The sequence below is a fragment of the Hermetia illucens genome, chromosome 2 (assembly GCF_905115235.1).
Source record: "Hermetia illucens chromosome 2, iHerIll2.2.curated.20191125, whole genome shotgun sequence".
Lineage (NCBI taxonomy): Eukaryota > Metazoa > Arthropoda > Insecta > Diptera > Stratiomyidae > Hermetia > Hermetia illucens.
The window spans coordinates 66,975,439-67,443,812 of record NC_051850.1 but is presented as its reverse complement, the minus strand read 5'-3'; the positions used below and the strand labels follow the sequence as shown (position 1 = coordinate 67,443,812).

General features: G+C 40.5%; 2 protein-coding genes and 2 long non-coding RNA genes across 9 annotated transcripts; 2 read left to right on the top strand and 2 right to left on the bottom strand.

Annotated features, from left to right (window-relative positions):
* Nucleotides 1–107,307: 107,307 nt before the first annotated feature.
* Nucleotides 107,308–109,254, top strand: LOC119647448 (serine/arginine repetitive matrix protein 1). Its single transcript, XM_038048377.1, has one exon. It carries the CDS (start codon nt 107,537–107,539, stop codon nt 109,007–109,009), a length of 1,473 nt encoding a protein of 490 aa, XP_037904305.1. The 5' UTR covers nt 107,308–107,536; the 3' UTR covers nt 109,010–109,254.
* A 98,018-nt stretch (nt 109,255–207,272) lies between these two features.
* On the top strand, nt 207,273–465,352 carry LOC119647447 (four and a half LIM domains protein 2). Of its 5 annotated transcripts, none has more exons than XM_038048373.1 (8): nt 207,273–207,799; nt 304,484–304,857; nt 304,918–305,162; nt 389,309–389,509; nt 395,739–395,913; nt 459,278–459,447; nt 459,515–459,701; nt 464,294–465,352. In XM_038048373.1, exons 1-8 carry the CDS (start codon nt 207,543–207,545, stop codon nt 464,449–464,451), a joined length of 1,767 nt encoding a protein of 588 aa, XP_037904301.1. In that variant the 5' UTR covers nt 207,273–207,542; the 3' UTR covers nt 464,452–465,352. The 5 variants fall into 5 exon arrangements, with proteins under 5 accessions (XP_037904301.1, XP_037904302.1, XP_037904300.1 ...); XM_038048374.1 differs by lacking the exon at nt 207,273–207,799 and adding an exon at nt 295,853–296,138; XM_038048372.1 differs by lacking the exons at nt 207,273–207,799; nt 304,484–304,857; nt 304,918–305,162 and adding exons at nt 343,370–344,655; nt 350,111–350,149.
* LOC119647450 lies at nt 231,739–232,533 on the bottom strand. 2 transcript variants are annotated; one of them, XR_005248875.1, is made up of 3 exons: nt 232,427–232,533; nt 232,063–232,353; nt 231,739–231,999 (listed from the first exon to the last, which is right to left on the bottom strand). It is a non-coding gene; the product is annotated as an uncharacterized LOC119647450 (long non-coding RNA). The 2 variants fall into 2 exon arrangements; XR_005248874.1 differs by having other exon boundaries at nt 231,739–232,353.
* LOC119647449 lies at nt 261,433–261,992 on the bottom strand. Its single transcript, XR_005248873.1, has 2 exons — nt 261,752–261,992; nt 261,433–261,692 (listed from the first exon to the last, which is right to left on the bottom strand). It is a non-coding gene; the product is annotated as an uncharacterized LOC119647449 (long non-coding RNA).
* Nucleotides 465,353–468,374: the final 3,022 nt, after the last annotated feature.

The window sequence follows — 468,374 nt, the reverse complement described above, 5'->3', positions numbered from 1 at the left end:
AACTAATCGATTTTAAATGCCATCGGACAACTGCGTATCAGCAGCAGTCCAATGGGATGTTTGAAAGTTGTCCTTGGACGACCCTTCCTGGTCGAAGGCCCCGGTACTTCTTCTACTTGGCCTCTGGACAGCCAAACGAGAAGAATTTGGTGTAAGTCCCGCGGAACTGGTATACGAGGAGAACTTTAGACTCCCCAGTGACCGTGTTGTCATCATCAGGTCAAGATTCAACAATACCGGTCTGTTGCGTCTGTTCAAGGACGAATTGCCAAAGTTAAAGCCGCCATCACCCACCAACTATGCCCAGCGTCCTCGAAGCCAATACACATGTCCTAATTAGGATGGATGCCCCTCGAACCGCTGCAGGCATCTTATGAGGGCCCCTTTGAACTCCTTGAGCGAGCCGGCATCATTATAGCCATCATTATATCGAGGGTACGGTCAAACTGGTCTCGTTGGCTCAAATAAAACCTTTCGTCCAGCAAGAAAACGCAGCCAGGGGGAGAGGCGCGCGACGCGTCCTTTTTTACTTGCAACGGCCGAATTGAGAGAGTTTCGCTGAAACTCCTTTGGTTTCGGCTGGGGGTGGAGTGCTGTAGTGGAACAAGCAATTTACGTGTTCGACGAACGCGTGAATCTTGGTAGCTATCATCATCAACGGCGCAACAACCGGTATCCGGTCTAGGCCTGCCTTAATAAGGAACTCCAGACATCCCGGTTTTGCGCCGAGGTCCACCAATTCGATATCCCTAAAAGCTCTCTGGCGTCCTGAACTACGCAATCGCTCCATCTTAGGCAGGATCTGCCTCGTCTTCTTTTTCTACCATAGATATTGCCCTTACAGACTTTCCGGGTGGGATCATCCTCATCCATACGGATTAAGTGACCCGCCCACCGTAACCTATTGAGCCGGATTTTATCCACAACCGGACATTCATGGTATCGCTCATAGATTTCATCGTTATGTAGGCTACGGAATCGTCCATCCTCATGTAGGCGGCCAAAAATTCTTCGGAGGATTCTTCTCTCGAACGCGGCCAAGAGTTCGCAATTCTTCTTGTTAAGAATCCAAGTCTCCGAGGAATACATGAGGACTAGCAAGATCATTGTCTTGTACAGTAAGAGCTTTGACCCTACGGTGAGACGTTTCGAGCGGAACAGTTTTTGTAAGCTGAAATAGGCTCTGTTGGCTGACAACAACCGTGCGCGGAATTCATCATCGTAGCTGTTATCGGTTGTTATTTTCGACCCTAGATAGGAGAAATTATCAACGGTCTCAAAGTTGTAGTCTCCTATCTTCATTCTTCCCGTTTGACCAGTGCGGTTTGATGTTGTTGGTTCGTTGGTTTTTGAAGCTGACGTTGCCACCATATACTTTGCCTTGCCTTCATTGATGTGCAGCCCAAGATCTCGCACCAATCGCCGCCTGCTCGATCTGGATGAAGGCAGTTTGTACGTCTCAGGTGGTTCTTCCCATGATGTCGATATCGTCAGCATAGGCCAGTAGTTGGGAGAACTTAAAGAGGATCGTACCTCTTGCATTTACATCAGCATCACGGATCACTTTCTCGAGGGCCAGATTTAAAAAAAAACGCATGATAGGACGTAGACCTTTGTTAATGTCGAATGATCTTGAGAGTGATCCTGCTGCTTTTATCTGGCCTCGCACATTGGTCATGGTCAGCCTAATCAGTCTTATGAATCTCGTCGGGATACCGAATTCTCTCATGGCCGTGTACAGTTTTACCCTGGCTATGCTATCATAGGCGACTTTAAAGTCGATGAACAGATGATGCAACTGATGGCCATATTCCAACAGTTTTTCCATCGCTTGCCGCAGAAAGAAAATCTGATCTGTTGCTGATTTGCCTCGAATGAAGCCTCTTTGGTATGGGCCATGTTGTTCTGGGTGTATTTGGCTATCCGGCCTAGCAAGATAGCGGAGAATATTTTATAATTGGAATTCAGCAACGTGATACCTCTATAATTGCTGCACGGTGTGATATCTTCCTTTTTATGTATGAGACAGATAATGCCTCTTTGCCAATCGTCAGGCATTGATTCGCTATCCCACACCTTGACCATAAGTTAATGAACCACTTGGTGTAACTGGTCGCCTCCATATTCAACCAATTCATCTGTACTTCCATCGGCTCCTGGCTACGTAAGATTTTTAATTGCACGGACTGTTTCTTCCATGCTTTGTGGTGGCAGCATTTGTCCGTCGTCTTTAATTGTCGGGACCTCCTACTCGCCGATTTTCAGGTTGTTCGGTAGCTCATCAAAGTACCCAACCCATCGCTCCAATATGCCCATTCTGTCGGAAATCAGATTTCCCTCTTTGTCTCGGCAGGATGAGCATCGAGGTGAATCATCCTGCTGACTTATTGGTAAAACTTCTGCGCCTGGTGCGGTTGCTCCCTGTACTTGTCGAGTTCACAGACCTGCTGGTTCTCCCAGGTTTCCTTTTTCCGTCTGTGTAGTCGCTTTTCCGCTCGACGGAGTTCGTGATAAGTCTCTGCGCGTGCCCGCGTCCTTTCAGAATGCAACATTACTCGGTATGCGGCATTCTTCCGTTCCGTTGCTAGCTTACATTCATCGTCAACCCAGCCATTCCGACTCTTTTTGCGGCTGGGGCCAAGTATGTTTCTGGCATCTTGGTAAGTGAATTCTCGTTAGTGCAAACCACGTGACCATACCATCGAAGACGCCTCTCTAGCAGTTTTTCACGATCGGTGCAATCCTATATCGATCACGGATATCCTCATTTCGGATGTAATGAAAACGTGTCACGCGACTAGTCCAACGCAACATCTTCGCCTCCATTACCACAAAACGCCGTTCATTGTCTTTTATAGTCTTCCAATACTCATAACTATAGGGAGCGACAGGAGGAACGACATTGCAAATTTACCGCAATGCTACTATTTATTTCATTCAAACGGCTGCCTCGTTGGCTTCGCACTGGGGTCTTTTCAACACATTTTCTTCGATGCATGAATGAAGAAGGTTACCTCATCTTAGGGCCAATATATTACAAAATTATAATTATTAAACAAGTCGGAATACCGGAAGCTCGCGCTTCGGGTATAAAGGTTTTGTGTTCATCTTATGTAAGAAATTTCAATGCACATTTTCCTATCCGTATATAGCTACAAATCCAACATATTCCTTCATATTTTTCCAAACTCGAGACATACGTACATATTACAGCCATAGATATTACGGTCACCCTAAACAAACAAACTGCCTATTTTCGAATACTGTACACATATATGCACGTATACAAATTGATCGTACCCATATTTCCGATTTCCTTCTTACATCTTTCTGAATTAGTAGCAAAGTTCATTATCACGCATATATTATATACTTACATACACACATGTCTGGTTGACAAATAACTAAAAAACTAAAACAAAATAATTCTCTGCGACCCAATCCATAAGAACTCATTTCGTTGTGGTATTGACGAATTGATATCTGATGATGACGTCATGCGGGTTGTAGAGTGCCTGAAATTCACAAAAAATTGTAAAGTTTCACCCTCTTTAACTTCGTCAATAATAGTTGGATTTTCTTCAAACTTAACCAAATTGTGCATTATGTTCTTCATTACACGCATGCCATTTTGTACTTCTGGGATGAACATAAGGGGGGCTGCTGGAAATATACTATTATTAACTTTATTTGTGCAGATATCGGAACGGGATATATTTTGAGGCCTAGATTTCGTAGAGATGCATGACTGTGATTTTCTTCAGATTTTTCGGTTGGATAGGTTCTGAAAACGAAACCTGTTACACTTTTTGGGGGTCATATTTTGAGCCCTTACTCCCTTATGTTACAATATCAAATATTGAACCAGTTTCGAAAAGTACTAATTGAGACCTTGCATTTGATACCCCACATGGCTACATTCTGTGAAAAAAAAATTTGCACAATTTGTCAATCGGTCTAGCCGTTTCCAAATAAATCGGGTGTGACAGACAGACACCGTCTCGATTTTAATAAGGTTTTGTTTCACACAAAACTTTAAACAAGTCGGGAAACCGGAAGCTAGACGCTTCAGGTATGAAAGGTTTTGTGTATTTCTTTTGTAAAGAGATTTGAGTGTGCATTTGTCCCATTAGCATATAGCACGTAAAATATGCATATATTATGTGAAAATAGCCATTTTCAAGTGATGTTGACATTCATAGTCTTGAATTTGCAGAGAAGCGACAGTTTTGACCTAGAATAACTTTGTTAGTAATAGAGGAATTTTCACCAAATTTGGCAGAATCATGCTCCGTATAGCCTACATTACTGCCAGATTTTGTGATTCTAGGTTGAACTTAAGGGGGGTTTTCCTGTCAATTACTAAAAATTATAGTAATGTACTATTATTAACTTTATTTGAGCAGGTATCGGTATGGAGGGTATTTCGGAGCCTAGGCACCATATAGTGGCAGCCCTCTGATTTTTTTCAGATTTTTTGATTTGGTAGTTCCTGAGAATGGGTTCGTTAAAAAAATGACCACTTTCAACCTCCCGCACTCCCCACCTTTTCAACAAAGGTCAAAACTAAGATCGGCTTCGAAAAGTACTAACCGAGACCTTTAATTTGATACCCCACATGACTACATTTGATGAAAAAAAATTTACACTCCCCTTTTGCATGGGTTCGGATTCGCTTCGAGTTTGGATTTTATCTAACCGATTCAATAATCTCTCTCCGCAACAGATGTCTATTTCATTCTCTGAATATCGTGACCTACTGGAAGAATTCCACAAGCATCGATGTAGGTGATCTTGGATATTTTATGATCTCTCAAAAAAAGATTGGTTCAGGATTTCCGAATTCGCTTCGGTATCATCTCGTTCGGCGGAAGGAAGTAGTCGATCATTTGACATTAACTCATTAGAATTCCATAGCATTGGCAATTCCTTCTTCTGGACATTGATGGTTTTGTAATATCCTGATCTTCATATTCATCAATTGCATCAAACATTTTTTTCCTTAAAACCAGCGCCGAACATCAAAGACGACGGTCCTAGTTTTAGGTAGTAAGGGCCGAGTGACCCTCAATTCATCACAAGTAACCTTACCCATAGAAAACCAGATAATTTTCGTTTTGATGATGGTACCCCAAAGTTGTCCCAAATAGACTTTAACGCGGCTTTGCTTACTCGGCCTGCCCGGAACAGACCACATCACACTCCCATAAGAGCTGAATGCAAACACGAGAACAATCCCGTGTTTGATGAGAATTATTTACATAATACGACACTCTCCAGAAAAAAAAATACCTAACACAACATATGGAAAAATCCACCATTCCGCTTACACAGAAATCATGTTCTAATTTTCAAATCTAAATTGACTTTCTTCCGGCGGAGCTAACTGTTCGTCCATCTGCTTTTCCTAGGCGGAAAATCACTTTTTATCTCGGGCCTCTTCTTCTTTTTTTCTTCTCCCCAATGCGGGGAAGAAAATTGCATCGATGTAACACCAGACCACAGTCTGCCTTACAAACAGTCGCATGCGAGGGAATTGCCTATCCTTTGCTGTAAAAATAAGTGCGTAGCGAGTCGACTTCGCGGTGATATTGTGCTACCACGTCAGCCACGCCCCTGCCTTCGAAGCAAGTTTAAAGGACTTCTTCGCATTCCCGAGCCTGGGTAGCAAAGAGGCAAGCAATAACGTATCTACGGAACACAATTCGCCATCTTTTTAGTTTTTGTGATAGCTCTCCCCGCTCGGTCGTCTCCGGTCAATCAGGATGGTCGTTTGACCATCGCAAACCCCAATTGATCATTACAGCCTTCAACCTCTTCCGTTCATTATTCCGCTACCACGATTTCTCAGTCAGCCAGATCTTATGACACTTCGTCGGGGCGCCGCCGGTGACCTGTGTAGCACCCGAGAAAGCCTAATGCTCCTCGATATTCTCAGTGTATCTGCCGTCCAGTCGGCAAGATAGCTGTCCCCATTGTCGAGCAACAGCTGGATCACATAAGCAGACTATGTTGAACTTGGGAGGTTGAGGCTGCCCTGCCGAGAAGTGGCAGACGCAACACACAAGTGAACATAAGCATTCATCAGATAGTGATCCCTTTCTAGGCCGATTTCAGTCTCTCTCTCGTTATGCACATCCAGCAGACAACTCGTAAATCTACTGCTGATCGCAAAATGAACAATCTAATTGCTCTTACGATGTCGGTCAGTTGGAAGTCAACGGACCTTGTAGCAGATTCTGCACCCGAACAATATGCCACCAACGGCGAGGCGGTGAAAGTTTCAGAAATCAACAAACCCCCCACCATTATCGTCACCAAGACCATGTTTCCTCATCACATGTCCGAGCAAGGTGTTATCAGAGCCTACCTTAGCATTCAGATCATCCCTCACGACCAAAAGAGCGGGCCTTTCGGTAGCCATCAGAAACAACCCAACACTAGATTCGCGTTTGTTATCATTCGACTTTCCACAGAGAAAAGCACATTGCCATTAGTGTGGCAATGGGACGATTTACGAGAGGGGAGCGGTGGAACACAGACGGCTTTCAACATCAATTCAGGGGTGAATTCTTTCAAATTAAAATTTAACATTTTTCTTTTTTTACAGCAGTGAAAAAAAAAGATTTTTGTTTTAATGAAGATTAAAAGAGTTAAAACTGAATTAGATTTAAGCGTGTAGTGGCAAACAAAAAGAAAGTGGCAAGTGACTTATAGCAGAGAAAGTGAAATAATTGCCAGCATACAGCGCAGCCTAGACGAAATAACCAAATAGCTGGTTGCGGCCAAAGAGGAAATACAAGAACAGAGAAGACAAAATGAGGGTCTAACACCCCTCATCAAAAGCTTCCAGGAGTCGCTAGATCTAGAATGGATCGATCAAAGAAAAGAAAGAAAACGGAAAACGCATGAGGATCAAGAGCCCTCAGGGGTCAGACAACTATGCAAGCATCTCCACATTGGAAGAAGAGATGTCCACGGACGCCTCAGACAACCCTACTGAAGAGGAGGAAGATTTGGACTTCCCACCCCTGTCACCACCCAAACTGGCCTCGGCGCTGTGGCCTTTAATAAAAAAAAGTGGGAAATGAAACCATCAAAGAAAACAGGAAATGTCATAAGCAATGTAGAAAGGTACCGTACCTGTAATTCTCCGGCAACCGAGAAAATGGCCTCCGATGGAAAGAGAAAAATCAATTTCACGCAGACAAGGAGAATCCATCTCGGCGTGAGAATTACACCCCAACAGCCAAGTGATCATCGGAAGTTCACAAAGTTTTTCAGAGAGCAATCATCATCGAAAGGAGCATCGAGCACCACCACCTGGAATCACCACACATCGCAGGAATGGAAGCTACCACCATCGAGGCAAGGAAATCTTCAGATATAAAAGATACATCAGCGTACCGACCACCAAACCTAAACAGTCTCCCGGCGGGCCTGTAACTGCTGCTCAGTGAGGATAAACCTACTTCTCTCGCTGGAGATCTCAACGCGCGTCAATGCGAATGGGGAGCGGCACGAAACAATATAGCTGGAAGGGAACTGCTTGCCTTCCTAAACGGAGTAACACTTCATGCACCAGAGGAACCAACACACTAAGGTCGCAGCACAATCGGCACCATAATCAACATGGCACCAGCATAGAACATTAACCACCACATCACAATCAACGTGCTGGACGACGTCTGATCGGATCACAAACCAGTGCTATTCTCAATATATTTAGCTTATATATTGAAAATCCGTCGAAAATTGTTAAAAACATTAACTGGGACACATATCGCCACATCCTGACACAATACGTCACAACCAGAAACATTGGACCAGATAGAAGTAGACACATAACATCAGCTAAAAACGAAAGCACCACGGAGACAAAAGCAAACGAACAATACTATCGGCTTCCACGAGAATAAAAGATAAAATAAGAGAGAGGAACTGCATTAGGACAAAAGGAAGAAACACAGGGGATCCCAACCTGAAAAGAGAAGTGAACCGGCTCACCAACATCATAATAGACGATATCGACAACTTCTGGAACCAGCAGTGGGAATACTTCCTCCAAATTCTGGAACAAGGAAACAACAACTCCCGGCAACTCACCAAACAATTTAGAAGGGTTCGAAAAGACAGATGCCCACAATACATGGACTCAATTGCCTGGAACACTATAGGAAGGGGAAGGACGAAACTTTCGCGCACTCACTTGAACTCCAGTTCAGAGAGAACATCTCATCGGCCGAAGAATCAGAAACAGAGATACAAGACCACTCTTCCCAAACCGAAGACATGGAACTGCAAACAGACTAACAGGAATTCTAAAACATCATTCACGAACTAACTAACAGGAAACCCCCAGGCTGGGACATGGTTACAAACGAATGCATTAAGAACACACCGATCACCCCAAACTCACCCCAAACCATGGAAAAAGTCGGTTATCATTCTACTGCCAAAACCAGGAAAAAAAACCAACTTTCCCATAGAACTGGAGGCCCATCAGTCTATTACTGACTATCAGGAAAATAGCAGAAAGAATAATACACAGCAGACTGCAGGATAAACTCACCGCTCTCAACACCATCCCAAAGGAACAATACGGATTTCTACCAGAGCACTCATGCGAGTTGCAAAATCCACAACGGACTAAGTCGGCGAAAATCGACGGGACTAATTATGTTCGACATCTCGAAAGTATTCGATAAAGTTTGGCATGCAGGTCTCGTATCCGAACTACACAAATATTTTCTTGCTGGTCGGAGGTTTGAGGTAAAGGTCGAGAATCACTTATCCAACGAATGAAGGATAGAAGCAGGAGTACCACAGGGGTTACCCCTTTCACCACTGTTACACACAAAATATACAGCGGACATACCAAGGAAATTCAAGCGCCTCACAGGATCTCCTTGTACGTGGATGACACGTGTCTATTCCACACCCCGAGGCAAACCCACTTCATTACCGACCATCTGCAGAAGGCGACCTACACGATGATTAAATACTTCAAGAAATGGAAGATAAAAATCAACCCAGGGAAGACATGGGCAATATTTATCACCAGCAAAAGAGAGCAGAAATCAACAATGAATAAATCGAATGGAAAACAACCACTAAATACCTAGGACTGACATTTCACAACAGGATGAATGGGGAACCGCACATCGACCTAAAACGCAAAGCCTGCTTAGGCAGAATACAACTCTTTATATCTCATAATAACAAGTAAAAAACTAAACCTAAAAAATAGTTTTTCTTTAGGGATTGATGAGTCCTAAGTCAGCATCCACTTGATGTCGGACCGGACCAAATGGAGAGCAACTTACTCCCACTCTCTATCGCAGGCTTTGTTGACGTTTCGGTAGCAGTGAAGTTTCGAAATTTGCAGGTTCCTAGCCTACAGATTTCTACCGCTTTTAGTTGCCTTTTACAACAAACAGGAAAGACTTTGAGAGCCCTAGCTCGCAGGGCATCAGTGTATTACCATAATGCCGAAGGGCAGTACTTTGAAAGAGATGAAGTAAACTTTGAAGAATAATGCACAATTGTTTTATTTAGGAAGTCTTACTACTACTATGTGTTTATTTAGAGGAGAGCAGTAAATATTTATTCAATTTCCTTCAGTGATAAGAACTGCTTTTCCACGAGAGAAATAAAAAGAAGCTGGGGCTTAACACATTCTTGATTGGAACGGTTCGCATATGTGTGATAGAAATCAGTAATGAAGGCTTTTTCTGGTGCGCGGGGTAGCACAGAGAAAAACCTAAAGAAACGATTTCGACGAAACAGATAAATTTTACAACTCACATTTTTGTCAAGTTTTTTGTATGTAACGTTTTAGAAAAGTAGTTCAGTTGCGTTCTAGAAGTGCTATTAAGAGGACCAAACCTATAAGTCACGCACCTAAGATTATACATCTCTTCTTTTTCGTTAGCCTTTGTCCCGTTGACAAACGGGGTCAATCTTGGCAAGTGAATTCCCGTTAGCACGAATTGCGTGACCATACCATCGAAGACGCCGCTCTCGCAACTTTTCCAAGATCGGTGCAACCCCATAACAATCGCGGTTATCCTCATTTCGGATATGAACAAAACGTGTGACATCACTAGTCCAACGTAACATCTTCGTCTCCATTACCGCAAGACGCCGTTCATTGTCTTTTATAATCGACCAACACTCAGAACCATAGAGAGCGACAGGACAGACAACATTGCGGTAAATTTTCGATTTGAGACGTTCGTTGATACGTCAATCACAAAGAACACCAGTTGTGGAATGCCACTTCATCCAGGTTGCGTTAATGCGTAAAGCAATTTCATAACGCAGTCCTCCATTGGTTGATAGCGTTGACCCAAGGTACTTAAATCGCTCAGTTCTGGACAGGTTGCTGCCTGCTGACAGTGATTGTGCCTTTTTCATGGGAATCGGTCGTCAGAAATTCAGTTTTGTTTAGATTCAACCTGAGACCGTGTTGCATGAAGCAATCATTCCATTTTTGGACAAGTTGCTCGAGGTCAATTTTGCTATCAGATGCTAGGAAAACATCATCTGCATAAAGCAGTTTATAGGGCGCTGGACGTTGGATATCCCGTGTGACGGTGTCCATAACAAGAACAAAGAGGAGTGGTGAGAGGGCGCTTCCTTGATGAACACCAACAAAGATACGAAGCGGTTTTGATACAACCGCCATACATCGAACTTTACTTTGCGAATCGTGGTAGAGCAATTGAACCCAGCGCACGAGTTCTTCTGGCACTAAGTGTTGTCGTAAAGCATACCAGATGGTTGCGTATGGCACACGGTCAAACGCTTTCTCTAGATCGAGAAATGCAATGTAAAGAGGGCGATGCTTCTCACGGAGTTTACCCATGAGTAACCCAGCGTGTATTGTGTCAGTAGTTCCGCAGTTTTCGACAAATTCGGCTTGATTCACGGTTATTTCAATGAATTCGCGAATACGGTTGTCAAGAATGCTATCAAAAATCTTCGTGGTATGGGAAAGTAACCGGAACGGACGGTAATTTGAACATTCTGCTGGACTATCTTTCTTTTTCCATATTGGAACAGTGATACTTTCTTGCCAGTCAGATGGTGTTCTTCCTTCCTGAATAACCCGATTAAAGAGTTCACTGAGCCACAGTGTTGAGTCTCAGCTCTTCGCTTTCCAGAGCTCAGATGCGATGTCGTCAGGTCCTGTGGCTTTCTCCGATTTCATTCGTTTTATTCTCTCCTCGACTTCAGTTGCGCTGACAGGTGGAACTGCTCCAAATGTCGGCAATCAGTGTGGAAGTGGAGGATGAGCAAAATCCTAAGATTATACATATATGTATAATTTTGGAAAATTGGGAGCACTATTTCAATAAGGAACACCGCAAAAATCGAATACGTTATGTTGAAAAGATTGCTAAGCTGCCAAAATTTAGGGGTGTGCAACTAAACACTTGTTAGCATTATATGAAGGGAACAAGTCGTTCCCGAAAAATCAGTATTTGCAAGATCAATAAATTAACAGTAGCGAATAGGAATATTTCAAATAATTTTATAGCTAGGAATATCGCGTAATTACACTCAGATAAAGAAATATTTTTATGTCAAGGATTCAACAATAATGTAAAATGTTAAGTCGAAAGCTTCTAAGATGATATCCTGCTTTATACGTTTAACCCTAGGATAACCCGTTAAATCGTCAGTTCCAGTCATTCCTTCATTTCGCTTCTTACTGTGAATACTATCTTTGCTTATCAATCCAACAAAGCGTTGCCCCGTGGCTGTCCCACTAGAATGTCCGTGACTGTGTTCTGCTCTGCAAGAATTTCCCGCGCGAATTCCAATTGCCGTTCCATTCCATTGGCGACCTTCCGCATCCGGTGCGCCCACTTCCGCGTCACCTTGCCCAAGTCATCATGCGGAGATGACGTCACGCATTTACGGTTGGGGCTGGAAAGTCGGCTAGTCCTCGGCCGGAGTCGCGAGTGTCGGCTCGCATACACGCTGCCCCCGAAACCTGAAATGCCGGCAGCCAGCTGTCAGCATGGCTGCAACTGGAAAGCGACGGCTCCACTGGGCGAGCTTTGACGGGTTCGCGCCGAGCTTCCTTTTGTTTTGTTTGCCATCCACTGTGGAGTTGTTGGCGTGCTTTCGTCTCCTCGTGGTTCGCGCCCCTCGCCGACCGCCCCCCGCTGCGTGTGTGGGGCTGCATTCTGACATTTGCCGCTGCTAAGCCCCCGAGGCCCGCTCCCCGGCCCCCGCCGCTAATCTATCGCACTCGCTTCCAGTTCCAGTCACAACTAGCCACACAGCCGGAGCGTGAGCTGGAGCGGTTCCAGCGCCAAGCTCGGATTCAGTTACTCGGTGACAATTCGACCGGCATGTTCAGCGTGGACGTGGTTCTGCTTCGTGTCTGACTCCATCGCCTGCGATTTCCCTCGCGTCTGCTTTCTTTCGACTTCGGCTCCGTGGCCTTGTTTCCGTTCAGCTCGATTAAGTCCAGCCCGCAAGCCGTGACGTAAGCGCCGTTCGCATTATTAGAGTAGTTAACTGTGCCTTGACCTCCCCACGGCTCGACCGCCGCTCCTGCTAGTCCTCGCGACCTCCCTGCACTCGCGCCTCCGTGGTACTCGCAGCTCCGACCAACCGAGGACCGGTTTGCCTTCGCCTTGCACCTTTCGGACACGCGGACGAGTCGCGGCTCAACTCCACTCGGCACTTGCGCAGGTAACGACCGCGAAGGCTTTTCCGCGCCCCTTCACGCTCGTCGACCACTGCACACTCGCAAAACAAACGCAGGCCGTGCCGGCGACTTATCGCGCCCCGCGCTCACGTTCGCGCTAACGCTCGTCTTATCACCTGTGGCCATCGCGGCGCGGTGCAGCGTCCAGTAATTTGTGATCGCATGTGCTAAAATTAGAAAAGGCTCTTGTGGCTGCATGACGTGCTTGTGTGAGTGGTGAACGGCAGCAGAGCAAGCGAACGCAAGAAGTGGACCGCGCGGCAGCGGCGAAAGCGCACTTGTGGATTACCCAGATAACTGCACCGCAACGGTCATGTCCCCCATCAAGGACGACATCGGCACCGCCTCGCGGTCGTACGACTTCTCGGAAATGGTGAGTGCAAGTCCAGTCCTTTGCGTTTGTTTACAGCTGGGTGGACTCTCCCAAGACTCTTGGCAACACAGGTTTCAGCTAATGCCAATTGGAAAATGATAGGAACCGGCGAAGGGTCTTCTTTGCCTTGTGCTGGATAATGATGTTTCGTGCATTCAGGTGAGACGATCACAGAATTGCGTCCACGTGATATCTCCGGTGGTTGATGGCACACTTAGTGTCTGCTGACGGTCACCCATGATTTGCCAGTTTCAATGAAATGACGAATCAGCGCGGTACAGTCCGTTAATGGGTTCGTGATTAAGACTTTTCCGAGTAACTCAAATTCCCTATTTCTTGGGAAAATGCTTACGTTGTACGCTGGACTGTGCATTCAACTCATAGCGCGGCCAACGGCTTTTCAACAAGGGTTGAGGATCGAGGACAGTACATTACGGAAGCATAATAAATGATATTGCGGACGAAGGAATTATACAGAATGACTGGGCTGAGTATGCTTGAAGCAGTAAACGGAGCGCGGAACGAAGCCAAACAATTCAGATGCCATCGAAACGTACATACTGTTACTGAGCCCTGTGAGTTCTGACTTAAAAATACTTTCAAATCTCCCCTGCTTGTCGTAAAAGGCAACTTAAAGGGGTAGAAATCCGTGGACTAGCAACCTGCAACCTACAAAATCGGATAGGAACTGATCTCATGACTACGACCTTTGCCTATCGAAAACCGAGTATGATTGGTTCTCATAATGCGCTCGCCAACAGTAGCGAGGATCCCAAGAATGCTCGCTTTCTCCAACTCCAGAATTCCAACGATATAAACTTGACATTCTGGACTAGGACTTTGAAGAGTATTCCTTGCCAAAATGTGCTTTCGTACTCTGAAGAGCTGAGTGGTACCAGGTGCGAACCCAGTGTCGGATTCTTACTGTCGGCGCCTTTTCTTGACTCGGTCCACCACCACAATGATAGGATGCTAAGAACCAACGGAGATTTCTGATATAGTGGAGAAAGACGCCTTTTATTCGTGATGGGTGATCTGAATGCCGAGGTGGGTTCTGTCAACACCGTGCTGACAGATCCACGATTAGAGATGTAATGAGGAAATAAGGGCTTGCTGACGGTAACGATAATTGTGAGAGGTTTTTGAATTTCAGCAGCTTCCACCGCCTTGTACCGTTTGATACATTCGAGTACAGAGCTTACCATAAGCTGAGTTGGGTTTCAATTGGCGACACCGTATAAGCAATCAGATTAACCACTTTACGATCAGCAGTAGATTTAAGAATTGTCTTCCGGATGTGCATAACAAGAGAGGCGTCGACATTGGTATCGAAGGAAACCATCATCCGATGGTTGCTTACCTCCGATTGATCCAGAGGACGATCGACAATGGGGGACCAGATACCTTAAACACCACCATCCACGTTCAGTTCGGCCTGTCAGTTACGCCTGAATAGTTCACAGTTGACCGGCACCCGAAACGTGGATGGGATGCGGCTGGCCTGTCAATTTAGGCTGTTCAGATGGCCGATGGTCGAAGGAAAAATGATTCGACCAGCCGGCCAGACATGCTTATTTAGGCGTCATTGCTGGTAAACATTTTTTATAAATGCTTACATACGAAAATACCCCAAATTTTCGTTTCAAAGCCTGCCACGTTCAGAGTTGCACCAGTTATGCAGTTTGGTTTGTCGGTACGTGGATAGTGCTTTCAGTTCAATTGACGGCCGGGTTCTGCAATGTACCCGGCCAGTGTAACTGACAGGCCGAACTGGACATGGACGACGGCCGTAAGTAACCCGCTATTGAATATGCTACTTTCTCGGGTGCTGCGCAGGTCGTCGGCGTTCCGAAGAGGTCTCATAAGATCTGACTGACTGCGGAATAGTGGAAGCGGATAGATGAAAGAAGGAATTGAGGACATTATCTATCGCTGTGTTGGGCAGTGAGACGCGCTTGGGTTCCGAGTTCAATTGACTGCGCACCGTGGCAAAAGAGAATTTGTCATTGCACTGGTCAGGGAAGCAAAAGCGACCGCTGATCGCAAAAGTGTATGCCGCATTACTAAAGAACTTGAACAGTATCACATACGGTGAAATTCCGTCATTTGTGGATGAAATCGCTAGCTACTATCACATTCGGACACAGGCTGTTCCTCCAATCAGAAGAGAAATCGTCTGGGCCTTCGATGCACTGAAATGGAGTAAAGCCGCTGGGCTCAAACGTCTCCCCTTACAATTATTCATCGCTGCACATGCAGTTTCTGCAGATCTGTTACTTCCACTCGTACGAAAATACTGGGAAACAGAAACCTATCCCAGATTGACCATCCACCTTGCAAATGGATAAGAAATTTTCAGAGATGAAGAACTGACACAAAAAATTTTCCGATCATTGTGAAAACTGGTTAATCGTTACTGCCTCCCACGCCTTCGACGTCAATTCGTCTACTAATACGTACAAGTATTGCTAAGCTGGATGCCATTGCAAGGGGGGGGGGGGTGGGCAAGTCAGATATCCACGAAGATCAAGACACGATAACCACCGGTATCCCTTTCTATATATGGGACAGATAATGCCTCGTTGCCAGTCGTCAAGCATTGATTCCCTGTCACACATCTTTTTTTCAGGAAATCATTAAATGCTAAGACAGCCTGATTTCGTGGCAAATTTTGGAGAACTACGCTTCAATCCACCAAGGAATGAAACTTAGTTAAAGCTTTGGAATCTGCTTTGTGGCAGTTGAATTTGAAAATGTCCTTTTTCCGTTCTTCGGTGGATCGATTAATATGGAAGTCAATCTAGAGAGGCAATGTCTGGATTACTCAGCGTTTAGAGCACTAGCCTATCGTAGCGGAAGGTTGCGATACAAATCTCACTGGTGGCACAGTGATTTGTATCGTGACCGGATGTCGAATACCAGTTGATTCAGCTGGGAATGAGTACCTGAGTCAAGTAGGAGCTGAAAACGAAGGAGGCTCTTACCACTTTGAATTAACAACTTCACTGTTTAGCCAAGTTTCAATAAGGCAGATGATTGCAGATACTAATATGCTAAAATCTAGCTACTTAGTTCTGAGCGCTCAGTAGTATTAGTATTATTAGTAGTATTATTGTAATGCAAACGGAATTAAGGGCGTCTCCTTGGAAATTTTAAATGACGCTATAATCCGGGCCGAAATGTTGTCAGTTTAGGAGGGAAAATATCCCAGGCTATGCTCCACATACCTTAAAACTTTCTCAGTTGATGTATTAAACGCAAATTCGACAGGCGCAATTTTTGGGTGGTATTGTAATGTATTTAGAGAAGCTGAGGGATGAATTGACGTTAATACTTCTTGACAGAGGGCAATACATTATTTCCGATTAATGCTGCCAGTGATAATCCACGTGCACCCTACGGGTCTGGTATCAGAGGTGTAAAGTGCTTGGTCACACGTTTCGAATGTCAGGATGAATAGTTCACAGGACTGAGTTCACAACTTAGTGGCCTTACCCAAAATATCGGAGTTGGGACGGGGGATTTGCGCATCGAATTAAAAAGCACCATCTTGGGCATCGGAAACAACATAAGGAGGGAGTATGGGATTGGAATTGATAGAAATTTGGAGCTTCTGAGTGGTAGAGAAGAGTGAGAAGGTGGTAGAGCTTGGTCATCTTCGCCCCCGCAGCCCATTGATCTAGATTTTATCCACAAACAAGTGATCAAGATTTTGCTTATAGATTTCCTCGTTGCAGATATCGGGAAGTAGTCTATCCCCCTGTAAGGGGTCAAACATTCCAGGGATACCCTCCCAAAGTAGGTTAAGAGCCTGCAAGAGTCCAAGTTTCTAAATAATACACAAGGACTGTCAAGATCATTATCTATTGTAATAGGAGGTTTGATTTTTCTTTGTTGCCTGCCAACGATTGTGGGTTTTGTCATCACTGTGGTTTTTAACTCTAAGTAGTGTTTTTGAACAATTTTGATAGTATTCTTCCCTATCTTTGTTATTTTGTTTTTGATGTTTACATTTGTAGGGTATACTCCGTCTTCCCTTGTTGATGTGCAGCCCAAAATCACACGTCGCATGCTCGTTTTGGATGAATTCAATTTATTGTTCTTTCAATTATGCTGAAGTTGTCATCATTAGCCAGTAGTTAGGTGGATAGGAAAAAGGACTGAGATTCATTTTAGTGTCGCGAATCACCATTGCTATGTTCAAATTAAGGAGGGTATGTGATAGAGCACCCCTTTGTATTGACTTTTAGAAATGCTGACAGGTTCTGGGAGCAATCCTTCTGCTTTTATTTGACCTCTCACATGGGTTAAGCCTGCTAAGTAAGTGTTACTTGTTTTTTCCGAGCATCGAATTCTCTCACAGTTGTGGAAAATTTTACCCTACCTATGCTGCCATACAAGAACATAAAATCGATAAAAAGATGGTGATCTTTGCGGGCATAACATATTTCACTTCTGACCTGTCGCGGGTAGTCTGGTAATTGGGCAATTCAGCAAAATACTCAACCTATTGCTTCAATATGCCCTTCTTTGCCTCGGCAGGAGCATCAATGCGTATGTGGCTGTTTCCTGTTGACTTGTTCGTATAACCTACTGTTGAGGTTGTTTCCTGTATTTCTCGAGTTCGCTTTATTGTGACACGGAGATGCTGCGTCGCCTTTTAAGCAGAAGGATGCTCCGTTCTACTCCTTGCTTGAAAAATCAATTAAATCGGTCATTGAAGTTTTCCTTTTCTCATGCGACTGGAACCAAATGTGTTTAGGGTCGCACCAATGATTGTATTCTCTAGTTGGTTTTGCTGATACTTCATCTCCAGGGTACAGGCGCGGTTATTGAGGCGCCCATTCACCTCTTGTAGATATTAGGGAGTTCTTCACTGAGGATAGCTTCAGTTTTTACTCTCAACAGTTTGTTAAAGAAGGTTTAAGTTGGAGTCGTTATTCAACCTTGAAGTACTATGCGAACGAGATGGTGATATGAGTCTATATTGGGCCCCTTCATGTTTTGAAATTCATCGAAATTTGGAAAGATCGCCAATCAATTAACACGTGCTCAAATTGGATCTCTTTTCACGTAACGCAAGTAACTTCTAATGACCATTTCTTGTTGCTATTGATACAGTTACGCAGAGAATAGGTGTCATTTCGCCTGAACACGGGATAACCCTTCATTGTGTCGCGGAAACCACCAAATATAATTTTTGAGAGTTGCTCATGGATTATTGCTATTTACAAGCATATCTAATAATATCTATCGGTTTTATTTAGTATTTTGCCCGTTTTATTAGCAATTGAGAGTTGTGTTGCTCCAAAGAAAGGACGCTAATAGTATTCAGTTTATCAGCCAGTTTTTTTGTTTTGTAAGAATTATCCTTTAAATTGCTGGCTACGGAGTAGATCAAACATACACTATTTTTAGGATTTCATATGAGACAAAAACTTATTAAAATCGACCTATTGTCTGTCCATCTGTCTGTCGCACGCAATTTTCTCAAAAGCGGTTATGCCGAGGTGAAAGATCTTGATTAGTACTTTCCTGGTAAGTTGCTGGTATTGAAGTCGTAATCTGGAAAATTTACTGTGTGGAAACTATGTATAATTGTTTATTTCGCTACCTGAGACAGCTTTTGGGTTACATTTTTAATGACCTGCCGGCAGACATAGTAAATATTTGTAAAACAAAACCTTATTAAATTTCAATGGCTTTACTTCCCCGCACTCATATATACCTTATATATGTATGTATATTTTAATTCTCTCGACAACGTTAGAATACAGCGAATAGTATCATACAGACGATCCTACTGGGACACCATCATGATGTTTTTTTCAGATTTTTCAGTTGGTAGTTTCTGAGAATGGGCTCTTGATTTGTATTTGCACTTTCTTATCCGCGACTCCCTCCCACTTCCTGACCCCTTTCATTTGATAACTCACATGATTACATTCGTTGGAAAATTTGTACGTTTCCTCTATGTGTGTATGTCCCTCCCCTCTTAAACTAACGTAACGTTGTTCATCGTAGTCTCATTTGAAAATTTCTACCCAGTTTCCTGTCAATAGGTATAACCGATACCCAGCAAAGTGCACGTGCCCGAAAGCAGAGAGTTTTGTCTTACATAAAATTTTAAAGAAACGGCAAGGGGAGGAATTGCACCTTCATCTAAATGGCTGACTAAAGGTTAGAAATCTTAACAAATTTTTCAGAATATCACGTATACACTTATCGAAAATATTCGATTTATCCAAACTATAGGCAGTTACCACCATTCCAAAACATGATGTTTATTTAGATCACCGATAAGTAAGTAAAAATAGTGAGTCAATCGATATTTTATGGGTTTTCCCTGTCCCTTTATCATAAAATCGATGCGCCTAGGCATAGATTCGATGAGTGTCATCAAATGCTATGTGTTCACGCGGTCCCACGCCCGCCATATCTTTCAAGTCAAACTAGTTGCAGTTAACCCATATATTACGAACGATAATTTCCCAAAGTTCCTTGATGGGATTTAAATTTTGCGACCATGTTAGCCATTCCAACAAAAGTATTATGATTTGCAAATCATAACTTTATGCTCGAGAGAGACAGCGTAAGAGGACCTAATCTAACAGTTGCCAGCGCGACGGTCCAGATGGGTGGGATCTTGGCCTCGCGGCCCGGGTTCGAATTGATTATCTGATGGGGATCCATATATAGTACAATGGACTTACTAAAGGTCTGAGTGCTGGAGCTACGGTTCCTTGAAATAAGAACAAAATAAATATAACGGGGCAACGGTTTCTAAAATTACATAAATCGTAAGGCCTAGAACCTAGCAAGGTTGCATGCCATATAATGCGCATCATAATATGCTACGCTTCTACATACGTCCTCTTATCCTGTTTTCTGTGCTATGCCAGGTTTCATTATGCGCATCACAAATACATCCTAAGGAAAGTTTGTTGCCTTAAATAACTTAAATCCACCGAATTTGTACGTTTTTTTTTGCAAATGTCCTAATTGAACCACCGCTAAAGTTACCTTCCGGAAATATTATGCCAGGAAGGAATATCATGTCAAGGCTAGGCTCTTTGGTCCGTCACGTGAATTTGATAACTTAAAGTCCCAAATGTATCAACAGCTAATGAAGATTAAAAGATTAGACTAGTCACGGGGACTAAATATTTATTTTTGAGATTTCTAGTTGATGTCAGACCTCTCAATACGGGCCTATGCTATCCTATGAAGTTATTGCCTCATGACAAATTTCACATTTCTTCTCTTCGATGGTGCTAGAGCCCAAATCGGGCCTTGGTCTCCCGGATATATTGCCTGCAATTATCTCGATTCAAAGACCGTGTTCTCAAGTTAGAAAATCTTACACTGATGTGCAAGCTACGTCCGTTGAGTCCTCCCAACGTGTCCTTGGCTTCCTTTTTGTACGGCTCCCATCGGCTCTGCTTTTCAGCATTCGTTTCGGAATCCCATTCTCGTGCATTCATTCGTTATAGTCAGCTCATTGCAATTTCCGGATTTTGACTAGTGCCGATGCTGGTGGGTCATCAACAAATTCATACAATTCGTGACTGTTTCGCCGGGTATCTGCTTCCTTTACGACTTCAAAAATCTTTCGGAGGACTCTTCTCTCGAAGATCTGCTTTTCCGACATTGGCGTCAAGGTCCACGTCTCGCATCGAATTAGTCGAATTAGTAACTTGTAGATGGGAAGTTTATTACGTCTGTGTACTTTTCTCGATCTCATGACATGGAAGACCGCATAAAGTGCTTTATGAGCAGTAGTAATTCGTCTTTGGATTTCGTGTTTTTCGTTTCCGTCCTTCGAGAGTAGAGTTCCTCGGTAGACGAATTGGTCCGTTCGAGATTATGCTCGCCCATTGAAATGTTCTGCATACTAGCAGCCACCTTTCAAATTTGGGCAATGTATTTCGTTTTGGATTCATTGACTCTGCGCTCCACTTCACTCGCTGCTGTCTCGAACACTTTTTTCATACGATGCATCCATTGGGCAAGAATATCCATATCGTCTGCGCGACAAGTTGTGCGGATTTTACCAGTAACGTACCTCTGGTATCAACTAAGGTACCTTTCTGACGACGTATTCGAGCACCAAGTTAAAGAGGGTGGGGGCGAGATCATCATCTTGTCCGGACACTATAGGAGAACTTTGTGTCAGTTCATTTTGAATGTTTACCTGGCCCTCGTTAATCATTTTGGCTTTCACTAGCCGTACAGAGCAGTCTGATTTACACTATCGTATGCCTGACCGAAGTCAACGAACATTTGATGCACGTCGATGTCATGTTCACAGCTATTTTCGAGCACCTGCTTAACTGCAAATGTCTGGCCCGTGATGGCCCGGATCTGAAGCCACCTTGGTATTCCCCGATGATGTTGTCTGTATACTGTCTCAGTTGTCGTTCGAATATTCTCGTCAGCACCACACTCCAGTCGTCTGGTATTTGTTCCCTTGTCCTGATTCTGCTGATTAGTTTGTAGATTCGACTGGTGAGCTCTATGCTACCCTTCCTTTAAGAACTCGGCTAGAATGCCATAGATTCCGGGTGCTTTATGTGATTTTAATTTAACCAAAGTTGGCTCTACTTCGTACATTTTGAAAATACTGAACGCATCTTGCTTTTATCATATTTGAGTCGCGTCGCTGATGATATTGGCATTATAACCTCTACAAAGGGTCGTTCGCGGTTTAAGTCCTAGCCTCATCTGTTGCTAACTGGCTCGGGTTCGTCTTTCGATTATTAGTCGATAAGCTTCGTTTTTCTTGGTAATCGCTTCCAGGCAGGCATCTTTGTACTATTCGTTACGATTCCTCCATTCTACATGCCAATGTGTTTTAGCTGCACTCTGGATACCATCCCTATTTTTTCAGTATATTTCGTCACTGCTTTCCCCAGGGCCAGTATGAGGTAGCGTGTCGAAAGGACCTCGATTGTGACCATGAACACTTTGACCGTGTCGTCTTTCAACTGTCCACATTGATTTTGGGAATCCAACTCCTGTGGCTGTGGTTGCTTTTGGTTATTCGGCAGCGATATTTCTAGATTTTTGACGAGGACGTGTTCGATGTGATTGTATGTCTATCCGTCTGATGATACCCACATCATTTTATCATGGAGGAAGCAAGTGGAGCACACGACAATTTTTTTGCTGCTGGCGAATTCGATGAGTCTTTGGCCATTATGCCTCTATGGATTAATTCGTTGCACCCGGAGCAGTCTGTCAAATGCTATCCAGTCGAGTGTATTGTAGTGACATCATCTTTGTCCTCCATTGGTGCATGACAGTTGATATACCACACATTGAGAAGCTTTATCTTGAAGCGGATTAAGTAGATTTACACTATACCATTTGTGATTTAATTGAGATAAATGTGCCCTTCCCAGGAAAATCACGATTTTTATCAACCCTGAATCTAACTTATGGGGTTGTTTAGACATGGTAACAAACAGTCAACATTGTAACACCTCGCAGAAGCTATCCAAGTGGTAGATCTTCATTGGAAATAATTATGGTTTCTCTCTAAAAACTCGTAACACATGTCCCTGAAACTTTTGTTAAAAGCGTAATCTAAGAGGAATTATTTTATTATCCTAATCTTCATTTGTAATTTACTTTTTAATGCGAAGTTTCCTAACCGTTTGAACTTTTCAATAGATATTCATATTTTAGATGCGAGCGCGGTGGCAAACAGGCTTAAAGGAATACTTCCTAGCTTCTAGTTTGCTCTTTATTTCAGAGATGATAGTGTGAATTTGGTGATTATTCTCTCTAAGGTCAATTTGTTTCTTAAGCGCATTTTTGAGAGGATTAACGACCCTGCACTATAGCACTTGCCTCTGATTGTTTCGGCATTTAGGGGTTACTGCGATTTTCGGAATCCTTCAAACCATGGAATAATGTCCCGAGTTGTAGAACCTGTCACGTCAACCATAGTAATTTCCACAGATTTTCGCAAAATTTTATTTGCTTGAAGTCGCTGAAACTTTTTGTTGATCTACCTAAGTAAGTAGTAGTAGTTAAGTATTATATTTCTGGTTAAATAAACATTATGAAAAGGCATTCACTCATTTAGTTTGAAATTTAGTAACAGTGTAAAATATGACAAGGATAATAACCTTGAAAATTTCGGTTGAAAGTCTACCATTTACAAACATGTGTACACTAACCTGTTTCTATGGAATTTTGCTTTAAATCCTAGAACAGCACATGGTGACTTTATCACCTTAAAGTGAATAGTCTTACATACAAGAAAATAGTTGATTGCATTTCTTTCTACCTTCTTATCCAAAAATCGCTCCCCCAGGGGTTTTCACACAAGAAAACCAAAAGTGTTCACACTTGAAAGGTATTTATTTTCAAGGAATGGGGCTTACGGGGCCTGGGGTCCCTCATATCCCATGCACATACATATGTACTTCCTGCCAGATTAAAAGTAAAGCTAACTTCCAAAATACCAATCGATTTTTTTTCTTTGATGTTCCACATGTTAACATACGATGAAAAATTATATTTACTTTTCCTGTTTGTCTGAATGGTGGTGAATGTGTCGTGCAGTCCTCTTTTCAAAATGCATTCACAGTAAATCACGCTTTCTAGCTAAAGGTTTCTAATAGATGAATGGAGTGACAGGCAAATATTCCAATTTTTTTATCAATTAATGCATACTGCATTTCTAAAAAAATCGTAAAAGCGCAAGCAACATGCATGGATTTAAATCCATGCATGACAATTTAGTGCTATTGATCGAGCTTTATAGAAATAATAAGATTAGATTGATTACGTCAATATATTTTGTAATTCCTTGGAATAATTAAAATCTTCACCCGGACCAAACCTGCGACCGGGAAGACGACCCAGCTACCGAACGGAACAAAGGCTAAAGAACTTCTTCCGCTGGATTAATTAAAATCACAAATGTCAAACAATTTGTCCCTTAGGTTGACAACTAAGATATTCCACAAACAATGGAAGTCCCAAATACATATCCGAAAAGTATTGCGACTATGTCTGGGCGGTGGATGTCGTCCGTGCACTATTTACATGCAATTGCATTTATAATGCAGTCACGGCTCGACAGCGAACGCCCCGACTCTTACCACTTGCACTTATTCAAATCAGCATTTCTCCCTCCTCGAAGTAGAACCATAAACGTTGTCAACAGACGACAATAACTTGACTTATTCCATCAATTACGCAGAGTTAGTTGATTAAACCACTCAAGACATATTGAAATGAGGCTCCCATTTGTCAGTTCTTTGGCTCCTCTATTTGTCCGTTTATTAGGCGTAATAAAACGATGGAGTGTAGTTCGGCTGGCAAGGAGAAAGCGGTCGTGCAGTGAACAGAACGTCTCCCTGTCAAGAGGACCTCTTGAATATGCATGGGAAAAGGCGTGTTGTTCCTACGTGATGACCTAATAAGAGATCACGTGCTCGTCGACGTAATGTGTGCGAGTCAGGAGATTTCGTCTTCATTAAACTAAGATAAACATTGAGGCTCGTACTCGTGGTCGGCGTTTCGTTGGCCTCGGTGATTTTAATCGCTGATAATGGGTTTGGGGATTTTACGATGCTCACTAGTGAGTTGTACGAGACGCAATGAATGCAATGCAGGCCGCCTACTCCCTGCTTTCCAACAGAGAGATTCATCTTGGGCTAACATGGGAAGTATCTTTCATCAGCTCAGTAAATTTAATCAGAAGTTTAGGTGGCCAACAAGAAATCGAGCAATTCACTGAAACGTATGGTTGAGTATTGGTTATTTCAGATTGTTTCTAAGCTATTGGTTTCTTAACTTCGCTATCAGTCAGTATACAATCTTTAAAAAATAAGGATGATCGAATATAGGTTTTTTTTTGTTTTCTTCTTATTTTTGATAAATATTTCATTTTTTTGATAATGCGATAATCAGTTTGACATATCTAATATGTAGTCGAAAAACATTTGTTGTTGATAATTAGCCGTCATTTGGCAATTTTCGCCTAAGTTTTCGGTGCACGCTGGTGTGGATCGCCGCTGTATTCTTTTTCGCCGAGTGAACTGATTTGCAGCATTTAACATTTTTCTAATTGTTCGGAGTTTCATAATGGCTTGCATCTGGTCACTGAAATGGATCGTGCATTCTATTAATCCTATTTTTAAGGTTTTGTGTGAAACAAATTATTAGAATCGGGTCGATGTCTGTCTGTCTGTCGCACCTGATTAGTATAGAAGCATATTTTAGAAATTTTGCCGGAAATCTCTTTTAAGTTCATGCTAGAAGTACAAAATTTGGTAGTGGTATAAAGGATAACATAGAACATAAAGTTATAGAATGTGAAACTTTTACATTTTGCGTGAATTTCGTGCATACTAAAACGTGTACGACGTCATCATAACATATCAATTCAAACACAAAGTGAGTTCACGTGAATGGGAGGTCGCAGAGAAACCGGTATCCGGTCTAGGCCTGCCTTAATAAGGAACTCCAGATATCCCGGTTTTGCGCCGAGGTCATGGTATCGCTAATAGATTTCGTCGTTATGTAGGCTATGGAATCGTCCATCCTCATGTAGGGGGCCAAAAATTCTTCGGAGGATTCTTCTCTCGAACGCGGCCAAGAGTTCGTAATTCTTCTTGCTAAGAACCCAAGTCTCCGAGGAATACATGAGGACTGGCAAGATCATTGTCTTGTACAGTAAGAGCTTTGGCCCTATGGTGAGACGATTCGAGCGGAACAGTTTTTGTAAGCTGAAATAGGCTCTGTTGGCTGACAACAACCGTGCGCGGATTTCATCATCGTAGTGTTATCGGTTGTGATTTTCGACCCTAGATAGGAGAAATTGTCAACGGTCTCAAAGTTGTATTTTCCTATCCTTATTCTTCCTGTTTGACCAGTGCGGTTTGATGTTGTTGGTTGGTTGGTTTCCGGTGCTGACGTTGCCACCATATATTTTGTCTTGCCTTCATTGATGTGCAGCCCAAGATCTCGCGCCGCCTGCTCGATCTGGATGAAGGCAGTTTGTACGTCTCGGGTGGTTCTTCCCATGATGTCGATATGATCAGCATAGGCCAGAAGTTGGGTGGACTTAAAGAGGATCGTACCTCTTGGATTTACCTCAGCATCACGGATCACTTTCTCGAGGGCCAGGTTAAAGAGGACGCATGATAGGGCATCCCCTTGTCGTAGACCTTTGTTGATGTCGAATGGTCTTGAAAGCGATCCTGCTGCTTTCATCTGGCCTCGCACATTGGTGAGGGTCAGCCTAGTCAGTCTTATTAATTTCGTCGGGATGCCGAATTCTCTCATGACCGTATACAGTTTTACCCTGGCTATGCTATCATAGGCGGCTTTAAAGTCGATGAACAGATGGTGCAATTGATGTCCATATTCCAACAGTTTTTCTATCGCTTGCCGCAGAGAGAAAATCTGATCTGTTGCTGATTTGCCTGGAGTGAAGCCTCTTTGGTATGGGCCAATGATGTTCTGGGCGTATGGGGCTATCCGGCCTAGCAAGATAGCGGAGAATATCTTATAGATGGTACTCAGCAACGTGATAGCTCTATAATTGCTGCACTGTGTGATATCTCCCTTTTTATGTATGAGACAGATAATGCCTCGTTGCCAATCGTCAGGCATTGATTCGCTGTCCCATACCTTGAGCACAAGTTGATGAACCACTTGGTGTAACTGGTCGCCTCCATATTTAACCAATTCGGCTGTAATTCCATCGGCTCCTGGCGACTTATGATTTTTTAGCCGATGAATTGCACGGACTGTTTCTCCTAAACTTGGTGGTGGCAGTATTTGTCCGTCGTCTTGAGTTGGCGGGATCTCCAACTCGCCGATGTTCTGGTTGTTCAATAGCTCATCAAAGTACTCAACCCATCGCTCCAATATGCCCATTCTGTCGGAAATCAGATTTCCCTCTTTGTCTCTTTAGGATGAGCATCGAGGTGTATAAGGCTTCATCCTGCTGCCTTGCTGGTAAAACTTCCGCGTCTGGTGCGGTTGCTCCCTGTACTTTTTTAGTTCACAGACTTGTTGGTTCTCCCAGGCTTCCTTTTTCTGTCTGTGAAGTCGCTTCTCTGCTCGACGGAGTTCGTGATAAGTCTCTGCGGGTGCCCGCGTTCTTTGAGAATGCATGCATGTTTTTAACGATATTGGATGTTTTTTCTTGGTCGGCCTGTTGCGGGAGCTGTCACCAAGAGAGATCAGGTAGGATTTAGCATAGTGGAATAATTCAATTATATTTTATTTACCTCTTTCCTTAATTTCAGCATTTTATTTTGTGGAGTTTTGCTTGTACTGCATGTTAAATACCGCAACAGGTGTCTGATATATGGTAAATGGGGCAAAAGGGTGCTAATTGCTTAATTTCATTAGGAGGATAAAAAGTGATATAAAATTTGGAAACTGATCGAACAATGAACTTGATCTTGTTCGGGAATTGCAGCATCACCCTTGACATGCATTTGAGAAACCATTGTGAGAAGAAGCGAAGGAAACACTTTCTATTTCCCACCAAGATTTTTGTTTAATCCATTTAGTCCTATGCGTTCATCTAGCGACTAATGGTAAACCGTAAAAGCCAACAAAAACTAGTAAAGCGACGGAGTGAAGCAATTAAATTGACAATTAAAATAAAAATTCGAAACCTTTTGCTTTTGCTTTACTAAAAGTTTTATTCTTTGCATAGGTATTTCGGCGACTTCTTTTTATCTTCCCCAGCGCTTGCTTTCGAATAAGGGAAAAATTCTAAAATCGTCCTATTTATGTTTCTAACCGCAGGCAGTAGGTGGATAAGTCAATGCTTATTAATCTCTTCCCCTGATTACTCGTTTTGCCGGGTATTGTCTCGGGTATGCCTCTTGATCAATTCGAATAGCCAGGAATACTTGTTGCCTTGGTCCCTGCTAAAAAATGCGTTTTACTGGATTCTGTAAATCTCCATACTTTCGGTGACGTCTAGATTTCTTATATCCCCTATATATTTCACTCATTTTACGTCCTCCTTGGAAATAGTGTGGTTCACCAAGACGATGTACCGATGTGGTTCACCAAAACCATGTTTCCTCAGTTTTTATTTCAACGAAAAGGGGGTTTGGTTAAATTTCAAAGCTATTTTCCTTTTGAGCTTTTGTGGTAGCGCTCAATACGCTTGCTATTGAAAAGTGCTCTTCTGTTTGTTGAGCAAACTGTAACAAAGTGTGTTATAGGACCTTGTTCTCTGCCGTATAGGGTCCGCCAATCACCCCGTCGATTACCACGTGGACGTGAGAGTAGAATTTGATAGAAAGGCATGATGTAGTGGAGTGTATTTACTAGGTTCCATCGTTCACCGCCGTTCCATGTAGCATACCACGCTCGGGCACTCTTGAACCGTCTATTATTGTTAGTCTTCTTTAATTTATCGGCGATCAAACGTGTGCGTTCATGTAAATTTACCATAAACCAAAATAATGTGCAGGGTGGCCTAGAAAGGAAAGGAAAGGAAAAAACAAAAAACTATTATATATAAAGTAATTTAATTTTTTACGATAAAGTTAATTAAATGTAGTTTTATGTTTTGAAAATCAAATTAATAAGATGACCTTCTTGAGGGTTGTGACACTCTTCCAATCGGGCACGAAAATTCTGGAAAACTTTCGTAAAAGTTTCTTTTGGATGAAATTACATTTTTTGGTGAATATTCACCTTCAATCGCCACAACGCTATCAAATTATTGGAGTATACCTTGGCATTAAGGTTTTAATGGGCAGGAAGGGCCGTGAAATAAGTTTCAGAAAAAATAAATCCTTTATCACGTCATTTAATCTGCGGAAATTAAGTGCTCCTGTTATCGCAGTACAAATTTTCTAATTTTGGGACCAGAAAATCGGTCTTAACAGACATGTATCGTTATTAATTGACGAATACCGTTCGACGGCGATTATCATAAAAAGAAACAGCCCGATACCGGCAGTCTTATTTATTCACAAAGTCAAATGTTATTGAAGTCAGTAAAGGCGTCGAACATTTCACAAAATTTAACCTCGATTCAAAATATGCTAGCTTTAATTAGTACACTTCACTTCACTCCTTAGTACAGTGTTAGGTAGAAACACAGTCAGACCGTGCTTCAGTATCATTATGATCACACGCAATGCAATGCAACTGATAAGTTCCCGACAGTGAAGCAAACACAAGACGAATATAGACACCCATGGCGACTAGGATTCGAACCCAGAGCAACCAAATTGAGAGGCTGACGTGTTATCCCCTCAATAACATTCAACATTCTTGGATCCGCGCGAACTCTAGAACTTGCTGGTTCCCTTGCTGCGTATATTTTTTTGCAATCTTCAGGCTTTATTTTTTGTATCCATCCTGTTCTTTCGAATCTCCCACCTCACTGCTTAAGGAGGGAGATAACTGTAACCGGTTCAAAAACTCATAGTAAATGTGGACACAGAATACACTGAATACGCTCTTCTTCCAGCAGCTCATAGTTACTTAAATTTAAATCGATATGCTCCGCGTTGATACCGGCTTTGCACCCTTTCCTTAATACGTTTTGAAATTAGTGCAGTTTCAATAATAAACTTCTTACTAAGCCGCCCTGTCCTTGAAATTCTAGTTGTTCTGTTCAGTAGGTGTTTGGGACCTTTTTAGTCTATGTGTTTCTTCTACATCAATCTTTTCCCTAGATAGTTTCCTAGGAACTTTGCTCGTTAGATAATGGCACTGAAGTACCACTAAGTCTGAAGTGCAATACGATTATTTAATGGGTGACATGGCCAGATTTCGTTTCGCGTGCAGTTATTCCACCGGGCCAACCATTATTCTTGCAGCAGTTTTTGACTATGGCTAATATGACGTTTCGGAAGAATCGCCAAGTTGCTTATGGCGTATAGGATGCTCCACACACGGGATTGTTGACTTTCTAGGCAATCTTGAGAGCTCAGGTGAAAACAAGGTTGAGCTATTAGTTGATCCCGCCTAATGTTTCAGATCAGATTATCAATAAATTGGATGTCCATTCACGGCACAGTGATACTGAGTTATATAGCGTTCATACCAGTGGATGCGAAGTCTATCTAACACCTTTGCCGCAATTATGGAATAGGCCCCATAGCAGAAAACACAACTCCACGCACGAAACTCCTCTGAAGGGGCCAAAAGCACATCCTTCAGAAATTCTCATGGAGCATGGCTGTAGAGACCAGCCGACAAAGCCTACATTTCTTGTCGATTTTGGCTTTAAGACAGTCTCTGCAGTGGGTGTGTAGACCTTCGAAAATAAAATCAGCGCGAGGTAGGCATTAGAACCTTCCAATGAACTTTTTTAATTATATTTTTTTTATATTCAATTTGATTAACTTACATTCTTCCTGAATACTTCACAGTTTAGATTCTTGTTCATGTGGTTACATCCGGTTCTCAAGTACGCGTGATCAATTTTTCAAAATTTATAAATAAAGCCGGATATTCTATAGCATCGGAATGAATTAATGATGAAACCTATTCCTCTATCTGTGGTTTCCCTTCAGAGTACAAATAAGTGAATCAACTGATCCAATTCTGGTTTCATCAAACCAAAATTGTAAGTTGGTGAAACATTTTAAGGTGAGGAAGTATGCGTATATCGGTAGTTGTGATAATACTTATTGGGTTAGATCTTCGAAATTTTCTACTTAAATTTGAGACTAGACTCGTGTTCATATCCCTGGTCATCTTTCATAAGTTTAGCATTGCAACTACAACGATACTAGTTAGATATATGCAGACATTTCCAATATTTTATGACATTCTAAGAGAAGGCGTGAGAAGTCTTGCTTTTGATTCATTTGTGGAAACACAAAACCTTATTAAAATCGGTTTACTGTCTGTCTGTCTGTCCGTCACACGCATTTTTCTCGGAGACGGTTACAGCGATTGACACCAAATTTGATAGAAAGATACGAACTGAGAACGCTCACGCATATAGTGAGCTACATCCTTTTACGTCGAATTTAAGGGGGGGGGGGGGTCCCCAAACATGCGAAGGGGGGGTGTACATTTTTTTTTTATCAAATATAGTCATGTGGAGTATCAAATTAAAGGTCTCGGTTAGTACTTTTCGAAGCCGGTCTTAGTTTCGACATTTGTTGGAAAGGTGGGGAGTGCGAGGGGTTCAAAGTGATCATTTTTTTAACGAACCCATTCTCAGAAACTACTCAACCGAAAAATCTGAAAAAAATCAGGGGAGTTCTACTATATGGTGCCTAGGCTCCGAAATACCCTCCATACCGATACCTGTTCAAATAAAGTTAATAATAGTACATTACTATAATTTTTAGTAATTGGCAGGAAAACCCCCCTTAAGTTCACCTTAGAATCACAAAATTGTAATACAATAATGTAGGCTACATTATAGAGCATAATCCTACCAAATTTTGTGAAAATCGAACTATTACTAACAAAGCTATAATAGGTCGAAGCTGTCGCTTCAGTGCAAATTCAAGACTTTGAATGTCAATATCACTTGAAAGTGGCTATTTTCACATAATATATGCATATATTACGTGCTACATACTAATGGGACAAATGCACACTCAAATCTCTATATAAGAGAAATACACAAAACCTTTCATACCTGAAGCATCTAGCTTCCGGTTTCCCGACTTGTTCATATATAAAGTTAATGAATAATGTTGACTTTTTTGCACCAAAGTAACTAAATTTAGTACCTTTTGAAGTTCATTAGCAAGCACTTTTTCTCTTTTTTTAGCAGTTCTTTTCTCTTTTTTCAGTACTTCTTTTAATTATGCAGATACTTTTCAACAGAAAAGGAAGTTAGTATTTAGCAATATCACCTGAATGACAAAGTGCCCGAAAAGTTGAACTAGTAAAATTTCGCTGCCTATCGTCACTTCGTGAAAAGGTCAAAATTTCCATAAAATCGCACAACAATGTATAAAATAATCCACAAAGTTTGACATAAACTAGGCCGACTAGACTAGGCCTTTGTGAAGGAGTTTTAGGTTTTCAGTTATGTGGTTTGGCAAAAGTAAAATTATGACTTTGTAAGTAAGCCAATACGAAGCTTAAAACTTACGATATACATGGAACCCTCAATCATAGTGGCAGGAATCAGTTAACTTGGGGGTTCAAAGCGACCAGAGTGAATAGATTGGTGTGTATTTATTCATCAGAACTTGAAGAAGACGTATACTCTAACGGGCTGTGTTTTAATTTGTTACAAAACGGCGCCTTAGGCATAGAATAACTATTTGTCTTTCAGTAGAGTAACAGCTGGAAGTGCACTTCCTTCACAGCATGAGAATTGTTATTATATAATGTCCCATGCCGACCGTATATGCCCCTCCAAACGGTAATCCTTAACCTGGTTGAATATCTGTAGTATTTGCCTAGATGTCATACACGGCAAATCTCCAAAAATGATCTCAAGAAAATAGTCTAGTAAGTTAAGAACGAGAATTTTCCCGATGTGATTTAATCCCTTTCCAATTCGATGCATTGTTATTCAATAATTGTATTTACGTGCATAACATTGAAATTGAAGCTCGAATTCGGTTGGTTTTGAATTGAATTTGGTTGGTTATCATGTTGTTGTGCGCTCCCCAAATTCCTCTCTCCCAAAACAATATATCAACCATATTGATAGCCATATACTTGGATATGACACAAAATACAACAGGAGAGGTGAAAATCTTCTCGTTCTGGTTGAGCCTAGATACGATCATATGAAAGTATCATTTATCATAGTACCTTTGTACCACATTTTTAGTACCATAATTTTCTCGCTGCCGACAGCATTGTTAATGATACATTTTGTTGCAATGCAGTAAGTGGAGCAAGTGCCCCACTTAAACTATTTCTTAGGTTCACCTTGTTGGTAACTCAGTTCAGTCTTCCTTTTCTTGGATGAACAATATTTTTGTTGGTTACGTATCCTCGTTCTTCGCTAAATCCAGAATCTTTGTCCAAAGGTATACGCGAACAAATCACATCTGCAAGAAGCTTTATTCAAATTTCAAATCAAAAATAGTTCCGTCAACTTGAAAAAATATTTTTTTGCCCTGGTCATATTAACCTTGGCGTTATTTTGTTTACTTGCTGATAATCAACTTTTAACTGGAATTGCGTGAAAATATGATAATATAACTGAAGGCCTAGAAGCGAATCGGGCAAAGTGATGTTCTCATTGAATCGATTTAAAGAAGCAAACGTAACGCTTATCAATTATCAAGACATTGATGGAGCCATTTTGTGATAAGTCAATTTGCTGTCAATGAACTTTAAGCAATGTTTCTTTGGTTTTGCATTTCAAAATGGGATTGCTGAAATTGCCTGTTTGGCGTTCCTCCCGGAGGGGTTGGTAGCGTCTCTAATGGGACACCAAAAGATTGTGGAGCGTTCCAAATCATTATATTAACATTCAAGAATTGATCAATGAAATTCCACAATTCTTCCTTTACTAAAATTTAGGTCTTTTACAATTCTTACCGTTCGAACCCAAACCAATTACGATACGTCTCTATGCAGCTAGATGTCTGTAGCGAGAAAGATGGTCTAGCGGATGAGTGTGTTGTAGTCAAAGCTATCATCAGATTAGTTTCCTTTACGATTAGTTACGAGGGGTCTCGCATGAAGTACGGAAAGCAATGTGTAGACGAGGCATTCGGCCATACTATGCTGACGGGGTTGCATCTTCGTTTAAGAAGGTAGTGTCAAAAGGGGAAACCAAAACAACAGTAATTGTGAATTCTTATTAACAGGAAAAGCAAGCGAAGGAGGAGCTGTAGCAGAAAGGACTGGAAGACAAAGACCGACAGATTCATAAGCACTTTTGAGTCGTGGTTAATAGAAACAGTGATTTCTACTTCCTTTCATGAAAACAGTGGGATAGAATGGAATGGCAAGCGCAATATACAGTTGTCATTGTTATATTTCCATTCTGATATATCAACCTCGATAAAAGGGAGCATCTATGCTAGTGCTATTAATGTAATTTCCATCCGTAAGTGCTGAGGCGGAATCTGGACGCTAAATACTCTTCTAAGTTGTCCAACTACTAAAGGGACTAGAGGGCTTTCCATTTACTTCGGCCAATCAAAAATTATAGGTTTCTTCAGAGTGAAATGTACGATGGACCGAAAGAGTACGTCATCATGGCATGAATTCATAAAATTTCTGTACTAAAGCCACTTGGACGAAACATGGTATCAGACGGAATGTTCATCCTTGGTGGCTGTAGTTTTGAAGCGTACCTAGAACGTAGAAATTTTCACAAGTGAAACTGCATGTTCCACAAAGTATACCATTATGAATGGTAAAGTGAGTGAGGTGGTAATATGTTTCATTTTCTTTCTGATTGCTTTGTGGAGATACATTGCCAAGGCAAGCTTTATTAATTTCAGCTATTATTATTCATGGGTTGCTTGGTTAACCAAGATTTGCGTGACCACTCGGCAATTTCTTCTGCTGCCTGTTCACTTACCGTCAAAAGAGACTTTTGATTACTACGTCGATATATTTTGTTGACAGCTTTGACGAAATCAAACATTTTCCTTCGGTTTTGAATACCTGCTTCTCCCTTCTGCTGGGAAGCAAATCTTGTGGACGACTAGTTTCCATCCACTCCATGATAATTCGAGTAGAATTATTCATCGGTTAATATGGTTACAGATATAGTAGGTCAAAGTTTCGCATGAAGTTACTGGACCCTGAGACATAGAAAATTAGTATCACATTGAAGTCTGACATAGTAAATGTGTATACTGACATATGTTTACCTAAGGAATGTGCAAGACTCTCCATACCTGAAGTCCCTTTAGTTCTGGACTTGCTACTGTTTGTTTTGCCGTCATCGAGCATCGTTTAAAAAGACAGGGATGAAAATCGTGAGAATCCTCAGGTTTGACATGTAGTGGGCTCCGTGAGTTGAAACATTTGTCAACTAATAATTTCTGCGGGCAAAAAATAGACATCATAGGATTATAATAATCGACCGATTGGATTGAAAATATGTAAAATTAACAGTTATCGGCCAGTAATTATAATCAGTTAGTGTTGATTCGGTTAATACCATAGATCGCTCAATGATTGGTTCAAGTTTAGTACATTTAGAATTAAAAATGTGTTTCATTTGGGAATCTCTTTATCTTTTTTAAGGTTTTGTGTAAAACAAAACCTTATTTAAATCGGTTTACTGTCTGTCGGTCTGTCTTGATCCTACCAAGTTTGGTGGAAATCGCACTATTACTAACAAAGTTATAATAGGCCAAAGTTGTCACTTTTTGGAAATTCAAGATTTTGAATGTCAATATCACCTGAAAGTGGATATTTTCACATAATACATGCGTATATTACGTGCTAAGTACTAATGGGACAAATTCACCCTCAAAACTCTTTATAAAAGAAATACACAGAACCTGAAGCGTCCGTTGAATTTGCAAGTGTAGGATTTAAGTAGATTCAATTGACTGTTTAGATTACTACCAAAAATGCACATATTCGAGTTTTCGCATTCAACATTTCAATGTCAGATTGCGACCCACGAAGAAGAAGGAAGAAGGATCAGCATTTGGTGTTTGTTCAGTGGCTGCTGATATGAAGTAAAAAGAATGTCAATTGTCTTTAGTTGGATGGTTCTCATCATTGTCTTTGATTCCCATTATTGTCTTTGACTGAAATATCAACCGATTCAGGGTGAACAATCTAAACAAATTATGAGAGTCAAAATCCTCTTAGAAGCCAAACAAGAACAATACTTTCATTTCTATACTAATTTGATTGGGGACTCAAAATCGAATCACCAACTGCAAAGGTAATAAAATATAGTAAGTCTGATAAAGTAATCCCCGTATGAGCCGTGCATTCCTCATATCTCTCACAATTGCAAAACTCTATCAAGATTTGCTTACCCGCCGCGAAAACATCAACACACCCAAACTTATAATGGATATGAAATACTTGAGTAACCTTGACAAATCATTGCCCACATGAATCATAATTTAGCTCCCATATTAAAGGCGGTGGCGCATTATTTCGCATTTCGTTTCCATCGATTGAAGTTGGCCGGTTGCGGGGACCATCAGCGAAACTGCAGCGCGGAGTAATCCGAGGTACACAAACATCTGAGCTGAGTCAACGTTATCTTATCATGGCTCTTTCCACTTTGATGTTTTGGAAGTATCACCCTTCCAGAACTTCAGGGAGTGTACGTCACCGTGCTGGACACAACTGCTTCCAAGTTCGGAGAAAAAGTATGCGTACAATCCAGAGTATGGCTCTCGCTCAACTCCTATCGTCCGTAAGGTATGACTTCGGTAATGGGTTGTATGTCCCATTGGCAAGTAGTTGAAAGTTCCCCTCGGTGGTAAAGTAGTTGACGTAGACGATTAAATTAATGAACAATAAGAGTCTGGTATGTTTACAAGTTAATCTAATGAGCAACAAGCACCGGTAGCGGCGAGTGCTAACATGGAAGAATTAGGCCTCGGGGACTTACTCAGCCACGTTTCCAGCCATTTATACACACTAAGCACTAGTCTGAACAAATATTCAAAGTACACGCTGCAATATGGTATTGAGTACGGTTACCCGTAGGAAACATGATCATTTCCACCACAAAAATATTTCAAAATGTAATGAGAAAGATAAAAATGATGACTCAAAAATTTCATGGGACGTGTCGCTTTTCAATTTATTTCTGCACGAAGTATGCAACCTAAGCAGAAATAGGAGACGTCATTGGAATGCAGCTCATTTTCAAAAATGTGAAGACTTTGTTGAGGTGTTGTTTGCTGAACTGCTTCTTTTATGGTTTTTTTTAAGATTAAGAATCGTCCTTAATTAGCGTGAAGAACATGGCGTTCAGCGTACTATGCTAGTCCTATAAAATACACAGTATTATTTATACAATAGTGGCGGTTGATGACTAGTCCCATGAAATGGTTAACAAAAAAGTCGGAATTGAGAACTAGAATTCAGGAACTAAACGGGCATATGAAAAGTTTTTGTGCAGCGATTATGTAATGTATCTCTTTATACAAAGTTTATGCCTATAAACGATATGCAAACTTAAAAAGTCATTGCGTGACTTATTCTTCAGATCTTGTTTTCATATTGTGCGGAACAAGAAAATCGCCGACATAGACCTCGAAAGGGGTCACCATGGAGAGCCGCGACCCCATAAATTCAGCACCGACAACTTGTATGCTTCAGTTGTCGCTCAATAGTTGGAAGGCTATCTGGCTGATCGAACTGCAGATACACTTAATAACCCGCCTGAGAATATCGATGAACATTGAGCTGTCATCAAAAATGCACTTTTCTCGGATACTACGCAAGTCGTCGGTCACGTCCCGAATAGGCGATTGATATTGCGTCGGCTAGGGAAGCAGAAGATGCCGCAGAACACCGCGTGCTCCTTGCCGTCGCAAAGATAATCCTGGAAATCATCAAAGAACATCTCGAAAGCATGATCGACAGAAAGCACCCTGGTTTCCATTCCTGATCCTCCAGTATTGATCATTGCGGAACAATATGTGGAATTCAGATCTTTGTTTCACCTTCATCGATGTCGAGAAAGTTTTTGACCGTAGGACGTGGAGAAATTGACATCTTTTCTCAAACACTTTAACTGTGCTCATAACATCTGCTTGCTCTCTCACCGGGCGACGGACCTTGACCAAATTGCTCTGGATTCGGAAAGAAAAGCAAATATAGTTTGGCTGAAGATAAGCACCAATAAAAGCAAGGTTCTCAGTCCGACGGGTCATCGCACTCTCTCTATCTACATTAATGGGCAGAGCATTCAAGGCGTCGATCAATTTGTTTATCTAGGAAGCGCGATTTTTGCCGAACTGGATCTTGCCCAATACATTAACAGCGCTAGATCCGTTTTTGCTGCCATGTCTAAAATCTTGAAAAGCAATTGGTGGCAGTGGGATTAGTATCGTGATTTGACGTCGGATACCAGTCGACTCAGCTATGAATGAGTACCTGCGCACTGCTGAGCACATTGCCTCCTACAGTGTACTGTAGTGTACCGTTACGGTCTTGAATGAAGTGCCCTAACACAGTTCAAGGCCCTGATCCAATAAGGATTGTTGCGCCAACGATTATTATTGCGTGAGAGTAGCACATGGGAAATAAACCCTACTGTCTCTCTCATTGCTGGCCACGCCATTTAGAGGGAGCCACTGTCTCAAAATGGCCGACGGGCCGGAATTGTGGAGGGAGGGGTGCTGAAACACATTTCAAGTAACCGCGAACGATAGCGCATAGATAAGTGTGGTTGATATTCTACACCCCACCAAGGAGCAAATGGTAACTATGTAATAAAGTATCGTTGGCTCGTCAATGTTAGAGCACTTCATTCAAGACTGTAACGGTACACTACAGGATTACAGTACACCCTGTAAGAAGCAATGAGTTCAGCATAGCGCTCGCCTGTGATTATTACCCTGATTAGACGCAGCTGCGTTAACAGTGTGACTAGTTGACATTGAACAAATTAGCAAGCATAAAAGCGTGTCTTTTGGAGACGACGAAACGAGGGATTGGATTCCAAATGACAGTTGGAGTCCATAATAATGCGAAAGACGTAAATAGAAGCTTCGAAATGATGTCAAACTATTTGTGTCTACTGAAACAGTCCAACAGTAAGGTATAACCAGTGACACCAAGATTTCCTGAATAACTATAAATCTTATACTATTGAGGATTGGAAGAAAGCTTTGTGGTCGAACGAGACAAAAATTCATAGATTCCGTTCTGACAGCGAGCAGTGGGCATGGAGACAGAAAGAAGAACAACTGAGCGCCCAATATATTACATATACTGTAAAATTTGGCTGCGGGCTTCTGCTCCCATGCGAATATATTAAGTGAACTGAAATTGGCTAGTGTAGGAGGGTTATGCGCAGAACGACGGCATTGAAATACTTTTGCATTTTAGATGAATGTTTGTAGAGCAGCTTAAATTCGTGGCCTGTTTTTTTCCAGCAAAATAACTACCCTTAGCATATTTGTAGGGACTGGTTTGTAGGTAAAATGGATCTCCTGGCTGGTCTCCTCCCCCACATCTAAATTCGATAGAGCAGGCAGTTGAAGCAGTTGAGACGAGAACTAACCAAAGTCGAAAAAATCCCTACAAACGTTGATGGTGGGTGGATAATTTCTAAACAAAAATGGGCTGATTTATCTATTATAGAATACCTAATAAATATTGCATTATGGACAAAAAAGTGTTATACAAAGTAATGGTGTCAAGCCTCAAAAAAATTATCGAGTACATGAAGTTCCTTTCTTATTTTAGTTTTTGTTTTGAAGATGGAATACCGTACCTGCTTTTATATTTTAGTTTATTAGTTTTATAATAAAACAGTTTTGAAGAATGTTCTTGCACTTTGATCAATTGTTTGGGGCACTATATATATGTACAATAAACCTCCTTTGATGGTATAGTATGCCTATCAGCCTATAACCAAAACATTTCACTTACAATACTCCCTTCGTAGAATCTACATGTACTATCCTCTGTTATCCTCAACTTTCCTAGTTAGTAGTTTACCCTAAAGTTGTTTTTTGGTTATGTTCAAATAATATTGGAAAGGGTTTGGTTCATATATTTCTATAAGCCTCCAAGGTTATAGAACCATACCACCATTTGCGCTAAGTAGTATATTTCCCCCACTCGTTCCTCTTCTTTCTTGAAGTTTAGGTTGGTATTTCCATTCATATCCTGGCTAGTTCATTGTTTATCATCTATGCGGTCACTAAATGTCTTTATATTTGCTGTTCACACCTTTGTGGAGCATGGTGTACCCCCTCCCCTCACTCACTTTATTTTCGATGGGACTGTGATTCAGTTCTGCTACCATCACAGTCAATGCAGTGCAAGTGATAAGCTTACAGCAGGGGGAAGCACAGAAACATCCGAGACGACGAAGATCCGAGCCAGTTCAACGAGATCGATGGGCTGACGCCTTCCTTGATTTGCAACAAATTTTTCGTCTGCACTGAATAAATTTAGTATATGTACTTTATGTAAATATAATAAAATGCATTCCCGGATCTAGACCACTTTCCATTAGACTGTTATTCAAAAACTGCCTTTTCCGAAAATTATCTTCGATAAATCCAACAAAGTCAGGTACACCTAAATTAATTCACTTCGTCCAATTTAAATGAATCTTTCATGAAGTCGTCCTCAAACTATGTAAAGAATCTTCGATCGTCTTTCTGAAAAGTAAAACACGCTCCACGAATCCAATTAGCCATTGCATAGCCCCCCGAAACGACTAAGTGGAGATAACACTTTTCAATGGTATGTAAGGAATTGAACACTTTGTCAAATACTGAATTTGACACCTGTAATATGGATAAACAGAAAGGTAACTTGCAGGAGGAATGATACCCAGGTACACTTACTAGTTCGGATTGTACAAAGTGGTGTCCCGGAAATATTCTGTGCTATTTAGGCACCGCTATATTGGAGCAGGAGGGTCGTAGTAACTTTACATATGAATACCATTAATCTTCATTCTTACAAAATGAAGCTGGAGCACAACAATTTCTGGTGTAGCCTTTATGACCAAGTACCTAATGTTTCAAGAAGTCGATATATGAGTTTTTTAGTAAAATGATGTTAAGAGACAGAATTAGTAAGAAGTGTGCAAGCTATACTACACTGTTGAATTGCACTTGAGTGAATTCGTTCCATTCCAAACTGAGGTATAGGTCCGCCATTGTGATTGGCAGAAACCAACTCAGAATGGGTTGATGGCCGCAACGCGATGAACCACAAACATGGTGCTCTCGAAAACATTCTGTTTGGGTTTTAAACTTGACCTGGGACTACTGGATAAAGATTCCATTAGTTTGTTAAAACTTTGCCCTTGTCTTCATTCATAGAGCAGTAGCTCTAACTATTTATTAAATTCTATATATGCTTTTAGGAAACAAGAGTTCCCTACTGCAAATACTATTTTCTCTTGCACATTAGTGACTCCGGTTCGTTCCCTTTTACCCTGAATTTCCTGCAAAACTTTTCTTGTGCAGTTAATCTCAACCCTATCAGGAAAAACAGAAACTCTTTGTGTGGTTGCTTTTGCGATTTTGACAGTAGCTGTGGGATTCAGTGTTTGTAGGGTTTGAGAGTAGCATTGCCAGTATCAACTCGACGTGAAAAGGGCAGAATTTCCAACTCATCCTGGCACCCATCGTAGTTTTTAACTGCTTCGGAAAGACTTTGGAAGAAGCAAAAATTCGGAGATCTTCCAATGCGACATATTTAACTTGAAAACTGGCATTGAGTGTATGTTGTTGTTTCCTTAAGGCTAAGTCTGCAGCTTTTTTATTATCTCTGCATTAATTTATTAATGCTTCTAGTTCGTTCAGAGTCACCCTGTTTTATGTGAGATAGAGTTGCTTTGATGTTTGTCTATCATTTTGAATTTGATTTTTCCAAAGATTAACATTCTCAAAAGACAATGACACATTACATTACCAGCTCGTGAGACTTTTACTCGCTCTCTGCCTCGCTTGCTCTTTTTTTTGTAAGGTTTTATGTAAAGGGGAGGCGTGCGGGGCTCCGAAATTGATCAGTTACTTCAAGAATCAGAAATTACCCAAACCAAATATCTGAAAAATATATGGTGATCCATGGACATGATATCTTGGTCTCAAAATGCTCTCCATATCGATACCTGTTTGAATAAAGTTAACAATATATTACTAAATTCATTATTAGCACATTTTTTTATAAATTGACTGGAAACTTTCTCCTAACTTTATCCTAAAATCAAACAAGTTTTGCAGTAACGAAGGCGATACTATAGAGCATAATACTACCAGCTTTGGTGGAAATCGCACTATTACTAACCGCGCTATAATAATAGGTCAAAGTTGTCACTTTCGTACAAATTAATTCTAAGACTTTGAACGCCGGCAGAAATGCTTATAAGTGTAACTGAACCCGTCATCAATGTGTGTTATCTGCTCAGTCAAAATATCTATCAATATCATTCCAGAATATCGTGTTTCTTATCATCCACGCTACTTCTGGAGGTATACTACGCTCTGAGGGCGGTCTTTCTAAAACCTCAAAAGATCAGCAAGGAATTTATCACTTTGGCTCCAAGCATCCTAAGAATTGACCATGCGCGGGGGCGCATTCAGCATCATTTTTGCTAGGCTCGTATTGACATTGGACGGTTTAACGCAAGCATATTGCAAGTGTCACTTGAATTTTGGCCTAGCGTCCTATCATCATGGTATGATATTCGAAGTGATGGTCTGGTTTTCTACACTAATGCGAGCGGACGTGTTTTTCCGAGGCTTTGTGATTAGTACCTTCATCGTTTAATCTACCGAAGATATCAGTCCAATCTTCTTCAAAAACACGCCTTTATTACAGTTATTGTTTCGTTATTGTGTTCGGATAACTGAGTGGCTAGAGCTCAAGACTGGCGTACGAAAGATCGTGGTTCAAATTTCAAATCTGGTGGTAGTGGAATTTGTATCGTAATTTGACGTCGGAAATCAATCGACTCAGGTGTGAATGAGTACCTAAGTCAAATCAATGTAATAATCTCGGGCGAGCGCAATGCTGACCACATTGCCTCCTCTAGGGTCCTGTAATCCTTACGGTATTGAATAAAGTGCTCTAACACCTATTCGAGCCCTACTCCAATTCGATTGTTGCACCAATGGTTGTTATTGTTTGGGGCACTCACTATGCAACATCCGCAAGTGGTGGTGGCTTCACCACTAATTGGGACCATCTTGAGGACATCATTATGCGTGATATTCCACAATAGTAGAACCGTCGGACAGCTATCGATAAAGATTCCCAAAAAACGTTATCCACCTTTGATTGCAAAGGACCTTCTAATAAGAATCCTTTTGGCCGACTGTTCTTTGCGATATTCGCTGACACTGCTCTTTCCGTACAATTTGTTTTCAGCTAAATCAGTAAACCAGTTGGATCGTATTAATGGTTAATTTGGCTCTGTGAACACCAAATTGTCAATTAATTGCGTAACGATTTGCTGGCGTCATTGGTAAATGCGTGTGTAAATCAATTGTCGGTCTGATAAGCTCTCAACAATGGGAAGGAATTTGTTATGGACCATTTTCCCCGTAGTATCCAACAGGCATAAAAATCAAGAGGTTCGCTAGCTTCAGACAGCAGGGCTAACCTTTTGCCGTTTTTTTCTGATAGATAAAAGATCCTTCGAGGTACACCGCACACGTGCTTGGCCCAAAGGACATGTTAAACGTTTCATTGGTTATGCCCTCTTGATCTGTTTTTTCCCAATTCTGCTGCTCAAACATTTCTATTTTTATTACTGCAGTTTGCTTGCAGATTATTCTGAAGTCTTTTTAATTTTTGGGCGTGATTGTTGTCCATAACGTCGCTCTACTTTTCGAATCGGCAGCCCTCACATTGTTGCCAAGGTTTTTATAGAGTTCGTTTATTTCAGCAATTCACCTTCGATTATTATGTTAGGTGGTCTGCGAGAATAAATTCTGAGCGAACCCTTAGTAGTTCCAGTTGATTACACTCAACCTCATTACCCCCTTTCGCATAGTATGGACTTGGAGTCTTCACTACACTGTTGCGCACTCGCTCTGCTGCTTCTGCTAGTAGCCATGTGATATCCATCTATATGCTACCATACGCCTCTTGTAGATACTGCAGTTTTAACTTCTCCGTTAAAATAGTACCAGTTTCTACCTCGAATGTAACGTTGTACACATCGTTTAATGAAAATTTCACGGTTTGTAGCAGGTACCGCAGAATTGTCCTTAAATAAAATTGATTATAGAAACATTCAGCCTTCCACTCACTGGAGCTTTTCAACCCCAAAATTTATGGAGTATAACTGAAAAAGGTAGGAATTGGTCTTTTTCTATACTTGTTTTTTATGTTAACTCTAAGATGGTGGAGAGTGGTCCATTCTTTTGATACTCAAAGTTCAAGCTATTAAATTTCTGTTTGATAAATAAATTTATGTCGATTAGTAGTGTCTGAAGTGCAGGGAATGCTACACTTTTTAAAACATCTCCACAGAACACTGAAAGCAATAATCAGAAACAAATAAATCTGGAGTAAGGATCTCAGATCTTTACATAAAACAAGGGTTATTTGTCGCTGTTATACCAACTTCTAACAAAGAAGTTTTGCATGTGAGCTGGTCAGAAATTGTATTCCATATTGTGTTTGCAAAGTTGTCGCCGTCTAACATAATGCTGTATTTCAAAAGACTTTAAACCTGAAATAAATTTTTACGCTAAAAGCTCTTCTAACCCGAGAGAACGCTGTGGTTGAGATAGTTGAGAGCCTCTTCATCTATTAGGTTGTTGCTCTGTTGTCTGCTTGGTACTAAAATTTGAAACGACTGTAAAGCTTACAAAAATGTATTTAATTAATCAAAATAGGTGCCAGTCGATTCAAAACACTTCTCCCAGTGAGATACAAAAGCCTGTATGCTAGTATGCCAGTTTCGTAGAAGTCCAATTTTCAGGGGTTCATAAACTCGTCGAAGGCAATTTTGATGACCTCTTCATTCCGCAATTGTTATTCCGCCAAAAAAATGATCCAAATGCTTCAAAAAGTGGTAGTCGGTTGGCGAAAGGTCCGGTGAAAATGGTGGATGAGGCAGAGTTTCATACTGCAACTTTTGAATCGTTGTTCTGGATTCATGAGGTCGTACATTGACGTGAAGGAGTATCACATCATCTCTGTTGACTAACCTCGGCCGTTGAATACACAATTTTTGGTGCATTTCCTCGAGTTTGGCACAGTATTTCTGCATTTATCGTTTCTCCAGGTGCAAAGAAAGAATAGTGGATAACTCTAGCTGTAGGCCACCAAATAGTCACCATTAATTTCTTCGGATGGATGGTTTCGGCATATGCTTCGGTGGCTCATCAGCATCTAGCCATTGTGCTGATCGGCGACGATTGTCGTATCCACTTTTCATCATATGACACTATTCTGTGCAAAAAGGGGTTGCTTCTGTTGCGGGAGAGTAAAGAACTGCAAATTTCCATTCGAAGCGCCATGTTTTCCTTCGTAAGGGCATGCGAAATCCATTTGTCGAGCTTTTTCATCTTTCCAAGTTGTTGCAAATGCCGGGAAACTGTCGAATAGTGTACGCCCAGTTTCTCTGCAATGTCTCTCGCAGACTGACGTATGTCGGATTCGACTACTAGCAAACGCAGGTCGTCGTTATCAATCGATAGTCCTGGATGTTCACTTTGAAGGTTTACGTCCCCTTACTGGAATTTTTCGAACCACCGCCGTGTGGTTCGTTCGCTTACCGTATCAGCTCCAAACGCGCTGTTAATGTTCCTGGTCGCTTCTGCTACTTTATGTCCGAGTTTAAACTCATACAGAAAAAGTATACGTTCTTGGCTCTTTTCCATCCTTTTTTCCTTTTTATTCACTGTTATCACAACGATGGTCAAAACTGAAATGACTCCTTGATTAAATGTAGGAGTATCTATACTTCATTATCCGACACCAACAGCGCCAACTGGTGGTGGTTTGTTGCAGCAAAATTGCAACAAATTTCACTTGGTTGCCAAATGGGCCACTTCATATGCAACAACCTAATAGTTGCCCTAGGGCATTAAATCTCGGTTTGTCATGCTTATATATGGCGCACTTTGCGTTTTGCCCCCTGCTGTAGCCTTATCACTTGCATAACATTAACTGTGATGATAATGAAACTGAAAAATAGTCTCATGGTGATGATATCATATTTAAAAGAATAACAATTAGAAAAATATAATAATAATAAATATATTCCCTTGGAGTGTTCACATATAGTAGAATAGCTATCGGGGGCCGTTCCGAGAAAGCTAATTAGAGAGCGCCCTTTTGATGCCACAAAATCCTAAGGCCATGACAGCTGTATTAAGTGTAAGGGAGCAGAGTCCAGTTGGCTCGGAATTTTAGGGCAAGATAGTAGCTCTTCCACTCTACAACTAGAGATTTCTCTGAGATCCTGAAAGAATGGTTTACTTAGTGTCCGCAGCCTGGCTCTAGCTTGAGTTAGGAAATCGCAAAAAAAGTGCTTGAGGGTTGGAGATTGTAAGACACGGCTATGTGGTGTGTATCGGAGAAAACAGCCACATCAACTCCACAGATCTTCTTTGATCCATCGGTGAAAAATATTGTGTCATCATCTTGCAACACGTCGCCGATCATTCATTCTATCCTGGTTGGAAAGTCCAGAACAGAATTTCTCATGAACCTCAGTTTGCGGGTGGCGTAGTCGGTTGAAAATGCCTAGAGTTCCCGAGGTACTCTATCTAGGGTATTACTATGGCGATAGGGCTTCGTTGTCCAACATCCGGTCTCATGTAGTTTGACAACGCTGCACGCTACGGGGTATTTAATGTAGGGGTCCAGGGGGAAGAGGTGCAGGACTACAGAGTTCCAGTAGCACCTGCACCCGCGGTTCTTAGAATCCTATCAAGCTTGGTTGTATTGCACTTCTTACTTAGCACCTGCCACCACTCTATAACACCGGGGTGAACTGCGGCTGTACACATCCAGAGGACCACTTTCGGACGTCTGCATAAACAACTTGAATGGTCAAGTTAATTTGCGCATTAGTGCGCAACAATACTATGCAGAAACTGAAAAGTGTGCCATTCATCTACTAAGATGCTGATAATTTCACCAGCTGTATTAAATTTCTGAGAATATCGTTTGATAACTGTTTTCTAAGATAAGATACGAATTTAAATATATTTCTAATAGGAATATGGTCAAAGACACCTCTATGTATTCATGAAGTTGAATGAATGAAATGATACGAAAATGTTTAACGTTTACGTCCATTCCAATGTCTTTTGCGGGATCTATTTTCCTTCGTAAGAATAAATAGCAATAACTACGCTGCTAATGTACGGGGTTAGGTGCACATAAATGTCCGTCGAGTACCCCTAAGCCCCAGGTGCTATATCTTGCGGGATCTGAAGAGGAGCCAAATAGCCCCATCGCGATTCCATATTTCCATAAATAATTTACATGCGATTCTGTTCCGGAGCCTGCCGAGCAGAATTATGCATATCTTTTTTTCTGGAAAGCCGCAATTTAACCACGATTCTTCCGCAGACGATGTAATTAGTTTCAGGTAATTATTTCGCTGTACTTTTATCTGTACCGTGTATTTCCCGATGGGAGTTGCTTCTCGGCACGCAGTAGAGTCTTTTTTCAATCTATTTGTCGGCGTTCAGACAACGAGCCCTCATCTTGGAGCAGCTCAAGTTCAGAGCCAGTTTCGGAATTATTTCGCCCGGCGATGAGGTCATAGCCACAAATAGTAAGCGCACGGAGCGCAGTGGTGCCACCCGTAATAGATCTCGGCGATGGTGATCGGAACCAATAGCTCGGTTTTCACGCTGGGGATTGGATATTTGGATGTCGTGGCATTATCGCCATGCCTGCGTGTACTAAGTTGCATATCTTGGAATTTCGAATGAACCGCATTCCGCTGATGACATCACTGTTATCGAGCGCGATATGTCTCGCTCGTACTTACCTAGTGAATCTGCTACTGATAGGAATAGTTGGTAAAGCCGGCACGCAACTGGAGCATTTGTACGGGTGTGGCTCCCATGCCAAGGTAATTAGTGTGACACCCGCGACCGGCACGCCGGTTAGCTTACAAACATGTAACACGCCGGTTAGTGGAGCTTTGACTATTCCAGTGGCGATGAGAAGGTTGCAAGGTGATGGACACGTACGAAAGATTGAAGCGGTTGTTCCCGACATATTGTTCCCAGTACGAGATTGTTACACAATTAATTTTTCCATTTCTTGGCAACAATGGTAGTGAGCGGTAGCCACCAATCGACAGCTCCTGATACGTTTTATCACTGGCGAATACCCTCGGTGACTTGCATAAGCGAGAAAGTGAAAGTTGGACATCTTAACAATATAAATAAAATATATTATTATCAAGGCAGCTCGAAATGTACGATAAATTGCAAAATATGCAAGCAGATAACGAATGAAAACAAGTCACTGGTCGCGATAAGGTTGATGTTGGCTCAGATGGAGGTAACAAAAAGGGGTACATTGGTATTACGTTACTCCGAAAAATCTTGTGAAAAAGAATCACATAGAGCTGTTATTGGATTTAGGTTGACAGTATGTGTACGCGGATTGCATCTTGTCATAACTAGATATGCGTATATTTTCGATGGAGCGATGGTCAAAAGACCATCCCAGTGTGCCTAAGTCGACTAAAATGGCAGAGCATTCCAAAAATTCAAAGAAAGGGTCGAGAATTTGATTGGGATCCTTTGGGACATTTCATTCCCTTTCAGGTCATTAACAAAGTTTGTCATATGACCTTTAGTCAATGCATGCAATCGCACTACAACCTAAATGAATTATTGGGAATATCGCGGAATCCTAGCAGAAAGCACACACGAAGCCAAAAATAATAATAGAATGAAATCACAATTGTATAAATTCAAATAGGATACAAATAATGTGAGTTGGGGCTTAAGAACACACTCAAAGCTGATCTGGGAGTCGGTCTACAACAAACGTAACTGCAAGATTTCGGCCCAGGTTAAGAGCATTGCAACTGTACAAATCTGGTACGTAGCTTTGAGAGACTTCCAATATAGTGGGAAGGATGCTTTCTAAGAGCAATTAAACACAGTTCAGGGCATCCCTCCTAAAGGTAACATTCTGACCGTGATAGGTGATGTGAATGCCAAGGTAGAATCTGACAACACCTTGCTCCGGCATGCCCGACCATAACGGTAATGTTTTAAAATTTGTAGATTTCTGCAACTTCCACTGCCTCGTCCTTCGTGGCACATTGTTCGAGCAACGACCCTGCCATAAAGTCAGCTGGGTTTCAACTGATCGACGCCGTATGAATAATTGGATCGACCGTTTCCCGATTTAGCAGAAAATTTAGGAATTGTCTTCTGGATGTGCAAAACAGGAAAGACGCTGACATTGGGTTCGAAAGGGATCACCATCTGATGGTCGCTTACGTTCGCTTGCGTTTTGCGTCCGCCACTTCTTGCAGGGTTGGGGGGTCGACCGCTTGTATGACCCAGCTGTCGCTCGACAGTGGGAGAGTTATCTTACTGATCGAACGGCAAAAACCCTCCTGGGGATATCGATGAGCTTTGGGCCCACTAGTCGATGAGTGGAAGAAGGGGATGACCATCAAGATCCCGAAGACGGGGACCTATTTTGAATGTGTCAATTGGAGGGGTATTTCCGTGCTCCCTGCCGTCGCAAAGATAATAGCTAAAATAATCCTGGAACGCATCAAAAAACATCTTGAAAGCTTGACAAAGAGTGGTTTCCGTTCTGGATCTTCTTGCATTGACCGTATCAACACTCTACGGATCATTTTGCAACAGTGCGCGGGGTTTAGATTTTCACTGCTCCTGCTGTTCATCGATTTCGAGAAAGGTTACGATAGCGTGAACAGGGAGTGTATCTGGAGTGCTCAACGTAGGTGGGGCATTCCGGAGCTATTATTAGAGCGGCATATTCAGTGGACCATGACATCTTTCCCCAAACACCTCGTCTACGCTGATAACATCTGTTTGCTCTTTCACCGGGTCATGAACCTTTCCACATTACTCTAGATTTGAAGGGAGAGGCAAGTAAAGTTGGACCGATCATCACACCCTCTGTATCTGCCTTAATGAGCAAAGTATCAAACTCGTCAATTATTTTGTATATCTCTCCGTTTTCGCTGCCTTGTCTAAAATCTGGAAATGCAATTAGCTCAACACTAAGCCCAAGTTGAGATTGTTTTGTTTTAGTATTATTTCTGTTTTGCTATATGGGAGTAGCACATAGAAAGTGAACTCCACTGTTACTCAAAAGGTCCAAGCTTTCGTCAATACCTGCTTGCGTCATCGGAGTACACTGACCCGACACTATTTCAAACGAGGAAGTTGATCAACGCACAGGCTTGCCACTCGTATGCGATGTGGCCGGAAGAAGGAAGTGGTAGTGGATAGGTCACACATTAAGGAAGGGTTTGTGGGCTATACCATGACGTGGAATCCACTCTCCCAGGATGGCCGACGACTGGATCACCCCAAACGCACTTGGGGCAAAACATTAGAAGAGGAGTGGGAGCGTCTCCGGAACTCGTGTGGGGAGCTGAAGGGTATGTCAGTTAGATACCTCACCAAGGGGTGAATGGCATCCATACATATAGTATTTCATCTTTTTACGGAATCGAATGATGCTTATAATGTGTCATCAGGAAAACAAAGCAAGCAAACTGATTCTTATACGGTTCTATGACCTCTGCATACAATTCCTTTCTTGGGACCAAAGAAAATCCAAATGATTCCATGAATGATAGATTTGAAAATAGGGAGTATTTAATTCCAATGCCCTTGTATCGAAGAATGATTTAACCACTTTACATAGTAGCTATTTGGATATGGAAGAAGCACTTCATTGCTGCCTATTGAAATAGGTATTAACGGTGCTTCCGTATCACGTCTTGTACTTAATATCTTTTCCACTGTCGTTTAGTTGGCTTTGGAAAACGTTGTCACTGCTCGTCAATGCGTCCTTTTTGTTTTTCCACATGGGCCGGTCCTTTTGAGAAATGGGTAAGGGTTTTTGACGCATGGACGGTGTGAGGACGTAAGCAAGTTAGTCCGAACAAAACAAATACGCACGTTAAATGTTGGTATCCTAACTGGAAAGACCGAGGAACTCGCAAGAGCACTTCGGAAAAGGCGCATTGATATCTGCGCTCTGCAAGAAACCCGATGGTCTGGTGCCAAAAGCCGCGACATTGAACGCGAACGCGGTAAAAGTAGCTATAAACTTCTCTATTTTGATAGCCCACACACTCAATATGGTGTTGGCATTGCCACCTTAGAGGGTTTCCGTGATGCCATTAAAGAAGCCGAACGATTTGATGATCGGCTGATGAAGCTCACTATTATATCAGCTGATCGCACTATTCACATCTTCACCACATACGCACCACAGACAGGGCGACTTAATGCCGAGAAAGATGCATTCTGGCAACTTCTCAATGAAAAGGCTTGTGACGTGCTTGCTGACGACCATATCATCATTGTCGGCGACCTTAATAGTCATGTCCGGATAGCTGAGTGATTAGAGCGCAAGGCTGTCGTACGGAAGGTCGCGGTTCAAATCTCACTGGTGGCAGTGGAATTTGTATCGTGATTTGCCGTCGGATACCAGTCGACTCAGCTGTGAATGAGTACCTGAGTCAAATCAGGGTAATAATCTCGGGCAAGCGCAATGCTGACCACATTGCTTCCTAGTGTACCGTTACGGTCTTGAATGAAGTGCTCTAACACACTTCAAGGCCCTGATCCAACATGGATTGTTGCGCCAACGATTATTATCATTATTAATGGTCATGTGCGTGAAAAGGTGGTAACAGACGCCATAGGGGAAAGTCGCAAGTCGACTATATTCTTATAAGACGCCAACATTTTACTACTGTCACTGATTGTGAAGTCGTTCCCTATGAGACCATCGCACCTCAACATCGGCCGTTGATTGCCGTCCTGCGAATTAAGCCACCAATAAAACAGCGTGAGGAACGCACTGTCCCGCCGTGCACTAAATGGTGGCGATTTGGTGAGAAGAAAAAAGAAGTGATCTCACTTACGCGATTACCAACCAGTACAAATGTGGAAGAATCGTTGAACCAAATGAAAGGCACCATCGACAAAGCGGCCTCCGCAACCCCGTGAAAAGAAACCCTTCTACCACAAGTTCTTCGACTATAAAACACTGGCCAATTGCAAATTTATAAAAAAGCTAACCGGGAAGCAAAGAAAGCAGTCGCTGTCACCCCAGCGGACTACTACAAAAATCTTTACGATAAACTAGATACTCGGGATGGATCGAAGAGCTAGGATCCAACACTCTGGCTCAGTGAATTCTTTAAACGGGTTATTCAGGAAGGAAGAACACCATCTGACTGGCAAGAAAGTACCACTTTTCCAATATGGAAAAAGAAAGGCAGTCCAGCAGAATGTCAAAAATTGCGCAACTACTGACACAATACACGCTGCACGGTTACTCATGGACAAACATCGTGAGAAGCATCGTCCTCTTCAGATTGCATTTCTGTAACTAGAGAAAGCGTTTGACCATGTGCCACACGAACTCATCCGGTATGCTTTACGACAACACTTAGTGCCAGAAGAACTCGTGCGTTGGGTTAAATTGCTCTACCACGATCCGAAAAGTAAAGTTCGAAGTATGGCGGGTGTATCAAAACCACTTCGTAACTCTGTTGGTGCTTATCAAGGAATCGCCCTCTCACCCCTCCTCTTTGTTCTTGTTAAGGATACCGTCACACGGGACATCCAACGTCCAGCGCCCTATACACTGCTTTATGCAGATGATGTTTTCCTAGCATCTGCTAGCAAAAATGATCTCGAGCAACTTGTCCATAAATGGAATGATCGCCTCATACAACATAGTCTCAGATTGAAACTAAACAAAACTGAATTTTTAACAACCGATCACTGTCAGCGGCAATTATCTGCCTAGAACTGAGCGATTGAAATACCTGGGGTCAACGCTATCAGCCAATGGAGAACTACGTTATCAAATTGCTTCACGCATTAATGCAACTTGGATGAAGTGGCGTTCCACAATTGGTGTTCCTTGTGATCGATATATCAACGAATCTCAAATCTGAAATTTACCGCAATGTCGTCCGTCCTGTCGCCCTCTATGATTCTGAGTGTTGGTCGACTATAAAAGACAATGAACGGCGGCTTGCGGTAATGGAGACGATGTAGTAGCGTGACATGTTTTGATCACATCCGAAATGGGTATATACGCGATCGATATGGGGTTGCACCGATCGTCTTCGATGGTATGGTCACGTAATTCGCGGTCACAAGAATACACTTGAACTGAACATCGAAGTGGATGGTAAGTGGCCAAAAGGCCGGCGAAAAATCGTTGGCAGTATACGTTGAATGGGGATTTAAAAGCCTCGAGATTGCATCCAGATCAGGCATTTGATAGAGCCAAATAACGAAACCAATCACGACGATCCGTTTGTGTACGGGACAAATGCTGAAGAAAAAAAAGAAGAAACATCCCGGCTCATTGTTCATTAAACTTTGTTTCTGCTCTTTACTGCTTATGGGCTGGTAACCTTTGAGTGGAAAATGGTCAAAGGAGGAGTGGCTTGAAATTATATTAAGGAAATAAATTAGCCCAATGTGCTATTCGTGTTAATCGGCGCTGTTTTTTGTCACTAAGCTCTATAGTGCACAGCGTATAAATCATACAAAATTGTTCGCCCCTCTGACCTTAAGGGGGTTTCCTATGTTGTGATGGTTTTCAGAAATCAATTTTTATATTTACGAAGTTATTGTAAATAGAAGAGCAGGCATGGCATGGCGTGACACATAAAAAACATAAACTTTAAACGCATTTTTCTTGAAACCATATTTAAAACGGTGGTGTAAATTTGTTTTTCATAAAATACAGTCATGTGGAATCCGTTATGGAAATAATCACTTTCAACTCCCCGTCTCAGAGACTACTCAACAGATAAATCTGAAAAAATCAAGAGGCTGCTACTATATGGTACCTACGCTCCGAAATACCCTACATATCGATATATCTATTCAAATAAAGTTAATAATAGTATATTACTATAATTTTTAGTAATTGGCTGAGAAATCTCCCTCAATCCTAGTACGACGAAATTGTGCGTCAATGTAGGCTATAATATAGAACGAGACCTACTAAGTTTGGAGGAAATCGCACTATTATTAATAAAGTTATAATAGGTCAAAATTGTCGCTTTGGTGCAAATTCAAGACTTTGAATGTCAATACCACTTGAAAGTGGATATATTCACATAATATATGCATATATTACGTGCTACGTACTAATGGGACAAATGCGCACTCAAATGTCTTTATAAAAGAAATACACAAAACCTTTCATACCTGAAGCTCATTATTACGATTTATTGGCATTGTCCGGATTTCAACTTTGCATACGAAAGTAAAGTTTCTTTTGTTTTTCGCCTTCAGCAAGGGTTTTATTTCATGCTTTTTCGTTGATTCTTTTTGCATTGTATCAAACAGACTGTACGTAACGTTCTTGTAAAAAAAAACAAAACAACCACCTTCCTTTGCCTCCTTTTTGAGCCCTTATGTATTTCGTACGATGGTGTCACTTTTGCTAAAAGGAATAAGAAAACGTTTTAGCCACCCGCCTGTTTTTAGAGAGGTCCACTTGGAACGTAAAAAACAAATACAAACAATTATTAATTGAAAATTGTGTATCATAATTCAAAACTTCAAAAATAACGTATGGAAAAGATTACAGTTCCTTTTATTGTCAAAGAAAAAATTCTGAAAAAACGGAAAATCCCCTTAAAGTTCCACGTAGTGCCTTCTTTGCCTTTCAGACTTTCACAATAGGCCACTCACTACTGTAGCCCTCATGATGTAGTCACAAAGTGAGTGAAAAATGGATTAATATATAGATACGATACTAGTGGAAAATTAATTCTAAGTTGAAAGTAGCAGTAGATAGGTCCTATATTAGATACAGTTGAATTGGAACTTGCTTCCTATTAAGGCCCACGATCAACAATTTCGCATCCAACATTATCAGCCTTAATAATATCTACAGACAGTCCCACCCAACCTAGAATTATTATTATTTTGTAGTATCGTTCAATTTACTGAGAGTAAGATTGTTTTGTGTACATTACTCATCGAACTCAAAGATTTTATAGGAAGCTCTATTTAATTTTCCCTCCAAGAAGGTCAACTTAGTTGATCTCTATAGCTCAGAGAGTTGTTGTTCTGTTAACCTTTCCACGCCTAATCATGATACTGTTCTTTATTTATTTTCTCGAGGTATTAATTTATAATGTATGATATGATATATTGTAAATATGGTTTGCCGGTGCTGGGAAATTTTTAAAGATCAAGTAGATACTGTAGATGGATCTTTAGTATTTCTGAAAGCTTAAAAGTCCCATTTGTTAACGGTGGCCGCTTTATCTCCGTTCCTTGAACCTGAACTGAACTGATATAAGCAAATATCAAAAGTGATGAAAATGTGATATTTATGCTGTAAGTTTCATTCGAAACGATGAATTCGTTACCTAACCAAAAGGTGACAGAGTTTTGCCTCGCATAATATTTTTGAATTTCCATAATGTCTCCAAAGACGCTATCATCAACGATCTATGTAAAATTCACGCCATAACTCCAGGTTGGGTCTTCTACCTCATAACAATTGAACCGATCAGGTGTATCAAGTTCCGTGCGAGTGATTTTTGAGCGTCCAATCCATATTGAGTTGTCTCCCCAAATGGTTACTTAAGTCGCGCGGCGAAGCTGGTTTCGCTGAATAAAGAACTCGATGCCAAGAAAATTACGGCATTAGGTCATGTTTTCAAAATAACTAATCGAAGGCAAGTCACTCGACCTTACGACATTTTGCACGTTGGCTGAATGCAAAGAAGTCGGTGGCACTCCGCTTTAGCGGAAATGAGCTGGAGCCTAGGCTATAGTGCCTGCCCAATGGTATGCAGAAGACTTTTACTTTCTGCATCATTGTTGCGCGCAAGTGGCACGCTTTAGAATAATCCAGTAGTGGACTGTTTTCTAGATTTGTTTCTTGGAGATTACACTTCTCTGAGCAATTCAGTGGCGTTTCCTGTCTATATTTTGGCTCTTTCTTTTCGTAGCAGCCAGTCCAGGGAAGATTTATTGTTTGTTTGATGATGTATTGGTCAAAGAATGTTGTTTGCTGGTATGCTTGTGAAGAAGTTATCAAATAGACTAATCTTGTGGTGAGAATTCATGAAATTTGAAACTCATAATTCATTTGTATAATAGATGTTCCTCCAAGATAGAGAAACATTTACTGGACGTAGATGACTAATCTGGTTGGTTTTTATTGGGCAGATTATTTGACGGAAACAAACTATCCATCACTAGTTTGATAGGGCGCCAGTAGAAATGTTTTTTACCAAGAAAATCAGAACATACACCCAAAATAATAATTATAAGTTAGACAATTATAGCACAAAATATTTCGAGATTAGTGGGATTTTAGTGTAAGTGATGATTGCTTTAGACTGAAGCTTAGACGCGCCAGTAACACCTTCCCATTAACAAAAGGTGTGAGTAACCAGTAGTTTCTTTTTATTTCATCCATCAGATATTGATTTTAGATTTTACAACAATCTCTACGTATTAGGCATCCAAATCTCATGGGTGAGGTTCTCATATTCCACACAAAACTCTGAAGTCCTCAGGGGAATTACTTACTTCATTGTGGAATGTTGGACTATGTATGTTTGGCATAGAGTCGAAGCTACACTTCAAGGCATGCTTAAGGCGACAAATCAAAGATGCTGTCATAGGATCCATATAGCGCGACATCTATCGCTTCATGTTCTTTAGCCTTTGTCCTGTTCACAAGCGAGGTTGGCTCGTCTCGATGTTAGGCCTGATTTGAATGGAGTCGATTGTCGCTCTAATCATCATCTAGCATATCATGCCATCGTTGTTTGTGTCGGCCTTTTGATCGTTTCCGATCGACTTCGATGCTCAGACCAATCGTAGCAAGTGAGTTCTCGTCATCGCGAATTGCAGGACCATACCATTGGAGATGCCTCTTTCGCAATTTTTCCACGATGAGTGCAACCTATATCGATCGTGGATGTCCTTGTTTCGGATGTGTTCATGGCATGTTACGCCATTTGTCTCTTTGTCGTTTTTGCCTCCAACATTGCGAGGCACCATTCATTGTCCATTGACCAACATGATTGTTAGTGTTGATGTATCGATAAGAAAGTTAATTAAATTAAATAAACTGATCTCAGCTTAGGTTCTCATCACAGTCTAATTGAATTTCCATTTTCACTAATCTAGAAAATTCCCAGCAATGACCTCGGATTATGTAAATAATTTACTAATTTTAAGAATTGAAATATTGTGAGGTTTGGAAGCTTGATTGAAATTAAATAATGATTATTTATTACAAAAACCAAAATCCACATAATGACCTGATCATTTTTGTAATGATATTGAATGCATTCTCTTGGTCGGCCTGTCGTTGGACCTGTCACCAAGAGAGTTCAGGCATTATTTAAGAGTGTGAAATAACTGCTACTGCATCTGATCTATATCTTCTTCCTTTATCAGCAATGAGATTTCGTATAATTCTAATCAATTCTAACATGTTTGAGTAGCTTTGAGCTGATGAAGGGGTTAAGTTACTCCCGAAATATATATCTACACTGCAAAATAAAAATTGTATGATAGTTTCGAGTAAGCTACTGGCCTATCAATTTTAGGCTTGACTACAAAGAGAAGACAATATCTAACCTCTTAGAAAAAATACAAATTGTTGGCTCAATTTCACTTCTCTTAGGTCCTACAAACATTGAGCCTTATGTTATTCTCATAGAAATGTAGTCGCATACTGTGCTTATAGGCATGGGATTTGATGACCTCACTAACCATCCAGGGAGCGTCTACTATGTTGCTTAACACTTTGTTTTGGTAGCCGCAAAATTGTGTGCCGTACATCAACATATGGCTTTAGAATCTGTTTATAAATTTAGTAACTTGTAGGTGTTTGTCATTTAACTTTTCTTTCTTTTTCAGAATGTGTCTCTGACTATAACATGGCGTGTCATATCCCAATATCTAATGTCATTCGCCTGTGGCACGTCTTGGATATTGATGATGTAATATAAGTCCATGGGGTTCCATTTAGTGGGGTTGTCCACCCATATCCATTCTCAAATGTGATCAACAACTTTTTGTAACTTCTTCAGTATTTTTATCCGTCTTAAGGGTGGCCTGTCATCCGTAAATATCGCTATGGGTACGCAAAAGAAAGTGTTAGACTCAAAACGCTGCCCTGCGGTACATCAGCTACCATTTTTTCAATTCAGAGTATGTTAATTCGTATTTTACTCTACCTCGAAGAATTCTTCTGGAAGGTCCCAATGTAATTTGTACAACTTATCCTGGTGGCGCACTTTACTGAACGCCTGAACGATATCGAGAAAAAGTGCTGAATATATTTTTTTTCTATATTGCAATCAGATGCGTGGTTCTGTGCGCTTGTTTAAGTGTGGAATGATTTTCACGAGAACCATGCACAAGGATATGATTAGCTCCCTCAAGAAATGCCTTTTAAAAAATTTTAGCTGTAGTTGGGACTAGTGATATACCATTTCAATTTGAATTGGCTCCTTCCCTGGATAAGGGGAACGTATGTTGACTTTGCATGACGTTGCATTGATTATTTATAGCAACTTGATTAGCCCCTTTTTTGGTAATTCTTCCGTTCGTAGCCAAGGGCTCTATTAGGCAACGTATTTGTTTCAAGAAGCTCACTTAGTGTGTTTGTTACAAAAAAGGTAGTTTTTCGAGTTTTTTTGAAAAGCTAATGGATCAAGAGTTTTGAAATTTCGAGGGGAGATTTTTGGATAAATAATGATACATGGTGAAATTTTGGAAAGAAAATATCCAGCCCACGAAAACTATCCGCGACTTCTGGAGCTACCAAAAAAATCGAGTTTTTGAAAATTTTACACTAGTTGTGTCCCTTGATTTCTATCCTCAATTTATTCGTTTTACACACCTAGGTTAGGTTAGGCTTGTAAATGGTTGTAGATCCAGAAATTGGATACTCTCGAAGAAATCTTCCTTATCTTTTGCAGAGTGGTCCTCGTTTCCCATTTTCTTATTTAATAAATATTTGTTGTCTAGGCCCCTTTAGAACTTTCCCAGCCTTGCATGGCGAGTAGCCTGTGTCCTTTGTACTATCACATTTGCAAAATATCTGCAAAAAGGACTGGCTCTCATACTTGCATATTATCACTCGCGATCGGGTAATAGCGACCGTTCTCCTTACTTCTCGGTCAGCATTCTTGTGAATTTGTCAATTGGACAGAGTTTTATCGACGAGAAAGTTATGGTAGAAGTGTTTCTTCTCATGGACTTTCCTTTGTTCATCGTCATTTCAGAGCCAAGTATCCCCGCTGATGAATCGCTTACTAGCATGACATGATTTATTCTGTTTTCCCTCCAAATCGCGATTATCGCCAGTGCGTTCTCCACGTTGATTTAGCGGTGGTTTCATTTGCAAGGCGATGCTGAGGTGGAGTGGTCTCATAGGGAAATAATGTCATCTTGACATAGGCAGTTGCTTTACGTTTCACTGTTCTCGCATTAAAATGCGGGAAAAGGGAATGACCGTTTAATAGACTATAGGTCATGAGTGTGCGTAAAATCAACAATACGCTTTTCACCCTCATTAATGATAACAATCGTTGGCGCAATAATGCAATTGAATCTGGGCCTTAATGCGTATTAGAGCACTTCTTTGAAGATCATAACGGTGCCCTACAGAATGAATTTTTTTTTGTATTGGGTCGTTTTATGTGTAGTTCACAAAGAAGTATATCGTGCGATCAGCTGAGATAATATTGAACTTCATCAGCCGGCCATCAAATCGCTCGAATTCTTTGACGGCGTCAATGGAAAGATTTTCCTTTTAGAGTAAGTCAGATATGGCGAACAAACATCGATTTTAATCTTATTAATTTCGATTTTAATCTTATTAATTAATCTTATTGTTTTATACAGAACTATAAAAAGTGTCAGAATAGTTGAGTGGTTAGAGCATAAGGCTGCCGTACGGAAGGTCGCAGTTCAATTCTCACTGATGACAGTGGAATTTGTATTGTGACTTGACGTCGGATACCAGTCGACTCAGCTGTGAATGAGTACCTGAGTCAAATCAGGGTAATAATCTTGGGCGAGCGCAATGCTGACCACATCGCCTGTATTGTAAACCTCTAATATACCGTTACCGCCTTGACTGAAGTGCTCTAACACCCTTCAAGGCCTTGATCCAACTGGAGTGTTGCGCCAACGATTATTATTCTTAAAAGATTGCAGATGCCGTATTCCCCAAAAGGAAGAGAGTAGATTGCTTGTGTAAATTTCTCCGTACCCACAATTGTTCGGGTCTTCATTATTGCTCCTTAGGTACTAAAATACTGTTTCTTCGAACCCTTTTCCAAATATTTCTAGCGAAAAAACAGAATGAAGTAATTTGTCATAATTGACTCACCGCCTTATTTTCACTAATGACGGAAATCATTTCTATAATGCAATTTAATAAAGCTCTCAAAGATCGTTTTTCAAAAACACCTGTATTTTTTAAATTATCAGCATTTGAAATTTCAACCAAATTCTAAATTCTAAAGACCGCGCCATTGTGTGTGACCTCATAACTCGCGTTAAGAAACTTCAGTAGACCGCCAACTGGAAGTTGATTACCAAAATATCAAATTGTTAACTTAATTTCACGCGTTAATTGTCAAAAAGGACGACGAAATATTGTTTCTTGTCTTCCTGCACATATAATTCCGCCAAACCCCGCTGGAAGCTTTTTTAGCTGTCTCGAAAGGAAAAGTTCGTAAGAAGTGCATTGCCCGACGGAGTCCAGTTTCTTTGGAGTTAGGGTTAAATTTTGGGGATCATTTCAATGTAAGTTAATATTTTCTGTGCCTTCATTAGAATTTTGTGTCACTATTATTCTAATTCAAATGAAGTCACAAGGAAAAAAATATACCACAAAATATTCAACCGGCCCAAGATTCGAATCCCGCTCAATGCAAGTATATTTCTGGTCTGTGAATCTTTCAGATACGTACGTTTTATCGCCGCCCAGGTAAATATGGCAGAATTTGCTACATAGCATGTTACCATTACTACCGTAACGTAATATTGACGGATTTTTCTTTCACGCAATAATTACTCATTTTTCTGTTAAAAAATGATTGATCACTTGAAAAATAAAAACCAACAAACACTAAACCGTACCCCTTCACGTAGATAAGATTGCTCGCTCCGTGACATCGCATGAAGTGTCAGCCAATTACCGCATTTTCTTCTGTCTATGAGAATTCAATTTTATTTTATATTATTATACTTAAGGAATGAGCGGTCCGAATTTGGCATGCGTCAAAAAATAAATAAGAATAGAAATTTGTATTACTAAACTAAACTATCTGAAATAATTGAGTACATCCACATATTCTAATTAAAACTTTTTATCAAAACGATATATTTTTGCTTCTTGAAATGCTACTAAAATGATCCGCCACCACGTGTGGATTCGTGTATTATTTCCATTTCGGACTCACTATTTTTGGTGGTAAACCACAATGAATTCTTAGCAAAAGAAAATGATGCAATGACCACTTTAAGAGGATCTCTTTTTCGATATTGAATTATTCCATTAACACTCAGTAAGTTGAACTTCGAAAGAGCAGGTTCTTGCCATGAAATGATGTTTGTGCTATTTTTAGAAATAGCAAGTTGCATATTTTCTCGTTTATTGCAAATATTTGTTGATAAGTTTTCCTGTTAAATGAACTTGCTTCTCACTATATTAGACAGTAACCTGCCTCATTGACTTTTCGGAAGTTATTTAGTTTTTTAATAATACCCAATAGGTTGACGATGTTGCGTGTGAATGTGTTGTCTTTGAATAATTATTAACTATTTATGGCACCACAAGTTGCTGATACATATGTTAGATATGCGAGACTGGCTTAATGTTTTATTAAGCAAGTACAATTTACCTCGCTCCACAGAATAATAATATATTTTTTTCTTGGATGGACGAATGTCTCTTTCCAACTGAAAATATACAATAGCATTTTCAAATATTTTTTTTATTCTTCAGTGTCGATACAGATCCAAAATTTTCTCACGTCCGCTGTTTTCTCAAGGGACTGAAATAAAGACATTAATAAAATTATAATAAATCCGAAAAATGTTTACTATCTTCCAGCAAAAAAATGGGAGATCGGCCAAAAACTGTTTCTGAGGGCGATGAAAGAAAAATTTTGCATGATGCCAAGCTTAAAAGTTAAAACTCTAATTCAGAGCTCCATCAATTCATTTTCTGAACATTACGTTAATGCTGGCGTACGGGGTATAGCCAAAGTTAAAAAACCCATGTTATCAACAAGGCATATGGAGTAGCGTCTGGTTTTCTAAAGAAGATATTCGCAGTGGACTGACGAGGATTGGGGTAAGGTGTCATCCGGTCCATCTGGTCGGTATTTAGTATGTAAGGTTTCTGCGGAGCCTTAATGTTCCGTGTGACAAGTTTATAGCCAAGTCCCCACGAGTCCTCATTTACCTCGTTGACTAGGTTCTTTCAGCCGCAAACTTTGCTGTTATTTATTGAACTGCGAACTCTATTTCTTGTCGATCTATACTCTGCCTTTATGACGCATGCCTCCTTGTGGACACGCAAAGACTGTGTCAAAGCCTGCAGCTTATGACACTTCTTCCGTCGGTCGGCAACTTATGCCCTCCGGGAGCTGTCATTATCAGGATCATCACTGAATTTACGATAGTGTCAGCTGCAACGCGACCACCCCCGAAGCGCCCTCCAGCACGACTTTAACTGTTCTAAGAACTTCGACGAACTTCCCGATGTTCAGTTTCGCAACGCTCCACACCCAGGGAGAACGCTTGGTTAGTACCCCCCGGCAAGTACTGTCAACCACTTCGAAGACGATGTCAGAGATTCCGATGCAAAAGTTATGTCAAGGATGCTTCCGTCGCAGCCTGGGCAACGGAAAATAGGTTTTTGCCGCTCCATTCAAGGGCCCCAGAATTAAACTCTCCGCCCACCAAGATTCACACTTCTGTGGTCGAAACGGTCTCCTCTAGAGCATCAAGCCTGGGCCGAAAGTCCGGTAGCGTCTCATTCGGCGTCAGGCAAATACTAAAACACGTTATCCCTAAATGCAGAATCCAGGCAAAGCCATTCGTTCGAACAAAGTCGAAACACCATAAAAACGAGTCCCTGTTCCGGTATTGCTCCCTACTACTACTACACTAGCAACTCGTGAGCGGTACATGTTAATTTGTAGGATGCAAATCATGTTAGTTGCTGTTAAGGTGTTTCCTCGCATATGCTCGGGGAATTCTACCTATGCAGGCATTGGTTATCTCTGGACGTTCACGCTCTATGACCTCCATCACTTCGACCTTTCCTGTGAGACAGTTAAGACTTCAGATTTCTAGAGAGTGTATAGGCTTTTGACTAGAAACGAGAGGGTCCTCTCCAGTAGCATCTTGACCGCTTCGCAGAACGAACTCTTGCTAGTCGTGTTCGGACCTAGTTCAACGAGGTTCGCCTGCAGAGGAGGATGGAGGAACGGAAAGTGTGGCTATTTCTGTTTTTCCCGCATGTTCAGCAACTGTATATATTCGCTTGCAGAAGGAAATGCGACCCAGCAGTTCCTAAATCAGCAACCAGAGCAGAAACCTAAAAAATTGGCGAAGTTGACCGTGAAGATTCGCCCGCAAAGAATGAAGCTCCATCAAAATGCTCGGTCGACACGTTCTTGCACGCCTCTGTGCTAGCCAGGCTCGGGAATGTGCGGGGTTCCTTTGAGCGCTTTGATCCCTCACGCTTCATTACTACAAAATGAATGTGTCTATTCCGATCCGTGGGTCCGCACTAGATTCCAAAATAAGCATTCCAAGGGAATTCGCGACGGCCTAACGAATAACGACCAGAACGCGAACTAAAATTTAAAAATTAAAAAAAAAAGGGGACATAAGTCTCCGGACCCGAGTGCAGCGATCAAGGAGGGGAAGATCTACGACGGATCACAGTCCCGATTATTGCCTCTTCCGCCCGATCTTGAATGAGGCGCGGCCCCTGAGGCTCTCACCCTTCCTTGACATCCTCAGGGCAGTTTGTCTTTTGAGGATGTCCCTGTCAGGCTCTGCGGGATCAAGGAGGAAGAGAGAGGGAGGAAGTCCTCAAATTACACAAAACTTAGTTTGAATACATAATGTAATTATTCCAAAAAAAAAATCCAATATATAAAAAAAAAAATAATAAATCAGGGAGAAAAAAAAATTAAATCAAACTAACAACCATCACAAAAAAGAAGAAATTTGAAGAAAAAAAAAATTCTAGACTACCTTTTGCAAGTAAACACTCCGAGCTCGGCGTGGTAGCTGCTTCTGTGTTGGAAAGAAAATTAAGCACATTAGGAATTTCGATACAAAATTACAATGGTTTATATATTTCTCTTTTTCTTTCTATAATAAAAAAGGAAAACCTCTTTGGGTTCGGTGCCTTCACTGCTGTACGTGAGGATTTTCCCGATCGGGCTGCGAATCGGGCTAGATGGATGGTTTGTCGCGGGGAAGCCTCCCTGAAAATCTCACATCAATTGCAACCGCTTCCTCGCCCTTCTTCCGCTGCTTTCCGCTGCAACGATTTATTTCCACAACTTCCCACCGTCCATACCAATTCAAACCACAACATGGCTAGTTTCCGAGGCAGTCCTGGAGGTTTGCTTTGTCTTTAACGGAGACGACAAAGGATTCGCACCGTTCAAATTGCAGCCACCTCTTCACCTTTTTTCTGCTGTTTTATGTTATAACAATTTATTTCACGAATGTTATATTTTTCTACCGTCACTATTAATTTAAACCACCGCCCGGCTAGTTTTCGAGGTAGTCCTGGAAGTTTTCTTGTTTCGAACCGAAAAGACCAAGGGTTCGCGCCGTTCACGTCAACCGTTCAATTCACCTTTTTCCTCCTCTCAACCCAGCACTACTTCATTTGCCGCTACATTGTCTTGAACTCTGTCTAGTCAATGTTGCGGCAACATGCGCATGCGCCGGCGGATGCGGCAAATCATTCGCCTCTGTCAAGATTAATTCGCCCGAATGCATTCAATAATGTGCAATCTGCGGCGAACATTAGGGTAATTGCACATATTAAATGCATTATTTAAGCAAATTAATTAAGAAAGGGCCGAATGAGATTCCGTTCCCGTCGCGAAGCCGCGATCACTACACATGGCATATTGGAGTTTCCCTAAAGTACAAGGACTCTACCACTTTTTGGTTTCCTGGTTACTCCCTGGAGATGGGATGGTGCTTCAGTTTCATCATCATTAAAACAGCGAGTCAAGCATGATGATATTCATGGCTATCTAAGTGTAATCTCGCGGTGTTTGTAGTAATGCTGAAGGGAACGAGTGGTTCCCAAAATATCGGTGTTTGCAAGGTTAATAAATAATACTAGCGAAAAACAAAAACAAGTTTTTTGGAAAACAAACGGCTATTTAATTAGAAACTTGCAGATCTCATTCTTATTCAAGAATCGAATGGAACCGATCGATTCCTTTTTTTAGGTTTTTCCATTTCATCATTCATCCCGTTCGATTCTGAAAAAGGGAATAATTTGATTGTCCTTACATCCTTATTTCTGGCTCCCGAATGGGCCTGGCTGCCTATTTTTGGGAGAAACTCGGTCCCCTGGAGGATAAGATCCACAATACGGTGGAGGGAGTTCTAATTAACATGTACTTGGGAGTCGAAGAACAAAATCCCGATTCCTTCGGTAAATCGACAACTCATAGAGAAGAGTTTGGGAAGGCAGCTCAGTGTAGTGGAGAGTGTTATTTAAATTTTTAGCCAAGAATTATGACTAAAGTACCTGTGGACGCAATAATGAGCCTTATCACAGCAGCATGCCTAAAAGGACGTTGCTAACCAAATCTCGCTAGCTTTGTCGACAACTCGGGCATATGAGTGGTGTAAAAACTTTAAAGTGGCCGTACACTGGTAGATGATTTGCCTCTTTCCGTCTATCTACGTCAAAGCCTGACGAATACCTCAAAATAGTGAAAAAAAATGGTTCTCAAAAATCGTCATACCAGCCTAAGAGAGGTCGCTAGTTAACTTGGCATTGCATAAGAAGCCGCTTAGTACATTGTGGTGGAAAGTTTTGCGTATGAGACGTGTTCTGAATTTCGTGCAAAAACATCATCGAAGACAGTTACTGAGAACATGATTTCTGAAGCAAGTCAACAATCTTCCAAGTGGTTGAAGCGCCACGAGAGCCAAAGCCGAAAACCTCAAATGCAGCAAAAAAGCTTTGGTGGCCTACCTGCGGTGCCTGGACGAGTGATTGAAACGCTGGCATACGTGTGGTCCTTCCACACAAAGCTGAAAATAAGATTTTTTCCATTTGGAAATTAACCAGGAGCCTGCTTTCATTATACATAACAACTCTTTATTATTCCATAACACAGTTGAGTTGTCAAATTTCGACGCAAAATTGTTTTTCAGTGAGAGGCTGACAACACGACCGTTGCTAGATTTAGAGTCAGCTTAGAGAAAAACTTAAAGAAGTTAGAAGTTAGGTGCTACATGACTTCCTAGATTCCTAAATATTGATATTTTTATCTTCTGTCGCGAGTTTCTCTAATACGAACTAGGCATTGCCTAATGACATAAGAAATCTTGTCTTATATCATCAGCTAAAACACTTTTTCTTCGATGGCGTTACGGCCCAAATCTAGCCCTTGACCTTCCGGATGCATCCCCTCCATTTATCTCGATCCAAACATCGCGCCCCCCTTCCGACACTTGCGTCACGGCCCACGTCTTACACCAAGCAGCACGAATTAATATCTTGTGAATGCCTAGCCTACATAACGACGAAATCTATTAGTTCGGGTCAAGAGGTTGCAGTGGGCGGGTCACTTAATACGTATGGATGAGGATGATCCAGCCCGGAAAGTCTATAAGGGCAATATCTATGGTAGAAAAAGAAGACGAGGCACGCCCGGCCTGAGATGGAGCGATGGCATACGTCAGGACGCCAGACAGCTCTTAGGGATATCGAATTGGTGGACCTCGGCGCAAAATCGGGATGTCTGGAGTTCCTTATTAAAGCAGGCCTAGACCGGATATCGATTGTTGCGCCGTTGATGATGATGATGACGATGATGAATGCATAGTTTATTGCGTCTATGCACTATTATACTTACTATGGGGAGGGCCGCATAAAATGCTTGATGAGCAGTAGTAATGCACCTTTGGATTTCATGTTTTTCGTTTAAGGTTTTCGGGAATAGGGCTCCTAGTTCGTGATACTTGTCTTCTCTGGTTCAGGTTCCTCTTTTGATTTGTAGTTGGTAAGCTTCGTTTTTCTTATTGATCGCTTCCAGGCAGGCATTATTGAACTATTCGTTACGGTACCTCCGTTCTGCATGCCTAAGTGTGTTTTTGACTGGACTCTGGTTACTTTAATCCCTAATTTTTCGTCACTACTTTCCTCAGGCCCAGCAGCCCAAGACCCAAAACAGTGGCCCATGGACAGGTTGATATTTTATTTATTTTGATGGCAAAACACCCAGTGGTCACCGCGAGAAAGTGGAGGTAGGATTAGATAGCAGAGCTGTCTATGTTAAAATACACGACACCCTTCCCAGGATTTGTGCTAGCTGTGTATCAGATCACGGTGCCGCCCTCTGGTCCTTAGAATCTGTGATCATTCGATCACCACTAAAACAGTTTATTTCTTATTAATACACTTAATGCAGAAACTATAAATTTGAATAATATTGTAATCATAATTTTTTTTCTACAATTTCAGGTGAGTGCATACTGATTTCCCAAAGGTGTTACAAGTATGGAACTGCTCTAGTTTTCGTAAGTTCTAATGCATAACAATTATAATAAGTTATGTTAATGTTCGCGTTCATTTAACGGAAGTGAAATGGCTATGGTGTTAGAATTGGAACTATTCTCCTAGGATTCTTCCTAAGATCTCACTTGTTTGACAAAAACATCAAAAGCATTTCTTCTAATGCATGATTAAGATAAAATTGTTACTTTCAGAAAATTGGTCGACTATTACTTAAGTATAATCTTGAATCACGGATAATAATTGAACAATTATAATAAATTCTATAATTTTCTATAAAAATACAGTAAAGTTCAGTCATAACTTGAAGCTGAATGAATGGTTAATATTAAAACGGTTTTACTAGAAAGTTCTGAATAGGTTCATCTTATGCAGCAGACTTATACTTTTGGTTTTCAATATGTTTGCAATATCTTTTCATTGTTTTATTTTGTGAATTTCTGCAACAAAAAGTTCTCAAATCATCAATAACAGATTAACCAAATCTTTATATTTGGAATCATTTTCTACAACTTAGTGTCCAGGGCTTAAAAATGGAAAGGAGAATTTAGAAGATCTGGAAGTCCGTCTACTGCTTCCGGAAAATATCTGATTCTTCCACTGTTCAACATATTGTTCCAATTTGGTCAACCTTATTTCCCGGGATACTATTACTCTTCAACACTAATTGGGAGTACGGCTTTATTTTTCAAGAAAATATTCCCAGTGAATTGTCGATTTAATGCCGAGAAAAACTGCTTTTTAAGCACTTGCTCGTACACACAACTGCACTTACTTGTATTAACTCCCAAAAAGTACCGGATAGAATAGAAATAGATATAATAACAGCTTCAAGCAACATTAACCATCCACGGACCGGCCGGCCGGTCAACCAACCATCAGAACAAGATTGAAACCAGTTTCTTGTTTCTTTACTAGATTCCTGTTAACTTTCTATTTGATGGAACATGCACGCTAATTTCAGTGGAACCACTCACATATGCATCGATGGATGCCGATCTATAATTTGAACCAGCATCGCTGGAAGTGGAGTAGAGTTGCTCCAGAATACATGGATAGACTGTTTCAGGTGTATTGGAGTTATAGAGGTAGCGCCAATGCTATATTATCTCCTCGGGTAATGATTTACTGGCGCCAATGGAAGCAAATCGGCGAAGTCCTGAATCATCGGATTCTTTGCATAAAATTCTTAATTATAATGTGATTGGCCTGCAAATATCGATAGTGGTACTCTGGCCTGTTTCGAGTGATAGTAACTGGTCCGCATTAATGAAGAAGATTATTATGTCTCATCTTATGTCTTTCCATTGAAAGACGTTTCCATTTAAATTCAATGGGAAGATCTCAAACGGGAGGTTAATAGGTTATAAACAGTTTTTCTTTTCTGTTTGGTTTACTGGCTCAATATTTGCAAACATAAAAAATTAGGTGTGTCCATATCATTGCCTGCAGGTGTTTGGAGAAAAACATTTTGATAAAAATAGCAGCTGAGTAATGGAAATAGGAAGATCTAATCTGACTAAGCAAAAAGTGGCAGGTGAAAATCATCATACTAACTTCACTATTGTTCCTTCTAGGCTACGTTTTCTGTTGCTGCGAATCTTTCGAAAATAAGATCTGCTTCTTAAGAAAAAAGTAGATTTCTCCAGTTTATAGTGGTGCAGAATTACCTTATTAAATTTGTTAAAATTGAAAACTGCTAAGAGTTAAATTACCAATAGTAAAATAAATATCTTAATTCTAAATTGAGTACAAGGCATGTGCACATCACGTTTTTATTTTTTATTTTTATTCATTCTCATTCTCTGCTCAAATTTGATTTTGTTTTCAGAGTGATTAAGAGTGATGAACTCGTAGCTCTCACAGTGCAGTCAAGCTGAATTACGCGCGAATTCTGTATGTGATGTTTCTATCAAATAACGTTTTCTCCGTATAAATAATACACGTGTATACAGTCCTTTCACAATGGTGTGTATACTTTATTGAAAAGCTTGAAGATACAGCTATTACCAAACAAAAATGTAATGTTCTCAATGATTCCAAGACAAAACTTATGATAACTTAGTAATCATAATGAGAAAGCGAATATTCTACTAAAAGTGTTTCACTTCCAATATCAAATTTTGAGTTCAAATTTTCTCTACTGAGTTTTCACTAGTCAGTAAAATAGCAGAACTTATGACAAGTGGAAAAAGTTATTAGTTTATTTTTAACTTCATAATATTTTCCTTTGAATCATTTTGTTTATAATTGACGCGAGGCATAGAGTTTACCAAATTTTGACATTTCCCGTCCTTTCCACGGTCTTTGTATATTTCACCACGATTCCAAAATGTCCACTAGCCTACACTTTGAAACATTGGTAAGATAGTTTCATAAATTTTCAAGCGGGTTTAGGTCGGGCTCCCTGGGAGGGCCAATTCAGAATATCAATTTTCTTATTCTGGAACCCTTGCATAGTGACTCTCGCTGAATGTTTAGGCTCACTATCTTGTTGGAAATATTATACTGATTGGCATGTTTCCTTCAGCACATAGGAGCATGATATCATGTAATATGTTAATGTAATTTTCTATTGTTATAGTACCACCAATTAGAAAAATTAAACCAGTACCACACTAAGCAAAATAACCTGTGGAACAAAACGTTATTAAAATCGGTTACTGCTTGTCTGTCCATCTTTTTTTCCGGGAATAGAAATCTTCACTTCTTCTTTTTCTTCAGCCTTGTCTCGTTCACACGCGGGGTCACGTTGTCATGATCGGTTGCGCCATTTTGTTCTATCAAAAGCCTGATCAAGACAACATTGTTTTGGCCGGCCTTTCGATGGCTTACCATCGATTTCGATGGTCAGACCAATCTTGCCAAGTGAATTCTCGTTAGCGCGAATTGCATCACCATTCCACCGAAGAATCCTCTCTCGCAATTTTTCTACGATCGGTGCTCCTCTGATATCCTTATTTCGGATGTGATCAAATCGTTTCACGCCACTAGTCCAACCCAACTTCTTCGTCTCCATTACCACAAGATGCCGTTTATTGTCTTTTATAGTCGGCCAACACCAGTTCAAACCATAGAGACAAGGATGACATTGCGGTAAATTTTAGATTTCAGACGTTCGATCCCAAAGAACACCAGTTGTGGAAGGCCACTTCATCGTGGTTGCGTTAATGTTTGAAGCAATTTCATAATCCAGTTCTCTATCGGCTGATAGCAAGGATTCAAGATATTTAAATCGTTCAGTTCGAATGATGATGGGCACTGCTACTTACATTGATAGTATCTGTATCATGGGGATCGGAAGTCAAAACTTCTGCTCTATTTGGTGATCACATCAAAAGATACTAAAACGTGCCAACAAGAATTGGTATGGTTTGGACTAGTTTGCTTACGTCTTGAAACCTTCGTTTTTCTGTGGGGCCGGAACTTGTCCTAGCGCGTTGAGTTGATTCATTATTATATGGTATTGAAATTTATGTTAGCAACATTGAATGCATCGTATTGCCCAGTTTACCGTGGAAGTTATCTTAAGAAAGACCAGTTAGGATTTAGATAAGGGAATAGCCCCACATTCACATGCTTTTCCTCTTTCCCTGATCTCCGCAATTTTACTTTTATTTTACTAAGGCTAGTACTAGAAAAAATTACTTTAAACGTTCTTCCTTTACTCGGTCAGTATGTAATGTAAATAACACGACGGACTAAAACATGAGGCAAGGGAAGGAGATGAAATTGTATTCGCTTATTGAACAAAATTGTGTGAACCAATCAAGTTCAACGAAATTCCACTGCAACTGAACAAAAAAATTGAAAAAACATGTCCGAAAGTTCAAATACAAACTTTGAAGTGCAAGCATTCTTGATGATAACGACACAGTATAATCTAGTTCTACTCGACCAACTTCCGGGTTACTCTTTAGATCCTTTCTCATTCAGACACGCGAAGGTAGTGTGGGAGAGGGGAGTAAACTTCTTGATATCAGCATGTTGATTAAGTCCTCTTATCAACTTGGTATCGCATTAGCTTGTCTTAGTCCACTATATGTCTGTCAAATATATTTTAATGTATCCTTCTATTCGACATATATTATCAGTTCATTGGGACTTATCCAGTTGTATTGTTATGTAGTTCCTTGAACGACTTCGAATACATCCCATATAGGACCAAAGATTCTCCTTGACACTTTTTGTTCAAACTTGTCCAACCGTTCCACTTGATTGAGTAGTACAGTTTCGGTATCCTCTCGGCACTGTAGCAGTTAATGAAGGGCAATACTGCATTCAGTGGCGTACCGCCTAATTTAGTTGATTAATGAATGACAGTTATTAGTTCAAAATCGCTAGTCGAACTTCAAGACGAAAGAAGGCAAATTTGACAAACCTGATACCATCTCGATTCAGAGATGTCTGGCGGATACCAGTATACTTTTCTGCTTACAATAATGCAGAATTGCATATCCTTTGCCAACTTGCATGAGGTTCGCTTTCTGTAGTAGCGCAGTAAAACAATAACAGAACATTATAACTACAGACCCCAATATGTAACGCTGATATGCGCTAGCTGTTCCTCAGAATAGTATTTTTCGTCTCACCAGTGTTAGTCAAGGGAATCTACACTACGTCCCGAAGAAATATTGTGCCCCTTCAATGACTATAGCGTACCTATTAAGACTATATGATACCAATCAATCCTATAAGGGAAAATTTTTTTAGGTTTACACCTCCACCGCCTAATTACTTCAGCGATTGTATTGGTAATTAATAGTCTCCCGGGTGTCTGACAGTGTCACTACCACTAATTTAGCCTATAGGGACGTGTAAGTGTAGCCACTTTAATCCTAAGACACTTCTTGGTTAGGTTTAAACGATCCTGTGAGAACTTTAATTCGGTTTATGTCCCCCAAAAGTGTTTTAGATGGTTCCACCTCTTCTAGACTCACCCATTATCCTCATATCAATTCGACAAAAGTGTTCTGATCCAAATAGCGAAATTTGCATTCCCTTCGTTAGTATTATACATATGCTCCTTCTAACCCAATATGGGTTAGCAACGAAACTTTATTAAGCAGGCTGAGATTATTAAATTTATTGAGGCAGTCTTGTTACAATTTGCAGTTTACCTGGTTGGATCTGAGTGCTGTCGTTTTGAATCGCGATGTTCTGTTTCTAATAGGAGGTAGAGGTACATAAATGTATCTCAAAGATGCTGGCGTTTTTAGCCAATGAACCAAAATATTGCTCCCTCGGCTCATGGACTGCTGTACTTGCTTCTTCTGTATGACAGTTATATATCATTTGTTATTTTAAGTTTTATGCACTGGTCATTTCCCCTGCCCCTTTCCCCATAAAGTCCTTTGGGTGTTTTTATACATCACTTTCACCCATGTCACATGTTTTACTTTCTCTTGTATTTCTATTTCTATGCTGTCTACTTTGTATGGAATACATATACTGCCGAACCGGAGTTTTGTTCTTTAGTTCATCGATTCTGGATTTGCGAGAAGGGTTGATATCCTACAACGCACTTCCAATCTATGTCGTTGTTAGCACCTGAAAAGGAGTGTACATTGAGAAAGCCCGATGCCTAACTTTTGGATACGGCAACGGGTCAATTTGTTTCAAGTCATGTCCATTGTCATAGCCCATACCCTTTTGTGCATATTTGCATATAGGAAACGTGTCGATAGGGCTCGAGTTTACTATAGGGAAAATTTAATTATTATTAATATTATCGTTCCTGACATCAAAAGACTGCACTTTCTGGTAGCCCTTCGATCATTATCCTTTTTTCCGCTTGTGACGTTTAGATCGCCCCCTCATATAAGGCCAGCTGGTCGAATATAGTTTCTAATGAACTATTTCTAACAAGTTTTGTTAGTGGCTTGTGAAGAGTTCAATAGCCCAGGCCCCAAGATGATAGTCCAATTCTAGTTGCACCATCGTCGTTGATGATTCCGTTCCGAGGCTCATTTCTCTGTTTTCTAGCAACGTAAATAACCAGCAAAGATTAGGGCGCCTGCCACTTGCTCGTATTGAACCTGGTATTACTTAAGCTTTTATGACCTCACGCTCCCCCACAAAGAGTTTCGTTTGTCCCGAGAAGTTCAAACTTCTGATCTCGGCTGTGTGAATCTTCGTAACTTTGTTTTCCATAACAAACTTAACAATGTCAGGTCGTCTGTGATTGCTGCTGGATGTAGTTTTCCCATGGAACCTTGGATTTCTAGCGTCCATTATGTTCGTTTCAAAAATATCAACTATGGATCACTTGCAAAGGATATTTTCTCATTTGTTCCGCAGCTCCGAGCACTCAGGCTATTGTACTATCCTCGTAAATCGCCTATTCAATGGCTTCCCGCCTACGGTGTTCGCAGGCTTTACCGAATCTGAGAACATTCTCCGGAGGCAGAGAGTGGGCAGATTCTTCATTGAAGAAAACCTTACCAAAGTGTCTTCATCTGAGATCTGAAGATGCCGGGCAGCTGCATAAAAAGTGCAGGGCTGTCTCCTTCTCCTCCTCACATTGGCTGCACATAGCCGAAACCACTACCCCAATCTTTTCCATATGGTAGCTTAAGGAACAGTGTGCCGTTAAAAGCCCTACTGGGGTTTTCATATCCCACTTCTTAAGGGACAACAAAATGCCGCTCTTGTGGCCCTAGGTTCTTTCACAAGGATTTTCGCTTGCCGGCAAGAGTCCAAATTTCTCCACTCGGTTGCGTAGATGGTCGGATTCCAAGAGCTGGTTCTGGCCCCACTATTGTGGATTAGACCCTCGGCGGGCCAGTCTATCAGCCTCCTCATTACTGGCGATGTTAGAGTGCCCCGGCCCCCACATCAGGAATGTTTCCTTCAGTCGGCCCAGTTTCAGCAGCACCTGATGACAACTCCACACCAACTGGTTTGATATGTCGTTGCCATTTAGTGCTGATAATGCCACCCGACTGTCGGAACAGATTCGAATTGTGCGACCCCTCCTCTTTTGTCGCAGACATTCTTCTGTTGCCAATGAAATGACATATATCTCCGCCTGGAATACGGTCGTCATTTTTCCGAGGGGTCGGGCCAGTTCTATAATCGGATCCTCCCGGAACGCCCCTGCGCCCAATCCAACCTGCATGACTGACCCGTCGGTGAAGATTATTAAGTCTATAATCTGAAAAGACTCATGGCCATTTGTCGACCATTCTTCTCTTTCCGTGATTACAACAGTGTATGTTTTTTCAAAGACGAATCTGGAAACCATATGATGGGTCGGCATCAGGGCTACCGAATGTTTTTCAAGGAATTTCCAGATAGACGCATTACCGTGTGATTGGCCGCCTTTCCACGCCCCAATGGTATCGAGCCTATATGCGTCATTGGCTGCTTTCCGTTTCACCTCCAAGTGAATGGGGGGTTAATTTAAGATAGCTTCACGTGCCGCAGTCGGCGTAGTACTCATTGCTCCCGTAATACTTAGGCAACAATATCTCTGAATCTTAGCAGCTTCCTGCTGTTAGTAAAGTTCAGTCTTGGCCCCCAGACGATGCATGCATACATCAAAATGGGTTTTATTATGGGTGTATACATCTAGTATATCCGTTTTGATGAAAGTCCCCAAGTCTTACCTATCGCATTCCTACAGCACCAGAGCAATCTGCAGGATTTCTGATATTGTTCCTGAATATGATGCTTCCACGCTGACTTGGAGCCGAAATGTACTCGTAAGTACTTGACTGTTTGTGCCAGCTGGATTTCCGCCCCTGCTAAACTAGCGTATGGCTGCCCCACCTGCCGTTCCTAGTGAACATAACTAGTCCAGTCTTCCTAGCGTTCACCGTGAGTCCATTGCGTAGGCACCAGCTGTGGATTTCATGCAGAGTTGCATTCAAGCGGTCACATACTGTGTCCGCAAACTTTCCGGTAATTATTACGGCTAGGTCGTCCGCAAATGCTTGCGCGAAGATTATTTTGTCCTCCAGGAGCCACAGCAGGGTATCCATTACCAAGAGCCATATCAGTGGAGAGAGAACCCTTTCCTGTGGGCAGCCCCTAAGACATTCTGCTTCGATAGACTTCTGGCCGACCGATATGTGGATTTTCCTCCACTCTAGCATGTAAAGGATGCAACCGCTGCTAATCGGCTCTATTCCATGCTGTCTTGCCGCATCACAAATTGCCGCGAATGAGGCATAAGTGAAGGCACAGGTCCATAAATGCGCCTAAGGGGTATTCTTTTTCGGACATCGCCTTTTGAATTTTTGTCGTAAGTTCATGGAGTGCTGTCTCCGTGGATTTGCTTTTCTGATATGGTAAAGTGGCCACTGTGTGTATGTGTGTGTGTATCCCTTATAAACCGATCTACTTGCCTTTCTAGTCCTTTTAACAGAAAGGACGTTAGACTGATCGGTCGGAAGCTTTTTGCGTCTGTGTAGGTGGGTTTTCCTGGTTTGGGAGTGAATAACACCTTCACATCACGCCATTTAGTTGGAATATAATCGTGTGCTAGGTCTGCGCGATATATATTCCGAATGTGTAGACCCAGGGCATCCATTCCCTCTATTACTAGCGTAGGAATGATGCCATCCGGACCTGCAGACTTGTATCTATGGAACGCGTTAAATGCCCATTTTACTCGCTCCAGTGATACTACTTTGCATGCGAGATTCTAGTCTCTCGGTTAAGGGCTGTATGCATCTGTTGGTCCCGAGATTAGATTTAGGATGCTACCTAAAAAGTGCACTTCAAGCAAATGGTTTGCCGTTTCTTCATCGCTTTCTGTGTACTTCCCTTTCTGTAAACGTAAATAATCCAGTTTCTGGCTACGTTCTTTGATCAGAATCCGCTTCAGCTTTGAGATTGCCTCAAGAGAGTTAGTCTCTTCGCAAAAGCGTCTCAATGATGATCGTTTAGCTAATCTTATGCGCTTCTTTAGAGCCTTCTGTGCCTCTTTATAGCGATTCCAGCTAGTGCCTGATTCACCCTTCAGAGAACGATTGAGAAGCATCCTTGTCGTTCTCCTTTGTTTTGCCAAATCCGAATTCCACCATGGTGCCTTACCCTTCTTTGGCATCTTGAGTGGACAGCTTTATTCGAAGGCACAAGGGCGCAAGTAACTAAAACCTCATCCAATTTTGTGATTTGGATAGCAAAATAGTATGCATTCATTAATCGATTGAAAGAAGAAAGTTTGGACCATCTTTTTTTCCTGTTTAAATTCTCTCTCAGGCTTGTTCAACGAGTACATACGAAATTACTTAAATCGGCACAACATGCGTAGTCGCCTTTAGGATTAAACCCACACGTTCGTGTGATAGGTGCTCTACATTGTACCCTAAACCCGATCGCCCACACTCAGGTGAATGAAACTCGATGGAAACACTTATTGTCGCCATAGGCTAAGGTCAAGTATGATCGCTTTATTTATGACTTGTTTTATTATTTCGAGGAATGACAGCAAATCATTGAAGGCTGCCCGCCGGCTTTGACGCTTTTTAAAATTAGCGTCTAATTTGCTGGAGCAGCGGCTGCTGAGGTCATCAACTCATTACTTTGTCTTATGGCGGGACCCCGACTTGTAAAATCCATCCAGCCTCCCACGAAAATTGGATCCATTTGGTTCCGACAGATGTTCACGCTTGCATTGTTTTTGGACCATCCTCAAGTGAAAAGCGTTGGATCCCCAGAAGATCGCACCAGACGTACTGGAATCGAACCATTTGTGCATGCTTTAGTGGGAGTTTGATGTGTGAATCATGAGCACGCAGATGAAAGCACGTATTGCACGGATTTTTTACTCGAGCCACTTCCTACGTGAACATTAGCTCAGCTTTCAGATGAGACCATGCAGAGTGAATTATCCTCAATTGGTTTGTTGATGTTTCAGAGAATATTGAATCCATGTCATAAAGTGGTTGCATATTATGGAGCTGTTAAATCGTTAAAAATAATAATCATGAAATTAGTTTTGAAAACAAGCCGGCGTGCTGTGAAATGATGGGATATGGGAGGAAGCAAGTCAGCGCCGATTATCGAAATCATAAAATTAATAAAATTTGCATAATTTTGACAACGAGGGATTTGTATTCGTAATAATTAATAGACGAACCAAGTGTACGTGGATGAAGAGGAATCGCTTCTGGTTTCACAGGTCTGCAAGGAATTTTTTTCGGAAAACTGTTTTAATAATTTTAACTGATTTATATGATTTTTCATGCGTTGAATCCAAAAATGTCATGTTTTTACCAAATTCCCAATGGTACGAGTATTACTCGAAAGTGGCGGATATAAAAGTATTTATTATTTCAAAGATGTGAACTTACTCAAAATCGTTGTTCCTTCACTGTGAGGTTCCTCTTTGTACATCTTATGTACATGCATCTGCATCTGGAATCTCCCTCTGTAGCACACAACAGTAGGCTTTAGTTTCCTTGATATCTTCTTTCCATATTCTTAATGGAGATATTCTCCTTGTTCTTCACTCACGGCTCCTAAATCCTCAGGAAAATAGTTCAGGTTAGATGGGATAAAATGTACCTCCAGATTCATGAGACAAACCAAATCTTGAAAACTTTAGCATTCTTCTGACTATGCTTTTGTGATCAGGGTGTTAATTATTACCAAAAAATTTCTCCACAACATTCTTAAATATGAACCATTCTTGTTTTGGACATCTGTGATGTTGTTGGCAAACTCTTCATCGCTTAGAAGTCTTCCGATATCTGACCCAACAAATATATTAAATAAACTTTTTAAGTATTTGAAACATTTTCCTTTTTTTGGGAGAGCTTAGCTTAATATGAAGGGGTGGGAAGAATTTTTTCTGGTGGTAATAAGTTTTTTCGCAGAACATTGTTTTGTCCAATAGACATAAACAAGTCGGAAAACCGGAAGCTGGGCGCTTCAGATATGAAAGGTTTTGTGTATTTCTTACATAAAGACATTTGAGTGTGCATTTGCCCTATTATGTAATATATACATATATTATGTGAGAGTATCCACTTTCGGGTGATATCAATGTCAAGATAGTCTTGAATTTGCAAGAAAACGGCAAATTTGACTTATTATAACTTGGTTACTAATAGTGCGATTTCCACCAAGCTTGGTAGGATCATGCTCTATATTATAGCCCACATTAACACATAAACCACCAAATTTGGTGTCAATCACTAGGCTCGTCTCTGAGAAAAATGCGTGTGGCGGACTGACAAACAGACAGACAGACAGTAAACCGATTTTAATAAGGTTTTGTTTTACACAGATCCAGATCTCTCACCAAATGATTCAACTCTTCTTCGGAAAACAATTTTGGCATGGTGTCATTTTCAAAGTATCTCTTTTAGCGTAACAGGGGCTTTCGCACCGGCGTTTTTGCATCATGATGAAGGGGAAGAATACCTGAGGAGAGATTTGGTACAGAATGTGGTAGGCAGTTTACATGTAGTAAGCATGTTATGTGTACATGAAAACTCACGTTTTCACCAGATGCTGCACTCAGCTCTTTGCAACTCTATCATAATAGCAAGTTAGAAAATTTGTTGACCAGTATTTTTCCTTTCTTATTTACCTATGGTTAGGGTGCATTTAGAAAATGCGTTTCATATGCTGAAAATACTACAATATCCGTCGAGACTTTACGCCTTAGACATGGGAAAATGGGCCAGATCTGAAATCGCATTATGTAACGTCCTAGACATTTTCTGATATCATTTTCGTTTTGGTAGCCCACCGAGCCTATTTCAACTTAGAAAAACTGTTCCGTTCGAAAGGTTTACTATAGGGTCAAAGCTCTTACTTTACAAGGCTATGATCTTGCCAGTCCTCGTATATTCCTCGGAGTCTTGGCTTCTTAGGAAGAAAAATTGCGAACTCTTGGCCGCGTTCGAGAGAAGAATCTCCCGAGGGGGGCGAGTCACTTAATCCGTATGGATGAGGATGATCCAGCCCAAAAAGTCTATAAGGGCAATATCTATGGTAGAAAAAGAAGATGATGCAGACCCTGCCTGAGATGGAACGATGGCGTAGGTCAGGGCACCAGACAGGTTTTAGGGATATCGAATTGGTGGACTTCGGCGTAAAACCGGGATGTCTGGAGTTCCTTATTAAGGCAAGTCTAGGCCGGATACCGTTTATTACGCTGTTGATGATTTTCGTTTTCGGCACATCAAATTGCGTAAGAATTAATTGAAATTATTTAAACAGCTTTTTGGTTGAAGACCTGCATTTCTAGCCTTTGGTTTTATGAAAAACTTTGTTAAATTTTCGTTTTTAATTCATAGTCGAATCAATTTCAAATGGAATAATTAATTAGCTGTAAGTTGTTGACTATCGATGGCTATGAGAGAAGTATAGAGAGAATTTTCTTCTTAGACTCTATAGTCTTCTAGATGCTTGGTTTGTAATCCTTTCTGATATGATCCAATCGACTTTGGTCATATACGAGTACTAGAGCTTGAATTCATTTGGTTGGTGGAATGGAAAACATCAGTCCATTTAGCTGTCAAACAATGCAATTTCTACCCTCTTGTTGCTTTGTACTTTTCTTGATAGGGTGGTAAATTGCATTCACATACAGAGTGTAAAACTCCTACTCTGAAATAGGCTGTTCTCTATAGAACACCGACCTGGAACTATTTGGCAATTACTCTGCCTCATGATCAGTTACATCGTCGAGCTTCTTTAATTAATTTTCAGTACAAAACCGTCTCAATCATGTTTTGAACCGATAATATCATATTCCCTTATACCTCGTTTTCGCACATTGTCCATACTCTTTAGGTTTTTAATAGACAAATTATTCAGAATGGTTTGAGACGCCTTGGAGCTCCAGCTTCGAAAATAATTGATGTATCGTTCAATTCACTGTTGGATCGAACGTTAAAATATTTCTACAGTTCCAAAACACTCCATTTCAGAAAGGTATAGATTGCTTAGCATTCATGTCTCTACTCTTCCCTCAGTTTTTTCCACAGCTTCTTTTACGGTATTTTTCATTGAGCTTTCTATTACTGAAACTATAACGTTATATTTTTTTTTTTAATTTTTCGACGGTTCCACTTTTCCAACAACTACTCTCTAATGTAGAGGTAGATGTTTGGGAATGGCCTTGCTTATAGCCGAGGACATCTTTAAACCTAAAGAAAAGTGCGAATTTGCACTAGCCCGGCTCGAGAAAGTTGGGGGAACTTTTCAGTTCCTCTCGCGTCATCTATAAAAACTTCACATGCCCTTAATCTGGTGCGTTAGGACCATATCCGATTCTGAAAAGCCTAAATAAAAAAGGAAAAGTTGCAAGATGTGCCGAAATAAGGCGATGTGATCACCGGAACGAGAAAATTCGAGGACTCGGAGCCGCTTTGCCCTCAGTAAAAGTCAATCTATCCTGGATATATCTTAGCACCTATGTTTATAACAATTCGTACTAAATCTTTTTTAAGGTTTTGTGTAAACACAAAACCTTATTCAAACCGGTTTACTGTCTGTCTGTCTGTCACACGCATTTTTCTCGGAGACGGTTATAGCGATTGGCACCAAATTTGGTAGAAAGGTGAAAACTGTGAACTACCACGATGAAATATTTCAGCTTACAAAACTGTTCCGCTCGAAACGTCTCACCATAGGGTCTCTTACTGTACAAGACAATGATCTTGCCAGCTCTAATGTATTCCTCGGAGACTTGAGTTCTTAGCGAGATATAAGGCGTTCTAGGAATCTTGGATGAGGATACATTACAGAACTGCCTCCGGGATCCGTTGCTTTTGCCAGATCTTGTTGAGTATGTCAAGTCAGTAGCCCTTTAATATCCACAATGGTATCCTAAAATGAACAGATTTCCCACACCTTAAGAGGTTACATGCAGTCGTAGTGTGTGATAAGACCACATTTTCTAGATTTTTTGACAATTTGGAATTTTATCATTTTAATCCCTTTTGCGGAAAACAGAGTGTTTAAAGTTTTGGGTGACCACCTTATATTTGAACCCGCACGGATTCCTGTTAATATCGGTGACTGGCTCCTACCCAAAGGGTGCTTCTCGGACTATTTATGACGTGTCGAAATTGCTTCTTTTCAGTTTTGTACTATGCGGACTTAGGGATGTTTAAAAAAAAAACTATAGAAAGCATGTATTTATTTAAACTAATTCGAAGCTGTGTTATACATACGGCCAGAAAGATGTTTGGGATGAGAAGAAAGCTCAATTAATTGAGTGGTCATATGCGTCACATCTCCCAAAGGCCATGCCAAGCTAGGGTTACTTTGTTTTGTCCTCGCGCTTTGTAATCGGCTGAAAACTCAGGCAGTGTCTGCTATTGTCTACCAGTATACAGGCAATCATAACGGCGTGTCATTTTAGGCTCTGAAACATCATACTAGTGATTCAGTTACGGCTCCCCGTTTTGGGTCCCGGTCCTCCCTCATTTATCCCCTTTAAGGAGGTTTCAGAACATGCGCCTTATTGAATTTTCACAACGTTTCACTTGGTAGATATTCGCCGGACATCATTATATTGGAGAGTTCTGTTTCATGGAAATGTAGTGACAACTGGTAGTATTTCAGTGTTCTCCATCGTTGCACTGTTGGCTCTAAAGCCTGGTTGAGTCATACACCACTAACTAGGATTCTCTTTTCCGTATTTCGAATTTAATCCTTTAATGCACGGAACAAGCTACTTCATTGTGGAATAGACGAGAATCGCACCTGAGTGCAATCGTTTTCATTTTCAGATGTGTAAAACTGAAAACAGCTGCCTTTGCACGGAGGTTACCTTAAATTGCTCTGCGAAGCAATTTAGAAGCAGGCCGTGTTTTTCTTGTTGTTGATCCTCGACTCAGGTTCGACAAGTATATCGGGCCGGTCGGTCGCCGCACTGATTTAACATCTACCTCTCTGGTTATTGCATTGTAGATCTTTTCCTCCATTTATTTTTCGAACGGAAGTAATAACTTACCCAACTTTCTATGACCAGCTTCTAGACTTTTGTATTCTAATGGATTACTAAAGGAGACTACTCGGTTAGCGAAAAGTAGCATTGATAAAGAGCGAGCTAACCCATACTTACCCAGCCAAAACTGGGGTTATCCTCGAATTAGTAAAGTTGATTACTACTAAATGTATCAGTTTTTACATATTGCATTAATTGATTAACCACCAAGATGGCATTCCTACCCTTCAAGCCGAAAAACTGTCCCACGTGAAAATAACGTCGAAAAACTCGAATCGTCCAGCGATGAAAATGGTTTTATTCGGATCAGTGGGTACTAATTATGTTTCCTTTCATTTCATTTCTTTCCTCCAATGAAGTTCACGTGATTTTTAAAATCCTTGGGAATTCTCCATGCTTTGGCGTCCAATTATTCGGAAGCACTAGAAAGGAGTCAATTAATTTGATTCGATGCAGAAGACTCCTCAAATGCTAATTAGAATGCTCGCGTGCTTGGAGGGTGCCTTTTCATTCTATTCCATTGGAAGTTTCGTGTAGTGATTACTTAAGCACACAAAGACGAAAAAGGCAACAATTAAAAGTGAATTTGACTCGAATTGGAAATGTATTTAGTATTTTTCGAACGATAAAGTGCACTTTGACGTCGGAGAAAGGAGGGCAATCTAATGAGTTGCAACCTCGAGAGCCTGCTTTAAACGAACCTAACTAACTAAATTGGCAGATTCGTATACAGATGTGCCTAAAGCTCTCATACCTGCGGATGTTCCTGAATTTTCCAGCTGTATAGTTTCCGAGAACGACACCTGATGCACTTCAGATCCTATTGGGCTGAGGGAATAAATCAAGTACTTGCTCGTGGTTAATTATGAAATCGTTTCTACACGGACTTTCCTGTGAAGACAGTGGCAGTTTTTGTTTCTCAAAACATAAAATCTGACTTTCTCAATTTCATACAACGTTAACCTAGTGGCCTTCAAAAGGCCTTGTGTTTATCTATGTTTCTTCAGTTATAAATTCGGGGTTTTTCTTATCTTTACAGATAAAAGTAAAATCAAATTATCTATTACTTGATATTTGGATTTAAGAATTCTTGCTTAATTCGACCCTCCCATTTTTCTGGTTATGAAAACTAGTTGAAATTCAAAGGAAGCCTCCTATCAAGTGTTTGATTTCGATTTTAAATTAAAATATTAAAAGCAGTCCGAAGCTAGATTATCAGAGATTGTTCAAGTCAATATTTTGGAAGATAAATAGAAATGAAGAATAAAAATTTGACGCTTCTATTTTTTCGTAATTATTTGTAATAATGTATGAAATATCATGATAACCTGGAATGCCTACAATTAACCCTCAAAATGAGGCATAGCAAGTCGATTACATTTACGCGGTATTGCTTTTGATTGACAGAAATATACTTCAGCTCCTTCCCAAGAAACATAGACTACATTTTTACTGTTCTACGCCGCGTGCTTTTAGGCAACCTCTCGTCGGACAATTATATATCAACCCAGAGAGGACGTTGGCGAAGAATATCCTTAACGTGATGTTGATGCTGAGGTATTTGCAGTTCCAGATTTTCATTTCCGAGCTACATGAGAACCGGAAGAGAGGTTTATAATGGGGATTCAGCAGTTAATTCAATTACAAAATTACAAACGACGCGCGTTTTCGAAGGCCCCCCTGCCTTTAGTATTGACTACCGAAGGTGGCTTTGCTTAGGCAGCATAGCTACTACGTTCCTGTTTCAGTGGTCATACGCGGCATGGGGAATTACCTCTGCTGATATGCGATATGTTCGAAGCATCTCTGCGCCGTGGTTAAGTTGAGACCGGTTGTGCCGGTGGATTTTAATTTAGCTCTCAAAATTGCCTTTATAGGTTGACATCCTTGTGCATACTAAAGAAACGAACTTTGAGGAAGTAAGACGCATGTTTAGTTTGACACTTGCGTTTCAGAAGTTATGTAAACCCTCGAATGCCGTGCGTCGTAGGAACGGTGGTAGGCAGTGCCCAACTGTTCTCATTGAAACTTCACAGGAGGTGGAGAGGCTGTCGATTTTAAAAACTTGAAGAACAAAGCTCGCGGTGTTTGGAATGTGCTGAAGCCTTTTGTCTGCAACTAGGGCTAAGGTAATGAAAACTGGATCGAGTGTTGAGGAAGTGGATGTGGTGTCGATAGTATTGTGACGGCGCTGCAGCGTGGAGTCGCTTAGCGGAAATTCTTGCGACCTCGACACCAAAGTAGCGCAACACACCACGAATCGAAGCTAACCCGCCTAAGTGGCTCGCCTACCTGTCGGTAGCAGGTTGACAGTCACAAAACCGGCGGAGTAACGGGGCAGAAAAACAGCCTGCCGCCAATCAGTGTAGAATAAAAACGAATTTTACAATTTTTGATATTAACAAATTCGATGAGGGATGTTAGAACATATTTTTCATAAATAAAAAAACAATTTGATTGAATTGCTAAACTGCTAAGGGATGTTTGTAAAAAGAAAGCAATGAGGAACAAAAATGCGTGGTCTACAAGTGTAAGGAATCTATGACGTCTATTAAAGCTAAACTATAAAGTGAATCAGGTACCACATTATCTTCGTACCTTTACAAGGGCTAGCTTTGTGTTAAATTGTAAAATAATCCACAGCTGAGACACATACCCAGGACGGTGCGTATGGTATAGGCGTTATTATCTATACATCCCGTACGAGTAGATGAAAGCGGTATAGATGACGATGACGCGACGGTTGTCCCCTTCTCCCTATGAAACACAAAAAGTCGCCAGAATCTGATAGTATCCCTGTAAACGTATACAAACTGGTGTTCCACCATCGGACCTATTGCCCTGCGCATTCAAGGTTTTCCTGAAAGAGGGCAATTTTTTTTCGTACTGCAAAGTGGCGGGGCTTGCGCCGATTAATAAAAGAAAAGGAGGCCCTGAGCTACTTATGACTCGGCGGGAAAAGTCCTCGGAAAGCTGATCAGGAGTAGGCTCGCTGAAGCGATACCTGGTACCAGAGACTTAATTTTAAGGCTGTTCGTTTTTAGAAAAGGGAAATCTTGCTGTTATACAAGTTGTGGATGCAGTTCTTCAAGCTGAGGCACACAGCTGATGGTCTCGACGGGAGGTGTTCCTCGTAACGCTCGAAGTCAGAAATGCCTTTAATCGCGTAAGCCGGGCTGATATATTAGGCATACTAGGCAATTCATTCCACATGCCGGGATTATCTGCGAAACCGCTCCATCCTCCATGAGAGGGCCAGAGGAAGATGGAGATTACGTTGGTGGTAGCACATGTTTCCGCCCTATGGCCGCACCTCTGGAACGTTTATTACGATAGCCTACTAAGATTCGACATGCCAGTAGAGTCGCGCATAGTTCTTTAATGCAGATTCACATGTTCCCAGACGCAATGTTAAAGATGGACAAAGCAGATTTTCTATATTAATGCAACGGATAAGGGCATGGATGACGGCTCACGGTTTCAGCCTTGCCCTTGAAAATACTGAAGTAGTCATTCTCGCTAAAACGACAATCCTGACCCTGCACCTACACCGATCGGCGAGCTGATAATCAAGTCAAAACCAACGGTTAAGTACTTCGGTTAAGGCTTGGCACACTTAGAGTCTCGGCGTATAACGAATGCTGGGAAGCGTACATCTTGCAGCCTACGTCTTCCCGCTCCGTTTTATAGCGTGGGGATATGGAAAGATACTTTGGACAAGGAAGTGTACCGTAAGTGCTTTGTGGAACTACTGAGGGGAACTTTGCAGGTGGTCGTGATGGTGACCGCAGGAGTGATTCCCGTTAACATTTTTCCTAAGCAGTGTAAAGCTATGTAGAAGCAAAAGGAAGAAGAGTCAAGGGAGGTGGTTGCAACTCTGACCATTTCCTTACTTTAGCTCCTAAGCGGTCATGGAGGTTTTTAGTCTTACCTGCACAAGATTGGGAAGTCACAATTCTCTGATTATGAATTCTACAATGCGGTTTAGAACAACGCCCATCATACCTTTTTTCTTGTGGAAAGTGACATGAGATTCGTCAGTAACGTTATACAAACACAGGGGAACTTTCTCCAGACAACATTTTGATAGAGATGCTGAGAAGCGCTGATAGATGGAGTCGTGTTTTGCATTATGTTCGGGTTTTTCTTATTGCCAAGAACATAGAGTTTGGCCGATGGAAAGGCCGGATGCCAGGAAGTTCCTTGAACGAACAGTTCCCTTCTCCGTATAACCTCCCGTTGATGAAGGGAATTCTCTAACTTTAAGTCTCACTAAAGCGGACAAGCCCAAAGTAATGTGTCACCTGCCATAAGAAAACGATTGTGACGTCATCCAGGTAGACCCTGGCAAAAGGGATTTCTCGACGAAGCGGGTGTATGTTCTGTTGATTCAACACTGTAACGGCTCAATATTGTACATGTATTGCCTGTAGTCACCGGTGATGCACCGAATGACGTTTGGCTTTAGGATGAGGGCCAACTTCAGCATCTCCAAGAACGGTCGAAAATCGGGGGGCCATAGGTGTAGAACTAATAATGGACTGAAAAGTCATGCAGTCCCCCTCCGAGTCCTCTTTCTGCGTAAGGTCGGTGAATTCGTGTTAATTGTCTTGGAAGCTATGAAGTTTTTTGTATGTGTCTAGCATCGATCAGCCGGTGACCGCCGAAATTGATGAGCAAACTGTAACGGAAGAGGAAACGCCTATAGTATCAACGGAACTTCTCGATCCCTGCAGTGGAACACGCTTGAGATATTATTGACGCTGGTTTTCCGCTTATTCCCGAATCAGGGAAATGGATGGATTATTTGGACCTACAAAACTTTCATATCCTAGGCCAGATATTCAATCGTGCGAGACTATACTGCAGTGATGGTACCCGTCGTTGACATGTTGGCAACTACGGTTAACTTACAATCTAGAAATCGACTGTTATACTGTAGTTATATATTATGGTGAGATTTTTTCGAATTTTTGGCTGGTTTCGAAGGACGAGACCTGTTTCACTTCATAATGGCCCGATTTGAAGCGTTCACTCTGTTATGTATCCATCGATACTAAAAGCTAAACTAGTTTTGGGAAGTATATGACAATCGGTTTTGCTGGTTTCGTGTAAGTTGACATTGTGCTGACTTTATTAAGGTTTTAGTTTACCCAACATCTTAATTATTGTATTAGGTTCAAACTACTAAATAAGCCCAGGAGTTTGGATGGAGTATTTAAAAAAATGCACACAGAAAGTGGTATCTGCAATAAAACCTTGGAACATTGAAATCCGAAAACAGCATTTCCACTCTGGAAAGTGTCATTTCATATTTGAGAAAAATGAATTGTGAAATTTACTTGCTTACTCCTTCAATCGAGAAAGAAGATTAATCAAAACTCCTTTGTCTATAATCGGTTCACCTAGTTTCTGGTCCCTAAGCAGGATTAAATGTCATATGGTAGACTTATGTACTTTATCGTTATATATCGATTATCAGCAGTTTCTCTTGGATTTAACGTTGAGTCTGGCTACATTTCTTTGAACCTGAATCCATATTCGATAAAGGGTTGAACACGTCCAGCATGAACCCAAGGTAACCGCTTATGCACCTTTCCAGCAAGGCCTGCCCAGATGGTGTACACCAGAGTGGCTTTTCGTTACTTTTTATATCACATTAAATGTCGCTCATATGTTTTTGAATATTAATTACCGGCCGGGCATTGTTCATAATGCGCTCCGCTGTACAGTACTTATGGCGGTGTACCTACTATATCAGTAAATAATTGCGGCAGAGTGAGCTACCTCCTATTAAGGACAGCTCAATTATTAACGGATGCGTTCATTGCTTTCCAGGTGCTTTATTCTGTAGATAATTCAATTAATCCGCCATATCGCACACTTGCTCGGGACGTGGTCAGCAGGTGAATTTATTGATGGAGTTAAAATGGGCTCAGGTGTTCACTGTGCATATCACCGAGTTTTCTGCTCGCGAGGTCCAAATGCAGTTCTTTTCGCTGGTGAAAACTACATTTTCATGTGCACTGTTGACCTTGAAAGATGGGCACGTCCGTTGACTCATTAATGTAGGCTTAATTTATTACAATTGAAATATGAATTTAGATGAAATATTTTACATCTTCTGAATGTAATATTGATGATCATGATGATGAATGGTGATTTGAACTGGCCGAATTAAAATTCATTTGACTGTTCACCAATCTCGCTGGTATAAAATAGTGCTCCTAGAATATGGGACTTGTGTCAGTTCTATCTAAATTGTCCTACCTAGCATGATATTTTTTGATAAACTTGCATGAATAATACAGCTTTCAATAATTATTCGGATTATTATTCAATTATCGGAAAAAGGTACACCCGATATGCATTTCCTAGGCCATCTTCTAAACGTGCTGAACGTTGTATCTGTGCATCGCATAGCCATTGTCACTGAAATTAGTGTGATTTTTTTGATTTGAACAATTTAGAGGGAATCACGGGCATTTCATCACACCATCGCAGGCAAATACGATATTTGGTTCAATTCGGGAAGCTGATCCACTATGATTCTGGAATAGTTCTTTGTTAGGTTGAATACATTTAGTGCCATCCTCACACCTGATGCCCTGGAAGGTATCTGTCAAGTTCCCATCTGCTGGTTTGGGCAATAGGTTCTTCCAAAACTTGTCTAATCTACCCTAGTAATCATGTGGGTCGTCAATTTTGTTTTCAAATGAAATTGCGTTATCATGCTGTCTTTCTATATCAGTATATCGGGATATCGCCTTGAAAGAATGTCGGTCTTCGTGCGGTTTAGGGATCTTCTTGACTTATTGATATGTTACTCCTGGACATCTAACATATGTTACTGCCACACCTCTCCCAGTGACTTTCGATTGAATCCATACATACGTATTTGAATCTCGTGTCTAGGATGGGGGGTGTCGGATGGCTCGCATGGAAGCAGGCAGATAGTATTAAAAAGTCTGATATTTGAATGCTCTATGCCGTGTGACAAAGAATTCGCTATGTCATTGCGAATTCCAGAAACAAATTTGTAAAATATAGTTAAACTGCCAAGATTGCCGAAAATGTGCTTGCGACCTTCTGTTGAAAAGCAAACAGCTGGGGCTGCAGTCCGTGAAAATCGTAAATTTTTTATCGTTCTCTGGATTACGTTGAAAAATTCCAATGACAGCCATCTACCTCTTTAAAACTTTTGGAAGATCACTTTTAACGCATTCGTAGTTAGGCTAAGGGGTTGTCCATGAGCCAGAAGTGTGCCGTCAACGAGAGAACCTTTGCATTCTGGATTTCAGTCGATCCTTTGCTTTGCTGACTTTCTTCGAGTAGAAGTATTGTGTCAAAGGTACTTAAATCGCATCCTTTAAAAACCATCTGTAGAAATTTATTGCTAGTATGTAAGAGCCAGGTTTTTTTAAACTCGAACGTCATCACTGTAAATTCATATAACCCAAACACCGTAATGACCGCCGTCTCCGGGATGTTTTCCTCTGCCACGGGGATCTGATGGAAGGTCTGAACAAGGTCCGTTTGGAAAATACTTTCCTTGCCTGTAATCCCGCGACGATATCGTGGATGTGTCTCAGCTGGCAGTGGTCAAGATGAGTGACATTTTTGAGGCGTCAATAGTATTTTTTGGGGCACCCAAGGATTGGAAGATGGGCAGCAGTAGGCCTTTCCAGTAAAAACTCAAATTCTCGACGAGCTATGCTTAATTTAACAACTGGAGAGAGACTGCGGAGCTGACGGTAGACGGGGAACGTGCTATTAGTGTGTAGTGCTTAACGTTCTGTTTGCACATGGCTGGAGCTGGGACCTTTGTGAATTGACATGGAACCGTACGAGCTCGTACCTCTTTCACTTGGCCCCTTGAATCCAATTCGGTTGCTTTATGTAATAGCCGAACATCCTGCAGATCTACTAAAATACCATGATGATGATTGAAAGCGGCACATAATATCAGTCGTGGGACCTTGCAGTGACTCCCACTCAAACGCATATTTCAGCCCCGGGCTAATCTTAAGCCGCTTGTTCCCAAAAGTTTGCATGATTTATTAGAATTGGTCGATAGCCAGAAAAAAATCCTAAGTGGCTGGAGACGACCATGAGGAGAGAACTCTCTCAAAAACTTAAAAAGTTGGCGAAATTCGCCGTGGTGATGTGCCCGCAAATATTAAAGCTCCACTGAATTTTTCGATCGACACATGCTTGCTTCACGTGTCCTTCTACATGGATCCGTACCGCAACGAGAAAAACAAACAATCATCACTATCGAAAACTGGAAATGAAAAGAAAAAAAAAATAACGCCTTGACAGCGCGTGTGGAATTGTAAACTCTAGATTCGAGTGCCGCGGTTAAGACGGAGATCCACGCTGGATCGCATCTTCAATCGGGTCCAATGCGCCAATATAACGACCTGAGGATGCTAAGGCAAGGAGTGAACCCAAAACATGAACATGAACATTTGCAGCAGAAGAAGTTTTTGGGATAGCTCTCTCTTCTTGGTCGTCTTTGGTTACGCCAGTAGATTTTTGGCCACTCGGGATGGTCTTCGGCTTTGCTCACTTTTGGTGAAAAGTCGGAGTATTGATACATCCACCTCAGTGGCGACTGGAAAGGTTAATTTGGTAAAATCGTCGAAAAAGTATAGGCGATTTTTCATACGGTCGGTGACGTTCGTCTGTGCTACCAGCGACCCAGCTTGTTTCCCGCTCGATGAAAAAACATGAATGGATGCACTCATCGTTTCGTTGTTATGCCAAAATGGCGGCGGAGCTAACATCATCATTAACGGTGCAACAACCGGTATCCGGTCTAGGCCTGCCTTAATAAGGAACTCCAGACATCCCGGTTTTATTCGTTGTCGTTGCCGGGTTCGTCGTTGTAAGATCCATCCTGTGCGAGGCTCCTTTCGTGGCTTCGTAACATCGGTTTTCCGTATAGGGTTGTGAGCCCTACCCAACCCCCAAACTGGAGGACCAGTTGGTACAATTTGTCCTGTTTTTAGGCGCGGGAGACTCGTCTTAATCCTTCTCCGTCTGCAGTTTTTCATAAAGAAAGAACTCCCAGCGATCACCACGTGGAGATGGAGATAGGGTTTGGTAGTAAAACTGTTGGTGTTGGTTCATCAGGCCTTTCCCAGGTTTTATGTTCCATGGTGTGTACCAATCCACGTTTCGCCCTGGGACCTATACTACCCTCTGACCGCGGAACTAACACTTGTCCTTTTTCTCTGCGAAGTTGATAACTAGTCTGATATGACACAGGTTTCCAACATTTGACTATGAGTCGAAGAATTGCCTGCGTATTTGGTGGGACGATTGGAGCCACAATGCTTTAAAAAAGTGTCTAATACTATATTCCCCACTGTGGCTTGCATTCGGCGTTGGAGGTGAAACGGTTTTTGATCTATCAAGCCGAGACCGTGGTGTAATTCCCCAATGGACTCCTACTTGGCGTCCACGGAATTTTGACGTTCAGTTATAATCGTGTTAGGAATAATTGTTCATGCAGCAGAGATGAATTGACTTACGTTTCCCGTGTTAACTGATCTCACGAGAAAGCAAAAGGGCCAATCAAGTTTCGAGAATAAACAAGGAACAAAAATTTCACTTCTCCGAGAGGTACAAGGAGGTACAATTCACTGTCTTTACAGATCAAAAGCTGAGACAAAACGCAACTTCGTGCCATTAATTCCGCTGGTGGCTTTTTGTTGGATTGTCATTGCTCACTCAAAAACTCTTGGGAAGCGATAGCATATACACATTATCGGCGATAGTATCCGACTGAAAGTTCTCGATCAGTACTTTCACAAACAGTTTTGATGTAAATTGTAAAATAGTGAGGGAAAAAAATGTGCGAAGTTAAACTGAGATAGAACAGATTTTCGGAAACTACCAAACCGAAAAATCTGAAAAAAATTCAGCGCCATGCACTTACATAAAATCTACAAACTTTGAATAAAGTCTGATTATTATTAACAAAGTTATAGTTTATACTTCTCGAAGCCAGTCTTAGTTTTGACATTTGTTGGAAAGTGAGGGGTGCGGGGAGTTGAAAGTGATCATTTCTTTCACAGACCCACTCTCATCAATCAAGAGGTTGCTACTATATGGTGCCTAGGCTCCATACCGATATCTGTTCAAATAAAGTTGGTAATTGTACAATATGTTACTATAATTTTTAGTAATTGACTGGAAAACTCCACTTAAGTTTATCTTAGAGCCACGAAGCAATGTAGTCTATAATGTAGAGCATAATCTCACCAAGTTTTAAGGAAACCTCTCTATAACTAACAAAGTTATAATAGGTCAAAGAAAGGAATACATAAAACCTTTCATACCTGAAGCGTCCAGCATCCGGTTTCCCAACTTGTTTAGTTTTTTTTAGGTACATAGTTGTATATCAGTATCAATTACTGGAGGCAGACATATGTAAGTACATGTATATTCTAATGAAGTTTGCGGGTAGTGCTATTGTATACTATATGTGTGTACGTCAGTACCGGCGATATTTAATTTATCATACGTACATATTATATGTGTAAGCTATTGAGCACGGAGTCAAGTGAAAATATGTGGAGATGCGTTTGATCAATTTAGATGGGTGAATACATATATATACGTATGCATCAGTATACGGCAATAGACAATGTTTATGTCTTTAATATATACGTATAGATTTTTATCTTGGGGTTTGGCAATATATAAAGGAATATTTTACATTGTTTGCTGTGGAGGAATGGAAAAACGTGCTTAGAGAGTTCCTTACATTAGATGAACACACAACCTTTACCGAATCATCGAACTTCCGGTATTCCGACTTGTTAATTCATCTAGTTTTGGATGTGATTTATTTGTACGCAACAACGGCCCTGGTAGATGAAAAGCCGCGACCCATCGAAAGTTATATTTGCTTGGCCCTTATACTATTAACTTCAGCTCGTTATTATTATTTATTCTTTTAAATTACAGCTTTTCCCTTTCTACTCGGCCTTGTTCCCCACCCACAAAATCGAAGTGTCTTCAGGGTCGCTCCTTTCCTTATGGCGATTTCAATGTGTCGGTATATTTTCTTAATTAGCTGATTAATTCATACGCTTTTCCGTTATCAGGCGAGGTTTGAATAGCTCTGACTTTATCCCCTTGAATACTACGATCTGTTTCATCTGGCAAGAACCCTTGGGTTTCGCAGAACGGCGGAAATGATGGGTGCTTCGAGAAAACGCTCACGACAGGCTTCATTCTTCCGGGTTGTATCTTGACCGGAATGGTCTAATTCTCGATTCTGCTGGTGATTCGGTTATGTATCATATACATAGGCTGGCCACGGACAAAAGGATAGAATACTCCCCGAACTTGACTGTGGAGGCTCCGGAATTCAACTGGCGATACTCCAGAGCGAGAGCAATTGATATTAAGCGGGATGAAAAAGCGAAATCCTGGCACTGGTGGCTGCGGGATGTCGGTTAGCGGCGGCCGTGCCCAGTTTTGCCATTTCTTTCTTGGACGGGATTTGTAAATATGTGCATATTAAATGGGTGCTGCTTTTGCCTTCGGTTGTAACTTATATTTTATTATTCTTTGTCTGTTTGTTAATATTACAACTATTATTATTACTTTTTCTTCCTATGAATGTTATTGTAAAAAAAGACAAAAATATAAACACGAAAAGTACATTATGATAGTTTTAAGCCCAATAATTTAAATTAGAAGTATAATTTCAAGCGATTAAATATTTATTATTATTTCTTTATATTTTTTTATTTGCCACTAAGGACAAGAGAATTTTGTCGGGTTTTTTGACCATTTCCCGACAACTTATTGTAAAATTAGATTTTTATTACTTACTGTTTCTCTTCTCTGTCTATAAATCGTTATCCAAAAATGTTGAGAGCCCACAGTGGCTATTATATGTAAGTTATTTTTGTTTAAAGATTGTTTTTTTGTTCATTGTTGCCTATTTCTTAAAAATAAAAAAAATGATTTTAAAAAAAGAAACAAAAAAACTGCGTAGAAGTGCAGGTTCGTCCACGAGGCTGTAGGTCTGCATAACGTTGACGATATATATGTATCAAGAACGAAAATTGTAACCTCGCAATGCTCAAAGACTTACTTGCTTAGGTTGATAACCAGCGAGTATATATGTGTTTGTATCGTATTGTCTGTCACACGCATTTTTCTCCAAAACGGCTAAACCGATCCGAAGGAAATTTCGTGGACAGATGGGAACTATGGAACCCACGCATACAGCAAGTGGGATAAATTTAGGTGGAGCTTAAAGGGAGGCTCCCCATACGTGCAAAGGGGGATTCAAAAATAGTAGATATAGTCGTGTAGAGAGAGTGGAAGACGGACGACATTGCAGTAAATTTTAGATTTGAGACGAGCGCTGATACGTCGATCACAAAGAATTCCAGTTCTGGAATGCCACTTCATCCAGGTTGCGTTAATGCGTGAAGCAATTTCATTACGCAGTTCTCCATTGGTTGATAGCATTGACCCGAGATATTTTAATTGCTCAGTTCTGGGCAGGTTACTGCCATTGGCAGAACTGAGCGATTAAAATATCAGTCAATGGAGAACTGCGTTATGCTCCTCACATAGGGAAACACAAAATCTTTTATACCTGAAGCTTCCGGTTTCCCAACTTGTTTATTGTTAGAATTATTTTATATGATAATTGATCGGATTGCCATGCGTGAATTTGAAGATTTTAACTCCGCTCTTCAAAAGAATGATGCCTACAGGGCGAGGAGGGGCGGTGACCAGCAAAAAAAAACAATAAAATTATCTAAGAGGATAATAGGGGGTTGACTTCAGGCTCAGATTTTCTCTCTAATTTGAAGTAGTAAGATTCTCTGACTTTTTAATCAGCGGAAATATTTATAGTAATGTCAAAGACACATTAGTAAGCGGCACTTCGCTGTAATCAAGACGAAGACTTTGTGCAGGAGTAACACGCTACCATCATATTTGAATCGAAGATGTTATGCCCATGTAACTCTCCCTAGGAGGACCTCACTACCTAAATTGGTCTGAGTATCGAAGTCAATGGGAGACGACTGAAACAACTATATTGATACGGCAGGTTGTAATTTAAGCCTTTCAACCCCAGTCGGACCAAACCTATGACCGAGCCAATAGCGCATTCGATTCAGAAAAAGAAGTAAATGAAAACACAAAGAAAAAACTTAATAAAGATTTTTGAACTTTTGGAACTTTGTTTTTAATATTTTTGCGAAAACCGCTTCCTTAAATTACCTGTTATTTCACTGGGGGTTGTCAAAAATTCAGATTTATTCAAACTTAATCTGAGACTGTATTGCATGAAGCGATCATTTCATTTTTGGACAAGGTGCTCGAGCAGCGTACTGGACGTACATTACAAGAACAAGACGTGCTTTGCAAGAACAAGGAGGAGTAGCGAGAGGGCGTTTCCTTGATAAACACCGACAAACACACGAAACGGTTTGAATACACCCACCACTCTTCGCAATTTACTCTTCGGATCGTGGTAGAGTAATTTAACTCAGCGAACGAGTTCTTCTCGCACTAGGTACTGTCGTAGAGACTTCTCCAGCTCTGCTGCTTCTCACGGTGTTTCCGTTTCGGCGCAGCGTTTATTGCGTCAACAGTTTCGCAGTTCTTAACAAAGCCGACTCGATTCACGGTTAACCTATTTGAACGATGTTACGAATATGATTGTCAAGAACGTAGAACACCAAATACCGAAGGATACGGTAATTTGAACATTCTGCTGAACTGCCTTTTTTCCCCTATTGGATTTGTGGTGCTTTCTTGTCAATTAGATGGTGTTCTACCTCTACCTTCCTGAATAACCCAATTGAAAAATTTACTGAGCCACAGCGTTGGGTCCCAGTTCTTAACTTTCCAGAGCTCAGATGCGATATCGTCTGGTACTGTGCTTTCTCCCATTTCATTCGTTTTACTAATTTTAGGGGGGCTGACAGGTGGAATTGTTCCAAATGTCGGCAATGCTTACCGAAGTAGAGGCTGAACAAATCCTTCCGTTGAAATCTGGTCAGAATTTTACAGCCAACTATCCTTCGTGACTCATCAGTGGGTAAGCAAAGTTCTTGCCATTAACGCAACAGAAGTGTTCGATATACTGTGCAAGTTAGTTTCGGGATTTGTTAAGTCAATGCAGATCTCTCCAATCAATGCAGTCAATGCAGGTCCCGAGTGTCCAATTTATCGTAAACATATCTGTAAAGGAGCGCTCGGGTATCGATCGCTTTCTTCGTTCCCCGGATTTCTTGTAAATTTGCCAATGGGTTAGTATTTTATTGTTGAGAAACTTTTAGTAGAGGTGTTTTTTTGTTCACGGACCTTCATTTTAACATTTGCATTCCAAAGGCAAGTATCTCGGTTGATGAACCTGGTTTGGTGACTTCAGGGTTGCATAAGCCGCTTTGTGGATCGTATCTTTCACTTGGTTCCACGATCCATCCACATTCGTAATGATTGGGAATCTGTGCCCCACTTTTAATATAATTTACCCAATATAATTATTAAATACCGCGTTGATACTCTTGAACTAAACGTAATAGCATTTCTGACATTTAATGCATTGTGTTCATCAAGAGTTCTGCTAAATTTAAAAACGAAGTTCTCTTCTTCGGCTCTCCTCTCATTTCTCATTTTCAATTCCCCGTTTTGTACAATAATTTATTATATTATATTCAAAATCCATCTATTGCATGTTCTTGGAAAAGTAAAACTTATCATACTGAAGACTATTGTTCAGTATTTCTTTTTAATCGATTCTACGTCATTTCACGGTTCTTTCTCATCTATTTAGTTGAAAAGTTATTCATATATAGAAATAGGGGAAGTGGGAAATATTCATGTCTGCAAGTAGGAATATATAACAGCTCGTGCATCTGATAATCTCAATGTCTTCATTGGCGTGGGCTGGACATTTGTAGGTCACAGCATTCATTGCAACAGAATGAAAATCCTGTTCTTTCACCGTAACCCTTGCTTCGATACATTCCAATCACCAGCAGTTCAGTGAACGATGCAGGTGTCACATTAGAATGCTCTTTCTTCATTGTAAGAATTCAAATGTGTCATCACAATAAATTCTTTATGCTTGAAAAGTTTGAGCTCATTTGAATGAGCACCCACTTCCAAACACTTAACCGAGATCCGTGTTGGAGCCATTCACCGTGGTTCTCGCTTGACAAAACAGCGATTCATTATGCAGCTTATCAAGCTTCAATTCAATTTGTTTTGTGGGAATTAACCAGCTCTGCCTACGCCAATCCCATTTCGTGGCACGCGAACTCGCCTTCGAAACCCTATTTCAATTAGGCACCAATTATTCCGATGCGAGTGTTATCCATTTCCAACCAAATTGCTTGTAACAAAGACGACTCGTGAAGCCATTAAAACTGCACTAATTGCTCCTGCAGCTCCTGGCCAAAGCTGTTCAGGTGAACCTTGTTGAGCTCGGAGCGAAGTGATTTGAAAAGGATCTGCAAGGGTTATGAATTGCATCAGCTCTTTCAATCCGGCCTAGTATTCAATATGGAAAACTTAAAACTGTTTTGAGAAGGTACAGGTGTTTTTGTTTACACCAGAAAATAACGAGTCAGGCCTATCAGGAGCCAGCCAGCACAGGAAGTTTATTAATTCCGCGTCAGATGCACTAACGAGCTAGCAAATATGATAACTTTGGGGTAGGCATCCAGAAGGAGATCAGCAGGCATTTGCGAGGAAGGAACTTATCAGTGAATTTGGTTTCCAAATGTGTGCTCGGGAAAGCTGAAATTGGAAAACTTTTTGAAAGAAAATGTTATCCCGAGGCTTACAAAGTTAGTTTTGAATAAATTTTTATATGTATACATATACATATATGAACTGGTACGAAGTTAAACATTTGCGCGATATATACGTTGCCATATTATACGATGAATAATTTACATATATACCCTTGCTTTATTAGATGAGCGTTGGCAGAGAGTTGAGTGTTCAAGTCTTCCAGAGCATCACACAAAATGGGAAATTGTTTGTAATAATCTCTCCTTATCTTTGGAAATGATGTTTCTCCTCCCAATTGATTAAACTTAATATGAATTTAATTCTTGCTACCATCGATTTGTTCCTGGTGTTCTTGGAAGTTGAGACGAATTTTGACGGTTTAGGAGTGGCCGATATGGTCATTTGCATCGTGTAAATGCCGCAATACTTGCGGCTACGAGAAAAATAATAGCAGTCAGTGTTAGGCGATCATTCAAACGGTTGAAAGCATGACTTCGTGTTAAAATTTGATTGCTTCTTTCTTTTCAAATAACGGAAAAATATTCTTATAATATTATTAAAAGCAAAATAAAAAATTATAATTACAAAAAAAGTCAAACGATTATCAACAGTAAGAAAAAAGATTTGTGACAGTTGGTTTAGCCGGATGTGACAGACAGACACGCAGAGACATTCAATCGATTTTAATAAGGTTTTTTGTTTACATTAAACCTTAACAAGCGCTCAGAAAATAGCAATCGAAATATTTCTCGAGAAAAACTTCAGTTATTATATTCGGATAAGATAAAATAAACAAGTCGAGAAACCGGAAGCTGGACGCTTCAGATACGGAAGATTTTGTTTATTTCTTTTATAAAAACATTTGAGCGTGCATTTGTCCCATTAGTACGTAGCACGTAATATATGCATATGTTATGTGAGAATATCCACTTTCAAGTGATATTGATATTCAAAGTCTTGAATTTGCAAAGAAGCGTCAACTTTGACGTATTATAACTTCTCCATGTTATACCCGTATATCGTCGCAATTTTGTGATTCTAGAAGGAACTTAAGGAGGGTTTTGCAGCCAATTACTAAAAATTATAGTAATATACTATTATTAACTTTATTTGAACAGATATCGATATGGGGGGGGTATTTCGTGGGGGTAGTCGCCTCTTGATTTTTCTCAGATTTTTCGGTAGTTTCTGAGAATGGCTCCGTTAAAAAAATGATCACTTTCGACCCCCCGCACTCCCCACCTTTCCAACCAATATCAAAACTAATACTGGTACTAACCGAGACCTTTTATTTGAAACCACCAAACCGCATAAAAGGCTTTATGAGCAGTAGTTATCCGCTTTTGGATTTCGTATTTTTCGTTTCCGTCTTTCGGGAGTAGAGCCCCTAGGTAGACGAATTGGCCCACCTATTCGAAATTGTGCCCACCAATTGCGAACTTCTGCATATCAGCAGCCGCCTTTCGAGTTTGTGTCATGTATTTCGATGTGAATTCATTGACCCCGAGCCCCACTTTACTCACTGCTGACTTGAGCTGCTCGAACAGTTCCTTCGCATGAAGCATCGATCGAGCGGGAATAACGACGTCGTTTTCATACGCCACCAGTTGCGCGGACTGTACTAGTAACGTTCCTGTGTTGTCAACTAAAGCCACTTTTCTGACGACGTATTCGAGCATTCATTTAAAGATAGTGAGGCCGAGACCATCGTGTTGCTTAAGTCCTCATACTAAACCAAAGCTTTGTGGCAGCTCATTTTGGATTTTTACCTGTCCCTTGTTGTTAATCCTTGTGGTCTTCACTAGCAGAACTAGCTTCGATGGGATTCTACAGAGAGCTCTATTCAGAGCATTACGATTTACACTATCGTACGCCTGACAGAAATCAACGAACAGTGTGCACATTAATGTCATATTCCCAGCACTTTGCACGCACCTACTTAGCTCCGAATATTTGGTCCGTTGTCGATCGTCGGGATTTGAAACCACCTCAATATTCCCCGATGACGTCTGTATACTCTATCAATAGTCGTTCGACTATATCCGTCAGCACCTTGTCGTGCATGTACAGCAATGAGACCGCCCTGTAGTTTTCGCAACACAGACGATCACCCTTTTTGTACACTGGGCACACAGTCGTTAAGTATTTGTTCGGCTAGTCAGATTCTGCAGATTAGTTGGTAGAATCTACTGGTGATCCTTGGAGCTTTATATGATTTTAATTTAAACAAAGCTACCATTACTTCGTACAAAGTCGGGGGTTCGGGCACTTGTTCTCCGTTTGGATCATCCGTAATGACAGAGGGGTGGGAATGTGTCATCATTGGTTTCAAGAGGTCTTGAAAATACTGAATCTATCTTGCTTTTATATGAGTCACATCGCTGATTATATTGCCATTTTGATCTCTACAGGAAATGGTTCTCGGTTTGAAACCTGTTTTCATCTGTTTCACTGTGCTGAATGCTACACGTACGTCATTCTATTTGAAGCTCCGGTCAAGTGTTAAAATGTTGTTATTGAACTTTCGTTGTTCTCGTCTGCAAATCTTAACGTATCGCCTCAATTCGTGATACTTGTCTTCTCCGGTTCGGTTTCGTCTTCCGATTAGTCCGTACGCTTCGGTTTTCTTGGTAATCGCTTCCAAGCAGGCATCATTGAACCATTCGTTACTGTTCCTCCATTCTACACCCCCACTCTGAATATTGTCCCTAATTTTTCGCCACATTTCGTCCCTACTTTCCCCAGGGCCAGCATAAGATAGTGCGTCGAAATGTGCATTGATTGTGTGGACATGTAAGTCACTTTAACCGTGTCGCCTTTCAATGTTGCCACATTGATTTTAGGATCCTGTTGCTGCTTTTGGTTATTCTACATCGGTATTTGCCTTTAACCAGGAAATGGTGTAAGTCACAGTTAGTAACTCGTAGCGTCCTCACGTCCAATATGTTTGACGAAGCTCTTCTTCCGACGAGGACGCTGTCGATTTAATTGAATGTCTGCTCGCCTGGTGATGCCCACGTCATTTTCTGTATGTTCTTATGGGAGAAGCAAGCGTAGCTTACGAATATTTTTTGCTGCTGACGAAGTCGTTTGTTTCATTATGGATGGTCTGCCATCCTTTTATGCCAATTTTAGCGTTGAAGTCCCCCGATAATACTTTCATGTCATTGGACTTCTGTCCAGTCGGGTGTATAATTTGTCTTTAGTGACATCATGTTTATTCTCCGTTGGTGCACGTCAGTTGATATACCAAACATTAAGAAACTTCGCTTCAGTTCAGCAGGTTCTTTCATTAATCGGGTTGAAATCAGTTACCAGCTGCCTAATTGTGTTGTTTATGACAAAGCGACACCAAATTCTCTGCTTTTGTGTGGCCGGTGGTAGGTCAACGGGAGAATCCGTCGAGAACTCCCTGCAACATCGAAAACGTATGCAGAATGGTCTATTTCTGCATGGTTTGAACCAGGCTGGCTGAGAGTCCCAGGACATCGCGGGAAGCCGTGAGGAATTTAGGTACATTACCTGTAGCTGATAATATTATGCGAACTACAACCATCCGCTCAAGACGCCAAATTTTTTTTATTTCCCTTCTTCTCCATTTTGTCCGTTCAATGTTGCTATTATGGAGGATAGCAACATCAATATTATACGCGGAGCGACCCGTCTTGTCAACTAACAGTACGTCAGGGTTGTTATGCGAAATATGGCGTTCACTTAGAATTTGCTGGTCCCAATACATCCTGTAAGCAAAACTATTAAGTATTGCTTGCGGCTTATATCGGCAAACCGGGCATGTTCCCGTGATCAGCCCATCCTTGTATGCAAGGTTTTGATGAATCACCTTACGTACAACAATATGCCTATTCGTGCATTTCACCGGCGCCATAAGAGTGCAGCCCGAAATGAGATGGTCCAACGCCTCTAACGGGGAACCACGCATTCTACACTGGTTGTTCTCCACCCGCTCTTTCATGATGAGCTTTTTATAAGCTCGGGTGGCGACCACGCCGTCCTGAATGCACAATCCCTCTTTGCTGTAAAAATAAGCGCGCAGCGAGTCGACTTGGTGATGATGTTGTGCAGCCACATCAACCACGCCCCTACCTCCGATGTCATGAGGCAGGTTTATCCGCTCCACGGCAGAGTTTGGATGGTGTATTCAGAATTTGGACATAGTAGTCCGTATCCGCCGCCGGACGTTTCCCAGATCGGTCTTGATCTACGGCAATATTCCGAATGCATAAGCTCGTGAAAGGATAGCGTATACTTTTAACGCGCCTATCTTATTCTTCCCCGGGAGATGCGACTTCAGTACCAGCTTTACATGTACCTTGAAAGCATCCTTCAGATCATCATTTCGAGTATGGTTTTCCTGCAGAATTCCTAGGTATTTGTAGAAGTCTGTCTTGGTCATAGCTTCGATGTGGAGGTCACCGATACTATGTCCGGCATGCGGCACGTAATTACTTTTCCGGATGGCTTGGATTCAACACTTGTTTGATCCAAATTCCATCCGAATATCACGGCTGAACATGTCAGCCATTCGAAACTTCTAAGGTCATCAGTTCTAAGATCATCAGTACCAGCATATAGCTTGATGTCATCTAAGTACATCAAGGGTGTCAGCACGCACTTAGCACAAAGGCCATATTTTATTGCAAAACCATGCCATCTAGCGTCATTCAGTAGCCATGAAAAGGGGTTCAGTGCCATGCAAAACCAAATGGGACTCAAAGAATCGCCCTGGAGAAAGCCTCTCCATATATGGATAGGCTCTGAGGTATTAGACAATCCACGTTCATATTATGGAATATTTCAAAAAAGGGGATGGAGCGAAAAAGTGCAAAAACCACCAGATTGTAGTTGTAGTACATTATTCAACGAGGTCATCATATCATCATCAACGGCGCAACAACCGATATTCGGTCTAGGCCTGCCTTAATAAGGAACTCCAGACATCCCGGTTTTGCGCCGAGGTCCACCAATTCGATATCCCTAAAAGCTGTCTGGCGTCCTGACCCACGCCATCGCTCCATCTTAGACAGGGTCTGCCTCGTCTTCTTTTCCTACCATAGATATTGCCCTTATAGACTTTTCGTGTGGGATCATCTTCATCCATACGGATTAAGTGACCCGCCCACCGTAACCTATTGAGCCGGATTTTATCCACAACCGGACGGTCATGGTACCGCTCATAGATTTCGTCATTGTGTAGGTTACGGAAACGTCCATCCTCATGTAGGGGGCCAAAAATTCTTCGGAGGATTCTTCTCTCGAACGCGGCCAAGAGTTCGCCATTTTTCATGCTAAGAACCCAAGTTTCCGAGGAATACATGAGGACTGGCAAGATCATAGTCTTGTACAGTAAGAGCTTTGACCCTATGGTGAGACGTTTCGAGCGGAACAGTCTTTGTAAGCTGAAATAGGCTCTGTTGGCTGACAACAACCGTGCGCGGATTTCATCATCGTAGTTGTTATCGGTTGTGATTTTCGACCCTAGATAGGAGAAATTATCAACGGTCTCAAAGTTGTATTCTCCTATCTTTATTCTTGTTCGTGTTTGTGTTTGACCAGTGCGGTTTGATGTTGTTGGGTGATTCGTCTTCGGTGCTGACGTTGCCACCATATGTTTTGTCTTGCCTTCATTGATTTGCAGCCCAAGATCTCGCGCCGCCTGCTAGATCTGGATGAAGGCAGTTTGTACGTCTCATATAACATAGGTCATCATATAACATAGGAAAATGCAAAAATGAATTCTAATAAGCAGTCAACATCGATTTAAGTAATATCTTTCCCAATCTAATTGAATTTTTAAGATATAATTAAGCAGCTGATTCTGTAATGAATAATGTAAGTACTCTACAATTCACCCTTGTATCACAGAATGCAATGCACTGAACACAGGAGCAGTGGTGGTCGGCCAAAGATAATGAACGTCACTTCACGGTAATGGAAACGTAGCTTTTGTGTTGGATCGGTGGCGTAATATGCTCTGATCACATCTGAAATAAAGAGATCCACCATCGATATAGGGTTGCATCCATTGTGAAAAATGGCGAAAGGTGTCTTCGATGATATGGTCAGTTAATCCGTGCTAACTCGAACTCATTTGATTGGCCTGAACCTAAATTCCACCCGAAAAAAAGACGAGAAAAGTTCCGAAGTAGATGAGATAACTGCGCTACTAAACGGGACAAAACCTAAAGAAGGAAAGGACTTAGACTTACTTTCTCTAGAAGAAGTTAGTAGATGCTTCTAACTGCAGCGCATTGTTTACTGACGATAAACTCAAGAAATCGTGGAGTTTTACCATTAAGTATCTGATCAATTATAATCTGGTGATGTGCGGAGTGTTACTGATTCACCTTTGGAGCCAGTGGACACAGAACGCAGTCAGATGTTTTGAAGCAGTGTGCATTACAACGAACCCCCTATTACAAAGAACACAGAACTCAGGATGCCTGATTGCGTCTGCGTCAGCTCTTAGCTGGTTTGATGTTGCTGGTAGGGAGGCTCGACGAGAAAGAAATCCTATCATCTGCGGCATGGAGTAATTACTAGTCTCAGATATCGCAACATTAGATGTTATGCAGGGAAAGTTCCCGGATGGATCCTTGCGGTATTCCCAATGTTAGTATCGCAAGGGTGAGGGTTTCAGCTGAATCGTAAAAGTTCCTGCTTTTCTAGTATCAATTCATATACGTTTGCTGCTCCTGATGAAATCGAAGATTTGGCAGATCTTGCTGTCTGTTAGGTGTAAGCAGGACCGAGTTGATTTCCGGGTCCTGCGAGAGAATTTGCTAAGAGCAAAGTAAGTTTGCGTATGATCGTGATGCATCTAACCAGACTTTTCAATTCAAAATGTTGCCGCATTCCACCTCGGCTTCAAGTTGTTACCAAGAATGGGGTTCTTGAAATTAAACTGGAGATTGCCCAAAGAATTTTAGATCATTGTCTGGTTGCCCAGTGCATAGTTTACACGGAAGCTTTTACAATCCAATATTTGGGGCTTTGAATTTCGCCAGTGTTGTGGCCGGATTTTCGATAATAATTTCCTATAATCCATGGTCTTCCCTGACTAACACGTACTGTTTTTGTTTCAGATAAATTTTATATTTTCTTACAATTAATGTTGTTTCTCGCTGCACCTGCAGTGACTGCAAATCTACTACTTCTACTCGTACGGAAATCTCGGGAATCCGAAACCTTCCTCAAAGAGTGGAATGATCGTAAGGATTCCCGTTCTGAATGTGCCAATTGGAGGGGTATCTGCGTACTCCCTGCTCATTTTGGAACAATGCGCGGAGTTTAAATCTTTGCTTCACCTGCTTTGCTCTTCATCGAGTTCGAGAATGCATTCGATGTTCTGAACAGGGAGTAAATCTGGCGTGTTCCACGGAGAAACTAATAGCTCAGAGGCACCGAATGGCATGCGCTGCACCGAGGTCAAATCTTAGCAGATTTTGAGGTCCAAAGCGGAGTCCGCCAGGGTTCTGTCACCGATATTACTATCGATGGCGTTCTTCATGCTGCCTTGTCCGGAGGGTGTCGAGGAATTCAATGGACGATGACATCTTCCTCAAATACCTCAGCTCTGTTGATGACCTCTGATTACTCTCCCATCGAGTCATGGACCCTGGCCAAATGGATTTGGAAAGAGAGGCAAGTAGAATTGAACTGGAGATAACCGCCAGGAAAACCAAGGTTTCCAGTTTGACAAGTCATCGTACTCTCCCTATTTGCATTAATGGGCAAATCATCGAAGGTGTCGATCAATTTGTATATCTAGGAAGTGTGGTTTCTGCTGACGTTGGCACGGAAATGGATATTGCCTCGCTGCTTTGCCTCAAATGTGGTCATGCAATTATAACAACACCAAGATCAAATTGAGACTGTTCTGTGCTAGTTTTCTTTCTGTGTTTATGCACGCATTGTATCCTCGGTTCACGCTGGTCTGATACTATTACAAGCGTTGCACTTCGTCTGGTTTATTCGCCAATTTAAAATGTGTAGATAAGCTCTATTCTCGTAATTGACAAGGATTCGCTTCAAAATAATCACATCAGATCCATTACAAATCCTGGGGCAAAATTAAATTTAAAAAATTAACGAAAATTTTTACAATAACACATAGCGAGCCATACCCAAATTTTCCTAGTCAAGATGCGCTACTCCATGTGATGCGTACATATCTGATTTGCAAGTTGTCCCCACTATGGATATTCTTCTCATTATGTGAAATTGATTTAGATTCATATACGTTCTGCCGATGATGGGATTTATCTAGAAAACATTCTAAAATGGGTAAGAAGGGAAGTATATCAGGAAAACGTGCCGATAGCATTTATCTGATGTGAATTATCAAATTCATTACGTGTATTGGTTCCTCACAATTCATATTTCTATTGTGGCTCCCTCCATTTCGTCCAACACTGTATGGTTATCGCGTATGGAAATACGAAGCTGACAACCTTCCAAAAAAGGCTAGCGTCACTATTTGCTTACCTGAGGTGAAGTCTTTCTCGGCGATGACGGGGCATTGTGTTGTATCTATCTGTTCGGCGGGTTGTTTTTGCTGGCTGCATCCCACGCATTGCTCATAAATTCCCAGTGAGCGCTCGCACAAATATAACAAAAATTGCAACTGATTTCATACTTGGGGGTTTTCTGGCAAGCATTGAGCTTGAAACTGAATGCAACTCCTCGTCTGATCACAAGATCACAAGAGCAGAGCAAAAACATCGGGTAAATTTATTTGCGTCAATTCCCAACTTGCAGTATCAATTCAAATGATAATGAGCGGCTCTTAAAAAGGCAATCCCGTCGCCAGGTGATTAATTAAATGGTTGGTCGCCGCCACCTCCTCACTTGCAGGTATCAAGTCATTCGACGAATATCAAGCATTTAGTTTGTGATTTTTGCGACAGTTTTCTAGACCTAAGCGTAAGACGGGGTTTTCGCGGATTATTCGCTCTATTGCAAAGCTGTCGAGTTTCCGAACGATGGACAATTGAAGTTGTTGGCAGATGCCCCTCAGTTCCTTATTAGCTTCCACAAAGGTGTGATCAAGACGGCTTCAAGGTCTCGCAAAGATCACCGTAGGCGAGAGCAGAGCGTGGAGATGTCGTTTTTGAAGAGTTTTCGTAATTCTGTTTCACGGAAAAGCAGCAATAGTAAAAATAACACCAGTGTTGTAACGATCGGCGGGTCAAGCGGAAGTTTTAGACGTAAACCGGGAAACAGTTACAGTGGCAAAGAAAATCGACAAGAAGATCCGTCTCCGGATGGCATTCACCGCAGTAATACATTTACGATCAATAATGAAGATTCAATTTTAGTGAAAGTGAAAAGCGAACCTAAATCGACGAACATGTTCGGAAAATTGGGATCCTTGGGTCGAAAGAAAAAGACAGCGCAACAACCGAAACCGGAGAAATCTTCGAACTCGTATAAAAGTTGGCCATACCCGAATGAACCGGCCTCGGTAGGCAACGACCCGTTCGGTGTTTTATATACGAACAACAATTCTAATCCGCCTACTAAAGCAGAGACCTTGAAAAAGTCGGCTATTGATCATGGAACCTACCGTAAAAGCAAGTTGCCGACGACAGTTAAAGAACAGCTCGAAGAAATTCGTGACGTTCCTGAACAACCCGATGAAGATAAATTTAAGACGGTAACTATCAATAGCTTTCGGAAGTCTTTTCGGCAGAAGTTCCTTTCTGCTAATAAGCAAGCGCCATACAATCCATCTTGGTTCATCGAAGTCGATCCACTCAAAACGAATACTAAGGAGCTCGAAAACGACAAACCACGCAGTCCTGAAAAATTGATTTTTGAGAATGAAAACTATCGTCCAAATGCACGCTCCCCCATTCGCGAATTGCAACAACCCACGCCGAAACCGAGATCATCAGTGAAACGCAATGAAACCTTCCGTGTCGAAAGAGAAAGCGAGGAACCGTCCATTCGAATTGAAATTAAAAACTCGATATCACCGCACGAACCTAGCCGAATTGTACCAGTGGGTGTGGCGAAACCGATACCGACTAGTATTCCTCAGTCGCAGGCTTCCAATAATATAATTCAAAAGACATGGACTGAACCTGGAAGAAACTCAAATCGAAATCTATATCAAACAACGATTCAGATTTCTGATAATTCCCACTATCCTGTTCCCAAGCCCCGGCGGTTAGACACCTCAGTGAACAGTAACTTCAAACGAAGCTACACACCGGGCGGTTATACGAAAATCCAGATCAACGATGAACCTCAGAAGGAAAACTTCATTTCAAGCAGCTCTCCCCTGACGAGCTATGGTATGCTGAAGAATATGAACAATTTAGGCAACCTGTCACCAACTCGAGCGAACGAACGCAGCAGAACGCCAACGCATCGTCAACGTGAGACCTCACCAGAAATGGATGGAAGAAAGTGGAACCGGTCACCATCCCCTATTTCGTCGTCGGGAAAACGTAAAATGGGAGCTGGATATACAACCGGCACTGAGAACTCGGCACGTAGAGAAGCACTTAATATAAGTCGAATAACTTCTAACGCAAGACGACCTTTGGCCAAGGCACCATGGCGATAACTCTGATAACACTAACCGCACGCAGTTGGATGTTATGGAAACGCTTGTTCGCTTTTGGTTTAAATTCAACGCCTCACATAAATCTCGTCTCATCGATAAATAAACTGACAATGCTGGTTGAGAAGACTGCGACCTTCGGCTGCTGCTTACAATTGAATCCTTAAGCTTTCCTAATTGTTACATTTGTTTAACCGAAGCGTGTTTTTGCTTGTGATTTTAAATATTAAAATTTTTAATGCAATAAATGTTGACCGTCTTCCTTTTTAAATTAAACCCTTCTAAAATATAGCAGTGATTGGAAGTCGACGTTATTAGTTCTTAGAATTGCTCCTTAAGCATTTCAAAAATAATGGACACATATTACACTTACTTGTGAGGTCCCTTGATATTTCCTCAGAGCTATTGTTAGGAAAATTTCTTATGTAAGAATATTTGGGTGCATAACTATTCTATTCGTAAGAGCTTGTAGTTTATATGGGATTAGTATGCCATACTACTCACTTTAAGTGGTATTGACATTCTTTAAATTCTTGAGTTACGCTGAATTTACACCACAGAGACAATTTCGACCTAGTGTTCGTTAATAATGGACAATTTTCCACCAAACTTTCCAGTATTATATGATATACATGCGCGCGTCTAGATTGAACTTAAAGGGAACTTCCAGCCAATTTCCAGAATATAGCCGTATGCTATCTGAGCAGGTATCATGGCCCTAGCAAGGATAGTATCCCATATCAGAGGCCCACGATGCACTCGTAAGCACTAAACTACTGTATGCAGTGCTAGTCTGGACACCTGCACTCCATACTGCATGCAATACCCGAAAGCAAGATGTAATCTATAGCAGGACCTTCCAAAGGGTATATTGGGATTTTAGGATCGTTTCGGACAGTGCGGTGTACGCTACTGCTGGAATGATATTATAAAAGGGGGAATCAACAAGCACGTGGCAACAACGATGGAAACGATCGGGAAAAAGTTGAAAAAACAGATTCAACCTCAACAACAAGGGCTGGACGCAACGAACTTATATAATAAATTGTTTCTGATAAAATTCCTTACGTCGCATAGAGGCATGGAAGATACCCCTGATTTCCTCATATATTTGTTCAAACTAGAGAGTTCGTCGAAGTATCTTATGTATCTATATAGTATCCCGGGAGGCTCGGAGCACGTTAGTTAAGGAAAGTTGCACTGCATCCTAGAGGAACTATTGTGTTCAAGCACGGAAATATTGTTGTGGAAATGTTTGCGTGTCGGAAAAATTGGAACAGGGCTAACCAGATGGTAGGGCACGAGCCGAAAATGTGCGGCTGCGAGAGCATTGTGGCTTCGATGATGATGAGTGTAAACATTAAACCTTATTAAAATCGGTTTACTGTCTGTCTGTCTGTCCGTCACACGCATTTTTTTCGGAGACGGTTGTAGCGATTGACACCAAATTTGGAAAAAAGGTCGGAACTGTGAACGCTCACGCATATAGTGAGTTATATCCTTCTACGTCGAATTTAACGGGGGTCCCCATACATGCAAAAGGGGGGTGTAAACTTTTTTTCATCAAATATAGTGATGTGGGGTTTCAAATTAACGTCTTAGTTTTGACATTTGTTGGAAAGGTGGGGAGTACGGAGGATTGAAAGTGATCATTTTTTTCAGGGACCCATTCCCAGAAACTATTTAACCCAAAAATCTGAAAAAAGTCAAGAGGCTGCCACTGTATGATGCCTAGGCCCCAAAATACCCTCCATACCGATACCTGTTCAAATAAAGTTAATAATAGTACATTACTGTAATTTTTAGTAATTGGAAGGAAAACCCCCTTAAGTTCCTCCTAGAATTTTGCAGAAAATGTAGGCTGCAGCATAGAGCATGATTCTACCAAATTTGGTGAAAATCGAACGATTTCTAACAAAGTTATAATAGGTCAAAGCTGTCGCTTCTGTGCAAATTCACGACTTTGAATGTCAATATCACTTGAAAGTGGATATTCTCACATAATATATGCATATATTATGTGCTGCATACTAGTGGGACAAATGCACATTCAAATCTCTTTATAAAAGAAATACACAAAACCTTTCATTCCTGAAGTGTCTAGCTTCCGGTTTCCCGACTTGTTCATGATCCTGCGACCACTTTCCCCAATTCTACAACCAAGCGGCATGTAATTTGCGCTGTCCACTGAGTCATTGGTATTTTTAGTGGTCCTTAGTTTTGTTGGAATTTCATATTCAGAAAATATTTTGCACAATAGCGATCGATCGATACTGTCATATGTTTGTCTGACGTTAATGAAAATTTGGTGCACATCAACCTTGAATTCATAGCACTTCTAGACAGCTTTACTGAGAATTATCCCTGGAACTCGCTAACAATATTTTTTTGAAAAGAATTCGAGCTTTCTATCCATTATTTTCGACACCTTTTTATAAAAGGTACACAACAACGATATTCCTGCACAGTTTTCGCAAATGAGTTTGTCGCCCGTTAACTTCATCGGGTTTAGATGGCGAGACGGGTGCTGGTGCGGCATCCGCTCCTTTTATATACGAAATTTTTTTTTGGAGTACGGTAAATGAATGCATTTCCATAGAGTGTTGAACTGCCGCAGCGGCACGCCGCCAGACTACCAACTTAACACCTCCCCGAGAGGAGGAAAGGAGTTATTGGTTAAAGGAACGCCTTGTCATCCTGTCCCTCCATCGATCGATCGAGCTCACTCTTCTTCGCAATAAAAAGAACTAGAATGTAATGTGCAACACGACTATATCTGCCAGCACTCCTCAGCATCTCTCTGGAAAGGATGTCTAGACAGAACTCCACTGAGTCTCCATGAAGTTGCTGACGAAATCTATCCCAACATCTACAACAGAAAAAGGTGTCCATTGCAAAATACACAATCACGAGATTCTGCCTTCCCAACTTTGTGCAGGTAAGACTGGCAACCACTATGCCCACTTAGAAGTTGAATAAGGAGGTAGTAGCTCAGCTATGGATCTAAATTGCTGATGATCCGCGCAGTCAATCTGCCTGTTGCCTCCCTTGAGCAGTAGCGACTCTGCTGGCATGTCGAGTCTTAGTAGACTATCGCAGGAAGCTTTTCAGAAGTCTGGCGCTGGATGGATGAATGTCTAAGTAGGTCTGGCCGTTAGTGGAACCCCAGTTTATGTTATATACTTCCATATCGTGCCATGTAGTTTATCGGAGTCTCTGTTTATCTGTATTCTGTCTTTATTACGCATGCCTCCTTATGGTACTTTTTCCAACCATTTCGCCATCCACCAGCACATAAGAGGGTTATCACGGCATGGAAGTTTCACAGGCTGTCGTTATCAAGTTCATCACTGAATTTATGACAATGTTAGCTGGAACGCTACCACCGTCTGAGTGCCTTCCAGCGCGACTCTGCGTATTCGAAGAACATCGACGAATATGCCGATGCTTACCCTCGTGATGTTCCGTGCAATCAGTGATGCTTTCTGCGCAGACTGGGTGCTGGAACGTTGCCGCAGATCTAGTGTTTAAAACTACGAACCGGATTTTCGCAGCCATTTCCAGGATCCGTTTCCCTCTGGAGTGTGAAAATTGAGTTACGCCTCATTCAAAAGCCTTCTGCTAGGATTCCTATTCCATCTAAAATCCGAAAAATTTCATACATTTATATATAACAAACGTAACCTTACATCAATGTCAATCTGTGCAACTTCCAACAAACAATAATCATCTTCTTCTTTTTCTTTAGCCTTGGTCCCGCTCACAATCGGGGTCACAGTTGATCGTTTGATCGGTTGCGCCATTTTGCTATGTCATTTGTCCAAGTTAGATGCAGTCGCGAGGTCTTCAAATCACCATCCAGCGTATTTTTATCGACTTCCATATTCAGGCCAATCCTGGCAAATGAATTACATAACCATATCATATAGCACCCCCTTCGCTATTTTTCCGCGATCGGTGCAACCCCATATCGATCGCCGATATTCTCATTTCAGATCTGAGCAAGACGTGTTAGGTTACTGGTCCAACGCCACATCTTCGTCGTCATCACTGCGAGACGCGGTCTATTGTCTTTTATAATCGACCAACCCTCAGAACCATAGAAGGCGGCAGACACGACGACTCTGCGGTAAACTTTAGATATAAGACGTTCGTTGATACGTCGACTATAAAGAACACCAGATGTTGAACGCTACCTATTCCAAGTTGCGCTAATGCGAGCAGCAATTTCATAACGCAGCCCACCATTGGCTGATAGAATTGAACCGAGATATTTAAGCTCAGTACTGGGCAGGTCGCTGCCACTGATAGTGATGCTTGTTTCATTGGGGATCGGTCGACAAAAATTCAATTTAATCTGACCGTGTTGCATGTGGCGATTATTCCATTTTTAGACAAGTTGCTTTAGATCATCTTTGCTATTAGACAGTAGGAAAACCTCATCTCCATAAAGTAATATGACAGTGTCAGTGACAGTGTTCATAACAAGAACAAAAAGGAGTGATGGAAGGGCGCTTCCTGATGAACACCGACGTAGACACGAAGCGGTTTTGATAGACCCGTCACCCAGCGAATTCTTCTCGCACTAGATGTTGTCGTAGAGCATACCAGATGAAGTTGCGTGGCTCATGGTCAAACGCCTTTGCTAGATCCAGAAATGCAATGTACAGAGGGGGATGTTTCTCAGGGTATTTTTCCATGAGTAACCGCTCAACGTATATTGCGTCAGTAATTCCGCAGTTCTTAACGAACCCGATTTGATTCACGGTTATGTCAACGATGTCGTAACTACAATAGTCAAGAATGCCGTCGCAGCTCGGTAGGAAAGTGGAAACTATGAACCACAACACATGCGATGAATTACATTGATGCACGTTGAAATTAAAGGTGGCCCTCATATGTTAAAAGAGGGATGAACATTTTTTTTAATGTGGGGTAACAAATGAAAGGTATCAATATTAGTTTTGATATTATTTACAAAGAGGAAGAGTGTGGGACTTCGAAATGGGGCCTTTACTTCAAGGATCCGTTCTCTGAAACTGTCTAATCGAAAAATCTGGAAAAAATATGGTGGTCCGTTCACATTGTATCTGGGCTTCAGAGTACTCATCGTCACGATATCTGCTCCACTAAAGTTAATAATAATAATCGTTATCGTGACAATCCATGTTGGATCAGGGCCTTGAATTGTTTTAGAGCACTTCATTTAAGACAGTAACTGTACACTACGGGATTACAGTACCCTGTAGGAGGCAATGTGGTCAGCATTGCGCTCGCCCGAGATTATTACCCTGATTTGACTCAGATACTCATTCACAGCTGAGTCGACCGGTATCCGACGTCAAATCACGATACAAATTCCACTGTCACCAGTGAGATTTGAACCGCAACCTTCCGTATGACAGCCTTGTGCACTAATCACTCGATTATTATTATATAATTGTGGCGATTACCGAGGTGGTTTCGAGGCTTCGCTCGATACGATTGTAACAACACTAGGTCTTGTCAGCTCTTCGTACTGCGGATAGCACTGCTACAATCAGAGCGACAGAGGTACTTTGAAGCTTCGAAAACTAGCTGTGATCCCAATGTACTCAACAGATGGAGCATGCGATATTATTGTGTCATTTTTCTTTGGAATGGTAGAGGGACCAACTGATTTTATTTAGCCCAAGTCAAGAAACAGGCTTGACGATCCTTGGTCATACATCGCTATGAGCCACGTACACGGCAAAGTAATTTGCAAACACTCAAGGTTGAAAATAAATGTTTTGATGCGAAGAATTTATTAATTTATTTATTATTTGGAAAGTACAAAGGAATAGCAATCTCCCCATTGGAAAAAACCCAACAACCGAACGTTTCTTCAATGCAATGCAGTTATTTTCTCTTGGAGTCATTCTGAAACTATTTTTCTTGAATGTTGTTGCACTTTCATACATCATTTTTTTCAATTTAAGCATTCTATACACATGTCTCCTAGAAATCCTTGAACCACCTTCTAATTCGCATAGTCAGCGTTTGGCTTGACTCGTATAGAGTTTGCGATTCATGAAGACTACTGAAGCGTAACACTGAAGGCCTTCATTGCCTCATTTTCTGAACTCGATTCCAAGGATCTGCTGACCGTAAAATGAGTAAATGTTTAACAAGACGTAAATTTTATGTGGCAACCATCTCGCTGTACCTCAGCTGACATTCAGATTATTCCCGGTTTAGTTTCCTGCAGCATAGCGTATTGAATAAGTGCATAAGTGACCCGTACTCTACCGTAGAAACACCCCATCCTACCCTGTCGGAGTGCTTAATGGGGCAGCAAATATCCTACGAACACAACGGAAACGACCACGAGGAGCTGAAGCTTGTGGTGGTGGTTCGATTGGTGGCATTAAGAGTCGAGAAGAAGCAGTTCAGCTCCAGGTCAAAATATGCTTCTGATTGTGGAGAAATATGATTTCTACTCATTTTAACCCTCTTCGCTTCGGACTGGAATATGAATTATATATGAGTGGGAAGCAAGTATACATTGAGAACGTTCACGTTAGCTTGGCAAATATTTCTTTCAAGAAAAGAAGCATGATCTCGTGGTGGTGAAAATTTTGTCGCAACATTTTAAGCGCTGGTACTTTTTAGTTGTGGGTCTGCTAGTATGTGGTGCACTTGTTTGATACGTATGTACTCCTTAAGAAAACATTGTTTTTGGACCGCGAAACGAGTTAAGTTTATTGCGGATTGCGTTTGGTTTGTTATCCAGAAAGTAGCAAAAACATCTGGGGAAAGTTCTTTCTAAAAAAGATTGGGATATTGAAATGTTTAGTAAGTCAGAGAAGCGTAGTCCAAAAGTATGATTCAAGAAATATTTTAATTTTATATAAGATGCCTATTAAAAGTTGCGATTAGGCGTGTTATCCCGACTTCTTACTATCGATAGGTAACCCGAAGCAGCAAGTAAAAACCTATTTGTATTGCATTCTTAAACGATTCGTAAAGTGAGGGCTGCGAAACTGAAATCCGGTTCCAGTTCGCTATTTCCAAAATAGCAGGAAAACTAGTGGGAATACTGGAAACTGGGCGCTTCAGGTATAAAAGTTTTGTGTTCATCTTATGTGGAGAACCTTCTATTCATGTTTTTCTTATCGAAGATAGCTCTAAATTGAAAGTATTCCTTCGCTTTCAGATGTATGTAGATTTTACAGACATAAATATTATACTCATCCTAAACAAACATTGTCTATTACCGCATACTGATGTATACATATCGCACTCTTGCGACAAAAGCTGCATAACTCAAAAAAGTTAGTTTTTCACAAATGGCAAAAAACTGTTTGCTGTTAAAGAAGTGAATTTTCTCTTCGTCCAACGTGCCTTTCGATATATTTGAAACTGCTCATAATGTAAATATTAAGGTTTTTACAGTGACGACTGTTTTTATGTTTTTTTTTTGTGAGGATAATTCACAAATATTATTTTGAACTAATCGAAGTATTGTAAGTGTCATCTAGCGGCAACTATTTGTATTCCAGGGGAGACACCTACTAATGGCGAAGCGAATTGCTTCTCAAATTGGTGAGACCAGTCATTAGTAGATAGTGGGTTCAGAACGATTGGAATACAATGACTGCGCCCCGTTTGGATTTTTGAATGCTCCGGAACCTCGCAAAGCGGACCGTTTGACGTTTGCGTCGAACCGCGAGCATTATTCGTAACCGTTAATTTTCGCTCGCGACGATCCATGTCCGTTGGTTGGTCATTAGTTCAAACACGTTGAGCCGAAATGTCAAACCAGAAATTAATTCTTTTCGATACCCAAAAGGAAGAGATTGTTGAGATAGTCGTAACATTAAATTACATGACATACAAAGTAGATACAAATGTGTTTCCTAAATTTTCAAAGTTCCATTTTGCCAGTTGAATGCTGGAAAAGCTCTCAAACGCGCTTCGTTTGGAAATGTACAGAACACGCTCGCTACCAAAAGTAACGACTATGGTCGCGCTCGTCCTTGCACCCCGCGAGGCTCGCAGCTAATGAATTCACGTGGAATATAAAACTGTGATCTTCTAGAACTTTGTTAGTAATAGTTAGATTGCCTAACTTAAGGGGAGTTTTCAGGTAAATTTCGAAAATATAGTTATATGCTATTATTTGTACGTCTGTCGTAATGGGATGAGGCCTAGATTTTGCAGAGGTGCATTGTTGTAATTTTTTCAGATTATTCGATTGGATAGGTTCCGACAATAAGATCAGTTCCTCTTTTTGGGGCACACATTTTGTGTTCTCATTTCGCTGTGAGTTAATCATTATAAGAAAGAAGATATATCGAATCGAAGGGATATCGAATTGGTGGACCTCGGCGCAAATCGGGATGTCTGGAGTTCCTTATTAAGGCAGGCCTAGACCGACTACCGGTTGTTGCGCCGTTGATGATGATGATGAAGAAAGAAGATAATTATAGAAAAGTACTGATTGAGCCTGTTCATTTGATACCCTTTATGACCATATTCTGTGAAAAAAATTATGCCACTCGTTGCACGTGTAGCGGCACACAGACCATATATTCTCACCAAATTTCGTAATAATTGCTCTGGCCGTTTCTGTTTATTGCAATTTGTTCCAGTTCTTTTGGAAGCCATTCCCTTCTTTCACTCTCTAGGAAAGATCTTCGATTGTCAGATCTTCGGTATAATTAATAGTTTAGCAGAAATTGCAAGAGTTTCAAGGGAAAGTTTACTCCGTTTGAGTGCATTGATGACCGAGATAATTTTACTTCTATTTGGAGGAGCAATTCGTTTCCGCATGTTACGGTGACTAACGGTTTGATCTAAAAGCGGTGAAAGTTTACCGAATGTCAAACGATAAAAAAACATGGTGAAGTCCTTCTTTCATCTTTTATTTTTGACGCCGTCACAAAACGTGAAATCAGGCGAATGTTAGGACCACGGAACCACAAGGATGCATCTAAGGCGAAAAACATCGTAACAAAGATGACCGTGCATCATTCAATGGTATCCTAACAGTGTACGTTTGGGTTCACAAAACTGAGCCGGGTACGCCCCGTCAAACTCCAGTGGACAAAAATCATAATTTGTCACCTGTCGTTACACGACTAAAGAAAATGTGGGTATTGGTAACACTATCGAGAAGAACAGTTCAATTTTGACTGGCTACTCATCATTCTTATCGTTAAATGACAAATACGAAATCGAGAGGTTGAAACGTAACGATCGTAGCCATCGTAAAGTTCGTTACTCTAGCTTTTCTTTAGAGTTTATAGGTTTCGAGTTAACATTATCATGTTGGAGAGCAGCTTTGCCGTGTTTTTACTCATAATGTGAAGTTTTTTGGTTTAAAGCGTGGATTGCGATCAGCTCGTGATGTACAGCATGAATTGGGATTATCGATGCATTGTTGTTGAATAAGCTGGGATACCTTGTCTTTCATTCTAAAGGCCTGCATGTGCCTTGACATTGTTGATTGATTAACATTCAATCATTATGTGAATCCTTGCAACATCATCATTGGTAACAGCCGCTCTCGCAGTGTCCCAATTCTCCTTGAAACGCCTTCGTGTTGAAAGGTTTGTGGAAACTTCCAGTTCTCTTCCTCCCACTTCTAAGACTTGTTCTTCCCGGTGGTGTACTTCAAAGAGAGTCTGTACAGACACAACTCTGGAGTTCGTGAAAGTACCATCCGGTTTTCTAAGAGAGTCCAACCTGGCCGACCCATCCTTCCAGTTCTTCACAGTATGCTCGAAAAGAGTCTCATTTCGAACGATTTACGAGCCTCTTACATTCATGCTGTGAGTTCCGGAAGTTTAACCAGTCTTCTTCCTTATTTCTTTTCAAGCACGATTTAGATGCTGTTTGGTGGATTTCCCGAATCTTTGCTGTTCTCGGTTCCACCATGGAGCCGTTTTACCGCGTTGGCTTCGGGAAATAGGACAAGCCTCTTCAAAGGACTCTAAAAGCGTGCAATTCAGAGTTCACAATTGATCATCTATCGCCAAAGGGGTCCTTAGACGCCTAGGAAGCTCGATTTTTTCGCCAAGAAGATCATTGAACTTTATCCAAATCGTTTTTCTAGGATTCCGCCTTTGTATTACAGACTGTTTGCCTGCAATAGTCAAACTAAATTCTAAGTAACGGTGATCTGAGAGTGAGACTCCATCTAGCACTCGCCAGTCTCTAATCAACTCCAACAACTTTGAAGTGCGGATTGTTAGGTCAATTATTTCATTTCTTCTAATTAAGAGTTCAAGGCCTAATTCTAATTCTGCATACACTACGAGATCCCTTAGCACTTGCGTTGGTGGAGGACACAAATAAACATAGCGTAAGTAAGCAGAGGCAACTATAACGTTTCTCCTCTTATCATTAACCTGGTATTGTAAGTTGACCGCAATAAGGTCCTGGGAGCAGAATTGTTTCAGCATGGTTGCGTCTACAAATTTTGAACTCATGCCCCGGTCTCGAGGATCTCTCATCGAAGAAGATCCTAATACCCTTGACTGATCCAATACCACTAATTTAATATATAGGAAAAGTCTTTAGCTTGCTACAAATTAATTTGACTAACTCTAATGTCTGTAGACATAAGTGTAGTCTAAAAAGAAAAGCGCCGCTAACTTAAAAGTCTGCTGCGTTCCGTGTGGATCTCATCGGGGTTATCAGTCCTCATCTTCCGCTGAAAGTTTCACTAGAGACGGAGGAGAATGTTCTGACAGGCAACCCTGTAGTCTCTTCTTCTTTGCGGCTGAAGATTCCCTCTGCTGAGCCCTCTACGAAACAGCGTCACCGATAGGTCGGCCGTAGTCAGGTTTCTAGTTCCTCTCATTAAGGGAGTTGCTGTACTATCATTTCTGGCTGTGGACGTCGTAGACACCGGGTGCAGGTTTTTAGATTTCTCCGTGGGGAAAGATAAATGCGACCTCGGACGACCTGATTTCTCAAAGTCGGGGGTAGATTCGAAGTCTCGGACTTCTTACCACTTATAGAGTTACAACTGTTTTCATCTTCACGTGTTTGTGGACACCTTTAATGTATTTGAAATAAAAAAAACGTGTTTTTTGTTATTCGCTAGTGTTTATATTTTTATTTTTGCAAATACCGATATTTCGGAAACCACTTGTTCCCTTCATCAGTGCTAACAAGGACAAGCTTTTTATTCTTTCAAATAATTTATCGCTGGAGACACCGCATAATTACACTCAGACCCTTAATGTAGTAGTAAAATACCACAAGCTCTCCCATAACGAAAAGGTGGTGTGTGAGGGGGAGTTCCTTTAGTTTCGCGGATATTATCACCTAGGTAGATTTCACTAACTGTGCCTAATGGGAATTATTCACAGCAGAGTTTATCTCCGTTATTATATAATGAACATTTAGTATTTGTAGGCCTCGTCACATATTCTTTCATAACTCCATATCATAACAATCAACTTCTTTAGAAGAGTTGTCAGGAATGCATCAGCCCTCTGACGGCGTAGGATTACTTCAATCAATCGTGAATGAACTTCGCCATTGTTGGAAGTTTATGGGGAGTGGAGTTCCGCAACTCTTTGAACTATTGAACTCATCCCGTTTTGACCCCATCGGGATTACTAATAATGTTTTTCTCTTTATCTCTACAGAGTTCATTATGTGTCTTCGCGCTATAGTGTATACGATACATACGCCATCCTTTCTGATATAATCGTCAATATTGTTCTTACTATAATATATGCTCACTGCCATCCCTATCTTTTCTCCGTTTTTCATATGCGTCCACAATTTTTTCACTGATGTTAATCTCCGTCGCTTGCACGTCCTACTTTTCTTGTTCATGTTCGAGGCCGCTTCTCCTGTTTTGAAACAAAGGAGGACGGGTAGTTAGTCGCTTGTAAATCGCTCATCCAAGAGTGCCGGAATCCATCCTATTTTCTTAGCAAATCTTCCACTATGGTTGCCCAATCTCTCAACGAAGCTAATAATGAACGAAGGATTAAATAGATTGAAGAGCGAGGTGCGATGCTTCCGTAAATCTGCATTTAAGTTATACAGTATTTCTCTTCACCTCCAAAAGAACTGCAGGGTGTAGAATTTTGCGGCCCTGGGCAACAGCAAGGTGGATATCAATTCACTTAGTGAAGTGAACTCTAAACTTGTATGGGAGTGCCTTAATAAATTGAAGACGCTTAGCTCGTAAAATAAGGTCTGGATAGGTTAAAAAGCAACAAGCCAATGATCGCAGAGGGATTTGTATTGTGACTGGAATTCGGATACCAGTCGACTTAGCTGGAAGGCTAACAGGGTAACAATCACCGTTGAGCGTAATGCTAACTACATTATCTCCTATAAGGCATCATAGTGCTGCAGTGGATCGTTACGGTCTTGAATGAAGTGACAAAACACACTTCAAGTCTCAGATATACTTGAATTGTCGGGCTATTCACTATTATTATTATATAGTGGTGATACTGGCTGATCCACAGAAGACTAAATTACCACTTAGCGAAGCTAGGGTTATCTGCGAATGAGGATCGATGAATTCGACGTCTTTATGATGACAAAATTCTATGAGTGGTACCGTTACTATGCAGGGAAAAACCCTTCCGGGAAGTCGATATGAGCAATAATTATGGAAAGAGATAGGGTAATTTCGAATGCCGGGCCGTGAAGAATTTGTTGGGAGTAATGAACTGTCGGTTAGTTGGCTTCTTTTGGATGTATCGAACAATTCCCCAAAATTGTTATAAGAATCGTTGGTCGATTTGGAGTGTTGAAGAAACTATACTTTCCGATTGTTTATGTCCCAAAATTAATATGACATCAGACCCTACCATCTTTATGACTAACACAATATCTCTTCTTTAATTGTATCTCATAAAAAAAAAATTCAGAATCGCAACTCCTTTGGATTAAGTGACATCTCAAATCCACTAGCTTTTTTGGAACTCCAGGCAGTAGTCCAGAGTGCTGTCTTTCTATCAATCGAGAGTACGAAAAGACATTTTATTTTTGGAAATCAAATCCTTAGAATACTTTGTACGGTAAAATTTTACTAATAACTTCATCGGTTGGATTCACAGTTATAATTAATTGTAATTGATAAATCATGTCTAGTGCACGAGGGTGATCAGAAGGATCTTCACTCTTTAATAAATCGAAATCGAATAATACAGACAGACACGGTACACATCGGAATTGCATATTAACTCAAGTACTTTAAAAACAACACAAAGCTCATCCATAAGGCTTGAAGTGATACAGTCGCTAATCCCAGGATGGCACTCCTTCACCTTCAAGTTTCTTTCAGGAAGTTTTTATTCTGTACTTCCCTTCTATATCAAAAACTTTTCCAAGTGTTATTGTGAGAAGCATTTTGCATTCACAACCTTTACAAGGGTTAAGAAGTATGTCAGAAAGTGTTGAATTTGCATTTCCTCCTTGCAGGCTTAAGGCTTAAAAAGGAAAACGTTGGAACGAAAGGCAAGAAGTGCCCACATCCTTCGCGTCGGAAGAGATTATCTTTGGAACTTTGTAATCTGATTTTAAGCAAACTGAACATCATAAACGTTAACAAGGAAGCCACTTAACATCCGCCTTTTCCTTTTAAAATGTACCGTAACAACTGGAAGCAAGGGCAGGATGAGGCAACTGCACGTATAATGAAATATAGAACATAATGTTTACTCAATTCGTAGTGTATAAAGGATTTCGATTTCTATTCTGCTGTACCTTGGCACGGGGCCAAGTGTAAATATAGCCCGACTATGGGCTTGTCACGACCGTATGGAAGCGTTGGTTTCACAAAGGCGAAAGATGTTGGAGAGGAAATAAATGGGTCCCACGACTCCTGAACTGGGCCAAGAATGCAGCAAGTCTCATTTTTCAAAATGTGATGATTTCACAACGCCAGGGAATGCACTAGGAATTTTTGGCAACGGATTTGGTTTGCACAGGAAACTATTTCAACGCTCTTTAATCTGCTGAGTTGGGATTGTGGAAATATCGGGCGGAGTAACTGGTTTAAATACAAATAAGTTCTTTGGATCCCCACGGGGAATCGACATAAAATCGATTATTCTCATTCTGATTGCAAATAGTTTTTAAAAAGATTTTTCATTATTGCTTAATGGTAGTTTCCCGGTATGCGTTCATCCTTATGAAAAGCTTAATGGGAATTTGTATAATATTTGCGCTGCATTGGGAGCACCACTGCACAATTGGAGATACATATTAGTTTTAAATAATGAAGCGGACATTTGTCGTATTGAATTCTTTTATTTTCAAAGATCCAAAGATTTCCTAAGGCAATCCGGTTGTACAGTTTTCACACTGGAGCGGAAGGGGAACAGTCTGTCTATTTGCCTTTTTTTAAGGAGGTGGAAATCCCCGCTAGTGTGTGGGATTTTATCTACTAAAGCCAGCTCTGACTCCCCCTAACCCACGGAACCACCTGAAGGTGATACGGAGTCAGTTCGCTCTAGCTTGGTCACTTTTCTTTTCTACGCGGCGTACGTTACTGCGCTTTTCTCAACTCCTCTTCCTTTCGTAGTTTGTTCTGAGTAGATAAGATTTTCTGGCACCAGCAACTCTCCCAAAATCTCCTCTAGGTTCTCCATTTCTAGGTAGAAGAACACATGCTCGCTTCGTCCGGGAGGGAAGATTAAGTATATCGTTATACATGACGGTCCCCAATAGTAGGTCCAATACGGAGACAACGTACTCCTGGAGTCCATCATCGGTGTCATACCAAAGCCTCCTTTCTGTTAAATAACTATCGAAAATTCTTGTCACTCCTCTTTGGTCTTGTTATGGACACTGTCACACGAGAAATCCAACGTCTAGCGCCCTATACATGGCGTTATGCAAATGATGTCCTAGCGTCTCAGCAAAACTGATCTTGTTCAAAAAACGGACACTATCACTGTCAATGGCAGTAACCTACTCAGAACTGAGCGATTTAAATACCTCAGATCAATGCAATCTCCCAGTGGTCAACTGTGTTATGAAAATACTCCACGCATAAGCGCAACCTATATGATGTGGCGTCCCACAACTGGTGTTCTTTGTGATCGCGGTATAAACGAACGTCTCAAACACAAAATTTACTGCCATGTCGTCCGCCCTGTAGCTCTCTATGGTTCTGAATGTTGGCCGACATAAAAGACAGTGAACGTTCCCTCGTGGTACTGGAGGCGAAGATATTTTTTGGACTGCTGACGTCATCATCATCATCAACGGCGCAACAACCGGTATCCGGTCTAGGCCTGCCTTAATAAGGAACTCCAGACATCCCGGTTTTGCGCCGAGGTCCACCAATTCGATATCCCTAAAAGCTGTCTGGCGTCCTGACCTACGCCATCGCTCCATCTTAGGCAGGGTCTGCCTCGTCTTCTTTTTCTACCATAGATATTGCCCTTATAGACTTTCCGGGTGGGATCATCTTCATCCATACGGATTAAGTGACCCACCCACCGTAACCTATTGAGCCGGATTTTATCGACAACCGGACGGTCATGGTATCGCTCATAGATTTCGTCATTGTGTAGGCTACGGAATCGTCAATCCTCATGTAGGGGGCCAAACATTCTTCGGAGGATTCTTCTCTCGAACGCGGCCAAGAGTTCGCAATTTTTCTTGCTAAGAACCCAAGTTTCCGAGGAATACATGCGGACTGGCAAGATCATAGTCTTGTACAGTAAGAGCTTTGACCCTATGGTGACACGTTTCGAGCGGAACAGTGCGCGGATTTCATCATCGTAGTTGTTATCGGTTATGATTTTCGACCCTAGATAGGATAAATTGTCAACGGTCTCAAAGTTGTATTCTCCTATCCTTATTCTTCTTCGTATTTGTGTTTGACCAGTGCGGTTTGATGTTGTTGGTTGATTCGTCTTCGGTGCTGACGTTGCCACCATATATTTTGTCTTGCCTTCATTGATGTGCAGCCCAAGATTTCGCGCCGCCTGCTCGATCTGGATGAAGGCAGTTTGTACGTCTCGGGTGGTTCTTCCCATGATGTCGATATCGTCAGCATAGGCCAGTAGTTGGGTGGACTTGAAGAGGATCGTACCTCTTGCATTCACCTCAGCATCACGGATCACTTTCTCGAGGGCCAGGTTAAAGAGGACGCATGATAGCGCATCCCCTTGTCGTAGACCGTTGTTGATGTCGATTGGTCTTGAGAGTGATCCTGCTGCTTTTATCTGGCCTCGCACATTGGTGAGGGTCAGCCTAGTCAGTCTTATTAATTTCGTCGGGATACCGAATTCTCTCATGGCCGTATACTGGACGTAACACGCCTTAATAACATCTTGCACCGATCGTGTAGGAATTACGAGAGAGGCGAATTCGATGATCTTTCGAAGGTCGATCGAGGTTTCGATCAATAGCGAAGGCAACTGTTATCTGAATATGGGCCGATGAGTATTCACAGCTCTTGCACTAAATCGAGTAGCATACTATTCAGAAATGACGATAGTACTGCTTGACGGTAGCCTGTTTTGCCTTCATCGTCATGTATCCACCAACTTGTGCACATAATAGTATCTGTGTTACCATAACGTAGCTTCTTTTAAGTAAAGTATCTTCGACATCGTACCTTCTGGTAGAATCAAAAAATTGTTAGAATGGTTAAAGACCGCGTTAAAGACCCCTGTAATGTCCGTGAACATTCTTATCATGTGCTTGCCTTTCAGGAGAGTCTATTCAATCTTGCAAGCCAGGAACGGAGAGAAGCATCATAGAACTTTCTACGCCGATAAGCATGTTGACTTTCATGTAATGAATGTGAGGTTAATGCCCTCTCGCGAAGGTATGCTTAACTAGACTCCTCAGACATTTCAGCGGAAATAATGTTAACCTGCTTAACCTTAATCTTCGATGAGGAAGCATAGCCCAGTGCTATACATTTCAGAAAAATATTTCTTAGATGTCGCTTTCTTTAAGTATTGTTTGAAGATGCCTTTCAAACCAGCTGCTTTGAAATGCTCAAAGCATGGTATAGAAGCTCTTACTTTTCCGCTAGCCACCTGTTCCAGTTTCTCCTGTAATATTTTTGCGTTGAATATTTTGTCGAAATCGTTAATCTTGAACTGATTCGGCTCTGGAATTTGTTAAAGGGTCATCTGGTTTTTAAGAAGGCAATCTTGGCCGGCTCAGTATGTTCTCAAGGAACCTTATTTCGAAATTGTGAAGCCTTTCATAATTACGTTCTGAGTTTTTGTAATTTAACCTAATATTTAAATTTCCATTCGCTTTGCTTTTACAAACACGATTTGAAAATCATCTGGTTGATTTCCTGCTACCGCATTTATCTCGGGTAATAGAGCATGCTCCTTAAAAGCATTTTATTAGTCTGTATCTAATTAGCTCTAACAATTCTATAGTACAAATTGTTAGGTTAATTACTTCATTCTTCCTTGTGATGATGAATGTTTTATTTATATATTTTTTTATTTATTCATTTATTTAAAAAAAACTCCAGTTATCTATTGCCCTCAGAAAGAGGAGAAAGCAAGGACCTTCACCTTTGCTACTGAAAATAGAAAAATTTGAAGGAAGGGAAACTGTTGTGCGTTATAATTTCGACAAAATCTTGGAATCGGGGAATGCAAATGGATTTCAAGCTTCGCGTAGGGCACTTTTCATTTCTAACGGGGGAATTGAAGGGAGTTAAGGAAGGAACGGATGTGCAACTATCAAAAGAGAGGGATCGGTTGAAAGACAATATGCAAGCCAAAAAGCAAGTGATGTGGGAACGTTAAGAGAGGTGACTTTGTACAGAAGTTTGTCGGGACGCAGTCGACTAACTAAAGTTATGAAATCAAATAGCTCATCTCCTCTATGGTTGCATTTACTACTTCATCTATCTACTTACTATAACAAATATTTTCAGCATTTGTATCACAGCAAGAGTTCATAACTACTTGATACTATATACTTTATCAGATCCTCTAACACTTGCGTGGGAGGAGGACACAGAGAACGAGAAGTTACCCTTAACCTGGTATTGTAAGATGACCGTAGTTAAGTCCTGGGCAAAGATATGATAAAACAACACACCCTCTTGGTGTTGTGGTTTTCCATGGTAGGAGATCTTAACTGGATCAGTAAGATCGAATCCCACAGATTTCAGTAAGCCGAAGCCACAATGTAATGTAGTTCTTCATGTGCTGAAAATAGCTAAAAACTGCATTTATTTTGGGTCTCATGGTCACCAGGTTTTCCATAGAATCTTCGACATTTCCGTGTAGCCCTACCCTCATTCACAACATTCTTTTGTTTTCAACTAGAAGCTTTCACCGGTTCACTTTTTACAGTCAGCGCAGATATGATCCTTCCTTTCCTCCAGTTCTCCTTTCTTCCGCTGGAAAATGGAGACATTTATCAAATTGGAATACCGGAAGCTGGGCGCTTCAGGGATAAAGGTTTTGTGTTCATATTATGTGAGAAATTTTCTATGAACGATGTTCCATTCGTAAATTGCTAAGAATACAAATATGCCTTCATATTTTGCCAAACTCCAAAAACAAATATGTACATATATAAGAGAGACATAAATATTGTGTTCGACTTAAATAAACAAAGATTCAGAGTGAAATTATGCGGTGTTTCCAACGATTAATTAATTGAAATAATAAAACAACTTGTTTGCACTGATGAAGGGAACAAGTGGTTCCCGAAATATCGGTATTTGCAAGAATAAATACCCACACCAACGAAAAAGAAACAACAAGTTTTATTATTTCAAACAAAGATTGCCTAATACCGCATGCCAATGCATACATATGTATGTACGGAGTTGAATTGATCTAACGCATCTTCACGCATTTCCACTTTTTTCGTGCACAAAAGCATACATATATAGTATGTACGTAAATTAAATAACTCTGGTGCAAACGTTCACACATATCTATCATATTAGTTTCTACCCGCAAGCTTTGTTAGCAAGTTTTATTATACATACACATGTCTGCCTCGAGTTATTGGCACTAAAATGTCGTCATGGAACCGGGCGTTCATATAAATTCATATAAATTTCTATATCATGATATCGTATACTTGTTAGAGGGCAATAAGGTTACCTGAAATACAAAATTTCACTTTCTATAACTTTTTCAATAATAGTTGGATTCCGTCAGACTCCAGAATTATATCCTATAAGATGTATAACATTTGGGAAAAGTACTAATTAAGCCCTTTTATTTGATACCCCAGATGATCGTATTCTGTGAAAAAAAAAATATTTAGCCCCCTTTCGAATGTATAGGGAGCCCTCTTAAAACTCAACACAAAAGAGATTTGCAGACCACGATTCAGTCATTTTCGGATAAATCGGGTGTGACAAACTCAAACTGTCGATTTTAATAAGGTTTTATTTCACACAAACCTTAAAAAGAAATAATTAAAAAAAAAGAATAGAATAGGTAGGATTTAGTAGTGAAAACTCCTATATAATCGTTCTACCAATGTATGTTTTTCGTGTGCAGATTTATTCTGGGAAAGCCTACCGAAGATGCTGCAAATTTCTTACTCTTTCGAGTCATGTTGCTTTTCACTATCTAAAAATGGCGCTTCTCACTTGTTTGATATGGTGTCATATTCGATTTCCAGGTTCCAGGAAAAGGTAAAAAACCATGGTCTGTATCTGCATATAACCTAAGTCTTCTTCAGTCCAGTTGAAACACCAAATTAAAACCTCCTACATTTGAAGATCCTTCCTTTCTGAGGATGAACTCTACTCTTTATATTTCGGAGTCAGATATCCAATATCCGACGGCTCAGTGGTCACGTGTTGGAACTAGGGTTCTCGTGTCAGAACCATCTTAAATAGCCTTATCAGTATACTCCAGCTTGAGTGAAGACTTTGGATTCGGTCCAAGAACCAGCTTTGTCTCTCTGACATTCAGAGTCAACTACAGCCACCGGTATGAATATCATCATTGTTACTAGCTAGTCCCCAGTATCCGCTAAATATTTGTCCGCATATAGCCACATATGGTGAATCAGCAATGCCCGCCACTTCATCCTCCTTTTATGGAAGATTTATTCAACCATTTATGCAATTATTGAACTATTTGTTCCCTTTTTCAGTGCGAGATCAGTTATTTCAAAACATGTTGTTTGTGTAAATTCAACTCAACCCCCTTAAAATCGACTTTATCGCAGCACATGCTTAACCTAATCTATTTTACATTTTTCGAAAATTCCTCGGAACCCTGCTTAACGACTTCTTTTTAACGTGCATGAAACACTATCTGCGTGGCGAATTTGAACAAGGATTTTTTGTTTGTGAATATTCTCAAATTCAAAGCTCTCCAAAATAGTCCAATTTATCACATTTTCCTCTAGTTACGGAAGCGACCATAAAGCAAACAAAGATCACAGGACACCAAGACATTTTACAATACAGTCTTGTAGATATAATCTGCCAAAGTCTTTCAGTTTAAGAATCTCAGCTGCGGAGGATTGTATGCTTATGTTTTTCGCCACAAGGACACTCAAGGAAGGCACTGAATCATCCCCAAAGTGTTCCCTAGTAAACCGGAGGACAGCGAGTTTGTGGAGTAATTATCAAGAGCGCATCGAGAGTGTCCTCGGCGCTCTTATCGCTGCTCCTCCCGTTGCTACTTTTAATTGGGAACATGAGATGCTTAGCGCAGATAAGTCTTCGCTACCACTTCAATGACAGCGTAAAATTTTAAGTGCTTCCTGTAATCATTATCTAAATTTTTATGAAGGGGTGAAGAAAATTTAATGGTGTTTTTTTTTCGGCTGCAGGGTAGAATGAGTGCTGGTGATGGCTGACAAATCATCAGTATAAAATTACTATACAGTACTTGAGGAATGGAGGTTATAAATTGCTCAGAACAGAGAAGATTTGAGTTTCAGCTGTGTTAAATCTGGCGGCAACTTATCTCATGGCTCATTTTCATCTAGAATGCAACGTAATCAATTGCGAACAAACTGAGCCATGACACGACTATTCGACATCATCCAGTTAATGGAGAAGCTAAATTTCCAGCCAATCTGATAAGGCTCACTGTAGCTTATTTGTAAATTGGCTGGGTCAAATTGTTCCCATGGCTTGCCAGAATGATTCAGCGCAATGTTTAGTAGCTCCGCCGAAGATTTGCCTTAAGCTATAAACTTCAATGGAGAACGCGTCCCATAAGAGGATTAGGATACTGCTTTTCGTCACTATTTGCTTATACATGGTGTTGAAAGTAATTAAGTGTAATGAAGATAATAATATATTTGGGGCCATGCACTAATTAGAAATATTTGGAAAAAGTTGGGAATTATACCAGATAAAAATCAAATTATACGAATTGATAATTACGAAGGCAAATTGATTGACGATTTATTAATGCAATATTTCCTGATATACAGGAAGGTCGCGTTTCGAATCTGATTAATGGCAAGGGAATTTGTAAAGTCGTGTCACTTGTAAATTACTACCTGTGTTAAATCAGGGGGGTTTAAATCAGGCTACCACCCAATTCGAATCTGAATTTCTCTTTCTTTTCAAGTCTTTTCAAGACTACTGCGCTTTTGATTTGCAGCGGAGTCTCAATAGCACGGCTACACGAGCATGATGCTCTCGAAAGTGTAGACTCTAGAATTTAATTTACACAAGTCCACTTACTTATTTGCAGTTGTTGCATATATGTATGTAGGTGTCGCATATCGTTCGACCCTTATTGGTCCTTGAAACTCTTCAAACATTCTGAAATTCTCGAAAATATTACACCCCACAAAAACTGTTCTAACATGGCATGTTTTCAGAAATTATGGGTTGTATCTACCGCCGATCATTCTAAGACTTTAGGGACTTAATTTTGGTCAACGATACTCCCCGAGTAAGAAAAATGTGTATAAAGGGATGATTTGGATCGAGTCATTTCCCCCGCTCACACCTTTGGTCTGGATAGAGTGAAGCGGTTTTTAAGTTAGTCTTTAGTATGTCAAATTGTTGCGCTTTCAAGTGGTCTTTCAGTCGTTTTCTATCGACTTGGATCTTCAGACCAATTTTAAGCAAGTTATATTACTTGACCATACTATAATTTCAGCTAGGTGATGGAGAATACGTCACGGTAACCTTGCGGTTGCGATTGTTGGTGACCAGCGGACCAGTTCGGAACCATAGAGGACGACAGGAGAAACAAAGGTGTTAAAGATACTGAATTCCACATATTCGTTGATATATCGATTGGCAAGGACACCCGTTGTGAAGGCCGTTTCATCCACATTACCGTAATATGTGAAGCAATTTCACTACACAATTCATCATTCATTGAGAGCACCACTCTTAGGTATCTAAATCGTTTTGATTTAAATGGACTCAGCCACCAAACATACTGTTTTTTAGATTTAGTAGTAGACTATGCTGAATGAGGCGATAATTCCACATTTGGTGTGGTTCAAGAGGTTTGTTGTGAGACGTTGGAAAAACATCATCAACAAAATAATATATTGGCTACAATACCTTAGATACCCAGCGTCCATGATGGTGGCTCCCCGGGGATTCCACGGCATGGCGTAGACCATCCTTCGTTTTAGATACTGTCAGGCGTACTCCGATGATACGACACAGACAGGTATTGACGAAAACTTGAAACTTTTGAATAACAGTCGAGCTCACTTTCCATGTGTTACTCTCATATAGAACAGTCTCAACTTGATCTTGGTGTCGAGATAACTGCATTTCACGCTGCTAATGCGTCGGGCCACATCCAAGTCCAAGTGCCACCGTTGTCAGAAACCACGCTTCCTAGATATACAAATTGATAGACGTTTTCGATGCTCTGCCCATTAATGCAGATAGAGACAGTGAACCTTGATTTTGTTGGTGTTTATCTTCAGTGCAATTCTACTTGCCTCTCTTTCCAAATCCAGAGCCATTTGGCCAAGGTTCATGACCTGGCGAGAGAGAAAACCAATGTCATTAGCGTAGATGAGATGTTTGAGGAAAGTTGTCATTGTCCATTGAACTCCTCCACATGCTCCGAACATGGCAGTGTGGCGCGGCAGGATTCGCGGCATTCGAAATTTATTTCGAATGTTGCGAATACCAGTGGACAGATGATGTCACCGGCGCTCTCCACTCAGTTTAGACAAGAGCAGAGTGCCAAGAAGGAGACGGCAAATGTCATTATTAAACAAGTCGGGAAACCGGAAGCTCGACGCTTCAGGTACGAAAGGTTTTGTGTATTTCTTAGTACGTAGCACGTAATATATGCATATGTCCACTTTCGGGTGATATTGGCATTGATAGTCTTCAATTTTCAAAGAAGCAACAACTTCGACGTATTATAAATTTGTTAGTAATAGTACGATTTCCATCAAACTTGGTATGATCTCGCTCCACATTATAGCCTACATTACTGCAGAATTTCGTGCCGCTAGGATGAATTTAAGGGGGGTTTCCAGCCAATTACAAAAAATTATAGTAATATACTATTATTAACTTTATTTGAACAGATATCGGTATGAAAGGTATTTCGGAGCCAAGGCACCATATAGTGGCAGTCTCCTGATTTTTTTCAGATTTTTCGGTTTGGTAGTTTCTAAGAATGGCCCCCTTAAAGAAATGATCACTTTCAACCCCCCGCACTCTCCACGTTTCCAAGAAATGTCAAAACTAAGACCGGTTTCGAAAAGTACTAATCGAGACCTTTAATTTGATACCCCATATGACTATATTTGATGAAAAAAAAATTTACACCCCCCTTTTGCATGTATGGGGACCCCCCCTTAAATTCAACGTAAAAGGATGTGACTCACTGTATGTGTGAGCGTTCACAGTTCCCACCTTTTTACCAAATTTGGTGTCAATCGCTATAACCGTCTCTGAGAAAAATGCGTGTGACGGACAGACAGACAGACAGACAGACAGACAGACAGACAGACGGACAGACAGACAGACAGACAGACAGACGGTAAACCGATTTTAATAAGGTTTTGTGTTTACACAAAACCTTAAAAAAGAGAATAATTACAAAAAACTTCTGTCTACGAATTGAAAAAATCAAAAATTTGACTGACGGTTTCGTCCAGGGCAGAGGCAACTCATCAGACGCTGCCTCACCTCTGCCCTGGAAACAGCGTGACCGAAAGTGCCAACAGGTGGAAAGACGCTCCCTTTTATCATTGCAAAAACACGAAAAGGTTGCGAGTTATATTGGACTTAAAACACCAGTCGTTGTAGTCTAAGCTAGACTAAAACTAGGTTGTTGTTTAGGATCTGCGGGATCCTAAGTCCCCATCTACTTGATGGTGGACCGGACTAAATGAGGAGCAACTTACTCCCTCGTTTTTTAGTCCATGGATCCCTAGTATTGGAGCGTAGCACCCCAAGCCTTAAGAATTGAAAAAATCAAAAATTTGACTGACGGTTTCGTCCAGGGCTGTCTACGACTGCGACTACGAATTGTAATTGATTACTTAAAGTGTATAACAAACTAATTATATTGAATTAAATTAATTGATCTGATATTCTAGTCAATAATAAGTACCACTATTATACATTATAATGATTTCTATCGGGATTTTATCATGTCTTGTTTTATCAGAGGGAGATTTTGATGGTGTGTTCTTTCCTAAGTGAAACCTATAAATGATGAACAGATGTAATTGATAAAGAGTAACTAAGCCCTCAAAGTAGCATGAAGAACGTCATCGATAACAAGAAGAAATAATATCGCTGACAGGATGCAACCCTGGCGGACTCGGCTTGATGTAGAATGTGACATTTGGCGCTCTGATAGTATCTATTAGTTTCTCTGGAATGCGTCTCCTGCGTAGAGCACACCAGATCTTGGCGATAATTTTCTTTTTCCACTCTCTGGGAAAGGTCTCGTATTCCTGAGATTTCTGTAGGAGTGGAAGCATCAGATCAGCAGCAACTGCAGGTATAGCGACGGTGACATTCCGTAGGACTGTCGCTTTCCTTCAACGTTAGAAAGGCTTGGATGCCTTGCTAATCAGATTATATTCTCTCTTCCTCAATTCTGTTAAGAAGTTGGTAGAAGGCGTTATTCTTTTTGGCAAAGATGGTAAAGAAATAGATGGTATACCATATTCAACTGAAACGAAAGTGATTCATCAGGCGATAAATGAATTATTCAGCTTCCGCAACGGCAGTTCGGAATCTATCAAGAGGGTCAATCCTGACACAATATTAAGTGTGTAGGTCATATCTTGTTATTGGATTCCAGTTTTTTCCAGTGAGATAGTATCGATGCTTTGAAGAGGTATAGCAAATTCATTCATTTTCATAGTAAGATTTAAAAATTTGGCCCCGGTTACATTATTGAATTTCTTGAACTCCAAACCAAGGTTTTCTTTTTAGGATTATCTGTGTGTGGCTTACATTTTCTGCTAAAGTTGCCCGTCTTGCTGGTGGGCGCAGCGATGTTGCTGATGCGGAATTTCGTAGTTACCATTAGTTGATTTTTACCCCCTTTCTGCAATCTTGATATATTCAATTATTTTATTTTATTAAGAATGTTAGCTCCAAACCTTCCTCATTTAATTTTGGTTGGGTTGGTATGCTTTAGAAATGGCATGGTATAGTTCACCCATTCATTTAACGTCAATTATTCAACTCTACCTAAATTTGTTAAACCACCTTAGATGTTTCTTGGCTTTCAGAGTACCATGACAATTCGTTGTCAATTTTTGACGGGAAAAACCTGACGTAAATAAAAATATTTAGCACCAATCAACCCCATCGTAAGTCACTCGACTGTTTTGAATGTGTATAATGTCATATTCAAGCCTCAAAAGTTGGTTTGAAAAAAAAAACGCGTTTATGAAAATATTTTTTTGAAAAAAATAGAAACTTATCTACACTGATTCTGCGATGCCTGCACCATGTAGTACCCTCCTCACATGCTTTTTCTATGTATAATACACATATAAAAAAAAAAAACAAAGGAAAAGCGCATGTTTTGAAGAGAAAGGTACGATACAAGAATTAAGATTTTTGCTGGTTACTCATTTTTAAAACCGAATTCGAATTTTATATTATTAAAAACATGTTATCAGAGGCATTCACTACCAAAATTAATTATAATAAATGACATGACAGGACATGACTTTATTTCTCATTCCAGGGTGTCGTCATCCGAGAAGTTGAAAATGGTACCCGTTGTGAACAATGCAAAAACACCTGCGCTGGTTATGAAGCACATGATTGGAGGTAAGTACATCTTCCAAAATAGATATTGACGGTGGAGCTATGAAAAAAGGGAAAGTTTACATATGAGAAGCAGTTTTAGAAGATCGCCTATCTTTTGAATTCAAGTTCGTAACAGCTAGCAGCTGGTTCTCGTTATAAACTTCCAGGTTTAACACAGACGCTTATATATGTAGCTATCTATTGTCCATATACTATATATGGCTATTTTTGATAGCAACTTAGTATTTAGCTTTAAAGGCCCTCATACCTACTAGTGACGCCGTGGTGGCAGCGAATTTCCCTAAATGCTACCAAAGAATGTATTATAGTTCATAATTTGTAATCTTGAAAAGTTAACCCGTTGTATTCTCCAAATGATACTCTAGATAGATAGTGATGTGTTAAGCAAGACTTTAACCTCCTACATGGAAATATAAAATTTTGATAAGTCGCGACTATCAGCTCAGCCATGTGTGGGTGTGTGATCAGCACCCTCCCGAAATAACCGCCTTTGGTCCTGCCCCGGAGGATGACAGTTTAAGTGTAACTGCGCAAGTTAGATTAGAATTTAAGCCCTCATGTTTTAAGCTTCTCAGCTTTTCTCTCTTTCCGCCTTTAACAGCTCATTCTGAATTACGGGCTCGTGTTCACCTTAACCGATCAAATTTATTTTTTCTTCAAACTTTATACGCTCTGTATTGTGTCTGCTACCGCAACCAGGAAAATTAAAAAAATTATCCTGGTCAAAATCGTGCAGATACTATCTGCAACAACGGCTGTGTCCTGTAAACAATTTGGTAATATGGTATTTGAGCGCTTCCTAATGCGCACAAAGACCATTCGCGAATTGACTGAGAGATCATGTGACTAAGTCTTGCCATATTCCTGCGTTTTCCACATGTATTCATACGTCTTGTCTCGTACAGTTGCGTCCTTGGTAGTTTTACATGAGTACCTGTCGTGTATACTTGATCTCACGGATTGAATTTATGACCGCAATCAGAGTTCCGCTGTGGCAAGCAACAACGGTACTAGTCTATACTGAGTTCATGGCTAGGCATTCATCTGATGGATGCAAGACCTACCTAAATCTCTACGGATCGAAGGAATACAACCCCCGAATTGAAACGTAACTCCACGTTTGAGATCCGAAAATCTATTTTTCTGCTTGGACGTAACCACAAACATCCATGAAAGTTGTAGTAGGGGATCACCCGTAATAACCAGGCTGAAAGTACATGAACAAGGGATTCTCCTAAGACATATAAATTTAGAGGGCTATCCTGGTTTCCAAGGTACCCCTGGTAAGATTTCGTGGCTGAACTTCAGATGAGCCTCCGAGCAGGTTCGAGTCTGATCGTCAATATAAGCCTCGGATCATTCGCCTACTGAATCACGGCCAACAAGCCAAAGTGAGTACAGCGTTTCCTGCTGCTACCTCGTGGAGGTTCTTCTCGGCCACTTAGTTTTGGTTCGTCCGACAGGGTTTCTGCCCCGTCTTCCGCGCTGTCACTTTATAACACCTCTTGTCTGGTACAGTAAATCCATTTCCCATGCAAATATACTGACTGGAATTCATTCCCCATTTCATTCATTTTCCCATGCAAGTATACTGACTGGAATCATGTCCGCTGTCGCCAGGTAGTATTGGCGATAGCGGACATGATGTGGTTGACATGATGCAGACCATCAAAAACATTAGGCGGGAAGCCGAATTCAGTAGAAGAAGAAGAAGCGTATAGTAGAATATAGTAGAATAGATCGCGTCACTTCAAGAATGAGTTATCTTCGATTGTGTTCCGGTCTGCTGATATTTGGCAACAACAAGAATCTAGAAGCACGTTTTTCGGCTACTGCACTTTTAATTCAGATTAACCAACACGAAATGTTGTGTTTATTCATAAATAATAATAATCGTAGGCGCAACAATCCATATTGGATCAGAGCCTTGGAGTGTGTCATCTTAAACCGTAATGGCATCCAGTTGTGATAACAAATCTCGCTGCCACCAGTGAGATTTGAACCCCGACCTTCCGCTACGATTAGAGTGCTGGGATCTCTAACCACTTGAGCCATCCGGACACAAAATGTAATATATATTGGACAGGGAATATTGCTTCTTTTCAGGACCTTCCGAACGTGTAAGTCCGGCCTAGTCTTCGCGGCCAGTTTAAAAGTTCGTTGGGAATGTCATCTTTATGATTTATTGGCGTCGATACCACCGACGTTTTCCCACAGTTCTTGTTTGGTTGGTGGGGATATTGCGCAATTTTTGAATTAAATCACCATTTGTATACAGGCAGCTTTATATAGCTGTTTAAAACAGTTTCTTTTGTATTTCCCGATAGCCGTCTCGCCATGTTTTAAGGTTTTGTGTATAATAAAACCTTCGGTTTACTATTTGTCTGTATTTTTTTTTTGTCGATGGAAGGTGGGAAGTTTCAAAAGTTTTTGCTAGCTCCTGCCAGTCGATTATGTGGAACTTTCACCCGCTAAAGCTACCTTCTTCTCCTTGCACTCTCCCCGCGGGACTCCCATACGGTATTATGTCGCGGGGCTGGATCAGGATTTATCCTGCACTCCTCTTCACGTTCGTGCTCCACTGTCATTCATTCTTCCGGTTTAAGCTTCTTATGGACGGTTGCTGATACCTTTTCGGCTTCAGTCCGCATCGTCTTCGCCTTGTACTTCCTGCTTGTCGCTTCCAATACAGCCCTCTGAGCTGCGGATCTCGGGCAATGAAATAAAATGATTTCTGCGTCCTCCGCAATATTAGGGCACTTAGGGTAATATGGCGAATTGTTATGCCCAGATCAATAGCTATATGCATGATAACCTCTGTGTCAGCTCAAAAGCTGTGTTAGTCGAAACTTACTTCGCCGCGTGGTCGCTCCATCCATTTCCGGATATCCCATATCATTCTGTAGCTACAGCGGCCTTTTTCTGGTTTTTCTCACCTCTCCTGCCATTCATCAATAGTTTCGTGTGAGCTACGCCGACGGGCAAGAGTTTCTCCGGTGAGATATGGTTGATCGTAAAGACATTCTCATTATCTCGCCAGGATATTAATCGGGATCGTTTCTGCTATCACGCAGGCTGCTTCATCGGAAATTATTCTGTTAGCGCTACATGTTTAGGATGCACTCATATGACACGGAGCTCCAATTTTTCTCTAATTTCTTGTATTTTCCAGTGTTGGCAGCACACTGGGGCTGCATATAATTAGGTAGAACTGACCGCACTCGAAATAAGGAGTCGACGGCTCGGCCTTGGGCCACCTATATTTGGAAGCATTATGGCAATCAGTGTTCCGATATTATATGCCTTCGTTGTTGCATACTCCTCATGACATTTGAAATTCAGCCTTGGTCGATCATTACGTCTAAGTACTTGAGCCTAAACTTGGAATCTATTGTTTGAGTTCCAACTTTGATTTTCATGGATGTGCACTTTCTCCGCTTTGTAATAAGTACTAGTTCCGCCTCATGTTCGGCAAGCAATAGACCAGCATTCTCCAACCAGGACTTAATCTCATAGACTGCTTCATTCGTCCGCGAAACCAATGGAGGCCACATCGGTGGGAGAATCCACAAGAGTGGGTCTAGGATGGTTCCTTGTGGGACACCACGTATGGTTCGATGTGTTTTCATTTCGTTATCTGATTCGCAGTACAAAATCCTAGCAATTAAGAAGTCAGCACCGGTACGCAGCAGGCACTTTGGCCCGCCTGAGTTAATTAGGGACTCAAGTATTTTACTCCACCTCCCGGAATTGAATGCATTTTTCACATCCGATATTATCACTGCACAGCATTTATCCAAGTGTCAAGTGTGGCCTTAACTGTATTAGCTATCAGATTTCCCCTTTCGGAAACCGAATTGATTCTCAAAGAGACCGCTTTTCTTTTCGAAAATAATCTGTCATAGATTATACGTTCGAATAGTTTTCCAGTGTAATTTAGAAGACATATCAGCCTGTAGGATGAAGCTTCACCCAAAGGTTTGTTTCGCTTGGAGATAAGTATTAATGTCTGCTTCTTCCATTATTCAAGAAATGCTCCTTCTTTAAGATATGTTGTAAATGTCTCGGCAAACATATTTGGCACAACTTTGACATTGACAGCATCCACAACACTGGCAGCAGCACATGTCCGGTGTTTAGGAAGACAAATTATGTTTTTACAGCTAAACCTGAACCATTGCCAATTGGCTCAAGATCTGCTCTCCCAGACGGTATTGGAAAATGAGATTGACGTCGCCATTGTCTGCGAGCAGTACAAGGATCTAGATAGTGGAATTTGGGTTGCGAGTGAGATCGGAAACGCGGTTATATGGACATGTGGAAATTGAACCATACAAGGAACATGAAGAGAATGGCTGCACGGCAGCCAAAAACTGGCGCAATATCCATCTATGCATCTATTGCTATGCGGCACCAAGCTTTATGAAGGAAGAGTTTCAATCTATAGTGGAGAGACTAGCAATGGATACAAATGACCATAGCCATATAATGGCTGGCGATTTCTGTTTGACTGTCGGTTATACGAATTTTTTTTAAGAATGGTTATACCAATTGACACCAAATTTGGTGGAAAAGTGGGAACTGTGAACGCACACGAATACAGTGAGTGACATCATTCGATTGGTGCTAGTCAGCTGGTCCCAGTTCTGGCATTTAACGCTCGAGGAGGAGGGCGAGGGCTGAAAAGTAGTCCTTCCTTTCAGGGACCCATTCTTACAACCTACCCTATAAGATGCCCAGACTCCGAAATACACCCATACCGATATCTTATCAAATAAAGTTAATGAAAGTTTATTACTCTAATTTTTAGTAATTCACTGCAAACTCCTCTTAAGTTCATCCTACAATCGTGAGAATTTGCAACAATATAGGCTCTAATATAAAGCATGGTCCTATCAAAACGCATTATTATTAACAAAGTTATAATAGGTCAAAGCTGTCGCTTTAACGGAAATTCTAAGGCTTTGAATCTCAATAGCACGCGAAAATAAATATTCTGACATAATACGAGTATTTGTATATACATTACGTGCTAAATGGTAACGGGATAAACTGTGCACTCAAATGTTTTTATATAAAGAATACACAAAACCTTTCATACTTGAAGCGTCCAGCTTCTGGTTTCCCGGCTTGTTATATGCTTCCCCCCATCGAAGATACCGGGCTTCCTTCTGACCCTATGTCAAAGTCCCCTTGTTCGAAATTATGCTGTTCACAATATTCCGATTTCATTGTTCCGACAGCAGTGGGTCACATACTTGCCAGTATAATGGTATCCCATCCTTTCGTTACTCGCGGAACAATCTAGGCGAGGATTTCTAGTACTTTATATTCAGTAATATATGGGTACCGAGCATTGCAGAAAACATGCTTTGATTGGAATACATTGGCTGATATTCGTTCTTTCGCTGCCCTAATCAAGGGAACATATGCGTTAAAATACCTTACTATGATTTGCCAGGTCTTCTTGTACCCAAGACCAGAATGCTAGGAGATATCGCGGGTAGCTGCTGTATATGTAAATTCCTTTCTTCTTTCGCCCGTTTTGAATTACGCTTTCTGGTGTTCCATAATCTACTCAACCTATTTGACTTCAGGTTGAAATGTTATCACCATGGTTGCGATACAATCTGACAATTATGGCCGATTATTTCTACTAATTTTATCAGTGATCTGGCTTCCTGCCGGCCAGCCTTTGTGTCTTCAATTTGATTTAACAATTTATCTGCAGTTGTTGGATTTCTGACACTCTAACAAAAGGTTCCCTTTATCAAACCGTTTGAAGCGACTTATATTTTCCACCAAATTGGCGGAGAATGCATCTCCTTTGACCTTTATAGGAGTGTTCACTTCACTTGGGAATGACGATCACTTGTGGTCGTATCCTCCTATTATCTCTCCTTTTCTTAGGTATACATCTTGGATGCCATCAAGGTACTGTGCCCATTGGATACCGTTGGGCGGGAGCCCGCTATACCTCCAATAAATAGTTGCATCTTAGCTGTGGCTGGGAAACGTTTTTAGCAGAACCCTGTAAATTAGTCATTGTAGTCAAAGACTTGCTTGCATATTTTGCACATTTGGCTCTACATCCTTGTTATATCCGTTTAAGCTTTTCCAGATTTAAACCTAACATTAGTCTAATTCTTCTTCCCTGAATTGATTCCTCTTCTTCTTCTTCAGCCTTTGTCCCGTTCACAAGTGCGGTCGGCTCGTCGTGATCAGTTTCGCCATTTGGCTCTATGGAGTGCCTGATCTGGGTTCAATCTTGAGGCTTTTAAATCCACATCCAGCGTATCAAGCCACCGTTGTTTAGGCCTGCTTTTTGGTTGTTTACCATCGACTTCGATGTTCATACCAATCTTGGCAAGTGAATTTTCATTAGCATGAATTGCGTGACCATACCATCGAAGACGCCTCTCTCGCAACTTTTCCACGATCGGTGCATAATGATCACGGATATCCTCATTTCGGATGTGATCAAAACGTGTCACACCACTAGTCCAACGTAACATCTTCGTCTCCATTACCGCAAGGCGCTGTTCATTGTCTTTTATAGTTGGCCAGCAGCCAACACTCAGAACTATAGAGAGCGACAGGACGGACAACATTGCAGTAAATTTTCGATTTGAGACGTTCGTTGATACGTCGATCACAAAGAACACCAGTTGTGGAATCCCATTTCATCCAGGCTGCGTTAATGCGTGAAGGAATTTCATAACGCAGTTCTCCATTGGCTGATAGCGTTAACCCGAGGTATTTAAATCGCTCAGTTCTGGGCAGATCACTGCCGCTGACAGTGATTGTGCCTCTTTCATGGGGATCGGTCGTCAAAAATTTAGTTTTGTTTATATTCAATCTGAGACCGTCCATTTTTGGACAAGTTGCTCGCGATCATTTTTGCTATCAGATGCTAGGAAAACATCATATGCATAAAGCAGTGTGTAGGGCGCTGGACGTTGAATATTCCGTGTGACGGTGTCCATAACAAGACCAAAGAGGAGCGGTGAGAGGGCGCTTCCTTGATGAACATCAACAGGGACACGAAGCGGTTTTGATACACCCACCATACTTCGAACTTTACTTTTCGGATCGTGGTAGAACAATTGAACAGAGCGCACGAGTTCTTCTGGCACTAAGTGTTGTCGTAAAGCATACCAAATGAGTTCGTGTGGTCAAACGCTTTCCCTAGATCCAGAAATGCAATGCAAAGAGGGCGATGTTTTTAACACGGTATTTCTCCATGGTAACCGCGCAGCGTGTATTGCGTCAGTAATTTCGCAGTTTTTGACAAACCCGGCTTGATTCGCGGTTATTTCAACGATTTCGCGAATACGGTTGTCAAGAATCTTATTCCCTGATCTCAGCATTTTATTTTTGTTTTATTGAGGATAGTACAGAGTATGTTACCTGAAACCGTCCTCCTTTACCTGGGCTTGGGACCAGCATACTATGTTAATAGCATGGCGGAGTTTTTCTCCCTGAATTGATTGAATTTTTAGGGATATCGAATTGGTGGACCTCGACGCAAAACAGGGATGTCTGGAGTTCCTTATTAAGGCAGGCCTAGACCGGATATCGGTTGTTGGGCCGTTGATGATGATGGTCAATTGATTGAATAATTATAATAAGAACTGACGGGATCCATACATACAACAGGGCGTATCCGCATTTTTCTCTATTGTCCTTGTAAGTGGGAGCTATTCAGCATATTGTTAAAATATATATGTATCTCCCGTTTACTCCTTCCTGGGGTGTAAGGCCGAATAGTTTGCCTTGTTATATTTGCAAGTGACCACGCGCTAATTACGTTACGAGGATGAAGATATTTCCGAATTTAAATTATTAAAAGGAAACAAGTATTATTGCCATTCCTGTTTTTCAAATATTTGAATTAATTCCCGAAATTTTAAGATATCTGTGATAAGATGTAATGTTCATACCTTGGAAACGTAACATAAATGTAAGGAGCGAATAATGAGCGAATACTATTCCTTGTGCTGTATTAAAATTAAAAATTAAAAAATTAACACACATGTTAATTCCATTCTATGTTACCCACGCAAATTGCAAAACGTAATCAAATATGTCGTCAAAGTGACGTATCCTCAGAAATTTCTCTATTTTAATAGCGTGACAATTGTATCAAAGGTACACCCCCTCCACATCGTCGCAATATTAATTTTGCGAAAATTAACAAATTTGTTGGATACTTTAATATACACATTCAAAGGTTATCCCCCTTTTCGCAATTATGATTGTTTACATTGGCTTTATAGCAGAGTGGGTAGGACTTCTGCACTTATGTACAGGGATCAACATTAGGAACATATTGTCGCCCACAGGATGCAGTGGATAATTTGGAAAACTGCCCGAACTGTGAGAGGTGACATTGCGACCTTTCCAGCAACGCTATCCGAGGGGTGCTTACTGACCAACAATAAATTTCATTTCTACTGGGTAAACACATTCATTTTGCAAATGCAATTTCAGAAAATTGCTTGTTGTTGTCACTGTGGTGGAAATTGGAACGGATTTTATGTGGTCAGGATGCAAAGAAATCTGTAGTCTTAATTAGGAAATTGAATCCAGGATTTCACTGATTATGAATGGAAACGTTTTTAGTGAATAAATGTTTCTCTGAATGCATAAAATGTATCCATGGATTCCTTTTTAGCACGATTCTTTTTCGCCTTAAGAATGCCTTGAGTGTAGCGTGTCACTCCGTCCCAGGTGTCCTCGCTCTTCAGCATGGCCTCAGTTATGGTGTCCGGGGGCGCTTGACATCAGTGCTTCTGCCCTGCCTATTTGTAAACCCCTGTCTTCTGACCGCAGACCCAGAATTCATGTAAAGCAGCGTGTTGGAACTGCTCTTCGCCTTATCGATGCGAATGATTCACCCGATCTTTATTTTGTTTGAAGTTGGCTTGCTGTCTTCTCAGGGACAGTGATGATAGCCAAAGTTGACCCTCTAGAGTTTACAGATGTAGCTCCCACCTTGAGGTTGCTTATATCTGGGTAATCTCTTTTTCTCACTTCCTTCACCTCCCCTATTTGTGTTATATGTGAGACAATCTAGAACCCTTATTTCGAGGATACACATGGGTGTGGAAATCATTGGTTTCGTGCCTGGAATACTCTTGACTGTCTCGCAAAACGTATATTTCTAGTTAGTCTTCGACTCAAGTTAAACAAGTTTGCTGTTGTTTAAGATTTCTCGAAAAACTTGCGTGAAAGATCTCTCTTTGTCCGGCTTGATGAAAAGAACCTCTAACCGCAGTTTCACCCTTTCTAAGGTTTTGTGTAGAACAAAATTTTATTAAAATCAGATTACTGTCTGTCTGTCTGTCACATCTTTTATCTCAGAAACGGTTACTCCTATTGATACGAAATTTGGTAGAAAGCCACCTCTGAATCCCACTACATGCATTGAGTAAGATAGTTCCACGTTAAGTTTAAGGGGGTGGGGATCGCCATATATGCAAATGGAGGTTGTAAAATTTTTCACCGGGTATAGTCACGTGGGGTATCAAATGAAAGGTCTCGGTTAGTAGTTTCTGAAACCGATATTATTTTGACATTGCTTACAAATGCAAACAATGCGGAGTTTTGAAAAGGATCAGTTACTTGAAAGACCCGTTCTCGGGAACCACCTAACCCAAATATCTTAAAAGAAATATGGTGGTCCATGCACATGGTGTCAAAGCTTCAAAATATTCTTCCTACCGATATCTGTTTAAATAATGTTAATAATAGTGTATTACCATACTTATTATAAGTATATTTTCCAGAAATTAACTGGGAACCCACCTTAACTTTATCGTAAAATCATCAAAAATGCCTAGGCTATACTACAGCATTTGATACTACCAAGCTTGCTGGAAATCGCACTATCACTAACAGAGTTATAATTGGTGGAAATTGTCACTTTTGTATAACTTTCTTGCATTCTAACACTTTGAATGTCAGTGTCATCTAAAGTGAATGGTCTGATAAACTAAATCCATAAGCATCACGAGCTAGGTACAAATGGGACGCCCATTGAAATATGCTTATATAAGAAATATACAAAACAGTTCATACCTAAATTGTTTAGCTTCTGTTTTTTTTGACTTGTTAATGTTTCGTGCAAAAAATTCTTATTAAAATCGGTTTGCTGTCTGCCTGTCTGTCACGCACATTTCTCTTGGAAACGGTTATAGCGATCGAAACCAAGTTTGATGGAAAGGTGGACGCTCACGCATATAGTGGGTTACATCATTCTACGTCGAATTTAAGGGGGGAGGGTTATAATAGGTCATTGTTTTGGCTTCTGTGCAAATTCATGACTTTGAATGACAATATCAGACGAAAAAGGATATTCTTACATAATATATGCATATATTGCATGCTAGGAAATAATGGGACAAATGTCCACTCAAAGGTTTTTATAGAAGAAATATCACGCGGAATTCTTCATGCTGTGAGCTTGCTCTTATCTTATCAAGTGTTTGTTCTCTCTGTGGCGGACTGAGGGAGCTAGGGACTGCGTTAGCAATGGTCGTCTAATTCACGCCAACGAGAATTCCATTGCCAAGATCGGTCTGGACATCGAAATCGATGGGAAGCGATCAAAAGGACGGCCGAAACAACGGTGTCTTGATATGATGGATGGTGATTTGAAAGCCTCACGACTACATTAGGATCAATTCTTTGACAACCGCGCAACCAACCAAGACGAGTCGACCCTGCTTCGCGACGGGAAAAAGCCTGAATAAATAGTAGTAGTAGTGCCTTCAAGAATTGCCCCTTAAAGTGTCCTATTATTGTAAGGGTATCTATATGTATGTATAGAAACTGGTTTCTATTTAAGGCGGAGCGCGATGCTAGCTTTTCTGCTGACATAATATACACTTTGAATATTTTTGGATGTTAGAAAGCTCAGCAGTTACTTTGTGACATTCTTAAAGAGGCTTTTATTTGATTTTATTAAAAATTAATGACAAATTGCATTAAAAATGTTCTGAAATATGCCTCAAATCGGTGCTTTCTAAGGACGGTCATCGCTGCGGGGCAAAGTTATTGTAGAAGTAGCATCCTGAACTGCAGCTTCCGCTTTATGAAGGATCAAGCACAATAATGGACCAAATGGGAATCGAAAATCGACGAGCAAGCAAAGCCGAATTCTTAAGAAAAAACCTTTGACCGGCTATTTGCAACTGTTGGCAGAGAGTTTTAATAAAAAAAAGATTTAAGTGTGAAACTGGTACGACAATTTTCTCGAAATCTAGTCAATCGATTTTTACAACCGAAAGAGGTTTAGATTCCGTGCAAAGAAAACTATACAACCAACCTCCAAAACTTGAAAGTTTAAACTGTCCCAGTTTTTGAAGCAGTAATTCCCCTTAAGGGGAAGGTTACGTAAATTCATGCAAAAAAGGCACAGGCTATGTAAAATCAACGGTGTAAAATGTTCATGAAAAAATGTTAAGAACTGAGGTAACGGCAGGAATTATTCGGATTCGTCTTGGAAAAGAGTATTGCGGTGCCACTCATAAGTCGGCGCTGGATGATCAGATATCAAAAAATCAAAGTTCCTTCATTAGATGATCGCTTTCCCCAGATATTCCTGGAGGGTTTTTTGAAATGAATGAAAAAATATTAATAAATTTGGAAAAAAATGTGTCCAGCATTACCTCGTAAATCATGTGCAGAAATAATGGTCAAAATTTCAAATGGATCATCATCATCAACGGCGCAACAACCGGTATCCTAGGTCTAGGCCTACCTTAATAAGGAGCTGCAGACACCCCGGGTTTGCGCGAAAGTGCACCAATTCGATATCCCTAAAAGCTGTTGGCGTCCTGACCCATCGTCATCGCTCCATCTCGGGCAACGTCTGCCTTGTCTTCTTTTTCTTCCATGTATATTGCCTTTGTGGACTTTCCGGGCTGCACCATCCTCATCATAGATTTCGTCGTTATGTAGGCGACAGAATCGTCCATCCTCATGTAGGGGGCCAAAAATTCCCCGGCGCATTCTTCTTTGAAATGCGTTTGCAGTTTTTTTGCTAAGAACCCAAGTCTTCGAGGAATATATAAGGACTGGCAAGATCATTGTCTTGTACAGTAAGAGCTTTGACGTTTCAAGCGGAATAGTTTTTATAAGCTGAAATAGGCTCTGTTGGCTGACAACAACCGTACGCGGATTTCATCGTCATAGTTGTTATCGGGTGTAACTTTCGACAGGAGGAATTTTCAGTGATCTCAAAGTTGTAGTCTCCTATCTTCATTGTTTTCGTTTGACCAGTGTGATGTTGTTCGTTCTTTTGATTTTGGTTTTGGTGCTGACGTTGCCACCATGTACCCAAGATCTCGCGCCGCCTGCTCGATCTGGATGAAGGCAGTTTGTACGTCTTGGGTGGTTCTTCCCATGATGTCGATATCGTCAGCGTAGGCCAGTAGTTGGGTGGACTTGAAGAGGATGGTGCCTCTCGCATTTACATCGGCATCGCGAATCACTTTCTTCAGGGCCAGGTTAAATAGGACTTATGATAGGGCATCCCTTGTCTTAGACCGTTGTTGATGTTGAATGGTCTTCAGAGTGATCCTGCTGCTTTTACCTGGCCTCACACATCGGTCAGGGACAGTCTAGTCAGTCTTATCAATTTCGTTGAGATATCGAATTCTCTCATGGCCGTGTACAGTTTTAGCCTGGCTATGCGGTCATAGGCAACTGATGGCCATATTCCAACAGTTCCATCGCTTGCCGCAGAGAGAAAATCTGATCTGTTGCTGATTTGCCTGGAGTGAAGCCCTTTTGGTATGGACCAATGATATTCTGGGCATATGGGGCTACCCGGCCTAGCATGATAGAGGAGAATATCTTATAGATGTACTTTGGCAACGTGATATCTCTGTAATTGCTGCACTGCGTGATATCTTCCTTTTTACGTATGAGACAGATAATGCCTCTTTGCCAGTCGCCAGGCATTGGTTCGCTGTCAAACACCTTGAGTAAAAGTTGACGAACTACCTGATGTAACTGGTCGCCTCCACATTTAACTAATTCGGCTGTAACTCGATTTATGATTTTTAAGCCGATGAATTGCACGGACTGTTCCTCCTATACTTGGTGGTGGCAATATTTGTCCGCCGTCTTCAGTTGGCGGAACCTCCACTCGTCGATGTTCTGGTTGTTCGGTAGTTCATCAAAGTACCCAACCCATCGCTCTAACATGCCCATTCTGTCAGAGTTCAGATTTCCCTCTTTGTCTCGGCAGGATGTGTATTGAGGTGTATAAGGCTGTATTCTGCTGACTTGTTGATGAAACTTGCGCGCCTGGTACAGTTGCTCTCTGTACTTTTCTATTTCACATACTTGTTGGTTCTCCCAGGCTTCTTTTTTCCGTCTGTGAAGTCGCTTCTCCGCTCGGCCTGCCTGCGTTATTTGAGAATGCAACATTAGTCGGTATGCAGCATTCTTCCATTCCGTAGCGAGGTTACATTCATTGTCAAACCAGCCGTTGCGCTGGGGCCAAGTATATTTGTGGCCGTATCAACGATAACGTTCTTCAGGTGGTTGTGAAGATCATTTGTTGATCCTTCATCTCCATGCCCTCTGTTAACTGCGGTTATTACGGTATCCATTTCATCCGTATAGGTGCTCTGGAGGGCTGTGTTGTGAATGGCTTCAATTTTCACTCTCACCTGATTGTCAGAGGGGATTGTAGGTGGTGTCGAAATTCGAGCTCCGAGCACTATGCCAACGGGGGAGTGGTCCGAGTCTATATTGACGTCCCTATATGTTCTGACATTCATCAAGGCTGAGAGGTGGCGGCGTTCAATGAGCAAGTGATCAATTTGGTTGAAAGTCGTCCCGTCTGGAGAGGCCTACATATGTTTGATCGCTTTCCGTGCAAACCATTTCGTGCGATATTGCTAACTGCATGATCCGCAGTCCGTCATCATTGGTAAGCTATGGGAACCGACGTATCGCCTGAATACGGCCTCCTTCCCTGCTTGACTCCAAGTATGATTTTGATATCATACTTGTAACAGGCTTCGAGGGTCGGCTCAACTGCCTGGTAGAAGATATCCTTCTCCGACTCTGCAGTTTCCTTGGTAGGGGCGTGAACGTTTATGAGGCTTATATTTCTAAACTTGCCTCGCAAACGCAGAGTACAAAGCCTTTCGCTTATATTTTCAAAGCCGATAACAACAGGTTTCATTTTTTGGCTGACTAAGAAACCTACTTCGACCACATGGTTTACTGGATGGCCGCTTTAATATATGGTGTAGCGGTTCTTCTCCAGGAAACCGGTCCCTGTCCAATGTATCTCTTGCAACGCTGTTACATCAGTCTTATATTGGGACAGGGTATCGGTTAGCTGCTCAACAGCATTCGGTCTGTACAGGGAGCGCACGTTCCATGAGAAAATGCGCAAATCGTTAATCCGTTGTCGTTGCCGGGTTCGCCGTTTTGAAATCTATCCTGTCCGACGCCCCTTCCGTGGCTTCGAAACATCGTTTTTGCGTGTAGGGTTGTCAGCCCTAGCCAACGCCCAACCTGGAGGATCAGTTGGTACAAATCGTCCAGTTTTTAGGCGCGGGAGACTCCCCTTCATTCTTCTCCGTCTGCAGTTTTTTTCGAAGAGGGAACTCCCAGCGATCACGTGGAGGTGGAGATAGGGTTTGGTAGTAGAGCTTTTGATGTTGGTTCAGCAGGCGTTTCGCAGGTTTTTTGCTCCATCGTGGGTACTAATCCACGTTTCGCCCTGGCACCTATACTACCCTTTGACCACTGCAGCATTTTTGGAGTTATGAGGGGCAGCAACTTTGAAAACGTGAGTTGTGGGATGAAATCTTTGAAGTTTTGAACACTCAAAAAAATTGAAATAAAACGTGCATAAACGACTTTTATCGGCTTAGCTCACACTAAATCGTCGATGCTAGGTCCACAAAGGACTGTCATCCATGGTATCTACAGCACCTTTTTTCCTCTCTATAACGAACTTTGTCTTCTTTAGCCTGTTTCCCAGCTCCCGACTCCGCTCGGCTTATCGCACTAATTAACGCTTGGTTCACTACTGATTCTCATGCTTGCAAAAAGGTTAGTAAAGTAAAGAAACTTCATTGAGAAGACAGGCTGCCACATACGCTACAATCTCAATGATGACAGAGGTTCCACTCAAGTGCTTTAGGGAGATTTTCCAAATAAGTCGGTCCAAACTCTCATTGTTGTTCTGCGTAAAACCTCGGACACATCATGCCAGGAGCGCATCTTTCCTCAGATCTTCATAAATAGGCTTAATAGCATCCAAAACATCCTTTGAAAAATTACATTAGTCATGTAAAAGGCGTGGTTGCTTAAACCGCTGTATCTTCCCTAGTTTTGCTACGATTCTCACAATATTCTTGAATCGTTTCCCATTCAGAAAATCAAATAAAAAACTGCAACTGGTTAAGGCAAAAATGAGGTTTTAGAAACGACTGTCTACAGTAAAATTATTCTACGGTTCAAACTGCCCAATAGAGGAAAAAAGGAATCTAAATATGTTGAAAAGTAAAGCACCTCAACAGATACTGAATACAAGAGTGTATTCGCTCTTAAAATAGTAGAATGTATATAAACATAATTTCCGCGGTTTATCTAAACTATAGATTGAATGAGTATTCCAATGCCAACAGTAAAACCGTCCCAGGTTTCATGAAAGAAAACGACTTGCATCGCACAGTCACAATGTATTCGCTAGGCAATGAAAATACTTCCCTTGTCCACTAAATATTGTACCGTACTGTTGTGTTTTCACGAAAAGCTCGAAAGCTTGAATCCGTCGTAAATACTTGAACCATTCCCCAACAGATGGCCGCCAAATTGTAACAAATAGATTTGAAACGGAGATGACGTCACCCGCTCACCCCAACACGAACTTGCAGTGGAACTTATGTCGGCATAACCCACTCTCTAAAGACTTTCCATGGCTTCCCTAATTGTCGGTGAATTAAGTGAGAGATAATTTTGATGGCATGGAATTGCCCCCCTCGGACACCACCTTGTCGTGGTGGGGGAGCCTGTAGTAGTTTACTACTACACTAAGGGTGTCCAAAAATATGAATATGGAAACGATGGATTTAAACTCTCCAAGTGGTAAGAAGTCACAGACTTCGAATCCACCCGCGACCATGAGCAATCATGTCGCGGCCGAGGCGCGGATTTTGGAGGCCTCACCACATTCATATTCGCCTACAGATCAATCTGTAGAAGGCATGCTTTCCGACTCAGTGGAAAGTTTGCACTTGGTGCCTACGGCGAAGTTAGCCAGAAAGGAAAGTACGGAAACTTTCAAATTGGGAGAAACTGGAAATCCGACTACGGCTGAATTCTGCCTGTCAGAACCTTCTCCTTCATCCTTACCAGGAAGAGCGGAAGAACGGGAAGCTGGTGACGTGGACGCTACTGGTTTAACGCCGGTGTGTGGAAATGGATCCAATCGGTCCGGACACCGTGAACCTGGAAAGGCCCGAAGCCGACGGCAGAAGAGAGCACTGCGAAGGAAGATGAAGCACCTTGGGAATGAGGACATGGACGTGGCTGTACCACTAGGCGCGGTAACGTCCAGAGAAATCGGACACAAGGAAGCGGAATCTCCGGCGGAAGGTGGGGATAAACTGGAAACCCCGGTAAGATCCACACTGGACGCACCAGACTCTTCTGTCAGCGACAATAGACTAAGTTTATGTCGAAAAACATAAAGATTGGTCAAATCAACCTGCAGCATGCCAAAGCTCCCTCCTACCTGTTGGCAGCGAGAATGACAAAGCTGCAGGATTTCCTCTATATCTTTCTGGTGCAAGAACCGTGGGTTCGATTTAACAGAATCTGTGGCATTGGATCAGTAAAGGGGGCTAGGATCTTCTACGACGAAAGATCCATAAGACCGAGAGCTTGCGTCCTGATGTCAAGACGGTTAGAGGCAACTATGCTGAGACAATATTGTTCCCAGGACTTAGCTACGGTCATCCTACAATACCAAATAAATGGCGAGAGAAAAAACATCATAGTTGCCTCCGCTTATTTACCCTATGATTCTTTGTATCCTCCACCGACGCAAGAACTTAGGGATCTGGTGGCGTATGCAGAATCAAGTAGTCTCGAACTCTTAATAGGTTGCGATGCGAATGCTCAACATATTTGTTGGGGCAGTAGCAAATGCAATCCAAGAGGAGAGAAGCTATTTGATTTCATCACTTCAGCTGGTCTTATGATTGCAAACGTAGGGTGCGCCCCTACGTTCGTGGGACCGAGAAGAAGCGAAGTAATTGACCTAACAATCTGTACCCCAAAATTGTTAGAGTTGATTACACACTGGCGAGTGCTAGACGAGGTCTCACTGTCAGATCACCGATATCTAGAATTCAATCTGGCTATTGCGGGCGAACAGTCTGCAGTACAAAGGCGGAACCCTAGGAAAACGGATTGGGCAAAGTTCAATGAACTTCTTGGCAATAAAGTACAGTTCCCCAGGCGACTATGGACTCCTTTGGTGCTGGAAGATGAATTGAAAGCTCTGAACGGCACACTTTTACAGTGCTATGAAGAGGCTTGTCCTATTTCCCGAGGCCAAAGCGGTAAAACGGTTCCTTGGTGGAACCGAGAACTGCAAAAACTCAGGAAATCAACCAGGCGACTTCTAAATCGTGCTTGCAAAAGTAACAAGAACGAAGACTGGTTAAATTTCAGGAACTCACAACGTGAATATAAGAGGCTCGTGAGGTGCTCGAAACGAGACTCCTTTAGAGCGTACTGTGAGGAACTGGAAGGCGAAAGGGAGACTTCAAGGCTGTGCAGAGTCCTCAAAAGGGATGAGTCGGCCAAGTTGGATTCTCTTAGAAAACCCGACGGTACTTTCACGAGCTCCAGACTGGACTCAGTACAGACCCTCCTGGAAGTACACCACCCGGGAGAACGGGTGAGAGAAGTGGTAGGGGGAGAGTTGACGGTTCTTGCAACCCCTTCAACACGCAAGTGTTGCAAGGGGAACTGGAACACTGCGAAAGCGGTTGTTACCCATGAAAAGGTGAGAGCTGCTATACTGTCCTTTGAACATTTCAAAGCACCTGGCATGGATGGCATCTATCCGGCAATGCTAAAGGAGGGTATGGAGCATTTAGAGCGACCTCTAAGAAATATTTTTCGAGGATGTCTTGCTCTGGGCTACGTGCCTTCTTCTTGGCAACAGGTTAAGGTAGTTTTCATACCGAAACCTGGGAAAGATGACTATTCTAATCCAAAGAACTTCAGACAGATCAGCCTGACTTCATTCTTGCTGAAAGGTTTGGAGAGACTGGTGGAGCGTCATATTCGTGGAAACGCACTTAGGTCACACCCACTTAGTGAAAACCAACATGCTTACCAACGTGGAAAGTCCTGTGAGTCTGCTCTTCATTCTTTGGTCACAAAGATAGAGGATGCAACTTTGAATGGTGAGTACGCGATGGGGGTGTTCGTGGACATTGAAGGGGCTTTTGACTGTGCGCCTTTTCAAAAACTTTGTGATGCCGCCAGAGCGCATGGTGTTGATGATGCTTTAATTAAGTGGATCCATGCTATGCTAACGCAAAGGTTGTTGTGCGCTGAGGTAGGGGTCGATCGCTACCTGACTACGGAAGCGACGAAGGGCTGCCCCCAAGGAGGTGTGCTTTCGCCACTTCTGTGGAGTATGCTGATCGACTCACTGCTTTGCGAACTGCAAAATTTGCCAATACACGCTCAAGCTTATGCTGATGACGTGGCTGTACTTGCTGTTGATCGGGATCTTGGAACGGTGTGTAGGAACATACAGCGTGCCGTTGATTTGATAGACAGCTGGTGCCTTAGACATGGTTTGTCAGTTAATCCAAATAAAACCACAATGGTTTTATTCACACGAAGGAGAAAACTGGATGGACTTTGTCTCCCTGAGATGAGGGGTACTACCCTTCAACTCTCCGAAGAAGTGAAATATCTGGGGGTCACTCTAGATAAAAAACTTCTTTGGAACAAACATGTAGAGGTAAAGATGAAACGAGCTCTCACAGCTTATGGGCTGTGCAGACGGACCTTTGCCTCGACATGGGGACTCAGGCCTCATGTGGTAATGTGGATATACGTTGCCATCATTAGGCCGATGTTCGTATATGCATCCGTAGTGTGGTGGGTTAAGGTGAGACAAAAAGGTTTTCACCGTAAACTAGACGCACTGCAAAGAACTGTTTGTCTGGGTATCACTGGTGCCATGAGCACGACATCCGGCGCAGCTCTGAATGCATTACTCAATTTGCAGCCCCTGGATATATTTATTCAAAGCGCTGCAATGAGAGCAGCTCATAGGCTAATTCGATTAGATCTATGGGAAAACAACGGATATGGGGGGCACAGAGCATTGGAAGAGCTACTGAGAGGACTGAATCCAGTTCTTACAATGCCTTCCGATTCTCGTGTCCCCATACATCTGTTTGGTAGAAGATATGAAGTTACCCTGAAGCGTAGAGAGGACTGGGAAAACCCAGAGGAATGCGTGGCGGGATATACGGAAGTCTTCTACACCGATGGCTCAAAAACAGAAGAGGGTTCTGGAGCCGGAGTCTACCTCTCGAATAAAAACGAGAAGTGGGCTTTTCCTTTGGGACAATATGCAACGGTTTTCCAAGCCGAAGTTTATGCGATCCTAAGGGTGGCAAACTGGGTGATTGACGAGCGGTTGAAGGGCAGGCGCATCGCAATCTGCAGTGACAGTCAAGCTGCACTGAGGGCATTGAGCAGTCCTTTGATCACCTCGAAAATCGTTCAGGAATGCAGAAACCGTTTGAACTCTATGTCTAGATTCAATACGGTGGAACTACTCTGGGTACCTGGTCACTGTGGCATAGAGGGAAATGAAATCTCGGACGCTTTAGCGAAAGAGGGGTCAATCTCCCCTATGCCGGGACCGGAGCCAGCAATTGGGGTATCAGTAGCGTTGGCTAAATCTGTTTTCAAAAACTGGGAACAAGTTTCCCATAACGACAGGTGGCAGAGCTTAAATGCTGCTCGACACACCAAACTTTTCCTGCCAGAACCCAACATACGTACCGCAAAGTTTATCCTGTCGAAAAGCAGGAGGACTTGCAGGTGTATTGTGGGCATTCTGACAGGCCATAATTCACTAGCTGGGCATATGTTCAGAATAGGAATTACCGAAGATGATACGTGTCCCTCCTGTAATGAGGAAGCGGAATCCACGGAGCATTTCCTATGTGAATGCCCCGCCTATGGACGCATCAGGCATCAGATCTTTGGTGCCGATGTCCTCCAATTGCGACGGGTTGCATCACATCCACTAACGGAAATCCTGCGATACGTTAACGAATCCGGAATATTCCGTTAGACGGGGGAGGCGAGTACAATGGGCCAACGCGGCCTGAGTGCTCAGAAGCTGTAGCTTCTCCCCCACCATACACACACACACACACACGCCCCGAAATAGAATTCACGCAACAACAGCTTATCGTTCATAGTGGGGCCTCGTGAACGGCTGCTTCTCATGATAGCTCACCGGCGTGTCGCTATCAAATTAATTTGACCACTTCACGCTATGGACAATTTCACCTATGACGTCATTATGAACGCACTATCTGCGGAAGTAGTTTGCCTGCGTTTCTATTTGATTGAGCATTTTACGGTGGGGTTGGATCTGATGAGTCACATTTAATGTGAATCTCGGTAGATGGGAAATGTGGGGGTTTTGAAAGGATCGTCAGGTGAAAGTAGTTTATTCTGGGGAATATATGCCATCTCCGCCCCCAACAACAAAATTCAAATCGAAGGCGTGAATATTTCGAACGGTTTCCAATATTTATTGTTGATTCGTACTTTGGACCGGACGAATTAGTTAATGTAAACAAACACAATTAGATTCCAAAAACAACGGATCTTTTTCCGAGAACACAAAAGAATTTTTGGTGGAATAAAACACACTTTTCCCACTTTGTCGTCATTGAAGCCGCTTTGACTGCTGCCTGAACAGTCGCCAAGCATTGTGTTGGTTTAAGGAAATAACGATGAATATGGTTGCGACTCCAGGTCCAGAGGAAATCATTATTGGACAGGAGGAAAGGGGACGAGTTTATGATGAATTCGTAGAATCAGAGTATTTGGAAAATTCGTGGAACTGTAAATTTTCATCATGCGAGTAAGTTTCCAGAGAGCGGGTATCAAAAAAGGACGTGAGAGAGGATGTCGCCCTAATTTACTCGCAGAATCGAATTAATTGCATGCAAACAAGACCAATGAATAAATCTTATGAAGAATTTGGCCAAACCTTTGTTCCATTGGACCTAGTACGTGATGTATATGCATATATTATGTCTAATTATTCACGTTAGCGTGATGCTGACATGGGGGGTCATGGGGTGAAGGAATTTCCAAGCCTTGGCACCATATAGCGCAGCTTCGTGATTTTCTCAGAGTTTTTGATAGGGAAGGTTCTGAGAATAGGTCTGTGAAAGAAATGACCATTTTCCCGCACCCGCCCTTCTACTTGTCAGAACTGAAGCCAAAATTGAAGGGTATTAGTCGAAACCTTTCACTTGATACCCCACATGCATTTGGTGAAAAGTTTTAAATCCTCCTCCTCGCGCTAAGAGATCTCCAGATCTAAAAGAACTATTAGCCAAAACAGTGAGGTTTGTACTTGTTGGTTGTCCTTAGTGTTTCAACGAAACGAGGAGATTGTTGTATTGGTTAGGGACAAGCCTATTGTATTTATTTGCAGATATTGATATTTCGGGGGTCAGATGCCCCTTAGATTGTGAGCACCGAGGGAGGGAGCAATTGGCCACCCAAATATAAATATTTGCAATCAAATGCAATGAGGTTGTCCCTGATTGATTGCCTTTCATGCCGAGCACACCATAAACTCCCTTCCTAATTGATGTTTGGGCTTCTCGCTTTTAGAAATTTTATGATAAAGCGTGACTCAAATATGGGTTTTTTTTTCATATCTTCAATCGGGTTTCTTTTTGTACGTATCATTTCACTTATTTTTATAATATGTTTCAATATAAATGGCTGATGAAATCAATTTAATTGCGAGAAACACGAGTTACTCATGACAAAACCAATTTAGCGTTTTCTAGCGCATTTTTTGGCATCAACTTTTATTCTAGGATGCAGATTCAAGTACTAGAGGCATCCAATAGCCTATTGCAAAGGATTAATAAACACCGATAATCCATAACACATTATTAGCCACCATATAAACTTCAGACTAAATCGCGAAATTTACTTTTAAATTACCTGCATAACGACGTCAAAACTTTACTCACAAAGCGACTTTCTCGACCGTTTAAACAAAATTTCTTCAGATAAATGCAGCATTTTAGCCAATAAACAAGTCGGAAAACCTGGAAGCTGGACGCTTAAGGTATGAAAGGTTTTGTGTATTTCTTATATAAAGACATGTGAGTGTGCATTTGCCCCATTAGTACAAAAACAGTGATAGCCTCTTGATTTTTTTCAGATTTTTCGGTTAGGGTAGTTTCTGAGAATGGGTCCGTTAAAGAAATGATTACCTTCGCCCCCCCGTACTCCCCACCTTTCAAATAAATGTCGAAACAAAGACCGGCTTCGGAAAGTACTAATCGAGACCTTTCATTTGCTACTCCCCTCCCCTTAAATTCGACGTAAAAGGATGTGACTTACTGTATATGTGAAGGTTCATAGGTCCCACCTTTCTACCAAGAAAAAGAGCGTGTGACGGACAGACAGACAGTAAACCGATTTTAATAAGGTTTTGTTTTACATTCGAGTGTCAATTATTCTCGTTAATTATGACGTCAGTATCTTATTTGCATGGCTTTAGAAGCAGTAAATTTGGGCGAAATTGCTGAGTTTGAACTGCTGAATGAAATTTGGCATGTGTATGCGAAATATGGTCCTCTATGCTGGTGCGAAATTTGGTAGTCCTCGGATGAATTTAAGGGGGGGTTTTCAGTAAATTTCTAAAGGTTGGTAATATATTTTTAATAATAAATAATATTATTTGAGCAGATATCGGAATGGGACATATTTTGTGGCCTAGATTAATCTAAGCGCACTTTCCTGATTTTTTTCAGATTTTCAGAATTTTGTAGTTCCCATATTTCAGACAGACAGTGAATCGATTTTAGTAAGGTTTTGTTTTACACAAAATCTTAAAAAGAAGTGGCCAAAAATATTACAAGGTGATATTACCCCTTAATAAAAAGAACCCTTTCATAATCAATAAAAAGTACTACATTCCAGACTCAGATAAATTAAAATTACTTTTCAGAATCACGCGTTTCCAATAGTTCCCTCACTTTTTCTATAGGTCTACAGTTCTAAGAACCCTTCTCAAAGGTTTTCATTGACTTTCCACAATGCATTGCCCCGAAATTCCATCATCAGCTTTCAACCATACTTTTTCGAACTCCCGATTGACTCCACACTACACTTGAATTTTCAGAGCAATGAACAGCTAAGGCTTATGTAATCGGCAAGTGTAGCGTACATTTCCAGTTTCACCACATCATCTATGTAAATATTTCTATTTTGCCTGATTAAACTTTTCGATAATCAATGTAAGAAAAAAGGGGTAATGGCCGTTTTTGTGTTGAAGTGTATGCAATTATTAAATTAGGATTAAGTTTGTGGCCGATTTTAAGATAGAGTAGGAATTTAAACCAACGTTAAAATGATTGTTTAGATTAGCTACTTAAAGGAAATACGTAAATTAAATAACGAAATTGGAAACGGGATGCTGGAAATGATGAAAATGCTATGCAGTACGACAAGGTGGGACGCTGCGTCCAATCAAAATCCCTTTACCCAAACGATTCAAGAAAATAAGGAAACCAAGATGATGCATATGTTTTGGAACCAGCGAATATTATATATGAATTGCATTAAAAGAAACAGACACATAGTCCGTTAATGCAGTGAAAGCAAAAGGGGGACGTGTCGTTGGGAAATGGCGCATGACACCAATTTTAAAGGTTTTCTCGTCAGTAACGGAACTTTTCTCAATATACGTCAAGGTTTTACGAATTGAAGTTCATTTTAGTCATGCTGTCACCATGTGAAATTATGTTTAAGAATCGAGTGGGCATCCATTTAATAATAGTTCGGAACAATTTTTTGGTCGCATCCACTTAACGACGGACCGTTTGTGTTTCCCTATGTGAGGAATGATGAGTTCATGACAGTTCAATGTGTCCATAGTTAAAGATTCAATTGCTCCCTACTTTTTAAAAAGCCATGTACACAAATAATTCTAGGGTGAACTTAAGGGGGTTTTCCTGCCAATTACTAAAAACTATTGTAATGTACTATTATTAACTTTATTTGAATAGATATGAAGGCTATTTCGGAGCCTAGGCACTATGCTTTTTTTTATTTTTTTTACATTTTTCGGTTTGGTAGTTTCTGAGGATGGGTCCGTTAAAGAAATGATCATTTTCAATCCCCCGCACTCCTTACCACTCCATTAAATGTCTTAACTATAACCGTCTCCGAGAAAAATGCGTGTGGCAGTAAATCGATTTTAATAAGGTTTTGTTTTACACAAAACCTTAAAAAGGGCTAGAGAGAATTAGATTCTTCATGAATGGAATTTTAATATTTCACTCGAATGTCAATTATTCGCATTAATTATGACGTCAGCACCGTATTTGCATGGCTTAGGATGCAGTTAATCCGGACGAAATTGGTAAGTTTGAACTGCTATAACTTTGACACTGATAGCCGGATTTTTTTCGGATTTTTGGGTTGGCTAGTTTCCGAAAATGAATCCTGTCTCACTTAAAGTGCGTACATTTTGACTCCATACTCGTGCACTTTGCAATTCCCGTCAATATCTATGTCAGATTCGTAATTTAGGTACTAATCATTTTTCATTCATTTCATTTGATACCTTACACGACTATATCCGGTGGAATTTTTTTTTAAATCCTTCCTTTGCATGTATGGGGAGCCTCCTTCAAATTCCACCTAAATATATGGCACTCACTGTATGCGTGAGATTTCATAGTTCTCATCTATCCACCAAATTTCGTTCGGATCGGTTCAGCCGTTTTAGAGAAAAGTGCGTTTGACAGACAGACAATGAATCGATTTTAATACACCCAAACTTAAAAACGATTTCTTCCAATGAACTTGGAAGTTTGAAAGTTTTAAAATACCAAATTTGGTCACCTCGCCGGAAACAAACTGACGCTGATTGCTTCTCACTTTCCACAGAAACAAGGTATTTAGTTTTTGAAAATATTAATATTTTTATATGAACACGTGGCTGATTCCTAACTTTTTTTACTGGTTCAACCAAACAAATATGCATTTTTCATTCGTTTCCTATCATTAAAAACTTAATTCAAGATTAATTGTAATACTCTGGTTTGGCGTTGACATCGATGATGGGAGCAAACTCTGCGTTGCAAATTCCTGGATTCAATGTTGGCGTGACTATGTGAAATCTTCCGAAGTGAATCAATCTTTTCGATGCCGTCGCCTTTGAAGAATTGTTTATTTGTGAACTGATATTGTTTGCAATTGGGCTCGCCGAACAAATTATGTGTTGAGTAAATCTTTTAACAAAAACTTTTTCGAATTCCACCTATTTCGAATAATAGTTTGATAAATGAATTGACAGGACTTGGAAGAAAGGAGAATGACCTGAAAAATATTCAATGTTTATAGGGAAATAGGAGATTATAAATAACACTTTGTGTGGAATGGTTAAGTTTTATTGTTAGCTTTTTTCACTTCTCCATCTTTATGCCGCTTGATAAACAGTAAAACAACTAGAAATTGATTGTCATTTGAGAAACTAAATCATCTGCACTTGTCGAATTCACCCCATAGGATTTTCCCCTAGACTGATTTAATTTGGGTTGCAAACTCGTTATCGGTGTTTACTCAACTTGTTCCTAAAACTAAACAAGGTAGATAACATAATACTAGTCACATTATCGAGTTAGGGTTCCTGCTATCTTTGATATTGCTATCAGCTTACATGTCGCAAACTGTAATCAGATTTATCATTACTGTAAGCCATACACAAAGTGCAATTCATTATGCTGTCTCTAAATTACCGTGTCTTTGATCCACATTATTCCTGCTTCGATCTTCCCACAATACTCAGATTTATATTGTAAAAACTGTTTGATGATCATAGCCTATGGTTATGTAACTGGCATCATCAAACCAAGCGAGGATAGAATAGTATGATGTGGAATTCCTCTGCGGCTCGTAGGACCTATGGGCGTTTTACACCTATCAGCATCCCGTTAATATTCCCGCATTACACTTTTCTGTAGAAATATTAAGGACTTCCTAGCATACGATTTAGCGTAAGAAGAAAAAACACCATCGGTAGATTTTGAGTTTAGTTTTTAAGCCGATTCGAAATGGAATAAAGCCATTTTATAACTATTTTTTTTATTAATGAATCTTTCAATTACAGAAAATGAAAATCACATTAAGTGATGAAATCTTAAAACTAGAGTTCTTAACATGCCTCTTCGCGCAGATCGTTATGTTTTCATCGAATATTGATATTAATGGATCCTGGTTTTAAATTTTTGAAGCATCCTTCAGTGGACTTTCGCAACAGATCCTTTGCTAAACTGGTGGAATGTATTTGCTGGTATAAGTTGCAATCTCGCACAAGACTGTGGGTATCTGAAGACCACTGTGGAGCTGGTTATTTTTCACAATCTAAGCCGCCCTTGTAATTGTACGCGTCTGGATTGCGCGGGTTGCAATAGCTCTATATTTGATATTCCCGCAGAACCCCATAACCGGATCCCATATCTCTAGATAGCATGTATGACTGCCTTGTACAAACGGATTTTGTACTCCAATTAAAGCATAGAACGCTTGTTTAAAAGTAGTGTAGATTCCTTGCTTTAATGATCATCTGTTGCTTCTTGACTTCAATATGCCTTTTCCACGTAAGCTGCTCATCCAAGTGCAATTCCAGGTATTTGGGGCCACTAGATTGAGGACCTTGGGTTCGATTTAAGTTATTGAGGGGTAGGTTTTCCGATTAAGCGTGAATGTTATACTCTACTTTGATTTTTCAGATCGTCAGCCATTGCTTGATCCGATTTGCCCCTGTAGAACGCAAGATGCTAATCGAGATTCGACATGGGTGGCCAGAAACGAAGTATCATCCACAAAGGTAGATGTTACTATATTACTGCTAATTGGGATGTCTGATGTGTAGATAAGGTACAGAATTGTTCCTAGTATGCGTCTTTCCGGTACACCAGCGTTGATGTGGTTACGCGTGGTCAAATTTTGTACCGAATCTAAACTTCCGCCCAATTAGATGGGATTCAAGAATCTTGTAAACGTCAGCGGGAAGCAATTTCATAGTTTTGTACACCAGACTTTCGTGCCATACTCTATCAAATGTCTGTGTTACGGCCACCGCAGAACAATAATTCTTCTCCTCTAATGCTCGGCTAGTTTCCGCTACAATTCTATGAATTTGATTTGTCCTACTATGCTTTTTGCGGAAGCCAAATTGATGTTGGGGAATACCTTTTTCGCCGGTAAGGAAGGGTGGGAGTTTTGCTGGAAAAAGGCTCTTGAAAAGCTTTGACACTACGGATAGCAAATTAATTGGCCGATATGAGTTCCGTTTGTCGCTTCAGCTTTTTGGTTGCTCCATAAAAAGTAGTTCTTGCTGTGATGGGAACTGAGATTGCTTGTGAAGTGGATGAAAGTTACGCGTTTTATAGTTTCTTGGTGGTTTTGGCGAGCTTCTGTTTCAGTCTCGGGGATCGATGTCCTTATCAGCTGTTATATTTCTATCGACGATATTTTTATGAAACCACCACTGTTCAGTGGTGGAGAAGAGTGTCGATCTGCTGCGACGATGCATTGTCGAGTTTTCAGTGGAACTCTGACTTGGAAATGAGCGCTGATGTATTTCTTGTACTTCAACCAGTTTGTTATCTTATTTGTTAGTTGGGCCTGTTTTAATTTATTGCTGGCTGGTGATAATGATTATAACAGGGGAGCAATCCGAGATAAATCAAAGTTGGCTGTGGCGCAAATCTGGTCTCGACGAATTTTTTTTGAAACTCCAAAATCGATAAGATCAGGGGTTTTGCACAGGTCAGTGGGCCAATGCGAATGTTCTGAAGTGCTTATAGTGTCGAACAGTTTTCTGCCTTTCGGGGAGATTATTCTTGATTCCAGTGGGTGTGCCGGGTATTATAGTCACCGGCCGCTAAAAATATCTTTCCAAGAGTACTGAAGAAATCAGTAAACTCTCGTGGCGTGACTTTAAACCATGGAGGGCAATATACGGCTGAGGAGGTAATTTCGTGGGTAGACTCGATTAGACGCATAGATGTAGCGTAAAAGTATTCCTTGCAGTAACTGTTCAAAGCGAAGCGCCTAAGCCGCGATTTGATTAGAATATCAGTTTCACGGTGAGCCTTGTTGTCGTAGACTGTGTATCCTTGTACCTGAAAGTGGTTCTTTCGTGTAAGATACGTTTGAGAGATCGGCAAAATGTCTAAAGAATTGTCGATTAAAAATCTGTACAGCTCAAATCTGTGTTGACTGATCCCATTTGCTTTTCAATGAAAGATCTCTATCATTTGTTAGCGATTAGGACTTGTAGAATTTGTAATTGGTTACACATCATCTCTTGGAACATGGTCTGCATTGATGCCATGAGTTGCGTCACAGTTTGCGTCAATGTCACGGAAAGTCCCTTTAAACTTTGCGAAGCGGGGTTCACTGGTGCTTGATCTAGGAAAGTGGATTTAAGAACAGTTGCGTAGCTAACGAGTAAGATGTTCTGAAAGATGATTTGGTTATTTCATGTCTATTAATGGGTTGCTGAACACCCTCTATAGTTAGCAGTATGTAGTCCACCGCAGTTACCGCAAGATTTGGCCCTTGAGTTCTCCTTGCTTTTCGTACTCGCAGCTGTATTGTGTCGGTAGTTTGCAATATGTTTTTATATGGCCAAATTCCTGGCAGTTCTGGCTTACACGGGCCCCTTCATGAAGTTCTTCACTGAGAATTTAGCGATGGAGGAGATATTTCAAGTAGCAGAGTTTATGCGTCTTACTTTTTTAGCTTTTTCTGATCTGGTACCACACAGTATAGGGACTATGGAATTTTATCCCGGTTAATTATAATATATACCGAATTAACCTTGAATCTTCCAAGTTCCAATGCTTTTTGGATGTCACTCGCTTCTATCCCTGATTCAATGCCTTTCCGTACAACTACAAAACCCTTATCACTTTTTAGCCGATAGGTATAAAATTGTTTTCCTACATTTTTGAATTCAGGCACGGTCTTTCTAAGAATTTTTTCGCCATAAATTTGAATTTTAGTTTCATGTTATGTATGTTACCCTTGCGACTACATGAAACGCATCTCTACCCGTCAAATTCTTCAAATTATTACAGAGATTTTAGGTGTTTCTTTATCGAAGATATATCGGTGGCGGCTTGTACAGGGTGCGGCAGCATAACTTCCTTTTTTAAAATGCGCACCACTCAGTTAGTTGATATCATAGCGGAGCGCTAGTGGTCTCGTTCAAGAGGGGATACTGTAAAGTTTTGTCCCGACACGGTTCAGTCGCCGGTTCAGTGCCTTTGCCGTTGAGATTTACTTTTCAAGCGGATGTTCGGTTATTGCAGCACAGCGTGCATTTCGGAATCGCAAATCAATTGTTACATGGGTCACTACATTCAGACAAACTGCAAGTGCGGCAAAAGGAAGAACTGGAGTCCCTCGGCCCGTTAGATCACCTGAGAACATTGAAGCAGTGAGAGCGTCAATGTTGCTAACAAGAGTCATGACAAACGCCAGAAATCGGTTTACGCAATGTATGGAGAATGGGGGACGTTACCTAACAAATTTGATCTTCAAAACAATGTAAATAAAAACTTTAGACATGTACCTACATTATAAAAAATAAATAAATATTTTCCGATGCATACAATAGTTTTTATTGAGTTTTGAAAAAAGGAAGTTATGCTGCCGCACGCTGTACTTTGGTTTTAGGTTTAGTTTCCTTCCTGATTCCATAATCGCTGCCAAACAAAGCAAACCTATTTCCATTAGTGGTGCCTTCATTTGCTTTGCCTATTTTAGGTATTTTTAAAATCGGTTTACCGTCTGTCTGTCTATCTGTCTGTCTGTCTGTCTGTCCGTCACACGGATTTTTCTCGGAGACGGTTATAGCGATTGACACCAAATTTGGTAGAAAGGTGGGAACTGTGAACGCTCACACATATAGTGAGTTCCATCCTTTTACGTTGAATTTAAGGGGGGGTCCCTATACATGCAAAAGGGGGGTGTAAAATTTTTTTTCAACAAATATAGTCATGTGTATCAAATTAAAGGTCTCGATTAGTACTTTTCGAAGCCGGTCTTAGTTTTGAAACGTGGGGAGTGCGGGGGGTTGAAAGTGATCATTTATTTAAGGGGGCCATTCTCAGAAACTAAAAAACCGGAAAATCTGAAAAAAATCAGGAGGCTGCCACTATATGGTGCCTTGGCTCCGAAATACCTTTCATACCGATATCTGTTCAAAGAAAGTTAATAATAGTATATTACTACAATTTTTTGTAATTGGCTGGAAACCCCCCTTAAATTCATCCTAGCGGCACGAAATTCTGCAGTGATGTAGGCTATAATATAGAGCATGATCATACCAAGTTTGATGGTAATCCCACTATTACTAACAAATTTATAATACGCCGAAGTTGTTCCTTCTTTGAAAATTGAAGACTATCAATGTCAATATCACCCGAAAGTGGACATATGCATATATTACGTGCTACGTACTAAGAAATACACAAAACCTTTCGTACCTGAAGCGTCCAGCTTCCGGTTTCCCGACTTGTTTTGTCATTTGCTGATTGGGGGCTCCGTTTTCTTTTGGTCACTAAAATGTACCTATCAATCTCACTTTGTGTGTGCCGCTTTGCGGGTTGTTCCTCACTTGGGCTTGGAGAACTTGGACTTCTCAGACTGAGACGTCGCTCAATGAACTCATCTTGGGCAAACTGGATGTAAAGCTGTTCAAGGCTACTGAATAGTCGTAGTTGAATTGGCTTCATATGCAAACTCTTATCACCCGTTCGTCCAAGAAAAAGAGAAAGACCTTCATTGGCCGGAAAATTTCTTATATTGAGTGAAACAGAGGGGAATGGGGACTCAAAATATGTGTCCCAAAAAGTGAAACACCTTTTCAGAACTTATCCAACCGAAAAATCTGAAAAAATCACAGTGGAGCATCTAAATAAAATCTAGGCCTCAAAATGCACATTTTTCTAATTTCGCGCAACCGAAATTCAATTAAATAAATTTAATTACATTAAGTTTATAAGTTTCCATTATTGTTTCACGGACCAAATTACAAATCCTGCTGATCTATCCACACACACCAACAAACTCTATTCCTCGTCCCAAACTCGACTTCCATCCATGTCTCTCTCAAAGGGGTTTCCACCCTAACTGGGATCCGACTGGATCTCGGTATACGCATGCAAGATATTTCGCTTTATACAGAAACAAGCGCTAGAATTGCGTTACGCATTATACCACATGATTTGGAATAATGGATAAATAACAAGAAGGAAAGTAAACGAACATTTTTTTTTAAAAATATTCAAAATTTTTCTACCCTTGAAATATTCAAAGTTTCTTAGGGTTTTCTATAAAGTTGAAAAGGTGATAGGAAGACGTAGGTAGGTAAAATTGAGTAAATTGACAATAAAAATGGTTACTTTTGAAATAATATTTTAGAATGAGCAAATGGATGGTAAATAGGGAAACGGGCATGTAGAAGGGAGTTCTGTTCGTCACTGAACAAAGAGAGCTAAAGGATGCGAACGTTGAGATATCGCGGATACTACAAGGTAGCCGTTGTAGCCCGAATCAATTGTTAATGAAAAAAGAAGCAGAATAGTGGTATTTCGTTTTTTTTATAAAATAGGAATGAAAACTCATAATTCTGTTACGGGTTATACTTATTTAGACATATGTACAATAATCCCTCAAAATTTAAATCAAATCGGTCGAATAAATTTATCAGAATCATGTCAACCAGTTCAGTCCAGAGAAACACATTTAGAAATTCGTAATATGCGGGCACTCCCAAACTAAGCATCACACACATGTTTACTGAATTCCCAGACGTCCTCGTATATAATAATATATTGTACGTTATTTCAATGAGTGTTTTTAAAAAATCCATTTTTTAAGAAAATGCAAACGGCCCCCTTAGGGTCAGCTTGGGAGTTTTTTTTACTCTCGCTTATTTCTATTTGTGCCGAACTTATGTTGAGATTGTCTTAGGCTATATTTCACACAACGGAAGGATCTATGCATTTTGGATAATTATCCTGCGAAATGTGAGTCATCACCCAAAGCAAGCCAAGAAGGCAAGACGATTATCTTTTCTTCATAATACAAATATTTAGTCATTTCCTTTATATCTCGTAGCAATCGAAGATGCATTAACTATGGTTTAGAAATATTAATGGTGTGGAAACGACTTGTAAGTTTTCCATGAAATTTATGAACAGGAACTTCTGAAAGTACTACAGTGACGCCTCGGTTGTTTCTGGATTGCTGCCAGTGAAATAAGTTCGAAAGTGGCTGCACTTATAGTGGCCCACTCACCGTTGTAAGCTATTTGCGTTTATTAGCAATATTTACGAGGCATCCACGCTTTGTTTTGAGTCGAATGCTTTCATGATTAGAAGAACGCCCATCAAAACTGAAGCCAACAGTTTCGTGTTGACGATTCGATGATTGATGGTTGTGGACAATATTTTGGCAATTCATTGTCAGGCGAATTGGAAAAGATGGACGTCATGTAACGCAGCGGACGTAAACAACATATGTTCTGTAATGGGTTTCTGGTGGCTTTCAAGTTCACATCTTGCATGAATTCGCTACGCTAATTAAGTATGTCCAATACCGAGCTATTTTCTATAGTAGAAGAGTTCAAAACGTTCAAAAAGATGTTTCGCATTCAAGAAACTTTGCAAAATATTCAAGTATCTTACCGAAATAAGGAAAAAATAATTTGTGGTTAATACTAGAAAATAAGGAAAACCTAACATAAAACAATGATTCGTATTTGGAGTCAATGTTTATTCGTAAAATAGAAAGCAACAGATTACATCAGAATCTTTCCATTTTCCCCTGTAATACTGACTCTGTGTGGAATGAACGTCTAACGAAAGTCTTTGAATGCAGGTTTAGAATGCGAAGAAAGTTGTTTATTGGGTGCATAACCAACGCTTATTTATGAGAGCTTGCTATTTCTAGAGCACTAATTACCACTCGCCTTCGCCATTCTTGCCTCAAACCACATTTTTCGAGAAACGTTCGCCGGCGGATTTCATGAGGAGAAAACCTCCATATATGTCGCCGAAAAGCCACCAGAGACAGATTACAATTTATTGACTTCATTAAGATGCCAAGTTGCATCATATCGCTATTCTCAATAGATAAAATCCCCGCCTGGATGTGAATTTAATGAACACCTACATTTACGGATACATTTGTCACCTAAAAAGATGCTTTCAAAATCAAATGAATGCTATAACAAGTCGTTTCCACGTGTTTGCACCTTTGCATTTCTGCATAGAGCATTGTCTCTTCCACACACATAATAAGAGAAACTGAACATCGGCATGGAAGCAATCGCAAATTATTTCCATCTTTCCATTCACCTGTTGCATTTTCCTAGTTTTTTTAGATACGCAGTCGGAGAGTAAACATCACTTGAAGCTCGGAGCTTGTTTTTCTCAGGGACCCACGTGCAAATACCTACTAACTGTCAGCTATAGCACGGCCAATGCTTTCTTGAAGCGAGAAATGTATGAAGTGCCGCACACTCAGCGAAAATATTTGCCGATGGGCTTTTACGAGCACCTGAAGAAAATCCACAGGAGGAAAACGACCGGTGGAAAAGCGGCGAGAACTTTGGATGACGGACGGTTTGGCTCAGTACCATTCGAGCCGCAAAGCCGATAATCCATTACGCTGGACGTGAACAGGTGTAAAAAGTAAGCGTTTGTTCTATAGCGAATTCGCGCCTTCTTGGCGCAAAGGCTAGGTGGGCCGCGCTTTTCGCGAGATTCGATTAGTGTGTCTTTTTGTGCAGTTTATCTAAAGAATGTTCGACTTTTCTGAAGGAAGTCAACCAGGCGTGACATTGTGCTCAAATCTGTGACTAAATTCTCATGAATTTGCGAAATTAATGGCAGATCTTGTTTGTGGTTTCCTTATTTTTAGCGTCACTCTGTTGCTTCATGTGTATTTTGGTGCCAATGTCATAAGTATCAAAGATATATTCATTGGATATAAAGCTACTAAAGATCGAACCTGCGAAGTTATCGTTATTGGTTCACAGAAAGTAAGTCTTCCTACTGAAGTCATTATCGAAGAATTTTCAGAGTATTCCGAGAAGCGTGGGGAAACATATATGACATGCAGGTGCTGTTGTGTAAACAATCAGCCGCAGACATTGCTTAGTCACCCTAAAATAAACATGAAGTCGTAGCAACATCGCATTCATTAATTTCTAACTCATTTTAATATCTGGAGAGTATCCGAGAATTCAAGGTGAAGCATTTTATATAAGAATTTGCAACATTTTTGTTGATGGACGGGTTTCATCGCGGGAAAGTATGCATGTAGATCCGTTAGAAAAGAAAGTTTACACGATCTTAATAAGAATTCGTAGCAGATAAAAGCTGAACGCAGCCTTCTGGTATTATATTCGTCAGCGTTATATTTAATATACAAATAGAAATAGTATGTACTGTGAATGCAACAGTTTGTTAAGCAAAACCATATTACAGCCGAGTTGGTGCCGAAAACCCCGACGTGGGATTTCAACCCAATAAGTACATCCCTCCTCAATTTGCCCAATGGAACTGTCTATAAACATAACGTTGGTTGACCGGTTATGATCAGACGGGTCCGCTCAGGCAACATTTTCGTATGCCGTCTATCCTTCTGAGTCCCTCCTAAATACAGGTTGTTTTTGCCCATCGCTCTTTGAAATTGAGTCGGTAATCTAATATCATGTCAAGGTATGTGCTGCTTTGTCACTCTGTCATATGCTCCTTCACTTCAAATTTTTCTCCATTTTCCTGATGCTTTCTCCATCAACTGACTTCAATGGGATGTCAGTAAAATCTCGATAAGCCTGATCGATGTCTTTGTGATGTGTTTGAATCCCGATGCCTTCGGTGTCTGTACAACCAAGTAAGTACCAACATTTACTTAGACATCTCGTTTACAAAATAGTCTTTGGTAATTCGTTGTATAAATGCGACTACATTCAGCTAGCAAGGCAAGAGAAAATAATGCATCAACCAACCTAAATTAGCTGTAATCTATGGCCCCTCGAACTTCTAGACGGACCTTACGGGGAGGGGACATTATCGCAGAAACCTAGTAGGAAATGGTCTTTCTCCTTGTTGTTGCCAACCCCGAAACTCCGGTCATCGCTCCCCTCGAGCTAATATAAATTGCGTGTAAATTTCACACAATCAAAATGCGATATTACCTCACTTATTTTTGGGTCTTCGAGCGTTCCCCGCCAGTAAACTTTTATTCTGATTAATTAGGCTGTAGTCTGTTGTTTTATTTCTCCTAAATTTTATAAATGTTCTTTTTAGGACACTTCGTGTTTTAAACCTCCATCTCCCCTCCGTTCCGCAAATTGCATTTAATTGCACCATGGCATAGGTATATACACTGCATTACGATGATACTGACTATTAGAGGAAAGGGTCATTGATTGATTCTGGTTGAAACTGTATATAATTACATAATTATTAAATAGGATTTAGAGCTGGGTGCCATTTTAAGGTTGATAAGTTTTGTTAAGCAATTTTGAAATTGGATTAATGTTATCATTTAAAAATAAAAATGACTTGAAATTTTATGGTCGTTGGATCGGGATGAGATGCTAACCTCTCTATCAACTCGACTCAAGGCAATGAAGAAACAGAAAATACTACAATTTTTTTATTGAGGTAGATTTCGTGATTGAATGTCCTCTTCTTACATGTGTACATGAGGTAGCTTCGGAACAGTAACATCATGAATGCCCATTGTATTTAATACCGCCGTATCACAGGATAACCCAGATTCGTTGACGTGATGCTAACTGCTGCAACTAGAGTACATCCACACTAAAAATTTGATATATGATACGTCCATACGCAGGGCACTCAGATAGGGAATATTCCGTAGATTCCGCATTATAGGATGGATACCTATCATCTTGTAAAATTCCTTTTCTTAAAATAGGTCCAGCTAGTGAATTACTAGTCAGATTCCCTACAATACTTCTGCATTTTTCTGCTTTTCGACAGGATAAACTTTACCGTATATTTGCTTGGTTTAGATAGGTTTCTAATAGCAGCATTAGCCAATGCGATTTTAACTCTAGTTGCTGGCTTCTGCTCCAGAAGGCTTTTCTATTTTTGAACCATCGGTCTAGAAAAACTAGACTAAAGTATATTCCGTAACATATTCTTTCGATTCATCCCAGTTTTTTCTATGTTTGAAAATAAATTCATATCTTTTACCAAACGGATGTATCTTAATTCGAGAATCCAGAAGTCATTACAAGAGCTGGATTCAATTCTCCCAATATCTTTTCTAATGTCCTGTATTCCGCTACGTCCGTTGTTTCGAATTAGTCTATGTTCTCGTTGCAGTGCTATATATATCCGAGGTCTACAAATTGGGTCAGTTAGAACTGCGCCGGAGTTCTCTGCTGCGAGGCTAGCTTACGGTGAAAACTCTTCTGTCTCACCTTAACCCGTCACATTACCGATGCATAACCGAACATCGACCTAATGATAGCCAAATGTGTCCTCATTAATTCATGAGGCGTAAGTCGCCATGTCGACGCAAAGGTCCGTCTGCACAGCCCATAATCTGGGAGAGTTTGTTTCCTCCTCATCTTTACATATTTGCTCTAAAGAAGAATCTTATTTATAATGACTCCCAGATATTTCACTTCTTCGGAGATTTGAAGGATTGTGCTCGTAATTTTTAGAGGGCAAAGATCATTCAGTTTCCTCCTTCTTATAAATAATGCCTTCGTGATTTACTTTGGATTTCCTGAAAGCCCGTAATTTCACAGCGCTTTGTATATTCTTATAGAGCATTCTGAGGCCCCGCCTAGCAGCCAGCACATGCACTTCACCATATAGCACTTGTTTAGAATATCATCGACATTATGCTCTCGATGGATGCCTTCTTTTTCTTCTTCAGCGTTTGTCCCGTTCACAAGCGGAGTAGGCTCAATGATCTGGATGGATGTAATGTAAGGAATAACATAAAGCCTGACACCGATTTGATAATAGGCAACACAGTACATCTTTTATTTCAAGTAATAATAATAATCTTTGACGCGACAATCCAGCTGGGTCTGGGCCTTTAAGCCATTCGGACTAGTAATAAAGCAGGGTATTTGAGGGTAATCAAAGAACAACCACTACAACTCAGAAGCGCGCATAGGCACCTGCTTAAATGCAACTGTGCTAGCTAGTTCGGTCTTTTAAACTTACATATTTGTGGGCTGCGTTTAAAAACCCACAAACTACCGAAACCCTGGAATAAATTAATTTTTTCGGATTATGAACTTAAAAGCACAATTTATTAGGTTGTTCAATAAGTTTTGCGGTTCGATAAGAGAGGGCATTGCTGCTAGCCTAATTAAGGTTTTGTGTGAAACAAAACCTTATTAGAATCGAGACGGTGTCTGTCTGTCTGTCTGTCATACCTGATTTATTCGGAAACGGCTAGACCGATTGTCACAAATTGGAGTATGTGATTTGGTGTTTCCTTTACATGCAGTAAGTTGCGCCATCTTATGTTAAGTTTAAAGGGGAGCTCCCCATACATGTGAATGGAGGGTGCAAATTTTTTTCCACAGTGGTGCATCCCTACGAACTCTAGGCCTCAAAATATATCCGGTTCCGATATCTGCACAAATAAAGTTAATATTAGTATATTTCCACATTTTAGAACCCGGCCCCCCCTTATGTTCATTCCAGAAGTACAGTTTGGTCAAGTTTGAAGAAAATCCAACTATTATTAACAAAGTTATAGGGGGTGGAACTTCACATTTTTTTGTGAATTTCGTCCACTCTACAACCTGCATGACGTCATCATCACATATCAATTCGTCAATACCACAGCGCAATGAGTTCTTATGAATTGGGTCGCAGAGAATTATTTTGTTTTAGTTTTTTAGTTATTTGTCAACCAGACATGTGTGTATGTAGGTATATAATATATGCGTGCTAATGAACTTTGCGGGTAGTGCCTAATTCAAATAGATATAAGAAGTAAATCGGAAATATGGGTACGATCAATTTATATACGTGCATATATGTGTACAGTATTCGGAAATAGGCAGTCTGTTTGTTTAGGGTGAGCGTAATATCTATGGCTGTAATATGTACGTATGTCTCGAGTTTGGAAAAATATGAAGGAATATGTTGGATTTGTAACTATATACGGATAGAACAATGTGCGTTGAAATTTCTTACATAAGATGAACACAAAACCTTTATACCCGAAGCGCGAGCTTCCGGTATTCCGACTTGTTCTTTTTTTGTTATGTTGCTTCACTCTTTATATGAACGTATGAGAAGTTGCATTCCAATCTGTGAATTCATTCTGTGTTTACAAGCCATTTAGTATTATATATATTATATTATATTACAACGGAAAAAAATAAGTATCGTGCAATGATTGAATTTTTATTTTTGGAAAGTTTAAAAGCCAAGGAAATTTATGAACAGGTCTTGAAAATATATAAATGCTCTTTGCCTTCGGTTAGTACAGTAGAAAGTTGGGTTGCTGAATTTAAACGTGGTCGTACAAGCCTTGAAAACAGTCCACGTCAAGGACGTCAAAAAACAACAACAACAACACCAGAAATCGCAAAAGAAATCCAGGATATCGTATTGGAAAATCGTCGACTGATTGAAAGAAATTTAGTAGAAGCTCTAGGCATCTCATTAGGCAGTGTAAACAATATTTTGACTGAAGTATTGGGTTTAAGAAAGCTGTGGGCACAATGGGCGCTGCATTCGCTAGCGATGGAACAAAAACACATTCGAATGCGATTTTCGCAGAAACATTTAGAGCGTTTTGAAAAGGATAAAGTGGATTATCTGGGTCGATTCATCACTATCGATTAGACGGTCTATCACCATGATCCTGAATCCAAAGACGAGGCTAACGAGTGGAGCGAACCTGGTTTTTCGGCTCCGAAACGAGTTCGTGTCCGGAAATCCGTCAACAAGGTTTTAGCATCAGTTTTTTGGAATGCGAAGGGATTTTTGTTTATGGATTACTAGGAAACTGGTAAAACAATAAATTCTGAATATTATTGTAACCTTTTAGACCAGCTGAAGGAAAAAATTCGGGAAAAAGACTAGGTTTGCCGAAGAAAAGAATTCCTTTTCATCAGGAGAATGCACCGTATCACAAGAGCATTTGGACAATGGCTAAAATCCATGAATTCAAGTCCGAATTGTTGGAGCATCCACCGTATTCACCATATTTGGTCCCTAGCGACTTCCATCTGTTTTAGACCTAAAAAATTCCTGCGTGGAAAGCGTTTTTCATCAAATGATGAGGTCATATCAGCTGTGGAAGCGTATTTTTCAGCCCTTTCAGATTCTCACTTCAGGGATGGAATTCATAAATTGGAATGTTTTTGGAACAAGTGTATTGATGTTCACGGAGATTATACTCAATAATAATAAAGTGTATTTCAAACCGTAAAATTGTGTTTTTCTTATCGAACCGCATAACTTATTGAACAACCTGGTATATCCAAACTTACTGCCAAAATCACAAAAATATTGTTCAAAAATAAAAAGATGTACATATACTCATATATGGTTGTCATAAGCCAATTTATGTGACGTAGTGGGTCAAACAAAGTTACACGGTATCATTGTCGGTTCCTGTCTATCCGCTTAAGCCTTCGTTACGACCTTTCTCAATGCTTCACCTATCCATTGCCACTTCTGTCTTCTGAAAAATATGTCCACAAATATCTATTCCGTACGAAGACGAAGATCTAGAATTATTATTGTATGAGGAAAAAGTACCCTGATGGCATGCGTTGACGAAAATTTGCAGGTTGTGTATAACAACGGTGCTCTCATATAACGAAACATTTTTAATTTGATGTTGGTGTTGAGATACCTGCATTTCCAAATACAGATTTTGGACAAAACAACGGAGGCGGATTTAACACCGTTAATGCGTCGAGCAACATCAAGTTAAATGCGGCATCGGAAGAAAAACCACTACCGATATATGCGAACCTCATATATTGGTTGTTGGTGTTTATCTTCTTGCCTCCTTTTTTAAACACGCCGCTATCTGGTGAAGGTCTTTGATTCGATGAGAGTATAAGCAAATGTCTCAGGAGAGTCGAACTGTTTGTGGAAAAATAATATTACTCGATAAACTCGACCATGTCACCGCTAACGTGACAACAACTCGAAAACCAGAAGTTCCGCGCTTGAGGAATGAAAGCTTTTGTATTTTTCCTATATGAGAATATTTAAGTGGCAATAGTCCCATTTGTACCTAGCTCGCAGTGTATATGGATGTATTATGTCAGACTATTTACTTTAAGGTGATCTAACATTCAAAGTTTTAGGTTACAGTAGATTGTCAAAAAGTCAGAACTTTAGTAGTAGTGCGATTTCCACCAAAGCTGGTAGTATCATGCTCTATATTATAGCCTATATTCCTGCATGATTCTAGGATGACCTAAAGGGCGTACTAACTGCGCTTTATATTTCAAAGTCTTTTCAAATTTTACTTCCATGTCGCCCGTGAAATTTTGCGCCGCCTTATGTCGCTCAGGTGACAGCTATACCATATACCATCCAGAATATGTGGAACTTCAACTGATGTTATATAATTTAGAATCGTGAAATGTTGCTTCCGCCTCTCCAGCTGCTCATCATCGTTGGCGGGAAGCCTACCATCAAGGTGACGAACTCCATTCGCAACACTAATCTCCTTTTTTTGGAAAGCAGTAGTGAGAGCCTATAATGTATATCCTGCCCAATGAAAACAAGTTCGTTCTTCAAATTTATCAGAAAACTTGAGTAAAGCAAGGAAGAAAATAGGGAAAATAGGGAATATCCCTAAATATACAAATCCTGCAATATCCACTCAATCGACTATTTTTTCCATTTCAACATTCAGATCCTACTTTTGGAACGTTTGCTTCTGTGTATCCCACTATATATTTCAAAACATTCCGCTGGCTACTGTTTGTTTTCTATATGGCGTTTCACTAAGTAGATTTCTGTGTCAGGGGTTCAATGCAACACATTTGGAGAAGCAAAAAAGATTATCCGTAACGTCCTTACTTTATGTTTAATTAAAGATATAATATTTTCTTCAATATCACCGATTCTGTCTTATGACTTCTAACTGTTGAAATTCCAATTTAAATAAAGATGGGATGATTTAGATGTTCAAAATATTCTAACCAGTAGGAATTCCCATAATTTCTACACTTTCTTTGACCTTTCTATTAATCGGCCACTGCGCCTAAAATATGCTACGTTTCGACTCACATACATTATCTGAAGTCGTTCTGAATCTGCCATGGCATGAATGAATCCAATGGTGGGTGAAATTTTACAGATTCCAAGCATTGACAAACATACATACATAAATATGTTGGCACAGATCCATTTTATACTTTGACTTTGACGATGCAGAAGTAATGCATGTTACAGATTGCGACAGCTCAGACTTGCAAGATATTTTATTTTCATCTTTAAGATTCATCATCTATTCATTAATGCGGAGTGAAGAAGTTTGAACATTTTGCAAATTATTGAGAGCATTTTCAAACAAGTTTTATTTGTATAAATAATCGACCGTTTATGTTAGATTTGTTGAAATATTAGAACATTTCAGTTGGCAAATGTCGGTAGACAGGAGCATGTTCCCATGGCACTTGCGATCATAATTTTGAATTCTGGGCAGATGTACCAATGTGAATCGAATGATTTTCTGAAACTCGTAAGTCTACAGATATAAATGAGTTTCTAAGTGCTGGGAGTTTTCGTATCCATTAACCGTGGGAGAGTGAATCCCGAGACATCAAATTTATCTGAGATTTTTTCCAGCAAGCACGACGAAATATGATTTATTAAAATATATTGAATACGTCGAAATCACCCCAGAAATCTGTCTGCCAGAACACCTGTCAACGGCTCTCCAGGTTTTCCAGTTTAGTGCGCACAACACCCAAACGATTTATCCTCATAATGGACCCACCTTGCGTCACACAACCTCCTAAAAATAGAACTAAGTTCAAATTCAGAATAAAATTTATTTTGTTGAATTGGACAAGGTCGTTCCCATTTGTTTTTGAGGAAACAACATGTGGCGCGGTGTAAGAGCAGAACTCATTGCACCGTCTTGACCGTGAAAATTACGGATTATTTTTACCGATGAGGAGGACCATTGGATTATTTCTTAATCTGTAGCAGGGTGGGTTTTCTCATTTCCAAATCATCTTACAGTTTATTTAATGTCCGTAGCAACACCACGAGCTAGTCATGTTGCTCCTGATAAATTTGATGGAATTTATTTAGAAAGCTTTTTTCCGTTGGATAAATTGTTGATTTTACGTATTACCAGAATAATGTGGCTGTTTTTTTATCGAATAGGTATTTGCCCTTTGAAGTGGGATAATGGAGAGATTTAAAACTTGAATGATTAAATGGAATATTAATCAAGTCGATAATTTATGTTATTACTTCATTATTTATAACTGTTAGCCCACGTAATGTTTTCCTCTATCTTTGCTTTACTAAACTACTTAGTTGCCTTTTGTGCTCAACACGCAATCTGAAATAAGAATTGGTCGGGGTTTTAGAATTTTTAAAATTTTATTGTATACGGATAGGAAACAGTTGATAAGGTATTTAAATCTTGTTAACTAGAAAAATCTAAGGGCGCTGCCACTCAGAGTAATTTTGCCTGCTGCGGTTCCCGCAATGGATTTCTTAGAAGTGCCACACACAGTAAGTTTGAAAACATTGTTATGTTGTAGTTTCCTTTCAAATGAGTGCTGGAAAATAAACATCTCTCAGCCTTTATTTGTTGCCTCTCTGGCAAGCACAAGAAAGAGGATGCGTATACATCTCCTTATCCTTCGCTTCGTTTGGCTTTGGCCTAATTTTAAGGCTTTAAGGAGGTCATCCCGTGTGTCGGATTCGTGGAATCGAATTTTTTTTTTGGCGTCAATTGTATCTAGATCGGAAATTATAGTGTTAAACACGTAATAAATCACATGCCAGATTTATGTCGATCTCCGTAATAAAGCGCGTACTTATCGGTCCGGATGACGTTCGAATGACTTCATTAAAAGGACAAGATTTGAAGCAAAGGCCGTACATGTGTTTCTTCGAGAATCCTAAGGTTTGTGGACTAGGTATGGCAGATTAATAATCAGTTAAGATTTTATGACTAAAAATCGCATTCTACTTTTTAAATGCGTTTTTCTCGAAACTGCATATTGAAAATCTGCTGCCACCATAGCCCAAAATCTATCCAACCAAATTCAGTAGTTTTTTTTTTATTCATTAAAGAAGCCTTAAAAAACACCAAAATTCACGAAAAAAAAGTTTAACACGGCGCCAAAAATTGAGCTTTTAATATTTTTTAATAATCCTAGTTTACGGACTGTAGTATAGTATTACGCATGCGTAAAATATTAATGAATATGTGGTGAAAAATTCGTATTTGTATCTTCACAAAAAATTTCTAAAAAAAAACGAAAATAACAGCCTTCACACGGGATGACCCCCTTAAGCTTTGGCGATTTTAAGTTGGATATAATTCGCAGCCACTTCGTGTTTGCGATGATATGTACGGTTGAAACACTTTATTATTCCTTGATCGAGTGGCTATATCAAACTGGTTGTATTTGGAGGCAAGAAACTATTCCAAAATTGTGAACTGCACTATTTATTTTATAGCAGTTTGCATTGTCTACTATAAGTAAAATCACTTTCTATTTTTGTTTTCAGTTAAATAAAATTTAATTCTAAATAGTCCGATTCATCCAAGCTGTCTTTGATTTATAATATACATACATGCCTCTACATGAGTGAGATTGCTTGGAATTTTCGATCATAAAAATATTCCTTTCAGACCCATCGGATAAAAATGTGTATTTTTATCCCGGGAACATTGTCGTCCCAGTACGCTAGTATTCCTCGAGTAGGTACTTTATAGAATAAGGGTGATTCATCCGTGTTATAGATGCATATTCTTTCTTCTTCTGCAACCGATTATTATCAGTTTGGTGGTCAGCCTTAACTGCTTTACATTTCCCTCAACTATTCTTCGTTTTTAACGTAGTAGCCATGAACCCATTTTGCAATCCTCAGAATGGATTTGGCCCATATAGCGATGTCGTTGCTGCTCTCTCCTCGCCAGTTTTTCTATTGCCTGTTTCCTTCTAACCCCATGTGGAACCCAGATTATACAGACCTTACTGAGTGAGCTGACGGTGTTCAGTGTGTTAAGACATCCCCATACTCCTTTGGAATTTACCTGGTAGGACCCAAGTATTTTAATAGCCGCTTGGCTATCGGTTAGAATAGCAATGTTCTGCCCACTGTAGTTCTTTTCGAGGCTGAAGCAAGTACACCTATCTATCTATATGTTGATGTGCTTACTCATTGGTTCAAAGTGAGTTTTCCTTGGACCAATGACCCCTTCGGCCGTAAGCGTTCTGATATGGATGTAGGGGAACGTTACTTCTAAAATAGTTGTCTATGAACTTCTCCGCCGTTTTAAGTATGAACGATATCAGATAGATTGGTCTGAAAGATTTCGGGTGAGAAGGATCCTTTTTACCCGCTTTCCGAATAGAGACCATTCTTGTTCGTTTCCATGCCCTTGGTATATATCCCGATGCTAGGTTACGCCTTACAACTCCTAGAAGAGAATCTAAGATGATTTGTAGGCCTCTCTGGAATATTCCTGGAAAAACACCATATATTCCGGGTAATTTTAGTAGTTTAAAGTTCCCGGACAGCCAGACAGCTGATCTCATATGCGTCAATGATGGATCTGTTTAGACTTTCCATCACTGCTTTCAGCTCTATTTTGCTCCTGATGTTACTGCTCTGTCTGATGTATAGGAGTCCCAGTTTGTTCTCCTGAGATTCCTTATTATTCTATCACACTTACTTTCGAACTGCCCTTAATGTCGAATCTGATTATTGTGTGATCCGATATAGAAAGTTCATCCGACACCTTACAATTCCTGACCTAGCCGTTCATCAGAATTTTCCTGAGAGTTATAACTATACCTCCTGCCTGATCACAAATGTTGACGTGTTTCCTACATTATGTATTTCTGACTTATTACAGAGAACGTGTTCACCTCTCAAATTAATATCGCTGCCTCCCCAAATCCTATAGTGACCATTAGCATCGGAGCTGAGAAGAACTGGAGCGCCTTTCTCTTGCAGAACGCTTCGGTTGCCTCTCGAGCCCTTTTCTCGGCTTTAATTGAGACTTGGACAGCCACATGGTCTTCGATTAAAAACTCTTAAAGAGAGTGCCAAGAGAAATCCAAAATTACTTAGACGCTTCCTCCTTGCACCTTGACTGCGAATCTGCTCTTAGTATACCGAAGGTTTTCGAGCCTGTATTATCCAAATATTATCCTTAGAATTTACCCTTGTAATTAGTGCGGATTCAGTTTTTGCATGGTGGAGGTTTACCTGGACCATTTTAGTGCTGACCATCGACTCCGTTAGTGTGTTATCTTCTTTCTCTGACATAGCACTTCCTTGCGTTTCAGTGGCCGCCTTGAGCAGTAGAAGCTCTAAGTGAAGGTCGTCCAGCTTCTTCTCTTCACTGGGTTGTGCCCTTTCAACCTGTATGGCCCCTTCGACTTCTTCGAGGACCTCGGTAGGTTTTCCACTCGATGTGTCCTTTGAAATTTCGTTCTTTGATTTCTCCTTATGTACGTGCACAGGTATGCTACCAACTCTGTCGCTGATGAGGCAGTTACGACGTTTAATTGCCTTAAGGGTTCGGTCGTCTACCCTGAACATGAAAAGTTTACCTTTGCCCTCCCCGTTGCTTCTAAAAACTCTCCATAACCATAACGTGGAAGCTTTCCTGTCTCAACCGCTACGGCTTTGGGAAAGTAAACCATCATTGTATGTGCTCTGGTATATCATCCTCAGCAGATGTCGACAGTTCCATTCCTTTAAATCCTGGCAGTTCTAAGCTATTCTGCCATGTCCTCAGTTGTGCAGTCTACCAGTATGAGACCTAGTCGAAAGCATATGCCGATGAAAATTCCATCCTCCACACATTTCCATGACCATGAGGTCCTCAATTACTTGCTGCTCGTCACGAGGAAATATTAGCTCCGGAAATACTTTCGGCAGTATGGCCAGTCTAATGTTATTTACCGCATTAGCATTGCTAAAGGTGGGTCTCCTGGCTTCTGCCTTTACACCTGAACGCTCCGGGATTTGCCCTCTCTTGGGCTTGGGTTTGAGTTTTTTTGGAGCATTCCCCTCTTGTGAGTTGATTTTCGCTGCTTTCTGTTTTCTTAACTTTGATGCTGTCAGTTCACTGCTTGACCTCATTTTCCTTTATGTATATAAAATTATTTTACACCTTTTGTAAGTCGAATGGCCATGTTACCTTCTTTTTATTGTTAATGTTACGTCGGGTTTTCACGATATCCTAAAGGTTGCTCAGAACGTGTTGTATTTCTACCAGAATCCAAAATGATGGTTATTTTTGAGATCACAATACTTTCCATGTTCCTTGAAGAAGTTTACTAAGTTTGATTTTTCATTTGATTTTTGATTTCTTGTATCATTCTTTCTATCTGTCTGTCTGTCCGTCGATGCGGCTGTCTGTGACACCTATTATCTCAGAAGCGGTTACCTCTATATATATGCATCACAATAAGATAAGCTCATACGAACGGGGGCGCATGAGAATATCTTACTCCTTTTTTATTTTTTAAATTTTTTTTAGTTGTTTTTGTAGGTATATCGGTATCAATTACTCGAGACAAACATACACTGTGTGCCCATAAGATATAAAGGTTCGTTAAAGTTTGTGTTTCCTAAAAGTCGAAGGTATCTATTATAATTGTAAGCGTTACAGATATTAATTTCATCGCGAAAATAGGATAGCTGAGACATGGATGTGTGACAAATCGTCAGAAAAAGCCGTTTCAAAAGAAATAAAGATAAGGGGAAATATAATCTTAAATTCATTTTATTGATTAATAATGGGTACAAGCTCCATTTGTTCTTATAGAATTCGGGTAAAGAGTCATATAATTCTTTGATAATATGAATAGGGATTGATTCCAAGTGTGCTCATTTACTCTGTCAAGATTGATCATCTGATGAAGGATATATTTCCCTTGAGCTCCTGAGAAGGCAATGAATAACATATAGTGAAGTTTCTTTGGAAGCAGAAGATTCTTCTTTTGAGGAAAATTAGCGATAGAATACAATTTCAATTGAGAAGTGTTCCGTAGTATCAAAAATGATATCTTTAGAGTTCGTTTCCCTGTGGATAATGAGGAACTGAAATCTTAAAGTTGGTGCTCATTGGAACGCTCAATCCTTTGTCGCCGATGCTGAATTGCGTTATGAAATTGTTTCATGTCTCAGTTCCACTTGGATGAAGTGGCGTTCGCTCTGTCGCTCTCTATGGTTCTAAGTGCTGGCCGACTCTAAAAGAAAATGAACGGAGCCTCACGGTAATAGAGACAAAAATGTCGCGTTGTACGGTCATATTATTCGCGCTGATGGAAACTCGCTTGCCAAGATTGGTCTAAACATCGAGATCGATAGGAAATGACCAAAAAACCGACCGAAACAAAGATGATTTGACACGCTAAATGGTGGTTTGGTCGAGCAAAATGACATAACGGTTCAAGTCAAGTCGACCCAGCTTATGAACGGAACAAAAGCTGGAGAAGAACAGAATCGGCAGATTTGCTTTCTTGGAGATACAATTTCAGTACTAAACTTTCCGTTTTGTTTCTTTTTTTCCGTCGGATGACGAAGTTTAACGGGTCTTCGCCAGGACATATGCCATCTTTCTTCGCCTGTTTCCTCTACAAATTTCATGATGCTGCCGGTATACGCTGTTGCCCCTAGTTTAGATGATCGCATGAATAGATTATTGCTACTTAAAGGTTCCATTCTAGGCATTTCACCATTCCTCCTGTCAGGTTTTTGTGCTGGAAACTTCTTATTTTCACTCAGAAGATCGGGACTTTCACTGTTAATGGATTTGGACGGTTTGGTCGGCCCTCCCATGCATATTTTGGGATATTATCGACGACCTGAATTTCTTCTTCGCCACTAGTTTTGAGCTGCGCAAATAACCATTAATTTTTTAAATTAGCAAGGATCATATATAAAACGAGTTAATATAAAAAAGACGTGCAAGCCTAAGAATTTGTAGTGCCGTGTTTACGTCAAATGGTTGAATGGCGGCCCAAATATAGTGAAAAATTAAACAACTTCAAAAAATGATTATTTACCCTATGAACAAGTCGGGTTTGTTCCCAAGAGCTGCAGCTTGAGTTAACGCTTCCTGAAGGGACGAGTTAATCTACCTGGCTGAATAGTGGGAGGACAATAGTAATCAACGAGGCAATTCGTCTGAATCACTTACCCGCTGCGAATGAAAAATCAGCAGATGTCTGCACAAGATAAATAATGTAACTTACTTTCGACACGATTTTTAAGGGGGGATCGCAACGAATGAAACCGTTCTGTACGGGAGGTTGCACGAGTTGTAGGTTTAGTTTAACTACATCCTCCAAGGTATTCCGTAGTGTTTGGTTATCGGGCCGCAGCTGCAGGTACCCATATATATTTCTTTTTTTCTGCTACTGTAAGTATGAAACATTAATATCTATCAAATGTCATTACTATCCCTTTCAGATAATCTGAGTTCCTCAAGGACTTTAGCATCCCCAAATAATAAAAATCTTTAATTAGCTATTTCCGAGTTCCATTCCATTCTCGAATGCTCCATTGCTTCATCTTTTCCATACCGTAAAGCCAAAAATGAAACATATATACTCGGGAACACATTCGAATTGTTTACCATACTGCTGGGATGTTATGCTTATCGTGGGAAGTACACGATTGTATTTTCCTTCTTTTGGGAAGTAAAACAAGAGTGAAAACTTTCCATTGATTGTACAAAATTTTCAGCCAAGTATTATTTAAAATAGTTTATCATCTTCAAGTGATCAATCTCCAAGCAAGCTTGTTAATTGAGGAACATGTTCGTTACGCCCTATACACTTTCTGCTGGATCAATGGAGAATCTTCTGGGTATTTTTCGAATACACAGTTGACTGGGGGAATATCAAAGCGGTAAAAAGCACAATCATTCTTTGATGGTTCAAAAACGTCACATTTTCGCCATAATTCGATATTAGCCCTGTCTGCGAATAACTGACAAATATTGAAATACAGGCCATTCTCGGCTTAGTTATTTGGGAAAGTATAGTTATGATTGTCTGTCTCTAGATACTATAATTCTTTATTGATGGAATAATATCTAAAGGTTTCGCTTAGAAAAGGTGCCTAGGGTGGTTATTTGCTATTGAAGTTTTTAAAATAATTTCTTAGTGATTGGTAAGAATACTGAACTTTCGTATGATAATTGGCTTAGTTTGTTTTCGAAGCAATGCCTATACCGCAGCTCAGGTATTTAGACCTTCATCCCATGATAAATTGCATCTCGGGCGGTCATGAATTCCTGTTGCCTCTAAAAGTGAAATCTACCAATTTCAGGTTCCTGTATAAGTGGCAGCGCAAATAACATTTATGCTACTCCGTTTAATATTGCTGAATTAAGTCATTAAGTAAAACGCACTTCTATGTCTTAAAACGAGTCTATCAAATGATACATTGTATTTTGCCTGAAGTGCTTACTTGCTTCAATACCTTGGAAAACGAGTGAAATAGTTCATTATTAAGGTGAAATGCGGTGTTTCTAGCGATTAAACTTTTAGACTAAAATTAGAAGTAATTAAACTGGCTTAGCTTTTCCGTTAGTGTTATTTATTATATTCGCATATATCGATATTTCGGGAACCACTTATTTTCTTTTATCAGTGTGGGTAAGTCTTTCAAAGTATTGTCAAAAATTTCCGATCCCTACGGGGAAAATGTAAGTACGACTAATTCAACTGACGGTTAAGATATGTGTGCATCCCTGCGAATTTATCATGGGATCGACTATACTATTATGTACGTGACGAAATCTGACCTCTGGAACTTCGATTCGTTGGGAATGCAGTTACGCACTCCTACTTCTCTGGCTTGACAAACAGCACTGGGTCCAACGACATATCCTTTGAAATACCCGTCTAGACTTAAGTAGCAGGAACTCCCTGGATTAAGAGTTCTTGGCAACTTTCGATCTGCTCGCTGGTTCGCTGCTATTACTTTATGACTTCAGTCGGCATATTGATGCTTGGTATACGAGATAAACTGTCTGTGACGACCTTCTTTTCACCCGAAACTTGTTAAATCTCCATGGGAAATTGAAGTCCAATTCTGTTTAAATATGTATTGTGGTTGATGGTCAATCTTGACTATCAGATTTTCACTCACCAAATTTAAATTTAAACTTTTGATGAAGCTGTGTATCGCCTGGGGCTCGCGATCATATATACTGGTTAAGAGATGGAGGAAGGTCTACTGGAAACAATTCACACATTCGCCGTGCATTGCCTCGGCTTTTCTCTTATCGGCCCGCTTCTTGTCTAGCTGCCTTTCACTCAGAAAATTGAATGATTGAGTTAAGTGAAAGGATTGCTCCCGACTCCAACAACCACCAGGCGAGTCCATCTGCTCCAGTGCAGATTTTAGGTGATGCACTCAGAATTTGCACAACAGTTGTCGAGCGTTGCGAGTTTTTAGAAATCGGTTAGTACTGTCTTGCCTCGACCCTTATGATGGAACGTTATTGCTTTTATATTCTATTCTGAGGGGGGAGCGAGGAGCAAACTACTCGATTCCCCTGTTTAACGGATTCGTTTATATATCGCAGGATTTCAGTCAGTGGAAATGATGCTACCCGCTGCAGTTGGATTACATCAGCACCAAAAATGATATCTGATGTGTCCATAGGCGGGTCATTCACATAGAAAATGTTTTGTGGTTCCCGTTTCCTCGTTACAGGATGGACACGTACCATTTTGAAGAATCTCTATTCTGAAGCTAGTGAAATGTGGCTAGTCGGGATATCCACAATACTCCTTCAAGTACGTTTGCTTGGTTCTGACAGGAAAAATTTGGTGTGATTAGCAGCATTATGGCCCTGCCACCTGCCATGGGAAGCTCGATCCCAGTTTTTGAGAGCATCATGAGACCATGTTACTGACACTCCAATTCCGTGCACCTGCACCACAATGCCCAGGAGTAGCTCACTGTATTGCATCTAGAAATACATTTCCATCGACTTCTACATTCCTGAACGATTTTTGAAGTGACCAAAGGACTAGGATTCAACACCTTCAATGCAGCTTGACTAAGGATTCAGTTCTCCCAATAACTCGTCCAATGCTCTCTGCCCCAAGTTTCTTCGTAGGCCTCCCCGAGGTCTAAGTCTCCATAGCAAGGCAAAAGTAAGTTGCATTCCCCATCTCTGAAGGTAAAGACCATTTAGTTTCCCCCTTTTTGTAAATAATACCATTGCGGTTTCATTTAGATTTACTGGAAGTCCATGCCTGTGGCACCAACTGTGTCATCAAATCTGCGGTGCGTTGTGTGTTTCTAAACACCGTACCAAGATCCCGACCAAAAACCAGCACAGCCACGTCATCCCCATAAGCTTGAACGTGTGTTGGCAGATTTTGCAGTTCCCGTAGTAGGACGTGATCAAGGTACTTCATAGAAATAGCGATAGCACATCTCCTTGGCGGCAGCCTTTCGTCACTCCTCTTCTTATGTTGCGACCAACACCCACTTCAGGACATAGCAATCTCTGCGTTAGCATAGCATAGATCCACTTAATTAAAGTTTCATCAACACTATTCTCTCTGGCGGCATCACAGAGAGGACAGGCGTCAAACGTCCCTTCAATATCGACGTACACCCCATCGAGTACTCGCCTTTCAAAGTTGTATTCTCTATCTTTGAAACCAAAGAGTAAAGAGCATAATTATACGATTTGGATCTGGTGATCGTGTTGGTTTTCATTTATTGGATGCGATCTTAGCGTTTTCTCGCGAATGCGGCACTGAACCAGTCTCTAGACATTTCTACGAAAATGATGTTAAACTGATTTGTTCTTTGGATTTGAATAGTCATCTTTCTCAGCTATGCAGACTACCTTAACTTTCTGCAGAAAGAGCAAGAATTCCTCGAAAAATATTTCTTAGAAGTTGCTCTAAATGAGCTATACCTTCCTTTGGCGCCGGAACGATGCCATCCATGCCAAGTGTTCAAAGGATAGTATAGCAGCTTTCGTCTCCTTTTTGGTAATAAAGACTCTCTCAGTGTCCCAATTCCTCTTGCAACATTTTACTGTTGAAAGGTTTGCACAAATTACCAATTCTCTCCCTCCTACTTCTGTCACCTGTTCTTCCGGGTAGTGCACTTCCAGGAGAGTGTGTGCAGACTCACCTGTGAAGTTCTTTAAAGTTCCATCTGGTTTTCTAATCCAACTTGGGCGAGTGATGTCTTTTAAGGATTCTACACAACCTTGAAGTCTCCCTTTCCCTTTCTAATTCATCACAGTACGCTGTAAAGCAAAATCAATCGCTTTACGAGCCTCTTATATACACGCTGTGAGTTCCGGAAATTTAACCAGTCTTCATTTTTATTGCTTTTGCAAGTTTGCAAGTATAATTTCGAAGTCGTCTGGTTGATTTTTGAGTCTTTGCAGTCCTCGGTTCCAACGTGGAACCGCTTTCCCGCTTTAGCCTCAGAAAATAGGACAGGCCTCTTAAAAGCGCTCTAAAAGTGTGCAATTAAGAGTTTCCGGTTTTTCGTTGTTGCCTGCAGTTTGCCACCAAAAAAATCATTCAACTTTGCCTGATCCCTTTTCTTAGGATTCCGTCTTTGTATCACAGTCTGTTTGCCTGCAATAGTCACACTAAATTCTAAGTAATGGTGATTTGAGATGAGACTTCATCTAGCACCCGCCAGTCTCTAATCAAATCTAACAACTTTGTAGTGCAGATTGTTAGGTGAATTACTTCATTTCCTCTTGTCCCCCCGAACATAGGGAGATCAGACGGCTTCTCTCGTCTCGGATTGCATTTGCCACTGCTCCAACAAATATGCTGAGCGTTCGCTCACAATTTATTAAGAGTTTAAGATCACTTGATTCTGCATTCACTACCAGATCGCCTAAAGAAGAAAGAATCGTGGGTAAAAAAACAGATGGAACTATGACCTTTCTTCTCTTGCCATTACCTGGTATTGTAAGTTAACCGCAAGTAGGTCCTGGGAACAGAATTGTCTCAGCATGGTTGTTTCAATTTTGACATCAAGACGCAGGCTCTCGGCCTCGAAGATCTGTCATTGAAAAAAATTCTAGTCTCCTTGACTGATCCAATACCACCGATTTTTTTAAAACGAATCCATAAGGACAGCCCTGCAACTTTGCCAGCATGGATGCCAGGAAATAGGAAGAGGTTTTGGCATGTTACAAGTTAATTTTAAATAATGTGAAAACCGCCGCTAACTGAAGAGTCTACTGTGTCCAGTGTAGATTTGACCGGGGTTAGCAGCTTGTCCTCACCTTCCGCCGAAACTTCCGGTTTTTTCGTGCAGTTACTCTGGCTGCCCGCGCGTAGACATTGGGTGCAGACTTTCCACTAAAGTGGAGAGCATGTCACAGATTTCTCTGTGAGAGAACATGAATCTGTTGATGGCTCCAGAATCGGTGCCTCAGCCGGAACCTGATTTCTCAAAATTGTAAGTGAATTCGAAGTCTGTGACCACTTGGAGATTTACAACCCATTGCTTCCATCTTCATCTATTTTGGACACCCTTAGTATAGTAGTACACTACTATGAGCCCTTCCACCACGATAAGGAGGTGTCCGAGGGAGAGCAGACAGTTCTTATTTCGGGAAATGGTTTTTATGGGCGAAGTCAGCGGTATACTGTGGGGATTTTGATGGAAGTAAGATGCTTTTCCAAGGAATGAAAAACTTGTAGAAGAAAGGCGCATCATCTATGAATGCCAGTATGTTCTGTTGGTACTACATTAATTCGCAGTTCTATCAATTGAAACTCCTGATATGACAAAGCTTTTCGAAACTCAGGATCTTGCGAAACTTGTAGATTTTCAAGATTGTTAAGCACCGCACAGTTTTGATCAGTCTTTTTGAGCTGAAAACTGTATTGTAGTTTTTTCCATGTATTTGCAAGGCGTAAGATAGAACGTGATGAATTGATAATTTTTATCTATTAAAAAAATTGTCGAAGGTAGTTGCCATACACTCATCTTTCATAATCTTGAAACAAGTCGGAATACCGGAAGCTCCCGCTTCATATTATATAAGAAATTTCAACGCACATTTTTCTATCCGTATATAGCTACAAATCCAACATATTCCTTCATATTTTTCCAAACAACGAGACATACGTACATATTACATCCATAGATATTACGCTCACGCTAAACAAACAAACTGCCTATTTCCGAATGCTGTACACATATATGCACGTATATAAATTGATCATATCCATATTTCCGATTTACTTCTTATATCTATCTGAATTAGGCACTACCCGCAAAGTTCATTAGCACGCATATATTATATACCTACATACATACATGTCCGGTTGGAGTAATTGGTGTCCATATATATAATAAATGACTAAAAAACTAAATCAAAATAAGTCTTTGCGACCCCATTCATAAGAACTCACTTCGTTGTGGTATTGACGAAATGATATGGGATGATGACGTCATGCAGATTGTAGGGTGCTATTATTAACTTTATTTGTGCAGATATCGGAACCGGATATATTTTGAGGCCTAGACTTCGTAGAGATGCACCACTGTGATTTTTTTCAGATTTTTCGATTGGATAGGTTCTGAGAACGAGACCTGTTACACTTTTTCGGGGTCATATTTTGAGCCCTCACTTCCCTATGTTTCACCCAATATCAAATATTGAATCAGTTTCGAAAAGTAGTAATTGAGACCTTTCATTTGATATCCTACATGGCCACATTCTGTAAAAAAAAAATTTGCACTCCCCATTCACATGGAGCCCCCCTTAAACTTAACACAAAATGGCGCCACTTGCTGCATGTAAAGGGAACACCAGATTACATACTCTCACCAATTTTCATGACAATCGGTCTAGTCGTTTCCGAATAAATAGGGTGTGACAGACAGACAGACAGACGGACAGGCAGACGCCGTTTCGATTCAAATAAGGTTTTATTTCACACAAAACCTTAAAAAAATGAGGCTACGAATTATTTGGTATGAAAGAATATCTCAATTTTGATCAGGTTGGGGGACTCTTGCAATCGAAGTATCCGATATATGTATCTGATCACCCGAAAGTCCAGTGCCAGTCACTGCTTATCTCAAAAGTGAATTTTACATTTGAGACCTTAGTAAAAGCTTCTTAAAACTGAAAAAATCGCGTTGTTCAAGAAGTTCACAGTTTTTTTTTCTCGCATTAGATACGATTTCACTGGCTTACAATGATTACTTTAATGTAAAATGTAGATAAATCTGTTGCACATCCTACATGAATCGAAATCAAATAGTATAAAGTAATGACATTATTGAATCAATTTCTCGATTGTATTTAGTTCGTGTTTGAAATACTAATTGTTCGACGATTAACACTCAGTCAATAAATCAAAACTTTGAGTATTGAACGCAATAAGCGAAGTTCAAGTGCAATCTGAATGATGGCACTGTTGATGCTAAGGAAATGCAATTCTAATTTAGTAAATATGATTCAACTTTGTGAAGCTTTCTAAACGTTTCCGCCCATTCTGCTTTAAGGTAGAATTCGTTCACGATTAAATCAGCTTCTAAATTTTCAGATACTGTGATGTGTGTTGATTTAGATGCCATGTGCATAAAGCCAATGTGGAATTTAGATATCTATACACGCTTCTTATAAAACCATTAGCGCATTCTTATTGGTATCCATTATTCTTAGAACAGAATAAATTTCAAAAAAGTTGATTTCGTAACGGAATTACTGGTATGGTTGGGTTTACCTGCCGAACGCCTATAACAGATATTTTAAGCTCATGATTATAAGGAGAGTTCGTTTTGAAGTAAAAATATCCGTTACTGTGATGACATCACAATAAATATATATTGACACAGTTTATCATTTTTTCTAAGTTCCTATGTTCGTATTCGGGTCAATTTCATTATCATGCTTCAATTATGCGTTCATTGAGTAGTCTCGAACCTATCGGAAAAATATTTTTCATCTGTAGAAAAAATTTCTTCGAGATCAGTTGAATCCCAAAATATATTCAGGAGCGAACATTCAAACCTTGGTACGTCCATAATTCTTGAACCGTGTCGAGCCCCATAAAGATACACATTTTTCCGTCCAAGAGCAACACAATCTGCACAGTCACCCTCGAAATGTTCATTTTTCTTATCGCTGACACCTACCTGTCGGCTGTCTCACAACAAATGATAATGGCCTATAAATTACCGCAACTACTCATCTTTTGGATAGATGCCAATGTGTACCATGGGCAACCGAAAGATATGGCAAAATGTTTAGGAAGATATATTGGCGGGTGACGGATGTCATGCATACATACATAAATATGCTATAAATATGTACATAAATTTATATCTGCTTTGGGACTTATAATCTCCAATAGTTAGTGTATGTATATTATTTTTAGTCGTTTTATGATTTTTAAAATATTTACGTTTTCCTCTTAATTTGCACGGGAAAATGGAAAGTAATATTTTTGAAAGTTTTCCACATTTATTAATTTTATAAATAAACAAATCGTATGAAAAATAGCAACATTGCTCATTGGTTAATGTGTCTATCACTTTCTAGTAGATGAACTTAGATCTAGACAGCCTCATATTTACACTCTTTTTACACTGCCCTCGGCCTTACATTTTTGAGGAGGTTCCACTAGAGAGTAGAGCTTACAATAGAATCGTTAGTCTTCTCAGTGTGTTATCCGGTTGATACTAGATACCACTTGTGCAATTGAATCAACTCGTCTACAGTATCTGTCATATTATATGACAGATTGCATTCAACTATCTAAAATGTGTACATTCTAAGGTGAACTGTCAAAATGTGCCAGAGAAAAATTTAGGAGGCAAAATTGAAGCTCGAAAATTCATATTTCTTTTTTCGTTTTTATAAAATGAATAACAATATTTCGATAATCGGGACAAACGTTTGAAATCAATGTTTTCCGCATAAGTGTTCTTGTGTTATACTTTTTGTTAAACGAACTACATTGTGGTTGAAAGTAGTCAAAATGTCACATGCATAATCATATGAACACTGTTGAATGTCACTAAGTGCTTCATTTTCACTTACCTTTCTTCGGGTATTTAAACAATGGGTTTTCTTCTTCCAGTTTTTGGGGAAGTTTCATAGTTTCCAAAATTTATAAACGGTTGCATTTAGCAGATATGCATAAACTACAGGCGCTGTTTAGGTACAAATGTAGAGAGAGAGTATTAAACCGCGTTATTCTGCTTGGGAACATTTATGACTTTTCTATCAAAAATGAAATGGAAATTGGTAAATTCTAAGTACTAATTGCCTCCTTAATTTGAGGACTGATCCTCCTCCACTTGTCCCCCATAGGAATACACGAAAAACGGCTCCTTCCTATTCGATGATCAGTCCTGAGAAGAATAAGAAGAATGGACTTAAGGCTGCTTTCCGGTTCCGTTTCTATATATATTTCCCGATTCCATTTCGTTGCCAACCCTAAACTCACTGTTTATTAAGGCACGTGATTTTTTATGTATTTTGAATGTGTTAGCGGCTTTCGGATCTACACGACAACTTTTTGCTATTTTTCAGGTTTCTGGATACCTTTTCCCTCGAAGTTAGCGGCCGCTAACCCGGACGTGCGTAGATTAAGTATTTTAAGGGTGTACACGACCACCAGTCCATGGTTCGTTTTTAGAACTTCCGTGGCTAAGATAACCTCCTCAGACCAGCAAAATTAATGTCTTTTCCGCATCAAAGTTAAGGTTAGAGATATCAGCATTGTAATCAGCGAAGCGCAGTTGGACAGAAATTGCTGATAACGCCTACATATTCCAAGGAACCGTGATAACTGTATGACAGATTTAAGTCAAGAAAATGTGGCCATGGAGAGGAACATGTTCCGGTGGATCACTGACTTAATACACTATGATTACGTCTATAATTAGGAGGGGCTTTCAAATCAACATCGCTGTTTCAATCGGCCTTTTAGTCGTTTCTCATTCGCTTTGATGTTGAGGACAAGCTTAGCTAGTCAGTCTTTGTTGGCTACAATTATACTATATGGCTGTACCATTAAAGATACTTTGCTCCGAAACCCACGAAAGGAATACCATACACGAGCGGATCGAGTTGGTACTTGGATGTATAATATCTGGGTGTGGAACGTAGCTTATCATGTTCAGTTACTTGCTTTCCTCCAACACCTAACCCACTTTGAAAATTTGAGGCGCTTTTGCAACTATTGTTGCTGCCAGGAATCAGTGAAGAGGTCACACCTTCGTCATCAGATTAAATTTTTAAATCATCATCTGATAGATACTCAACATCGTCATCAGATGAAGAGTATTTAGATTTCCCCGTCTGTATATGTCTGAGCATAATTATCTTTCCAGAATACTTTCGCTTTTAACCGCGACCTACTTGCTAAATTTTCGTTAGCGTTCGCTGCTTATAAGTATTTGTTTGTACGTGTTTATATAATAGGGGAATTTTGGTTTGTTTATTTTTGCAGGGCTTTCTAAAAGCTTAATTTTATATATTCTAGAATAACCGTATGTTAATACTAAAGAACAAAATATACAAAACAAATGCAGGAAACCGGAAGCTTATTTCTTATATAAAAATATTTGAGTAGACATTTGTCCCATTTGTATCTAGCATGCGATGTATTTAGCGTGATATTAACATTCGAACCCTTCAAATTTGCACTGAGCGACCACATTAACGTGCTATAACTTTATTGTACGGTTTTTAACAAACTGGGTAGGATTATACTTTATATCGTAGCCTATATTACTGAGAATTCCACGATTCTAGCATGAACTTAAGAGTGGTTTTACAGCCAATTACTGCAAATTATAGTAATATACTACAACTAACTAACAACTAATTTTGAACAGATATCGGCATGGAAGGTATTTCGGAGCCTAGGCACCGTATAGTTCCAGCTTCTTGATTTTTCGGTTGAAGAAACGAGCACTTTATGGTGCCCGCTCTCCCCCCTTGAAGAGCTGCAGAACTGCATTGAAAAATACTAATTCGGGTCTTTCATTTGATACTCCACATGACAACATTTAGTAGAAAAAAACTTCTACAGCCCTCTTTTGCATGTATGTTAAGTTCCACACAGAACGGTTTCTGAGAAAAATGCGTTTGACAAACAGACAGTTAAACAGTTTTACCGATTTAATAAGATATTGTTTTAAACAAAAGCTTAATAAAAATTTAAAGAATTACTTTACCGGTATTTTGTTTTTATTCAAAAAAGTACTTTTAGCCTCTTCCTACACATCATCAACGGCGCAACAACCGGGATCCGGTCTAGGCCTGCCTTAATAAGGAACTGCAGACATCCTGGTTTTGCGCCGAGGACCACCAATTCGATATCCCTAAAAGCTATCTGGCGTCCTGATCTACGTCATCGCTCCATCTCAGGTAGGGTCTGCTTCGTCCTCTTTTTCTACCATAGATGTTGCCCTTATAGACTTTCCGGGCTGGATCATCCTCATCAATCCGCCTTGAGTGACCACACCCACCGAAACCTATTGAGCCGGATTTTATCCACAACATAACGGTCATGGTATCGCGCATAGATTTCGTCGTTATGTAGGCTACGGAATCGTCCATCCTTCGGAGGATTCTTCTCTCGAACGCGGCGAAGAGTTCAAAATTCTTCTTGCTAAGAACCCAAGTCTCCGAGGAATACATGAGGACTGGCAAGATCATTGTCTTGTACAGTAAGAGCTTTGACCCTATGGGGAGACGTTTCGAGCGGAACAGTTTTTGTATGCTGAAGTAGGCTCTGTTGGCTGCCAACAACCGTGTGCGCATTTCATCGTCGTAGCTGTTATCATTTGTGATTTTCGGCCCTAGATAGAAGAAATTATCAATGGTCTCAAAGTTGTAGTCTCCTATCTTTATTCTTTCCGCTTGACGAGTGCGGTTTGATGTTGTTGGTTGGTTGGTTTTTGGTGCTGACGTATTTTGTTTTGATTTCATTGATGTGCAGCCAAAGATCTCGCGCCGCCTGCTCGATCTGGATGAATGCAGTTTGTACGTCTCGGGTCGTTCTTCTCATGATGTCAATATCGTCAGCATAGGCCAGTAGTTGGGTGGACTTAAAGAGGATCGTATCTCTTGCATTTACCTCAGCATCACGGATCGAGGGCCAGATTAAAGAGGACGCATGATAGGGTATTCCCTTGTCCTAGATCGTTATTGATGTGGAATGATCTTGAGAGGGATTCTGTTACTTTTATCTGTTTGCACATTGGTCAGGGTCATCCTAGTCAGTCTTATCAATTTCGTCGGGATACCGAATTCTCTCATTGCCGTGTGCAGTTTTACCCTGGCTATGCTATCATAGGCGGCTTTAAAATCGATGAAAAGATGGTGCAACTGATGTCCATATTCCAACAGTTTTTCCATCGCTTGCCACAGAGAGAAAATCTGATTTGTTGTTGATTTGCCTGGAGTAAAGCCTCTTTGGTATGGACCAATGATGTTCTGGGCGTATGGGGCTATCCGGCCTAGCAAGATAGCGGAGAATATCTTATAGATGGTACTCAGCAACGTGATACGTCTATGATTGCTGCACTGTGTGATATCTCCCATTTTATGTATGAGACAGGTAATGCCTCTTTGCCAGTCGTCAGGCATACCTTGAGCACAAGTTGATGAACCACTTGGTGTAACTGGTTGCCTCCATATTTAACCAATTCGGCTGTAATTCCACCGGCTCCTGGCGACTTATGATTTTTAAGCCGATGAATTGCACGGACTCTCTCCTGTTCTAGGTGGTGGCAGTATTTTGTCCGTCGTCTTCAGTTGGTGGGACCTCCAACTTGCCGATATTCTGGTTGTTCAGTAACTCATCAAAATACTCAACCCATCGCTCCAATATGCCCATTCTGTCGGAAATCAGACTTCCCTCTTTGTCTCGGCAGGATGAGCATTGAGGTGTATAAGGCTTCATCCTGCTGACTTGTTGGTAAAATTTGCGCGCCTAGAGCGGTTGCTCCCTGTACTTTTCGAGTTCACAGACTTGTTGGTTCCCCCAGGCTTCCTTTTTCCGTCTGTGAAGTCGCTTCTCCCCTCGGCGGAGTTCGTGATAAGTCTCTGCACGTGCCCGCGTTCTTTGAGAATGCAACATTACTCGGTATGCGGCGTTCTTCCGTTTCGTAGCTAGCTTACATTCATCGTCAAACCGACCGTTCCGACTCCTTGTGCGACTGGGGCCAAGTATGTTTGTGGCCGTATCCATTATAACGTTCTTCAAGTGGTTGTGAAGATCATTTGTTGATGCTTTTCCAGAACCTCTGTTGACTGCGATTATTGCGGCATCCATTTCCTTCTTATAAGTGTTGCGGAGGGCTGTGTTGTGAGTGCCTTCAGTATTCACTCTTACCTAATTGTCAGAGGGGATTGTAGGTGGTGTTGTAATTCGAGCTCGGAGCACCATGCCAACGAGATAGTGGTTCTAGTCTATATTGGCCCTTCTATATGTTCTGACATTCATCAAGGCTGGGAGGTGGTGGCGTTCAATCAGCACGTGGTCAATTTGGTTGAAAGTGGTCCCGTCTGGAGAGGCCCACGTATGTTTGTTGACCGCTTTCCGCGCAAACCAGGTACTTCCAACAACCATTTCGGGCTCCGTCCCTACTTGACTGTTGAAATCTCCAAGTATGATTTTGATATCATACTTGGAACAGGCTTCCAGGGTCCGCTCAACTGCCTCGTAGAAGGTATCCTTCTTCGACTCTGCAGTCTCCTCTGTAGGGACGTGAACGTTAATGCAACGCTGTTACATCAGCCTTATATTGGGACAGGGTATTGGCTAGCTGCTCAACAGCATTCGGACTGTACAGGGAGCGCACGTTCCATGAGAAAATGCGCAAATCGTTAATCCGTTGTCGTTGCCGGGTTCGTCGTTGTAAAATCCATTCTGTCCGAGGCTCCTTTCGTGGCTTCGTAACTTCGGTTTTCCGTGTAGAGTTATCAGCCCTACCCAACCCCCAACCCGAAGCCAGATTGAACGAAAAACAATCATAAGGGAATAATTTGGAAACAAGACACAATGGGTACCGACAGAGCTGACAATATTTTTTTAGGAATTGGAGTTGGAATTGAGAATTGGAATTCTCAAAAAATATTTTCAGCTCTGGCCAAGTTCTGGCCAATAAGGCGGATTTGCGCTCAATATAATTCGTAGTCATATTGTGTTCTGCGAATTATATAAAGGAGCACTTACCATCTGCGAGCCGCTTCGGTCACGCTGCTCCCAGGGCAGAGGTGAGGCAGCGTCTGACGCTTTGCCTCGGCTCTGGTAAGAAACCGTAAAGCCATCGTCGCCTAATATTTTGAACGATAAATCTATTCATAGAGTGTGTCCGTGGACAACACTCCAGAGAAAAGTATATTTACGCCACGTATGCGTGATCAGTAGTGAACGTGTTAAGACTGCGTTCAAAAAATGGTATCTGAAAACAATCGAATTGAATGGTAATTTGCTGCCGTCAGGTCCTATTGCTTTTCCCAATTAAACCCATTTGATAGCCTTTTCAACTGATGGGGTACTGACAAGTGAGATTGCCCTTGCCGCTTTCTTTGTTTCCTGGTTCGCATTCAAAATATGTATTGAAAGCATAATGTTGGCAAAATCGATAATTGACTCGCCACCCTTATTGTGTGTGGCACAGCCTTTACCCCCATGGCAATGGTTGTCGCCTGCCTTTTGACCGACATAACCATTGAGGTAACTTACAGTGACAATATAGTCATCGGCAGACGCGTTTGTGTCGAGTAGTTGCCAGTAGGCGTTTTTCTCGGCATCTGGTTGACCTTTCTGTGGTGCGTATTCGATAAAAAAATAAATCGTGCCGTCAGCTGAGATAATAGCAAGTTTCATCAGCCGATCAATATATCTTAAGTGTTTTAATGGCTTCACGGAAAAATTCAGAGATGGCAATGCCGACACCTTATTGAATACGTGGGCTACCAGCTTTAGCACCGCACTATCGAGGTTCGTACCGATCGTATATATTAGTGCGCCTCTCTCGGAGTTCCTCCGTTCTATCAATGAGGGTAAAAATATTTATCGAATTTATATGGCTCGGAATAATTTGGCCCTCGATGAGTGGTAAATGATAAACATCCTTCACGCTGAAGTTGTTTAATTTTCGTTCAATTTTCGTTGAACTTGTTTGATTGACTGAAAAGCGCCCCTGACAGCACCGAATTTTACTCGCTGGTGTATCGTCAACTGATTCTTGTTAATGTTTTCGAAATTTTCAGCTGAACATATCGAACGTGCAACTAGGTCCTGTGCGAGTTCAAGTTTACGCACAAAATCAACATGGTTGATGATGGATTTCGGTGACAATTAGGGATGATTCCCTGCCTATATCGGGATTGGATGAGAAAACTGTTTTTTTTTGTAGTGTGGACTTATGCATTAGTTCCTATAAACATCAAAACAGCGCACCACAGTGGACACCCTTCTATAAGCATAAAAAACCCCAAACGAAGTTATAAAATTTACAATCGGATAGTGTCCAATCCGATACACAAAAGTGGCCTAGTTCCAAAGGTCACACGTTTCAGAAACGTTTTTTGCAAGAAACGCAAAAATGTTATTCCCAAGAACATGTGACTGCTCATTCAAAGCTTATTTTCAAGGCCAATTTCAGCCCGAAGGAAAGCTTTACGGAAAAAAGTCTTCATACCATTCGATGCAGCTTGAAATGGACTACCCAGTACCAAGCTTAACTCATTTTCGACCTTAGGAACTAGACTCCTTAAATGGCTCTTGAAGTCCACACAGAACTAGTTTTCCCCCAAATGTTGAACGCTAGGTGAACATTTGGCGGATTGTGTATGATGGAAACATTAGAACTTTCAGGCTACGATTGTTATTTGGCAGTTCTCTTAATCCAACTGTGCGCTTGAAGCGTCTCAATAACGTCTGAAAATTTCAAAGTTCACGTGCACCAAACTTTAAAACAAACAAAAGTTACTCCACCATAAAATTACATAACCGAATACCTGTTGGTGGACGGTGTTTGTGATGCAACGTGGATCAGATTCCGTGGAATGGCCTGTAACCATGATCGCCTTCAAAGCGCGCTCATCGTTCATCGCCCGTTCATCCCATTCATCAAAGCGATCACGATCGTTGCTGTGTTCATCACTCACTATCACTTTTTGCCGGCCCCACCGTCAAGTTGGGGAGTTGGGGGCTTACCACTGAACTACTGCCAGTTACTGCTGCAGAAAAGTTGACGCGCAAATGTGAAACTTTGGAACGCTCACGTCGACGTCTGTTGCCCCATCAACAATTCTAATCGCCGAATGTACTTGTACTTCGTCGTCTATTATTTTCTCCATACTTGGAATGTTTTCAATGTTTATCAGTTTTGGGATGGAAACGTCCGCGGTATGAACTTTGACGTGCACTCAGTAGTTTCCGGGCTTTTGGGGCGATCGTGGAGTTTTTCGAGGTCTTTTTCGGAGTTATTCGGTGTAAAATTTAAGGTATCGGTATTTGTTTATGGTTGGTTACGAGTTCCAAAGTAGTTCTGGTGGTAAACGTACCAACCATTGTGTGCCATGGTGGTGTAGCTTTGTGTAGTGCTGTAATCGAGGTTACTTATTCCAGTTCGGCGGATTCGATGTAGTCTTTTTTGTTGGATATAGTGACTGAAAGTGAAGTTTATGTAATCTAAATGGTATAACATTCATTGCATTGTTCGGAGAATTATCTTTTTCAAATTCATTGAAATACTTGCCTATTCGTTTACGATAATGAGAACCTCGAAAACTTTAAAAATAAAACCTCTCCCCCTTTTCCATCTGGTTGTACTGTATCTGGAAGGTATTTTCTTCCAGTTTCAGCAGAGAGATACAAGTTCTCAACAAGTACCGATCTCAATGTTTATTTGGACTTCTCACGGGGAAAGCATTGACGGCCCACATTTTATTTATTGGGATTATTGCTATATCATAATGCCTAACGGGCCAATTTCTGAATTAGCTCAAATTATGTAAAAGGCAAGAGAATAATGCTCTACATATTTTGCGATTGTTGTCTTGAACATAACAACTAAACTCAAAAAGAAAAGTATCTTTATCATATCTGTGAGCGATTCGCTTGTATCTCACCGAAAATTGGACTTATTTTGTAAAATGCAGACATCAATTTCCCCTTCAGTAATGGATTCAATTTCCTTGATTTACCCTGATTTTCTATTACAATTTCAGGTTGTCCGCATTTCTTAACTTTCAACACTCCTCTTATTAACATGAATTATGTATAGCTTAGACCACTAACCGGCTCTTCTCCAAGTAAACGTTTAAAGGATATGTCCTCATTAGAAACCCAACTAGGGCTGTAATGTCCTTTTTTTGACAGACAATCAGAATTCTACGTCAAGTTACGATTACAAAGATTTTCTCTATATCGGTAAAAAATTATGGAGTCATCACACCTTTCGCTCACAATCCGTCAGCTCCTTTAATACCAACGAAGTTCGAGGTGTTCTGAAACTCAAACAAAGACCGCTTGGTTCAGTCGATTAACCTTAGGTGATATCTGGTGCTAGTGCTATACCAACTGGCTTGAGAATCAGAGAATACCATCCCACAAAATTATTTGGTATTAATTATTTTTTAATATAAAAACTGAACGTCAACCAAGTTTGACTAATAAATTTTCAAACGATAACCACACCAGTCAAAGGCATCCGAAAAATATTTTTATTTTCCGGAAGTGCTTTTCAGTGGTAAGAATTTGAAGAAAGATGGTTTGGTTCTCACAGCCTCATAAATTGTTTAAATGATGCATGCATGATGCTAACGCCTTTTGAATAATCTAGAAACCGATTGGAGTCTACTTCTAGAGTCAATACGGTGGGACTGCTTCGAGTACCATTGGGTCACTGGGAAGGAAATGAAATCTCAACTGACTTAGGAAAAGAGGGTTCAATTTCCCCCTTGCTACCAGAACAAGCAACTGGAGTGGAGCATTAGCTAATGTTGCTAACAGAGAAGTGGGAACAAGCTTTCCATAATGGCAGGTGGCAGAGCCTTAATGCTGCTTGTCCGGTTAGAACCAAACAAATACAATACAAAGTATATCCTGTTGAAAAGCAGGAAAACCTGCAGAATTATTGGGTGTATGAAGATATTTGTCCAGCTGGTGAATATATTAATATGTTCAAAAGAATGATTCTCCAAGATGATACGTGTCCACCCTGCTATGAGTAAACGGAATCCACGAAACATATGTCGTTACCTCTCCTGTGGACGCATCAGACCTGAGATTTTTAGGGCTGATGTGCTCCAACTGCAGAGGGTAGCATCACACTCACTAGCGGAAATTGTGCGATACATAAACGAATCCCTGGATATTCCGTTAGATAGGAGAATCGAGTACCCCACGTTATAAACACATACCTCTTAAAAGTAGATTCGAATGGGAATTCTTGGGTAATCAGGCCTTTGAATTGCGAAATTTCGGACTGTAAGCACAGTGTTGACGTTGCTTCTATGGACTAGGCCTATTCAGATTAAAACAGACGACCTATGGTTCAAGGAACTTCGGATAACCTGCCATTTCTGTTATCTATGTCCATCTTAACAATAATTTAGGTGCGATTTGTTTCCCAGCTCCATTTGCCTTGACTACTCAACATATTATCAATACAAGCGGTCCTGAATACGTGATTTCTTGCCCTAAAGAAACATTTGCACTGGTCCCCACATCTTACAAAAGATACAAATGTGGGAAGTATCATTGGCACCCGTGTTGTAGTGAATAGAAGAGGCCGTGATTTCTCGATTTGGTATAGGGAAGGGCAGAAATACCCATGACCACTGAATTAGATAACAATCTTATCGTGCCTCTGACTGAACAACGGTCGCACATCTCTAATAAGCTTTGTGGTTTATCCACCATTTGGCTCTCACGTTCATGCGCCGAGAATGCAAGCGCACTAAATGATAGCTCCTTTGCCTTCCTTACTTTTTCTGAAACATATCGATTCAGTCCAGACCATCCCATAAGCCAGACATCCAAAGCAAATATACACTGTTGCTACCTTCAGTAGGTCCTTTATTCTCCGTTGTCCCTCTTGGATCTTTTAGGGTAAGGCACAGCCTCTTAAGTAGGCCTTCAGTATCCGCAACAGGTAGCCACGAAAGTTGAAACCACTTTTTAATGCCTTAAACATGCCACCTCCTCTCCCCTCGCAGAATTTAAGACGTCCTTGGATTTAACGCTAACACTCGTCAGCGATGACAGCTGTGTGTTTCAGTTCTTCTGACCGCTTGGCCCACTTCCTTAATAGCACCATCTGTAGATTGATTAGTTTTGACGACATGTCTAGGTACTACTCATGATATTGGACAATCTAGGATTGATGAGTTTTTTGATTAGGTTCCCCACTTCAATACGTATTGAGAGGACGATACACTGTCGGGAAGTCAGTGTTCGTTTGTGTTTACCAGCGCGGCAATTACAACCTTCCACCGGGAGGGAAAAACCATGAATATGCTAAGTAACAAATCAGACTTAAACCTAAACATAAATTTCAATACTTCGCTCGGATACCGTCGGGTCCCGCCGCATTTCTCCTTCAAACACAAGACCGCTTCTTCCAATAATTAGGCAGTCTTCAATACGTCCCTCCAGGTCGTTAATTTGAAGTTTCTAAGTTACGAACTTATACCTGAATCTCCACTGACTTGTTTATAGCACTGATCAGCTTCTGCCAGCTGGGTGTTTTTTGCCTGCTGATAACAAGGCGATGCTCTTTTTCGGTTTTGTGGTCTTGACATCTAAGGGTTACCTCGTCTTGACCTTTTATGGAATCCGCCAAAGCTTTTAAGCGACGAGACGTCGCTAGTGACAAGACTCATCGTCAATTCTACTAATGATTCAACGTTGTATGTAAGTTCGGATTTTCTGCCTCATCTACCCTTCCTTGAGAGTTGCTGAAATTTTTTTTACACTAGTTTTATTGATTGATATGCCCCTAATGTTGCGGGGCATCGTTCATATATTAGTGATTACTGGCCATGTAATCTTCCACTATTCTACTGGTTGTACTAAGCCAGCAAAGATGCCACCGGGTCAATACGTCGGGATGTCAGTGTGCTACCTATAGTTAGGACATTACCACGACGGCTCTGGTGTTAAAATCGTCTCCTTTCCGTATCTTTTTCCTATGGTTTATTTGGAACTCAGATGGCAACATTGTCAGATATACACGAATACAGAAGGAGCAACAATTCAGGTTTCTTTTTTATAATATCTGATCGATAAGTCCATGTTTACAGGATGTGAATTATCTACTCGAAGACCTAGCCGCATTTCGAACCAGCGAAGTGAGCAATAATATCGATATATCGAGGATTTTGCAGAGAATATAGCATCCTTCAGACGAGCAAGCTCTGGCGTTATGTCCATACTCGCTCTACTTCTAACACCAAGTGCCAACTCCCAGCGGTGCACCGCTAATTCCTTGTCTGCGAGGCAGCGCAAATGACTAACTTCTTCTTGTTAGTTCTTAACCCAAGTTCGACAAGTATACTACCCGTTGGCGCCCATAGGATAGATTTAACATCTATCGCAACTACCATATATTTGGCTTGGCGTTTTTATGAATTTCTTGAAGATTTTCCGTAAAACACCTATCATTGTTCGGCTATTTGACCGTGGTTTGTCCCCTGAAAGCGCCACGTTTGGCACTGCTTCGTGTTGCGCTAATGAGATGCTTTCTCCCCAGCTCCTTCTAGTCATTCTACCAGCATGATCCAAAGAGGCTACTGATGTTGACTTATATATTTTTGATTGCTTCGAAAACTAGATATGAGCATTATATCGAACGATGCACGGTACGTTTAGACTCCCAGCTGATCTAAGCTTCAAATCCTCAAACAAACTAGTTTTTGTTAGCTGAGCACTTTTTGATCGGCTTCTCTTATTTCGCAGTCGATTTCCAGGCGAAGCCTACCTTCTTTGGGAAGTCAACTTGCTCCGCCAACTGGTTGACGGTTTTATCGATTTTCCTTTGAAGGCAAGGATTTATCATGCGGCCCCGATCTCATCCTATTTTTTGATGGCCCTTTTTTGAAGCTCGGTCTCAATGGTGTTCTTCCTTTTTGAGCATTTTTGTTATTACTTTCGTGACGCTATTCTCTTTCCCGCGGGAACAGTAAGCTTCGTCAGCTTTGTAAAATAGTGCCTAGTAAGTAGTCGCGTTTCTTGCAAAAGAGTTTATGCTAGTACCTCCCGCTTTAGCTGCGAGACGCGGCGAGCGCGAAATGTTGCTACTTCTGAAAATTCCGGTTATTGTCGGGTGTGTTGTAATTGGGACTCTTTTTCATCATCAGCGGCGCAACAACCGGTTCTGCGGCGAGGTCTACCAATTCAATATCCTTAAAAGCTGTCTGGAGTCTTGCCATAAGCCATCGCTCCATCTCAGGCAGAGTCTGCTTCGTTTTCTTTTTCTACCATAGATATTGGAGTCGGACTAGATCATCCTCATCCATAAGGGTTAGCTGACCTGTCCACCGCAACCTGTTGAGCCAGGTTTTATCCACCGCCAGGCGCCGTGGTATCGCTCATCGATTTCGTCGTTATGTAGGTTACGGAATCGTCCATCCTCATGTAGGGGTCAAAAATTCTTCGGAGGATTCTTCTCTCGAACGCGACCAAGAATTCGAAATTTTTTTTGCTAAGAACCCAAGTCTCCGAGGATACATAAGGACTGGCAAGATCATTGTCTTGTACAGTAAGAGCTTTGAAATTATGGTGAGACGATTCGAGCAAAACAGTTTTTGTAAGCTGAAATAGGCTCTGTTGGCTGCCAACAGCCATGCGCGGATATCATCGTCATAACTGTTATTGGTTCTGATTTTCGACCCTAGATAGGAGAAATTTTTAGTGGTCTCGAAGTTGTAGTCTCCTATCTTTATTGTTTTCGTTTGACCAGTGCGATTCGATGTTGTTGGTTCTTTGTTCTTTGGTGCTGACATTATCGCCAAATATTTCGTCTTGCCTTCATTAATGTGCAGCCCAAGATATCGCGCCACCTTCTCGATCTGGATAAAGGTAGACTGTACATCTCGCATCCCTTTGCCTTAGACCGTGTTTTTTGGTGGTCAATTGCAAGCGCAGTCGTTTTGAATGATCCTCGCGGGGTCATGCATAGGTTGATACAAACCTTTATAAGCGTTCGTGTTTAGTGCCCGGATTAGATGCAGTTGGTAGAGTTTGAGTCACCTTCTTTCAGAAACTGGGTAGATGGGTTTTGAGGTTAAAAACCGTTCCTGCGACACGTTACTCTGGTATAATAAAGCAACTTAAATGCAACATGTTTCTAATTGTTTACCAAATCGTAAATCTGTGTCTTGGCTGACGTTTTCGTTATCGCTTACATTAGTTAACGACTAAGTGAGCTGGTGGTTATGACGAACTGGATCAACTAGTAGACTCAAGTTAGTTCAAAGGTAAACAAGTTTGCTGCCAACCAACGACCTTGCCTTTCCGAGTTCCTTTGGACCCATGATCTGTGAAATTGTATCTTCAAATTTATGTACTGACTAAAATATGTACGTTTCGAGGGTTGAACAGGAGAGGGGACCTTTTAGGGCAGCATAACATAGTTTGATATGTAATATGTTACTTCCTTGGGAAATAATTTCATGCAAAAATTCACGTTCGAATGCTATGTAAGATTATCTCAATCCTGGACTTGTGTTGACGAAAAAAGAAATAACCTGACGATCCTTTCCACCCAGGTATTCTGAAATTTGGCTTTTCAAGATGCCTCCGAGTCGATATTGGTTTATGTCTTTTTCATCAATAAGCAAACTCATTGCAGATCAATAGATTCGTAAGACAGTATTGCTTTTCACAGAATCGTTCACGTAGCTATAGAGAGGCCAGGGATGCACATAAAGATGGGCGGATTTATGTTAACTCTCCTGTTATTCTCAAGTAAAACATCTACGTCCTCAATATACAGGTGTTAGAAGTTATATTAAAAAAATAAAGGTTCTTCTTTATCGTAAACGAAAATCGTGCAGTCGATTTTCTATGAAAGAAAAATAATCGAATTAATATCTCAACCTAGTGATTTGCAACTATTTTAAAACCGGCAGTTCATACACTTCACTTTGCTCACTATACCAGGTTCGTGTGGAGATTCATTTTGTAACGTAATCCAAGGCCATTACGCGCATAGTCATTCATATTATCAGCATATCGCGGGGTCTGGTACACCTCAGTGCAAGTGCAAAGTTACATGAAACGCCTCGAGAGGCTCGCATGCCAGTCCCATAAATCCAAGCGATTATTTGCTGTTTAAATTGGATTATAAGCCATAAAATTCGACGACATCGTCCATAATCCGATGAAGTGTATAATTGCAATATAAGTCACGTTTCTGTCGTTCCGATTGTGAGGCTTTCCAGGTACCACTCGGCATTCTGGCTAGTTATCATCCAGCAATATCCGCGGACAGGTCAGAAGAATTTCAGCTGCCATCTCGCAAGCGATGAGTGTTCTGTATCTTGTGTCAAGTGCAATCGTTAGAGGTCTGTTTTTCAACCCCCGGCAGATAACAGCTGCTGTCGACCAGCTGCCGTGTTAGTCAGAAGTGTTTGCTGTTCGCGTGATACATAGCTGATCAAATAGTGTTTTGAAAGTGAATTTTTAGTAAAAGGTTTCCCTGTGTTCAGTGTAGTCTAATCAAAATGCGTCTCATCGACGACTTCGACGAAAAGTTGTGGAATGCCCACAAAACGCACCTCCTTCGACGCGCCAACACTGACCCAGGCATCAGTGCAGACGTCCCTGACGCAGGAATCCAAGTGCACCCCGTCATGATCCGGAAGACTCCAAAATTTCCAACCAGGGAGCGTCACATGGCAATCCGCCGGAAGAAATCATCGCAATCGTCGAGCTCTTCGCTGTCGCCGCAATCCAGTATCGATTGCCAATGCACTGACGTGTAAGATTTTTTCATTTATTGCTAGAATAGTTCGTGTGCCCACTTGGTGGTACTTGGGGGATCTGCAAAGTCGAGTGTTAATTGCATTTGCTCCTTAGGCACGTGTTAGTGTTCGACATTCGTTGCTAGTCGATGGGAAGTCAGAACATTCCTGTGTTCATGATTCAAACTGGCAACGCATGACTCGCCTATGGTGGTGCTCAGGTATTTGCTTTTTTTAGTTGATTCATTAAGGTATGTATATTACTAGTAGCCTTTGATATACATATATATGAATTTTATGTACTGCTGCCTGAAAGGACCCGTCAAATATGCAAAGCCGAGCGCATTGTTGTTTCCCTTGCGGAGTTACAAATGCATTGTTGTGTACATTCCCAGCATACTTAATTTTTAGCTAAACTACCATGGAGTTGTGGGTAGCAATGAGCAATGAATTAGCAAACGAAATAACACAAGGGGATCCACAATAATTACGTTTATTTTCATTGGAATCTTTTTTGCTTTTAACATCGCACTTTGTTAGTATAATTGCCGCTTGGTTAATGTCCTCTCAGCGACAATTTTGTCTCGTTGAGTTACATCTTATTATGTTTATATCTAGCCTTAATTTATTGCATTTTCTTTACTTAAAAAACTGATAATTTGCCTAATCTTGGAAAATAATAACAATCACTGTTTTTAGCCAATGTAACGTAAAGTTCTATTTCAAGTCGTACTTAGGGTAGAGGGGTTTGTATCGCAGACTAGATGTCGGAACTTATTATCAAAGACATTAAAGTATCATACATTCCTTCCGACGACATTGTAGATCTTACATTGTAATTAACGAGAAGTTCGATGTCCACGAATACACTCAAGTCGTATTCTTTGTGAGTATCGCGTTTTGGATTTTTGCCGTGGGATGCGTTTCTGGTAGGAATGTTGCTTGCAGTAAGGTGGTGACTACTGGTCATTTTCGTTAGACCAGTCGTGGCAGCTTCACTGCATTTACCAAAACAATGATGTCTTGAAACAATAAGCAGTGATTTGCGAAGTGTTTGTCCGCACCCAGGTCAAGTTTATGTGGCGAATACCATGCAGAAGAGATGCAGCGCATCTTTTCGCTGTATCGTTATGGTTGGAGTGATATCGTCTGGGCCCGCGACTTATATCTATGCAATGAGCTAAATGCTCATTTATTTCGAACACGTTGCATTATTTTGCATGTAAGAGTTTCGCCTATGGGTTGAAATGGTCTATGGCTGTCGACATTTTCTTCCTCTCTAGTCTTTATCCAGCTCAGAAGTGGGGTCGGCTCATCTTGATTGCGCCATTATGCTCGGTCGGAAGTCTGATCTCGATAGAGTCGAGAAATCACCAGCTAATATATCAAACAATGATTGTTTCGGCCGGGTATTTGGTCGTTTTCCATCGACTTTGATAGCCAAACCAATCTTCGCAATTCAGTTCTCATCACCGTGAACAGGATGTTCAACCCCACATCGAGCGCAGATATGTTTATTTTGGATGTGATCACGACAAATTCCGCCACTGGTCTAATACAAAATCTTTGTCTCCATTACTGTGGGGCGGTATTCATTGCCTTTTATAGTCGGCGAGCACTCGGACTATAGAGAGTGACAGGGCCAACTTGTTGTGGAATACCACTTCAACCAAGTTGCGTGGATGCGATCAAATGTCTTCTCTAGATCCAGAAAGGCAATGCAGAGAGCATGATCTTTCTTTGTTTGTTGCTCATAAAAAAATATCGCGTTAAAACTTCCCCAGTTCTTGGCGCGGCTGACGATGTCGCGAATACGGTTGTCGTTAAAATATCTTCATGGTATGTAATAAAAACCGAATCGGATGATGAATCGAGTATTCTGTTGGACTGTTTTTTTTCATATTGGAGCGGTTGTGTCTTCCCATTCAGATGGTGTTCTACCCTCCTTAATAACAGCATTGAAGAAGTCATTGAGCCACAGTGTTGGCTCACAGCTTTTCGCTTCATATTGGTGGATGCAAGACATACCAAAATCCCAATCGAACTAAAGACTACCGCAATCGAGTTGAAACACAACTCTACGTTTGAGGTCTGCTTGGACAAACCCACAACCCCCATGAAACTCTCACTAGGAAGTCAACCGCTATAACCGAGCTGAAAGTACATAAACAAGAAATTTTCCTTAAGTATGTAAATTCAGGATGCCATCCCGATTCCCATGGCACCAGTATACTCCTGGTAGATTTCGTGGCCAAAGCCACTACAGATGACTACTCGGGTCTGATCGTGCTACGGAGCATTCGCCTACTGAATCACGGCCAGCAAGTCAAAAGTGAGCACAACCTTTTCCGGTACCACCACGTGGAGGTTCTTTCCGGCGACTTGGTTTTTGTTTGGCCGACAGGTTTGCTGCCTGTCTTTTTCGCGAAAACCTCAGAGCACCTACATGGGGAGTATCTCCAAATGTCGTCGATGCTTATTGAAGTAGAGGTTGAGCAAATTGCTCCATTGAAATATACTCAAAGTATTCCCGTGTGACCGGACATCTGAGTGATTAGAGCACCAGGCTGTCGTACGGAAGGTCATGGTTCAAATCTCACTGGGGGCAGTGAGTTTTGTATCATGATTTGACGTCGGATACCAGTCGACTCAGCTGTGAATGAATATCTGCGTTAAATCAGGGTAATAATCTCGGGCAAGAGCAATGCTGACCACATTGCCTCCTATATTGTACTGTAATGCTGTAGTGTACCGTTACGGTCTTGAATGAAGTACTCTAACACACTTCAAGGCCCTGATCCAATTGGAGTGTTGCGCCAACGGTTATTATTATTTCCGTCATCTGTCTGTCGCGGCTCGACGATCGGTAAACTAAGTAGCAAGTGTCACTAACACAACAGAATTGCTCGATATCCTGTGTGTGTTGGTGATGGTTCTTGACGATACAGATCTCTCTCGTTTTTTCAGATGATCCTAAAGATGTTTGCAATATGCTGCTTGCGCAATCGCGATTGGTTTCTTTGCTTGCCGTTTCCCATTCTTTGAAATTGAGACTTTGAAAGAGACTTATGATTGAAGGGTTTTTTTCATAGACTTTCATTTCGACATCGTCTTGCCATCGCTGGAGAGCCAAATATCTCAGTTGATAAACCCCTTAACAGGTTTGGTGACCCCAAGCATAGACGGCTTTCTGGATCGTGTTTTTATCACGATTCCGTTTTTCTTCAATATTCGTAATGGTCGGCCATCGCCATCTTGTGTGGATATAGTCGATTTGCATTTTACTATTTCCACTAATAAAATCGAGGAAAATCGATCAATATTGTCGCCACCCTCATTGCATATTGTAAACCGTTTCCCACAATGGCACTTGTTGGCGTTTGTCTTTTAGTCCCATGACTATTAAGATCACCCAAAATGACGATAGAGCCGTCGTCAGATACCTTACAGGTTCTTTAAGCTTCTTTCTGGTCATCGAGTAGACCTGCCTGTGGTGTTAATGCCTGGGAGGGATGAATCATGCGATCATCCTAAATACGAAGGTGAGGTGAAAAGTATCGGGTCTGATTAAGAAAACATGTTTGTTGTGGATTTTTTCACTTTGCTTTTTAACGTGATCTCCATGAAAACATACATTTTTCGCAAGGGGCTTATATGCTGTGATGTCCTTTTTATAGTGTGAATTATGAAGTTCCTCAAAATATGGATTTCCAGCATGGATAACTTACTCGTTGTCCCAATTTTCTTGAGGTGAGGAAACACTGGGGACTAAATCTAATGAATATGCTAGATGAGAGAATGATTCGGACTTCAGCTCATTGATTTTAGCGGGTGTCTTGTCATGAGCAAAACCAGAGTTTTCTTTTTGCCAACACTTCATTCTTCAATCGCGGCAATAACCTTGTTGAACTTCTGACTGAGTGTTAAAAAACGCGGAACTCATCCAAGAGAAAGCTTCTTCATGCCAAAATCTTCATGTAAAATGTTTCTCATTCCGGTTGTCTCAGCTTTCTAACTTATTTCCAATCTGCAGTTTTCTTTCATAATTTTATGGTTTTTTCTTCTATAATTTTGACAGTTATGACTTTAAGGGGGTCATCCCGTGTAAAGGGGTTTTTTGGCTTTTTTTAGAAATTTTTTGTGAAGAACTGGATGAAGATACAAATACGAATTTATCACCACAGATTTACTAATATCTTGAGCGTACATAGTAATGTTTTCAGCCCAATCGCATAATTCATTATTGCAATACAGAGCAATTTATACACTCATCTCCAAGAAAAGGTGTATTTCTGCTGCCACGCTAGGGGGCGCTGCCTGACCTGACCTTAACTGACCATTAATCTGCTATACCTAGTCCATAAACCTTAGGTTTCTTGAAGAAACATATGTACAGCCTTGGCTTCAATTCTTGTCCTTTTAGCGAAGTCATTCGAGCGTCATTCGGACCGATAAATACGAGTTTTATTACGGCGATCGACATGAACCTAGCATGTGACTTATCACATGTTTAACATTATAATTTCCGAACCCAAAACCCCCCCCCCCCCTCCCCCCCCCTTTGCCCATATATACTACACTATATCTAGATACAATTGATACCAAAAACAAAAAATCGATTCCACGGATCCGATACACGGGATGACCCCCTTAATGGGGCGTCCTGAACTTAACTTGCATCATCAGGGCTCGTGTATGACTGCCGAATTTCATTGAGAATAGCCTTTCAGTGTTGAATTCATGTTTTTTTTACTTCTACTGGTGTTTTGCCTTTCAGATAGAAGTATTTGATGATAGCCCGTTTCTAACACACACACACACGTGCTAATAGGGCAAACGACCCGAAAGTTGATAAACAATTTAGTCAGGGATAGACTTATAGAATACCAGCAAGAACCTCCTAGCGCCATTTCTTAATCAGGCCGGAAAATTTGCAACCCACTATATTGGATGCATGGACTGTAAAATAGGGTTCTTTGAGTTCCTTCATCTTTCCGTGAAGGACACCAATATTTAGCATGCAGGCACATTAGATGCGTCAGATATCCTTGTTGATTGAGCCGAGACCCGCCCTTCCGCGTTGTTTGAACTGGAGGTCCTAGCATTTCTGCGAGAGCTTTTAATTAAGGCCGTGATAATTTCTGCAACCACATTAACTGCGTTTTCTTGGACCACCGGTCGCGATCTTATCCTCTTTTAAATTTTTCAGAAACGCATTGTGCTGATTCTAGTCTACAGTTGGGTCGGTCTTCAAAGCCCGGTTGAGGAGTGTCCTTATGCGACATTATTTGATATCCGTGATTCTCCGACAACAAGAGCCGCTATCGTGATATCGGTGTCTTCTTGCATGCTCGCATAGACGGCTGAGGATCTGCAGTTCTGTTCTTATTAGATATTCTATAATAAACGAAATACAGCTTTCAGAGCACCGATAGCTAGGACTTGTTTAGCAATGACTACTTAGTAGTCCTTTTGAGTGTTAGTCGCACACCTTATCTTACTTCATTGAGAGACTTTTGCTCTCATTGGCAAATTCAGCCGTTGCATTTTCCGATGTAGAGCTACCCACTTGAAGCGAAGCTCGAAGCCTTGTGATGATGCAGTCCTTATAGGTAAAAGAAGTTTCCTGCTAAACTGTACGCATCGTTCGTTTTACTCATTCATTGCGTGGTAAATCAAAAATATGCTTTGCTTTTATAGACTCAATTAAGAAGTACGAGGCAATCATATCTTTATGTTGGTTACCTTTAAGGGATTCTTCTAAAAAAGTGAATTTATAATTTATCCTCAACAAAACCTTTGGCATACCTATCATAGAAATCGTGAGTTTTGACACATTTCAAATGGACTTGGAGCAAATTACTTTCTTAAAAAATGTTGCATGTGAAGTGGGTACAAGTTTGCTACCATGTGATCAAATAACTATATCTTGCTAACCATAACTCATATTGGAATTGGTATTTGAAACGTTTAGCAGTCTCTACCGGCTTGCCCAGAGCCACCTCTTTCATACCACAATGGCAAATGCCAACATTTTGCATGCATGTGCTATTTATTTTCTGCCGATCATGTGTTCCATTCATCATAATTGTGCACTGTCCATTACAAAACGGATTGGCTTTTGCGGTCCACTTTCATCTTTTATGTTGCTGCAAGCGATTTGTTTCTTTACCTTTATGAAGTGGAGCAGTAACCGCTTAATGAATCGCTGACCGTGCGTTCATGGCCTTTGGAGACCATTGACTGATTGATACCTTGGAGTCGAACGTTTGGAAATTTTATGTTTTGTTGGCATTTTCGATTACTTAAAAGTTACGCAAGGGTGTCGTTTAGATGCTTGAAGAGGGTTATTTTTCTTATGCATGTATCTCAACGGAGTTTATATTGACATGCCTTCAGGATACAACACTGAAAGCGTCAAACATTCAAGGATGTTTTTAATTCAAATGGACCAGGTGTTTTTCGAGCACATGTTGACGTTTAATTGACTTGATAATGAAAGGGTTCCTAAAATTCATTCATTCAGGTATAGAAAATATATTTTAACTCTTATAACTCCAGCTTTTATTTATTTGTAGGGTTTTATGGAAAAATGAAATGCTGGTACACAGGAGCACAGAAGCTTTGGACATTGTATGAGGGGCGCTTCCACTACCTAACGAAGAGAGCGTGGAATATTTTTTTGGATATGGCCATGATTGCTAAAGGAGGCCTAGGCTATGGTCATATTCATTTCAGTTGAGTTCAGAATATGTCGCTTGTCAAGAATATAAGACAGAGAAACACACACGTTCGTCTCTCTATTTCCTCTTCCTTAAAACAATAATGCTGATATTGCAGAATTTATCGGCAATTCTTTCCATCTGCAGCCAGTTCAAGTTCAACTTCCTGTTTTTTTGAATATTCGGAGGTTCAATGTTTGGAAATTTCCTGCTTTTTATTGTCATTAAAAGTGTTTAATATTTCAAGGTTAAAGTAATTATCGCATCAGTTATGGTCACTTCCGTTTTGGGGGCAGTTACTAGAATATAGTAGGCGAACCAAGGTGTGTTAGAAGTGACAGTAGAAGTTATGTCTTTATTTGCACTCAGACAATTTTTTAAAGGGGTATGAACTTTTTGCAAACTTGCTGATTTCGGATAATTTAATGGGAATACTAGAGCTCAGAAACCCTATACTCTATAGTTTATCCTCATTGATTGTACTTTCAACAAATGGGGTGTTTGTTATGGATTTTTTTAATTTCCCCAATTCCATTCTTAAGCCGGCAAATATTTGTATCAGCACTTCACTGTCTATCTGTCTGTCTGTCTGTCTGCCACATCCGATTTTTTTGGAAACAGCTAAATCTATTGTCAGGAAATTTGGTGAGAAACTGTGGTCTGTGGATCCCTTTACAGCGAGTGGTATCATTTTGCACTGGGTTTAAGGGGGGGGGGGGGCTCTTCATAAATCAAAAGAGTCTATTTTTTTTCACAGAAGGTTTCGAATTCGTCGAGGGCTCAAAATGTGTGCCCTGAAAAATGTAACAGGTCTCGTTCTCAGAACCTATCCAACTGGAAAATCTAAAAAAAATGATAATGGTGTAGCTATGTGAAATCTAGGCTTTCATATACATCCCATTCCGATAACTGCTAAAAGTTAATCCTAATATAATAATTACCATACTTTAAAAAATTTTCCAAAACCCGCCTTAAGTTCATCTCGGAGGCACAAATTTGGTATAACTATAGTGCACGATTTTGTAGAATTTGAAAAAAAAAACCGGGAATTTCTCGCACCATAAGACATGTATAAGTATAAAGGTAACTCAGATATACGTCGGAGTTTGAAAATATATATACCATGGACTATTTGCAACTTCCGGTGTTCGGACTTGTTTTCTTTCTTTTCTTTTCTTTTCTTTTCTTTTTTTCTCCAAGTAAGATTGCAGATTAGTCTACATTGACGTTTTGTTTGTCTTCATTTACTTTCTAGAATGTTCATTTTCTCAATCTTGGCTACCTGTAAGACTTAGAATGCGAAGTTAACCTTGCTTTGTTCTTTGTTATTTGGAATGAAATCTCCTCTCTCATTGTCGCAATTTGAAGGTCCCTGTGGATATTTTCGTTTTTCATATGCTGCGGTGATCAGCCACAGTATCCTAGACTGGGCTCTCTGTAGCAACTCGATGTTAGAGGTGCACTCTGGACCCCACAGCTAAATTCCGTAAGTCCATATTGGCATTATGACGGTTTTGTAGATCAGGCATTTGTAGTCGAGTCCCGGGGTAGAGTTTTTATTTAGAAGCCAATACATATTTTTGACGTGAATAACGTCTTTAAAATTACTTCTATAGGGACGCAATCCAAAAAAAAAAATGATAACAAATTCGTGTTGTAGCTATATATCTATCATCCCCACCCAAAATTCAATTATACCACTGGATAGCTAATGAACCAAAGAATTCATTAAAGTTTCTATATAAAAACATATTATACATTACAGTCCTACAAGGATCTTACCTGTAAGGCGCTGTCTCTGTCACCCACACGTCATCCACGCGCCAAAAGATCTTTGTACGATTGTAAATAATATTTTTTTATATAGAAACTTTACCCTTTACGAGACGTTATTCACGTACAACAAACGGCCGTGTCCATAACACAGCCACACCCCCTTTTTTGTTCGCAGCTTCATTTGCCTTGCCTGAATATTTTTTCCACGTTAGTCATCTATCCAGGTGCAAACCGAGGTACTTTGCATCATTCTGTTGAGGGATTGATACAACATTGTTTTGGGCCCTGGCGCAGTTCTGCCGGTTCAGGGTGAAAGTGACATGCCAGCACTTTCCGTTTCGCTCACACGGATTTTCCATTCTATAAACCACTTTTCAATTCGCCTTAGGTGGATTTGTTTTTTGATGCAACCTGAGGGTTGGTATAAATACCTAAATAGCAGTATCATCTGCAAATGCTTCAAAAGTTATCAGGTTATGATCAGTTGAGGGATGGAGGCTTGGATGTTGTACTCGTGAGAAATAAAGCTTTTGTATTACACCCTAAATGAGTAATTTTCGAACACCCTTGAAAGGCTGGCTAGCAGACTTATAGGGCTGTGTAATGTAACCTGCGTTTGGTCCTTCCCACGTTTAGGGATCATTGTAACTTCTAAAACCTTCCAAGCCTTGGGGAAATAGACGAGATGTAGAATTGAATATGAGAGTCATTGCGATATCTGGAAATTTCTTCAACCGTTTTCCTATGATTCGCTAATATCCTAGATTTTTCTTTAGGTGCACTTGCTCTCTAAAGACTTGAGCAATTTGTTTGGCTCTAAATGAGAAACTTCCCTTCGGCGTAATCATTTCAGCAGGGCTTCTTGTATTTCACCACTGGTTTACAAGGGAATGTTGATTTGCAGATGAGTGCTTATTCAACCAGTTCGTTGATTTGATTGTTTATTTCCTACTTGCATCGCTTCTTATAGGATTTTGGCTCGCAAATATTATAATGACAGGCGGATAGTCTGAAAACGGATGATAGTACGACTCGCTCGTTATCAACTCTCGCCTCACACTTTTAGTAACGCAAAAGTCAATTCGTCGAACTACTGTCCAATAAGTGGGCTGTCCAGATGAGACGATGTCAACTCTAGGGTCTCGGGCTAGCACGTTCTATAATTATCTTTCCTTGGGAGTGATCTATCTGGATGCCCAATCAGTGTGCTTAGCATTCAAATCTTCAGCGGAAAGACATCTGTTTCCCAGTGTGTTAAAAAAATTCTTCGAATCTCTGAGAAGTCAGTTTTAATTTTGGAGGGCAATAGATCGCGGTAATAGTTATCTCGCTGGCACACTCCAGTAAGCGGATTAAAATTGCTTGAAAGCAGTATTTGAAGTAATCTGCTGAATATAATGCTTAATGCGGGATCTAAAAAGAATTCTGGTACCGCCATGTGCTTTTCCTTCCGGATGCTTAGTATCGTAGAAGCAATATCCATCAATTTGGAAATTGTTTTTTTGCGTGAGATGCGTTTTTGATATGAGCATTTCTTTTTCAAACAGGAAGTGTCGTATTTCCAGTTCATGCTGGTTGATGACGTTTGCTGGCGGGAGTGGTAATAGTTTCGGCGTTTTGAATTCTTTTTTTCGGTTGTGATTTTTACTTGATTTCAGCATAGGCTGGCAATCTCTGTACTTAGCCGTGTGTGGTCCACCACAATTGCTACAGTCTTTAGTATTAGTTTCTTGTTTATTTTTCTTACAATTAACTGTTGCATGCAGATCTCCACAAATGACGCAAACACTGAGTGGATTGCAGTATGTTTTTGTGTGACTAAATTCTTGACAATTCCGGCACTGCACCGGGCCAGGTCGACAATTCTTCAATAAAGCAGATAACGCAGGTTATATATTAGGTGCGTTTCGCCCTTCCTAAATTTCATTCCATTGATGAGTCGGACTACGTGGTAAGTGCTTTTGCCAAATAATCTTGTGAAATTATGCACAAGATCACTGGAGTTTTTTGCCTTCTCTTCTTCGCGCACTATTTTAATTCCCAGCGGATTTTTGAAAACGGTTTACAAACTAAAGTTGATGTATGAAGAGAAACAGTAAGAAAACAAAATCTAATTTTACAATAAGTTGTCAGAAAATGGTCAAAAGCCCGACAAAATTCTTAGTGGCAAATAAAGACATAAAAGTAACGTAATAAGAGTTTAACCTTTGGAAAAGATACTTTTAACTAAAATTATTGTTTTTCAAACTGTGATAGTTAAAACGATGTACTTAATTTAATCTATAATTTATTCTTATAGTAAGTTAATTCAATAGTTGTAATATTAACAAAAAGACAAAGAATAATAACATATTGTGTATACTGCGACTGGAGGCGAAAATAGCACTCGTTCAATATGTACACATTTACAAAAGTCTCACCAAGCCTTTATGGCAGAACTACGTACGTGAATTATCTTTGGCCATTTGTTGATTTGCATTTGTCGAACAAATGGCTGTGTGCTGGGAAGCGCAGTACATCAAATAAGTAGTATCCACACTAAATGGACCGGACTAGCGAATGTATGGAAAAGTTTATCCGTACACATCACAGGCACTAATCCACATGTAAATATCGCCAGATGTTGTGGGCTCCGCTCCGCTCCATTGAGTGTGAGTATTGCCTATTAGATATACTGTGCTGGAAAGCTCTCTGCTGAGACGGAGGGATTTATGTGTGTTATTCGAGACGACGTGATCGCGGGTGAAGAACGACCAGTGTAAAATGTGTGGTTTGGCGATAGAGACGTCTCATTTCTGGCTGCACTGTTATAGCATTGGTGCAATGCACGAACAAGCATAATGCTGTATGTAAGGTGATTCACCAAAACCTTGCATGCAAGAATGGGTTGGTCACTGGAACATGCCGGTTTTACCGATATGAGTTCTAACCGATCGCCATACACCACACAACAAGCCTAACGGGCTGTTAGTTGTCAAGACGGGTTGCTCCACGTATATTATTGATGTTGCTATCCCTCATAATAGCAACACTGAAAAAATCAGAGAAATTTGGCGTCTCAAGAAAGTGGTTGTAGATTCCGTAATATCAGTTACAGGTATTGCATCTAAATCCCTCACGGCTTCTCTTTATGTCTTAGGATTTTCATACTGTCTGGTTCAAACCATGCAGAAGGACACCATTCTGCATACGTGCTCGGACGGATTCTCTTATTAGCCTACTATCCGCCACTACCACCAGAACCCCTTTACCTTTTAAGAAGGTAGGATCATCCAAACCAAAATGCTTGGCATTTAGTGTTTGTATTAAGTAAAATCCGGCATCCGCCGGGATTGTGACAACTCGGAAATAATGAAATCTTTGCTAACGTGTTTAATCACCGCGTTGAATTGCAAACCGGCAGAATCATCATTCGGGCTGACTAGAGGTTATCATAAGGGTAGAACTATGCCAAAAACAGAAAAAGTTGGAGGATGTTGAACATACAGGTCGCTTTTTCTTTGGTGAGAGTTCGGTATGCTCAGAATCGAATTCACTCAAAATAAGCAATGGGACTAAGCGCGCACTGAGTCTCTAATTAGACGGATTTCGGTAGGTTAAAACGCGTATTCCAGCGTGCTGAAATGAATTTGAGTCTTTCGTTGACAGAAGCTTACATGCCTCTGTGCTAGCTAGACTCAGGAATGTGAGTAGAGTCCTTTAGTTCTGCATATCAGATGGTTAAGTACATGATATAATTGGAAATTGCACCAGGATGAATCTGATCTGTCAAATCTTATAGACAAGTAAATAACATTTCAAAGAATGCAATTCTTAGAGGCTTGAATTTAATTGAAACTGAAACGACGAAATTTAGGTTCCCTTTGAGTTCAACTTTCAAGTACGACCAGATAGGTTAACTCTATTTCATGTATGAAAAAAAAGAACAAGATAAGAAAGCGTATGACGGCGGAAGCAACAAGTACCTATAAAATTACCATTGCAATCGATGGTGGGTGCTATATGGTACAATTCCCCGACTACCTCCAGAGAGGCTTTTATCCGGTATTTGGATCATATAAGCCATCAACAATGAAAATTATTACGACAGCCACGACAGTAAAATTTTCCGGAACGTTCATATCAGGCCCTTCTCAGCGTACCACAATATTATTCTTAAAATTTCTTTAATTTTCGTTCAGCATGGCAAGTTCCTCCCATGATTTATAAGTTATCTGCGGAAACAAATCTTGAACGATCTTACACTGATTAAGGATTATTGAAGTAATTTTCTCAGTGGGGTTTCCAACTTCCCGCTCATTATTAAAGTTCATTGTTTATCCTTGTGGGGCTGGGTTTTTTAGAAAGCCTGGAATTGAAATTTCTCAATGTATCCTCACATTTTCCCAGTTGATCGGACTGGCACAACTCACTACAGAGCATGTTAGCTATGATCCCAGAGATGATAAGTAGACCCTGCTTATTCAGAAATTGATCTGATCTTTCTCTAATCGTATGTCTTATACCTATGTGGTTTTGTGAATCTGATATGTCATAGGCCTGACTAATATGACCTCTAAAACATAGATTCATTAGGGGGACCTCAAAGCAGAGTTTGGAGGAGGTTTTTTGATAGACGCTTGCGAGGGCTTTACCTTTTGGTGACGATACTCGTTTGTAGTCCTTATTCCATTCCATTTGGGGAGATGTTAATTGGCCTGCCACGGACCGTGCCAACTTGTCAGCCTCGTTGACTTGGTCGCTGTAATGTTCCCTCATCTCATCGTTCACTAAAGTCGTTAGGTGGTTTGCAGGTCTTTTGTTTAAAAGAGTTTTGAAGTTGTTTACTGAATTTGTAATAATTACAATCTTTTTGATATTTTCCCCAAGGATAATTATCTGTAAATAGGGCGGGGGGGGGGGCTAATTTCATTTTCATTTTTCATTTTACTTTACAAATATTTGAGGAAATTATATCAGTGTGACTAACAAATAACAATTTTCACCCGTTTTTCTGTTTCTAATAAATTATCCAAGTCCCATATTGTGGTGAAAGGAAGTAAATTTTCCGAAACATGATTTACTTTACATCCTTCAAATGATGTGCTTTGTCTCTTAGCCAACGAACTCGGTTCATTTATAAATTCGGTCGCAGGCCTCTTGACGGACTGTTAATTAAAGTAACGTAACTTGACCTGTCTGCCAGTCATATTACGACTACAAATAAATCATAGTGCTTTTATATGTTCAGCGAAATTAGCTCATTATCCGATTAACTACTGTTGGCTTTGATAGGAGTGTTTTTCCGACAGCTATTATTCTTAACTGTCAGCGTTTTAAAGTCAAAATATACCGGCTGATAGTGCTGATGCGAAATAATCCTATTTGTATTACCGACTTTTTCGAGAGTCATATGTTACTTGAAACACGCAATATAATTGATTATATTTACTTTTCAGTATGTTAAATCCGAGACATTTCAGGACATTTGACGGAAACGCAGTTCTATTTTTGTAAAATATTTCTAATAAAAATGAGCCCGGAGTTTACTGCGTGAGGAGAATATTCCGAATTCGGAACTCCCACGTAAGCAGTGAATGTCATCGTTCTATGCTGAGTTTAAGGGGGTACTCATCATTATGTAAAGGGGGCTGTGTATTTTTTTTGTAGTTTTTCCTGAATGCCCCTCTTGCAATCTGCAATTCTAGAATATGCTGACGCTTTGGAAGTGGCAATTGTGCCTCGGAACGCAGGAACTGTAAACCTGCGAATTCATGACTTGAAAATCGTCTTTTTGTTAGCACATTTTAAATAGGAAGAAACGTTTCGGAAAAATGCTTGGCGCGTATTTTCCGTCATTGCTGCCATCTCTTCTTGGATATTTTGCTTTTATTGATCCTGAGAGAAGAATTGTGGCTGCTTACTTTTGATTTAAGGTAAACTCACAAGAAAAACTCCATTAGAGTCAAAATAAGTTTTCCCTGAAAAGGTTCACAAACAATCGCTGTAGAGACGTTAACTGTGTAAAATGTAACTCAATGCTGCCAGAACTATTGCAACCAGAAAGAGTGGGATTCGCTTTAACTGACTGATGTACGCTTTCCACATTTCCTCCCTCGAGGTTGTTGGTTGTTCCGTGCGAGGTTTGCCCATTGTTCAAGCACGCGTGGCCTTGGAATACTTCGTATCATTTTACAAAATTTCACGTGTCCTTGTACCGATGCGTGTCTTCGTACCGGAATTTGAAAATAAAATAAACACGGGACATTCCGCGAACCGATCACCCAAAGATCAACACGCAAATTTGGAAATGAACTAAAAACAAGTCAAACTATTCATTCAGACTATTCACTTTAGTAGTCTTAAAATGATCTAAATTTTCACAATTTAGATAACTTTGACCTATGATAAGTTTGTTAGTAATGGCGCATTTTCCACCAAACTTTGCAGTATCATCTCCTACATGATTGATGATTCTATGATAAACTGATTGATGATTCTATGATAAACTTAAGAGGGGTTCCAAGTCAATTAAAAAAAAATATAATAAAAAATGATAGTATACTATTATTACCTCTATTGGGCAGCGTATAATGTATATAGTGTGAAGTCTCGTAATTTTTTCAGATTTTTGAGTTGGGCAGTTTCTGAAATAGGCTCGTGAAAGACTCCCCCGCCTTGCATCAAACGTCAGAACTGATGCCAGCATTGTAAAGTATTTCGTTAAGACCTTTCATTTCACATCACCACATTCAGTGAAAAAAAATTTACAGCCTCCTTTTGCATATATGGAGACCACCTTAAATTCCAAGTGGAACTATGTTACTCGTCGCATGCAAGGATGTTTACAGTTCCCACCTTTCTACCAAATTTCGTATCAATAGGTATAACCATTTCTGAGATAATAGGTGTGACAGACAGACCAATAGACACCCAGTAGGCTGATTTTAATAAGGTTTTGTTTTACACAAAACCTTAAAAAACGGCTAGACCCGGCACCTGTAGTTGTGAAAATCCGAACTCAAATGCCGCGATCGGGAGAGAAGATCCACGACATATTGCATCCTTAATAGATGCTTCTGCTGCTTGAGACGTACCATGATGTGCTTAGGGTTCCTTTCCTGCCTTGATAACCTCAGGCCATTAAATGGTGGATGCCACTAAATTAGTGTAAGTTTCACGGGTTTGGAGAGGTAGAGAGGAAGAAGGAAATCTCAAATAAAAAAAAACTAGTTTCTGTTCATTTCTGTATAATTCATGTATTGATTATACAAGAAATAATAAAATAAAATAGAAAAGAAACAAATAGAAATAATAATCTAAAAATCGTAATTGTCATGAAAGACATGAAAAATAAGGAAATGAACTAAACGAAATAAAAAAAAGAAAAAAGAAAATAAAATTAAAAAATTTAATGGAAATAATATAGAAAATAAAGAAAAACGTAGAAAAAATAATAAATATTGAACGCCTCTCACTCAGAGCTCTAGGGTTGGTTCACAAAGATCATAAATGCATACTTCAGTAACTGTAGAATGATACTACCAACAAAATGATTTATAAAATTATTTTTGGTGCTTTATGATGCTCGACATTTGGAGCAATTTCACTTGTCAGCGCAACAGAAATCTATAAAATGAATAAAAACGAATGAATTTGGGGAATGTACTAAGACCTGACGATGTCGCATCTGAACTCCGGAAAACGAAAAGCTTGGATCCAATACTGTGGCTTAGCAAGTTCAATCGGGTTGTTTAGGAAGGTGGAACTCCATTTGATTCGCGAGAAACCACCACCGTTCTAATATGGAAAAAGAAAGGTAACACATTCTTACCAACCGTATTCGCAAAATCGTAAAAATGATCTCAGTAACTTGTCCAAAAATGAAATAATCGCCTCATGTAATACGGTCTCAGATTGAATCTGAATAAAACCAAATTTTTGACGATTGATCCCCATGAATCAGGCAATATCACTGTCAGTAGCAGTGACCTGCCCAGAACTGAGCGGTTTAAATATCTCGGATCAATATTATCAGCCATTGAAGAAATGCGTTATGAAATTGCTTCACACATTAACGCAGCCTTGATTTCCACATCTGGTGTTGTTTGTAATCGACGTATAAACGAATATCTCAAATCTAAAATTTACCGCAATGTTGTCTGACAAGTCGCTTTCTATGGTTCTGGGTGCTGAACGACTATAAATGGCAATGGACGGGGTCTCGTGGTAATGGAAATGAAGACGTTGCGTTGGGCAAATGGCGTAACATGCTTCGATTACATCCGAAATGAGGATATCCGCGATCGATATAAGGTTGCACCGATCGTAGAAAAATTGCGAGGGAGGCATCTTCGGTGATATGGTCACGTAATTCGCGCTAACGAGAATTCAGTAGCCAAGATTGGTCTGAACATCGAAGTCGATGGGAGGCGACGAAAAGGCCGGCCAAAACAACACTGGTTGGTGATTTGAAATCCTCACGACCGTATCCAAATCAGGTCTTTATTAGAACAAAATGGCGCAACCGATCACGATGGGTTGACCCCGCTTGTGAACGGGACAAAAGCAAAAGAAAGAGAAGACTTTACTTTAGTATAATATTTTTCCTTTTTAAAATTCCGAACTCTAAAAGAAAAACGATGTGACTTCCACAACGGTCCCGAATCAATCCCCCGAGTCCAGCTGATCACCGGTCCACCTTTCTCATCCGTTGCAAGCCCCTAGTTGGCCCCGACCTTGAATTTAAATTCAACGTCGCTGGAACAAATGCAAAAACTGTTTTTCCGAGCTTGTATGCCTGGAGCATTTGCACCATCTCGCCGTAGCCAGAAAGAAACGTTGCTTATAATAATATACAGCATGAACCAGCCTCTATGCAAGCATAAGGTCAACGTTCATTTTGCAATATGAGGAAATTACTGTGTTCAAATTTGAAATAATTAAATAGAAATGGATTGTAGATGTTCGGGGAAAGGTACAAGATGGTAGGTTTTTGTAAATAAACTGATGCAAATGGAAATTAAATTGGCCATTTTAAAAGTTGATTTTTAAGGTTTTGTGTGAAACAAAACCTTATTAGAATCGATTCGATGTCTGTCTGTCCGTCTGTCTGTCTGTCTGTCTGTCTGTCTGTCTGTCTGTCTGTCTGTCTTTTTTTTTTTTTTTTATGGATGGAGGTGGAAATCTTAGAAAGACACTGCCGCGCCAGGTTGCAGCAGCGTGTGGGATTCTCACCCACTAAAACCACCCCCACTTTCTCCTTTTTCCTTCCCCGCGGGACCGCCGCAAAGCATTACTTCGCGGGGTGGACTGTGCTTTACGCGACCACGCCTTCCGTTCTTCGCGTCCTCCTTGCGCGCTCCGCTCTTGCCAGTTCTTCTTGTATTCGTTTGATGGCGGTGTTCACCGCACACCAGTTTTCCTCCGATTTCAACATTTCCCCGACGATGTTCTGCGGGAACATAACATGCTCCGGGTCCTCAGGTGTGCAACCACATTCAGGACACAAGGGAGAATCATCCAGCCTGAATTGGTGCAGGTACTTCCTGTAACCGCCATGTCCCGACAGGAATTGCGTCAGATGGTAGTTAATCTCACCGTGTCGTCGCTGGATCCACTCTTCAATACGGGGAATCAAAGTGTGGGTCCAGCGACCCCTCTGCGAGTCATCCCACCGTTTCTGCCACTTTTCCAGCGACTCTCGCCTTGCCGCATTTCGGCGTTCTGCATCCTTTTCAAGAGGATTCATTTTCCTTGTCTCGTACAGGCAGCGTGTCTCACTTGCCAGAATGTCTATCGGGATCATTCCCGCAATAAGACACGCTGCCTCGCCTGATATTGTTCTGAAGGCGCTGCACACCCTTAGCACCACTAAGCGGTAAGTCATATTGACTCTCCTACGATTACTCTCACACGCTAATGCTTCCTCCCAAACTGGTGCCGCGTATAATAGTGTGGAGCGAACCACTCCGGCCACAAGTAATCTGCGACTATACCTTGGACCTCCAATGTTAGGCATCATCCGCGCTAATAATACGCTGGTATTTGCCGCTTTCTCACAGGCATAGTCCAGATGTCCCCTGAAATTGATCTTAGCGTCAATCATCACCCCCAGGTATTTGATAACCGGCTTCGAAGTGATGACGTGACTACCAACGCGAATATTAATCGTATTCCTCTTCCTACGATTGGTAATCAAGACCGCCTCCGTCTTTTGTTCCGCAAGGTCAAGCTGAACCATCTCCAGCCACGCTTTTATGGCGCTAATGGTTTCGTTAGCGTACATTTCGACGTCTTCAGGTTCTTTCGCGACGACAACCACAGCTAGATCATCTGCGAAACCGATTATCGTGGCCTCCTTTGGCACGGGAAGGACAAGGACCCCATTGTACATGACGTTCCACAGGAGAGGACCCAACACTGAGCCCTGTGGTACTCCTGCGGTGACGGTGTACTGCTTGGATCCCTCATCCGTGTCGTACCAAAGTGTCCTCTCCGAAAGGTAACTGTTGAGGAGCTTAGTCAAGTAACTAGGGACACCCGTGTTAGCCAGTGAACTTTTTATCCACTCCCAGCTTGCGGAATTGAACGCATTTTTGATGTCCAATGTCACTACGGCACAGCATTTTTTAGACGACATCGCGTCTCGAGCCAGCTTCAAAACAACGTCTACGGCGTCGATCGTTGAGTGGGCTTGACGAAATCCAAATTGTCGCTCCGATAGTCCATCCTTGTATTCGATGATAGGGAGCAGTCTGTTGTAGATGACCCTTTCGAGCATCTTTCCTGCCGTGTCGATAAGGCAAATCGGTCGGTATGATGAAGGGTGTCCTGGATGTTTATTCGGCTTCGGGAGCAACACTAGTTTTTGCCTCTTCCACCGATCGGGGAAAATTCCTTCTATCATGCATGTCTCAAACACGCTGATAAACCAGTCGGGTCTGGTCTTAACAGCGAGTTTAAGGGCTCTATTGGGAACAGCATCCAGACCGGGTGCTTTGTTATCACCAATTCTCCGGCAAATTTGCATAAGTTCCTCCTCAGTTACCGCAGGTATGGTGTAGACGTCGAGTGCTCGCTTGTGTTGTTTGCGCTCCCCTTTATCCGGGGGGAAGAGCGCCGTCACGATATCGAGCAGAAGATGCGGACAGGTCAATTGTGCTGTTCGCCCTCTCATCTTCTTCATAACTATCCTGTACGCTGTTCCCCAGGGGCTTTGGTCTGCCTCTGTGCAAAGCTCCTTGAAGCATTCTCGCTTGCTGGTCCGTATAGCCTGCTTAAGCCTACCTCGAAGGTTCACATATGCTAGCCGTTTCTCGTCGTAGTCTGGTCTTGCTCTAGATCGTTGGCAGATCCTTCTAGCACGAAAACATGCATTCCGTAGCACCGCGATCTCTTCATTCCACCAATAGTTTGAGCGCCTTTTTGCGAGAACTCGTCGCCTCGGCATATCAGCGTCGCATGCTCTTGTTATGCGTCCCATCATTTGCTCTACCTTTTCCGTGGTCGCACCACCGGGACATTGGGCTCCCAATAGCATCTCTATGAATGCATCCTCCTCAAGCCCTTTCACGGACCAGCCCCGGTTTCCAGCCTCACGGGAACACGCATCGACGCATGGCCCATATTCGATCTGGAGGAAAATCGCCTGGTGGTCGCTGTGAGTATAATGCTCACTGACAAACCATGTCATTCTCCTCGCCAATGTGGTACTCACATATGTCAGATCGACTATTGAGCCCGACCCTGTCCCACGAAAAGTGGAAGCGTTTCCCGTGTTGGCAAGCACCAAATCTAGCTCCGCGAAAGCCTCGAGCAGGATACGGCCCCTGGTGTTCGTAGTGCGACTGCCCCAATCCACGGCCCACGCGTTGAAATCACCAGCTATGATCTTGGGGTTTCGACTTCTTGCATCCGAGACTAGCATACCTAGCATTCCTTCGAATTCTGTTATCGTCGCGCTTGGTGGAGCATAGCAACTATAAATATAGATACCAGCTATTTTTGCCCTGACGAATCCAACTTCTGGAAACTCCATCACTTCTTGAATGGCCTGATTTCCACACGTCCATATTGCCGCCTTGCCAGTTTCATCTGCAGCCCAGGCACCGCTCTTTTTGTTGCGATAGGGCTCGCTGATTATGGCAGCTTCGATTCCCTTCTCATAGATGGTCTGCGAGAGAAGGTCTTGCGCTGCCTCGCAGTGGTTGAGGTTGATTTGTATCAACCTCATTTTTTTACTGCATTCAAGGCTCGCCTAAACACTGGGCATCTGCTGCTGCCTGCAACGTGCCGACAGTCGACGCCCTTTTTTTCCTTGCAGAGCATGCATTCAGGCTCAGCCTTGCATTCCCTGAACATATGGCCTTCTCCCCCACATTTTCTGCAACATTTTGACCTGTCACAGTCACCGGTGCATTTCGCCGCTATGTGGCCGAATTCCAGGCATCTAAAGCAGCGCTTAAGGGATATCTGCTCCCTGAGTCGGCAAACGACCCAACCTATTTTTACTTTCCCAGCCGCCAGCAGTTTGAACGCTGCTTCAGTTGGTAAGCTTATAGTTGCCGTTTGCGTGCCTCCGTATGCCTTCCTCAGTCCCCTGATTGCGGAATCTTGCAAGCCAAGTGGTCCGAACTGCTTTTCTAGGGCGTCACGGATATCCTCCTTGGTCGTGATTTCGTCAATGTCCTTGCATTCGATGACAAGCTCCTGCTTTCTGGCCCGTACTTGAGCTTCTTCTCCTAAGGACTTCTCCACCTTGCCGAGACTTCTTCAGCTCAATCATCAAGTCTCCTTTCTGGGAGCGTCTGATTCGGCTGACGTTTTCTCCAAGGTCCATCAGCTCAGGATCGGATTTGACCTTCCTAAGGATATCGGCGTAAGTCATATCCCCTTTTTTGGAGATGATGATTAATTCGGGCCGTAATCTTCTTTTCTGCGTCGTGTTTTTCCTTCCACCAACCTTGGTCCATGCTTCCTTGGTCCCTTTTTGAGGCTTTGCCTCCCTTGGGTCAATTGGAGCCGGCGCCGCAGTTTCCACGATGTTGGTAACTTTGTTTCCCTTGCCTTTTGCCGGTGAGAGGCCTTTTTGCCTTTTCGCGTCCTGTGAGCATCCGAAAGAATCGTTCGCGCACTCTCTACTCCTTTTTTCAAGTTTACCGCCCTTTGGATGTTGAGGGGGTGTCACTTGTGTTGCCTGGGTGACGCTTGATTTCTTCGAGGCGTTTTTTTCTTCCTTGGCACCATTGTATAGTACCCGAATGGTACGCACCATGTTTTTGATGGCCTGGTGCACGTTGTGTTTGTCCTTAATAAATTCAGACAACTCTATTATTTTACCTCCGAGTAGGGCAAACGATGATTCTTCCGGACTCTGACATAGCTCCTCCGCTTGGTTTTCACGTTGGGCGCTTACGTACTTATTAGCCTTCCGAATGCTTCCCAGATTTCCTTCCTTCATCAAGGTTGATTTCGGAGGAGATCGCGCTATCGTCGAGCTTCTCTTAAATGGATCAACCACTAAGTCCTGCGACATATTTCGACAAGTAATCCACCACCGAGGTCTGTCTGTCTGTCTGTCTGTCTGTCTGTCTGTCTGCCTGTCCGTCTGTCTGTCTGTCTGTCTGTCTGTCTGTCACAGCCGATTTATTCGGAAACGGCTGAACCGATTATCACGAAAATTGGTAGGAGTATGTGATCTGCCGTTCCCTTTACATGCAGCAACCGACGCCATTTTGTGTTAAGTTTAAGGGGGGTTCCCCATATATGTGAAAGGAGGGTGCAAAATTTTTTTTTATAAAATGTGGCCATGTGGGGTATCAAATGAAAGGTCTCAATTAGTACTTTTCGAGACTGGTTCAATATTTGATATTGGGTGAAACATAGGGGAGTGAGGGCTCAAAATATGACCCCCAAAAAGTGTAACAGGTCTCGTTCTCAGAACCTATCCAACCGAAAAATCTGAAAAAAATTTCAGTAGTGCATCTCTACGAAATCTAGGCCTCAAAATATATCCGGTTCCGATATCTGCACAAATAAAGTTAATAATAGTATATTTCCACATTTTAGAAATTTACCCGGCACCCCCCTTATGTTCATTCCAGAAGTACAAAATTTGGCATACGTATAACGAAGAACATAATGCACAATTTGGTCAAGTTTGAAGAAAATTCAATTATTATTAACAAAGTTATAGGGGGTAAAACTTTACAATTTTTTGTGAATTTCGTGCACTCTACAACCTGCATGACGTCTTCATCACATATCAATTTGTCAATACCACAACGAAGTAGGTTTGGATGAATTGGGTGGAAAAGAATTATTTTGTTTTAGTTCTTTAATCATTTGGATATGAATATCAATTATTCCAACGAGACATGTGTGTATGTAGGTATATAGTATATGCGTGCTAATGAACCTTGCGGGTAGAGCCTAATTCAGATAGATATAAGAAGTAAATCGGAAATATGGGTACGATCAATTTATATACGTGCATAGATGTGTACAGTATTCGAAAATAGGCAGTTTATTTGTTTAGGGTGAGCGTAACATCTACGGCTGTAATATGTACCTATGTCTCGTAATTTTGTAGCTGTATACGGGTAGAAAAATATGCGTTGAAATTTTTTAGATAAGATGAACACAAAACCTTTATACCCGAAGCACGAGCTTCCGGTATTCCGACTTGTTTAATATAAGTTAATGTCGGCATGGAAATTACGAAATTTGAAGGAGTGTGGTGGAGAAGCGCAGTGGTGCTTAAATGTGAGAACAAGGAGAAATGCTGCATATTAGCACCGAGCAAGGCGATTGCAATATTGCACATGTCGCAAAGTCACGATCACTACAAGAGCGGAATTTATTAAAATTAACTTTTAACCAATTAAATCTTACAACAAGAATAAAAATTGATCCCAAATTGGAACTCGGACAGCTGTCAATGCTGTTATTTTTTATCAGAAAATGTAGGGGAAGCTGAAAATAAGCAGTAGGTTTCACATTGGCTCTCCTCTGCTTTTTTTCACGCTGAGAGTACTCACATAAAGTATCATGTTTTTCCCAAAAACATTTTTGAAGCTTAAAAGTGAGAGGACAATCTGGACAAATCCCTATGGTAACTTACTCAACGTATTATTTTAAAGACGATTTGTCAGTACGGAAGCTCGCGAATATTGTAAAACGAAGTTATTCTGGAATTTCCGCAGTATCATGTCTAATTACCTGCTAGTTAAAGGTGCTCTCCAAAAAATTTACCCACTCATGTTATCATGTAGGAAAAAGATACTCCAGAAATATCTATTATAATATTAAAATTCTAATTTAACCACAATTACAATAGTATAGTATGTAGTATAGATTTAGACTAGTATAAATATACCTAATAAGCCTACTGATGAGCAGACTTGTTAGCACTGATGAAGGGAACATGTGGTTCCCGAAATATCGGAATTCGCAAGAATAAATAACTACCACCAACGAAAAAGAAACAAGTTTTTTATTATATCAGATATTATGTCTTTTTTGTGAATGGGCCATGCTAATTCCCACACTCACAATAAAGTGATAGTCTAAAGCCATTTTGGGTTCAATTAGAATCTATGTTCACTAAAAGTCGGCACACATCCATGTCTGCTCCTCTTTATTGTTACAAATGAGTTGGGCAAACAATTCAATTCTGCTCGTTGGCGAAGCATCCGCCGACACCGTTTGCAGAACGGCAGCATTCAGCTACTGAAAACCTATTAAAAGTGTCTATTTATATTATTATCATCACAGTGTTGCAATTAATTGAACGCCTTTACACAGAAGTGAGAAAAAATTAAACATTAGCTTTATTAAGGCCACTTCCAAACGTGTGTACTTCGGACAAATATCCGCCCCTCGAAACTGAATTCCTCTCATGATAGCTCATTATATGTAAATCAAAATCGATGTTATTTCTTATTTCTGCAATGACGTACACTAAGCATTCTTGGATCCGGTTGGGGTTCAAACACTCTGCGCTGCACGGCAGTTGAAAATAATAACAAACGAAGTGGCAATGAAAATGTTTGACTTGGGGCTAAGATTTGAATGAAGAAACGACCATGTGCCTGAAATTTGATAGAATAGTGATGAATTAGTTGAAACAAGGTTTTCCAAATGTTGAACTCAAACACGTCCTACTTTTCTAGTTTGTTTTTTCTTATTAGTTTCTAGGAACCTGTATATTCAATGTACTCATGCGCTAGAACAAAGTATCTCAAGCAAGAATGTAGTGCAGTTAAATCTACGCAGATTTGGAAGAAATGGATGAGCTTCCTTAGCTAAATTTATATATTTTGCTTTCGCTGATAACCACGTGACTCATGCTTTTATCTCGTGCCACCATTGCTCCAACCTCGAGTGATAGCCCCTGACGCTAGTTCCCTCACATTCTACTTCTTTTTGGTTTGGTTGTGTTTATCTCTTCAACGAAGCAAGCAGCTGCCGCAGCCATGCATGACGACATTGAAACTGCCAATGCTAAATTTGCATCATATTTCTATCCAATTAGAAAGCTCACATGGATTACAATTCATTCAGTTGAAGGAGAAATATCATAGGCACTAATCCAACACAATTTGAGTCATGGAGAGCTGCATACGTACCCTCTGCTTGAAGCCATTCATGTGACAAGTAATTAACTCCATTTAGATGGGTCCCAGTAGGTTGCAAGGTGCGACCTGCTCTGCTTAGGTACGCAGTAGACACTCAGATGCAATTAGTATAATAATCACAGCTTATATCCATAATGTCTAAAGTTCAACCAAATTAATGATCCCCTCCCACAGCAGGGGCTTAAAATGGCCCGCAGTCCATCTAATGCGGGTTTATAGATGCAGACTCGATCTAAATGAAAGATAATGACGCTAATTGAGCTAATAATCGTTCCAATAATCGCGCCGGCGATTAGTTGCATTCCCAATGCATCTCGTTTTCATTAGAAACAGCTTGTTGGACTTCACTTGCTAGATTTGCATTCCGCACTCTGTTTAGATATTCTCATACGCTGTATTCGCATATGTATATTTGCGTGCTCACGGTAATGTGGAGTGTGATGGCCAATCGATTTTCATGTGTTTTGATATTGAGGCGAGGACAGACCCATGATAGAAGGATTGGAACTTTCTAGTGCGAGTTAGCCACATCAGTAGTAAATTACGTATATTTCTGATGAAGCTCTGATTCCCTTTCCGGGACTTTTATTATTTAGTCTAATTTTTGTGATCACAAATTTCATGTCTAGCGAAAATTTACATAAAAGCGATCAGACTCACTCCTGACTGTAACCATGCCAAGCATCAAGTGTGAATTTGATTAAAGGTAGATGGCACTGGTGTGCAACTCTGCCCTTGTCATAACCTCAAGAAAAATTAATTATCCTGCGTCAGATGTTATTATATGTAGAATTATTCTAAGGGATTAAATCGGTCTACACCCTGGGATGTGAGTAGTCGCTACACCCCGAAAAAATACACGCCTACTTAGGAGAAACTTTGGTCAACTCTCTTATTATACCACAGTTGGATGCTGACGCATGGAGTTTAAGTAGGGTACAATGTCCTTCAAAAATGAGCACCGCGAAAGTCGGCAATGCATGTTCCTTGTTGTGGCTGATCGAAGAATGCCATCAGTTGAGTTTGTTGAGCTTAAAGGGAGTTCATACATTTGGAAGCAATAAATTATTACCAAGGAACTTCCCATGAAAAGGATATCCGCATGGTGGACCCCGAGAATATTAATGTCTTGTTCCCGGCTCAGTCGATGCGATGATTGGGAAGCGACCATCATCACCGATAGCGAAGAAATTCAGGTTTCAGGAAGATTATAGCGTGTATTTTGTAAGATGCCTCTGTAATCATCATGGTTGATTATCTAGAAAAGGGGGTAATTTTACACTTACTACTGCGTATAGTGAATAAGCAGATTTTGAGAGGCCAACTATGTACGTACGAGTATGTACAGAATGAGAAGTACGAGTTTAAATAGTTTAATTAAATGTCCTTAAGTTCTCCTGGATCACTAACATGACGATGTACTATTTTTCGGATTGGTTTTTTTTTATTCGTGTCCAAATGTCTTAGTGGTTAGAGCACTAAGCTATAGCAACGGAAGATCGCGGTTCAAATCTCATCATCATCATCAACGGCGCAACAACCGGTATCCGGTCTAGGCCGCCGAGGTCCACCAATTCGATATCCCTAAAAGCTGTCTGGCGTCCTGGCCTACCCTATGGTGAGACGTTTCTAGCGGAACAGTTTTTGAAAGCTGAAACAGGCTCTGTTGGCTGACAACAACCGTAAGCGGATTTCATCATCGTTCAAATCTCGCTGGTGGCAAAGGGATTTGTTTCGTGGCTAGATATCGGATGTGTTTATATTCTCTGGCTCTCATTGTTGCTTTGCTAGTGGATTGGGGAAGTTAGGCTGGGTAATTTGATCCATACCACGTAATTAGCAAAAATCACATATCCGATATTCGATGCATCTAAACTTGCCTTGAAAGATCTTTAGAATCCAGGTTAAAGCTGAAGTCTCGTTAAACAGCTGCGACTAAATGTGAAAAGACAGAAAATAAGTGGTTCGAGCGGACACGTTCAGGCGAGAATCGATGACGAAGGAGGGAATATCAACGATGAATTAGATCCTTATCTTACTTTCTTTGTCGTTCCCTCTTAGTTGAAGTTTAAGGAAACACTGAAAGTATTCCTTGATTGTCGTGAAAGTCGACCAAAAGGGGTAACAGTTTACAAGCTATGAATTTGTACGTTTCGAAACTTCATCATCGTAACATGAACAATGCTAGGGCCAGCAAAATGGTTTTATGATCGGTTTCCATGATATACGCACGCTCCTTGACAAGGGTAACCAGGGCCCTAGAATGTTTACTTCAACTTCTGACATTCTACATAGACCTAAGCGAAGTGAGATGGTGGGACTTTGGAGAGCACTACTAACTCTATTAGGGTATTGTGCTTTTGACTCTGGAAAGTTTAGCAACGGCAGGCTTGAATTTGGTGTTACACTGTTTCCGGCGGCTAGCGCAGAAAGGGATCTTGACTACGACATTCCAGTCCAAGTTAAGGAGCAAGGACGCTTTTTAGAGAGCAACTACACGCAATTTATGAAAGTTCTAACAAAAGTGATGGGTGGTCTGAATTTTGGGGTCTAACAACATTTTGCGTCTCCGCGATCCACCAATAAACCACTCGAGAATTTTTATGAAAGCGTTGTTGTCTCTGGCACGGATCAAATTGTCAGTCATGTCCCAAAAGAGCGTCGCAAGACCTGGCTGACTATGGAGACGTGGTGGGGGATTGATGAATGCAAGGAGCTAAGACCACTGTTGACGGCTGCGAGTAGGAGTGAACGTAACGCACTGCAGCTCTGTTAGTGCAAAAAATTACGAAGCTGCCGAAAATATACCAATTGCACCACCATATATGAATCACAATGGAGCTTGTAGAAGTAGCTTTTCGATGGTCCTATGAGAGACGTTAACGGTAAGTTTCTCATCCACAATGATGAGTAGCCGAAGATGTGGAAGGAGCACGTCACCATGCTTTTGAATTGTTTAACATCAGGTGAAGTTCCAAATTTGCTGGATGATAATGGAAAGAAACCATTACATGTGTGGACTGCCGCTCCAAATAGAATCAGATTTTCTTCGCTATTAACGCACTCAAATCGAGTAAAGCCGTAATGGATTTTCTTACGGCAGTTTTCCGTACAGTCAATGAGTTCATGCTATTCCTCAATCGTAGGGAAATATCGTGAAGATACTGAAAAAGGACACCCTCGTCTTGAGTGTAACAGCTTGAGGAATATTTTCGTGCTATCTTTAACTGGAAAGATACTAGCTTAAACCATCGTTGAACGTATCGTCGCTTGAAGGCTTGTTCAACAGAGAGCGAGTCAGGTTCCGGTCTGGATCCTCCTATACCGATCCACGTAATGATCTGTATAGAGGTATGATTTCAGAGGAATTTGAAGTCCAAAGTGCATTCCGAAAATAATCTTTTTCCTCGCTATTGATGGAATTTATTTATGTTACCTTGATTGGAGGATGTGGAGGAGTGCAATGGACTATGTCGTCTTTCCTCAAACACGGTCTCTTGCTGAATGAAGCACCTGGTTAAGATGATCCTGGATCTGGAAAAAGAAGACAATCAGAGTTGGACATCTTCTGCTATATGGGATTAGCACATGTTATCACCAATTTTGCTCAGAAGCTCCAAGCTGAGACAATAGCCATTGAAGAACTTCGTCGGTGTATGGGCACACAACTGACACGTTGATCAGAAAGTGAAAGTGGCAATGGACAGGTTACACATTGAGTAAGAGCGACAACCGTATTTAGGGAAGCTTCCTGGGAAATAATGGGGTGAGTTAAAACATATTGCCAGGGACCGACGGCGCATAGGAGCGAGGATATGTGGGACATCTCATGGTCTGTCTTATGTGAGATATTCCTACTTTCTATAGTCTTTCTGGGAGTTAGAAAGAAGAGGGTGAAATGAGCTTTACATTGAATAAGATTTGCATTATATAGTTTATGTTTTTCAAAAAAAAAAAACTAAACTAAATAATTCTGGTCAACACTGCGAAACAATCTGATCAAAACCAAAATTTGGCTCTCTAATAGGAATATAATCCTAATTCTGCGTGAAGCAGAATACAGATGAACTTGTATTGTGTCATCACCGCTGTGCGCATATTTTTACGGCAAAGAGCACGCATGCCCTTTGCATGGGATTGTTCACAAGGAAAAATGTGACTTGCTACTAGATCACTTGAAATCCTCTAAGTAGGAATTCCTTTGTCAAATGGAAAGATTTATGTGCACTATATGATTTTGAAAGAGCTATTCATGTGATGCAATTCATCTCAGTCTTGCATTCGAGCATGGACTGATCATAAAAACCTGCCTGGTTTACTATTATGGACGGCTAGTAGTACTTGGGACTGGACAATTTTAACTGATTACCATATACCACACAATAAGCTTGACATTCTTATACTTTTCTATCTTATTTTGAAGTAACTGGGTTGGATCAAGCCGAATTGCTTGGCATTTCGAGGTCCACGGGGTCAACTGTTCAGTAGTTTTGCAATTTTCCATGAGATAAAATTTTCTTAGCCATTGTGTTGGGGTGACACTTCAATCTGGCTAAAAGAGAGGAACCCTTAATTTCCTCCACTATTGCCCTGGCCTAAAAAGGGAGGTATCGCACAGTGCAGCAATTATAGAGGTATCACGTTGCTGAGTATCATCTATAAGATATTCTCCGCTATCTTGCTAGGCCGGGTAGCCCCATACGCCCAGAACATCATTGGCCCATACCAAAGAGGCTTCACTCCAGGCAAATCAGCAACAGATTAGATTTTCTCTCTGCGGCAAGCGATGGAAAAACTATTGGAATATGGACAACAGTTGCACCATCTGTTCATCGACTTTAAAGCCGCCTATGATAGCATAGCGAGGGTAAAACTGTACACGGCCATGAGAAAATTCGGTATCTCGACGAAATTGATAAGACTGACTAGGCTGACCCTGACCAATGTGCGAGGCCAGATAAAAGCAACAGGATCACTCTCAAGACCACTCGACATCAACAACGGTCTACGACAAGGGGATGCCCTATCATGCATCCTCTTTAACCTGGCCCTCGCGAAAGTGATCCGTGATGCTGAGGTAAATGCAAGAGGTACGATTCTCTTCAAGTCCACCCAACTACTGGCCTATGCTGACGATGTCGACATCATGGGAAGAACCACCCGAGACGTACAAACTGCCTTCATCCAGATCGAGCAGGCGGCAATGAGGGCGAGATCTTGGGCTGCACATCAATGAAGGCAAGACAAAGTATATGTTGGCAACGTCAGCACCGTAAACCAAACCAACAAACAACATCAAACCGCAGTGGTCAAACGGGAAGAATAAAGATAGGAGAATATAACTTTGAGAACGTTGACGATTTCTCCTATCTAGGGTCGAAAATCACAACCGATAACAGCTACGATGATGAAATCCGCGCACCGTTGTTGCCAGCCAATAGAGCCTATTTCAGCTTACAAAAACTGTTCCGCTCGAAACGTCTCACCATAGGGTCAAAATCCTCATGTATTCCTCGGAAACTTGGGTTCTTAGCAAGAAAAATTGCGAACTCTTGGCCGCGTTCGAGAGAAGAATCCTCCGAAGAATTTTTGGCCCCCTACAGGAGGATGGACGATTCCGTAGCCTACACAATGACGTAATCTATGAGCGATACCATGATCGTCCGGTTGTGGATAAAATCCGACTCAATAGGTTATGGTGGGCGGGCCACTTAATCCGTATGAATGAGGATGATCTAGTCCGGAAAGTCTATTAGGGCAATATCTATGGTAGAAAAAGAAGACGAGGCAAACCCTGCCTAAGATGGAGCGATGGCGTAGGTCAGGACGCCAGACAGCTTTTAGAGATATCGAATTGGTGGACCTCGGCACAAAACCGGGATGTCTGGAGTTCCTTATTAACGCAGGCCTAGACCGGATACCGGTTGTTGTGCCGTTGATGATGGTGATGATTGTCCTGGTCTCTAAGGGTTTATGGAGATTAAGGTCGCGGAAATACCAGGTACCACCGGATATACATTTCAAAATTTTAGACTGAGCTCGCTGAAGCAGATTAATATTAGATAGAGTGGCAGAGCCCTATAATTCCCAACAGTTCATACAGGCTTAAGCACGAATTTGTAGATCAGGTCATAAAAAGTGGGTTTTTTTTTTGTGATGCATCCACAGAAAATTTTTGAACTTAACTTTAAGTTGTTGATTTTTCGCCTCTATTGCTGTTTCCAGGTGAGTATTCTATTGAGCTGTATTCCCAGATATTTAACATGTTCCGGTTGGGGTATAGTTATGTTATTAATCTTCAGTTCAGGACAATTTCCTTTTCGCAAAGTGAAAGCTACTTGTACACACTTCGATTCGTTAACTTTCATTCTCCATATTTAACGCTAGTTTTCTGCTTCTCTTAAATGCGATCCCAGTTGCAATGAAGCTAGTTTCAGGTCTGCATGTGAACTTAAGATTACCGTGTATCGTCAACAAAGGGAGCTGTGGTGATGAACTCGTTAATAAGAAAATCAGCCGTGTATATAAGGTACAGTACAGGGCATATATTCGGTCCTGTACTGGAGGAACTTCAACTCAGATCTTATGTTGTTCACTGAAAAAATTTGTGTATTTTACCTGAAATCGGCGTTTCGTTAAATGCGGCGTTTTCTACATCTTTCAAGAAAGATTGCAAGTGGCTTAGTGTTGTGCTAATTGGATAACTAGGGAGCGTTTTAATCTTTGCACTAAGCTAGCAATGCCTGGTTAATCATTTCAAGAATGACATCTTTATTAATGACATTAAGACGTTATGAAACGATAGTACTCGGAATTGCATTTATCAACTGAAGAATCTGCCCTACCAAATTGAAACAATGCCGGAACCATATGATAAACAAAATGTCAGAAGGAAAAGGAAATAAAATTGTCTCATTATTTACATTATTTATTTACATGTTAATTGCTAGAAACGCTGCAGAAATACATACCTAGTCCCTTTTTAAGACTTTATGTGAAGCAGAATCTTCGCTGTGTGCGGTATATCCCCCCGTTTGTCTGTTACACGTTCCACCTATTGATACGAATTTTGGTAGAAATGTTGGAGCTGCAAATTCCGACACATGCAAAAACAAAATAATTTTACGCTGAGGTGAGGGGAGGTTCTTATGTGAAGAAAGGATCTACGATTTTCTTTCGTTAAATGAAGTCATGTGGCTTATCAAACGAAATGGCTTTATTACTACTTTTTTAAGGAGTTCTTAGTTTTGACATCAATCATAAAGGCGGGAAGTGTTGGTGATTTTAAAAAATGCAAATCTATACTAAGGTCTCTCTCAGAAACTACGCAATCGAAAAGGATGGAAAAAATCATAAGGCGACCCCTATGTAGTTTCAAAATATCCTTCATACCGATATCTGTTCGAATGAAGTTAATACCTGTACATTGCTATATTGACTGGAAGACCCCCCTTAGTCCCATCTGAGAATCATAAAATTCTGCAAATATAGCCTGTTACATAATATAAGCAGTGCGAAAAGCGCTTCCTACCTGAAGTGCCAAGCTTTCGGTTTTCGACTTATTTTATATTTTTTATCTTCTTGACCGCCAGCCACAACCTGCAGAACTTGTGATAAATTTCTGAGGCAGTATACCAAAACCGACCCGTAACTGCGGCCGTACATATCATTAAAGAGCGAACAGAATAATTAGTGTTTCATTGTTGTTTTGGCGGTTCTCAGTTGAGCGGAATCATGTGTTCCCCTTCTGGTTTTCAAAGCAAAAATCTAAAACTCTGACACGCAACTCCGCCCTATTGAGAACTGACGACGTTGCAGCCATGTGTAATAACTACGATTAAGTCCAGTCTAGCTAATAATTCATATATGGCTGCAAGCCATGGTGCATGCATTGGGGGCACATATGCAAATTGAGCTCCATGACCATGATCGTGGCAACGAGGAGCAGGCAACACACGGAACACAAATAAATTGGAGGTCTGGAGCAATTCGCAACTATTCTCAGCTCGGTGCGCTAATTTATGCAGATCAATTTAATGCAAAGTGATTTATTTAACCAGTGGGCCGGCACCAGTGCGTAATTCTCACTTAGATCTTTAGTGCAAAGCTCAACGTTTATGGTTAGAAGGCGCTTTGATGAGAATAGATGTATCTCTTATTGATTTTATGGATGCCGAGATGTTTTACTTTCAAACATATTGAACATGCAATAAAAATTTACTGTGTTTAACAATTCCAGGAAGTTATGGCTCGGTTTATGTGGTTGATTTGTAAATATTTGTTTAGTGTTAAATCATATTTGAAAATAAGTTTGCTGTTCTGCAGTCTACTTTGTATCTTCAACTTCCAATCTCCTAGTCAATAATCGTTTGGATTTGTTTAACCTATCTCTGACTGCTAATACAATCGTTCATGGCTAGAAAAGCCTCTTAAGTCGCGCCTTCTGCTGATTTGGATAATCCAGATGTCGAAAAGCTTCTTCTGTCAGTTTCTATCTGCAGAAAATGTTATAACTTTTGAAGATGCGTAATGAACGCGAACGCGAGGCCCATTCACGATGAAGGAGTGTGAAAAGTTGAAAGTGCCTGGCCCTTTTCCCTGTAGCCAGGTTTCGGCTCTTATCTTAAATATCCCAGACATATATCTAGTTTGTCTTCCAAGTAATGATTACGTGGGTTGGTTTATTCCGACTAGTTTTATCGATTGACTCTATTTGTTGGTGTTGACTCTATTTGGTTCTAATGTTGAATATGGGTCACTCACACGATTTTTTCTACTCGCATTTCAACATGCTGCGATTCTACAGATCTAAGTGTAGTGTTTCGCTCCTTCAGATATGCCATATATTTTTGAGATTTTTTTCAGATTTTGGGTCTTGTTATAGGATGTGTTTTCCTGTAAAACTTATTTTCTTTATTGCTAGTTCTCACTTCATTCATATTCAAAAACGCTCCAAACGCATTTATTCGAAGTAGCGTTATTTGTGGCTTATTAGTTTTGATGATTTATTTGTTTATTTATCTATCATAAAGTATCTAATTTGATTTGATTACTAAATATTCATAGCATTATTAGTGTTTCCTGATAACTACTTAGGGGAGTATGTGCTTCGGTTTTAATATCATCTCAGTTAACACTATGCAGATGACCAGCGCACATTCCCGAGACAAACACAAGACGAATAAAGACATCCATGCTGAATGGGTTTCAAACCAAGGGCGAGATTGAGAATTAATTGTAAATAGCTTTGCGCGGTACTGGGTTACAAGTAACACTTGTGTTAGTGATTGCGTTCACAACGAGAAGTATGACCTTGTACGCTAAATTTCTGGGGATTCCCTCTATATTCGCAGACATCCGTTCAAAATTCTCTCCGAATGTTACCTATCGTTGAACCGCCTGATGCGATACCGCTGTTTCATTAACACACGGCGACTTACGTCGATTCAGTATGCAGTCTATAAGACGCCGAGACCACTTCCGAACTCAACTCTGTCACCTCTCTCATGTGTGAGGCAAACGAAAGATGGCTCTCCTGGCTGAGTAACAGCTTCCTTCAAAGTGATGTATCCACACGACTTCAATGCTATCGTCCAATCTTCCTGGTGGCAATAAGGAGTCTTCGCCAACTCTTCAACTTCATTCAACTGCCTCGCCAAAGTTAAATGCTTTTCACAACTTTATACTATTTTACCAAAATATAATGGGTCTAGCATTCCATCATCACGTGATCCACAATTCTGAAACCTGGTTGGATGACAGGATTTTAGATTCCGAGTTCCTCGAAAGTTACTCTGTTTTTTTTTTTTTTGTGACAGACACTGCACTTCCCTTGGCAAGACAACCAGTGAACCCTAATAACTGTTAAGTGCCCTCTTCATGTCGAAATCATCTTTTCTTCCTCCTCCTCCACCTACGATTCGGTCACCGTACGAGTCATCATTTCCTTTTATCATATACTGTGTATATCTTAAATTCCTCAGCCTCTCGAGGATTTCTTCGACAGATTATCCGAAGTCCTAATGGTTTTGTTCCCCACACTTCCTTTCATCCTCTGTGGCGACGTTAATCTTCCTATGCTCTCGTGGCTCTCCTTGATAACCCCACCTACCCTTTTATGTTCTCCTGTGCCGCCCTCCAATTTAACCTTTCTAGAAACCACTTGCATCGGATTTCTGATCTTGTCCTCTCTAACCTTCCTATGCGTTGCTTTCCCAATCGTATGTTGCCCATGACGACCATCATCCTGCTCTCGAGATTGATGCTCAGATATCCCAACGTCATACCCCTGTCGCGCGTAAGCCTACTAAGTTTAAATTTCGTAAGGCGAACTTCGAAGCTCTGAATTTAGTCCTGGCGACAATCAACTGGATTCCCCTTCTCTCTCCATTAACGTGTGACAAAGCGTTCAACATCTTCTATACCACTTTATATGATCTTCTTCCCTGTTACGTTCCCTTTTCTCCCAAGTCTCTGCGCTGCCTGCCCCGCTTCGCCTAGCATTCCCCTCCTTACCCCTTTCCTTGTCAAGTACCTCATTGGCAAACCTGATACCAAGGTCGGCCCTGGCTACGACGGTCTTCTAAACTTGTTTTGGTTAAAACTAGTCAGTCCCCTTTCCTTCCAATATCCCTTATTTTGAACAAAACCCGCGAAAAGAATCCTTTTCTTGGCCTGTGGGAAGAGGCTCTCATCATCCCCATTCATAAAAGTGGTGATCGTAGTTTTGTCGAGAATTACCATTCCATTTCACCCCACTCCCCTTGTTTCAAAATCTTGGAAAGATATGTCAGTGACTGGTTGTCCGCTCCCTTTGGTCACTACATAGAGAAAGAGCAACACGGCTTCGTACGTTCACTGCCTCCAACCTACTCGGTTTTACTAACTTTGTCGCTAAATCTGTAAGTTCACCACCGTAAGTGTCTTTGCTAAAGCCTTCGACACAGTAAGTCACAAGATACTTCTGTCCAAATCCTCTGTTTGTTACATATATCTTCCGTAACAAAACTGGCTTCAGTGCCACGAAGACCTGATGAGATGCTAAATGAAACCTCGTGATCGTTAAACTGAACTGTGTACTTTATTTCCGAAAACAAATATTTTTATTACACCTATAAACATACAATTCTAAATTAACCTAACTTATATACTACCTTAACAGCCTAGCTTAATCTAAGGTATAATCTATGGCTTAAACTAACTTATCACTAAAGAATATATGGAAATATACATAATAAGTACTCTGGAGGAAAAGTCGAAAAAAACCTCCATTAGTTGAATTTTTGTATAAAAGCGGGCGGGCAGGGAAGGAACTAGGATGTGGGTTGGGATGGGGGGCATGCGGGAGGGGTTTGGGAAAGGAAGTTAGGAGTGGCGCTAAGGATGGGTAGGTTTTGCAAACTGGGATGAGGAGTAGATACCGTTGTAGAAGATTACTCTACCGCCGGGGTCGAAAAGAAGGTTACGGGCCTAGAGAGATAGGAGGATTTGTGGGAACAGATGAGTTCGTAGAAGATTCTCTTCGACGATCTCGATCTGCATGGCCTGGGAGATAAGTGGATTTGGGTGGGATATGGCTTTTTCAAGGAATTTGAGGGCATGACGGGCTAGGACGGCGTCGATGCGGGGCGTTTGAGAGGAACTGTGTACTTTATTTAATATCACATGTGCTTATATACAATTCTACCCGATTCTAGGTGAGCCCGGAACTTATAAATATAACCTAAACAAATCAATACAGAAATATTTCTGACCTGGCACAATTATGTACAATTGAATCCGCACATTTCTAAACAACATACAAGTTAAATATGCAATATGCGACCGTAATATTACAAATTGGTTATGCAAACATTTAATTAAAGCATCATTTAATCGTACGAACAAATAATATGCAAATTAAGTGTACCGACAAAAATACATTACACATTAACCATTACGTAATCGTACACTCTCGTCTCTAAACGTTCCCATAACACTTGTTCTACGGCTTGTCTTTTACCTTTCCAATCGATCCTGCCGCGTCTCTTTTGACGGCTACACAGCCCGTTCCCTCCCTCTGGCGGGAGTAATCTATTCTGGGCCCTTTGTTATTTCTATTTTTTATTAACGACCTCCCCCCTCCTTTCCTGTCCCTGTTTTGTCTATTCCAACGACCATAAGCTGTTTTCCGCTATATCGTCGCCTATTGACTGCATTTCCCTTCAATCTAACCTAGACAGTTTGGTTCGTTGGTGCTTTGCTAATGGTTTCTCCCTAAATGTCAGAAAGTGTCACCCTATGCGCAATTCGCTTAAATCTTTACTCACTTTTAATGTCAAAACTCCACTCAAGACCTCGGAGTCACTCTCTACAATAAACCCCCCTTCGACATCCATTGCTTCGAAGTCACCAATCGATCAGCCAAATTTTCAGGCTTTATACTTCGCTGTTTCTTTGATTTTGACTACATCCAGCCCGCAAGTACTGGTCTGTGATTTAACCACTTCCCGTAACTGTGATTATCTCTTGTTGCGCTTAAAAAGATGATCTTCTTCAACATCCTGCCAAATTCTGACAACACTTATTAAAAGAAAATTGCAGCCGTATACGGAGAAAATCATAGGTGAATCCCAAGAAGAATCAAATGTTCTCAGTTGAAAAAGTACAAGAATTGGAAAATTTCAAATCAACATGCACCAGGTTTTCGTTGACATTAGGCGGACATACGGAAGGTCGGGGTTCAAATCTCACTGGTTGCAGTGGGATTTGGATCGTGATTTGACGTCGGATATCAATCGACTCACCTGTGAATGAGTACCTGAGTCAATTCAGAGTAATAATATTGGGCGACCGCAATGCTGACCATATTGCCTCCTACAGTGTACTGTAGTGTACCGTTACGGTCTTGAATGAAGTGCTCTAACACACTTCAAGGCCCAATATGGATTATTATTATTATTAAGCAGACATACGATAGCGTATATCGGAATTTCCTAAAGAAAATTATGCTTGACTTTTGAATATCACCAAAATTGTTGGCTTCAATTTAGTACGAAGGAAGAGTTTCATCGGTGAAACCACGAAACAGGTAGAAGAACTCAATTGACATGGGCAGCAAAAGAAAGTTGCATCGAGACAGTCTGAAGTAATGTATTCGAGGGGACAATCTTCTCCCCTTTCTTATCCAGTTTCGACTTAGGTATCGGGGACAATATTGATGTCATTTTTCCTTGTGGTGAACGACTTTTATGTAATCAATAATGCCAATATTCCGCGATAGACTTACAACAATTCATACATTCTGATCAACATTGAATTACTCGCTTTTTCCGTGATTTGCGAAGATTAGTGTAAATGCATGCTTGCTCCATTTTCTGCACTGACCTAGTATTATCTCATCGGAAAATCATTCTTTTTTTCGCCAATAAATCAGGCAACTTGCTAACACCAGGTAGTTCACAGATCTATAGATATCGTTCTCTCCTGAATTCGCTAATTGAACATCCCATAATGCCTTCTAAAATCCCTCTGCGATCACCGTTCTCGTGTTCTCTGGATACAGTCATGACTGTTGGTGGTGTTGAAATTTAATACATGATAAACTTAGAGCTCATCAGCATTTCCATACTCGAGTCGAAGTGAGTTGTCTTGGTGCCACTAAATAGCGCATTTATATACGGCCGCAACAGTTTTATTAGTGGTTGGCGAAATGAACATTAGTTGAACACATTTGTCCAGCCCAAATTCTTCGATTTGCATATAAGTGTCTCTTCGCTGCAATGCTAACTTCTTATTGCCCTACCCTACCCTGTTTATCGGATCAAGGAAAGCCCACACTTCTGTTAAATACAGCTTTATTCTGCAATCACTTATGATTTACCGTCACTTTGACACCTAGTATAGTCTTACATTCACATTCAGCCTATCGTCATTAACCATTTATGCGTCTGCAGGAGTGGGAACACTTAACTCTGAAATAGGTTTTCCAGCTCTTCCTGTGTTATTATTATTCGAGTACACGGTGTTCTACTTGAACAAGCACTGTTCTAATGCTTATAATCGAGTCAATATCGATAAATCGAATAACTCGTCCTTCATGGACAGGAGCTTCTGTTCTCAGGTACTGAAAGTCCTGGGGTTTAACATGGGTACTTGCCGTGTATGCATAGCCTGACGGTCCTCTTCTGACGCGAATTGATTTGGCGATCACGATCAGAGCCCTGCCGTGACTAGTACAGTAGTATTGCTCACAAGTTCACAGAGAACTCTACCAGCGGTATTGACGTAATCGCCACCACTATGAAACTCTATCAAAGGGGGCCGCAAATAACGGGCCAAAATCAAATCCAAGCTTTTTCTTGAAGCATATGCCCGCAAAAGTCCATTCCGATTCCCGTGGAACCAGGTCACATACGATGAGGCTTTCTGTCAAGAGCCAAGTTCAGATGAATCTTGTCAACTCGAGTTGCCCTCCCCGAGTGCACGAGGACGGCAGTCGCCAAATACTTGACCGTTTCCAGGTACTGTACACAACCGTTGCCTTCTGCACACGATACTGCACTTGAACTTGATATTGTTTCTGGTATGATGGTGTTTTAGCTGAATAAATGGCATCTCCGTCCACGTCTAGTTGTAATCTTTGTTTGACAGCTTGATATTGCGTTTTCCAAAGTTCCTATTTTCAACACAAAAATCGAAAAGGTTGCATTGTAAATTCGTTAGCGTGACTTCTTGCTGATATTTCTTACTAGGTTGAGCCGCTAGTGTCAACAAACACTCTGCTTTTTTTTTCTCAATTCTCTTTGATTTTTGAAGAAGCTGTTGATTTTACTCCTTCATCGATTTTGACATGGTTTTCTTTAATAAGCTGGACTGTGCTAGCACATCTCGGCACTGTCAATGTCCGGAGTTGATAGTGCATACCCCTAGCGCAGGGAAGAGAAGAAGTTCGTCATTCTGCTGATCGCTGGGTGACCGAACTTCCCAGGCAAAGATAAAATCGCACCAGCCACGATGCCGCTGTTGAATAGTGTGCTCTCGCCCACGAATATTGATGGTTGTCAATCTCAGTAATAGCTGTAAAGTTCATATGATTAATTAATATTGCTAATTTTCACAACTAGAAAATAAATCTTTATATGTTCTACGAAGTGGGTGAGTGGAGGAAGATTTAAGAATATCTTTGCATAAATGAATTAGAAAATAAATATACGACACCCCGTGTAATCAATTTGCACCAAGCGGGGAAGGAAACGCAGCCAACGATATTGAAAGGCCATTACATTTTTATTCATTCCGGTCAATGTAGCATTCGCTGATTGATCGGTAATAATTAATATGAGCACCTGAATGACTCTAGAACGAACCTGAATGATGATTTGTGCCGATAATTTAGCTCGCAAAGTTTGAAAATGATCAGGCTTGTGATATCTAGATGCGAAAAGGTATCATTCAATTACTGCGAACTTGTCATTTTCATAGTTACTGAAGCGTTTATAGAAAATTCATATGAGACAGGATTCACGGTCCAGTGTTAATTGGGAACCAGTTTTCAATGCTGCTTCCTCTTCTCTATGTTTTGTAGAGGACAATAACCTTCGGTGTACAACCCCTTTTGTAGGTTTGTTTCAAAAATTCTACTAAATCTTCTTTCGAATGCATCTATGTATCTAGCTCCTTTATAAATCACGATTTTAGAAATGTGGGACAATGTTCTATTGCAGGAGAAGTAAATGTACACCTCAAGACTATACACAACGGTGGTTGCACTGTTTCGACCCTACGAGAACATCCCAGTAGGCTATGATATGTATGTGTGAAGAATACTAAGTGTTCGGGGATATTTCTGTCCTACAACTAACATTGGATCCAATTTGAAATACTATGGTCTCTGTATTCCGCTACAGTACGCAGAATTCGTCATATTGAAAAACACATTTATAACTATGCAGTATTTTCCGATTCAGTAAAAAGATAGAAGAAATGGGTGCGGGCCTAAAATTAAATAATCTGATCAGCATTGTTATTAATTTTTTACGTTTTTCGTCCAATAATTGAGTTTTAGTCTCAGCTAAATTCTCCTCTAGACCGGATGTATCCCCCGTAATAGACCGCAACAACCATTAAAATCTTTTCAATTAAAATTAATCTAATGACTCCAAAATTGTTTTCAATATTCCACGCTAATTCACATCCGTCTAGTCTAGTTATCACGATTTGTCATAATTTAGGTGGTATCTTATCACGTTCTGACAAAGATATGAGCACGAAGGAAGGTCTCATTCATTTGCATTGCGTAGCAATAAAGAAACAGATAAATGCCATAAAAGCATTCTCCATTGATGACATGCTTTACGGAAAATGCCGCCGACACGACCAGGGTTGAGTCAGCGCACGAGGAAGGCAATTTTCCACGCGGGACCCACAACTGTTGATATCTTGAAGTCGTGGTATATGGAGCTGAAGCGTGGCCGATTCACCGTCGCGGTGGATTACGTTAATTGGAAGTGTAAGATAGCGTGAGCTTTCATCTCGGCGGTTGCCTTCGTGACCCATTGCAACAGTTTGGCTTAAGGAGACCCGAACTCAGTAAAATATGGTAAGAGTTTTGCCATTCTAAAGAATACGCAAAATGTTAATTCCATTCAAGTTGGTGTTAAGAGGAATATACGTTGGGTGGTTTGAGAAATTGTGTTAAGCAGTTAATGTTTTCTTCACTTCACGAAGAATTAACTAACGAGCTGTGAATGGAAATTGGAAATTTTCGCTGTAAAAAATTGTTTGCTGATGTAATGTCGAACGTGATTCGCAATTGCGTGCGTTACTCGCTCTGCCACAATGCTCCACTAAACCAGACGCACGGTTCCCCATCTCAGCTGACGCTGCTCAAAATGGACGGGTCGGGTACCTCCTCCTGGCTGCGCTTTCTTCCCGGAAGACCGTGCCCCCTTCGAAGGGGTCCTTGTAAGGTGGCTGCAGCGGCCTCCAAGGGGCGTCCTGATTAGGATTCGAGATCCCCGGGGGTTCACGTGTTTGGTGGGTGGTGGCGGCATCAGCTTCAGCATTGCGTCGCTGAGCAGACGCATCAAACCGGTAGTGTTGAGTCCTGACCTAATGTCGAATACTGGGTCGCTGGGGAATCTCAGGTTCTCTCCATATATCAGGTCCGCGGGACTTACAGTAAATTCTTCACAAACGGAGGCCAAGTAGAACGAGCGGAAGGACCTGCGACCAAGTAGGGTGCGGCCTGCCGGATTGTGTGGAAACGCTTGGTGGATCGAGGGAACACGCTTCTTCCCTCACATGGTTTGTAGTCTTGCACTTCTGGCATGCGATGCCCTGTCTGGCCCAAGAATTAATGTCCTTGTTCATGGACGGTCATGCGGCGATTAATTGATTCCGTGCTCGACTGCCTGGGTGCCCTAGATCGTAAAAACCGTGATGTTCAGTCAAAAGTAGAAAACTCTCTAAATGTATATTTGCAGTTGGTCATCAGGCTCTGGAGAACTGCGTTGTCCTTCTATGCCTCGGCGATTGCCGAAAAGTCAACGTAGGGGGTAGCTTGACCTGTGCAATAAGTGACAAAGCGTCAGCAACTACGTTATCTTTTCCAGACACGTATTGGAAGTGAACTGCGTGATAAAGTTCAAGTACCAAAGTTGACGAGCCGACACTTTGTTGGGCTTCTGTTTCAAAGCATGGTCCGTAAACATTGCGAATGGCCTGCCTTCAAGGGAATACCGGAAATATTTGATTGCCATGTACGGGGCCAACAACTCTCGATAATGGGTGCTGTAGTTCCGTTGAGCGGGATTCAGCTGTTTGGAAAAGAAGCTAACGGCTGCCAGATTTGGTTCCCTCTTTGGTGAAGAGCAGCACCTACGGCAATATCTGAGGCACCGACAAATACGGCTAGGGGTGCATCTTGCTGAAGGAATGCTAGAAGTGTAGCATCCGCCAAATGTTGCTTGGTGATTTGAAATGTCTGGACAGCCTTTGGGAGCCACACAATCCGCGGGAGGTTTTGGTCTTCCGCCTAGTAGGCATTAAGGATTGACTGATGGTGAGCGGCCTAGGGCAAGAAACAACGGTAGAAGTTCAACATGCCCAAAAACATTCTCAAATCCTTAACAGTTTTCGGGGATTAACTTGCGGTGTTGTACCAAACAATGATTTTGATTTTTTCTCCGAATGCACTTAAGTTGAATTCAGTTAATTTAATTTTATAAGCAAAAAAGTTGGGTACGTAGGTTATCACACATTCTATTTTATGCAATCTCTTAGTTTGCCCCCTTGGTCTCTAGGAAATATGCATGTTAGTTTCCTGTACTATGTTAACAATAATAGAATTTGTAATAAATCTTCTAAAGTATTGCATTAATATAAGTTGATCGGATATCAATTAACACAAAATAGATTTTGTAGTCCTCTTATTATTTGAACTTGTTTCTTAGTCACTAAGAGAGACAATTTTCGATCTACAGCGGTGTTGCTGTGATGTAATGATGTGTGATGTGTGTTGATTTCGAACCAATTTTTTTCTGCATTGTTGGTAGTAAGCGGTAATGTTTGATATTTGATAAAATGATAACCTGATCACCTGTAAGTACTTGGGATTACACAAATTTGGTGGTCAGGATAGAGGCAACTCTTCGGACGCTGTCTCACCTCTCGCCTTCGGAGTAGCGTAAATGGCTCTTATGGAGATGTCTTGAATATTTTGCTTGTGTAAACCTCATATTTTAGCGCTTCATAGGAATGCAGTTGCTTTTGTTGAGTCAAACGAATTACGAAGTTACAGCAGCATTCTATTTTATTATTACATTTAAGGGCGCAAAGATCAAGAGTATATATTTGTTATTTATTTATCGCTCTTTTCTCTCTTTTGTTTAACGAGCATTTGCATTTTTATCCGAAATATCGATATATGCAGATTAAAATTGTGTATCTTATTCTTCTAAAATCAGTTAATTGAGGAGTTCAAAAACCTCCACACCATTTTAGTGTTTGTATATAGATATTTGTGGAAGACTTATTTCCATTCTACAGTTAATTATCATCTTTTTTATCGCTTTCCATTAGCAGTAGAATGTAGGAATAGAAGGCGTTAAATTTGTGTTTTTAAGACTGACGACCTGTGTGTTCGTGGTTTCTTCCTTGTTGACATTTTTCTTGGTCTACATAACTGTAGAATTTCAAATCATACTCTTCCTAAATAAAAATAAAACTAGGTAGCTGTGCCTGTTGTTAGACCACTAAACGATTGGTTGAGAATAGCCACATTCACCTTTTCATTAAATCTTAAGAGAAATTTAAAGAATTGTTGATATGAAGGTGCAGCCAAACTGGGTTGTTCAAGATTGAATATAAAAAAGGCAAGACGTTTCCTTTTTCGATCTGGCAGTTATTTGTTTTTACAAATTAGTATTTGGAGAACAAGTTATTCCGTTCTCCTGCAGACTGAGTAATTTATACAACGAAATAGTTGATTATTGAAATCTATACATTATTAACGAAAATATAAAATAAAAAGAACTTTTTAATCGAATAGAAGTCGTTTTATATTTTTTTTATTCTATCTTAGAATATTAATAAACAGTAATAATCAACTTTGGTTACCTATTTATCGCTTGTGACATTATGATGGTTGTACAGATCACGTAGACGGGACCCATAATTGGGTTCGGTCGTTATTCCGGACTTTCCGGGGTTTCTCAAATATTCTGGCAGCTTAAACTGGGGCGGGCTGTTGTATGGAAGGTCGCGATTTAAATTTTACTGATGACAGCTGAATCTGTATCATGACTGGACGTCGGATACCAGTCAAGTCAGCGGTCAATGATTACCTGAGTCAAATCAAAGTAATAATCATGGCCGAAAGCAATGCTGACCACATTGCCTCCTACTGTAATTCTGTAGCGTATTGTTACGGTCAAGGCCCAGATCCAATTTGATTGTCGCGTCAACGATTATTATTATTTTCAAGTCGTCACAATCTCGGCAGATGCCGGGTTTTACCTAATACTAGCACTAAGTGCCAACCATTTAGGCTCGGACGGTCCTACCTACTTAAAAGATAAAGGGACGCTGGTGGTGGTGTCCGGTGGTAGGTTAGTGGCAGAATTCGTCGAGAAATCCTCGCAACGTCGAGCACGTATGCAGAATGGTGTACTCCTGCATGGTTTGAACCAGACTGTGTGAGAGTCCCAAGACATCAAGGGATTTAGGTACAATACTTGTAGCTGACAATATTATGGGAACTACAGCCACCCTCACGAGACGCCAAATTTCTTTGATTTCCCGAACCAGTGGCTCATAGTTCACCTTCTTCTCCACGTGTTTCCGTTTCATGATGCTATTATGGGGGATAGCAACATCAACAATATACACAGAGCGACCCGCCTTGTCAATTAACAGCACATCAAGCGTGTTGTGCGGTATGTGGCGATCAGTTAGAACTATAATAATATAACTTAACTTATAATTTAAACTTAAACTATTTCGTGAGTGCACCTTGCAATACTGTGGATGATAATACACATATTGTATGATTTAATATCTGATATAGTGAGTGGTACCACAAGCTTTTCTATTTATCGAGGTAAAATTCCTCAGTCATGAATTGGAACTCTCCCTCTTTAATTTTATGATATATCACCCTCACCTGTGGAATTTTTACATATAGCCTATCCAATATGTAGTAATCAGTATGTTTTTAGCTAAAAATATGTAATGGGGTTAGTTTCTGACATTTTTGCCTGATATAAAGTGTATTTACTATACAAGGGGATTTCATAAGAATGAAGCAATAAGACGCAGGTTGTTAGTGTTTTTGCTGTTTGTGTTGTACGAGGAATAAGTTGTTTCCGCGAATTGTTATGTATTTCCTTAAATATAAAACACTAGCGAATAAGAAAATACGTATTATTGCTCTGATTTTATTCATTTATTTTATTCAAACCTCGCACATTTAATTGATTCATCAACGTCTTCTGTCGGCTGGTAGTGCAAACCAACTCAAAAAAGGAACATTTTTAGCGTGACGAAGTTGTGGGTATGAAGAATTATCTTGTATTTTTGTAGCTTTACATACTTATTTTAATTATTCAGTCCTTTTATAATCAATCAAGTGATAACTCCGCTGATAGATATCGCCTGCATCAGTGGGCCATCCGAATTATCAGTTTCTTTTCCTGTAACCCGGTAACAGAATATACAACGATCAGTACTATCGAAGTTTAGCTTACTTTCTTCTTTTTCTTTAGCTTTTATCCCGCTGACAACCGTTATCTTTCTTCAAAGGCCTGATCTGGATGCAATCGCGAGGCTTTTAAATCCTGATCCGGCGTATCAAGCTACCGTTGTTTCGACCGACCTTTTAGTACCATCGATTTCTATCTCCAGATCAATCTGGATGAGTGAAGTCCCGTTAGCGCGAATTATATGACCATATCATCGAAGACGTCTCTCTCGCAATTTTTCCACGATCGGTACAACTCCATATCGATCGCGAATATGCTCATTTCGGATGTATTTATGGCGCGTTTCGCCACTAGTCCAACGCAACATCTTCGTTTCCATTACCACAAGACGCCGTTCATTGTCTTTTATGATGTCGATATCGTCCGCAATAGTTGGATGAACTTTAAGAGGATGGTGCCTGTTACATTTACAGCAGCGCCACGGATCACTTTTCCATGACCAGGTTGAAGAGGACGCATGACAGGGCATCCCCTTGTCTTAAACTGTTGTTGATGTTGAATGGTCTCGAGAGTGATCCTGCTGCTTTTATCTGGTCTTGCACATTGGAGAACGTAGTTAGTCTTATTTATTTGGTAAAATAGCAAATTTTGCCAAGGTCATGTATAGTTTCATCCTAGCCATGCTATTATAGGCGGCCTTAAAGTCGGTGAAAATATGGTAAAACTGGTGGCCTTATTCCGACTCCTGCCGCAGAGAGACAATCTAATATGTTGCTGAGTGAAGTCTCTTGAATGAACTCTCTTTCGTATGGCCGAGTTTTGTACAAATGGTAACGTTGTGCTGTGAAGGTCATTTGTCGATGTTTCATCTGCAGGAATTCTGTTAGTTGCGGTTATTGCGGCATCCATTTGCCCGTTGTAGGTGTTACAGAGGGCTTCGTTATGAATGGCTTCAGTATTCAGTATTCGAGGTGGAATTAATTCTGGTGTGAAGCACTATGCCAACGAAATAGTGATCCGAGTCTATATTGGCGCCCATATATTGTATTTTCTCTACTTGTCAACCTGCTACCTGTTAAAAAGCAGTTGAAAATTTTAAACCCGCCGATTTAAACATCTCCAACCATCTGGTGTACACTAACTTAAAAATAAGATCTATGACTCCAGAAAACCAGAAGATTACCATCGATGAACCTTTCGAAAAAGTATAATCCTTGGAAGGGAGAATAAAAGCAAGCAAAAAGTATTTATCAAGAATAATTTAAAATAAAAATTGAATGCCAAAAGAGGAGCGGATAAAAATTATAGTGTCATTGATCTGAAAGCAGCCCAAGGAAATAAACATTTTTTAAACTAGATCGTAATAGGCCTTGCAGAAGGGAGTTCAGAGTATAAATTCTCATCATCGCTATCTTGAAAAATCATTTTTTCCGCTCAATTTTCCCGTTAATAATTCTCCCTATTATTCGTTCATTCTAACGCACTTTTCGGCTGTTGGTTGTTCTCATTCCCAACGAACGTTTAAACTGGAATTTTATTTCAAAAGATGGATATCTTTATTTGAAAAAACCTTTGTGATGGATGTCGATAAAATCCATCTCAAAATTTACACATTTCCATAAAAGGTGCCAAATTTCTCTGTAGTAGTTACTAGAAAAGAAAACTACAATATTTTAGCGATCAGAATTTTCAGGATCAATTGAAATTCATATCTTGTTTCAATTTCGTCTGTTTCTGGACCGCATCCTTGGTAGTTAAAAAGTAACAATGATTGCGTCTCCCCATATGGCAGGTGGTTTCACCATATTAGGGTGGATCCAATTTCCTTTACAATGTCCCTGTGATAGAATAAACAAAAGATGAGTGTTCATTCAAAAGCTGTGCTTCTTTTTAGTAAAGGAACCACTTTATTCTGGACAGAAACTAACTTTTTACAAAAATCGCTCACGGTTTTGTCATCAGGCAGAGGCAAATCTTCAGACGTTGTCCTACTTTTGCCTGTTGTTAGTTATTCGCATCGCTGAAACTGTTGTAGTGTGTTGAAGTTGAAAGATTTTTCCAACGCACCGTAAAACATCCTATGAAGATCCATGTTTTTCGATGCCTTTAGGATCGAGGCTTTCGTCTGTTGGCTTACTACATCAAACTGGACGTAGATTTGAGGGTATAATTATGTAAGGACATAATGGCCGCAACATCAGAGCTGAGGTAGCACTCAATGGAATGAGGAAAATGGGTTCAGTAGAATGGATTGGCATCTCAGCCACTAGCTTCCCCAACATGGTTTAAAGTTTGATTTCCTTGCGGCTTGAAAAATTTTAGGAGCAACAACTTAGCTGGTTGTTGGTGGGGGAAAGGGTAGGCTTTCTGTTCATATTGGAGGTATGGGAAATTTGGTCGAAATGCCAACTTATTAACAACTTATGAAGTGGAACGACAGATATGATGTACCCCACTGTTATAAGAAACTAAGAAGTATTTAAAAACGGTCAATTTTTCATCAGTCTGCCATAAGTCAATCCATTAAAAATTGGCTGATGGGAAAGAAATTTACTGACGGGTTTAGTATAAATAGGATGACAAAAAATAGATTATGTTGCATGCAATTAATCGCGCAAATCATTCGGGAGTCACCGATTTTATTTAAAAATTTAAATATTATTGCTTAGTTCACCCGTCATTGGCATAAATTATCAGTTTGTCATAATTTTGTCATTCTAACTGAGGCCAAACTGATGAAAAACTGGCCGCAACACACAACGTAATTTCTATAAACTGTGCATTTACTTTGAGTAATTTCAAAGCAGGCTCTAAATCAAATGAAAATATTGCCGACGCAATTAAGACTTTAATCGGGGGATTCTCTGATAATTACGATATTTACTGCGTGCGGCTGGACTATAACCTGAACGCATGAGGATTTTATCTATGCTTTCGCTGTTCACAACGAAGAGTTAGAGAATGCAAAACTCCACATTTCCAGCACATGCAAAAGAACTTTTGAGATATCACGCTTATCTAAGTGGCCTAAGCCCTGGCTAGAACTGGAGTCAACGCTCGAAAGTGAAGAGTGCCTTCCCGCAACACGCAAAATACGGGAACCATTGCCTTCGCCCACCCCCTTAATTCCACTTTCGCTTAGGATGGATCCAATCAATCCTTTGTTTACGCGACTGGCGAGCTTTCTGCTCCCGGAAAGCCCCAAGTGGGCCCCGGTCGAGGGTCTACCGCTAACTCAGTTGAATGCGATTTGCGCGACAGTTGGGTTTGGCTCCGTTGAATGCGGCCGAGCGAGCCCAGTGGTGAGTTGCACGCGCCGTGGTGGATAGTGCGAATGTTCCCTCGAAAGCTCTGCCTAGTGTCCGCCGTGTTGATTACATGTTGCTCGTTTTATTAACTTTTTTGATAGCAGATACATTTTGCAGGTTGAGTTGAAGGAGCGACGTGCAAAGAATATTATTGAGTGTTTGGTGTTTTTTGTGGCTCCGGGCCTAGTGTGGAACGAACTTGGATAGTGTTATTGCCGGCCGCAAAATGCTGCCTTGTTGTCAATTTACCGTCGTGACTAGCAGTTAGTTTACCTGAGCCAAATATCCAAATAGAAAGGAAAATGATTTTGTAAACTATAACAAGGTTGAATGTTCGATTTGGAAATAAGGAGTCAAGGAAAGTTGGACCAAATTGCGCTGAGGAACTACAGAGGACCTATTTTAGACAAATTAGGCTTATGAGGAGCATGCACTAACAAACATCCCAGTGTAGCTTACGTCCGTATTCTAGGGGTGAATTCTGGGTTGTGCTGTCTATCAGCCTTGAATTAATATGATACAAGTCAAACGAGTTATGTTAAAAAATGTAATTTCCACTGCGAGGAAAATTCTATGCAAAGTTGGACCGATTTTAGGTCTCGTCCTGGTTGTTCGTCTGTCACATTGTAAATGACCTAAATTGTTGTTATTGTCATTAAATGTTATAAGGAAATGGAAAGATTTTCCGTAAGTTGAATGTGTTTCTAGTGGGTGTACAAAAGGAGGGAAGTGGGTGAAAACGAGAGAAGTTCGGACCATCTATCAAGAAGATTATCTACACTTTTGAATCAGTTTTAAAATTGCAACAAAAAAAATGGATTGAACTTTTGTAAACAGTATCTCCAACAATAGGCTAGAGAGATTCTAGGTTGAAAGGATAACCCATTGTGTCGAGGAAAGTCTGAATCCAATCGAATCAGTGCACGTTTCGTCATCAGCCTCATTTAAGGTTTTGTGTGAAACAAAACCTTATTAAAATCGGTTTACTGTCTGTTTGTCTGTCTGTCTGTCCGTCGCACGCATTTTTCTCAGAGACGGTTATAGCGATTGACACCAAATTTGGTAGAAAAGTTTGAACTGTGAACACTCACGCATACAGTGAGTTACATCCTTTTACGTCGAATTTAAGGGAGGGGAGCCTTCATGCAAAAGGGGGGTGTACTTTTTTTCATCGAATATAGTGATGTGAGAACTCAAATTAAAGGTCTCCGTTAGTACTTTTCGAGCCGGTCTTAGTTTTGACATTTGTGGGGAAGGTGGGGAGTGCGGGGGTTGTGCTTCTCAGAAACTACCCAACCTAAAAATCTGAAAAAAATCAGGAGGCTGCCACTGGTGCCTGGGCTCCGAAATACCTTTCATACCGATATCGTTTCAAATAAAGTTAATAATAGTATATCACTATAATTTTTAGTAATTGGCCGCAAAATTCCCCTTAGATTCATCCTAGCATCACCAGTGATGTAGGCTATAACATAGAGCATGATCTTATCAAGTTTGATGGTAATCGCACTATTACTAACAAAGTTATAATACATCAAAATTGTGGCTTCTTTGCAAATTCAAAACTATGAATATCAATATCACCCGAAAGTGGTTATTCTCACAAAATATATGCATATATTATGCACGTGCTACGTACTAAGAAATACACAAAACCTTTCGTACCTGAAGCGTCCAGCTTCCGGTTTCCCGACTTGTACAAACTTAGTTTATTATTTTATATTCTGTTTCGCGGGCCAGTCGGAGGCGCAATTATGATATGAGAGTTCCTGTGATTTAAAGGCATTCAGTTTTAATTTCTTGGGGGATCGACTCAAAGTACGTGGTTCTTGCCTTGATGAGAGGAGCCAGAAATTGCAAAAACACAGGTCATGGTTCCAAGTGAACTATCAAAGCAATTTACTATCTTCTGTGTAGGATCACTTTTTTGAGCTGTATTTATTAGTTTTCTTCTAAATTTTAAGGAAAAATATGAAGCAGAACATTCAGAGTACCTGTTCACTGGATAGTTGGACAGCTCCCTAAATCTAATTCCCGGTAAAAAATTCGCGAAACTGCTTAACCATTTTCAGTAGGATTTTTCTGGTTAATAACAAAGTGATGTATTCACGGGGTCAAATTGTTTTGTAGTCATGCAGTCGATTAAGACGAATTCCTTCTTCGTTAGCTGATGGCATTTTTACCAAGATGAAGCAATTCAGTTTGATGTAACATAAGGATTTCAGTGGCGTTTTCCAAGGCGCCGAAAGACAGATGTGTGGAAATTGCCAGGTCGGCCATATAGAGTAGATATGTCGTTGGTCCGATAACACTGACCTGAGGCAAAGCTGTTTTGATTGTGTATTTTGTGATTTGTAGGCGCTAGGTTTTACGAAAAAAACTGTCTATTCGTGAGATATATACCACATTAATCTTCTATGAAAAAACAGATAATTTTTTTGACTTTATAGATACAAAGTCCTTCATGCCGTACCATGTGACAGGCCTGCGTGATAACCAGCAAAGGGGGAGAATAATAATTTTCGTTTTCAAGCGTTTTGTTGTTTTTATTGAAGTAGCTTGCTCGATTGACTCATGTTTTCTTCAAATTGATAGGAAATGGGCCAATTTTGTTCAAATAAAGCAGAAGCATAGATAACAAAAATGATGAGTCTACATGATTTTCCATTGACTGAGCCATTGCCTTGTTTAATAATAATTTGGATTTGTGACACTTGACAAAAGTGATCATGGACCCAAATATTGCTGAATATTCGTCAGTTCTTGCAGTATTTTAGCGGTGACTTGATTACATTTCTGGTTGTTTCTTTTAGGTCAGTGATCGTGATAATGCCACTCCCATCTTCAGCATTTGAAATTATTAAGTCATTCTGAAGAGGTAGTCTGGGGTTGGGGGGTTTGGGGTTAGGCGACTGATTTTAACAGGATGTTCTATCGGAATTTGTTTTTTTTTTGGGAATTGTCAGGTGAGGTTGATAGCAGAAGTTGAATGAAAGCCCTATTTGTATATTTGATTTATTTATTTAAATCCAATATCGAGACGACGGATTTTAATGTAACAAAAACTACTTCGCCATGTCTTCCGCCCAATTCCAAACGTTTCTAGACAAATGTGTGATTTAAATTAATCGAATTCAATCATTTGTCATCACTTCAAAAATTCATAATATACAATACCCAACTGGTTCCACCAGACACAGATCATGATCTTCTTATCGAAATGATTTGGGATTGCTTTTGAAGGATTATCCTTGCCACATTAAATTATCAGTTTTGAATTTTCGAAACCTTGTCCCATATGTTTGTACCGAAGAAATGTGTGCACCGTAGGTTTCTACCAGCAAACGGTTTTTTTTGATGGAATAAGAAAATTAATGTATACTGCAAATGTTCTTTTTCTGGCACAAAACTAGAACGAAGAAACAAAGCCGCAAATTTCTGTCGAATTCAAATTGTGTTAATTCGCTGCTTACTGTCAGACGAACAAAATGGCGTATGTGTCAAATTAATAGGCTCCGTACTTTTCGCCGACGTCATCTCTTAAAAAAACCGGTAAAACTTGCGTATACACCTGGTCTGGGTTTCCATGGTCTAATATTAATATTGTTGTGTGTGATTTTTGGCGGTCTTGAATTGTGGGCTTTCGAGGCTCTTATGCTTGGAGGAGCATAGAAATGACTTGTTAGTTTCATTGACATTTTTTTCGAAATTCAGTTTTACCTAGTATTGGTGAAGACACTTAGTTGTGAATACCATATTACGGGTAAACATACATACATGTACTATTCTGAGTTCTTTTCAGTTTTATGCTGAATGCTGAAAACACTCTCCACATTTAAAATTTCAGCCTTATGAAGACTTCGATATTACTCCATTGACTGATGATATGTAATAATAGTTCATAATAAAATGGTTTTTGATTTATGCTTAAGATATTCCATGAGAAGATCGGCGCTATAATTCGCTTCTGCATTATGCTCTAATGTCAGCCAGTCTATTGTTTGCAACAAAAGTATCCCATTGTTCAGAAAGCAGGCAGAATATCATTGTGTACATAATTACTAACGCATCGTTATCATTCTCATTTATTGTTCACTTTCTTTCGTAAATATGAACAGAGGGATTGCAACAAAAATGTAAATATTTAAAGTTATTTTGAGCATGTTATAAGGGTAAATTCAAGAAAATGGAGGAGTTATATTTATAACAATTCTTCCCAGTCCTGGTGTTGGAAACTTTAGTACCTTAGATTGGTTATGCATATTGAGTTGAAATCATATGTGGCTACAGATGAAAGGAACGGCTAAGGATGAAAATTCAAACTCCATTGTTTTCGGCCCTTGACATAACTGAAAATATTACCTCAAACACACCAGCGGAAGCACAAGGCAAGCAAAATGAGCTGCTCGGCACCACTACCTCTTTCATAATTCATTGGGACACCTACGCTTGCTCCGTAATTTAATTTGTATCAATCGGACTCCCTCACTTAATGTCTTCTTTACAAGACAAGTGGATTTGATCAATTTCACCCGAGCACGCATTACACATTCTTGCCAACCGTCTACCGGAAAGACGAGTCCCCCTGACTAGACAACCGGCTATCTTGTAAATAAACCTATTGAGAAAATTGCTCTGATTTAAAATATAAAGTTTTGATGGTGACTCTTCCAGTACTTCTTTGGAAGCCTGGATTGTAGACGCTATGGAAGTGAGTAGTCGCGCGAAAATTTATCGTTCGTTGATAACACTCTGATAAACGGCTATTCACTTCCTCTAGCAATGATCATCCCATTTGTATAAATATTGCTTGTGTTCTGGTTTCAGCTCTGATGTCTTGTGAGTTGTTTTGCGATTTCATTATCAACAAGAGAATGCCCATAAAAGGATAAGTTGAGCTAAGGCTGAGATAACATATTTTCTTGAAAACGCGATATTGGGGAATGGTGAACACCTTAAAACTCAGGTTCGCCTGGTAATTCTTTTTCGCGATGTGTCTCGAATGTTCGATTAATTCTGTGTCATTTAGTGTTATTCGCATTATGAAATAGTCGCTAAATTTTGCCAGGACCGAAGTATTTAAGTGCGTTTGCTTGGGGCATTTCAATATAATTCGGACTTGCTGATTAGTGTTTATTACGTTAAATGATAAGAATTATCTTCGTGGACTTGCCTTTGTTTGGCATTACTCTCTAATCTGTTGGCTTATGGGATTGATTAAATACCTTAAAGTTTGCCAGGTATGATTTTAAGCTGCCTGTATGTTCACTGCAAAGTAGATAAGACGTAAAGGGTAGTTAAATCGTACTTGGTCTTCTATGGTGTTACAGTCCGACATCGATCCTCGGTCTCCAGAAGTTTTCATTTCCACTCTTCGCGGTCGTGCGAGCGAGTCCTCCAACTAATAATAATAATCGTTGGCGCAATAATCCATATTGGATCAGGGCCTTGAAGTGTGTTAGAGTGCTTCATTCAAGACCGTAACGGTACACTACAGTACACAGTAGGAGGCAATGTGGTCAGCATTACGCTCGCCCGAGATTATTACCCTGATTTAACTCAAGTACTGATTCACAGCTGAGTCGACTGGTATCCGACGTCAAATCACGATACAAATCCTACTGCCACCAGCGAGATTCGAACCGTGACCTTCGGTACGGCAGCCTTCTGGTCTAACCATTCAGCTATCTAGACGCACCTCCAACTAAGTATCGTATAAATTGTGTTGTTCACTGAATCTTCTCGTCTGTTTCGAAGTTTTTTAACCGCTTCGGAAATTCTTCTGTCCGTCATAGGATCTACATGGCTTGCTGTGGTTCGTTCTATAATAGATACAACACACTACTGCATCTCTTTGCCTTTTCGCCGTCAGTCCTCATTGCCAAAACTTCTCCTGAGAATTCAACGTTCGAAAGCATTGTCTCCTGGACCACATCTCGCTGTCATAACACTGGACCGGCCGAATTCAATTTTTAAGGTTTTATGTAAAACAAACACGATTCACACCAAATTTGGTGGAAAGGTGGGAACTATGAACGTTCACGCATACTGTGAGTTACATATATGAAAAAGCGGGGTGTAAATTTTTTTTTTTCATCAAATATAGTCGTGTGGGGTATCAAATGGCAGGTCTCGATTAGTACTTTTCGAAGCAGATCTCGGTTTTGTCATTTGTTAGAAAGATGGGGAGTACGGGGGGTCGAAAGTGAACATTTCTTGAATGGACTCATTCTGAAAAAAAATCCGACGTTGTCACTATATGGTGCCCAGGCTCCGAAATACCCTCCATACCGATACCCGTTCAAATAAAGTTAACAATACTATTATTATTTTTAGTAATTGGCTGCAAAACCCCCTTAAGTTCATTTTAGCACCACGAAATATAGGATATAGCATGGAGCAGGATTCTACCAACTTTAGTAGAAATCACACTATTACTAACTAACTACTAACTACTAAGTTATAATAGGTCAAAATTGTTGCTTCTTTGCAAATTCAAAACTGAAAGTGGATATTCTCACATAATATAATATATGCAAATATTGTGTGCTACGTACTAAGGGGCAAATGCATACTCAAAGAAATACACAAAACCTTTCATACCTGAAATGTCCAGCTTTCGGTTTCCCGACTTGTTATATATTGCAAACTTTGTTTTCCTGCGCACTTCGTATGTTTTGGAACCGGCAAGGTAGAATTTTTTTAGTAAGTGTAACCCACCTATTGATTTCGTCTATTCCATTGTTGTTCTTTGTGAGATTTGTGGCTAAATACACCAGAGCTGTAATTTGTTCGAAGTTGTAGTCGTTTAGTGTCATGCTTTGTCTAATTGGGCGTTTTTCTTCTGGCCTGCGGTCGTTTCTTTCGTTGGTCGTTTCTTCGATAACTTCCTTCGCTTCTTCTCCAAGCTTCACCGGAACACGCACAGATGCACTAGCGTCCTTTGGATTATATACTCTAGAGTGATGTTGAATAATCGCGAGCCACATCGCTTCAATCGGAAGTCTGTTCCGAAATATCGTGTTAGTTGGCTTTGTATCATTACTTGAATGCTAGATGATCTAATACTTCATCTGAAATCTGTTGAAATCTGTGCAAAATACTCTCAACTAGCCTCGTGTTTTATTGAATATGGTCCATTGGGAAAATTTGCCAATTCTTTTTACTGAAAGTGCTCACTTAAGGTATTAGCTAAACTTGATAGCATTACGTACATACATAAGGTACCAAAAGTAAGTGATGTGCGCCTGACTATCCAAGTGTATATTAATTCCTTCCTTTCTTTGCTGCGTTGTTTGGACAGGTTTCTGAATGGCAAATGCTGCTTTTCTGCAGCATTCTAGAAAAATGTCGAAAAACTTGAGCTCTCACTTTGTAGCTGGCTATAAAAATTTGCAAGGATTTTCCGAGTTCATGTTCAATCACTAGATAATATTCTAAAGTATATTGACAGCCAGTAATGATATCTGTCTACTTCTCGGGCTACTACTACTATTTCGGGCCATATAGTTGCTTCCCTCAAGGGAACGTATCCATACGATTTAGAGGAGAAAAATCACTCAGTATTTTGGGCACCGAGTGCATTTGTCAAAGGAAACCTGAAAATTTCAGGAAGAATCGTTGCCCACATTTTTGTATTTTATGCAATCTTTAATGCACTTTTAACACTTTTAAGACCTCAGGACCAAGCTGCTTGAGCTTTGATTCTCAAAGTGTGGCGACTGACAGTTTCATCTGAGAGCAACGTAATCGAAGATAGTTGGCAGTATATGTATTTACAGATACGACATCATCACAAGAAATTAGTCCATCGGTCATATCGACGGGTGAAAACAAGCAAAACCTTGAAACTAAGCAAGTGGAAGACATTGTAGGTCTAATAATCGGTCATTGAAAGCATCTGCAAACAATAGTGAGATTCAATACACAGGCTTTGCAATGAAGAGGAGTGAACTGAAGGCGGCCTCGACCAGATACACTTAATGAATGATTTCCTCCACCTGGTGACTAGCACGGGACTTTCCACATAAAATAACTTTAGTAAGATATACAACAAGTTAACAGGCTGCAATCTTATATAAACCACGACATGAGTTTCGATAGAATTGGGCAAAGATGGCCTAATTGAGACATAAGCCGGCTGAAGTAAATATAAGTTTGTTTTCAGATTAAGGAATTTCTGAGTCTGCATCGACTTGATTGAAGTGAAACCGCCCGTGACTTTTTTCTTGGCCGACGTACCTTTCATTCTGGGCAGAGAGTCGTCAGTCGAGAAATTGGAGACTTTCTCGTTCTGATTATATATTATATTATCAAATGGATATGGATTTAGGACGCTCTCAATCCTAAAACAGTTCTAAAGACATGACATTATTCGCATCTTGGACACCTGGTCAACTGCAGGTTTATATTAAAAATAAAAAGAATAGGGAAAGGAGAACCTAAACTCCAAGGCAGTAAAAAAAATCTGATTAACTTTTTGGAAATGTAGAATTGTAAATTACGAATTATAAGGCCAACAGAAATAGAAAGAAGGATTCGGTCCTTGGGTTATTTTGTGAAATTTAATTCCCGGGTTCCCCTTGAGTTATCCCTCGGGAACAAGGAGAAACAATTTCGTTTCACATCTGAATGGACACAGATCGCAAGATTTTCTTGAATATTTGTTGACTGGGAATAAGAAGCGGGAAAAAAGAAAAGGAGTGGAATAACATTCCTCCCTGCCGCATATCTCAAAATCGAAATAATGATGTTCTGGATATTCTCTTTTCGTGTTTTGTTACCCTTTTTAATCTGCGTCTCTCTATTTCAGAAATATGTGACCTCTTTTAAGCTAAACGTAAATGTACGTAGAATTCAACGTCTATGAATTTTACTGAAATAATCATCACTAGGAGCCCAATAACTAGGCCTGCTTTAGTAAGAAATTGCAGACATCCCGGTTTTGCGCCGAGATTCATTAATTTGATATCCCTAAAAGCTTCCTCATGTCCTAGTCTGCGTCATCGCTCCATCTCCTTCCCTACCATTGATATTGTTTTGTAGACTTTCTGGGTTGGATCATCCTCACCCATACAGATGAAGTGACCCGCCCACTGCAACCTACTGAGCCGAATTTTATCCACAATTTGGCTCATAATTTTCATCGTTATATAGACTATGAAATCTTCCATCCTCCTATAACGGACGAAAATTCTTCGAAGAATTCTTCTCTCGCGATGCGGCTAAGAGTTCGCATTTCTATTGCTAAAAATGCAAGTCTCCGAGGAATATATGAGGACGGGCAAGATCCTTTTTTTATACAGATTGAGTATTGAGCCTATGGTGAGACGTGTGGAGCGGAATAGATCTTGTAGGTTGAAATAGGCTCTGCTGCCTGCCAACGACCGTACGCAGATTTCGTTCTCGTAACAGTTATCGGCTATGATTTTCGATCCTAAAAAGGAAAACTATCAACGGTGTATACCTTTATATTCAGCTATCTGCATTGTTCACAGTTAACAAGTGCTATTTCATGCTGTTGTTCCTTTCGTTTTTGGTGCTCGCGCTGCTACCATGTATTTCGTCTTGCGTTCATTAATGCGAAGCCTGCGGTCTCGTTCCGCCCTCGATCTGGATGAAGGCAGTTTATACATCTAAGATTTTTCTTCTCAAAATATCCATATTGTCGGCCAAAGATTGTGGTTGAAGCGGATGGTGTGTCTTGCATTTACATTAGCACCACGGATCATTTTTTCCAAGGTCGGGTTAAAAGGATGCGGGATGTTCACTAGACATAGTAATTTTTTTTCACCATGTAGGATATCAAATGAAAGATCTCGATTATTATCAGTATATTAGGGCTCACTCTTAGGAATTATTTAATCAAAAAATTTGGAAAAACTAATCTTAAAATAAAGTTAATATTTGAATATTAAATAAAGTTAATATTTGAATATTTACCAATCTCGTGAATTTATTGAAAAAAACCATGGAAGTTTATCCTACAAAAAATGTACGGTATAATATGAAGAATCACACTGGAAAATTTGATGGAAATTTCCTTATTATTAACAAAGTTATAGTAGGTCAAAATTGTCTGTTCTGAGTAAATTTACTGCAAGTTAAAATATCAAGTGTAGACTGTCAGTACAACAATAAAATGAATAACCTGACAAACTAAATGCATATACGCGAACATACAAATGGAATCCTACAATCAAATGTTATTACACAAGAAATACGCTAAGCCTTTCATACCTGAAGCTCTGAGTTTTCCGTTCCCAAGTTTTCCCTTTTTAGGAATGCCGCAGAACTCTTTTTAGGTATAAATTTCCTCTTTTTCCATTTTCTCCGTTTTTTTTTTGGTAATTGTTGCTTGGATTCTTTAGAATGAAGTGAAGCGATATATGTATATAATTTGGAAAGGATCTCAAACGGGATGTGAAACAACTGCGAACCTAGGAATGAAACATTGTTATGACCAAACCTACGCGACAACAATTTGACTAACTTAATTTTACCGATTGGGGGATTTAAGAACAAAACATTTTTAACCTATACCTGTATTCTCTCGTAGGAGGTCCGTCTTCTTTTTTCTCCTATGTTGATATTTTCGATTTTATTAGAAACGGCTCAGAACGAAGTTGCCTCCACATTACGTAGCATTGTGCGAAATCTACATAGTGTTATACGAATAAGAAAGCAATGTAACATATGGGCATGAAGTAATTTATAGTGAAATTCGAGCCTGATTCAAGGCTCGTAACAAAAAATCCACTTCTCCTCACGAATAAATCATTGGAGTTTTTGTAAGCTACTGCGTATTTACTGTAGTTTAGAATCTGTAAGCACCAACAGTCGTTTTCACATTCACATCAGGCTTTTCGGGCACGTTTTTCATATGTTCGCAAATATACATACGTAATCACTTTAATCTTCAAGTCTGATTTTTTTGTAAAAAAATGTCGCGGACGAAGAGAACTTTGCAATCATGAATAGTCTTGAGCACAGGCTTGGATTTTTATGGCCCACATGAAACTAAATATGTCTGTATACAAAACGAGAACAATTTACATTATTTTGGGTTCGTCGGTTCTGGTTAAAATTTCTGTTTTTCTAAGTAAGACTTCTGTAAATATCTAAGAAGTTTCGAGCAAGATATGATTAAGTTGATCTTTGCTAGTAATCCAGATACGCTTATTCAGATGATGTTTCATTAAATAGCGCTATAGCCCCTTACTTGGATACCCACTGAATGTATTGATCACCAATGGGCAGGATTTTGGAGTATAACAGACGCTCTATTTTTGATGAGACCAACGTAGAAACTTTACAATACAACGATCTTGCTCTATCTTTCTTCCTGAATAGAGTTTTTTGTAAGGTTAACTGCTCCATCCATCCATTGATTCTCCGTATATGGCTTCCTGAGATTATGGTATTTACTTAAGAACATTCTAATACACGTAGAACAGCATGCAATTTCTACATTCTAAATTGTAATCAAATGGTTCATTACCACTACAGTTCGGGTGCAATAATCTTCCATATTAGGCGGTCGTCCGCTTTTTGATTCCCTGCCTGCTGTGCTTTGGTAAGTCGTATTACTTCTTCACTGTTAAACATTGGAAACCACTTCTTTCCGTTTTTCTTTCTGTCCAAACATTCGCTACAATACTCTCCTTTTTAATGCTCTTAGGAAACTCTCATCTGTAGCTGTTATTATTCTTGTTCCAACGTGGTAACCCTTTTAGCGCCATGGAGTTGTACGACCTCAATGTACCTTTTTTCGACAGTATCATAATTTTCTTATTTGATGAGTATAAAATAGGCGGGAAAAGTATAAGCCAATAAAGCTCGTATTCTCTCATTTGCATTGAATTATCATTGCATACCTTACCAAGGTATTAAAGCGCTTCACCCTTCGTAAATGTAATTTCCGATTCATGGAGCGGCTGATCGGGTGCCGTCTTTCTGTCGACCTTAAAATCTTCAAGTATTTGGGGTTTTCTGGTTTATTCCTAGGCCTATTCATAGGACTGAGTTTTTCCTAGCATGGGGAATGCCTTTGAAGCCCTGAAAGATTCTGTATGCTATAGCGGTGTCTAAAAAACTGAACAGGATTTCTTCACTGTTCCATGGTACGGCTAACTTGAGTACGTCGGTAAAACTGGACAAACACTGTGGACGTCTTATCTCCCTGTGTTACCTTTGATAAAACATCAAACGGTTTCGATTTGTTCCTTTGAATGCCCGACTATCTCTCACTATGTTTGACATATATCTCATATGTTTGCAAACTCCGAGACATATGTACATATTGAAAACATAATTATTATCCTCATCCTAAACAAACAAAATGGCATATTATAGCTTACGGGTGCGTACAGTACATACATACATATTGATCGTATGCATCTTAATATTTTCAATTTACTCCACACTTATCTGTGGGTAAGTTGAAATTGCGAACGTCATTAGGCTACACATATATACTCGTATATCTATTTGGAGCAAAGCTCTATTCATACTACCCAGCAGCTTAACGTCTCCAGGACCTGAGGTATCAGATACAAAAGAATCTTTTCATATATTTACTATGAGAGCATTCATATAATAGTATCCAGCAGCAGGCTTTTCGTATTCATCACGGAGCGTGTCTAGCAAAGTAGAGATGAAAGTATTCATACTATCCAGCAGATAGCGCGTCCAACACCTAACGTCTCAGACGGAGAATATTCATAATATCTAGCAGCTACAGATCAGAATTCTTGCAAAGGATAATTTTTCTTTTACCGTGGAAGCGAAGAAGCGTAGACATGCGCATGATTTTTTAGGAATTGTTACGTTTGATGCCAATCTATATTAAAATATACCCATCAAGAATTAAAATACAATTTTCGCAAATATAAAATGGTTTCATATATTGGGTTGGGGAAACAGTAATGTCGTATTTGTGATCCTTATTTGCAAAAAACTCAGACAGCCGGTTTTCGCAAGCCTCTTTTGAGGTGAATTTAGTAGCACCAAGAGCGTTTTGCATGGACCGGAAGAGGTGGTAATCACTTGGTGTCAGGTTCGGACTATACGGTGAATGCGATAGGACATCCCGTCTGAGCTCTCGTAGCTTCTGGCGGATCATCGAAGATGTGTGAGGTCGAGCGTTATCCTGGTGGAACAGAACACCATTCCTATTGACCAATTTTGACCGCTTCTGGTCTATCGCCTGCTTCAAACGGTCGAGTTGCTCACAGTAGAGAACCGAATTGAGGGTCTGGCCATAGTTGAGCAGCTTATAGTGGATGACTCCCTTTCAATCCCACCAAACACACAGCAAAACCTTCCAGGCCGTCAATCCGGGCTTGGCGATGGTTTGGGCCGGCTCGTCGCGCTTCGACCACGATATTTTTCGCTTGAGATTTTCGTACGTAATCCACTTTTCATCACCAGTCACCATCCGCTTCAAAAATAGGTCGAATTCCTTCCGTTTCAGCAGTGCATCGCAGGCGTTGATTCGGTCTAAGAGATTTTTTGCGTCAACTCGTATGGCACATCCAGCTTTTTTTGGAATCCAATCTTCTACAAATGGTGCTAAACGGCTTTGTGGTCCTTACCCAGTTCCTGGCCAATCGAGCGAATGTTCACATGCCGGTCTACTTGGATGATTTCGACGATTTGATCGGTTTCTACGACGATTGGCCTTACAGTATGGGGTGTATCTTCGACATCCACTACACCACCGAATCGTTACAGTATCGGACCCATAAAATTCACAAATTTTTTTGGCCGCCTTCGTTGCATTTTTACCTCTCAGGTAGTAAAAATGTAAAATATGACGAATTTCTTGCTTGGTGGACTTCATCTTTGACGCGCTATAACTTGAGATTAAAACGTACGATCATAAAACTGTCAAAGAGACACCTGTAGCCCACATTGTCGTCTTCAAATCGCCGTATAGTATGACCCGACGCGATAAGTACAACACAAGATATGTTTAAGCGTCGCCATCTATTGACAAAATACGACATTACCTTTTCCCCAACCTAATATAAAATTCGATGCAAACTTCTATTTGATTTGTAATTTCGTGAAAAAAGCAGTAATGTTGCGCTGAATTTGTTTTTTTTCGAGCTGTGCATTTATCACCAACTTGGATAAATGAACGAATGATGACTTTGGTCTGCGCTGTGCTGGACATGCTATCTACTGGACACGTTAGCTGCTGGATAGTATAGCTTAATTGATACTGATATGCAAATAACTAAACAAGTTGAAATACCGGAAGCTGGGCGCTTCTGTTTTGTGTTTATCTTAGGTGGGGAACTTCCTATGCACGTTTTTCTTTTCGTATATATGTAGGTCCATATTGAAGATGTAAATATTATGGTCATTCTAAACAAACAAACATTGTCTATTACCGCGTACTGATGTGTACATATGTATATTCGCATATACCTATTGATACACTTGATAGCACACATTGGAATATTTACTCCATGAGTTCTCATTCCCCGGTGCTTCATCCAGTACCACAAGTACTTGCGAAAAGTACTAATCGAGCCTTTTCATTTGATACCCCTAAGGAGCACACAGACCGCATGTTTTCACCAAATTTCGTCACAATAGATTTAACAGTTTCCGGGCAAATCGGGTATGACGGGCAGACAAACGGACATTGAATCCATTTTAATAAGGTTTTGTTTCATGTAAAACCTAAAAAGCAAATCAGTAATAAACTGCAAATAATTATTTTTTTAATGAGTCGCTAATGAGTGTTCCCTTCCCTCTGCTGAATCACATCTTCCACCTGATGCTTCATTAGCCCTAACTATGTTGAATTTAAATGGTCTTACATTTTCTCGAACTGTATGAGAATATACCTTGTGAACTATTCGACTTTCGCTCAGTGTTTTGTCTCTCGGCTCCGGTTTGTAGAATTTTAATGAAAGTGCCTTTATGTTTATTTATGTTACTCGTTATTGATAATGAACTATTTAGGAATTTATTGTAATCTTGTCTTGTTGCCTTAAGTCCGTATAGCTAACGCTGGCTGCTGGTGGTTACGTTTTAACAGCCAATTTAACTATCTTAAGAAAACTGGACGGCAACTTGGTAGGTGTCTTGAATTCAACATAACCAGGGCTATTTTTTTTATGAATTCTTGCCGCCTCCCGTCCTCCTTCCCTTCCTCCTGCACGTATACTGGAGTGTCTTCCACTTATTCTTTTTTTTAAATTCATCCTATGAATAGTCGATTGGATTGTGTTGTGGGTTTCGAGCTGGCCGTTTTATTCACCTTCCCCAAATAACGGCGTACGATAGCAACGATGCGTGGTATTGCTGCATCATCCTTAGAACCAAAGTTTTTACCGATGAATCCAAGAGAAGACATGGTATACCTATACTTGCAAGACCTCTTCCAGTTCGAGTTGCGAAGTAAGGGCGTGATTTGCGGCCGATACTTGACATTGTGATAGAGACAAGATCCGTTTTCACTTCTAATGTTATACCTCCCCAGAAGATACAGGATCTGCCGTCAAAAAATACCTGCTCAGAGGTGCAGAACGGGGTAAATTGCTTTGAAAATTTTTGGTATACTCGTGCACGATACATGTCTTCTTATTATCCACCGAAATTTTTATAAGGGTTGTGTGAGTTGAAATGCATTCACATGGCCATATCTCGATGATGTGATAACAACGTAAAAATCACCCCGTTGACATGTAACGCGTTTTCGTCCAGACTTATATCCCCTTGTATAGCCTCCAGTTTGTTGATATCGTTGGTACATGCCGAAACAAGTATCGACTTAAATTCAGTTGTCAAGCAACTTCACTTTACCTAAACGTGTTCTTGCATTGTTTCTAACGATTAAATTATTTGAAATAAATAAGCAGTTGGTTGCTTCTTCGCTTGTAATTTTTTATTCGCATTGATTGCCGTCAGATTCAATAATTATAAGAATTTGAGCAGCTTGATGAGATGTCGTATCCATTCTATGGTTCCTACCAGCGGCGAAATCGAGATACTAATGTACAGCAGTAAGCACGTAAATACTCGTCCCGTTGTCGCACTTAAGATAGGCGCCCATCTTGGAAATATTACCGACCATCGTAACTTGTTGGGAGAGATCTCAGATCCCCAGCATTTACGAAAAAAATTAAAGTAACAACTCTGCCCAGACTTGAGAAGCTGCGTGGAAAAGTTCCGCAGCGAGAACGTCAAAGACGCCGTGACTCCGTTTAAGTGCATTGATCGCAAAGGTAACGTCACTTCCGTTTCGAAGAACAGTTCGTATTCGCATGCTACAGTGGATAACAATATCACCCACAAGATGTGAGACTTCATCGAATATTATACGATTCAGAATCGTGGTGAGGTGTTCCTTCCACGTCTTCAGTTTCTCATTATCATAGATGAGAAGCCTACCGTTAGCGTCCCTCACAGGGCCATCGAAAAGCGTTGCTATTTGTGGCAACTTGTACTTCACTCACCGGCGCAATGTTGGAATTCCTGTTGGGACGGCTTACAATACGCTGCGATTCCCATACCCTTTCACCCCCGCTTACAGCCATCAATAGACCTCTCAGCTTTTTACTTTTATCAATCTGCTTCTACGTTTACATAGTCAGCCAAGTATTGTCTAATTTGGCAATTTATAAACGGAATCCGCGTGAACAATCCATAGACACACTTTTACATATCAGATTTTCAAAACAGGTGAAACAATAGATTTTTGATGAAGAGAATCTTCGCAATCATGGTGTTATTTTGGCAGATTATCCTGGAAAAGGCAAAACCGGCACTGAAGCATATTATGTATCAATATATGTTATTATATATATAAATTTTGCAAAGTTTCCTGTCATGCAAAAAGCGCCTCGTTTGCACAAGAAAGTAGTCCTGCACTAATTTACCGTCTCATTCGTCACTTATTGTGAGCTCAAAGTTTTGGAAAGTACCATAGAAATTGTTATACCAGCCCTCCTATTCTCAGATTTGGCTCGCTCGTACTTATATCTGCCCCTTTAAAATATAGGTATGTGAAGAGGAATCTTATTCAACAAAGGATGTCATTGTTATTTTTTGAATTTCCCTAAAAAAAATTTATCGCTCTGAGAGGCGGATACTTTGGATAAAATCAGGAAAATTGCGTCAAAGACTTATTGAATAGCTTTAGTAACATTTGCTGATATTTGGGGGATATTTGGTCCGAACTGTCAAATGTGTACATATAGGTAAGATGGTGACCAATTCCTTCAAAAAATTAGTTTACAAGTTGTAATCCGGCTCTTTAAAAACATCAACTGAAATCTGACAGGGCGGTTTGCACCGGATGTTATGTTATGCTAAAGATACAATAGTTAACTATCTTAAGCGTATAAAATACAAGCAATTAAACCTTCCAGGAACTTCGACCGGAATTCAACCTGCTGCTTCGTACAAATAGTATTCGAAAAGAACAGTTTCGCCAGAGCAATAAAACTTTGCAATTAAATTTACGACCAGTAAACAAATTAAAACTTTATTCCAAAAATAAATCAATGAAAAGCAAGCGGAAAAATCAAGAAAATCACAAGAAAAAATATTTTTGAAAATGCTTTTTTGGGGGGTTGTGTTCGATTCTAGCGTAGGAAAGATAAATATTTTTTGATCAGATGATTTTTGGAGATTTTTCACTGCTACGGCGCCGTGGTGTCAATGACTTGTAGATGAAACTTGTTTAATTCCATTAAATTGTTGATGCATTTGTGCAACTATCGTCGGTTAGAGATTCAGCTCTGAGTCCTACATGTAGTGAGCTTATCTAGTGATAAGAATAAAACCTTTTGCTAACATGTGCGCTAATATTTACCCCAATTGGACCGTGTAACCAAACTTATGAATTCAATACGCACCAACGATTACCATGATTCGGTTTGGGGTGAAATTTGGGAATAATGACGGATGTGGTCGACAGATTTATGAATGCTGATAGCGAATTACCCGCCTGTGTTTGCGGGAATCAATGAAGGGGCAATTAGCACCAAATGTCTATATTCGGCGAACAATGGTGATGAATCAGGAGATTATCATTAATATGACAGTGGGACCATACTTTAGCAAGAATAGATAGATAATTATGGAAAATGAAATTAATTCACTTTACAAAAAGAGTTTCCTAATTTCTATATGTGGTATACATTTCATCTTGTTTTCTTGTTTCTTGTTCCTCTCGTCGAATATCTTCCCTTTTTGCCTGGGTAAAAATCGTTGTGCTGAAGTGATTACGGTTTACAATATAATGCTTGGGTGGTTTTGAAAATTTTTCCAAAAATAAAATCTGTAGTTAATGAATGTGCATTAAAAAATGCATTAAATTCCATTTTATTTACGTGGATTTTTTGAGTCAGGTGGAACAAAGTCTACAAGATTAGCTTGGAATTCAGAAACTTGAAAAAGATCAAAGATTTCAAGGTTGAGGTATTAAAAATATGTAGTATGTATTACGATTACAAAAATTTAAAAATATGTTTCCATTTTGTTCGCTGGCGCTCGTTGATGTGTAATCAATAACTGAATATTTTGTTTATTTATCTATTTTGATTTCAGTAAGTTTTAAGACCGGGCTATGGTTTTGCTTGAAGAATTAGAAATTTGTGGCATTTAATTTCAACCCTGACTCTAGTGCCCCATATAATCTCGAAACGTCATAACTTTCCGCAGCATGAAATTTTGTTTCGAAATTCTATTGCTACTTCGAGTCATCCTATGTTGGAGATTTCATTCTTCAACAGCTTAGGCTGGATATCCAACAAAGTCACTAATACAGTCCGTTATCTCAAGTCGTTGAAAAGGTTCCTCAATATACCCTTGTTGATGTATAGAAACGTAATCATCGCCGTGAATCGGCACAGTTACTTGCCCTGTCCCAGATCCTTTACTACAAGAATTAATGAAACCCCCGGATATCTGGAAATAATCAGGCTCAACAGGCACAACTATCAGAGTTACGTTTTCCCCAATTTCAATGTGAAAAAATGTAGATTCCGAATTAATCGGGCTGGTATTTAACCACTGTTTCGCTTAGCTGCTGATGCCAATCACTGGCAGCCTTTTGAAAGTCGTAAAATGAATTCTTCAGAAAACTACCGAACCATTATCCTAGCTTTCGTCTTCAAATTGCTATTATCCTCGAATGCCACGATATTCTGTGAGATCATCCTGAAATCCTCAGCTGGCTTCATATAAATCTTCTCAAGGAGCTCACTGCTAAGATATATAGTCGCAATGCTATATTGTCTTAAAGTTTTGGATAAACTAAGAATTTGTGGAAAAGTATCTGAGAAAAAAACATCAACGCGTGAAGGGTTTCCTCTGATTTCAGTTTGTCATGAAGCACCATATGACTACCGATGACCTTGTCGTCTTTAGGGGAGACAGTTTAATCCGAAGTCTCGCTCTCCTGAATTCACCCCCGTTTTCCCATAAAGCGCTCGATATTTTAGCCTTTTTCCATTTTTTTTTCTGACCTTAAAAAATGTAATCAACTTAGTCTTTTTATATATTATTACTGAGGTCTTGAATTATTATACAACATTTTCAACTTAACCTGGCCCTCAAGAAAGTGATCCGTGAGAGGTACGATCTTCTTTAAGTCCACCCAACTACTGGCATATGCTGACGATATCGATGGCGTACGTAGAACCACCCGAGACGTACAAATTGCTTTCATCGTATGCCCATTCCTGAAACTTGATGGGACCTGTTTTACCATCATCATTATCAACGGCGCAATATCCGGTCTAGGTCTGCCTTAATGAAGGACTCTATCTATAAGGCTGTCTCGCGCCCTGGCCTACGCCATCATTCCATATGAAATAGGGTCTGCCACGTCTTGTTTTTCTACCATAGATATTGCCCGTATAAACTTTCTGGGCTGAACGTTACTTGTCCATACCACGATCTATTGAGCTGGATTTTATCCACAACCAGATGGTCATCGTATCATTCATAGATTTCGTTGTTACATAGGTTATGGAACCGTCTAGCCTCATGTAGCGAGCCAAACAATTTTCGGAGGATTCTTCTGTTGAATTTCGCGATTTTTCTTGTTAAGAACGCAAGTCTCCGAGGAATACGTGTCTTGTACATTTAGAGCTTTGACCCAATGTGAGACGTTTCGAGCGGAACAGTTTTTGTAATAGATTAAAACGACACACCATCTCCGTCGCTAGTAGTCGTTTTTATTTTGACATATATCGATATTTCGGGAAAATTGCTGGGTGTTTACTCGTTGTTTCTGTAAGCTGAAATAAACTCTGTTGACTACCAACAACTGCGCAACGATTTTATTGCCGTAATTGTAATCGGTTGTAATTATCAACCCTACATAGGTTAAATTATCAAATTTGTATTCTCCTATCCTTGTTGTTCTGATTTGACTGATGCTGTTGCTTTTCTGGTTTTTGGTGCTGACGTTGTCACCATACATTTCGTCTTGTCTTCATTGATGTGTAGCCCAAGATCACGCGCCGCCTGCTCGAGCTGGATGGAGGCAGTTTGTACATTTCGGCCTGTTCTTCTCATGATGTCGATATCGTCAGCATATGCCAATATGGGTGGACTTGAAGAGGATGGTGCCTCTCGCATTTACGTCATCATCACGAATCATTTTTGCCAAGGACGGCATTCCCTGGTCTTAGGCCGTTATTAATATTAAATGGTGGTGAAAAGTGATCCTATTGCTTTTATCTGACCTCGCATATTGGTCAACATCAGCCTAGTCAGTCTTATCAATTTAGTTGGGATACCGAATTCTCTCATGGCCGTACCCATGGCCGTTTTACTCTGGCTGTGCTATCATAGGCGGTCTTGAAGCCGATAAGGAGATGGTGCAACTGATGGTCATATTCCAACAACTTTTCCATCGTTTGCTGCAGAGTGAAAATCTGACCCCTTGCTGATTTGCTTGGAGTGGTATGGGCTGATGATGTTCTGTACGTATGGGGAAGAGAGAGGATAATTTCTTAATCTCTTTCTTAATCTCTTATACTCAGCAGCGTGATACCTCTCCCTTTTTATGCATGAAAGATAATGTCCCTTTACCAATCATCAGGCATTGATTTGTTGTCCCACACCTTGACCATAAGTTGACGAATCGCTTGATGTAATTGGTCGCTGCCATATCTCACCAATTCGACTGTAATTCCATCGGCCCTGGCGACTTATGATTCTTAAGCCGATGAATTGCGCTGATTGTTTATTCCATGGTTTGGGGTGGCGGACCTCCAGTTGCCGATATTTTGGTTGTTAAACTGTTCATCGAGTCGGAAATTACATTTCCATTTTTGTCGCGACAGGGTGGACATCGCGGAGTATATGGTTCCATCCTGCTGATGTGTTGATAAAACTTGCGCACCTGGTACGGTTCCTCCCTGGTCATTCCGTGTTTTTATTGTTATTTCGTTGAAGAGAATTTGGCCTTTTCATATAGTCAAGTCAAAGTAAAGAACCTGATTCTGCATTATAGCTTTTCATGGTTAAGCGTCCATGATTGGAGGAAATGATCTTTCTAGAGCGGTAACATTTAATCATTATTCAAGTTTTTTTTATTATGTCGATTTCCCTGGTACCGTTACCCTAATTGAATATTTATCTGTTTCTTACATATCAACAACAATGCACCTCGTCTCAAACCTCAAACCTCATTTGGATTTTTCGCGGGGAAAAACGAGGCTCTATATAGATACTATACATATAATTTTCCAACATAATCACCTGGTTTAGAAATATTTCCTCAAGGTTTGTTAAAAACCCTAACAAGTGGTTTTCAGGTCCTTCTTCTTGAGGATCAATAACAATCCCGTATTAGTTGCTTCAGGAATGTGCATAAAGATTTTCATACATCGACAGGAATTCAAATAATAAGGTGATTGCGGTGGTTGCGGAATTGTTTGTATTTTCGCTTTTAATAACAGTCTTGAAAATGGATGTCATGACGTCTATAATTGGCTGTAGTCCCAAAAGGCAGACCCTTCGTGGGTCAATATGTCTTCAGGACTTAGTCACTTGATGCTGTTATTATTATTCTGGTGGACAGGAATGTTTTGTTTGGACTTTTCTTCCATAGCGACCGAGTTTTCCAAAGGGTTGGGTCAATTATATTTTCGGGTTTTGCGAAAACAACCTTAACCCAGAGCTTCTTTCAATGACTGGCATATCGGTAAATGTCAGTGATTCCAAAGGACCAGTGGGTACTACTGGACGTATAGATGTACGATCGGTCAACTTTCCAAGTGCGGAACCACGGTACTCAATCTACATGCAATTGGAGACCATTTCTCGTAGAAAATTTAAATGACTAATAAAAAAGGATGCTTGCTATTTCTAAGTTTAATCTCATCACCAGGAGATGACAATGCTACAGTCGAGTTATCATCATCAACAGTCGAGTTAGTTGAACATTAAACTCTTGGACCCTTTCGCCAGGTATGAATCGTGGTTGGTCATGGATGTTTGCATTTATCCCCATGTTGTTCTATTAGGCTTATCACTTGTCCAGCATTAAGTATGGATAATTCAATTGTCTAATTGAAAATCGAATGGAAAATCACCAGACGATACATACCGTTCGTGAAACGACAAAATGGATATGTATATCCAATGAATTCGATAAAAGCCCTCAGGTTTCGCTTATCGTTATCCTCCTGCATCAAAGAGAATTGCTGGATTCCTTATATCGCCTATAGAAGTGATTTTCTATTTATTTGTTGTAAAGATAGACTAAATACTTAAGTCTTTGCATTAGTTGAAATTTCACCCTCGATAAAGTCAAGAACATTCAACTACTCAGTTAACATTCCTAGTGAGCGTATTTAATCCGGTCTTCCCAGTGTTTATCATTAGTTTCCTTTCAGAAGTGCCAACTATGAATCACAAGCAAAATTGCACTCAAGCGAGGAAAAACTGGGTCCATAAATTCTCCGATAATTGAGATGGTTGGAACGTCTGCAAATGCTTGCAAAAAGAATCCTTTTCACAGATAGTTCGTTTTATTTTATGCTTTCCAATGTAAACCGGTATATAGTAAAGTATATGCCATATGAATTTTTCCTTGAACCTTCACACCATTTATGCACATTTGTAAAACGATGACAGACGATAGAGGTTCCGAATATATCTGATACGGTATTCATCATTACAAAGCGGCCCCACTTAATATATGAATCACCACCTTCAATATCACGGAACACTAATCTTGTGCTTTAGTCCAGCGAGAATTCCTGGAATAGTCCTCATTTCCATGCGTCACGGGTGTTTTATGTCTAAACACATACAGCCGTAAAACAACAGAATTTTCCATGAAAAATCAACAAAACGAAAAATCGAAAATGGGAATTCAACATGTGGGTTACAGGTTCCCCACAGTCAATATGATGATGATCATTGGCGTCGAATAGAAAGGCGTAAGCGGACAAATGTAATTATTCGCCAGATTATCCGCTAAAACAACAAATCACACATAATACAATATCGCATGAATTTTCCCTGGAACATAATAAACAACGCAGAGGGAGTGAAAAGTGTGTGGGAGATGATGTCAAGTGAAGAAGTGACTGTGGTGCCAATGTAAGCAATTCTGCCTGGAATTATTGGGCTTTCCTGCGAAAGATGGTGGAAATTCGAGTACTGTGTACCACCTGTAGGCATAGAGAACTCTAGGGAAGTCTACACTTATATGAATGAAAAATGAGGGAAATTTGCTTATCATTTTTAACATTTATTATTTAGATTTTTTTGTATTGTGCCACCCTTTTGTTCTACAAAAACTACATATCTGCTTCCCTCCTGCTCCTGATGGCATGGATTCAGCCGTCGATATGCCTTCAATAACTTAGAACCAATTGAGAACAGACAAAAATGATTGATCCTCGAATAGTATTTTAAGGCGCTATATACGTACATGATGGGTACCAGCTTCCAAAGATGGGTCAGATAATTCGCAAAATTGGAGTCTAAGTGGGTTGCTTTGCATTGGTCGGCAAAAGGTTTAAAAATTATACACGATCATGTCCGATATCGAGATCGAGGCTACTACTAAAGTAAACTAAGAGAGGGATTAAGAGGAATAAGAGCAGAATCATGGAAAAGTTGAGATTTTCTTGGAATTTTTTTTAAAGCACCGGAAGGAGTACTTCAGAAGACCGCGTTTGTTTAGTTTAGTAATAGTTGAAGAACTTAAAAAACTGGGTCAAGAAATTAAATGGAATTTCATGTGAGGTCAATTATTCCTCAATTTTGACCAAATGTTGATTTCAAATTGTTTTTAAACAAATCAGACGAAGATAAAACTTAGGCCTTGAAATTGGTAAACGATTTTTCTTTGCACGAATCTGTCAAATTCGATACATGCAATATGAAGCAGATATGGTGAAATCGCATAAAATGTTTAATGAACTTGAATATTTTTAACGGTGATAAAACTATCTAAGTTGCACCTCAGTTTAAAAATTGGCGAATAGCGATCGTCTAAATGTGTTTGCATCTAGTGCATAAGCGATATTTGTTTACACACCGTTTCCTGGATAATTCGGGAATGTGGAGGAGCCTGTTGACACTTTCCCACCTCCAGTTTTACTGGCAGCTAAAAGGAGGAAAGAATTTAAAATCTAAAGTTAGCCAATAAATCAAAATAAAATAAAACAAGTCATAAAACAAGGGATACCAGAAACCGGACGCTTCGAGGATAAAGGTTTTGGGTTCATGTTTTTTGAGAAACTTGCTATGCACGATTTTCCTTACGTAGAATAGAAGATATAGAAAATATTCCGTCATATTTTGCCAAACCCCAAGGTTCACATATGTATATACACAAATCAACGACATAAATACTGTGTTCACCCTAAATAAACGCCGCTCATATAAGTTCAATTCATATGAAGATGACGTCATACATGTCTTGGGTACCATCAATTTGGCTGAAATGCGCAGTTTTGACCGCCTATAACTTTGTTAAGAATAGTCGGATTGTCTCCAAACTTTTCATGATGATTTACAATTTAAAAAGATTCTAGACTAAGAAAATTAAATAAAATTAAATAAAAGTAGAAGCAAAAGAAGTGAGATAAAATAAGAAAGCATAATAATTATAATCGTTGGCGCAATAATCCAATTGGATCAGGGCCTTGAAGTGTGTTAGAGCACTTCATTCAAGACCGTAACGGTACACTACAGGATTACAGTACCCTATAGGAGGCAATGTGGTCAGCATTGCGCTCGCCCGGGATTATTACCCAGATTTGACTCAGGTACTCATTCATAGCTGAGTCGACTGGTATTCGACGTCAAATCATGTTACAAATCCCACTGCCATCAGTGAGATTTGAACCGCTACATCCGTATGACAGCCTGTGCCCATGCTCTAACCACTCAGCTATCCGGCCAATAAGAAAAAAAAAAATCATCAGCATGTATAGGAGCATTACATTCCTGAGCACAATCTCAAAGATATTTTTCCAGACAGGATAATAAGGTCAGGACATAGTCTATCCATACCAAAGAGGCTTCACTCTGCATGCTTCTTCTGCTTCCGATAGCAGCTATGATCATGATGAAATCTGCAAACGGTTGTTGACAGCCAATGGATTCCATTTCACCTTACAAAAACTCCTACTGTTCAAGACAATGGTCTTATCAGTTCTCATCTATTCTTCGGAGACTTCGGTTCTTATAGCCGTGTACATATATCCTATGGAGAATTTTTCCCTATGGGAGAAGGTACCATCCAATGTAAATACAATAAAAAATCTATGAGCGATGTCACGATCATTTGATCGTAGATAAAACAAGACTCAATAGGCTACGGTGGACGCCTAGTTCGTATAGAATCAAATGATCCAGTTCAGAAAATTTATAGGGACAATATCTGTTGAAAAAGGAGATGTGTCAGATTTTACGGGTTAACGTCTCCTGAAAGGTTAACGGTTAACACCACCTAGGCTATTACTGAGATTTCCCCTACAGAGTAGCTTCCTTTTCATGATTCGCCTGTACTGTACTGTTTCCTCATCAGTTTTCATTCTTCGGCAGTTCGGCCTTTATGAAAATAAAGACTTAACATTTTGCATGGTTTGCTTAAGTCTCTTCAGAATTACCCTTTAGATACGATAATGGTTTGCTTTTGATGTTACCGACTTAGGATTCCACACAGACGATATTTTGAGTTCGAAATCAATAAATGAATGAATGTTTTCGACTCGTTAAAGTAGAAGATCGATCCCGGGATTTCCAGAGTGGAAAGGCTGGACAAGAGGAGACTCACAGGGAAATTAAAGAGGGGCACAGCCTTCATAAAACTGACAATGATCAACAGCTTGTTAATTACAGTTGATAAAAATATGATTGCCAGTTAGATATACTCTGCCTTCACGATATATAATACATAACATGACATGGAATCACCAGATGACCAAACATTTAATCCAGTAGACTCTCAAATCTCCGCACTCATTCTTCATAGCAAAACAGGTACTATAAAAGCGCATTGTGTGAATTGATTTGAAGCAGGTGTAGCATAGATTGGGATTTCCTATGTAAAATTATGCTTGATTTTCGACTGGCAACAGTCACCGTGGATAAGATCAAGTCTAGTAGCCGACGACAACCGTCCGAGACATTCATACAGATTCAATCCTAAAACAGGAAGATGGCGCCACTATATGGTGGTCATTATATCCTAAATGGGACGCTAGCCACATCTTCGCGCCATGGTCGTCAGGTCGCCGAAATGTACTTCAATTTTCCCCAGATCTTTCTCAGAAGCTTGGACTATTTCTCTATTGTTCTGCGCAACGTATTTCTAGGGTGATCCAATTATAGGCCGCTATGGGTTAGTGGTTTCCATTGTGGGGAGTAGCTCTTATCTTCAAATGTGTCCTCTTCATTCTTCTTTCTATTCAACATGTCTATCGGAACCTAGTCCATACGTCCAAGTAATTCTTCATTTGAGATTGTGTCCTATTGACACGGAGGTGGAGTTTGGAGCCCTTCAGTAGCAGTTTCATGTGCTGCTCCTTTAGGCACGGAACAACCTCAACTTGATGTTGATGTTAAGGTATCTGTTTTTTTTCGGATTTTTTACGCAATAGAGAAAGCACAGTTAATAATTATAATATTAAAAGGGCTTTGTCGGTCAGGTACACTAAATACTTGAACAGATTTTTATTGGTTTGCTCACACAGGCATATCGATAACAGCTTGAACTTTGACTTAGACTACTGTTTTACTCTTTCTGCCATCTTTCTACTACGTATGACGTGTCTATTGCCTTTATTAACCTAATCACAGAGCTAAGGCTGGCTGGGGGCGCTCGATTTTTGCGTACCAGATTTGGAGCTGCTTCTGTTGTGCCATAGCCAAAATCTTGTGACTTATGTCCTGTGTATTCGTCATTTTCAGAAAGAAGGAAGGAACATAACACACAAAGTTTAGTGGCTAAATTTGCAATAGTGGAGTCTCATGCGAAATAATTTTCCATAAAAAGTAATCAAACGCATTTTGACTTCTTAACATGTCTTCTCAAATATTATGACATCCGTTCCCGAATTACACAAATTTTGATATGGGGAATTGTTTTATTACTTAATGGTAGATATGTATGTAAGTGTTTAAAAATGATAATCATTGCTCGATTTCTGCAGGAATTGTAGGTTTTGTATGCGGTAACTTGTAGCTCTTATATATTGTCCATGAATCTATCGATTTAACAATCCATTCCCGATAATGCGTAATGTTCATATAGAGTAATGGGAATAGGTTATGATTACACGAAGAACAACCCGCGGCAATACCAACCAATGTTCCGTTTGCAACCAAAGGGTTTCCCACGGCGTAAGGGTGTCTATTAGAAGGATTATCCAAATCTCCTGCACATAACATATTCCTTGAAAGCTTCGGATACATCCGCTCACAAATCACTTTCGGGATAATTTCGGTTTTCCAAGTGTGAATATAACATTTTTCCGACCATACTTCATTTCTATATCCAGTAGCATTCACCTTATTGATTATTAAAGTCGATGCTGCAAGTACAGGGGTTTCTGGCAGATTAAGGGCTTGGATTGAGCTACGGAGTTCAAACGGTTTGTAAAGAAACAATAAAGCAAGGTTGTTTTCTTTTCGGAGCTTCAAGTTATAGGCGGGGTGTAATATATTCTCGATAACGCGTCTCTGATAACCGCCCTTACAAAGATTACTCCCCGCTCGTACAAACAAAGTCCAGTCTCGCTTTTCGATCAAACTGGCTGCTGTAATCACAACATCAGATTTTATCAAGGCTCCACCACCGACAAAATACTTTGCGTCCAAAATATTCACTTGATACGGACTTCTAGGGATAGACTCGGTTGAGTTAAAAGAATCTACTGCGAAAGTAACAACACTTAAAACTATGAAAGTTAGTAAAGGCATTCTGAGAAGATACTGATCGCGTATTGGTGCATACACCACATTATATAGATGGCGACCACCACATTCCACTTACAATGATTCACAAGCTAGGCAGTTGGAGACATTTTTGTAGAGACATAAAATGAGTAAAATTTGGAATTTGAAGAAATAAAAGCCGGTCTTATCAGCGAGTAGGAGTTACCTTATGAAACGATCGCATTTTGTGCATAACGCATTGTAGCAAATAGAAGGCCTAAATCAGTGATTTTCGACACCAGATTCACTTTGGGTATCTATTGAAGCAGGAGTGGGGCGTCCAATGTACACAATAAAGTGTAGTATGTCCAGTTACTTCTCCAGAAAAATTAGAAAAAAATAATGATGTCCCTGTGCTTAACCTAAGTCTTGCAATGCATCCCATTTCAACATTTATCTGAACATTTTCCGCATTTACTGGAAAATCTTTGTTCACTTTTGTGATCTTTTTTGTAAGTAATAATAGTGTAGCCTGTGGCTCAGAAGCAAAGTCGAAAGTCGGAAGATCACTATCAGGTCATCAGGGAGGCAGGGATGTATTTGATGAGAAAATATTGGGGAACAATCAGGCGCATTCTATTCATCAGTTTTTCTATAAAAAATAATCTCTAAAGATAAGTTGTCCCCTTCGAACTTGAACGCACCAATTTAAGGGGACTTGTTGAACTGAATTGGCCCAAAAGCTCCGTTTTAAGGCGTCGCTAAGGTTTTACAGCCCCTTCCGGGACTTAGCCTTGTATTGCCTTCATAAGTCTCCCTAATCGGCCCACTGGCCTTTGTTCTTTAAGGTTTCCCTCGAATACCTTCGCTGTATCCGAGCATTGCACAAACATTGGACTTCGTCAGTTCATCGTAACTTTCGCGTCTTGATAGTCTTGGGAGTTTTGGCCCGTAAAACGTTTTGTACAGCTCGTCTCCATCATACTTTGCCTCAACAATTCTTTCCAGAAGCCGTCTTTCAATTGCATTCACTATTTTCTCAGATGTGCCACTCTCTCACTGCCTTTCAGGGTTACGAGATTGGAATATTGCAGAATATATTATTTGTGAGCTGAATCTAATCTCGTCACTCGATAAAATTCGTCAGTTGTGTTTGTACCTAAGTATGTGAATAAAGCTGGCTACATGTTCTTTATTAAATATATCGGTTGCAGGCTATGACCTATCCCACATCATCTTTCTGGTTTGCCTTCATTTCGACATATGACGTACACTAGCGCCAGATTGAATAAATGTAGAGCAAATCCATTATTATGCTATAGTCTGTTCTTCCTCCGTATCGGATGCGTTCACAAGGTTGTTGGTTCTCCTGATTTACAACGTCGAGGCACTCATTATTCAGTCAGCCAGTCAAACATTATTTCGTAGAGTGTGTTGCGGTTTATACTGTCGTATAGTTCCTTAAACTCCACAAATAATTGGTGCATATCATCCACTTCTCCAGCATCTGTTTGACCTTAAAAGGCTAGTCGGTTGGTGATCGTCCAGATTGGAACCTTTTCCAGTATTTGCTGTTCGTCTACGGTTGTCGTTATTATTTTTTTTCGTCCTTGTATATAGTACGCCATTCTAAAAGTCTCATTTTTCATCTCGTGCGCTTACTGTCAGTCCCCTTCGAAACAGGCTTTGCATCTAGACTTTGTGAAGTGGCTAGCTTTTATTTTATATGTGCTAGATATGAGCGAACTCCGACCACGTGGTTAGTTCCCCGCATCAAGGATTGTAGAAGACCATCTTTTCTGTAAGAGAGTATGATCTATTTTGACGAATGCAATGCCATCTTTAAGTGCCCAGGCCCTTTTGTGAATGAGTTTGTCTGGAAGGCGTTGGCCTGCTGCGACCCTTACATTGCAAAATCCAAGAACTTATTATAGTTATTCAATTGTTTGTTAGTATGAAACCAGCAAGAAGCTCTTCATTAAGTTACCATACATTGTGTTGGATTTTTATGGATGATGTATTGTAAGCCAAACGTTCCGAAATTACCAACCGGTCCAATTATTGTTTCCGCGCCAAAAACTCGTTTTCCCCCTTGTTCATTTACAGCTCGTAAAAGGTACTAACGGACACCACGTGGATGTTGAATGTGGACTTGGTAACAAAGCTATGTATAAGTATTTCTTTGCAGATGGCCTTTCTCGAGATTTACATTGTTCCATCGGTAATCCGTCACCGATTTCACTCCGATATCTATACTGCCCTTGACCGCTCCGTAATTTACATTTTCTAGATATATATGTAGATAATAAAGTACTTCTTCCAATGCTGTTCATCATGATGTATACGCGAACGAAATATGGAAGTGAATGCTCAGCAATACCCGGGTCACCTTTATTATGCACACTCAAAAGACAAGCAATTAAATCTACTTCCGCCCCAATATGGTCAATCTGATTCAACGAACAACTGTGTGGAAACTAACGTAGCTATCATCCACAGCTATAATCGTCTCTTTAATGATTCTTTCCCTCTTTTTCACAAATCCATTTCCCACTGCCCTTTCGTACTCTGGAAAGTCAAATGGTAGCAGACGTGAATCAGATGTCAGACTGTTATTGACAGCTACTGAAAATTGCATTCTCGACCTTCAAATCGATTTCTGTCAAGATCTTGACTGCAAAATTCCGGACCATATTAAGGACCAGCACAATTGTATAGTGCTATGCACCAACGGAGATTTTTGCGTATTGGAGAAGGATGCTTTCTATGAGCACACGCAGCACGCAGTTGAAAAGTGGCTTCCTAAAGGTTACATTATGATCGTGATGGGTAATATGAATGCCAAGATGGAGTCTGACAACACCTTGCTCAGACGTGTGATGGGAGAACCTACTCTTGGTGACCGTAACGATAATGGTGGGAGGTTTGTAGATTTCTGCAACTTCCATCGTCTCGTCATTGGTGTCATTATTCCAGCCCAGAGCTTGGATTTTAGCTGACAGACACCATACAAGCAACGAGATTGACAACATTGCGGTCAGCAGTAAATTTAGGAGTTTTTTTCTGGATGTGCGTAACCAAAGAGGTACTGACATGGGACTTGACAAGGATGTCCATCTAATGGTCGCTTATTTTCGCTAGCGCTTCTCACAGGGTTGCGGAGTTACGACCCCTAAGTTCAACACCAACCGCTCCTATGATCCAGCTGTCGCTCAACAGTCCGAAGAACTATCTTGCTGATCGCACGGCCTACACCTTGACTAATTCACCTGAGAGTGTTGGTGAGTGTGGGGCCGCCAAAAAATCCTTTCCTCATCGTCAGTCTCTTGTATAAGGGGCGTCATAACTTCGTAACGTGACACACTCGAGCTCCTAAAGTCCGCGTCGTGACAAAAGGCAATTTGTCATTGCGCTGGTCTGGGAAGCAGAAACTGCTGCAAAACGCAGTGATTCCAAAACTATTTACCCCGCTATCACTAAAGAACTTGCATTTAATCACGAATTTTTCAATGGTCCTGTGAGGGACGACCCTCATTCACGATGACGAGCAACCGAAGAGTTGGAAGGAATAATTCCTGCTCTTGTGATTGACCTGACTAGCCACAGTAACATGCGGATTTGCTTCCTTAAATAGGAGAGAAATCATTTCGGCCATCAATACTTTCAAAAGAAGTGAAAGTGTTAAGCATGACGGTCTTCACACTGAGCTATTCTACGCCATTGCTGCTGTTTCTGCAAACCTGCTACTTCCATCCTCTCGCACTGTTCCTGGATGCATAAATGCGAAGAAGAGAAAGATCATTGAAGGCGTTGATGAATTTGTACTCGTGTAACTAGGAAGCCTGGTATCTGCTAACGATTGCACCGAACTTGATGTCGCTCGGCGCATTAACACTACTTAAATGCAAATTATCTCAAAACCAAAATGAAGTTGAAACTGCTGTGTGCTACCGTTTTTTGGTGTTGCTATCTGGGAATAGCACATGACTTACGATGTGCTGTTCCCATATAGTAACACTTAAAAATGGTAGCACAGAGAAATTTCAACTTCATTTTGGTGGATTGGTGATTGGCTCGTTGTCATTGTGATGAGTTGGACTAATTTCAGGTTTTGAAACTCGGGCAATACTTTGTGCACCCTGTGGCTAATACTAACATATGATTGTTTGAAGTTCACAAAGTATTCACAATATTTCTCTAGGACTTGCTTCACTGAGAATATCTGATTGATTGCCGATTTGCTTGATTGGAACCTCATTCTTGAGGTAAGACTTTAACCTTTTTCCAATAATTTAGTACAACACGAGGGACTTCTAACATATATTTTTTGAGGCAGAATTCTGTCTGTCAGTCGTCCTTGTTATATATGGGCAAATTACGCTTTTTCGCGAATCCCTTGGAATACTTTCTTCCACTCAGATGTCATTGAGGACCTCGTGGCTTACTGGTGCTATACCAGTACTACTACTTCTAGTTACTCCGCTAGAATTTCCCTGGCGATCTGGAGCTTACAATGCATCCTTGACTTCTTTTAGTCTAAGTGGTAGGTTATCACTTGCTCGGTTCCATTCATTTCAAGATCAAGGTTTGGTGTTGTGGTGTTAAGTAGTAAGTACTTAACCCATTTATTCTTTCATTTCTCCATATCTCCTTGGAGGTGCAGGCTCCTTACACGGTGGATGCCCTTTTCTCCACTAAGGAGTGAACAGGAAACACTTATTTATAGTAAACTGCTACTCTCGCTTTAACCAAAATTTAATCAGTTTGGACGGGACGCTCCTTTACCACTCAGCATCATTTGCGATTGATTTTTCTACAAACTTGATTTTATCTAAGTTTCGAGAGTCCAAAAATGTATTTTAAATTCCAACCATCTAATTCTTGAAGTTATCACAGATTCAACAATAAATTAAAATTATTCCAAACTACCGGTCAGTGTATGAAAAGTAACTGCCATTGTAAACCAGAAGCATTTCTTGAGCTTCTAAGTACGAGTATAGCATGTAGTATTTCAGAAAACATATCAATCAAAATCAACTTCGACCCAAAATAGAGCTACCAGAAAAGGAAGAAAGAAAGAAAGATGGTTGCTAAAATGGTTGAGATAGTGGGCTTTTGGGATCTACCGGATTGGAAAAGCGGCGCTTCCAAAAAGCAATGCATACCTCCAGATCTGGTGACTTACTTGAGATCAATGATTACAAAAGTAATTGGACCTAACGATACTCACCTCTGTATCTTTACTTCTGATAATTTGACTCTGGTTTCATTGTAGAAGACACTCCAAACTTGTACAATTTTTTTCTCAGCTAGATGTTCTCTTTGCGATGCGGTCCTCCATTTGCTAAACCCAAGAAACGAAAATCCGTTTGTAGACTTATTTACAAACACCAGAATTTCAGCGATCACTCCGCCTCAGAAATCCCTGTCAGGTGAACGTCCAGAATAAATGGGAGCATTCAAAAATAAACAAAGATCATTCCGCCATTGGATTGATTGATGTTTTGCGTCATCTCGCATTGCACCGACACAAATTTAGGGGGCTATGGTCACGTGAGGGTAGGCCTTGACTTTAAGCGGAACACAATCTCCTTGGAATTGAAGATTCCACTGAAAGCAACGCAAATGATTTTCCGGTGGAATGGAAGCAAGCATCGTGGGCGACGCCAGAAGTAAAACCGCAAGAAATTATTCTTAAATTGTAAACAAATACAAGGGGAATAATTCATTGATGGATGCTCTAATCTACTTGGATTTCATTCACGAAAATTCTTGAAAAATTGCCTTTCATTCGCACTCATAAATTATTTGAAAATAATTTGCAAAAGTGTACCATTAAGAAGTGATTTATAATCATTGAAAAGCGGTTAAGAAAATAAGAAAAACCGGAGGAGCGAAGATATTCAATTCATATGTCAGAACTGGCCGATTTTTTCACGGCGAAATGACGTCTTTATTGATTTCGCATTGATAGATATATGCCAATTGCTGAAATTTTATCACATTTGTTTTTTCTCTTAAATTCCACATGGTTCACAAAAAGTATGATGCACCCTCACCTTTGAAGTCGATAACTGAAAAACGCCTCTTGGCAAACATTTTTTAAATGAGAAACAGGAGGGGGTGAGACCATATTTATCAAGGCACTTTAATATAGCCCATGGCAGATACAAACGTGTGTATGACGTATAAATAGATAAATGAAGTAAGTTCGCGATCTCAGAATTTTCGTAAATGGTGTCTCGGTATTCCTAACCTTGGGTCTCATTGTCTCGCGAGCTTCCTCGCCAGCACTGTTCAATTTTAAATTGCATACCTTGAGTTATGGAATTTCTCAATTTCAGATGTTAAAACTTTTCTAGTGAGCCCCAAAATCGCACCGATTTGCGCTCATAGATATTATAGAGGTTTTTTGGTCAATTTTCTTCGTTCCCCGATGTGACAGTTTTGGTTGTTTACGTACCCATGCAGATGAGAAGGAGCTTCATCCTTTCGAATATTTTCATCATGCTCTCCATCTTTATCCACTTTCAACATTCAAGCAAAGAACTTATCTTGTAGATGACCCTGCATAACTTTATCTACAATTTGACGGTGGATGTTCATTGGCGGAAAATTTCAATTCTATATACTGAGTTTGGGAGAGAAGAGAATGGACAAAGTTCTGGACTGTCAAGTAATCGCAACATTGCTTTGCATGTCTTATTTATTCTTCTTAAGGGAAAACGCTGCCCTAATAGGCGATTAATGTGGAAGGTTAGGTTGGGTTAGTTTGACTGTGGAAGTCGCAGTTATAAACACTCAAACTTTCTATTAGGTCCATAGTACTGTCTCCTGAAACCGCGGTCTTAAACGAGTCTGAGGACTTCTTCTTTACGGTAGAAAACTTTTCCCAGGTATCTTCATTTGAGAAAGCCGCGCGACCGCTATGAAACACAAGGCCTCCAATTGTTCTCATTGGCTACATGTAGTGGAGATCTCTACCCTAATTTTTTATGTGGTAATTTAAGGGGAAGTTTCCTGTTAAAAGTCCTGTCAAGGATTTCACATCTCCCTAGACGGTCCGGTTTTTTACAAAGATGTGTTGTTATTTAGCGCTAATTGTTAGGTATGACCATCGGTACAGGCTCGAATGGTGCAATCCAGCAACTTTTCTCGAAAACCTTCTTCTGCTACCAATAAATTGGTATTTATTTCAGCCTGGAATATGGTCGTTGTTTTTCCAAGAGGTCGGACCAGTTCAATATTCGAGTTTTCGGAGGAGAACCTGAGCCATATCCGTCTTCCAAGATGGCTGGTGAACGCTCGGAGGCCCGAACAATGCATTAAGGTGAAGAACAAGAGGAAAAAGGACAAAAAGAAACTCCGCCCGCAAATAATAATTATTTCCAAGAAGGGAAATATGTGCTATGCCGACATCTTCCGAAAAGTAAAATCAGACCCGGAACTGATGGATCCGGGAGATAATGTAAGCCCTATCAGGCAAACGCAGAGAGGGGATCTGATGCTGGAACTAAGTAGATCCGCGGACATTTCTGCCGATAACTTCCGTGGCAAGTTGGAAAAAGTATTAGGAGAGGAAACTGGGATAAGAGCTCGGAACCAGGAGATAGTGGTTGAATGCAAGGACCTAGATCTGTGCTGCGCTAAAGCAACAGTTCTACTTTAGCGATATGGACCAGAGTGCCATAAAAAGGATGAAGAAGACATATGACGGCACACAGACCGCTATTATTAGTTTGCCGGCGGAATGGGCTCTGGTGACGCTGGACATCAAAAGTGCTTTCAACTCAGCCAACTGGGGCTGGATTAAAGGCGCTTTATCCAATCTGGGTGTTCCTAGTTACTTGGCTCAGCTAATCGAGAGCTACCTTTCGGATAGACTTCTCTGGTACGAGACAGATGGACGACGGGCCGAAGGAGTACATTGCGACAGCAGGCGTACCTCAAGGTTCTGTATTGGGACCACTGCTATGGAACATAATGTACGACGGAGTGCTTGGCCTACGCGTACCGGAGGAGTCAATGCTAATTGGTTTTGCGACGGACCTGGCGGTAGTTGTAATTGCAAAGCATCCCGAGGATGTGTAGCTGTATGCAAATGAAGCCATTCATGCCATCAAGTCATGTTTACGAATGGCCAAGCTAGACCTGGAGGACGAAAAGACGGAGGCGGTTCTCATCGCCAACCGCAGGAAGAACAACACCGTTAATATCTGGGTTGGTAATCGTGAGGTCGTCTCAAAATTACTTGTCAAATATGGGATAATGGTCGATGCTTGGATTATGCGCGGGAGAACAGCAAATGCTAGCTCATCCCTTGCAAGGATGATGCCTAACGTGGGAGGGCCGAAGTATAGTCGCAGGCTATTCATCACGGAAGTGGTGAAGTCGATCCTGTTATACTCGGCCCCTGTCTGGGCGGGAGCGTTGAACCACGTTGTAAACCGGAGGAAGATAAGCTCGGCATACCGGCCAATTGCGCTAAAGGTACGCAGCGCATTTAGGACGGCGTCGACGGAGGCAGTGTTTGTCATCGCGGGAATGATCCCCATAGATCTTCTAGCGAACGAGGCACAGTGCCTCTACGAAAAACGGAAAGCAAATCCAGCCGAGGTGAATGCAGATTTTCGAACAGCCATTAGGAGGGAATCGTGTGGTAAGTGGCTACAACGGGGGGTAATTCCGACAAGGGCCGGTGGGCCCATACATTGATCCCGTGTATCGAGAAATGGGTTGACCGAAAGCACGGAGAATTGAATTACCACCTGTGGTTATAGGGAGTACTTGCATCGCTTCGAGTTGGGCAAATCTCCCAACTGTCATGAGTGCTACACCCGAGGACCCGGAGCACGATATGTTCCATTGTCTCAGATTTCTGCAGCAGAAAAGGAGGTTGAACAGCATCTTGGGGGCGGACATCGAACCCTCCCTCCAACCTGGTGGAAGAGATGCTGAAGTCGGAGAAAAGCTGGATGGCGGTAAATGAGGCAGTAGTCGTGGTGCAGGCAAAATTCCTGGAGTTGGATCGAGCTCGGAAGGCGGCACGACGGAGACGCGACATGGAGGTGCTGGTGTAGCGAAGCAGAGCCTCCCCCGCGAAGTACATAATACTTCACGGTGGTCCCGCGGGGAGGAGCGGAAGAGTGGGTGCAAGTCCCACACAATGCTGCAACCTGGTGCAGCAGCGTCTTTGTAAGATTTCCACCTCCATCCATAAAAAACAAGATAGCTCATGAAGATTATTACGTCTTTTAAGCTTAAGTATATCGTATCATATCACCTCTTCTTCTTTAGCCTTTGTCAGAGAGGGATTTGTTATCGTGACTGCATGTCGGATACCATTCGACTCAGCTGTGAATGAGTACCTGAGTTAAATTAGGGCAATAATCCCGGGTGAGCGCAATGCTGAGCACATTGCCTCCTAAAATGTACTGTAGTGTACTGTTATCGTCTTGAATGAAGTGCCCTAACATATTTCTAGGCTCAAATCCAATTTAATTGCTGCACCAACCATTATTATTATTATTCTGGTTGTTGCCCATCCCCTTCGATGCAAAGACTAATCTCAGCAAGTGAGATCTCCTTAGCACAAATTACATGACCATATCATCAAAGCAACTTTTTCATGAACGGTATAGCTATATATCGATTGCGGATGTTCTCACTTTGAAATAGACCATCGTGTGTTATGCCTCTGGTCCTACGACACATCCTTGTCTTCATTATAGCGAAGCGTGGTTTATTGTCTTTGGTAGTCGGCGAGCATTCAGAACCATAGAGAACGGCAGTGTGGGCGACACTGCGGTAAATGTGCTGATAAGTGAACCAATTTAGTAGCGCAATTCGTCGTTGACTGACAACATATATGTATATATGTTATAGTTTTGTATAAATATCCACAATTAGGTCATCCTATTTACATATTTGACAATTGGTATTTTTTTAAATTCTTGTTGGAGCATTCAATCTCTGCGGATTCCAGTGACTTCAGAAAATTTAGCCCTAGTCTGATGTAAATTGACTACAAAACATTGGTACCAAATAACTCATGAAGCTCAACCTCTACTAATAAAGGTTCCAGAAATCGAAACAAACGACCACGAATTCAACTTGAAACTGGGTTTATGCGAAGCTCAAAGAAAAACACTCAGAAATTGTGATTTTGACATAATGAGAAGACTTTTACCTAAAGTAAAATGGTGAAAATGATCGATTTAGACCGTCATAGCAACTGTCCGCTCTACGAAGCATTATCGGGACATCAGGTGCCATGGACGGGGATGCGTTACGCTTGCCTAAAAGTATTACATGCCTACTGCAAAGTATTTCATAAGGAAGAACTGTACGATATAATTGTAAGGTAGGTGGAAAGCGTGAAGATATTTAGTTAGTTAATTTCCGATTAGCATGGTAAATTTTTTTCGGAGCAGCAGAAAATTGATGTGAGAAGAACTTGCTATTTTTAACTAACATTTTCGCTAATTGCTTGCATTTAGTACGATAGATATAAACCTGAATTATTTCAAGAAAAGATATTTCGGCCGATCAAATGAAATCCCCACAAACACCAAATACTTACAATGCTTACTTATAGGGATTGACAGAGTAAAAGAAAACATTTTTAGTATAAGTATTTTGCAAAAAAAAAAAATACAATATCAAAAAATAAGGATGGAAACAAAACACAAGAATCAAAGAATAGAGGAAAGTGCCTTACAAATGAAAATACCTTCAGACTCACTTAAAGCCATGTAAGGACATGAACATTTCAATAAGTTAGGCTAACATTTTTAAATAGTAAATTTTTGTTTCGAAAGGTAGGAGACATCAGTAATAGTATACTTGAAATAAGCAATAACACTTTGTTCCATGTTTCTATTTTCATTTTTAAGGTTTTGTGTAAAGGTGGGCACTGTGAACACTCATCCATACCGTGAGTTACATTATTCTATGTAAAATTTGAGGGAGAGGGGGGGTCCCCAAACATACAAAAGGGGGGGTGTAAATTTTTGTTTTCATTAAATATAGTCATGTGAGATATCAAATGAAAGGTCTCGATTAGTACTTTCTGAAGCCGGTCTTAGTGTTGACATTTATTGAAAAGGTGGGGGAGTTGGGGGGGTTGAAAGTGATCATTTCTTTAACGGATCCATTCTCAGAAAATACTCAACCGAAAAATCTGAAAAAAATCAAGAGGCTGCCACTATATGGTGCCTAGGCTCCGAAATACCCTCCATACCGATATCTGTTCAAATAAAGTTAATAATAGTATATTACTATAATTTTAAGTAATTTGCTGCAGAACCCCCCTTAAGTTCATCCTAGCACCACAAAAGTGCTAATGTAGGCTATGATATAGAGCATGATCCTACCAAGTTTGGTAAGAATCGCACTATTACCAACAAAGTTATAATGGGTCAAAGTTATCACTTCTTTGCAAATTCAAGACTTTGAGTGTCAATATCACTTGGAAGTGGATATTTTCACATAATATATGCTACGTACTAATGGGACAAATACAAACTCAAATGTCTTTATAAAAGAAATACACAAAACCTTTCATACCTGAAATGTCCAGCTTCCGGTTTCCCGACTTGTTAAGCACTGGCCTGGGCTCGCCAGACCACCTCCCACCCTCCCAGCTCCGCAAAACCACCATTAGGTATTATATCACGTGGTGGATTTAGTTCATTATCGTTGTATATCTAACTATCTTCCATGCGCGACGTTGATAATCGTGCCTTCCTGACTTCTTCGACTTTTCGCAGTTTACAATTTATCATACTTTTGGAAGATAATTCGCCTAAGTGGTCAACAGTAGGTCTACCATTGTCCATGTAATAATAAATGCCTTAAAACCCAATAAATAAATGCCAAACATGTCTATTAACATCTCCCAATTGTGACGAACAATACAGTTGAAGGAATCCTAAGAGGAACTCGCCCGACATTCCACCAATTGTTCAATCTGAAGATATTTATCATCTGAAAATGGCATTGTCCTCTAGAGTTAACATAATAATTCCTTTTCCATGTCCATATAAAGTCAAAAATGCCAGACTATTTTTATGAAATCGTTTGAGATTATGACCCTAGTGAAATGCCAGCTAAGATAAAGCTCTCTATCCCTTGCATGCTCTATGCATTCCAGGGCAGACGGATTTGTCCACACCCGTCGCGTTCTTGATGACAGCCAACAATGGCAAGGGCGAAATGTTAACATAAATTCACCTGAACTGAGTGAAGCAACAAACAACAACAAAAAGGACATGAAGGGCAACAACATCTTTTTCCGTTCGTTAGTTCGTATCACACCTGAAAATAGACTCCGTTCGTGATGTCACACCCATCCATTAGAGTGGTTTTGCAATTTCTTGGAACTGCATTTCATCCTGTTATCTCACCTGGTGTTGTCCATGCGGAAAACGATTCCGAGAAAGGGAAGACTTTTATTGGTCCTTATGGTTAACAAGCATGATAAGGCATATGTTGATGGCTAGTTCTATTGAAATCTAGCGATGATTTTGGAGACCAGTAAATTATCGCTCATTTATCGCTTGCGTGACTGGACATTTCAACCGATGTAAAAAGGAAATAGATTTTAGCTTAATTGTAGACGTTTATCAGGTTTTCAGATTATATTGACCATTTTTTGGCTATAAGGAAACCGCCAGGGAAGAGGTTATTTTGTGACTGATTGTTTAGGTTTCCGATAGTCGAATGAAGAAAGTGATAGCGAATTCAGTCAAACAGTCAATCCTTGATGCAATTATCTGAGACATCTTATTTTGGATTACTTTAAACAAATGGGGAATAGTTAACCCTTATTAGGCACATTGCACTGCGCCAAAAACTTCTATTCATGACAAAATAGTCAAGCAATGAGAGTGGCTAGCTTATTGTTGATTTTGGCGACCCTCACCTCCTTCCTTGTCAATAAACACTTTATAGTGGGAACCTGACTATATCCTCATAAGACGTCGGCATTTTCTCATAGTCACTGGATGTAAGCTGTTCCGTATAAAACTACCACACTTCAAAATTGGCCGTCGATTGATGTACGACAGATTAATGACCGCGCATTAAATGGTGGCAATTTCGTGAAAAAAGAGAAGAATATGTCGAAGATTTGCGGAATGAAGCTAAAAGCACGATATAGAAAGCGACCCATGCAATCCTCAGAGATACCATGCCTGTTAAGCGGTTCATCAACGAAGATAATTGACGTTGGAATGATGGTGCCTAAATGAAGGTCGGTTAGAGAAAACGCCCCTTTCATAAGTTTCTCGTTGATAAAAGCTGATCAATTGTCAAATTTACAGAAGTGCAAACCGAGAAACAGAAAGCGAACGCAAAGTAGGCACCAACACAGGCAAGATATCTGTTCCATTAACAATAAGAACTTTATTTCGCTGCGACGGACAGGTGCTGGGAATACTCCAAGCAGATTTGGTTCTTTCCCTTCTTCAGTGCTACACCTATAATACTTGAGAATATCTAGCAATTTCGGGTACTTAAAATCCCTTCAAGACAATGATGTTCCAGGACAAGGACGAAGGAAATGAGGATTCTTTCAGAATTATTTCTGGTATTAAGTCATAATTTATGTCAATAATATATTTCGTATTCAATATATCAGAAAAGTATATCTCATTCTTTGGTGAATGTGTGACCGGTAATCTGCCCCTAACTACACATATCAAAATGTATATAAATAACCGTCCCTAAGTTGCGGGAATGGAATGCATAACATTTCATTGGACGAATTATTTATTTGAAAAAACCGAAATTTTGGAATGCGTCTTTTTTTTGGCAGTAGCAAGTTCGGCTCGTTTATATCTGGTTCGTCATCTGGTATACCAAGTCATTGCCTTTGAGTTTGGGTTTTCCATCGACTTGGCTGTCCAAGACAATCTTAGTTAGCGTTATCATTAGTGCGGATAACATGGCCATATCAACGAAAATCTTCTCCTTGGAGGTAACGTCATATCGATCGCGAATGTCTTCGCTTCGAACGTGATCACCAAAAAACGAGAATATCATAGCAAAATTGGTGATATATGAAAGTAAGTTGGAAACCGGAAGCTTAGAATCGTTATTTCACTTTTTTAAAGGTTTTGTGTAAAATAAGACCTCATTAAAATCGGTTTACTGCCTGCCTGTCTTTTTTTCATCGTTGGAAAGTTGAAAGGTTCAAAGCCTACTCCCGGCTACAGCCATGCATTTATGTGAGATTTTTACTCCCTAAAACCACGTTCTTCTTCCACTCTCCCCACGGGATTGCTACAAAGCATTGTATCGCGGGGCTGGATCAGTTGTTAACTGCGGCTCATTATGGTTCTCTTCCTTTCTTGCTTTTTTTCGCAATTCTTCTTGCCTAAGCTGTTGAACTTGATTCTAAGCCTCCGTTGACTCCAGTATGAACATCACTATATTTTCCGGTGTTATCGCCTCCTGCTAGTTTGGTGCGCGGTAAATATAGGGCAATCAACACCACCAACAACAACAGTCAGTGAGCAGTCTCAGCCACGTTGCCACATATTGGGCGGATTTGTGACTCGTCGTGACCAAATCGATATAGATAAGCGCGATAACCTCAATGTCCACTTAAGAACTGCTTTAGCTCGTAACTTAATTTCCCGTGGATTCCCGTCATGGTAGTTGCTGTCGAAGTACGTAATCGATACGCCATTCCTAGTTTTCCGCAGTTTGATTTGTTTTCCAGAATAGTTACCCAAATTGGAGTTGGGCGGAGTAGCAAGGAACTAACTACGCTTGAAATAAGACGATATCGACATTGTCTTGGTCCACCAATGTTCGAGAGTATCCTCGAGATCGTTACAATGATGGAGGAAACTTTCCTTGTAGAGCACTCTATACGTTCTTTAAAGCTGAGTATTTGTCAGTCATTATTTCCAACTATTTATGCGATGGTTGGGAGTAAATTGTGTGTCCGGATAGCTGAGTGGTTAGAGCACAAGGCTATCGTATGAAAGGTCGCGGTTCAAATCTCATTGGTGACAGTGGGATTTGGATCGTGATTTGACGTCGGATACCAGTCGACTCAGCTGTGAATGAGTACCTGAGTCAAATCAAGGTAATAGTCTCGGGCGAGCGCAATGCTGACCACATTGCCTCCTACAGTATACTGTAGTGTACCGTTGTGGTCTTGAAAGAAGTGCTCTAACACACTTCAAGGCCCTGATCCAATATGGATTATTGTGCCAACGATTATTATTATTATTATTGGGAGTAAATTGTTTGTTTGCCAACTTTCACGGTTGTGTCCTTTTTTTCTTTTGGTGATTAGCACTAGAGATGGGCCGAATTTTTTCAACCAGGGATGGATCTTCCATATCGCTTCATTTGCGTAAATCTCGATCTCGTCTAACCGTTTTGCAACTACTGTTATCCTGATATCATCCGCAAAGCTAATGGTTGTCACGCTATAAGGAGGTTAGGAACACTCCATCATACATAATTAACCACAGTAAGGAATTCAAGACAGAACCCTGCGGTACTCCGCACGTTATCGGGAATAATTTCTATCGTCCGAGTTGCAGTACAGTCTTCTCGCAAGAAGAAATTCAACAACGATGCGTAAAATGTACTTCGGAGCTTGTAGTTTGGCTAGAGCCTCTACGATTTTCGTCCGCTTTGCAGTGTTGAATGCATTTTTCACATCGAGTGTTACCTCCGCGCAGTATTTGTCACTTTGTATTGCAGCCCGACCCAGGCCATTCACCATGTTGATTGTGTCGACGGTTGATCTGCCCTTACGAAACCCGAATTGCTTGTCAGATAGGCCTCCTTCCTTTTCCACAATAACGGGCAGTCTGAGGTTTTAGTTTCAGCGATTTTCCTTGCTACATCTAGAATTTCCTATTCTACTACTGCAGGAATTTCGTCGATATTTACATGGACTGCAGGCAGATTTGAATAGTTCATATCCTCTTGGAAGAGAGTGTCCACTATGTTTTGTAATAATTTAGGACAAGTAATCGGTGGACAGCGTTTGCCTTTCAGTGATGACATTATCGACCTGTGGGCGTCACCCCATAGATCAGAGTCAGCTTCAGTACACATAGCTACTTGCAATTTTTTCCTCGCATTTTTGTATTGCATGTGTAGCTTCATGAATTCAGGTTGAATTCTTCTGCGCTGGGAGCAGTTTTTCCGACATTCCTCAACTTATTATATATTTTTAATATGTTTTGTCTTGCCTTCATTGATGTGCAGCCCAAGATCTCGCGCCGCCTGCTCGATCTGGATGAAGGCAGTTTGTACGTCTCGGGTGGTTCTTCCCATGATGTCGATATCGTCAGCATAGGCTATTACTTCGGTGGACTTGAAGAGGATCGTACCTCTTGCATTTACCTCAGCATCACGGATCACTTTCTCGAGGGCCAGGTTAATGAGGACGCATGATAGAGCATCCCCTTGTCGTAGACCGTTGTTGATGTCGAATGGTCTTGAGAGTGATCCTGCTGCTTTTATCTGGCCTCGCACATTGGTTAGGGTCAGCCTAGTCAGTCTTATCAATTTCGTTGGGATACCGAATTCTCTCATGGCCGTGTACAGTTTTACCCTGGCTATGCTATCATAGGTGGCTTTAAAGTCGATGAATAGATGGTGCAACTGTTGTCCATATTCCAACAGTTCTTCCATCGCTTGCCGCAGAGAGAAAATCTGATCTGTTGCTGATTTGCCTGGAGTGATGTTCCTTTGGTATGGGCCAATGATGTTCTGGGCGTATGGGGCTATTCGGCCTAGCAAGATAGCGCAGAATATCTTATAGATGGTACTCAGCAACGTGATACCTCTATAATTGCTGCACTGTGTGATATCTCCCTTTTTATGTATGAGACAGATAATGCCTCGTTGCCGATCGTCAGGCATTGATCCGCTGTCCCATACCTTGAGCAGAAGTTGATGAACTACTTGATGTAACTGGTCGCCTCCATCGTTATTCTGTTTGATGGCTTCATATAATGCCTATGCGAGGTTTGGAAGATGATAGCCTGATGATCGCTGTGTGTGTGCACTCCTCACTTGCAGGCCACTGCAAGTCTTTGATAAGGGTGTCACTGACGAAAGTGAGGTTTACTACCGATTGTAATTCTCCCCTCCGATATGTGTTGATTTCCCTAGAGTTCGCAAGTACCACATTTAAGCGCGAGAATGTTTCTGGCAGTATTTGTCCCCTTGCATTTGGTTTTCTGCTTCCACAGTCTTCTGCCCATGCTTTGAAATTGCGGGCTATTACTTTAGGATTGTAGCTTGTTCCATCGAAAGATAATTTCTCTAGCAATGAAGTGAATTCCTTCAACGTGAGGCTCGGGGCTGCGTAACACCTATAAATATATATACCTCCTATCTTGGCACTTGTAAATCCGTCCTTTGGATGTTTTTTCGCATCTTCTATAGCTCGACATCTATAGCTCCATATCGCTGCTTTGTTGCTTTTGTCTGCTACCTATACTCCACTATGCAGAATTTCATATTGTTCGGATACGACAGCTACATTGACATTGCTTCCAAACACGCTCTAGGAAAGCAAGTTTTGGGCCGCTCGACAGTGATTCAGATTTGGTTACACAAACTTCATTTGAACGTATTTATGAACGCTTTCTGAACACTGGGCATTTACAACTTCCTGCAATGTGGCCGAACTGCTAGCATTTAAAACACTTATGTACTTGACTTTGTTCTCGTATCCCGCAGACCACCTATCCAATACGTATTTTGCCTGCTGGAATTGTTTTTTTGCTGCTTCGATAGGAAAACTTATCGGCGCTATCTGTGTATCACCGTATGTCTTCCTAAGTCCACCACGTTCGCCTTGCTCACTGATTGTAGCCCTAATTGAGATTGCAAAGCTTCACAGATCTCGGACCTCGCGGCGACTTCGTCCAGATCCTTGCATTCTATCCATTCTATCACCATCGAATCTCGCCTAGTGTTCGTCTGTCACACGCATTTTTTTCGGATACGGTTATAGTGATTGACACCAAATTTGGTGGAAGGGTGGAAACTGTGGCTCACGCATGCAGTGAGTTACATTTTTCTACGTCGAGTTTAAGGGGGGAGGGTCCCCATATATGCAAATGCGGGGTTGAAATTTTTTTCCAACAAATATAGTCATGGGGGGTATGAAATGAAAGGCGTCGGGTAATACTTTCTGAAGTCGGTCTTACTTGTGGCATTCCTTGGAAAGGTGGGGAGTACGGGGAGTTGAAAGTTAAATGTAAAAAAATCAGGAGGCTACCACTGTATAGTGCCTAGGCTCCGAAATACCTTCCATACCGATATCTACCAAATAAAGTTAATAATAGTATATTACTCAATTTTTAGTCTAGCTTCCGATGGCAGGACTTGGTTTGCAGTAATGAAAGATTGATTATAAATACCACATAATTAAACGATTCCTTTTCTGTACAAGATTTTTTCTATTTTGGTAAATGATATATTTTGAGAACCAGTTGTTCCTTTTTGCAAAGTGAGACTTTCGACTAAAATAATTGCTTATGTTCTAATCCTAATTTGTTTGTTTTCGGCAATTAATTTCTAAGCCTAATGTCAGCGATCCGAATTTTAACTGATATTGCAATAACTAGAGGATATTAAAGCTACCGACATTTGAATAATTTTTAAATAGTTGAATAACTACCATTTGCTTATCAACCGACATTTATTTCATTTTAGAAAAACCTGTCAATCATGCAAATGTCCGCGCGAGGCGCACGCGATTTACCAGGAACAAGCGACTTCAGTTCGCGAGCGACTAGGGTTCAAAGCAGAAGCTTTGACCTCCGGAATCGACCCACGCCAATTGGGGTACACTTGGGTACCGCCCGGTGTCATGACTTCGTCCAAGGTGCAACGCTACTTCGACAAAATACCTCAGGAGAAAGTTCCTAAAGTGGGTACGTCCGGCGAACGGTACCGGGAGCGTCAGATAACGTATCAACTCCCCAAGCAGGACTTGTCCCTCGACTATTGCAAACATGTCGAGCCTCAACATCGTGCCTCTTATGAAGATTTCGTTGCTGCCCGCAATGAGATTGCCTTAGACATTGGTTGGTATTCTCAGATAATCATTTTTGGGCGAGTTGGAATCATTTTGCCTCCATTTTTAGGGTACATTCGAGATGCTGCGCATTCTACGAAGTGCGCTACGTGCGACGAACGTGTTGCCCAGGGAGACTTGGCTGTGATTGCGCCGAAATTCGGGGACCAATTGATGTGGCATCCCAAGTGCTTCACATGCGCCACATGTGATGAGTTGCTCGTGGATTTGACGTATTGTGTTCATGAAGACAAGCTTTACTGTGAACGCCACTACGCTGAGATGTTGAAGCCAAGATGCAATGCTTGTGACGAGGTAAGTGCAATTTTCGTTTTAGAATGTGGCGGGCAATAATTTTGGTCTATACTGTAAACAATAACCGATTCATCGAAGACACAAACCAAACTGGTATACACATGCGGGGCAATATAAAGTGTATCCATCGCGAACATTCGGTAAACAATTGCAGTGCAATTGAAACCATGATTGGGAACACTCGTAAAAAATGTGGTTTTTTTCAAATGTTTTACCTTTATTCAGGGGTGTGTGAGTCGAGGGAAATAGGATTTATCTATTTATTTGGTCTAAAATAAAAAAGCAAAAAATCTTTCATTGAATTAATTGAATAGAGGACAGCAAGTACTTTCTATAGTTTGTGAATGTAATGAGTTAAAAGAATATATTTCAGTATGGATCACGATAAAGATTTGCTTTTCAGGGGGCAATATTTAGTTTATGGGACATCGTTAAATGGTAAAATGACTGTTTTTCTTCTTCGTCCTTTAATATCGGCATTATGTCTGTTCTTTTTCGCATTTGCCATAAATAATAATTAAATATTTTATAATTTAAATAACTTAGTAATGATTCTGATGATTTTGATATCTTGCTCTCCATCTACCACTTCATGTGTATCTCGGGATTTCTATAAGTCGTCTGTTGCTGACTTTTGTTATTTGATCGTGCCAGCGTATTCTTGAATTACTAAATATAGTTCTAAGTTATCTAGAAGTACTTAAGAGAAAGTCGATTAGGTCATACATAATTATGAAATTAATTTTATCATCGAAATGATGACAAACCTCATCGAATGCTTCTTACACACAAGCGGGGGTGCATTTTCTATAGCATCCGTTTTTCATGTGGAATCGGAGCAACATATTACAGTGATCGGCATTGAACTCAGCCTAGGCCCTTCAGGTACAAAAAGTTTCGTGTTTTCTTATGTGAAAACATTGAGTGCTTGACAATTCCACTTGCATGTTACATAGTTCAAATTTACTTATGCGCTATTCGTCACGAACCATTTACACAACTATTGCTCTGGAAACTAAAAGTAGTAGTATCGATGAAAATCGATAATAATTCCGCTTTGTTAATATCTGGCTTCACGGTGAGAGTTGAGCATTATTTAGCAAGGCAGCCACTTCATATGCGCCTTTAATATATGTCCGGATAGCTGAGTGGTTAGAGCACAAGGCTGTCGTACGGAAGGTCGCGGTTCAAATCTCGCTGGCGGCAGTGGGATTTGTATCGTGATTTGATGTCGGATACCAGTCGACTCAGCTGTGAATGAGTACCTGAGTCAAATCAGGGTAATAATCTCGGGCGAGCGCAATGCTGACCACATTGCCTCCTACAGTCTACTGTAGTGTACCGTTACGGTCTTGAATGAAGTGAACACACTTCAAGGTCCTGATCCAATATGGATTGTTGCGACAACGATTATTATTATTAGTTATGACGTCAGCATCATAATTGTGAGTGAAGATGCAAGGAATTGGCACAACATTTACAATTTCAACTATCACTTTATTACTAATGGCAGACCATGACACTTTCCAGTATTGTCGTTATACTATTCTTCGTGCTGCTGCCCAATTTGGTAGACCTAAGGTGATAAGGTGTCGAAACGGGATATATTTTTAAGTCAGTGTTGATATAGACGTTTAATTTTTCCAGATTTTTGGGTTGATTAAGTTCCGAAAATTAGTCCTACCTCACTTTAAGCCTATACTGTCTGATCTTTGTTAAAATTTACTATATCCGGCATGGATATCTAATGTAGAATCCCCCCTTTAGTTTCCACATAAATTCAAGCTACTGACTGAAATTGTGGAACTTCACAGTTCCCATATGACAACTAAATCTTGTATTAATCGAAAGAAGTGCTTGCGACAGATAAACAATGACGCATACAGTAAATTGATTCATCATCATCATTAACGGTGCTAGAATCGGTATCTGGAGTAGCCCTGACTTAGTAAGGCAATCCAGGCATCCTGATTTTGTGCCGAGGATCACAAATTACGGATTAGGTAACCCGCTCACCACTACCCATTGAGCCGGACTTTATTGTTGTGGTATAAATTTCGTCGTTACATGTATATGTTATGGGACCGTCCATCCTCATGCAGGAGGTCAAAAATTCTTCGGGGGACTCTTTTTTCAAACGCGGCCAATAGTTCGCAATTTTTCTTGTTAAGAACCCACGTCGAGAAATACCTGGGGCCTGGCAAGGTTGTCTTGTACAGTAGTAGAGCTTTGATCTTATGGGAGACGTTTCGAGCGAACCAGTTTTTGTAGGCTGAAATAGGCTCTGTTGGAAGCCAACACCCGTACGCGGATTTCACCGTCATAGCTTCTATCGATTGTGGTATTTGATCCTAGATATGAGAAATTACCAACGGTCTCAAAGTTGTAGTCTCCTATTTTTATTGTTCTCATTTGACCAGTGCCATTCTGGGTGAAGGTTGGCTGTATATCTTTGGTTGTTCTTCCCCTAATGTCGAAATCGTCAGCGTAGGCCAGTAATTGGGTGAACTTAAAGAGGATCGTGCCTCTCGCATTAACTTCACCATGGAGGATCACTTTTTCCAGGGCCAGCTTAAGGAGAGTGCATGATAGGACATGCCCTTGTATTAGGCTGTCGTTGATGTTCAGTGTTCACGAAAGTGATCCTTCTGCTTTTATCTGGCCTCGCACATTGGTCAGGGTAAGCCTATTCAGTCTTATGAATTTGATCGGGATACCAAAATCTCATGACCATGTACAGTTTTACCTTGACGACGCTATAATAGGCGGCCTTAAAATCGGTGGGGCATTCGGACCTAGCAAGATAGCGGATAATATCTCATAGATATAATAATTGCTGTACTTGCTGCACTGTGCGATATCCCCCGGATAATGCCTCTTTGGCAGTCGTCAGCCATTTATTCATTGTCCCACACCTTGAGCATCAGTTGATGCACCGCTTGGTATAATTGGTCGCCTTCATATTTACCAAATTCGGCTGTAATTCCATTGGCTTCTGGCGACTTAAAGGTTTTAAGGTGTCATCCTGCTGACTTATTGGTAAAACTTCCGCACCTGGTGCGGCTGCTCCCTGTACTTCGCGAGTTCATAGACCTATTGGTTTTCCCAGGCTTCCTTTTTTTTGTCTGTGAAGTCGCTTCTCAACTCAACGGAGTAGTTAATAGATTTCTACGTGTGCCCGCATTCTTTCCGAGTGCACTCCAGGTACTTTCATCAATCCGTAATCCGTTATCATTGGGAACTATGGGAACCGGCGTATTGTCTGAATATTTTCACCGTCTCTACTTGGCTGTCAAAATCTCCAAGTATGATTTTGAAATCATACTTGGCACAGGCTTTGAAAGTCCCCTCTCCTGGCTCCTAGAGAGTATCCTTCCCCGACTCTATTGTCTTCTCTGTAAGGGCGTCGATGTTAATGAGGCATATATTTCGAAATTTGCAGAGTGCGTAGCCTTTCGCTTATGTTGTTGAAGCCGATAACAGCAGGTTTCATTTTTTGGCTGAATAGGAAACCTACTCCGAGCACACTTACTGAATGATATAATATGTGCTGTAGCAACTCTTCGCCAGGAAACCTATCCTTGTCCAGCGCATCTCTTGTTAAGCTGTTATATCAGCCTTAAACCAGAACAGGCTATCGTTTTCTGTGCAGGGAGCGCACATTCCATGGAAAAATGCGCAATTTGTTCGCCCGTTTTCGTTGCCGGGTTCGTCGTTGTAGAATCCGTCCAGCCCGCGGCTTCTTCCATGGCTCCGCAACTTCGGTTTTCTATGCAAGATTGTCAGCCCCACCCAACCCTCAACTTGAAGAACCAGTTGGTACAATTTGTCCCTTTCTAAGGCGCGGCACACTCGCCTTCATCTCTCTCCGTTTGCAGCTTTGCGTTGCTTCGGTTCGATAGTAGAGTTTTTGTTGTTGGTTCGGCAGGCGTTTCCCAGGTTTTATGATCCATGGTGGGTATCAATCCACGTTTCGCCCTGGGACCTACACTACCCTTTCAGCACCGATTGTTTTAGATGAAACCCTAAAAAATTAAAAAGCATCTGCCCCGCCAAATGCCCCCAACCCTGTGTTGCTCATTATCCCATCCGCAAGTTCGTAGATGTCCCTAAAAACTCTCCTAGCCAAGAATGGTGCCCCAAACAGATGCAGTGCAACGCCACATCAGCAGCACGCCTTATCAATTTCAATCTCACATCTCTTGCCCACCTCACAATTCCATAAACTACATTCGTATCTTAATTTAGAGCATCCAGGAGACGAAACTCAATTCCATCTCATACTTTCACTCCCACGGTAGTACTACGTACTTTGAAATGACCGAATCTCTAATCCCTATATGAAACTCACGTTGATAGTCCAGTAAACTGTGCAGTACCATGAGCCATCACCTGAAACTCACGACAACATCATTAAGACACAGACTTTAGCCAATCATTCAAGGAATCTAGAAAACAATGCAAAAGGAGTTTTGGTCACTGAACAATTAGATATGTCGGACTTTTGTTCACTTGAAGACAATATACTCACTCGCATTGCCAGTGTACCATGGATCAGTCCCGCTGACATATGAATTGCTAATGTTGATCAAGCTGTCATGTTCTTTTCGGCTCCTTTAGAGGAATCTTGGAGCAGGATCACTTTCCAAAATCCAGTGAAATTTTCCCACTTTAGCCGCCAGAGTAGTTCGGGTCCAAACACCGACGATCCAGAATTATAGGGGTAACCTACGACATTTGCTTTACGCAGACGACCTTAAATTGTTTGCCTCTGTTTCGTCTCCGCTGGACTGTGCTCTCTTACAATCCAACCTTGATAATTTAGTCCGTTGGTGTTCGGTCAACAAGCTAACACTGAATGTCAACAAATGCCACTGAGTGTGCTATTCGCTTAAACCCTCCCCAATGTCCTTTTCCTATTCTCTCAGTGGAGAACCCCTTTCACTACTGACCTCCTTCAAAGACCTGGGTGTAATATTCGACGACAAACTTCGTTTCAATTTTCACTTTGTTGACATCATCAATAGAGCTTCTAAAATGTCTGATTTTATTCTACGTTCCTCCTCCGACTTTACCTCAATTCAGCCCTGCTTAACACTCTTCTATTCCCTAGTTAGAAACATTCTTAAATATTGCTGTGTAGTCCCCCTTCCGCATTCGTGACTGCCGCGCTCTTGAAGTTGTACAACGCAACACCCGGACCCTCTTTTACAAAAAGAACCTTCCACGGGTTGATTATCCGTCACCACTCCGCACCCTCAATCTGCCCTCCCTACAGCAACGCCGTATCTTCCTTGATATGTGTACTCTTTTCAAACTCTGCAATTGTGTGATGGACTGCTCCGCCACTTGGATATTACTTTCCATATCGCCTCGTCTCATAACACACGTAGTGCGGACATTTTTTATGTACCCTTCGCGGAGCTGGAGATTTACTTCCACTCTCCGATCCCGAGGCTACGCCGGTAAGTAAATATATAAATTCCTGAACAAGTAGTCAAGCATAGACAAACTAAAGAGAGCACTGAGCTGTAGCCTCACGCATTAGCTCTGATCTACTGACCATCCTGTATAGCATGAAGGAAATTTAGAAACAATGCGATAAGCGACCTCAAAAAAATGCGGCTGTTAATAACAAATCCAAACGCAATTATTCTGTTAAATTTGCAACCTAGCAACTGATCAGTCGTTTCAATTCTCTGTTATATAGCCTTAGAAAGGTTAAAAGCCCTAGATCAGATGAAATGCTCAAGAAACTCAACACATTAGTCACCTAACGACCACCTTAAACATGTTGTTGTCTCTGATTATCCCAGAAATCTGAATGGAAGGAAAGGCGATTTCATTTCATTTCATGGTATCGCTAATAGAGTTCGTCGTTATGTAGGCTATGGAGGGCCCATATATAGAACTCGTTAATCATCAACAGGACTTTTGAAGATGCAAGGTTCCATGACGAGTTTGGATGCCTGAAGGTCCCAAATTCATAATGGCTTCCAAAATCCCCTTTGCATCTAAACAATTTTGCTGGTCCTTAACCTATCAAAGCCTTTTAATAGGGCCAATCATGCACAACTTCTGGAAAACATCAGCCGTACACCAATCCCGAATCAAACTAAATGGATCGCCAACATTCTGGCTGATAGACAATTCTCCACGGAGTTTAAATATAGTGAGACCAAATTTCGTAGAATCAAACAGAGTAACTCCTAAGGAGATCTTCTTCAATTGGTATTAATGAGAGCTCTTTAAACTACCTGAATATCTTCAGCCACCAATCATCCTTAAAAGGTATGTCCAATTTTTTACAAGAAAATAGCCTACAGATGTGGTGTTGCTCAATTTCGTCATGATTAGGCCTCAATATCGACCTTAAAGTTAATCCGGTGCTGATAAAACAACTACCCGCCACGAGTGGAGAAAACCCTACTAAAACCAATGAGAGGTACTCTTACCGGTTTCAATCGGAGTGGCACTCTCGTCTCAATTTGAAGCTAGCTTTGAATCGACCAAAACATATTTATTCAACATGTAAAACCCCCTCTCTCTCTCTCTGATGACGTTACACATATCTCAATTCTTCAACAACTCCTCTGTCACTTACAACCAAGGCACTCTGGAACGATTCCATCGTAGTAGCTATTTTTTTGACTTCGTTGTGGGGGAGGCTGCATCGGACTCCTAAGACTCGAAAGCAACTGCGTCGATTGCAACGAAATTCGATGGTAACTATGAAATGCCACGCATTTGAAGGTTCGTATAAAATGGGCAGTGTAAAATGTTTATTATCCACATGTGTCTTGAGTGCCTTCACGGGAAATTTTGACATCCATAAAAATAAAGGTACAAAGTTTAAAAAACTAAAGACATAAAGTAAGACAGGATTCACTTAGGAAACTACAATCCAGTTGTCACCATTTTAAGGTCAAAGGAGAATTACTATAATTTTTTATTGGAGTATTGATTTTATTTCCTTATACATTTGAATGAAATAATCCAAACGTGAAGAAAAATAATCGCTGCAAACTACAGTTTTATGATACTTACATATATTCTTATGTACCGAGTTCGAATCCTCGTTTCAATGATGGGTAATCAATCATATTTGTCTGCGGTCGTGGGCTCATCACTTAATCGCTAAAGCTTAGTTTTGTCTTAATAATAAATTTCTTTGCTAACAATAAAGTAGGACATGATAATTTCAGAAATGTCTAAGTGATATCTTTTATTACTCGTTCTCTCGTTCTCTATTAGAGCCATAATGAAATTGAATTGGGTATATTGATTGCCATTTGATTTTGATCCGAACCAAACTCGCATTTCGGTATGCCGGCCTGAATTCCTTGTCATGATGTCATATGGTATAATTACTTTGGAGTTTGAAATCTCTAAGTGTATGCATCTTCTTCTTCTTTAGCCTTTGTCCCATTCAGTTGCGGGATTAGATCGTTTCGACCGAATTCGACATTTTCCTCATCATTCTCAGGGGTATCTAGGGTATGACGCTACCGCTATTCGATCGTCCTTTTGGTCGCTTCCTATCGATGCTTAGGCCAATCTTAGTAAATAAGTTCTAGTCAGCGCAAATCACAGGTCCTCGGTGAAGCCTTTCTGGGAATTTTTCCATGATCAGAGGAACCCCATATCTTTTGTGGATGTCCTTCTTTCGAATGTGATCATAACGTGTTATGCCACTGATCCAACGTAACATCTTTTCCTGTGTTATCGCGAGTCACCATTCATTCTTTTTTAGTAGTCGGCCAGCACTCAGAGTCATAGACGGCTCACCCTGATAATGCGATAGAGTTTGGATATGAGACGTTTGTTGATTCGTCAAATAAAAAACGCAATTATAGAACGCTATTTCAACCAATTTGTACTGGTGCGTGAAGCATAGCTCTGCGCAGGTCACTGACATTGATAATGCCTGCTTTATTAGGGTCGGTCTTAAAGAACTTTGTTTTATTTAGATTCAGTGGGAGACCGTGCTTGGTAAAGCCATCATTACACTTTCAGAGATCAGCTTTGTTAGCTGCTATGAAAATATAGTCTGCATAGAGCAGTGTGTAGGGCGCTGGACGTAGGATGTTCTGGGAAATAGTGCCCATGACAAGAATGAAGAAAAGTGAAGGGAGGACGCCTCCTCCGCAATGCATATCAAATGAGTTTGAATTGTATACCATCAAACGCCTTCCATAGAGCCAGGTATGCAATACAGAGAGGTGAATGCTTCTCATGAGTAACCCCACAGTGTGTAATGCGTCAGAAGTTCCGCAGTTTAGGACAACTTTGGTTTGGTTCTCTGTAATTCAAACGATGTCCCAAAGGCGCCTTTTAATAATACGTTCAGAAGTCTTGTAAGGATATGCATGGATTTACTTAAATTTTTATTTTATGAAGTCAGGTAGACAGTTATCTAAAATTAACCCCACTTTCTTTTTTGTTCTCTCGGTTAACTAGGACTGGACAAATCTTTGTATATACTAGTATCTGCAAGATTTGAATATTATGGTGGTTTGAGTATTTAGAATAGAATAAATATCCATACATACATGGTATTCGTTTTATTGCCCGCATGTCGATATTGAATTGATCGTTATCATCCTGTAAGCAAAAGATACTCATAAAGCAATCAACTGTATACACTTCACGGTGTATTTATTTGATGGTGTTATGTTTCCTTTACAATAAACAAATCTGGGATAATAATTAATTAGGAATGATCTTAATCAGGCCCAGCTTTTCGCTTTATAAACATGAACAACCTGCAAACTGCTCTTCAAGTTAAGCGTGAAAGTTTTCATTGCGGAGGTAATAACCCATGATTCCAAGATACCCGTACCAGCCTAATTCTCTGAGATATAAAATATAAAAGGGTACAATGCATATGAATGTAAACCCGTCCAGCTCGCATAAGTACGGTACGTAGGAGGCAGTATACTCTGCCATATCCAGCAATTTACATAATTATATAGAATGTCTCTACCGCCCTTTCTTCCAAAAAAGCAGTTTGGCGATTTGCAATATCCTTTCTTTGTTCCAAGAGAGAATCCCAAAAAATCTGCCCCATGAAACTATTCTTTAGGAACGTGTGTAATATTTTAACATAATTCTCATGTTTTTGCACCATTCGTCATGCCGACTAGTTGTCGTCTTTAACGTCAAGGACGCAAGTTTTTCAATGGCGAATCGCACTCGAGACGCACACTGGCCTAGCAAACTCTTTTGGCCGTTAGCGTTTTATGGGAATCATTCATGGAGTTAAGATACAAAGCTCCTTTAAAGATACTTGTTCGTAAGTAAGACGTCAGGAATCTTTGTGGAGGGAATTTTCTATTACGCCAAGTCGTAAAGTATTAAAAGGGAAGCCTAAGCATTTTATTTTCTGTGATTGAAGGCCAGCAAACATGGAATTGTTCAGGAGCGCCTGTATGTAGTACATCAGATTTGCGACTGTTTACACAGGGTTATGTTCTCCCTCGTGCCTTTTTATATAGAGATAAACAGTCTCTGTGTTATCGGATAGTCTCGTGCGGAATGGCTTTTTATAGATTAACTCACTTCTGAAAATCTCGACTGTCTATTTTATCTTGACGCTTGTGAGTTTCGTTATCCAGTACCATGAGAAATTGATTAGAAATGCTTCTGAGGACTCTACATATCTCTTTGTTTTCCTTTACGCTTGATTCGTTGTTAATGCGATAGTTATTGACTCTCCAGACTAGCGAGCGCCGGGTATTCGCAATCTAGGGAAGTCTCTTAGCAGAAATATTGTAGTTATCATCAGAAAATCCTATGTTGCGTAGCGACAGAATTTAAATAGCCGCAATCTGCATTATTGAGATAAAATATGAAAAGGAAATAGTATGCAAAATCGTAAATTTTGAAATATTTATCAGAGATCACGATAATCATTCTAATCATCTTCGCATCTTTGTTGTCGATTGGTGCTCCTGGTCATAGCTTTTGATTGGAATAGTTGTAAGGGTATTTAATAGCGCCTCATGTTAGTTGCAGTAAAGAGGATATCTAAATAATCAATAAGAGATGAGAGATTTTGGATATCTTGAATATATGTGGAAGCAACCGAGAATGTGGTAATGTGGTAAATCGCAAAAATTACTACTTTTGAAGTTTACCTGTTGATAACTAGCTTGTCCTACCAGCCAGATTTTTTTGGGATGGAAACGACAACGATGTACGTCAGGCTATCAAGGTAGAATATGGAGGACGAAGATCTCCCAATATAACACTGCATCTACATACAATCAACAAAATAAAAAGTTGGACAGTTACTGCAATACTGGTGTACTCCAGCTGCAACGAGTAACATCTGTACTGACAAAATACGAAGGCCGATGGTCAAACGCCCATCCCATGGTAAATGGTTAGAGACGACCAAGAGGGGAGAGCTTTCCCAAAAAACCTGAAAGCATGGCCAAACTGACCGTGAAGGTCTTACCGCAAATATTGAAGCTCTTTCAGAGCGCTCCATCGGCACGTGTTTGCTTGCTTCTATGCTAACCAGGTTCGGGAATGCAGGGGGAGGGGGTGATTAGGACACTTCCATTCCTTATACGTCATTATGCAAATAATGCACCCTCCTTTACCGATACATGGTTCCACACTAGAACCTGAAGGTTCAGCAAACATGGAGAAGATTCGCGTGAGTTCACCGAAAGATGAACACGCGAACTTAAGATGGAAAATGAAAATAAAAAAACGGTTCTACTGCGCGCGTGGAGCCGTAAAACTCTAGGCCAACTCCATTCACGACGGATCGTAACCTTAATCGATGCTTTTCTTGTCTCTGATGTACGATGTGGCGCGGCTTTGAGGTTCCCGCCCTGCGTTGGCATCTTCAGGCCATTATATTGGAGAATTCCCCTAAATTGAGTTTTGCAGGGCAAGAGAGGACTAGGAAAAGGGAGGCCCTCAAGGTAAAGAAAGCTTTAGTTCCTCTTTATATTTGTCAATTGCGAAGAAAAATCAAAAACAAAAATGATAAAATAACAGAAACAAGTCGGGAAACCGGAAGCTTGACGCTTCAGGTATAAAAGGTTTTGTGTTTCCCTCTGTGAGGAATATAACGTAGTTCTCTATTGGCTGATAGCATCGAGCCGAAATATTTAAATCGCTCAGTTCTGGCAGGTTACTGCCATTGCCAGAACTGAGCGATTTAAGGGGGCCATCCCGTGTGTCGGATCTGCGGAATCGAATTTTTTTTTGTCATCAATTGCATCTAGATATAGTGTAGAATATATGGGCAAAGTGATTTTTGGATATTCGAAGTCGTTCGGAAATTATAGTGTTAAATACGTGATAAGTCACATGCCAGATTTATGTCGATCGCCGTAATAAAGCTCGAATTTATCGGTTTGTTGGAATGACTCCGCTAAAAGGGCAAAAATTGCAGCCAAGGCTGTATGGATTAGGTAGAGCATATTAATATTCAGTTAAGGTTTTATGGCTCAAAATCGCATTCTACTTTTTAAATGCGTTTTTCTCGAAATTGCATGTAGAAAATCGGATGAAACTAAGATCGGCTTTGAAAAGTACTAATTGAGACTTTTAATTTGATACCCCACATGACTATATTTGATGAAAAAAAATTTTACACCCCCTTTTGCATGTATGGGGACCCCTCTTAAATTCGACGTAAAAGGATGTAATTCACTGTATGCGTGAGCGTTCACAGTTCCCACTTTTCTACACCAAATTTGGTGTCAAGCGCTCTAACCGTCTCCGAGAAAAATGCGTGTGACGGACAGACAGACGGACATACGGACAGACAGACAGACAGACAGACAGTAAACCGATTTAAAAAAAAGGCTGAGGAGAATTAGATTCTTCTTGAATGGAATGTTAATATTTCACTCGAATGTCAATTATTCTCGTTAATTATGACGTCAGCATCTTATTTGTATGGCTTAGGAAGCAGTTAATTCGTGCGAAATTGCTAAGTTTGAACTGTTATAACTTTTGGCGTTAATAGCCAGATTTCCATGAAATTTGATACGTATATACGAAATGTTGTCCTCTATGTTGGTGGCTTCGGAAGTCCTAGGATGAATTTAAGGCGGGTTTTCCAGTAAATTTCGAAAAGTTAGTAATATACTATCAGTAAGTTTATTTGAGCAGATAGCGGAATGGGACTTATTTTGAGGCCTGGATTTTGTCAAAGCGCACCGCCCAGATTTTTTTCGGATTTTTAGGTTGAGTAGTTTCCGAAAATGAGTCCTGTCTCACTTTAAGTGCGTACATTTTGACTCCTTACTCACGCACTTTGCAATGCATGCCAAAACTAATGTCAGTTTCGAAAAGTACGGATCGAGACCTTTCATTTGATATCCTACACGACTATATCCGGTGATAACGTTTTTTGAATCCCCCCTTTGCATGTATGGGGGGCCCCCCTTTAAACTCCACCTAAATTTATGCCACTCGCTGTATGCGGATAGTTCCCATCTGCCTACCCAATTTCGTTCAGACCGGTTTAGCTGTTTTGGAGAAAAGCGCGTGTGACACACAGACAGACATTGAATCGATTTTAATAAGGTTTTGTTTTACACAAAACCTTAAAAAGGGCATATAGAACAAAAATAAAATAAAATAATAAAAATAAAAAAAAGGGTATATAAGGAAAAAAAAGTCGGGGAACCGGAAGCTGGACGCTTCAAGTATGAAAGGTTTTGTGTATTTCTTATATAAAAATAGATGAGTAGGCATATGTTCTATTTGTCCCTAGCGCATAATCCATTTGTATATATTATATCAGCACATTCACTTTTTAGCGTTGTGCTGACATTTGTAGTCTATTTTACACAAAATCTTAAAACGAATTGCCTGAATATTAATATAATTATAATCCGATTGAATATCCCTCACCCAGAGCTCTAGGTTGGTTCACATTAATACAAAAAGATACAAATTCAGAATTTTGATCCAATCCAGGTGTCTTTGTGCAATCAAATCCCCATCATTTCTTTTAACACTTCATCTTATGACAGAAGCCTTACTAGAGTCATCAAATTTGAAAATGGACTCGAAATTAAATATTTAATCGTCCTAGCTAGCGGTGGAACACGCATTGATTATAATCCTTCTTGTCGAAAGGTGGTAACAAATGCACTCTCTAGACTAAAATAATTTCTCTGTCATTTAGAACCAACCCCAGGATTTCACTGATTAACTTATTCCATTTGTTGCCATTGTAGGGCAATTTCTGTTAATATTATAGTTCCTTATATTACAGTTCATTTCCCATTTAATTTTTAAATTTTATTGGATCGCATATAGTTATTTACGAAAAGACACGTTGACTTACTTCCGTTCTTTACTCTTTTCCTGACACCAATCCACTCCCTTGCTCAATCCAGCTGATTCACGTTAAAAATCATCAGCCGGTCCAGATCTCGCTAATTCTTTTTTTGCTGACCCTGACCTTGAACTTCGAATTGCAAGGCGGTGCCTCAAAAGCAAAATTGCATAAAATGTGTCCCTTTTTTATTAAAAACATACATTGCCCCGTCGAGAAACAAACGATGATTAGAGCACGCATTTAATAATGGAATCATCCTTTCGCTACGCTAGAACAACGTGCCCACCAAAATTAGCCATTGCACTCGCATTAGGCAACATGGGCCAAGCTTAGGTGCAGAAAGGTCAACGTTTCTTTTTTCCCCGTTCAATATTCACTTGCCCTGTTCTATTCAAATGGAAGTGGATTTCCAAGTTTAGGGGAACACTACAAATCGTTAGGTTTTTTTAAATAAATAAAAATATTCACTTTAAATATTAAATGTTGGATATGAATGAATGCCGGAATAGGATATTTGGAAACCTAATGGTATATTATTAAGTGCCTTCTCTCGCCAGATTGTCCCTGGATAAGGCAAAGGAAATGTTCAATATGTCGTAATGCCGCGGACACTGCACATCACATCCCCTAGCGGAAATCTTGCAATATATAAATAATCCGGAATATTCTGTTCGACAGGAGAATCGAGTACAAAGAACCACTAGGGTCTAAGACTAGGTGGACTGTAAGCCACTCCCTGGAGAAGTCAACGAAATTTGGCATTTCAGAAGGGTGGTTTTAGTTGCCATAATATTGTTAGCGACCTACCTAAGTATTTTACGTCGTCCCTTACTGTTCTGGGACTTACACACAGTCTGGTTCAAACTATGCAGAAATACACCATTCTGCCAGCATGCTCGATGTTACGGGGAGTTCTTAACGAATTCGCTCGCTAACATACCACCGGTCAACACCACCGGAGCCCGATCATGAGTGCGTGGACCTTGGTGATTCTATAAAGTAAAATCCGGCATATGTCGGGATGGTGATAGCTCGGAAAATATAATAATAGCGTAAATATTACCCTGATTTAACTCAGGTACTCATTCAAAACCTTCCATTGCGAGAGATAAGTGCTCTTATCACTAAGGCATCCGATAATCCGTTTGTTCTGGTAATGATGCAGGACAAACATAACTGTCTTATCTCATTTGGTGATTTTCTCTGGCAGGAAAGTTTGGTGATCTCCTCTCCCTCTCCCTTGATGTCGCGTTGCAAGAAGAGAATTGGAGTACCATTCCGAATATTCATTGGTAGCCCCTTCTTTGGAATATCCATTGAATTAGTTTCCCTTCTCTGAAGGAAGGATATCTATTTAGCGATTGTAATGAGATGGCCAAAATCAAATATAACTAAAAACTAGAACTGGATTTTTTGGAATTCCTTCCTAAAGACACGAATTTTTTAATCGTAAACAACTGGGCTAGAAGGGATTTTCGAAAAATGTCATTTCCAATCGACACTGATGACCACCAGGATAAGAAAAAGACAAATTTGTAACTTAATCTGAATATGATATTCTGTAAATGATCGCTACCAAGGCGAATGAAGCAAGTGAACCGTTTTTTTTCTTGGAATTGTCTTTTACTTTTCGAATTGTCTATCATCGGATATTATCTTTTAAGGCTTCCAAAGTCCGTGGTTTATCAATATACATTTCAGACTTAAATGACTCCAGAGGAAGAATTCTAAAGAGCGTTAACTTAGGTGACCGCGGAAGCCAATCAAAATACAAATTTTTAGAAATTAAGCGACCAGAAAATAATTTAATGAAGTGGTGGGAGCTGTTGAAACGAACATTTGTATACGCTCTTACCAATCAGAATTGTCACCAAAAGCCATTATTATGGTTCGACAATGCTTTTCATGGTCTGCCTCGTTACCTTCGAAGAAGAACTGTCCAATAATCCTGTTTGCCTGAATTTTCATTGGCCAAGATTTATTTGAGCTTTATCGGTCATAATAATTTTTTGGCAACAGCCATCGTCAGTTTAAGTTTTTCACCACGAAATCCGCCTAATCCAAACCAGATAACTTGTCCTTGTCTTCTTGGACCGCCTCGTTCGATGTCGGCCTTCATAGTTCCTGTTACCAAGATGATCAATGGTAGTAAATTTTTAGTATGAATGCATTATGGTGTGTTCTGAAGGATTAAGTTAAACCTCAATAGCCAGGCAGGAAAAAAGACAGGCCTACGGTATTATTATCTAGCACGCATTTGATTTGGAACATTGTAAAGCCTAGGCAGAAAGACGAATCGAGAGCTTGACGCGTAACTCACATTGTCTCGTATGATTTATTGTTAATTGGCTGCAGTTAATACTGAGCTAATTATAATTTTCCAGCAGTAATAAGGAATCTAGACATCAGTGGTCAGTTCACAATTACATATTTCCTCAATCTTCGCAGTTATCGGCAAGGATACTTTACTCACATTTGATATTTGGTTCATTTAGATGAAGAATTCTTCTTCAACACCTTGCGATTCAGTAACTAAAGCCTCTAATAAAAAGTATATCACTGAAACTTTAAAAGTCTTAAAATGGATTCATTATAAAAAACGCCAACAGGAGTGTCTCAATGTGAGTCTTATGGCTCTATTTAAACAGCTTCTTTTCAAAGTTCTCACAGGTAATAAGCATGTAACCACGTAATTATTTATGTGGGTTTTTGACCAACAAAAGATGAAAAGGCAGCAACAACGTGACCTTTACCATTATTCAGAAGCTGGGAAATGTCATCTCACTGCCGGCATCTCCATTCTGTTAACATCATCATTTTCGCCACTTATTCTGCTGCCGCAATTAAATCCTCAGGCTTTATCCTCTCTGCTTGCTTCCATTCCATCTGAACAAACGGCTGCATAATAGTCCCGAAGACCTTCAGATATCCTCCATTTGGTCGTTTGGCGCTCACAGACTACTCCGGCTCTTGATTTCGTCGCGTTGGCAACAAACCCCTGGGAACCCATCTGGCGAATTTTGCGCCAAGTACCTTGTCCTCGGCACAATGTATGGAAACTCGAGGGAAATTTTTCACCGGTGTATGTATGTCAAATTGAGTGCACCTGTAAAAGGCTGCTTAGTAAAGTGGAAATGTAAAGTATCAATTTTCTCCACAGCGCCCTTTTGGGTGTGTTGCGAACTCATCTGCATTAGCGTTGGGGGTGGCGTGGGAGAAATGAGCAACAGCGTTGAGTATCGTTTACTTGTAAGCTGAAATATTCTACGAAGCTCAAATATGTTTTTATAATTTTCATTAGTGTTACAGTGGGGAGACTTGAAGCTTGTGCATATGCAGGCATCTTACTCGGTGGATGGAAGGTTAATTTGTTGAGGATTAAGTTGGTCCTTGAGTGTAAAGTACCCTTCACTTGATTTGTGCGCACATGACGTACAGGTAGTCCTAGATATGAAATGTCAAGTTGGTTGTTTGCTTCTCCTACCCACATGAGAATCCCAAGTGAATGAATGCATGAGTGCTGCACTTACATACTACAGAGGCTGGAAAGTGTCATAGGCATGTATATTATTGCTTGTGAGTATCGAGGGCTTATGGGATTTCACACTCATGACGGCATCTTCATTGTATGAGCCTTCCAAGTCTCCATTTTTTCTATGGCTTCCATTTTCCAATATGTTGAGTTGATTATCCCGATCGCGAGTACATCAATGCTGATTGCATTATGCTTCCTCTTTGGTGGTGCATATTTAGTTTAGGATTCTGGCTTGTGAGGGTATTTGGAGTGCTCTATATTGTCAGACTCTCCGTATCTGCATTGATGGACAGAGCATCGAAGGCGTCGATCAATTTCAGTTAATGCAAATATTTCCTGTGACCACCGGGGAATCCCGTTGTTTCGATTTTTTCAAGGACGCTTGTCTTGTCGCTTTTCTATTCTGCCTTTTTTACGACGGTTTATTCTACGTTTCCCGTCCGGGCAACGTGGTCCATTTACTAGATGATCCATCTCTGATGGCGCTGCAGACCCTCTGCGTCATGTTTATCACAAAAACCTCGCAATCGAAGACAGTAGACATGAATGTCCTTTGAAATTGAGTTTGGCATCAGCTTCGCTACTTACTGATTTTTTAAGTTATGCTATTAATTAAAGGGTTAAATATTGATGAAAATGTATAATACTGCTGTCGCTTATAACTATACGTGTGTACGACAATCCCTCAAAATTTGACCTAAGTCGTTCAAATAGATCGCTCACAATTATATCAACTGGTCTAAAGCGCGTTTGGAACAATGTGTTTAGAAGTTCGTAATATTCACACGCTTTCAAAATATACGCGACACTCATTTACTAAGCTCACAGGAGGATATAACACTTTGTATATTACTTCTATAAGTATATGCTCTGAAACGAAAGTGTTTTAAGAAAATTGATTTTTTTGAGAAAAAGATATCAGACGGCCCTTAAGCAGATCATGCGGTATGATGATGGCTTTCCCGGTTGTTTATTGGGCTTCGGTAGCAAAACTACCTGCTGCCTTTTGTACTGACCGTGAGAAATGCGTTCCAACGCTTCAAACCCACGGATAAACCAGTTGGATCTGGTCTTAGCAGCGAGATTCGGGACCCTTTTGGAAGCTGCTTCTCAGTTGCCACAAAAGCGACTCAAACTACTGCCACGAAATTTTGTGAGAATATCTTATTTGCAGAACTCTTCACATGCATTGCGTTTAATTTAGAACGCTGCGAAAAGGGACCTTTTGAAAAGGGAATAGGGGAATGCTGGAAATGATGGTTCTTCCCATTGCCGTCACCCACTCAACACGTTGTTTTGGAAGATTCTGTTATTTCTTACAGCCAATGATTGTCACTTCATTATTTAACATTCCCAGCGCTCTTTTTCGATAATGGTTTCTGCAATGCTCCCTTTTGCTTCTTTATTCAGTACAGGTTAAATTAGTTTCGTAGGAGGAGTCGTTATTCTTATATCCGGATTTGCGGATGACTGTGAATGAGTACCTGAATTAAATCAGGGGAGAGAACAATGCTGACCACAGAGCTTTCTACAGTGTACCATTATTGTCTACTATACTTTAACACGTCTGAAATACTCTAATAAATTTTAAGTTCCAGATCCAATTGGATTGTCGCTCCAATGATTATTGTTATTGTAGTATCCCCATAACCCTTACTCACAGGCCTCTTGCCTGCGCTCGGTGGCTCTTGGAATCTGGGAGAGGCAGAAAGTAGGAAGATCCTTTCTTGAAGAAAACTTTCCCGAGGTGTCTTTGTCCCAGGCCCTCCTCGGACATTGGCAACATGTAGCCAAGACCAGCGCTGGCTCTAGTCCCATCATTGTGGAGTCAGACCCTTAGCGAACCAGTCAGTTAGCCTTCTCATTACCAGTGATGTTCGAATGTCCTGCCATCCACCACAGGAATATTTAGTTTATCGGCCAAGTTGCAATAGTAACTACTGTGGCCCTGCCTTTGTGTCGTAAACATTCTTGATACCAGGCGATGGATGCATGCATCAAAATGAGCTATGGATGGATACGTCCAGTGAACGATTTGTGGTAAAAGTGCCCAAGTCGCAGTCATTTAACATCCCTAGTGACTAGAGCTAGTCTAGTTTCCTTTCCTCCTACCATGAGTCTAGATTTTCGTTCACTATGGCTAGATCACTCGCAAATTCTTACGCAAAGTCCTTTTTGTCCATTCATCGTGAGGGAATTAAACCACGCAGATCGTAAACCAAGACAGCCTGAAGGTCTTTTGAAATCACCATTGAGGATCACTTTCGACGCCATACAATAACTCAGCATGTTGGAAATTTTAAGCCCCTAATTTTCCCACCAACCACCCATGGTATTTGTATGAGGTGCATAATTGCCTTATAGCTATTGATCCGATAACATATTAGCGCAATGGCCGCATTATAGTGTTGAAAATTTATTTGAAAAATTTTGCAGCTCAAATATGCTTTAGATGATATCGTTGACTGCATGTTCCCTTCATTGGCCTTAGGGGCGGGCACTTGTAAGGTTACGCTCCCAAGCACGTAATAGAGCCGACATTGTGGTTTTCCTCAAAAGTTCCCGGTCTGTCAGTTCCCTTCAGCTCTGCAACAGTATCTTAATGGTGATGTTTTGGTTGCTTTTGACACCAAGTCGTTCTCAAGCTTCAACGTTATTAAGCTCCTCATCTGGCAGCCAGAAAAAAACACTTGGTAAACACATGGTAACTCAGAAAACATCTCCAGAGTTAGTTGCACACCTTTGCAGAAGTCATTGATGGATGATCAGTACTGCTTGAGTCAATCGTTCGTGATTTTATCAACTAAATTTGGCCGACTCAAAGCAAAGGTATCTTGCGATGACGTGGTCCTTACAGGTAGAAGAAGTTGCTGATCTGATGTACTGGTGTCGACTTCGATGGCCTTGGCTGCAAAGGAAGACTTTGCCAGCTCTACTCTCTTTGCTGTCTTGTGTGTTGACTAGTCGGGATCATCAGAGAACCGCTGCGTTTTGGGTTTGCCCTTTTTCACAGGCGCCTCGAATTGGCGTTTATCCGAAGATATTGTTTTGCCCAAAGATGCTTTGTTTGACCGCAAATGCTCATCCGTAGGTCCCGAATTTTAACAGAAGAGACCTGCTTCATCTATCACGTGAATAAGTGGGGAAACTGAGTTTGGACTCAGGGTTTTGCATCTATGAGCTCAGGAATGTCTCCTCACTCAGGGCTGCATGATTATGATCGAAATTAAGTTTTAATTCTTGCTCTGGCTTTTCATTATTACTCTTTTATGATTGGCAGCCATGACCTTTGTTTTGATGGGGTGGTTAATTGACCTGGAGGTCATCTGGTACCCAGAGTTCATGTACATTGCCTTGGGACTTTATTGCCGCTTAACTTGAGGTTTCTCCTTTGGTTTCCCAGAGGATCTTCCTTATTATGCTCCCTCATCATCTCAAGGTATCGTCGAGTGACGCGTTTTTGTATACAGTAATCTCGGAATAAGAAGTTGAATAACGAAAACATGAAAAAATTCTCCTAAATTTCAAGTGCAAAATAGAGCAAATAACACACATCGAAGAAAAATTTTACATTAGATTTTTGTATAATATGGAAAACTTATAACAAATGAGTTACATTTATTGACCACAAACTGCACAACATTTTTTACTCAAAAAGGTGAAGCAAGGATATTTTAGAGCGTTCTTCTTCTTTTTCTTCAGTCTTTGTGCCGTTCACAAGCGGGGTCGGCTCGTCGTGATCGGCTTCGCCATTTGGCTCTATCGAATGCCTGATCTGGGTGCAATCTCGAGGCTTTCATATCCCCATCCAGCGTATCAAGCCACCGTTGCTTAGGTCTGCCTTTTGGTCGTTTACCATCGACTTCGATGTTCAGACCAATCTTTGCAAGTGAATTCTCGTTTGCACGAATTGCGTGACCATACCATCGAAGACGCCTCTCTCGCAACTTTTCCACGATCGGTGCAACCCCATAACGATCGCGGATATCCTCATTTCGGATGTGATCTAAACGTGTGACGCCACTAGTCCAACGTCAGATCTGGGCAGATCACTGCCGCTGACAGTGATTGTGCCTGTTTCATGGGGATCGGTCGTCAGAAATTTAGTTTTGTTTAAATTCAATCTGAGACCGTGTTGCATGAGGCGATCATTCCATTTTTGAACAAGTTGCTCGAGATCATTTTTGCTATCAGATGCTAGGAAAACATCATCTGCATAAAGCAGTGTGTGGGGCGCTGGACGTTGGATATCCCGTGTGATGGTGTCCATAACAAGGACAAAGAGGAGTGGTGAGAGGGCACTTCCTTGATGAACTCCAACAGAGACACGAAGCGGTTTTGATACACCCGCCATACTTCGAACTTTACTTTTCGGATCGTGGTAGAGCAATTGTGCCCAGCGTACGAGTTCTTCTGGCACGAAGTGTTGTCGTAAAGCATACCAGATGAGTTCGTGTGGTACACGGTCAAACGCTTTCTCTAGATCCAGAAAGGCAATGTAAAGAGGGCGATGCTTCTCACGGTGTTTCTCCATGAGTAACCGCGCAGCGTGTATTGCGTCAGTAGTTCCGCAGTTCTTGACAAATCCCGGCTTGATTCACGGTTATTTCAACGATTTCGCGAATACGGTTGTCAAGAATGCGTTCAAAAATCTTCATGGTATGGGAAAGTAACCGAATCGGACGGTAATTTGAACATTCTGCTGGGCTACCTTTCTTTTTCCATATTGGAACAGTGGTACTTACTTGCCAGTCAGATGGTGTTCTTCCTTCCTGAATAACCCGGTTAAAGAATTCACTGAGCCACAATGTTGGGTCCCAGCTCTTTGCTTTCCAGAGCTCAGACGCGATGTCGTCAGGTCCTGTTGCTTTCCCCGATTTCATTTGTTTTATTGCCTCCTCGACTTCAGTTGCGCTGACTGGTGGAACTGCTCCAAATGTCGGCAATGATTGTGGAAGTGGAGGATGAGCAAATTCTTCAGTTGAAATCTGCTCGAAGTATTCTCGCCATCTATCCGTCGCGGCTCGACGATCAGTAAGCAAAGTACCGTTCTTGTCATTAACACAACAGAAGTGTTCGATATCCTGTGTGCGTTCATCACGGCTTTTAGCAAGTCGGTACAGATCTCTCTCGCCATCCCGAGTATCCAGTTTATCGTAAAGATTTTTGAAATGGTTCGCTCGGATGACAGCGACCGCTTTCTTTGCTTCCCGGTTGGCATTCTTATAAATTTGCCAATTAGCAGGCGTTTTATCGTCGAGAAATTTGTGGTAGAGGCGTTTCTTTTCACGGACCTTCATTTCAACATCATCATTCCAAAGCCAAGTATCTCGGTTGATGTACCGCTTACCCGGCTTGGTGACCCCGAGGGTTGCAGAGGCCGCTTTGTGGATCGTGTCTTTCATTTGGTTCCATGATTTTTCCACATTCGTAATGGTTGGCAATCGTATGAGTGAGACCGTTTCTTCTTTCTTCTCACCAAATCGCCACCATTTAATGCGCGGCGGGCCAGTGCGTTCCTCACGCCGTTTTATCGGTGGCTTAATTCGCAGGACAGCAATCAACGGCCGATGTTGAGGTGGGATGGTCTCATAGGGAACGACTTTGCAATCAGTGACAGTGGTAAAATGTTGACGTCTTATGAGAATATAGTCGATTTGCATTTTATTGTTCCCACTATAAAATGTGGGAAGATGAGACAATCGTTTGATGAACCATGTATTCATAAGTACAAGGTCATGGGTGTCCGCAAAATCGATTATACGCTCGCCACCTTCGTTGCGCGCTCCGAACCCCTTTCCCCCATGGCACCTGTTACCGTCTGCCTTTTCACCCACATGACCATTAAGGTCGCCGGCAATGATTATGTAATCGTCAGCAGGCACGTGACAAGTCTTTTCATCGAGAAGTTGCCAGAAGGCATCTTTCTCGGCATCAGGTCGGCCTGTCTGTGGTGCATACGCGGTGAAGAAGTGAATAGTGCGATCAGCTGATATAATGGTGAGCTTCATCAGCCGATCATCAAATTGTTCGACTTCTTTAATGGCATCACGGAAACCCTCTGAGATGGCAATGCCAACACCATATTGAGTGTGTGGGTTACCAAAATAGAGAAGTTTGTAGCTATTTTTACCGCGTTCGCGTTCAATGTCGCAGCTTTTGGAACCAGACCATCGGGTTTCTTGCAGAGCGCAGATGTTAATGCACCTTTTCCGAAGGGCTCTTGCGAGTTCCTCGGTCTTTCCAGTTAGGGTACCAACATTTAGCGTGCAGACACGTATTTGTTTTGTTCGTTGTGTGCGGACTAACTTGCTTACGTCCTGACGCCGTCCATGCGTCAAGAACCCTTGCCCATTTCTCGACAGGACCGGGGCCCGTCCTGCCGCGTCGACTGAGGTGGACGCCCTAGCATTTCTCCGAGGCCTGTGACTTAATCCGATCATCATGTTTGTAACGACATTCTATGCATTTTCTTGGTCGACCTGTCGCGCGGCCTGTCACCAAGAGAGATCAGGTAGGATTTAGCATAGTAGAATAACTTCAACTATACTCTATTTATCTCTTTCCCTGATCTCAGCATTTTATTTTTGTTTTACTGAGGATAGTACAGAGTACGTTGCCTCAAACCCTCCTCCTTTACCTGGGCTTGGGACCAGCATACTATGTTAATAGCATGGCGGAGTTATTTTAGAGCATTCTACACCCACATATATAATGAATTTCCCCTACTGGACTTTTTTTTAGGGACCCTTTAATATAGTTCTTTTATTATTGATGCACCTTAAAATTTCAGGCTTTATTTTGCTGTAATGAGAATTTTTTGGGATTGTCTGTTAGTTATGCTCAACCGGGCCCAAAGCAAAGATTGTGCGGGCTTTATCCTTTCAAATAATTGTGTATATTTCGGACAGGGGGAAATGAGGTCCTTCCCTTTTTTCGACACCCCGTATAATTCGAAAATTAGTTGCGTACTGCCTTCCCCGGTTTTCCTTAACTTCCATATGAAAAATACTGAACCTTAAAATTCAAATTCCTTCGAAAGGATATCATTGCTGTTTAATAATCTCACATATTTCATAGACTGCGGTCCATTCCGCACGCAATTCTCAAATATCAAATTCCGTTTCAGGATCCAATTTGAAAGCAATGTCCATGAAAGCCCATACAAGATAGCGAACACATCGTAGTCTCACGTAGTTTCTGCACTATTCACCCCCAAAGGAATTTCCACCCACAGCAAACTTTGCCAATCTTTTCACTGACAATTCAAAGGTACAACGGATACACGGCATTCAGGCTTGCCGGGTAGATTTGTATCTGGCCTGAATTTTCCTTTTCAATCAACTGCGATGCCTGGGGCTGTTGCTGCAAAGCAGAACCTCTCGACGGCTGCCAAGCATTGAGACGCATACCTCATTGCTTTTCCACTGCTGGCAGTCGGCATTCAAGTTTTCCACTACTGGAAATGCCCAATGCTGCTGCGGACCTTGAATTTTCCGGCCACAACATGGTGATACACATGTGTCGCTTGCCAAGCGACGACATTTTCCTCTGAGTGGAGTTGCAAGATTTTTCACTTCTGGGATGTCAACAGCTGCTTTCGCGTGGAAAATGTAGAAGTTTTCCGACGCTTGGCTGCTCGTCGTAACGTCGTCGCGTCATTTTGCTTTCGAAGAGCTGCACGTGCAAACGCATTCGGTCCTTTTCGGGGCGCGCTTTTCCTCGACCTAGCAGTCACGGATTGTGAATTTTCCCAACGGTGAGGTGGTGTTTAAACAATTTTCCGGTACTGAGTGTTCGATTGGGAAAATTGGCGCGTACTTGAGGTGCACATGCACCGCAAGTGAACGGGACGTGCTGACACCATTGCGGGGAGAGCGACACCTCACGTGGAAATTGCCACCCACCCACCTACTTTGGAACTCTGCGGAAAGTGGATTATTTATGGGTGAAACGTAAGTTGAAGTTTAGAGTTCTGATTGAAATTAAGTTGAATGTTTATGGCTTAGTGTCTCAGCGGGGACCTTGCGTTGCGGCTGAGGATAAGGGAGGTGGTGGTGTGATGTAGAGACGTTGCGTTTTACGATGCAGTTAAAAGAAATTGACCTTAAAATAGAATCAGTGACTTAAATTGGGGATCAGATGATTTGATTAGATCCCGAAAACACATGTGTTTGCGCCCGCTTTTCACTTTATTGCAGTGCCTAGAGTGTGAGTTTCGGCTGGGATATATCTGCTTGGTCGCTTCGAATCACAGATGGCCATTTACGATGTGAACAAACATTATGCTGGTTACGGAGCGAGTTTACAACGCTAAGGAAATGTGTAATAAAATATAATTCCCAAACCTCAGAATAGAATAATGCGGGGACTGACGCCACGAAGGCTGAGGAAATTTCAAATGTTTTAAGTATGTTATGAGCTTGTACTCATAGCAAAAAGGAGAGGAAAAGGAAAACAGGAGAATATATCTTTTCTTTGAAATCATGTTAACTACCCTTACTGGAGGTTCAATTTGCCCTCCTTCGACATTCAAACGGATTTAAAGGGCAATGAAAAATCTGATGACCGAGATTTTCCCTGTGTAAAATTCTTGAATTCTGAGGAGTAAGTGCATTTTTAAGGACAGATCCCTGGAAGATTCACGTAGTTGCTGGTATCTATCGAGAATTGAGTACGCTTCATTCGTGATGTGGTTTGTTTATCTGGAGGTGATTACTCCCTGACACCTTAATTAAGTTTATAAATATTCAAAAACAGCCATTTCGCGGTAATCACATTCAAGTCAAGATCTTACAAGCATTTGTTTAAATTCGCAGTAGGGGCGCTAGTTTGCAGAATTTGGACTACAAAATCTATACCCGCAGAGAGGTATAAAAAGGTGACACGGTCTGTCCAATAAAAAGATAACAAACTGTGCTATAAGATAAGATTATCCCATGGTTGTATGCATGCTATGAAGTGTTCTCTAAAGTAATCAGTATCTGTAATCTAACTGAAATCTAAAAAAAGATTGCCGGTTGATACCAAGGAGGATTTCAACCCGATTGAACCGATATTTTCAGAGGAACAAATTTTGCGATAATGGTGGTCTGCTCTTTTAAGTTATTCAAGTTCAAGTTGTTGCAAATTCGAAGGAAGAGGCAAACGCTATTGGTTCGGGGTGCATGGTTAAAAATGAAAACAACTTAATCGAGGTGGCAAAGGTAACTGCGAAAAGTAAGCGACACAAGGTTAAACTGGGAAAATGCTCCTATGCAAAAGTTGAACATTTTAAGAATGCGCAATCAGGAGGACGTCGTTTCAGGTAAAATCAAAGAAGTGGAATAAGTGCAACGTTAAGAGAAGACCTCAAGGTCAAACTGATGATCAGCAGCAAAAACCTGAGACCCCATAGTTGTTACTGTTATAAGAGTAAATTAACCCCAATTTTGCCAAAAACGACTACAATTGAAATGATATGAAGATCAAGAGTGTTGAAAACGACCGTGGCGTATGCTCAAAAACCAGGTGGAGCGTAGTTGTTCATCGGTGGTCGGTCGGTCTACGGCCATGATATCATCAACGCATAAGGAATTAATCTCAACGCGATGTTTGTATTGCAAGTGTTGGACTGCGGGCATTATCGAGCGCAAGTGAGCTGCTGAAGAAATTTCAAAACGGTTTCAAGGACGAACGGGGAACACGTTGAAAGACAGTCGTCTCGTTATAGTGCAATGGCGTAGTGCAACGAAAAAATTCAATGTGAGATCATTGCAAATGGTTAAAAATAGAGTGCTGAAACAAGCGAGGTAAGGTTTGACAATGTTCTTATTACAAGGTAACAATCAATCAACTAGAAAAACTATCAAATGCGTTGAACGGCAGTGTCAAATCCTTGAAGCTGGGTTTGAATTTTTTTACAATTTTATTTATTATTGTATCTTCCACTTTTTGCAGAGCTAACAATAACCAAATCTTATTGACTAAAACAAACACGTAAATTCCTCCCTAGCGTTTAGAATTTCTGATTATTAAAGGATTAGCTTTAGGAGTATTCTAAGTTGAAAGATGAATTAATTTTGGCATTTGAATGAAAATTATTTAATAATTTTCTGATAAGAATATTTAGGCTAAAAGATTCTCAATATTTATTAGTTTGAGTAAGTATTTCGTCATCTACAAGAGAAGTAGTTAGAGCTCGATGTAAACTACTATTCTTGATAAACTAAGTTGCATTTCTTATTATTCGAACGATCTTCGACTGGGTTTGTTGGAGCAGTTTGATGTTGGAAATTTTTGCTGCAACCCTTAACTGAATTCCGTAGGTCCTGACGGGTTGACATAATTACAAATTACAATTGTACAAAAGTTACTTGTTGTATAGTGATAAACTAGAATTTTGGTTGATTAACCGGTATATACTTTAGCCTGCGTTCGTTTAGCTTTGACATTTCTTCTCTAAGTAAGACGGCGATCGAGGTGGAAGTTAAGGTATCAGACACTGTCGGTTTGTGAAATATTAATTCTATTTAACGCAATGGGCAGGTAGGTTTTCCGATTCGGAGTCAACTCAGCTCTTGTTCTCTCCACTGTTCAAATTTTTCAAATAAATTTCTAGTGATCTGGAGGCATCCTCAGAGTTCCTATAAGAGGTAAGCGTAGATATAAGCAGACTATCATCAACTGGCAGATCGGAAACATATACCATATAATATATTGGCCCTAGTACACTTTTTTGGGGACATCTGCTTTGATAGGATCATCTTTGGATGTGAAGCTTTTATCCTAAGCGGAACAACCTACCTTTTATATAGGACTTCAAGATATACTACATACATATCATTCTAATCTTGTACAATAGCCTTTTTGTCACACTCTGTCGAAAGCCTATCGAGTAATATTGAGAAGGCGGGGGAATATTTTTTTTTTTGTTGAAAGCTTGTCTTCTTAGCGAAACGATATGGTGAACCTGTTGTGTTTTGCCACGCTTTTCTCAGAAGCCAAATTCGGGGATTATATTGTGACTTTTAGGAACGACAGCATCTGTTATGACAGCGGTTTTTAAGGAATTGTGTAAAACAAAATCTTATTAAAATCGGTTTACAGTCTGTCTGTCACATGCGTTTTTTCTCGGAAACGGTTACAGCGATTGGCACTAAATTTGGGAAAAAGGTGGGAACTGCGAACGCTCGCACCTACAGCCTCAATTACGTCATTCTACGTCAAATTTAAGGGGGGTCCCAATTTTTTTTCACCACATATAGTCATGTGGGGTCATTAAAAGAAAGGTCTCGGTTAGTAGTTTTCTTATCCTACCCTTAGTTTTGACATTTGTTGGAATGGTGGGGAGTGGAGCGTCGAAAGTACCCATTTCTTTCACGGACTTATTCTAAGAAACTACCCAATCGAAAAATCTGAAAAAAATCAAGAAGTTGCCACTATATGGTGCCTAGGCTCCGAAATACTCTCCATACCAATTTCTGTTCAAATAAAGTTAATAATAGTGTATTACTATAATTTTTAGCGGTTGACTGCAAAACCCCTCTTAAGTTTATCCTAGAGACATGAGCGGTAACGGTTATAATATAGAGCATGATCCAATTAAGTTTGCTGGAAATCTCACTATTACTAACAAAGTTGTAATAGGTAAAAGTCACCGCTTCTGTACAGATTCAAGGCTGAATATCCTCACCTAATATATGCATATATAATACTTTACGTACTAGGTACTAATGCGACAAATGTCCACTCACATGTTTTTATGAAAAAAATACACAAAACATTTCATATCTGAAGCATCCAGCTTCCGGTTTCCCCACTTGTTTAAATACTTTTGATATGAAGTAGCCTTATCGAGCGGTATGATCCCATAATACTTGCACCGAAACTTTTCCCGGTTTTGCAACCGCAACTTTAACGGAATTTCTTCACTCTTGAGAAAACATCTCTCAGCTACTTTAAGCCCACTTCCTGAATTTTACTTTTCTGGACCATTCAAAATGCTCCGGTAATTTTTTAACTCAAAGTTCCTCATCTGCTGGGACAAAATAGGCTGCCATTTCATTTGTATGGAGTCGTCCTGCCTCGAACCAGTCTCATTATAAAATTAAGATTCCCACAAAATCCCCAGCGACATTTGTCCTTGCATACATTTTGTGTTAGTCAGAAATAAACTTTAGAAATGCGTTTAGTAATATGCAGCATGAGCAGACCTATGTAAAAGCAGCAACGTTTATCTAGCAGCGAATGTAGGCTTCATGACTTTCGTACATATTAATTTTGTGTCAACTTCTCCTTTGGCTCCAGTTTTGGTACTCAGTAATTCAAGCATGTTGGATCATAAATATTTGTTCGCCCACATCTTTTAAATAGACGTATCTGTCAGGTTTAAAGAAGAAAGAAAACCGCACATTGGAACTTCTAATTTTATAATTCAACAGTAAGTGAACAAAATTATGATAATGAATACAGTCAAAACTTTACTGTACCACAAAGTCCAGAATTTAGCAAATTTATTCTTACCATTTGCCTGCTGACTGCTCTTCGCTCAGTCATGGCTCACTCGTCAGGAAATTAGAAGAAAAAGAATCCGCTGAATGAGTCTCAAAAGCAAAAGAATGGTTAAATATTATTTTAAGTGCACCGAAATTAACAAATTTGTTAAGATTTTTTTTTCAAATATCTCGCCTTTTTCAAAGATTTATTTAAAATTCCGATTCAAACGAAATCCTTGGCAGGACCACTTAACTCCCATAAAGTTCCTAATGAACATAAAAATTTATCTCTTATTCTGCAAAACACATCGCTCCATCTAAACGACTTCCGACTCATTACCAACAGTCAAATTGCCCCAATAAATCTTTTAATTAAAATCGCCTTCCCAAGCCCACTCCAGATTGGACGTCATTGGTAACGGTGAAAATCTACCGGATGACCTCATGTGCAATAATTATCTCAGCGGATTTCAGGGAGGCCGAGGAGAAACCAAGGATCTGGACCATCATCAGGTGTGCACACTGCCGGGGAACATCGCCTGCGAAAGTGTCGTCACCGTTTGCCAATGCGTGCGCATTTCGCACTGCTCCCGAAATAGATTCCAAAAAAGTGCGGTGCACACGCGACCACGCACCACAGCTATTTCGGTCCTTTAGACATGTTTATTTCCCCTTATGTGTTTGTGATTATTTAGCTAGCTATTCTAGTAGAACATTGAGTTAACCCGGACAGCAACATGGAGAAAGACATGATCTAATTGCGGATCGGAATCCCAGGGAATTGATCGGAACATAGGCGCATAATGGACACCAAGATGGGAGTAAGCGTTCAATGGTATTAAGTGGAACCTTATTCGATGTATCCACATGGCCCTACTATCGAACCCATTGATTTATACTTATACAGTTAGTCTATAGTGCTATCTGCTTCTAAATGTTCATTGACTTAAAACACTCCCCGTTCCCACGCTCCTCGTTCGGAACTTTGAGCCTTCATGCTTCGTAGCAATTGTTCAGTACCAAGGTATTCGGGACGCGTCATCTTTAAAATTGTAGAAGTGACCGGATTTGAAAATTTAGAGGTAATAAATTATTTTTCATATCCAAACACCATTCCAAAATGAGTGAAAATCTACTGCGGTGATTTCAGTATGGTAGGTGGAGGAGGATTTTACAGTACGAAAACATTCTCTGCTATCGTTTGGCGACGAAAACTCTTTGAATGTTAATTTCGGAATGGACCAAATGCCTTATATTGATAGCGACAGTTAATCGATAAATGCTGATTTATGTCATATCCACTGAGGAGAGGCTTTGCGTTGATTAAAATTCAATGGGATCTCTTAGACTCGAAGGCGAGAAAAATATCCAAATCGGTATTAGATAACACAAGGATTGGTCATTGGCGATACATTTATGGCGGAAAGTGTTAATGTTTTCTTGTAAATGGTAGTCTGGCTAATGAAGTCAAAATTGCTACGGCAAAGTTTATGTTTGTACAATTTAGAGAACTTTGCTTTTGGATGGAGTTGTTCCTGGTGATAGCATTAACCAGCAAACAGAGGACCTTAATTTATTATTATTATTGCAGTTGTATTGGCAGGTGACTAAAAAGCACAGTTATCTTTTTTCTACCTTGAAGAGCTATTGAAATGAGATCCAGTTCAAATTAAAATATTGCGGTATCTATCGCAAAATAAAGGAGTTCTTCTAAAATGAAATTGGCAGCAACGTCATTATTTCCCTAAATTGCTAAGACTGATGAGAACTGCATTTTCCACGTCTCTCGTCTGCAATTTAACAATGATGACCTTCATAAAGCCTTAAGGGACACTAATATCTGCTGCAGACAGCACCAATATGTCTTTGAGGCCACTCTTTACAACACCAACGTTATAACCTTTTACATTTATTCAGCGTTATTCATGCTGCATGGATAGGTTGAAGATATTTTATCTTTAGCTTTCAACCAGATGACGTTCAACATTATTCTGAAAATGCAGCAAACAAAGTCAGGTTTATGGAGACTACAATATCTAGACCCCTGATGGTTAATTTCGATGAAATCAGGACTATATCAATAAAAGATCAATAAAATAACATTTTTGGTTCCAACTATTGAAATTTAGTTGGCGAGTTCTCTAAAGAATTATCCAAAGTGCTAGCAAATGGCATGGTATAAATGGAATAGGCAACTTAAATGTTTGACAAACCCCGGCCTTTATACCCACTCTCTTCAATGATCCTAGAAATCTCTTTCATGTTAACAAAGGCCTTATAGTGCTACCTTGTTTTTGACAAGCTGAGATTCTCACAACATTGTTTGCTTATATGCTGAATGATCAACTGGTTATGGTACTACATGATACCCAGAGGTCTCCTATCGTGAGAAAACTTTGCTATTCTGCATTGTTTTATGTTTTCGATAGTTTAGAGTAGATCCTACAATCTATATCGAAAACTAGTTAAAGTTACATCAAGTCTGGATAGCGGGAACTTTATGCTTCAGATAATGAGGTTTTGTATATTTTTTATGTGGAAAACTTTCTTAGGATGCAATGCAATATTCGGTTTTGTATCGTTTAATCGTCCATAATTTTGTTGATAAAATTGGGATTTCTACAAAACTTTACGTTGTCGTATCCTAAGTTATGAGTCCATTTTATGATTAACTAAAAATTGAAACAAGACGGAAAAATAAAACTTCTGTCAGGTTCCCCATCTAAGTGCTACCCACTCCCAACAGCACTTAACCTTTATGATCGGACGGCGACCACTTCACACATTGAGTCAATTTCCAACTAAAGAAAACTTTTCAATAAGCGGATCTATTTTACTTTATGATGGCATACATTTTGAGTCCTAATTCTCCGACATTCCACCCGATATCAAAAATTTAGCTAGTTTTGAAAAATATTAATTGAGCCCATACATTTGATACCTCACACGACCATATTCCGAGAAAACCAAAATGTCATTATATTCGTATGTATGGGGAGTTCCCTTAAACTCATCACGAAATTTTGTGTGGATGTAAAGTCAGAGAAGGATAGAAAATTTTAAAAACATCGTTAAATCAATCCAAGTTACAACCAGATTCTTTGAGATTATAGATTGTCAATTCATTCCTCAGAGAGAGGAGATTGGCCATTTCTATTGTTGCATTCAGGCCTGAGCCGATGGTGGTCTTTTAATTATCTCCAAATGAAATAAAGTTGTACAATACGGTTAAAAACAATGGCAGAAGCGATTGGCAAGTCGTATAACAAATGACATCTAATTCATTGTGGATGGGTTGGAAACTTTGTGATGCTCGATTCAAGTTGAAGTGAGATTTGACAAGCTTTTATAACTATGTTAGATTCTGAAATTAATTCTTGAAAAATGTCGCTGAAGACGAAAAGCACACTTCGATTTAAAGAAAATTATTTTACAATGGAATTCTTGATTTGTGTGTATGCAGTATGCATTTCACTTTTCTCGTTTTTCCTCGTTCTGTTCATTGTCGCCAATGACTTTCATTTGTGAATTTTCTTCTACTTTTGTCGTTGCTCATATTCTATTGATTATAAATGCATTTTGCATACACTGGTGGCGAATCTAATCCAATCAGTGAACCTTTTTTCTTGAAGGTGGAAATCTTAAAAGGCCCTGGCTCCTTACCTTACCCACCAAAATTGCCTTCCAATTCCTACCCTCTTTCCCGTGAAACTGCCGCAAAACAGCTAGCTAGCTACCTAATCCCACTTTAGACCATCTATTGTCCCACAATTGCACGTTCTTAGCCACCTCAGTTTCCAATGAATGTTCCATTCGTCGCATTTGGTGGCCCGCTATGAAGAGATACTATGACTTCTTATTCTGGGTGCATGCAGTTGCCATGTTACGGCGGTTTCTGGTGAGAATCGCGAATGCTAGTTCTGCATGCTGCAGCCACTTCTCTACAGCGGTGATTATTTCCAATGAATACAACTCAGGACCCTCGAAATGCCTTGAATCCACACTGCTACATTGTCGGCATAGCTTACTGTTGTTGCCTCCTCTACAACCGCCACATTAAGGATACTGTTTTTATGTAATATTCCACAACAATGAGAGGAGACAACCCACTCCCCCTCCTCATCAGTCTCATGCTAAAGCCTCCTTTCTTTCAGATAGTTGTCGATAAATTATTTTCAAAGACTCCATCTACCAAACAGTGAAACTGAAGCACAATCTAACTGTGTGGATGTCGCACCCCCCATCAAGGAGTGAACAGCAAACGCTATAGACTTAATCGCCAGTTTAGACTTATTCGATATTTCGTCAAAACCCGATGTTTTATTCTCACATATCTTGCTGAAAATTTCCAGTAACTCTTTCCTCCTCCTGTTTGAAAGGAGATTGAGGCATGTGATTCATGGATGTGAACGACGTCGCATTATAACCAGAACTGAGCGATTTAAAAACCTCGGATCAATCCTGTCAACCAACGGTGGACTGCGTCATGTAATTACTTTACGCATTGGCGCAACTTGGATGAACTGGAAGTTCACAACTATCGCTTTTTGTGATTGATGAATTAATAAACATTTCAAATTCAAAAATTATCGCAGTGTCACCCTCTCTATCGTTCTGAGTGCTGGTCGACTATAAAAGACATTGAACAAGGCTTCGTCGTAATGTAGACGAAGATGATGCGTTGCACGAATGGCATAACACGCCATGATAACATCCAAAAGGAGGATATTCGCGATCGATATGGGGTTGCACCGATTGTGGAAAAATTATGGGCAAGGAATCTAGGTTGATATGGTCGTATAATTCGCGGTAACGAGAATTCACTTGCCATGATTGGTTTGAACATCGAAGTCGATGGGAAATTATCAGAGGGTCAGCCGATACAACGATGGCTTCATACGGTGGAAGGTGATTCAAGAGCCACGCATCTCCATTCAGAGCAGGCGCTTGACCGAGTAAAATGGTGGAACTGATGAAGAAGAAGAAGGGGAGACATTTTTGGATTAATAATGAATTAATACCTTTTGCTTCATCGGATAGTTAACTTGAATATTTTTCGGGCTTCCTTGCGGGAGCACCTTTTCACCTCCTGGTCAGTTTCGGCTTCTCTAGTATTCCTGATGTGTGTATCATCTAGGCCTTAATAAGCCACATTACGCTGTACTTCGTTATATAAATTTTCTGAGGTTGTGCCTTATACACTGTTCTGATCCAGCTAAACTTTTGTGAATCTTTTCTCATCCGTTGCGGCTTCTCAGACATGTTTCTCATGTTTGGACATGCAGGTCTCCAATCTTTTGGCTTGTTATTTAGATCGAAGACGATTGCCCGATATTTTCTCTCGCTAGCGAAGAATGTTAGGTCTAATCCTCTCTTGCATGGTACCTTGACTTGGGTAGCTAATTTAATTACAAAAGAGTTTCCAGAAGGCAACAACCTCTTGCATTCGTTAGTTCCCCATTCTGTGGTCTACGAATTGATGTTAGCGGCAATGACCTTGAGTTTTCGTCCTTTTGCAGTCGAAACTAAACTATCCGTTCTTTCCATCTTTTTATTCGACCAATGGAAGACACGTCGCTGCCTCACATCCTGGTAATATGACACTTTCTCCACACCTTCTGTATTGGTTAGATCAATCGATAGAAGTTGTAAATGCACCTGACAATTATCTCGGTGTGAACTTTCTTCTGCACCCTCTTGTTCTTACGCCTTTTACGTTCCACCTGAGTTTAACTGCCACACAAATTGTACCTGCCCTGCAGAAGGGAGCATCTGGTTCCTCAAATGCGGAGAGTAAATACACCTTGCTTGCGCATCAATTTAAAAAATATTTTTTTAATTTCAAATGGTATAGAATGAGAGAATTATGGAGGCTAATAATTATTAAATTGGACTATTGTACTGTCGATACATAGTAAAATGCAACTGTACCACTTTCCGTAAGTCACCCTGGAGTGATCTTACCAGCATTTACCCAAGTCTTAAGTTTTACAAATCCTATAATCGAACTATAAGATAATTGATTAAAATTACCTTTTATAATTACTGGTGGTGGTTGTGCCGGGAACGCGACAGATATTTGCATCTTTATCACGCACGTAGGCTTTGTTTTTATGTAGGGGGTCAAAGATTCTCCGAACGATCTTTCTTTCAAACCAGATAAGAATTGGCATCTTTGCCCGCTAAGAATCAGCTGGGTTTGAGTAAATTTTGGTCGATTTCAAACTTACGGTCTCCTTTCTTCATTGCCTTCAATTAACCGGTGCTATTTCATTTTTTTTCCTTTTTGGTGATAAAGTTGCCACAAAGTACTTTGTTTTGCATTCACTAATGTGCAGTTCATCACTTCGCACTGCTTCTGCATAAAGGCAGTTTGAACGTCTGGCGTAGTTTTCATTTTGTTATCATCGTTCGTATAGACCAGCATTTAGACAGTTTATTTCACATTTTGTAGAACCAGAAGAACACAATAGAGCGTCTCGTCTGAAATTGTTAGTGATGGTGTAAAGTCTGGAGAAAATATCCTGCTGATTTTATATCCCGAGTTTGGTATTATAGTCGATGAAAAATGGTACAATTGTTGGCCATATTTCAACAGTTTTTTTGCCGATTACTGCAGTGAGTCCTTCAGGGTTTTACGTGAGCACCTGTCAGGAAGACTTAATCCCACGGTCTTCTTAAGACACGGATTGAGTTTGTGACCACAATCAGAGCCCCGCTGAGACAAGCAACAACGGTACCAGTCTATACCAAGTGCATGGATTAGCATTCATACTGGTGGATGCAAGACCTACTTAAATCTCTACTGAACTAAGGAGTACGGCACCCGTGTTGAAACGCAACACCACGCCGAGACCCGAAGGTCTCTTCTCGCTTGAGCATAACCAACAACCCCTACGAAGCTCCTACTAGGGGGCCAACCGCAAATAACCGGGCTGTACAACGGGAGTTCACCCGAAGTATGAGAGTCCAGGGGCTATCTCGGTTCCCATGGTACCAGTATACCTCTGGTGAGGTTTCGTGACCAATTTGGCACTTCAGATGAGTCCCCGTTCAGACCCGGGTCTGATCACCCTGATTAGGCTTTTGGAGCATTCGCCCACTGCATCACGGCCATCAAGCCAAAGTGAGTACAGCGTCTCCCGGTGCCACCACTATGGAGGTTCTCCTCGGCCACTTGATTTTGGTTTGGCCGATAGGGTTGCCGCCCCGTCTTCCTCATCGCCACCTCTGAGCACCTGCCGACTACTGCAAAGAGAAAATTTGATATGATGCTGATTTGCCCAAAATGACATTTTGTTATGCGCCCATGATATTCTGGGATATGAGGTTAACTGACCCAACAATATGGCAGAGAATTTCTTATGGATCATATTGTTGACCCTATTCACACTTTCCGCATATGTCCCTTTAGCTTTGCTTTCGTCATGGGCAGCAGTTTGTTGTGGATAGTCTTTGGACCCCTCCAGCAACCACTTCATTACCATCTTTATTAACCAATGCTACTTTCTATTCTGCAAATATTTTCTTCCTTTGACAGAAGTACCTAACATTCCGTCGACCCATACGAAAGGCTTCATGGTGTACCATCTGGGCATTATCGGTGTCTTTGCTGCTAAACATTTCCCCCATTACCTTTGATTTTTGAAAGAAGTTTTTCTACTACAATCCCCTACTTTACTTGATTAAAATTCCAAACTTTGGCATTCCCATTCATTCCAATCATTTATTTCTGCAAAAAAATCCCGAATTTTTCACTGCAGATTCGTCCAATGTAAACATTCACTAGCTCATCACTATTGACGTGAAACTCTTAATTAACTTTATGAATTTACGCATGTTTTGCACTGATTAATTCAAAGCCATTTGCCAGCCGAATATTTATAGACGAACTAGTTCACTTCAATCATTTTTATTCGCTACGAGTATGTGCGCGAATATGATTTACAGCGCACCATTATCTTATGCTCGGCGATGCTTTCTGCTACGCGTCCTTGATTTGTAGAATCTGCATTCGGGCTATTCGCGGAGTGATGAAGTTGGCAGACCCCTTGGTAATAAAAAATCAACTTTGGCTAAAAATGACCGCGTGCTCTCATCCACCACAAAATGCCAAATCATTCAATCATTGAACCCGAAATAGCGATCCGCTGATGTATCTTTCGTCTATGCAGATACAATTGCGCTTGCATAAGCGCTGACTTTCGATTTTCCGCCCCGAAAATGACTCCTTGTTGGACGTTGACATGCACTTGGGTGATTGGGATCGGGAACAAATCAGCGCACTTTTGAAATAAATTAACACTGCATGGCTACAAAACATTGAAGATCATGCAACATGCACTTGGCCACGTAAATTAATGGTTATGCTCACTAAATGCCACAATGGCCGCCAATTTTTGGCGAAATGCTTCTACTTCACCCTAAGCATCTCTTCTGTGACTGCACCGCCTTCTCAGTACATGTGAATTGGAATGCCGCAAACGGCGCCTTTTTGTTCCTTTTCCGAGTCGTTGGAGCGTTTGTAAACACGAATTCGTCACAAGTTCAAATCGAGTGTGAACGATCTTATCTCTGTGATAGTGGCGATGGGAGCTGCCGATCGTGTCCTTCCTATCGACAGCCGATTGTCGATAAGCGGTAATTAGTCGCAAATCGATCGATAAGAACGACACACCTGTCCGAAACGAGCTTCCTCAGTCCCGAGATCACTATTGATAACTGCCGTGACTCATCAGAATCTTTCAGAGTTTCTCCCAATTTCTGCAATAAATCGACGAAGAGTTGTGTCCTGTGATGTAATGTTATTGTACAAATGGTGAGAGTGCAAAGCCCAGAATAATTGTGTGAAAATCGAAATCTTTGCGGGCCGAGTGTTACGAAACAAGTGCATTACGCAACCAGGTCGTTGGTGCGATCGCCGAAAAGCGCCTAGAAATGGCTCCTGAACTTACGGAAGTGCTCTTCTCGCTCCTAGTGAGCTACGTAGGAGCACTGGAGCTTATTTTTGTTGTAAAGCACCTTTACCATTGGATATACCAGCACCAGCGACACCTGCTTCAAGGTGGCTCAGATGGTGAGACCATTGAGGAAATGCAAGAGCGGATAAAGGCAGCAATAGAAGAGGCAAAATTATTGGAGTTTGGAGACTACAAGGCTATGGTTGATGGGGTACTATACAAAGATGGCTTCCGGGTTGATCCTGAGACGATCGATATACAGAAAGAGCGAGAAATGGAAAAAATGAAGAGGCAGGTTATTGGTGGTGCAGAAAACAATTTAGAAGAACATCTTGAGGAGGTTCATGAGGAACCTTGTGTTAAAGTAGTGATACCCCCGAAAGAAAAAACCCCAGCTGCTAGGTTGCCGACCCCTGACGCATCTACACCGAGTATAACAGACGCACAAACGAGCAACACGCTTTCAGAAAAACAGATCGCCAGAGAAAGGGCTTCTCGTTCCCCTGCTGGTGAAATTCAGACTGTCAATTATTCAGAGTCTGAGCGTCAGGCTCCCGACGGAGAGGACCATGTACCTGTCGAACAATATTCTGAAGATTACCTCAGATCCCTGGATGGCATCAAACACCGTCCCTTGGTCCGGGATGACGGAACAAGTCACCGTCGAGCATTCAAGAAACGTCGTTCCAGCGATGATTCGATTTCTTCAATTGATTCCCGAAAATCTCGCGAGGAGGAAGTCCAAATGTTCACATCACTTGAAGAAGAGGAATTCGAAAAAATGAAGAGAAATGACGGAGACTACGTTCCGATACGATATTCCAACGATGCTTCAATCAAAAGCGGAAAGCACCAGAAGCGGAGTAAAAAGAGTCCTATCAAAGACATATCCCACAATGAGAGTAATAAAGGATCCTTTGGGGAGCTGAATGATGAAGGCGATCCGTGGGGAGAAGTGAAACCCGAACATTATAAGAATTCGCAATTCTGGCAACGAGAAAAGGCTATTTCAATTGAGGAGGAGAGAGATGAAGAAGAAGCAAATCTTTGGGAAAAGACGAGAAGCGAATTGGCCCCTAGTCCAAAGGAACACCTTGAAGCGGGCAAAAATGTAACAAAAGATTCGTCTTTTGAAGAGGCTACCAGCACACAACATAAGGAAGCTATTGAAAGTCTTCAGAAACATGGCTCTGCACATTCAGTAAGTGAAAATGAATTTCTGCATGCTCAAATGACAATCAAGGAACTGCGGACATTTCTTATCATTGAATGTTTTCAAAATCAGTAAAGGACACCTTCCAAATTTTTCGTCCAGTTTTAGAAGCTCGGCATTCGAATGCAGTTCAGTCATTGCATATAAATTTCTTCGAATGGATGTCAGGAAGTGGAGTGGATGCTTGTTTTCATTTACCATACACACAGAACAAGCTAGGAAAGTCTTTCAACACCTACAGAAGTGCACTTCGGCACTTCTCTGAACAATCGATTCTAAATGGATGCTGCGATATCCAACTATTCTGATTTCTGCGAAAATTGCTTGATATTCCTAGTCTGACTCACGCGTTATTTTGAGAGTGAATCTTTCGTGGGAACTAGCCAATTAATTTCATATAATCATTTGTATTTGCGCTTAAGATCCATTGGTTGCTTATCTGGCGCAATGCACTATATCTGAGAGCCATTATTCAATGGGGTTAAAGTCTACGTAAAGGAATAAATGGCAAACGATTGTTTCAACGCGACTTTTGTCTTTGGATCATTTAAACCTAATTGCGGAGTTTGCAATCATTATGTTCAGAATATAACAAAACGCCTGCTACCTCTCCTGTTAGTTTGGTTAATATGAGGAAATGCTTTAATGCAAATTTTCACTTGTCAGATTTGAACATGTCTAACAGTAACAGTTTAGTAAGATTAAAAAGACTGCACACATATTCTTGTTTTTCCTAATCAAGTTGTAAGCGGTTGGAGGAGCTCCTTCCGTGTGAACAATAACCAGGCAATGCCCAACTTCAGGCCCTTTAAGTATGAACATAATAAGGCAACCATTTATGAGGGAATGGCTGACGCATATCCAAACATCGATCACGTTCTGGTGTATGGCAGACCACGTAACAATCCCCATTTCCGCCAGGCCTTACACAGATCATGGAGGAGGTACCTAAAAGTTCATATTGATTTTTACCTCATAATATACCAAGTGTGTTACCCCCTTTCTTCGCAGTAATATTCGACTCTCGCGGTTTCCGTAGAAACTGCACGTTCCAATGGTATACGAGAAATCAGCGGAGAAATGTTGAATACTGAGTCAAGCCCATTCCTAGCCTCCTGCTTATGATCAGATGTGAACATTAGCTAGGAGAATATATTTTGGGTGTATTCTATCATGACGATGAGCTGTCAATTCTTTCCATAGTCTGGCAAAATATGAGTATTTTGCTAGTGGAAGTTTATTGATCGGTGAGGTGGCAGCCCCAATTGAGGTTTACCCTCCAGAAAGCCCTACAATCGCATTTTCCAATTGGCGAACTCTTTTCCAATGTTGCTGTTAGTATCGACTCCGAATGTTATGTCGGCTTTCTCAAAGGTTGTTTTCTTCATTCTTCATCCGGTGGTAGGTCTCCTGGACTCTATATAATCGAAATTGTTTGGTTAATGTGCCTAACTCGGTAAAACCGCGAAGGACTTCGATTTGGGTCTCAAATTCCTTTCTCTCAATGTAGCCCGTAACATTTTACACTATTATATATCGCTCTGATAACATCTCTCAGTTTCTTGGAAACATTGAATATGTTCAAATCTCACTGGTGGCAGAGGGATTTGTTACCGTGACTGGATGTCTGGTAACAGTCGACTCAGCTGTGAATGAGTACCTGAGTCAAATCAGGGTAATAATCTTGAGTGAGCGCAATGCTGCCCACATTGCCTCATTCAGTGTACTGTAGTGTACGGTCTTGAATGAAATGTTTAAACACACTTTAAGGCCCTGATCCAATTGGATTGTTGTGCCAACGATTATTATTGTTTCTTCTCAGGGGGGTGCTATCTTTGTAGAGCAAGAGGCTTAACTTAAAAAAAATTACAACTAAGATGAACTCCTCAAGGCCAGTGCGCCCATTGTAAATTAAAACTCATTTTGTCATGAGCATTTCATCGACCAACAACTTGGTGGCTCCTGCCTTATCTGAGAATACTCCCGCGCCAACTCTGCGAAACACTTCTGATCCTTCGGAGAAGAATACTGGATCATAATTTCTCAACACATTGTCGATCTCCCACTTTGTCCTTCTTAGATAGCCCCCAGCAAAATTCCTTTTGGGGCTCAGGTTGCGTGTGACGTAGTTCATTGGAAATGCTCAGAGTTCACAAGGTACTTTGTCTAGGATGTTACTATGGCTATGGGTCTGCGCTGACCAACATCCAAATCCGCGGGGTTGTGACAGTACTCAACGATACAGCGTATTTAATATCATGGTTCACGGGGAGGAGGTGTATATTGAAGGCATCTAACGGGCGGGACTGTAGAGTGCCAGTAGCATCTACATATAAGATAAAGTGCGTCTTTCGTGTAACCGAAAAAAATGCAAAGCATCGTAATATCCTTGTAATTGCCATGTTAATCTGTCAACCACTTAAATTTGGTTGCCTCCAAGCGATTCATAGTAATCTAATTTATTCTAGATGATTGCGGATAGTCCGTTGTAGGGATAATGCTCAAAAACTTCCTTCCTTCAAAGTCTTGTTAGCTCTTGCTAATGAAGTGGGTGCATATTTGAAACTACTTGGGACATACTTTTTATCCTTTCCTCTGGGAGTATAGACATTTACTGATATAGTAATTGAGCAACTTTTATTACCGTTGCTAGTTCATCCATTACCCATTATGGACTTTCCTTAAACAATTCTATCGATTTCGAAATACCTGGCTTTTAAATTTACACCTTAACCTAGACAGCACAAACTTTCAGCTTCAATTCAGCTCGACCGGTCGAACATCTTCTTTTTCCTTTTGGACACATGAGTCCTTAAGTTAAACAAACTTGGTCACATTGTCTAGGTTGAAGCAGTTTTGGCCTTTCTCTGTTGCATATGACTCTTCTTCCTCGATATGGTTTTATTGGGAACACCCAAGACTACCAACTGTCACTATCCCTGCCAGTGTTCTACATATTCCTTAGGAAATTGCAAGAAGCAATCTGTTATAGAGTACTCGTTCCAACATTTTCCCCATGGGGTCGATAAAGGCATATGGGTTTTTACGCCGATAGTTTACCAGAATCTTTGTCAGCTTTAGCCAGTACCACTAGCTTGTGGCGTTTCCAAAGATCTTTCAATTCCGAAAATATGTTCTGTTTCGACTAAGCAACCAGTTCAAGGGATTTATTGGGTATACAGTCCAGGACCGGTGCTTTGTTATCTCTAATCCTGCTACCAGGCGCAATCAGTTTTTCTTCGTTACTATGGATATTACTCGTACTACACCATCTTAGTATCTTTGTAGGGTTTCACGCCTATATTCCAGAGGGATAGGTCATGAATAATATTTTGGAGCAGATTGGGAGACACGATTTGCGTGACTTACAAATCTACTGACGTTCCATCAAATATATATCTAGATACGCACAGAGGTGTCTGAGGCTATTCCCTCTGCATCACTGTACCTAGAGGTTTCTATGAACTTCTTTATAGACACGCTTCATTGTCATCTGGTGAGTTACATCTGAATGAGCCGTTCGTGTATCATAGTGATTGAAGGTCCAGACAATTCGCTACTCCCCCAAAAGTTGGGTCCTTTATTAGGGAATATACCGTGATGGAATTGATGGAATTGATGTCGTTGCGATGAACCACGTTTTATGAAGCGCTCTCTCTGAAATTGCATGTGGTATTGTGCCTTGGTAAATTATTGTTTGCCCATTGCTTTCGCAGGCCAGCTTAACGTTGAAGAAGATTTTCTAGTGGTTGTTGTTACTGTTGTTTCCAGACGCTCCAAAAAATATCGCGATTAAAGTCGGATTTATAACGGAACCGGCTTCCATTTTCGGTAATGACTTCACTAGGTACGAATTCCATTAGCTAATATAATGTTGAGCTGCAGAGGGCTCTTGCTTGTATCAGTAAACTCTCCCATTCTTTCGCCTACGCTTTGAAATCACCTTCCCCGTCTTTCTGCAATCCGAGTCCTGGTTGTCCAGCATGTCCTCGTACAAAGGTAATTCGCGACTTGGAGAAACTATAGGCTGACGGTTTCATACATTTCCGGATGGACTGGTTGCGGCACGTGGCTTTTGACTCCATTCAAAGATGGGTTAACTCCGGGCAGGTTATGGAATTACTAATTTTTTGAATGTCTATATCCAATAAAATCACATGTGCAGATAAACCTACCAAGAAGTGTTCTGCGAATCAGCTGACACATGATTCTTAAATATAGACTTTGGTAAGTCTAATACAGAATTTACCAAATTAATTTCAGACCTTTCCAAATTAACTTCAGACTTTTCCGAATCAATTTCGGAATTTTCCATTTCAAATTCAGATTTTTTTCAATATTTCACTATAAAGTTGTATACCAACTTTTCATAACTGAATGAAGATGGAGCGGGAATTCTTTGCAAAAAACCTGAGCGGCCCATCAATTCTTTATCGTTATTTGCTTTAATGAACCATTGTATTCGGCTTGGGAAGTCCAGTGAATTCTAGGACGTCATTAGCGGTTTCATACTGTTTGGGAATACAATAGGCGCTTTTCGAATTCAACCCTAACATTGCACCCTCCTCCTCGAGCCTACGTCCATCCTAGTTAACTAACTTTAAACTTGTAATTAAAGCAGTTAAGAAGGCTCCCGAATTCTGGCTTGCTGAAAGTAATTAGCAACGTCACAATTTAGATTTCTTAATACTTTGGGAGCCCTCTCAATTGTCAGTGGACATTAATGAGGTTCTACACGAACCGGCTGAATTAATTGAATTCGCAGGTACACAATTTTATATCTATAGGCAAAATTTGCCACCTTTGACAAATTTCCTGCCTCGTCAGACCTGTGAGAGTTAAGATACCTCACAATTAATTTTCTTCCATTCAATATGAATCTAAGAAATAGGAGTAGTCACCAAAGTACCAAATATGATACTACTGCAACACGCATTAATGGTGGTTATCCCCAGAAGCCACATCTGTTTACTCCTTTGTGGGCCATATGATACATATAGGTTTAAAATAGTCTCTTCTTTCGTGCTGTTATTTTTCCCCCATTTAATTTTTAAGGAAGTTGGGTTCAGTTTCACTACCATCATGTTATGGAAGTGATGCGCCTGTGCAGCCGTGATTCGCATTCGAGGCAACGAGTTCGAGATTGACGTTCAACCAAAGCAACCATCGCATCATCCTTTATGGTGGTAGAACATAGGTTATTCTTCTGTACAATCAATGCCTCCTTTCCGATTTTTAATGTAGGCGAATGACTTACTTCGTTTCCTAGTTGCGACTGTATCTAATCCACTCCTCCTCCTCGTGTCTAGTTCTATATACAAAAATTTTCGAGCTAATTACAATAAAAGAAAGCGTTCACAAGAATAAACCGCAGTTCCTAAGTGTTTGTGCATTTAACTAGATTTCCTTAATAGGAAGGGCATTATGCTTTTTTTTTTAACAGGAGCCAAGAGGCATGGGAGGAAATAGTGACCATAGAAATGTAAGTACGAACGTTGATGAAACTTCGAGTTTGAGCGCCTTGGCTGCCGAACAAAATGCTTCTTTAGCTGGTGTTGAGAAAGATGATGCATGCAGTCCAGTTGGTCCTGTTATTCAATCCAGCGATCCAAAGGACGATCAATTGGATATGGTAGATAGCGGCACCGACTTTACTTCCCAACGGGCAAGCGAACCCTTAGATGTCAGTGCATTAGTGATGTCTGAAGAAGAAAATAAGGTGACTTACGGAAACTCTAATCGTAACAGTGGATCCTGCCTATCCGACTTTTTAAATGAAGCAAGAGACAATCAATCGAATATGTTGGATAGTGGGTTTCGTTCTACTATCCAAGAACTGGACCTTGATAAATTTATAAATGAAGAAAAACGCGGCTCGACATACGAAGGATCTGAGCGTAACAATGATTCTGTCTTGTCAGATACCCTGAATGAAGCAGAAAGTAATCAATTTTATAAAGAACCAAAAACGTGGCACGATGAAACTCCAGAGGAAGAAGGATCCGATCTAACCTTCGGAAAGTCTGAACCTGATACTGGTTCTTCTGCATCTGGTGCTTTTAATGTTGCAAATCAGGATCTAAAAACAGATTTCTATGAATCGATTACTTCCACAATGGAAACAGACAGGAGTCCAGTGACATTCACTTCCGAAAATATATTTGATCATAATGAGCAACTTGACTCTGAATCGATTTCACTTATTTCTGGGAAGGCAGACTCTCAATTTACTTCATATTCTACTAACGTTGACTATCAGGATTCTTCAAATGAGAACAATTTACCAACATACGAGAATAGATCATTGGTCAGGAATAGACGTAAACCTGTACAACCTTTGCCCGTTATTGAGGTTGCAACCACTTTCTCTGAAAAAGAAGAATCATTTGTAGATGAACCCGTGCTTGAAGGTTTGAGTGACTTCTATGACTTCAACGCTTCAATTAATCCGCCAAAATCGCGAACAGCGAGCCGTTCTAGATCCAGATCAAGGACGCCAGGGCTGCCACCGTTGCCTCCACGCCAATCTCGCAGTAAATCAAGAAGTGTCTCACCAGCAAAAAATTTAATTGTGACTGCGGACGACCTAGCAGGGATTAGTGATTTCTTTGATTACAGCGTCAAAATGAATCGTTTGACCTACGATCAACTTCATGGTCAGAGAAATCGGAATGTTCATAAGACAAGTGATGATTTCTTAATTGAGCAGCTGCGTCTCAATCAATCAAAAGGGGCTACGAAAAAAAACTTCGATTTAAAGTTAAACATCATTAAGGCCGCAAATCACAGGCCCAACTCGCCGTCGCATCTTTCTCCAGTAACTCCATCAACATCTTCTCCCTCAACTCCTCATAAACCAAGAAGAATGTCATCAAATGTTGAACGGGATGTCGAGTTTATTCGTGGAAAATATCAAAAGAATGCTGAGGATCAATCGATTTATGTTGGCGACTACATGGAATACGACGAAGAGTATGACGAAGCTGAACGTTTTCGAAGGTCCCGCAGTCAGAGCCGATCAATGGGTGATATTTTTGAAGCTGAAAGTGAGGAAGCTTCTGCATCCTCGCGTCGTGACTTGCAAGAGCGCATCTTAGCGGAAATCGCAAAGACAACAATAAACTATCAGGACTTCTCGAAGGACCTAACCGAAGCATTCATTAGTCACGAGCGGTTTGGGTCTGATTCAGCAATGTCCGCCCAACCTGAAATTGTAGTCCAGATAGATGCCAATCGCCGTAGTTCTAGTTATGGAGACGACTTGGAAGATGAGGAATATCACCACTATCGGCGGTTCTCGCTCGATCAGGAATATCAAGTTGAAGACTACCCCAACGACGACGATTATGTTTATATCGAGCAAGTTGAAGTGAGGTCAAATAATCGTTCACGAAGTTATTCTCCTTTATTGAAAATTGGTGGCGAGTTGGAAAGGATGGGAGATACGACAAGCGAGCAATTTCTGTCTTCTGTGGAAAATAGAAGCGATAGGCCGGACGATGTAGATGATTCAGGGAGCGAAGACGAACGACAAACGGTTGTTGGGGCAGACGATGACATCGGGGATTCTAATAACATCCAAATGGAGGAATATGAAAGCTATATACACTCTGAAGAAGAAAGAGAAATAAAATATGAAAATGGAAATTTAAATGAAGGTGATTGGAAAATGGAGGGCGCGGTTGGAGGAGCCCATGTAGTAGATGGCGATGATATTGATAATTCCCTAAAAATTGAGCAAATCTACAGCGAAATGGTGGAAAATTTGGAACCTGGTATTGAGCGTGACTACGATAAAATATTCAACGAAGTGAGAAGGGACGTGCGAAGGGATAATGAAGACACAGCTTCAGTCAAGACCGATGACCTGTTGGATGAGATTTTGAATGACGTCGATGACAAGTATAGCCATATTGGAAAGAGAACCTCAACATTTTTAGAAACTGAGCGAAGTCCTCCTTCGAACACGACCAGAACTCGTTTGCGCACTCGATATGGAATCACGGCGTCATCTTTATCATATTCAACTTATGAATATAGTGAATCAACCACATCGGAGACTGTTTATCAACCAAAAAAGGAATACAATTGGCGTAAAAATTTCAAATTAGATGATGATGATGTGCCTTCTGTCAAACAGAGTGTTAGTGGATCAGACGATGATAATAATAAAGAAGACGAAGAGACCTTGCAGCAAACTTCTGACCTGCTAGATACCCGTAAATTCAGTTTAGGAGGCGAAAGTATTACTTTGTTCTCGCGAACTCCGGATCGTTTAAACGACTTCTCCCCCGATAATGAACCACTCATTGAAGACGAACATTCACCAGAAAATGACTCAACTAACATCCACTTTGATAGACTAGCGCATACTGAAGAATCGACCATAGAACCTAGTAAACAAAAGAAGAAAAGAAAGACCCGAAAATCGTCTAGTGGTAGTATTGAAACAGCCAAAGGATTATCGTTGGACATTGGAGAAAATACAGAGGCAAAAGATGTAACTTCAAGGAAGAAGACTGGAAAACCGAAGAAGCGAAAAGAAGGAGGTAATGAATCTGATAAGGTTCCAAATATCCCAGAAACAAGTAGTCCTAAGAGAGTGAATATTAAGCCTAAAACTTCACAGAAAATTATATTAGAAGCTACAATTCCTGCGACAAATGTACCAACTACGCGTCACGAGAGTGCCGAAAAGGTAACCATAAATCGGCAGCCTGAATCTCCATTAAAAAGAAGTCCGTCACATGAACCAAAGCCTCAAAAATTTGAAGTAAGCGTTGAGTCTGCCGGTGCATCAGCCCCTGCACTGCTTTCAGCTGGGACAGAAGTAAAACCCCGGAGTCCATCCAAATCACCAGCACGACAGTCAGAATCCCCTGCGGCCACAGTGCAACCACCATCGCCGACCACTCCAGCCTCGTCTTCATCAGAAAAATCTACTTCTCGAAACCGACCTCCCCTAGAGCGAACAGAATCCTCCGGAGCCTACGAACTCATTAAAGACAGCAGCATGTACCCTTGGTTTTAGGAATGATCCTTGGAAATGATTTTTTTACTTATGCCTCAATTTACACATTTCCTGCATTCTACTTCACTGTTTTTTGCTTTAATAGAAACCTAGAATAGTTTTATCTTTGAAATTAGTAACCCCAAATTACTTTGATGTTTTCTTTTTTAATTTGGTACTTTTAATGGAAAATTAAGAAATTTGATGACATGTTTTGTAATTTTTATGAAATAATTGTATTAAAGGGTTTCAAAAATGGAATCAGTGTTAATATTTGAAAAAACCAGTGTATTTTTTTACGCTGGCATCCAAAAACAGAGCTTCTCAACCATTTTTGTACAATTCTACGAATAAGAGGGGATTTGTCCCGCGACCTTCCGTTGTGATAGCTTAGTACTAACCACTATATTTATTATTTGTGGACAAGGTCTAGAATACTAAGTTGTTGCTCATTCTCTTGCTTTCCTGGAAAACGCAATAAACCAGACAAAGTACCACTGATTTTTGGCTCCGTGGTCTGCCTTACAATTGAGTTGAAGCCAAATGTTCGCGTCCTGTTTTAGTTTCTATTTTTAAGAATTTCCTCGGAACAGTCAAGAAAATTATGCTGAAAAATAATAGCATAAATACTTGCAATGCCCAATATCAATAAATACTCGCGGCGAGAACGGAGTTGCATACATTTTACTGGCGTTTTCTAATGTGCACCGCTTCTTGGTACTTTTTTGTCATTTTGCTACTCTGCCAGTAAAGCTGAATGCGACATCGGAGACATTAGTGCGTTCCGTACTACATTATACATAATGCGTGTCTGACGCAGATCATTAAGCCTATTGCCTGCGATTATGAAATTTTTCACTTTTGATTGTAAGGCGGATCCGGCTTAATGATTTATTCAAAGTGTAACAATTTTTGGCTCGCGAACGTGTTAGGACTTAAATGAGGTATTCGCACTGTTTGGTTATCGTCACCAATGTATGTATCATTAGCTTCAAAATTATTAAAACTGAAACTATTTAACGATTTCTAATGTATTTCTCCTTTTCGCGGACAGTTGATTTTTCAGGGAGGAAAATGGTTGACATTTTCGATAATGCTCAGGCATACAGTAAGTCACATCATTCTACGTCGACCTTAAGGGTGGTTCCCATAAGTGCAAAAGGGGGCAGCAGTGTAGGCTATAATATAGAGCATGATCCTGCCAAGCTTGTTGGAAATCGCACTATTACTAACAAAGTTATAATAGTACAAATTTATCGCTTCTTTGCAAATTTCAAACTTTGAATGTCAATATCACACGAAAGTGGATATTCTGACATAAGATATGCATATATTACGTGCTAGGTACTAATGGGACAAATGCATACTCAAATGTCTTTATAAAAGAAATACACAAAGCCTTTCACACCTGAAGCGTCTAGTTTCCGGTTTCCCGACTTGTTTATTCTGTTGCCGCTTCAAATTTTTACTCAACCAGTTGGCAGATTACTAGCGTCCTTCAACTCTGAGACTTGTAATGTATAGAGTGGTGAGAATGCTCACCTTCTGCTGTCAAATATGAAGTCGGAACTATCAAACAAAGTGGAACTTAGGCGAATTTTTAACCGTTCGGGTCCACCACCGCAGTGGTGCTCGGCAGGCCCTTGTTGGACTCTTGGCTTGCCGGTTTGGGAAGGTGAAATCGTTTGTCTCAAGCCCAACGCCGAATGAAATTGAAATCGCCTTAAAAGTTGATACAGTTTGCATGAAATCTGAAGAAACAATTCGGTAAACCGTAGCCACACACTCATCGCTCTCTTTTCACCTTCGCACGGTCAGCCGGATTTTAAGGCGCCTCCTCAGGACGTTGACGACAACTTGGCTTACACCAAAATAGAAGCACATTTGATGGCTACCCAGTATTGTTCGGCGAACTGTTCGGATTATGAAAGCGGATCATGTTGAGCTTTGAGGTTTGAAACTGTCGGGGTCAGCGAGTAAGAGGCCAGCACTCATCCTTGCCTCGGGTCTGATGGACTGCTCCGCCGACATCACCTGCCGTCCTGCGTCTTATAACACACGTAGCGCAGACATTTTTAATGTGCCTTTCGCAGAGCTCGAAGTCTATTTTCATTCCCCCATTCCTAACTTCTCTACTTTTTAAACGTAGGATAAGTTTTTGCTTTCTCCTCCTCCTCCTGAGGACAATAATTAATTGGAGTGGTCCCTGTTTGTTGTCCGGTAAATTAAATATATAAATAAATAAAGAGATTATGTCCCTGGAAGCCGATGTCAAGCCCTACTTTGTTGAGCAAACTCATCCCGATGTTATCGATCTGGATACGTGTAGGTTGCCTATTAGTTGAGTCCATTGGCCAATGAAGGGGTGGAAAGAGTTGCAACTACACACCTACCTGTTGTTATAGAGTCTAAGATCATGCTCGAGAAAAAGGTCGTTAGAGGCCACTTTGGCATTCAGATCACCCATCATTGTTACAATGTCAGTTTCAGGAAATCTCTTTCTGACCACATTAAGTTAAATAGAAGGACTCTTTTTCCTCTACCTCGGATGTCTTCGTTAGTGGATAGCACTGTACTATTGAGATGTTCTTCATTCTGGGTCGGAATCTCACAATCAACGTTCTGTCCGGTGTCGACTCAAGCATTTTATGCTTAATTTCGACAGGCTTACCAGAGTACAATAATTCAGTGCTGCTCTACAAAGTCCCACCAATGCTTAATCCATTCTAGGATAGTGGTAGTATGTTTTTCTTTCTACGACCGTTATTAACACCACTTCTGTTTCCTCATTCGCAAGGGTTAATCCGGCCATTGCCAGTGAAGAGTTTATCGCTCTCCCTGTGTCCGTCGCGTCCACATCCTCTGGGTTCTTTATTGCCACAAACTGCAGCTAGGTTATCGGCAAAACCAACAATCATATCCTCTTTTGGGACAGCAAGATTATACATGACATTCCACAGCAAGGGACAGAGTAGCAAGTCCTGTGGTAGCCCCCGCTGCGCCGACGTATTCTTTTGGGCCCTCATCCGACGTATGAGAGAATACTCTCTGAAAGACAATTCACGGCCAGACTTGCCAAATTTCCAGGAAAACCTACGCCAGCCAATGGGTCTTTTATTTGGTTTCAATTGGCGGCTTAGCATCCACTGCACGCCGAGTGTCTTTTGCTAGATTCATCACCGTACTCATTGCATCCCTCGTAGGGTAGGTGCATCGAAAACCATAGTGGCGCTACGACAAATCATTGCTGCTTTCGACGATGGGTAATAGCTTGTTACGCCAACCATCATCAATCTGATTGTACCGATTAAACAGATCGGGCAATATGATGCTGCATTTCCAGGGGGCTCATCAACTTTTACTTTTTCCATAGAAGGGGAATATTCCTTTCTTTAGGCACATTTCGAAGGCGTTGACGGTTAATGTCGGACCTACTCTTCACTGACAGCTTCAAAGCTCTTTTAAGGATGCCATCCAAACCTGGAGCTATATTGTCGACGATCCTACCACTTATCTCCCATAGTTTCCCCTCAGTAACTGGACGTACCAGATACTCATATCCCCGTTTTCGCCGTTCACCGAGCAACTTGCCCGGTATTAGCCCTTGATTTCTGCAGACCCCTTCTGCGAATTCTTCAATCATTTATTGTGCGGCTGGCTCATTCAAGAGTCCAGCGATTAAAACATCTGCGCTGCCTGGCAAGGGTTTGAGGTTGCTTTGTTTCAACCTCATCTGCGATTTGCGTTGCGGGCTCTCCCGTACTCCGGGTACCTGTTGCTGCCTGTCGATGATCCCCACGCTTTCCGCCTTTGTGCAATGTTCAATTTGAGTCAGCTTCCAAGCCCTTACTGATATGGTCTTCTGTTTCGCATCTCCTACATTGCTTCAAATTATCGTTATTGCTAATCCATGACCTCGCGATGTGACCGAAGCCAAGTTATTTATAGTAACGTTTCAATGCCACCTTCCCCCTTAGCCGACTCGTGACCCCGCCTTTTCTTACTCTCTTCGTTGCCAACAGTTTCCGCTGGTAGACTAATAATAGCGGTTTGTCTCTCACTGTAGGCTTTTCTTCACATTTTTACCGCTGACTCCTGAAGTCTGATAATGTCGCCCAGGCCTGCTAGTCTTTATGTCGGCTTGCTATCTTAAGGACTTCCCGATTTGCCTCAAGAATTTGTCCGTGATGATTTCAGCTAATGTCTCCACGATTGCAGGGGGCATGCAGGCCACCCTCCGATTGCTGCGCTCAAGAGGACGATCCCTTTCTTCCACCCATTGAAAAAGATTTGGATCCCCAGGATTGATGGATGATAGTGGAAGAAATGTTTCACAGAAAGACCGTCAAGGCCGGCGGATTCATGCTATTTGAGCGGGTTTATGGCAGAAACGATTTTGCTTCAGGAGCAGACCGTATCCCCATGTTACGGTGGTTTGCCATATTATCCACAAGAGGATCCGGATGTTATACGATTGAGAATTGTGGTGAAGTGCTTCCACCTCTTCAGCTACTCATTATCGTGGATGAGAAGCTTACTGTTAACGTTCCTTACGGAACCATGTCACGCTTTTTGGGTGCCGTATACGGTGGCCAATTCGCTCTTCATGTCCTGTGTCTCGGATTACATTTTCCAATACCACTTTAAAGAAGACACAGGATAGTGTATCTCTCGCTCTCCAATAAATGAATTAATTTTTTTTACGCCGAAATAGTAGTTTGACCTGCTCAATTACCATATTCGTTAAAAGACCAATTCGGAGCACTCATTTGTTAATTATAATAGTTTAAAGATTGAATTCTCAAAAAGCAGAAAAGAAAAGACGATGATTGGCTGACACTTCATGTAACGTCATCCAGCGAGCAATTTGAATCTTGCTTACATGAAAGCATCAGGTTTAGTGTTTGTTACTTGTTACTTTTCAAGTAATCAATCAGTTTTTAACAAGAAAGTAGTTTACTATACATTTCGGCAGCAGTGGTCACAAGCTATATATCAAATTCTGTCGTTTTTACCTGGGTGGCAATAAAACGTACGTTTCTGAAAGATTCACAGGCCGCAAAAAAATGAATTTACACTTAACGGCGTGCGAACCTTGGGCCGGTTGAATATTTTGCGATATATCTTCTCTGATGACTTGATTTGAATTTCAATAATAATGACGCAAAATTCTAACGCAGTCAAGTTTAAAAAATGTTAATTCACATTGAAATGATCCTCAAAAGTTAACCCTGATTTCATGGAAACTGAATCTAGTTGGGCAATGCCGAATCAATTGCGAATGTTTCCTTTTGAGGCAGTTAAAAAAGCTTTCAGGGGGGTTTTTACGAAATTATTTGGGCAGCAAAGTACGAAACAATATTTTACCGTCCTCCTTGGCATTTCACACGGGAAATTAATTTTGACAGTTTTATATTTTGATGAGTAACTGCAGTTACCGGTATGTTGAAGTTTCTTGGCTCGAATTGTGACGTCACACAACATGACGCGGGCTTTTCAGACTATTTGAATTTGATTGAAATTTCAAATGCATAATTTCAAACATACAGTTGTTATTTCAAAAACGGCCTTTTAGAGTTTTGTTGAGAGATTGAGAGATTCCATCATAGAAGTGATTTCCGTCATTAGTGAAAATAAGGCGGGGAGTCTATTGTTCAGTACTATCGACAGCGATCCGGCTGCAATAATCGGCTCTTTTATTGGAAATGGTCAGCCTATTCGAATTAGACTAGGTTAGATGTTAAATTCTGTGATAGCTGTGCAAAGATTTATCCGAGCAGTGCTAGCACGGGCGGGTCTAAATTCAATGGAAAGAAAGCACAAATTTGATAGACCAGGAGTAGCTTCCTCCAAACTACAATTTTTAGTTTTAAACGTAAATATATATTACGATATATTCCCTTCATCAGTACAAAGCTAAAGTAGCTTTGTACTGATGAAGGGGGTAAGTCGCTCCCGAAATATATATTTACATTTAAAACTAAAAATTGCAGTTTGGAGGAAGCTACTCCTGGTCTATCAAATTTAGGCTAGACTACAAGGAGCAGACAAAAATCTAATCTCTAAAGAAGCGCAATTTCTGGGCTTTATTCCAGAAATTTTTCTATCGATTGATCCAGGGGCAATATTGTTGTCTTCTTAGGAGCAGAAAATGATAAATAGTACTCAGCAATAAAACACGTCCATAATTGCTACCCTCAGGGAATATTTCCGTTTTAATATATGGGAAAAATATTGCTTATGCACCAGTCAGCTGCCTTGATTCGTTGTTCTATATTTGCCACAGTAATTGAGCTGGTGATTTATTTATTTATTTATTTTATTACCGTAGGATGTAAGTGACTTCCGATTTTTCAATTTATGCATTGCGCCGCAATTGGCAGACCCTTAACTCAGAGGCGGTGGTGTCTACTGCTCAATCCTGCTTATGATTTGTTAAAATTTCCGCGCCTTGGTTGCTCCTTATATTCCTTAAATTCCACATATCAATCGATTTCCCAGATTTGATTTTCCTGTCCTTTTTCAGCTGGTCCAAGTTCTTGATAAGCCTCTGCATGGTTCAGTACACAGCATTTATTTGTTTAGCAACTAGGTATGTTAGCTTGCAGTCATCATCACACCGGTAATACCACTCGCCTTTCCGATTAGTGCTAAAGGTGTTGATTGCCGTATTGTGGATACGGATTAATGTTTATTCCTTATTTTACTTCTATATTTATTACTGTTCAACCCATAAGTAGGAGGGAAGTAAAGTGGCATACCCAAACATTCATGATCAATTCAAAATTCGAAACCTGCGCACAGTCTCCTCTGCGGATCAGAAAGCGGACTGTCAATTCACTGCAATCAACCGTGCAGCACGTTCATGTTGTTCTGCAACGGGGACATTGTCAAATTTATTTTGGCCAATATTTCACTGATACTAATAGTCCTCTGTATCCACAGTAAACCTTAGGAATAGTATTTTCTTGTGAACACCAAGTTTGGGTCAGCTGCATGTGACTATGTAATTCAATGAGATTGGCACACTTCGCCTTTTTATCCTTCCGTATAACGTTTGACCTAGAAACGAACACAGAACATTTTTTTAATTCTTTTCGAAGGCGAAAGTTGAAACAAAACACCGGACCACAATTTGACAAGATTCAATTAGAAGCAAACGTGCGCCAACTGCTGCAATCACCGTGAGAATTTAGTCATAGTAAATTGTTGGCAAATTATTCTGAGTATCTAAAGTGAAACGATGAGGGGTACAATTTGTCCGGCCCGATTTGTCTGCACAGCCATATGTAGATGGCGACATAAATTGTAACTTGGTTGACGGCTACAATTTCAAAGAATTGAAGTTGGAAGAATGTCGAACCTTCGCATAAAAGCAATTTGGGTCGTTCCACATTTTGCTGATGAGAGCGGATTTGAAGCAAAAAACGATGTCATTCGAGAATTATGGAAAATTCTATTTGATCATGAATATACTCACGGAATTCTGTGGGGGCAAATATTTGCACTAACCGAAAAACTGAACCACCACCTGCTTGGTCTGTCCAGGTTGGAGTCCAAGGCAGGTTGGCCTGAAGCGAATTTGGTTTGTTTATTCAATGGTTGGAAGTTTTTTTTAAAAAATTGCCGTAAAACTTTGTGGTTTCTGTAACGAATTCATCAATGGTTTGAATAAATTCGAGCATGACATCTTATTGAAATTATTTGGAAGATTTCCAGATCTTGCTTACTGAGTGAACATAAATTGCATTTTATTGTTTTAGTGGAATGTATTATATAAGACTGAGCGTGTAGTGCACAGAGTTATTCAGCGCTTTATTTCAGCGCTAATAAGCCCTACCCTCACTGACAAACGGAAAATGGGAAGGGTGCATTTAGGGAGCTACCGACCCAAGATCGTTATTATGAAAGACTCGATACATAACGTGCCGGTTCTCTTCCTTCGTTCAGTGTTTCACCCAGAACAGTCTATTTTGCACACTGCGATTTGCCGTAACCAAATATAAAACAGTTTAATTCGAGACAACATGTTATCCTAAAAATACTACAAAGTCCGAAATATGTTATTGCATTTTTTGGCGGAGCAAACAACAGGCAAAATTTATCGCATGCGTTTTAAGACTGCTCGGTTGGCATTTTCAAAATATAACTGTGGTGAAGTGTGTAAAATATTTATTAATTTTTCACGTTTTCTGCATAAGGCAGATTCGTTCTAGTTTTTAACAGATTGGTTTGAGCTTGTAAGTGAGGCACAGGATAGCGACTTTGACATGCAAACAATGTTGACCTGAAAGATGACAAGGAGAATTTTGTAAACAATTTTCTGATGATACGGCGCAGAGCCATTAATTATCCCCAACCTAAAAAGACTTATTGTTTCTGAAATAGCCTGGCCTTCAATTTAAGAGTGTCTCTTCATCTAGGTCAGTTATTAATAGCTCAGAGAAAGGATGCTAATAAGGACCCTGTGCTTGGAACCAGTCATGATGGACTTGGGACTTGGGTACCACGAGGCAGTATCAATACATCCCCAGGAAAGAAATATACAGTTTGCGATGAAATTTAAAAAGTGACACCAAATCTACTGTCAGCACTGAAGAGGAAACAAATCTTGATGAAATAATCAATATTTCCGGCGTCAGTACTAAATGAAAAAAATCCAATTATTCAACATATGAATTTGTTCGATTGCGGACATTCCAAAAGAAAGAAACTCGGTTTAAGTAGTAGATGAGATGATAGATGAGGAATTTGAGAAAATCTCAATAACAGTTAACAAACAATAAGGAAGATTGTCTTCAAATAATCGAAAGATTACTTGAATGAATGTGAAAACTAACCAAAGAAGATTAAAATAATCATCGCGGAACAGAGAAGCTCGTAATCTTGCCTGTAATTACAAAGTTCTGAACTTAAGGCTGTTTTTAAGGTTTTGTATAACAAAACCTTATTAAAATCGATTCACTGTGTCTCTGTCTGTCTGTCACACGCACTTTTCTCCAAAACGACTAAACCGATCCGAACGAAATTTGGGGGACAGATAGGAACTATGAAATATCACGCATACAGCGAGTGACATAACTTTAGGTGAAGGTTAAACGGGGGCTCTCAATACACGCAAAGCGGGGATTTGAACATTTTTTTTCACCGAATATAGTATAGTAGTCAGGTATAAAATTAAACTGACACTAGTTTTGACGTGAATTGTACAGTGCGTGAGTAAGGAGTCAAAATGTACGCACTTAAAGTGAGACAGGACTCATTTTCGGAAACAACCCAACTCAAAAATCCGAAAAAAAGTCGAAGTGGTGCGCTTAGGTGAAATCTAGACCTCAAAATATGTCCATTCCGATATCTGCTCAAATAAGCTTACTAATGGTATATTACCAACTTTCAGAAAGTTACTGAAAAGCCCCCTTAAATTTGTCCTAGGACTACAAACTCTCCAATTTCTAATTCTAAATTCGCGCAAACATAGAAAACCACATTTCGCATACACATGCCAAATTTCATTGAACATCTGGGCATTAACGTCAAAATGATAGCAGTGCAAACTTAGCAATTTCGCGCAAATTTACTGCTTCTAAAGCCATGCAAAAAATATGCTGACGTCATAATTAACGAGAATAATTGACATTCGAATGAAATATTAAAATTCCGTTTCTGAAGAATCTACATCTCCCCAGCCCTTTTTTGTATCTGCTGTAGGCTAAATTCTTCGCATTTGCAAATAATATTAAACTCAGAACTATATAAGGTTGACTATTATCAATACAGGAAAGCCCTCAAATGATTTATTTAAATCGCCTTCTAAAAAAGAGAGGACAATGGAATTTTTGACTATGTGACACTGAAGACACTGAACTGTCATGCACTCATCGCTCCTCACATCTTTTACCTTCTCTTCAGCCTTTGTCCCGTTCAAAAGCAGGGTTTCGCCATTTTATTTTATCAAATCCCTGATCTGGATCTACCCGCGAGGTTTTTATATTCCCATTCACCGTATGAAGTCACCGTCGTTTCGGACGGTCTTTTTTTCGCTTACCATTGACTTCGATGTTTAGACCAATATTAGCAAGTACGCGGATATCCTCCATTGTCTTTTACAGTTGGCCAACACTCAGAACTATAGACAGCGGCAGACGGACGACATTGCGGTAAATTTTGGATTGGAGACGTTCGCTGATACGTCGATCACAAAGAACACCAGTTGTAGACTGCCACTTCATCCAGGTTGCGTTAATGCGTGAAGCAATTTCATTACGCAGTTCTCCATTGGCTGATATCACTGACCCGGGATATTTAAATCGATCAATTCTGGGCAGGTTACTGCTATTGACAGAACTGTGCGATTTAAATATCCCAAGTCAATTCTATAAGCCAATGGAGAACTGCGTTATACTCCTCACATAGAGGAGCACAAAACCTTTCATACCTGAAGCGTCAAGGTGCTTAGAGATAAAAGCGTACGGGTTAAATAAAGATGATGATTCTATCTAACATCTCATTCTTCGCAGGCTCTTGAATCACGTATATCAACTCTGGTAAAATTGATAAGGTTGACTCCAAGGATGGAACTCGGATCTGAAGTCCTAAATTTTTTCTTTTTGATAATTTTACTATGTTAAAATTGGATTCTATTACCGGCTGTTACCCTCGTTTTTATTTCAATTTGGTTAGGTTGGCTACAGGATTGGGCCGATGGTTGGTGCTACCTTTTGTGAGATATTTACTCGTATAATTTAAGATAACCGTTTTTGGTGTTGTCATGGTTTGTGCCGATGGTTGTTCTTGACTCCAGTCTGATTATCCTATTCTTACATTGTAGTGAATAGCTTTCCGTCCTTTTCGGGTCGATTATCATGCTACCCTGAACCACACTGTTCTGAATTTTTGTGACTTCCACTTTACGTTTTTGAAAAGTAAGTTCGCCATTTTCGGCAAAGAGTTAATTGAATGGCAAAATTAAACCATAATAAATATTATTAGGAAAAGTAAATGTTCGGAATGAGCTAAAACCAAATATTTTATAAACCATAAAATTCAAATCTTCAATTAACTGTAATTTTACGGCACCTAACAAATCTTATAAACCGCTCTGAATCTATTTAGTCGCTCACAAGTCAATTATATAAAGCGCTGTGTCTAAGAAGTATATTTTAAGTTAAAAGAGTTGAATAATTGCGGCTATATCTTTGCATTTCGGCACAATTTGACAAATAATATTTTTCAATAAAAGAACGGAATTTAAGGCTTCCTTTAAATCAACATCTATATAGTACTGAAAACTGTTATTGGCCTTACTATTGCAGTGTTCATCCAGCGAATTTTTTCTGCCTGAACCCCATTTCTTCCCTACTATGGACGTTCAAATCATCAAAGTTTTGTAGTTATATATATACATATATTTCAGGTGGCATCCTCCAGAGTGGCCTTTGACTTAATATCATAATCACCACATATTTGACCTCTGTTTCCTGTTTAACTTGTGTGTAATGAATAAGCGTCTTGGTTAGATTGATGGGGTGTATCTTCGGCATCTACTACACCCGAACGAACACTGTGGTAAGAGAATCGTTACAGTATCGGACCCATAAACTTCACAAATTTTTTTGGCCGCCTTGGTTGCATTTTTACCTCTCAGGTAGTAAAAATGTAAAATATGACGAATTTCTTCCTTGGTGGACTCCATCTTTGACGCGCTATAACTTGAGACTGAAACGTACGATCATAAAACTGTCAAAGAAACACCTGTAGCCTAGATTGTCTTCTTCAAATCGCCGTATAGTATGACCCACACAAGATATGTTTAAGTGTCGCCATCTATTGACAAAATACGACATTACTTTTTCCCCAACCTAATATGTACCCCTACTGATAACATAACACCGTAGGCGTAACCTTGGATCTTTATTCTAGTATTTGCTAGCTCTTCTAAGCGTTCGTTGACTACTATGCTCCATATTAGTGGTGAAAGTACTCTTCTTTGTGGATAACCTTCGCTTGTGTTCATGACAGTGGAATTGGTATCTATTGGTACTTTCGCCTATCTGCTCTGGAGCATTTTGTCCATCTAGAAGGCCATACTTTGTTGAAAGTACGGAGCAATTTATTTAGTGTTTATTGCACCGTGTATTACATCTGTTAATTTATACAGGCTAGTTCGGTTAATGTTAGCATAGGTGAAAGAGATGACGCGTTAGAACGTTAAAATTTAACATTTAGGCCAAAAATGGTCTTTTTTACCGGCTTTCGTATTGATGACGACTTTTGCCCGCTTCTATGCGCCTGGTATGTGCCCCAAGGGTATCCGCTCCGGGAGATTTTAATGATTTATAATTTCCCACTGCTCGCCTAACTCGCCTCGGAGCACATCTCTTTTACTATTTAGTTTTCCCTTTTCCTTTCTCTATCTGTTGTTAGGCCGCCAAATGTCCCACCTTCTCCTTTTTCAGGCAGACAGAAAAAATTGTCTCAATCCTGTAACTCTTGGACGCTTCTATGGTTTGTCCGATCCCTTCACAGAATTCACTGAAGTTACTTTGCTTTGCTTTGGTAATGCTTTCTTCTGGCACGTCTGCCTCGTGAGTTCTTCCGGCGGTTTCCAACGGAACTCGGGCAGCCACGAGGAATTTGCCTTATTTCTCCGCTCTGTTGTTAAACATTCTCCACAGTCTTCTAGAGACTATGAGTCTGAGCCGATCTGTCGTGTACACCACCACGCAGTGTACCACCAAGCTTGATGTTCTATCGCTTACACAATTGCCTCCCGGGGAAAGTTGTCAGTGAATTCCTGCTTCTCATTGGTGAGTATTTGCTCCGGAAATTATCTGGGCAATGTAGCCCGTCATATACCCTTCATCGCACTAGCATAGCTACTGCCTACCTGAAATTTCCCCTAATTTCGAGTTTCGATTTTTTGGAAGCATTCTTCTATTGTGGGCTAATCTCGGTTGCTTTCCTTTTCCTTGGTTTTGCCATTAAATGGGAAACTGAAGCGGATTTCAACGAACTTTGTGCGCTACCCTCTGCCATATATCATCAACATCAACAGCGCAACAACCGGTTTTCGATCTAGGGCTGCCTTAATAAGGAACTCCAGGCATCCCGGTTTTGCACCGAGGCCCACCAATTTGATATCCGTAAAAGCTGTCTAGCGTCCTGACCTACGTCATCGTTCCATCTCAGACAGGGTCTGCCTCATCTTCTTTTTCTACCATAGATATTTCCTTTATAGACTTTCCAAGCTGGAACATGCTCATTCATACGGATTAAGTGACCCGCCCACCGTAACCTATTGAGGCGGATTTTACCCACAACCTTATGGTCATACTGTCACTCATAGATTTCGTCGTTATGTAGGTTACGGAATCGTCCATGCTCATGTAAGGGGCCAAAAATTGTTCGGGGGAATCTTCTCTCGAACGCGGCCAAGAGTTCGTAATTTTGCTTACTAAGAGTCAAGTCTTCGAAAAATACATGAGGACTGGCAAGATTATAGTCTTGTACAGTAAGAGCTTTGATCCTATGGTGAGACGTTTCGAGCGAAACAGTTTTTGTAAGTTGAAATAGGGTCTGTTATCTGTCATCAACCGTGCGTGGATTTCATCGTCATAGCTCTTATCGGTTGTGATTTTCAACCGAGAAGAGAAGAGAAATTATCAACGGTCTCAAAGTTGTAGTCTCCTATCTTTATCCTTCACGAGGATGGGGGTTTGCAGGTCTGCCGTGCTACAGCCTCTACTAGCACGGTAAAGTCCGGCTCATTGAAGTAATTAGATACCACTAAGTGCCGTTGAGGTCCCGTGCGTATCCATACGAATCTTTGATTGGCAACTACGAGCACGGTTAGGGTAAAATTCTGGATTGAAGGAGATCCTTTATGTCTCCAGCCCCTAGTTCTGTATCGCTTTTGATAGTATGATATGGTGTGGTTATCTCCAAGGGCTAATATTCTTGGCAGCCGATGGTTACATATCGATACCCAAGGACTAATAGGTTTACCTCCAGACCACTAAATTCTGCACTAGTATATTATGCAGAAAGGAAGGGATAGGACTTATAGCTATCAAGATTTAGTAGCTTTTTAGGAAGAGGAGTGATACCGGTGCTCTTCAAACAGTAGAGATGTAGACAAGAAGAAGGAAATGTTCTTCGACCCGTTCAAAAGTGGGGTCGGTTCGTCTTAATTGATTGTACTATTTTGTTCGCCCTGTTCTGGATTACTTTCCAGCGTATCAAACCATGGTTGTTTGGGCTGGCCTCTCTACCGTTTCCAATCGACAAGAAGAACAAATTCATTTCCCAGCGAATTGTTTGAAACTGTATGGTAGAACAAATCATGGCGCATGCGAATTGCATATCCATACCATCGAAGGGACTTCGCTTGCATTTTTTCCATGATTGATGCAACATTATGACCTACCGTAGACGATCAGCATTTCATCAGTTTGGCATTATTCAGAATTTCAAAATTATGGCAAACTAATCGTGTATGGCAACAACTGATGGACTGATGAATGTTAACATTTTTAAATAAAATTTGTCAGTCCGGCAGGATTGATGAAAGGGTGAGTCTATTGTCAAATGGTTCGGATGTTTAAATTCATAGACAAAGACTGCCTTTGCCGTTTTATTTATACTAACTCGCATTGCATTCGTTCATGAGGCATGAGGCGATCATTCATGTCCCACTTGACAGTATCCATAACAACGACCTCGTGCTGATATGTCCCGTTGTAGTCAGTTTTAGTGTCTAAGACACTTATCCTGGATGTCCGCGTAGAAATGTTCTTGTTGAAATGTATGTTTGCGCTCCTTTCTTGAATATAAGGCCAACACATTTTTATTATAGTTATTTTTTCCTATGCGATTTTCAATGATATTGGGCTTCGGTCTCATTACCATTACAATTTAATGCTGACAAGCCCACAGCAGCGAGATAATATGAAAACAAATACAAAACACCACCAGGTAATGGGATCGAGGGACTGACGCTCAGCCATACTAGCCAAGCACCGTCGAAATTTTTTGCGGGAAACTATCAGGAAAATGTTATATGTAAAGATGATATACGTGGAACTAAGTTTTTTTTAGACTCGGCCTTCGCACCGTTGAATTCTGTATCGAAAGTACTAGTCGAAAGCTACTGGGTCTGGGCGACTCCATAGAAACGGATTCCGAGGTGTTTAAATCCATTTTGATGATTGAAATTTGTTTCACTGTCCAGAAGATCCGGTTCGAAGGACCATAATATTGGATCGGCGTTGAGGCGATGGGGCGAAAAGCTTACATTGAATTGGGGAACATTTTGATAGATAAATGTGTTCGACACACACAAAGCTGTACTTCGAGCAGATATGTGTGACTTTAATTTATGGAGCATAGGACAATCTGTATAGTCTTTTTTTTTTGCTTATTGTTGTGGTTGCACTTCTCTTCCTGTTCAATGGAGAATGCTAGTTTCATTATCATCAAACCCAATGAATCACATGTGTTTATTCTGTAGCGGCGCACTGTATACATTTATTGACGTATCTGCATCAGTTTTTAATCCATTAAACCACGTTCAACTCTGGTTGCACTTGCATCCCTCTTGCCCATAATCAATTTTCCCCGTCAACCAGTTTTACTTTTCGATGAATTCAGCACAAAGATTTGCATGTGGTTTATCTTCTACCTACAGTACAGGGAGGAAAACAAAAATATGCAAATTGCCTTGGATTAGCTAAGCCTTTTCTTCTGGTGTCCAGCCAGAAAAACAGCAGGAGCAAGCTGCTCTGCTGTTGTTATAATCTTATGAATGTACAACACTTGACACCTGTTTGACTTCCCGTTTCTGATGGCCACACGCTGGTTTGTCTTGACGTGGATAGTGTTCCTCTGATACAAAGTAGCAACCATTCACTTTCTAGCATTCCTGGAGTGCAGGGAACACTTAATTGTACCTGATCTGGTAAGCATCTTGAGAAGGAACCTGCTACAATAATTATATGAAATGTATCTTCAAAGGAAAATTTTATTGTTTTTTTTAGTGGTATTAAACTGAAATTGAATTCATTTCGGATATCCGAAATATACCTTGAACATTTCCGCACAAAGTTCCCAACGAAAATACCATTTATCTCAGAATCCAGTTTTTATAATATTTTGATGCATATGTCAACAGAAATCAAAATTTTAACACAGAAACAAACATAATATGTATCCGCGGTGTCAATATCTGGATCATTTAACATGTGGGCATTCCTTCACATCTTCTCAAATCCGGAGCGTTTTCACTGAATTAGAACAATGCAGCGGAGCTTGATACCATCTGCTTAGCTCTGGTCAAGGATTTTAAAATGGCCTCAACGCATGGAACATTGTCTAGCATTATTTTCTTCGAAAAATAATAAATTTCACTTCCATTTATTTTTTTCGCTCATACATTCTTGGGTGATCTGCAAAGCGCCAACATTTATCGGGATACCGTTTAAAAGTTTTCCCATCCAAGATTCGGGTCGTGTGCACAAGATTCAATCACAAATTTGGATCTTGGGGGAAGTGAAAACCCCCAACGCGTAGCAAGCCGGCACACAGATGGAGGAATTTTCTCTGAAGATCTCCACAGATCACAGCGAGTGCTACATATTACATCAGATACAATTATTCCTGAACTCAGTGTAAGTAGTGGATTTGCTGGCAATTGTATTGGTGGGGGTTACAGATCCAAATTTTAGGAGTATACCGGGGCAGATGACCTGCGCGGATGATTTACATGGAACAAGTGCGGATCCATTAGATATATGGCCAGCTTAGGAGCACTTAATGTGTCGGAGTTTGTTTACTTGGTGTACCTAAACCTCGATTTGAAACTAAACATAGGAAATTGCTGCTAATTTCCCGAGTCAAGTACCCGCAATAATTTTCATCTATTCCTAAGCACTTGGGCTGAGTTTCATAGAATGAGAAAATTCGTTTGTGTTTTTCACTTCTGGGTAAATTGATTCAGGAGAGTATGGGGTAAAAGCAGCTCATTCAGACTAGTCTGTCATATCATATATCTTGTACGGCTGTATGTATCTCAAAATGCGACTATGTAAAAGGCTTCTTAGATCGATTCAGCGAAAAGGGTCTTTTTTCGGTAATATTTCACAGCATTCAATAATTTTGTGTAAAGAAATATCGAATTTACAGAAAATTCATTGGATTTTTGTTTTTTTATTTGGTTACATTTATCAATATCTAATTGAGAAAGAATATTTCGTCGTCGGCGTCTGAATTATGTGAGTTTGTTATAGTGATACGGTACAAGAGGGTTTTTGACGAAATATTGCTTATAAAACTCCTTAGGTGCGATGGCTGGTTGGTTGAACTGGCAACACAAATGATAAATCTAACAATCGGTGTACTCTTAAAATGCATTCATCTCTCCATTGTTCCATTCACAGAGTTTGGTAAGGAAAACCAAAAATAGCATTGGGAAACGGGCGAAAAATGAATATTAGGTTTTGCCGACACTCATTAGCAGGCCGCTATGCTAATCAGTGCACGAAGGTATTCAGGAAGAATCAATGCTATCAACGAACTGAGTCTCAATACGCATCGAAGGAAGGCAGGCCTTGAAACAATAAAACACCTTTATAGAGCATCATTTTAAAATTAATTCTAATAACAAACTTCTGCAGCTATTACAAATAAAGGTATTTATTTACTTTTTGCTTTTATTATGCGATGTATTACAGCATTGACAATTAGATGGGCAGTGGGTAATTATGATTCATTGTTAGGTTACCGTGAGATTGATGGTGTTGAGAAAAAGGGCGAATGTCGAATTGCCAAAACTGTGGCGAAATTTAAAATCTACGAGGACACGATTGAGGTTCCCAAAGAAAGCGGTCAAGTGTTCCGTCTAACCTAGTTAGAGAATTTGAAAGAATACGAGGAAATTTGAGTTGATCGCCCCTCGCTAAGATATTTATTGGTAGTCCCACGGGGTTGCAAGGTTTGCATCCATTGGTATTAATTTGTAAAAATTTCACGTTAACCTGCACTTTGATGTCATCAAATAATAGACCCCAGTGAGAGTTATGATTTTGAAACGCTTGTGGCGATTAGAAACGCTAGTGATGAGGTTCACTCCGAAAAATGGAAAAAATTACGTAATGGCTCGCCAATTTACCATGACAGTGGATAGAGACAAGCAACGGGCGCAGTGTTACATATACTTTCAGAAAGGCTCGGTACGGTTCCGAGTTAGCCCATATGAAATTAGTTGTCGATTCATAATAATTTCTCTTCCCTCAGTTATCAAAGTATTCCCTTTGTTTTTATTGTTAAAAACACGTCTAGAAGACGGTTTTGATTTTGTGTTCATTACCAGGATCGTTTATTGCAGTATCCAAGAGAGAATCCACTTGTGTGATCGTTTCTAATAACCTAAGTTAACCCTAGCCATGTTTTCAGGCTTTGTTGCAAAAGAGTAACGCCAGGAAGGGTTAGCCGTCCTTCACTTGTAGAGAAGAATATGGGGTACTCGCTACCACCACTGTCAGCGCTGATCTGACCGGTTTGGTTTGGTTTTGACTATTTGGATTTCGTCGTAGTTTTTCGTGAATCCTTTAATTTTAATGTGCCACCATATTTCTACTCTATATATATATGTATCTAGATAGAGTGATTGAACTTATCTATGAAGATAATCATAAATGACAAAAGATCGTATTCTATAGTCGCTGTTTAAAGTCTTACTACTGACCGATACTCTGATTCAAATAGAAATTAATTTGTGTAAAAAGGGGGTTTGTCAGTCAATTTTTAAATATCTTTATACAAACTTTGTCTCATTTAGAAACGGAGTCGGCTCGTCTTAATCAGTCGTACCACTCTGGTCATGGGGGATCTGGATGGAGTCGAGGGGCTCTATCGAGGGTATCAAGCTAACGTTGTTTCGGCGTCCCTTTTGGCTTTTTCCCATCGACTCGAATGCTCAAACTAATCTTGGTAAGCGCCTCTATTGCAGTTTCTCTACAATTGGTGCAACTCCATATCAATCGCGGATATCCTCATTTCTGAACTGATCATGGTGTGTTACGCCACTGGCCCAAGGCCACATTTTCACTTGCGTTTCCGCAAGCACCATTCATTGGCTTTTATAGTCGGCCAACACTAACACCTAGGGCGAACGACACTGCGGAAAATTTTCGATTTGAGATGTTGACAGCTGAAACAGTTATGGAACGTCAGTCCAGCCAAGTTGCTGATGTTTTATTTAAAAGCCTTCATCATGCAGGCCGTTGCGTGGAACTTTGCTTTTTGGGAAGAATATGAACAAAATTAAGAGTACATCACAATGTATCTAAAAGGTTTTAAATTGTGTATTTGACAAATATCCTTCTTCATTATTCATTCGCTTCCGCAGGCGCTTTTTAAAATTAAGTTTTTCAAGTATGTGGGCTGGTATTCAATTTCAGCCTCAATATTATCCCGTTGATTTGCATACAGTTTCGGTTTCAAAGAATCTAGAGCAAAAAAAGTAACAAGCTGCATGTATAAGCCTACATAACGACGAAATCTATGAGCGATACCACGACCATCTGGTTGTGGATAAAATCCGGCTCAACAGGTTGCAGTGGACGGATCACTTAATCCGTATGGATGAGGATAATCCAGCCCGGAAAGTCTATAAGGGTAGGAGAGGAAGACGAGATAGACCCTACCTGAAATGGAGCGATGGCGTAGGTCAGGATGCCAGGCAACTTTTAGGGATATCGAATTGGTAGACCTCGGCAAAAAACCGGGGTGTCTGGAGCTCCTTATTAAGGCAGGCCTGGACCGGATACTGGTTGTTGCGCCGCTAATGATGATGTGTATATTGTGCAACATTCTCTTGGTACTATGTATTCCGCAATCGCGTTACTTCAAGAATAGGCTGTAACAACTACTGCAGCATAATCAAGTAACGATCGGAATTTGCAGTTGCGACACGGGGGTTTTCCGGAAAAGGTAAGGGCAATGGTACCTATTCATGATATGGTACAACATTCAGTTACGCGGTTCGAGTGGCGGGAGTTCCTTGTGAAGTTACCTCATGTTCGTTTCGGTCCAATACCGGATATCTTCACTGTTTATACACCCATTGAGGTGAAAATTTGTCTCATTAGAAAAGAAGTGGGGCAAGGGTGGCAAGTATGTCTTCGCAAGAAATTCGTCGTGTATATAGTCTCGTGCTGACAATTGTAGGGGCATGCACATTTTATACTGATGAAAATTAAGTTCACTATACAGAATACGGTGTGGATACCATGCTGGTTTCCGAGCAGAAGTATGGGAGATCGTCGTATTGTTGGTTATTTCGTTGTCATAGTTTATTTTTTTGGTCCTCTTCGTGCTTATGGCACATTGCCTGTCATTCCATCGCTGTCCAGGAATACTTCCAGGTGGGGGATCCGTTAATAGCACACGGAAAGCAAAGATTGTGTAGGAACTCGAAAAATACATCTCACAACAAAATGCACTTCTAGTCTGTCTGCTGTATTACTCAACTGGAAGCCATATGAATACATGTCTTCCTTCGATTCTTCTCCACCACGCCCACCTCCCACTTCCTTCGACTGCCAGTGCCGACACAGTGCATATTCGAAAACATTAGTTGACACTCGACGTTGTATACAATATTTCGGGAACTATTTGTTCCTACCGGATTTTCTGCAAGATATATATTAGGTTGGGGAAAAAGTAATGTCGTATTTTTTCGATAGATGGCGACACTTAAACATATCTTGTGTTGTACTTATCACATTAAGTCATATTGTACGGCGATTTGAAGACGACAATTTGGACTACAGGTGTCTCTTTGACAGCTTTATGATCGTACGTTTCAGTCTCAAGTTATAGCGCGTTAAAGATGGAGTCCATCAAGGAAGAAATTCGTCATATTTTACGTTTTTACTACTTGAGAAGTAAAAATGCAACGAAGGCGGCCAAAAAAATTTGCGAAGTTTATGGATCCGATACTGCAACGATTCGCACAACACAGCGTTGGTTCGATCAATTTCATTCTGATGTAGTGGATGTCGAAGATACCCCCCGTACTGGTAGGCCAATCGTCGTAGAAACCGATAAAATCGTCGAAATCGTCCAAGTAGACCGGCATGTGAGCATTCGCTCGATTGGCCAGGAACTGGGTATAGACCATAAAACCGTTTGGAACAATTTGTAGAAAACTGGATTCCAAAAAAAAGCTGGATGTTCGGGTGCCACACGAGTTGACGCAAAAAAATCTCTTGGATCGAATCAACGCCTACGATGCACTGCTGAAACGGAACGAATTGGACCCATTTTTGAAGCGCATGGTGACTAGTGATGAAAAGTGCATCACGTACGAAAATCTCAAGTGAAAAAGATCGTGGTCGAAGCGCGGCGAGCCGGCCCAAACCATCGCCAAGCCCAGATTGACGGCCAGGAAGGTTTTGCTGTGTGTTTGGGGGGATTGGAAGGGAGTTATCCACTATGAGCTGCTCAACTATGGCCAGACCCTCAATTCGGTCCTTTACTGTGAGCAACTCACCCGTTTGAAACAGGCGATTGACCAGAAGCGGCCAGGATTGGTCAATAAGGATGGTATTCTGTTCTACCAGGACAACGCTCGGCCTCACACATCTTTGATGACCCGCTAAAAGGTACGGGAGCTCGGATGGGATGTCCTATCGCACCCACCGTATAGTCCGGATTGGTCAATAGGAATGGTATTCTGTTCCACCGGGACAACGCTTGGCCTCACACATCTTTGATGACCCGCTAGAAGCTACGGGAGCTCGGATGGGATGTCCTATCGCACCCACTGTATAGTCCGGACCTGGCACCAAGTGATTGAGACTTGCGAAAACTGGCTGTCTGCACATGCCACATTACTTTTTCCCCAACCCAATGTATATATATATATCAAATGTTCTACTCAAAAGGCACTTTTTTTTCTTGTTTTCATAATAGCTGAGCCATTGTGCTTAGACTAATTCACGAACCTTAATCCTGGTAGAATCTCGATAATGAACATATGATTACACACCTTACCGACTGCAATGTCCATTAAGTCCGGCTTGAGATATTTTTGAAAGCAAATTGCTTTTCCGTGAACTGACCCCAACAGCTACTCAATAAACTTTTGGATAAAATTTCCCACACGATAGAGAAACTTAAGTAATTTTATGCAAATCAGGAAGTTCTGACTTTCGAATTACTCTCGCACAAGAAGCTGAACAAATAACTACGGTCGCACTGACTAAGCTCTTAAAATAACCTGGAATGTTTCAAGAAAGATTGCTCTACAAATCGAGATGCGTTTTTAAATCCGCTCAAATTATTAGTCTAAATATTTGAAAATCGTGACTGCCTTCATCCCGCTTTACCTTAGCCAGGCTGACTTCAGAATTTTCGACTTCTTGGCCTCCGTACTTGAGTCGTCCGCATGTATGTACGTACGCAACATGTTGATAGCGTTTGCACGAGTATTGGCGCCCAGCATTTTCTTTTCTCTCTGACTTCTCGGAGGCATTTCTAGAAAATGAAATTTTTCCTGAGGGAAATGCATTCGAGGAAACTCTGAATTCGGCGGTCCCAGTTGAAAATTCGACTCGCGAATGTTTGCACTGTTTTCATTGCTTTAAGACCATTGGCCAAATCTTTCCTAGTAGAAAGTAAAAATTCTAAATTTAGTATTGCAACTGAATTATTTATTGTTTAATCAACCGTCCTCGCACGAACTCGTCCTAATTTCCAAGCATTTAGAGTATCTTTTGTAAATCCAACGAAGCGTAAAAATGGCTGATGTAGAAGTTTTGCAAAATGTAACGGAAGTCAAGAAAACGCGTAAAGTGAAGAAGTCGACAAAACGCCGTGAATCAACGGAAATTAGTGATGTCCAGATTTCGGAAGTTGATCAGAATGATACCAAGGGGTACGTGTCGTCAACGATGAATGGCGTTTGCGACCAGTTAACCCGTTCGCTGCCTGGGTTTAACGAACTTGTGGTTATTCATGACGAGAGTGATCGGTGATCTAGAGCGATGCAAGTGAAAGTAAAAACCGTAAAGAATTGATCGGAAATGAAGGCAACCGCGCGATAATTGTGATTGATGTGTACCTCAAGTGTCCAGAGCGGAATCTATGTCTATTCTACCGACATCTGCAGCATTAGTGAAAATGTCTTCTTTTGAGCTCCTAAGATCTTGCCTTTCGACCTCATTTGGAATGGGGAATTCATTGTTGATAGCTTTGCCTTTTTGCAACATAGTCGTATATGGACGAAAGCTGAGCCAATTGGTGCACTAATGACGTCAACGTAATTTGATCGTTTTAACTCAGCGAGGACGGGTTCTAGCTCTGTTGTGCTGGGAGCATTAGATGGGAAACTGCAGATTGCGCATTTAAACATAGAAGACACCACTGTAAAATGAGATACTCAACAGAGATTAAGCTGATGTAACTACCCAACAATTTTGGAGTTTGGTGTTCTCATTTTATACAACAGCGCTGGAATACTCCAAACGTTAGCTGCGTTTTCCTCGCATCTTCTTCAGTTTACTCCCTTGCTAGCATACTCTATTTGATTAGTGTGAAATATTTCAAACTAAATTCTGGATATCCGAGACCAACTATTATTCACACTAGAAGATACATTCATTGACGTCATACAAAGATTGAGTCCTTTTAAAATTGCACCTGTATCTCGCAAATTCAGTGTATTTGATTCAAATGCAAACCAAGTAGGATTATCTGAGGAAAAGATTCTTGTTTGATAGTTCTAATTCAACTAGGCAATAAAAGTGGATGAAATTGCAGCGTTTTTCGATATCCATTCAATGTCAATCACTCTTTTCTCAGGGATAACTTATTTTCAATAGTATTCACATGCAAAACGGATTTTATGGAATGTATGGCTTCCCGAACTCGTATGATACCAACTAGGTATAATTTTCAGTTCTCTAGATTGAGGTACTCCAAACAACTAATATTTCTGCTCCTTTCAGCAGCACATAGCCCTCTGATCCTTCGAGGTTCAATGCGTGACTTTTCTTTTGAAACTAAATATTTGAGGAGAAGACTTTTTAAAAGCAAAAATAGACTCCTCTGCACTAGGGCGCTCTTCTCCATTCCCCTGAGAAGCGACAGTTCCCCTTCGAAATTGCAACGGTTCTAAAGCCAAACCACTTCTAGATAACACTGATCCCTCCCCTGGCCTATTCGTTGAGGGGTTGTATCCGTTTTCTGGTATGAAAGTTCTGACTTTCGGCTACTGTTTTTTCTCATATGTTTCAGAAACATTCGCACATCACATCGGTCAATAGGGCCTAACATAACTAATAAGTCCTTATTAAATTTTTTCCGTTAGTCACATGTGTTTCACGAATCCTTAGCTTCGGACTATTATAAGTAATGCGTTCGCGTCGTGTGTGAGTTGCTCATGTTAGTCCAGTGGTGCTGTTAAATTTGAAAGTGATAGATATTCTAAAATGCTAAACGACGCTTAGATTTTAGTTGAGCCGTTCAGAAATATCCAAACGCAGGGTATTTTCTAAACCTGATCTCACCCCCGAGGCTAAAAATCACGACTTCTTACTGAAAATTGTACCGAACTCCTTGATAGGTGGTTCTTCTCATTTTGTTTTAAACAGAGATCTGCGATTTCCGTAGCATCCATCTGGAAGTTTCATATTGAAAGCCTTACAGTTTCCCCATTTTGCTGAAAAACTCCATTTTCTTCTAATATATATTCCTTTTTAGTGTGGACGGAAAACCGATATCATATTTCCTTTTTTCATTGCTAGTAGTCAATTGGTCGCAAAGAATCTGGGCAATGCCGTCACATCTCATGGTTTTCTACATTTCAAGCTCCTTTCTTTTCACCAAAAGAGTTAAAGGAGTGTGCTTATCTCTCATCGCATCTAGGGGAGAGTGTTCACAGTTTCCTGCGATCTCTTTTAAATTATTGGAGTGCTTCAAATTTTGAAGACTTATATACTTTGACTCTAGCGCATTCGAAGTTTCTCCTAAATCCTATGTAACCTTCGGCGATTGCATGGTCCACTACTGTTGCAGAATCACGTTGATGTTCCAATACATGGGTCCAATTTTCTCAATGTACGCTTTATTAGATGATTTACATTTCACATTTCATTTCATTTGCCTATTCAATGGCTTCCCGCCTACGGTGTTCGCAGGCTTTAACGAATCTGAGGACATTCTCTAGAGGCAGAGAGTGTGTAGATTCTTCATTGAAGAAAACCTTACCAATGTGTCTTCGTCTGAGATCTGAGGATGCCGGCCAGCTGCATAAAAAGTGCAGAGCGGTCTCCTCCTCCTCCTCACATTGGCTGCACATTTCTAGAGGTACTTTATCTTTTTAAACCTCCAAAGAAGTGCCGTTAGTGGTCTGAATATTGAAGACTATTCTTATTACGTATTTTCGAGGATCTACTTGTAATACCTTTAATACATAATATTCTGAACCAATTGTTTAGAGTATCAGAGGAGTTCGGATTCTGCTCTTTGCTTTCCCCGTTCTGTCTTCCATAGTAACTCATTCTCTCATACATTTACCCGAAATACCTCTTTCAATTTTCAAATCTAGTCAGTGTAGTTAGTTTGGTGTATGATGATGTCACAGTTTGATAGTGGTCTTCATCAATAGTGTACCGATCACAAATTTTTTAGGAAAATTGCAGTTATTTGGTCGATATTTCCTACCATTATTCGTATTCTGATAGAACTTTGAGCATCATCCATATTATTGTTAGGTAAATGCGAAGACTTCCCTACTCATCGTGATTATTGTTACAGAGCTTCTCTGCCACAAGTGAAAATCAGCTCGTACTATTGTGCATTTTCACTTCTCAATTTACAAATAGGTGTGTTTTATTCAGATTTCGAAACACTTAGGAACTTCCATTTGATTTGGTGTATGTTACCACTGTAAAACAGAAAGATAAAGGAGGAATCGTATGCAATATGGCTGAAATTGTCCGATCTGTTTTTAATATAAAACAAATACACTTATATGAAGGGCCGTTGAGAGGGAAGAGGGGTTGATCACCTTGAACGAGAGCTTTTTTGTAGGGCCAACAATAGAATTCCTAGGAAAATTAGATTGATTGTGCGATATCAGGAGAAAGGGCATGATTTTCCTCTCGGGTCCCCAAAAACCTACTTGCATGCAAGAAAAATATGAAACAAATATTCAAAATGATATTCCTTTATTATAGTATATTTGCTTAGTCGGATTTTCAATTGATATCGTCTGAAAAATATCCAAGAAATAGTTTAGGGGCATCAAAAGAGGAAGAGCGAAAAAGGCTTTTTATTGAACAGGCTTCTAAGAGCTTCATCACACAAAAACCGGCCTAAAGATGGGACAAGGGAGTCGTATATCAGCGCCCTTTCACCTGAAAATGGAAGTATCCATCTATGCTATGGACGAAAGGCCTATCTAACATCTCTATCATCTTTGTGTACCGATGCACTGTTGAAAGAAAGCGCACCTAGGGATGCCGACTACAATTTGCATTAGCCGGGCTTGAAATGACCCCAAGCTTCGCTTCAAAATGGATACTCCGATTTCCATGCAATCTGATATAAGAACACCTAGAGAGTTTCTGACGCTGAATTAGCGGAAGCTCAAAAAAACCGTCCACATCGGTATTAAGACCCTTTGTCCGTCTTGGTCTTTGCTTCGCCTGGTCTTTCAAATGTTCGTTTCCTTCGCTTCGTTCGCTCATTATATGGTCCATGCGTCTGTGAAAATGCCTCCTCCTCCTTTCTTGAGTCCAAAGATAAAATATGATAAAAAAGTACCGGAAATTTATAAATAAATCGACGTGATTTGCAGACTAATTTATTTTATCTCTTTTAAAATGACATCCATTTGAAGCAATGAACATGTGCCAGTGTTTCACCCATTAGTCCATGCGCCGCTAGTAGGCCACCAAATGGCCTTTAGCTCTCTCCTCGCATTCTGTTTTTTTCGGTTTCGACTCGTCTTCGAAGTGCCGCTCTTATGATTGTTGACTGTCTCCATGTCAAACTCGTAGACCCATGTTTCATCACCAGTAATTATGCGTTTCATGAAGGTCATGTCGATATTGTTTTTGTACGAAATGCAGGTCTTTTGAAACGAGCCAGAATACGATACATTTCATACGCAAAATTTCCACCGCAATATGCTGAGCGGCTTCATATGCAATGCCAAGTTCACTAGTAATCTTTCTTAGACTGATAGGAGGTTTTTCGAGCACCACAAATGCGACAAAGGGCAAAAAGATGACTGAAGTAAACAGACGTCACGCAGATACTAATTATGCATTGGCGCTAAGCTAATAAAAGGCGGTACCAAGAACAAACCGAAAATATTGGTTTAAATATTCCCAGTACCTTTTGACCATAAAAATATTAACTGATCCCAAAGATAATGTCAGCACTTGTTTCTATTATAGATTGCCAATATCAAGATTCCGGTTGGTCCACTGTTCGTGCTCATCAATGACACTGTTTGCGTTACCAACGTTGCGAATTTCTTTTTGAACATAGTTTCACCTTGACAATTTCATTTCACTGCGTTCAACTCGATTTCCTAGATCCTTGGATGGTTGGCATCTGCCAGGAAGTTAAGCAATTCCACCATGAAACTTCTCGCTGTCTATCGTAGCTTGGTATATTTACATCTGTCAACAAGTTAACCTTCTCGTTGACTGTCAGACTGTCGGAGCGGTGCCTCGTACTGATGAAAGCATGATACCGCGCTACCGATAAACAAAATATCTCTGGTCCCATTTTTATGACAAATTGCACACGACATTGTCATTTGACGAAGATTTCCAAAACAGCGCACTTTCGCAACGCTCCTACGAAACTATCTACAACCATCCATTCGTTTCTGCCTTCAAATCGCCACATCCTGAAAAAAATTGTGGGATGAAATTTCTAAAAATCCTTTCTTTTTCTTCAGCCTTTGTCCCGTACAGAAGTGGTCTTGATAAAGACGCATGACTCTTCTTTCTTCTGTTTTATTCAGACTCAGTCTGCGACCATGTTGCATGGGGCGATCATTCCATTTTTGAACAAGTCGTTCGAGATCAGCTTTTGCTATAAGACGCTGGGAAAACAAAGGCATAGAGCACTGTCGCTAGACACTCGATATTCCGTATGACAGTGTCCTTAGAGGAGTGGCGAGAGGGCATTGCCTTGATAAATACCGACAGAGACAATGTCCGAAAAGATCAATAAAAATTCAATAAATTCTAACAACAAAAACAACAAACGATAATTTGTTTCCATTTTTATTAATCCTCATCAGTTTATATGTTTTCGACGTAATTTCGATGATTGCAAAGTATTTCTTAAATCTGTGGGTTAATTTTTCAAAACATTCCGTGACATCGCGTTTTTGCAACTTTTGAATTTCGTCTTTAACTGCTTTTATAATCTCCGCATTAGAACTAAAGAGTCTTCCTCCCGTAAAAATAGCTTCGAAGCTCCTTCCTTAGATTTTGTTCAAGCAAATTCACTGTTACTGTTTGAGGAAGGAATATATGTATATGTGTACATAGCATCTAGAATTTTGACCCTACTGGAATATATAATAACTTTTGTTGTTTTGCCTTGAAAGTTGAATTTACTTCTTCTGGGCTTGATTCCAAGGACTATTGTTTGGTTTCCGGATCGTACTTATAGAACAAAAGTTTCGTCACTTGTGAAGATTTTACCGAAGGAGTTAGATAAGCCGTTTTTAAATTTCGTAAGAAAATGCTTAGCGAAATGAAAGCGTATCCTTTTGTAGTGTCGTTTAAAATACGTGGAACCCATCGAGGAATTTTTTGCATGTGACCCAGATAATGATAAAGTATTCGTAGTGCAACCATAGCATTCATGCAAACTTCATTAGCAATCATTCCCTATGTCAGTCTGGGATCCTTGTCTGTTTTAGCTTTTGCTACACTACACTTTACATTTTTGGCCGATTTTTACACAGCTCTTCCTCCAAAGAAGCATGTCCTTTAATTAACGAGGCCAGCATAGAAATAAATAGTATGTCATCCCTGAAATCTAATTGCTGCTGATTCATTACCACTGGAGTTATAACAAATACCATCTTTTTGGTGTATATACAAGGCAACACGCAGGAGATTGCCGCTTTCTGTTTGAGTAATTAATAGTAGATGATACCATAGTGACGCCGTGGATATTCGAAAAGTTTAAAGAATACCCAAAATAATGAGCTAACCAATAACTAAATAAACTCATTCGTCATATACCTCACCCTCATGCAGACTAGGAGAAATCAAGCAGAGCTAAATTCCTTAGAATAAACACAGCTTTTCTCTGCGTCCTGCTGCAGCCTAAAATTAGTGCTTCTTTAATTAATGGGGTGCATCCGCCCTTTTTGTCAACGGTTCTCGTATTCCTTTTGATTTCTGAAAAGCCGAACATTTCGTTGCTTGCGTAAACAAAACAAAAAATTGACTTCTCATGCTTTGTCTTATATTTGCATTCATCCCTTGGCCTGCCCTACTGAATAGTCATGTAGTTCTGCGAGGAATAATGAATGTAGAGCAAGCTAGTCCTCGTACTGTTTGGTAGAGGTATTGAGGTCAAAGGTTCAACGAGCCAAATGAATCGTATGAATACCTACGTGTCTTTCATTAGAAGACTCATCGGAATAGGAAGTAGTCTGGCGAAAAATGGGCTTATATTTAGCTTTCCTAGTTCACCTAGGTGTATCGGTTTTTAAGGATTGTACATACATAACAAATGGAACATTTCTGATTACGAGAAAGTAATTATACTGAATGCACATGTGAAGCCATCTTAGAGTCTCTAGTCTATTCAAAATAATGATGCGAGGCGGAATTCACTCGTTGCTTCATCCGTTCAAATTCTAGATATGTTTGGATATACAAATAAGCTTTCACGGATTTTATTGCTTATGTTTATTTAACAATTTCGTCTGTAACATATGTTTCAGAACTATTTCACTCGTAATTTTTCTGTTTTAGAGTTAGAAGTAAAACTTCATTTCTTGGTCGGTGTTGTTATTTTTGCCTTCATTCGATGTTAAAATGTCTGCCCCAGTTTATCATGCACATACTTTATATTCTGGGAAGATACTATAGAATTCAATGACATTGTACATAGTCTTACTTTTCACTAGCGTTTTGGGAGTTACAAATCCATTTGAATGTACTCAGCAGGGACATTTTTCAAAGCAAACTGCAATCAACCAGAATATTTGGGGTAACCAAAAAGTCAAGGGTGAGCCTGCAAAGTCACTATTCCTGTGTGACATAACTTATCTACGCTAGGAAATTTCTTTTAACTGACACCATCGTTTATTACAGAACGGCTAAATACAGTCCATTCTTAGCTCCTTTTTAAGTTTACTTCAACTTGCCTTCATTTGAAATGCCTCCTGAACGGCCATGACCCGATCTCTGAGTTACCCCTGGCAGTCGACATATTAATCGCAAAAGTACAAGATAGTACAAGATGTTAGAAAGTACATATGTTGAAATGTGTGTACAGGGGCTTAGAATGATATAAAAGTACCTAATTGAAACACAAGTTCAAACGGATGCACATAGGATCTTATGTGCCGAAAAGCTCTTCCTTATTTTGAACTCCAAGCCCAGATAAAGGACGAGAGATTGGACCAACATTCTTAGTATTATTCTCAGCAAAATAAAAGAGAAATTAGGGAAATAGATAAATGAAGTATAGCTGGAATAACGCTTGCTGACAGGTCCCGGATAGGCTTTCACGGAAGCCAGTCCGAGCCACACAGATCAATGTCACACTAAAGATTGATATCCTGACTACTAAAACGGAGTAATTTTAAAGAGCCCTTCGGAAGAGGTACCTAAATATTTGCACTCTTCAAGATTCGCGAGTTTCTTGGTAAAAATAGTTCGATAATGTCAATATGGGCAGCATTATCATCTCTAAGACTATGAAACCAAGTAACAAAGCCAAGTAATTTGATTTGAACAACTGGTAAAGGCTTTGACAAACGCAATGAGGGTGGCGAGCGTATCTTACACTCACGACCTTATACTTGTCAATATATGGTTTATTAAACAGTTTTCACATCTTTCTACATTTTTGATAGCAAGAATAATACACAATTCGACTACAATCTCCTAAGATCCAGCTATTTTCTGATCATCGCTGGTAACAAAGCCATTCCCTATGAAACCATAGCACCTCAAAATTGGTCTTTTGTTGATCTTGTCCGAATTAAGCCAACTTTAGAAAAACCAGTGGAACGCATTGGGCCTCCGCGAATCAAATGGCAATATTTCGGGGAAAGAGAAGAAATGAATGTCAACCAATATGAGGATAGAACGTGGAATCAAAGAAGCTGTTCATCAAACGAGGCTTTGGGGAAATGCCCAACTGGAGGTCCGTGAGAAGAGAGCTTCTATCATAATTTTCGCGTCGACAGAACGTTGACCAGTTGCCATATTTATAATATGTCAAACGGTAAGCAAAGAAAACCGTCGCTGTTCCCCGAGCAGTCACCTACAAAGATCTCTATGATAATCTGGACATATTGAATCCGTATCGGTCGAGGCAATCAAACGAATGACAATCGCTACACCAATAGGAACTAACAACTTTTCAGGTGAAAGCACAAAGTTGGAATCCAACACTCTGATTGAGTTGTTCAATAGCGTTATTGAGGAGGATAGAATACTATCTAACTGGCAACAAACTAGGTTATTTACATTGCTGTCCGACCTGATTGTTATCCCAAACCAAGAAGATTTTGGATTGCATTCTTAATAACAACATTGCGTTGTGAAGAACTGTCTCACTTTTGATGCATTACACGCTGCTCCGTTATCCTTGTAATAGTATGGTGAGGAGCATCCTTTCTGTTCATTGTAGTCAGGTACACCACCACTCGATGCCTCCAAGTGGAAACTAGACTAAATATTGAGGTCTGGTCTTCCAATATTCTTAATTGGCTTCATCAAATCATAAATTGCCTTCTGAGGTTTTCCTCAAATGGGGATCAAGATTAAGTAGATGTGGACTTAGGACCCCTCATATCCCAGATAAAAAATGTAGCTTTAGCCTGGCTTAGGCTTAAAGCACTGGCGGTTTTAAGTTAGATGTACGTATTTCTTGTCGTGTTTGCAATTATATGAATGTTAAATACTTCGGTGCTACGCGCAAAACGAGGGGTTCGTGGACCAAAAGTGAGAGTAAGTGGCTCTCAAGTAAATGTGGACTTAGGATCCCTTATATCCCAACCAAAAAATAAAATATCAAACAAACCCTTTTCCCAATAAGCCTCCATAAAAAAATTCAGCCAAAAGTAAAAAGTTGACTGATGTAATCGGACGCCAAGCAAGTACTAATGAAGCATTAGCGCTCAAATTTCGACATGATGTTAGTTAAGGTAGTACCAACTTCGATAGGCAACGGTTCTGCCATGCGCGATTCGTTTAAATTAAGAATTCCCGGTCATTTTTGACCATAGGGTACGATGTTCTCATTTCATAGAGAAAGTACTGGTTTATGAGCTACGTCTTTTCTGTCCATTGAACATTTGCATATATTCTAAGGATAAAAAAAAACCAAGTGTTTTATAAAACACTGCCAAAAATAGCCCGAGTTTCTAAAACCAACCCTGACGAATTTCAAATTTACCCAGTCAGTTCAAACAAGAAACAACAAACCTCTATATACATACATACATGCAAAAGGGGGGTGTACATTTTTTTTCATCAAATATAGTAATGTGGGGTATCAAATTAAAGGTCTCGGTTAGAACTTTAGCCGGTCTTAGTTTTGACAATTGTTGGAAAGGTGGGAAGTGCGGGGGGTCGAAAGTGATCATTTTTTTAACGAACCCATTCTCAGAAACTACCCAATCGAAAAATCTGAAAAAAGAGAGAGCGAGAGAAAAGAGAGAGCTGCCACTATATGGTGCCTAGGCTCCGAAATACCCTCCGTACCGATACCTGTTCAAATAAAGTTAATAATAGTACATTACTATAATTTTTAGTAATTGACAGGAAAACCCCCCTTAAGTTCACCCTAGAATCACAAAATTGCAACAATGTAGGCTTCAGCATAGAGCTTGATCCTGCCAAATTAGGTGAAAATCGCACTATTACCAACAAAGTAATACTAGGTCAAAGCTGTCACTTTTCTGCAAATTCAAGACTATGAATGTCAACATCACTTAAAAGTGGATATTTTCACATATATGAATACAAGAAGGAATACACACGCCTTTCATACCTGAAGCGTCTAGTCATTGTTCTTTTGTCGCTCAATACTATCTACCTATCAATTTTTTCTCGGGCATGTTACTGATGTATCAAAGTAGAATCCTATCAGGTGGCTACTATGCGATATCTATTGATATCGCATAGTGCGATTAGTTGGATACTTCAATAACGCATATTGAGTTCTTCAGCGATATGCAAGGGAGTTTGCGCCTATTATTTTCTTTTTACTTTTGAACTGTCTCGATGTTAGCAGGTGTTCTACTTGTCCTTGGCTGATGATCCGGGTTTGATACTCGCTCTTTTAACGACCCTACAGAGCGTTGGTTCTTGACATTGTTACTTAACTATTCCTGAAAGCAGCGCAAAATTTTTTGGGTTAATTCCTGCCCTGATCATTTATTCTATGAAGAGGTGTATTTTCTCTTGCATGAAGAGACCTCTCTAAAGTTTTGTTAAAACAACTTCTTATTAAAGTCGGTTCAACATATACATATTGGCCCGAAGGTTGGAACTATGAGGCCGCTCGCAGACAGTGATGTCATTCTACATTAAATTTAATGGGAAGGGGATGGCTATACATACAAAAGTGGTTGCACATTTTTTTCTTCTGACATAGCGAGGTGGTATTATATGAAAGTCTCGTTTAGTTCTTTCTGAAAAAAATCTTATTTTTAACATAGATTCTAATGCGGGGGAACGCGGGGCTGTGAAAATGGTCATGTATTTCATGGACCTGTTCTCAAAAACTACACAGCAAAAAAAAATTGAAGAAATCATAACAGGATATTACTCACAATCGATACATACTGATTGGCGGAAACAAGGCCAGTTATAGATACAGAAGATGCCAGCCACCACCAAAAAAATTTCATTCCAATTAGAATGAATCGGATATGTCAGAATTGTCATAATAAACATGCACATAAATGTGGTGCCCTCAATACAACATGCTGAGGATTCACAACCCGAGATTGAGAGTTGAATTGGAATAGATTTGAAAGCCTTCCCTCAATCAATAAACGCTTTAAACGGACCCATGTTTGGAATCCACTATTTCGACTTTTGTTATTAATAATAATAATCGTTGGCACTACAATCCATTTTGGATCAGGGCCTTGAACTGTGTTAGAGCACTTCGTTCAAGACCGTAACGGTACACTACAGGAAAGCTTGATTTCACTCAGTCACGATAACGAATCCCTCTGTGACCAGCGAGAGTTGAACCGCGACCTTTCGCTACGACAACTCAGCGGTCTAACCACTTGAGCCATCCTCTAACTTGATTACAAACCTTTATATAATATATTAAATAAAATGAACCATTCTTATTTTGTAGTATCTCCAGAAGTACTCATCGCAATGTCTTCCTCGAATAAACATTCACTGTTACTCAGAATGGAATGATCCATGCAGATTCATTGCATAAGAAAATCTTTTGAACGTCATAAAATGTATGATCAAGCTCTGCATTGGATTCATTTTTCATTCATTCAGTTAAGGCAAATGTCGTCAAAAATTGTACATGCGATAATTACCCGCCGGCCTAATTGGAACAAAAAGGAAGCTGTAGACAGATTTTAAAAAAGTTGCCAATTTGCAAAAATCTCGTCTCATGGAATATTCCTTGAAATATTAAGATTTTCACCTTTCTAGTATTATGTCAAGAAATCCTAAAATTGGACGCGTCTGTTGGCATTTCAATTATAGGCATCTCGTAATTCTGAACAGATGTTTTCAGTGGGACGTCCGCGACAAAATTTATTTTCGGCTCCGTTGCATAGCCAGGGAGAATGTAAATAATTCTTTCAGATCCGCTAAAAGTTGTTTTCGATACACGAATGTGTCATTGGGAATTCCAAGACGTTGACTCGATAAAGCGCTTCTTTGCATGCAGCTACCATTTCGACATTGGTAAGACATAGAAAATGAAAAACTATGAAAATACTTAAACCTACTCACTCAGAGATCTATTCCTGAATATTTGCCTCACAACGAGCAGACTTTCAAATCAACTGGACACGCTTTGATCACGTATGTATCCATGTTACATGTTACAGTGAATAACGAACAAAGTTCCAAACATTTGAACAATCACAAAGTATAAGATCCAAACAAAATTCGTAAGACAAAATGATACAAGATCGTCATTATCAACCACAAGCTTTCAAGATACATCGCAAACTCCAAGAAACATTCAAATGAATTCAAACGACACGTACCCCGACTAAACTGAAGGTACTACATGTGAAATATGTGTCCTTATTGCTTACAGTATAAACTACCTCCGTTTTACAGATATCTTACATTTTCCTTGCTACAACACTTTTCTAACGGAAATTCGGTTTGTTGTAAATTTCAGCTAATTTTCAGCGGTGAGTACACAAAGGCCATGTCGAAGGATTGGCACTCGGGCCACTTTTGCTGCTGGCAGTGCGACGAGAGCTTAACCGGACAACGCTATGTCATCCGAGATGACCATCCTTACTGCATTAAGTGCTATGAAAACGTTTTTGCAAACTCATGCGAGGAGTGTAACAAGATCATTGGAATTGATTCAAAGGTAAGTAATGCCACACTTGTAGTTTCCAGGGAATAACAGATGAGAACTAGTCAATTCTGCTTGTTCACTCTTTAAAAACCAACTAGTCCTGAAAATATTCGATCGAAATGTAATCGGAACTATAATATGTCAGTTTTCTTCAGAAAAATGTTCTCCTATATCGGTAAAACCGTCCTTTATTTTGATGCTGAGTTCGAGCACGATTCCTCAATTTGTTCGTTGCTAACAACCAAAGTCATTAATTTCCTTCATGTATTATCGACAATTTTTTCTATGGAAAAAAATATTGAATGAAGATTTTGCACTGCTAAAGAGTTCCGGAAAATGTGTTAGAAAGAGTTAGAGCGGACGAATCCATTACTGGTGCCAAGAGATCAGTATTTTTTTCAGCTAGTTTTCAATGTATTGAGTTGGAGAATGGGAGTCGAATTTTTATAAGTAAACTGTTGAGCAGGTTGTAACGAGTCTGTGTGGTTTTTCACTTATAAAAACCACTCGCGCTATTCTGCCTATATCCCCAGGAGATTACCGTGAAAATGGTCCTGGTCGACATCACACTGTCCGAGTTCGAGTTTCCTGTAGATGGCGGCTATTTTAGCGTGTACCCGGAACCATCTTACTTGTTTTTTTAGCATCCCTTCCATAGAATTATGGAGCCCAGTATCTAAAATTAAAGCTTCGCTCCTTTTTTCCTCTATGTGTCCCAATTGATCTCAGATGTAATGACGTGTCCATTGACAACTTGTCTAACCCAACACGAACTAATTATTTTATCCTCGACTTATTTTACCATATTCGAAGTCAGTATATGATTTCAGTAGCCCTTTTAGAAATGATCCCCCGGTGGCGGGCATCCACTGTACTTTTTGTTCCTAGCGACCATTCGATTCTTCTTCCTACTCTTTAGAAATAGTTAGGCTCATTGGCTCATAGGCTCATTAGAAGGTCTTTAGGGATCATGCATGCGATGATACAAACTGCCTATTTCTAGTACTCACAGCGTTGTCTACTGTTCCTGCTCAGACAAGCGCCGCTTATCCCCACGATAAGTCACCACCTGGTGACTTTACTTTAGCGCCCCGATTTTAGGCATCATCCTTGCTGAATTATCCTTTGCTGCTTTCTGTCGCACACAGTTAAAGTTCTCATTGAAGCTCACCCCTGCATCAATCATTATCTCTTATCTAATGATTGGTTTTAAAATGTTCCCGTGATTACAAACTCTGATATTGCCAATATAGGTTTTCCTCCAATAGGCGGATAGGCGCCTATGCCGTTTTGGGCCGCTAGATCAATGCTCTCACGTGTTCGAATAGCTGAGTGGTTACAGCACAAAGCTGTCGTATGGAAGGACGCGGTTCAAATCTCACTGGTGACAGTGGGATTTGTATCGCAATTTGACGACGGATACCAGTCGACTCAGTTGTGAATGAGTACCTGAGTCAAATCATGGTAATAATCTCGGGCAAGCGCAAAACTGACCGTATTGCTTCTTATAGGGCACTGTAATCCTGTAGTTTACCGTTACGGTTTTGAATGAAGTGCTGCAATTGGATTGTCGCGACAACGATTATTATTATTAATGCTTTCACTTCGATATAATTTCACGCTTGCTTCGCAGTCACAACTATCGCCAGATTACTTGCAAAATCGAGCAAAATCTATCCCAATCCGAAACCTTGAAAGAAACAATGTACTCTTGTGATTCATTATCTATCTTGTAATTGTAAGTAATTTCTCTGGGAGATAATTCTCAACTAGTCATGTTAAGTAGCCAAAAATATTCAGTTATCATTGACACAAACCCACTTAGTCGAATTAAAAGCGTTTCTGACATTCGCATAATTACCGGACAGCACTTGTCAATGGTCGTGGCCGAGTCAAATTCCCAAAAATTGCTTTGGTATCGACCGTGGAATAAGCTTACCGCAACCTATACTGTTCCTTTGATAGATCGCCTACTAGCATGATGACGGGAACAGCCTGTTGTATATCGGCCTCTCAAATATCTTCCCGGATGTTATGAAGAGGGCATTTCAGTAGCATGATAAACTGTACGCCTTTGACTGGGCGAAAAATACTATTTAATATGGTTATGCTATATCCGGAACTGAGGACCTATCTTAGCAGCCAACTTGAAAGCTTTATTAGAAGTTTCATGCAAGGCTCGAGCTTTGTTATCTCCAATGCGTCCGTACATCTCCCGTAGATCTTCAACAATACCAGGAATTGAGAAGACGTCTTCTTGAAGTGTTAGCGGAGGTCGAACTTCGTTCCTAGCGTTGAAAAAGAATTGCAATCAACCCGGTGGTTTTCGCTCAATTTCATCTTCATTATTCTTTTGTAGACAATGGCCCATAAGTAGGAGGACTTCCTCCACCATTCTCGTTTGCTTCTTGGTGTGGTGGTTTTGCACAAGTTTTCCCCGTTTTGGCTTCCTCGCTCCTTTGCAAAGTCACCTTACTTGGAGGCAAAATGACCTCAATGACGAGATTTTCTAGTTGCCCTAATAGTTTGATTGCCCGATGTTTTGAAGACCCTTCCAGGGCATTGTAAGGCCACGTGCTACAGTTACATGTTTTGATAATTATCTCATCTTTTTCATCACTGTTTCATTGAGGTCATTCCCTCTTTTTCAATCCCCGGACTATCCGCTCCTAAAAGGCAGCACGAGCTAACCATTCTAGATTTTTACTTCGATCACACTTCACTTACTTCGTTTCCAATGTTAATAAAGACGACCTGGTGATAGCCTTGCATGTATTGTTTACTCACCCACCAAGCTATCTATCGATTCAAGATGTACTTAAGTAAATCAAATCGAGGATCGAGCCTAATTTTTGAAGTGAAATTTGGCCCTTGATATATTTCATTAGGCTTTCCCACGTAATTCGCCAGCAATAATTTCGAGAGCGTCTCTCTCGAATTGTTTAAAATCTCCTTATATTGTGCTATGAAGAGCATATCAATGGTAAATGTGGTCACCCTTGATTTCTTTTATTCGGTAGCCGGTGTTGTTGTATTAAGCCCATATTGCAGTATTACTAGTCATACTTCTCAGCCAAGTAGTGCTACCATAATCTCAGTGCAATTCGGAAATCGATTGGTATATGAAAGCAAGTCATGTATCGGCTCACAGCGGTTGAAATCAACTTGTATTAGCTCCACGCGATTCGGCAGCTTCTTCTTTGCCGAAGACCTGCCACCACCTGCGACGTGATGTCGTTTCTAATGCAATCTTCGGTAAAATGGTTGTCTTCTTCGCACTTTCTGGACTTTTTTTAACTTTTCATGTTACGTTTTGTGTTGACTGGCGCATGATACTGCAAAATTGCCGAAAACAATGCATATCGAATGTTTTTAGATATACTTGCTCACTGGATCTTCACATGAACCAACCTATTCTTACCTTGCTCACGGTAAACAACATAACTGCTGCTTTCATTGGCAAGCTGATAATAGTTACCTGGTCATTTCTTTATGCCTTCATGGTTCTTTCTAGGACACTCTATTCTATATATACCACTTAGATTCAATTGTTCCTTTAACAAAATGCAGATATCTTCCCTCGAAGTAACCTTGTCTAAGTCCTTAAATTCGATTGCTATCTCCTTGCTTCCTAGCTCCAATTTCAGCATGCCAAAATCACCCGGCACCATCGCTTAAGTCTATGAGTTTCACCTTTCGAAGTATGTATGTCTATCCTCTCTTGGAAATAAATAAAATACTTTCTGGACAGATCTTCTTTCTGTTATTAGTCTCTTTTTTGCTCACCTTTATCAATTTGTTGAGGTTCCTGAGTGTTTACCCAGCTTTCCTCGGTGAAGAGGCTTTTATCTTCTGGGCCTCTTGCTGAGACCATAAGAGCTCACTCGCCTACCTTACGGATAATGGGAATTTCGCCATTTTGATGGTGAGGGAAGCAAAACCTGCCGCAAATAGCAACAATTTCGCCACCGTATACCGCGTCACAAAAGAATTTGCAGCTGGCCGCTGGCCCTATCAGGGAGATTAACGGTAGGTGTCTCAACGATGACGAGCAGCTGAAAAGATGGAAGGAGTATTTCGCCACTATTATGAATCCTACAACATCCGACAAAATTCTACCTCTTGATGTCGCAAGCCCTCGGAACAAGTAGATACGCATTGCTGCTTCAAACGGAAGTGAAATTATCTTCGCTATCAACGCATTCACATCACACGGGGTAAAGCCGCCCACTATGATGGTCTCCCTCAGCCCTCCTTTCAGTCTCCGAAGCTTTCCCATTGAGTGGAAGAAGGAGAATATCTTTGAGATTCACTTGTCTTGAGTGTGGCAACTAGAATGGTTTTTAGCCTCTTCCTGCTGTCGCACATTAACTAAAATCATCCTGAAACGCATCAAGGAACACCTCGAAAACTTGATTGATGGGAGAACAGGTTTTCGCTTGGATTTACTTATACCGACCACAATAATACCCTTCGGACAATGTGGAGTAGTTAACATATGTCACCGCTTCACCTCATAAATTTCGACCACACTTAAAGGGAGTCTTGCTAGAATGCTTTTCGCAGGAGGGGAATTCCAGACAAACTAGTAGGTATTAACAGAGCAACATATAACGGTGCAAAGTACTGCATCGAGATAGAATCTTAGAAGAACTTAAAGTCAAGAGCAGAGTACGCAAAAGTTGCATCTTGTCACTGATATTATTCCTTCCTGTTGTCGGTGACATTCCTCATGTTGCTTTGGCTAGAGGATGTGGAAAGGTTGAATGGACTTTGACATCTTCCCTCAAACACCTCGACTACGTTGATTGTATCTGCTTGTTCTCTCACCGAATCATGAACCTTTATCAAATGGCTCTGGAAATGAAAAGGAAGGCAAGCAGAGCTGCACTGGATATAAATACTAAGAAAACTGGGGTTCTCAGTCTGAGTAAACATCGCACTCTCCTATTTGCATTAATGGGATGACTACTGATCAATTTGTATTTATATCTAGCTAATGTCGCCCGACGCATTAACAGTGTCCCAAGTGTTTTGTCCCAAGTCTGGAAATACGCTTTTCCGAGTCAATACTCTCACTGAAGGTGCTGCATGGTAAAGTGGGGCTGTTACTCATTTCATCAGTGCATAGGTTCCACATTAAGGAAAGACGACCACTCCATTGCGGGTTATGTCATGCAATGGAACCTATTATTCCACTATGGCCAACGAATGGGTCGCCCTACAACTACGTGGGATAGAACACTGGACGAGGTATGCAATGTTAATAATAATCGTTGTTGTGACGATCTAATTGAATTTGGGCATTGCGACGTGTTAGAGCACGCTCAGGTACTCATTCACAGCTGAGTGGACTGGTATCCGACTAGTCATGATACAAAACCTACTGCCCAGTGAGATTTGAACGGCAACTTTCCAGCGATGAGAAGTGCACGCTTCGAGAAAAATGGAACAGGAAGTTAATGGTTTATGGGCTACGCCGCAAATAAGGGTTTAAGGCAATCTGTCCTGCCAAATGATGCTTGGGTGTTTACTTTCTCCAGTGTCCTAATACAGAAGAGCTTAATACCCCTTATCAAGGACCAAATGCTTTGATGGATATTCCACCCTTATTGAACTCATTCCCACTTCATCTATGCGTTTCCCAAATGAAAGAAACACAGTACTGGTCTGTTCCATTCTAGATTCTGCGCGATCCGTATTCCTCTTCGAGTCCCACTTAGAAGCTTAAGTTGTTATCCGTAGTAGATCTTATTTCCATTCCAATATTACCTTTTATAGCAGTATATATCACAGTACCAAAGTTTCCCCCTAATGACGTGTGGCGATCGCTGGATATAAACGGCTGGGACCTGTTAAACTGTTCTTCCGTCGCCTCTGTATTTATCTTTGCAAGTATTCTTCTCACAACGAATTTTTATCCACAGGTGGGCGTTTTGTTCTCACCAAACCACCCGCGCGTAAGCAGGCCCATGCACAAAACATCTCTGGATGCGCTCATGTATATGTTCATACCGTTCATTCCAAACACTTTATGTAGCTCTGTGCTGATGTGCTTTATCTTAATTCCGTATCCTACTCTTTATTACCAACTTTGGTATTAATACTTTTCGTGCAAATATTGGGGACCTATTCTAGGACTATTGTGCATATCTGCCTATATAAGTGTATTTTGTGTCGGCTTTTTTGTTTCAAATGCAGAGACCTTAAACTTACTTTTTCCTATAAATATTTTTTACAGGATCTTTCCTACAAGGATAAGCACTGGCACGAGGCCTGCTTCCTTTGCAACAAGTGCCGGGTATCATTAGTTGATAAGCAGTTTGGTGCTAAGGCCGAGAAGATTTATTGCGGAAACTGCTACGATGCCCAATTCGCATCGCGTTGTGATGGCTGCGGCGAGGTCTTCCGCGCTGGTAAGTTGAACCGATTTACTCCTTACAGTCTAATTGTATCTATCATATTTCGAAATCGTTCATTATAAACGAAATTGAAAACTTGAAAGTCATTTCAAAAATTTGTTAATAAGCACTTTGCGCCTTGAAACGAATCTTGGCATTAATCGGGCACTCATTTCCATGAACGATTTTTGTCTTCAGGCATTATCTCTACTACCCACAAATAATTCATTTTCAAAGTCACCTGTCCTATTTGTGAAAATTCGGTGAAACTTATTTACTTGCTCCCATTGCCGGGGAAATTATAATGAAAATTTCCGGACGCGAGCCAAGAATTATCTTTGATTTCGAATAGGTATAAATTCGATTCTGCTTGGTTTAATGAAAACAAATATTTTCTCACTGGTCACTGCAAATTAAGCTAATTGATGCAATTATTTGTGGATAGCAGATTAGAAGGCTAAGATTTGTTGTTTTCCTTTGAATATTCGAGTCATTTCGATTAAAATAACTTTGACAACCCAAGAAATGTTGAAATTGTAAATAACACTTGAGAGCACAGAAATTCATTTGGGTTTTGCACTTCTCTCTTTTCTCCTTTCACTGCTTTCACTAAACAAACAAATAATGTGTGTGTTTGTGTCAATTCAACGCACCAACCACAAAATAATCTCCCTCCACAAAACAATAAACACCAACCCTTCGTTCAGGAGGTAAGTTCTGCATGCATGTGTGTAGCTATTGACAATTTTTCGTAGGTTTCCAGGACACGTTTTGGTCCTAATGAATGAATGGGTGTCTAGCATTGTTCTAGATGTTGTAATTTGTGTTATTAAGCGACGTTCTGCAGCGGGATCTCGGTTGTCCAAAATTAGACTTCCCGCTGGCAACTGTTCAAGTAGCGGTTTCATATGTGTTTTGCAATAATGAGTAATTTTCTATAAATGCCTGAACAACCTGCAATGGATTCGTACGTGGAATGCATCCGCAGATTTATGTTCTAGATTTTCGCATTCAGATTACGCCCAACTTTAATAGATGGTCTTACGTACTTATTGGTGTATTTGTTGCATAACTGTTTGTATTTGAGTGCATGAAAATATTTACTTCTTACACATCTTGTCGTCTTCTCAATGCTAAGGTTGATGTAGGACTTTAGACTGGATTAACTCGGAAATTGTTAAAAATCGGAATTTGAACTTGTTCTTGACATCATGACTCTATGTATGTGTACATAGCCACTAATGTGGGCATTGAAAAGGATGCGTTTTCACATACTCCCATGAGGAAGGAGGAGGACAATAATTAAATTTATGTGTGGGTGCTGTCTTGTTGGCCCATTATCAACGATGTCGAGTACATATATGAGAAATAGATATTCTGTCTGATTGGCTGGTTATAGGTTCATGCGAAAAATTATTGAAGCCAAGGATAACTAAAGCATCGAAATAAAATTAATAAAAAACTATAAAAAGACAACTATTGACGCAACTGTCCTCGATAATGCTATTTTTGGTTCCTAGATACTTTCTTGGATGAACAATTTTTACTAGCTCTAATTGACCTGAACTGAATCCTCGCTTAACCAATGGAATATATTCAGTATCTGTCCATTGAATTACGAACGCTTAGAAAATATGCGAAGATTCAACTTTAGGCTTTGATAAAAACCAAAGTTTTCAATTTAGATTAACAAAACATGGCTTTATTATTTGAGCGACAGATGTTTGTAATATTGTTGAAGCTCAACATATCCTTTCATTTATTAATTTGTAACCCCGCGCTAATTTTTAATTGCATCTCTCATGCGATCAGGTATACTGCGAATACAATTTCTAATCAATACCATCATACCATATATCCTTAATATCCAATTTGTAAGCGTAATGTTTCTGCGCTGATATACCATGGGTTTCAGATAAGCAAAACAATTCTTTATCAGGTTTAAGTCCGGAGAATTGTCGGGCCAAAGCTACTGCTAGCGTAGTAGATCCAGATCCAGTGAATTTAAATAATTCATGCTAGCTATGGTTGTAGGGGGGGGGCAATATTCTGTACTAAGGCATATTCTGTACCCAGAAGCTGCAGGTTGTTGATATATGACATTTGTATTAAATTTTAAATTCGACAAAAAAAAACTAACTAATTTACCTTTCTCCAATAGTTCGAATTGTAATCTTCCTGTAGCCGGACCCATAAAAATCGTCATTTCCGCAACGTTTCTGTCAACTTCAGCTTATTAATTGGTTTCCTGCATTTCAACCTGTTTTCGTATAAACCCCTGCATAGTGTATGATGGTACACCTCACCGCCAGTGTCTCTCACGTCATCCAAAATACACTGAGGAGTCGCGGTTCGAGCCTCTTGGGACTTGGTCGCTCTTGCCTTTGACTAGCCTTCCGTTTTCTCTTGCAGTTTTTTTGACTACTTTGAAAAACCTCTTGCTTATCAGAAGCAATAATGAGTCTTCACGTTATTTTAGCCACTGGTGTTTTAGAAATGCCGACATTAAAGGCAATCGCTGCATATCTTGACTTTCCCTCTGTCAAAAGGGATACAACTTACATCTATTTTACCTCAATATCTTTTTTTACCCATTCCCATTTGCCATTATCAAAAAACTAGAATCAAAATAAAATTAATGTTTTTCCTCACGTGTACCGTTAAGCACACTACAACCTCGCAAATAACTATTCTAAGCTTAACTTCTCGATTTTCCCGAGAAAAAACACAAAAACCCAACAATATTAAAAAACTGGCCAGCTTAAAATATGACTTTTCTCAAAATAGTGCCACTTGCAATAGTCCAGGAAGCAAAAATATTAGACAGATTTATTTCACAAGGACTTTCGTCGTGAAAGTCGTGGTATCGCTCATGGGTTTTGCCGGTATATAGGCTACGGAATCGCCCATCCTCATGTAGGGGGTCAATTCTTCAGTAGATTTTTCTCTCGAACGCCGCAAGAGTTTGCAATTTTTTCTTGCTAAGAATACATGAGGACTGGCAAATGTTATTGTCTTGTACAGTAACAGCTTTGATCCTTTGACTCCGTCCATCGTAATTTAAGATTTTCGTTAAATTTTTTTGCGTGACATTCAGATTGAGAATCCACTATGAAGTGTGACCACCGACTCAAATCACTTTTATAAGTAATTTGGTGTGTTATTTATTGAATCTACCTGAACGAACTTACAGCACTTCGTCTGATATTAGCCTTCCAAGTGTATTTTCCTGCCATTTTCCATATATCCGTATCTTTCCTAACAGGTGGTAAGATAGATTTTAATAATCTTGCGAACAGTTTTGATTCAAAGCGGCGTTTCTTCTTTTTTTATTTTTTATTCTATCCCGGTATGGCCGGACAGCCACAATATTCACACTTTATTGTACAAACCGAGGGTATCCAATTTATCAGAATAATCTCATACCATCGCAGTTCACTTGGTTGAATTTGAGTACCCCTGGCTGTCTGTTAAAATTGTAATGTTTTGTTTCCTATAGTTACTTCGAAGGTTAAGGAGCACCATCTAAAACGTATATTAGCGTTCTGAAATATGTTGGTTAGCTATACATAATTCAGCCGCTGTAAGTACCCGTCTAAATACCAAACTACGATTTGTTGGTTGTAGGTTTTGATGACATTGTCGAAATCTGTCGATTACATTCTTAACTCCCTTTTTAGATTGAAACTTCATTGTCATGTTGTCTCGCAATTGTCAATCACTCAGTATTTTGGTGAAACCTCCTGGAAAGTGCCTTGATCGACCTACGGTTAACTAAGTTTTCGTATTTCCATTACTCCTTGAATTTTGTGCTAAAATTAGCTCTCTCTGCTCAGATCACCGTACCATAGGTAAACGCTAGTCGTGCTACTACAGAATGGCAGGATTTTTGGAGCGCACCTATTTCTTACTTATAAACCATTGGTAATCGAACTAGCTTTTTCACTTATGTGGCTGACAAATGTCTTCGAGAATAGCTTTTCAACTTGAGTAATTCCCAAATATTATTTGGTGTCTGCTTCTATCTAAACGTCTGTGGTTAATGCCCCTCAAATGGCGATCAAATGTTTTCGCTTGAACTTCCCAGCAAATTATAAGCTAGTCTTCGCTGGAATGCTGTTTAGTTCCACTTAATGCACCAATTGCCACAAAGTAATTCATTGGATTTCATCACATTTGGGGGGAAGTGGAGAAAACCCCGGGTCCGAAGTTTTCTTGGGAACTGGAATAGATATTTCAATGGAAAAACGGATAACACCGATGCAATTTAAACCCCGGGAGTCGGTTTACCTCTTAATTTTCACTTCGGGCCTAGATTTCCTGGCAGAAGATATTGTTCTGTCTAATCTGATTCCGTTTCTTAACACCTTCACAGAATTACCAGAAATTGGACTTATCTATGATGACCGTCTTAATCGGAGAGCTACCCTGGTATGCATCCGTGGTGCCCCTGTTGAAGTCCAACATTGTTTCTAGTTGCAGTCTGACTTTCAGTGTTAAGTTTATTATATAGTGGCTTACACCGCCCCACGCAACATATTTCAATGTGCGCGGTATCAGAACTGGCACTACCTTCCTTCCGCAGTACTTAATCGATTTGGCGACTTGCTCCGGTAAGACTTGAGTGTCGCACCCTGGGAAGCACAGTTTCTTGTGAGTGCTTCCGCCGGCCTCCAATGTTACGTGGACCACTACTTGTTCCCCGTCGGAAACTCTGAAAGACATATATATATACTTCGTCAAATTTCTCCTCTCTCCTACTATCATCTGCCTCTCTGGTTTACATAATCTTTTCAATTGTTTCTGGAATCTCCGTAGAATTTTACGTACATATTGCTCATGTAGACTTCTTCAGATTCTATTTGCGTATGCGTATTTCCGGTGTACAAGGAATTTTAACCAAACTCTATTTGATAACCGTTTCCAACGAGCAGTAATTCACCACTCTCGTGAGCAATTTGCCTGTACTCCTCTCCTTACTCCTGAATACTTCCCATAAATACATGTGAAAACCATGAGTTTAATCTATCATGTGATCTAGGACCATTAGTATCACTTTGAGCAAGTGGATTATCACTATCTGTGCCTCTGGTATATCATATCTAGGGCATGTCTCGAATCTATCAATTAGGAAAGTAAGGTCCTAATCTATTCTGTCATGTTTTTTATTACAAAGTGCATCTGTATAATAGCACTCAACTTTGTTTTATATTCCTGGGACTTCTTCGCTCTTTGCTTCTGAACTACATATTTTGGGAGCAATCCCTCCTTGCGATGTTCGCTCTCGTCGGGCTCTATTAGCGATCATGTTCTGGACTGTTTTCGGCTTTAGAATCCCTTTTAGGTAACGAAATCGTTCAAACCTACGAAACATTCTCTTTCGAGTTTCTGCAAATTGATTTGTTCCTATAAGTTAGTGGAAATTTTCATATAGATCTTACGTCTTTGATAGCCAACTAACATTATCCTCAAAGAACCCTTGAAGTTGGTTGCGATAAGCAGCAGCTTTGCCTACGCTGGGACTTTTCAGTTCAAACAAAGGCTACAATTTTTGGGTTCCATGGATCTTACTGGAACATTTCCGTCTAAGGCTCAAAGCATAGTGGAGCGGCGACCAAAACACCTTTTCTTGTTTTCCACCCTTTGCTCGCCGCTAGCATCGCCGCTTTGCCAACCGTTCCCTTATGTTTTTAGTTTATGTTTTCAGATAATTTGATTTTGATTTCCACGTGATAAACGTGATAATTGCCTCGAAGTCGCACTTTGTTTGTGACTGGTCGACCGACTATTATCACTTCCTCTGGTCCTTACTTCTTTTGCCGTTATTCACTCTTGGAAGAACGGAGTTTCACCTTCATAGCCTTTAGTTGTGTTTCTGGTAACGGTCAATATGCCTTTCTTTTAAGTGAGTACTGGTTTTTTAGCCGCAGTTAGCTGTTGTGCTGTCATATTATTCAGATAGTGGTCTTCTTTGGAAAGGCAAACATAGAGAGACCACCCTCTGTAAGCTCATAGCTAACCTAGACATGTTAATATCCGAGAATGATTGACCTTGAGAACATTCATAAATAATTTTTAAAAAATACACTGCCCGTTTGCATGACAGAAGAATAAAAGCAGCAAACATAGGCTAAGAAAAAGCTAAACATCTACACCGTTGGAAATCCATTGACAAATTTCAGGAGGCTTGAATACCTCTGGACCGGAATTCAGAATATGTGCTTAACAAGGCAAACGATGTGGTAATCATCAGTAGACAAAAATTTACATCTCACAATCATTAGATGTAGACATGATAGTAGTCGCTGGTGGCTTGTTCGTGAAGAATCAAGCTTAGGGGCGACATTGCATTGAAACGATCCTAATGTGAGAGACAGAGCCTTACTAAAGATGAACCCGCCAAGATTTAAGGTCTTCAATGAAATTGATTTTTGTTAGCCATAAAGTTTCCCTCCTTTCCTCGTACTTTTTGGGGCTACATTCTTGAAATCATACATACTCGTGATTTGAATACAGCTGAGAGCAAGAAGAATTCTACTCACTTTTGCGAGCTGACAAGCATAGAAATATGTACGCAAGAGTCGATGGCTACTTTGATGAAACAACTTTTAGACATTCATTTTCATAGTATTCTCGCAGTATTTACATTCTGTTCTATATTACACGAATTGAAGAGGGAATCTCAACCCTTGAGGGGAAGGGTGACTACTACTCCTTCCCTAAGGATCTCCTCTTTCTCCTGCACACTTTTGTTGCTCTATAATTAGGTGACAGTTAGGTCTCAATTCTTCCACCTAAACACTGTCCAGGCAACAGGTTTCGACTTTTCTTTGGGACCTCTCTTCTAATGGAACACATTTTGTCACTCCATAAAGAACTTTACATTTTTGTTTGTCATACGTAACCACGGTCACTGATCAGGTTCCATATCAGAATAAAGGAATTGGTCCCAAATTATTTTTGAAATTCCGTTATTATTCTCATGCATATAAAGTCCAGGATGCAACTTTTAATAGTTAAACCAAGCATTTTAAGTTGCAGTTTTTCATGTATCAGAACCATTCGTAACCATTTACAGTGTGTCAAAAAGTGTTCGTCTCCCTAACTTTTTCTTGATTAACTTAGAATTTTCATAACTAAATAAAAAGGACAAGTTCAGTTCATGTCCTTAAACATTTTCAAAACATTTTGGTGCGTAGTGTTACATCCACATCCCACCACACTGTAGATGGTCCATAGTGAAGGGATTAAACCAGGGTTTATTTGGATCTACTGATAACCAATTACGTTTAAAAGGGAAGATAAAAGTTTCCAAAATCTATAAAAGCGATATTTCTTTGAAAACTGTAAACAATGTACGCTGACTGTGGTTTTACTTTGCATAACGGTAAACGTAGGAGTCTGTTTCGACGAATGTTTACTTCTTCGATATATTCATATTATCTCTTAAAGTAAGTGAAATTTATATTAATTTTGTCCACCGTCAGTTTTTTGTGCGGAAAGTTACAATGAGTTGCGTTTTGATTATTTTTTGTTTACGAAACTAAAAGAAAGAATATTTATTTATTAAAAGTTAGTTAATACAAATAAAAACTAAAAAAAGTAAATAAAAATAAAAAAACGATTTTTCGACTAAGTAATAGTAACTATTATATAAAAACATTTTTGGGGGTTAATTAAAAATTTGGAATAAAAAATACCGGATGGAGCGCCCTTAAGCTAATAGTAACGTTCACAATAAAAGTCTTGTCAAAATTTGTTATAAAACACCGGCGTCTGTATACAAGGTTGTCAAAACTTATGAGGGCGATGGACGCGTCGAGCGTAGATATTCTAATGGACAGCCAAAAATTAGAACAAGAATGAAAAGTATCCCAGTAACAGATCCACTTCTTTCTGTTCCAAAAATTTTAAAGGAAGTTGCTTCTGAGAGGGTGAAATAATCCACTATTCGCAGAAGAATCTATAAAGAGAAAAAACATGGTCGAGTTATGCGTAAATTTCCATGTACCAAGCAAAAAACAAGTTTTAGTGTTTTAGTGATCAGTGATGGTCAAATGTGCGCTTGGCACAAATATAATAAAGTGTTGTCCTTTAAATGTACAAAATCAATGCTTAAGTCCGGTGGCAAGGGCTTAATGGTTTGGGGATGTATTTCTGCCAATGGAGTGATCAAAGTCATCGTACTGGAAGGCATAGCAAATTCTCAAGTTCAAGTCATAGTGCCGGAAGGTAAGCGTTTAATTGGTGAAAATTAAAAGGCATCAATTTACAAGGTCAACATTGTTTGGAAATACTTATCTAAGAAAAATATTATCATTTTGGAGGAGCTACTTCGAAGCCCTGATTTACCGCCCATTGAAAATACTTGGGCATGGCCAGAAACGAAAACGAATGAGAGAGGTACTCAAAATTTGACTGAGCAATAAAATTTGACTTTGAAATGTTCAAAAAGTACATACTGCCCTTACCAAGTCAGCTGGCAAGGGAGTCGTGTATTTCGAATTGAAGTTTATGTTACTAATTTAGTTGCTGAAAGATTGCATTTTTAGAAACAATTGTTAGTTTTTTGTTTCTAAAAATAAAACTTGAGAAATATGGGTTTTGGATGCAAGAAATGGGTTCATTTATCTATTTTGGACAGCCACTGTATATGACATTTTAAATAGGTGAAAAATGAAGTATCCAAGCAATTTTAAACCAAAAGCAGACAACAAAAAATTTGAAAAACGTGTGATTTAAAAAGTTATAGTCAGAAACAATATATATTGTATTACGAATACCATTTTATATATTAAAATGATATATATAATCTGGAACATAAATGAATTGGGTCTCATAACTATACCTGAATCAACAAAGTGCCATTGAAGTGTTCCATATTTACTTTGAAAAATGTATGAATAAAGTTAATAATATCTTTCATAGATGTACTTATACGGACACTAGGTAATTATTTCCTATTTTCTCTTGTTACTTTTTTCTATGCATAATAGACAGTATCTGCATGAAAATGCATGAAAGCTTCCACGCGCAAATTTGCTGCTGCATATTTAGCGATTTTTTCATTTTGATTTTATGTACTATAGTCGACGTATCTAAGGAAACCATCTCCTCTGGTTGGTGCAAGCAGAGAAATAAAATTGAGTGAGATTTCATGACCTGTAATTGATCTACAACATGACGTAATCTTCTTGCCTGCAACTTGGTCCAAAACTGAAATATGTTATCGAAAACGTCTCAATTAAAATCAATGATTCGCGTTTCCACCAGAGAGAGCTCTGCTTCAGTCCATTGCAATTTAGAAGTCATTGTTAAAAGTACTTGGCGTTATTGGCATCAAGAGCTGGAAATAATTTAGTCACTACTTCAACTGGAACAGTTTTAATCGTTATTTAACACCGCGTAGTGTCGTCGTTGGTGTGAATTTCGTATTCTAGCAACTAAACGGCGTCTCAATGGAAGCGCGGGGGCAGGCATTAGTAACCCGATCATATAACACCCGCGATAGCTGCAACTTGGCTCTTCCAACCGGCAAGCATTCCAGCCCTGCTTCTGCTTCCATCTTGTATGCTTGAGAGGAAAGTCTTCAAGAACATTTAGAAGAACTCAATTCGGGCGTAGGAGTATTAGTTCACCTGTAGCTGCACGCTCCGTGCTACTCGTAACACCGGCGGTTTGCAGGCTCCCCGACTTCTTTATTTGTCCGCATTTGCTCACGTACCTGACCATGGCACAGTGCCTTTACGGAGCTCCCATATGCAGAAGAACCTCGTTGGTTTGGAATCTCGAGAAGTATCACAGTTCAGCTAACTCGGCTTCCATTGAAACGTCTTAGTATAGCGAATTATTATGTTGCCTCTGCAATCAAGTCACCCCCTTGATCTTCGAGGCGAACTCACGTTGGTTGTACTTCGTCAGTCGCCTACTCCGCGAATTTGAATTATTAAAAGTCATGCTCGCGGCTTGTTTGCTTACGAGTTTTCGGTTGGTTTCTCAAATTGGTGAAAGACTATTAGTAGTTTATGACAAATTTAAAACACTTTGCTTTGGACGCGATAATGATAAATCAATGCCAGGTGTTAGTAAATTACTTGTACGGCTTTGTGTGGGCAGGAGGAATTCGTAATTCGTAATTGATTCATTTTACAACGTGCCGAGGTGATGTTGATGACTTCATAATGGTGGACGAGCAGCCGCTCTTGAATTCTACTCATACATATATTGAAAAGGTGAAGCGAATTAATTCAAGAAGCTGAGACACAATGAGTATGCAAATCTCCACTGAATAAGCTTAAACTGTATGTTTGTCGAAGCAAGTTGACATGAATAAAAATTAAAGTATAATCGCAAGTCATTCATTAATTGGCTAATGTGAAGCTATTGGAAAACGAGATAAGACGGATGTGCCCTGGAGACATTAATTCTGCAATATGGAAACACCCATCATATCCTGGCTCGCCACATGATAAATTCTTGTCTGGTTCGCTTTGACATGTGAATGAAGCTCAATTTGCTGACCCTGTTCCTGGCTGTGACTCAGAGTTACATCCACTCGAACAGTAAGACCCCTACTCAGCCTCCATATGGACCATGCTCGGAAATAGATCATCGGATCCATTTACCTCACTTGCCTAAAGCGGCAACCGCGTGTTGTGTGGTCCCTGGCATTAACTCCAATATGCAAATACCAGGTATTGATGGTTATTTAATACTTGCGGCTGAATTTTCTGTAAGCATGCACAGTTACCACTCTTCTTGGGTACAATCGATTGAAAGGAAATCAAGAGCAGCAAGTTTCTCCCGATCGCCTCTTCAGACCTGTTCACCATCGATTTCCTTGAAGCGTCACAAATGATGATCAAAAGGTTCTATCGAGTTACCAGAAAATTGTGTTTGTTTAGATTCATAGCCTCGAAAATAGCAGATGATGATACAGGTGACGACAATGGTCATGGCTATTGTGAAAATAGTGGCGATTATTCTTTTTTTGTACATTTTGTACATATTAATAAACACTTAACCTTAGAACCAATGAAGCATCTGATGTATTTTCCCGGAACCACTTAGAATGGGTGGCTCAAACTCAAGGCGAATTAGTTTCCATGATATTCAAAATTAGATGGTTTGACAGAAGCTGCATCCGGAATTGGAGATCTTCCTAAATCGTAGCTTCTGAGTATGTTCAGTGCGATTGAGAGCTTCAGCTGTAACTTATTTTTCACAATAGAGTAGGGTTAAAATTTGTGTAAACCAGCGGTCATTGTGACACCAAATACTCAAAATGGTCAAGAGAGAATCTCAATTATTTTTGCTTTTTTGTTATTTTTCGTCTGGTGTGCACTGTCCAGATAATCGCTTTTACGGTCGTTCACTCCCAGTCAGTGACTCCAATTGAAAGACTATTAGTGTAATAACAGAGGACTTGGCTGTCTGTAAATTCAGTTGTTAACGGAATTCTTTGTTATAAAATACCAAATTTGCGGATAACTAATTACAATATAATGAGAAGTGCGGAAAGTACAAGGTGTAGTTATAATGATGTGAGTAAGAATCCCAAAGTCTACAACAATCCAAAAATAATTAAAAAAGTTCTTTGACTTTTAAAAGCAGGTAATTGGACAGTCTCCTAAAATGACCTCTAATAGATCTTGATCTATTGTTCGTATAGTTTGCTACAATCGTTGTAGATCCGTGCAAATGGCATAATCACGAAGGATCCATAGATTCTACCAAGGTCAAAAGTAGTAGTAGTACTAAATGAAATGATAGTAGTACTCTCATGTCGAATGTCGAACACGAACAGTCTCACGAAACTGGTCTCTTTACCGAAGGCCCATGGTGATTTTTGGCCGTTTTTTCGCGCTTAACAATAGACCATCTAGATTACGTTCGATTCTCGTCACTCTTCTGATGATTATCATTATCAAGCGATATTAGAATATTATATTATTTATATTATATTCTGATTTGAATTTCAAAGATAACTTCAAAAAATTTCGTTGGCTGACGATATCTATCACAGGACAGAAGCGATCATAGTATTAAGGATTTTGCAGAGATGATCTTTATCTGGACTATACGGTAAATGCATCAAAATATGAGCGCCTCCTTCTTTTTGCATAATCATCAAAAATAGAATTCTCTTTCAGCAACTTGCTTTGAGCATATTACCTGCGAGAAGTGGTAAGCTATTACTAAGGAAAGCAGTTACGTTTTTCTCCCTTTCTGAAAATCATTCGAATTACAACGATTTTGCAGTCAATTAGATTGCAACCTATGCTTTGTGCGGAATTTGGATCATCCGTCTGAAAGCTGAATGAGTTGCGACTGTTCATTTAGGTACAAAGTTGAATAAAGTGCCTTAATTACCAAGAATCTGAACACGTCGAAACATAATATTGCTCATTTCCAAGTGTTTAGGGCGATTTAGATAAGATCAAATAATGTCAAACAAATAAACAAGTCGGGAAACCGGAAGCTGGACGCTTCAGGTACGAAAGGTTTTGTGCATTTCTTAGTACGTAGCACGTAATATATGCATATACAATATATGTGAGAATATCCACTTTCGGATGATATTGACATTTATAGCCTTTAATTTGCAAAGAAGCGACAACTTTGACGTATTATAACTTTGTTAGCAATAGTGCGATTTCCACCAAACTTGGTAACATCATGCTCTATGTTACACCCTATATTGTTGCGAAACTTGGTGGTCCTATCATGAACTTAAGGGGAGTTTTGCAGCGAATTACTAAAAATTATAGTAATATACTATTATTAACTTTATTTGTGCAGATATCAGTATGGAAGGTATTTCGGAGCCCAGGCACCATATAGTGGCAGCCCCCTTTTCAGATTTTTCGGTTGGGTAGTTTCTGAGAATGGCCCCCGTAAAGGAATGGTCATTTTCAACCCCCCGCACTCCCCATCTTTCCAACAAATGTCAAAACTAAGACCGTTTTTGAAAAGTACTGACCGAGACCTTTAATTTGATACCCCACATGATTATATTTGATGAAAAAAAAAATTACACCCCCCTTTTGCATGTATGGGGACCCCCCTTAAATTCGACGTAAGAGGATGTAACTCACTGTATGCGTGAGCGTTCACAGTTCCCACCATTCTACCAAATTTGGTGTTAATTGCTGTAACCGTTTCCGAGAAAAATGCGTGCGACGGACAGACAGACAGACGGACAGACAGACAGACAGACAGACAGACAGACGGTAAACCGATTTTAATAAGGTTTTGTGTTTAACCTTAAAAAGACCCGAAAACCAGAAAATACAGATCCACACAATAGATTTCAAGATCTTCGTATATAATGTGCGCACATATCCGGCAGCCCCGCACTCTCTAAGTTGCCACCACCTATCGCAAATAGCAATTTTTATTCAGGCGTATCAACCTCCTACCGTCCGACAAATTGTAAAAGGGGTCTGACCTGAAGTGTACAAAATGTGATATAAAAAATAATGAGAAATTGGTCAATTAAAGGTTAATCGCCATAACATGGAAATTTAAAAATTCCTTTTGGATCAATCAGAGAGAAAAATAGCTTTGGTATATCTGATTACTCCTAATGGAAAAAGGTACGTAACCCTAAGAGGCCACCAAAAAAACATTTCCAGTCGAAGAGAATACATATTACATTAGGTAGGGATGAACCCTGAAAGCGGAATTATTTGTGGACTTCTTTAAATCTTAAAATATACCTGGAAAAACTATCAACAAACTCCTCAAATAGCTTTTAATCACTCTGGAAAACCAGAAAACATTGAAGAAGCGCATATGCCATAAATTTCTATTCCAATTGTCGGGTGTCACTTGGGCTTGCAGTAATGAACAGTAGGATGCTGCATATGCTGTAGCAATGAGACAGGACGCTTTCACGGGCTCAGTTACACTGGAGGCCTATAAAACAAGTCGGGAAACCGCAAGCTGGACGCTTCAGGTACGAAAGGTTTTGTGTATTTCTTAGTACGTAGCACGTAATATATCCATATATTATGTGAGAGTATCCACTTTCGGGTGATATTGACATTCATAGTCTTCAATTTTCAAAGAAGCAACAAATTTGAGGTACTATAACTTTCTTAGTAATAGTGCGATTTCCACCAAACTTGGTAAGATCATTCTCTATATTATAGCCTATATCACTGCGAAATTTCATGGTACTAGGATGAACTTGAGGGGGGTTTCTAACCAATTACAAAAAATTGCAGTAATATACTATTTTTAACTTTATTTAAGCAGATATCGGCATGGAAGGTATTTCGAAGCCCAGGCACCATATAGTGGCAGCCTCCTGATTTTTTTCAGATTTTTCGGTTTGGTAGTTTCTGAGAATGGCCCCCTTAAAGAAGTGATCACTTTCAACCCCCCGCGCTCCACACCCTTCCAACGAATGTCAAAACTAAGATCGGCTTTGGATAGTACTAATCGAGACCTTTAATTTGATACCCCACATGACTATATTTGATGAAAAAAAAAGTTACACCCCCCTTTTGCATGTATGAGGACCCCCCTTAAATTCGACATAAGAGGATGTAATTCACTGTATGCGTGAGCGTTCACAGTTCCCACCTTTCTGCCAAATTTGGTCTCAATCGCTATAATCGTCTCCGAGAAAAATGCGTGTGACGGACAGACAGACAGACAGACAGACAGACAGACAAACAGACAGACAGACACACGGACAGACAGACAGACAGTAAACCGATTTTAATAAGGTTTTGTGTTTACACAAAACCTTAATAAGGTTTTGTGTTTACACAAAACCTTAAAAATGAGTACAATACGAGGAGGCCCAAGGCAATGACTAAGTCATCGTGAAAATGCTATAATAATTGCCTACTCAAACTTAGAATAAAATCATGCACTTCCGATGTCTTAAAATAAACAAAGAAAAAGTTCAAATACAAACCAGAAGAAGGACGTCAATCAAACTAAACGCAACACTAAACGATTACAATTTCGAACAAGTATTTAGACACAACTCACAAAAAGGACAGCAACGAAATAAACGAAATCAACAGGCGGATCAAGCTTCCTAACAAAACATAAACATAAAAAACATAACAAACAAAATATCACTGCCAATTCTGTAAAGTAAAAATGTCGGCCTGTCCTGTGTTATAGTAGCGAAACGTGGACGGTAAACCAGACAGGAAAGCATATAATCTATGCTTTCGAACGTCGATTCCTCAGGAGTATCTTGAGCCGAGTGACGGCGGATAATGAATGAGATAACACAATTAGTTGAATCAAAAGCCGCCATCCATATTAGGATTCGAAAGCTCCAGAGGGCAGGCTATGTAGATCGTATGGACGACAGGGCGGGCCCTCACTCAAAGGTAAGGTGGAAGGGAAACAAGCACCATGGAAACACTGAAACAAATGCAAATGCAAGTTATACGCTCCTCAGTTTCCGAAATTGGAAAATGCGCATCGAGAAAAATGGAGACGAAAACTTGGAAAGGTCAAGAACCAACGTCGGACTGTAGCATCATAGAAGAAAAATTCGACTTCAGTAGAAGATAAAGAACAATTGAAAATCGCATAGTCTCAAAAATTGGCAAAAAATTCCAAAGCAAAAATAACTCCTTCTGCATACTTCACAAAAGGTTAATAAGGCTTATTAATAGATATATCAACAATATATTGCCTCCTATCTTTTATTAACCAACAGCTCCCTGCCACTGGCAAAAAATTCTTTGTTAAACACGACGCCCATCTGTCTACGAAATATATCAAATTGGGCGTATGGCAAGGTGATCTCATCGGTCCGAGGCCCGCTTTATACAGTGGACCTGTACAGACCGAATTGTTCACACTTGCTCTTCATATTCGCAGACAACCCTGGAATATTGGGTCTGTGCATAGGTGAGCTGGGAGGAACGGCGATGGTATGTTAAGAACAAAAATATATACTGCGATATCGAAACACGAATACTAAACAACAGGTATCAGGAAAAGCTAATGCTAGTTCTGGATTGTCAGTTATGTTGGAGCGTCATTTAGGCACATAACATTTTGTGCCGTTATGTCGCTTTGATAATAGATATTGGTTTGTCCGGAAAGTTCCAGCTGCGTAGAGCACTCCAGATAAATTTATTCTCTAGGTCAAAGAAAAACAAGAGAACCACACACTGTACCATACTGATCCACAGAATGTTGACGCGGTTAATGCACGAAGATCCAGAAAGGAAACCAAAATGCATTGTGTTAATCAATTTTTCAATTTGGTTTTAAGGTTTTGTTTGTTATTAAAATCGGTTCAATGCATGTCTGTCTGCCCGTCACAAGCACTTTTCTCAGAAACGGCTATACCGATTGACACGAAATTTGGTGAAGAGGTGGGAACTTTCATACCTGAAGGGCCCAGCTTCCGGTTTCCCGACTTGTTTTTTATGCGTTCTGGGATCATATTCTTTACAGCAGAAGCACGCGAATATACCTCCAATTATCAAACCCAATCCAAAAAACAATCCTCCCTTTCTTCTGTTCCCCCAGGATGATTTCAGATCCTCGAGAGGTTCTAGTGATATATTTTCTTCGTAGTCTAAGTTTCCTCTACAATTTGTAGTTTGTTTATTAGTGAGGGAAAAACCTTGGTAAGCTTAAATTTAACAACTTAATGGCGGAATAAGCAAATTGAAAATGAACAGTCTGCCACACTTTGTTGCGTGGACCACATATGATTTCCTTTTGGGGCTATGTAAACTTTTCAGACGCGTAGCGCCCTATTTAGTAATTTATAATATAACTATTATTAATTCATAAACATGAAATGGATTTTGATCAACACTATTCGATTTTACCCTAAGCTAACTACTGTTAAAATGTACGAGACGGCTGGTCCTCAACTGATGCACTTCATTTATGCTTAAACAGCCTATCGGTGTCGTTCAACTTGATTCGATTTTGCTTACAGGCATTGGAATTATACCGACTGCCAATTCTAGGTTACTCTAGGTTACTCTTAAATCTCTGTATTTGAAAGCAATGATCCAAGTTTCAGTCCACATTTCGACGTCGATGGCAAAAATCCTGCCGAACTACAAAGTTTAAAGCTTATCCTGGATTAATTTGAAAGAAATACAAGTCATCATCTAAATTATCAAACATCATAAATTATTAGGATCATCTTCATTTCAATTTATTTCTCTCCAACGACCAGCTTTGAAATTAAACGAGCTCAGTCATTAAAACATTATTGAATGAATTATGTCCGGATCAACCACAATAAGCTAAGCCCTAACATGTAGCCCAACTCCTCACATGCAATTATATTATGCCCTACATGATTTTTTTATCGAAGCACTGACTCTAAGAAGAATCTCAACCACAAATAACTCAACTCGAATATAAAATTCATCAGGCAGATACGTCGTTTGATTCTGATAGTCTCATCACTTGGAGAATCAAGATACCTCAAATCTATGTTAAAGCTGAACAGTGATCAGAAGCTCAATAAGCCCTACGGGGAATTCATAGAGAAATTAGAATTGGTCGAGGAGAAGATATACCGCGATCAGGACGGTTAAGGGTCTGTGACAGTAAGTCATGGGTGCAGACTCATGCTCTTCCTCATCACTATGTTCCACATTACGGAGCATTAACGGAACATCTCAACTGAACTAAATGCGCTGCGTGATTCGCTCAAAAGATATTGATCAAATGGCTGCAAAGTTCCAACTCGACATATTTTAGCGGCGACATAATTTTTCGTCAGGTCAATGTCCATCCTTTAGATTGAGGTTTGCAAAAGATTTTATGGCACGATCGACAAAACCATATTGCTCCATATTAGCTCATTACTGTTGAATAAGATCTGCTCCGTTACGTCGGCCGCTTTACTGGAAGAGAAGAAACGCAGCACTCAATATCTTGTCAATATCTACAACCTGACGTGATTCTCACTAGCTAAATGATTTGTATGTAACACGTAATATACGCCTGTATTATGTGAAAATGTAATATTGACATTCAAAGTCTTGAATTTGCACAGAAGCGACAGTTTTGATCTATTATAATTTTGTTAGCAGTAGTGCGATTTTTACCATGCTCTATGCTAAAACCTACATTGCTGCAAAATTGATGTGATTCTAGGATGAACTTAGGGGTGGTTTTCCTGCCAATTACTAAAAATTATCAAATTCACCACGCACTGATTGAAAGCCGCCACTTCTCAGCCCTTGATGAATGTCAGAACATATAGAGAAGGCATTCACAACACAGCCCTTCATACCACCTATAATGGGGAAATTGATGCCGCAATAACCGCAGCTAACAGAGGTCCTGGAGATGAAGCATCAACAAATGATCTTCTTCTGAAGAACGTTATCATTGACACGGCCATAAACATAATGGACTCCAGCTGCTAGAAAAGTCGGAACGGCTGGTTCGACGATGAATGTTAGCTAACAACGGAACGGAAGAATGCTACATACCGAGTAATGTTGCATTCTTAAAGAATGTGAGCACGCGCAGAGACTTATCTTGAACTCCGTCGAACGCAGAAGCAACTTCACCGACAGACAAAAAAGCCTCGAAGAACTAACACATCTGCAAACTCAAAAAGTACAGGGAGCAACCGCACCAGGCGCGGAAGTTTTACCAACTAGTCAACAGGATGAAGCTTTATACTCCTCAATGCTCATCCTGCCGAGACAAAGAGGGAAATCTGATTTCCAACAAAATGGGCACATTGGAGCGATGGGTTGAGTGTTTTGATGAACTGCTCAACAAGGAAAATATCGGCGAGCTGGAGGTCCCGCAAACTGAAGGCGACTGACAAATGGGACACCGAATCAATGCCTGACGACTGGCAACGGGGCATTATCTGTCCCTTACATAACAAGTCGGGAAACCGGAGGCTGGATGCTGTGTGAAACGTTTTGTATATTCCTTTTATAAATACATTTCAGTGGGCATATATATTTGTGAATTTACCCTAAAACAGGATAGCATGCCAATATTGCATTAAAGTAATTAGTCTGACATAATAAATTATTGATTATTAATTATTATTATTTAATAAACTAAATACTGATACTATAGATAGATACTGATTTGGCTCGATAGTCCCCATGCAGAGATGACAACAGCTATTCAATCTCCTTTTGTAATGAAATATTCCCATTTTACTTTAATATTATTCACATCAGTCCCCAGTTTAGGAACCAGAAACCATAAATTTCTTTTGATCAGACCCCCCACTGCGTGAATAGACCGAAAATTTGGAAAAGGACATTCTTACTACTAAATAAAGAAAGGTAAGTTCTCCTTAATTTGGGAGACTAACTTTAGTGTTTACGTAGACGATCGTGTAAAATGTCGGCCTTCATTCGAGCGTACTCGTAACTTCCACTTGATTCTCTCAATGGGAAAATTATTATTATTATTATTATTTCCGAGTTATCACAATCTCGGCAGATGCCGGATTTTACCTAATACTAGCACTAAGTGCCAAGCATTTAGGCTCGGACGATCCTACCTACTTAAAAACTAAAGGGGCACTGGTGGTGGTGGCCGGTGGTAGGTCAGTGGGAGAATCCGTCGAGTACTCCCCGCAACATCGAGCACGTATGCAGAATGGTGTACTTCTGCATGGTTTGAACCAGACTGTGCGAAAGTCCCAGGACATCAAGGGAAGCCGTGAGGGATTTAGGTACAATACCTGTAGCTGACAATATTATGGGAACTACAACCACCCGCTCGAGACGCCAAATTTCTTTGATTTCCCGAGCCAATGGCTCATAGTTCACCTTCTTCTCCACGTATTTCCGTTCAATGTTGCTATTATGGGGGATAGCAACATCAATAATATACGCGGAGCGACCCGTCTTGTCAACTAGCAGTACGTCAGGCTTGTTGTGTGCGGTATGGCGATCAGTCAGAACTTGCTGGTCCCAATACATGCTGTAAGCAGAACTATCAAGTACTGCTTGCGGCTCATATCGGTAAACCGGACATGTTCCCGTGATCAGCCCATGCTTATATGCAAGGTTTTGATGGATAACCTTACATACAGCATTATGCCTGGTGATGTATTGCACCGGTGCCATAACAGTACAGCCAGAAATGAGATGGTCCAACGTCTCTAACGCCGAACCACACATTCTGCACTGGTCGTTCTCCACCCGTTCTTTCATGATGAGCTTTTTATAAGCTCGGGTGGCGACCACGCCATCCTGAATGGCACACATGAACCCCTCCGTCTCAGCAAAGAGCTCCCCAGCACACAGCCACCTGTTCGACAGATGCAAATCGACAAATGGCTGCCAAAGACAATTCACGTGTTTACCGTGCATTGCCTTCGACTTCCATTCCTCGATCCGCTCCTGGTCCGACTTCACCCCACTCAGAGGATTGAAAGATCGATCCTTCAAGTTAAGTGGAGTCAGTCCACAGTCTGCCTTACAGACAGCCGCATGCAAGGGACTCGCCTGCTCTTTACTGTAAAAATAAGCGCGCAGCGAGTCGACTTGGCGATGATGTTGTGCCGCCACGTCAACCACGCCCCTACCTCCGATGTCACGAGGCAGGTTCATCCGCTCCACGGCAGACTTTGGGTGATGCATTCGGAATTTGGACATAGTTGTCCGTATCCGCCGCTGGACGTTTTCCAGGTCGGTCTTCGTCCACGGCAATATTCCGAATGCATAAGCCAGTGAAGGGATAGCGAATACATTCAACGCGCTTATTTTATTCTTCCCCGAGAGATGCGATTTCAGCACCAGCTTCACACGTCGCAGGAATTCGGACAGCAGAGCTTCCTTCAGATCACCAACTCGAGCATGGGTTCCTTGCAGAATTCCTAGGTACTTGTAGAAGTCTGTCTCGGTCATAGCTTCGATGTGGAGGTCACCAATGCTATGTCCGGCATGCGGCTCGTGATGACCTTTGCGAATGGCTTGGATTCGACATTTGTCTAATCCAAACTCCATCCGAATATCACGGCTGAACATGTCTATTATTCGTAACAGACTTCTAAGATGGTTGTCAGTACCAGCATACAGCTTGATGTCATCTAGGTACATCAAGTGTGTCAGTTCGCACTTAGCACGTAGGCCATATTTTATTGCAAAACCATGCCCTCTAGCATCATTCAGTAGCCATGAAAGGGGGTTCAGTGCCATACAAAACCAAAGAGGACTCAATGAATCCCCCTGGAAGATGCCCCTCCGAATACGGATGGGCTCTGAGGTATTAGCACCCTCAGATGTACGGACTGATAAGGTGGTATGCCACCCTTCCATGACTGTCGCCAAAAACTTTATTAGTTTCGGATCAATGCGATACAGATGTAGGATGTCGATTAGCCAGGTATGCGGAACGCTATCAAAAGCCTTGGCATAATCGATATAGCAACTGAAGAGGTTTCTTTGGCCTCTAGTTGCTTGTCCTACAACTACCGAGTCGATAATGAGTTGCTCTTTGCAACCCCTTGACCCAACTCGGCAGCCCTTCTGCTCCTCGGACAGAATGTTGTTGGTCTCGAGGTGCGCATTGATCCTTCCACTAATAATGGACGTGATGAATTTGTAGAGGGTTGGTAAGCAAGTGATCGGTCTTGTGTCTGCGGGGTCCTGCACCGTGTCCTTCTTAGGGATAAGGTAGGTAATTCCCGCAGTGAGGAAAGGTGGAAATTCCTCCGGCCGACTCATGACCTCATTTATACTGCGTGCCAACCGACTGTGTACGCTGGTAAATTTCTTATACCAGAAATTCTGCACCCGATCCAGACCTGGGCCCCTCCAGTTCTTCGAGATGTTTATAGCTCGTCGAACTTCCTCTTCGGTAACATCCGCGAAATTCATGCCAGGTGTATTGGCATGGCGGGTGCCTTCGGCGGTGATCCACTCAGCATGCTCAGCATGCTGGGCAGGTAACCCCCAAAGTCCACCCCAATACTCTTTCGCTTCCGTCACCGAGAACTGTATTGTCTGGGCGCTCTGTTGGGATTCGTTGAGAGATCTGAAAAAGCTCCGCTGGTTCCTCGCGTATGTTGCATTCTGGACACGTCTGGAATAACTTTCGCCATACCGTCGTAACCGACTGCATATGACAGAAAGTTTCTGTTTTAGTGTGTCCAGAATTTCAACTACGGGTGTCTCACAGGGGATGGCATAGTTCCGGTAAACCCTCTGCACTTTATTTCTCACCCGTCGGCTGGCATTGCCAGTGCTGATCTGAATCAGTCTAGCAATGTCCTGCCTTAGTGAGTCCCGCCGACGTTCCAGACGAATTTTCCATGGTGGATCTCTTTTGTCACTCAAACCAATAACGCGAAAGCGAATCTTCTGACCGTGCAATCTGATAGCCGCAACTGCACCACAATACACAAGTGATTGTAGTTGCAGCAGCGACATATCAGCACACAGTCGAGATGCAATCTCATCATTGATTTGAGATGGAATTCCCGGAGTTGCTGGAGATGCATAGAGCCTGGGAATACCTGGTCTATGCAAAGGATCCATATCCGAGAATTCTATACACGCTCTTTGGAATTCGTCCCGAACTTCAGCGGAAACCTCAGCTGGACGGTGGAGAAGAGTGCTTCGGCGAGTACTGAACCTGTTGCCCGCAGTGCGGCGTGGTGTTGTTGATGCCGCCGCCTCTGCCCCCATCGACTCTCGGTCACCAGTTTCCCCGATGACTTCAAGTCGAACACGTTCCCTGATGGTGGCCGGGATTGTGTCACTGCGAGTGATGAAGCGGTACTGGTCTGCGACTCGCTGCACAGTCACGTGCGCGAATTGCGGGAAACGCTCGACGAATCTCTGGTGCAACAAGGGGCGGTAAGATGTTGTACCCGCCCCCGCCGTTATTTCGTAGTAGGAGCGGATGATGAAGAGGTTCATTTCTTCAGTCCATTTCATCCGCTTCCTACGCGAACCTGCTGAAGTGGTCGCCACAGATTGTGGCGAAACAGCTGCAGCAGGCGGAGCTGTGCTCCTGGTCGTCGTGGCGCCTAGACGTCGAACCGCCCCACGACTAGCGATTTCGACGCCGTGCTGTCCATTACGAGAGCCCGACCCAGTCACCAAGTCAGACGACTCCCGCCGGTTATCCGTACCGGACCTTAAATTTCTCCTTCTTCTCATTTTTGGTGGTGCATTTTATCCCTAGCTGCCAGGTGTGTAGATAGCTTCCTTAGTGAGTAATCTGCAAGACTGCAAAGTTCCTGCACTTTCCTCACCTACCCCCTGAGACGCTGCGGTGGCGTACAGCCATTCAGACTGAAGCTATCTATCCCTCCTCCTTTCACAACCGGGCTTGGGACCGGCTTCGGCGGAGTTTTATTATTATTATTATTTTCGAGTTATCACAATCTCGGCAGATGCCGGATTTTACCTAATACTAGCACTAAGTGCCAAGCATTTAGGCTCGGACGATCCTACCTACTTAAAAACTAAAGGGGCACTGGTGGTGGTGGCCGGTGGTAGGTCAGTGGGAGAATCCGTCGAGTACTCCCCGCAACATCGAGCACGTATGCAGAATGGTGTACTTCTGCATGGTTTGAACCAGACTGTGCGAAAGTCCCAGGACATCAAGGGAAGCCGTCAGGGATTTAGGTACAATACCTGTAGCTGACAATATTATGGGAACTACGACCACCCGCTCGAGACGCCAAATTTCTTTGATTTCACGAGCCAATGGCTCATAGTTCACCTTCTTCTCCACGTATTTCCGTTCAATGTTGCTATTATGGGGGATAGCAACATCAATAATATACGCGGAGCGACCCGTCTTGTCAACTAGCAGTACGTCAGGCTTGTTGTGTGCGGTATGGCGATCAGTCAGAACTTGCCGGTCCCAATACATGCTGTAAGCAGAACTATCAAGTACTGCTTGCGGCTCATATCGGTAAACCGGACATGTTCCCATGATCAGCCCATGCTTATATGCAAGGTTTTGATGGATAACCTTACATACAGCATTATGCCTGGTGATGTATTGCACCGGTGCCATAACAGTACAGCCAGAAATGAGATGGTCCAACGTCTCTAACGCCGAACCACACATTCTGCACTGGTCGTTCTCCACCCGTTCTTTCATGATGAGCTTTTTATAAGCTCGGGTGGCAACCACGCCATCCTGAATGGCACACATAAACCCCTCCGTCTCAGCAAAGAGCTCCCCAGCACACAGCCATCTGTTCGACAGATGCAAATCGACAAATGGCTGCCAAAGACAATTCACATGTTTACCGTGCATTGCCTTCGACTTCCACTCATCGATCCGCTCTTGGTCCGACTTCACCCCACTCAGAGGATTCAAAGATCGATCCTTCAAGTTAAGTGGAGTCAGTCCACAGTCTGCCTTACAGACAGCCGCATGCAAGGGACTCGCCTGCTCTTTGCTGTAAAAATAAGCGCGCAGCGAGTCGACTTGGCGATGATGTTGTGCCGCCGCGTCAACCACGCCTCTACCTCCGATGTCACGAGGCAGGTTCATCCGCTCCACGGCAGACTTTGGGTGATGCATTCGGAATTTGGACATAGTTGTCCGTATCCGCCGCTGGACGTTTTCCAGATCGGTCTTCGTCCACGGCAATATTCCGAATGCATAAGCCAGTGAAGGGATAGCGAATACATTCAACGCGCTTATTTTATTCTTCCCCGAGAGATGCGATTTCAGCACCAGCTTTACACGTCGCAGGAATTCGGACAGCAGAGCTTCTTTCAGATCACCAACTCGAGCATGGGTTCCTTGCAGAATTCCTAGGTACTTGTAGAAGTCTGTCTCGGTCATAGCTTCGATGTGGAGGTCACCAATGCTATGTCCGGCATGTGGCTCGTGATGACCTTTGCGGATGGCTTGGATTCGACATTTGTCTAATCCAAACTCCATCCGAATATCACGGCTGAACATGTCTATTATTCTCAACAGACTTCTAAGATGGTCGTCAGTACCAGCATACAACTTGATGTCATCTAAGTACATCAAGTGTGTCAGTTCGCACTTAGCACGTAGGCCATACTTTATTGCAAAACCATGCCCTCTAGCATCATTCAGTAGCCATGAAAGGGGGTTCAGTGCCATACAAAACCAAAGGGGACTCAATGAATCCCCCTGGAAGATGCCCCGCCGTATACGGATGGGCTCTGAGGTATTAGCACCCTCAGATGTACGGACTGATAAGGTGGTATGCCACCCTTCCATGACTGTCGCCAAAAACTTTATTAGTTTCGGATCAATGCGATACAGATGTAGGATGTCGATTAGCCAGGTGTGCGGAACGCTATCGAAAGCCTTGGCATAATCGATATAGCAACTGAAGAGGTTTCTCTGGCCTCTAGTTGCTTGTCCTACAGCTACCGAGTCGATAATGAGTTGCTCTTTGCAACCCCTTGACCCAACTCGGCAGCCCTTCTGCTCCTCGGACAGAATGTTGTTGGTCTCGAGGTGCGCATTGATCCTTCCACTAATAATGGACGTGATGAATTTGTAGAGGGTTGGTAAGCAAGTGATCGGTCTTGTGTCTGCGGGGTCCTGCACCGTTATTATTATTATTATTATTATTATTGAAATGTACTTGTAATGAATTACGCTATTACATATCGTGCAAAATCCATCAAATATGGAAGTGGATTGTACAGCAGCAGATGGTAAATACATTCAGAACCAGTTTTTTTCTCGCTATACTTGATATGCACTCTTGTAGGCGTTAAAGGAGAACCAAGAAAAACGTGAAAATGACGGGAATCTTTTAGAGGTGATTCTCTGCAAAGCAACGAAATTGTACAGCAGAAAAGAGGGCAGAGAATGTGGGCAGGTTTTTCTTAAATAAAAATAGCAACGGGTCCACTTTGCTTCTTTTGAATATCAAAGATCTTCTAGATATGGAATATTTTTTATAGTTTTGAACTGTTGGTTTGCCAGAGTGCAACGTACAAACAATGTGTACACAAGCACATACGAAGCTTCCTTTTACGGGAGAAGTTTCAGGAATGCAGTCAATTCAGCATCATTCATACGTTTGTAACTAATCTCGGATGCAACTTCATTTCCTATGAATAGACTCCACTTACTTCATTGAATTCCTTCAAAAAGGATCTCCTGGGGCAGATTCATAGTCTCATTTTGGTATACAGTTCTGTGTAAGACACGTTAGAAGATATGTAGGTATGTTCGCCCATGTTCATATCTGTCCAGCCGTTGCAGAATTCAAAACATTTACGGGGAACTTTACATTTGGGTATGTCTGCAATAAATCAAAGTGTTTACAGTCTTAGGCCGCGGATTGTGTAACTCATTGACGTCTCCAAACGCAGTTGAATATATTTGCACAATAAATTATTAAGCTGCTGTTAATGCCGGTAGCAAATTACAGCGTTTCTTATAGTTGACTTCGCGGTAGTACAGCAACTTCAGGTTAGGTTTTATTACCTCCGAGTAAATGTTTACATGGATTCTATTTTCAGTGCCAAGGCAACTCAAATCAAACATCAACTGAGGAAGAAACAATAACACAAGTGAAACCGATATGAGCACGCATGGAGACTGTTCATTTCTTTGCTCCATTCTTTAAATGCACGTTTTCGCAAAGTGTGAAATTACATCGCACCCTTTTGATTTCTGCGTCCAATTGTAAAAGGAGCCAGATGTGCTGAAACTGCATCAAGTTCGACACGGTGCTCTGGAGAATTTTATGGACGAAATATTTTAATTTAGAACAAAAGTGTAGGCGCTGAACTGAGAATTAAGTTACCACATTGGCTTCCAGACATTTCCCATTTTTTAAAAACAAATATAAAATTATAAAACTTGTTGGTGAAAAGCCGCTTTCATTGGATAGCGGAGCCCACGTAGCATGTCAAACGATTTTATTTATTTTAACATTTCCAACAGAAAATTATCTTACATTTCAGAATATTGAAGTATCAATATACTCCCTTGACCGGCCAGATATATAGGATATATGCTTTTCGACCGACTTACATACATATATCATTGCATTTACCAACCGCATGTTCGTGGTGAATCGGATCAGACCACATAAATATAGTGCTATCAAAACAAATGTTCCATTGAAAACATTTGAATATCCTTGTTTGTGAGTAGTAAAGTGGAGCTGTAAATTTGACTCCTGTTTCAGTTTCGTGACCTATATATGATTTTTATTGCTGCAAAATCTTGTGCCCCTAGGATGAGCTCAAGATTGGTTTTCAGGAAATTCTCAAATTATTGCAGTATGGCTGTTTGGTTTAGATGATCCCTGCAAAACCTTATACTGGATTAATCATTCGCGCGATTTAAAACCATAAACTCATTTGATCTTGGGGTGCAATGCGATGCGATAGGTCGAAGCCTATAAGAAACACTACTTTGCTTCTGACCTATAGATTCAATTAGTAGCATTCAGATAAACCTATCAACTCTGAAATCTTTTACCAGAGACATTCCAAAAATCGTGCAGAATGTCCTGTTTAATGTCCGCTACCTAGTTCTTGGCATATCTGGACATTTGCAAATATAACGTACAAGGATTTATTTTCTTTTTTTGGTAACTGTAACAGTATATATTATGAGCCTAGTCCAGTTTTTCAGCATACGTGTTTATATGAACAGTGCAGTACACCTAATTGCCAAAAAGTAAGACGATCATATCTTCCTCGATATGATATAGGTAGCCAGTCTTTCCCAGTTAGTGTTGGTTAATAAGGAGATAAGAGAATATTGTGATTCACGGAAGCCTGTCTAGTTAGCTCATCAGGTCACTCAATGATACGACTGGGAAACCAAATAATGATGACTGTTCATTCCATTGTGATTCCGCGACATTAACTCAGATAATAAATTTGCGGCCTCTAATGCTTTTATGATCGGCACACTTCCCGAAAAGCCAGCAACTCTACCTGAATAGCAGTCGTATGAATTGGGGGAACTAAGCGACTTGCAGTGCGTGGAAAACCACAAAGTCAAGACCACCATTAGATACACATCCTCCTAGTTCGAATTTTCCTGGTGAAATTTTTAGTAATATTTCTTGTGGCATAGTCGGTTAGAGTTGCCCTTAGTTCTCAGGGAAACGGCTCCATAATATTGCAGTGTCCATAAGGCGTCATTCTCCAACAACCAAGTTCTCTAAATTGAACTGGTCTGCGTGCTATGGAATGTTTAATGTAATAGTGGAAGGCGAGGAAGTGTAGATCATCTTTGCAAACAAATCTTTCACTCCAGGTGTCGCAGATCTTAGCTACATACATGGTGAAACGATAAGCTTGGATCATCTAAGACGAATCCAATCATCGTTCTTTAGAGCTAGGATCCATGCGATAGTTAATTACTATCTGCGAAAGTCTCACATTGACTTCTGGATGGCAGATTTTTTATTTACCAATGCTACCTGCAAGTGATTGCATCCCACTTTGCTAAGAGGCCTCGTGACAGTGTCGCGTTGATTTTAGTTTAGTTTAGTGGAGGGAGCCACCGCTCCAAGCACTCAAACCATTGTTAGGCCCGTTGTGCTATGCGTGGAGATCACCTATTCAACGGCCTCTCACCTATGGTATTCGCAAGTTTTCGCGAATCTAACAGCATTCTCCAAAGACAGACTCTTCGTTGAAGAAAACTTTACCAAGGTAACTTCGTCTAAGTTCTGAGGAGACCGGGCAGCTACATACGAGTGTAGGGCTGTCTCTTTCTCCTTCGAGATGACCACTTTCATGTGGTAGTTTCAGGAGCAGTGCCCCATTAAAAGCCCTACTAGGATTTTCATGTTCCACTCTTAAGGGACAAAAAAAATACCATTCTAGCGGCCCCGGATTCCTTCACAAAGATTTTCGTCTGCCAGCAGAAGTTCGAATTCTTCCATTGTGCTGCGTAAATCCTTGCAATTTCCTTCTTCAGAGTGGGCGTGACGGTGGATGTCCGGATGCCCAAAGCTGGTTCTGGCCCACCAGAACCTTGACGAGCCAGTCCGCCAGCTTCCTCATTACCAGCGATGTTTGAGTGCCCTGGCACCAACATCAGGAATGTTTCGTTTAGTCGGCCAAATTTCAGTAGTTCTTCATGACAACTTCACACCAACTGGCTTGATATGGTGTTACTGTTTATAGTGCTGATAATGCTACCTGACTATCGAAATAGATTCGAATGGTGCGACCATTCCGTTTTTTTCGCAAACATTCTTCTGCTGCAAAGGAAATGGCATATATATCCGCTTAGAATATGGTCGTCTTTTGCCGAAAGGTTCAGCCAGTTCCATAATCGGATTTCCTGAGAACACCCCTGCACCCGATCCGTCTTCCATGACTGACCCGTCGGTGAAAATTATTTAGTCTGTAATCTCAAAAACTCGCCATTTACCGACCATTCATTTTATTTGGTGATTACGATTGAGGTTACTATGTAGCCTGATCGGTTTGATTTTTTCTTTTTTGCAGGTCTTACTTCTTTTATTTGTACAGGGCGTTTCCGCGTGCAATCAATTGGTATTTGCCAAAAATATCCACGTACTTGACCTTGCCCGATCTGCCTCGCTCTCAATGATGATCGCCTTCAGACTTTTTGCAAGCTTGCTACGAATATGGACGGTTTCTTTGATACTAAGTTTCCATCAGGGACACGACAGACTTCCTTTTAGTCTTCGATTTTTGAACGCTACGACTGGCGTCTTTTCCACCTGTCTTATCAGGCGCCATGGGAAATCCAAACGCGCCTGATGTAAGTGTACCATGGCTTTTACTCATTTCACACATCTAGCTGTTATAGTTTTCCTCTTGGAAACTGTCGACCAACCTTTAGATTCCTCTGGGACTCGTTGATTTGTGTAATTACCATTCCCGACGTTTCAGTTTTTGGCAGCGGTATACTGTGATTGGTACTTAGTGCACCAGCTTCAATGATTGTTCACTTCTGGCTGGAAGCTAACAGTTTTTTTCGACTCCTCCGACAGTCAGTTCAATACGTTTAGTTCGATGTTACACATCTTCCTTTCGAGGTTACGTGAGGGTTTGTCTGTTCGGCAGCTTTAATTTGAAATATATGCAGACCGTTATAACTCTTTCACTGCTTTCTGTGACACCCAGAAAACAAAACATCACAGAACAGACCATCCCTAGCCAGTAGGCAATTTAAGCTGTCGTTTTCCCCGTATTCCGCGTAGAGGATTCACTATTTGACCACGCTTGGGCAGCCAATCTACTAATCACATCTCCTGGTGTAACTGTCCTGCGACATTTATATTGTAATATGCAACTATAAACTATACGAGGTGACCCCGCTTGTGAACGGGACAAAGGCTGAAGGAAAAGAAGAACTATTAACTTGGTCATATATAGGAATGGAATGCATTTTCAGACTTAGATTTTTTTCAAATTTTCTGGTTTTAATGTTAAAGCTTATTAGTACTTCATTATTTTCCCTAATTGTTCAATGCTTTCGTTATTCAGGAGATACTTTTCATTACTTTTCAACATTTAGTGAAACAAAATTAATAGTTGACAAAGTTAAGTTTTACTTTATGAGTATTTTGTGACATTTTCAGTTACTTTTTTTTCTTTAGAACTAAGTATGCCCATATAAAATTACTGCTTAGGTCTACTTAGTAGCTTTCTGTCGCCGGAAGCTGGTGCTTCAGGTATAAAGGTTTTTTTGATCATCTTTCATCTACTTTCTGTGCACATTTTCCATTCATATATGTCTAAAAACCCGGAACATTGCTTCATATTTTTTTCAAACTACAAGATATAAGTGCATATCGCAGACGTAGATAGTTGTGCTCACCCTAAAAAAACAAACATTGCCTATTACCGAATACTGTACATATACATATATGCACCTATGTAAACAAATCGTACGCATATTTCCAATTTACTTCGTGCACAACAGGATACATATGTACAGATACAGACGCATATTGCATGCCGATAGTTTAATGTACAAATATATCTATCTGAATCAGATACTACCCCAAAGCTGTATAAATATTTATACATACATATGTCTGTCTCGACTAATTGATATATAAATGATTGGAAAACTAAAACGAAATCAAAAAAGTCAAGCAATGACGGCTTTACGGTTTCTTACCAGGGCAGAGGCAAATCGTCAGACGCTGCCTCACCTCTGCCCTGGGAGCAGCGTGACCGTAGCGCCTCGCAGATGTTGAGTGCTCCTTTATATAATTCGTAGAACACAACATGACTACGAATTATATTGAGGCAGCATCTGACGATTTGCCTCTGCCCTGGTAAGAAACCGTAAAGCCGTCATCGCTTCACTTTTTTGAAAAGTTTGGGTGCAAGCCCTACGCGAGGGGTCCGTGGACCAGGTAAGAGGGAGTAAGTTGCTCCCCATTTGGTCCGGTCCAGCATTAAGTTGATGCGGACTTAGAACCCCATCATTCTCAAAACGAATAAAACGAAATGTTTCCCTGCGACTTCTCCCCCCTCCCTTCCCTTTCTATGAGCTTACTTTGTTGTTATGTTATGATGATGTCATACACGCAGAAAATTCACATAAAATGTAAGTTTCATCCTCTATAACTTTATTAATAATAGTTGGATTTCCTTTAAACTTCCCAAAGTCACGCCTGACCTCGAGCGAGCGCGATGCTGACCACATTGCCTCCTACAGGGTTCTGTAATCCTGTAGTTCACCGTTACGGTCTTGTATGAAGTGCTCTAACACACTTCGAGCCCCTGATCAAATATGGAATATCGCGCCAACGATCATTATTATTATTAATTAAGTTATGTCTAACGGTATGCTTTATTCTTATGCCTGTACTTCTAGCATAATTTTAAGGGGGGGTGACTTTTCTTGTGCAGATATCGGAACAGGATATATTTTGAGGCCTAGATTTCATTTGGATATGATTTTTTTTTCCGATTTTTGCTTTCATTTGACACCCCCCATTGCCATATTCCTCGAAAAAAAAAAGTTGCTCCCCGTTTCGCATGTATAACGAGCCCCTCCTCCCTCAACACAAAATGGCGCCACTCGCTATATGTAGAGGGATTCACAGACCACACGTTCCCACCAAATTTCGTGACAATCGGTCACGCCGTTTCCGAATAAATCGGGTGCGACAGACAGACAGACATCGAATCGATTCCAATAGTTTTGTTTCATACAAAACCTTGAAAAGGACATAGGCAATGGTGGATGCACTTAATCTCTTCTGATGTGAACTATCCTGGACCAATTTACAATGTCCAATGTCTACGTGTTTTCTATATCCTTTAAAGAACTTTTAGTTATCAAAACTTTTGTAACTTGGTCCTCTCCCCTTGTGTGTCACTGTTTCTGAATGATTTCGGGACTTGCCGTCTAAAAAACTCATAGATAGATAAAAATAATTCCGGTCGAAATTGCGACACTTAGGTATCCACCATATGGACGAAGTTATCTATTTTTCAATTCTATAATATCTCGCGTACTATTTTCGCTAATGTGCATTTTTATTATAGAAACGGAAAGCAAATCTCCCAAAAAATGTGTGAGGTTCTATATATAGTGTTTACTAACATTTTATTATTATAATCCAACACTTGCCTCGTAGTATACACTTCGTTAGTTATTCTAATTTGAGCACCATTGCTAAACGCTTTACTGGGTACTATGCTCTCGACGTCTCGGTTATTATTCAACATAAGTCGACCCCGAATCTCAACCCAAAGTTCTCTTGGAATGTGCGTTCTATGCTTGCAAATCTGTCCCCATTGTCACTGCTCCTAGTATCTCCATACACATTAGATACATTGATTGGAGCCGAATTTTCGTGGTACGCGTTTAATAACATCGTGAGACTGAGTGATAATGAAGTGTCAACAAACATTCGATACTAGCACCAAGTCCACCATTAGCGAATTCAGTAAATCTGCTTCCTCACTGACTACCCTGTCAGTGATTTGATTTGCTTTTGCTCCACTGGGTACCCATTCAGCAGCTGCTACACAAAACAGATTGCCGCCAGTGCCAATCAGCACGCGGTTTCCCAAGCGGAGCTTTCAGCAGAATGCGGTTTTGTTGACATATTCCCGGTTTGCAACCATTTGGTTGTTCGTTTCATGCGTTTCTATGGAGCTCTCTGCAACAATAAAGTTGGGCTCAACCAATGACTGGAGTTGTAGCTCCAGTGCCACGACGGAGTGCCGGTGTCCGAATGGAATTGAATCCACATGAGCCCCCTTTTAGAGGAGCCTCAGTTATAACTTGACTTCAGTCGCGAACGGATTTCGTTTACCGCTAGCGTCCCAAGTCCCAAATCGAGTTTACGTGATAATCGCGGTCGATAGTAGTCGAGCGTTGCAGCCCTTCCTGGCATAAATCAAGTGCACGAGAGTAGGCGACCGACGGAAATCTGAAACCTTTTTCACATTTTCAGTTGTACGAATCCCTTGGAAGGAAGATGCATTACACAATTGTCACGATTTACATTTTCACCTTCTGGTCTTCCTGCTCTTCGTACGCCCTTATCTTGCGGTGAGCATCCAAGTCGTCCCCGTCCCAACGACTCTCGGTATCTCGAGTACGCATCTGCATGCTTCTCGGCTATTAATAAATTGTGAATTATTAGACAAGGAGTGCAATGAGTTATCGACTTCGGTACCAGAGTTCCGTTGGAGTTTGCAATTTCTTTTCGTTAGCGGGCAAATGTCTCTTCCCATTGATGTTTGGAGATGCAGTGATAGCAGCATTCGTTTTCACTCACGCGGCTCAGAGCTAGCTGGTACTTGCAGTCACTGACTAGCCGAAGTTTGAAAAAGTGCATGTGGGTCTATGCAAGTATGTTACTGGGAAGTGAGCAGTTCCGTGCGATAGTGCTGAACAGGTTATTTACATACCGGAAGGCTTACATGTGCTCACTCTATAAACAGTTAATCGGAAAGCAATTACAAAGCCTGTAATTTTTGGGAAACGTAAACTGTGCCGCTTGCAGAGTCTCATATTAAATAATGTGTGCTTATGCCTATGCATGAATACAGGCAAGCCCCATTGGGTGTTGTTGTTACCTTTCCATCAAAATTCGATAATTATATTCACGACGCAGTCTTCAAAAAATAGGCTATCTTGCAAGAACGAATTTTAAAAGTAAATGGTGCCCTTATTAGAAAAGAATCTAAAGGGGGCATATATGTATTTCTATAGAGTTTAGAAGGAAGTTGGTGATTGATGCGCTCTGTGAAAAATTAAAGACATGTTGATTCATATATCATTAGTGTACATCTGAATATAGAAAAGAATTCTCACCAAGTACTTCCCGGAAGTAGTAGTCCAGAAAAAAAAGTTTCCAGTTAATCTCCACTAAGCTTAGAAAATGATCAGGTATACATATATTGAACTTTCTTGGTTACAAAATATTTTGAGATGTTCCACTTCCATTAGCAAGTACTTATTTCTTCCTGAGTCTGCAAGAAATGTTTACTTTTATCACAAAAGCACTTGAATTCAGTCTTCAGTATTAGCCATTGAGTATATTTTACTCCAAAACTATCCATAAACCAGACCAGCGAGAGCTCTGCGTTTCAAGTATAAAAGATTTTGTGGAGTGCTTATGTAGGAATGCTTGGGCACACGGTATTTCCATTTGTACATGGATCGTATCGAATACGCGTTGGGTACCTCTGACTATTCATCTCAGCTTGATACTTACATTTTATGTCTTAGGTTGCAGTGATTTCACTCGAAACAGGGTTTGGCTTATTATGACCTTGTTAATAATAGTAGAATTCCCACCAAATTTTCCAGGATTATACCCGATATAAGATTGAAATGTTGTGGCTGTAGGAAAAAGTTAAGGGGGTCTGCAGTAAACTTCCAAAATGTAATAATATCCTATTGTAATATGAATTTTATTTGGACAAAAATCGAGATGGAGAATATCTTGTGTTCCGAGTACCGTATGCGGGCAACTCTATGATTCTTTTCATCTTAGGAGTACCACATTCAGCAGTCTCCAGGATTACTCATAATACTGGAAAATTTCGGATATTCGTCCATTAGTATCGGAGCTAAAGCAGTTCAAATTTATCAATTTCGCGTGAATTTACTGCATCTTAAGTCATGAAAATGAGATGCTGACGTCACAATTAACAAGATTAATTGACAGAGCGAAATACTAAAGCCACATATATGAAAAAGCTACTTTTCGTTAGTCCTTTTTAAAACAAAACCTTATTAAAATCGGTTTATTGTCTGTCTCATACTCATTTTTCTCGGAGACGGTTGTAGCGATTGACACCAAATTTGGTGAAAGGGGGGGACTGTAAACGCTTACGCATACAGTGAGTTACATCTTTTTACGTAGAATTTAACGGAGGGTGCTCGTATATGCGAAAGGGGTGTGTAATTTTTTTTTACCGAATATAACCATGTGGGGTATCAAATGAGTGGTCTCGGTTAGCTGGTCGGTCGGAAGCTGGTCTTAGTTTTAACATTTGTTGGAAAGGTGAGGAGTGCGGGGGGTTGAAAGTGATAACGGACCCATTATCAGAAACTAACCAAACGAAAAATTTTAAAAAAATCAAGAGGCTGCCACTATATGAAACCTAGGCTTCGAAATACCCTCCATACCGATATCCTCTCAAATTAAGTTAAGAATAGTGTATTGATATAATTTTTTGTAATTGGCTGCAAAAGCCTCCTTAAGTTCATCCTATTATCGCGAAATGTAGGCAAAATTATAATAGGTCAAAGTTGCTGTTTCCTATAAAAGTCAATATCACCTGAAAGTGGATATTCTTACATAATATATGCATATATTACGTGCTACGTGCTAATGGTGTAAATACACACTCAAATGTCTTTATATAAGAAATATACAAAATCCTTCTATATCTGAAGCGCCCAGCTTCCGGTTTTCCGACTGGTTTGGATCTGTTTTAGATGAACTTCTTCATACTGTTGAACTCCTAGTGTGAAGCGTATGGAGTTAATTTTTATCGATATGGTACTTTCCAGAGCAAGTCATTTGTATAACTCACTCTTGGAAAAATAGTTCAAAATTGAATTTTTATCTATGTATATACATGTGGAACCGCCATGCACTCAAGGTTTCTCACATCAGGAAACACAAAACATTCCATACCTGAAGCGTCCAGCTTCCGGTTTCCCGACTGGTTTTGACTTTTCATTAAACTAGTTGCCATTATTAACCACATTTTTACCATCTTGGTGATAGCTCTTGCAACCCTTTGCCGGAGAAGCCTGGTGCATGAGAGACGATGAATTCTAAAATTTCAAAGCGGGCTAGATACGATACTCATGATACAGTCTTGCCACACGTATTCCTTAGCGTTCTCCTCTTTTCTTACACTCGGGTGATGGGCGCTTTGATTGCCCCTTGGTCTCTTTCATGACAGAAAAAAAAATTTGATCTTGTATCCAAAGATTTGTATAATTTCAAGCACCTCCACGAAACCATTACCAAGAGCTAGCTCGAGATTTTGTTGCGGCCGGAAATTAACTGAGAATGTTACAGCGATCAGTCAGTTGGTAAATCCTTTCTAATCCCACAGACATTGAACTTCGATAACAAATTAATAAATCCATTCACAAATCTTCAGCCGTTAGATCTTTATATGTTTTCTGCATAGTTTGAAGTATTTCCATCGACATCGAATAACTTCTAAGAACAAAGTAGCAGGAACGAATTGCTTTTATCTTTACAAGAGTCGAGACCATTTCATTTCGGTGTCATCCTTCCCAAAGCATTGTTCAATTAAATGCGGCATTTTCCTTTATGCATCAGTGATAATTTTTACGCCTTCATCTCGTCTTCGTCTCCATATAATAATAATAATCGTTGGCGCAACAATACATATTGGATCAGGGCCTGCAAGTGTGTTAGAGCACTTCATTCAAGACCGTAACGTAACCTGTAGGAGGCAATGTGGTGAGCATTGCGCTCGCCCGAGATTATTACCCTGATTCGACTCAGGTACTTATTCACAGCTGAGTTGAGTAGTATCCGGCGTCAAATCACGATACAAATACCGCGATCTTCCGTACGACAGCCTTGTACTCTAACTGCTCAGCTAGTAGTTTTCACCCGTCGAAGCAACAAGAGAAACAAATGTATTTTTTGAAGCAATGATCCTTCCATCAATGTGCTCTTTCTAGAAGAGGGGACAGTGTGAGGGAAACTTCTCTCGGAATTTGTTTTTATTTGTGTGTAACAAATAATCTCCAGCCTTCAACTTCTATATATTTGTTATATGCACATTCCGGTAATTATTTCAGCCCCTTCGGAGAATTCAAGTTCACCGCTATAAAGTAGATAAGAAGGTTCCCAAGATAGATAATTTTAATCCCGGAAACATAAAGAAGATGGTATTTGCGGTAGCCTTAAATCTCGGCCAGAATTGTTGCCCTTTGCTGCATATTCTCATTATATGCAGTACAGAAATGCATGGTATTCTTGTGTAACTTTCCGAATTATTGAAATTATCAGTTTTTATTATCTTTCCTAAGTCTCCTGTTAGCCCCCTTGCTGCTTCTTTACAAAAAGTTGTTTGAATGCTGCAATTCTTTTTATGAAGTTGTAGTCGGATCCTGTATTATATGGTTGTCATAAACGGCCAGTAAGTCGAGTTTCGCGATATGAGCGTACGTCAACAAACATGCTTCGAATCGCCTGTTCCATACGTTCTAAGCTCCAAATCAGCATTCCATTTACTGTGGTCATCGTCGTAGATGCAATTCATTCCGAAGTTTGAGGCTTCGAGCTTCACCACCAAGTTGTAATCCTATTGCATAGCTCCCAAAGACCACCCTTTGGAACTCTGTTTTACGGCACCGAGTGCCCACCATTCACCTACCAGAGGTTACCAATGTAAAAGTGACAGTAGGTTAGTATTAGGGTTGTTCATGTTAGGTCAGTGTGCATTACTCAGGCTTTAACCGTAGGTTACCGGGCGGTCAGCAAACTACTTTGATAGACATATTACCTTTTAACCTCTGAAATCCATTCGTGATGCATTAAACTGAGACATCGAAGAAAACGATCAGCATTACTTCGATTTTTAAGCGACTTTGACGTGGTTTTGTTTTGATTGTTGCCAAATCCTGTCTCATTACTGTTATAAGAGTTACATGACCTTTCACGACTTTCCTTGGAGCGATTATGAGTTTTAAATTTTTTAAAATGTTATCCTCGCACACATTCAGAAAAATAAATCGCTAATGATATACAAAAACGCTGGTCTCTCTCGAGCCGACAACTGACGCGGGCAGTGTGGAGATCTACTTAAAATAGTTGCCTGATGACTACGAATTTCTTTTGAATGTTGTAAAGTTTTCTATTCAAATTTCCAAACTTTGCAATTTTGATTTATTCTGCTTATGGCATTTTTTCCTTTCCTTTATCGATTATACCACTACACCATCTACATCGTTTTTAAGGTTTTGTGTAAAACAAGACTATCTCGTGCATACACATGCCACATCTTATCGAAATCCAACTATTAGTGTCAAAGTTATAGCAGTTCAAACTTATTAATTCCCTGCGAATTTACCACATCCTAAGCCATACAAATAAGATGCTGACGTTTATTTATTTAAATCGTTTTCTAAGAAATAGAGGGGAATGGAGTTTTTAGCTATGTGACACGGAGCTGTCATGCACTCGCCGCTCCCCACATCTTCTTCTTATTCAGCCTTTGTCCCGTTCACAAGTGGGGTCGGTTCGTCGTGACCGATTTCGCCATTTTATTTTGTCAAATGCCTGATCTGGATGTAATCGCGAGGCTTTTAAATGCCCATCCAGCGTATCAGTCAACCGTTGTTTCGGCAGACCTTTTGGTCACTTACATTGATTTCGATGTTCAGACCAGTCTTGGCAAGTGAATTCTCGTTAACGTGAATTACGTGGCCATACCATCGAAAACGCCTTCCTCGGAGTTTCTTCACGAGCGGTGCAACCCCATATCGATTGCGAATATCCTCATTTTGGATGTAATCAAAACGTGTCACGTCACCAGTCCAATGCAACATCTTCGTCTCCATTACCGCAAGACGTCGTTCATTGTCTTTTATACTCGGCCGAAACTCAGAACTATAGAGAGCGGCAGACGGGCGACATTGCAGCAAATTTTAGATTTGAGACGTTTGCTGATACGTCGATCAGAAAGAACACCAGTTGTGGAATGCCACTTCATTCAGGTTGCATTAATGCGTGAGATATATTCGCTCAGTTCTTGGCAGGTTACTGAACCTGAAAACACTGAGCAATTTAAATATCTCGAGTCAATGCTGTCAGCCAATGGAGAACTGCGTTATGCTTCTCACATGAGAAAACACAAAATCTTTTATACCTGAAGCGTCAAGCTTCCGGTTTCCCGACTTGTTTGACGATGTTTCTGTGCTTCTAATTAACTTGAACTGCATGGTAGCCGCACTTGCTATTCTTGCTACAATTTTAAAGACTTCCTTGGTCTTTTTCTATACTAGTTCAGAGATCCTATATATCATATAGCATAGTACCATCTTAACGATTCTCTTGGTTTAAGTTCAATACGTCTCTACTTGGTCCAATCTAGCACTTTACGAAACCCAAAAGCCGAAGTCATCGGCATCTTTATTCTTTAATTCTTCATTCTCACGGTTATTTATTTCTGTGAAATTTGGCAGTTAAGTGGTACTTCAAGCATAATTGCACAAATATTGAAAAAGTCAACCGCACTAACGAAACTGGTATTTGTAGGAAGCATAACATCAGCGCTACTGAAATAGCAAATAATCCCCACAGAAGTTTAGCTAATATAATTCATGATTGACAATATTATCATAAATATTCAAGTTCCTCGAAATAAATATACATATGTAAACGATCATCTGTGAACGGTCGTCATTAACTGAAATGGACGTATGTTGTCATGCTTTGCCCCTGCCTGCCAGAAACACGCAAGACAGGTATAATATCGTTGGCAGATTATTCCACACAAATTACTCCACAAGTGTAACTTGAAATGAATATGTCATTGTTTGCAGTCTACCATATAATATTGATAAACACATTTTGTTTTATCTACTCATAACTGAATGTGTGACATTCACCAGCAAGCTGCAGGCATGAAGCCACTTAATTTAACTTCCTTTGTTATTTATAATATTAAGTGAAAGCCTAACGTATGCAAATGTTTTTATCGAAATCGATAAGCTGCATTAGTGAGTTGGATTAACTCGAAATATTGTTATGGTTTCACGCTATGCATTGATTGGAGCTTCAACAAAACCGTGAATATTGTCCAAGGGTTGCAATAACAAACTCTAATTCAAACACTGGTAATTAATTGCAATTAGAATCGTTTTCTTTAGCGTATTAGTAGGTGTGAGTTGTCAATTGTATAATATTTTTTAAGGTCACCTCCCTTGAAAAAGAAAATCAGTTCCTGACAGTGAATGACTCCTTTTCTGCTTCTTGTCCTAATAACTCTTTCTATTACATTATGTCGGCAAAATTGCTCAAAGTTATCGGAATTTCAATTTCTTATTAGGTAGGCTAGGACCATTTGGAATACCAAGTAAACAGTTCACCCTTCTCTGATGTTTTTCTAGTATTCCATAGGAAAGCTAATCTCGAGCAGCTTGTTTAAAGTGGAATGATCACCGCATGCAGCACGATCGCAGACTGAATCTAAATAAAACAGAAATTTTCACAACTGATCCCAATGAAACAGGCGCTATCACTATCAGTGGCAATGACTTGCCCAGACATGAGCGATTTAAATATCTCGGATCAATGCTATCAACCCTTGGTGGAATGCGTTATGAAATTGTTTCACGCATCAGTACAACTTGGATGCAGTAGCGTTCCACTACTGACGTTCTGTACGATTGTCATAACAACGAACGTCTCAAATCGAAAATTTACCGTAGCGTAACGATATGCCCTGTCGGACTTTATGGTTCTGAGTATTGGTCGACTAGAAAAGGCTATAAACAGCGTTTCGCGGTAATGGGGACGAAGAGGTTTTATTAGACTAGTACGCAACACGCCATGATCACATCCGAAATGAGGATATCCGCTCGTAAAAGAATCGTGAGAGAGGCTTCTTCGATGCTATGATCGTGTAATTCGCGCTAACGTGAATTCACTTGCAAAGATTGGTCTAAACATCGGAGTCGATGGAAAACGACCAAAAAGCTGGATGGAAAAACGATAGTTTAATACACCAGATACTGAATTGAGAGCCTTTCGACTCGATATTCCGAATTGAATCGCATATTACCGAGCAGAATGGCGCAACCGATCATAATAAGCTGAAGAAATAGAATAAAGTCTCTTCAAAGTTCTGAACCCACTTTTGGATAGGCAGACAACATTGCATGACTACTTTTTCAATCGAATATTTCACAAATGAATGTATAAATTAAAATCACCAATTGTTGAAAGCGTTTTCATTTCCATCAACTGAGCGGCACAATTACCTCATGATTTAAATTGACTCCTCCCTGTATACGAGCAAGACAACTGAGTTGCGTAGTTTAAGTTAACCTAACCTTAAATTGCGTTGTAGTTTTTCATCTCCTTTTAAAACCAGGATTTTTCCGAAATTTCATACTCTTCTATTGCTTTTTGCCATTACTTCCACTGCAAAAGAAGCCGGCAACTATTGCTTTTTCTTCCACTCAGTTATTTCTTAACTTTTTAATTTTTTCAGTGGAATAGCATTGATAACTCATTGCTTCTTTTATTCCTCTGCCAGGTTCACTTTCTCCAGCATTACCTGTCATTCATTCACACAAACACAGCTGCGCAATTTGTACTTCTTCACTGTTTTCTATTTTCAGTTCCTATTTGTACTACTCTTAAATTTCTCCAAGCCCCTCTGTGGAGCATAGTACGTCAACCACGCCTACCCGCCAGCTTCTAGCACGATGTGTCCAGAAACTACTTCTGTGCTCTTGAAAACCTAGTGATATTAGACGAATTAGGAGCCGATTTCTAACAGGGTCTCAAGTCTTCAGCTCAGGCGCAACTTGTCTTATCCTCATAGACATCTCACCTCAACCTCATAAACACCTCGTCTTACTCTCATCAAAAACTCGTCAAATTCGTTGGTTATTGCATCATCTCATCTAATTCTTTAAATCTCTCAATGTCGATTATGCAAAAAAAATGCCTCAACCGGTACTGCATTCCTATAAGGCAGCAAGAAAACCGAATTCTTGATTATATTATTACACATGTCCTTCAGCAACCTCGTTCAGCGTTAACTAACGTATCTTCCCAGAAAATTGGAAAGGGGACGTATCATCCAAAAAAGGCGATGCCTCATTAGCTCAAAACTACCTTCCCATATCACTCCTTTCCTCTATGTATAAAAAATTGCCTTTCGTCTTGCTTAGGACTTTTAATTGCGAAGGAGCAGGATGGAATTTAATATATTAGAGTTTGTCAACTTCGTTGCTAAATCTCACAATGAAAGCAAAGATGTACACACAATTTATACTGACTTCTTCAAAGTTTTTTACTCCGATCATATTCTGCTCCTCAAGATGCTCGGTTCGTATGGTTTTTCGCCATTTGTACTCTCCTGGTTGAGGTGTTACTTATGCTGTGGCGTGAGTAAAATTTCCTTCAACCCCTTTTTGATGTTTTATTGAAAACAAAAAAAATCGGTTTACTGTCTATCTGTCTGTTACATGCACTTTTCTCAGAAACGGTTGTAACACCAAATTTGGTGGGAAGGTGGGAAGTGTGGACGTCCACCCATGTAGTGAGATACATCGTTCTATATGCAACTTAAGGGGAGTGTAAAATGGTTTTTCGTCGAATATAGTCATGTTTCAGTAATACTTTCCAAATCAAGTCTTAGTTTGAAGCTCATTACAAAATGGGGGAGCAATAGGATCATAAATGGGTTACTTAAATTAAGGGGTCATTCTCAGAAACTACCCATCAGAAAAATCCGAAAAAATCATGATGATAATGATAAATATATTTTTAAAACCCCCTTAAGTTCATCCTAGATTCATCGCATTAATATCGATCAGTCTACTAGAAAGTTTGGTGGGCATCCTACTATTATTGGCAAAGTTACAGTTGGTCAAAGTTGCCTCTTTTGGGTCAAATTAGTACTCCCTAAGAGATGAAATGTTAGTATCATATCGAATTGAATATCGGGTACGTTCAAAGTTCACTAAGAGCTATGTATAAATGAAACCGTCGTGTACCCGAATACCCTCTCGTTAGTGTCCACAAAATAAGTTGGCATTGGATGTTAGTAAATATTTGACGTCAGTTTTTTCCTCGAAACCTTCTTTCCCGATACCTGTTTATTACTTGGAGGGCCAACCTCTTTCAGTTAAGAGGATCTTAGCGTAGCATTCGTCCTTGGTCCTTTGTCATTTTCATTTGATTTGTTTAAGAAACAAGTAGCGACCACACTGTAATAACTTTATTTTTTTCTCCGTAATTTCCTTTGTTTATGTACATAAATAAATAAACGTAGCAAAGTGCAGATGCATATTTTGCACATGAGAAACAAGAAGAGATGCAAATAAAACCCTTTAAACAAAGATGTGGGTATATAACAAAGAAATTTATATATACGTGGATAAAATCAGACTCAATAGGTGAACTGGTCACTTAATCCGTATGTGTGAAGACGATCCAGTCACGGTATATTTTTCTATCTAGTTATTCCGGTAATATCTGTGGAGTAGGCCAGGATGCCAAACAGTGGCTAGGGATATTGAACTTGCCGATCCCATTGCAAACCGGAGTGGTCAGAGCTCCCTTATTAACGTAGACTGACCGGACACCCGCTGTTGTGTCGTTAAAGATGATGATTTAGACGGTAGTGGCTAATCTCGATTTTCAAATAGATTTTGAATCGCCTTTGGTCAAGCTATTAAGCTATACTGCTTTCATATGTTCAATTTTCTAGATGCAATTGCCTATTGCCAAATTGTTAAAAAAACAGCAGCTGAAAGCAGTAATCATCTGGATGAATAAAAATAAAATCACTAATGCAGTCAACAATTAATCATGTTCCTCTATAGCCCCAATACCATCCTAAGAGAAACTTTTAATGCACAGCTTAGTTAAGTCTGTTTAAAACTACATTTCGCCAACTTATACTTAATCACCTTAATCTTATCCAAACATTCGAGGATAGAGGTGAAAAAACGAGTCATAATCTCCTCATCGACTTCTCCTCGTTTCAAACGTGTCACTAAACATATCTTTGAATAGTGAAAATGCCCAACAGTCAAAGTATTGAATATTTTGACCCAAAAATGAATAAGTAGAATCAATGTGTCGCTGACTAGCTGGGACATGTGGAGCAAACGTACGTGGGCTCAGTATGTTCGGTAGTAAAGATCGAAATGTGATCGGGCCTCAGACAAATATAGGGCACTCAGCCCCATCCTACGCAGGCGTGCGGCTCGAGATCACTCACATACACCCAGGCTGGTAACCACAGAACCCTGCACCATCTTAACGGGCATTTCCATTTCGTGTAACATTCATTAATCCAATGAATCCGATTAATTACGTTTTTCTGCCCTCATTAAATCATTACCACTGGAGAAATGCGATACTTAGCATTGAGTAGACGTTGAGGTTAATTGATTCATGTCAACGAAGAACTTTGTCTTGGCTGCAGAATGGAGCTAGCGGAAAGCAGCTCATTATCATTAACAATTAGTCGATTATTATTAGTGCGACTGTTCCAGCACACCAAATATCGGTAGCTTAGATGAGAGGTGAGGTCAGCTACTTTCGACGTGAAGATGGTTAGACCGGTATCCGATCCCTCACAAGACGAAGTGTTTGACGAACATTCACTTAGTCTTCATCTGATAATGGTTTTCACGTTTCATGTCAACTCGTGACGATTGTTACGAGTAACATACTTCTTCTCTCCCCCAAAACCAAGACCCAGCAGTTGTCCTTGATCGTGACTCACTCAAAAATAGTCCCAAACTGAATTTTATCTTATCGAGCTTTTGCGCTGCTGAACGTTCTGCATTGCAGGTCTACGTGCAACGACTTTGAAAACACATTGACCCCGCTCATGATTGAGATCGCTTCTGAGCTAATGAGCACAATATTTCCTCGTCCGCGGAGTCCTATTGATCTTGCGCACGCAGCAGACAAAAGGCATCAAAATCTAGTACTCGTACGTGGGCACTCTAGTTTCCAGCATCTCGTTCGAGATTCGTTCTTGGACAAGCACTCAGGTGCACTTCACCTGGAATCCCAGTTAAGAATGGCGGTCAAGTGCGAGCTTCACTAGAGCGACTGCGGCCAGATCGTGACCCCCGCGAATGCATCTTCCTTGCTGGTCAGCTTTGAGCCAATTAGCGACCAATTGGCCCCAGCATCTTCGTGAGGCCCAGCGGAAAACGACATGCTGTAGCCAAAAAGTACTCTCTAGCCACTTCGTTACCGTCTCAAGACCCAGAACTCGCCACACTGCCACCACTCGCTCTGCTCAATCGATTGTGTTTTTGGCTACACCATGTGTAGGCTGAACTCGATATGAAACTGTGATTTCATGCCTATCTTATGTCATTCTTATTTAGTCAGAAATCGCGTAAGAAAATCGTCGTGCGACGTCCGTGCAACAGGTGTTGAGAAAGTAGTGTCCATTACAGGAGTGATCCCGCGTATCCTTCCAGCAACGTCGGCGAAAGCAAGTGTGATCAGTGTAATAAGTTAGTGGTACTAGAAAAAATCCAGTGAATTATTCGGGAGTGCAAGCGATGGCAGCAGATATTCTGTCATCCAAGATGAATCGATTGCATCTAACGACAAAAACGGTCGGTGCTGACCGGATCCGGAAAGCTCGCGAAAATAATGAAGATGTCGCCGTCCTCAGCATGTTCCTGCCAAATGCGTCCGCTAAGGAAGAAAATCGCAGTTTCCGGTGTGCATTGGGACCATACTGTATGCTCGGCGACCCGACAAAAACATCTGCAGGTAAACTGAGCGGAAGTTAATGTTTCTCAATGTGCAAAGGATAAAATTTAGGGTTTATGAATCTAAAGGATCGGTAAATACATAGGCAAGAACAATTTCTGAATAAAATTCTTATGGAAGACTACATCGAATCCTTTTTACGATAATATGTTCGTAACCAAACTGACTGTGTTCGAGATTCAGATTTATTTTACTATTCAAATTGCGCATATTATTAATGAAAGTAGAAAACTACAACGATCTTTAATCAGAAGTGATCAGTATTATCTAATTATGTTTAGGTAGCCCCACGATACCCCATCGCCCCACTTTTATGTTCCTTTCCTGTTTCAAAAACTGCGTATTTTCTTAATGAATTGAACTTTTATTTTTAAAAAAATGATTGTAAATAAACCACTTAGATCAGATGCTAGTTGGGAAAGAGGGTTGATCCTTTGAGGTTATCCTTGAATCAACCTAATTTTTCCTTTGTTCATATGGCTAGAAATGCTATCTAGATAGGCGATGCGCCATCGATCGAAGGAATGAAGCCTAATGAATGCAGTGGGTGTTTCCGAATATGTTTTGACTGGTGCAGCATGTGATTGTGCGTTATGATGTTGAAGGTAAACTTTGTCGATTTTGTCCGCTGACGATGCTGGTGGTTTACCCCACCATTTCACCGCCAGTAACAATTCCATGCAAAAACGTTGTTCTGCAGTTCAGAAGTAAGTAATCGCCTTTTCACGTCTCTTGACTTCAATTCATACTGTACCCAATTTCTTCATTTTCGGATCATGCTTAATAAATGTAAGACTTGGGGAATACAAAGTTCTTCTAAAGTTTGTCTGGAGACTTCCACAAGTAACGCCTCCAATTCTTTATTGCAACTTTTCGGCTGTACAGGACGTCCTTTATTTTTCATGTTAAAATCACCACTATTAAATCGCGGGAACCACATTTGAAACCTTCTAAACAATGGAACGTGCCTATAATCTTCTGAGAGTAAATGATGTCTTCCAGTAGCATTCTTCTCTATAGTAACACTTCCAGCAAATGTTGCTTTGATGGTTCGTATCGTGATATTTTCGAAGCTTGACACTATTTCCTCGTAACACTGCCGTCAAACTGTCAAATCCGTGTTTCAAAAATGACTAGCCAAATTGTCGAGCTCTTACAGTAACCTATGTCTAATCCGAAAAGGGATAACTACTCTCTGAATAGACATGAGCCTATGGTTGATGTAAATATCTTATTCAAGCTATTATTTTTAAGGGTCGCCCAGCTGAGTAAGTGTGGCTGCTTCGAAATATGGGCACGAAACACTCACTCTTGCAGGCATCGCTGTTATCTGTATTTGATTAACACTGTCCGCTTCTGATTCCCCATTATTGGAACCCTATTATTGTCCTTTCAATGTGCACCAAACTTTTCAATATTGTAACATAACCCTATGGACAGTCCCGTCACTTCAATCTAAGTCATATCTTACTTATTCATTCAATCCACCGTTTTTTCCAAGTCAAGATGGGATTCATTCTTCATATATACCCTTGTTGTTGAATGCTTAAGGTTAGGTAGCTGCCAGGTGACTATTTGCCAAATCTCCGTGCAACTTCGATTGCATATTACTCGTGGACTGATTTATATCTTTTTTCTCTTTTTCACGTAAGATCGCCAGCCTCTCTTATCCGTTTAGTTTCCGCTGTAACACCATTTCCTAATCAAACATATTGTCTCGTGAAATATTATAATATATACTTCTTCTTTGATATGTCATGCTACCATCGATTTCGGAGATGTGCTTCTCTTTTTATTTATTTCTAGCCTTTAAACCTTGGGGTGCCTTTTTTTCCAGATAAGAATGGTTTGAGCTTTTCAGAAACGTCTTTTGTGGGTGGATGAGTTTTTTATAGATATCGAAGAGAATCCCTCTACTCATTTAACAATTTTCGAATCCCTAAATTTATATTCCCCACGGCAGTCCGGATTGGACATTTTTAGTTAATCTGACGGTACTCACTTAAGGATTTTTCTATCCTTTTAATGGAATTCGACGAAGGATCTTTTCTCGATTCAAAATATCCTCCCGTCGAAAGCTTTTCCGACATTGTCGTGTCGTAGTCCGTTTCTCCACTATCACTATTGAATTACCTTTGTTTGGTTTTGTATGGAGCACTGGTGTTCCTTGCATCTCCTTTATGATATTTATCTGCTGTTGTGTTTTTCTTAAATCCTTGAAGACCGATGTAGTAAATATCAACCATGTCGTTGTCGGTTGCTTCTTTGAATTTATTATTTACAAATTGAATCAATGAATCGAAAATGATCTGGACTTTCAGTGGGCTCCTGCTCCTGGTCGCTAGTGAAGGTTTTGTAATGATCAAATAGAATTAGCGATGGTCCATCCTGTAGTGGCCGGAGACGACCGAAAGGTGAGAGCTATCCCAAAAACTCCATCTTTTTACATTTATGAGATAGCTTTCCCCCCTTGGTCATCTCCGGCCATTCAAGACGGCTTTTGGCCATCGCATAATCACATTTTTCACTACAGTTTGTTTCAATTTATTGGCGACACACACAATTCCGGGGTTACCCTAATAGACCAGAAATAAGTTCAATAGGGGTAATTTCCTCGCCTGATGTCATCATAGTTTCTTCACCAAAGCTAATCTTCTCCTTTCTTCACATTGGACGACATTTTCAATCCTGTCTGTAATATGGGCCATTTCGTTTAACTCTCTTGAGTCATCTAACCAAATTCAAATTACCTGAAAGATTTCGTACTTCAACTTGTTCATGGCAATGCAGACGCTGGCGTGTTTCTGAACCAAGAAATCTAAATTAAAAGTCTCACCTGACATTTAATTCATATTTTTTGTTCTGGATATGTTCTCTCCACTGGAGTTTAATGTCAAGTGTTATTAAGAAGAAATCAACTAATTTTCCTTTGTTGCCAAAATTTTCTTTTTTATTCATAAGGAACCGATACTTCGAGAACCAGTTGTTGTCTTCTTCAGTGAATCTTAGCCTAGTAAGACTATATTCAATATATATTGAACGAATAAAGACCTACCAAAACGAAGCCGTCAAACGTTACCTCTAGATCCTCGGTGGACCTCAGATAGGTTACAGAAGTCCGCCAGCAGAGTAGAAAAAATTAGTGAATGAAGACTCAAGCGAGTCAAGCCATCAATGATCATGCAAGAAAGGCAAATTAGAAGAAAGAAAAAATCATGAAAAATAAAAGTAATAATGGTCCTAGAATAAAGCCATGTGATGCACCAGAGGGAGAAGCGAAAAATCGGGACGCGAAATCATCAAAAGGAGGCGAGTCAAATAACATATGATAGGGGAATATTGAGTAAAGGGATTTTGAACAAAAGTCTGTAACCATTCTGAAAATCGGTGTAGATAACGTGCGCTTCCCTCCAAGAATTTAGATATCAATTTTGTGGCTAAAGTTGATCAAGTCAAATAGATTGGTTACAGGTTGAGATTTTATAATGTCGTGTTAGCCTTTAGCTATATAGTGATCCAGTCACCTCAACGATTTTGAAACAAGACGAGAGTTGTGAGATAACGGTGATTTTCAGTGAAAGTAGTATCGCAGCTCTTGTGTATGGGAATAATGAGTACTTCTTTCCAAATGCTAGGAGAATTATTCCCTTCGAGGCTCTTGTTAAAACTTATGCTGAGAGGTGAAGAGATGTGATTTTCAATATTTAGCAGGAAAAGATTTGAATGGCCATTTGGGTAGGGTCCGACATTGTCAGCAAAATGTTAATAGGAGGCTCGATTAAAGAAAAGCTAAGGATGGCGAAGATACGCAGTGGCAACTGAAATTGCAAAGTGAATATTAAGATAGTTGAAGAGGGGTCCCTAAATTTGATGAGATTAGGAGAGGGCTGGGCGGGGTTGCGGGAGTTACGAATATGTGACCAGAAAGATGTCGATGCTCCAGTGCAACTTCGATACTGTTCAGATATTTCTTTTCGAATTCAACTACTTTCAGAGTGGAGCGGGCATTTGAAACAAGCCCAGTCAGCTTTGTAAGGAGTGGAGTCAGCTCAACATCTAGACATTGCTGCGAGTTTCAGACAGTTTCAGTTTTCCTATAGATCTTAGTGGTGAACCAAATTAGGTAAGAGCACATCGATTTGAGTATCGAATTCTAGAGCTGGATGCTGAGTCTCGTATGCTAAGTCACGTAAGATCAAGCGCAACGAGATGAAGAATACTAACGCTCAGATAAGTTCTGAAGACCAAGATCGAGAGGGCTGATTGGGCTGATTGAGCGTCAGCCTCTCGATCACGTTATCGCGGGTTGGAATCTCGCCTGCTCATGGATGTTTGTTTTCGTCTTTGTTTTGTCCTGCTGCTGTAAGATTATGACTTGCACAACATTATTAAATGTATTGATATTGAAACTGAGAATTGTCCCTCATGGATAACATCGGACGAAGCTTGGGTTGGAGAGAGTCGTCAGGTTAGCACCATGAACAGCAAAGAGCGGGTAGAGATGAGAGATTAAACGTTCCCGGTGATTAAGGAATAGCTTGAGTATTACTGGTAACATTTGCCAGTATATTAGACTAGGAATGAAGTGGAGACGTCTTAGTTGCAAAGGATTCACTGTGTTAGCAGGAAATGTACGGCTGAAAACCCTCTAGGTATGTCTCATAGACAAAATTAATGCACTGCGTTATTCTTATTTATTATTTATTTTGAAGGATTACCACTTTGCCATTTAATTCAGTTTACATTTCGTCTTCAATTCTGACTCAGGCGTTAAAAAACATTGTAATTAGCTCGTTCCCACAATTCTGTAAATGCTGAAGGACCGTAGGCTCATTTTTCGATTCGTCGATTTGCAAATTGAACATAATCGGCTTCACATGGTTGGAGATCGTCAACAGTATCTTTTAGTAAATGCAGTAGCCTGTCGAAAATTAGAACTCGCAGAAATAAGAGAAGCTTGGAAATTAGAGCAAACTATTTGTTTACATTTGCCGCTCTGAAGTTAAATAAGTGGTTGTAATTTCTGAGTTTAGAAATTCGGTTTATATGATATTAGCTGAAACTGGCACACTCTATTCTGTCTAGGTATATTCAAAAAATGGCGAATTTTCTTCGTGTACTGGAAAAAGAAAACAAATCAGATGATACACTTGTCCTTGCACTTCGTTCTCACGTACTCGAAGAAGAGGATCAGACCCAAATTTACACTGGGGCTCTTGCCAGGAAGCTTACCGAAGGTTATCGCATACCATCGGACCCGGGATGGCCGTCTGAAGTATTGCTCCAATATAATTCTTTGGGGATTTGCTCCTGGCCCGATTACTTTTGGTAATCGCGAGCAGAACTCCTTGTGAACTCTACTGTGGAATTGCGCTGTACCACTCGGGCGCTGTACCCCTTTGTTGCGGTTATGTGTACACGACAGGCACTTATATGAAACGCCCTGGGCCTTCGTGTCCTTGCAACTCAAATGTGGATTGCAAAATTACTAACATATATTTTACAATATTAGTCGTTCCAAGCGATGACATTTCAAAGCATGATTTGTATTTCCGATTATGTTGTGACGATTTCTGAGTAACTTCAACAATGTGAGTTAGAAGTGGAACAACACACGTCAGGCATTTCTTACTGAAGCACTGTAAACTCAATATGGCATTAAATCAATGAAGCCATTTCGATGATCTCTTCATTGTAAATGAATGCTGCTTTATTGAGATCGATTTTCAATCTTGTTCGAGTCTGCCGTGAGCGTTCATCTTCACGTTGTGTGTCTTGCTCTTCGGAAATTGCAGCAGCTAGTAGAAGATTTGTAATTCGTACACCATGTTCCAAGTTTAAGCTCGCATGTTGTCAAATGATGCATCTTGCTTTTCCGATATTTCATCAGCTTTTGAAATAAAAGCTCTGATTCGGTCATATTTTCGGGGTAGGACTTATTCTTCTCATGTTTCAATAGCTCTTAAACTATAGGCTGTGATTGGTTCTATTGCTAGTCGTGAGTTTAGTTTTCCAGTTATTTCAGCAGCTCTACTGGGTGACAGTTGCCGCGTATGCCTGCTTGATCTTAAAATGTCAGATTTTTTGGTGGCATTTTCGAAAATTTTCAGAATTTAACTTCTCATCAGCCACAGTCATTATTTGTCATGACGACTGGTTGAAGGATGGATTCATTGCAGCACCATCTAGTGAAGAGCTACAACACTACGGATACCAAAATATTTTCCATCCAAAGATACAATTTTCTTTTACAATGTTGTCCAAAGAGAGCTCCCCATATCTGCATAAAGTTGCTGACGAATCCCATATCTTCTTTCACTAGAAAAATTTGCAATCGACGTCGTTTGCCCCACCCCATTGCAGAGCACACAGTCATCATCGTGCCTTTCCTATCTTCTACAGATAGCAATGAAAATGTCTTTGCCCGCTCAGAAGCTGAGTAAGGAAACAATCCTCACCATACTTTCGGATCAGCTAGAGACCTAAATTGCCGATAAGTCGTCCAGTTCATCTGCTCTCTAGCTGTGCTTCGATTTGCTCGAAAAAGTTCATCTTCGAGCCGAGCAGGATCGAGATTCTTTCTTTTGCCTAGATGACGACTTCGGTTTCTTCCTACGTAAGACTGAAGTGCATCAACTGTGGGTGCGAAAACCGACCACGCACGACACTTCTGGCACGTTCAGTTTTAGCTGACTATCTTAAGATTCATTTCAGAGGTCTATCCCTAAGGTGGATGCCTGTTACGACGTAATCCCTATGTTTCTCTGTCCCTACAACGTCTTATCCTTAAGACAGCGGTCTCACAGCTAATCCTTCAATATTCCCAAGAGATGGCCTTGTAGATGAAATTATTCTTTGTAATTTGTAGTGTACCTAGCATATCTGCAATCTTACGGAATCAAAGGCATTTTTTCCATGAAGCCTTTTAAGGAGCAATACTCGTCAATCCACAAGCATCCACAACCTACTTGACATGATTCACTGCGTTGACTCCCCGGCAGGACGTATCGTTTCAGCGCATCTATTCCTCATGAGCTTTTATGCGCTGGACTAAGCAAAACTATTAATCCATCATACAAAATGTTGGAGTCAAAGCTTGCCTGCAAAAATTCCTTTCTAATTTTTGCAATTTATTTTTCTCATTATTTTATACGCTATAAATTTTTCCAATAAATGGATATGTATAATTAATCTAATGTGAAATTAATTTGAATTGGAATTGGAATAGAATTGGCCAAAACGTTTTGGTTTTAATTTCGAGGTACTGTATTTGTATCACAAAACAAGTCGGGAAACTAAAGGGGAAAGGTCATGATAGATAAAAATCCACCTAGTGGGCGCTCTTCTTATTCATTAACAACTCTGTTGTTACACACAATCGTGACAAAATATTGGTAGCCGCTGTTAATATATGATGAGAGCGATGTCTTTAAAAGTTCTTCTTTTTATTTATTTAAAATACATTTTTTAATATTTTAAAGAATAAAGAAGTTGCCGATTTATTCTGAATATAAAAATAAATAAATATAATATGAGGCTTAAACTATGGAATAATCAGGGGATGGACAGATGGATGAAGAGCTTATGTAGAGTCGGATTTCGTGACCCCGTATTGTATGTCCTACAAAAGATCTCTTAGGTGAATAGTACCACCTTGTTCGTTAGGTTCAGAAAATATTTGCCTTCTCGCCCTGTCAACCCCAAGGTGTTAAAATTTTTTTCACTGAATATGATCATGTGGGGCATCAAATGAAAGGGCTTGATAATTACTTTCCAAAACTGGTCTTATTTCTGATATTGGGTGAGACATAATATAGGGGAGTGAGGGCTCAAAATGTATGCCTCGAAAAGGTGCAGCAGGTCTTGTTCTCAGAACCTATCCAACCGAAAAATCTGAAAAAAATCACAACGGTGCATCTATATAAAATCTAGGCCTCAAAAGACGTCCAATTCCGATACCTGCTCAAATAAAGTTAATAATAGCATAATACTATACTTTACGAATTTACCCGAAAACCTCCTTCCAGCACAACCTAGCAATACAAAATGGCACTGTTATAAGTAATAATATAATACACAATTTTGGAAAGTTTGTGAACGAACGAACATATGAACGGCGGAATTTTATATATCAAGGAACACTTTCAATTTTTAGCTATGTACGAATGGAAAAACGTGCATAACAAATTTCTCACAAAAAATGAACACAAAACCTTTATACCCGAAGCGTCCAGCTTCACCTTTGCTTCCAAGCAATTCAGTTGGATTTCATCTCTATTTTGTATTGAAGCGTGTCGCGTCATCAAGGAGATGAGGGCAGAAGCAACACGTCAGACGCTGCCTCACCTCCGCTCTGGGAGCAGCGTGATCGAAGCGGTTCGTAGATGTTAAAGGCTCGATTACATGATTCGTAGAACATGACATGACTACGAATTATATTGAGCGTAAATCAAATTATTTAGAAGTTGGTAACAGTTTACAAAAAAAAAGAATTTTCGCACCAGGAAGCGTACACTTATTCCAAATGATTATTTTAGAAAAAAAGAAAGATGGAAACCATTTGTGACTGATAATTGCAATAATATTGAACACGATATAATCGCTAAACATGGAGCAATTTGCAGATCGTAAATTACGCAAGCAAACCTATAATTTTATTCGATTTTCCCAACCTTGACCTTCCAAGCTGGCCATTCTACATGGAAAAGTTCTGTCAACTCTGTCAGCTTAATTGTTCATCGTTTCTGTGACGAGATCAATCAATAATAATTTCCACTCATATCACAGACCTATTGAATACGCTCCGTCTACCGCCATGAATTACTGCCATTGAGATGCCTGCGGAGACCAAATCTTAAAATTATCTCGTGATGTCAGACGAACCGGGTGAAGTGATGATAAGTAGATTTTAAATCCATTTCGTACTTGCGAGAAATGAAGTGGTCTTCATAAATAGCGAGGAGAACTAAGAAATCTTAGAGTATAAATAAAAAATGTGCAAATATTATTTTACTACATACAATCGATGAATAAGATGATGCTGCCGAGATCAGGTTTCCATAGTTTTACCCATATTTGCTGAATGGGAGAGTGTGGAGGCTAAGCAAATTTTTCTGAGCCCAGGGTTGCGGCTGCTTTATCTGTTTACAAGTCGCGAGTCAGCCTCAAGTGAAATAAATTGAAAATTTTATTGATTGTTTTATTGGGTGAGCTTAAGTTATGATTACTACAGGCGAGGGGAACGCTCTATTTGGATTCAGTAAACTTGGACTAGTTTATTCGAGAAGCATCACCGTATCGCCAAGAAATTCATACATGGAGTGAAATTTTTCAGTTCATTATACGCTGAAAAAATTTGTCATCAAAGCAAATTCTACAATTTAGGTTTGAATGTCGCAAGCCTTTGCAAAGCAAACACCCGAAGCTTCCCAGCCCGATGCTTCCCTAGATGTCTTCGATTTGATAAAGTTAAACGGGCAATTGAGCCTCGTATTTGGTTTGCAAATGTTATTAGGGAAGGGACACGCCTACACTTTTCTCAAGTTATAAATCAATATCTAAATAGAATTACCCAGGGAAGTCGTAACACTAACCAATGTTCCTCAGGAAAGTCCATAAAAGCATGAATTGCGTCTAGAATTACGAAGCACGTTATTTTTCGCGTGATTCCAAACGCAAATGCCAACCAAGGCTGCTTCCAACTTTGAAAATAAATTTATTTGTTATGTCAATGATAACAAACAGAAATTAATGCATTTTGTCTCGGGCACCCACAGAACTCAGCATCCTCGCGTAAATTATAATGGCCGGTCTCAAACTATTATCTCATTGTTCTTGGGCAAAATTGGCGCGTAGGCTCAACACAAAAGCTTCACTGTAATTCGTAAAGGTGGAAATTCAATAAAATATCTAATATTTCGTAAATTTCAAAATTACGAATAGAAGTGATGTCACTTTTAATTGATATGTTAACATGTTTGTGTATCTGACAATCACATCACTGGCATTGTTGCGCATTCCCCGAATAGTAAAAAGTTGATAAGTCAACTATTGTTGAGGAACGCAAATGGCAAGACTAGCTCTTCTCCGGCAATTTCCCACCCAATTAACAATTTCAAGTGTTTATTACTGTCCCGTAATTGGACGCCAACGCCTCCGTGATTTCTAAAAGACAAATTGTTTTTAATCTTCGAATTCATTCATCCATCCGTGATTTCTAAAAGACAAATTGTTTTTAATCTTCGAATTCATTCGTTACAAATTTTAGTGTTCACCGATACGATTGTACGATAATTATTGGTTTTTACAGAGTAGAGTGAATAATCCTCCTTACTTGAGAATTATGGTATCTCCGAAGCCACCCATAAATGAATTATAAGCTCAGATTTGGTTGCAAATATCTTTCTGCCTCTATGTATGTAGCTCAACTTTCATTGCAGAGCTTAGCCAATATCCATGAAAACAAAAAATATGTAAAGTAGTGGAAATACTTGAAGTAATACTTGATCTGAATTCCAGTGAGAACGCCCGTTGAATAAGATATTCAACAAAGGCGTTAGCCTCAATAATGTGAGAAAAATAATATCTCATTCATGTCTTTCTAGTATTAAAATTTATCTGAAATATTTATTTCCTTATTTAGTCGAGGCTCTTTCCTAGAGTAATCTACTATGAAAAAAGATAGTTTTTTAATTAAGGGCAGACAATACAATCAAGCTTCGAAGAAGGGTGAACAGAGCATCTGGCTCCCGAAAGATAATATAATCGCATGTAAAGTGCCCGACAAAAAAATGTTCGCACTGTGAGTGTGAAAGAAAATCCAAGTTCAAAAGGGGGTTTTCGGGTTTACCATGAAGCTGGAGGATAAGGTTGTGCTTCATGTGATTGCATGTGAAGTTCTTGTTATTTACACCAGCAGAAGTTCTATTCGAAGAATATGGTGGAAAGGAAAGTTGAAGCTTTGAGGGAAAAGTAACGTTCGTCAAAGATTTGTGTGTTAATAGTGGAGTACAAGAAAACATATATACAAACGATTTGTTAAACTATTCCTTTTAAAGCGGTCTTTAGTATTTCGTATGACCGCCTTTCGCCCTAATCACTTTGCAACTCGCGTGGGCATCGATTGGTATAAATGTTCAATAAAATCATCCGGAATTTCATTAAGTCATATCTTTTCTAAATGTTTTTCTAGGTTTGCTTTGTTCCTTCTCGGTCTTTGTTGCCCCTTCATGAGCGCCCATAAATTCTCTATGGGGTTCAAATCTGGGCTGTTTCCTGACCATGGCAGCGACTGTATGCCAAGCTTCTCTTTCCAAGATGTTACCTGTGAATAGGAACCGTATTGAGGGTAAAACAGATAAAAACTTTGACACGGGAAAAATTTTGTTTACTTTCAGTACGAGCTCTATTACATGGTGCCGAATCGTCCTGAAACATTACTTCACCAAAGTGCTCATGCAGTGCTCATACCGTCTGAACAGCGCAATCTTCAATAATTTTTTTATATTTTTCTGCGTGGACAGCACCGCTTAGAAACGAAAAACTACCAATTCCTTTGGATGTTATGCATTCCCACATCATTACTGAGGGAGAATGGTCAAATCTCCCTCCTGTTCTTCTTCGCACTGGGGACGGACTGTCTGATCCCAGCAAATTGAATTTCGACTCATCAGAGAACACAGCTCCCCTTCTATCGTTCACAGTCCAGTCACGTCGATCCCATGCCCAATTCAGCCTTTTTTCGAGCATAGCCTTCGTTAAAATCGGTTTTTTTGCTGGTCTTCGAACTCTGATTCTTAATTCATTCGATCGTCGCTGCACCGGTCTCACACTGACTGACACATTTTCCCCTTCCAGCAATTCAGTACGTAATTGAGGAGCAGTTGCAAAACTATCTCGCAAGGATGCTCGCTCTAATGACCGCCTGGGCTGGGGAGTAATCGCCTACTTCCTCCCGCTCCGTTGTTTTCGGCCCAGACGGCCATCTCTGGCATACTTTTAAAAAAAAATTCTAGTACTTGCCTCAGCGATCACCCCGTTTTCGCAAAACCAAAATACGGTCCTTTTCCTCTACACAACCTTTTCCTTCCTGGCATTTTTTTCACACAAAATTATGGGTTTCACTCTCTCCCCTTCCAAATCTCCAAGCAAACTGACAACACCAATACCTAACTTTAAATCCCAAAGCAGACATCATTAGGCGTGACTAAATGTTGTCTAGAGGTAATTAAAAAGGTGGAATCAAAAGTGGTGAGTGCCAACAATTTTTTGTGGGGCACTGTATGTGGAAACCGGAAGCTCAGCGCTTCAAGTGTTAACGATTTTATGGATTTTTTTATATAAGCATATTTGGATACAAGATTGGTCCATTTATACGTACCTCGTAGTGTATATGCGTTGAATATGTCCGATATTCCCTCCAGTTCAATGTGATATTAATATTTTATCCCTTAGGGAACAATTATTTGACGTAGAAAGGGTCCTACTATAACTTCGTTAAAAATAATACGATTTCCACCAAACTTTGGCGTTCGAAGTAAATTTACAAAATATAAAAATATACTATTATTAACTTTATTTAAGTAGATATCATAACGCAGGATATGTTGAGGCCTATACGGCATATGCATGGACCACCATAATTTTTTTTTTCAGATTTTTCGGTTCCATACCGGGCAGTAACAAATTCAATTTAATACAAAACCATTTAATTCACTTTCCTTTTGTTTGTTGTTTATGCAATGGGAGCATTAATCATTAAATAATAAATACTCACTTCATTAAAATATAATAATAATTTACGACAACCAAAAATATAAATAAAAAAACAAGCCGTGTTTGTCAGTTACAGCCGATTTACTCGGAAACGGCTAAACCGATTATCACGAAATGTGGTGAGAAAATGTAGTCTTCGTGTCCCTTTACATGCAGCGAGCGGCGCCATTTTATGTTTAATTTGAAGGGGGGTATGACTCGCGGTTTCATCCGACGTTGCCTGACCTCTGCCCTGGGAGCATCGTGACCGAAGTACAAGTTAGTATTTGTTCCCTTTTATTAATTCAAAAACACGACACGTGTATGAATTGTATTGAACACAAAACCGCCTTGTAAAATTTTATACCTAAGCCGACCGAAATTTTGTTTAAGAATCGAGGGCTTCCTAAGTCCGCATCCACTTAACACTTTTTTCTTTAAAAGGGTGCTCCCGATACATGCGAAAGGGACGTGTAAATTTTTTTTCACAGAGTATGATCATGTGGGTTATCAAATTAATGGGCTCCATTAGTACTTTCTTAAACTGATCTTATTTCTGATATTAAATAAAACAGGGGAGTGAGGGGTCAAAATGTGTGGTCCAAAAAGTGAAACAGGTCTCGTTCTCAGAACCTACCCAACCGAAAAATCACAGTAATGAATCTATACGAAATCTAGGCCTCAAAATACATCCCGTTCCGATATCTGCACGAATAAAGATAATAATAGTATATTATCATGTTTTAGAAATTTACTCGAGACCCCCTTTTAATTCATCATAGAAGTACAAAATGTGGTAACAGTGTAGCTGATAATTATATAATAATAAGTTTGGACGCAATCCAACTATTACTAGCAAAGTCATTGGAAGTCAAATTATTCCATTTCATGTAAATTTATTGTATTCTATGGCGTGTATGACGTCATCATCATATGTATACAGTGAACTTATATGAAAGGCGTAGCCCATGGAGACACTTTCGCTTTTATTTTTTAGGTTTTTTAGTTATTTGGATATCAGCATCAATTACTGGAGAAAGCATGTATGTGTATATGTATATGCCAATGAAATTTGCAGGTAGTGTTCAATAAGATGGACGTGTGTGTACGTATGTACACCTTCATGCAGAAAATAATGTGCATTAAGTCAATTTTGTGCACAATATTGATGTCTTTAATATGTATAGACATATGCCTATTGGCCATATTGGTTGGGCAATATATGACGGAATATTTTGCACTCTTATGAAACACATTCATAGAGAGTTGTTCACATAAAATGGACACAAAACCTTTATACCTGAAGCGCCCAGCTTCCGGTATTCCGAATCGTTTCAAATTTAATGTGCTCCGCTTTGCTTGAAATTTGTTGAATATCTCTTATTATCGCAGCAAAACTAAATACTGACGATTTTTCCATTACTTAATATTTTTTTTTTTGTTTAAACTAAGATCTATCATTTGTCTTCTCGCCCTCTCATCAATTTTTGATGCACGACCAGGTCAGTTCCATACTTAACAATGCACCTCGCAGCATTGGAAGTTTTTTTTTTCTGAAATTTTTTTTATTGACAATAATAGGAAATAGAAAACTCTTTTTAGTTTTTCCTGCTCACCAACTTTTAATAAAAAACGCCAAAAATATTATTATTTTATCCAACATTTACCCTTTGTTTGGTATAATTATTTCGCACTGCACCACGAACACTATGCAAACATTCGGTGCTGCAACACATGACACTGCGATCGCATGTTTCTAAGTACCGTTATCCGTCGTTAAATTGAACGAGTCCATTTTTCAGTGATATTCACTTTTTTACTAATTACGAACGGAGTAATCAACCGAATAACAATCAACCGAATAACAAAACGTGATCAGCTTTAATACCTGGACTAAGTCACAATCGTTTCCTCCCTACTGCGTGTTCAGAGGCAATTTATCCTTTGAAGTTCTTCCTGAACACGATTGACAATGCAACTTAATACCGTGATTACCCCTAGTCGAAATGATCTCCTCCCCCTCGCTACCATACCTCGGGCACACGAAAAGTGCATGGCCCAAGTCTTCATATCCACTTTAACCTTCAGGTCAAGATGGAAATTGTCATAACCGAAACAGGCTACTTCTGTTCTTCGAGCTGGCGTGGTCCATTTGAGTAGCAGTATGGGTTTCAGTGAGCTTGATCTACGGTCGATACGACAGTAATAGTCGTGAATTTGGCTCGAGAAACATTGGCTATTGGCAAGTGCTATGCGGTGGCGATGTTAGATGTCATTTCGCCAACTGGGATTTGATTATGGGGACCTTATCTAAATTGGGTGTCCCTGGTTATTTAGCTAGGTCAAATGAGAGCTGCCTCTCGAAGAGGCTACTCTGCTACGAGTTGGATCATGGGGCTAAAGAATACATTGTAACAGTAGATGTTCCCCAAGGTTCCACATCGAGACCCCTGCTATGGAACCTAATGTATGATGCGGTGCTTGGCGTACCAGAGAAGGCAACACTGATTAGTTCTGCGGACGACCTGGTGATGGTGATAGTTATGAAGCACCTCAAGGAACTTTATGGAAATGGATCCATTCATGCTGTCGAATCATGGTTGCGAATGGTTAAACCAACCACAGCTGTCCGACTAAGCGGTCCTTTTTGTCAATCACAGGAAAAATAGTACTGTGAAAATCCAGGACGGTGATCATGAAGTCTTCAAAGTTCACTAGAACTTTTCTCAGGTAAAATGCAGTAAAGATTAGTTCATCTCTGGCCCATGATACCCAATTTCGGAGCGTCAAAATTACAGTCTCAGGCTGCTTATAACGCGGGTGGCGAAATCCATCGTGAAATATGTACGACTTCTGTCTGAGCAGGAGCATTACACACCACTGTGGACCAGAAGAGGGTGAGTTCTAATTCCCACCTGACACTGTTCCTTAGAAATTTTTGGATCGTTTAGCATTGACCAGTCCCCCGAAGGGTGGGGCTCAAAATGTATGCCCCGAAAAGTGAACAAGTCTCCTTCTCAGAACCTATCCAACCGAAAAATTTGAAAAAATCACAACGGTGCACCTATATAAAATCTAGGCGTCAAAAGACGAACAAAAAGAGACGGCGGGGGCATGTTACGTTCCAATGTCCGAGATTCTTGGATGAAAGGAGGTTGAACGATACGATCATCGTAGTCACGAGTTTCTTCCATTAATTTTGCTTTGTGGTTTTTTAGCAGTTTTATTTCTATGGGTGGGATTGTTGGATTTGCGTATACATTTTCCGATTTGAAATCTTTGGGTGTTTCCCAAATTGTATTGTCTTGAATAATAAAGTCCGCTAGATCATAAAAGCCGATACCAGCACTTTGACATCCATTGACTTTACTAATCACTTAAAGAATTAGCGAAGAGGAAAAAGTTCCTGTCGTTATAAAACCTTTATAAACGTTAATATTCAATGTAAATATTAATCCACGAAGTTCAAGGAAGTCATATATTATATATGCTTTGAGCGCTGTTTAGATTGGCTTAATGGCCATTCCACCAGAAAGAACGTCCTTAAGTATAAGAACAGCTTGTAAGGAAGCAACTATACAACTTTTTATTTGGCTCATTTATTTTCGCTGTTATGGATGCTAGTTTACTGTTTTGTTGAAGCATATTTCACCCTCGATATAGTTCCCATTAAATGTCAGCAAGTAATAAATTTAATTTATAGCGTATGCTCCTATGTAAATTGACAACTCTATTAGGAAGCCATGAATAAATTAGGAGAGAAGTTTCGAGAGCTCCTTATAATCCGTGTGTGTGTATGTTCGCGAAAGTATCCGTCGCATGCCATATTAACTTCATATGAAAATTAATTTGATTCCATTGCGGGACATGCATATGTAATTCATTTGCGATTCGGTTGCTTCTTCGTTCCATTAAAAGGCAGTTCTTCGGGCTAGCGTGCCTATCAGCAACATATTTCACTGTATTGGCAGGGGAGGACCTTTCATTCAGAACTATTTACAAATACATTTTTCTATATTTATCCCTTCAGCAGAAAGTGTCTCCTAAATAGGCTTTTAATGGCATTGCCTGCTCTTGACGAGACTGAAGTCATTCACGTCTTCTACTACAAAGTATGAGCATTATCGGAAACGCGAACTCCATTAAGAATTCCAGCCGAGGGAGGGAAAGTATTAACGAAGAATCCACCGCGACGCAATCGATAGCTATTATGAAGTATGTTAGTAGTGCAATGTCATTTACCAGTCGAGCACACCTGAAATCCTTTTCACCCCGTACACCTGCCCTGGCCAGCACTGCCATCGCCGTTATCGCGAGTCGTCTGCAAATTGATCGACGTGGGGGTGTATGGGGGTTGAGTTTGCATGTTTCCGCGTCATTTAACTGAAAGCTTCAACTGTTACTAATGCGCTTTGGCTGTTTGTCTTTTCTAGCATGCTATCACCCGCTTAGATCTGCTGTTCATTTTGAGCGATTCCCTGCTCGTCGGGGAATCGCTAAATGAACTCCTGCCAATTCTCATTTCCTTCAGCTAATCAGCGAAACCGATTTAAGTGGAAAGAAAATGATAAAACATCATCGAGAGAATGCTCCCTCAATTCAAGGGTCGTTTGACGAGAAAGCGTTTTCTATCCACGGCATTTAGTCCTCATACTGTATCGCATTCAAATTTATTATGTCACGTTTCTCACGGAATATCTGTTCTTAATTCACTTGCAGGCACAAAGAAGATGGAATACAAGACAAGGCAATGGCACGAGAAGTGCTTCTGCTGCTGCGTATGCAAGACGCCAATCGGCACCAAGTCCTTCATCCCCCGCGAGCAAGAGATTTACTGCGCCGGATGCTACGAGGAGAAGTTTGCAACGCGCTGCATTAAGTGCAACAAGGTAACTATCGCGAAACTCGAAGGTATCTTCGCCAGAGGAGAGTTATGCACGGAATGTTCCATTTCAGATTATTACGAGTGGCGGAGTCACCTACAAGAATGAGCCATGGCATCGTGAATGCTTCACTTGCACCAATTGTGCCTGTACTTTAGCGGGACAACGATTCACTAGTCGCGACGACAAGCCATATTGTGCCGATTGCTTTGGAGAACTTTTCGCGAAGAGATGCACCTCGTGTGCCAAACCGATTACAGGTAATTTAGATATTACAAATCGGCATTTATCCCCCAAGAATTGTGTGTTAATGTAGGTATGAATGTGGTCATTAATGATGATTATACAACAAAAAATACTCAAATTTTTTAAAACATTAGCCTCTGAAGGAGCTGAAGCGCCATAGAAATGATTGACCCACTATGCCCGGTATAGATGAATTACTCAACACTTGGCACCTCTCACTTGTAACTTACTTCAAAATTTTACATCGGAAAAATCCTTTGTTGCCAAGATAGGATTACATCAATCATATTTTAGATCCTTATGTCAGGCTAAAGAGAAAATGTCGATCCTTTGTTTGTGAAACTTCTGTTACCTCTTTTTCAGCCTTTATCTCTTTTAGCTACGAGGCCAGCCGGTTTCGATCGATTGCGCCATTTTTCTCGGTCATCGGCCTGATCTGGGTAAAGTCCAGATGCTTCTAAATCATCATCTAGCGAATCAAATCACGGTTGTTTCAGTCAGCATTTTGGTCCTTTCCCATTGGATTTCTTGTTCAGACCAATCTTGGCAATGGCGTTTCTTTCAGTGTGATTTACATGCCATCGAAAACGCCTCGCAATTTTTTCAGGATCGTTGCAACTCCATATCGATTGCGCGTTCCAAAATATTAATTGTATGGGATAACAACTGAATCGAATGCTAATTTCCTTTTCCATATTGGAATCGTCGTATTTTCTTGCCTGTCAGAGAGTGTGCTACCATTCTCAATAATACGAATAAAGAATTCACTGTTGGGTCTCAGCTCTTCGCTTCCCAGAATTTGTAAATTTGCCAATTGGTGAGTGGCTTTTTCTCAAGGGCCATCGTTTCTATTTCGTCACTCCGAAACCAATCTGGGTTGATGGAGCGCTTGGTGACCCTAAGGGTTGCAGGCCATTGATCGTGCTAGTTTGATTCCATGTTTCTTCTTGTTTTCTCGTAAAACCATTTAATTTCCAGTGCAGTCCAGTTGCAAGAAAGCAACTAATGCGATGATATCATAGGAAACAGCTTTGCTGTCAGTGATGATGAGAAAATAACGGCGTTTTATAGAATATAATCGATTTGTCTGGCCCATACCAAAGAGGCTTCACTCCAGGCAAATCAGCAACAGATCAGATTTTCTCTCTGCGGCAAGCGATGGAAAAACTGTTGGAATATGGACAACAGTTACACCATCTGTTCATCGACTTTAAAGCCGCCTATGATAGCATAGCCAGGGTAAAACTGTACACGGCCATGAGAGAATTCGATATCCCGACGAAATTAATAAGACTGACTAGGCTGACCCTGACCAATGTGCGAGGCCAGATAAAAGCAGCAGGATCACTCTCAAGACCATTCGACATCAACAACGGTCTACGACAAGGGGATGCGCTATCATGCGTCCTCTTTAACCTGACCCTCGAGAAAGTGATCCGTGATGCCGAGGTAAATGCAAGAGGTACGATCCTCTTCAAGCCCACCCAACTACTGGCCTATGCTGACGATATCGACATCATGGGAAGAACCACCCGAGCTGTACAAACTGCCTTCATTCAGATCGAGCTGGCGGCGCGAGATCTTGGGCTGTACATCAATGAAGGCAAGACAAAATATATGGTGGGAACGTCAGCACCGAAGACGAATCAACCAACAACATCAAACCGCACTGGTCAAACACAAACACGAACAAGAATAAGGATAAGAGAATACAACTTTGAGACCGTTGACAATTTCTCCTATCTAAGGTCGAAAATCACAACCGATAACAACTACGATGATGAAATCCACGCACGGTTGTTGTCAGCCAACAGAGCCTATTTCAGCTTACAAAGACTGTTCCGCTCGAAACGTCTCACCATAGGGTCAAAGCTCTTACTGTACAAGACTATGATCTTGCCAGTCCTCATGTATTCCTCGGAAACTTGGGTTCTTAGCAAGAAAAATTGCGAACTCTTGGCCGCGTTCGAGAGAAGAATCCTCCGAAGAATTTTTGACCCCCTACATGAGGATGGACGATTCCGTAGCCTACACAATGACGAAATCTATGACCGATACCATGACCGTCCGGTTGTGGATAAAATCCGGCTCAATAGGTTACGGTGGGCGGGTCACTTAATCCGTATGGATGAGGATGATCCCACCCGGAAAGTCTATAAGGGCAATATCTATGGTAGAAAAAGAAGACGAGGCAGACCCTGCCTAAGATGGAGCGATGGCGTGGGTCAGGACGCCAGACAGCTTTTAGGGATATCGAATTGGTGGACTTCGGCGCAAAGCCGGGATGTCTGGAGTTCTTTATTAAGGCAGGCCTAGACCGGATACCGGTTGTTGCGCCGTTGATGATGATGATGATGAATCGATTTGTCTATTACTGTTCTCGCTATTAAATGTAGGAAGACAAGGACAAGGTCGACAATACGCTGGTCACCCTCATTGTGTGTTCTAAACTATTTCCCCATGACATCTGCTGCTGTCTGCCTTTCCGCCCAAAGAAAGAAGAAAGAATGGCTTACCTAGTGTCCGTAGCCTTTTTCTAACTAGAACTGGGCAATCGCAAAGGAAATGCTGCCCCCTTCTCCGCAGCCTCTGCAATGCGAATTGTAGGCTATGCCGAGTCTGGCTACATGGTCCTTGTATGCATTTGTTATAGGGCGGCCAAATCCTCCATTGTGTCTATCCGAGAAAACTCCCGTACCGACTCCACTAACCATCTTTTATCCATCGGTGAAGAATACTGTCTCATATCCTTGCGACACCGCGCCGGTCTTCCATTTTGCGCTGGGTGGAAACTCCGCAGCCCAAAGTTTCTCGTGCGTGGGGCGTAGTTCGTGGGGAATGCCCAGAGTTCCTGAGGATGTTGCTATGTTAATAGGGCTTCGCTGTCCACGTAATCTGACTGTACTGTACGCTGGAACGTATTTAATGTGGATGTCTAGGTTGATAGCATAAGCCAGACAGAACTGTAGAGCCCCGGTAACACCTGCATACGCGGTTTTTTAATCCTATTAAGCTTCATTATATTGAATCTTTTGTTCAGAACTGCCACCATAGAGTAGAATCGTGCATTAGAATGGGACGTATCACAGCGGTGTATTTCTAGAGGACCATCTTCGGCCGGAGTCCCTATTTCTTTGCAAAGGTCCTCTTCCAGGAATAGAAGGCTTTAGAGTTCTTCTTAACCCGCAGTTCTGTCTTTGTGGGCCCAAGTCGGAGGCGATGACTATGTTTAGATGCGATATTTAAAGGTAACTATTTTCAGTGTCTATCCACCAGGGAATGACTCGATGCCGAATTTTTAACACTAGCCTGATGCTTGGGAGGACACTGTCTCTTCTGGTTGGAAGTGACTTTATTTCCAATGGAATCTAAACCCCGGAGGGAAACGCATGCTCGAAAGGCGGTGAAAACTAGCCTCACTGGTATCATGGGTGGAGAGGCGATTATCTCTGAAAAGCATCTCGGCAAGGAACCGTCAATACATCGTTTTTGAAGTGCTTGACGTTATCCCTTGGCGTGCACCAGGCCGGCGCGCTCCCTGTACGTAAAACGTCGCCAAAGTGAATATTGAGAGATTCGTCGATAGCTCTTCGAAGAGACAGAGCCCCCTTACTCTAGCTAACCCTTTCGTAAATTCAGATATAAGCCTGAAAACGTCAGTCTTGTCACAGACCAGGCACAGGCCTTCTATGTATTTATGGGCGGTGTAAATTTCCGATCGGTGAAAGGCCTGTTACAAACTCTGGCGTTTGGCAAGTGACATACACCAAACCGTCAAAAGTATAGATTAGTTAAAAAGAGACTGCACAGCGCGATAAATAAAAGTAGAAGCTAGTCGGCGAGGTGAATGGCAATGTATATGGACTACCGCGGTGGATACTGTAAGGTCGTGGTTGCGGTTCACTAAGCTGACGTGGCAAAGTACACTGAATGAGCGGCAACTCCCTTGGGAAAACGAGCTAAGAGGCGGATGGACTGCGCAGGCCATCGGCAATTTCTAAGCGCGTATGAAGGTCTTACGTCTTCCTTGCACAAAATTGGGAAGGCATGATCCTTTATATGCTACGCAGAAGGTGGTGTATGCCATCTTCTTTTCTTGTAGAAGATGGAATGAGATTCGTGAATAAATTTATTCAGGAAAGCTTTCTCCGGAAAACATTTTTAGAAAGATGATGATAGATGCAGCGACGAAGAAGATTGATCTCGACCGATGAAGGGACCTGATGAGAGATGTTCTTTAAATTAAAAATCGAATGTGTCAATCGGTTTCAGGCTAGTTCTCTTTGATGAGAAGGTGTTTAATTGGTACACACATTGGGACAGTTTACCGTTCCGATAGTCCAACGCTCGATAGGTAAAAGCATTTACTTATCTTACTCAAAATAACAAAAAAAACACGCCAAGTTCGCGTAACATTCGCATTTCGCACGATGCAGTATTTATTTTGGAGTTTACATTCTAGCGGGTCTGCGACGCTTAGCAAACATTCTCGTCGTATAAAAAATATGCAAAACTAAGCGACAAATTGAATAATAACCTTTACTCGAACCCTGCATTGCCAACATGTTTATTTCGCCCTAATAATCTTTACTCTCCGCCCCTCTAGGTATTGGTGGCACCCGATTCATCTCGTTCGAGGATCGCCATTGGCATCACGACTGCTTCATTTGTGCCAGTTGTAAAACATCCTTGGTTGGACGCGGTTTCATCACGGACGGACCCGATATCATTTGCCCCGAGTGCGCCAAGCAGAGGATGATGTAATATGCAAGTATCACACGTATCAGAGACGTCCTGGCGCCAGAAGATTATTACGACGACGAATTCAACGATTCAATCCAAGCTTAGAGATCCTTTGAATTATTGAGAATAAATTTTGAATAGATGAAAACAAATTCTAGCGAGTAGACGTGGAGAAAGCAAGTAAATGAGCAACTATGAAAATGTACTATATCAATATCCTTATTTGAAATGCTAAATCTACCATGAGACGTTATATAGAGATCACAGAGAATATTTTACTACTTTTTACTTGGAGGTTACAAGGAGAACAATGAATGAGAAGTGCTACTTAAAGATACCAATTAATATATTTTACAAGCAAAGAAAGTAATAAATTGAGAGCAAAATTTTACAAAAAAATCGACGATTAAGAAACGTAGAGAGTTGACCTTGGACGACCACACGCTTGTTGTCTGACGAATATTTATATAAATTATGTGTATATGTTACATTTCTTGTTAATTGTATTAATTTTTTAAAAACATGTTTATTGTATTCTTTAATCAGCAAGGCAAACGTTATTTATAGTGATGAGGTTGATATTCGATTAGATGTTTGTTCAGTTGTGTATGCAGTTTGTTCCTTCTAAAAATAATGTTTGTTGGTCTTAACTTTGTAATTAGGTACTGCGAACTTCATTCATTTCTCAAAATGTCTTAAGTATGCTTTTACTGTATACAGTTCGTAATTTTTAGTTTCTAATCCAAATTAGATGTAATCAATAATGTTGAAATGACAATTTCATGAAAACGAAACAAAAACAAATAATTTTTAACCTTGTTACTCTCCTCAAATGATTCTTCCCTAATATTCTTATGAAAATTAATTTTGTTTATATATTATTTCTAATTTGAACTACAATAAAAGTTATGTTACTCGGTAAGGACCTTGTTTCTCTTCAAAAGACTACCCCTACAATCCCAAATCCGAGCCAAACTCAGCATCTGTACATTGACGCAGTTTCTATTAAGGTTTTGTGTTAAACCTATGCAAAAGACGGGTGTCAATTTATTTATCAAATGAAGGGACCCGATTAGTACTCTTCGAAGCTAGTCCAGTTTCGACATCAACTTTAGAGAAGGGTACAAAGATCGGAAAGCGATCACTAATTTTAAAGAGCCATACTCAGAAACTACCCAACCGTCGTATGTATGGTGATTGCGCGAAATGAAGCGCGAATTCACCGGTCCCTACGACAGTCAAATGACGCTCAAAGAATTAAGGCGAAGGCTTAAATGTGTTTTTGTAAGAAACCAAAAGTTTATGGACTAGGTATGGCAGATTAATGGTCAGTGAAGAGTTTATGGTTAATAACTACATTTTAATTTTTAAACGCGTTTTTCCGAAACCACATGTTGAAAATCGGGCACTACCGTAGCCCAACGAAAATTTTTCAAATTTTCACGACTTATTCAAAACATATTTCTACAGTTGGCAAACTAGGGTAATTGTTATTCTTCGCACCGTTTTTTTTATGCATGAAAGAAAGCGGAAAAAAACATCACAATTTACAAAAAAAAAGTTTGAAAAGGCACCAAAAATGTATCTTTCAATATTTTTAAATAATCCTAGCTTGCGAACCGTGTATATGTATATTTTTCAGGGAGAATATGTTGGAAGTATACTGTAGAAATTTTAGCTTGAAATTCAAAATATTCACCAAGTGCTGTGGTTCGAACGACGATTATGTATTTTAATTAATCGTTTCTTCGCGATATTTGAATTTTTTTACAACTCCACCATTGAAATGTTTCATCATCATCCACGACGCAGCAACCGGTATTCGTTCTAGACCTACCTCAGTAAGAAACTCTAGACATGCTGGTTTTGCGCCTAAGTCCACCAATTCGGTATCACTATCTGGCATTCTGGCCTACGCCATCGCTCCATCTAAGGGGCCTGCCACGTCTTTTTTTACCATAGATATTGCCCTTATTGACTTCCCGGGCTAGATCATCCTCGCCCATACGGATAAGTGACCCGCCCACCATAACCTATTGAGCCGAATTCTATCCACAACCAGACGGTCATGCTATCGCTCATAAATTTCGTCGTTATATAGGCTACGAAATTGTCCATCCGTAAGGGGGCCAAACATTTTTCGGAGAGTTTTTCTCTCCAATGCGGGCAAAAGTTCGCAATTTTCCTTCCTTGCTAAGAACCCAGGTCTTCGGGAAATACATGAGGGTTGGCAAGATCATTGCCTTGTACAGTAAGAGCTTTGACCCTGTGGTGAGATGTTTTGGCAGAACTGTTTTCATAAGCTGAAATAGGCTCTCTTGGCTGCCAAGAACCGAGCGCAAATTTCATCGCCATAGTTGCTACCCATTATGCTTTTCGACCCCAGATAGGAGAAAGCATCAACCGTCTCAAAGTTGTAGTCTCCTATCTTTACTGTTCACATTTCCCCAGTGCGATTCGATGCTGTTGCTTCTTCGGTTTTTGGTGCTGACGTTCCCACCATGTACTTTGTCTCGCCTTCCTTAATGTGCAGCCCAAGATATCGCTCCGCCTGCTCAATCTGTCGATTGTAAATCTCGGATTGTTGTCTTCAAAATATCAACACCGTCAGCATAGGCCAATAGTTGGATGGATCATGGATCCCTTTTTCCCAGGGCCAGGTTAAAAAGGATGCATGATAAGGCATCTCCTTGCCTTAGACCGCTATTGATGGTGAATGGTCTCGGGGGTGATCCTGTTGCTGTTATCTGGCCCGCACATTGGTCAAGGTCGGTCTAATCAGTCTTATGAATTTTTTTTCCTGGAGTGAAGCCTCTTTGGTATGGGCCGATGATATTTTGGGCATATTGGGCTATCTATGATTGTTGCACGGCGTGATATCTCCCTTCTTACGTGTTGGACAGATAATGTCCCACCTTTTGACTATCAGTTCACGAACCGATTTATGTAGTTTGTCACATCCATATTTCAACAGTTCGGCTATAATTTCATCGACTCCTGACGACTTATAATTTTTAATGGGTTATATACAAGTGCAGTGGATGATGTGACGACATTTTCTCTATTTTTTTAAAAAGCGGTTGGTAGCATCGATTAATACATTTCGTCAGGTATTAATTTTATTTATTTATTTTTAGAAAACAAATTTATAAATGGCGGTTCTTAGCATTTTTCCAAATATGAACTATTAAAAAATGGTGGCGATTTCACCAAAATATTTACTTTTTTCAGGTGTAGAAATTGCGATTTTTTTACCCAAAGAAAATATTTTTTAAAAGAATTAAAAATCCTCTTTTCAGCGACTAGCTATTATCATACCAAATAAGTAATAAAAATTTGGCGTTGATTGGACCAATCATCATCATCAACGGCGCAAAAACCGGTATACGGTCTAGGCCTGCCTTAATAAGGAACTCCAGACATCCCGTTTTTTCGCCGAGGTCCACCAATTCGATATCCCTAAACGCTGTCTGGCATCCTGGCCTACGCCATCGCTCCATCTCAGGAAGGGTCCGCCTCGTCTTCTTTTTCTACCATAGACATTGCCCTTATAGGCTTTCCGGGTGGGATCATCCTCATCCATACGGATTAAGTGACCCGCTCACCGTAACCTATTGAGCCGGATTTTATCCACAACCTGACGGTCATGGTATCGCTCATAGATTTCGTTATTGTGTAGGCTACGGAATCGTCCATCCTCATGTAGCGGGAAAAAAAATTCTTCGGAGGATTCTTCTCTCGAACGCGGCCAAGAGTTCACAATTTTTCTTGCTAAGAACCCAAGTTCCCGAGGAATACATGAGGACTGGCAAGATCATAGTCTTGTACAGTAAGAGCTTTACCCTATGGTAAGACGTTTCGAGCGGAACAGTTTTTGCAAGCTCAAGTAGGCTCTGTTGGCTGACAAAAACCGTGCGCAGATGTCATCATCGTAGCTGTTATCG

Excerpts from the sequence above, each read along its gene's own strand:
- LOC119647448 (XM_038048377.1), top strand. The coding sequence starts at position 107,537 with ATGTCGTTTTTGAAGAGTTTTCGTAATTCTGTTTCACGGAAAAGCAGC.
- LOC119647447 (XM_038048372.1), top strand. The coding sequence starts at position 343,432 with ATGGCTCCTGAACTTACGGAAGTGCTCTTCTCGCTCCTAGTGAGCTAC. Across the intron at positions 344,656-350,110 it reads AACATGGCTCTGCACATTCA|GAGCCAAGAGGCATGGGAGG; the intron begins GTAAGTGAAAAT and ends TTTTTTTAACAG. Across the intron at positions 389,510-395,738 it reads TCATTGGAATTGATTCAAAG|GATCTTTCCTACAAGGATAA; the intron begins GTAAGTAATGCC and ends TATTTTTTACAG.